General features: G+C 41.8%; 2 protein-coding genes, 1 long non-coding RNA gene and 1 other non-coding gene across 6 annotated transcripts in view; all 4 read left to right on the forward strand.

Moving 5' to 3' along the window:
• Positions 1–2,686, forward strand: part of LOC110340507 — a 4,669-nt gene extending 1,983 nt beyond the window's left edge. The window contains exon 3 of the long non-coding RNA XR_002382299.2: positions 1,972–2,686. This is a non-coding gene — a long non-coding RNA (uncharacterized LOC110340507). The remainder of the gene's footprint in view (positions 1–1,971) is intronic.
• Positions 2,687–58,913: 56,227 nt separating this feature from the next.
• Positions 58,914–349,724, forward strand: Cfap54 (cilia and flagella associated protein 54). Its single transcript, XM_040755053.1, has 68 exons — positions 58,914–59,304; positions 69,166–69,271; positions 71,963–72,103; positions 73,443–73,614; positions 77,999–78,057; positions 91,302–91,445; positions 93,683–93,796; positions 93,918–94,019; positions 97,059–97,257; positions 101,392–101,573; positions 101,662–101,827; positions 102,763–102,848; positions 105,583–105,717; positions 106,711–106,861; positions 109,216–109,292; positions 116,093–116,221; positions 116,564–116,690; positions 118,863–118,943; positions 119,037–119,158; positions 129,661–129,837; positions 134,825–134,917; positions 135,137–135,322; positions 141,319–141,455; positions 144,254–144,401; positions 146,017–146,172; positions 148,820–148,942; positions 157,414–157,539; positions 159,649–159,766; positions 162,415–162,504; positions 163,743–163,869; positions 168,160–168,274; positions 170,022–170,122; positions 179,265–179,495; positions 181,540–181,682; positions 183,239–183,426; positions 184,855–185,082; positions 193,238–193,461; positions 193,568–193,703; positions 195,424–195,535; positions 203,361–203,513; positions 205,696–205,890; positions 207,685–207,772; positions 208,053–208,262; positions 211,004–211,070; positions 213,970–214,152; positions 218,410–218,496; positions 226,109–226,231; positions 231,968–232,021; positions 236,566–236,764; positions 239,122–239,201; positions 242,256–242,425; positions 255,272–255,374; positions 256,530–256,677; positions 257,404–257,561; positions 257,718–257,894; positions 257,991–258,117; positions 264,496–264,651; positions 266,631–266,736; positions 267,649–267,742; positions 272,555–272,653; positions 275,438–275,579; positions 292,257–292,430; positions 294,296–294,519; positions 306,974–307,141; positions 313,562–313,668; positions 317,780–317,924; positions 326,935–327,009; positions 349,058–349,724. The coding sequence occupies exons 1-68, from the start codon at positions 58,976–58,978 to the stop codon at positions 349,175–349,177; spliced, it is 9,513 nt and encodes a 3,170-aa protein (XP_040610987.1). The 5' UTR covers positions 58,914–58,975; the 3' UTR covers positions 349,178–349,724.
• A 40,396-nt stretch (positions 349,725–390,120) lies between these two features.
• On the forward strand, positions 390,121–434,935 carry Nedd1 (NEDD1 gamma-tubulin ring complex targeting factor). 3 transcript variants are annotated; one of them, XM_040755055.1, is made up of 15 exons: positions 390,121–390,210; positions 392,630–392,773; positions 396,910–397,004; positions 400,222–400,338; positions 400,970–401,110; positions 411,827–412,056; positions 413,528–413,729; positions 414,099–414,294; positions 417,254–417,382; positions 419,543–419,590; positions 420,671–420,873; positions 421,869–422,022; positions 422,817–422,973; positions 432,888–432,954; positions 433,341–434,935. In XM_040755055.1, the coding sequence occupies exons 2-15, from the start codon at positions 392,638–392,640 to the stop codon at positions 433,443–433,445; spliced, it is 1,980 nt and encodes a 659-aa protein (XP_040610989.1). In that variant the 5' UTR covers positions 390,121–390,210; positions 392,630–392,637; the 3' UTR covers positions 433,446–434,935. The 3 variants fall into 3 exon arrangements, with proteins under 3 accessions (XP_040610989.1, XP_040610990.1, XP_040610988.1); XM_040755056.1 differs by lacking the exon at positions 390,121–390,210 and adding an exon at positions 390,238–390,430; XM_040755054.1 differs by lacking the exon at positions 390,121–390,210 and adding an exon at positions 390,451–390,582.
• On the forward strand, positions 423,604–423,746 carry LOC121143386. Its single transcript, XR_005880589.1, has one exon. It is a non-coding gene; the product is annotated as a small nucleolar RNA SNORA79 (small nucleolar RNA).
• Positions 434,936–576,716: the final 141,781 nt, after the last annotated feature.

Raw genomic sequence — 576,716 nt, forward strand, 5'->3', positions numbered from 1 at the left:
GACAAGGGATTCCCAGAGCAAAATGGCTAGCTTCACAAATGAGAGAACTCTGGGTTCAGAGACAGAAAGAGAGAGAGAGAGGGAGACACACACACACACACACACACACACACACACACACACACACAGAGAGAGAGAGAGAGAGAGAGAGAGAGGGAGAGAGAGAGAGAATACCAGTATATTAGGTAGAAAGCAATCAGATGTCAACCTATGACTGTCATGCACACACTCACATGCGTGTTTGCACACATGAGAACGAACATATGTCTGCCCCACCCATAATCACAGCCAAAACTACTTTACAATGACGTAACATCCTACATGATCAGGGATTAGCATATAGCATAGCATACAGCACAGTGGAGACGTTAGAGTGCCAGGGCTCCATCCTAGCTCTGATACCCATTCCCATGCTCCTAGACATTGCGGTCAGTAGTGTTTAGCACGACTTGGGCTGTTTTTCATCTCTAAAACTCAGAATTGCTGTGAAGGTTAAGTAAGATATCTCATTTAAAGCCCTTGGCACAGGGCCTCGACACCCTGATATTAGCCATCACGAAGAGAAAAGTTGAGATCTGATAAAAAGAAAAGCATGGGTCTTGCTACCATATGGATGAATGTGTGACTGAAACAGCTCATCGTGAAGTCTTGAACTGACTTTGAGCTCTCTGACACTTGGGCGGCAGGGTAAAACACAAACCATCATGTGAGCCTTGAGTTCAGATGAGAAGCAGAAAGGCCTCCTGAGTACCAAATCCTGAAAGGAACCTGTGGAGCAGACATCAGATAATGCGCTAACTAGAGCTCTCCATAACATGTTAACAGTACATCCGGGACTAAGTGTGACTGACGGAGTGAACTTTGGTAGAAGTTTGAGCTGTACAATTTGGGTGTAGTTCACTCAAAATCATATAGTGGACTAAGAAATATGGCCTCAACATACAGTCTTATAAAATTAAAAGTTGTCAAGGAAGTGTGTTTGCAGGGTACTGTCATGTGCACTGTAAAAGAAAAACTTAGGCTTGGTTTCTATCCTCAAGGCCATGCTGATCAGTATGACATAAAACCGAACGGAGAGTAGCAGGTATCTTAGTAAGGCCAGTTGTATCAACCCCCCAGGGAAGATATAAAACAATCTGGAATGACAGCAGAAGGAAGGGTCTGTTCTTACATACATCACATTCACACAGCCTCAGGACAGTTACACAGACTGCTTCCTGTGCTCAGAAAGCATAAGTCCTTCCCTCTCTACTGGTCTCCTTCTGTTTCACATTCTCATGGAGTTCTTTCCTGATGTGTTTCATGGAGCAGACAGTTATCTATTTATTGTTCTCTATCTCAGCAACTTGCTTGTTTCCTTTATCTATTATGGTCCCATTATTTTATATCTTTGCTGAGGACTTGCTCTGTCTGTCTTTCCATGTAAAACATAAGCTCCATGGAGATAGGAATATATATATATATATATATATATATATATATATATATTATATCCTGCCTGACACTCAGTAGGCTTTCAGTAGGTATCTGTGGGTTGAACCAATGAGCAACTACAAGATAACATTTGGTGTATAGGATCAAGCCAGGGGCCATAAGAGGTGAGGATCCCTAAGAACTTGATAATATAAAGAGAGGAGCAGCTGGGTGTTGCAGACAGACAGGCAAGAGGAACTGACAGGTTTTGAGGTCTCTCCAGTCTGAGCTCGCCTTTCCACTTGACATCAAATTGGTATCACTGGTATGTGTTTATAATTGTGTAAATAATGCACAGCAATCGTTCCCATTTTCTTTCATGGAATGTTGTGTCTTTTAATCATTTGTTGAAATGTAGAAATGAAATAAGGTAAATCTTTTTCTTTCTTTTCTCTGATTCTTTTTTTGAGACAGGGTTTCTCTGTAGAACTTGCTTTGTAGACGAGGCTAGTATTAAAATCATATTTTAAAAGATTTATTTTGATTTTATGTGTGCAGATGTTTTGACTGTATGGATGTTCCGCCATGTGTATGCTCAGTCCCCCTGGAGGCCAGAAAAGGACATCAGATCCCTGGAATTGGAGTTGTAGATGGTTGTGAGCCGCCATGTGGGAATGGAACCCAGTCTGCTCTCTGCAAGAGAATCCACCACTCTTAACCACTGACCCGTCTCTCCATCCTGGTAACCCACTTTTAGTGGAAAGTAGTGATGGAACCAGCCCCACACCCCCCCATACCCCACATTGTTTTAGCAGCTATGACAGGCTGAAGAAAAGACATGTAGACCTTTGACTCAGCACATGTCTGACCTTGTTGGGCCTGCCCTAGTCACTAGGAGGTCAGATGCCCTTCTTGTGGCAAGGAACCCATAAGAAGTTAGCTGGTGGGGCTGTGCTTTGTGGCTCTGGAAGTGCTTTTTTGTACAAGCGGCACAACAGTGGCAGCAGAGCATAGCAACAGCCCTGGGAGAGCCTATGGGCCATAACAACCAGTTGACCAATCAGGACAGGTCATTCAAGCCTGGTAGCTCACCAATCCTGAGACTGTTGCAGACCCCTAGACATGCCCCTTATGCAGCCCCATAAGTAGCCCCCCTTGTGGTTTCTTGGGGTCCTTCTCCAGTCATCCACTCTGATGAACGGATGAAGCCCGAGTTACTGCAGTTAGCTCGTCAAACAACAACAATAAAAGACTCTTTGCTTTTGCATCGAAATGGGCCTCTTGGTGATTTTTGGGTTCAGAATCTGGTACAATATTAGGAGACATATGAGAGCCGAGCAAGCAAGTGATGCAAAGTCCTGTTGTAACAGTTAGGTTTTGAGCATATACAACTTTTAGAGTATATGTCAGGATGGTGAATATATATGCCCACTACACTTAATTAATCAGGAATGAGTTTGGACTAAAATGGATTGATACACTCATTCCCAAAAGAGTTGCAAGTATTTCTGTACATATAGATACTTTTTTCCTGGCTATTCATGTTTTTCCACCCCAAGACACAAACTTCCATGTCCAAGGTTGACTAAACTCTGCCTCACTGGGTTTTGTGAGGCAAGGACTGGATCTTCAGCAACTATCCTAACAGCCGCTGTGCTCCAATGGCTTTATCAAGTTTATGAAATGAGAAAATAAATAGTCACAGCATGTTAAGCTCCTAAATTTAAAATGTCATTTCACTATTCTTTAGATGAAACTGAGTGGGATAATGGAGATGAAAGCATTGGTAGGAATGTTTTGAAGTCAAATAGAGCTAATCTAGAGAAAGGTCCTGGGAAGGAGAGGGTTTGCTAGTTGGAAGCAGGGAAAAGATAGTGGCTGGCAGAGCAGAGGCATTCACACAATACTTGAGGATTCAGGACATCGCGGTCCTGATCAATTTCAGTTTAAAACATGATGAACCATGTGTGCAAGCCAAACAGAGAGCCAGGGAGAATGAAATGAATCTGTAAATGCAGGGACAGGAGGAAGAGGTTCATCATGGGAGCTGCACATGGCCTGAATCAGCCATGACTCACTTTTACCGAAAGCAAGTTGTAAGTCAGAAAGCATGCATGGGTCCCTCTATGCGAATAATGGTGTCATCTGGAATGTAGGCGGATCCCTCTCACTCCTGTCACCAGCAGTCTCGGGACACTAAACACAGGGCTCTTTTCAATCATGTCTGAACCTGAACTTCCACCAGCATCTGACTCTATTGAGCTCTATCTTTAACTGTGGAAAGATATGCAAAACCCAAAGCTTGTCACCTCTGCTGCCTTTAAGTATTCAGTTCAGTGGCATTAAGACCATTCACATTGCTATGTCACCGTCACCACTGACTAGTGCACCACAACTTAAACCTTACACCCATTAGGCACTGATTCCCCACTTAGCCTCTGGTCACCCAGTCACAACTCTACTGTCTTCATGAGTTTGGCAATTCTATGTACTTTGTGTAAACAAATCATACATCATTTATTCTTGTATGACTGACTTATGTAGCTTAGCATGAGTTCCTCAAGATCCATCCATTTTGTAATATGTTAGGATTTTCTACCCTTCTAAAGTTTGAATAATCTGCCATTGTTCTTTTTTATAATTTATTTATTTACATTTTATTTGCATTGGTGTTTTGCCTACATGTATGTCCATGTGAGGGTGTCAGATCTTGGAGTTACAGACAGTTGTGAGCTGCCATGTGGGTACCGGGAACTGAACCAGGCTGATCTGGAAGAGTAGTCAGTGCTCTTAACCGCCGAGCCATCTTTCCAGCACCATGCCATTGTTTCTTATGCCACTTTTTTTCTTTTTCTGTTTTGGTTTTTTGAGTCAGGGTTTCTTTGTGTAGCCTTGGCTGTCCTGGAACCCTCTCTGTAGACCAGGCTGACCTCAAACTCAGAGCTCTGTCTGCCTCTGCCTTCTGAGTGCTGGAATTAAAGGTGCGTATTACCACCACCTGACTTTTATGTCACATTTTGATTATGATCTCTGTGTTTTGAAATATTCTCTTCCCTTAGCCTCCACAGCATCATATTTTCCCTGTTTTTCTTTCTACTTTCTTGACATCTACTTCTTTGTTTTCAGCCTATACATCTTGGTCATTCGTTGTTAGAGTTCTCCAATACTATCTCCAGGCCCACCTCTTTTTTCCACAGACAATAGCACCAGGGACCATTAGCTCCCTTCCAATCTGCTTGTCAGTGTTCCCATGTGTGCATTTTCCAGTGAGGCAGAGCATATGGAATGGTGGGAGGTGAGCATCCCATCACCAGTTAGATCAATAGAATCAGTGCTGGCGAACGAAGGGATGACAGATGTCTCAGTCAAATTGCTTTCACAGCTGGATCAGGAGCTGAGTATCATTTGAAAAGCATGAGGCCAAAATAATGCTTAAGAAGCTAATTCCTCCTATGACTTCACAGAAAGGAATGACACAAGAGTCAGCTATCAGGAGACAGGTTGCCATCGGGCAACTGGTATCAGGCTGTCTTTAATAGCAGAGATGAATTTGAGGGGAAACTACATTCATGTGGAAAGATGAACACAATTGATACCTTAGTCCTATAGATGCAGCATATAATCAGTCTTCTGTTTTACCCTTTAAAGTTAAACAAAAGAGACTCTTCCTTATCAACTCCTCTTTTATTCCATCTCATCCTAGACTTGGAATCTGCACAAAATTTAGAGAGAAATTAAAACAGACAACTGGGTCTGTTCTTCCTTTTCCTCTTCAATGCTGATAATTTTTGATTAACAACTTCACTCTCGGCTTCCTCCACCCCTTAGAAACAGTCTTGTTATACCCCTTCATAATTATCAGTCACAGACTTCGAAAGATTAAAGCATGCAAGAAAGGAACATGTGTTTTCTTTGGGACTGAGCCTAGAAAATGCAAATCATCTGTGTGACTAGTCAAACTGTCTAAGAAAGCCAAGTAACAAACTCAGAATATTGAAAATAGTTGGGTTACAACATCAGTTGATGTAGCCTCAGCTGATAAGACATAATCCTTGTCCTGTGAACGCAGCAAATGTAGAGCAACAAATGTAGCTAGGAATGTAAGTTAACCCTTAATGTAGCTAGGATCCTCATCTTTAAGTTAACCCTTAATGGCAACAGTGTCTATGTTTGCTTAGGGATACTACTAGAGACTATTTAGCTCTTTCATTGCCCAAGATGATTTGTTAATTAGGCAATCAGGTAGGCACAAACTAGACCAATCAAATGATTGCCCTGAGAAATTTGGTTCTTGAGCAGAAAAACCAGAAGCCAAAAGATTGATCTCTCCCCAAGGTCACCCCACCCACACACACTCCTTTTTTGTTACCCAAATCCCTGTGGCCACCATGCTCTTTAATTTTTCTTTGGTAGCTGAGTTGGGCTTTCCAATCCATGAGCCACTAACATACTGAATGGAAAATTTCCATTCTGCCTACTTAAGCTAGTTCCATTTATTGCCAATTAGCGTTTTCCTCTTGAATACTTACAAGTGCCAAGCACCATTGTCAAGCTTTTGTGTGGATGATTACATCATTCAATCATTTAAACAACCTGTCAATTATTATTAACATTTGACAAATGAAGATGAGTCTTAGAAAATGTAAGCAATTTGTGGAAGGGTACACAGTGTGGCAGACCTGCAACTGAGATTCAGATTTAGGTGATATGACTCCTGGCCTTTAGATCACTAAGTGATGGGAAGGAGTTCTTGAGAGAAAGATAGATGGGAGAAATTGAGAAGATGGGGAGTTGTTCTACTGAGTAAAGCAGCAGAAATTTGGGAGTCATTTTCTCACATTTAGAAAAAGTAAATGTTGAGTACCTAAAATTCAATGAAGGCTATAGGTAGTAGAGTGTTGTGGAATATTATAGGAAGATGTGTTACATTTGTTTATGCCATGGGACATTTGTTTAATGATGCAAACATGTGTTGCATTCTTTTATGCTGCATTTGTTTAACTGTGTGAAGCTGTGTTACTTTGCCTGTCTAAAATACCTGATTGGTCTAATAAAGAGCTGAACAACCAATAGCAAGGCAGGAGAGAGAAATAGGTGGGGGCTGGCATGCAGAGAGAATAAATGGAAGGAGACAAAGAGGAGATGGAGGAGCAAAAGGAGGAGGAGGAGAGGAGGATATCAGGGGCCAGCAACTCAGTTACACAGCAAGGAAATGTATATAGAATAGAGAAAGATAAAAGTCCACAGGCAATTGGCATCATTATACAAATGTTCCACAACATAAACAAATGTAACACTTATCTATCTATCTATCTATCTATCTATCTATCTATCTATCTATCTATCTATCTTTCTATTTATCTATCTGGTTTTTCGAAGCAGGGTTTCTCTGTGGCTTTGGAGGATGTCCTGGAACTCGCTCTTGTAGAGTAGGCTTGTCTTGAACTCCCAGAGATCCGCCTGCCTCTGCCTCCCGAGTGCTGGGATTACCCCACCACTGCCCAGCTTGCAAGACATCTTTAAATGATATTCCATAACACAAACATGTCTGTGACTAAAAATTATGACATATATCTTATGAGAACCTCATAAAACAAAGTTACAACAGAGAGCTGACCTTCAGAGACTATAATCTAGTTAAAGATGTCTCCTGTAAAAGGCCTTGACACAAGGCCAGTGAAGGTAAACTTTCTTGTTTTTTGTTTGTTTGTTTGATTTTTTTAGGCAGAGTTTCTCTGTGGCTTTAGAGGCTGTCCTGGAACTCCCTCTGTAGACCAGGCTGGTCTCAAATTCACAGAGATCCGCCTGCCTCTGCCTCTCTAGTGCTGGGATTAAAGGTGTGCAGCACCAATGCCTGGTTGAAGGTAAACTTTCAAAATGTGGAATGTGGTGTCTTAAACAAGAATGGTTCCCATAGGATTGAATATGTTTGAATGCCTGGTCCTCAGTTGGTGGGACTGTTTGGGAAGGCCTTGGAGGAAGTGTGTCTCTAGGAGTGAGGGCTTTGAGGTTTCAAAAGCTGACCCCATTCCCAGTTTGTCCTCTTTCTCTGCCTGATACTCCCTACTAAGAATTCGAGCTCTCAGCTACTGCTCTAGTACCACATCTAAGGGCCTGCTGCCATGCTTCCCACCATGAGGGCATGAACTCACCCTTTGAAATTGTACGCCTTGGGGCTGGAGAGATGGCTCAGCAGGCAAGAGCACTGATTGCTCTTCCAGAGGACCCAGGTTCCATTCCCAGCACCCACATGGCAGCTCACAACTGTCTGTAACTCCAGTTCCAGGGAACCCAACGCCCTTACACAGACATACACACAGGCAGAACACCAATGCACATAAAAGAAAGAAGTCATAAGCCTTAATAAAGTCTTTCTTCAAAATTGGCCTTGGTCATGATGTATCTTCCTAGCAAATGGAAAAGAGAGAGAGAGCCACCAAAGGTTTTCAAGTACACGAGAGGCACAAACTAGTGGTTAATCAACTGCCATGTCCAGGTGGATCAGAAGGTAGACAGACAAAGACGGGAGGACTGTCAGGGAACAGGTAAGAGCTTGCTCATAGAACAGAAAGGATCAGGGAGCAAGTGTGCTATATGAAGAAAGAAGAGTAGGAAGGGTTTGGAGATGGCCGGTTCTACACTGGCTCGTCACACTCTTGGTGCTAGCCCTGCTTCACACAGCCAGAAGCACATTAGGGAAGGCCTCCACCACTCAGTTAACATGCTCCCAGACCTGGACATTTCCACACCTCTCCTACTTATTGCTCCATGTCACTCTTGGTATACACGCTGCCACCGTTCCTTGGGTTACTGACTTAGATTCTACTGTGTAGAAAATGTGTTTTGTCTGCTATGAGAAACAGAGATCTGAGGTGGGAATGTAGCTCAGCACTTAAGGACTTGGCTAACATCTGAGAGGCCCTAGGTTCAATCTCAGTACTACAGAAAAACAGGAGAGGGGGAGGAGCAATAAACAGGGAATGGCCTGTGACCATAAGAGTATTTCTTCTTTACTTAATCAGAAGACTGCCTCAAGTCTGAATTAATAACTCAATGCTGTTACCTACAAGGCAAATTCCACCATGATTCCTCAATGAGTAAGAAGCTTTTTGATTGTCAGCTTGATGTCACTACTATAGGAAATACCCTTTATTCAAAGGTATGTGAGGTGAAATCAAAGGGAGGGACATCAAAGACTTTTCCTTTTCCTTGGAAAATAAAAGCCTTTTCAATGAATCAATCCTCAGACAACTTCTCTCAACTTCTACTGATCAACACTGGGCCCACGTACCCGCTCCTGTCCCAGTCATTAGCAAAGGGAAATGGATTTACCATGATTCGTTGAGACCTAATACCACTCATCCTGTGTGCTGGTCCCATGTTTCTAAACAGAGTTGGGGTTTGGTTCGCAGGCAAGAAGGGGAAAGGTTGTGGAGCAAACTTCTTAATAGTGTTTGGCATGGAGTCTGCATGCAGCAATTCATTCTGCCCCAAACGCTCACTTCTTAACCAATTCTTGACATGCAGCTTTACTGCTTGTATCACCTACCCTCCTTCCTACTCTACCAGGAAGGTCCAGGCTTGATTTATCCTGAGTTCTGAAGCAAGCACGATGTAGGCAGTCATTACACAAGAGCAATCGGACTGGGGGTATAAGAGCACCAGAGGGCTTGCTTAGCATGCAGGAAACCTTGACTACTTCCATCTACAACACCACAAACAGACAACTGACTAGCTACAGCCTGGGTCTGCAAGACAAGACTGAGCTACACTGCAGAATGTTGTTGAGGTCATTTGAACCTCCTTTGCTAGTTTTGCCTTATATGTGATGATTTGGGAGTGAGTGCTTGTCTTTAATCCCTGGAGTCTGTCAAGTGTTGGGTTTTAAGGGGGTGGATAATATAAACACCGAGGATTAGGCGAGAACCGTTTGAGGAGGAGCTCAGAGAAGACTAGAGAATGCTAACATCTCTGCGAATGACAGAGCCTTTGTAAGCTGCTCTCATTATTACTGCTTTTCTGCGGTTCATTTCACATTAAAATTTCCTCCAGCATTTGGCATGCAGAAACCTTGGCAATGTCTTTTTGAAAAATAATTATCATTTTTTTTCCCGTTAAAGCCAAGCAGAGATTTAAAGATGGCTACACTCTGGAGTATTCATTAGGGAAATCTCTTGGGCGTTTGCAAAGCGAAGGTCATTAGAGCTCCATAATACAACTGATTTCACTCACTGGCCCCTCTTTTCAGTTACACTCTGATTGTTCTTTATTCAGATACTTCTAATTATCATAAACATAAAAGCTATGCATCTCCTTATTTTAAAAAAGTTTTTATTGCACAGTCCCTCTCGTATGCAGAACCTAGATTTAAATACATCCCAGGCGGGGAAGCCGAAGGCTTTCTTCTTGAGGGAGAGGGAAGGAACCAGCAAGTCAGGGGAGGAGGGAAAGAGAGAGTGATGGAAGGGTGCATATAACAAGTCATTAAAAAATGCATTATTTTGCGGGCTTGAGAAAACAATCTGCTTTGCTCCAACCTGAGGCTGAGCTGTTTTGTCCTCACAAATGTATCCATTAACCCTCATGCCCTACCATTGGTTTCCCTATTATAGGCCATTTGTAGATCATCCCAACTTGTGTTTATTCTGGGGCTTTTTACATGTGTCAGATAAAATTTATAAGAACATTTGAGCTTAATTGGGAAATGCAAGGAAGCAAAAGTCTTTCATTAAAGGGTGACTTCATCCTCCTTCTGTCTGTCTTTCACACACGGTTTTCTAGCTGCCCTGGATTAGTCATCCTTTACAATAAAAATACCTCAGACCTCCATCTTTTGGCTAATTATAATCTTTTGCACACAGCTCTCTCTGGATTGCTCTCTGTTCAGTTCCATTTCATTCTTCAAATTCTTTTCTCCAGAACTCACCTCAGCAGACCTCCATTTCTGTCCATGTGAATATTTTTATTCTTATCTTAAGCACATTGGCATGAATTACAGACAGGTGTGAGCTGCATGTGGGTGCTGGGAATCGAACCGGGATCCTCTGAAAGAGCAGCCAGTGCTTTTAACCGGTGAGCTATCTCTTCAGTCCCTACCCCTGTGGATATATTTAAATCCCTCCTAGTCTCTGTGTTCTTTGTAGTAACTTGAAAACTGTCAGATGTTAAGGATTGCTGAGCTGTCCCTAACCGGTCACGGCACTACTAATCAGGCTTCAATGTTTGGACTCTAAGAAGCAGGACACAGCCATCATGTCAATGCCATCCTTGAGAGTGCAGCAACACGTCAATTGCAGTGGCACGAACATCAGCCCTCAACACGGGTGTGTCGTGTGCTTGGGGCATCACAACTGGAGCAACACAGCTCCATGCATGCCCCATTTACTTCCTTTCCCCAGACTGTCTGTTGTTTCTTGCCAGACTGGGCACTTGATGAGCAGGGGCCTTGACTTCACAACTTGGAAGGGCATGCACGTCAGTGTCTCAAGCAGTGATGGTGAGAGCGGTGCCAAAGTACTCACTTCAGTTCTCTCTGAGACTGGCGCTCAAGAATTTAAAAATAGAGGCTCCAACGATTGTTCCCTGGGTGAAGATTTCCTCAAGAACAAATGGTTCACAGAAAAACAAAACAAAACAACAGCAAATGACTCTTGAGAAGTTATATTTGATGCCTCTCATAACAGGACAAGTGTGGCCTACATTTTTGATGGGATACTGTGCTCCATCAACCAAAGGAAAACTTTTGCTAACACACTGGCAGATACATGTTTTTCTTTTTGGTTTTCCTAGACAGGATTTCTCTGTGTAGAACTGGCCATGCTGGCTATTGCTCTGTAGATCACACTGGCCTGGAATTCACAGAGCTCTTTCTGCCTCTACCTCCCAAGTAATGGGATTAAAGGTGTGTGCTACCACCACCCGGTACAAACATATTCTTACGAAGACTTACACACTCTTTGATTCACAAACATTGTCATAGTTCTTGCCAACTTGACATAAACCTATACATACCTGCGAAGAGGGTATCTCAACTAAAGATTTACCTTCATCACATGACCTTTGGACATGTCTATGGGGTCATTTACTTTTTTTATATATTTCGAACATTTATTAAGCTATGCGTTTCCTGCCCACTTCCCTTCTCTCTTCCCCTTCCACCTTCACTCCTGCCCCCACCATGCTCCCATTTACTCAGGAGTTCTTGCCTTTCGCCCCTTCCTAGATGGACTTCTTGGTTACCTAGGTTCTCAGGGGTTGTGGCCTGTGGGATGGTTGTCCTTTGCTTTATGTGCGGTCATTTTCTTTAAAGCCGACTGATGTGGAAGGTCCAGCCCACTGTGGGTAGCAGCAATGCCAGGCAGGTGGGCCTAGACTGTGCAGCTGAGCAAGCCAGTAAGCAGCGCTCCTTCACGGCCTCTGCATCAAATCCTGCCTTCAGATTCCTTCCTTTAGTTCCTGTGCTGACGTCCCTTCATGATGGACCATGTAAGCTAATATAAGCCCTTTCTCTCCATCCTTTTTAGTCACAGTGTTTTGTCATAGTAATAGAGACCCCATCTAACACACATGGGAAGGAGGTTTTAATATTTTGTCCTATTTTATAGTTTTGTGCTATTATTATTATTATTATTATTATTATTATTATTGGTGGTGGTGGTGACTATATCTAGGCCCTCATGTTTGCTCAGGCAAATGCTCAAACATTCAACCCTTTTCTCACTTTATTTTGAGACATGCTCTCACTTAGCTGCCTAGACTGGTTTTAAACTCACTCTGTAGCCCAGGCAGGCTTTGAACTTCTTGTGATTGTCCTGCTTCAGTCTTGCAAGTAGCTGAGATAAATCAGACATCAGAAGAATACTCCTTCCCTAACACTAAGCATAGGGTTTAGCACTTATTAACTATTCAGATTTCCAAGTCATCATTTGAGGGGACCATTGCAGGGAACCAGGAGAGAAGAGAAACAGGGAGGAAGAAAGGGGAGTGATTATCAGGTGACATTTTGCTTTACTGGCCTCAGCCTCATGGCAGAGCTGACTGTTCAGAAAGCAAGCTTCTGGAAATAGCCCAGGGTTAGCTGAAGGATAGGTATCTGCTGGATTCTCCAAGTCCTCACTGGGTAAATTCTACTGCTCTGTGTGTTTGAGAAAGGGAGGGGGAAAGAGAGGGAGAGGGAGAGGGAGAGGGAGGAGAGGGAGAGGGAGAGGGTGAGGGTGAGGGAGAGGGAGAGGGAGAGGGTGAGGGTGAGGGAGAGGGAGAGGGAGAGGGAGAGGGAGAGGGAGAGGGAGAGGGAGAGACTTATAGCTACTCCAGGAAGCTTTTGGCCAAGAGAGAGCCTCCAAAGTCCCATTTATCTAATATGTAAGGACTGGAGTAGCTGGGGCTATAGCTCCGTAGGAAGGTAAGGTACTTGCCTGGCATGCATGAAGCTCTGGTTTCTATTCCCAGCACAGCATGCAAGCAAGGTGGTGAAGCCCTGTAAGCCCAGTATTTGTGAGGCAGAGGCAGAAGGATCAGAAGTCCCAAGTCATTCTGTGCTACATAGTGTGTTCTAACCCAGCTTGGGCTACATGATACCATGCAACAAAAATGTATGAACTGAGCCAGGCAGCGATGGCACACATCTTTAATGTCAGCACTCAGGAGGCAGAGGCAGGTGGATCTCTGAGTTTGGGCCCAGCCTGGTCTATGGAACAAGTTCTAGGACAGCCAGGACTGCTACACAGAGAAACCCTGTCTTGAAAAAAAAAACAAACAAACGACAACAAAAAGAAAAGTGTGAATTGAAGATGATGTTCAGAAACTATTAAGAATATGCAAAAAAGGATGTTCCTTAAGTTAGTAACAAAAGCATGAAAATTTAAATAAGAATGTAGAGATTAGGGAGTAACAACAGCCTAAAACATACCCCCCCACCGTTGGTAAATGATTGGTTTTCAAGGGGCAGAGAGATAATGCACATCACAAGGCTCTTGAACTGGATTTGACCCATGAACACAACTTTAAAAGGAGACTAGAATTGGTAAATCCATTTAGAATGATAGCCTGGCCTTGATCCAAGCTCTTAAACCCTGGGACACAAAATGTAGACTCTTAAAAATAATAATGACACCGGGGTGGTTCTGGGCAAGTCTCAAAGGAGGCAAGGACTGCATTATGCCAGGCTTTCAAATCTTTGGTAAAACACCTAAATTTTCTTCTTTAATAAAATGGAAGTCATTAAAATATTAGAGTAGAGTTTCTTACTGTTCTGTTAGGAATATTTGCAAAACAGAATCTAATAGTATGTCTCCAACACACTCCTAATCCCTCGCTAAAGCAGAAGACATTTCCCCCCATGGAAATGCCTGTGATGAGTTGACCGAAATCTGAAGGAGCTAATTTCCCTAGAAACAGATTTGATGTATTTCTGGAGTTTATAGCTCATCAGGGGGCTGTTTATGAAAAAATATCTTAACTTTGGGCTCTTGATCTCTTATGCAACAAATGCATTTTAAAGGACAGAGTAGCTAAGGGATGCTTAAGAGGCAGCCTCCAAAGTCTGACCCTAGATTTGGTCAGAAGAAAACCGTAAATCACTGGCCCCTGAATGGAAGGTGGGGGCATTTATCAGCTGCATCTTAGAATCAAGCTGCAGCAACATAACATCACATCCTCTTCTCTCTGCTATCAGTCGGATGCAACAGGAAGCTGACGAAGGTGCTAGGCAGTTTCCTTTCTGTTGGGACCTGCCTGGCTTCCTCTGCAGCTTGCGCCCAGCTGATTGTAAAGGAAAGCCTACAAATGCCCGTCAGCTTCCTCCAGCTGGAGCGAGACCAACATAAGGAAGGAAAAACAAATTTCTTAGATGAGTCAGTTTCCCTTTGCAGCTGAAGTTGATGCAGGGTTTCTTTCTGGTCACCTTGCTCTTGACAGTGTTTCTCCCTCACAGCTCAGCTTTAAATAAAGAGAGGTGTAAGGACTTTCCCAACAGTGCACAACACATATTATATAAGTCTATGGACATCTTCTGTTGACTCATGGGAAGCCTACCCATATAGAGCAGCCTACTTAGAGTGCTTAAACCTTGGATTGCTACAGGGAAAGGCTATTCATACAGAACAATTTAATTGATAAGGTTTAATTTTGGGGGGTGGTGGTGCTAGGAATGGTCCTATGTGAGGCAAGGACTGTGCCACGAGCTACATCCTCCAGGGGATGCATGTCTTAGTCAAACGCTCTGCCACTGAGTCCTGCATTTTTCTAATTCAGGGTCTCAATACGTAGACCAGGCCAGCTCCAAACACACGATCCTTCTGCCATAGCTATAGCTAATACAATGCTGGGATTTGATGAGTTTATGTTTCCCTTGATTTCAATAAAACTCATTATTGGGGAGGCATATTGATAACTCTAATATGTACGCCCAACAGCAAGTTGTTTAGCTCCTGTCTCAGTATGACTAGCAAGGAACTGTTTCCATGGAGAACATTTATTCAGAGTTAAGAGGGGAATCAAATTAGTTTAGGAGAGAGGGTTGGACTACTTCGAACAGGAGGAAATTCTATCTAGTGTTCGAGCAGGTTGCCGGCACAGTTGCAGGGTTTGAGACAAATACTGTGACTGCTGGGAAGGAAAACTCTGTGTGCCTTGCATTGTAGAAGCCATCACAAGGCAAATCATGAGTTATCAAAGGTATCTTCTCATGTTGGCTGTGATCGCAGACTTCGGAAACCCCAGCACTCAAGAGGCAGAGACAGGAAGACAGAGTTGAGGTCAGTTTGGGCTGTATAATAAGTCTTATCTCAAAAACACAAACCTGGGGCTCGGGAAGGGCTTGGTGACTGAGAGTGATCCTTGCTCCTGCAGAGGGCCTGAGTTCAGTTCCCTGTGCCCATGTCTGGTAGCCCACAACCATCTGTAAGTCCAGCTTCCACGAGAACATGCTCTCACATATGGGCACCCACATACAAATAATTTCAAGTAAGTAAATAAATAAAAGCCCAAACCACAACAAGTCAAAATTCCCTCCTGAACTTAACAATGTGGAACCATGATATTGCTGTGGAATTCACACTGGGTTAGAGTAAATTAATTTGTCAGATGGACCATTTCCTCTCTGCACGTTATTTCCTGTTGTGCTAGCCTCTTGCCTTGAATTTCTTTATGAAAATTTCCTCATTTTCAGTGGTTCATAGTCGTTCTTAACACAAGACCCCCTTACACTTCTGCTTTGTGCAGTTGTATAGCAGTGCGCAGCCCCCTTTAGCTCAGTCAGGATTGCGACCAGCAAAGGGGAGAACGGGAAGAGCTCTGACGTAAGGGGAACTTTAGTACACAAACAGCAGACGGTTGGGCTCTGAAAGAAACAGGGTTAGAGGCCAGGCCGTGGTAGCACACACCTTTCATCTCAGCACTCGGGAGGCAGAGGCAGGCGGATCCCTGTGAGTTCAAGACCAGACTGGTCTATAAGAACTAGTTCCAGGACAGCCTCCAAAGTCACAGAGAAATCCTGCTTCTTAACCTGGTCCCCATCAAAAAAGAAAAAGAAACAGGGTTAGTATTTCTGTCATTTCTAAGCAGTTGGTGCAGCCCCCGTATGTAAAAGCAACAGATTTGCAGGCGTTCTGGCGTTCTCCTGGTTTTTTCCTAGAGACTAATTATCTGTTATTTAGCAGACTTGCTAATATACTGTAGAGTTCTCCAAGCAACTTGATGGATCAACTGGCAGATGCATTATTATATGAACAAACAAACAGAAAGGACTATCACACAAATGAGAGGCTTACTAATCTTTGCCAGAGGCTCTGTAGACCTTTTCTAAACACTCACAAGAGAAATGTACTTTGGTTTGCAGAGAGCCCACTATTTCATTAATGTATATGGTGCTGGGGCTTGACCCCAGAGCCCTGAGCCTGCTAGACAGCTGTCCTAACATTGAGCTGTACCCCAAATCAATATATCAGGTCTCTATGGAGGTGAATATACCACCTCATTAAAGAAAACCCTAATTTACATCTTACAGACTCAGTAAGACGGTTTACATTATTATCATTCATAGATATCATTATGTGTTTTACTAATAGAGTCTGGGCAATTTTTGTCTCCATAAAATTTGAGACAAAAATTGAGCGAGTGATTAATGTAATAAGGGCAAGATTTTTATTCAATCTTATATATTCAGCTAACTGAACTGATTTTTTAAATTTAGACTTCAGTAGACCACAAATACTGTGGAGACAGCCTAGCTCTGCTGGGTTCCAGCCCCTGCCCTGTGATACTTCCTCAGGTGTTGACACCGAGGTGCTCATCATAAACCTCCTGCATGTGGGAAACTCTGCATCCATACCCGCCTCCTAAGGAACTCACACTCGCTCAACGGATGCTTTAAAGTAGCAAACATGCCAGGAACGGCTGAAGAGCACGCTAGAAACATGAAGAAAAAAGTGTGTGTGTGTGTGTGTGTGTGTGTGTGTGTGTGTGTGTGAACACATGAATGGATTCATATTGTAGCCCAATGACTCACTTGTAAGAGCAGGGCAAATTTTTTAACCTTTGTGTTTTCTTGTCTGTAAAATGAGACTAATGGTAATACCCGGGCTTGGGGAAATTCAGTGAGTTGATGTAAATGTACTAGTTAACTTTTCTCATAGCTGTGACTGAGTACATGGCAAAGAGCAACTTTAGGAAGCAAAGGCTTATTTGGAATCACAGCTGGAGGGTATATAGTCCATCGTGACAGGGCAGGCAGGGTGGCAGGTGTGGCTGGCCTTACAGTGTCCGAAGTTAGAAACCAGAAAGGGAACAGGAAATGGGGGTAGGGAAGTATGAAACCTCAGGCCCATCCAGTGATATAGACCCTCCCCAGCAAAACTCCTAAAACTCCCGCAATCTTCCCAAACAGTAGCCTGGACCCAGTATTCAAGCACACACGTTAATAATGGCGGACATTTCCACTTAAGCCATGACGATGAGTAAGTGCCTGGCATATACCAATATGATACTGATCACTCTTGTCGCTGTTCTTGTTATACTTGACTCGTGTGAGAGGGAGGATTTGACTCATCTGGAGTGGCATTATAGGGATCAGTGCTGAGACTATGGCTCATTTTATTTTATTTTGACTCAAAGATGAGACCTATACGGGAAAAATGGTGGACACTGTCATTATGAAACAGGGGGCCCAAAAAATCAGAATTTCTCAGGAATCTCATGCTGGGGGGTGGGGGGATGCTTAATCCTCCGTACAGAGTAGGAATGTGCCTCTTGGGAAGAGAGTCCCCCGGGCTGTGAGGGTCATCCCAGATACTGACATATCTGACCGAAACCAGAGTTGTAGTTTGTCAGTGGCTTGAACAGACTTCCTCCCGAACAGAGGCAGAATGCTCCTGGTACCAGCTCAGCATTTTCTCCTCTTCCATCTTTCTCCTGCCTCTCACTCAAAGCCAGATAAAGATAGTGTGTGTGTGTGTGTGTGTGTGTGTGAGTGTGTGTGTGAGTGAGTGTGTTGGTTAAAATTATGAAGTGAATCGAAAATGTCTCTGTCTTCTGTTATTTTCTCTCCACATTTTACTTTTGATGAACATGAATTTGTTGTACATATTAATAGGGTTCGTCCATTATTGTCATACATTTGTGTAGCATTACTCATTAGATCTAACCACACCTTATTCAAACTGCAGTTAAGTACCATTCTCCATTCACCTTGAATTTTTTGCTGTTACTTCCACATATGAGAGAGAACACATGGTATTCATCTTTCATTTAACACAATGTTTTCCAGGAATATCTATTTTGCTACAAATAACAAAAGTTTTATTTTTATGGCCAAATAATCAATTGTCTGCACTCACTGCATTCCCTTCATCCATTTATTCATTGATGGACTTCTAGGCTGATGAAATAGCCTAGCTGTTGTGTATAATGCCACAATAAACACAATATACAAGGGTCTCTTTAGTATGGTTGTTTCATTTCCTTCGGATACACATCCAGAAGTGGGACAGCTAGATCATATGGTAAAGCTCTTTTTTATGTTTAAATCTCCATACTGATTTTCATTGCAACAATCTGAATTTAAGTTATTAACATTGTTAAAAGGGTCATACATAAAGTTAGTTACATACTTAGATCAATCTCCATTAAAATGCTAATGATATTCTTTAGCCACTACAACAAAAAGGATACATCAAACCCTAAAATTTATATAGAAATACAAAAGGCCTCCAGTAGTTTTGAAAAAATTGAATCGAAAGGATGGGAGATATGACACAATGGGTAAGGTACTCGATGTGCAACTCTTAGGACCTGAATTTGGATGGGAGGGACTCACATAAAAAGTGTGTCAGTGTGTGTGTCTATAATGCCAGCATTGGGAAGGGGAGACTGGGGAATCCCTAGGTGTTGCCAGTTAAGCCAATCTAGCCGAATTGGGAAGCTCCAGGTTCAGTGAGAGATCCTGTTTAAAAAAAAAAGGTGGAGAGCAGTTGAGAAAGATGCTCTTTAGTAGTCTTCTGGCCTCCACACACACACACACACACACACACACACACACACACACACACACACACTCCCCCAACACATCTACAGATACCTGAAGATCAAATTTAGAGGCATTACAATACTCAATTTAAAGATATTACAGAGTTATTGTAACTAAAACAGCATGGAACTGACGTAAGGAGAAAACAAAACAAACATCAAATGATGGGGGATGTCCTTCTGTATATATGTTCCTTTTATTGGTTAATGAATAAAGCACTGTCTGGCCAATGAGGCAGGAAGATAGGCAGGACAAGGAAGAGGAGAATTCTGGGAAAGGTAGGCAGAGAGAGCCCACCAAGGAGACGATATGTAGTTGCCAAAGGAGTTACAGGTCCACATAGAGGTTAGATAAGACCCCATTGAAATACTTAGATTAATAGAAATGGGTTAATAATTAAGACAGACCTAGCCAAAAAGAAACCCTAGGTTTTGGCCAACAGTTTTATAACTAATATAAGTCTCTGTGCGTTCATTTGGGACTAAAGTGGCAGTGGGACCTGGTGGGGCAAGAAGAAAACTCTACAACAAACAAACAAATAAAAAACAGACACATGCATCAATAGAGCTGAGTGAAAATCTAGAAATAAAACTACATACCTATCTGAGTCTCAAAAAAGGCACCAAAGACAAACACCGGAGAAGGTGAAACCTCTTAAACATCCAACACTGGGACAACTAGATTGCACAATCAGGAAATCAAAACTTTGCATCCTATGCAAAACACAACTAAAAATGGGTCGAAGACTAGTATAAGAACTAAAATTATGGAACAAGCAGAAGAAAACATAGGAAAGCTGGCATAGTGGCTCTGGCCTTCAGTATTGATACGGGGAAAGCAGAAGCAGAAGAGTCAAGAGTTCAATCCTAGCCTTATCTAATCTAGTCCATTTGAGGTCATGAAACCCCCATCCCTAAAAACAAACAAAATACCAAAACAAAAAGAAGAATATGAGGAAATGCCTTCAAGACATTGGAACAGGTAATGAATGAGGATTTGGATATGATCTCCCTAACACTGAGTAGTGACACCTTGAGTTAACAGGCTAGTGATGCCATTTCAGTCAAAGGGGTAAGCTTCCTCTTTGGTAGGGGTAATTCTATTGGAAGTGGTAATAAAGGGAATTGGGATAGATGATGACATTCAAGGTTTTCTCAATTTTAACACTCCATTTCAGATGGAGATTACAAAATTCACAGTGTACCCAGCAGATTTTTGGCACCCCCTCACACTTTTTAGGGCTTTCTGTTCCAGGCTTTCTTCTGAGAATCCTTGATTCTCAAGAGTTTGACATTGCCCATTGACCTATATATGACTAGTATCGCATTATTATAATAGATTGCTACTAAACTGTAGTTTGTTACAGTTCTCTGCAGATTAATGTTTATCTTTCTGATAAAAATTCACTAATGCTACAGGGTAATGTCTTAACCTTAAAAGGAGCATAAGGCTTACTATTCTTGTTAGCTTTAGTTGTCAACTTGACACAGCCTAGAGTCATCTGAGAAAGGAGTCTCAATTGAGGGATTGTCCACTCCTGACTGACTTGTTGGCATGTCTGTGGGACATTGTTAATTGATGTAGGAGGGTCCAGTCCACTGTGGGAAGCATCATTCCCTGTAGTAATGGCTTGCATAAGAAAGCTATTTAATCCTGAGCCAGTGAGCAATGTTTCTCTATGGTTTCTGGTTCAGTTCCTGCCATGATTTCCCTTAATCATAAAGTGTAATCTGTAAAATGAAATAATACATTTCCCCCCTTAAATTGCTTGTTGTTAGAGTATTGTATCATAGCAACAGGGAGGAGACTAGAACAGTTAACAACGTTACAGCATGTGGAGAAGATTGTTGGGGATGGTCTTTAATTGCACAATGTAGTCAACCACTTAGTTTGTCAACTCATAATACAAGACTGACCACCAGAGTAAAACTGTTAGTGGTGGCAAATGATGTAGGGTAATGCTTAAGAGTATAGATTTTTAGATTTAGACAACTCTTAAGAATGCAGGCTGAAACCCTTTCTACTTATGTGAACACTGCCTAAACCTCAGTTTTAAAATTTATGATACATGATTGTTGTGAAAGTGCCTTAAATAGAGCCAGGCATTGGTGGCGCACGCCTTTAATCCCAGCACTTGGGAGGCAGAGGCAGGCGGATTTATGTGATTTCAAGGCCAGCCTGGTCTACAGAGTGAGTTCCAGGACAGCCTCCAAAACAGTACAGAGAAACCCTGTCTCGAAAAACCAAAAAAAAAAAAAAAAGAAAGTGCCTTAAATAATTGAATATATACAACATACCTGACACATGATAAGAGCACAATGATTGGGGGTTATTATTCTCATCATTGTTAAGAATTTAAAAGTTGTTCACAGGGTGATTTCCTCCTTTTATAAGCTCAAATTCCCTCTGTATTTGTAAACAAAAACAATGTGTACATCATTTATTGTTGCAGATGGTTCTTCCTGCCAGCCTGGTCCCACAGCTGTGTCAGCCCCAAATAAACACACAGACACTATATTTATTATGAAACTGTTGGCCAATGACTCGGGCTTCTTATTGGCTAGCTCTGTCTCAATTATTAGCCCATAACTACTAATCTATGTATCTCCACGTGGTCTAATCTTACTGGAGAACGCCAAGCTGTATCCTCTCTTCCCAGGATCACAGGGCAATGCCTCTCTGCCTACATCTCCCAGAATTCTCTTTGTCTGGTAGCCCCACCTATCATTCCTGCCAGGCCACTAGACACACAGTGCTTTATTCATTAACCAATAAGAGAAACATACACAGAATGACATCTCCCATCAATTTATATTAATTACATGTATTATTCTTAAATTTAACTCAAGCCCAAAGATACTCAGGGAAGTTTTGGTGAATAGGTGAATTGAGGTGAGCTGTGGTGAAGTCATAGCAGCCACTTACGCTTCTCCTTGCTGAAGTTTGCCAGTCTTCCTAGCTCAGATTTTAAAGTCATAAATATCTTCTAGTCTTTACTCTCTTTCTCCCTCCCTCCCTCTCCTCCATCCTTCCCCCCTTCTTTCTTGCTTGCTCTGGAGACGCAACACAGGCCTTGTAGATCCCAAGCAAGTGCTCTACTATACCACAGAGCTGCATCTCCATCTCTTGGTTTTACAAGGCAGGCGCTTGCTATGCAACCCAGGCTGACTTCAAACTCCCCACCTTCCCACAGGAGCCTCATAAGAGCTGGCCAAAACTAGTGTAGCAGGTTCATTTATGACTTGCTGCTCAAGGGTGACTCGAATACTGAAGAGCGGGGTGTTATTTCTGTGAAGTAGTTTTGAAGGAAAGCATTGGAGAAATGGACAGATAATCTCTGAGAGCTCTTGACAGATAAGCTGGGGGCTCTTAACTAGTCTGGCTTTGCCTCCCTGGATGATAAGATAATGAGTAACACACCAGGTGGGTCAATGTCAAGTTGGCCAAGTCCTTGCTCAAAGGAGGCCATTATCATGAAGTTGGTATGATTTGGAACCACAGATCATCTACATTTTGGAAGTTATGTCTATATCCACAAATAATATATACTAGAGTAAATTCTGTGGGGTTCAGCATTCCAGAGGTGAGATGTTTCCAGGTGGTACTGAGGCAGATAAGAAGATAAGAATAGCTACCATGGGAGGATAAGAAAGCTCTCTGAAGGGGTTAGGGAGATGGTTCTGCTGTTGAAGTGCTTGCAGGCAAGCAGGACAACCTAGGTTCAAGCCCCAGCACCCATGTAAAAAGACAAGTGTGGTGCATTCTCAACTGGGAAGGCAGAGGCAGGAGGATTCCTGGGGCATTCTGGACAGTCAGCCTGGTCTAATCAGGAAGCCCCCCAGGTCCCAGTGAGAGACCCTGCCTCAACTATGAAGGTAGATGGTTCCTGAGTCATTTTGACCGCCCCCCTCTCTAGCACACACACACACACACACACACACACACACACACACACACACACACACACGACAGAAAACAGAAAGATCCAGGAAAGAATCTGATATCCCACACTGGGAACCACATGTCATTCATTCAATAAATATTTTCCATCACCTCCTGGATATCCAGCATTGTTGTTGATGCAGGGGTTGCACATCAAGTAGTTAAGCCCCATCGCTGAAATGAGTAAATAACACAGAGGCTGTTGAGACAGTGAGTAAGGGCTCTCCCTGATGAGCATGACAACCTAAGTTTGATCCTGGGACCCACATGATGGAAGGAGAAAAATAGACTTTTCCAGGTGTCCTAGTTAGGGTTTCTATTGCTGTGAAGAGACACCATGTGGCAACTCTTAAAAAGGGAAACATTTAATTGTGGTGGTGGCATACAGGGCAGAGGTTCAGTCCATTGTCATTATGGCCAGAAGCATGGAGGCAGACATGGTGCTTGAGGGTGGCTAAGAGTCTTATATCTAGACCCACAGGTATCAGGAAGAGACTGATGCTGGACCTGGCTTGACCTTCTGAAACCCCAAAGCCTGCCTCAGTCATACTTCCTTCAACATGGCCACACCCACTCAAATAAGGCCACACCTCCTAATAGTGCCACTCCCTGTGGGCCTATAGGGGCCATTTTCATTCAAACTACCACACCAGGTCATCTTCTGAACTCTGCTCACAGGTCCAGGAACATGCCTTCACACATACACACATAACAGTGCATCTGCAGGAGGAACCGGCGGTGACCCGGGCACCTGGGAGACCTGTTAGTAATAATTCAAAAGAGGAGATGGTGAATTTATGAACAGGAGTCATTATTCTTACTAATTTTTATCTTGGCTTATGGGAAAGAGGTGTTTTTTTTTAGAGCTTAACAGTTCTAACAAGATCTTGAGAATTGATATATTTTCCCCACAACAAATGATAAAAATTTATTAGCCCCTCTGCCCCTAGTCTTTCTTTGTACATGTCTCCTTCTGTTCCCAGACAAGAACGTGTTTTTGTTTGCTTAGAATGTGAAATATCGTCTCCTGACAAGTTATGAGACACCTCTCCTTTCTCCCCTTTTCTTGACTTCGTGCCCCATTTTTTTTTTAACCGTGTGGATGTTGTAATTTCTAGAACACCTCCAGAAAGCTGGTTGCTATCAGGAAATGGAACAAAACCAAAACCCAAAAGAAAAATCAAAGCTTTCACCTTTGGAAACTCTTTGGTCTTAATGTAGGAAATACCTTTCTCTTGCCCAGCAGAGGGGTGATGTGGTCACCTTAAGCCCTGGCCTGCAAGCCTGTTGATCTTGGCAGGGCACCAGTCCAGAAGAAAATGCTCATTTGAACAGATAAGAGTCAGTATAATCTTGGGGGTGAAAAGTCGCATGGCTTACAGAGTCAACATATATATCACACAGAAAGAAAAACCTTTTAAAAAATGACAGAGAGCTGAGAGACAGTAATTGCCTTAAATTTCTTTGAAAATTGAAGTACTAATTTCTCCCTCCCCCCCAAACTGTGGGTCCAGAGTCTTTAGATTAAAAAAAAGAAGAAAGAAAACTGATCATTTTTGTACATGAAATGGCATGGTTTTGATCATTTTGTCTTTCTGTCCCTAAGGCAAGGAAGGAAAGAGGCAGAGGGACAGAATGAACAGAATGGTGGTTTTGTTAGGACACTGGGTGGCAATTGTGGCCTCATCCCTAATTACACTAATTAGCTGTGAGAAGTGGGAATTAGCTGTGAGACGTGGGTAAGAAACCGTCTCCCTGTAATTTCTTTTCTTATTTGCAAAATGATGGGATTGGCCTCTGTTGTTTCTGCCTCTTTCTGATTTAAAATACTGTGATTTGGGGTTATACACTGTAAAGGGACTCTCCATTGAGAACGTCCAGGGGCCATGAACAAATCTCCATGGCTGCTTTCTCCTTTCATGCCAGATCAACAGAGAATTTTCTAGACTGATGTGGCAGCAAGAAGGGCTGCGTTTGTGCACGTAGAAAAGGATCGGCTGGCAGGTAGTGAGTGACATAGCAGTCATTTACAACAGGCCAGAAGGCTGTTTACAAAGCTCCAAGTTCAGGGGGGTTCTCTGAGCTCCTGGGATAACTCTCTTCCTCAAGTCCCACAGAAATGATAGACCTAAGAAGTAGCGACTACCCCCGCCCCGCCGCGAGGCGCGCGGGAGGGGGGCGCCTCTGGAGAGCGAGGAAGAGGAGTTGATTGACATAAGTGCCTTAGCTGGTGATAATAAAGCCAATTGCTGTTTCCACTGAGTTGCCTATTCTTTCAGGCTCCTCACGCTTTGGGGTAAACTCTCTGCCCCTCCCCCTCAATCTCAGTCTTCACAGCGAGAAAACGGAAAGACTAAAAATGACATCACAGTGCAGCTGGGAAAATGGAAAGAAACCAAGAGCCTGGAACAGTGCCTAACACATTGTCTTAGTTTCTATTGCCGTGAGAAGACACCATGACTACCGCAACTCTTTTTTTTTAAAAAGATTTTATTTATTTATTATGTATGTAGTGTTCTGCACTATGCTTGCACGCCAGAAGAGGACACCAGATCTCATTATAGATGGTTGTGAGCCACCATGTGGTTGCTGGGAATTTAACTCAGGACCTCTGGAAGAGCAGTCAATGCTCTTAACCTCTGAGCCGTCTCTCCAGCCCAACCACCACCACCGCCGCAACTCTTGTGAAGAAAACACCCAACTGAGGGGGCTCACTTACAGTTTCAGAGGTGCAGCCCATTAGGATCATGGAGGGGAGCATGGCAGCGTGCAGACAGACGTGCTGCTGGAGCTCAAAGGGTTACATCTTGACTCAGAGGCAACAGGAAGTCGACTGACTGCCACACTGAGTGAAGCTTGAGGAAAAGACCTCAAAGCCCGCCCTCACAGTGACATAGTTTCAACAGAAGGTGTGGCCCATATTAAAGGTGTGCCCCGTAGCCTCAAGGTTTGGATCAAAGGTATGTGTCATCCAGCCTCCCCCAATAGGACCACACTTCCTCCAAGACCACAGTTCCTCCAACAAGGCCACACCTCCTAATGAGTTTATTGGGGCTGAATACATTCAAATTACCACACACAGAATGAACTTTTCACATCTTACCTGTGATTATTGTCTTTTGGGGTGATATTAGAGGGATAAGTATAAAATTAATATTGAGTATTAAAATAGATTGGGTTGGAAATGGATGTTAACACACAATAGGAATTAAAACAAAACACTTTACTCCTATGCAGATGAAAGCTGGAAGCTTTGATGAGCCCTGATAAAGAAACCTGAACTGTTAGGCAATAGAGACAGAGGCAGGCAGGCAGCCAGGAGGACAATGGATCACCCTGCCAGAGAAAACCGACTCAGTCTTTCTTCTCCAGGCTCCTGGCACAGAGCATGTGCCCCAGGTCAAGACTGTGAATTCTGCTTTCTAAATTAACTGAGATATTTGCTGCCAGATATTGCCAAAGTGAGTGCTGAGACCATAGAGAGAAATGACACAATATTCCAGTCTTTGCCTTGGGTTGTAAGCCACATGAAAATGTAATTTATTGTCTAAATCGGGACGCAGTCAAGTGAAACAAAGCATCATTCATAATTATGCCAGGCCAAGAGGAGTAAAGTATAGCCATCAAAGGTAAACTGGAATACAGTTGTCCCTGGTTACAAGGTTGGAAAACACCAAAAGAAGCCTGATGGCCACACAGTCTCCCTTCCTATTTAGGAATTGCACCAGTTGCCAAGAAAACAATGGACTTCATGCAGCCACCAAATACTCCAACTGACATTAACTGACATTATAAACATGATAAGATAACCAAGAAGCCCCAAACATTTGAGGAAAGCCAATAGCACGGAAGCCTGACGCCACACAGCAGGGACAAGAGAGTCTGTGTAAAGCAACAAAACCAATGCAAGAAACGGGAAGACCCATACAGGCTTATTCGTCCCATAAAACAAAAAGAGGTTGCTATTCCTAAAAGCAGTAACTTAGATCTGAGGAAATTTAGGAATGAATTGGCTCTTGCTTAAAGTTACCAGGCCAAAGAAATCAAAATAATGGATATCCAGTTAAATGTTAACTATCTAATTTTCTATGTATATGCACATCAAAGAAAAGAAAATTGCTGCATAGAATGCATTTCCATTGTAAGTATTTTAAAATTATTTTTGTATGCTTGCATGTTTATGTGCACTACATGTATGCAGGAGCCCAGAAGAGGGCATTATACTCCCCTGAAACTAGAGTTGGGAGTTGCCTCTGTGGGTCCTGTGAACCAAACCTGGGTCCTTTGCTCTTAACCACTGAGATATCTCTCTTCTTGTTTTGTTTTTTAATCTGAAATAAGTTACATACCTCTTCCTTTAATTATACCTCTTTTGTCTTTCCTTAATAATCTTTTGTTAGAATTTGCCTGTTAAATTTCTTGTAGTGGGGTTGGAGAAATGTCTCAGACATTAAGAGCACTAGCTGCTCTTCCAGAGATCCTGAGTTTAATTCCCAGCAACCACATGGTGGCTCACAACCATTTATAATGAGATCTGGTGCACTCTTCTGGTGTGCAGATGTATATGCTGGCCTAATACTGTGTACATAATAAATAAACAAATCTTTAAAATTTTTTCTTGTAGTAATAGCCTATGTTCCACTTATCTCATCAAGGCTAACCAACTTGTTTTATTCTTTTGTTCATTGGACATTTGTTTATGAGAAAATGTATTCAATGTCAGATCATGAACCAGTACACTGAACATAGCTGGTTGCCTGTTGAAAACTTTACTCTTTGAATCTGGGCTGTTAAATAACACAGGCTCACGTTTCATGGCATAAGATGCTGAAAGACCTCGGCATCAAAGCGCCGGGCACTGAACCGAACCCTCTGCCCAAGAACTGGGGCCAGACCACTGGCTGCAAATGCAAGAGGTGATTTATTGAGTACACAGGCGCCTGCGGATGCTACTGCAACTCGGGTGCAGAGCATACCGGGCTTGTAGGGAGTACAATATTTATAGAGTTTAATCGTTACATAAGTAACAGGCATTTCATTGGCTCATCTTGGGGGCAGGGGTAGTTCCCACGGACTAAGTTTCCTGGTATTACTTTATGAAAGACCCCGGCACGCTTCAGCAATTATTATCCGGGTCCCATGACTACTATGTTGATTATAGACACAACTGGGGGCAAGGGTAGTTGCCAAGGATTAGGTGTCCTAGTATTGTCATATGAAAGTTCCCAGCACGCTTCAGCAATTATTATCTGGGTCCCCTGATTGCTATAGTGATCATACACAATTGGGGGCCAGGGTAGTTGCCAAGGACTAGGTTTTCCAGTATTGTCGTATGAAAGTTCCCAGCACGCTTCAGCAATTATTATCCAGGTCCCATGACTGCCATCACAGACATCCTGTTTTGAGGGTGAGACACCTGGTCTGGGTTTCTTTCATTAGGCAACGGCCTGGCCTTGCTTTTCTTTTCCTAGGGGGTCCTGGGTAGGGGTCTTTCAATGCCTTTTTAGTCTTCAGGATTATGCTGTGATCAATAACTTTAGAAAAAGTTATCCATTGATAATTGTGATTGCAGAGGGGGTAAGAGCACTGACTGTTCTTCCCAAGGGCCTGGGTTCAATTCTCCGCACCTACATAGTGGTCCACAACTGTCTTAACTCTAGTTCCAGGGATCTGTCATCCTTCTCTGACCTCCACAGGCAACCAAGCATCCATGTGGTGTGTAGACATATGTGCACACAAACTACCCATATGCATCAAATAAATAAACAAGTTTTACAAAGTTGACAGTCAACAAGAAGGCATTGTCATCCATTTTATTCCTTACTTCCACACTGCCCATGAAGATTCTATTGTTACCATGCTGGGAGTCTTTAAGGATATCCGTGTGAGAGAACAGAAGTGATCACAGGGTGAAAACACCCACTGCAAAAGTACTCACTGGAAGGGCTATGATGATTGTCCATTTTCATTTGGAATTTCATAGCTAAGTGTGGTAGCACAGGGCTGTATTCCCAGCACTTGAGGAGTGAAGAGAGAGTAAGGTCAAGTCAAGGTCGTCAGCCAGCCTCAGATACATAGTGAGCATAAGGCTTGGGCTACATTAGATGTTGTCTCAGGAATTTTTCTTTTCCTGTCAGTAAGGGAACAGTCTTGACACATAAAGAGGTGACTGTTTCACAGATTTTGATATTTGTTTTATATATAACAAATTCAACAATTGTCTTATGTAATAGGTCTATCAGGCAAGATCGGGAGCACTGAAAGACTGGCATCAATATAATTGTGGGATGATATAATTTTTGCTTCAACTAAATTATCTTATTCATCTGAATTCTTCCTTTTTATTTTTAGATTTAAATTAGAAACAAGGTTGCTTCACATGTCAATCCCACCTCCATCTCCCTCCCCTCCTCCCATGCCCCCATCAATTCCCTTAGCCCCCCACAATCCCCACTTTGTTCCCCAGGGAGGATGAGCCCCTCCATGGGGGTATCCAGAGTCTGTCAGGGCAGGGCCTAGGCCCTCCCCCAAGAGTCCAGGCTAAGAAAGCATCCCTCATTGTGGGATGGGCACCAAAAGTCCATTTGTATGCCAGGGATAAATACTGATCTACTACCCAAGGCCCCATAGATCGTCTAGGCCTCCTCATTGACACCCACATTCAGGGGGTCTGGATCAATCCCATGTTTTCCACACAACCATCAGTCTGGGGTTCAAGATCTTCGCTTTGTTTAGGTCAGCTGTCTCTGTGGGTTAAACAAGTCCAGTCTTGACCCTTGCTCATCAGTTCTCCCTTTCTGTCCCTGAGTTCCAGGAGTTCAGCTCAGTGTTTAGCTGTGGGTGTATGCCTCTGCTTCCATCTGTCATTGGTTAAAGGTTCTGTTTTTCAGACTCTCTGGCAGTGGGATTGTAGGCTAGCACTCCCCTGATCCATGTTTAGAATCCATAAATGAGTGAGTAATACCATGTTTGTCTTTTTGTGACTGGGTTACCTCACTCAGGATGGTTTCTTCTAGTGTCGTCCATTTGCCTGCAAATTTCAGGATTTCATTTTTTTTTCTGCAGAATAGTACTCCATTGTGTAAATGTACCACATTTTCTCTATCCACTCTTCAGGTTGCTTCCAGGTTCTGGCTATTACAAATAATGCTGCTGTGAACATAGTGGAGCAGATGTCCTTGTTGTATGAATGTGCATCTTTTGGGTATATGCCTAAGAGTGCAATTGCTGGGTCTTGTGGTAGACTGATTCCCATTTTCCTGGGGAATCTCCATACTGATTTCCAAAGTGGGTGTATGAGTTGGCATTCCCACCAGCAGTGAAGGAGTGTTCCCCTTTCTCCACATCCTCTTCAGCATAAACTGTCATTGGAGTTTTGATTTTAGTCATTCTGACAGGAGTGAGATGGTATCTCGGAGTTGTATTGATTTGCATTTCCCAGATGGCAAAGGATGTTGAGCACTTTCTTAAGTTTCTCTCAGCCATTTTAGATCCCTCTATTGAGAATTCTCTATTTAGTTCTGTAGCTGACTTTTTAATGGGATCCTTTGGTGTTTTGGAGACTTGCTTCTTGAATTCTTTGTAAATTTTGGAGATCAGCCCTCTGTTAGATGTTGGGGTTAGTGGATATCTTTTCCAATTCTGCCGGTTGCCTTTTTGTCTAGTTGACTGTGTCCTTTGCCTTACAGAAGTTTCTCAGTTTCAGGAGGTCCCATTTATTAATTGTCGATCTTAGTGTCTGTGCTACTGGAGTTATATTCAGGAAGCAGTCTCCTGTACCAATTTGTTCAAGGGTACCTCCCACGTTCTTTTCTAACAGATTCAGTGTGGCTGGATTTATGTTGAGGTCTTTGATCCATTTCGATTTAAGTTTTGTGCATGGCAATAGACATGATCTATCCGCATTCTTATACATGATAACAACCAGTTAAGCCAGCACCATTTGTTGAAGATACTTTCTTTTTTCCATTGTATAATTTTAGCTTCTTTGTTTAAGATCAGGTGTTCATACATGTATAGGTTAATATTTATTTTTGTGGTCTGTCTATTTTTGTGCCAAAACCAATCTGTTTTCGGGACTATAGGTCTATAATAGAGCTTGAAGTCAGGGATGGTGATGCCTCTGGACGTTGCTTTGTTGAATAGGGTTGTTTTGGCTATCCTGGGTTTTTTGTTTTTCTATATAAAGTTGATTTTATATGGAGATCTTATATGGGATTTTAATGGGTATTGCATCGAATCTGTAGATTGCTATTGACAAAATTGCCATTTTAACTACTACGATCCTACCTAGCCAAGAGCATGGGAGATCTTTCCATTTTCTGGTGTCTTCTTTAATTTCGTTCTTTAAAGTTTCAAAGTTCTTGCGATACAGGTCTTTCACTTGTTTGGTTAGTGTTACCCCAAAGTATTTTTTGTTGTTTGTGACAATTGTAAAGGGTGATGATTCTCTGATTTCTTTCTCAGCCCTTTTATTGTCTGTATATAGTAGGGCTACTGATTTTCTTGAGTTGATCTTGTATCCTGCCACTTTGCTGAAGGTACTTATCAGCTATAGGAGTTCCCTTGTAGAGTTTTTTGGGTCACTTATGTAAACTATCATATCATCTGAAAATAGTGAAAGTTTGACCTCTTCCTTTCCAATTTGTATCCCCTTGATCTCCTTTTGTTGTCTTATTGCTCTAGCTAGAATTTCAAGTACAATATTTAAGAGGAATGGAGAGAGTGGATAGCCTTGTCTTATTCCTGATTTTAGAGGAATCACATTGAGTTTCTGTCCATTTAGTTTGATATTGGCTGTTGATTTGCTGTAGATAGCTTTTATTATGTTTAAGTATGTTCCTGTTATCCCAGATCTCTCCAAGACCTTTATCATGATGGGGTGTTGGATTTTGTCAAAGGCTTTTTCAGCATCTAGTGAGATGATCATGTGATTTTTGTTTCTCAGCTTGTTTATTTGGTGGATTACATTGATGGATTTTCCTATGTTGAACAATCCCTGCATCCCTGGATGAAACCTACTTGATCATGGTGGATGATTGTTTTGACGTGTTCTTGGATCCGATTTGCCAGTATTTTGTTGAGTATTTTTGCATCAATGTTTATGAGGGATATTGGTCTGATTCTCTTTCTTAGTTGTGTCTTTGTGAGGCTTGGGTATCAAGGTTATTGAAATCTTGTAAAAAGAGTTTGGCAAAGACCCTTCTGCTTCTAGTGCGTGAAATACTTTAAGAAGAATTGGTATAAGCTGTTCTTTAATTTCTGGTAGAATTCTGCACTGAGGCCATCTGGCCCTGGGCTTTTTTTGGTGGAGAGACTTTTGAGGACTACTTCTATTTCCTTAGGGGTTATAGGTCTATTTAAATTGTTTACCTGTTCTTCATTTAATTTTGGCAAGTGATATCTATCCAGAAAAGTGTCCATTTCTTTTAAATTTTTGAACTTTGTGGAGTACAAGTTTTCAAAGTATGACCTAATGATTCTCTGGATTTCCTCAGTGTCCACTGTAATATCCCTCTTTTTGTTTCTGATTTTGTTAATTAGCATGTTCACACTCTGTGGTTTGTAAATTTGGATAAAGGCTTGTTTGTCTTGTTGATTTTCTCAAAGAACCAACTCTTTGTTACATTGATTCTTTGTACTGTTTTCCTTGTTTCTACTTTATTGATTTCAGCCCTCAATTTGATTATTTCCTGGCGTCTACTCCTCCTGGGGGAGTTTGCTTGTTTTTGTTCTAGAGCTTTCAGCAGTGTTGTTAATTCTCTAGTGTGACTATTCTCCAGTTTCTTCATGTGGGCACTTAGTGCTATGAATGTTCCTCTTAGCACTTCTTTCAAAGTATCCCCTAAGTTTGGGTATGTTGTGTCTTCATTCTCATTGGATTCTAGGAAGTCTTTAATTTCTTTTTTTTTTTAATTTCTTCTTTGACCCAGGAATGGTGCAATTGCACATTATTCAATTTCCAAGAGTTTGTAGGGTTTCTGCAATTTGTATTGTTGTTGAATTCTAATTTTAATGCATGGTGGTCTGATAACATATATGGAGTTATTCCAATTTTTTTGTACCTGTTGAGGTTTGATATGTTGCCAAGTATGTGTTCGATTCTTGAGAAGGTTCCATGTGACAGTGAGAAGAAGGTATATTCTCTTTTATTTGGATGGAATGTTCTATAGATGTCTGTTAATGAAAATTCAGTCATAACTTCTATTAGTTCTTTTGCTTCTCTGTTAAGTTTCTGGTAGTCCTATCTAGTGGTGAGAGTGGGGTGTTGAAGTCTCCCACTATTAGTGTGTGGTGCTTTATATGTGATTTGAGTTTTAGTAATGTTTCTTTTATGAACGTGGATGCCTTTGTATTTGGGGCATAGATGTTCAGAATTGAAATTTCATCTTGGTGGATTTCTCCTGCAATGAATATGTAATGACCTCCTTCATCTCTTTTGATTGATTTTATTTTAAAGTCTAATTTGTTAGATATTAGGATTGCTACCTCCACTTGTTTCTTGGGTCCATTTAATTGGAAAATCTTTTCCCAACCCTTAACTCTGAGGTAATGTCTGTCTTTGAGGCTGAGGTGTGTTTCTTGTATGTAGCAGAAGGATGGGTTCTGTCTTCGAATCCAGTCTATTAGCCTGTGTCTTTTTATGGATGAGTTAAGACCATTAATATTGAGGGATATTAATGACCATTGATTTCTCATTCTTCTTTGTTTTGGAATGGTTGATGGTGGTGGAATTATATATGGATTTCCACCTCTTTTTTCTTTTGGCTGTTGGTAAGGTGGGATTATCTATTGCCTATGTTTTTCTGGTTGTAGTTAAGTTGCTTGGGATGGAGTTTTCCTTGCAGAACTTTCTGTAGGGCTGAGTTAGTGGATATGTGTTGTTTAAATCTGGTTTTGTCATGGAATATCTTGTTTTCTCCATCTATAGTGATTGAAACCTTTGCTGGGTTTAGCACCCTGGGCTGGCATTCGTGGTCTCTTAGTGTTGTTAGAATAGCTATCCAGGACCTTCTGGCTTTCAGAGTTTCCATGGAGAAGTCAGGTGTGATTCTGATAGGTTTGCCTTTGTATGTTACTTGGCCTTTTTCCTTTGCTGCTGTTAATATTCTTTCTTTATTCTGTATGTTTGGGGTTTTTACTATTATGTGGTAAGGGGACTTCCGTTTTTTGTTTTTTGTTTTTTTCGAGACAGGGTTTCTCTGTATTGTTTTGGAGGCTGTCCTGTATTTCACTTTGTAGACCAGGCTGGCCTCAAACTCACAGAGATCTGCCTGCCTCTGCCTCTGGAGTGCTGGGATTAAAGGTGTGCACCACAGCCTGGTGATGGGACTTCCTGTTGTGGCTCACTCTATTTGGTGTTCTGTAGGCTTCTTGTACTTTCATTGTCATGTCTTTCTTTAGGTTGGGAAAGTTTTCTTCTATGATTTTGTTGAATATGTTTTCTGCCCTTTTGAGGTGGTTTTCTTCACCTTCTTCTCTACCTATTATTCTTAGGTTTGGTCTTTTCACGGTGTCCCATATTTCCTGGATATTTTGTGTTAGGTATTTGTTGGACTTAAGATTTTCTTTGTTTGATGATTCTGTTTCCCCTAGTGTATCTTCAACACCTGAGATTCTCTTTTCCATGTCTTGTATTCTGTTAGTTATGCTTGTATCTGTAGTACCTGGCTGTTTGCCCAGCTTTTCTATTTCCAGCATTCCTTCAAACTGTGTTTTTTTATTGTCTCTATCTCAGCTTTCAATCCTTGCACTGTTTCTTGCAATTTTTGCTTTGTCTTTTCCTCCATTTGTTGCTTTTTTTTTGGTTTATTTTTTCTTCCATTACTTGCATTTTTGTTTTGTTTTTTCTTCCATTTCTTTAAGGGATTTTCCCATATCCTCTTTGAGGGCCTCTATCATTTTCATGAAGTTGTTTTTAAGGTCATTCTCTTCTGCTTCATTTGTATTGGAATGTTTGAGTCTTGCTGGTGTAGCGTCTCTAGAATCTGGCGGTGTCACATTTGTTTTTCTGTTACTGTTGTCTCCTTCCCATCCCATCTTCAAGTGGGTGCAGAAAGATCCTTTTCCTGGCCTGGTGGTTAGGGGACCAGAGTTCCCTTTCGGTGGGTGCAAGCAAGTCCAATACTCTGGTAGTTCTTCTCTTCCTGGTCCTAGTCCTGGTCCTGTGGGCAGATAAGGAAACCAGTAAGCTGGTGTGCTTAGACTCCCACTGGGAGGGGAGGCTCAGTGCCAGTCCCCAGGCACTGGAAAGAGGGCCCAGAAACAGGCCCTGAATTTCCTGGTCTCATAGATGGAGGAGAAGATCAATAAGCTGGGGTGCATAGGCTCCCGCCAGGAGGGGAGGCTCAGTGACAGTACCCAGGCACTGGAAAGAGGGCCCAGAAACTGGCCCGAATTGTTTGGTCCTGTGGGTGGAGAAGATCAGAAAACTGGGGTGCTTTGGCTCCCACCGAGAGGGGAGGCTCAGTCTTAATTCTTCTTAGTTACAAATTATTTTATCACTTATTGGTACTAGTAAAGGACACAGTACATTTCATGCTTAGCTGTTTATAAACATCAGCTCACATTTTACTAGCACCATGGGATTTTTGTTTGTTTGGTTGGTTTTCTTTTTTTGAGACAGGATTTCTCAATGTAGCCCTAGCTGTCCTTGAACTCTGAGCTTCCCTTGCTTATGCTTCCTGAGTACTTGGTTTAAAGTTGTACACCACCATGGCCCAGCACACCATGTGGTATGTTGAGTGGATAATTGCATATAGTGAATTCAGAATGATCTCTTCCCTCTTCAATGAAAGATCACTGCTCTGAAAACTCATTGTGCAATTTGCACTTGGGTTTGACATTTTAGGTTCAACATATTCACATAGAAGGCAGATAATAGCAATCGCCACAAGAAGGGAAAAGATTACATTTAATATTCTCATGGTAGTGTCAGTGTGTCTGTCATCTCAAGGTCACCTCATGAGGGCTGAACTGCTGAATGGACTGGTACACTTATGAGGTAGTGATAAACTGAACTGGAGACAAAATTCATAGGTCTAGTCTCCCCAGATAATCAAATCTTAGTTTTGGTTCGTTTTCTGAGACAGGGTGTAACTATACGATATCTAGATAGACCCATGTAACGGGTCTTCCTCTGTCCCACCAGCTAGCTCTCAAGTAATGACACAGAGCCCTGTCATTAATACGAAAGCTCCGCCTTAGCTTAGGCTTGTTCTGAACCAGCTCTTCTAACCCATCTCTATTAATCCATGTGCTGCCATGTGACTTATGGCTTTTACCTCTCCTTCTGCATGCCTTGTTTCCTCTGCATCTGGCTGGTGACTCTTTTCCTCACAGCTGTCTATGTCTGGAAGTTCTGCCTATACCTCTTCCCTGGCTATTGGCTGTTTAGCTTTTTATTAAACCAATCACAGTGCTCTATCTCTACACAGTGTAATCAAATATCTCACAACAGAACCTTATCTCATTATGTAGCCCACGCTTGCTTTGAACTTGCAGTCTTCCTGTCTCAGCTTCCCCAGGACTGGATGTCTTGGACTACTATGCCTAGCCAAATCTGATTTTATAAGAGGTTTTAGAAGCTTGGTATTTAAACATCAGTGAGCTTCTCCCAGTTACTCTCAACAAATCCAACAGCAAGGATTAGTGATGGTGTGTGTGTGACAAAGAATCTACAGAACCCTAAAGTTAGAAAGAATAAAGATCCATTGAATGATATCATCTCAAAAACATCTTTAAAATATTAAAACAAGCCAGGCGCTGGGGGCACACATCTTTAATCCTGAGACTCGGGAGGCAGAGGTAGGCAGATCTCTGAGTTCTAGGCCAGCCTGGTCTACTGAATCAGTTCCATGATAGTCAAGGCTATGCAGAGAAACCCTGTCTCAAGACATGCCCTGCCTCCCCTCCCCCATTAAAATATATGCAACAAAACACTTAGAAAACAGGGTCTTGGAGGAAAAACCCCTATGATTATGGTAGAAAACTCCAGACTGTTACACTGAAAGTGAGTAAGTAAGCCTGTGAGAGATCTCAACAGGGCAGAGTAACCCACAGACTTGACTGTGCAGGACACTTAGCTAGGTTTGAAAGAGAAACTTAAGCCAACAAGATAAACATCAACTGATGTAGCCTGTGTTTTCCTTTGACTTTCATATCTTTTAAATGAAGCAATCCAAAATTTAAAGCAATGCAACAAAACTTTGTTCTGGGAGAAAAAAGAAAATCCATGAGGTGTCTATACTTCTTGTATTTTGGGGATAAAGGCTGAATTATTGCTAATTTTTTGTGGCTAATTTAAATGAATCAACTTTGGTCTTACTAGTCAGGGAGAAGTGATTTAGGTAGGCAGTATTCAGCCTGTGCTAGGGCACCCACTTACAGGTTTGGAGAAAACTTTCAAAAATGAAAGAAGGCTTGGGACCATAGCTCAGGGTGGATAAGACAAAACCCAATAAAAAACCGGGCACTTAGGTAAATGCCTTTAAACCAGCACTCAGGAGGTAGAGGGAGGAGGACCAGGAGGATCAAGTCATCCTCTGCTATATAGGGAGTTCTGTGCCAGCCAGAGAGACCCTCTCTCGGATGAATAGATAGATGATAGATAGATAGATAGATAGATAGATAGATACATACATACATACATACATAGGTATGTAGATAGATATGTAGATAGGCAAGTGACAGTTAAAGTTAAAAGAGAATATTATGCACAACTTTTCAAATAAGCTTTGGAAAAATAAAACTGATACTTCTCTAGAGAAGGGAGTAAAAATGAGTGAAAAACTTCAAGAAGTAGTAAACTTGAATAATTTTAAGTGACTGATTAAAATATTTCTGTACCAAGGGACACTCATACTGGGTGATATTTCTGTGAGCTTTCCAAACTTTAAGGAAGGAGTGACATATTTAACATCATAAGATAAAAAGTTGGAATCTTTAACTCTGTTTTACACAGGAGAATATTCTGGTAAGAATTCTTGGCAAACATTGCACCTATTTTAAGTATAAAAAGTTGCCTTCTGATTAAACTGTTTTCCTCAGTTGGTGGTAATTGTGCCCTCCCTCCCTCTGTCTCTCCTTCCCTCCCTCTCCTTCCCTTCCTCCCTCCCTTCCTCCCTCCCTCTCTCCCTTCTCCCTTTCTTTCCCCACATCTTTGTGTCCCAGTTTACTTGCTACTGCTGTGATAAACGCTATGATCAAAAGTAACTTGGGAAGAAAAAGGGTTTATTTGGCTTTCGCATTCTGATCACGGTTGATCATTGAGAGAAGTCAGGGCAGGAACTCGAGCAGGAACAGAGGCAGGACCACGGAGGAATCATGCTAAGTCGTGTTCACCATGGCTAGTGCAGTTTGCTTTCTTATACAGTCCTTGACCACCTTCCTGAAGTGGCACCAAGAAGCACCTACTGTGGGCTGGGCCCTCTTATATCAGCCGGCAATTAAGAAAATGTCCCACGGGCCAATCTCATGGAGGTGATTTCTCAACTGAGACTGAAGTTTCATCTTCCCAGAGAACCTAGCACACGTCAAGTTAACAAACATTAACCAGCACATCATCAGTTGGGGGTGTGTGCATGCATGCATGTGTGTGTTAAATTAATCATATATTCTTTGCAATAGCATATACTCCAAAAGCAAACTTTAAATTTGATGGCATACTGAGGTGGCCCAATGATAGAACTCAAAACTTAAGCATCTTATTATTGAGTAATATCATTTTATTGTCAAGCAAATACTTAGTAAAAACGTGCTAATTTAAAATGAATGAATGATTAATTTCTTTCTACAAAACTTTTGAGGTCTGTGGGTTGCTGTGTATAACCAGTCCCATTCAAGAATTATTTGCTGGTCTTAGTGGTGAAGAGTGTTCCCTGCTTCTGCTGAGAATCAGAATTTGGTTCCCAACACCCACATCAGGTGGCTCACAACCTCCTGTAATTGCAGGTCCAGGAGATCTGATGCTCGCCTCTGGCTTCCAGAGGCACCCACCTTCATAGTGTGCACCCATGCACACATAGACATATAGACCCCCCCACACACACACCTTTTTTTTCTTTTTCTTTCTTTCTTTTTTTTTTTTTTTTGAGACAAGAGTTTCTGTCTGTGTAACAGAACTCTCTTTGTAGACCAGGCTGGACTTGAGCTCACAAAGACCCACCTGCTTCTGCCTCCTGAGTGCTGGGATTAAAGGTGTGTGCCACTATCACCCAGCTATAAAAGCATTTTTTAGAAGTATTTGCTAAATTTATGCACATATACTCATCAAAACCTACCTGTTTCTACATGTTTCTTGTCGTCATTTCTTCCTTCTTCTTTCTTAAAAAATCATAGTCTTAAACTTTTACCTAAAATTTTATTTATGTTATGAGGTTAGAGAACCTTTGTAACCTCCCACATCAGTAGACATCAGCGCCTGTAAGGAAGTAACATCTAGTGGCATATTCTGCCTTTCCTTCCTACTGAAGCAAAGCTAGTAATGTGAAAATAATCTGTAAGTCATCTTTGGGTTCCAAGTTGTGAGATAATACCATGAATCTTAGAGTGTATAAGCTTCCTCTTGCTTTGAGAAGTCACTTTTAATCCAAAGTGGAAATCTAAAGGATGCCGATTCTTTGTTTTTAGAGAAAATTGTATTTGAAAGGTGAGGACTTTGCTTCCAATCAGAAACACGTCTTTTATATTTGAGAGAAATCTGGGGCCTCGGGAACATACTGTGACAATCCAGGGAGTGCACTTAGCAACGAAGCAAGCGTGGGCTGTGAGTATGTGGAACCTAGTGACATTAAGAAATCAATTTGCAGAGAGGTGCTTTCAGAGCTCAACTTTTAAAAAGGTGTTATGAAGAGGTGTTGAAGCCACAAAGCAATTAGAAAATGACATGCATTTCATTGCTTGCATAATATTCTGTAGTCCAAGTTTCCTTACTTGCTTTCTGCCCCATTTTCTTATATTTCAGGAGAAAAACATCATGGCTATAGACCTATGTACAAGTGAAAGAACCCTCCACCTACAGCAGTCCTGTCTGATGCCCTTTGGACAGCTTTTCCCCCCTTTTCCTTTCAGGACTGTAAGAGGTGGACATGCTGAGATACTCAGAGATCTGGGAAGTCAAGACACTCAGCTTTCTGTATTCTTAACGTCTAAAGCAACAACAACAAACCAAGCTGTAACATTAGATGATAATATAATACCTAAATGGACAGGAAGAGTCTAGAAAATTTTCAAAGTGGAATAGGATGTAAGAAAAGTATCATCTCTTTGTCCCTCTTTTTTGACAGGATCTCATTATGTAGCCCAGGCTGATCTTAAACTTGCGATGGTCTTTGCAACTCCCTAGTTCTGGGATGACAGACATATTCATTCATGTGTGCCATGGAACTCAGCATGGTGACAATATTTTGAAGCAGGAGAGAAAATAAGATTTAGCATGTCCAAAAAAAATGTGTTGGCTTACAGCACTGGAAAACACACCTGGTTAATTATTGTTCTTCCCCTGCAAGGGAGAATGAACTTCCTTCCTTCCTTCCTTCCTTCCTTCCTTCCTTCCTTCCTTCCTTCCTTCCTTCCTCCCTCCCTCCCTCCCTTCCCTCCTTCCCTCCTTCCCTCCTTCCCTCCTTCCCTCCTTTCTTTTGGAGACAGGGTTTCTCTGTGTTGTTCTGGCTATCCTGGAACTTACTTTGTAGGTCAGGCTGGCCACAAACTCAGAGAAATCCTCTGCCTCCCATCATTCCTTGCTTTAAGGGAGAATTTTGTATGAGTCTATCCAGAAGCAAAGGCAGGGAGGCAGATGCATCCATAGAAGAGATTAAAATAGGGCCCTCATATTGATGCAGCTAGCCTTCTCTGTAGTTTTGCCTTGGTTCCTCTGAGCCATCCAGTGCTGTCTCTCCAAACCAGCTTTCTGTGCTTAGCATTTCTTTGCAGACCTCCTTTCATGTTCAACTCCACTGCTAAACAGGACTTCAGTTTCAGATTCATCAAAAGAATCTGATTGGTGCTGAACGATAAAGGACTCAATTGATCCAATCATTATGTGACTATTAGAGAAGTCACATACTCTAAACAAGACTGTGTGGTGGGTGGTGAACAGTTGTTAGAAGAGGCTTACAGGTCTTGGTTACCCGTCTCTAGGTTTCCTCAAGTGATCTCCCGTAGTCCTCATCAGGACTGTGAAAACCACCAGTGTTCTTCTCAGGTGCCCAGGCTTGAAAACTTGGATTCACTTGTGAACTATTATTTCCTGTTAGCTTCCACACTTGTCCACTTTTTTATTCATTCATGTCATTCAACAGTTGTAGAATGATGGTTAAGTGCCAGGAATGGTTTGAAGCACTAAGGATGTAATAATACACACACTCTCTGACCTGAGAGTTACTATCGGTTGTTTTAGAATTTATTTTATTTTGTTTATTATCATTATTACTACATGTGTGTGTGTGTGTGTGTGTTTAATAGAATTGCTTACAGGAACATGGATGAGAAGTTACTTACAACAGGCCTATGTGCAACGTACCAGTGTCTGCACCTGCACCACTGGGAAAAAAAATCTTTCAATTACCCTAGCAACCATTAACTGCATATAAATTCTCAGTGAAGGATGGGGCCTTGAGAGTCCTTCCCCACTTCATGATGGAATGTTAATAGCCCAGTCTTGTGCAGGTCTTGCTCTGGTGATCACAGATGCTGTGAGGTCATCACTGCAATGACCGTGGTGTATCTATTCTGTAACACCCCAGTCCTTCCTGTGACTCTGACATTCTTTCCACCTCCTCTTTCACCACGTTCTCCTAACCTTGGAAGGAAGGATATAGATATTCATTTAGGGCTGATTATTCAACAGCCACTTACTCTCAGTGTTTTAAACAGTCATGAGTCTCTATAGTAGTCATCCCCCAGTGGAAGACGCTGACAAAAGCTGACAGCACCACTAACATAAGTCATAAACATTTAGATTACAGGCTGATGGGCAACCTGTTTAGGCACTGGGTGTGATAGCACATGCTTTTAGTTCCAGCACTTGGAAAGCAGAGAGAAGTAGATTACTGTGAATTTGAGTTCAGCATTGTCTACATAGTGAGTTCCTAGAATGGTCTACATAGTAAGACCGTGCCACAAAACAAGCAAAAACTGCTTCTCTTTTAAAAGCCTGTGACTTCTCTAGCTGTGTTTTTCTTTTTATTCCATTTATAGTACTAGGAGTTAATTCCCTCGTGAGGAACAGTCTCACATCCAATCTAAAAGCGGTGGTTTCCTCCATAATTGCCATGCCACTACTGCACCAGTGGGCACTGTTTGCCTGGCAGGTTGGTAGTGTAGCATGCAGAGTTTGCTCATGAGTAAAACTGCTGCTGACTTCTCTACCCCATCATAGTGCTATAATTTTGCTTTGGTTGTCAGTCATAATTTTGAAAACTTAAGGAAAAGAATACATAATGCATTTATTAACTTTTTATTTTTGTCACTTTTTTCTTTATATTTTAAGATTTTTCTGATTTTTAAATTAGCTTTTAGATTTATTATTTTATGCATATAAGTGTTTTGCCTGTACTCATGATGCTCATAAAGATGAGAAAGGGGTGTCAGATGTCCTGGAATTGGAGTCATAGACGGTTGTGAGCCACCATGTAGGTGGCTGAACCTGGGTCCTCTGGAAGAGCAACACGTGCTCTTAACCACTGAGTCGTCTTCCCAGACCATATTTTTACAGACATGCCAAAGGCTAATAATCGATGGAGGAAATTGCTCAGTGTAGGGTTTCTTTTTCAGGTATGTGAGACTGATTATTATTATGAGACTCTTGATGGCCTTTAAGTCTCCTGCTTCAGCAGCCTCCTCTGACAGAGGGGAGGGGTGTCACCTCATTAGTGCCAAGAGGGAGTGAAGTCCAAGTTCCCCACTTAGCCCCAGCTGTCATTTAGTGAAGAGGGCAGGTCCTTTTTACTGCTCATCATGAATGTGGCCAAGTCTGTTGACGCTACCAGGACTTTGGAAGCAGGAATAACTTGCCACAGCTCCCACGTGCTAACACTGCAGGACAACGGTGACGAGAGTTTCCATCTTCCACCAGGCCTCCAATGACACCACAGCAGCCAGGAGGAAGAGACTCTCTCCTTACCTGTAGGTGGGGACAGATGGCATGATTGCTCCCTAAGTCGTAGGTGGAGGCCAGCTTTGAAAGTGGGACTCCTGGGCTCCCTCTGCCTTTTCACACCCTGGTAAGAGAGAAAAGTTCAGGTTTTCATTTGGTCTTTGCCGGTGGGGTTGAACATGAGAGTTGCGGTTGCTTCTCTGGTGTTGGGTACAGTAAAATGGCTTCCCTTTGTGTATTCATAACCTTGCTAATCTGTGCCTTACTGGTTCTTTTTTAAAATTTTTAGACAGAGAAGTTTTTTTTTCCTGTTTGTTCTCATTAATGTGTCTTGTCTTTGGAATTTCATCTAAAATACATGAGACTGAGCTTTGGGTTCCGCCTGTCATTTACACATTTTTTCTTTAATCATCTTTTTGTTTAGAGAATTTTTTAAACCCCACTTCTCTGTTTTTTAAACACTGAAATTTCTTCCCCATTCTCCTTGGTGACAATAGGAGACCCAGAGGGCTGGACGAAGGACCTGGAGACAAGCAGGTGTGTGCCTGGCACCTTCCCTTTTCTTCAACTCTTATAAAAGAAAGCATTTAATTGGAGCTGGCTTACAGTTTCAGAGGTTCAGTCCTTTATTGTCATGGTGAGAAGCATGGGGCATGCAGGTAGATACGGTGCTGGAGCAGGAGCTGAGAGTCCTGTATCCTGATCCACAGGCAGCAGGAGGACAGACATTGGGTCTGGCTTGAGCTTCTGAAACCTCAAAGCCCACCCTCAGTGACACACTTCCTCCAACAAAGCCACACCTCCCAATAGTACCACTCCCTTTGGGGGCCATTTTCTCTCCAACCACCACACAGAGGAAGTTCTGAAGCATTGAAAGGTTGCACTGACCATGATATTTACTTTGAAACTATTTTTCCTTTTTTCTTTTCATCTTCCTTCCCCCTCCCTCCATCCCTCCTTTTCTCCCTCTCCATGCTTTTTCATTCTTTCATTTTTTTCTTCCTTTCTGTAGGGTTTCACAGTGTAGTCCAGGCTGTATTAGAACCCACGATGCTCTTCTTGTCTCAGCTTCCCAAGGGCTGAGATGACAGGTGTGCAAAACACACACAGGTCATTTCTTGTTTTCCTGTTTACTTTCTAACTTCGTGCTTGCTTTGTGTCAAACACCACTCTAGGCAGTCCGATTGTTTTAATTCATTAAATTCTTGCATCTTGTGCTGGCCAGTCTTATGTCAACTTGACACAATCCACAATCTAGAGTTGTCTGAAAGGAGGGAACCTCAATTGAGAAAAGACTCCATAAGATCTGGCTGTAAGGCCTTTTCTTTTCTTTTCTTCCTCCTCCTCCTTCTCCTCTTCCTCCTCCTCCTCTTCTTCTTGTTTTTTTTTTCCAAGATAGAGTTTCTCTGTGTAGCCCTTGCTGTCCTGGAACTGGCCTCAAACTCGTGGAGATCCACCTGCCTCTACCTCCTGAGTGCTGGGGTTAAAGGTGTACCCCACCACGGAATGAACTGAGGCCAGATTGTGGGATATTTCTATGACAGACCTGACCATGTGTTTTGCGGAGCATTGTGGAAGGACTTTGGAACTCTGGGCTAGAAAAGCCATTGAGTGTTTAAAGCTTAATAATGTGGGAACTTGGAAGACTAAACAGAGAGCAGTGCCGGTGATGGCCTGCCTCGTGAAGTTTGGAGGAAGGTCTAAAGACTCAATTGGTCTTTTGCTATTTTGCCATTTGCTATTTTGAATTAAGACTCTGTAGTTCTGGTCATTTGAGCCTGACAAATGCTGGTTGTCTGGAGCTGAAAAATTCGAGGTTATTACAAAGAGACCAGCATTGTTGAGGCGAGATCTTCTGGGAAGTGTTTCCTCATAGTCAGCACACAGAAGCTGTGTTCCAGAGGTGATCAAGGTTGTACCTTGTGCTGGCAGCCAAACTTGGTAGTGTAGTCACCCAGGTGGTACTGGTTTTGAAAGGAATCACAGAGAGCAGTGGAGGCTTGGCACTGATGGCAGGGCTGGAGGCCCCAGGAGAGGCTGTTGGTAAAGTGCTGCCCCATTGGAACAAGACACCCCAGCATTTTGGAATTGCCAGTACTATGGGACAGTTGCCAAGAACAGCAGCTGCTGTGGAGTAGAGGCAGCCAGAGCTTAGAAGACAATCTGTGTGGACTACAGAGAGTGGCACTGGAGAATTGACGCAAGCCCTTTGGAGGAGTCTCAAGATCATGACCAGATCCCAGACACTGGACACTGAGGCATTTACGCAGTTGGAATTTGGTTTTACTTTGTTGAGATTGCGACTGTGCCTTGGTTATTCTCTCTGGAAATAAAGTATTTAACTTTTTTTTTTTAATTTTATAGGAACCCTTAGTTGAGAGACTCTGGATTTTAAAAGAGTAAGTTTTAAAGTGTTTGGATTTATAAGACTTGTGGAACTTTTTAAGTTTGAAAATGTTTTATATTGTGATGTTGACATTAATGTGTGATCTTGAGGGTGAACGAGAAAAGACTGTGGGTCAACAGTGATGTGTTTGTGTGTCAAGCTCACAAGGGATCAATTGTGCTGGCTAGTTTTATGTGAACTTGACACAAGCTATAGTCATCTGAAAGGAGGGATCCTCAATTTAAAAAAAACACGCCTCCATGAGACCCAGCTGTAGGGCATTTTCTTAATTAGTGATTGATGTGGGAGGGTCCAGACTGTTGTGGGTGGAGCCAACCCTGGGCTAGTGGTCCTGGGTTCTATAAGAAAGGAGGTTGAACAAGCCACGTAAGCAAGCCAGTGAGCAGAATTCCTCCATGGCCTCTGCATCAGCTCCTGCCTCCAGGGTCCTGCCCTGCTCGAGTTCATACCCTCACTTCCGTCAGTGATGGAGGAGGATGTGGAAGTGCACGCCAAGTGAATCCCTTTCTGCGCAAGTGGCTTTTGGTCAAGGTGTTTCATCACAGCAATATAAAACTAACTAAGATACATCTGTACGGTTCCTATCACCTGCAGTTTACAGATGCAAAGAATAGATTCACAGAGAGGCTAACTGAAAATTTTAAGGTTCCATGCCGTCCAGGTACTGACTTGGTCACCCAGTTTTGAGTTCAGGAGCCCGCAATCCTTTGCGATGCTCCTATAGTCCTTGCAACCACCCTGGTGTGCTGTGGGGAATAAATCTGGTGACGTCCTATGACAATCACAATCAAGGACCCAATAGGCAGCAAGTGTTAATTCAAACAAACAGGGCAGGCATGTCTGCTTACTTATGAGTTTAATAATTCCATCTTAGTGTTTCTTCCTTCTATATCACTTCTTTTCTTCCTACCAAAACTCCGCTCAACAGTACCCTTTTGGCAATACTTAAAAATAAGCACATGCATGGTTTGAGGAGGGGGATAAAACAATTTTTTGACACCTAAAAGGAGACAAGGCTTGTCAAAGAACACCACATTCATAAAGAAAAATGAACAGATAAAATTACCTGCATCTCCCTTCATTAAAACTTTTCAAAATTCAATGGAAGATGAAGCTTACATAATAGAAAATTTGCTGAAGCCCTGCACAATGAAACTGAAAATCGATCTTATATATTTAAAAGCAAATAGCAAACGTGTAGCATGTTGTGAATATTATACTGGCAACATGTCCTGATGGACAGGAAGCCTATTATGTTGCTTGCTTGCAGGAATTTTTAATTGTTTCAGCGATGACTCACAGTAAGATCTTAGATGCCTTTGTCTTTTCGAGAGAATAAGAACAATGGTGAATAGGGAGCAGAGGAGAGACATTTGACTGTGGGTAAATTGGAAGCAGTGAAACATGGGGATATAACAGTGGAGGATGTGAAAACTCTCCTAAAATTAAGTATGTCCGTATCTTTAGGTCCTCGGTAAAAACTCAGGGAGACAAAGACCCAGGTATAAACCAGGGGTCTGAATTACCAGGGATGAGTCTCTTTATAGAACTGAGTCATGAGAGGCCTGGCCTAAGACTGGTACTATAAAAGCCAGAGGGGAAAGCAGCCTAGAATAGTGCTGAGCTGTAGAAATATCATGCGGTCTAGTGGCTGCTTTAAAAAGTTAAAAGTAAGCAGATGGAATTAATTTTGATAATGTGTTTTATTTTAACGTATGCCAAATATTATCATTTAAAAAAGGTATCACTGCAAAAATGTTTGTTAAACATGATTTTTAGTAAAACCTTTAAAGTTTGTCATGTATTTTATACATACAGTCCATCTCAGTGTAAAGCGGCTACAAGTGGTCTTCCCTGAGCCCACTGTGCAGATGAGTGCTATTGAGTGCTATTTGAGTGCTCAGCAGTCACTGTGGCTGGTGGCAGCCTTAGGGAACATTACAGACGTAGATACTGTACAGGGTATGAGAAACAGGAGAGAAGGACTCAGTGAAACTCAAGTTTCTTGTTTAGTGACTATATAATAGTGACACCCAGTTGACAGGATCAAGGGGCAAGTTGAGGGGACTTTAACTACTTCATTATGTCAATCAAATCCATCAAGGTAACAAATGAGTATACAATGTAAATAAAACCCACATGACTGCCTAGAAGATGCAGCTTCAAAACTCTCCTCTGAGCCCATCCTTTCTACCTGTTGCCACACCAACCTGGAGTTATGAGAATTCTGGTTGTCCCACTAATAGCATCAATTTTTTTTTCTATGACGGGGGAAAAACAAAATGTGTTGGGCAAAGATGAGTGTTGTATTTGTGTTGTGTTAAATTCGAACACCTTTATTAGATTCAAAATGTACTTAGTCCCCCCTCCCTTAGGGAGGTAGGCTTCCTGACCCCCTTGAGTGCAACTATGACCGTGTGAGAGTCACCACAGAGAAGGAACTGTGAGTGGAAGTGGTAGATTCATTCCACTTCCAAGATAAGGCATTAAGATCTAATGAACAGGCCCAGTGTGGTGGCCGTTAATCCCAGCACTCCAAAGGCCAAGGCCAGTGGGCCTCTGTGAGTTCAAGGCCGGCCAGGTCTACAAAGTGAGTTCCAGGTCAACCAGGGCTAAACAATGAAAGCCTGTCTCAAAACAAACAAAACAAAACTTTATTAATGTGTTCTTTATCAGCTTCCCTCTTCTGTTGTGAGCCTCAAAATGTCACACGTGTGACTTGTTCCTTCAGCTTGGGGCCAGCAGTGAAGATCATGTGTAGAGCAGAGACTTAGGGCACAGACGTGAACAGGGAATCATGTCCTCCTAAGCCACAAGAGACAGGGTTATCTGCTACCCTGCCTTGATACAGCTAAAGGAGACTCAGTGTTTTTATCCAAGAATTGAACGGTGCTGCAGAAATATCTTGAAATATGTACTATAATGATAGACCTACGGAGATGGCAACTTCTGTATCTTGTGATGAATTATTTGGTTGAACTGTGACCTTCAGTGGAAAAAATTGTACTGGAAAACTTTGAGCCTTGGGGGAGGAGTTGAAGAACAAAGAGCATATACTGGTCACTGTTGGTTGGCCTTACTAAGGGAATGCAGGAGAAGGATGGGCTGGTTAAACCTGTGGGGCTTGATAGAGTTCTTATTATTAATTATGAAGGTTCGGCCGATAGCTTAGGCTTGTTTCTATCTAGCTCTTGTAACTAAAATTAACCCATTTCTATTAATTTACTTTCTGTCTCATGGCTTTATGACCTTTTTCTTTCCAATGTCCTCCGTGCCTAGAAATCCTGCCTAGCTACAGGCCTTTCAGCTTTTTATTTAACCAATCAGGGTGACACATCTTCACAGTATACGAAAAGATTATTCCACAAGAGTCTAATACAATGCAGTTGTTACATAAATACAGTACTGAGGAAATAATGACAAAAAAATGTATACATCTCCTCTAGATGACATCCGTTCCTGCTGTCCCCCACATTACCTGCTGCATATTTCCCCTCTCACTAACGCCTCCTTCATCTTCATAACTCGTGTCTGTTGCATTCCCAACATGCTCCCTTAAAGCCTGCTTTTCTATATCTCATGAGTCTTTCTAGTTTCCTTGCTTTTCCCTTGCACTTTCTCCCACTTAAACACTCATATTTAACTTTCAGAAGTTAAGATCCACCTACAAGAGAGGACATGCTATATATGTCTTTGTGAGTCTGGGACGGGATGGCTCATTTGATAGTTTCTTTTCTTACATAATTCCATCCATTTCCCTTTACGGCTGAATAAAATTCCATTATGTGTGCATACCTCATTTTCATTGCCCATTCGTCTGTTGATACCCATCTCACTGATTCTCATTCCTGGCTATTGTGAAGAGAGCAAAGGAAACAGAGTGAACAGAAAACCTACTGGATGGGAAATAAAAATCTGTGCTAAAATTTGATTAATATCAACAATACATAAAGAACTGCCAAAATTGCACCCTACACCCAAGACCAAATATCAATAAATGGGCAAGCAACCTGAATACACAATTACCAAAAGAAGTATAAATGACCAATAAATATTTTTAAAAAGTGTCCAACATCCCTAGCCATCTGAGAAATACTAATTAAAACTACTAGTCAGTCAGAATGACAGTCATTTACAAAAGAAATGGTAACATATTATCACAATGCAGGACGAGGAAACCTTATTTATTCACTGTTGGTGGGAGTCTCAGGGTTTCTGTTGCTGTGAAGAGACACCATGACCATGGCAACTCTTATAAAGGAAAACATTTAACTGAGATGGCAGCTTACAATTTTAGGGGTTCAGTTCATTATCATCCTTGTGGAACACGGTGGCATGCAGACAGACATGGTGCTGGGGAGGTAGGTGAGAGTTCTACATCTTTCAGGCAACAGGCAGTAGAGTGAGTATCACACTGAGTGAAGTCTGAGCAAAAGAGGCCTCAAAGCTCTCCCCCACAATGACACACTTCCTCCAATGAGGCCACACCTACTAAAAAAGCCACACCTCCTAATAATGTCATTTCCTATGGGCTTATATGGGCCAATTACATTCAGACTACCACAGTGGGAGTGTTAACTGGTGCAACCACTATGGAGATCTGTGTGAAGGCTTCTTAAAACACTAAAAATAGATCTACCATAGGAACTAGCTATAGCACTCTGGGGGAATAAACCCAAAGAGCTTGCATTCTACTATAGAGATACCTATACACATGTGGTTGTTACACTGGCTGATCAGGAAAACAAATGAAGAACTTGGTTCTTTGAACGCAATATCATATGACAGACTGGATTTGGAGACCCTTCCCTTGTCTGCCAGCATTCTTCCACCCCATACCCTGCTTAAGCTTTTTCTCTGGATACGTTGGAGTCCAGGATTGCAACGTGTCTTCATGCTTTTCCTGTCCCTCCCTACTCTTTCCTAAACCGGGAGTTTTAGTCTCTAAGTTCGAGGATGAGACCTGGTGAGGGGAAGGATGTCAAGGAGTGCTAGGACATAAGAAATGTCCTATTCTGAAGGTCCATGTAGACCCAAGTCTTGGTGCTCAGTTTAGAAGTGCACGAATGACTCCAAATACTCTGTGTCCTTTGAGAGTCAGTAAACAGCAAAGAGCAGCTAGGCTTCTAAGCGTACCAAAACAAGTTAGTGCACATTTTGTCTCCTTGGGAATGTCTTTGTTTTAGGTTGGTGGTATTGATGTCCTGTACCTGCATCTGTATGCTCTAGGTGTAAGTGTATTGTGTCTCCCCCTCATACACACAATGAAAACAATATGACTAAACCTGCACTATGCAAAAAAGAATGCAGAACCAAGGTTCATTGTAGTCTCAACTTCCTGGAAGGAGCAAACTGCTAACAGACTGACTTTACAATGCCTTCTAACTTAACTGCTAGGGGGTGTTTTAGATTTACTTTATTTCGTGCGTGTGAGTGTTTGCCCACAGAAATGAATGTGTGTCGTGTGCATGCCTGTTTCTGGGCAAGGTCAGAGGAGAGTGCCATGTCATCCATGGGGCACTGAAGTCACTGTTGGCTATGAGCTGCTGTGTAGGGGCTGGGAACCAAAGCCCAGTCCTCTGCAGAAGCCACTGAGCCATCTCTCCAATCCCCTTCACTTTTGATTTTTAAATAAACTTTCATTTGAACAACAAACACAAGACAGTTGTTAAATGAATGAAAAGGATAGTGACGACTTTATCGTTGTCTTTAACCTCTCACCTCCCATGTGTGGCTATTTTTAATAATTTACTGAGTGATCTTAGAGCTCAATACTTTTATTTTCATTCTCGTTCTTTGTCTCCCTTCTTGCTCACGACATATGTAAAATATACAAACATGCACACATAAGCACAGATATTATAGTTTTACTTTGTGGGGCTTTTAAAAATAACTTTTTTTTGTTATGATGTGTATGTCTATGCACTGTGCTTGTACACCATGTCTGTGGAAGCCAAAAAGAAAAAAAGTGTCTGATTCCTAAAACTGAACTATGTTCTCCCCCCCCTTTTGTTTTGTTTTGTTTTTGTTTATTTGTTTTGTTTTTTTGAGACAGGGCTTCTCTGTGAAACAGTCCTGGCTGTCCTGGAACTCACTCTGTAGAGCATGCAGGTCTCTAACCCAGGGATCCACCCACCTCTTCCTCCCAAGTGCTGGAATCAAGGCCTGTACCTCCTCCACCTGACTCTGAACTGTGTTAACAGGACTCCAGTCCCAAGGCATTCCTTATAAACACATATTAGCACATTTTCACAGCACCCTTTTTCTTTTTTTAAAGAAAGCCCTAAAAATCTTTTCATGTCAAAACACAAAGAAACACCATACTCCTTTAGGCTACTGGCTCATATTTAATCCTGTGAGAAACTGTAGATGGAAAAACACATTGTTGACATAGCCAGAAGGTTTCTTTCTTTTTCTTTTATCTTGAATCTTTTTTGTTTCCATTTTATTATTTCATTTTACATTCCAACTTCAGCTCTTTCTCCAATCCCTCCTCCCACCCCTCACCTCCCTCCTAGCCCACCCTCAGTCCACTCCTCCTTGTGGATAAGTGTTCCTATGAGGAGCCAACATAGTCTAGCCAGAAGGTTTCTAACACTTTACTATTACTAACATTTAATGCTAGCAATAAACACACTGTATGTTCCCTCATGTACTTACATATGTGTGTTTTTACACATGTGTGCCTCTCATGAACCAAAGCCGATCTCAAAAAAAAAAATCCTGTCTTGCTTCCAATTCCCTCAGTCCAGTTTCAGTAGAACCGCGCCAGAGATAAAGCCTCCCGGGAGGCTTTTCTTCAGATTCATCTTTTTAGGAACCCTTAAGTTAACACAGTAGGAATGTGCAATTAATCAAAGGAGTCTAGATGGGATTTTAGATTTGGATTGCTCATCTACCTGAGAGTCACAGGGACCTGATCATCCTAGGGGCAGATGGCAATTTAAAGCAGTTTCAGTAGACAATGTGTCTATTACAGCTTGAGGCAAATGCAGGTTTGAGTTTCCTGAAAGCAGTACCTAGGATCTAATTATACAGCAGGTATTCCAAGAGTGGGGACTAGAGACACAGCCTGAGAATTCTGAATTCCTAAATTCCTCTGAGCCTCCCAGGCTGAGCAAGTAGCCCCTCACCGCTTGCTGGACAGCAAGAGTTTCTGCTCATCTTGGGGTAATATACAATGACCTCATCTGAAGCAGGTGCCTCTCGAGATCAGACTTGTTTTCCTGAAAATATACCCCAACACACTTGATTGCCTCCTGGCTGCAAAGCAAGGTCGGGTTTCAGCAGAACCTGAGCAGGGAATGACAAGTTTTGAGCAGAAATAGACCACACTCCACAGGAATGGCAGAGCCCTGCATTTAATAGGCTTCGGCTGAAACCAGATAGAGTGGGTGCTGGGGTGGATCTTGAATACACTAGTAGTCTCCTGTTCTCCATGGTTTACTTTGGGTAAAGGAGAAAATATACAGACAAACCTTAACTCTAAACTCTGGAGTTAGAACTACCAGATGCGTGAGAGAGACAGTGTAAATGCCTGACACCTTCTAGCTCAGTGCTGAATAAGAAGCAACTCCATGCTCAGAACTGCAGGGATTTGTGCAAGAAGATGCACAGGTACAACCGCCCACAGCCAGTGAGGATTTTAGGTTTGGGACATTTATGAACTCGATGTTGTGGGAAATGTTGCTGATCTCTCCACTGTATATCCAACTATCCACTGCTATCCAATATTAAACAAACCTGTTCATCTTATCCAGGAAGCATTGTAACGTGAATTCTTCCCACCAGTCCGGTCCCACAGCTGCATCAGCCCCAAATGAACACACAGATGCTATATTAATTATAAAGCTGTTGGCCGTTGGCTATGGTTTCTTATTGGATAGCTCTGACTTAATTATTAACCCATAACTACTAATCCATGTACTTCCATGTGGTCTTGGCTTACCAGACCTGCAACTCCTTTGCCTACTACATAATGACGGCTCAACGTCTCCACAGAGAAGAGAGAGATTTCCTGTTTGTCCTGCTTATATTCTGATTCTGCCCAGCCACATCACTTCCTGTCTATCTTTACAGACCTCCAACCTCTATGGTTAGCTAGCAACAGTTTCTGTCTAGCTATGTTACTTCCTGGGATCACATGATGACTCCTCTCCACCTACACTTCCCAGAATCCTCCTTGTCATCTAGTCCTACCTATCATCCTGCCTGGCCAATCAAAGCATCTTTATTTGGGCTCTCCTCTCTTTTTAAAAATGTATTTAATTTATTTTATGTGCGTTGGTGTTTTGCCTGTCTGTGTGAGGGTGTCAGGTCCCCTAGAACTGGAGGTACAGACTGTTGTGAGTCACCATGTGGGTGCTGAGAATCGAACCCAGGTCCTCTGGAAGAGCAGTCAGTGCTCTTTACCACTGAGCCATCTCTCCAGCCCCTGTTTGGACTTTCCGTCAATGTGGATTGCAGTTGCTATTTATCGAGGCATTGCACACATCACTTCTCGCTGGGTGGTTTAGTTTTTCTCTTTTATTTGGGTACCAAAGGTTTAAATTGCTGCACTCAACTTAAGCAATGTTTCTCTTTTACTTCTGTAGGTCTTAGGATAAGCTCCCTTTTAAGGTGATGAGTACAGTGTTATGATTTTCACTGCTTTAGTAATTACATATAGTATAATGTAATTCCTACATAAATTATGTCTTATTCTCTGAATCTCCTTTTGCTTTGAAGGTTAGGTTTTTGTTTTCTCCTGATTTCTGCCTCGGTGTCTACTCATATTTGCAGTCTGGCATCTTCTCTCTCTGTTGAATATCTATAGTTATTCAGGTGTAGCTTAAGATATAATTCTCACCCCAGTCTCTCTTATCTTCTGTTTTCCCATAAAAATATCTTTTCTAAACTATATAAAATACAAACTGGGTCTTGTACTTCTCTGCTTAGGAACATTCCATGATTCCCAACTAAATAATTATAATTAGCAAATATTTACATAGCACAGTTTTATGGGATTTCCATGTTGAAAGTCATTTATCTGGGGGGCGGGGTCAGCAACAACAAAAACAGACTCTGAGGTCTTAGAGATGAACTAAACGAGGCTTAGCGAGGCTAACTACAGCGGGAGAAATAAACATTCAAATCACACTGTCTGGTCCCACAATTTGAGATCTCTGTGTGTGAGAGCTCACACACATGCACATAGAGGCCAGAGGTTGACAATGAGTCCCTTCCTCCATTGTTCTCCACCTTACTTCTGAGACAGGCTCTCTCTCTGACTGGCTAAACTGGCAAGTGAGCGAGCTCTTGGACCGCCCCCCTCCCTGAGCGCTAGCATGCAGACTCACATGTGACCATATCCAGTGTTGATTTGCGCGTGTTGGGGTCTGGATTCATGTGCTCATGCTTCCTGCACTTTGCTGACTGAACAGCTCCCAAGGCCACTGGGCATTTAATCTCCACATTTTACATGTATGCTTTGACTTATGGTACACTCTTGGTAAGGCCACTGGAACTTGAAGATGTCAAAAGATCAAAAGGAGGTTAACATTGCTAGCCTACCAAATACCATAGCTTAGCTTAACGAACATTGGGTGTGCTCAGACCACTTACATTCGTGTATAGGTGTATAGCTGGACCAACGCATCCCTGGCAAAGTCCATTTTACAATGTGATGGATATCGCATGTCATTTAGTGACTATTGTATTTGAAGTAACACCATAATGGTCGTGTGGGTATTCTTCTACACCAATTTAAAGCTGAAAAGAGAATCCTAAGTCAAACTGTCATGCGTTGGGGAAGTCTGCATGTTTTTCTGTCCAAAGGGCTCCACTAAATACAAAACCAAGTGGCTATTTCTCAGCATGCCTTCCAGCTGCTCGCAGTGTTTGGTCAAGCTCCCCTTTCAGTTCATGTTGAAGGGCTGTGGCTTGGTGCTAGGCTCCTAGAGGAAGCAGGCAGGTGAATGTTGGAGGGTCTTTAAGCTAAAGAGAGGCAGTTCTAGACCACGGTCAAGCCATCGTTTCCATGGCAGTCCTTGGTTCTCTCTCCAACCCCCAGCTTCATCTCCGGGCTTCTCTACCATCCTTTGACAGTATCTCAGCTTTTTAATTTTTATTTTATTTATTTATTATTATTTTTAATTGTGGATAGCCGACCCCACACACCTGCTTATTGTAGGGAGAGTGCATGCTCATGTGTAGATTGGACAGCCACACAAAGGAATGGGTTATTTAACTGATTGAATGCATGAAGAAATGAGAAACAAAAACTTCAGTTTACATATTAGTTAGTGATGTGGGAAAGGAAGGTTTTTGTGGTTTCTTTCTTAAAGAACCATGCATTCTATTTAAGACAACATAAGTGATTAACAGCTAAATATCTAACAGAAGAAAACCCACTAACCTTATGTATTATTTGTCTAGCCATAGCTTAAGATATAAAAGAATTCTGAATGAGCAGAAGGCATCTCTGCAGCCAGCAAAGGCATTAATTACAAGAAAGAGCAATTTACATTACTTATGAGGAAGCTGTTTACATTACCTGGCCCTGCCAGGAGTTACCTCACTCTGGTCTTTCATTACAGGGAGAGGAAGGAAAAGTGACACGAGAAAGGAGAAGGTATTACAAAGCCTGCGTCTCTTTACGGGAAGATAGCATCTCTAAAAATGTGTGTGTGTGTGTGAAAGGGAAGAAAATGGAAACTTCCATCTTGCCACAGTGATGATTCATAATCTAATGCCCCTTTAGATATTCAGACAGGCTTCCAAACCCCACTGCAAGTGAAACGCTGTCAACAGAAGCGTGCGCAGATGACTAAGATGGGATGTTTCATAATTCGAGCACTTGAGTTTAGTCACACTTCTTTTCCACCGGTGACTTTGAGATCTGTACACTATGAGAAAGGTCATCCGTAAGAGGCAGCCAAAGCCACGAAGGCGCGGGCCCACTTTGTTTCCTGTTCTTTGCTCTTCTCTGACCACTTTAATTTAATCGGATCCTACCTCCTGACATTTCTATTCGTCACTACAATAGATTGCTCTCAGTAGCAATTTGCCCAGGCTTTTGATCTGAAGGGGACAGGGCTGCTATGAGAAAATGAGGGGGAAAAGAGAACTGGGAGAATTTATCAGCCCACACATTTTTAAATGTGTCTATTAATATATATATATATAAATATATATATATGTAAAACTCAATGGACAAATCCCCCCACCCCCACCTGCATTCTTTAAAAATGTTAAAGTGTTTATTGCCTATCTAGAGTGAGATCAAATATTGTGAATTGACGACAGCAGCACCTGCTTCTTGGCTGGAGAATTGGACTCTGACAGTGAGGTAGGTGTTCCTATGGTTCACTGGTTGCCTGGAAGGTTCTTTATTCATGATGACCTGCTCTGATGAGCAGCTTCACTGTGGCCTTCCTTCCAAGAATATTATGGTATAGTGCACAGGACACAGGAACCTGGCCTGACAAGTTATCACAGGTCCATAGGGTTGGAAAGGAATGAGGTTGGACCTGGACAAAATAAGGCTGTGGCCTAAATGAACTTCTTGGCATTTGGTGGCTGCTAAGGCCACCATCTATATTTTTGAGTGTGAAAGAACGGGCAATAGTTTTCAATATTAAAGACCTAGTTTTTGGAGCCACCATAAATCTCTGGTTCTTTAATAATTTTTGGTATTGCATAATTTATAAGGAAAGATAGGTCCTCTAGCTGAAATTCAAACCCCAAATGAATACATTTGACTCAGTGTGGCCGTTGAAATTCAAGAAAAGAACATTTCTTGATAATCCATTTCCCCCCAGGCCTATAGTTTGTCCATTAGAGGAAAAAATCTCCCACATTCCTGCTTAAAAATACAGAAGCATTTCGAGAGTGAACAGTTCAAACCATTAGCATGGATTAATATCAAAGAGCTAAAGTTGATTTAGAACAGAGTGGCATGTGGGGTAAGGCTGAAGTACAAATAAATAGAAAAGGTAATCACGATTGTTAGAGGCACAAGTATGAATCCCATAGTCACCAACTCCAGCTGCTGAGGGAAGAGAATGTAGACGAAGCAGGTACTTGTGTTAACCAGCTTCTCAGAGAATTTCCTAATTTAAACCTTGTTAATAAGTTTCTTTTGGGAGTGTCTTAGTTAGGGTTTCTATTGCTATGAAGAGACACCGTGACCATGGCAGCTCTTATAAAAGAAAACAGTTGATTTGGGGTGGCAGCTTACAATCTCAGAGGTTCAGTCCTTTGTCATCATGATGGGAAGCATGGCAGCGAGCAGCCAGACGTGGTGCTGGAGTAGCAGCTGAGTGTCCTACATCGTGGAGGCAACAGGAAGTCAACCGAGACACTGGATGGCATCCTGAGCATAGGAATCCCCAAAGCCCACTCCCACGGTGACACATTTCCTCTAAGAAGAAGGCCACACTCACTCCAGCAAAGCCACACCTCCTAATAGTGCCATTCTCTAAGTGATCATGGGGGTCAATTACATTCAAACTACCACAGAGGGCATCGTCAATACAGCTTATTCTTATTCCTTCTGATTGCACAATTAGGCCTTGTCTCCTGACCCTGTGCTTTTTTTTTTTTTTTTTTTTTTTTTTTGGTTTTTACGAGACAGGGTTTCTCTGCATTGCTTTGGAGGCTGTCTGTCCAGCCCGGCCTCGAACTCACAGAGATCCGCCTGCCCCTGCCTCCGGAGTGCTGGGATTAAAGGCGTGCACCACCACTGCCTGGTGACCCTGTGCTTTGTTCTCCGATTATGGTCAAAGTTATGGTCTCCTAAGTTATGAAAGAGTGGCGATATGTTAGTAACTGAGGTATGAGGTCATGATGATTAAATGAGAAGAGTAATGTTTCAGCTGGGCAGCGGTGGTGGCACACACCTTTAATCCCAGCACTTCGGAGGCAGGGGCAGGAGGATCTCTGTGAGTTCAAGACCAGCCTGGTCTACAAGGTCAGTAGAGAAACCTTCACAAAGAAACCCTTTCTTGAAGGAAAAGAAAAGTTTCAAAATGCTTGATGTAATGCCAGGCACTTCTTAATTATTGCAACCATGGATATTGTTATTAAATGGCCAAAATGGAAAAAAATATAGTATGATATTTTGGTGGTAATTTTTTTATTGCCTCTCCGTTTAAAACCCCCTCTCTAGCTGCCTTGTTTGTGAATATCTGTAATCCAGTACTCACGAGACAGGAAGGAGGAAGGTGAATATGAGGACAGGTGGGCTAGGTAAGGAGGTCCTTCCTTCTAATATTAAAAAACAAAGTTCCACAACAAACAAAACCTCCAAACAAAGCAAAAGAAAGTTATTTATGCATTATACATCAGTGCCAGGTGGTTAGAAAACAAATGGACCTTAAAAAAACCTTAAATTCATGTATCCATTCATTTGATTGTTGTGTGTGCGTGTGTCTATTTATGTGCGACCACAAATAGCCATTCAGAGCATCCTGCCTTTCTAGGCTGTTGGTGCTTTCCTCGCCCTCTAGGGGCCGCTGTGCTTCCGGAAAGCATGCAGGTGGCTTGGTTGCCAGGAGGCCGTTGCCTGGCAACCGCGTGTACACCACCAGCCCCTAGCGTACTGCCTTTGATAGACATGGCGACCTCCAGCCCCTCCATCTCTTCCTCGGAGTCCCGGGACTCTGAGGCATCGGCGTCGCCGGTGCAGCTGCCTCCAACGCCTCCGCCGACCTCCACTGCGATGCTCAAGTCGCCTATGGAGTCCAAGACGAGCTCGTCCAAAACGTCTCACAGGTCCTGCTCGGAGGAGTCGCTGCCCGCTGCCGCCTTCTACGGGCCTCTGGACGCTAAAAACCCGCTCCTGGCCTCCTGCGACAAGGAGATCCGGGAGCTGTTGGGCTTTATGAAGAAGAAGAAGGCTCTAGCCATTTCGGAGGAACAGAAGCACGAATTCCATCGGAGATGGTAAGCTGAGGCAGGGCGCCGGGGAGGGCGCCACCAGGACAGGGGCGTGGTTCTGGAGCTGAGAAGTGGACATTCGTTTCTGTTACAGTCCTCAGCTCTCCCACGATTCAGGTCAAAATAAAAAATCTGCACAGAAGCGCTTCCTAACTCCGGATTTGGTCTCAGTGTCTTCTCGTGGCCTCTCTTGGCTCACTCTTGAGTCGCAAAACAGGACAAAAGTAGACTAGAGACCAGCTCCGAGGTTGCTCAAGTCCTTGAAGTTGGTCTATCACACTGTGAACGCATGCATCTTATTCTTTTTATATCCCCCTAGGATTACAGAAACTTCTTTTTCCTCTTGATTTTTTGGCTCATTCTGAGCGTCTGGTTGCTTTTTGTTTGTTTCTGTCTCCAGAACTGAAAACGAAGCTTTTGTTAATGTAACTACCTTTTCTGGTCTAACACATTCCCAAATGAGTAGTTATGGATATAGGCAAGCGGCAAAGAATACCAGACTGGTGAATAATTTTAACTTACATGTTTTTTATCATGAATTTGGCATGAAGACACAGACTTAACTTGCATTTATTATTCGTTCAAACATCCTAACAATTTGTTAAGCACCTAGTATACATCTTTGAAAGGTACTTTTCTCAAAGCTTGGAAAGCATCAAGTTAACAATAGACCCCTTCCCCCAATCATATATTTCTGTGGGCATAGCCCCGTACTAAAACAACATTCTTCTGTAGTCAAAAGCTGTAAAAATCTTAAATGGAAAGTTCCAGAAGCAAACCGTTGACATTGTTTATACCCTTCTGAGCAGTCCGGTGAAGTCTTTCTCTGCCATGTTGTCCCAGCCCGGATTGAAGCACCTCCTTTCTCCAGCACACCCAAACTGTGGCCCTTATTGGCCCCCTTGTTATCAGCTTGACAGTCATGGTAACTCAGGATTTGTGTTAAAGTGACCCTTATTTTGTTTAATAACCATCGTGAAGTACAAATGTAATGATGCTGGAGATGCTGGTATGACAAGGAGAATTTGTAAATTTCTTTTTTAAATGAAAAAAAATGTTTCACTAAGGAAAAGAGAAAAATTCAGGTTCTGGTGGCCAAGATTCACAGCACAGTTAGAAGTCTTGAGAAACACCATATTCATATAACTTTTATACAGTTTGTTATACTTGTTCCAACATAGCAATAGCTTCTTCCCTCTTTCCCTAGACAGGCTTTCTCTGTGTAGCCTTGGTTGTGCTGGAACTCACTCTGTAGACGAGGCTGGCCTCACAGAGATCCACCTGCCTCTGCCTCCTGAGTGCTGGGATTAAAGGTGTGTACCACCACCACCCAGGTAACTCAACTCTTATTGTGCCTAAAATTCATAAGGAAAACTTGTCATGGTGTGGGGTAATGGCTAATATCTTGGTTGTCAACTCGGCCCTCCTGGGAAGAAGACACCTCATTGAGGATCTGCCTCTGTCACATTGGCCTTGTGGCCTGTCTATGGGGCATTTTATTGATTATGGCAGGGCCCAGGTTACCCCAGGCAGTGCTATGTTTGGGCAGGTGTCCCTGGATTGTATGAGAAAAGCAACTAAGCACCAGGGGAAACAAGTCAGCAAGTAGTGTTCCTCCATGGCCTCTGCTTCAGCTCCTGAATGCAGGTTTTGCTTTGAGATCCTGCCCTGGTTTCCCTCAGTCATGGACCATAACCCACAGGATGCAATAAACTCTTTGCTCCCCAATTACTTTTGGTCATGGTGGTCATCACAGCAACAGAAAGCAACCTAGAGCATAATGGATGTGTGTGTGTGTGTGCGTGTGTGTGTGTGTGTGTGTGTGTGTGTGTGCGCGTGCACGCGCAGAAGAAAGTATAGCATATATAATGTTCAGTGTTAATTGTCTCTTCACACAACTATTAGGGCTCTTACACTGCATCCGCCGACAGTGGAGACATTTCACCAGCAGAGAAGAGTGATGCAGGGGACAGGGTGAGGGGTGTCTGATGGGTATTGCAATTGGATATGGGATGACAGGGAGCTGGATAGAGAAAACCAGGAAAGGGGGCCCAGTTTTTCCTTTTTTCAGAAAGTCAAGGAGGAAGCCTGATGTGGTGGCACATGCCTTTAATCCCAGTGGAGGCAGAGGCGGGTGGATCTCTGAGTGCGAGTTCCAGGACAGCCAAGGCTACTCAGAGAAACCCTGTCTCAGTGTCCTCCATCCTCCCGGGATGCCAAGAAGGTGTGAGGATAATGTCTAAAGGTTTCTTTGTGGAGTGGGCTACACAGGGACAATGGCAGGTGTGAAGAGGGGGACAGCATTGTGACAGTGAGAAGAGCAGGCTTAGGGAGGAGGAATAAGATGCAGACTTTAGTTTTGGATGTAGTGGGATCGTAACTCAGCATCCAGGCAGGGCCGGAGAGCAGAATGGGTTATCAACCCATTCATGATGTTTACGCTGTGACGCTGGACAGACTAGCCAAGGGAGTGAGTGCAGGTCAAGAGGAGAGCAAAGGGGGGAACAGAGGGATGCTCCAACCCCGACAAGGAGAGGCACATAGCAACCCGCGGAGACTAAGAAGCCAGGGAGAGAGGAGGACCAGGAAGTAGCTGGTGCTCCTGGAAGCAGGGAGAGAAAGTGATTTGAGGGATAGGAAGAATCAACTGACATACCCTGTTGGTGGGTAGGAGGAGAACCAAGAGTGGACCAAGGAGTGAGGACAAATAAGACGAAATAAAATCAAATCAAAGCGTTGTGTTGCATACCCATCCTTCCAGCATTGAGCTGGAGGTTCCTGCATTCAAGGCTAGCTGAGTGAGGCCCTGTCTAGGGAAAGACCAAGGAGAACACGGAGCACACCCAGCCTTGATCCAAATGCATTGTGTTTGACTTGTTGCCATTTGTTTCCATTTGTACAACATTCTTGAATCTCCACTGCCATCACTGAGTCCAAACCAGAGGTTCACTTTTCTTTGGCCTCCAATCTGTCTCAAATACCCTTCATGTAGCAGAGGGGGTGTTCTTTGCAAAGTTATCATCTGCTCTTAGCTGAAGTCTGGTGATTACCATTGCTTCTAGAATGCAACTAAGAGGCCTCCATTGTTCTCCAGCATCGGGTGGTCCGGTCCTGCCTTCCCCTTGTCCGTTTCCTTGGGACTTGCTCGAGAAACACTTTACTACTTTCTTGCCCCAGTGGTTAATTTGTGGTGTCCTCTGTCTGGGAGGTTTTTCTTCCAGATTTCTGGTAATCTCGCTTGCTCTTTTCTTTCAGATTTCTACCAGTTATCACTGTTCAAGGCAGGCTTTTTCTGCCTAATTCAGGCTCATCTACCAGTTGATGTTTTATTTAACTTTTTGTGTTCTTGTCTATGTCTGTCTCCTTTATTAAGACATAAGCTTCCTGGGGGAACTTGGGATAACTTTTTTTTTCTTTCCTCATTGTTCCATCTCTAAATGCTAGCCAACAAATATTTGATATTTCAGGAATCCAAGGGCCGTATTACCTTGTATTCCCTCAACTTTGAAAACAGATTTATTTATTTTTATAGTATGAGTAAGGGTGTTTTCTGCCTGCATGTGTGCCAAAGTAGGTGGCAACTCCGGCAGCGTCCCAAGGGGAACTCAGTGGCCTTGATGTGACACGAGGGGTCAGGGAGGTGATGTGGTAAGATGAAAAGAATCTGCAGGAGTCAAACCAGGCAGACAGAAACAGAGGACAGTGACCAGAGGAAGACCCTTGGAGGGAAAGAGCCAATCACTCTGAAGGAACAGAGAAAAGCCCTTTGCGGCCCCAGCATGGGAAGTGCAGGTGCAATGGCAGATTAGAGGGAGCAGTGGGGCTTTGGAAGGCTGTAGAGGTCCTTTCCGGTAAGGGATTGTATGGCATAATTGCTATTTGAAAATACTGTGTGGTTGATTACGTCCAAATGGAACAAGACTTATGGTAACGGGGAGCCGGTGAGGAGCCCAGGAGGCAGGAGTTGCTTTTATAACACATTTGACAGATGGCTGCTCTTAAAAATCAAAGCTTTTGTTTTTCTTCTCCTAACTGTAGGAATTTCCACAAGCATAAACATTTATAGTCCTGAAAATATAATTTTGATTATATGAACAATGCTGTTATATAAAGTGTGGTGTATTTTAAAAATATGCTTTTGTTACTAACACTATGTAGTTTGCTTATACTGTGAGAATCTTTTTAGGACATCCAGAATATCTCCTAGCCATCATAGCCAACCGGCAGTATAGTGTTAGCCTGCTATTCTTAAAGCTGCCTATGGTGTCTTCAATTCCAACCCTTGGGATGCTGACTTAGGAGGACTGCTTGAGTATGAGCTCAGCCCGGACTACAACAATATGCTTCAGGCCACCCTGGGCTGCAGAGGATATATTTTGCTGTAGTGTTATGTAAGCCATTTCTAATGAGCAGCATTCCTGAACCTCAGATTCTCTAAAAAGAAAAGAAAAACCCTCTTGTTATGTAACCCTGATTGACTTAATTACAGCTGGTATTCTGCTTCTATGAGTAACGAACCCAGTGATCATCACATTGGTAAGGCTCAAATGAATTAACTGTTTTATGTGCAGAAATGAAGGGTTTTGGCCTGACGTGGTAGATTTCTTGAACTCATTCCATCTAAATGCTGTGGAATTTCACAGGCAGCAAATGAAGTATGAAATGAACAAAGACAATGTCTTTCTCTAAACCCCATGGTTTCTATTCACCACTTTATTTATTTGTCTTCTGTGGGCATATGTATGTATTTTTCTATCCCAAACATTATTATTTGATCCATAAAGAAAGGGATGTTTAACCCCCTTTACTCAACTGGGGACTCAGTCAGTATCACTTAATTATCTTAATGAATCAATCAGTTGATCAGTATCTGTAGACGTTGTCTCATGAATATGCATATAAGTAGTAGTAGTAACAAATCTTCGCTTCTTTTTTGTTTTTGTTTTTTTGAGACAGGGTTTTTCTGTGTAGCCATGGCTGTCCTGGAACCTTCTTTGTAGAACAGGCTGGCCTTGAACTCAGGTAGACCCACCTACCTCTGCCTCCCCAGTGCTGGGATTAAAGGCGTGCACCACTCCCACCTGGTCCATCTCTGCTGCCTTAACAAGATGCCATGGTCTGAGTGGTAAGACATCTATTTTCACATAGTTCTGAAGGCTTCGGGTTCCAAGTCGGGACCTCATCAGGGCTGTTTGCCTGGTTAGGTGCTCTGCCCTCTCAGGGTCCTTTCTCTGAAGAAGCCTGGGAGAAAGAGCACGGATGAGCACACATTCTGGGAGTCTCTTCTGGTAAGGACATTCATTCTATTGGACCAAGTTCTACTGCATGGCCTCATTTACCCTTAATTGCTTCCTCAGACACCCAATTTCCAGTACAGCTGCCCTGGGGTTAGGGCTTCAACAGTGTGTTTGGGTTGGAAGGATGCATTCTGTTTGCAACACTGTCTTTATCTAGAAATTTAGAAGGCAGGATTGGACAATTTTAAGGGGGAATTTGGATTTCTTTTTTATCCCAAAGGCACTCCTAACATTTGAGAGGAAGAGAAGAAATCAGTGTTAACTCAATGAATGAATAAAATTATCAATGATTTAGTGCTCTGTTCATTTTTATTAAAAATCACTTTTATAATGCTCATGGTTTTTGTTGTTGTTGTTTATGTGGTGGAAGGAAGCATAACCCTAAATGGTTTTGAGCTCTTCATGGAAAAGAATAAAATAAAAGCAAGAATTTCCTCAGGGTACCTACCCTGTACCCTTGCACTGTCCCTCCATTTCCTTTTCCCTCCCTCCCTCCCTCTTTCCCTATTGGATTCCTTTATACTCCTCTTGGTTACGGTGACAGCTAGTGTGATTGCCAACTTGACAGGATCTAGACTTGCCTACGACACAAGCCTCCGGGCACACCTGTGAGGTTACCCTGTTGTGGGGCATCATCTTGATCAGTGTAACTGGGGTGGCTCCATCCCCCCAGTTAGCATCTCAGACTGTGTAGAATGGAGAAATCGAGGTAAGCATGAATTCTTGATTGGGGAAATAACACGACCAGCTGCTTCCGGCTTTTGCCTTGACTTCCCCCGCAATGATGGACCCATACCTTGCCTTGTGAGTCAGAAGAAACTCTTTCTCCCTTAAGTTGTTTTTTATCACAGCAACAGGAGAGGAAGCCAAAACACTCTACCTGTACAATTTACTGCTCTTAAAGCAAGAAGTGAGTATTATCATTGAAGTCCTTGTCTGTGGGAATATTGTTTCCCACCTTAGGGTTGTTGCAGACATGAAATAAAGCAAAGGAAAAAACATTTCTGGACAAAAGATTCAGAATAGCCAATACAATATTGAAGAACAAAATTGTGGTGGTCCATGCCTGTAATTCTGGCATGCTGAAGGATGTGACAGGATGATATTGAGTTTGAGAGTGGCCACGGCTCCATACTGAGCCCCTGTCTCACTACAAACAAAATCCAAAGAAATGAAGCTGGCAGAGTGATTCCACAGAATCTTAGGATTTATAGATAGCTGTAGTGATCTGGATACTAGCAATCTAGCATGAGATTGCTTCTATAATGAGGAAGTCAATGGAGAAGACCACACAACCCAGAAATATAGTCTGTAGTTTGACAAAGGAACAGAATCAAGGCAGAATGGAGCTTGAGATCTGTGGTGATATCCAGTTTGTACTCAAATAAAGCTTGCCTGAAGATCAGAGGGCAGAGCTAGCCACTAGTTAACCACAGACAGGAAGTGATATGGCTGGGTGGAGACAGGAAGTGATAAGGTAGAAGGAGACAGGATCTCAGGCTCTTTTTGGCTGGGAAGTTGAGGAGGTAAGGTGTGGCTGTGGCTTGCTTCTTTGTCTCTCTGACCTTTCAGCTTTCACCCCCTAATAATAATAATAATAATAGTAATAATAATAAATGACTCTGGCATTTATTATTAAGGTCTTAATAATTATTAAGAGTCATTTATTATTAAGACCTATTAGAATTTGTGCTACAGAAATACTTAACAACTACATGCAGATTTTACATCCTTAGTGGAAATCAATTCCAAGGATCACCTGACTTAAATGTAATATTCAAAACAGTATGATTCCTAAGAGAAAATCTGGGTGACCTTGGGTTTGAAATTTTTGTTTTCTACATAACTCTAATATGTAATCCATGAAAGAAATAATCATCAAGCTTAATTTCATCAAAATTAAAGATGTCTGCTCTGTGAAACACTGTGAAGAATAGGCTGTAAACTACACACAGAAATTGTATCTGATAAATGACTGTTGTGCATGGTATGCAATGGACTCTTAAGGATCAACGGTATGAAAAAAACTCCAACTTGTTTTTACATCTCACCAAAGAGGTACACACAGATGGAAAACAAACTCAAGAGGATGCTCCACATGCAACAACATCCGGGAACTGCAAATTCAAACAACTGTGAGATCACCTACACACCGAGTACAAGGCTAGAATACAAGACTCCTTAAGACTCTGAATGCTGATGAAGGAGCAACAGAAGCTCTGTGCTGGAGGGGTTGCGGGATGGAAGAAAGACAAGGGATGGTTTCTCACAAAGCTGAGTACACCCTTAAAATGGGACCTACTAATTGTAGCTCTTGGCACTTACCCAAAGGAAGATTATGACCACACAGAACCTTGCATATGAATACTCAGAACATCTCTCTCTCTATGTTTGTGTGTACATGTGCACACACACGCATGTGTGCAATGCAAAGGCCAGAATTCAAGCTTGGATGTCCTTCATCAAGAGCTGTTCTTTGTTCTTGAGACAGGGCCTCTCACTGGAATCTGGGGCTTACAAATTAGGATAGGTGACTGACCCATGAATCCCAGGTGCCCTCCTGCCTCTGCTCCCCCAGTGCAAAGATGTAAGCATTACCACAGGACCTGGCTGTTTACATGGGTTCTAAGACTCCCAACTCACGTCCTCAAGCTTGTACAGTAAGCATTGTATTAACTGAGCTGTTTCCCCAGCCCCAGTTATGTATAGTAGCTTCTTCTATAACTGTTAAAACTTGTAAGCAGCCAAGACATTCTTTACAAGGTTAGTACAAAAATAAATGACAACATTATCAGCTCATGTAGTATTAATTGGTATAAAAACAAGCTGATGAACCATGAAAAGTCACAGAGGAACCTAGATACATATTTCTACATGAAAGAAGGCAGGCTGGAAAGGTTATCTACCTTATGGTATTCTCTGAGGAAAGTCATGAAGACTGTAAGAGAACCAGTGATAACAAAGACTATGGAAGAAGGAAGAAACATGCAGGTGGGCATAGAGGAATTTCAAGACGGTGAAACTTGTGTTTTGTAACAGTGCTATATGTATCGTCACACGTCTGTCAAAAGCCCTTCAAGAACACACCGCCAAGATGAATCCTCACAGAAACTATGGACTTCATCAGCACTTGATGTGCCAGTGTCAGCTCAGCAGTTGTGACATGATACTGTGACAGAGGAGTAGCTGTAACAAAGCTATGTCAAAATTAATGTGTGAGGTTAAGGGAACTTCCTGCTCTTGCAGAGTGCTTGAGTTCAGTCCCGAGCTGCACAACCACCCTTAGCTCCAGTTTCAGGGGATCCGATGCCCTATTCTGGCCTTCTTCGGTACTGCATGCATATGGACCACATCCTTACATGAAAGACAAAAGCACTCATACATATTTTTAAATAAAGGTTAAGTCATTTTGTAGAGGAACACTGGACATCACCTAAGGAACAGAGCATGCAAATGAAATGCAAATGAGAGAGAGAGAGGTACTAGAGTAGATCATATACTACATGGCTTTTCCCTCAGCTCACTTCTTTCTTGGGAGTGCTTTTTCCTTAATTATTAATCCTTCATTAATAAGAAAATAACAATTTTCCTTAATTACCCATTCCATGACTAACTTAAAAGGCATGGCTTTTTCTCCATCTTCTGATAGCTGCTGGGATTTTTGTTTCATTTTGTTGTTTTTTTTACACCCAGCCTGTATTATGTTCCTTTCTTCAACTCTAATAAAATTGTCCGTGGACTTCCTTCTGAGTCCATTTCTAAGATCTTTCTTGAGACAAAGAACCCCAGAAGGAAACCTCAGTTTCCACAGTTTTAGTATCAATATTACTGTAAAGCACAGCCAGAGCTTGTAAAGCACATCCAGAGCCTTCCAGCTAACTTCTGATTGGTTCCTTGCCACATGAGGGTGTCTGACCTCTTAGTGACTAGGAGGTTGGGCAAGGTCAGGAAGCTCAGCACATTTTGCTGAGTCAGAGGCCTGTATCTTGCTGGGTCTTTTCTGCAGCCTGTCATGGCTGCCAAAACAGGGGGGCTAGGTGAGAGTCTGGTCCCTTCAGGCCAGGCGTGTCTGCTTTTAAAGGTCACTTAGTGAATGCCTATGGGGGTTTACATAGCCACGCATATGCATGGATTACATGGCCACGTTGCATAAAGCCCTGAGATAACTAGGCATTTTGCCTGAACCCTGATGGCACATGCTCAGCCAACACCAGAAATGTTAACACCTGGGGTGACTGAGCATTTTTGCTGGAATGTTGACGTCCGCATGGGTGGCCCTGGGACCCCGGAAATGACAATGAAAACAGTGGTGGATACGGATAGAGGGCTTGGCTTGTTCATGCTCTACAAGTCTTTAATGATGCATATGAAGGGTTCCAGTCAACAGTGGGCACATGTCAGCTATAACAACATTAGCCATTATAGCCGTAATACAAGGCATTAATACTTAGATGCTAACAGTAAGGCACATTAGAAAGACTCAGCACAAGGCAGGTTTTGAGGGATTGTTTGCTAGTTACTTGAGGTTGCCTGCTGACTCTGAAGATGTGTTACTTTATGATTCTCACAGTGCTACCACTCTGTTTAATATCTGGACCAAATACGCCCCCCGGCTGCCATCCGACTATTACAACGAGAAGCTTCTGAAGGTTGGAGACAGCCTCTGTCAAATGCAAGTAAGTGGTTCGAAGGCAGAGCCAGCGAGACACAAACTCCTTTGGCTCTTCAGTATTTGTACTCATACTTTTCCTAGTCTTCATTTTTGAAAATGATATGCGAATGGATAAAATTGTAATGAGGTACAGTAACAATCATAACAACTATGAAGTTTTCATTTGGTATTTGAAATTGTCCAGGGTGGTTTCTTTAGGAACCGGAGGCAGGCTGGAAATGGGGAGTGGCGGGCAGCTCAGCTCCATTAACAGAGGGTGTGGTAGGCTCACGGCAGGAAGTGCTGAGTCATCTTGTTCCTACCTCATACAAAGGAGCCCAGACACCACTTCCTGTTGTTTTTCACTCAGCTGGTGGCCTCACCCTGGCAGGCCTCATGGCTACTGGCTTGACTGTTCAGCGTTCTGTTTCAGTGACTTTTAGGCTCTTTTGAGCTGTACTGTGAGCCCAGCGACTGTGGCGTATATGCCGTTTTCTGCTCAGTATTATATTAGAAACTGAGCATGGGCAGTATTGTTAGTTCTGTATCAGGGTCTATGAATTTTGAACGTCATGGACCTTAACTTGAGGTGATAAGAACATGGCATGGCCTGGCTTTCAGTTCATGACCTTGTAAGTTGAACCTCCAGCTCTGGCTTACGTCCAAATATAGCAAGTTCTATTCAGTGTTGGACAAGGAGTTATTTTATACATTGGGATTTTTTAAGCCAGGTGTGGGCAGTGTTAGGGCCTTCTTACTATTCAGTTTCTCAGCTTGATTTTCTTTCTGTCTTTCTATTTCTTGGACTTTGACCTATGTTCTGGGAGACAAATTTACCAAGTAGAGGAGAAGGTATAGAAAGACTTCCATTCTGAAACACCATCAACACAAAAATGCAATTCTTATTTCAAAAAGGATCAGAGAGAATTTATCCTGAAGCCAACTATGAGTGACCATGGCCCCAGAACACAGGTTCAGATCACCACAAATTACTTGTCCAATGTGGCTAACAGCTTCATGAAGTTTGTGTAGTCACTTACGACTTTCTAGTCAGAAATAGAAATCCTAACACTTTTCAAATATATTGGTAGAAACATCAGACAGACCCATCATAGAAAAATGGGAAATGTCTGCTGCAAGTCTCAGATACTATCTGATGACATAGTTAGCTTTCTGGTTGGTGGCAGTTCTAACCGTCTGCTAAATTAACATTTTCTAGGAAATTTTACCTGGTAGTCAAGTCATGAGGACCAAACAGAGACAGGCAAGGAATGCTTTAAAGAGGCTAGAAGGTAGCCCAAGATAAATTGTAATTAGACTCTGGACCTACAATGTTCCAACCTCTCCACAATTGCCCCATTTCTAATCAGCTATCAGCCTTCCAGAAGGTTCAGTCTAAAGTGGCTTTCTTTTCATCCACAGAACTAAGATCTGGCTTCCTTTTCCTAAATTAGAGATAGCCTTAGCTCCACACGCATACACCATGGCTCTCACACCCTTGTGAGTTCCAGTCTGGGAAGTGGACATTCCCCATCTTGGTAGCTCTAGGCCTGAGAGGTTGGCATTACCTGGGACAGATGGGTAGTCTAGGAGCAACAGCTGCGTGTGGAAGGTGGAGGTGGAGGGGGGGAGGAAGCATGTTAGACATGGAGGTAGGGAGTTGGTGATGTAGCTAAGGATACCCAGGGCTTCTGATAGATAAGCCTGAGCAGGGCGTTTACAGTTGGATGAAAGGGGTACGGAAAAGATTTATCCACTTTTCACTGATGGGAAGTTGATCACTGTCAGTGTTTATAATGTTGAAAAAGAATGAGTTGTTACTGTCGTCAAGTTCTAGGCTACATCTGTATTTTAGTTATAGTCTAGGTAATCCTGTGGAATGCCTACATCTGTATTTTAGTTATAGTCTAGGTAATCCTGTGGAATGCTGTTGTTTTGAACCCACTTGGGTATACTACACATATCAATTAGAATAGGAGAGGTTCAGAATTAACCAGTGAGGAAGTAACAAGGAAGCTGATGGAAATAGCAAAATAATGTTTGATAAGAATATAGCAATGTTTGATGGTGGGTACCCCTCAAGGGCTAGGCAGGGGCTGAGTCAGAGCCAGGCCAGAGGCTTTTCCTGGAGACAGGACTGTGGAGGAGGAGGCTGCAGAAGATGCAAAGCTCTCAACGTTACAGTACTACACATGTTCCCTGCTGACACTATCCAGGCCAACCATCCCATGTGGGTGATGGGAACAAAACTTCTGACCCTGACTGTAGCAAAGGCTCCAGTCCTCACTCTTGAATTGAGCATGTGGGCCGCCATGACCAGACAATGTTGGATTTGAGAACTTAGATTCTGAGTCTATGAGATGCTGAGGGTGTTGCCGAATTTAGAACAAATGTTCATATTCTCATCCCCGTGGTCACAATGCTCCCATATCCCAGTGGGCTTGTTCTGAGAATTCAACACAGTGACACGCATACATTGCACAGAGGTATGCTTGGAAAATGATGCTGACCACCTGGTCATTGTAAGACTTGGTGTGCAAAGAAATGGGTACTGGGTATAAAATAGTAACATTAATTTTTCGATAAAGTTACATCGAATCACTGGGAATCTCTGGAAGTTGTAGTGACCAACATTGATATGATTAATGATGCTGTGACTGTCTCTCACTCTTAAGACTATATTTTGAACCTGTAATGAAGCCCTCTTTGATTTTAGGAATACAAACTGGCTCTTCTGCAGTGCTATGGGAGGTATCTCCAGCAGTTCTCTGACTTTGATGAGGAAAGAGAAGATGTGAATCAGTTCAAAGCTGTCTTTTTCCCAAAAGGCTTTGGAGATGAAACTGCCGAACTTACGGTAAGATGGGAGAGATCACTAAGAGCGCGGCAGCTTGTGGCTTGTTTCATGGTCAGTGTAGCCCTCGACTGACAGTGTCTAGACGCCATTCATGCCTAGTATAGCATCTGGCTCTACACTGTAAGTCGTCTGGTACAAGTTTTGAGGGCTCTGGAGATTTTGTCAATATAAACATTAGTTCATCTTGCAGGCAGCACTTTTGCCATAATGACTAATACTTGTAGGCACATTCATTTACAAAGAGTTTTGCAAAATAACATGTGCTAGATAGATGTTACTATTTCTCTATCTTACAGACGAGAAAAACATGAGAAAAACAAGACTTATTACATAGGTGTTGTAAAAAACACTCCTTGAGTACAAACATAGATTTTTTTGATAAGAAACTTTCAGCTATATTTTTATTATGCCAGTGCTACTATATTAATTGCTAGCATTCATTTACTAGTCAAGTCCTGTGGAGCTTCAAAACTGTGCTTGGGGATCTGGGAGATAGAGGAATCCCTGATAAGAGGATAGGTCTGTGGGATACTGTTACACCCTCCTTGAGAGTCTCAGTGACTGGCATTGTTGCCTCCCTTCCAAATACCCAAAGTGTCTTCATGGGGACAAAAACACAAGTCAACAACAAATAAGAAAATCATGCCAAAGTGAAGTCTGTGTCAGGTAACCTCCTAATTCACTGTATGAATTATCAGATCACGGGCTCCTCACTGCCTAACAGGTGGCACTGTTTTGCCTTTTTACTGATAAAAGAAACAAGATTACTAGAACTTAAGAGACCAGCCCAGGGGCTGGAGAGCCAACTCTGCAGCTAACAGTGCTGCTGCTTTGGTAGAGTTCGGCCCCAGCATTGCCATTTCCAGCAGCCTGCAACTGCAGGGTATTTGATGGTCTCTTCTGGACTCAGCGACCATGACAGACAGTTGAAGCATCCCCAATGTTGTCGGTGCCTGGAACACTTGCATCTGCCAAGGGCCGAGGCCGTTTCTTCCCTTGAAACAGTGGTAGTCAATCAACATTTCCTGAAAGCATTATATAAATTGAAATAATCACATTTGAGTTAATAAATAGGTGAAGATGCTCTTGGGTGAGATTATAAGTAGTGTTGAATGGTAATGAGACAATGGGTAATGGGATTTTGGTACTCTTTTGTTTGGGATTTCCTTTTGACTATGGAAAGCTAATCTTAATTAAATGAATGTTCTAGTGAAGACTGTCTTATGTTTCTTTGCATGCTAATCCAATTAAGCATTTTAGGCTGTTTTTCCCACTGCTGAGAAACGCCTTTTCTGAATATATAAGCCTCATCTATCCATATATTTCCCGTGTCTTTCAGTTCCATGCTTTGAGTGGCAAAAATGTTTGCAGATACAAGCTGGTGTGTGACAACGATGCCAACCTGCAGAATAAAGAATCTGTGAGCCAGTGTCTGCACATCTTGTCCTCCCTAAGGCTCATCATGCAGGTGGCCCTGCCCCAGGAGCCCCTTTGCTGGATTATCTTCAATGGTGTGAACCAGAGTGTCGTATTTCCCACTGTCTCCCTGATAGCTACTTACATGCCAAGTTTGATGGCAATTTGATCATTTTGTGATTTAAACTCACACATTTTTAGAGTAATCATTATTTTTAAAAAATGGATTACCTTTTCGTTTTTTTTCACAAGTAGAAACTTTGAGTTTTTCACCAAAGGAAGGGTCAGTAGCTATGGGGTTGTTGGTTTCAGGTCTCTGAAAAGTAGGGATCATAGCTGGTAAGTGGGGAAGACGTGTGGAGGAGGATCAAGTGGTTGCTATGGTAAATGGATTCTAAAAATCATTTGCTTTCATAGTTCTCTCCTTGAAGATCCTGGCTTTCTACATAGCAACATCCCCACCCAGCTTGTTTTTAATGAGGACCTCCCCCCCCTCTCTCTCTCTCACACACACACACACGCACACACACACACGCACACACTATAATATATCTATATATAAAGCACAAGAAACTAATACTAGCTATTAAATTGTAACATTTGTTCCTCTAAACTCTAAAGTTATTCTGAGGTGTTTACTGTGTTGGCTTTTAGATAATATGTTTTTTTTTTTTAATTTTCTTGATGGTACCAAGGATGGATAATATGGTCTAAACAAAAAAAAAAAATAGTAGCGACAATCTGTTTGATGTACACAAGACTAGGAAAGAATAATTCCAATGAAAATATGCCGTGTTTTTCCTCATCTCATGGCAACTGAAGGTTTATCTCCTAGCCTCTTGTGTCTTTACCCACCCCAAATCACGTGCTTCCATTCGACTGCAATTGTATTGCACATTTGCTGCTAGAAATGGGGTGTGACTTTGATAGGACTTGGGGATCAGCATCAGTGGCTGGTCGTCTCAGTGTCCTTGCCTCCCCGAGTGCTGAGGTGTGCTGGCAGAGACGGGCAGAGCAGTGCCAGCCTTCTGTACTCAGGAGACAGTGAACGGCATGTCAAGGCTGGAGTTCCTGGAGTGGTAGACATGGAATTCATTGTTTTATGGCCCTTAAGATCAGACACAGATGTGATGTCATCACATAAACATATGATTCTGTTTGGCGGCTTAGGCAGGAAGATGGAGAGTTCAAGAGCAACTCAGCCTATGTGACACTCCATGTCTCAAAAACACAAACAAACAAACAAACAGCCAGATTTCCTCCTCCTCCTCCTCCTCCTCCTCCTCCTCCTCCTCCTCCTCCTCCTCCTCCAGTCCCCTCCTGTTTGAAAAAGATATTAGAGTTCTTTGTACCCCCCTTTTTTGGTGTGAGCCTTATGCTTATAAATATGACAGCTCTAGACATTCTCTTTTCTGGATTTCTCAGTCAAATCTACATCGCAAAATCAATCATGTTCCTGTATGTAGCTCTAATTCATTAACTCTTTCTGCAACTCCTCATGTATGTCCCTAAGGAGGGGCACCTAGTCTGCCCCATATTTCTATTTGCGCAAACAATTCTGCAAAGGATATCTTTGCACATCTTGCTTTATAGATTGGAGAGACAGTTTTCTGGGCTCTATGTCCAGGAGTGGAGTTGCTAGGTAGTAGGATACATGTACACTATACTTGGTTTCACTAATTAGTGGCTCTGATTTAATGTCATCTTACCGAGTGCCTCATGGGCCCAGCATGGTCCTAGGTGCCTGGGAAGCAGGAGATGGATACTTATGCTGATTCCTTCCACAGGGCGCAAGTGCATGAAACAAATATGTCAGGTGCTGCTGTGGAGAACACATAGGTGAGAAGGCAGACAAGGAAGGAAACAGAAGTCAGGCTAAGGGAGGGCTGGAAATGTACACAAAATGTTTAGGGAAGTTGGACAAGGCAAGGAAGGAACTGGGGTGTGAACCACCTAGACTATTGTCGGGGGGGGGGGCGGGGGAAGCTGGTCCAAATCTGGGATTAGAAAGTACCCAGGTCCTGGAGTTTTGACAGTTTGTATTTTAAGTAATCAGAACTATGCATTTAATAATTTGTCAAAGTACATTTGACCTTTTCAGACAGACATCTTACCATTGGTTAATTAAAACATTAGTTAGTCTTGATTCTTTCCCTAAGATGTCAAATCTTCTCAAGTAACTGAACTCAACTAATCTAGACTTTCAGGACTCTTTGACAGTGACCATCTAGGATGAAAAGCAGTCCCAGGATCAGGCTCAACAATTCAGAGTAGGGATTTGGCTCAAACAAGGAGGAGGAGGAGGGGGAGTAGGAGGAGCAGACTTCCAAAATGTCCGAGTTCAGAAACATTCATCCTGTCCCATCTATTCTTGCCTATGGCTTCTACTTGTGGGAATTAGGGAGCCAGGCCAAAATCCTGAACGGTCAAAGAAGAATTCCAATGTGGTTAGGATAGACTAGGCCTGGCATGGTTTGAAACAGAAGGGCCTTTGTCATTCCCAAGGGCAGCCCCCTGCTGTTGACGTGTCTTTCCAGGCTCCTGGCTTGAACCTGGGTCACATGCTCGGTGGGCAGGAATATGCTTCCTGTGCACTGCCCTGCTTGGTGACCTTTTCTTTTCTACAAGCAATCAGTCCTACAGTTGCGTTTTTCCTGTGTGTGTATGTGTAGTGTGTATGTGTTTATATGTGTATACGGTATACATGTGAGTGTGTGTGTACATGTGTGTAGTGTATGTGTGTGTAGTATGTTTGTGTGTGTATGTATAGTGTACATGTGTGTGTATGCTGTCTATGTGTGTATATGCATAGTGTATATATGGGTGCATGTATGTTTGGTGTATATATGAGTGGACATGTATGTCTAGTGTAGTATGTATGTGTGCCTAGTGATATGCATGTATACATATGTGTGTCAATACCAGAGATTAGTGTCAGGGTGGCTTCCTCTATTGTGTTTTGAGACAGGGCTTTGTCACTTAACCTAGGGCTCACTATTTTAGCTAGTGAGTCCCTGGACCTCACCTTTATCCACCCTCCCTGAACTGGGCTTACACATGTATGCCATCACACTCAGGTAACTCATGCTAGCAAAAGCAGCATTTTACCCAGTAAGCTGTCTCTCTGGCCCTAAGAGATGTAGTCTCAACACAACCAAGCTGAGGTGCTTAGGACAGTTTTTTCATCCCTCTGGGAGAGCATGGAGTGTCAAGGTGAATCTGGATCCCCAGGAACATAGACCACATAAGCTGGCAGGAAGGCCAGGGTTCAAATCCCAGCATCCACTCCCTCTGCTCCAACCTTCTCATCTCTAACCAGGCTGTCCACCGGGTTGCTGGGGTGCCACATGAGTGGTCAGGGTGACCCACTTGTTCAGTGCTGGGCACAAGTTTGTGCTCACTGACAGATGGGTGACCTCTAGGTGAACGCTTAGGACAGTTTGGAGTGGGTTCTAGCTGTGTGACCTCCACCCTGGTGGATCTTAACTGAAGGCGGTAAGTAGACATCTTGGGCACTTAGCCTGCTAAGTCCTTGACCGCTAAGAACCAAATTGATTGTATTTTCTCTGAAATGTTCAGTGCTGTAAAGTTTCCAGATGATGTTCAGGGTTTTTGTCTCTGACCTGTGTAATTGATGTTTGATGTGCTCTTGGGCGTTTTAAAAATCAAGGAATGTTTTCTGGAGCTTTTGGAGTTGATTTTGCTGGCCGTGGATTTTAGATCAGCTACTCTGTAGAAAACAGTTGGACTCATGTCATTTCAAGCTAGACCTTTTAGTAGCATGTGAGCTTTGGAGCATGCGTATGGCAGGATAGTGTCCTTTATCTACAGACAGTATGGTGTATAGTATAGTGATCCTCCCCCCCCCCGCCACCGGACTGCTTTCTCTTGTAATTAATTGTCTGCCACACAAATCACACTCAAGTGGTAGTTTTTGTTAGACTGATTATAGGGCCCATCTTAATCACAGGATGAATATTAACTGTGATTCATCCTGTGAGGCAGGAAAGGGGTAGAATGTAGCTCCTCACCTGTGTCAAGTTTTCAGTCACCCCAAGCTTTCTTGTGTTCTACAATGATTAAATACATACCCTGATACTATTCACAGAGAAATCTTTCATTTTTCAACCATAAGAAAGTAACAGGAAAAAGAGAACATTTTAGTGTTAATAAAACCACAAGGTATGTAAATTATTTGCTAAGCTATTATTCTCTGCAGTATATTTTAAAATGCCAGTTGCCATGAAATGAAGCTGAAAGATTGTGGTGTTAACATATTTAAAATATGTTCATAATAGTTAATTCAATGATCTTGGACTTAAGAGACAAGAAAAACTACAATGATTGTCACTTTCTACCATTATCAAACCTCACGAGAGTGCTTGCTTTGGGAATAACAGACCTCAGCCATAGAAATTATAATCCATAGTCTCCATCTTTTGACTGTAAAAGATGCTAACCATGTTTCTCTCCACTTAGGTACCATCTACATTTACACCATTTGCCGAAAACTGATGCTCATAGGGCTTGCTGCCCAGGTATGAAATGAGATGTAGCACTTCTCTCTCTCTTACGGTTTTCTCTACCACACACTGAATGCTGAGTCGAGCAAAGAGTATTTGGGAAATTATTCAAAGTTTAGTGACTATATGTGATAGAATATATTGGTCTTGATTTTAATAGTAGTCCAATAAAGTGAGGGCCATAAAGAATCAATGTGAAGAGTGGGAATTATTAACATTGACAGGCATATTCTAGAATCTCCATGTGCCAGAACCACATTTATCACACTTTATACTTATCCATCTGGTTACTAGGAAAGGGGACTATCCTTCCTGACTGGCCCAGGACGTTCCCGTTTATGCTGTTTGTCCCATAGTAATCATGAAGGCTGGCCTTTGTCACTCCGGAAAGTGTCTTGGTTTGTGGGATAAACTGTTTATAATATGGAGTTCTGGGACTCTTTACTTATGACTCACATGCTATTTGATTGAACAAACACCCAAACTCTCTAACTTCTTCAGCTGAAGGCAAGGGGACTCTTATATTATTATTATTATTATTATTATTATTATTATTATTATCATTGTATGCACATACGGAATGTGTTTATGTGTGTGTGCAAATACATGTATACATGCAGGCCATTGGACTGTTTGGGTATCCCTCTTAGGAATGCTGTTTACCCCCTTTGAGACAGTGGCCTAGAGTTCACCGTTAGAATAGACTAGCTGGCCAGCCTGCCTCAGGGATTCCGCTGTCTGCATCTCACTGGTGTTAAGATAACACACATGTACTGTCATATCTGGCATTTCCCCAAGGGTTCTAGGGACTCAAACTCATGTACTCACACTCACGAGGCAAGCTCTTCACGGACAACCATCTACTAAGCTAGGGGACTTGATCTTCTAACGTCCTCACTTACAAGGAGACTCCCTGATCAGCTTTAGCACAAAGAAGCTGACCACATGTCTATTGATTTCCCCACAATGTTGGTAGCACTGTTGTTGGCAGAAGACGTATTTGTTTTCTGTATTCATTTCCCAGGCATTGAAATGTTGGCCAGGAAGGGCAGCTATACTCCCTCTGAGACCCTGATGGGGTTGCTGTTGGAGTGTGAAACATTGCTTGCTTCCTTCTGAAAGCTTACTCAGGGTTCAATGCTCTGGAAAGACAGTTTTTGCCATGTCTTTCATCAAAACCAGACATGTATCTTAGAGCTCACAACACTTAAAACATACAAACTTAAGGCACAATATTCGCATGCTCAATGGGTAACATTAACTGTATGTTCACCTTCTGTTTTGTTCCTCAAATAAAAAAACTATTATTAATAATAACTGGAAGAAATTGGGGGCCAGCATTTTGAGTATGGAGTAAATGGAAGCAAGAGTATCCCACATTTAACAACAAGTGGTTCTGCAGACTCTACCATCGATGCTGCTTTCAGTTCCAGAGGAGATCCTAAAAACGAATTTGCATCTTTGTGTTGCACTTGCTGTGTTAACAAACACTGCTTCACAGAGCCATCGTGGCTTAGTCTGCTATGGTGTCTGCTAGCCAGAACTCTGAAGGGCATAGCTGTGTGTGTCAACATTTGGTTGCTAGTGCTTGCACTCGCTAGCATTAAGAGAATTTTAAATGAACGTGATAGCTATTTTGAAATAATTTATTTATAGTCTTTGCCAAACATCTCTTCTCCCCCCTCATGCCACTTGAGTTTGTCTCTGAGAAAGTATGTCATGAAAGAGGACAGTTGAATTGTCCCAAACCCGTGGGAGGCAGGCAGGAATTTGGGGGGTCCCAAACCCGTGGGAGGCAGGCAGGAATTTGGGGGTCCCCGACCCATGGGAAGTAGGCAGGAATTTGGGGTTACACAGCTGGCACTGAAGACCAGTTGAATTTTTCCCATTTGTTCAGTATGGCAAGCTTGACGGAAATTAGTAATTTTTTACCCAGAAATTCCCAAACATTCACATCATAAATTGATTGCTGATCTGAGGCTACACACCGATAACACCATTTAATGGAAATAAGCCCTGTAGATCCCACCACATACAAAGCCTACAGGCTTTAGGGAATTTTGATCCCATAGATCTTGTCTGTGTTTTTAAAATTAACATTTGTTTGGGTGCAAGTGCACATGTGCACACAGATGTGTGTGGTATGTGGTGTCTGTGCATGTGTGTATGTGCGTGCGTGCGTGCGTGCGTGCGTGTGTGTGTGTGTGTGTGTGTGTGTGTGTGTAGACCAGAAGCTGATGTCAGGTGCAATTCTCAGTTGTTGACAGCAGCTCTCACAGAATCATCACAGTTTGACTAACCTGCCTGGCCAGTGAACTCCAGTCTGTCTCTCACTTCCTCCAGTGCTGGAGTTAAAGACACATGAATGGTTTTCACATGGATGCTGGGGACTAAACTCAGGTCATTATGCTTGCATGGCATTTTACCAAAAGAACAAGTCCCCAAGTTCAAGTCTGTAATTGCATAAGACAGAAGTAGACCTGGGCTTCTCTAGCTATTCTTGGTTGACATAAGCTCCCAGTTCTGTAGAACCCAGGCATTATGGCTGCCCTTGACTGTTGCTGCCTCCTTGCTATATTCTGGGTGCTGTGGAAGGGCTTTGCATGCATAGCAATACGCTCCATAGTCTTTTGAGGTAGACATCATCAGTACCACCACCACTAGGTGATGGCATCACCGCAATTATTGCCATTATCACTGTCTGGACAAGAGCTCACCACCACGTACCATGTAAACTGCTAAGTACTTTTCATGAATCTTTTCACTTAATCCTCATGCCAACATTTTAAGGAGGGCACTGTTTTCACTCAACTTGCAGATGGGAATACAGAAGCTGAGAAAACTGAGTTTGCTCACAATTACAGGTATAGTTTGAGGTGTTCTGAGGGCGTTGTCTCCCAGTACCACGGCACAACACCATAAGAAGAATGCCTATTCACTCACTGAATCAGACTCTGTCTGTCCTGCCTATCTTATTCTGGTTTACCTGCTCCCCTGCAGGAGCTGTGTGGGAGGGCAGATACTGTTTTTCCCTGTAAAGAAATACAAAAGACCAAGACTGACTTTTCCTCAGATGGAAACCACTTCATACACTCACCAGTTTATGCTTAAGTAGCACAGGGAATCATCTTTGTGAAACTGCTATTTCTAGCAATCAAGTGACAGAGTTGTTTTGGTTCACAGAATAAATCTAGCATCTTCTGAGGCATTTAAAGCTTTAGTCTGGGACTCAACAAATGTTAAAGAATATGCTATCCCAAGTATAAACTTATGTCTTTTATAGGTATTTCAGCAAAGTATTTGGCTAGCACAGTTATCAAGTTGCTCACTGTTATTACATAAACTTGAAGTCAACCTAGAGATGGTGCCTGACATAAACGGATGATACACAAGGTTACACTGCCATCCTGTGGCCGAACTAATTCATCGTGTGTCTTTTTCCTGCTGACACTTGCATGATGCTTTTGTGGGGCCATAGTTTAGGCTTTTTGAAGTTTTGTTTTTCTGTGAAGAAAATTGTACTTCTGTAGTCCATGTATTTTATTAAGAGAAGTAATTAATTCTAGCCTTTAGGGCTAGGGAAAAATTGCTATAAACCGAGTTCTCTCTCTCTCTCTCTCTCTCTCTCTCTCTCTCTCTCTCTCTCTCTCTCTCTCTCGTGTGTGTGTGTGTGTGTGTGTGTGTGTGTGAAGTGGCTTTTCATCTCCAAACTTGAAAGCAGGTTTTCCAGTGGGGTTGGCACTCTTCTCTCCTTTGTCAAGGCTTTTCTGTGCGCTGGGAAGAATGCTGTGTTTAGCAGTTCAAAGACTTGAATTCCAGCCCCAGTTCAGTTCCTTAGAAGCGGTTTACACTCTAGTCAGATTAAATTAGATTTAACTTAGGGCCCCTCCTGGCAATATACTCTCTTGAGTTTTTCTTTAATTCCAACTCTTAAAGCCAAACCCAAGTACAATGTGAATAACTGTGAGGGGAAACTCTTTTTATTTTGAAACGTGACATTCCTCATTGCACAAGTCCTGAGGGATTTTGCAAAGGCATGCTGATTTGGAGACAGTATTTGCGCATAGTTTCTATCCATATTCTCTGAACCACAATCATCAAAAATAGGGTTGGTGGGGAGCGAGCAGTGGGTGTGAGAAAACAGGAGAGTTAGGAAGCTCTGGCGATGCTGGCAAAGTCAATAAACAACTGTGGCGGTGACAAAAAGCATCACCAAGGAAACATGGGACCGACTTGACAATGGCAAATCGTCAGAACTGGATCTTCTCACTGTGGTCACCCGCACACCCCAGAGCAAAGCCTCTGAACACCACCCAGCAGGATGAGGGAGATGGAGTTTAGTGAGGTCTACAGAGACTTGGGATAGACGGAAACATAGGCTGCCTGGGTATTCTCAGGTCCATGGAGGGCTGTGTTTGGAAATGAGTTTTGAATTGTTTTATACTTTTTCTAGAAGATCTAACCAGGACTAAGTGCTGGGAGCATATAAAGATAGATTTTAGTTTAGGTTATGAAATGGTTGTTGTTATTTTTTTATGTTGAAAATTGCCCTAGCTGGATGTTGGTGGCTCACGCCTGTAATCCCATCACTTGGGAGACAGAGGCAGGTGGACCTCTGTGAGTTCGAGGCCCCAGCCTGGTCTACAGAGCAGGTTCCAGGACAGCCTTCAAACAATACAGAGAAACCCTGTCTAGAAAAAAAAAAACAAAAGAAAAGAAAAAAATTGCCCTATGCTGCCATGGTGTGTTTCTTGTTACTGGGGCAGGAACTCACTTGGTAGGGGGAGGATGTGGGGTGTCTAGTGTTGTTATCGGTGATGTTGATGGGCAGAAGCTAGAGGGGCTTCTAGCCCTCCGGTTTCTATGATTGCCTGGGGGATTTCCATAGGCAGTCAGTGAGCTGCCACTTTAGTGAAGGTCTGTTTACTAGTCAACAAGTGCTTATTGTGTGTCTACTACTTGCCAGGTAAAGTGGGGTCACGGTGATGAGGAAGACCCAGGAGCTCCCTAACCTAGTGACAGGAGCTTGGCTTCTTGCCCATGAAGGGCTAGCAAATGCTTGCACATTGCTGTTAAATTTTCGTCTGCATTCAATAGTTCTTTCTCCTTTGGAGTTGAAGCAATGCAGACCTGGAAAGTTCTGCTCTTTGCTCTTCTGAAGATGGCAGTGGTGTTTGGCTGTCACCACTGTCATTCTCATTTTTTTATATTTAAATTTTTTATTATTATTTATTTTTAAGTTTAAATTTAGATTAGAAACAAGGTTGCTTCAGAAGTCAGTTCCAGGTCCCTCTCCCTTTCCCTCCCCTCCTCCCGTGCCCTCCCCCCCAGCCCCCCCATTATCCCCTCATTTCCCCAGGGAGGGTGAGGCCCTCCATAGTCTGTCATTTCATCCAGGGCAGGGCCTAGACCCTCCCCCCAAGAGTTCAGGGTGAGAGTGCATCTCTCATTGTTGGATGGGAGTCCAAAGTCCGTGTGTATACTCGGGATGAGTACTGATCTACTGCCCAAGGCTCAATAGATTACCTAGGCCTCCTCACTGTCACCCACATTCAGGGGGTCTTGATCAGTCCCATGCTGGATTCCCAGGCTGATGCCTGGGATTCAAAAGTTAACTTTTGTCAGGTCAGCTGTTTCTGGGGATTAAACCAGCCAGTCTTAATCCCTTTGGTCATCAGTCCTCCCTCTCTGTTACTGGCTATCTTGAGTTCAGCTCAGTGCTTAGTCATGGGAGTGTGCCTCTTCTTCGATCAGCCACTAAATGAAGTTTCTGTTTCCCAGACTCTCTGGCCATAGGATTGTAGGCTGGCACTCCCCAGATCTATGTCTAAAATCCATATATGAGAGAGTACATGCCATGTTTCTCTTTTTGTGACTGGGTTACCTCACTCAGGATGGTTTCTTCTAGTGTCATCCATTTGCCTGCGAATCTCATGATTCCATTATTTTTTTCTGCTGAATAGTACTCCATTGTGTAGATGTACCACATTTTCTCTATCCACTCTTCGGGTGAGGGACATCTAGGTTGCTTCCAAGTTCTGGCTATTACAAATAAAGCTGCTATGAACATAGTGGAACAGACATCTTTGTTGTATGAATGGGCATCTTTTGGATATATGCCTAAGAGTGGAGTTGCTGGGTCTTGTGGTAGGTTTATTCCCATTTTTCTGAGGAATCTCCATACTGATTTCCAAAGTGGCTTAACCAGTTGGCACTCCCACCAGCAATGGAGGAGTGTCCCCCTTTCACCACATCCTCTCCAGCATAAATTGTCATTGGTGTTTTTGATTTTAGCCATTCTGACAGGGGTGAGATGGTATCTCAGAGTTGTTTTGATTTGCATTTCCCGGATGGCTAAGGATGTTGAGCACTTTCTCAAGTGCCTCTTGGCCATTTTAGACTCCTCTATTGAAAACTCTCTATTTAGTTCTGCAGCCCACTTTTTAATAGGGTCCTTTGGTGTTTTGGAGACTTGCTTCTTGAGTTCTTTGTAAATTTTGGAGATCAACCCTCTGTCAGATGTGGGATTAGTGAATATTTTTTCCCGTTCTGTGGGCTGCCTTTTTGTCTTTCTGACTGTGTCCTTTGCCTTACAGACGCTTCTCAGTTTCAGGAGGTCCCATTTATTAATTGTTGATCTCACTGTCTGTGCTACTGGTGTTATGTTCAGGAAGCTGTCTCCTGTACCAATTCGTTCAAGGGTACCACCCACTTTCTCTTCTAAGAGGTTCAGTGTGGCTGGATTTATGTTGAGGTCTTTGATCCATTTGGACTTAAGTTTTGTGCATGGCGATAAACATGGATCGATCCGCATTCTTCTACATGCCAGTCTCCAATTATGCCAGCACCATTTGTTGAAGATCCGTTCTTTATTCCATTGTATATTTTTAGCTTCTTTGTCAAAGATCAGATGTTTGTACATGTGTGGGTTAATACCCGGGTTTTCAATTCGATTCCATTGGTCTACCTGTCTATTTTTGTGCCAATACCAAGCTGTTTTCAGGACTATAGCTCTGTAATAGAGCTTGAGGTCAGAGATGGTGATGCCTCCGGACATTGCCTTGTTGAACAGGGTTGTTTTGGCTATCCTGGGTCTTTTGTTTTTCCATACAAAATTGATTATTGTTCTTTCAAGGTCTGTGAAGAATTGTGCTGGGATTTTAATGGGGATTGCATTGAATCTGTAGATTGCTTTTGGCAGGATTGCCATTTTTACTACATTGATCCTTCCTATCCAAGGGCATGGGAGATCTTTCCATTTTCTGAGGGCTTCTTTAATTTCTTTCTTTAAATATTCAAAGTTCTTGTGATACAGGTCTTTCACTTGTTTGGTTAGCGCTACCCCAAGGTATTTTATGTTGTTTGTGGCAATTGAAAAGGGTGATGTTTCTCTGATTTCTTTCTCAGCCCTTTTACCATTTGTATATAATAGGGCTACTGATTTTCTTGAGTTGATCTTGTAGCCTGCCACTTTGCTGAAAGTGTTAATCAGCTGTAAGAGTTCCCTGGTAGAGTTCTTTGGGTCATTGATGTAAACTATCATATCATCTGCAAACAGTGAAAATTTGACCTCTTCCTTCCCAATTTGTATCCCCTTGATCCCCCTTTGTTGTCGTATGGCAATGGCTAGAACTTCAAGTACCATGTTGAAAAGGTATGGAGAGAGTGGACAGCCTTGTCTTGTTCCTGATTTTAGAGGAATTGCGTTGTTTCTGTCCATTTAGTTTGATGTTGGCTGTTGGTTTACTGTATATAGCTTTTATTATGTTTAAGTACGTCCCTGTTATCCCAGATCTCTCCAATACCTTCATCATGAAGAGGTATTGGATTTTGTCAAAGGCTTTTTCAGCATCTAGTGAGATGATCATGTGATTTTTGTTTTTCAGCTTGTTTATATGGTGGATTACATTGATGGATTTTCGTATGTTGAACCATCCCTGCATCCCTGGGATGAAGCCTACTTGATCATGGTGAATGATTGTTTTGATGTGTTCTTGGATCCAATTTGCCAGTAATTTATTGAGTATTTTTGCATCAATGTTCATGAGGGATAGTGGTCTGAAGTTCTCTTTCTTAGTTGTGTCTTTGTGTGGCTTGGGGAATCAAGGTTATTGAAGCCTCATAGAAAGAGTTTGGCAAAGACCCTTCTGCTTCTATTGTGTGGAATACTTTGAGAATAATTGGTATAAGCTGTTCTTTGAATTTCTGGTAGAATTCTGCACTGAGGCCATCTGGACCTGGACTTTTTTGGTTGGGAGACTTTTGATGACTGCTTCTATTTCCATAGGGGTTATAGGTCTATTTAAATTGCTTATCTGTTCTTGATTTAGTTTTGGCAAGTGATAGCTATCCAGGAAGTCATCCATTTACTTTAAATTTTCAAATTTTGTGGAGTACAGGTTTTCAAAGTATGACCTGATGATTCTCTGGATTTCCTCAGAGTCCGTTGTTATGTCCCCCTTTTCATTTCTGATTTTGTTAATTTGCATGTTCACTCTCTGCTGTTTGGTAAATTTGGACAAACGTTTGTCTATCTTGTTGATTTTCTCAAAGAACCAACTCTTAGTTGCATTGATTCTTTGTATTGTTTTCCTAGTTTCTACTTTATTGATTTCAGCCCTCAATTTGATTATTTCCTGGCATCTACTCCTCCTGGGGGAGTTTGCTTCTTTGTGTTCTAGAGTTTTCAGCTGTGCTGTTAATTCTCTAGTATAACTATTCTTCAGTTTCTTCATGTGGGCACTTAGTGCTATGAACTTCACCCGTAGCACTGCTTTCAAAGTGTCCCATAGGTTTGGGTATGTTGTGTCTTCATTCTCATTGAATTCTAGGAAGTCTTTAATTTATTTTTTTTATTTCTTCTTTGACCCAGGAATGTTGCAGTTGTGCATTATTCAATTTCCATGAGTTTGTAGGTTTTCTGCAATTTGTGTTGTTGTTGAATTCTAATTTTAAAGCATGATGGTCTGATAAGATGTATGGAGTTATTCCAATTTTTTAGTAGCTGCTGAGGTTTGATACGTTGCCAAGTATGTGCTCGATTTTTGAGACGGTTCCATGTGGTGGTGAGAAGAAGGTATATTCTTTTTTATGTGGATGAAATCTTCCATAGATGTCTGTTAATCCCAGTTGGGTCATTACTTCTATTAGACCCTTTGCTTCTTTGTTGAGTTTCTGTCTGGTATTCCTGTCCAGTGGTGAGAGTGGGGTGTTGAAATCTCCCACTATAAATGTGTGGGGCTTTATATGTGTTTTAAGTTTTAGTAATGTTTCTTTTACGGATGTGGATGCCTTAATATTTGGGTCATAGATGTTCAGGATAGACACTTCATCTTGGTGGATTTCACCTGTGATGAGTATGTAATGACCTCCTTCATCTCTTTTGATTGATTTAATTTTAAAGTCTAGTTTGTTAGATATTAGCATTGCTACCCCTGCTTGTTTCTTGAGTCCATTTGATTGGAAGATTTTTTTCCCCAACCTTTAACTCTCAGGTAATATCTGTCTTTGAGGGTGAGGTGTGTTTCTTGTATGCAGCAGAAAGAAGGGTTCTGTCTTCGAATACATTCTGCTAGCCTGTGTCTTTTTATGGGTGAGTTAAGGCCATTAATGTTGAGGGATATTAATGACCACTGATTTCTCATTCTTCCTTGATTTGCAATGGTTGTTTTTGGTGGAATTATGTGTGGAATTTCACCCCTTGGTTCTTTTGCCTGTTGGTAGAGAGGGATTCTCTAATGCCTATGTTTTTCTGGTTGTAGTTAACTTCCTTGGGTTGGAGTTTTCCTTCCAAAACTTTCTGTAGGGCTGGGTTAGTGGATACGTATTGCTTGAATCTAGTTTTGTTATGGAATATCTTGTTTTCTCCATCTATAGTGATAGAGAGCTTTGCCGGTTATAGTAGTCTGGGCTGGCATCCATGGTCTCTTAGTGTTGGTAGAATATCTATCCAGGACCTTCTGGCTTTCAGAGTTTCCTTGGAGAAGTCAGGTGTGATTCTGATAGGTCTGCCTTTATATGTTACTTGGCCTTTTTCCTTAGCTGCTCTTAATATTCTTTCTTTATTCTGTATATTTGGGGTCTTGATTATTATGTGGTGAAGGGACTTTTTTTTGTGGTCCACTCTATTTGGTGTTCTGTAAGCTTCTTGTACCTTCATTGGCATGTCTTTCTTAAGGTTGGGAAAGTTTTCTTCTATGATTTTGTTGAATATGTTTTCTGCCCCTTTGAGGTGGTTTTCTTCTCCTTCTTCTATACCTATTATTCTTAGGTTTGGTCTTTTCATGGTGTCCAATATTTCCTGGATATTTTGTGTTAAGGATTTGTGGGACTTAAGGTTTTCTTTGGTTGATGAATCCATTTCTCCTAGTGTATCTTCAACACTTGAGATTCTCTCTTCCATCTCTTCTATTCTGTTGGTAATGCTTGTATCGGTAGTACCTGACTGTTTGCCCAGCTTTTCTATTTCCTGTCTTTCTTCAGATTGTGTTTTTTTTTATTGTCTCTATTTCAGTTTTCAACTCTTGCAGTGTTTGCATTGTTTCTTGCAATTTTTGGTTTATCTCTTCATCCATTTGTTCCCTTTTATGAATTTTTTGGTTTGTTCTTTCTTCCATTTCTTGCATTTTTTGGTTTGCTTTTTCTTCCGTTTCTTGCATTTTTTGCTTTGTTTCTTCTTCCATTTCCTGCCTTTTTTGGTTTGTTTCTTCTTCCATTTCTTTCATTTTTTGCTTTGTTTTTTCTTCCATTTTTTGCATTTTTTGCTTTGTTTCTTCTTCCATTTCCTGCCTTTTTTGGTATGTTTCTTCTTCCATTTCCTGCCTTTTTGATTTGTTTTTTCTTCCAATTCTTGCATTTTTGGTTTGTTTTTTCTTCCAATTCTTGCATTTTTGGTTTGTTTTTTCTTCCATTTCTTGCATTTTTTGGTTTGTTTTTTCTTCCAATTCTTGCATTTTTGGTTTGTTTTTTCTTCCATTTCTTGCATTTTTTGGTTTGTTTTTTCTTCCAATTCTTGCATTTTTTGGTTTGTTTTTTCTTCCATTTCTTGCATTTTTTGGTTTGTTTTTTCTTCCATTTCTTTGAGGGATTTTCCTATATCCCTTTTTAGGGCCTCTATCATTTTCATGAAAGTGGTTTTAAGGTCGTTCTTTTCTGCTTCATTCGCATTGGAATGTTGGAGTCTTGCTGGTGTGGAGTCTCTAGAATCTGGAGGTGTCATATTTGTTTTTCTGTTGCCGAGTGTGTTTTTGTATTGTCTCTTTCCCATCTCTTCTTCTAGTGGGTGCAGAAAGAGCCCCTTACTGGTCTGGGAACCAGAGTTCCCTTTTGGTGGGTGCTAGCAAGTCCAATAATATGGTGGTTCTTCTATTCCTTGTCCTCATTCTGGTCCTGTGGGTGGAGAAGAAGAACAGGAATCTGGGTTGCTTAGCCTCCCACCTGGTCCCCTGGACTCTTTGCTGGATCCTGTTGTACCTGATCCCGCCGGAACAGCTGCTCCCCTGGTCTCCCTGGCTCTTCTGGTTTCCTGGTCTCGTTGGTGGGAGAGAAGCCCTGGAGTCTCGGGTGTTTGGCTCCCACTGGGATTGGAAGCTCTGTGCAGTTTCCAGGCGATCCCCAGGCACTGGAACACAGGCCCAGAAGCAGGGCCTGTTGTACCTGATGCTGCCTCTGGAACAGCTGCTTCTCTGGACTCCCTGGATCAGCTGTCATTCTCATTTTTGCTATCAAACACCACACAAATCTGGTGGACATGCTCCATGTCCTGAAAGCCACAGGGCCTTTTGGGAAATTTTCCCTTTCCAGGTGGGTCATTGATCCACTGAAGAAATTATTCCTTAGTTACTTAGGCTTACATTCGTACTGGGAGAGAAATTTTGTTCTGTTGTCCAAAGTTGTCATTCCTGAGAATCCAGGATACTTGTCAGTTTTCCTGTGTTCGGTTCTGAGGGCACCATTTCTAGAGCGTGTGCTGGATAGTTTTATATCAACTAGACACAGGCTAAGAGTCATCAGAGACAAGGGAACTTCAGCTGAGAAAATGCTTCCATAAGATGGGCTGTAGGTAAACCTCTAAGGCATTTTCTTAATTAGTGATTGATACGGGAGAGCCCAGGCCATTTTCAGTTGGGCTAATTCTGGGTTAGTGGTCCTGGGTTCCATAAGAAAGCAGGCTGAGCCAGCTGTGGAGAGCATGCCAGTAAGAGGCATCCTCTGTAGCTTCTGCATCAGCTCCTGCCTTCTGGGTTCCGCCCTACTTGAGTTCCTGTCCTGACTCCCTTCAATGATGAACTACAGTGTGGAAGGGTAAGCCTTTCTTCCCCAGTTTCTTTTGGTCATGGTGTCCTATCACAGTAATAGAAACCCTACCTAGGACAATACTGGCAGCGAACACTATGCCTAGAGCAGCATACACACTGATGCTTTCTCCAGAGCCACCAGGCTGGGATTTGTGAAAAGTACCCATAGTGCAGATGAGAAGACTGAGGTCTAGAGAGAGACTGAATTGGGAGTGTGGCCTCAGTTTCTCTTATTTCAGTCTGTTTCTAATGTGCCTTGAAGTCTGCACTGGTACGCCCTTCCCATGTTGCCTGTCCTCCTGACCCAAATAACACACCGATCAGCCAGCGCTTTGAATAGCTTCCTAGACTACAGGTCACACTCAAAGAATGTTGGTGAAAATGAGCCCAGCTCATTGGCCTCTTAAGGAACTATTCTAGAACAATAAAGATACTCTAGAAGAGTGACTTGGAGATTTGGGGCTTTCTCAACTAAAAAACACAGATTCAGGGGATGGGGAGATGAAAGTACTTGCTTTATAAACATGAATACCTGCGTTTTGTTTCCAGAACCCATGTTTGAAAAGAAGCTAGGCACAGCTGCACACCTGTAATCCCTGTGTTGGGGCGGTGGAGACAGGCAGGTCCTAGGTGCTAGCTGGCCAGCCTGTCCAGCTGAGTCAGGGAGGCCTAGGTTCAGTGAGAGACTCGGTCTCAAAAAATAAGATGGAGAGTCATAGAGGAAGACACACAGTGTTGACTTTGGCCTCCATGTGCAAACACCACATGTGCACACACACCACTATAATATGAACATGCCCACACACGTAGAGTTTTCTTTGACTCACTGTTTATGGTAACTTTGATGGGAGTAGCCAGCAGACTGCAGTTACAGTTTAGGCTTTGGCGATTCTAAATAATATCATTACGGCTAGGGTAAGCAATGGGAATCAATTTCATTGTGCTCTCTGCTTCTCTTTCCAGGCCGTAGAATACCTGCTGTGGGCCAGCATGTGCATGGAATCCTCTGTCCCGCTCCTGTCCATCAGGTACCTGACCTGGAGAGCCACTCTGTACACTGCTGTCTGCCAGTGCCACTACGACTGCCAGACTAGCATCCACGGGGAGGTATGTGGCTTTCAGATGGCTTCAGCATTTGAGATACAATGTATCAGATCCTCTCTCCTTTAGATGCCCCCCCCCCCAAGGCAACACACCAGCCAGAGAACTGAAAACCGGCAAAGCTACGAAACTCCCGGTCTAATCTGAAGGCACTTTCCTGGTTATTCTGTTTTGTGACTTTCTCGAACTACTCTGTGCACTTTCTTCTTGGCTGTTGCTCTGTCACCTCGAACCTTCTTTGTTCCTCTTATTCCTTATTCTTTTGTGACCATGATGATGATGATGATGATGTGTGTGTGTGTGTGTGTGTATGTGTGTATATTTGTGTATATGGATGTATGTGTGCGCATGTGTATGTTTATATGCATGTTATGTGCATGTGTATATGTGTGTGTATGTATGCATATGCGTGTATGTGTGTGCAGGCACCACTGTGCACATGTGGAGGTCAGAGGACAACTTTGAGTGTTGGGCCTAGCGTTTTGCTGTGTTTCAGACAGGGTCTCTTGCCTGCTGTTGCCTACTCTAGGCTAGTTGGCCCATGAGCCTGTCTCCACCTCCCATAGTGTCATAGCAACGCTGCCATTACAGATGTGAGCTACTGTGTCTGGCTTGACTTGTTTCTGGGGATCCAAACTCAGATCCTCATGCTTGTGTGCCAAGCCCTCCCACCCCTCTCCCCAGCCCTCTTACTTTCCAGCATCTTCCTTTTCTCGGTTTGTTCTCGGACAGAAACCCCTTCTCTGCTCACTTTGAGGCTCCATTGCATCTGTTATACACTTACCTCGACTCTCTGCTGCCTCCAGCCTTGTTAGTTCTATTTGTTCCCCTCTTTTTTTTTTGGTACATCTTTTAGACTGAGCATTTGACATGTAACAAGCTGGTGGGGACTCCCATTGACTGGCATAGACTCTTAGTATAAACTTAAAAGCATGTCTTCCCTGCTGTACATGGTACTCACCTGTCAGGGAATGGAGCCTCTGTGAAAATTACAAAACTGCACCTGTTTCTTCGGGCCAATGCATCTTTGTCCCAGGATGCTTGCGCAGTCTCGTGAGAGGTATGCTGCTTGGAGTTCAGTGTTCCTTTAGCCCCTGGGCTCGGAGCCCGGTACAAGACACAGCTTTTACAGCTGTGCTCATATCTACTCCTAGTCCGTTCACAACCTGATAGACATAATTTGGCCATTAATGGTTTCTTACATTTGTTTTTTCAAACTGCCTGGATCAATTCTGAAGAGTTTGGTGTTAGCAGTCCCTGGCTAGAGGAGCAGCTGCATTCAAACCGTGCTAGAATAATTTTAAAAGCTCAGGATAGTTCTAGAAACTGCTCACCACATATGCTCGTTTAACTTGAGTGCTCTGAGGGAGGCACAGTTTGTAACACTGTGACTGTTGTGATTGGGGCCAGAACCCTGGAGATTCTAATGTTTTCATTCTTATTGGGATTCTTGCTTACTGGAAAATTTATGCATTCCTTAACTTCAACTGGCCTGGAACTTTTGTTATTAGAAGCTATGAGTAAAATATTTTGAAAAAAATGGCAAAACCAATGACATGAAATTTTGGAAATCTGATGTGCAATCTGTTGCATTCTGGAGCCCCATGTGATGAAACATTTTGCTACTTAACTCTGCTCAAGGGCTTTTCTGAACACTTATTACTGTCTCTAGAGAATCATCAGTGTCCACCAGCTAGCCTGCCTTCTTCCTGCCTCTCCTGCCTGTTCTGCAGTAGTTCCTCTACAATGGGTATTGGAGATCTAAAAATGAATAAGGCCTTTTAGAGACACCACACTGTAGCAGTCAGGATGTGAGCAGTTGAAGAGGTTACATCTCACCTTCTACTAGGAAGGATGAAATTTGAGAAGACCATCTGAGGATGGTGTACATGTGTGCGTGTGTGTATGCGTTCAAGTGTGAGCATGTTTGTAGGCATTGCTAGCGGAGTAGTACTCCATACAAAGGTTCTGTTTAATTCACATTTTTGCTTTCTTCTAAAAATTCTATAATTCATAAAGTTAATGTGTCGGGATGTTTATTAACTTTAGATTTATAGAGCTTAATGGTGCTCATCACAAATGATAGATTGGAGTGCTACTGTGGTATAAGGAGTCAACAGCAGCCAGCAGTTTAATTCAGATTAAATCAAATGCCTCAGACATCAAAACATACCATTTTTATACATTTTTAATCACCGTTCTCCAACTTATTGGGAATTAAATTTGTTTTAATTGCAACATAGGCATTTGCTCGACGTGCATTAGCTAAAATTGATGAGTTAAGGCAACTGGAATTAATGAGTTCCTCCAAGTCTCAGGAAGAATCCCGGAGATATTACAGAGAGGCCACAATAAAGGTATGAAAATTTCATGAAACGGAAGAAGTGTACTGCACAGCACTGTTGACTGAGCGCTCAATCTTTGTGGCCGAGGCATGCGTCCTGTTGCTATTTCATATGATTCTTCTCTTGGAGACAGATGGCCGTGATGATCTTCAAAAGAGGAGTGTTTGAGTCAAGAAGAAAAAACAAAGCTGTGTTTAGACCGAAGATAAGAATTAACGTAAAGGAAGCTCAGAGCGTGAGTCCCCAAGGCCTTCTCTGGAAGGTTTTGCAGTATGCGTGTGCTATTCCTTTGTATCTTTCAAAACTAGTTGTTAATGATTAAACCTGCCCTAGATTTTAGAGGAATGTCTAAATGGAATGTCTTTCCAACTGAGATACAGTCTCACAGCATCCATCTCTCTTTTTTTTTGTGCTCACATTATCCCAGTTTTGCAGCGTTGATGGATGAGAGGCAGAAGGTGAGCTCGGGAAAGGTTTGCATGAAAGTCTCTTGCAAATGGACAGTCCTGAGTGGGTCTGCACAGGCCCTAGCCTTGGACCACTTGGCATTGGCTTTGAGGTTTTCTCATTAGCTTTAGGTTTACCATTGGGACTGCCATGAACTAGACTATATGATTGCACCCCCCCATCTCTGAGATTTAGAAATAATTTCCCATTGGAGTTAGAAACCAGCAGAGTCACCAGGGGGCCTGCTAAGTGGCTGTTCAGGATTAGCCCTGGGAACAATTCTTATGATTTAGACGTTGCTGGCTTCTCAGCTGGAGGGGATGGCAGAGAGCTTAGGAGAGCCATGATGCCCAGCATGGAGGTGGCATATTTCTGAGTATCCTAGCTAGTCCCAAGGCCCCTCCCAACCCCAGCATTAAATACTGTCTTGGGGGAGTGAAAGAGGTGCTCAACCCTTTCCTTCCATCCTCCCGTCCTATCCTCCAGTCCTCCCTTCTTTCTTTTCTCTTCCCTGTTGCCTTTTTGAGCTCAGTGTCCCCTGGGCTCAATTCTCCCTCCCTGAAGCTTTCCCTGATTGTTGGAGAGGGCATCAGCTAGCTCTTCTCTGTGAGGGGCTATGCAGGGACCGGAAATGAAGGCAAGTGGGGGAAGAGGATGAGCAGTTCTGACGGAAGAGCCACAGAATCTCTGAACCTGGAAGGGAGAGCTTGGAAACGCCTGCTGAGGTGCGTTCTCACCTATACCTGAAGCTGTCAGCAGCTCAGGGTCACACGTCTCACGGCACTGGACTTGGGTTTACCTTCCAGTGCTGTCTCACAGTGCCAAGGCCAACTGCTCTCCCCTTAGCGCTTACGCTATTGAGGGACGGCCCCTTTGCCCTTTTAAATTAATAATATTTACAACTATTATCTTAGGCACAGGGCCAGTCCACTGTTACTGGGCATGACTATTTTGACTATTGGTCCCGGAAGCGTATCTACCCAGCTTTAGAATCATGTCCCACACTGCTCAGCGCTCTCCAGCTGCTGAGGCTGCTAGCTTGCCACACTGCAGGCAGTTTCCCATTGAGCTCTCGGAGGACCAACAGTGGGGATCATTGATTTTCCTTTTTTTATAAACCTTTTCTTGTCCCTTGTGGAAACCACATTTAGATATCTGAATCTGTAGGGCTGCCATACTGAGCACCCAGTCAGAAAGTATAGACATTCTTTTAGCAAAATTAAATATATCTTCAGAAAATGTTTATATTTCCAGATAAGATCATATTAAAACTCAGTTATTTGGGGCTACTTTTTAAATATATTTTTTTATTTTTAAATTTAAATTTAAATTAGAAACAAGGTTGCTTCACAAGTCAGTTCCAGGTACCTTTCCATTTCCCTCCCCTCCTCCCATGCCCTCCCACCAAACCCCCCAATATACCCTCATTTCCCCAGGGAGGGTGACGCCCTTCATGGGGGTGTCCATAGTCTGTCATTTCATCCAGGGCAGGGCCTAGACCCTTCCCCAGGAGTTCAGGGTGAGAGTGCATCTCTCATTGTTGGATGGGTGCCCAAAGTCCATTTGTATACTTGGGATAAATACTGATCTACTGCCCAAGGCTCAATAGATTGTCTAGGCCTCCTCACTGACACCCACATTCAGGGGGTCTTGATCAGTCCCATGCTGGATTCCCAGGCATCAGTCTGCGATTCAAGAACTAACCCTTGTCAGGTCAGCTGTTTCTGGGGGTTAAACCAGCCCAGTCTTAGCCCCTTTGGGGCTACTTTTTAAGAAAATCTTTTTTTTTCTTTTTTTTAAAGACAGGGTCTTACTTTATAGCCTAGGGTTGTCTAGAATTCACTGTATAGCCCAGGCTGACTATTCTTTTCACCAATTAGAGGAAGACATCATCTCATTTATGATACTTCTAATTATTGAAAACACTTATTATAGTATTTATATATATTTTATTTATTTGTTTATTTTTAAATATATTTTTAAAGCACTGTTTTAACCTCTAGCACAAATCTTTGGAGAAGCCCTCACCTCTGTTGGTGGAGAGAGGGCAAGGCATGGACTTCAACTTTTTTTGAGGGTTTTAAGGTATGGTGGGTCTGCGGAATCAAAGACATAAAAGCTATGGGTAGGGAAGCTAGTACCGGGAAAACATGACTTGAGGCAGCTTTATCCCATTTCTGTCTGTCTGTCTGTCTGTCTGTCTGTCTTTCTTTCTTTCTTTCTTTCTTTCTTTCTTTCTTTCTTTCTCTCTTTCTTTCTTTCTAACTTTGCCCCTACAACAAGAAGAATTAGAATTAAGCAAGGGGATCGTGGAATGTGGCTGGCATTTTCCAGCCAGACATCAGTTCTGGAAATGCCTTATTGGCAACCTGTGCGAAGGAGGGTGGCCGGGAGTCTCGAGACTTATACAGTCACTTTGCTCTTGGTATCTAGCCAATCAAGCAGTCCATAGCATTAACCATTATACCCCTAGTTATTGACACCAACAGTGTTTCAGACTTGAGTTTAGGACATTCTGCAGTGAGAATTTCCTGCAGCGTTTATCAACCCTCTCTGACCTAAGCCCACAGATTTTCTGGACATTTGGCATCCCCAAGTGATTGTCAGGCCAACAAAGTTCAAGTTTCAGCTCCCTGTGGCTGTCAGCAAGTTGCTACCAAGCATGTGGAGACAATGCTACCTTGAAAAATGACCACAGCAAATAGTTTTTCTATACTGCCTTGGAAACACCGGCACATAAGAAACAGCAGAATCGTTGGTGTCGCGACTTATTTAAACAGAGTCTGTAGTGAAGCAGGTAGCAGCTTTGGTTTTCTTTCATGTCTAGATGGTGTGGCCACGGACGGTCACAGAGCGGCTGCTGGATGAGCTATTTGATAGCACCTCGTCCCGGTTCTTGGCTGTCTTGGAAGCTCTTTCTGACTCAAGCAGGCGAATCCTGCAAACTGGACCTCTGGCTACTGATGAAGTGGAGCTTCGTGATGTAGTCTCAGAACTGTTTATGGCCGGAAAAGAACTTTTGATAAGTAAATAAAGTGTTAATGTTTTATAGCAGACACTGATAACAAATACCTTTAGCATGATGGCCCATACATGAAAAATTAGTATCAAATTTACACATTGATCTCGAATCCAGTGACCATGCTATAAAGAATTCATTTGTAGCTTTTTTTTTATTTTCTAACATATATAATCATGTTTGAGTAATGACAATTACATTTCTTTCTCTTTAGGCTTTAATTTCTTAATGCCCCCTTCATTTCCTGATTTATTACACTGACTGGAAACACCAGAATCACATGCTGATGTCTGAGTTGTCACAATTTGACCATAGATGGGAAACTGTCAGCATTTTACCGTTAGTTCAGACATTTACTAAAGGGCTTTATAGATGTGGGGGTTTTGTTTTTGGGTTTTTTATATTGTTATTCAGGTGAAGTAAGTTTCTTTATTTCTATTTTTTTCCATTCATGGGGATTGTTCATACCCATTCATAGTGTGAGTGTGTGTGTCTTATAATGCTTTATCTAGGCTTTTTTTTTACCCTACAGGTCTCTCCATCAATAACTCTTTTTTTTTTCTTTTTGAGTCAGTGTCACTGATTTTGTTAGCCTGACTGGCCAGCAGGCCCCAGGGATCCTCCTGTCTCTGCTTCCTTAGCCTGGATTACAGCATGTCGCCGTGCCTGGCATTTTATCCTGGTAAACTAAAGTCGTTCTCATGTGCGCATGGCAAGGACTCTGCTGACTCAGCCGTCTTTCCGGCCCCTCTTTCCTCTCTCTTCATGTATCTATTGTGACAGAAATTGTTAATTTATTTTTACTTTATGTTCTGAGTCTTTTGCCTGCATTTATGTCTGTGCACCACTTGTATGCTTGGTGCTGGTGGAGGCCAGAAGACGGTGTCCGTCCCCCTGGAACTAGAATCCCTGATGGCTGTAACCCATTGTATGGGGACTGGGAGTCAAGCCTGATTCCTCCAGAAGAGCAGCCTGTACTGCTAACTTCTGAGCCGTCTCTCCAGACCCCAGAGAGTCTTCAATTTAATGAAGTCCAGTTTGCCAATGCATCATTTATGTGAATCCTTTTGTGTCATGTTTAAGAAATCTCTGCCAATGCGTCATTTATGTGAATCCTTTTGTGTCATGTTTAAGAAATCCCTGCCTTCTCCTTGCTCTACATATGCTGCCATGTTTTCTTCCACAGGCTCTGCTGTTTCATTTCTTGATTAAGGTCCACATTCACACTTTTTCTGTTGCTATGGAGTGCACATCACCATTTGTTTATTCATGGGGCAGTCTAGTTGACACAGCACCGTTTTTGAAGACAGCCTCCTTTCCCATGGACTGAGATATCCTCATCATAAACTCTTAGTGTACGTGCATCCTGTTTCCTCACTCAGCAGCATCCTGCTATGAGGCGTCCAGTTGTTGCGCAGCAAATGTCCATGCTTTCTTATTGCTGGACGCCGTTTGTATCACAGTTTGTTTAACTGTTTACTTGTGGAGAGACATTTGGGTTGTCTCCAGTTTGGGGCTATTAGGAATAAAACTGCTATGAATTTTTGAACTTTCATTTGAAAATTATGTACCACTTCTATGGTCTAATTGCTCATTGCTATGATAAGTGTAATTGGTTTTGGAAGAGATTGCTGTCACTCTCTCCAGATTTACTATGCCATTTATCTCCATGTCTTGGACACGGTTTCTATGGGGGAGTTTAATATTAGTTAAGCCTCATCATTTTGGAGATTTTATATTTTTATTTTTCTTATGTTATTGTTATGTTTCATCACACCGAGTCCAGTGATGCAGGAGACATTTTGAGCGCATGTTTTTTTTTTAAACTATCACATTACTTTTCATTTCTTCTCTGTATCTTTCTTTCTTCAAAACAAATGTCAACATTTTTATATTCATCACCAACCTTCCCTTTTATTCCCCTCACTCTTTCTGTTCCTTTTTATTACTTCTGAGAGGTTTCCTCAATGTGAATTTCCAGGTCACTCATTGTGCTTTATTTTTTCTGTTATGGCATTTTGTCCACCAACAGTTCTCGTTTCAGCACTGGTAGACTTCAGATGCAATCTTCAAGTGATCCTCTCTCTAGGGGCCCAGTTCTCACCCTCGTGCTCCCGAGGGCCCCCTCTTCTGAGAGAACACTTGTGCTTAAGTTCTCATTCTCTCTGTTCTATATCTCTGCTTCCTGTGGCCAAGGATGCTTGGGTTGTGGGTTTTCTTTGAAAACACTTGCATGTTTAATTTTCTTTCCCCATGAACAGACCTTCTGTGGGCTTGCAGCAGTCAGCTGATTCTTTTTTCAAGAAGGGGTTCTCTGTGTTGCTGTGAGTGTCCTGGAACTCACTCTGATAACCAGGCTGGCCTCAGACTCATAGAAGATCATCCGCCTCTGCCTCCTGAGTGCTGGGATTAAAGGCATGAGCCACCACCACCTAGCAGTAGCCAACTGATTTGGCTTTAATGTGTACCTAGGAGGAGATGTGAGAAGCCAGATGTTAGCTTGTGTAACTTCAGATTGTGTATCCACCTGAAAGCAGTGAGCCTCTGATCCTACGCTTTAATGAAAACAAGGTCTCATGTCTTCATTTAAAAAGTTCTCAGAGAAATTGGGAGGGGTGGGGCAGACCACGATCAGAATATTTTCTATGAAAAAAAATCTATTTTCAGTTTGAAAAAGTTCTCAAGTGATATCTTAGTTAGGGTTTCTATTGCTGTGAAGAGACACTATGACCATAGCAACTCTTATAAAGGAAAATATTTAATTGAGGCTGGCTTATAGTTTCAGAGGTTTAGTTCTTTATTGTCATAGAGGGAAATCATTGCAGCCCGCAGGCAGACATGGTGCAGGAGAAGTAGGTGAGAGTTCTTCTTCTTGATCTGCAGGCAACAGAAGGAAACTGCGTACCACACTGGGTGTAGCCTGAGCGTATGAGACCTCAAAGTCCACACCACAGTGACATAGTTCCTCAACAAAGCCACATCTATTCCAACAAGGCCATCGCACCTCCTCAAAGTGCCACTCTATGCGCCAAGCATTCAAACACATGAGTCTATAGAGGCCATTCCTATTCAAATGATCACAAGTGAGAATTTCTTTGATCTCATTCACTCAATTCTAAAACTCACCTTGTCTGCACATGCTCTGAACACAGCTTTCGGTGAGACAGAAGGGACATGTTTCCACTTCTTCAGGTCTTCATGAAGTCGAATTCTTCCGCGCAGTCCCTTTATCCTGGGTCCCCTTTCATCTTCTTCCCTGGGTGTCTGTGAGACCGTCATATATGCCAAGAGGATTGCCTATGTTCTTTCCTTCTGCTTATACACCAGGCGGCCTCTCTCCCTGCCATGTTCCTGAAAAGCTCATAGTTGGTCTCCTTTTCCTCAGTGAAGGCTCACCCCTGTTGACTGTCTTTTTGTCACTGGACACTCTCCTTGGCAGTCTTTTCTCTCTCTGCCCTGCCTTATTTGATGACGTTTCTTAGCATAATCATAGCTGTTCCTGCCAACTGCTGTGAATGTAGCTGTTACTGACCCTAAGAGCCACGCCCCCTTCTTTAGGTCTTGTTCCTAATGTCAAGCTGCCTACCAGGCTAATTCACTGTTGCAAATTCTTTATAGTCTACACTCCGCCTCCCCCATCTTAAAAAATATTCATTTATTTTTGTTTTACGCGTATGAGTGTTTTGCCTGAATGTAGTATGTGCACCATGTATGTACCTGGTGCCCTGAGTCCTAATGTTTACAGAAGCCAGATGAAGTCATTGGGTTCCCTGGTACTTGAATTACAGACAATTGAGAGCTGCAACATGGGTGCTGGCAACCAACCTGGGTCCTCTGTGAGAACAACAAGTGCTCTTAACCCCTGGCTGTCTCTCCAGGGTGCCATGTCCCTCCTCCTGAGCGTCTTTAGGAAATGTCTCCCCTCGGACCTACCTCGGATGCCCTATGTTTGTCTCCACAGCACTGTGCATTTTCCCACTTAGGTTTCTTATTTGGCCCAGTACCCTGCAAGCTCAGAATCCGTGGGGCTGGGGACTGTGCCTGTTTTAAATCATTGTTTCCTAGAGCCCGATAGTGTCTGATGACTAATCCCTGTCGCTTTGCATGAATGACATCCATACATTCCTCTCTCCTCTTCTAGTTTCAAATGCTGGTACAAATGGAAAATTTGATTTCCCAAAAACGCTTCTCCTGGAGCTTATGATAGAAAGGAAAAATATCATTTCTGTGCGTGCTGCTGTGAGATTCACAAAATTGGCTTTTACTTATGAAGAATGGGGATTGTTTGTATCGCTGGCTGGACAGCTCATTCAGTTTCTCCAGGTAACACATGCAGTGCTCTTCATTGGTTTTTTTGTTCTGTTAAGTTGGTGTTAACTTGCTAATGACCTTGTGGGGCATCCGTTTTCAGAAGCAAGATAGTCCCGAATTACAGAGAGCAGAGAAGGATCTGATTCTTCTGCTTGCAGTGGAACCATTGATCAACATAAAGAAAAGCAAAGGCTTGATTTTCCCTCTGGATAGCGATAAGGAGGGGCAGTCCGCTCAAGTTTATCTAAAACATATTGCCTGTCATGGTGAGTCTTTATCGGCATTTTTGAAGAAAAATGCTTTATGTGAGAAAATATGGTCTTTTTTGGGTGAGGTGAGTCAAAACATGCTCAAGGCTTAAGGTTGTGCCCTGCGATTGAGGGTCTGCCAGCGGTGACTGTGGCTGGGAACTGCAGAGTCTGGGAGGGTGGGAGGGCAGAAATAGCTGGGTGTCAGGGTTCCTGGATCTTCTGAGTTCATGCCTGTGATTCTCCACGGCTTTTGACTCAAGAAGGAAGAGCTATGGAGGTGTTACAGAGAGTGGGAGGTGAGCAGGGCTGCTGGGCAAAGGGGATGGGAAGGGCTAAGTGAAGAGAAAGTTCGGTTGTATCCCTTCTCTCCAGCATGCTTTATTTTCCATTCTTGGACTTCAATTAAGCATCATTGTATGCATAACTTAACATCTAGTCTGCTTTTAGATCAGAGACAATTATTTTATCCCTTGTTTCCATGTTTTCCGTGTCCTTAGGGGTGTCACATAGCCACTCACTTGCAGTAAATCATTTGTGCCTGTAGTGATAGACTCTCTTCTTCTATCAGCACCTGACTGAATACCTTTGTACATTTCCCAAACCACCACATTGTAGATTATTGTACTACTGTAAGACCCTTCAGTTTCTCTTTGGACATAGTTGACATACATATTGTGGATTCATAATGAAAACATGAGTCTATTTTAATTGAATCGCAGCTACTGAGGTTAATTGTGACACAAAGACACTTTAGGTAGCTTACTGGCATGATAAACGGTTCAGATACCACTTACTCCATGTGTGTAGACTGTGTTTCTACTCCATGTCTGTAGACTGTGTTTCTACTCCATGTCTGTAGACTGTGTTTCTACTCCATGTCTGTAGACTGTGTTTCGTATTTGATGCTTAGTCATTGGCCTCCTCTCATTGTCCTCTGCCTTTGCCTGCAGAGTCCTGTGTGAGGAGTTGCGGTTACTCAGAAGATATCTTTCATTTGGCAGCGATACTTCATTTCTGTGTTTGCATCCCTAACAAGGTGAGGTAACTCTTGTAAATAAGTCGTAACGGTATGGAAGGAAATGCTTTTTAATAGTCTGGCCTAGCATAAGGCTGGGTTTAAAGCATGTCAGGATCTGTTCCTAAAGTTATTAATTATTTGCTCATTAAGAATACATCATTGGAGCTGGGCGTTGGTGGCGCACGCCTTTAATCCCAGCACTCGGGAGGCAGAGGCAGGCGGATCTCTGGGAGTTCGAGGCCAGGCTGGACCGACAGCCTCCAAAACAGAGAAACCCTGTCTCGTAAAACCAAAAAAAAAAAAAATTAAAAAAAAGAATACATCATTGAGTTGGCTGCTGACCTGGAACTATCAGTTTCTTTTTATTGTCATCATTTTGGGTGTTAATCTACTCCTTTAGGGAAAAGTCCTAGGCTAGCTGTATTTCATCCGATGACGAGGAAACCAGGAAGTGGTTCTGAGGAAGAGTGAATATGTTTAGTGCAGTATGGCCATGGTACTTTTCAGTCCATGGTGACAATGCCTGCTTGCTGTCACTTTTCACATAGTGGACAGAATTTAGAAAAGGCCCATGTGCAGGTGCTTGGGTAAAACCAGTGTCTTAGGCTGACCCCCAGCTCCCGGTTTTTGGATTTAGAAAGAGGGACTCACTGCGTACCTCAGGCTCCTGAGAATCTGTGATCTTGATGCTCCATTCTTCCAGGTGCTAACATTCCAGGAGTGAGACATGATGTAGCAATGCTCTCTCTCTCTCTCTCTCCCTCCCTCCCTCCCTCCCTCCCTCCCTCCCTCCCTCCCTCTCTCTCTCTCCCTCCTCTCTCTCTCTCTCTCTCTCTCTCTCTCTCTCTCTCTCTCTCTCTCTCTCTCTCTCTCTCTCTCCTCTCCCTTTCATTCTTCTTCCCTCTCCCACCCCGGGGCACGGAGGGATTGGCCGCAAGGTCTGACTTGACAAGTGCTCCACCACCAAGCTGCAGCATCCCTGGTCTTCAAGCACTTTTTAAAAAAAAAATTTAAATCCCAGGGTGCCCAGTTTTGAACAGTGGCACCCTTATCTGTTTTCATTCCTTTTGCATATAATATTGGAATTCTCATGACATTCCATTTAAAATGTGGGTGTATGATTATGAGCAGAAACTGTAATTATAAAGTTTTGCATTACTGTTTTCCTAGGAAGATGAAACGCAATAGGCCATTAAAACATGCCCTGTTCTTACAGTATTTCTATTCCTTTTGAAACAGAGTATCTCAGGTAGATTTTTTTTCTCTCTCTCAGTGCCCATGATAGGACATAGGACTGCTTGTAACAAGGGGAGTACTCTATCCCAGAGCTGCCTCCCAGGCTACTTTTGACTTTCGATTCTGAGACAGACTGTCATTAAGTTGCTCAGGCTGGCCTTGGAGCTGAGGTCCTAGACCCAGCCAGGTATTTAATTTTGAAAGACAGGCAGAAAACATAATTATTATAATGGGCGAGCTCGACAGAAGAAAGAAAGAAAAGAAAAAAGAAAGAGAAAGAAAGAAAAAGAAAAACCAAGGCTCAAAAGGGCAAAACCCTTTTGCTTGTGCATTTAAAAAGAAAACATGGCATATCTTAGTTCAGCTCAGCTTAGGCTCAAGTCCAAACACATTTACCAGTGTTGGTGTCTGTACTGTTCCCAAGTGCTGCGGCGAGCTGTGACACACACACACACCAAGGTAAGTCTCAGAGCTTCAGAGAGCCCCACATTTGCTTAGTTTGTCATCAACTTCCTTCACCTCCCAGCTCAGAAAGAAGGCGTCCCCCTTTCTTCTGAGAAGAGCCAGCTAATTAGAAAGGAGGCATGCCCGTTCTGGGTCATGTGCTGATGCCCACATGGGGGTCTGCTCACTTCAGCTTAGCTTCTCTCCATCCTCTGCATGCTGTCCCTGTGCTGTTTCCCCACCCTCCCCTGCATTCTCTCCCCACCCTCTCCCCACCCTCCTCTGCATTCTTTCACCGTTCTGCTCCCCATCTTCCTCTGCATGGTTGCCTGCTCCCCAACTCCCTTTCCCCATCCTGGCTATTACCTCTTCCCTACTCCCTGTCCCCACCCTCCCCTGCATTCTCTCCCCACCCTCTCCCCACCCTCCCCTGCATTCTCTCCCTCCTCCCCCCCTCCCCTGCATTCCCTCCCCACTCCCTGTCTCTCTTCACTTCCCCTGCATCCTCTCACCACTCACCCCTCCACCCTCCTCTGTATTCTTTCCCCACTCCTTCTCTCTCTCCACCCTCCCCTGCATTTTCTCTCTACTCCCTCTCCACCCTCCCCTGCATTCTTTCTTGGCTTGTCAGCAGGCTTTTCCTGCTCCTGTTGCTACTTTACCCTTCACTTCTCCAGTCTGTGTTATTTTAATACAAGAAGTTAGAAAGAGAAAAGAAAACTTTGTCATGTTAGAGAGGATCTTTTGGTTTACAGGCTTGGATGAAAATGTTTCAGATTTTTTTTTCGGTGAACCTAACTGGTTCACAGAGTGAGACTCAGGGAGTCTGATGCTTAGGTGTGAATCCTTCTGTGACTTCCTGGTCATTTGTCTGCAGAGGCTGGGGGGGGGGGCACAAGGGTTCTCTGTGTCTGTTATGGCCATGACAGTGAAGGCACTTACCTTAGTGCACTGATTTGGCAAGGGGTGACAATTTGGGTCCTGTGAATCCCTTGCAGGAGTGTCACCTGACACGCTGAATGCTGTGGATGAACATCTCATCCTCTCACGCACTCATCACGTTTGTTTTCAGGGTGTTCAGCCTGACAAGGATATCGTTGTGGACATAATAACATTCTTATGGCAGAAATGCAAGCTAGGAATTCAAAGGATGAGCATGTCCAGAAACGACTTTGCAAAATATTCTCACAAGATCAGCACTAACAAAGTACGTACGCCCTTTGCTTTCCTTTCACATGAGTTTTTAAGTTTGTTTTTTTAAATTCAAGTCGAGTGCACATTTCCCCTCTGGGTCCTTCCTATGGTCTACCTGTAACTCCCATCCTTTGGAGATGTGTGCGGTAGGAAGCCGGTCTTTGTAGTGCTTACTGAGCCTTTCTAGGAATGTCTGCTGCTGTGCCCTGACCCAGTTTGGTTTCAAAGAGTGGAAAACTGTTTTCTTTCTAAAGGAAGGAACAAATGCAATATATCTACTCCATATGAGCTTGGATAACGTTCATCAAGAAGAGTAAGAATAGAGTACCAATAAGTCAGGAGGACCAGGGTGCTTTTCTTTCTTCGATAATATACATTAGAGTGCTCCTCAATAATATGTATTACTTAACAGAGCTGTCCCCTCCCATTGGAAGGAGAAAGTGGAGGATTTGAGCATTATAAAACTGGGAACTTAGATGAAATATTTAGTGATAAATGTTTTATTTTTAGTGTGCCTGAGCTTCCTACAATTAATTGTACTGATCTAACATTTTGGTCATGTTCCCTATTAAGTAATGATGTGGGTAGTAGCTAAATACTGTTTCATCATAGGGCTCAGAGAATGCTGGCTGGTTCGTATGCTATGCTTTTGGGATACAGTCAAGAGAGTCAATTTCTGAGCACCTAGGGTGGGGCCAGAAACACCTGCCCACTTGACTGACTTTGTACTTTGACAGTACAGTGACTATTGACGATACAGAAAAATAACATCATAAAGTTTCCGTGGCAGCTACGGGCAAGCACATTTTAAGCAGGTGCATTTACAGATTTTTGCAAACACATTTATTGTTAAATATTTCATTAAAGCCACTTTATGTTGTTTGTAATTAAACATGAATGAAGAAATTAATAAGGAAGCCTATGTAACACTTGGTTGTAGTAAGGAGAGGATCAAAGGTATACAATATACTTTTAATTTATTTTAATTGACATTTTCTTTTTGTAGTGGGTTTATCTCCTGTGGCAGATAAGTGAAGTGATTCACTGCTATCAATTGGAAGATTTGGACATTGTGATGGTGGCAGAGGTCACATTACGATTAAGTGAAATATTAGAGTCTTTGGGAAACCCGAAAAGAAAATTCAGAAAATCTGCAGGTAAATGTTAGATGAAATGCATGATGGGATTGTAAGTGTGTGCATAGACAAATTGGCGATGTGAGCATAAATTAGAATACAGGACAGCTGCCATTAGCAGGAGGTAGGCGTGCCGTTATTGGGCTTCGTTGATGATTTGTTGTGAGAGAGATGATAGTGCAGGTTTATCCAGGCCCACAGAAGGCAAGGTTAGATGCGCTTTGGTTTCATGGTGAACAGGGCCTTTCCCTCATCTGCACACCCCACTCCATTCCTCTTTTGCAATTCCCATTTCTCTTCCTTCCTTTCTCACTCCGCTTTCATGATTTTCCTCATTCGTTTCTCAGCAAACGCTTCATGAATGAAGAAAACACGTCTGTGTGCTGCTGCCTTCTGGGCCCTCACCACACTGCCTGACACAAAGAAATACTCTCCAATAAGTGCTCATGGGAGAAGCGATGGTGTCCCATCGTTATCATCTCATTCCTAATTTGCTGTCACTGCTGCTCCTCAGGGCTGGAAAATGGAGCCCGAATTCCCTCTTCAGAATTTTCATAGTATCCAGTAGGATAAGTAGCCTTTGTTTTTGTTTTCAGTGAGATGAGGTCTCAGTTAGCCTGGGCTGGCCTTGAACTGGCTGTGCAGCGGTCAACTTGAACTACTGATCCTTTTGCCCCCAGTGTTGGGGTTGCAAACCTGTGTCACCATTCCTGGATCACTTTCCCACCTCTCCACACTCCGTGGTTTCCTTTTCTAAGCTCTTTGTTTTATATTTGCTATTTTATTATTTCCTTAGCTTATGATTCTAAAAAATATTTTCTGTCTTTTCTACAGCCAAGAGATATTTTCTAGATTATCTGTTACTGGAAGTGGAAAGTCAAAATGATCCCATCTTTAAAAGTCTGTTTCTTATTCACTTTTATTGTTTCATGCACAAGTTAATTTGGAAGATAATTGTTTTATGCTGTTTGCACATAATCAGGCTAAATACAACCCAAGATGTTTATTCTTTGTTAAGATGTTGCCATCAATATTGGAATATTGCCTACTTGTGAATTAATATGTTGGTTAGTTGGAATTATTAAATATATTTTTAAAATAGGAAATGTAGTGTTGCCTTCAAATATTTATAATTTGAAAACAGTTTGGACTGATTTCTCTGGTATTTGTCTAAGTCCATAAGGTTCTGCTGCCCTTTCTTTTTTCTTTTTTTCTTTTTTTTTTGGTTTTTATGAGACAGGGTTTCTCTGTATTGTTTTGGAGGCTGTCGGTCCAGCCTAGCCTCGAACTCACAGAGATCCGCCTGCCTCTCCCTCCCGAGTGCTGGGATTAAAGGCATGTGCCACCACCGCCCGGCTCTGCTGCCCTTTTAAAGGGACTGAGTAGAACACAGGGTGATGAGCCATGACTACCGTCCGGCCAACACCTTGTTGAGAAACAAAATTCTTGAGTTCTTTTTAAAGATTATGTTATATCAAGCTCAGATTAGAAATGAGGGGACACTTATCTTTGCAACAGATAGAGACAACTACAGAGAGCCACAACCAATCAATATGCAGAGTTGTAGACCCAATCCCAGTGGATACCTCTATAAAACACTCCAGTGCCTAAGACTCAAGGAACATTGCAAAGATGAGGTGGGAAGAAAGAGGGTCAGAGACTTTGCTGTGAGATTGTGTCCCCTATTAACATCAGAAGCTGCTGTGCACATAGGAGCTGGACAACAACACCAATGACATACCAAGCTGCATGAGAGAAAGCCCATGTGTCATTAGCTATACACAAGAATAACAGGCAACTGAGGAAAGATGGGAGCAGGAGAGATGGCTCTCCCCAGGGAAGAGCACACAAATTGGTTGTCTGATGGCAAACAATTATCCCTGAAAATATACATATAGGTAACATATGGACTCAGCATGGTATATTTGGGAATATATATGTATATATGAATGCATATATGCATTCTATATAATTGATGAAAAAAGAGGCCATTAGTTTGAAGGAGATCACAGATGGGCACATGGAAGAGTTGGAGGGAGGAAAAGGAAGGAGAAATGTTGTTATTAAAACTGAATGAAAAATGATAATAAAAATATTCTGTGGGCTGCAAAAAAAGATTATGTTATATAAGTAAAGCTTATGTAAGTATGCAAAAGAAACATTTTGATATCTTGTCAAATTCTGATGACGAGTCATTTCTAAGATCACTAAAAAAAGATACTGATTTGGTAGGTAGTTTAATGGTCAGGATTCACTCTGGTATTTCCATTTTGTCTTCCCTCTCGTCCTTCTGTATTTCCCTTTGCTCTTTTCTTCGGTTTTGCTCTCTCTTCTTCCTCATCTTTCTCTTTTCCCTCACTTCCTTGCCTTTTCAGATTCGTCTTCAAGAAAAGGGACCGAGGAGTTCCCTGGGACTCCAAAAGGGATTCCCGAAGTCCTTCCAATATTAAAGGTACTGCAATATATTATGGAAAACATGGTTAAAATGTGAATTTTTATTTTCAATATCAAACTTATAAATGTAGAGTGGTTCATTGTAGAAGTATCTCCAAGGGTTGAAGCTTTAAGAATTTCTGTTGCTGTGTGTACTGGTCACTATAGAGATGTCCTCCCATTTGGTCACTACAGAGATGTCCTCCCATTTGGTCACTATAGAGATGTCCTCCCATTTGGTCACTACAGAGATGTCCTCCCATTTGGTCACTACAGAGATGTCCTCCTATTTGGTCACTACGGAGATGTCCTCCTATTTGGTCACTACAGAGATGTCCTCCCATTTGGTCACTATAGAGATGTCCTCCCATTTGGTCACTACAGAGATGTCCTCCCATTTGGTCACTACAGAGATGTCCTCCCATTTGGTCACTATGGAGATGTCCTCCCATTTGGTCACTATAGAGATGTCCTCCTATTTGGTCACTACAGAGATGTCCTCCTATTTGGTCACTATAGAGATGTCCTCCCATTTGGTCACTATGGAGATGTCCTCCCATTTGGTCTTTCCTTTGGAACAGGTACTACCAGTTCTAAATGAAAGTTGAACACAGAAACCTAGCAGTCTTTATGTGTGCGCCTGTGTGTGGGTTTGTACACATGAATACAATTTCCGCAGAATTTAACATTCCGGTGGATGTTAAATCTCCGGAGCTAGAGTTACACAGTTGTGAGTCACTGGAGAAGGGAGGTGTTGGAATTAAACTCAGGTCCTTTGAGAGCAGTGTGTGCCCTTAGCCACTGGGAGTCTTTCTGTTATACTACCACATTTGTTTGACTGTGTCCTGAGTCAGGGATTTAAAGTATGGGGGTGCTAGCTCAGGCTGAATGAGAATTGAAATGCACCAAGGAAGCTGATGGCACTCAGGAGTGCTGAGTCGGCTTCGTCTTGAAGGAGAAGGGTAGGAAGCTACCCGGCTGTTTCTCACTGTTTGCTTTTCTTACAATGTTTGGGTTACTTCTATACAAGGAATTACTGTCTAGATCTGAATGGAGCCACCCCACGTAACAGCCAGTATCCATTTGTTTGGAGGCAGCTTCCAGAGCAATGTGTGTAGGCTGTCCTCTGTGATTCTGGTCCCGTGCTTCACCAACAGAAGTCATGGCAAACATCCTTGGGTGATCTTAGTTAAACACCACAGCTTCCTTTGCTGTGGGATTCCCCAGAGCCTCTTTGCCTATAAGCTGTGTAATTTTCTAAGGAGATGTAGGATACCATGTTTCATCATTTGAGAATAAACCACTTTTTACTCATTGTGGAGCATTTACTCAGGCTCCCTGTATTTTATGGAAGACTTTAAAAATGTTTCCCTAGAGAGGAAGTCAGTGAATATTTTGATTTGTCTGATAAACTGTAGACTAAGTTATGAAAATTTTATTGACATTGGGGGTGTTTAATAATACACAAAACGAAAGGATACACCTTTGCTGTCTTGACATCCTGTGTTATTTTCCTATGCCCTCATGCCCTCTTTCAGTTTATCATACATATTTTGAGACAGGTTTTCTCTGCATAACAGCTCTAGCTGTCTTGGAACTCATTCTATAAACCAGGCTGACCTCAACTTACAGGGATCTGCCTGCCTCTGTCTCTTGAGTGCTGAGATTAAAGGCATGCACCACCACTGCCCAGTTCATATTTTTTAACATGTAGCATTCTGTTGCTTTTTGTGATACTATTTTGGCAGCACCTGCCCTGTTTTCTGCTATTAGTCCTCCTCACTGAACCAGCGCCCATAAACCCAAAGAGGTAGGAATGTTTGGTTGGAACCCCTGTTCGATGCTACACAAGATGAGAAACCCCAGCCACCCTCTTCTGCCAACCCTGCCCACACTCAGAAAACTCTGAACAAAGGAATTGTGCCAGTATCCTAGTTCTGCATTTCTGGCAGCCAATGTAACCTGCTGTTCTGACATGGCCAGACCACTCAAGTACCTATGCAGGGACTTAGCTTTTGACTGTACTTGGGCATAGTCCCAACTCCTGGCTGACACATCATCACCCCTCCATAAAGTTTATAAAACCTCCCTATCTTAGCCTGGGCATTCAGTTTCCCTGGCCCCCTTCTTTGGGACCCATGGACCCAGCAGCAAATAAACCTACATTTATCTGCTTTTAATCTGGCCTGATCTGGCTTGACACATTGGCAGAAACATATTAGCTGAGGCCAGAGATCAACATTATATGTTGTTCCATCGGTGAAACCTGCTTAAAAATGTTTAGTGTGTGTGTGTGTGTGTGTGTGTGTGTGTGTGTGTGTGTGTGTGTGTGTGTGTAGGCATGCACCATGGAGCATATGTGGAGGTCAGGGGAAATCTTGTGGGAGTTGGTTCTCTCCTTCCACAATGCGGGTCCTGGGGATTGCACTCAGGTTGTCAGCTTGGCTGCAAGTTCATTACTGAGCCATCTCACCAGCCCTACAAGTACTCAATTTAAAACTTTGATTTCATCTTTCTGCCACACTCAGTGTAATCAGTAAATCCTAGGAACCTTGATACCAAACAGCTATTGTAAAAGGGGTGGTTATGAATTTACCTTCTCAAATGAACATTCATTTTCTAATTACAAGGTCCAGGGGTACACATTTGAATTCTTTATCTTTAATTGCATCTTATGGAGAGAGCTAGATTTAAGAAATCTCACACTGGGAACAGAAACTGGTTTGCTCAAGGGGCAGATAAGACATAATAGTCCAACAGTGGTTTGTCTAGGGCTCCCTTGCAGTGCTTACACAATATGCTGTTCTCGTTTTCCACTCCAGACACAATCAATCATAATTTCAACTCAGGTAGGTTCTTGAGGACACTAGAGTTTGAGAATCACGGGTTCAGTGGGCTAGTTCTCATTCTCCAGGAAGTGATGGGGGGAGGCCCAGGAACCCGGATGGAAATTATAAAGGGCTTGACTTTTTGCCTTGAACTTTTCTACCAACTAAAGCCACTAAATAAAATGAGTTTCTTAGTTGTCAATTTCTTACAACAAAGAATCCAAAGGCTATCGATGAGCTATTGCTATTGCTATTGGGGTCAGAAAAATGTGTCCCTTGCCCCAAGTAGCTTACTGCAATGTCCTGAGAAATTGCCAATGTCCTGTGGAATTGTCTGTGATAATGAAGGTGTGAATGACAGGTGTCAACACTGTGTAGTTCACAGCCTGCTCAGCAGTAGTGATATTTGGTGGCTGGAGTACAGGCAATTCACTGGTATGTCCCTGAGCCTAGCATTTGTTTTAGACAGACTTACCATTGAGTCTTCATTAGGAGGTTGACTGTATGAACCTGAATGAATTATGTGATCTGTTCAAGTGTCTTTGTCTGTGAAATTATAATTGTGCCTGTTCTGCTGGGTTGTTACCCTGTATAATTGACATATTGATGACACTTTGGAACAAGATACCTTGTGTATGTTAGTTGTTTATGTTTCAGTGGCGTTCTGATCTAAGCTTACATCCACATGGAAGGGAATTACTGTAGGAGAGTCTGAGATTCATGTTTTCACTTAGCAATTTTTAGGTGAGAAAAATTATTTTTCTTGCATACATAAAAAGTGCTGCATGAAAAATATAAGGCGTACCCATTGTGATGACATGATTTAAAACAATTTCAAACTTTTGCAGAATATATAGCATCCATTCAACAAATGGATTGGTTATAAAACAATGGCAGCTAGTGAGTATCTGCCTTCCAGAGCCCTGGCAGCTAAAATATTATGAAGTGTAATTATCCCTGTATGGCAAGCAAGTTTTAATTTAGTGTTGGTTATGGTGTTGAAGGCAAGATATACATAATGGTGATGGGGAAGATAATAACAGAATGTGACTGTGTATTTGGTCTTTGAAAATTTTTGGTGTCATAAAGGTATTCCCAGGGTTGGGTCAGTAGCTCAGACACACAGACACACAGACACACACAGACACACACACACAGACAGAGACATACAGAGGCACATACAGAGACACAGGCACAGACACACACAGACACACACACACATAGACCCAGGCACACAGACACATAGACACACAGACATAGACACACACACAGACACACACACAGACATAGACACACACACAGACACAGACACACACAGACATAGACACACACACAGACATAGACACACACACAGATACAGGCACACATATAGACACAGGCACAGACACGCAGACACATAGACAGACACACACATAGACACAGACACAGACACACACAGACATAGACGCACACAGACATAGACACACACAGACATAGACACACATACAGACATAGACACACATACAGACATAGACACACATAGACATAGACGCACACAGACATAGACACACAGAGACAACAGACATACACACACAGACACAAACACAGATATACACACACAGATACATACACATAGACACACAGACACAGACATAGACACAGACACACACACACACACACACACATGCACACACATCCTTAGTGACCTCTGTTCCTTGCTAAACAACAACCTATTTGACTTAAACATTTCCCTTTTGGAAGATACATTGACATTTTGGACAGAATTGAATAGGTATCTTCTAGAACATTGCAAAATTCACAAGAAAGTAAGGAAAATTCTAGAGGCCAAAACAGAAACAGGAAGTGGAAACCAGCATGGCGAGCTTGCAGGTGGGTGCTGCAGCGGGTTGCTGGCATAGTTACAAGCAAGCATAGATTTTTAAAAAAATAGCTATCTAAGGGAAGGAGATAAAACTTCGGCTCATGAAAGATGGAGTTGGCATTCAGCCTCTCCATAAAGTTAGAACTTACAAAAGACTGTATCTTAGAAAAAATATAAAAGTATATTAGAAAAAAACACCAGTTTTATAGGGAGATATCTCAGGCTCAGTCCTGAGAGGGAGTGAGTTGGAGAAAGTCTCTCACCCCAATGATTTGCAGCTGTGGCTGTATCCTCAAGCCGATTTGTTATTTGAACCTGTAACTTGAGGGGTTGGAAGCCTCCCTGAGCCTGTGACTTTTGGTGGAGAGAGGTATGTTGAATGACTGTATGTGATCAAATTGTTTATATTCCAGGAAGTAAGGCTGATTCACCATTAGCATCCATAATGCAGTGTAGTGCATTCTCACATTAAAGAGAAGGAAAAACATATGGCCATATCAGTCTACAATGATGAAAATGAAGCATTTGACAAAACCAATGGCCAACCTTTCAAAACATAACTTTTAACAGCTGGAAATAGAAGGACTCTTACTGAATAAAGCATATTATCCAAAGACTGTCAATTAATGTTATAGCTATGGTACTAGATTAAAAACGGTCCCTTTATTCTGATAGAACTACATTCGGGTAGCCACCACTTTTCTATTCAACATGTTTTAGAATTCTTAGGCAGATGAAAACTGAACCAGGAAAAAGAAAGAAACAGTAAAGACCATACAGGAAGTGGTAATTTGGTTTCAATCACAGACTCAACTCATTGCAGGGCGTTTGGTTATGGCAGTCTACATGTCCACCAGCACATTCATGAATAATGGCAACATGCTCTTCAGAATGGCTCCTGTCATTCTACAGATGCAAGTCAGCTGGGTATCCTTGTATTTCCTGTCTGTAGGACAGTCACCCTTGGATGACAGGGGACTCCTGGAACTGTGTTTGCAGCATGTCACTTCTGTGGTCCTAGGTGGCTACTCTTCTAATGAGGAGCATTTGACTGACTTTGTAATGAGAGGCAGAAGGAAGATGGGAACTTGCCAGCCATATTGAGCAAGATCTTGAGATCCACCCAGACCACTGTAGTGGATGCTGGAGGTTATTGTCAGCTACCTCCTGGGTTCCCCGAGTCACAGAGACTCCCAGGAAGCTCTTGAGAATGGCAGGGAGCTACCTTCTCACCAACAGTTGAATCACAGGAACTCCTTTCTGATTGGGGTACTTAGAGGGCTCCTGTGGCATAGCCACACTCTGCCTGAGCCACTAAGGTACCAACACCAGTCTGAGGCTGTGGTCAAGAGAAAAGAGTATCCAGAAGGATTTTATGATGGAGAAATGAAAAAGCATTTAAAAATTAAAAGGTGATATTATATATTGGTCAAGGCACATGGATGATGAGAGTGGTAAAAAAAAATCAGGTAACACAAATGAATGATAAAAGAAAGATTCAGGGAAAGTGGCTCCTGGTTGGGGCAGTGAGGCAGAGTGACTCTGTGGATGGTACCCAGGGGGCTTTGGTTTTATTCACATGTGTAAAGATGCAGAGAGGAGCATTTGGACATGGCAGCTTGTCCTTTGTTTTGTACTAGTCTCCCCATGAGAATAATGATGCTACAAAGATGTGTAGACTTTGAAAATCATTCCGTGTTGTTTTTCTATGAACACAAAGTCTAAATTTCCAGCTCTGAGGTTCTGAGATTTACAAGAGTAGTAAGTTTTCAAATTAAGTGCATGAAAGAATAGCTAAACTTAAAAAAAACAACCAAAACAAACAAACAAACAAGAATAGCTAAACTAATGTGAACTCCATATTTAACATTTATCTGTGTGTTTGGTACAACTAGAATTTTAAAGACAATGGCTAGAACTGAAAAGTTCATTTGTGAAAGTTTGTTTTTGGAAAATGGTGAAATATAGTATTTTCATCTGCATTGACAGTACTCAGTTTAGTTGAAGCTAAACATATTTAGTAAGATACAGAGCATGGCTGATGTTGGACAGATCAAGTTTCTGCTCTTTGGTTGTGAGTAATTATTAAAAAGTTTCCGCTTTTCCTTTTTGCTTATAAAATGACTCTAGCGAGCTCCCGTGGAACAGGTGTTTTATGCATATGAACTCCTGGATAAATCAATCGCTGGGATGAACTGGAATTGCATGCTAACTACTTTGTCAGATGGCTCCTCTGTAATTGACCATTGCTATGTCAAGGTAAGAGTGGGCAATCTCGCATCAGGTCGATGGTTCCCTTAGGTAGGAGAAGAGCCGGCTTTTCAAGGAGGTATGTAACATGTGGTTTCCTCTCATAGGCCAGAAGTAGCTCTTCCCAGAAGAAATCAAGGCAAGCAGGTGTCTTTGAGTTTGTCAGTGAGAAGGACACTCTAAGAGAACACGTGTCATCATGTGACCCAGCTGCTCAGGGCCAGAAATAAGAAAAATTAAATGGCTATGAATAAGACAGGACTTGAAAGATAATAAGGCATAGCTATTTTTTAGACTGTTTCGATAACCTTTTTCCTTTTTAATTTCTTCTTCAACTCTACCGGACTGAAGTACTCTCATGACATGGATGGGGCTACTTTCAAGCCGATTGCAGCGAATAGCTTCATGATGGATCTGCATCTTGAATTAATTCATGCTCAGCACCGTATAGCCGTTGTACTTCTTGACCAATTGCAAGGTAGTGGCCACCCAGAAGGAACCATGCAGTATACATTTTAAGTGTAATTCAAGGGCAGAATTGATTAAATCTCGTAGTTGTGTATTTGTTGCCCATTTTCCAAATAAGTCTTATTATTCTATTTTGTCTCCGTGGATTAATATTAACAGACACTTTTGTTATCAGTTTGCACTTTGCATAGCACGTTAGTAGATTTCTAAGAAAGTTATGATTGTATTTGTTTGCTTACAGTAAAATATTAGTGTTTTGTTAATTTAATAGAGCAAGCATTAATAGACCTTCCAAGATCCTTTGTTTTTAACCTCTTTATGTTTTCCTCCTTTTACATTTTATTTAAAACATAAGGCTTTAACGCTGTTCCCTATGTGATCCTGTAGATGCAGAGGGCAGCAGATAATAATGGAAACATCTCTGTTTCATCATAAGTAAACTGAGAACCAGCTGGAGCATAAACATGCTTCCTGAGAATAATTAGCCAAAACCGTTATTTGAAGCTGAAAACATGTGGTTCAGAAATGCAATTTAAAGCTCAATAGAATGACTGTGTCTGGTTTCCTTCAAAAATACTCATTATTTCCCATATCGTCCTTCGTGGAAGAATAAGGCTTTGTTTGTTCTCGGGGTTACTATTTAATGGTTTACTCCCTAACTGTTGTTCATTAGGTCTTTGAAGGCTGAATGAGTTTTGGTGAGGGACCACACACAGTTAATGATGGAGGCCTGGCCTCCATCTTCGTGGAGCTAGTTAGGGGTCCACGCCGTATCCCTGAGTCTCTGTGAACCCTCTGCTGTTGCTTTATTGATCTTCTGTCCTAGCACAGGCTATGAGTCCATTCCTTCTGTCTGTCTTCACTCAAGTATGTTGCCTCCAAATTCCTGCTCCAGAGGTGTTCTCTGTGCCTTTCTTATTAAAGAAATTCACAGTGGCTGCCCACTGGTCGCCACAGCTTTAAATGTTACTCATCTACATCTGCACTAAGAGTTTCTCATACATCTTATCCTTCAGTCGTATCTGGTTCTATCTTTTCATCAGTCACTATCACTTGGCACTCATTAGCACAAATAATAAGATTCAACAGAGGGGTGTGCTGACAGGTTTCCTTAGGAAACCCTGTGGCTTAGTCACTGTTCTGTAGCTGTGAAGAGACACCAAGACCAAGGAAACATAAAAGAAAGATTTAACTGGAGGCTTGTTTTACAGTTTCAGAGGGTGAGGCCATGACCGTCATGGCAGGGAACACAGTCTCAGACAGCAGGGTTAGCCTAGGAGCAGTAGCCAAGGGGTACATCTGCATCTGGAGGCAAAGAAAGAGAGAAAGATGGTCTGGCATGGGATTTTGAAACCTCAAAGTCCACCACTAGTGACACACCTTCTCCTGCAAGGCCACACCTACAAATTCTTCCCAAGACAGGTCCATCAACTGGGAGCCAAATATTCAAATCTATGTGTCTATGAGGGGCATTTTCATTCAAACTGCCACACCCTGCATACCTTGCAGGGCAGAAACAAAATGGTGCCAGGTCTCTTGTGGACCAGACCTAGGAGTCATCACCTTGGGCCGCACAGCTCCATCCATGTGTCCCATATCCATTTTATTGGACCACCATATCAGCAATCCCAACTGTACACAAACTGTTCACCTGCAATCCTTTCAGTTTTAAGTAAAAATTGTTAGGCTTTCACTGTCCTGTGGCACTCACATTTTCCAGGACTGTGGTGACACAGTTTTTCTAGAAAAGACCAGGGACAGTTTGGCATCCGGATTTGCCATTTTATGTAGCAAGAAGGTAAAGTAGACAAGAGTTCACCCACAAGGTGTTTTTAGTTAAGATGAAACAGAAAATTAAATTAAATTAAATTCTTATAATTTGGAAGTTCTATGTCCTGAAGCATACCACTGAAAAGGTGGTACAAGCCTATAGTTCCAGCATGTGGGAAGCTAGAGCAAGTGGGTTATATGTCTGAGTCCTTCCTGGGTTACATACCAAGTTCAAGACCTGTCTGAGCCAAATAGGGAGATCCTGTTACAACCAAAAATAAGCCAAGGTTTGGGCTTATAATAATAAGTGTAATGGTAGATCCTGTGCCTGGCATGCCTAAGGTCATGGGTTTGTTTCCCAGCATGGGAAAAAAGATTTCCTGCTTGGTTTATAATCCGTGGTCTTTTTCAGCTTTGCAGATTCCAACTGTTAGCACAAATACCAAAGGTTGGGAAAAATTAAAAGAATCCAGAAGCACCGAGTGTTTCACAGGTAGGCGATTTGTGTTGGATCACTTGTAGTTCAAGAAATTTAAATGATGGCTTTCATCGTGGCCTTTGAATAACTATTTGCTTACCTTGACAGAGTTAAGTGTAATGAATAAAATAAAGAAGAACAAGCTGTCCAGAGCCAGCTACCTGATGCAGAAGGCCCTTCTACTGTTCGAGAAAGATGCAGCCTGTGTAAAGTCGCAGAGCTTGTTGATGGCAAGATTCCATTTTCCCATTGCTTCTTCTAATCCTGACATCCAGCTTGTGTTTAAAATGAGCGACTTGTTTAGCTTTTAAAAACATATTTTGAGCTGGGCAGTGGTGGCACACACCTTTGATCCTAGCACTCAGGAGGCAAAGGCAGGTGTATCTCTGTGAGTTTGAGGCCAGCCTGGTCTACAGAGCGAGTTCCAGGACAGCCAGGGTTACACAGACAGCCCTGACTCAAAAAACAAACAAACAAATGAAAAAACAACAATCAACCAATCAAACAACCAAACAATGAACATGTTTTATTCTTTGGCATCTGATTATGAACTTTCTGGACCACCTCACATAAAATAGCCTGAGCAGGGGGACTAAAGCTATACCTAGAGTCCTGAACTGTTTTGAAATGAATGTTTTTGTCTCTAGAGACAGTTGACTTGGAAAGCTAAATAAAATGAGGAGTCAAAATAAGGGAAATTAAAACTGGAGTCCCACTGGCCAGCCTCGTACATTCTTTGTGTCAGAATTAAATGCATAACGTCCACTGGCTGAGATAGTTTCATCCAGAGAGGGGCTGCTAACACATGGAACATTCTGGATGATGTCTTTAAAAAATGTCGTGTTGGGGATGGGACGCAAAGTCTCACGTATGCTAAGCGCTCATCCTACCACTGAGCCACCCCTAGATCTGATCTTGTTGCTATCTTTAATGTGGTCTCATGCTGGAAATTGCCTTATCTTCTCACTGATTCATGATAGGAAGATTCATGAGGGGAAGGGAGGGAAGCACAGACCAGGTTTAGGCTATAAGGAGGTACTTCGTCCTTTGGTGCAGAAAGGAAGGAGAAGTAGGTAGGATGTAAGGAGCTTGCTGGTGTAGAGGCAGGGGTTAAGTTTATGCTGTCTTGCCTCAAGAATTTCATAATCAGGAAGCAAGGACTTCTGCTAGCTGCAGAGAGGGGGATATTTGGGTGAGAAGGGAGGTGAAAGGAATTGAGAATAGGGATGAATGATGGCAGGAGCTAAGCCCAAGGGAAAGGTCTGGTCAGACACTGAAATTCTTCCCGTGGTTGGAGATTGGATTTTTAGAAGCTCCTTCTTCATACCAGTCTGATAGAGCCTGGTGTGATACGTTTAGTAGCAGTGACGGCAGAATATTTGTCACAATGAAGATTTGTGTAGGATCATTAATTTTTAAAAATAATGACTCCAGACCACAGAATTCCTAGCTGCCTCTCTTAGCAATCAGGTCAGCAGGCCCTGGTCATGAAAGTTAAACACACACAAATTGGTGTGTGGGGCTCCTTGATGTATAGGCTTTGATGGACTAAATCATAAATTAAGTGCTGTGAAGTTTTTTGCCTCCCTCTGGAAACATGGAAATTCCATCTCTCCTTTGCCCAGGGAACATCTCTGAAGGCATCCTCTTTTTCTTCTAGCTTCCCTGATCATGTTGCACACAATAGCTATTTTGTTGTTCTTTTTTTTTTTTTTGAGACAGGGTTTCTCTGTGTAGCCTTGGCTTTCTTGGAACTCACTCTGTAGACCAGGCTGGCTTCCAGCTCACAGAGCTCTGCCGGCCTCTGCCTCCCAAATGCTGGGATGAAAGGCAGCCAGCACCTCCTGGCTGACAGCTATTTTTCCCACTCTTCCAAGTGTTCTTTTCCAAGTATTTTAAGGGAAGGCCACCTCTGACTTTAAGGACCCAACATGTCTCTGATATGACATACTGTCTCTTCTTAATGCTCTCCTACCTCAGGGCCTAATCATGGCTTTCCGTTTACCTCATGGTCACGGGGCTCTCTCACCCAACACAGCTTGTAATGATTGTGTCAGCCACTTCCCAAACCTGCCGCTGTCCGTCTCTGTTATTGCAGGTGTGAACTCCATGTTTACAGTATGAAAATACAAGCAAGTTCAGACTGAATAGGGAGGAAATAGGACATCAAGGCGAAGACTTTATTGTTGTAGAAAAATCACAAAGCTGGACCAGAAATTCAGAGTCTGAGAAAAACTGGAAGCATGCATTTGTAGTTAGCAAGCAGGCTTTCCAAAACTTGGACATACACTAAAGTTGACTACCGAAGGAACACTGAGTAGTCAATGATGAGAGTACTGGGAGGAGAAAGAACACTCCAGGCAGAGAGCGATGTGTGCAGAGTCTCAAGGGTCCAGAAGTCGTGGAGCACTTGTAGTCCTCATTCACTGTGAGGGGTTTGGACGTGGCGGGGCAGTAGGAGGGTGGGGGAAAGATGGCAATGCGTGAGACCAGATAGAAAGTAGAGCGGCATCCAAAGAGCTCTTACATGGCAGGCTAAGGGCTTTGGATGGATCGGTGCTATCGTTGTTCAAGGTGGAGGAGTCTATCCTGGCAGTATCACAGAAGAACTTCGGATCTCCAGCATTTGAGTTGGGAATGGAGATGGATGGCAGTGTGGGTGGCCTCAACCGACAGGGTCAAGGAGTCTGATCCTGGTTGGAAGATGTCTGGGTGTATTCAGATCTGTTTTCTGGGTTGACACTTCATGGCTGTCTGCTTAGAAGATGTCAGCACTCCAGTCCCATTTCTATGGAGAGAAAAACACAATTTCTTTGAAAAATGTTGCTCTCAGGGCTAGGCCCACTTGCCTGTGGAGCCTGATGATATTGAGACCTTTGGTGTTTTCTTCCTACTTCCATTATATGCCATTTCCTTGTTATAACTTCTGCTAGGGTTGAGGAGGAAGAGGGTGGAGAAAGGGAGTCTTAGGTTTCCAGGTCCTTTTATTCCTTAGGACTGCTTGAACTCGAGAAAAAAAAACATGAGTATAATGTCCTCCTAAGAAGCCCCATGAAACGCGTTTAGAGGTGCTGTTCCTTACAAGGGGTCTCCACTAAGGGATTTTACTGTCTGACAGCATGTTGAATATTTATGCTGAGGCCCTGAATCTTCGGGAGCTGCCTCTGCTCCTTGGTGGCAGTTTTCATCTAAGTGTTATGGTGTCACGATCGCTCCTCGGGGCACTCTCTTAAGCTGTGATGTTACTACTCAAATAATTGTCAAACTTTCTTTCCTTAAAAAAGACAAATAAACTGCTTTCCCTTGGCAATCATTCTCTCCAGAAGAATATCACAAAATGTTTTACATTATTCGGGTCCTGTAACAAAATTGTCCCCAAATCAGTAATTGATGTGTCACCTGATATCATAAGAAGGTATGAAAAGCTTGGGTCTCCTAGGAACTCTTAAATAATTCATACTCTGTTTTGGTTTTTCAGAAGTTTTCTGCCCTTGTGGATCTGTATAATTATATCAAATGTCTGTGATTCCAAACCAATTAAAAGTGAACCAATTTGTTGCCACAGACAAGGGATAGACTTGTATGAACGGCTTCTTTTCTTGTTCAGAGGAATGCATCTATCTCATTCTCCCGCCTTGGCTATTTGACTCTCTTGCTCTGCTTTGGTTTTGCACACTGTCGTTCTTTTGTTGTAAGGGATGACACCTAGTACCTGTACTGGATGTTGTAAGGGATGACACCTAGTACCTGTACTGGATGTTGTAAGGGATGACACCTAGTACCTGTACTGGATGTTGTAAGGGATGACACCTAGTACCTGTACTGGATGTTGTAAGGGATGACACCTAGTACCTGTACTGGATGTTGTAAGGGATGACACCTAGTACCTGTACTGGATGTTGTAAGGGATGACACCTAGTACCTGTACTGGATGTTGTAAGGGATGACACCTAGTACCTGTACTGGATGTTGTAAGGGATGACACCTAGTACCTGTACTGGATGCGTTTCTCCTTTTGAGTCGAGCAGCCACCCTGTGGCTTATGTTAGACACTTAGTTCACTGGGGAGTCTACCTGATAACCTTTTGGCATCTTAGCAGACAACATCTTTCACTGGAAAGAGACTTGAGATGTTCCTAAGGGATTTTAGGGCAGTGTTCTATGATGCTGCTTCCTGCATGTCCCTTTCCAAATATCACTGAAGGAGGAATTACTTCCTCCCCATTAGATACAATCAGGTAGAGTGGGGATGTGAAAGATTTTTTTTTTTGGTTTTTACGAGACAGGGTTTCTCTGTATTGTTTTGGAGATTGTCAGTCCAGCCCGGCCTCGAACTCACAGAGATCCACCTGCCTCTGCCTCCCGAGTGCTGGGATTAAAGGCGTGCGCCACCACCACCGGGCACAAAAGATGTTTTTACTGTTGATTGCTCCCTCCTTGGAAGCTGAACCTTCAGTAGCAACATGAAAAGACTGTACCCACCGCAGTAGCAACCCCTTACTGAGGAAAAGGAGTCTCTCTGCGGCCCCTATAAGGGATGGAGCTTCCAGCCCCTCTGTGTGCTGGTGAGAAGACAGTGACCCTGTTCTGGGGATCCTCTGTCCCTCTGATCCACACTGTAGCTTCTGTTTCAAAGAAGCTCAACTGCTGCATCTACTCTTCTCCTAACGCTATCTGCTGGAGCCAACATTAACCTGCAGCTGACATAAAAATTCAACAGTGACAAATCTTGGTGCTAGCACTCCAGCTCTAAGCGAAGGAGCCTTGTGGCTTAGCAGATTCATTTTTATTATTGGTACAGAATGTAATTGTATAACCCCATTTTGGAAGCAGAGCTACGAGGGAAACCAGAGACACTGAAACTTCTAGCAAGTCCCGGCTTTAATATTTCCAGAATTTATGTCTATAATTCTATCCTATGAACTGAACTGGTAGTAATTGAGTTTATTTCTTTTTCTTATTTATGGAATTTCAGTCAACTCAATCCTATTTGTTTTCCTTGAGGAAAGTGTGAATTTTTTTCAAGAGACTCTCTCAGTCCTTTATGTCTGTTCTCTACTGAAGTCTTTCTTGTGGAAGAGCAGAGGCCTTTCTGATTCTGATCCTCTCTAATGAGTGAAGGGAGCAGGCTAGAGAGTGCTGAAAGTGAAGGACGGAGTAATAATGACAATAATTACAATAATAATGGCTAACACTTATGGACTGTTTACTCCGTGGGAAAAGCTAAGAATTTTATATGCGCCATTTCATCAAGTCTTTCTAAGAGCCTCCCTTTAATAGACGAATATTTTACTGTTTTGTTTTGGTTTTGGTTTGTTGTTTGTTTTTGGATTTTTGGAGCCACGGTTTCACTATGTAATATGTATAGCCTGGAACTCGAAATCTGCCTGCCTCTGCCTCCCAAGAACTGGGATCAAAGGTGTACACTACCACATTTAATAGATGAGTATTTTAAGACTAAAGGGGATATCACTAACACAGGACAGAACCAGAACTCGACCCAAACCCTATACTCTTAACACCATGCTACTGTATTGAGATGCAAAGATAAGCTGAAAAAAAAACTTGGGAAGGCAAACCACAGTACCTTTGAGATAGATAAAAAGAAAATTCTCTACTATGCAACCATGTCCAAATCTACTGTCAGTGTTTGAAACCCAGGGTTCAAGCCATGACTTCATTGCCACACCTAGCCTATTGTGCACCATGAGGAAGGAGAGAGACAACACTTATGGGTTCCAGAGATTTTTTAAAAATCACCACATAAGTGGGCCACTGGTTGATCAGGGCTCCTGGACAAGGATTTGGGAGCCTTGTTTCTCCCAATATCACTGAGACGGGGTAGAAGTGGGATTTATAAGCACAAAAATCACCAACATTCGTTGCCAAGTTACAGTTACAATTTTCACCAATCGGGATTTAGAGATTAGGGTCTTCCTTGAGTGTTCCATCATTGTCAACTGGCATACAATGCAAGCCTTTCAGTCCAACCAATCAGATTCATTTGTTCCTTCTGTTGTTAGGAATAGCCATGTTTCTAGAGAACTAAAGACACATAACGACTATTTCTATAGTTTAGGAGGAGGTTGATCAGTCATTGGAAAGTTCTCAGGTCCTCCAGGACTTGGGAACCTGAACATTATTTCACCCTGCAGATAAAATGGAGTCTGGAACTAAAATGGCCATACTTAGGTCAAGGTGCCTCTGCCTGCTCCCTTCACTCATTAGAGAGGATCAGAACCAGAAAGGCCTCTGCTCTTCCACAAGAAAGACTTCAGTAGAGAACAGACATAAAGGACTGAGAGAGTCTCAGGAAAAAAATTCACACTTCCCTCAAGAAAAACAAATAGGACCGAGTTGACTGAAATTCCATAAATAAGAAAAAGAAATAAACTCAATTACTACCAGTTCAGTTCATAGGATAGAATTATAGACATAAATTCTGGACCCTCAGCTGTACTGATCATCATGAGACGACATCACTTTCCATGCCTTCTCTGAGAGTCATCTTTGAAGCCATGTCTTTTGTTCTCAGCAGTGTTCCTGGCCAGGGTTCTTGGGAGATGACTTGATCTGCTTCTCATCGTCTTCTGAGTGTGCGTCCTCACACTGGGACCTGCAGCGCACCTCCGGGAGGGCTCCCAGACAGTAGGGAGTGTGGTGCTCCGTCCTCACAGCCTTGTGACAGCTGTTTGCGCAATCCTAATCGTGCCCTCAGGATTGCGTTACATCTTTCCATTAGTGTCCTGATGCACTGTGGGTGTCAGGCCTGTGTCAAATGTATTTAATGTCAGCCTGTCTTCATACGTACTGGCACACTTCTGAAGAGAGGCAGGTCTCATTTGCTCTAAAGGAAACTAGAGGCAGAGACATTTGCACTCACATAAAGATACTTGGGGACTGAGTTTCTGCAGCCCACTGATGCACAGATATGGCCATGAGGAGCCGCTTCCCCTGAACACTGCTGCGGAAGTCCCTTGGCATCGAGAGTCCTGGCTAACCTTTTCCCTTGGGCAGTAAAGGGTCATTTCTTCCTTTAGGTTTGGTGAGTCCTAATTTCCAAAGGCTGTCAGAAGAGCATGTGAGGTTGATTCTTTTCACCATCTGACATGTCTGGGAAAGCAAGTTTGTGGGCTAAGACTGGAAATGGCTGTCCAGATTTTGCAGTTGTGAGACCTAAGCATTCCAGAGGATCATTGTAGATAACACTTGTGTCTTTATTGGCACCCTTTCAAAACTGAGTGCAGCTGCTTTAGGGAATTTTTCCTTCTTTATTTTTGTCCCCCAGATATTCCCTCCTGTATGGCTGAAGGTCTTAAATCACCCCCAGACTCTTTCTCATGAACGAACCTTACTAGCAACTCCAAGATTTGTCTTATAGAGTTAGGACTTTATTTTTTTTAAACAAACGCTAGAGTTTGCCTTGAGTTCTGCCGTGGAATTCATTTGACTGAAATCTAGGACTTTACTGTGGACTTTTCTTTCACTACTTCTTTATACAAACTTTGAAATTTCTGCTAGCATTTTAAACTGGGCCACAGGACCTGAGTCAGGTATCTCCTCTTAGAGTTGGTCAAGATGCAGTCAAAACATTTTTATCATGTAGTTTAAAATGTATCTTAGTGAAGACTCTTCTCTGCCATCATGGTTTAGTTCAACTTTCATGTAGAACACAGTGATTGAGTCTGGAGAGGTAAATAAAGCACTGGTCCTGCCATCAAGGCGTTCATAACAAGGTGTAGACATTTGAGTGCACAGGTAACATGCGATCCAGTTCCCACTGAAGTAAAGTTATTGCAGACGAATAGGGAGGTCCCTGAGAACATGGGCTGTTATGGAAATGTCAGCAGAGGTCATGCTTGAGCAGGTCTCAAAGCAGCAGGGATGGGATGCTGCCTGGGGAGCGGGGTTGCATGGAAGTAGTGGTTTTAGAGGTTTAGGCTAAATCGAGAGGTACATAGGAAAGTAAAAGAGAAAGCAGATGGGGAGATACAGCTAGAAGATATGCTCATGACCATTACAAAAACCCCTGTGGGGAAGCCTGCCCTTCAGTAGATACTAGAGGTTGTTTTCAAAGTCAAGACCTGAAGTTGAGGTGCCCAGAGACTGACCAAAAAGCGACTCACTGTTTTCTAAGAGAGCAGGTTGTTGGTCAGATGCAGCGGTTGGTTGGTTTGGGAAAGGAGCTGACATAAAATTGCCCTTCGGAATGAGCTTTCATAGGTGCTTCAGCCTCGTGATTCCTGGCATGTGATCACACTTTGAGGCTGGAGAGAGCCAGAGAGACATCCTAGCAGAGGAAGCATGAGGGGGCCTTCTGTCAGGAAGACAGTCTTCCTGTAGAAAACGCTGAGGTGCCTTATCAGGAGAGAGCTTGAGGCCGTAGAGTGGGAGAGACAGCTGCCAGGATGCATTGGTGTCCTGAAAGAAAAGCCTTCAGATTCCCTGAACATGGGGTGTTTTTAGACTTTGGTAGACTTTCATGGAGTGGATCAGAAGTACCACACCAGAAAATTGTCTCAGCCTCATCAAGGGGCCGAGGAGTCTGGTGCTGGGAAACGTAGGGAGAGATGTACACACCTGTGAACACACCCAAACGGTCGTGGTCAGTGCTATGGGTAAGAGAATAAGCATATTGCAGCTCTGAGGAGAAGACACTCGAGGTGCAGCACATCATGACCCCCTATCAAGTGTCTGTGTCCCAGAGGGCATGGCCCGACTGCTGTGGGGAGATGAAGGGTCTCCAGAGAGTCTGGGTTGTGCCATTTCTCACCTGAAGCACTGGTCGACAATTCCTGATGCACTTAGCAGTGCCCATAGCATTTGTTAGTGTTATATACAGTCAAGCCCCACCTCTGGATTTTTATTTTGTGTTAGTGATGGATCATCCTGGCTACTATGTAAGGCACCCATTCTGAGTGGAAGAAAAGCAAGGCCCTTTCTGAATTGGCCTTGCTTATGGCTAAGCCTTGGGACTGCAAGTGCAGAATCACTTCCCAAGCATTGGAAAAGTAGAATTTTAAAGCCTGGGTCATTGCAGATGCATTTTAGTTACTGCTAGTGCTTTTAGAGCTGGGTGCCAGCCACTCAAATAGAACATAAAAATGACAAGTCATTTTCACTTCATGCAGACCAGCCTTTATTATTTGAGGGAAACTATGTCTGGGGCTCGAGTCTTACAATCTATACTTACATGGGGTACTAGTTTGAACATCCAGCCTTGAACAGCATGTTGAGGTAGACTCAAACACCATGCCCGGTCTCTACTTCATTTAGCTTGAAGTCCAGGCCTCCAAATTGGAAACCTCAAGCGCTACATGTCTCCTGTAGGAGAGGCATGAAGGGCGTCTTGTAACAGAATGGGAGCACTTGGGATTTGGCAGACAGACGTTTGCCTTCTTAACTGTAGGAGCTTTTCTTTCTCTTTCATTTGCCACCAGGGTAGGGCTTCTAGAATACAATGGAATGATAGCCTCCCATCTCTTTTGGGGCTAAATTGGAAATTCCTTTAGTGTTTTGTTAGGAACACCAAGAGTGCCATTCTATTAACTAAACTTAATATTTTAGTGATGTTAATGATTTTTCCTGGTTTATTGAGTTTTTGAGAATTAGTAGTATACATTTAAGATGCTTAAATATTTTTAAAAATAGTTATGACTTTTTATTTTATGTGTATGGGTATCTGCCTGAATATAAATATGTGCACTATGTGTATGCCTGGTACATTCAGAGGGTATCGGATCCCTGGAACTGATAGACGGTGTGAGCAACTATGTGGGTGTTGGGAACAAGCCTGGATCCTCTGGAAGGAAGATGAACCACCAAACACTTTCTCTCTACTCTGTTAAATACCTTATAAAAGTGAGCTGCCATGTGGGTGCTGGGAGTTGAACCTGGGTCCTCTAGAAGAGCACTGACTGCTCTTCCAAAGGTCTTGAGTTCAATTCTCAGCAACCACATGATGGCTCATAACCATCTGTAATGAGATCTGGTGCCCTCTTCTGGCCAGTGGGTATACATGTAGACAGAACATAGTATACATAATAAATAAATAAACCAAAAAAGGTAAATATTTTTGGTTTACCTGTGATTATCGATATTAAAATATTACTATCATTATTTTAACTAGTGTTATTTGTATTGTTAGGACGTTTCCACATCCCTGCTGATGCAGTTCATCTGGTTTTTAAAATACTGTTTAGATCTGAAAGTTAGGCATCGTCTCTGTGTATAACTGTTTGAAATAGCGATTGCTTCGTCTTCAGAAGGACAGACTTAGCACTTTTGTCTCTTTTAACTTGTTTTAGTGATATAAACTCTTAATGACATTCCTTTCACAAATCACATGTATCAATAGTTGTGTTTCTTGAGAGTCACGTTGCATGTTGTGTTAAGGGTAGGTTGTGGTTTATCCGTGGAATTGCAGGTGTCTGTGGTATGAACTTTCAAAGCATAATAGAGTATGATGGTAATCAGCCAGAGGGTTGCTAAGCCAAAAATGCCTCCTATTAATATATGACCATTACACTTAGACATATGCATCTGATCCTGTTGAGGCTCATCTAGTTGTCTTTTATTGTCTAGCAAAAACCATGCTGACATATATATGTATGCCTCTGAGGTTCAAGAAATGGCATATAGAAAGATCGCGTTTACCACAGGGGAATTCTACAAATATAAAGGCGGCTCAAGCTCCTGAAATGTATTTTTCTATTTTCACACTTCGTTACAGGAAGCGTATGCCTTAATTGAGAAGCTCGAAGCAGAACAAAATGCCTTATATTCCTATCAGAAATACTTGGAGAGTTCAAAAACAAAGAAGAGCAGGATCCCTCCCCCACCCATCCTGCTGGCCAGAACCCACTGCTCCGTGACTCTGAAACCTGCTCCGTTCATTTCAGATGTTAAGGTACGGTGCCTGTCCCGAGTGCTGCTCCATGCAATGCAGTGTAAGTGCTTTTTATGACCATAATGACTCCAGGCATCACTGTTTGCAGCACCTGAATAGTCTTGTTTATAAGCACTGAACATCAGATGACTGTGTTTGTGTCTCATCTACCCTTAATTTAGTCATGATATTTCCCTTTATGAATTGCCCCGGAAAGCTATCTCAAACACACAGTAAGAAGCAGTAGGAAAATCGTTCCCTGTCTGTGCCTCTGTCGCAGTGACACTTGTATGCTGACATTGTGCTCAGGGCAGAGGCTGAGCTGAGCTCAGGGCTCCAGTAGACTCAGAGGGCACTTGGAAGGGGGTAGTTCCTCTGAGAGCCAACACTGGAGACGGAGATCCGGACCTGGGAAGGTGATGGGTCTAGAGCATGAGTTCTCAACCTATGGGTCACAACCCCTTTGGGGTTGCATATTGGATTTTTACATTATGATTCATTACAGTAGCAAAATTACAGTTATGAAGCAGCCACGAAAATCATTTTATGGTTGGGGGTCACCACAATATGAGGGACTGTATTAAAGGGTCAAAGAATAGCAAGTTGAGAGTCACTGGTCTAGAGATTCTGTGTAAATCACCCTCAAGTCACTGTGGAAACAAGTGGCATTCCAAATGTCTCTTCAGGCATAAGCCTTTATGCCTTTGCCAGGATGAACCTCTTCTCCCCGTCCCTGAGTTCCAGAACTCGGCCTAAATGGGAATAACACTTGGGATTTCATTTCCAAGCAAGAAATTGGCTCCAGCTAGTTTATATTTTAAATATTGCCCTTTCCTCTTTAGGTGCTCTTTGATGTTGTACTACAATACAATCCTATCTTTGATTATCTTTAGGGCATTTTGCACACAGAGACTTTGAAGTCAAGCGTATTTAAGTTTAAAACTCCAGCTCCACTCCTTACTGGCAGTACAGCTTTAGAAAGGTCAAAACAGTGTGAGGATTTCTTTTCATTTGCGAAGCGTGTTTACCAGGAAAAGAACCTGATCTAGGGATGGAGATGCATGTCCTTAGCAGAGGGCTTGTCCAGCATGCACAAAGTCCTGGTTCTGTCCCTAGAGCCACACTAGCTAGGTGACACATGCCTTTAATCTCAGAACTTGGGAGGTGGGGGCAGAAAGATCAGTTCCTGGTGCACACTGGCCTCAAGGCGAGTTCAAGGCCATCGTGAGACCATGCTTAATTGAACTAGCTGGGTGGTGGTGGCACACACCTTTAATCCCAGGGCTGGGGAAGCAGAGGCAGGTGGATCTCTGTGAGTTTAAGGCCAGCCTTGTCTACAGAGTAGTTCCAGGACAGCCAGGGCTACACAGAGAAACCCTGTCTGGACCAAACAAGCAACAAACAAACAAAGAAACACAAGAGAGAGAGAGAATAAATGGAACTAATATATATAACATTCTCAACATACTAGCTGATGGCTTTCTACTTTTGTTAAACACACGTAATAGAATTTATCAGAACAATTTCTGGAGATATAGGCTGTGATCTCATTGCTTTTTGATGTTTGTCATTTTTCTATACAATGAACTTCGCTCGAATGTCTGTTAGCTGTCGAGTTCTGTGGGGTGAAGGCACCAAGAGAATCGCGGATGGCGTGCAGCTCGTCTTGAGTGATTTAGATGAGTGGGGTGGCCTTTCTTGAGCAGGCGTTGTCACCTTCATGCTGTTTTGTTCTCTGAAATTGTGGGAGTAGAAACAGCATCGCTTTAGAGCTAGGAGTTCAACCTTGAAGATTTTGGAAGCATGTGATAAGAGGAAGTGCTTCCCTGGTTTTAGGAAATTAGTACACAATGCAGGTTATGGAATTTACTGCTTGTTTTCAAATATTTTGGTTAAAACCAAACTTTAGTTTTTCAGCATTGCTATTTAGTGAATGTTATTTTATATTGCTTGAGCATGAGAAGACATTAGCACCTCATATTTGATCTGAAGCTCTAGTGCTTTTTAATGTCACATATACAATGACATTTACGTAAATTACTCTTTAGGAGAGAGCTGGTTCAGGAAGGTTCACCCTTTGCTTCCTCTTTGTCACCACTAGGTGGCGCTGTGGGCTTATGTAAGTTGACTGGCTCCCTGGTTTGGCAATCTTTTGTTTTAGTGAAAACTCTTCTTCATGCTTGCTTTCATTAAAATCTGTTTCTATAGCTGCAAATGCTAATGTTACTTACATTGTCTATAAAATCTTATTTCCAAAGTTAGCGATTTGTTCACACCGTCCCTATTCTTATGTAGATTCTAATTACACATTGCTCCTTTGTGTTACACAAACTAGGAGCAAAATAAAAACATAAAATCTGCTTGTAAAAATGCTTTAGAGAGAATTTGTCCTCTAGACTCTGGTTTGTGTGGTATAATTTAGAGCAATAGCAACCTGCCATGCAACATAGCCTTTCTGCCCCTCCCCCCACAGAGAGTCAACTCTTTTTTGTGTGCCTAATCAAGAGACTTTAAGTCCATTATTTTGGTGTTTGTGTTTTGTTTTGCTTTGGGGATTCATTTGAGCTCCATCCTTGTCTTCCAGCCTCCAGTTTCTCAGCATCCTCTCTTATCCCTCTCCTTCTTTCTCTGCTCATTGACTGGCACTCTTAATTAGTCATATATGTCATAGTCACTCGAGAAGTTATCTCTGGAAGCACAAAGGGGCAGACACTCGCACCAGAAAGCCTCACTCGTTGAAGCTACGGAGCCTTGGGTGGCTTGGCTATTGATAATTTTAGAAAGCAATCGATTCTGTAAAACTCTTCTTTTGCAAAGTGACCTAGAGTGAGGTCGGGGTTGAGACTGGGTGCGTGTAACGCTGCATGTGTCCTGGGGTCTCACTCCTCTCGGTTCTCTGCCATGTTGTTTTTGTCATGGGTACCTGTCACGTGAAAATCTTTTAAATGGTGACCTCTGTTCCCATCTGGTCCTATTCTGAGTCCCTCAAGATGAAATTGTCTTTGGCATCAACTTTTGTGTCTGCATCTTGGTTCCCATGACAGTAGCAATTCCATCTCCAAGGGAGGTGGTGAACATTCACCACACGATTTCTGACAAAGGAGCTAAGGACACACACTGGAGAGAGCACAGCCTCTTCAGCAAATCGCGTCAGCAGAACACGGAGAAGCCTTGTCTCTTGCTGTAAGAAATCAATCCAAACCAGGTCAAAGGCCTTACTACGAGATCGGAAACTGAACGTACTGGAGAGAGAGACCCGAGTGGCAGGCCCAGGATGAATCTGAGGAGGACTTTGTGAAAAGGACTGGGGTAGCTCAGGGGGAACAAAAGAGCAAGATTTGACAAATGGGATCTCATGAAATAAAAACAAAAGAACCTCTGTACAGCCAAGGAAGCAATCCAGTGGAGAGGCACTTATGGGATGGGAGAAAAGTCTTTGTTAGTCACGTCACTGATGGAGCTGGATGTTTAGATTGCACTGGGGCTAGGGACCTGCTCTGCGCTGGAGAGCACCCACTTCCTCTTGTAGAGGACCCAGGCATGGTTCCCGGCGCCTGCACCGCGTGACTCACAAGGGGCTAGTACCTCTAGAAATGAGCAGAGAGTTCTCAAAAGATGAAGTGAGTGAGGCCAACAGTCGTATGAAAACGTTCACTCTTCTTAGCCACTAGGGAAAGAAAGCCCCCTAAGCAGCATGGAGAGATGCCATCTCACCCCAGGCACAATGACAATCATTAAGAAAACAAATAAGAGCGAACGCCGGTGAGGATGCCTCACGCACTGTTGGCGGAAATAGAATTAGTGCGTATTCCCTCCCCATGGTGCAAATTCGTGTGGAGACTCCTCAGAAAACAACATAGCTACCACGTGACCAAGTTCTACCCTCTCCTGGGTTTGTGCCCTGAACACACCACAGAGGTGCTTATGCACCTGTGTATGCAGCCATATTCATAACAACTACACTCCGGAACCTGCCTCCATGTCCATCAACAGACAAATAGCTGAAGTAGAATCTACTCACAATGGAGTTCCATCCAGCCGTAAAAAGAATGAATCATATTGTTCTTCAGGAAAAAGGGTGGAGATCACTATATGAGGCAAAATCAATTGGACTCAAATAGACAAACGATGTGTGTTTCTCTCATTTTCAAGTTCCAGCTTTATGTAGATGTATTAAATTATGCATGTTTATAGGACATGGAAGCAGAGGGGAGACTGGGGGAGTGGATGAGAATAGCGGAAGGGGAAAGGGAAAGAGTGAACATGCCAAAGTTCTTGTTGTACTTGCATGGAAATGTCTTTATGAACCCATCACTATGCATAATGAGTGTATGTCAATAAAAACCAAAGTATATGCCAGCTTACTGATGCTACTTAGTACAGAGACCTGCTCAATTAGTAGTAATTAGAGAAGGCAATAATGAGGGCCTGGGAGGAATGGATCAGTGGGTGAAAGTGCTGCCAAGCACGCTAAGGATCTGAGTTCGAATTCCCACAACCGATATAAAAGCCAGACACAGTGTGAGGGTTTGTAATCGCATTCCTATGTGGAGCAGAGAGGATGAGACAGGAGAATCTCCAAAGGCTTGTGGGCCACCTGGCCTATTCTTTTTAATGTGGGGAAACAACAACGATTCTATCTCAAATGAGGAAGAAGGCAAGGACTGACAGACCGTGTTTCATATCTAACTTTCATGCTCGTACTGTGCGTGCTCGAGCACCTGCATGCATTTACGTGCATGCGTTCGAGTGAGATTATGAATAATATTTTAGTCTTGATTGTCCCAGGTAAGCAAGCCGCACTTTTGTTGTTACTTTTTAAAGGTGACATATGCACATATAAGTTTAGGTTTCAGAGTTTAACAGACAAGTAGCTACTGTTCTCATCGGATGATTATTGATTTTGCTACATCCAGACAGAGGAGATCAAATGCTGTTAGACTGCAGCTGACGATGTCCCTCTCTCTCTCTCTCTCTCTCTCTCTCTCTCTCTCTCTCTCCCCGCCAGGTGTCCTGGTACTGCATATTGGGTTGCAAAGCAGAAGGAAGCTATGGAAAAGTAAGACTCAACAACAACCGTCTCCCGAACTCAGGAGAAGCGGTATGTCACACTCTCTGCCAGGAGACTTTATTGAAGCCTCATTAATGACAACCCAGTGTGTGCTCCTCCTATGAAGTCATTACAGCACTGGATTGACACTAATTCCAACTTGAGTCACAACTAAGATCCAACAGTGAAGGAGAAAGGCTTACCCAATTATGATTTAATAGTCACATTGCCTTAATTTTCCAGTAAAAGCTGAAATGTTTCCGTCCACAGATACCAAATGATGGCAAAAGCATCTTTGAAATTAAAGGCTTAGAAACCAATGAAAAATATATATTTGCAATCGCTGCTTATTCTTGCAACGGGAAACTCATCGGTGATACTGTTGGCGAGACAACTAAACCAATCCTCATTTACCCGCCTCTTTCTGCTGTCACTGCTCGGATGTACTTGACACAGGTAGAGAAGATGGCTGCTGTTTGCCATCTCTTTTTCTTTCTGTTAAGTATTTGCTAACTGATACCCGATGGAAGAAAAATCACACTAGGCATTTCACAGTGCCTGTGATACGTGTTTTCCACAATTGCAGCTTTCTTCATAAAACACAAGTCGTTGCTTCCCCTATTAGTAAATTTGCCTTCTCACAGAATGTTTTCCCTGGGGAGTACAAATGTAATTTTGAATGTTTTGGAAAATACTGCAATGCAGGTAAATAAATGTTATCTGTTACTACCCAGAGTAGCAGATCTTACCCTGGAATGCTGTTGTCAATGCCTGGTGACACTGTTGGTTGTCACAACCTAGGAATGCTGCTGGTATCTCCTGAGTAGAGGCTAGGAATGCTGATAAGCAATATACAGTGTGACAGGACATCCTTCTGCAACAAGAAGGTACCCAACACATGCTAGGGATGTAACTCAGTAGTAATAGAATACTACTAGGCCAGCATGCACAAGGCTGTGGGTTCAATCACAAACACAGTAAAAAAAAATTCAATACAAAATGTCAGTAGCACCAGGATAAGAAGACCACATCCAGAGACAACTCTTTATTTTTGTGTATCTGTCTATTTACCCATTGGCCATCTTATCTATCTATCTATATATCTATCTATCTATCTATCTATCTATCTATCTATCTATCTATCATCTATCTATTTATCTATCTATCATCTATCCATCTATCTATCTATCATCTATCCATCTATCTATCTATCCATCTATCTATCTATCATCTATCCATCTATCTATCTATCTATCGATCATCTATCTATACCTGTAATCTATCTACACCTGCGATTGTATGTATATAACACACACATATATTAATTTCTATATATTATGTTAAACTATACATATTATTTTACATTATTTTTTTCTCTTGCTTTTTTCTTTTTGTTTTTTTTCTCTTTCAAGACATGGTTTCTCTGCATAGTTCTGGCTGTCCTGGACCTCACTCTGTAGATCAGGCTGGTCTCAAACTCAGAGATCCTCTGCCTCCTGAGTCCTGGGGTTAAAGGTGTGTGCCATCATGCCCAGCTGATATCTTCATTTACTAGGTAATTTTTGTTTTTCTATTCCATTAGAAAATTTCCTATGAAGTATGCTTTAATGATTACACTTTATTGAATTGGGTTTTAAATTAAAATATAATTATATAATCCCCTTTCATTTTCTTCCTTCTAACCCTCCCATGCTCCCCCACCCTGTAGAATTCATGGCTTCTTTTCTTTAGCGCTGTATTTAGCCTTGTGGACATGTTGTAGTTTCCTTAGTAATTTCTTACTGCTGAAGGACTCTTCAGTATCTTGTTAGTGTAAAAAAAAGCTAAAATATACATTACCATATATGAATCTTTAACTGTACCCATGACTACTTTTTCAGGATAAATTCATAGAAAGGAATTTAGCAGGTCAGTGGAATCAGGTAGACCCAAGTTTGGAGTCAAGCTCCTTGTAGTAGCCATGTGGTATTGAGAAAGTGAGTTTCGTGTGTGAAGAGAGGGCAGCAACAGGACATCTAAAGGTGGATGGAGTTATGTGAGTCACATGTTTAACGATAACATTTTTCTCACAGTACACACTGGATAAATATTGTTATCGGTAGTTATAAATACTAATAGCTGCTGTCTTGACAGAAGATGTGTCACCCGTGAATAGGACACCAGAGGGATTCATTGACCTAGGTCTGAAGGGTCTAATTTTAAGCCTATTTATTGTTGGCTGTAGAGTGGATGGCTTTCTAAATTTTATCATATTTCTATTGTGATGTGCTATTTTTCTTTTAATAGTTGATTAGTATTATAAGCTTCTAATACTCACTGGCGTTTTATGTGATCCTATTTTTCAAATAAAATGAAATCGAGAGAATTGCTAAAATTTGTCTAGCATTGGTGTAGCATGTCACACTGGCTCATGGTTTTCTGGTGTTTTGATTTCATTAGAACTTAATATATTCTGTAATTTGCAGCCATGGAGTTATTGTGAGGCGCTGAATATTTCATCAGGACCTAACTTTTCTCCCGGGAGGGGTTTGACTCTTAGGTTCCATTTGACAGAACTTTCATTGCGAGTTAATAAAATGAAGTTCAGGCCATACTTCGGGGATAACGAGAAGTGCCGTGGAGCAATGACCTGTGTCTCTTTATTGAACTGTATTTGCAGTGCTCCAGGTCACTCAAGATGGGTGATGGCCAGGCTCCCATAATACCAAGTGGCTAAAGCAAAACCTCCTTAATTCCCAAATTTGAAGAATATGCTTTTATATATTCTAGGTTAATATGAACCTCTTCTTTTTAAAGGTGCAATCTGGTTTTCATAACCGTGGTTAGATTTTAGTTTCAGGACAATCCTGTTCATTAAAATGCATTATCGTAAATATTATGTAGTAAAAGATAAGCTATTTTCCCAAATGCTTCTGGTTATCATGGTGGGGGGGTTAGGTGGTGCTTTTATTTTACATTAGTCTATAAACATTAATAAAATTAGGCAAATCTTCAACAGGTCTTCCATTAATGTAGAACACTAGTAATTTGGTCTGATTTTTAAAAAAGGAATCTCTTATAGTTATATTATTTTGCGAACATTCCCTCACTTTTTTTTACATTCCCTCATTTTTGGCCTCATTTCTGTTTACTGTTTTTAAAGTAGGTAGTAGTTAAATTACATATTCTCAGCCTTCCTAATGCCGTGACCCTTTGACACAGTTTCTCAGGTTGTGGTGACCCCTAACCATAAAATTATTTCATTGCTACTTCATTACTGTAACTGTGCTCCTGTTGTGATCTGTAATGTATACATGCGGCCCCCCCAGGGGTCATGACCCACAGGTTGAGAACCACCGTCCGGAAGTGTCTCGGGTAGCAGATGGTAAGTCTGACTGTTGTGTCAGCTCAGGTCTTCTTCCACCCCTGTCCACGTTGGTGGACAGTGTTGGGCGTCGCTCTGTGCCCACTCTGAAAGCAGCACCGCTGTGCTGTGGACCCCCTCTGCTCCCTGTCTCCTCTAAGTCCCTCCCCTTGCCCCTCTACTACACATCCTTGCTTCTCTACCAGTTTTCTCTTGTCTGTACCTGAGCTGGTGCGTCGGCAGGTCTTCCCGGCGAGACGCAGCACGGTCTGAGGATGGCACACAATTGGTTGTCACAGTCGTGAGGGAAGTGTTGCTCTTACATGTTCCCATTGCACAGGCGACTTCATAAGAACCCACCAATGTGTAAAGGATGCCCTTTTGCCCATGAGTTTAAATTTGGAAGAAAGAATTATGGGTGATTTAGTTAGCACTTGGCAAAACCTAGAATCACCTGAAAAGTGTCTCCAGTTGAGCACTTGTCCTCATCAGGCTGGTCTGGGGATGTGTTTGTGGGTTCCTTTTGATTGCCTTGATGGATATAGGATGGACTGGCCCACTGTGATTTGTGCTGTTTCCTGGGCAGATGATCCTCGGCCATATAAAAGATAGTGAAGAGGGTGCCAGCCAGTGGTGTAGCATTCCTCCATGGCTTTTGCTGTGAGTTCTGTCTAAGGGCCTACTCTGACTTCCCTCAAGAGGGACTGTGTGACCTGAAGAAATAAACTAAAATAAATCCTTCCCCCACATCAGTTGCACTTTGTCAGAGTGTTTATCACAGCAACAAGGAAGGAAGCAGAGGAACGGGCGAGAAGCTGAGCCTTTCCTCGTAAGCAGTTTCAGCTCCTCTCCGTTCACTTCCTACCACCTCTCTCCTTGCTCATCTACTTATGGATGAACTAATGTCTACTTTGCACCAGGCTCCATGCGCAACACCATCTCTCCTTCCTAGGAAATGTCTTTTTCACTCATCTAGACTGTCGACTTAATGCTGAGCCTCTGTAGATAATCTTACTTATGGATCCAGCTAAGGTCCTTATTGCACACTAGGGAGCCAGCCTGATGTGGGTAAGGCAGGCGTGGGCTGCCGAAGGCTGTGGGGTCAAGGCCAGGCTACACAGCATGAATCAAGACTATTCATTCACTAACTACCCATTGTAAGCAGGGCCAAAGCTGCCACTGTCCATGTCTTACATGCCTGGCCACTCCCGCTGCTCTCCTTGGTCCACGTGCTCCAGCTGTAAGAGCTGACCTGCTGTTTATCAGACAGAGTGTGCATTAGCGTTTATATCGCTGGCTTACAGTTCAGAGGTTTAGTCCATTATCATCACGGCAGGAGGCATGGTGGCAGGCAGGCAGGCAGACATGGTGTTGGAGAGGTAGTTGAGCTCTACATCCAGACTGCCAGGCATCAGGAAGAGAGTGACACTGGGCCTGGCTTGAGGGTCTGAAACCTCTAAGCACACCCCAGTGACACACTTCCTTCAACAAGGCCACACCTACTTCTCCTGACTGTGGGCTCTATGCAGACTTCCAATTTCTCCATGCCCGGACCTCCTCACCTGCACAAAGGGTACGAATGGGCTGTGCAGAGCAGTCATTGGCATCGGCCCGAGTCATTTTTGTTGTTGTTGTTGGTTTTTAAGACAAGCTTTCTCTGTATAACAGTCCTGGATGTCCTGGAACTTGCTTTGTAAACCAGGCTGGCCTTGATCTCACTGAGATCCGCCTGCCTCTGCCTCCCAAGTGGTGGGATTAAAGATGTGCATCATCACTGCCCAGCGGGCCCGAGTCTTTACTGTAGCACTTTGCTTCTAGAAAGTTCCATCTGGTTTCAAGGCCTGACAGAACCCATGCCCTATATTAACTTTTCCTCACGTTGCTTGTTTTTCTTCTAGTTGGCATTCATCACTACAGCCTTTCATCAATGCTCTCTAACCATTTCCCATGATTTGTTCTTTTCATGTTCTATCTAAATTGGACCAGCTGGAACTGTGTCCTTGCCTTTGGGTTCAACTCAAGTCTCCCACTTCCTCAAATGTGTATTCTGTGTGCTAAGACCCCCCCCCCCCACACACACTCTCTCTCTCCCTCACTCAACAGTTGTGGTCTTCTTTGCAGCTTTGCTGTGCTGCTGTACAGTATATGTCTTCAGCTTGGTTCCAGTCGCACGGGTGGTGAGGGCATTCCTAAGCTGACAGTAGCCTGTACCTCCAGCATTGAGCACAGGGCTGGAACTTTTGGGAAACCTTACTGCTTGGTGAGTTAGGAGGAATCATTTGACAGACTAGAGAGGTTCTGGTCCTGTAAGCTTTCCCCGAGAGTGGATAATGTTCTAGTAACATGTCCTTTCTGTGTTCAGTTCATTGAATTTATTTATGCCCTATCATTTGAAGCAGCGTGAAAGTCATTTGGTGAAGGTTCATGTGATGTATGCATTTAAATAGAAGAATTTTTAGAAACTCCCTTAAATATATTCTATCAAAAGAATGTCAGTTGGTGATAATTTTTTTTCTACTTAACTTCTAAGCTCCAATAGTGAAATTATTTTTCCCAACACTGGATCTGTTAAACTTAAAAGATACAGACTCTTAGAAAGCATTTCTGTTTTATTCTTTACCCTTTTCAGCTGTCGACTCTTTGTTGCACAAAAGCTCAGAAAGTGTCAGTCAGAACCAGGAAAGAATGAGATAGATTTCATATATCAGGTTGGGGAAATCTGATTGTTTCTTTTGGAGCAGATCCTTCATTATAACAGCATCTATAATAAATGGGACATACTGCTGAGATGGATGGAAATGAAATTAATTTGGCTCAGATGTGATCTTTGTTTTGCTTATGAGGGTTTGAAACATCCTTACAGAGTCTCAAATTTCCATGCAATTTAGAAATAAAAGAGATTTCAAAATGCGTCTACCTCCCCTGCCAGTGGCCATCCATGGCCCCCACATCCCCTCACCATGGCACTGTGGAGCAGAACAGCAAATGTGAAATTAATGTGTGGTGTGGCGGGACGTGTCTGGATTCCATTTGAAATCTACATGTTCCAAATGAAAATGTCCCTTGAGACAATGTGGTTTTCTTTCTTTCTTTCTTTTTTTTGTCACAGGTTGCCTATCAGACTGGAAACTATGAGTTGGCCAAGAAGGTCTTCTCGCCAGTTTGGGGTTATTTTGTTGCTTCTCCCATTCAGGATGCTCAGTCAGTGGTCTCTCTAAGCAACATTATGACAATCACACAGAGAAGGTAATTAGAAATGTTACTTCAAAGCCCCAAAGTTGTGTATTTTCATTTTCATATCAAGATAGCCCATGTAAAAGTATATCTAACCAGAACTACAAAGAGCATATATTCCAAGGTCACCAGAACTACAAAGAGTATATATTCCAAAGCTCTTCAGTCCTTGTTAGATCTGTCCTCACCAGAGTCAGGAAAAGCAGTGAGGCAGATGTGTGAAGGTTTTGGAATAAAAACGTCAAGTGGTAGCCGCCAGAGCAGGAAACATGAACACTCACTGGAGACTTTTGAAACCGGGTAGGGAGAGGATGGGTTAAGGTGATGTGTGGACTGTGATGGCGAAGGTGTTTTCTTTTGTTTCAAATAGGCTCCTAGGATTAAACTCTGGCTAGTTGCCAACATGCCAGTAGGAAAATGGCAGACTGTCTTTTGACTTCTCTGCTGTCTTTCCTTAAAGGATCAGGACTTCAGGGCAATCCCAAGAGAGAGCACGTCAGGCTCTTAGTTCAGGTTGTGTCTACAGACTGAAAAAAAAATCCCTCACCAGCTTATTAAAGCCTCAGTGGTGTAACCTTTCCCCCTCATAGATAATGAACTTAGAAACACGAATGATAGACAGAGTGAGGTGTTGGCAATGCTTATTTACATGAAAAACTCAATTTCATTTCAGTTAAACAAGTGTAGACTTAACGTTTGCCAGGTGAAGGGTTGAGAGTGCTACGGGAGAAGGGAAGAGGTGAGTCAGGCTTTGTGTGAACTGAAGTATAGAAGGGGGGTGAATGGTGACTGCACCTCCCAGTGTTAAAGGACTGCAGAGACTGTGGTATTTGCTAAGGAAATGGGGTGTGGAGGAAGATAATAGTGGGGTGGGCATGGGTTGCCTTTGCTTTTCCAGCAGGATGCTTTGTTTTTGTAGGTCAGGAGATGATACTAGATGCTTTGTTTAGTGTTGACATTAAGGAGATAGTCAAGGAAATTGCCCATAGAGGTCACCATCAAAATCTTGAAAAGGAGCCGTGTCTTCCAGGGAGTGATGGTTGAACTTCAGCAGAAAAGAGACAATCCTGGGATTGCGCATTGGCACTGCTTATGTTAACCAGGCAGATGGAAGAGGTGGAACCAAGGAAGGCTACTGAAAGGGCAACTGTCCAGGAGATGAGGAAACAGGGAGACACATTGCCCAGAGAAGTGGAGTCCCTTGGGGGATGTCATAAGCAAATGCAATGTCGGGCTCAGTCCACTCCTGTAGAGAGGCTGAGCAGGATAGAAATCAGGAGACACGGAGAATTGGCAATTTGGAGGCCACCAGTGAATTTAAGAGAGCAACGTAGATGACATCATAAACCAGAAATGATTTTGTGACAGGCTAAGAAATAATGAAAATGGAGACTCCAAGCAAGTGAGGGCCACTGATGGGCAGAGGCTTGAGAGGAAGGTCAGGGTTCCAGGAAGGATTGTGAAGTTGAGAGGGATGGGAGCCAGTGGGGGGAGGGCAGAGACAGAGAGACAGAGAAACAGAGAGAGGGACAGAGGAGAGCGACAAAGAGAGAGAGAGATTGAAGATGCAGGTGACAGTGACACTGTCCTGGTAGAGTCAAGGGGATTTGGAGCACAGAGCCGGTAGAATGCTCCCTGGGGACATGAGCTCAGAGGGGCTCCCAGGAAGAGCTGAGGTGATGTCATAGCTGATGCCCAACCACGTTGAAGCCCAATCCTGATGGCTAAGAGGCTGCTTGAGCCATGCTTGTATCCCAGGGCCTTGGAGAGTGTCATATGGCAGGCTTTAAGCAAATGCTATTTTGAAAAGGTGAATGAAAAAAGAAAGAAGTGAATAAGTAAATCGGTGTTGTGACAACATGGAAATATTGGACTGTGATGTCCCTATTGGTTGTGGCAGAGACTAAGGTTCTAAGAACCTAAATATTGAAGAGACTTACTGGATTCTGAGGTGAGTAGGGATTGTAATGGAACCAGAAATTGATAGACGGGACAAAGGCATGTATCATGGTATCGAGGCTCATTGTGAGGCCAAAAAAAAAAAAAAAACCAAAAAAAAAACAACAACAAAAAAAAAACCAAACAAACCAAACCAAAACCAAAAACAACAACAACGACAACAAAAAACCTCAGTGTGTATTGCAGGGTGGGGCAGGAGAACTAAAGCCCTCCTGGTAAGGGAGTCCAGAGCTCAATGTGGTGGGAATCATCTCAGGTGTGAATTAATGATGTCGGGCTCTTTCCTGCTCTGTAGGGTCAGGAGATTCAGAGCAGATGGACCTGAAGCTTGAGTCTGAGGGTTTGTCACCAGCTAAGCCCTAGAGTATGGGTATGGAAGCAAAAGCTGGCCAACAGATGTCAAGTTCAGCTGATCTTTGGCACAGTGGGCTGCAATTTAGAGAAGGCAATCAAAAGACAACTGGAGCCATTAAGACACACTCTCTGTAGCTGAATTTGCTTTGAATGCTCCTGCCGTCACAGAGTTCATCACCCGGACACTGAGCCTGTTCCTCAACCTGGCTTACTGTAATTCCATCATCATGGTAGAACTTTATATTTGTAAGAATTAGGAAAATTTGCCGCTGATTATTTTTACAGACTGGTGACCTAAGACTTCAGCTGCTTCACTTTCTGAGTCGTGAACTTGCTTTTGGTTTTCATTTAAGCAGACACCTAAGAACAGCTGCTCAGTGTGCTGCTCTTGCTCTCAGGGTCACTGCGTAGACGCTGAGAGTCAGAAAGCCCAAAAAGGCTGAATAGATACACGAGGTCAGTCATTGTACAGTTAACACCATTTCCTTCTTCTGCAGGTTGCAGCCCAGTATTTTGGCAGATACGTCGTCGATCCTCTTATACCTTTTCCTCAGAAATATCTTTGTGATGAGCGACATTAAAATTAAAGAAGAAAATCTCTTCTGTGATAATATTAAAGGCAATGAAAATTTTCCTGCCCAGCAAGTGAGTACACTCCAGGAAATGAAACCATGAAGGTTCCACTGTTTTTGCTTCTCTGTGCTTCCAAGGACAGAGTCCTTTGGGATCTTGTGTTCTGCTAGTGGGTGGTCCAAGAGAAGGTAGCCTGAATATGTTGTATTATTTTATATTCCATGCAGGTCTCAAAGCTGCCACTTCATGTTTCTTTCTTCTCAATTTGTCCTCTCTCCTCTGTGTACAAGGCCAAGATATATTTCAGAAATTCAAATCTGTGCCAAGTGGACAGTGAAACACTCCTAGTCCCTCCCACCACCTCCAAGAACACAATGGCTTCATTTTTATATGGTTTCTCTGCTTTTGAAAAAGGCACGGGGATTAGCATATTATTATTTACAAAATGGGATCTCAATCAATCTACCATTCAGCCACCTGCCTTCTTAAAAATGCCTTCTTTTCTTAGAGATGCTTTTATGCTGGTGTATGTTAACTTGCTGTGTTCTTTTGAACTATAAAATTGCATGCTTACACAGAGGCAGGGTTTAATGGCCCTCCTAGTGATGGACTCTCGGGGCATTCACACCAGGCTCTGTGTAGTCTGCAGCTCCCTAGTTCCGTGACTTTGATAGTGATCTTATATTAGTCCCTCAACCCAGCTTGTGCATCTCTCTTTGTTCTGACCTTCCTTGCTAGACAAGGAAGCGCCAGACATCAGCTTCCGTTCCTTGTTATGATTTTTTGATTTGCTCAGTGATGGATTGCCTGGCAGCTCCTTACACGAGGCCCACGCCAGGAGCAGGAGCCTTTGCTCCAGGCCAGTTCACTGTCCGTGGAGCTCAGGCTCTCAAAGCCTGCACTGCATAGCATCCCCCTTCCTCTCTTACCACACCGCGTCTGAAAAAGAACTCGTGTAAGGAGGGCCGCTGTGAATGTCAGCACCCAAAACCACCTCTTCACTCTAAGCTGCTTGTGTAGAAGTTTCTGGTTGGTCTTCATACACTTTCCATTGTGAATAATGTGAATATAAATTTAAATAATGTGGATGTAAAAACCCATCTTTTCCCCAGACAGAAAGAGAGAGGAGAAGGGCTTGTACCCTTTCACAAGGCACATCTAATATCACACCTCCTAAATGTGCCTTCTTCATCATTTCTGTTTTGTTAGTGAAAATATAAATAGGAGTATTAGTCTGGCTTGCTGAAAATGTTCCATTTTCTCACAGAATAAGGAGTGAAATTAGAATCTGTTTATCAAGTGAGTACAGTATTATTGGTATATTACATGTTAATTATTATTCATCACAATTTGTGGTTTTAAAAACTAGGTTTTTTTCTGAAATTAAAATATAGCTAAGGGTTTTTTGTCTCACTAATAAAATAAATGGACACAATTTCTGTCATTAGTGGCTCTTGCATTGTCTTAAAAAACACTGTGAAGTTTAATTTCAGGATTATGTGCATATGTAGCATGAAGGGAGAGGCAGGGTCCTTTCCAAGTTTAGATTTTCTTCATGTTATCATTCATGCTGTTGAGACAGAAGGACCACATTCCTTGCCCTCTCTGCGTCTTAAAGACGTGGGGGGGGGGGAGGTGTGCACCTGCTAATTCAGCCTGGGTAACGCCGCTTCTTGTGTCTGTACAGATCGCTAGACTGATGGAATGTGAGAATGTGCTGGTGGCCCTGGAGCTCAGCAACTTCCTCAACGATTCCAATTACGCCCTTCAAGCAGTGACCCAGTGCTACGGGCTCCTCGCTCCCATCATCTATCACAATATCGTCTTGGTACCTGTCATACAGGTAAGGGTGTCCCCCAGCCTCCACAGAAGCTATGTGTGGAATGACAGTCCAGCGATTATTATGGGAAAGAAGAGCAGTATATCCTCCACAAAGTACAAATGGGTCAAGAAGAAGGATGGTGAAAATGTCCCAATGACTTATAAGTCGGAAAGAAACCCAATGTGTTCCTTTGAAAGCACAAAGTCCCATTAATGACTTTAGTCAAATACTGGCAACGGTCATGTTTCAGTTTTAAGAGTTTTTCAGTTTTCATGGTCTTGTCATTGTAGATACAGCAGCATATTTTCATCACATATCCCTAAGTCATCCCAAGGATGCGCATAGTGAGTCATCTGAGAAAGCCTGCTCCGTGGCAGAGCTGATATTCTCATCCTAAGGGAGTAGAATAGACATTTAGGATAAATGATGGTAAAATACCTAGTTATTCATCTGAAAGAAAAATAAACTCTGACCTCTCTAGGTAAAACTATCCACACCTGTTAAAGAATTACAGATAAAATAGAGCAAAACTTTAGCGGCAAGAATGAAAAACAACCATTTTGTAGTCCGGAGTTTTGGGGAAAATCTCCCCATTAAGAGGACTTCTAAAACCCAACAGTGGTGGCACACAACCTTAATCCCATCTTTCAGGAGGCAGAGGCAGGTGGATCTGTGAGTTTGTGGCCAACCCAGTCTACAGAGAGAGGTCTAGGACAGCCAGGGCTACACAGAGAAACCCTGTCTCAGAGAGAGAAAAAAGAACATCTAGAAATGACAAACTACAAGAGATAAAAGAACCATGACAAAGATCACAAGAAACTTGTTCAATTGGAAAAAAAATAAACTCAAAGTTAATGAGGAATAAATTAGATGTATCAGGAAGCCTTGCCAGTTGGCTATCACATAATAGGCAGATGGACACAGGGTCTGAATAGTTAGTTCATAGGAAACCAAGCCCACTGCATGCTAAGATGCTTGGGTGCCAAGGATGTCTGGAAACACACATTGGACTGACAATGTAGAATCCGTAGCTCCTATTGCTGGTGGGAGCATGTGATAGCAATGGCATTCTGAGTCACCAACAGGGTAATGTGAATTGTTTTAAACTTTTAGGTTTTTAAAAAGCAACTTAATTAAATTAAATCTAACTTAAAGCAAAATCAAAACTAAATATATCTGACATAATAATTCTTCCACTGGTAATTTATTTCATAGAACAAAAACTTAATAAAATTGGAAATACATTTATCTGACAGAGCAACCACCCTTGTAAGTGTCACAGAGAATAAAATCATTACTTGGCCAAGTGCTAGGGTTCCCACTACCCCTTGAGGCCCAGGTCCATGTGTTTTCCCTCTTGGGTATCACATAATGGTCATTGACTTAGAGTATGTACTGTGGCCCCGAGGTTGGTGCCTCATCCTCCTCAGAGCCCACAAAGCTGCTGTTCTGTGGGCACTTAGCAAGTAGAAGGGTGTTGACTGCAGTGTTTGGAGGAGACAAGATGAATGAAGGAAACAGCCATGGTGCCAGAACTGAAACATTAGCCATGAACTGTTCCACGTGACAGCAATAAGTTATCATTGGTCCATGCCAGATGACAATAGGTAGCCATTAGCAACATAAACTAGGACTGTCCCTGTGGATTTGGAAGCACTGTTTGGGAGGCATAGTTGAAGGAAAAAGAGAAAAGTTCAAATATATGTAAGTGCCATTTTGTGAGATAACAACAAAATTCTCTCTGGGTACATTTTTTTCTGGGTACATTTTTTTTCTGGGTACATTTTTTTCTGGGTACATTTTTTTCTGGGTACATTTTTTTGCACACACATGTTCACACCCATGTTTAAGCTTTGAGAAATGGCCAGGGTTAAGCTTGATTTGGGGCTGTGGTGTGCAATGGGGACAGAGGGTAAATTAACACAAAAGGGAAGAATTAACATTAAACATACTCGCCAGTGTATCAGCATAATAAAACATTGTTAGAATGTGGCTTGGAGCAACACAGGAGAGCAAGTATACATATCTTAGTTTGTTCTTTGGGATCATCGGCGTGAACGCTTTGCTACAGTCTCAGATCTGCTTCTCTGATGACAGTATGGCTCCGGCCTGTGCAGCAGGACCAAGAGCCCCATCTCATAGTCTGGTTCTTGATCAAGTTCAGGAACTCACAATGTGAGGCCAGGAAGGGAAGTAAATGCCAGTATTAACTGATTTTCATTGGTGCGAACCCTCAGTTTTAATCTGAAAGGGACTCTATAGTTTCAAGTGTTTCTACCCTTCCTACTGTATACTGAGTTACAGCAGCCTGATCCTCTCTATACTTTGCCAAGGTTCCTTAAGCACAGAAGTGACCTTTGGTGTTTTGGATCCATACAGCATTTGGCCTCTTTTCTGGTGCTTGTGAAAATAAGCATTGTGTTATAGTTATTTGTATATTTATTTTGTACTCTTTACTCATTTTCAAGTATATGTAAATAGGTGACTCATCTGAAAATGGAATATGTCCACTTTATGTATATTCTTTTACATCTGGTGAATATGTTATCAGTAACGATTGGTTACAGTGGCACTTGATAGCCTGAGCCTGACATGATTTACGTACTACATCTTATACTAAACAAATGGTATTTTGACACAACAATCATTGTGCTTCTTTTCCTTTTAGATTTTGATAAAATGTGTTGTGGTTTTGCAAGCAGTGCCAAGTATTGTTCACTCAAAGAAACAAGTTGCAAGCTTTGAAAGTGTACAGCACATGATAGCTTGCTGTATCTTCTACATAACAAAGGTATTTATCTCATTGCTTTCCAGTGTCATAAAACTTAGGATTGATCCCGAACAAGAAAGTCAAACTTCATTTAATCATGGTAATTGGAGTGCATAAGACTAGCACTCTCAGGGCCAGAGACAGGGCTCTGAAATGATGAGTTCATGCTGTTCTTGTAGAGGACCAGAGTTTGTTTCCTAGCACCCTTGCCAGGCAGCTCACTATTGTCCCTAATTTCTGCTTCCCAAGATCCAATACCCTCTGCACCTGCACTAACTTGTAATTTAAAATAATCTTTTAAAAAATTAGCACCCCAAAGCCATTTTTCTTAGATAAATAGCAAACAAATCCTGCACATTGTAGAATGATAACTATTGTTGAGTTTTTTGACAAAATTATGATGCCCTTCAAACTCAACCTTGTTGCTGCTGAAATAGCATTTGGATATCATGTGGCATTATTACAGTCACACAGAACACATGTTCCAAACTCTGAGCAGACTACATACTTTTAATATGCTGTGCGCAGACTGTCAGGCTGTGGTCAAGATGGACAGAGCCCACAGGAGGCAGGCCAGGCTTTGGACTAGGATAGTGGAGTTTAGCTCTATAGAGACAAACACTACAATAGCTGGGGGTGGTGACCATACCTTTAATCCCAGCACTTGGAAGCCACACTTGGGTGGATCTCTGTGAGTTTTACACAGTAAGTTCCAAGGCAACCAGTGATATATAGTGAGATCTTGTCTCAAGAAAACCAAAACCCAACCCCCCACCCCAAAACCAAAACCAAAACTCAGAGTCAAGCAGCAATATCACAATTAAAGGGTTAATCAGTGAATGAGGGATATGATACTTTCATGAAATTAGAATGTAAAAGAGGGAAGGCAGCCACGAAGGAAAGGACAGGCTAGGTATACTCTTGGGGTATGAGATAGGTGTGACAGCATCTGAAGCCAGTGTACATGCAAATCTGGACTGTGGGTTGTGAGTGGTGAGTCTGGAGATAGGAGCTGAGGATGGACACGGGCAAAATGTAGGGGAAGACACACTACCTTCTCAGGTTTTAGTCTGCTCCTTCATTCAACAGCTGCTCACTGATTGCTCATCTGTCAGGTTCTGTTTTTGGAATTTGGCATATGCCCGAAGAAATAGAACTTCATGGCTAATACCAGCTCTCAGCTTGGGTAATGAACGAACACACGGATGTGGAAGACTGGGAAGGCTTTATTTGAGATTTGGATATTCTTTAAGCAAGAGGTGCAAATCCAAGTGACCACTGAGACCTCACAGGGACATAATGTGTGACTTGGTTGGATCTGAGGCCAGGTTGTTGGGTCCTGAGACATTCATTAAAGAGTTAAGTAACTAAGATAACAGCCCGGTTCTGTCTCATGAGCTTATCTTTAGTGGGGGAAGACAGAGCAGGCCCTGGACAGCAGGCAGAACACGTGAACAAATGTACTTAGAGGACCATGGCCAGTTTCATTGTACATCCGAATAGGCATGAAGGAAAAGTAGAAATTAGATTCATTTTTTAAAAGTGGAAAGTAGAAAGGGAGTTTGATTAAGCTGAATACGTAAATATTTGTGTAGTTCACCCTTCACTATGTTGGAAAAGACCAGATATGAGTTGGGACCAAGGAGGCAAATAAAACTTTAAAGGGAGCAATCAGATGATACAAAGGCAACCAACCAACTAAATAAAAGCTGCAAGACACCAAGCTTCTGTGACAAACAGATTTGATAAAGATCCCGGGAACAGTAGACTGTGAGTTAAATCTGAAAATACTCTAATGTAGAAGTGCTCAGAGGTGGCGAGCTCAGTCAGAAGGTGAATCCAGAAGCCATAACATGAAAAGACCAGGAGTCTGGGTTTGAGAAAGAGATAGATGGAGTGGGAGTGGTAATAGGCTTCCTGAGTCCCAAGTAGGATTAAGGTAGGAACATTCATGTCCAAAGATGCTGGTGACATGTTTGAAGTCAATGGCTAAGGACTCCCAACTTAGCCACAATGGAAGTTAAAACACTGAAATGTTGTTTGAAGGATAAGGCTTGAGGTCACAGAACTAATAACCAATAAAGATACCAGTCATTTATTCAGGCAAAAATAAACACTTTCAAAGTACGAGTGTTCGCAGAGCATTGTGCCCATGCCCTTATCTGAGAGAAACACTTGAGGAACCATTTCATAAAATGACAATTGATTCCAAGCAGAATTCCCAAGATAGGGGGAGACAGAAAGAGAGGAATAATAGGAACAATGAATCTCTCAATATATGTATCATTAAAAGTAAATAGATGATAAGGGTGTGATTAGACTTTGTAAATAGTAGGAGTTCTTTAAAGACAAGGGACGTCCTTGAAAGAGAAACTTATTAGAAATTTACAACTAAAACTTCCATTGTATCCGAGGAGGGGGTGAGAACGTTAACAGGTAGGTTCTCGGACTATGTTTGTGAAAAATTGCTATTGTTACACAAAGTGTGTGTAGCTCAAGGCTACTGTTTTCTCTGACAGGACACACATACTTAAAGATGACTTGGGAATGTGCTACTCTGAGCAGAACTTTATAGTCCAGTGGGACATCTGAGTAGAGGAGGGAAAAGAATGGGTGGGATCAGAGTGGGGGGGCAAGAACAGGAAACATGGGCAGCGAGGGAAAGGGCAGGAAGTGGTAAGAGGCAAGGAAGAGTGTTCGTTATAAAGATGGGAGTAATAAAGTAAGTGTTAGCCACTTTACAAAGTGTGGATGATCGTGGAAGGCAGGCTCCCAGGAGGGCTAGAAATGCAGGTACTAATACAGGTATTATTTCAAGAAAGACATCTAAAATGAAGCAGACAATGGTAATGGGCAAATACCAGCAAAAATAAAGGAGGAAGCTAATGATTTCCACAGCAGAAGAAGCAGAGTTCAAAAGCACAAACATTAACTGGAAATAGGAGAGGCCTTATGCACTGTCCTTTGGCTCTTTTGGGTTGACCTTCTCTGCTGTTGGAAGACTCCAGATCTGTTACACACCAGTCTTAGGCCAGGCTCACTGTCAAGCATGAAAGCCCACGTCTTCCTCTACTTAATATAAATCTTGAATTTTTTATATAGAACAGCAAATTGAAGAAAAAAGATCACGTGAAAAATGCCACAAAGACATTTGATAACACTTAGCAACCTTTCCTAATAAAATTGCTAGTGAGTTTGGAATGAAAGGGAGCTGCTGCATAACGATAAGGACATTTACCCAAATTGTAAAGCAAATATCATACTAAATGGCAAATTTCGGAAGCCATTTCTTTAAAAAGCAGGCCCAGGAAGGAGGTGCTGACTTTTACCAGTCATATTTCCAGAGGTTCCCTCTTGTGCTATAGACATGGGCTTGAAATATTTCCATAATAGTAGAAAGGGAAATTGCAGCTGATTTGTAATTGTAGGGGTCTCAAACATCTTGTAAGGAATAATTAGAATTATAGGACGATAATATAAAGTGGGTGTATATTAAGCAGATATGGATGCTAGTTTTATTTTATGTCAGAAATCAATAGAAATGGAGAGGGAAGACTGTACTATTTAAAACTCAGCAAAGTGTCAGAGAACCTGCATAAAGAAACTGGAATCTTGCCAAGGATACACATTAAAATCGGAACATATGGCAGTCCACATACAAGTTCCAATACACCGAGATATACTGTAGCAGAAATAGAAATCCTTCCTAAAAATGACACTTAAATTTAATGCAGTTTTAATCACAATTCCCATGGGGTTTCTCTAGAATCATTTCAAGGTTCCCAATAGGAATTAAAACTCACTACAAAGCTGCTGTAGTAAAAATGGTGTTAACACATTGTTGGCTAGTCGATCAGTGGAATAGATTAGAGGTTCAGCCCATGTTTCTGGAAGAAATGAGTGTTATAAAGATAGCAATTTGATTGACCACGGAGACTTTGATCTGTCATTATAGTTTTCAGTGTGGGGTCTCAGGTATAAGTGACTGTGAATCTGAAGTAAAGCCAGAGCCCTACCTCACACCATAATAATGTCCAGCTGGATCCAATGACGTCTGTCAGGGTCACCTTTCTCAGCAACTGAGGGACACATACTAGAAAATATAGCTAGTTGCAGTTGGAATATTTCTCTGACAAATTATAAGCAAATTTAAAGGCCAGTATCAGGATGAGAAAATGCCCGGCAGGCACAGGACTGTTACCATTGATCACCCCAGAGAAGAGTCAATGAGAAAATACATAGTTACTTTAAAGGTGGAACATTGAGCAGGTAGTAGTTGAAAGGTCTTCTTCTGAGATCCAATGGGAGACTTTCAGGGGTTTCAAACCCAGGGAAACACAAAAGGGGTCTGTGTCTCAGAGAAGGAAATGATTCCGGTTGCATGACGGTTAGTGATTTGAAGGAGGTAAGACCTGTGGCAGAGGGTTGAGTTAGGAGGCAGGAAGTGCGTGATAACTACAGAAGTGGAGAAAGTGAGAGGTGGGGGGATAGACAGGCTCAAGAATTATTTCTGAGCTAAATTGAGAAGCTGGCAATCCATCATGAGTGAGGGATAAAGGACACAAAGGCAGGGCCTGTGTCAATATCTAGCTGTGTTTTCTGGACATCTGGACAAGTGCAATAATTTTAATTGACCCCAGAGGAGGGGTATTTTCGTGTAGTGAAGGAGAAAATGATGTGTTTTGGGAAGATTCAATTCTGAGTTTGCAGAATATCCAAAGACGCGGCCCTCAAACCGTCCTGTAGACCACGGGTTCAGGGGAGGAGAATTACGTGTAACTACAGTGGTGAAGACAGGCTGCTGAGAGAGATGGGAAAGGAGTTACTGGAGAGCCCCAAAGGTGCAGCAGAGCCCCAAAGGTGCAGCAGAGCCCCCGAAGGTGCAGGAGAGTCCCAAAGGTGCACTTAATCCAGGGAGCAGCCCCTGCTTCTGAACTCTAGTTGGGGGAGGGGAAGTCTGATGAAACCACCTGCCTGTCATTTCTGCAGTATTGGTCCTGATGCAGTCACTTGCTGTAACTCCTGGCAACACCTGCTCTTTTCTTGCGCTGCCAAACTCATTAGTGCTATGCTGGGCCTAGAGTGCCCTTGCTGCCTTTCTTTTATTATTATTACTAACTATTATTTTACTACTTTTTATTTTTAAATTCTATTTTATGTGTCTGGGTGCTTTGCCTGCATGTATATACACAATGTGTGTACCTGGTGCCCTTGGAAATCAGAAGAGGGTGTTGAATTCCCTAGAGCTGGAGTTACAGATGGCTGTCAGCCACCATTTGGGTGATGGGAACTGAACCCAGACCTGTGGAAGAAGTGCTTTCCACCATTGAACAGTTTCTTTAGAGACTGTTCCTCTGCATCCATGGAAGAAGGCTATTTCTGGGGAGGTGTGTCCTTTCCAGATCAGAGGAGGGGCAGCTTGCACTCTAATTCAGAGCACTGAACTCAGCCAAGCACCCTGTTTAAATGATGGTTCCACCCCAACAAAGACACTATATTCCAAGCTATCTTGATGACTTCCCAATAGCAAGCTTTTCTGTTGAGAACAGGCACAGTAAATCCTGCTTCTCTGTGTAGCCAAAACATTGAGATTCAAGGTAGGAGGAGTTGGCAGGGGCGAGGATGAAGATGTAGACGGGGTGGGGTGGGGGCGCAAGACCCCTGCAGGTACCCTGCTGGCAATGAGTAGAAATACCAGTGAGTTCCAGAGACAGCAGCTATGGAAGAACACTGGTTCCAGGTAGTCAGAACCAGTGGAGGCTGATGTCCTTGAATCCCCATGCTGTCACCCCAGCCCTTGGTACACAGTGGCCCTGGGTTTGCTCCGAGTACTTCCTGGCTTGCCAGTCATGTCCCCACCCTGGTTCCCTCACTTGAGGAATCGGGACTAAGCTCTGCCACAGCAGAAGTGTCCTTGAATGTATTCTGACCAGGAAAAAGAACTGATACCTGAACTGGGTTTTTCCACAGCTGGAATGGTGGGCATTGCCATTCTAGAAGTTTCTTTTAGCTCAATCTGTAGTTCCTGAATCACGGGCTGTCTCTGATTCCCAGGTGTCAGGTATTCATTTGATACAAACTGTTCTAGATTTTCTCTAGAACATGTGGAACTCAATCAAGCAAGCGTTTTTATTTCTGAAAAGAAATCCCTTCAGAGAGCTCATCTTTTTATTTAAGCTACAGTATTTCCCCCCCTCCAAGTCACTGCAGTTCGGGGATTTGTCATTTCATATAATTTGCTATTTTTTCCATTGTGTTACAGTTGTCAATGCTACACATTTGTCATACTCTTCATCTCTGCCCATTATTTGGTGTGTTGAATAGAACCAGCCCTTTGTTTTTCTCTTTATTAGAAAAATCAATTCTCTTCATTTATTGTTTTCTCATAATATATTTAGACAAGAGGGAGAAGGTTGCACGGCTCCATCTAAGCCAAGTGAATGCACACTGGCAAGCAACCAGAGTAGAGCGCAGAGCCCTCGTCTGCTTTCAGATGGCAGCGTGTGCCCCACTCACACACGTGTTTATACATTCTAAATAAAACACAACTGCCTTAGTCTCTGTCTTCCCCCCTTTCCCTCTCCAGCCCCTCCCAGGCCCCCTCCTTCCAGCTCCTTCCATGTCCTTCCAACTCTCAAGTTGACGCCTCTTTTTCTTTAAATATCATTGTTATACATATGTGTATATATGTGCATAAATGCAACCTGCTGAGCTGGTTTTTGTTGTTTGTGTGTATATGGTTTCAGGGCTGACCACTTTGTATTGGACAACCAAGAAGGGGCTCACCCCCAGGCGAGGCTAGCTCTCCCTCAGCGATCATTCATTGGTTGTCTGTAGTTCTTTGTCTAGGGGTGGGAGCCTGTGAGATGCCCTTCCATGTTAGCGTGTCTATCGAGATAACCATTGTTCCGTCCTTGTTTATTCAGCCGTTTCTAGGAGAGACCGTTTCACAGCAGACTTCCTAGCGTTCTGGCTCTTATACTCTTTCTGCCTCCTCATCCTCGATGTTCCCTGAGCCGTAGACGTAGGAGCCATGGCATAGATGTTTCCATGGGGGTCGGATTCCTCACAATCTGTTGATCTTTGCACTGTGTCCAGCTACACTTATCCAGTAAAGGTGGCTTGTGACCAAGGCTCTCATAAACATTTTGTCATGAGAGTGGACTGCTACGTCACACACTCAACACCCTGCAGAGCCTCACCCTGTCACCATTTTTTTTTCTACATTATGCTCCTCACAATGCATTATTTTTTTGGAATATACTGTCCTGGCTCCACAGAAACCTTTCTATTCCTTGAAATGGGTTTCTCCTAGTAGTTCTAGATAACCATTCACTGTTTCTAAGTCCCTTCCTTTTAGCCCTTTCCCACATATGAAGTGGCAGTGATTACATGTCTGAAAAAAAAACATGTTAACAGAATGTGTCTACATATAGCACATTCACACAAATGTATTTATATTTTTAGTTATCCCCCTGGGGCTAACCATGAATGTGTTCCCTTCACTTAAGTCACTGCTGTGGGAAATATGCAAATCAGATAACTGGCCAGGGAAGGCGATGCTAGAACCAGGATTTTAATGATGAGTGGACAGAGCTGTACAAGTAAGGGATGGCAGGCACATTAGAAACCTCCTTAGCCATGGAGAGACATGAGGTTCCAGTTCTGAACCATTGGGTATCCAGATTATGACTGGCTTGACAAAGACGTGACGGTGGGAGATCACTCTTGAAAACTGGACAAGGGCCAACTGGAAAGGGCGGAGTCACCGCTGGCACTGGGCAGGGGGAAGGAGGAGGACAGGATTGCCTTTCACTTTGAGTCAGTGTATGCTGCTTCTCAGGTTTTCTGAGAATCTGCCCAACCCTCTACAATGTCTTGAGAATCACTAAGTGCTCCCCTCCACACTCAAGACCATGTGGCCAGGAATTGTGCCATTTTCCATAGAAAGCAACCTGAAATAAGGTGGACATGGTAGTAGATGCCATATGGTAATCTATAATCCCAGCATTTTGTGGTTCTAGACCATCCTTAGATACATAGTGAGTTTGATGCCAGCCCCCACTAGATGAGACCCTGTCTCAAAATCCAAGCAAGCAAAGCAAAACAAAACACAAACAAGCAACAAAATAAAAGGTGCTATGTATATGACCTTAAGGAACAATTGTTCTAATATGAATTTTAAAAGTAGAAGTAGTTTCTTAATAGTAGAGTACTGTATCACAAAGCAGAAAGCTATACGATCCAGAGGAATAGGAAATGCATTATTGATAAGAAGCTCTTATTAGTCCCCTATTTAAAGAATAGTAGAGTCATATAACTTTAATTCTAGAGAAATATGATCCAGAGGTTAGTTTCTAGTTTCCTCAACAATTGTGAGGTGGTGTTAGACCCACGAGACTTAGGGGAATTTGAATTTATGAAAGATTATGCATTGCTTTTGGAAACAGAGAGGCATCCAACAGAGATAATTAATACTTACTTTTAATTAGATTCTACGTTCCTGGAAGGAATATGACCTGGCAATAACTATCATAAATTATGGGAAAAAGACGTTGGACATCACATCAGCATGCAAATCTCTATTTGGTAATGACCAAGATGACACTGGAGAGGAGGTAATTCGTTTTATTGTTTTGTTCCTTTCTTCCCTTTATTCACTTAGCTGTTTCATAGTGTCATCAAACACATTAGAGATTGATCAATTTGTCATCTTTACATTATGGAAAGTAATTTCATTAAGAACTTTAATTTAAAAAAATATTTTTAAGATATAGCCAAGAACTAGCACATTTAATAGTCCACATTTTTGGTTCTGACTGCAAGGATAGACCTGTCTACATTCAGTAGATACTTTGTTCTTGTTAGTCCTTAAGTTCACCAGAAAAACCAGTTCTACCATTTTGGCCAAATTAAAGCAAACTTTCATTAAAATGTTAAATACTGACTGAGATGCAATTTGGTCATGACCTCCACTTGGAAACTTTCCCAGCTGAATGGCCCCAGACACGTGTTGACAGGGGCTTATGAGGACAAAACCCATAGGCCACTGTACTTTCCCATGAGGCTTGGTTATTATTTTCTAGGAACTACACTTCCCAGAGTCCTAGGATGTAACCTAGTCCTTGGGCAGGTGGGGTTTACATGTTAACTTGGTGTCTAACAGTTCTGAGTGCATCACTGAAGGTATTGAATACATAGTTGAGCTTTCTAATCTCATGTTCATAGTTGATTTCTCAACATCGGTGATACCTAGACTCCCATCTGTATGAGGCTGCTAATTTTGAGACTAATCTTCAATATGTGCTTCATAAGCAGGGGTCTTAGAGGGACTTAGGCTTTCATGCTTTTTTTTTGTTGAAATGATGTGGGCTAAATGTGTTTGTAGGTCAGGTTCTGAGATGTTTCTTGACTTACTGGGTTTCTGAGGCATGCCAGGAAGGAAGGACCTTTGGCCCCTTACCACTCACATTGGGATTGGGTTAGATTGGCTATTTGTCTTTTCTGAGATAGAAAGCAAGACAATTTGTTGGCTGGTAAGGTTTCCAAATCATCCTGGCTAAAGGATTTTTAAGCTGTAACATTTTGGGGGGGGATGGGGTGGGGAGGGTAGCATGTGGGGCTTGCTTTGCCTAGAGGACTTTTGGATTATACTGGAGGTGATCTAAATTTGTTGTTTTCAAACACTAGCCCCTTGTGTCATCCAGGCCTTGACTCAAGGCTCTGTGCCCTCACAGTGTTGCAGGTGGGTCTCACACCTCTCTCCTTGGAGCCTCTGGTCCAGCAGGGGTTGTTACACTTCCCACTGACTAAGGTTGTAGGATCTGCTAATTTGTTAGAGACAGAAGTCACTGGAGCCACTAGAGACCTCATTTAAGAATAAAGGGACTTAGAAGGTTTTAGTTATGATAAAAGGAGACAGTGCAGGTCAGTTCTCAGTCTCAGACAGAGAAAACATGGTGGGAGCCTGGGCACACACAGGCCAGTCCTTAATCTGCTACTTACTGATCCTGTTAGGTTCTAGTGAAAGGCAGAGTGGTAGAAGCAGTTAGCTGGTTTGTGAAGGACCTCCTGGGGAAATAAGAACATAAAGGAATAAAAGGATCCCCTGCCTGGGGGCTGGCTGGGAACTTTCTTTTGAGGATTCTTGGAAATGACTCTATGCTAGGAAGCATTCGGGCCTGGAGGTATAGCACCATAGGCAGAGTGCTGGCCTGGCATGCTGGAAGTCCTGAGTTTGATCCCTAGCATGTGACAAACTGGCTGTGGGGGAGCATGCACATAATCCCAGCACTGGAGAGGTGGAGGAAGAGTAGGAGTTCAAAGTCATCCTTGGCTACTTAGTGGTTGGAGGTCAGCCTGGGTTACAGAAGACGCCTTTGCAGGTTATGAGACTGACACATTGCCTACTGTGGTAGGAAGGCTCTCTCTCTCTCTCTCTCTCTCTCTCTCTCTCACACACACACACTCTCTGTCTCATACACACACACACACACACACACACACACACACACGCACACAGCTGCTGCCACCACCACTAATAAAAGAAGAATACATGTTCTGGCAGTATCAGTTACTACAAATCTCTAATTATTCTTGGCTAACTGCAGATCTTAGTTTTACCTACTAAATAGGAAAGAGAGGAGAAGAACATAATGCGTGTTTTCCAAAAATGACAATTTCCCTAACATGTTACAATACATTTTGACATTTTCCAATGTTTCTAGGGTACTTGTTCTAAGAAAACTTCAAGAACTAAGAAGCCACAGCAGGTGCTGCTCCCTGAGAAGATAAACGAACAGCTGGCCTTGTTGGAGTCACATCTACTCAAATTGACAAAGCAATGTAATTTTTTCCCTCTTGCGTCTGTTTAGCATTGTTTCTTAAAATGAGAAACTATTTTGCTGGAAGAATTAAGATGGGATTAGTATTTGGTAAACCCTTTAAGGATTATACAGAATGTTTACATATGCCATTAATCCTAACAACACTTTGTTAACAAGAGATTGCTTACTGCTTTTACAGGTGTACTTCATAATGATAAGGAATTTATTTAGGCTTTCATGGCTAGCTTGGGCTTCCAGCTTTAGAGCAGATTTTCACAACCTTGGCACTATTCTTATTTTGGCTGAGATAATTCTTTTAGGTGTCTCGGTTTGGGTTATTATCAATGTGATGAAACACTGTGGCCCAAAAGCAAGTTGTGGAGGGGGCTTCATTTGGTTTCCCCTTCCATATTGGCGTTCATCATCAAAGGAAGTCAGGACAGGAACTCAAAAAGGGCAGGAACCCAGAGGCAGGAACTGATGCAGAGGCCATGGAAAGGTGATATAATGGCTTAACCTGTCTTCTTATAGAACCTAGGAGCTCTAGCCCAGGGATGGCACCACCTACACTGGGCTAGACCTTCCCCCATCAATCACTGATTAAGGAAATGCCTTCCAGCTAGATCTTATGAAGGCATTTTTCTCAACTGAGAGGCCCTTCTTCTAGATGAGACTAGCTTGTGTCAAGTTGACACGAGAGCATCCAGCACAGTAGGGGTGTCTCTGTCCCAGGCACTGAAGGATGCGGAAAAGCATCCCTGGGCACTGCTCGCAGGAGCAGAACACACGATCCATTAGATGGAGGCAACTGACTGGGAAGCAAACATATTGGTGGCCGTGTGTGAGAGGGTTGTAGGTGGCCTCAAATAGGGAGTTGCTGCCCTAAAGGCAATGATGCAAGGGAGAAATCCCAGGATTGTGTGATGGGGCTCTGAGGAAGTGATCTGAACCTTGGCCTATAGGAGTACTGAGGAGTTTGGGATACAAGCTTAATTTTAGGTCATCATCCTATAGTAACTCCGTGATGGACTGATAAGTCAATGCAATGCTTAATATTTTGGAGTTTGCAGTTTGCACAGCTACCTGGGAATTTGCTTTGCTTTTTTGATATTTGTTAGAGTTTTTTTTAAAGCTCACTAAATAAGGATTGCAGAAGAAAAAGAGTCTACCCATGGTTCTCCCAAGTGGTAGCCCCGAGGTTTTGGCACCCGATTGGGAGAATGCTATGTCCCGCCTCATCCCTTGACAATGTGCCTCGGCTATGCGGTTGGCTTTCTCTCATTTTCAGCATATTTCTTGCCTGTTTTAGGTGGAAGTTTTGAACTGAGCCTGATACTTTGTTCTCTTAATTAGTAAACCTAGTTTAGGAAAAACTGTAATTATCCCATCACATATAAAGTATAATTTCTTAAAATTTAAAGTGGTCTAGAAATATGAATTGTTTTTCTCATATCAACAAAATTTTTATTAAGAAATAAAATGTATTACTAGCTACACAGTAAATTCAGTAACAATTAAAATGATTTTGTGAAGTGTCTACTATGTGTGAGACACTATTTTAAATACATTATATTAAAACACACACACACACACACACACACACACACACACACACCCATGTAAGGAAATTGCTCTTATCTCCATTTTAAAGGGGAGAAAACTGAGGCAGAGATTCTAAGTTCTCCCCGCCACCAAATTTCACAGTCCAAACATGTCAAGGTTAGAACTTACAGCAGAGCTGGGCAGGGTGGTGCACACCTATAGTCATAGCACTCAGGAGGCTGAGGCAGGAGGACCACAGATTTCAGGCCATCCTGGGCAACACAAAGAGCCCTTGTCTTGACACCAAGAAAATGGAACCTGACACAGACAGTCTGGCTCTGGTGGCTGTGTTGCACGTTGTGGTTCTTAGAGTGACTTCCTGGAGGATGGTGAGGGGACTCCAGGAGGCCAGAGCAGGGCAGACATGGCTCTGCAGGCCGTGCCCTTCTCCCCCACTCTTGCTGCCTTCCTGAAAATGGTTGGATTCCATTCCTAAACCTAGCACAGAGGTCCATTCCATTCTTTGGAGACTTTTCTTATGCCAGACTCTTTCCTGAGACTGACTACCAAGGTCCAGCTATCAAAGTTTTAAGTCCCCTTTGGCTGCCCTAATTAACATGTCCAATTAAAATTAAAAACTTCACCCTAAAGGGCTTCCCATTTTACCTCTGTAAACCGCCATTTCCCTATGGGCCGCATCTGTCTCCTCTGTCTCCAGAGGCAGTCCTTTGTCCTCTGGGACAAATATCCCTTGTTCCCTTCCCTTTGTCTTCTGTCCCCTGTCATTGTCCCTTATCCTTGCCCTTGTTCCCTCCGGGGCAAATAAATCTACTTTGTGCTGAGGACTTGGACTTGGGGTGTTCTGTGCCAATATAAGTCCCTTCAGATGGGGTTAATATGACTGCTAGATCTGATGGTGGGGCCCTTAAATTTTAAGGGAAAGGAAAGTAAATACTTAATCTTTGTTCTTCCACTCCAAAATATGATATATTTGATATTTTAAGGCTCATGCTTTAGTATTTTGTTGAGTGTCTCCCCTATTTTTAAAAACTCTCTCCAAAAGATTTATGTCTTGGTTGTTGAGATCCAAATAGAAATTAGAATTTACTCATGTTTCTTCCTTAGTCACCTTAACTGAACTCTCTGGAGCAGAGGACCCGATCTTTCTCTACCCGGTGGTTTTAAACTGGTCGGTGAAAGGTGCCATGAAGGAAGGTGAGTGGTGGCAAATGGCGGTGTCGCAGGTCGCTTCTTTTGTATGCTCGGTGTCCTCACCCACCAGGAACAATGCACACTCTTGACTGCTAACAGGGGACTTGAAGTCTGGGAAGGAAGAGCCTTCCCAAGTGGCTTGAAGCGAACTGTGTCATTATGAAGCTGACAAAAAGAAGGACACTGGAAAGTGCAGTCATCATTTTACAATTCAGCTCTGAGGAGATGTGGCATTTTGTTTGGCTCTGAGTGACAGGTGGTACAAATCATGTAAGATGTGACCAGCACTTCCTCCTGATAGCTGTACGACACAAGCAGCTTCCGTCAAATCGTTCTTAATATTGAGGTTTTTATAGAACGAACCAAATATTCAGTGTAAAATACCAGCGACCGTTGAAAGAAAGCAGTAGCTCATCCAACATGCACTCCTTTACTATTTGTAAGTGAGGAATCTAGCCGATGAGGGGCTCATCCCTGGAGAAGAGAAATCCTCCCCTCTCAGCAGTCATCGACTGCCAGTGGTTCTTCATCTAGGGATGGGTCCCATAAGGTTTCCCTCATCCTTCTTGGATGTGATTGGTGTTGTCATTGTTCAGACTGATAATGTTGAGATTTCATGGGTGTGGCTTCTCTGTCATACTGGAAGACACAATCTCCCAGCAGGTTTCCTGATCCTCTGGCTCTTACACTGATTCTACCCTCTGTGCCACAGTGTTCCCTGAGCCTTTGACATAGGGGTTTTGATGTAGATGTATCTGTTGGGTTGGATACCCTATGGTCAGTTGTTCTTTGCGTTTTGACCACTTGTGACTTTTCATAATGTTCTCCATCTGCTGCTAAAGGAGGCTTCTTTGATAAGTGGTGAGAGCTACATTCATCTGGGGGGTATAATTGGATTTTCAATACCAAATAGTCAGTCCTAAAATCATACAGACTCATTATATCATACTTATATAAAATTATTGGCATGTGTGTGTGTACATGTATGTGTCTGTCTGTCTGTGAACAATAATAATTTTAAAAAGGAGGCCATTGTTTTGATAGGGAATAGAGGGGGGAAGGGAGAATTTGGAGAGGGAGGGGAGGAATAGTGTAATACTTTAATTAAAAATAAAATAAATATGTGGAAAATCCCAGATTAATCATTGTGCCTGTTGTGACTAAAGATGGCTAGCAATCAATCCTTCTGGTACCCATTTCCAGAGGACACTAACTCTCTAGGGAACTTCTTGTTTCTGTAGTCATGAAATTTAAGCAAAGACCAAGATTCCTGGAATTCTTTACACAAGTTATGCTCAAATGTATGAACGATGAGAAGTTTCAACTCGTGGTGGAGATGGCAGCTCCCATTTATGACTTCTTGAAAAGGTACTTGCAATACTAGTTCTGCAAATGTCAACAACTTTTACATAGGTAGATGGGAAAAAGTGTGGAGTAAACACAGCTGGGCTGAAAGACAGAGAAGGTTTGTGTCTGTGTAGGTAGCTATTGACTAACTGTAAAAATACTGATGCAACTGAGCTAAGACCCCAGGCTAGAGCATGTTGCCATCCCCAGCAGCAAACAGAGCAGTCTGTTTCCATTGGTTGGTAGGAGTAATAGCATCTCCCTAGGTCATCAGCTGTTCCTCATGGGAGGTTTCCAGTCCAGCTTTGCACATGCTTGGCACGTGCATCACGTGCTCCTGATTATGTCAAAATGCTCAGAGTCATTCCTTGGGGGTTTCCTTATGAAGTGCTCAGGAGTAATAAGTCCTGAACTGCCCCTCTGTTTCCTAAGATGGAATGATTGTCTTTACTCCAAAAGAAAATGATAACATCCCATGCCAATTATCAGCAATGGCAGATACATCCAACCTGTCTTCAGTTCACTGACAAGTGTGCTCGTCTGTCATCATAGAATGTAAACCTACCTGTCCCGTTTGAATGAACAATAAGTAACATGAGGTTTATTTTAAAACTGGCACCAAAAGAGATGAGAATCCACACAGAAACATTCTTTCTGAAATAGGTACCTCATTTATGAAAGTCAAAGCGTGGAATATACGGGTATAATATTTTCAAAAGATGAAGGAGTATAATAAGCCATGGTAATCAGAGAACTGGTCAGAATTATAAAGTTCTACTCAATTAAAAACCAGTCAAACCTTGTGAAAATCAGAAATTGTTTGCAGTGTTTGGGCAAGGACCATGAAAGTCAGTGATTAATATTAACATCAATAATATGTAATAATAATAATAGTCCTCTAAAAGGTAAACAGGAGAAGTGAGTCATGAGTATTATCATAGCAGCATCACATATACCTGAGCCTGGAGACTGAGCGGCACAGTGGAGTTAGACAGTGGTAGTTGTGTGAGCTCTGAGGTCAAGGACATGTTTTTGGATGTCTTCACCAAGTCAGGGTGGATAGGGACAAACCTAAAGAGGAAAGATACAGACGTACGTAACTAATAAGATAAATTTTTGTTTCCAGCCTGTAGAGAAGAAAGATGCCTTAAAGCTTCTAGGAGGTTAGTGATAACAAGTAATCCAATGTATCAGAGACAACTAGAGCAGCAGCGAGGACCAGTCCTTAATTTTACCATCTTCTGTTACAGAGAAGGAAAAATGAGACAAAAGGAGTTTTCACTAAAGTCAAGAAATAAAAAATATGAATAGAAGAAAGACATGAGAAAACAAAGATAAAAATAAAAATGAGTCAATTATAAGTTGGCTTTTGATTGGGTGATGATGGCACAAGCCTTTAATCCTAGTACTTGGGAGGCAGAGGCAAGCAGATCTCAGTGAGTTCGAGGCCAGCCAGGTCTACAAAGTTTCAGGACAGCCAGAACTATTACACAGAGGGAAAAAAGTTGGTTTTAAGTCAGTTTAGTTGCCACAAAGAATCATTCTTTAGGAATATGAATAAAATAAAAAATTCCACAAGCATAATAATAGAAGGACAAAGATAGGTCATAAGAAAAGAAAATGTGCTTAAAAATCTGGTTGAAAGTGGTGGTTATCTGGAAAAGATTGTAGCAACTATTGTAGCTTGCGCAGAGCAATTCTTTCATACTTTAAAGAAACGAATGAATATTTTTTTCCTTTGGCATGCAGCCGTTCACCACATAGTGATAAAGCTGTCCGGTAAACTCAGTGCAGAGAGTAAGCAAGTAGAAAATAGTACGAATCAGATGTACTGAGCAATATATAAAGGCAGAGAGCCAAGACAAATGCCAGCATGTAAGTCCAGTCCAAAGGATTTTATTCTCAGTGCAGATGGAGTAAGAGATGTGAGAATATAGTTATCACTGGTGGTCAAAGGAGCCACTGGGTGTTTTCTAAAATTGATTTGGTAAGTTCAATGGTTCTTCCTGTAAAATGGAATCAGATGGTTTTCCATTAAGTCCCAAACAAGGAAACCTATTTTACCTTCTGCCAATTAGCATTGCTCTGAAAGTTCTTGCCATTATAGAAAGAAATTAAGAGTTCTTATGATTACCCCAGCATGGAGAATTAAAAATGTTTGCTAATGGGGACACTGGAAAATAATTGTTTTTTTAAAACTTAAAGATAATTGGGAAAAAAACGTTGAATTTCAAGGATAGTTAGATGCAAAATCAATAGCTTTCCTGCATGAGCTTGAAAGTATAATGAAAAATACCATTTTTATGGAGTACATGATTAAAATTCCCAGAGATTGTGTGGGAGTATTGACTAACATGAAGAAGACCAAACATAATTTTATATAAGACACATATATATTTTACATATCTTATATGTAAAATGAAAAGTTGGTACATCACTTTCTAGTCAGACATAATTTTGTAAAGGTTTCTATTATCTTAAAATTACTTTGTTGGTTTATTATAATTTCAATACAAATTCCTTCAGATAAATTGTAGGATGGACTAGATTAATGAATGGCATTTCAAAAAGAACATGAAAGAGGAGGTTTAGAATATTAAATCAAGAATAATAGAGCTGGTGTGTGTGTGTGTGTGTGTGTGTGTGTGTGTGTGTAATACTAGACAGAGAACCATTGGGACTTACTTTTTGGAGACAGATCTTAACAAAAGTAAACAAAAGAATGTAGAAGTAAAAAAATAAATGTTAATGTTGAGTTCATAGAAATTTGAGATTATGATTTACCAAAACACACCATAAACAATATAGAAAGCTGTCAGACCTACACTGAGCTGTGAGGAGCTGCAGGAGTGGAGGAGCTCCACGTGTTGCTGGATGATGGCTGTGCATGCACGGAACAAATGGCAGTGAGTGCTCGCCTTGGGCCTCCTCTCCTTCCATCTCTTTCTGCAATAACAGGGCTACCTCCACACTGATTATTTGGTGTCAGGAGAGGAGAACACAGCAAAGAGACTTGTCTGACTGAAAGTGCTGTTTCAGGTTGTAGCTTGGAAGTGAAGGAGTCCCCAGGTTCCCAGCAGTCAGTGATCCAAACACCATAGCTTAGCCAGATGAAATACCTGCTTAAATAGCCAGGGTAGCCTCAGAATTGCCGAAGCTGTGTGGGAGTCCCATCCAATCAGAGAGGCCATGATCATCTTTGTAAAAACTTAAGTGACGTATTTGGGGGGATGCACAGTGGGTAAGAACACTTGCTGGATGAGCATGAGAGTGTGAATCCCATCTCCAGCAACCATGTAAATACCATGTGTGACCAAGTACATACACAACTCTAGTATCATGCATGGTGGAGACACAATTGCTGGGACTTTCTGACTACATCTGAGCCAAAATAGCCATTCCCAGGTTCAGAGAGAAATCCTGTCACAGCGGAGTAAGAGGGAGTATGAAAGATCAGACCAGAATATCTCATGTTACCCTCTGGTCACCACATACCTGCATAACACATGTATACACACAACGCGTGCACACACACACACACACACACAGCAAAATATTGTAGTACCCAAAACCATAGTACGATGCCAACCACTACTATGAAAAAAATAAATTTTAATCATGCAGTGTTTTCCAACCCAGGAACTAGTTGCTAGGTTCACCCGGTCATTGTATTAGCCCTATAGCTTTGCATTTTGCTCAAGGTTTTGGTTCCCATTCATTATGTTAGAACAGGATTTTGTTCTCTCCAGCAAGAAATAGGAATTCCAGAAGATGAATGTATTCATTTCATCAGGAAAAATTAGCTGACAATTGTCAATAGCAAGATACCGAGAGAAGTGTGTCTAGGGAACAAGTCTGCGTGCAGGAAGCCGTGATGGGGAGATAAGGGGAGAAGGCATAGTGGATGACAGTGGTGGCTGGAACTCCCCGCAGGATGGAACTGAAAGAAGCAAGGCAGTTGTCTAGGGCCACTGAGATGCGGATTTTGTCTTGATAGAGGAGGGAAGTAAGTATAGATAATTTTCAGTCAAATGCTGTCCAGCCTTCACCACACTTTTGTCTCCTTCCTCTTTTCCTGTGGACACGTGCCCTTTTCACAAGTTTGCAGTGTGAATGACATTGTACTATTAAGAAGTCAGCTGCCCTTCATATCTGGGGATCCTCCCCCTAAGTGATGTATGGGGCAGGTAGTCTGATAGCCTACATTGTGCATACTTTCAGTGACTGTTCATTAGAGGTTTCTGACTCTGAGGTCGTTACCAAAGATTTTCCACATATTTGACTGACTTTTTCTTTTTATGTGTGAATTAGGAGAAACGAGTCCCTCATTGGAACAAAAAAGTTAAAATGCAAGGACAATGTCCTTTCTAAGAAGACACCCAAATCTCTCAAGAAGTATAAAGCTGTAGTTATTGAGATTGGAAGAGTAAGTTTTTTTAAATTTAAATTAGAAACAAGCTTGTTTTACATGTCAATCCCAGTTCCCTCTCCCTCCCCTCCTCCCCTGCCCCCCCAACCCCCAATTCCCATCCCCTTTCTGCTCCCCAGGGAGGGTGAGGCCTTCCATGGAGGATCTTTAAAGTCTGTCAAATCATTTGGTGCAGGGCCTAGACCTTGCCCGTGTGTCTAGGCTGAGAGAGTATCCCTCTATGTGGAGTGGGCTCCCAATGTCCATTCGTATACTAGGGATAAATACTGATCCACTACCAGAGGCCCAATAGATTGCCCATACCTCCAAACTACTAGCATCCACGTTCAGGGGGTCTGGAACAGTCCTATGCTGATTTCCCAGCTATCAGTCTGGGGTCCATGAGCTCCCCCCCTTGTTCAGGTCAGCAATTTCTGTGGGTTTCTCCATCCTGGTCTTGACCCCTTTGCTCATCACTCCTCCCTCTCTGCAACTGGATTCCGGGAGTTCAGCTCAGTGTTTAGCTGTGGGTGTCTGCCTCTGCTTCTGTCAGCTACTGGATGAAGGCTCTAGGATGGCATATAAGGTAGTCGTCAATCTCATTATTGGAGAAAGGCATTTAAGGTGGCCTCTCTCTCCACTATTGCTTAGATTGTTAGTTGGGATCATCCTTGTAGATTTTTGGACATTTTCCTAGTGCTAGATTTCTCTTTAAACCTATAATGGCTCCCTCTATTATGGTATCTCTTTTCTTGCTCTCCTCTAGTCTTCCCCTGACTCATCTTCCTGCTCCCTGATGTCCTATATCCTCCTCTCCCATCCTCTTCTCCCTTTTTCTTTCTCTTCACTCCCTCTCCTCCCAACCCATGCTCCAATTAGCTCAGGAGGTCTTGTCCCTTTTCCCTTCTCCGGGGGACCACATATGTCTCTCCAAGGACCTCCTTGTTTCCTAGTTTCTCTGGTGGTGTGAATTGTAGGCTGGTAATCCTTTGCTCTAGTCTAAAATTCATATGTGAGTGACTACAAACCATGTTTGTCTTTTTGTGACTGGGTTACCTCACACAGGATGGTTTCTTCTAGTCCTATCCATTTGCCTGTAAATTTCAAGATTCCATTGTCTTTTTCTTTAAAATAAATGTACCATGTTTTCTTTATCCAATGGAAGAGTAATTTTTTTAAAAGAAATGTGTTTTAATAATTAATAAAATTAATGAAGATCAATAAATATACTATTAATATATTGATGAAATTGATGGATATTTTATGTGTCCAGAGATGGTTGATTATAATTTGTCAGAAGATGAAACAGAAAGAAATATCAATATGCATAATTTTATAATAAATTATAAATTCTTAAATAATCATGTAGATGTTCTCATAATCAGAGTTTTTGTCTAAAGGGCCCATTTTTTACTTTTTATAGCTACTTTATTTTTATGTGTATGGGCATTTCCCCTGCATACACATCTGTGTACCATGTGTGCACCTACAGTGGCCAGATGAGGGCCCAAGATCCCCTGGACTGGACTTACAGATGGTTGTGAGCTGACATGTGGGTGCTAGGAATCGAACCCAGGTCCTCTGGAACATCAGTATGTGATCTGAAGTGTTGAACAATCTCTCCAACATCTTGATAGTAATTTTAACTAAAGGATGTAGAAAAACCAGTGTGTTTCAAGACTGGAAGGTAAGCATTACATTATGAGGAGCTAATATCCTTATGTTCCAATTTTAACTTATAACATTTGTTCTCTTTTCCATGAAGACTGCAGACTGGCTGCCAAGAAAAAGAAGGAAGAAAAAGGAAACTCTAAAAGAATTTTTTTCCAAGAATCCATCCATTTTTGAACTATCGGAGCAGGAAAGGTATCAGTGAATAGTCAACAATAGCTTACTTGAGGGTTACTCCCTGCTGGGCCCTGATTTAGGTACTAGGAATATACTGGAAAACCTGATCCGATGAAATAATCAAACTCAGCGGGTTACACACACAGAGGAGACAAGAAAGTGTGTATGTGTGGGGTAAGGGGGTTGTTGAAGAAAAGGACTCCAGTGGGGGAGACCAGGAGCTGCGAGAGGTGATGGAGGACAGAATGACTGAATTGCACTATGTAAATGTATGAAAGTGTCTAACAACACATCCCTGGTTTCAGAGAGCTTAAATGATAGTGGTGCAGTAACCAACACAAATTAGAGAATGCTGTGAATAGAATATGCTACAGGGTATTAGCTGTGGAGCCACTGGTGGCAGCCAGCCTTTGAGACCAAGTTATGGATGGCTTTTCATTTTCAGAGGACAGAAGTTTTAAAAAAAATATTTATTTCTATTTCATGTATATGGGCATTTTGTCCTGGTATACGTATGTGCACCGTGCGTGTGCAGTGCCGATGACAGTGGGAAGAGGGTACACTAAAACCGGAGTTAAGGATGGCTGTGAGTGCCTTGGGGGAGCATCTGGGAACTGAACCCAGGTCCTCTGGAAGAGCAGCCAGTGCTCTCAGTGATGAGCCACCTCTCCCTGTAATGGATAGTCAATTTTAGATGACACCATTTATTGGGTCATCTGTTCTCTAACAGTAGATTCTGTTGTCACCATCACCTTCCTTATTTAGTGGCTATTAATGGATTTAGTTTTGGGACCTCTTCTCTATCCCATGAGTCTATTTACCTGTTGTCTGAGTTCATAACCTGCTATTGATTTAAAGGAAAACTTACTGTCTGATGGAAGTGTCCCTCCAGCATGCTGTTTTTCTTCACTCAGGTCTTGAGTAATGTATGAAATAGTTCACACTAGCTTGCTGTGTAACGGGGAGAATTCTATCATTCTATTGTGAATTTGAAAAGGGAACTGAGTCCCCCCCCCCGAAAGTATTATTTTGTTTCTTTGCAGCACCACATCTTTGTTGTAGAATACAGACTGCATCTTAAGATCTTGTAACATTTTTTGATACATTGTGTGGTTTCTCCCTACATTGTGTGGCTTCTCCCTCAATGTATTACTTATCTTTTGTTAACTATATAAAGCAATATTTTTGTGTGGACTTCAAAATCACATTTATGAATTCTTCTGTTCTTTGAATAGATATATACTAGAATCTTGGTATGTAGATTGTCTGCATGACTTTATAACTTACTTAAGCCTGACTGTGTGGATGGTCAGAGCATGTACAGGGGATGAAGGTGTACTTTACTCTTTTTCAATGTTCAAGCCTCTCATTTCTTTTTTTTTTTTGATGCGTTTGCATTACTTTAATTTTAAATACCTTGCTTCACATGTCAATCCCAGTTCCCTCCCCCTCCCCTCCTCCTGCTTCCCCCCACCATCCCCCCCAGCCTTCCACCCTATCCCCACTTCCTTCCACATAGGGGATATCTAGAGTCTGTCATTTCACACAGGGAAGGGTCCAGGCACTCCCCTAAGAGTCCAGGCTGAGAGAGCATCCCTCTTTGTGTTATGGACACATGAAGTCTGTTTGCATGCCAGGGATAAACATTGATCCTGCCCAGGGCCCCATAGGTTGCTCAGGCCTCCTCACTGACTCTCACACTCAGGGGGTCTGGATCAGTCCCATGCTGGCCTCCCAGCTGTCAGTCTGGGGTCCAAGCACTCCCCCTTGTTCAGATCAGCTATCTCTGCTGGTTTTGCCAGCCCATTCTTTGCCAATTTGCTCATCGCTCCTCTCTCTCTGTCACTGGTTTCCATGGGTTCAGTGTTTAACTGTGGGTGTTTGCCTCTGCTTCCATCAGTCACTGGATGAAGGCTCCAGGATGGTTATAGACATCAAGTTCTTTATCAGGAATGGACATTTAAGGTGGTCTCTCCACTATTGCTTAGCTTGCCAGTTGGTGTCATCCCTTTAGATCACTAGAGGTCTCACTGGTGCCAGATCTGTCTTCTAACCTATGACTCCCTCTTCTCCCTATTCAACCCCCACTCAACCTTCCTGTTCCCCCATGACCTACTCTCTCTTCTTCTTCTCCCCCTCTCTTCTTCCCAGCTTCCACCTGCTGCCCACCCCTCACCATGTTCCCCATCTGTTTAGAAGATCTTGCCTAATTGCTCTTCTCTGGGATACAATGCATATCTCTCTTAGGTTCTTTCCTGTTTCCCAGACTCTCTGTCAGTGGAAGTGCAGACTGGCACTATCCTGATCCATGTCTAAAATCAGATTTCTTTTTTTTTCTTCCTTTACCCAGGGATGGTGCAATTGTGCATTGTTTAGTTTCCATGAGTTTGTAGGGTTTCTGCGATTTGTGTTATTGTTGAATTCTAATTTTAATACATGGTGGTCTGATAAGATACAGGTGGTTATTCCAATTTTTTTTGTATTTGTGGAGGTTTGCTATGTTTCCTATTATGTGGTCAATTTTAGAGAAGGTTCCATGTGGCACTGAGAAGAAGGTATATCCCTTTGTGTTTGGGTGGAATGTTCTATAGATATCTGTTAAACCCAGTTGGGTCATAATTCTATTACTTTTTTTGTTTCTTTGTTAAGTTTCTGTCTGGAGGTCAGAGTGGAGTGTTGAAGTCTCCTACTAGTGTGTGAGATTTTATGTGCGATTTGAGCTTTAGTAATGTTTAGTAATGTTTCCTTCACTAATGTGGGTGCCTTTATATTTGGGGCGTAGATATTCAAAATTGAGACTTCATCTTGATGGACTTTGATGAATATGAAATGTCCTTCTTCATCTCTTTTGATTGATTTTAATTTAAAGTCTAGTTTGTTAGATATTAGGATTGCTACACCTGCTTGTTTCTTGGGTCCGTTTGATTGGAAAATCTTTTCCCAACCCTTTACTCTGAGGTAACGTCTGTCTTTGACGTTGAGATGTGTTTCTTGTATGCAGCAGAAGGATGGGTTCTGTCTTCGTATCCATTCTGCTAGTCTGTGTCTTTTTATAGGCATGTTGAGACCATTGACATTGAAGGATATTGACCATTGATTGATGATTCTTGTTTGTGCTTGATTTATTGGTAGTGGAGTTATTGTGTGTAGGTTCTCCTCCCTTTTTCTTTTGGTGTTTGGTAAAGTGGGATTATCTATTGCCGGTGTCTTTGTGAGTGTACTTATCTTCATTGTGTTTAGGTTTTCTTTTCAGCACTTTCTGTAGAGCTGGATTCATGGATATGTATTGTTTAAATCTCACTTTGCCTTGGAATATTTTGCTTTCTCTATCTGTCGTAATTGAAAGCTTTGCTAGATATAGTAGTCTGGGCTGGCATCCTTGTTCCCTTAGCGTTTGTAGGACATCTGTCCAGGATCTTCTGGCTTTCAAAGTTTCTATTGAGAAGTCACAGGTGTAATTCGGATAGGTCTGCCCTTATATGTAACTTGGCCTTTTTCTTTAGCTGCTCTTAATATTTTCTCTTTATTCTGTAGGTTTGATGTTTTGATTATTATATGGCGAGGTGACTTCTTTTTCTGGTCCAGCCTATTTGGTGTTCTGTAAGATTCTTATATTTTCATAGGCATATCCTTCTTTAGGTTAGGGAAGTTTTCTTCTATGATTTTGTTGAATATGTTTTCTGTACCTTTGAGCTGTATTTCTTCACCTTCTTCTATACCTATTATTCTCAGGTTTGGCTTCTTCACGGTGTCCCATATTTCCTGGATATTTTGTGTTAGGGATTTGTTGGTTTTGAGATTTTCTTTGGTTGACAACCAAAGAAAATGAGTCTTCAACACCTGAGATTCTCTCTTCTATCTCTTGTATTCTATTGATGATACTTGCATCTATAGTTCCTGATCGTTTACCAAGCTTTTCTATTTCCAGCATCCCCTCATTCTGTGTTTTCTTTATTGTTTCTATTTCAGCTTTCAATCCTTCAACTGTTTGAGGTGTTTCCTTCATTTGTTTGGTTGTTTTTTTTTCTTGGTACTCTTTAGATTCTTTGAGAGATTTGTTTATTTCTTGAATTTTTTGGTTCACCTTTTCCTCCCTTTCATGGGTTTTTTTGTTTGTTTTTTCTTCTATTTCTTTAAGGGATTTCCTTGTTTCCTGGTCCCTATCATCTTCATAAAATAATTTTTAAGGTCTGTCTCTCCTGATTTGCCTATGTAGTGCTTTTCAGGTCTTGCTGGCGTTGGGTTTCTAGATTCTGGTGGAGTCATGTTGGTCTTTCTATTGCTGAGTTTTATTCTGACTTCTTCCCATCTCTTATTCCAGTGGATGCAGGTGGGGTCTTTCTGTCTCCACTGGTCTCCTTCTTTCCTGAAGCTGAAGCTGGGGACTCTGAAGCTGAAGCTGGGGTCACCGGAGGTTGGGGTCTGGGAGGACTGATGTCTTTACTGTGTGGGCGGGTCCTCTGAAGCTGGGATCACCGGAGGTTGGGGCCTGGGAAGGCTGCTGCCTTTCCTAAAACTGGGGTCGCCAGAGGTTGGGGCCTGGAAGGGCTGATGCCTTTCCTGTGTGGGCGGGTCCTCTGGGTGCCAGGAGCAGGCCCCAGGAAGATTGAGGGGATGGGTGATGGGTGGGGGATGGGAAGTGGCCCCAGGGAGACCCTAGCTCACCTGAAGCTAGGGTCTCTGGAGGTTGGGGACTGGAAGGGCTGATGCCTTTCCTGTGTGGATGGGTCTTCTGAAGCTGGGGTCTGCCTCTCATTTCTTTTTCTCGTAACTTACAGGCTAAGACCTATAATTCCAAAAATCCTGTGATGTGGACATACTTGCAATGTGTCTCTTAAAATACTTTTGTTTTTAGATAATTGAAGATTTATGTATACTTATGAGAGATAGTTTCCAAGGGACTCTGCAATTTTCCACAACATCACAAACCAAGATGTTGACAGTAATGCAGTCCAACGACTTTATTCAGAGTATGGCATGTTTATGTGAATTTATACATGTGTCTCTCTGTATATGTGTTTAGTTCATTGCAAACTTTAGGATATATGTGGCCATCCCACCATGGTGATAGCTCCTGTTGTTAGGGTACAATTAAACACTGGAATCCTGTCTGGTGGTAGAGCATTCTCTACTTTGTGCCACTGTGTGTGAAGAGTGTGGTCACCTGTCTGCACTACAGGATGAGGCCTGTCCTCCTGCTCACTTCCTGGACTCTTTTCTGTTTTCTGGGGGGAAGGAGTGAAGGATGGAAGCATGGGCTCTTCTTCACCTCTTGAGAATTAGCCTCCCTGCACAAGGACAAGACTGATTTTGTTTTGGCAACAATTTCAATTTTCAGAATAATCATTTAAAAGATCAATAGTTTTGGTAGAAAATCTAACCTATTACAACAATTTTTTTAATTTTAATTTTTAAATTTAAATTAGAAACAAGTTTGCTTCACATGTCAATCCCAGGTCCCTCTCCATTTCCCTCCCCTCCTCCCATGCCCTCCCACCAACCCCCACTCACAATACACCCTCCTTTCCCCAGGCAGGGTGAGGCCCTCCATGGGGGTGTCCATAGTCTGTCATTTCATCCAGGGCAGGGTCTAGACCCTCCCACAAGAGTCCAGGGTGAGAGTGCATCTCACATTGTTGGATGGGCACCCAAAGTTCATTTGTATGCCAGGGATAAATCTACTACCCAAGGCCCCATAGATTGCCTAGGCCTCTTCACTGACACCCACATTTAGGGGGTCTTGATCAGTCCCGTGCTGGATTCCCAGCCATCAATCTGGGATTCAGTACCTAACCCTTATCAGGTCAGCTGTTTCTGGGGGTTAAACCAGCCCAGTCTTAACCCCTTTGCTCATCAGTCCTCCCTCTCTGTCACTGGGTTCCTTGAGTTCAGCTCAGTGTTTGTCTATGGGTGTCTGCCTCTGCTTCCGTCAGTCATTGGATGAAGGTTCTGTTTCCCAGACTCTCTGGCTGTGGGATTGTAGGCTGGCACTCCCCAGATCTATGTCTAAAATCCATATATGAGAGAGTACATACCATGTTTGTCTTTTTGTGACTGGGTTACCTCAATCAGGATGGTTTCTTCTAGTGCCATCCATTTCCTTGCAAATTTCAGGATTCCATTTTTTTTTCTGCTGAATAGTACTCCATTGTGTAAATGTACCATATTTTCTCTATCCACTCTTCGGTTGAGGGGCATCTAGGTTGCTTCCAAGTTCTGGCTATTACGAATAATGCTGCTATGAACATAGTGGAACAGATGTCCTTGTTGTATGAATGTGCATCTTTTGGATATATGCCTAAGAGTAGAATTTCTGGGTCTTGTGGTAGGCTGATTCCCATTTTTTCTGAGGAATCTCCATACTGATTTCCAAAGTGGCTGTATGAGTTGGCACTCCCACCAGCAGTGGAGGAGTGTTCCCCTTTCTCCACATACTCTCCAGCATAAACTGTTGTTGGTGTTTTTTTTTTTTTATTTTTATCCATTCTGACAGGAGTAAGATGGTATCTCAGAGTTGTTTTGATTTGCATTTCCTGTATGGCTAGGGATGTTGAGCACTTTCTCAAGTGTCTTTCAGCCATTTTAGATTCCTCTACTGAGAATTCTCTATGTAGTTCTGTAGCCCACTTTTTAATTGGATCCTTTGGTATTTTGGAGACTTGCTTCTTTAGTTCTTTGTGAATTTTGGAGATCAGCCCTCTGTCAGGTGTGGGGTTAGTGAATATCTTTTCCCATTCTGTGGGTTGTCCTTTTGTCTTGTTGACTGTGTCCTTTGCCTTGCAGAAGCTTCTCAGTTTCAGGAGGTCCCATGTATTAATTGTTGACCTCACTGTCTCCTGTACCAAGTTGTTCAAGGGTACTTCCCACTTTCTCTTAAGAGGTTCAGCCTATTACAACAATTTTTGTCAACCAAATTTAACACATTCAGAACTGAACAATAATGTCAGGAGTGTGCATCAGAGAGAAGTATAGGTAGAGGTCATGTAACTAGAAAGGGGGCCAGGAGAGGAGATGTGGGGGGCTTATAGGAGGGGGTGGGGAGGGCAATTGGGCACACACAATATAAAAGTAGAAAGGGGAAATACTGGGGGTGGAAGGGTTCAATGCGGGTGTGGGATGGAGACTGGGGAGAGGGGCAGGTGTGAGATGGCAGCCAAAACCAAGTATGCATAAAAATGTGTAAGGAAACCCATTGTTCTAATTTAAAAGTAATTTAAAAAATGTGTTTGTTCTTCCTTTAGTCTGCAGATGTCTGCTAACCCTAATATCTGCCGTACTCCCTCTGTCTTCTTCCCCTTCCCCTATTATTTGTGCATGGTGATTCAGATTCAAAACATATCCTAGAGAGCACAGGCTTTTCATTCTCAACATTGCACCATGAAACAGGGTAGCCTGGAGACCTTGATGAACAGAGACCATTGGGTCTGGCTGACTCCTAGGCATTAAAGCTGGTGCAGATAGACAACAATAATTTCTAACAAATTCACAGGTGATAGTAACCCTGTTGGTCCTGATGAGAGGGGCTGTTATGGGGCAGGATTTTTTAACTCGCCTGTTTATACCTGATGTATCTATCTATCTATCTATCTATCTATCTATCTATCTATCTATCATCCAGCATGTGTGCATGTGTATGTGTGCATATGTGTGTATGTACTTGTTAACTTTTTACAGTGTAAGTCACAAAGAATTGTGCTGACCAATGTGACAATGTCATTTCATGTTGTACAAAATAAATAGACAATTTTGAAGAAACAAAATGATTCCCATGAACAACTAGATATAAATATAGTTAAACTATTTTGATTACATTTTTTTGGTGTGTGTACATGAGGTATTCTGATTTGATCATTAAGAGGTCAGAGGTTGACATTGAGGGTTTTCTTCAATTGTTCTTTATTTCAGTTTTTGGGTCAAGGTCACTCACTGAGTGTGGAGCTTGCTGATTAGCCAGACTGGCTGGCCAGCAAACACCAGAGGTCTTCCACCTCCCGTGATGGAATTATAGGTGTGCACCATCACATCTAATATGTGGGTTCTGTGAATCCAAACTCATATCTTCATGATTGCAGAGCAAACAGTTTACTAGGTGATCTATAGGAATGACCATTTGAAAGATTAAGTGTCTGTTATCTCTTAAAAATTTGAGCTACTGGGTTAGAGAGATGGCTTAGCAGTTAGGAGCACTGGCTGCTCTTCCATAAGATCAGGGTTCAAGTCCCAGCACCCAAATGGCAGCTCACAAATGTATGTAACTCTAGTTCAAGGTGACCTGACATCCATAGCAAAACACCAATGCACATAAAAATAAAAACAAATAAATTTTTAAAAATTGAACTATCATAGTGCTTTGAAGGCTGAGGCAGGAAAAGGGAGAGGTGAGGCTAGCCCGGGCTACATAATGAGATCCACTCTCTGAAAGCAAAATCAGACTCAAATGGGAACTATTAAATAAAAGTTGAATGTTTTCCACTCGTGGTGTATTGAATGTGTTCATTTTTGAAGTTATTTCATCTATATTTGATTGAAATTCTATTTCCTGTAGAGTCTATCTAATGTTAGGCAAAATTTTGTTTCATTGTTTTTTTTCCTAAAGGACCAATATAGACAAATGAAGTTGTTGTTTAATATTGAAAAAGCTGATTAATATGAACATTGCATAGCTTGTGTAATCCCAGTGACCTTTTGATTACAGAAAAGCAAAGCTCTGTTTGAACTGAAACATAGGAGATTCTTGAAGGCAATTAAGTCGTGTCTTTGTCCTCCATGCCTTACTTGCAGCTCTCTTCCACCACACTATTTTACATTTTGAGAACTGAGGAAATGATAAATGACCCAGAAATTTGCATAAGAATAGTCAGGTGACTTCATGATATATTCTGTGCAAATTGAACTCATTCTTCTTTTTCTTCTTCTTCCTCTTCCTCCTCCTCCTTCTCCTCCTATTCTTTTATTGTTTTTGAGACAGGGTTTCTCTGTATAACAGCTCTGGCTGTCCCAGAACTCACTCTGTATACCAGGCTGGTCTTGAACTCGGAGATCCACCTGTCTCTGCATCCTGAGTGCTAGGATTAAAGGTGTGCACTACCACTGCCAAGCTGGAATAATTTTTCTTTATCTAATGTTTATTTAACCTCAAAACATCTTTTCCCCTTGGCAGAAATAAGAGAGCTGATGTGAGGAAAATGGCTTACCGAAGCCTGGCAGATAACTTGAATCCCATAATATTAAACTATGTCAAAAGAAAGAGGTTTCATCAAATACTTCTTGAAGAGCTCCCTTGGAGAGCTCAGATGAACTTGTATCTGGCGAGTGCACACTTCCACTTGTTTTTACTAAAGCTGTCTGAGCGCACAAAGATGAGGTTCAGCTCTTCCCATTCTAATGTCAGGTATGGAATGATACTGGTAAGTCATATCTATCCATCTCGTGGACATGGACTGCACACTGGAATGTTTGAGACCTCATTGTAGCAACATTTCCAGAATGTCTGCATTACACTGGCCATTACTGTGTTTTCCATTTTGCTATATTGGTTTCTTTCCCAAATAAATGCTCAATAATGTCTCATGTGGTGCTAATTTGCAAGCCTTTTGAGTAAGTTTGTCAGTATAGCTTGTAGTGAAAGGGTAACTCCATAATTACTGTTGATATTAGCAGACATCATGTCACCATCACTTTCATTCAAAGGTATATTTGATGCCTGTAAAAACAGAGGTTAGGTTTTCTGATGTGGTATGCCATGAATTCCATAGGCAATTTGAGATTTTATTCTGTACCTTTGGTTAAGTACTGATAGATAAAAATAGACCACAATATTAAGGGATGTTAGGTATCTGTTGCAATGGTGGTATAAAGTCTCCCATCAAAAAGATATTTTCCAAAGAACTCTTAACATACATGGCAGTGAGCTAGATGCCATAAGTATGCAAAGATGGACAAGATATACATATTGGAGCCTGGTAGGTATCATGATCACCCAGTTATAACTCTGTTTATTGGTAGATGGTCAAGCACTTACAAATTATTTGCTACAACTTTGTGGCTGTGTTCTTATATGAATGGGTTCATGGAGATGGTACTCCTGGGTGTTGATGGTTGGTAAGATTTAGAAATGTCAAGCCAGAGAAGCAGGCATTCTTGGTAGGTGGAATCATATAAATCAAGTGTCCAGGTAGGAAAGAGGATGAGAATCCCAAATAGTCTGATGAAAATCTAGGGCATATGAAAGTCAGTCAGCACCAAGCCGTGAAGGGTCTTCAGTTTGAGTTACATCTGAGCTTTTTGTTTGATATGGCAGGAGATTATTAAGGATTTTTGATAAGGAGTGTCCTTGGCAGGAACATACAAAATGGGTTGGCTGGAGGAAAGACTGAAGAAAGGAATGTGAAACGAGAGGGTATTTATTCAGTAATCCACTGAGGCAAAGAAATGCAGGTTCAAATCCAAAATGAATTTAGCCCCCACTGCTATTTTTCCAGAAGTTTGGTTAGAACCCTTAGAAGACTAACCTTTGCAAAACAAATCCTCACAGATCTGCATTCAAGTGGCTAGCCAGCTGGGCACAATGGTTACAAGTGTAGTGCTGAGGCTGGGATGGGAACATGGCAATAGCCTAGACCACAGAGAGTCCAGGGCCAAAGAGGCAATAGTTCGCTTAGCAGTGTGGCCTATGGAAGCTAAGACACAGGCTTCCTTGGTCTCCTCTGGGCACCAAGGAAGTCTTCTTCAAGTTTTATTGTCATGTGTCACCAACTCTGCCTGAGATAGCACAATAAAGCAACCAGTGGTCTAAGATAGGTCAGGGGTAATTTGCTGTGGACTTTGATTTTATTACAATTATTAGTGTGTGCTTGGACTTTTTATTTGTAAGATCGCTTAGTGCTCAGACTTTATTTTTAAAAAGAAACATGGTTATGGACATATTCTAAACAAGAGGGAACTTCACCCAATTGTACTTAAATCATGTGATTTTATTTATTTCACTAGTAGGGATTAAAGCCAAGACCCTTGCTAGGCAACTGGTCTACCACAGAACTGGCTCTCCAGGCCAACATAAATTATTTCTGTAGAACTCAGAACAATTAGAGAGCTTCGTTCCCATCTTCTAGGATCCTTTTAGGGAAAGATACAGTAATCTCCTAATAGTAGAGTTGCATTGTATAATCTGAAAAGTTCAAGGTAAGGTGCTAGGGGCAGATTACCTGCCAAGAGAATTTATGGTCTAAAATCACAACTACAAATGTTTTAAAAATAAAAATTGGCTGTACTTAAGACAGTTCAGTTTTGTTTAGGTGTTTGTTGTTGTTTCATCTGATGTATATATATATATATATGATTTATAAATTATGTATTATTTATATGTTATATTGTATATATTTATGTATCACATATATATATATATATAATTAATTAATTTTTGACCCCCTTTTCAGTTTCCGGTCATGTGACCCTAATTTCTTCTCATTATACCATTCTGGAACATTGTTGCCAACAGCAAAACTGACTATTGACAACTACCAAGCAACGCTGGATATTCTTATGGCCTCTAAAAAAAAGAAGCCCAACCAACCCACAGGTAAAAGGAATGTGCTCATTGACAAGTGGATTAATTGCCTCTAAATTTTTGTTCACTAACACAAGCATAGACTATCACCTACACACAATTACACATGTGTGCTTGTTGATAGACAAATATGCATGCCATTTTCAAAAGCCCAGCAATTTAGTTGTGTTAGTGAACTTTGGTAATCACTTTTCTGAACTTTAACTGTTAAGTATTTAATGTTCCACCATAAATCATTTTGAGTGCTCTGCAAATATAATTCTCCTTTGCTAAGTATTGGCAGCCTCTGGCTGTTCAAGCTAGGGGAAGACTTACTAGCAGGTGTGATATCTTAGTGGAAGTCACTTTTCAAATAGACTTCATCAATGTACTGATATAGGCATAAATTCAGCCAAGATAGCTGATTTTGAACTTGAGGCAGTCCACTGTTACCCTACAGTATCCAATTTGTACCTTCTGTGAAAATCTACTTCAAGTGAATGAAATAATATCCTGTTTGCAGGACACGAAGATCTGTTACATGGTGTGGTTTCCACAGTCTCTGTATGGGGGAAACATAACAGGCACAGAGGCCTTCCTACCTGGGTGCTGCACTGACTTTTGTCTGTCAAATTTGGTTGAGTTTTAATCCTTGCCTGTAAAGATGATAGAACCTGGAATACTATTTTTAACCAACAGGTTTTTCCATCTTGACTACAACCCATATGACAAATAAAAATGTATGGAGTGGTAGGTGATTGTAACCCTCATGTAGGTACTGAGACTTAAGACCAGGTTCTCTGGTAGACCAGTTAGTGCTCTTGACCCTCTCTCAAATTGCTTAGTACTGGCATTTAAGCACCTTGGACTTTCTTGCTCATCAGGGTTCTCAGAAGCTAGCTAAAATTTCTTGATAGTGTTAGTTCCTAGTGAGGTATTTGACATGCTTTTGGTTCTTCTAGGTGTAGGTTGGTGCTCATATATACACATCACTGAAGAGAAATTCCATAGACAAAAAGAAGTCTGATTTTTTTTGTAAGTTGATTGACATATGTAGATTGTCTCTAGCTTCAACCCATTATCATATTGAAGACAGGACATCGAAACTCTTTAGGGAACATATGGGAGAGGAGATGTGTGGCAGGCAAAACACTTCTGGACTGATGCCACCTTAGCAGAGGAATGAGTGGCCAGGGTGCTACTCACTCAAGAGTGCGCAGGTCCTGGGAATGACTGTTTGGGGAGATTAAAGGACATTGAATTCTGTCATCGACACCCCAACACCTGTTCATTCCTTTTGCCACATTGCTCTTTTTTCCCTCACCTTAGCCTGAAGTGCTCTTCTCTATATCTCCCCATGGGGCTAGTCATACCTGCTGTCCTCTAGCTTGTAAGTGCTCCTTTTCTCTGTGTCTCTGATTGTCCCGTTCCTTCTCCAAGTTTATGTGATGTGGACATGTGTTACCATTACACAATATATGCCATCTTTGTTGGAATGTAAATGCATGTTTTTGATAGTTTTTGTGCTTAATATCTTTTATTTTTGAGTAATGTTCTTGACAATGTTGTGATTTATTTTTGGAATGCAGATACTGAAGATTTTAATTCGTTTTGGAATTCCAAAAGTGAAGATAGTGTTTCCAAGATAAAAACACAGATAATTTATGAATCGGAGTCTCAAATAGGCGTTGGTATTAATGCCAGAGAGAAGGATCGAGTATTAAACTGGGGACTGGATCATTTTATAAAAATCTTCTCATGTTGCAGGAAAGCAATGGTAACACAATCCTTTCCTTTTGCCCATGCAGTAGACCAGACATGAGCCTCATCCATAAACTCGGGTGTGTAAGATATGCACCCTTATTGCATAGAGACTTCATCTTGCTAGGTTTTATGTCAGCCAACTCTGAGGTTTGCCTGCTGTGATACTAAAGATGCATTGTCTGATTGTGTAGGTAGAAGACATATTCTTATTTAGCTGTCATCCTTGTGCCCAGAGCCTCCTTGGTGGCCTTTGTTGCCATGAAGATCCTGTGATGATGTGGGTGCCTTGACAGCCTTCCTGCACAAGTGGAAATGATTCTTTTGTGATAATATTGTGTGCGGCTCCATTGTTGCTATGCCTACTGGGGTACCATAACCTTCTTTCTTTCCTCTAGCACAAGGGATGATTTATGATGCAGGCCATGAAAGCTCTACCCTTATGTTAACCTCCTAAGTCTACCAGCAACTTATGTCCATTTATGTCAATGACGCCCCCCCCCCGCACTTGTAGGGTAGGTTAATCACTTGTCCGTTCATGAAAGTTCAAGTAAACCCTGCCCATCCCCTTGATCATGAAAATTCAGTTTTATGCTCCTTTCTATTAGCTTCAGGGTGCTGGAGGAGCTAAGCCCTCCTTACTGTGTGGAGCTCAGCTCTCCATGCTCCCATTCCTCCTCCCACTCCTATTGAAAAGGCACTGAATCTGCTTCCTCCCCAGCTCTCCATGCTTTATGTTCCTCTCCTTCCCCAAACTGTCTCATGACCTGCATGCTCCCTTCCCCCTCAGAAAGGGTACTTTCCTGGACCCAAGCTAACATATCCTCTCATTTCTTGCCAGTTCTAACTTACTTCTGCTTTGTTCTGCTCAAGAAGGCCAGAGGCATTAGATTTCATGCAGCTGGAGCCGCAGGTGGCTGTGAGCCACTTGATGTGGTGCTAGGAACCTACTCAGGTCTTCTGGAAAAACATTATGTGCTATTAACTGCTGAGTCATTTCTCCAGCTCTTGTTTTATTTAAAATAAAATACATTTCCCCCTGAAATCCCCTGTTTGTATACCTTACTATTGTTGGTCTTCTCTTGTAAACTTAAGCAGCAGGAAGGTAGACCAGTTGCCCTTACTCACTGCTATATCCCCAACACCTATAAAAATGGCATTTGGTGATTCTGGCTATACATATGCAAATCTTATTTTTTCACTCAGTGGGTTGAGGCTTCATTTTCTCATTCTAGAGTGCTAGAGTATGTATGCTTCTCATGATGGGCTCAAACCAGCTAATGTATGTAAATATGTCACAGTGCTGAGAATAGAAGTGGCACATAACAAATGGTTTTAGTTATTTTTTAAATCATTGATATATATGTTTGCAGAAAAAAGTTAAGTTTTTCAGATGTCCATAACTTTTGGAGCTTTGTAGTACTGAATGTGATGCTTATCTTAGGTTCTTGCTTACCGTGGTGGCTATTGGACTTTACTGCAAAACTGCTGCAGGGCATTCTGGAACTTTGCCCATGAGCTGCAGATACTATTGAAGCAGACTATGGAGACTTACAAGGCTTTTCCTATTAGCCAGGACGGCTTTCTCTGTGCCTGTGTATTACCATTCTACTTGGGCACGGAACTACTTATTGACATGTTAATAAAGCTGCAGAGCACCAATTCTATCAAGGTAAGGGCATTTGGGTAATTATTTTTATTGTACCCAATTAAAAAATACCTTTTATCATGAAGCTTGGAATAAGTAGAAATTGATATTTTTCTTGTGTTCCCATTTGGCTTTTCTGTTTTTCATTTGCTTCTCATTATAATTTTGTTCACAGCACATAACTTGCATTAATGTTAATTAAAAATATCTTAGCCTGAAAATCCAGTTTGTTTGAAGGAAAGAGAAGGAAACCCTTACTGAGTTTCATCTCTTGTATGATTGACCTTAGTGCATTTAACCCATATGGAAGCCGAGCTGCCGGTTACCTCTATCTCTGGTCTGTGTAGCCCTATGCTTTTGCTCCAGGCACTAAGACTTATAGCTGTTGAAAATCTATCACACTGTGTCTTAGGTTATGGAAATAAGATAGAAACAATACAACACATATTGAAATAATACAAAAACATTGAAAATTAGCAAAATCACAAACACATTGAGATATAACACTATAACATTTCTGAAGGAAAGTATCTAGTAACAATATCATGAAAGACAAAGTATGTAAATAAAGTTAAACTATTTATGCTGACTGTTATAATATTAATTTTAAGTGAGATATGGTCATTTAAGGATGTATGCCATAATCCATGGAGTGGATGATAGCAATAAAAAGCGATAACGAAAATGCTAATAAAGTAAGACTAAATAATAATTAACTTAAAAGAAGGAGAGAAAGAGTAGAGGGACAAAACATGCAAAGCACATATTGGAAAGCAAATATCAAGTATTGTGGTCGTTTGAAGGAACATGGACCCAATGAGTTCATTGGGAGTGGTACTATTTGAATGAATTAGGAGGTATGGGATTGTTGGAAAAAGCCCATTCCAAGCCTAGAGTTTTGCTTTTCCTGCTGCCTGAAGATCTGGGTATAGAAGTCTCAGCTCCTTCTCCAGCCCCACCTCTGCCATGCTGATAAAGAGCTAGACCTCTCCAACTGTAAGCAAGCCTCAGGCAAGTGCTTCTTTTGTGTGAGTCACACAGTTGTTTCTTCACAGCAATAGAGCGTTGACTAAGGCAGCTGTTAAAATTAACTCACTTTTATCTATAACTGTATTAAAGGTAAGTTGTCTAAACAGAGTAATTAAAGGGCACGGATTGTTTGCCTGGATGGAAAAAGACACACCTGTTCTTCATAAGAGAAACATTATGAACATTAAGAAGCATAACACACAGAGACTGAGGCAGCATCTACAAGGCCTGGGCAGATTTGCACCAGATGGGGTCCTAGAGCTGAAAGGTAAAGGGACTTGCCCTCATCCTTAATCCAGATGCAATCTCCAAATCATATAATAGTTGCCGACAAAAATTTAGTTTCCTCCAAGGAAGTCTCAAAGGGGAAGCAAACTACTCTTAAGGGTAGGCAAGCTTCATGCCTAGCACTAGATAACCAACAAGAAACAGACTCAGTGATATCTTTGGAGGCTCCTTATTTCACAATATCATGTCAGGACTTTTCATTTTTTAAATTTTACTTTATTTTTAAAAATTTTACTATATTGTATGTATTACACATAATAATACATACATATTTTATTCTCTCTCTTTTAGCACCACAGGTCCTTTGAGCATGTATCATGACTTTTAGTTTAGTGTTTTTATGGGATTCCTGAGTGTTCAAATCAGTGGATCTCTGTTTCTTGTGCCTTCTTTTGGACTTTTTCCTTTCTGTTTGTTTTGTCCAACTCCATTGTGTTAGTTTTCATTTTAATGCATTATGTTTTGTTTTCTTATTATCCTTTAGAAACCTTTTTTTAAAAAATGAGAGACATAAAAAGGGTGGGTCTGGATGGGAGGGGGTTGGGGAGGAACTTCGAGGAGTTGAGGGAGGGGAAACAATAATCAGGATATATTATGTGAGAAAAAAATCTATTTTCAATAAAAGGGAAAAATATCCAATGAAGATTCAGGTGCTCATAACACTAATAATGACTGAAACAAAAAAAGAAAAAGAAAAAACATGGGAACAGCTATATATATATATGGGGGAACAGATATATTATCCAAAATTCCAAACATGAAAGGGTGGACTAAATCACATTGGAAACATTATGGCATTGAAATGGGAAAGGAATCAAAAGTAGAAATATGTAATTTTACAATATTTCAAGGCTTAGTAAAACTGTAGTCAATAGGCTTACATCAAACTCGAAAGGTTCTTAGTAGCAAATAAAACAATCATCAGAATTAAGAGATAGCTTATGGCTAGAAAGATGACTCAGTGGGCAAAGTGCTTGTCAAGAAAGTGTGAAGACTGGAGTTAGGATCCCCAGGGCCCATGGAAAAGCCAAGTAGGCGTGGTGGTCTCTCTGTACTCCTACTGCATAAGAAGTGGAAAATGGGCTCCCTGGACAAAGCCATGTGTCTGGACTAGCTGAAATGACAAGCTCTGACTTAGTGTATAATGTAAAGAGAGACTGAGGAGAGTACTCAGTTTCAACCTGTGCATATACATGCACAAACATGCACGACTAGCACACACACACACACACACACACACTTATGCACGTGAACATACACATATATGTGTACACCACTTCTTTTTAAAAAAGAACTTTAGCGAAAATATTTGCAAGCTATACATGTGATGAAAGATCAATATTAAAGAGTGTTTGGAACTCAGCTAAATCACAAAAGAATAAATCTCAATATGCTGATTGAGAACGAGCAGCGTATCTATATAGACATTTTTCAAAATAGGACATCGACAGATGGTGAGATCGGACTCACACAAAGGTGGAAGGAGAGAATTGACTCCACAAAACTGTGCTCTGACCCACGTGTGTATGCCATGGCAAGCACACAAGCCTGATTCCCACACAGCATGTCCACATACACACATTCAGCAATAGATACATATATAAATAAATGGAAAGCGACATGCAAATATCCCGAAGGTAATTTGAAAATGCTCACCATCATTGTTCAGCAGGGAGATGCAAGTCAGAATTACCCTAAGTTGCCGCCTCTCCCAGTTGGGGGTGATGGTGACTTAAAATTGACAAAAGATAACAATTGGTGATGATGTTGTGGAGAAGAGGGAGTGGGAACTCATTGTTGATGCAACTGGGCAACTGGAAGTTGGTGAAGCCATTGGGGAAATGGTACAGAGGGTCCTCAAAAGCTAACTCCAGTGCGGTCTTGAAGTTCTCCCAGAGAGCTTATATATAGAAAACAGTTAAGGGATCCTGCACACCCATATTTATTGCTGTTCTGCTCACAACAGCTGAGAGGCAAAAGCCAAAAGTGGCAAAATTGGAGGAAGCGGAAGCCACCAATTGCCTGCTAACTGGAGTAGAATGTCTACATTGCAAACTCAAATATACAGGAGATGAAGTTAAAGGGCACCCAAAGGAAGTGGTAACAGCTAGCACTAGAATGTGGCATTAAACTCTGCATTTCACTAAAGGGACCAGGGCCATGCGGGGTTATCCTGCCTCTAATGGCTGTGAGGGAAACTTGAATGCAAACATTCAGGTAGGAAATGAAGAAAGGCGTTAGATTTGCAGCATGAAGATTTGTCAGTTCTTCGTGAATGAATTAAGTGGAGGAAGAGCAGCTTGAAGTACACCAGTCAGAAACAAACCCAAACTAATCAGATCAAGCATTCAGACCTCACTGTTGACACAAACGTAGTTGGCAGAGGAACATTTCACAGAAAGTCTTAGGAATGCAATCAACAGAGTCAATCCCTCAGGAGTGCTCCAGGAAGCAACATGGTTTCTTCAACAACAAAATGAAATTTTAAAAAGGGAGATGAAATCATCGATTAGAAAGGACTTGTGCCACACCCAAATTGCAGGGTTTGGGCCTTGTGCAGATCTTTCAGGAAATGGAAACATTTTCAGTATGGTTATCGACGAGTGATTTTAAGGGATTTGCTCGTGTGTGTGTGTGTGTGTGTGTGTGTGTGTGTGTGTGTGGTTGTATTTCTGTATGTAGTATGTATATGTGTATATGTATTTGCAGGTGTGTGAGTGCCACAGCACAACCTCCCTCACATGCTAATCCTTGTTTCTGCCTTCTTTGAGCCAAGGCCCCTTGTTGTTTCACTGTTGGGCTGCGTAAGCCAGGCTAGCTGGCCCTCAAGCCTCCATGCCGACCTCCCATCGTGCCCTGGAGCACAGACGCTGCTGTGTGTGTGTCCCTGGTGTTTCTATGGGTCCCATCCTGCCTGGGGATTCAGACTCATGTCGGCACTCTTGGGTGGCGGGCACTTTTGGCCACTGCATCATCGCCTCAGCCCTTCATTTTGTCTGTTTTTAAGGTTGGGTTATAATATTATGGTTGTGCTTTTATAAAATGAGTTCTTCACTCTTTAGAGATCATGTTGAAATATTTATAGATTGATTGGTGTAATTTCTGGGATATAATTAAAAATAATGAGCTAACTGAGTGTACTTTAAAATTTGAAAGCTATTGAAGCTTGTAGAAGGTACACGGGTCTTATTATTACTTTCCCTACTGTTTTTGGTGCAAAAGCTTAATAAAGCTTCTTAACGAATTGCACATGGCACATACTAATCTTGAAAACTTTAGGCTGTGACCACACCCAAACCTCTACCTCATAAAAGCTATTTCAGTCCTGAGGTGTCGACTCTGCTTGCTTCTTACTTAGTATTGTCTGGAAACATATCATGCTCCCCCTGCCCTTGCCCACCAGGTTGGAGTCAATGGAGAGACCCTAGAAATGAACCCAGTTCCTGCCATAGCATGTGAGCATGGCAAGCCAGAAAGTGCTGAGTGGGACAGGTCAACGAGAGCAGGGCGTGTGCTGAGGCCTCCGCTTGTTGATCAAAGAGACAGGAACTGGAGCTCGTCCCTTACACACATGTGACACCACAGACTCAGTGGATTGGGACCTGGGCTCATAACTCACTACATGGCTTCCTTGAGCATGTCCCATGCGCTGACACAATGTGAGGTGTAAACCTCACATGGACAGTACGTGCTATGGCACCTCTTCATTCTTTGAACCTCTGTAGCCAGATGGCAGCCATGATTTTCTAGCTTGAAGGAGTGGACCTTGCTCAGCCTTCATCTTTGTTAATACTTTTCCTCTGTGGCACATGGTTACCCCTAATGAGTCACCAGGGCAGAATGGGTGACCCCGTTTGGCTGTTTTGAGCTACAGCCTGGCCCTTAGATGGCCCATATACATTTTGCTTTGTATATTTTCAGAGGAATACACAATGCATCAGGTTTCATGGGAAGCGAGCACAACTGTAGTTAAAATAGTAACTTTTCGGTACAAAAATCTGTACAAAAGTCAGGCCTCTAGAGAAAAATCTCCTGTGCTGGCTACTTTTATGTCAACTTGACACAGGCTATAATCGTCTGGCAGGAGGGAACCTCAATTGAGAAAATGCCTCCGTAAGACCAGGCAAACAGGCAGGGCATTTTCTTAGTGACTGATGTGGGACGACTAAGTCCACTGTGGGTGGTGCCACCCGTGGGCTGATGGTGCTGGGTTCTATAAGAAAGCAGGTTGAACAGGTCATGAGAGGCAACCCAGGAAGCAGCTCTCTTCCATGACCTCTGCATCAGCTCCTGCCTCCAGGTTCCTGCCTGTTCCAGACTTTTTCTTTTTGGCCACCAACCAGCTCCCAAATCATGACCCAGAGACTTATTATTAGTTTTTGAATGCTCACTAAGGCATGTTTCTGGCTAGCTCTTTTAACTTAAATTATCATGTTATCTTCATCTGTCTTTTGTCTCAGGACTTATTACCTTTTTTATGTTTGCATATCTTCCTTTCACTGCTTCTCCATGTCTATCTGTCTAGTGGCTGCCCTCTTGCCTGGGGTATGTCCCTCCTTCTCTCTTCCTTCTCTCATTTTTTCTTTTCTTCAGCATAGATTTCTCCTCTTTTTTATTCTCTCTGACCTCCAGTCCCACCTATCCTCTATCTATCTAGCTATTGGCTGTTCAGCTCTTTATTAGACCAATTGGGTGCATTAGGCAGGCAAGGTGAAACCAATACAGCTTATCTTCACATAATTAAACAAATACAGAATGAATAAAAGTAACACACCTTTACAGAGTTAAAGCAATATTCTGCAGCATGAGCAGATGTAACACATCTTTACCTAGTAAAAATAATATTGCAGAACACCTGCCCTGTGTAAGTTCCTGCCCTCCCTGCCTTGATGATGAACAGTGATATGGATGTTTGGTCATAGCAACAGTAATCCCAACTAAGACAGAAACTGGTTCCAGAAGTGGGCTGTTGCTGTGACAAACCTGACCATGTTGCTTTTGGGAAGATTGTAGAAAGACTTTGGAACTCTTGTATAGAAAAGTCATTGAGTGTTCAAAGCTTGGTGAGTTTTGTTCTGTGGAAGTTTAGAAGATAAGAACATTGAGAGAAAAGCAAACAATGGAGGCCTGGTTTATGAAGTTCCAGAGGTAAGTGATCAAGAGACCAGCATCCTGGAGGTGAAATCTGAGAAGTATTTCCTCAGAGTCACCACACAGAAGCTGTGTTCTAGGGGCCAAGGTTGTACTTCATGCTGGAAGCTGAACTTGGTCATGGATGAGCATCTCCCAGGTGGTACTGAGTTTGAAGGCATGAAGAGCAGCTGAGACTTGGAACCGTGAGAGACAAGCAGAGGCCATTGGAGATGATGCAAACTCATTAAAAGTTGAAGGCCCAGTACTAAAGGGGTCAGGCAGAGAAGTTGAGGCTTGGCATCTTGAAGGGAGCCCAGGAGAGGTTATTGGTGAGAGTGCAGTATTTTGGAGATCCCAGTGGTACCTGAGGAAGAGCACCAAGGATAAAAGCAGTAGTTGAGTGGAGCCATCCTGAGTCTAGGAGATGAGCTTCCTGTGCTATGAATGGCTGTCCAAGCCCCTTGGAGGAGCCCAGAAGATTATGAGTAGATCCCAAGCATTGGACACTGAGTTATTTTCATAGTTGGAGCTTGTTTTTGGTTTGTTTAGCTTGTGACTGTGCCCTGGTTCTTCCCTCTTGAAGTAAGAAAGTATTTAATTTATTTTTGTTTTTATAGGCATGCACAATTATAGAGTTTATATTTTATAAAAGAGACTGAAATTTTAAAATGCTTATATTTGTAAGACTGGTGGTGGAACTTTTTGAATTTGAGTGTTTATATTATGATGTTGAAATTAATACATGATATTGGGGATGAATAAGAAAGGAAAGGCTGTGCCTTATCAGTGATGTATTTGTGTGTCAAGTTGACAAGGAGTCAGTTATGCTGGCTAGTTTTATGTCACCTTGACACACACTGTTATCATCTGAGAAAAGGAACCTCAATTGAGAAAATACTTTCATAAGACTAGGCTGTAGGGAAGCCTACAGGGCGTTTTCTCAATTATTGACCAGTCCATTGTGGGTGGGGCCATCTTGGCTGATGGTCCTGGGTTCTAAAAGAAAGCAGACTGAACAAGCCACGCCGAGCAAGCTAATAAGCAGAAGTATCCTTGGACTCTGTATCAGCTCCTGCCTCCAGGTTCCTGTCCTGTCTGAGTTCCTGTCCTGACCTCCTTCAGTGATGAACAGTGATGTGGAAACATAAGCCACATTAACCCTTTCCTCCCCAAGTTGCTTTTGGTTATGGTGCTTCATCCCAACAATAATAACCCCAACTAAGACACCTCCATAAAATTGACCTTTATATTAAGGAATTGGGTGTACTATTCTATATGCTAGTTAATGTGCCCAAATACCAGAGAAGATTATTATTATAAAAATGTTTTTCCTAAAAGCTGCATCTTACCGGTTTAATGTCATTACTTAAATCAACAGTGAATACATGCCAAGCTGTCTAATAAATATTAGCTGTCATTAAATAAGTTAAAATGTGAAATAGTTAAAATCAAGCAAAATTAAAAACTCAGTTGTACCATCACATTTCAGATAATCAGAGCCACACGTCTGGTGGCTGTGTTAAATGACCGTGCATACAAATCTAGCACATTTTTATCATCACTGAAGATTTTGCTGCACAGCACCATCTCCCATCACAGAGCTGTGACTCACATAGCATTAATTTTCCTTTGGGTTCGCCTCCTTCTCACGTTGCATTATCACACTTATTTACCAGAATATGCAGTACGACCTTAAGTTGGGCATCTTATCTCCATGTGCTTCCTGCAGCAAATCGAAGAGAAAGGCGACTTCAGCGTCCCCAGCTGCTATGGGAACATCAAATACGATAACGGGGGTTCCAGCCTGACTTTCGAGCATCCTTTGGATGACGTCAACGTGGTCGATTTGAAATGGATCTGTGACTTTGTGTTGAAGTCTCTGGAGGTTCTATACCAAGTGGAGAAGTGGGAGACGCTGGTGTCTCTCGCCATTCAGTTTAACATCATTTCACAGTATGTCCAGCCCCAAAGGCAACTACAAGTAACAGATTTGGGGGGAGGGGAGAAATGGTATTTTAGCGCAAGTTAATTTTTCAATATACTCTTTACCATGACCCAGTGAGCGCTATACAGAGCAAGTGACCCCGCTGTTGGTGTATGCACAGCGCCAGTTGCTTCTGAGGATACAGAAGTTCAATGGCCCCGATGTTGCTCAACAGGCTTGTGAAAGATATGAGGCTGACAATGGACAGAAGGTAATCTGTACCGTTTCTCAAGCGGCTGTGGCTTCCGGTTACCACACATATAAAAGGGAAGGATTTAGAAGCCAGATAAGCAGTATTTTCACTTGGGTGTTCTCTGTCCAGATCCTCGGATGTTACTGACAGTTTGCTCTTGCTCAGCACTTTCTAGATATAAGAATTAAGAAGTTAAGGTCTTCTCCACAAGAAACGAGTGTCCAGGTCAGGGCTGACACATTCCTTAGAAGCACTGGGGACAATACCTCAACCCCAAAGTAGTTTTCAGGGGCCTGTTTAATGTTTGCTTTCATTCTTGGCTAGCACCTCGTACTTCCCAATAAGTGTTTTGTTGTTTCTTTCGAACAAGATCTCCTATAGCTCAAGAATGACCCATAGCTTACAATGTAGTAGAGGATGAGCTTGAACTCCTGAGTCCTGGGATTGCAGGCATGTGCCACCACACTCAGCTCTCCTCCAAGTTTTTAAACTGTATTTTCATTTGGATATTTTTGAGATAGGGTCTCAAAACTCATTGTGCAGACTAGGTTGGCCTTCAACTTAACAGCAGTCCTCCAGTGTCTGCCTCTTGAGTGTTGAGAGTACAGGCGGCCCAGACCATACCCATCGGTAGCTGCAGGTTTGAGCTACATTATCCTTAGGACTTCTCACCTCGGGATCACTGCAATTGTTATCCTTTTGCTTGGAGTATGCTTCCCTCCACATGCCCACACTGACCTCCCCCTCACCTTTTGTACTCTGGGCTGAGCCTCTTCCTTTCTCTCATATTTAACACTGCATGTCCATTTGCACCGTCCCTCCATAGCAGCTAAAACTCTTCAACGTGCTGCACTATGTATTTTAGTATTGTGTTTTCTTAGAAGCCCCTGAGGTACATTCCTTCAGAATGGACATTTTTTGTTTATTTTGTTCACTGCTGCTACGTCATCCTTTTAGTATGCAGCAGTGCATAACACTCTGGCATTCAATAAAGATTTATTTAAAGAAGCTGGGGAAAGGATGGACCATCCTGGTGTATTTTATTAAACTGCAGGAAGGAGTTGGCATCTTATCAGACTGTTTCCATCTCATTATGGAAAGTCCTCAAGGGATGGTGAAGAAGCATTTTCACCACACTGGGCTGAGAGGCAGCTGCATCTTGATTGATTGGTTTGGGTTAGACCAAGGGATATGAGTAGAGATGGAGACGGAACAGGGTCTTGGACTCTTTAAGGGAATTTCCTTTCATCTAAACACTTTTCTGTTTTCACATATTTTACAATTTGAGGACTCAAACATCTGTTCAAGAAATTGTCAAAATAATATAGAAGCAATTAGTTTTGAAAAACTTCATCAGGGAAGTTAAAAATCACATTAATTATGAGTAGGCTGGAACCGAATCTGCCTTTGGAAAAGAAGACTGTATTTGGAATGTGCTTCATCTCACATAATGGAATATATATTTAGATCAGCGAAGTCTTAGAATATCAGAAAATCATATTCTAATTGCTGCATGTAATTTCCCCAATGTTCTCCCAGCTGTGCAGTGTACAAGAGAAATATGAAAAAATTCTATAGCCGAGTTTCCCCAGAGTCCTCCTGACTGAGTGTTGTTCCACCAGCTTTTACTCGTAGTACTGTTTCACATCTGCTTTGACAGAGATGGAGACAAACATTTCAAGTGATCCACACTTTAAACTACATATGCCTAAGTGCAGCCTGCTCTCATCTTTTTAAGATAACCTGCCGGAACTTCATTGGGAAGCAACTCACGATTGATCCTTCCTCACCCAAGACGCTGGCAGAAATAGAAGGAAGCAGTGATCTGCTGAAGTCACTTATCCTCTCAGGTTAGATCCAGTTTCAACTGGAATCTCAGTTTCCTAATTTAAGGTTTGTCGTTGAGTTCTACATGTCAACGCTCCCATGATGTGAGCAAACTCAATTTTTTCAGGTTTACTTGAAAATAAACCACTTGATACTTACATTTTATATTGCTGTAAATGTCCTACAAAGACGATAGACACTTTTTCAGTTTTAAAATCTTTTTATTAATTGAAGGGAAATGTAAGGAAATGAAAAGGAGAATTGATGAGAGAAATCTACTTTGCGCATTTTTCTCTTTTTCCCTTCTTGGAACTCATTTTTTTTATTTTAACTTTCTTTTTGCATTTCTCTTTTTCTCTTCTTGGAACTCATTGTTTTTTAAATTTTAACTTTTTTGTTTGTTTGTTTTACTGATCTGATCCTGACAGTAGCTTCTATTTCTTTGTTCAGTGTACAGGCTCCTACTAACTGTGACATGGTAAGTTGTTGGCAATAGAACCAGAGAACAGGCGAGGGCTCTCTCCTACCTTGATTTACATAGCTGCAAAGACTTCCAGAATGTTTCTGCCAGTACAGCTGTTAGAAATAAGGCAACAGGATGAGGTGAAACTAGAGGGGCTGCAGAGATCGCTCATCAGTGTAGTGAGCTTGCTGTGGTTCCAGAGGCCAAGGGATTGGTTCCCAGCACCCACATTGTGTCACTCATAACCGCCTGTGACTCTAGCTGCGGGCAGTCCTACTCCAACACAATACTGTGTGGGTGTCTGTACATATGTGGCATAGACTCACGTAGACATATACACGTGCATGCAGATAAAAATAAAATAAATCTAAGCCCAAACAGATCTAATTGTATTATCATGATTAAACAGACAGTTCTTTAAAGAAAAAGACGAGACTGGAGGTAGAGACTGTACTGTGCTGTGCTTCTCCTGAGACCATGTTTCTCAGACAGGACAGGAGTGTAATAATTGGGACGTTACAATTCTTTCACTTATTATTTATCTCCTATATTCCTGTAGATATGTGTAGATATGTTGTTAGTCCCTCAGCCATCATGTCATTCTGCAAAAACTTACTGAGTGTCTGCTAAATTATAAATGCTGTCATAAGGTTCGGAGAATACAAAGGCAAATGAGATCACTGATTTGTCAGAGAGGAGTTTATGGTCTGTTGAAGGAGACAAATAAAGTGGGCATTGTAACTGATTAATACTATCACTGTTGCTATGAACTGCAATGGTGTACAGCTAGTGATCATCTTTGAGGGACTGTAGGAGGCAAAAAGTCAGTAAGGTTGGCAGGAAGTAGGCAGTAAAATACTTCAGTGAGTAAGATGAAGGGGCTCAGGTTTATTTGGAGAGCAGAGGGGAGCCAGGCAAAACAATGCAAGGAGGAAAGGGTCAAATGATCCTGTTCACTCTCTTCAAAGTCTTCTACTGCAATGTGGGAAATAGGTTCAAAAGAACCCATGTGGAAACCAGAGACTTGCTGCTCCTGGCTTGTATATAAATGGAGGCCTGCAGCTGAGCAGTTACAGTAGAGAGGGAACAGACAGGAAAGAAGGGGAAAGGAAGGTCACAGGACTTCATTCTGTTCTGACTATGCATGGTGCGGGCCAGATGAGGATGGAAGGAACTCTCATTGTCATGGGGTTTGCATCAAGTGGATAATGATGTCTTCACCCACACAGGAAACCAACCAAAGGAGGCTGAGGTCAGAGTAAATGGGTGCTGTTGTATTCCTGACTTTGCCTGGATAGCCAAAGAGAGGCATGGGGTAGATTTGAAGAAGTGAGACTAACTCCTTTTTTAGGTTGTTTTTGCATGGATGGGTAGCTTGCCTGCTCATTAAGCTCCATCTGGGAGATAACCTTAGCTGTGTGCCTTTTATAGAAAGTCTTATTATATCCTGTCCAGGACCTCTGTCTTGAGTCTCGATCTGATTGGATACTTAAGTTCCTCAGGTGTGCTAGAATTCCCACCCTTTGGTGGGTATGTTTCATGAGTGCCTCTGGGCACTGGGGTGGATGTGGTCAGCTGTGCAGAAAGCAGACTCATCTTCCTCTCTAGGTTCCTTCCTTGGTAGATCCAACACTTGGCTGTGATTAGCATTTCCTTCTACGTGAGTACCATGAGATGCATAGTATCCCACCTTGTACCAGACGCTTCTTCCTTATTGACTTCAAACTATTGAAATACTATTACTGACTTTGAAATGCTTCCTGGAATTATCCATGGAAAATTTCTGAGTGCATTCATCTTGGATTGTTGTATCTTCTGGAGACAGAGACAGCTACAGACCACTGCCAGAACCCTAATTAGGTTACAAGGAAAAAGGTGTGCTAAAACTCTTAAAAAGGAAAAAGGAAAAGGAAAAAAAAAACGGTTTAGGAAAACACAAAGAGGTGTCAGCTATCCATAGAGGTTCTGCCGGGTGTTGGTGGTGCAGGCTTTTAATCCCAGCACTTGGAAGGCAAAGGCAGAGGCTGACAGATCTCTGTGAGTTCGAGGACAGTCTGATCTATAGAGTGACCAGGCTCCAAAGCTACAGAGAAATTCTGTATCAAAAAAAAAAAAAAAGTAGAGGTTTCCATAAAGACACATGAGCATTACGGTGGTTTATTGTAATCCCATTTTCAAGGTTTAGCTTTGTTTGTCAGTTGTATGAGAGTCGGTTGCATGTTCTGTTCACTTGTATTTCCAGTGCCTGACGTGATGCCCAGTACACATGTGCTCCACGTTCAGCAGCATGACTCTTCATGACAGGGATTCACCATGGGAAGGGAAGTGGCTGGGCAGTTTCATTATTGTGCCAACAGGAAAACAAAGATGCCCAGTGTCACTGGGTAATGTAGGCCTGTGGGACCACCATCACGTGGGAAAGTGTTGTGATGTGGTACAGGCCTGTTTAAAAAACAAACAAACGTGTAAGCAGCAGTGGTGATGCAAGTCTCCATATGACAAATGTTTACCCTACAACAAATATTTCCCAGACACATGACACACAAGCTAAAACAGTAACTCTCGGAGGTGAACGTTATCAACAAATTTTAATGGATATTTTAAAAACTAAGCCTAGAGAAAGTAGCTACCTCTCACATTATTTTGTTTATTTTAAAAATTAAAATGTTGCATCATTTCCTATCCCTCTAACTCCTCTATCTCCCTCTTTTAAGCATATCTCATCTTTCTCTTTATTATTGTTATAATGCACATACAAATGTAAATGAATAAATACATGAATACAACCCACTGAGCCCTTTAGTTTCGCTTCTATGTATTATATGTCCTTAGGGCTGGGGGTGGGGATTAGTCCTGGGGAAGACACAGTCCCTCCTCAACTGTTGCTCATTTTCTGTAGTTCTTCATCTAGGGATGAGGCCCATCCATGTTGGATGTTAATTAGTGTTGGAATTGTTCAGGCTTTGTTGATATTTCATGGGTGTGTCTCTCACTAATATGTGGAAGTTTTTTTAGTCTTCTTCCTTTCTCTTGGCTTGTTATGGGCCAAATGTTTCTGGCCTTTCAAAATTCATGTGCTGAAATTCTAGTTCCAATGTTATATTAGAAGGGGGACCTTTCAGAGGTGAGTAGGTCATGAGGCTAGAGTTCTCATGAGTGGAATCGTTCTTTGATGGTAGCACAGGAGAGCACTCTAGGCCTCTTTTTCTGATGTGGAAGGGATGCCCTTTGAAGGTAGCTATCAGCAGTCAGAAGTGAGGGCCCTCACTAAGCCCGAGCAGGTTGGCACATTGGTTTAGACCTCCAGCCTTCACATCTGCGAAAGGTGAATTTCTTTCTTTTGTAAGTTGTTCTTCTTTGTTATAGCAGCCAGACTCTACTGAGGCATCTGTTTATCTTCTTTCTCTGCCTCATTCTCCAAGCAGAAGATAAAACTAGGAGCGAATGAATTCTTGCAAGGAAAAAAAATCACACTAGCAATCTACAAACGTGAGGGTGTTGTAAATACGGGTAGGGGTGTGAGAGGTAGGGTATGAGGAACACAGAGTGTGCTTTGCAGAGAATGCAGAAGTGAATGCCAAGACAAGGTCATTGAGATTAGCCACTGAGCTTTGAAGACTGCACTCATTGTTACATAACAGGTAACAGGTACTAGGAATGTATGTAATACTGGACCAAACAGACAAAGACTTTGTCTTCTATGAACGTCGTCCTAGTGGAGACATCTAAATAAGCAAGTGAGATACAGTGTGTCAGAAGACCACGGGGATATGGGATAGTCTGGAAGGAGAAGTGCTTCCATTTTAAGTAGGGTGATAAATGAAGACCTCACCAAGACATTAACAGCTAAGCAATAACCTCAAGGAATTTAGAAGCAAGGCACAGGATATTTGAAAGTAGAATGTTCTAGACCAAAGTGAGCCAATGGGTTAAGCCTGTGGACTGGAAGCAAGCCTGGTGTAGAAGGGAGTGAAGGGTAGCCTAGGAAGCAGGCAGAGAAGTTGAGGGAGCCAGTTCCTGTACGTTCAGAGAGGTTGTTTTAGAGTTTTGGTGTTTTCTGTAGGTAACAAAGGGAGCAGGAGGAGGATTTGGGCCTAGGAGTGACACAAGAGAATTTGCAATTTAAAAGGAATCTTCTAGAAACAGTTGTGTAGTGAGGTATTTGTTTACACTGTATGTTATGTGTCATTTTGATTGGTTTATAGAAAACTGAATGGCCACTAGCTAGGCAGGAGACAATAGGCAGGATGTCTGTGGAGAAAGAGAGAATTCTGGGAATAAGAGAGGCAGGAGACACACGATGGAGACATGGAGCAAGTCAGACAAATGGTACAGAGGAGAGGACACTGAGCTATATAGCAAAATGTAGATTAATAAAATTATAATTTATAATTAAGTTATAAAAGCTAGATGGCAAAAGGCCTAAGATAAAGACTAAGCTTTCATAATTAGTATTAAGTCTCTGTGTCATTATTGAGGAGCTGGCGCTCCCACAAAGGGAAGACTACTACATTTGAGAAAGATTGCTGCAGAGTTGGGGCATCTAGTGGGCATGGCTAGAGTAGAAAGGGGGAAGCCAATTTGTAGTGCAGGTGCTTTAATTCTGAAGGAGGCAGCAGGGCCCAGATGTAGTGGAAGTGGAGTGGAATCTTTGAGAGATGGTGGACTTTAGGTGTTTTCTGAAGGGCCACCATTCTCTATGACTTGCTATGTGTTTGATTTGGAAGAAGAGTTAAAGACAATTCTACATTTTGGTTGAACATCTATAAAGATGATGTCATTCTCTACTGAGATTGGAAAGGCTGGAAGGGGTATACGAGAGAGAGAGAGAGAGAGAGAGAGAGAGAGAGAGAGAGAGAGAGAGAGAGAGAGAGAATGTGTTTGTAAGTGTGTGAGTGTGTGTGTGTGTGTGTGTGTGTGTTAGGAAGTCAGCTGGGATCACATGTTAGGATTGAGTTGTTGCACTCACAGCAATGTAGACCTTTATAGCTGAGTGAAAGTTTTTTTGGGAGGTGATTGGAAACAGAGATAAAAATCGGGAGTGATCAGAACACAAGATCCGGGATGATCCTTATGGGGGTGAGTGTAAATTAAGAAGGGAAGAATGGGATCTAAGGACTGATGACTGAGGTCCCGAGGTCAGGAGGTTTGGGTTGGGAGAGGGACTTTTGTTCCAGAGATGAGATCTATCTATCTATCTATCTATCTATCTATCTATCTATCTATCTATCTATCTATCTATCCTATCTATCATTTGTCTATCTATCTATCTTATCTATATGTGTGTCTGTGAGGGTGTCAGACCCCTAGAACTGGAGTTACAGGCAGTTGTGAGTTACCATGTGGGACCTGGGAATTAAACCTGGATTCTCTGGAAGAGCAGCCAGTGCTCTTAACTGCTGAGAGATGAAACTAAAACTAGTGGGCTAGTTTTTTAAACAAAGGGAATGTCATGTCAAAATTATGTTGAATCTGTTGCATGTCGTTTCATGTTCTATTTTCCTTCCCTTCTACTAATTTTGTGATTTGCTTTCCCCCTTAAGCCATCAGGTGGACCACTGTGTTCCTTATTTAAAATCTTCCCTGATATAATGTACTTCTCCCTCTGGAACCATAAGCCCAAACAAATTCTTCCCTAAGTTGAAAAAAATGGAGTGGGAAACAATGAGTGCAGACAACTTTTGGGGGAAATTTTGGTATAAAGTGGAACAGAGAAATAGGATGCTAGCCTGAGGGGAAATGAGCCAAGAGAGAGATCTTCTTCCTTTTTAAAGATGGGAGAAATAATATCAAAATACGCTGTTGGGAATGATTCTCTGGAGGAGGAAATGGATGCTTTGAAGGAGCGGGGAGTTGAGAATTGCTAGAGTGAAGGTCTCCATGGGCAGCTGGGCACTGATGTGGGGCTGGGTGAATATTTTCCAAATCTCCCTGGCTTGCTTTGACTGTTTCTTTTCCACTGAGTGGGCAGTAAGCAACCTGCCCTGAGAGAATGGAGGCAGAGGCGGCGCCCTTGATGACTCCTTTGCCATAGAGGTCACTGACTGTTCCTGTTGCCTCCAGCAGCCCCCTGGTAGCCACTGCACAAAGCTCCATCAGGTGAACAGTCTCGCAGCCACTGCCTCTCTCTGTGGCACTCCTGCATGAACAGAGCTGGTACCTCACCTTTCTAAGATCCTGGCGCATATGTACCAGTCCTTCTGGAAGCGTATTCCTGGTTCTCCACTGGAGAAAATAAAGGCGACACCTTTAGTGAAGGCTTCAGGACTGGAGCGGACCCTTTTGTTCAACAGGATAGTCAAGTCTGCTTACTGTGTCTCAAACTCCTTACCATTGCTGCTGTCTGTCTATCCTAATGCTGGCATAAGACACGCGTGTGTTCTCAGGACCATTCCCCTGGATCCCAGATTGTGATGCTGATTTGGCAGCCCCCCACCCCCATGTCTTCTTTTCCTCATCTGTAAAATAAGGGTAATAATGGTCTATATCTCTCATGGCCGTTTTTAGGAGTCAATCACTTACAGTAAATTACTAGACTTATCGGGGCTGGAGAGATATCAGTGACCATTTTCTGCCCCTCTTTATTTCTGTCTTCTTTATTTCCCTCATTTTATCATTTTCTATGCAAATGTGCCTTTAATTCTCTCATGTTAGAAAGCCTTATTTCATCAGCTAGATGGGGCGCTTCTTAAGGATGAGGTCACACCCTTTGACCTCTTAGGGTTGTTCTATTAACTAGGAAGTGGCTACATCATCAAGATGTTATATTTTTACTGGGACCTCCTACTTGTTCAGCTTATTAAAGAAGAAAATCCCTTAGCTATTTAGTGTGGAATCCTGCAAGTCCATTCACTTTCAGCCCACCTGCAGCTGTCCAATTCCTGGACCACCCTCACTGCCCAGAGACCAAGTGGCAACTCTCCCACCGGCTTCTCTTCCTGGCACGTGTCAGAGCTCCAGCCCCATGCATGGTCTTACCTGCTCCCCCCCACACCCCCTGCCCGCCTTTCCCTCCCCTTCTGAGACCAGCTGCCCGGCTCCAAGACTTTTTTGTTTCTTCCCTTTGTTTCCCAGTGCACCTGGACTTTGAAGAGGTTGTTGAAAAGGAGTAGATTACTTCATTTTTTAAATGAAAAGTAGGTTTCATAAGGAAAATTGGCACTATCTAAAGCTATTTGCATTTCTTAGTAAAAAAATTAAAACTTTTCTCTCTCTCAAAAAAAAAAGAACTTTGAAATATCCTATAAAACAAAATTCATGACACGTCAAACACCTGCTACTGACTGGGGCCTTTGAATTCAGCAGCTTCGGGTCCAGGCCAAGAAGGTCTCTATACTAGAACAGTTTGCGTTGTCCTGTATCCCTAATGGTCTCCTCTGTTTCAGAGCACAAAAGGGCCCAACAGCTTGTCTGTGTGCCCGTGGATGTGGCCGACACTTTGAGATGCTTTCGAGAGACCCTGGAAAAGTCCAGGTATCACAACAGATCAGTGCGACACAGCAGGAAGCTGCTTTTGCTATTTCTCGCACAGACACAAGGTAAAGGTTATTCTCTGCCCGTTGATCTGTGCTTCGGTGGGTTACCATCCGGCAGAGCGTTCTGGCCTCACAACCCCTTCCCGGCAACATGCTTTTCCCCGGCAGCCTTTTCCTATCTTGTCTAGCAGATTTCATCATCTGTCTCATACACTTTATTCCAGCCAAGGCATCTGTCCTGCCTCAAACTCTCTGCTGGACCAGCCAGCTTCCGGGAATACAGTAGCCATAAAGGAAAATGGCATCTATGGAGGTGTTGGTTCTGTGCCTTGGAGGCCTTGGAGCTTTCTTTGCAGGTGTAGAGCTATGATGACTGTCCATTGGGAGGTGATTGACTCATACCAAGTTAAGCAGAACCTCTTGCCAGACGCCACTCTTCAGTCTCAAAGAAAGAGCTGGATTTAAAAAACGGCATTGGTAAAATTTCTGTTGCAGAGACTGGGGAGAGGGAGAAAGAAAGATGGATGTTTGTGGCGTGAAGGTAGAAGGGACGCTTTGGAGGGGAGAAAGTGGACCAGCAAAGGAGCAGAGGGCAGTTAGGAGGGGTGAGTAAAGACAAAAGGGAGGGCAGTTAGTTAGGAGGGATGAGTAAAGACAAAAGGGAGGGCAGTTAGTTAGGAGGGGTGAATAGAGACAAAAGGGAGGGCAGTTAGTTAGGAGGGGTGAGTAAAGACAAAAGGGAGGGCAGTTAGTTAGCAGGGGTGAGTAAGACAAAGTGTGGATGCTAGGGAGGTAGTTCAGCTGGTAAAGACGAGGACCTGGGTTTCATCTCTGGAACCCAGGTAAAACAAAGCACGCTGATCACAGCGGAGCTGAGTAAGTGGTTCTCTGGTGCTCACTGGCCGGCTAGCCTGCCTTAATTGGTGAGTCCTGGGAGCATGCATAATTTACTCTCTGTATCATATTTGCCTCCTTCAATTTCTAGCTATATTATTGGTACCTAAGGACATGAGTTACAAAATCAAGGCTAACTCCTCAGAAAGGTTCTCCCGGCTAACCCTGAGGCTCGCCCGGTACTGAAACATCCTCATAGTTCATCCCCAGTCCTCAGGGTGTGGACTTCAGCCTCCATCAAGCTTCTCCCTCGGCTCCATTGCTTCCCTGGCCAGATTTTCCCTGTGTTCTCCGATCTTCTAACAAGACAGATTTTTCTCCATTCCGTTCTTCTTGTTTCAGGTCAGAGCTACACATACATGTTGCTTCTCTCCATGAGATTTCTGTCCCAGAGGTCAACTAAAATCTTAATTATGGAAAACTGTTTTTAAGAAGGCAGACTCAAACCCTCTCACTTCCCCCAGCTTGCAAAAGAAGCAGAATATTAGTTCAGCTTTAGCCTGTCTGTCTGTCCTGTGCTGCCTTAGCCTGTCTTTCTGTAGTGCCTTAGCATGGCTAGCTACCCCTTTGTACTGCCTCAGTCTGTCTGTCTGTCCTTAAGTAGTGCCTTAGCTTGTCTGTCTGTCCTTCTGTGCTGCCTTAGCCTGTCTGTCTGTCTTTAAATAGTGCCTTAGCCTGCCTGGCTACCCCTCTGCTGCCTTAGCCTGTCTGTCTGTCCTTCCGTGGTGTCTTAGCCTGCCTGGCTACCCCTCTGTTGCCTTAGCCTGTCTGTCTGTCCTTCTGTGGTGTCTTAGCCTGCCTGGCTGCCCTTAGCCTGTCTGTCTGTCCTTCCGTGGTGTCTTAGCCTGTCTGTCTGTCCTTCCGTGGTGTCTTAGCTTGCCTGGCTGCCCCTCTGCTGCCTTAGCCTGCCTGTCTGTCCTTCCGCGGTGTCTTAGCCTGTCTGTCTGTCCTTCCGTGGTGTCTTCGCCTGCCTGGCTGCCCCTCTGCTGCCTTAGCCTGCCTGTCTGTCCTTCCGTGGTGTCTTAGCCTGTCTGTCTGTCCTTCCGTGGTGTCTTAGCCTGCCTGGCTGTCCTTCCGTGGTGTCTTAGCCTGCCTGTCTGTCCTTCCGTGGTGTCTTAGCATGCCTGGCTGCCCCTCTGTTGTGTTTTTCCTGAAACATGAAGATGCGGAGCTCATCCACTTGAACAGCTGCAGCCTTCAGCATCCACCCTGGACCCCATGGTTAAGAAAACGGCATCCCTCTGTACACAAAGCTGTCCTTCCTTCCTGCCTGGCATTCCTCTACCTGTCCATTTTCTCCTCTTTTTCCACTTACCATTTTCCTTTTTTTTTTTTTTCACCATACCTTTAGGTGAAAAAGGAGGGGCAAACAACACACAGTTTTCCTCAGGGAAGGTGGAGTTTTGCCTGGGAACAGAAGAGATGCACATGTCAACACCCCCCGACCTTTCTCAGGAAAACTTCAGAGTTTTTAGTTCCGTGGAGAAAAGCAAACTTCCCTATTCACAGCTGGGGCTGGTAATTTCTTCCTTTTACCAAACTATAGGTAAGGCCAACGCATTACGAATTGTCAGTATGACCTTCAGTTTTAGCATGACGTTACCTCTGGTCCTGAGATGTTACCTTTAAAAGCAGGATGAAAGTTGCAGAGATGCGAGGTCCAGCCAGTAAAAGAGCTTGTTGCACAAGAGTGGAGACCCGAGTTCAATCCTCACGTAAAAGTGGAAGGAGAGAACCAACCCCACAAAGTTGTCCTCTGACCTGGACCTGTAACCTATGGGATGTGCACACCCCTTCCACATACAAACACTAATAATAAGTGAATTTTTAAAAATTAAGCAGGATGAAGGAACTTGAGTGCAGTCTTTCAGGCTGTGATAGAACATTTTAGAGGTGGGAGATGCTTCCAGCTGCTCTCACCTGGCTGTGACCACTGTAAGATTGTAGGTCATCCCTCTGCCCTGTTCTTCTCTTGCTGGAACTGCAAGCTCCTTATGAGGATGGTGACACTGGCAAGCACTTTTGCTCTGCCCTGGATAACCTCACCCTCACATCTTTCTCTTACATGTCATTTTTCTAAAAATCCAACAATATGTCTTTAGCCTATATTGTATGCCCAGGGACAGTCCCCTTTGCTACAGACATTGTATCATTCTCCCTTTATTTCCTAAAATAAAATCTGTAACTTATATGTTCTTTGTAATCCGTGATTTCTGAAAATTCAGTATGGAGCTGTAAAGATAAAATAAGGAGGAATACGAAATGACTCTAATTAGATTCTATGGTTTAATATATAAATGAGAAAGTACAATCAGGCCAGCTGCTACCATCTCGATTGAGGAATCACCATGGCGATGGGTATAAACATGACACAGGTGTGTTGCACTGGTGAATTAAGTTCTATCAGCACTGTAAGTTTTGTTCTGAACAAAACCAAACGCTGCAATGGTTATATTTATGGAAAATTAGGGCAATTAGAAATCAGACAAAAATGCCTTTAAAAGACCCTACAAAACAAAGTTAGATATTGGCCTTCATGAGCCAATATCTTGATCGCTGTGGGACAGGTTTCTGCAGGGCATCCTGCATCCTTGGTTGCTACCTGCAATGTTCCAGGTGATACTACTTTATGACAATTCACAAAACCCTGCCTGATGTCTCAGAGATGCCGTCCAAGAGAGAGTGCTCTGCTCATTAGAAACTCCTGCCATGTCTGTTGGTTTCTTTTGGTTATACAACCCTAATTGTAGGTGCATTCATTAGAAAACTGAAAATGAATGATAAAAAAAAATACTCTCCCCAATCCCCAGATCGGTGAAAGAAAAAAAATCTGATCTGCTAGGATCTTATCAGATCTGCTGAAAACCAACCCTCGGGACTGTCCTGTCTGTTACAGTGTAATCACCACCTCTCCGAGTAGCATTCCAGGACCTCTAGAATGTAGGCACTACTTCCCTCCTGCGTGTCCCAGTACATCCTCTTTAGAATGTCTAACTCCAGGCACCCACTCCAATCTCATCTCTGTAGCTTTTCCCCACCCCCTCAAGTCTTGTTAACCAAGTCTGCCAGCCAGCATGCTTCACTTTGCTTTCTCTATGGAGCCTCTGTGTTTCTGGGACCGTAGACCCAATCTCCCGTTCCTCAGTGTTCAAACAGAACCTCGTTTGCTCTCTCTCTGGGTATATATAGTGTGTGACATTTGCAAACACTATTAACTTGGGTTTTTCTTACTGCTGTCTCCACAGTTAAGAAATAATGCTATGGAAAATATTCTTGCAAATATAGAGGAAATATTTTCCTTAGAACTGACATTTGTTCTTTTACTTGATTAAAAATACAGACGTTCTCCAAGCCAGCAATCAAAGGAGCCTTAAAGTTCAGTCACTGCATTCACTTGGAAGTCTCTTCATCTTTGCAGAAAAGAGAAGGTACTGCTGTAGAAGTTAGCAAAGACACAAACTTTTGTTTGTTCAATTTTTTTTTAATTAGGAAAAAATGATTTCTTCCATAAATGTTAGTTCTACAGTAATATTGCATTTCTTCACTTGGTTTATTACATGATAGAGACTATTGGGAACACACCCTATGGTTTTACCCCCTAATATTTGCAGTGGCTGAATGCTGGTCTGCTTGCTTTTCCTCTTGGGGGGGCTGTTTTCATTACTGACCTCAGAGGACATCCCACTCAGTGCTCTGTTTCTCTCTTAGGGCTGCTTTTAAATGTTGGTGTCAAGCTCTTGATGGCATATTCAGAAAGCCAGATGCGTTGCACACATGGAAAGAATTTGGCACCCCCCTCTCCAGTGGCACCAACAATTCTTCACCTCCTGTTTTCAAAGACTACAGTGAAGAATTTCTATCAAAGCTTGGCATTTGGGGGTGTTTGCAAGGGGCAGTGATTGCAGCAAAGATAGCACAGTGAGTACGAGCATGGGGTGAGCCGTGCACTAACACCGCCTTGGCTTCCTCTACGGTTATGCCCATCTAATAGGGCAATGCAATTTCATGCTGTGATATTTTTACTTATGACTGTCCTTTCCTTCTGTGACATTTCTGCCCCCAGGAAATGAGTCCCACCTGAATACAGACCTTTTCTTTATTTATTGATGCATCCCAAGTGCCTGGCATGGTGTTGGCTCTCAGCAGTACTTACATAGTGAACAACGTGTGTAGGAATTGTTGATGTGGGGCAGGAGTATAGCAGGCTGGCTACTCAGCCAAGTTTGAGAGCATCCCTGGAACCCCATGTCCTTAGTGTTATTTGTCCTCTAAGATTCAGTGTCCTTGTGTATAGACTGTGGTGGACACACACACACACACACATACACTACTGGCTAGCTTGATTTGCCATAACAGTAGCCTCAAGCTACAGACATTTGTCATATTATAGTGTTAGAGGCTGGACACCTGGGGTTGACATGTTGGCTGATGCCTTCTTGAGACCTCCTTTGCGGCTTGTAAAGGTGGCCACTTTTCTCTGCGTTCACATGTTTTTTTCTCTTCTCCTTAGAAGGACACAAATGATGTTGGACCAGGGCCCATCCCTGACCCATGCCATCATCTTCATTAGAATGCCTCTTTAAAGACTCCATCTCCCAGTGTACTCCTGTTCTGAGGTTACCAGGAGTTAGACCACAGCGCACCTCCCAGTCTATTACACAGCAGCGTCCCTTCCCTACTGGTGCCGTAACGAGTTACTACAGTATTTTAAAACAAAAACAAATTTCTGTTGCTCTGTGGTGCCAAGGATTAACGCAGGGCTTCTCACATGCTAGGCAAGCACTGACCACTGGGCTACAGCCCCAACCTATGTACACATTTATTATCTTACAGTTAGGAAGTCCCAAAGTCCCAAAGTCAAGGTGTTGTGGGCTATGCCTCCTCTGAAAACACTAGGGTAGGTCTGTTCCCTGGGCCTTTCCTGCTGCAGGATCCTCTTTTGCTCTGTGCCTTAAGTTTTAACAAGAGTGTCTACAGATAGCTTGCTCTCTGTCCAGCATTTCTCTGTGTTCCTCCTCACTCTAGCTCAGCTCTCTCTGGCCTTCACTTCCACCCTCACATTTCCCTGTGCTGCCCAGGCCTTCTGGTCCTTCTGCTCAAGTGCCACTGGGGCTACACTGAGGCTGTCAAGACAACTGTGGGTGTTTGCCCCATCTCAGGCTCTCTAATCGAATTGTATCTGCATAGTGTCTTGCCATAAAAGGTAGGATTTTCCCAGGTTCTTGAATTCGGGTACAAGGGTCTTTAGACTGATTCAGCCTTCCACCCATAAATGTTTATCACAATGCTTTGTATATGGTTAACGTCTTACATAATGGCTGGAGGAAATTCCAAAAGGTCAGAGTAGGAGTCATTTCCTTAGTTCACCTGTGAGGTATGATGAAGAAAATGCCACACCGTATTTTGAGTTATATGGCATATTAAATGACGAAACTTTTAGCTTTCACAAAATTGGTACTTTGGTAAGTAGAGGAAGTAATACATTTCCCTAAAAGTATTCCACATGAAAGAACATCCGTCAATTTTGACTTTGTATCCTTGGGAAGGAACTCATCCTTGGACTAAATAAAGCCAAAGAGATACACACACACATTCAAATACACATACACGTGAGCACACACATATACATGCACAGCAGACTTAGGACTTGGTAGAGCTTGGAGTGAGGCTGAGAAAGGAGAGAGAGGAAGATTGACACCTGGGAAGGGACAGTCATATTGCTGAGGGCACCTCATCTCGGAGCCTCTGAAATTATTACCTGGTGATTTCAAGTAAGAAAGTCATTTCCTGTTCCTGCCTGCAAGCTTGCTCCCCGAGGGGACTGAGCCCACAGTGACTTTAGCTGGTCTCGTATTCTCAGAGCAGAGGACACTCTTTGAGTGCAGGGTCCCACACAGATGACCTCAGATGGACTGTGTTGTCACCACAGTCTAGCCAGCTGCCTGCTTTTACTCAGTAAGATCTAAGAGAAGGCAATTTGGTTTACTGCTGCAAAGGCGGGTTGCAAGTGTCAAATAAAGAAACACAAACCCCTCCAAGGGACGTAAGAGGAAGCAATCATACAGAGGTATGATGTTCATTTTGCCTGGAAAGGCTTAATGTGGTGAATGGCAACATACCATTCAGCCCCAGGCTTTGGGGGCAATAATTCAACCATGCTCGTGTGAATCCTTCTCATTCCTCTTTTCTTTTCTTTTTTTTTTTTTGCCAAAAAATTGGCACTTTAAGGGATTTACTTGATGGAATTAATAATATAAGCACTCAAAACTTTACTTACAATATTTGAATTAGCATTGGAGGAAAAATGTTGAAATTGATATTTTTATGTATGATACATCTATACAATAAAACACTATAGTTTTTTAAAGTAGCTTATATAATACATAATGAATATATAGTATCTGTGGTATAATTTTAATCTTAATATGAATATGCTTTTCTTTCTTTGTGTGTGAATATAAAAGAAAAAGTCTAGAAGAAAATCAACAGAAATATTACCAGTGGTAGGATATAGGTTAAATTTTCATCTTCTTTGTTTTCCTTAAGTTTTCTGTATATATTTGTCCCCCAATGTTTCCTGGATTCTAGACACATATCTGAATACATTCATATCAAAACTTTGGAATGTTATCTACTAATTGGTTTTTCTTATAATTTAGGTTTATTAAGACTGCAAATGTTAAGAAAAGAATCAACTGTTGCATCTTGTCTGCGTTGCTTTTTCAGGTAATGGTTTATGTATGCTTACTGGAGTGATAGAGTCATTTATGGTTTTTTTATTTAAATTAGAAACAAGCTTCTTTTACATGCCAATCCCAGTTCCCTCTCTCCTCCCCTCCTCCTCCACCCCCCACCGAGCCAAGAGTAACCAGTGAACAGTTGCAGGTTACCCAGAGCATAAAAATCGCAGGTAGAAAAGCAGCAGGAGCTCACTGAACCCCACAAGCTCATTTTCCTGCGCTGGCTGCTTATGGCTGGCCCCTTCCTTCCCTGCTAAGGCGGAACAGTCACTTTGCTGTCCCATTCCTCCTCTATTGGGTACAGTTTTACCCATAGGGAAACTGTGTGTCCTGTGTTTAGTGGGCTCTCATAGTTGTCAGTATAGAACCGGTCTGTATGACTCCACATGGTTGCCAGGCAGGGCTCACCTCAACTATTAAGTAAGGTTGTGCATGGCTGCATGGGAGAGCGTCATAAAGGGAAGGTAGGAGATAACCTGACACGAGGCCTCGGGAGTGTTTGTGTGCCTCAGGATTTCTCACTAAAGAAGAAAGACGCTTTTACCTGAAACATGAGACATCAGAGTCCGGCTGTAAGCAGGGCTTTCTGCCAGAGGTCCTGTTTGTGGTCATGGATGGTAGATGTCCTTGCTGTGAGTGTCACAGTCAGCGGATGGCTTCCAGAATCTGGATAGATAAGCAAAAGGCTCCTTCAAATTTAAGGGCAGGCTCTACGGTCTTCTTACATGCCAACGTGTGTGCTTTGAAAGGGAAGCAAGGGGCGTGAAGAGCAGAGAGACTGACTGACTCTGTCCTCCTCCCCCATGCTGCTGCTTGTTTAACTCTTTTTTTTTAAATATTTTTTATTTATTGTGTATATAGCCTTCTGCCTACAGGCCAACAGAGGGTACCAGATCTCATTGCGGATGGTTGTGAGCCACCATGTGGTTGCTGGGAATTGAATTCAGGTCCTCTGGAAGAACAGTCAGTGCTCTTAACCACTGAGCCATCTCTCCACCCCTTGTTTAACTCTTTGCTCATGCTCTTTGTGTTCTAGGAAGTGTACGGTTGCAAATGGCTAACTTTTTGTTTAGTGTGCTATACTACTACATTGGTAATGCTACACCTAAAATAAACATTAGCCTGTGAGCTTTATTTTAGAAGCTGGTTAATTAGTTCAAAATTTTTATCATTTTCCTCCATCCTTCTCTTAGCACCATTCTCTCCCAAAGTACACCCCCTGCACCTCTTGAATTAATGGCCTCTTTTTATTTCATTGTTAGTGTTACACATATATGCCTAAATATGTGACTTCAGCCTACAAAATCCCTTTAGTGTTATTTTTGTGTATGTGGTTTTAGGACCAACCACTTGGTTTCAGATAACAAATTGGACTCATCCTTGAGGAAGACTGTTTCTCCCACACTCAGAGTTTCTTAGTTGCCCGTAGTTCTCTGTCAACAGGTGGGACCCTGTGAGATTTCCCCCTTCCGTGTTAGCCTGTCTGTTGGTGTTCTTCCTCTGGTCCTGCTAGGCAGACTGTTCAGGTAACATGGATAATAACTTCCCTGTGGTTTCTAGGGATACAATCTCATAGCAGAGTTCTTGGTCTGGTGGCTCTTACAATCTTGCTGCCCCTCCCTTCCTCAATAGTCCTGAGTCTTAGGTGTGGGGCTGTGTTGGAGATGTATCCATTGGTACCCCTGATCAGAGTTCTCTGAGAAATGTCTACACTTCTGTGGGTATGAGGGTTAGTGTAACACAGTTGGAATCATGCTGATTTAGAAAAGTGGCAGTAGTGGATTCTCCTCTACGATCATGACCTCACTAGCTCTGGATATTTGACGAGGTTTTCAGCACAAGGCGTAATTTTGATTTTCCTCTTGCTGAGCAGGCCTCAAGTACAATTAGGGAGCTGTTGGTTACTGCCAAGATATAAACGTCACATTCCACCCTAGAATATATTGTGCCATGCTGGTCAATGTCATTTGTAAGTGTCATTGCTAGGTAGGAATACCGGTTGCTCAACTCCCTTGGAAGCTTTCATGGCACCTTCCGGGACTGCCAGCTAGTCCGCAGGGAGCAGGGGGGAAGCCTGTCAGTTTTAAAAGTGGTTTTCCAAAGCAAATTAAGAGACATTAAAATTTCTAACAGCTGTATTCATCTTTGAAAATTGGATGCCTTATAATGTTAATAAGTGATCCAATTGAAAATCTTCCTTGATTATATGCATTAAAATAATTTCATAATGTTTTACCTTCAACAATGGTTACACATTAAGATGATCAAAGAAATGCTTTCAAATATAAAGTTTGGTTTTATAAATATATCTTGTTTTCCCTAGCATGTTGCTTATTGCTGGTCATATGAGTTACATAAGGGACTCTGGTTTAAAATCTCCTCTGCTTGGTTAGACTTCAAGTCACCGACCTCCCATATCTATAACTTGTATAGTCAAATATCATAGTGCTTGAGTTAAATAGACATGACTTGGAATCTTTTTATTCTGTCATTAACTTTGTAAATTCATATAAGTTCATTGCTTAAGCCTTAATGGTACCATTTGTGAAATAATAATCCTTTGTTTTAAGAGTAGGTTAGGTGAGAATTTGTGCAGAATTTACCAGAAGCACCCTACTCAGGACTCACCAAATGATAATATAATATTTTCTTTGAAAAAATAAGTGTACAATTATAATGGAATTCATAAAGCCCACCTGCCATGATATAGCATTTGAGGCCTATAAGGATGGTAATATTAACAATCACCATTTATTGTGAAGTGCAGTACACAGAGCACACACACAAGGCCCCCCAGGAAGTGTTCATGTACCTGTTTTGGCTTGTTTGCTTTGTTGGCACAGGTGAAATCGTGGCTCTTTATTTCACCATTTTTCATTTTTCAGAGTCTGCTTCGTACTACTCTCCCACATCCCAAAGCTGAACGCAGCTATGCCCAGTACGAAATCACTCAGCTCCTCCCTGGCATCGAACTCTTCACAGATCAATTCAGGGCTGACATCTGCATTGTTATTGCAAGTCTATACTACGTTATCCGCGAACTGCACTATGCTAAGAACAACCTTATAGTGAGTGATTTGTAAAATCAACAGCTCTTTTTTGTGTTATTAGTATCATTAATTACTTACAGGCAATATGTTTTTGTTATGAAATTTTCACAATATAATATTCATCTTCCCCATTAGTTCTTTATCTCCTACTCTCTGGGATCCTCACTTTCCAGCTAGTCCTCCTTCTATTTTCATGTTTTTGTGTTTTGATGACCCAATGAGTTTTATTAGGGTTGCTTCCAGAGCAGTGGTGAGAGGTGACATGGGAACCTCATACATGACTGAAGAAAATGTCCTTGCCTTACCCCTAACCATCATTTAATTCTTAAGGCCTTGTGAGGCTCTCCTGTCCTAGCTGCCCCTAGCTGCCTACAAACCCTCTGGGAGAAGTGGAGCCTCATGAGTCCCTTCCCTTGCCATGACAAGATGCTGCTGGCTTCAGTTGTGTGCAGCAGGTAGTTCACAGCTGCTGTGTGTGGGGTGCCGTGACCACCTCATGCCCAGAAGATGACATTCCATAGCACTGTCCCCTGTCCTATAAGTCTTACATTCTTTCTGCCCTCTCCTCTGTGATGTTCTCTGAACTTTGTAAGAGACAGATGTCCCATTTGTGCCTAAGCATTCAGCTGTCATTTTTTCTCAAGACTCTGACCAGTTGTAAGTCTCTGCAGTTACCTCTGCCCTATACAAAAAGAAGAATAGCTTCTCTAACCAAAGCTGACAGCAGCACTAATGTATGAGGATAAATGTAATTATTGAGAAAGAAATTAGATGGGTACACCCTGTCTATTTGGCAAACCCAACAGTAGCTTCCCCACTAAGGGCTGTTATTCTACTGCCACAGGTTCCTTACCAGGTTTTAAGTACCAGATGTGAATTCCTTCCCCTGTAATGGGTCTCCATGTGGAGTAGAAAGTGGCTGGTCACCCCTATGGCAGAGTTGCCACTATTGCACCACCAAGCACATCTTTTATGGATGGTCAGTGGTGTATCGTGCAGTCAGTCTATAGCTGAATAAGACTGCTGATGACGGTTCTCTCCCAGCCTCTGGTACCATAAGGGCTAGCCAGCAGGCTTCCATTTCATGCCCAGTTTCATTTCTCTACGGCTATGACCACAGGATATGTTATCTTAATCAACAGGGCCTCACCATCTAGTTCTGGTGAGCAACCAACTGCAGTAAAAACTGCCTGTATTGCTTTGGGGTCCACAGGGAGCCCTCTGTAGACTCCTGGGACATAGCCTCCCCCTGCATTGTGATTTTTATTTAGTAACCTATGGCTTATGGAATTTTATCTGCCCACATAGGCTTTCTTCATTTAAAATATGTTTATTACTACTTTTTAGATTATTTTACCAAGTATCATGTTTTCTTATGGATTTTTCATACAATCTTAGTTTTATTTGACCCTCCTCCTCACCTCCCCAATCTCTCTCTTCTCCTTACCCACTTTTTTCCCCTGAATCTTTCCTCTTGGACTTTATATCACAAGTGCCCTCTCTCCTATCCCACCCTTACTTTTACAGCCTCTTAATTCACTTGATGTATTTCCTAACTTACTGTCTGCTTTCCAAGTTTTGCTAATGTGCATTTGGTTAGTTCTTCTACAACTTGTAAATCATACACACTTCAGATTCTTACTTATACTTACTTGTAAAACTGTATTAATCCATAGTCTCTCTTTTACACTTTTATTTGCATTACACGTTTCTTCGATTTCTGCTTTTGTGTTCTCTTCCTTCACCCTTCCTTCCCTCAAGACATTTATTTGGTAAATTGACTAGAATGCATCCTTGAAGTCAAGCAGGAATAGAGGGCATTTCCGACTCAGAGTTAAGGCAAGGTTCTTGTCAATCTCCAAACCTCCAAACCTCAGAATGAGTTATCTTCTATCACATCCTATTTCTCCTCTGTCAAAGATGCATCTAAGAACAGCAAACCCTAACTGTGAGAGGGAAGGCAGTCATTTCTCACTGTCTCCAGATCCCCAAAGTCTGAATATAGCTCATCTTTCCTCTTTGGAGAAAAGACATCAAAGTGTATATCACAAGCCTGAAGTTGAATGCACTTAAAAGAAATTAACATGCCGTAGACACTGCCCATTTTTATTTTCCTGGCCCCATCTCTTCTTGTTTGCGTGTTTATCTGTCTATTTTTAAAATATCTATTCCTCCCTCTCATGTCTGCTTTTGGTAGCAATTCTTTCTCTTTTTCTGCTTCATGTACCTTCTTCAACAATGTTCAGTCTACTCTCTTTCATATACATTTTTTTTCTATTCTCATGGTATACTTGTTCTTCTGAATTCAGCTCTCTTCTTATATTAAAACTATTTATTGTCATGGATATAAGCTGTGAAATTATAAAACCACGTTGTAAAATGAAGAGGATGATAAGAGCTTTCAACACTGAGCAGATTTTGCAAGCAATTGTTTACTAAAAAAGAAAAAGAGGAAACCTAATCAGATGATGCTCTGCTTCCCGTAGCACAGCTCACTTCTGAATCGGGACATGCTTCCCTCCCATGGGGAAGCCCTCGTTGCCTCCACATATTCATATATAATACATATCACCGTGCTCAAAAAGAAATGAGACTTTTCCCTCTAAAGCTTCAGAAATTGAGGTTTTTCCCCCTGAATAATTGAGCAACTGTAGCAATAAAATAGTGTGTTTTTATTTCTCATTACAGAAAGGAAAGTAAACCTCAAAGGTAATTGCTCTTGGTGTTTTGTGCTGCATTAATTGTAGAAAAGGTTTTGTTTTACATTTGCAGTGTATAATTGTAGAAAGTGCATCATGTTCAAAGTCATTTAAAACCAATTCCAGTCTTTTACAAAAGTGATTGCTGCTTCTAGCTTCTAACTGACCCACCATTAGATGCCCCCAACCAGACAGAAGCAGTAAGCAATTTCTATTTTGTGTTACATTAAATTCGAGAAGAAGCTCCTTAGCAAATGAGATGTCTGAAAATACAAAATTTGCTCTGAGACAATAATTTGACTCATCTGGGTCTGCTGGCTGAGGTCTACAATTCCAGCTATTCAGGAGGCTAAGACTGGAGGGTCACAAGTTCAAGGCCTACCTCCACTATTTGGCAAGTTAAATACTATCCAGCTTAGGAAGACACATATCAAAATAAGCAATCAAAGTCAGAGACATCAAGAGATATAGTGCAGTGGTAGAGTTCTTGCCTAACATGACCAAAGGTCCCAGGTTCAATCCTCAGTCTAGAGAGGTAAAATAATAATGGATCTTACCCTTTGGCATGCAAGGTGCAGTTGCAGGAGTATGCTTCTGGTTTGAGTTGAGATCATGATGTAGCTGTTCCAATATTCAGGTAAAACTATCCCCTGCTTTGATGGGTAGGTACCATCAACAGAAATGCTAGTAGTCTATGGCCATTCACATACCCACAAGGTTTCAAGAATAACTGGGCTGACTTTAACTGTAGGATAATAAAAATACAACGAGAAGAGAGAGCTTGGGTTTAGCCAATAGAATCTCTGTTCTGTAAAGGCTAGGAGTAGTCAGAATGTTGTTCCCATTCAGCAGTGCCCCATCTAGTATGTGAGGTACATTGTCCTTTTGCCATGGAAAGATCCCGTTTGAAGATGAATAGGTAACAGCTAGCTGACAGGCACGAATGTAAATCCTTTGACTTAAGTTCTGCAGTTTTTGGTAGCATGTTTGCTAGTACTTTTCACATAGTCCTCACACACTTCATGTTGTTACTAACTTTTAAAGAAGATAATTAGCTGTACTTGAACTTCTGTGTACTTAGAAATGGTGGAGTCACCATGTAAACAAACCTTGAGGCGTATCTGTGAGCGACTTTCTAGCTGAGGATAATTGACATAGAGATTCTCGCCTTCAATATGGGTAGCCCCGTTCCATGGACCAGGATCCTGAGCTAAATAAAAAGAAGAATGCAGGCCGAGCATCAGCGCTTATCTCTCTGCCTCTTGAGTGAGGCTGCAATGTGGACCCACTGCCTCTGGCTCCTGGTGCCATGCCTTCCCCCCAAGGTGGCTGAACCCCTGAGCCAATAAACTTGCCCTCCCTTCACTCGATTGCCGGTGTTTTATCACAGTGATAAGAAAGGTAACTAATACAACTAAGCAGATAATTTTATTTATGCAAAGTGGTTTATTCTGCTAATGTGGAAATGCAATACTTTGTGTAACACTATAGTTGATGTTTGGCAAAATTTGATTATATGTCTATTAAGTTGATAAGTTATGTCTTAAAACAAAGAATGGTTTTTTTCTTCTACTAGGTTTTGCCTCTCCTTGCATTGTACCAATATTTTGTGTCTGTAATTTGCCAAGACATAGTCAGAAATCTAGAAGCAAGAATCCTGAAGGTATGTTACAGGCTTTTAACACTTTTGACATTCGCTATCTTCCGTTTTACATTAATTTTATTCTAATTCTTATAAATACGCTGTTGATAATGTGGTATCATGCTGATATAAAAACAATGCAGTTTGGGCCTGGGAAGATGACTTCAAAGCCCACACAGCTCTTCCAGATAACCTAAGCTCAAACCCCACACTTACCTTGGGCAGCTCACAGCCACCTGTAGGTCTGGCCTCAGAGAGTCAATAATGTATTCTTTTGGCCTCCATTGGAACAATATACACATACATAGACACATGTCTATAAATTAAAACATAAATAAGGATGACGAATTGACTAAGTGGTTAAGAGCACTTTCTGATCTTTTAGGGGACCCAGGTTCAGTTCTGAGCACCCACACAACAGCTTACACGTGTCTGTAACTCCAGTTCTAGGGGATCCAGCAACCTCTTCTGGCTTCTGTGTTCTCCTGGATGTATGTGCTATACACAGACAGATTCATGTAGGCATGCATATACACATATACAGAGACAAAAATAAATAATTTTTAAAAATTGAAGAAATCTTTGAAAAATAATGCTCTTGTTACAGATTGACAGCCAAATGTCCCCCAGGTCCTTGTGCTTGAAGATGGCCCACAGCTGGTGGTATTGTTTTGGAAGGTTGTAGACTTTAGGAGATGAGGTCAAGTCAGAGGCAGTAGGTCCCTGGATATGGGCCTTACAGTATGCCCTGGATCCCATCTAATATGTCTGCTCCTTGATTAGTACCTGCACCCAGCACCTGCTCACAGCCCTGCCACATGGAACCTTCTGTCCCTGTGTGTCCTCTCTGACATGATGGACTATATCCCCTCAAACCATGTGCTAGAATCAACCCTTCCCCACTTACGTTGTTTCCTGTCAGTTATTTGGTCATATCATAATGAATTTAATAAACATAGCATCCACCAGTGTAATAAAGTGTAAAGGATGGTCAGTTAGGAAGCTTTAGACAGTGGTTCTCAACCTTCCTAATGCTGTAGCCCTTAAATACAGTTCCTCATGTTGTGGTGAACCCAACTAAAAAATTATTTTTGCTGCTATGGATTAACTATAATGTGTTACTGTTATGAACTGTAACATAAATATCTGTGTTTTCTAATGGTCTTTGGCGACCCCTGTGAAATCATCATTTAACCCTCAAGCGGGTTGGGATTCATAGGTTGAGAACCTATGTTGTACTTGGGCCACAGTAAAACAAGGAACAGCTACACTTGGGGACAAGACTTAACTAGCACCAGGCAGCCTGGAAGTCTCTACTTAGAGACTGGCTTCCTGGTATTGAGCAGTGTTTTGGTTTCTGAAACTATTCCTGAGGGCATGCTGTGTACATAATGGTACATGATGTTTCTTTGGTCTGGTAATTGATTGAACAAGGGCAGACAGTCACATCTGTAACCCAGGCCTGCAGGGGTCTGGCCTGTATCAGTCCTAAGACACAGGGGCCATCTATTCCAGACTGATGTCTTTGGGACTGTGTTGGGAACCAGCCAAACAGCCCCTGGGTCCGACTCTGAGTCAGGGGAGTGCGGATCAGGAAGTCCTAGCTACCCAACTGCATTAAGGACAAAACAGAGCCATCATGTCATTTCAGGAGGGCTCTCAGTCAATACTGGAGACCAAGGTTTATTCAAGCAGCCTCTTAAATAGCTTTTCAAAAGTGGGGGTATTGGCAGAAGACATCTATTATCATGTATATATGGCTGACTAGGAAACACTTCGTTTAGTCCTAGAACACATGTACACATGCCCTCAGATACTCCATAACAGCATGTCTTACCAGTCTTCAGGCATGTCCCACTAGCCCTCATGATCGGTGTGTGACCTAGGTAGGTCTATTGTTACACAAACTAGAAGCCATTCTCCACTGTGGCCAGGTTATCCGGAGGTAACCAGCCGACATCTAAAAGACAATAAGAGATTCGAGCTTCTGGAATTGAGCTGAGGCCTATATCTGAAATATCATATTCAGCCCGACACAGGCCTCAGTTGTTTTTTCTGCTTTAGAGATTCATGTGTTGTCGGCCTTTCCTCCACATAGCATTGGAACCCTAAGGATGTTGGGTATATCCAACTTCTTCCCCAGTCACCTCTGCTGGGTGTTTGCCCCTTGAGTTACATTTTTCTGTACTTAAATCATTTCAGTTATTTCAGTGTCCTGCAGTTTTGTTCCCTGTTCTATATCTCCTGAATGCTAATGTGGAATTCAACCCTATCATTATCCTGGCAAACACACATACTTAACATGTAAGCACAGACCGTACTCACCCAGGCCCTTGTTTCTATAGCTTCCTTCAATGAACACTCTGAAAGCAGAGAAATTTAAGTGAAGAAAAACAGTTAAAATAGAATATTTGCCATTCTTGAGCTTAAATTACTTCTTGACCATCGTTTTGCATGTTTCTTCTCACGCCATAACATAATCAGCCTCATTTGATAAATGTTTCACAAACGGATCATCTGAAAGGCTGATTTAGGGGCTGGAGAGATTTCTCGATGGTTAAGAGCACTGGTTGCTCTTCCAGAGGACCAGGGTTTGATTCCCAGTACCCATGTGTTGGCTCACAACTGTCAGTAACTCCAGTCCCAAGAGATTTGGTGTCCTCCTCTTCTGACTGCCTCAAGCACCAGGCCTGCATGTGGTACACACACACACTTGTAAAATAATAAAATGAATCTGTAAAACATCAGATTTATACCTTTGCAATTTTCATCCATGATGGAAACACTCCCATTGCAGTTTTTTATCAAGGCATCAGTAGACAGGCAGATAGGATAAGCGATGCATACCACATCTTGTGGGTGGAAGAGATTATGTTTTAAAACAGTACTCCAGGGACACAACTCCAGCTCACCCCACACAGCACCCTGGGATACTACACCAGCTCACCCCAACATAGCACCCTGGGACACGACTCTAGCTCACCCCACACAGCACCCTGGGATACTACACCAGCTCACCCCACACAGCACCCTGGGACAGGACTCCAGCTCACCCCCACACAGCACCCTGGGAGAGGACTCCAGCTCACCTCACACAGCACCCTGGGATACTACACCAGCTCACCCCACACAGCATCCTAGGATGCTACACCAGCTCACCCCAACACAGCACCCTGGGATACTACACCAGCTCACCTCACACAGCACCCTGGGACAGGACTCCAGCTCACCCCCACACAGCACCCTGGGACAGGACTCCAGCTCACCTCACACAGCACCCTGGGACAGGGCTCTTTCATACCATTTTCCCCCCTCCTTTGAAAACTCTGTTTTTCTCCCCCAAATCCTTCCTGTTTTTCAGTGAGAAGAAATTGGCCTTCTCTGTATCTCCATCTAGACATTTTGGGCCTTGGAGAATAGTTCCCAGCTTTCTATATCTAAATGAATCTTTAAGGACTTCATAAATATTCATGGAGACCCTGCAAAGGTCTGGCTTTCCATCTGAATTACCGACTCATGGATGATCTTGCTTTTGAACTTTAATAGCACATTTTAAAAAACCTAACCCCCCCTCATCAAGATTGCAATATTCTTGAGGCTGGGATCTGTATCTTACTCATCTTCTAATTCCCTGTATTATCTTGGGTAATAAGTTCACATATTTGATATTCATTAGTTGATTTTTAGATTGAACTTTAATTTTTTAGACATTTGTCAAGTGCCTACTGTCTATGTGTGTGCTCACTGCCACACATTCCAGAGTGAGAGCTTGGGAACCCACGTAGTAGAGAAAATGGTTTCTCACAAAGTTGTCATGCCTTTTACACATGTACAGAGGTAGCTCCTCAATAAATAAATGATATTTTAAAAAGATTTACTGAAAACACTTATTCAAAAGCACCCTGTTAGTAATGTGAGTCCAAGACATGCAACCCACAAGGACATGAAAGCTAGGGACAGAGATGGGATGCACTATAAGTTGGTAACAAATGAACTTGTCACTTCTTCACTTGCAAGTGAGTGTGGTGAAAATTGTTCCCAAAAGTTTGAATAAAAAACAAATGGCTTTGAGGTAAGAGGATTTCTCTAAATGGGTAGAATTTAGATTTGAAAATAAGACAGTTAAATGAGTGGGAAAGAAAACATTCTTGGAAAGCTATAGAGATGAGAAAAGTTCTAGTTATTTAAGAGACAGAAGTGGTTTTGTTCTATTGGAATAGAAGGTCTGAGCAGGGAGACTGTAGAAGATAACAAGAGAAATACTAGAGAGCTATGTTGGGTAGCTGTTCCCTCCAGGTTGTATATGAGCATTGCTGTCTTGAATCAGAGCAGAAGACCCTCAAGAACCAAGAACAGGCCTATTAACAGTCTCTCACTGGAGGAATGCAAAGGGTCTTGAAACTCAGCCTCACGAGACCACTGCCCTCCTGGAGTAATACTATAGATAAACAATTAGCTGGGCTGGGACTCTTCCGTAAAATAGCTTTTTGTGACTTGTCTACCCTACAGGTGGATTCTTCAGTTGTGTAACTGCCCATGGGTTGTCGAGGGTAATTTCTGGTGATACAGTTGCCTTTGAGTTTCCCATGATTCTGTAAATAACCCCCAATAAACCCATAGTTCACCAAGTTAAACCAAGACAGAGTTCTCTCTTAGTCTTTAGTCATGGTTTTGTCATAAAGTAGTTTCGACTCCAGTAAAGAACTGTGTACCTGTTTGGAGCTTTGACTAAGAAGGATTAGGGTCTCGACAAATGCAAGCAAAAAAGATATATCCCACAGAGGAAGAAGTGACAGTCTGTGTGAATGGAATTTGTGTGACCTTCCTGAAGTAACTATTAAGTGAGAGAGAAACACCAAAGTTGGGAAACACCAAGTAACGACACTCCCTGACTAACCAGGCTGTGTGATAGGTCTAGCGGTAGAGTTTCTAGAGTTCAGTAGAGTCTTCCAGGGATCATAGTAAGACGCCTTCATGACCAGCTGTGCTGCTTCACTGTAGACCTGCTAACCCCATCAAGGATTGATCTCAACATTTCAAACATTCCGAGGAAGGGTAATGCTGCTTCAGAAGGTGTATGAAGGTTTGGTTGATGACTAGTTCTCATTGTCCTCTGGCTAGTGTCCACAGTGCCGGTTGCTGTTGCTTCAGTTGCTTAGACTGATGTGGCGAGATGAAGTCAGAGGCAGCCTTAGCTGCTGTTTTGCTACAGTGCTCTGACCACACAGAAGCCTTTAGGAATATTTCCTTATAGGGGTCAATGAAAGTAGTGGCTATCTGGGGTCCAGAAGAGTCCATCTAGCTCCATAAATACTTGCTTTGATATTTGATAGCAGTGGGGGTGGCATGGCAGGGACAGAGACCACCATCTCTTGAGCAAAAACTGCAATGTGCAGCTCAACAGGCAAGTGACTTTCTCTTTCCTGTTAAAAACAGCCTTCTGGCTTTTTATCCTTTATTTTCATGTTATTTTTTACAACTGATTTCCCCTTACTTGCATTTTTTATTTCCACTCTTGAAGTTCCTAAAGCATGTATGGAAAGGAGAACAGAGACCAAGGTATTGGCATGCTGAAGATAAATTAATTTGTCCTTTTCTATGTGGGGTTTGTGGATGTGTGCGTGTGTGTGTGTGTGTGTGTTGTGTACAAGTTGTATATGCATCTAATTTTGTGCTTTATTCTCTGTATTTGTTCATACGTACATTGGGTGTTGTGCCCAAATTCTGAACCCCAAAATCACCAAGAGACCCATTTCGATGCAAAAGCAGAGTCTTTTATTGTAGTTATTTAAGGCGCTAACTCCATTAGCTCACCCTTTATCCATTCACTGAGATGGATGACTAGAGAAAAGACCTTGAGAAGCCACGAGGCAGGGACCTTATAGGACAGTGTAAGGGGAATGTCTAGGGGTATGTAACAGTCTCAGGATTGGTGCACTTCCAGGTTTGGATGACCTGCCCTGTGTTGATTGGTCAACTGGTTGTTATAGCCTATAGGCCCTCCCAGGGTGGTTGCTATGCTCTGTACCACTGTTGTGCACTTGTCTGTAAAGCATAACCTCACCAGCTGACTTCTAATTGGCTCCTTGCCATGAGGAGGGCATTTGACCTCCTAGTGACCAGAACAGGAGCAGCAAGGTCATGTGGGCACACGCTAGCCTGTCATGACTGCTAAAATGGGGCACACACAAACACACACACACACACACACACACACACACACACACACACACACACACACATACACTCACACTTGTCCCTTCTGGGACCTTGCATATTGTAGCTAGAACTTTCCATCTGAGATACACTCTCAGTTCTTGTGGCTTTCTTGTTTGTTTGTTTGTTTGTTTTTTAAGGCAGAGTCTCTCTCTAATGAGGGCTGGCTTGAAACTCTCTGTCCTTCAAGCGCCAGGATTTCAAGTGTTCGTCGTCAAACCCATCACTCTAGTAACTTCTTTTTCATGTAGCAAAAAGAGATGCTTACTATGGTCTACAGGGTCTCTGTATTTGGCGACCACCCCCGCCTTCACCCCCTCTCCCCCGTCTCCAGCCACACAGGACCCATGACCTTGTACTCAGGGTCCTCTCAGCACGTTTTCTCTCTCCTTTACATGCCTTCCAACTCTTCTCTTGAAGGGTCCTTCCTCACTGAAATTTTCTGAGACCCCGCTATTGAAAGCAGATTTTGTCAACACCTCTAAGCCTCTAAGCACCTCTCTCTCTCTCTCTCTCTCTCTCTCTCTCTCTCTCTCTCTCTCTCTCTCTCTCTCCCTCTCCCTCTCCCTCTCCCTCTCCCTCTCTCTCTCTCTCTCTCTCTCTCTCTCTCTCTCTCTCTCTCTCTCTCTCTCTCCCTCTCTCTTTGAGACAGGGTTTCTCTGTGAAGCTTTGGAGCCTGTCCTGGAACTTGTTCTGTAGACCAGGCTGGCCTCCCTAGTGCTGGGATTAAAGGTGTGAGCCACCATTGCTGGGCTTCTAAGTCTTCTCTGTGTATCGCTTACATTTGGTTAACTTCGAATCTCAGGGGACTCTAACCTTCAAGTGGGCATGCTCTCCAAGAGATGTTCAGTAAACATATTGAATGCCAGCTTCCCTTCCTTGAATTTCCTTATTTAGTCCAACTGAATTGTACTCTCAACAAACCTGGTTAAAGTTGTTAATCATATGCCTTTAAAGTTGACGCTGTTAATTATAGATAAGAAAATTAATAGTTGTCTACATGTTGACATACTGTGCTTTTGTCTGACTTTCCTCAGAGAGTTCAAGAACATTGGAATAATTTTACTTTGTTTTTACCCTGAGTCCTATGGGAACCATGGGAACAAAGAGATAAGTTCGCTTCTAAAACTTCACCGTGGCTGTTAAATTTTTGTGTCTGCCTGTGATGAAGTAAGCAACAGAGCCTGTTGTGAATGGTCCCCACTGCTGTTAGCTGTGTGGTCCACTGCACCTAGAAACAGGCATTTTCACAAGCACAGGTGCTAGTACCCACTCACTAACCCCGAACATTGATTCTTTACACACCACCACTATTAAGCAGGCATTTCTGATTGCAGAACCTGATGCCTTTCCTCTCAAATTTGCATTTTGTAAGCAAAAGAAACTAATGTAAAATCTTCTTTCCTTTCTTTTATAGGCCGAGATCCTTATAGACTTAGGCTTCTTTCCTGAAGCCTTTTATGAGCTATCCCAGATTTTTCATGGAAAAAACCTGCCGTGCGCCATCCCTGCTGGCTATAAAGTCACAGCGAAAGTTAAGGTAACCTCCTGTCCCGATTCAAAGCTATCCATTTGAAATCTCTTGGGGCTGCATTCCTAAAGCCTGGGGAACATTCCCACAGAAGAGTGTTCACAAGTCTCCAGTGCATCAGACCTTGCTGTTGAATCTGGTTACAGCAGAATCAAGTTTCCCTTATCTGGAGGGGAGAGATGCTGGGAGGGAAGGGCTATGGCGCGCGAGAAGACAGTTGCGGTCAATTCTGGCTCGCGTGTACCATATGCTGCGGTTTATTATAGGTATCACGATGCTTTCTTTGGGCACGTCTACCAAAGTAGCCCAGATTTGTAGGTCTAGTCTTACCGTGTTCCCTCAATGTTTTTCAACAAGGTGATCTTCCATATGTATTGTTTGGATGTTTTTAATTTATACACCTTCTCCCCTTCTCCTTCTCCTCCTTGTCCTGTCTTCCTCTCGGATCTTGGGAAGTGACCCAGGACTTTGTGAATGCCAGCCGGGCACTGCGTGTGTGCTGTCTCTCTCTCCTTTCAGCATTGTTGTGACTTCTCTGAGAGAACATTCTCCATTTTGCATAATCTGTTTTGATCTTAGAAGATAGTTTTACCTGAGTTGCTTAATTTGTATTTGTAAACTGGCTAATTGAAGCCTCCTTGAAAATGAGTACTGAGTTTATAGCGAGAACATAAATTAAATCAGAGTGAGTTATTATTTCCTTCTGCTTTGGTTTTCCTGGTGATCGGGGACTCACTGGGTGACCTTGCTCTGGGCAGATGCTGATTAGAATTTTGATTTCATTATAAGTAGCAATTTCCTCACTTGAGCATATATATTTAAAACAGAAAACTAGCAATAAAGCAAGTGTGTTTTCTAAAGACAGAGGGACAGCATGGAGCTGGATGGATATGGGGAGGATCTAGGGGGAGATGGGGGAGGGGAATCATGTTCAGAAATTATTTATAATCAGTTCATACATTTAAAAAGGAAGAAGCCTACTGAGGATCTGGGAAGATGGTTCCATGGGAAAGAACATTTGTTCTGCAACCATGAGATCCAGAGTTCAAATCCCCACACCAGTGTAAAACTCTGGGCATGGCTGCATGTGCCTGGATCCCTAGCCTTGGACCAAAAGAGCTTGTTAGCCAGCCAGCTGAGCAGAAATCCTCTAGTCTGGTAAGAGGCCCTGTCTCAAAGAAATACATATTAGAGGAAGACACCTGAAATCCTGCTCTGGCCTCTACATGGATATATACAGATACATGGTCCTGCACACATGTGCGTGCACCCCACACACATATGTAAACAGCAAGTCATTCCCCAAGGAGAATGACACTGACAGACACATGTAGGAAGAAGTTGAACTCAACTTTAGAGAACCTACAATGAACTCAAGTTTTGAAAATCACTCATATAAGTTGGCATCATATTTATGTGTTGTTTATTACTTCAATGTAGTCTTTAAAGTGCATCTTCTCATATTCCATAAAATTGGTACAGTACTGTTATTTATTATAACTAAGGTCGGGGACACAGTACTATAGTAGAAGAGAGAGAGAGTGTGTGTGTGTGTGTGTGTGTGTGTGCCTGCGTGTGTATACCTGGAATGGATCTGTAACCCTGGAAACACAGGGTGAGTGTGGGCCTGAGGAGGTAGCTCAGTTGATGTCACAGGATACACGAAGCCCTGGATTCAACCTCCCGCACTGAATTAAAAAAAAAAAAACGACAAAAACTTAGTGTGGTTCTATATGCCTGTAATCCCAGTACATTTAAGGTCATCTTTGGCAGGTTTGAGATCAGCCTGGGCTTCATGAAAGTGTGAAGTTATGTATAGAGCATCTTAATAGGAATTTTCACTAAGCAATTTGAATATATAAATATATATATGTATATCTACTTGCAAAATATATGTATGCATTATATATAGTATGTGGTATATGTGGTGTACGTGTGGATATACACCTGCCTAGCTGTCTATGTGTGGATAAACACCTCTCCTAGTCAGGCTTACTATTGCTGTGATGAAACATTATGACCAAAATCTACTTGTAGAAGAAAGGGTTTATTTGGCTCACTCTACCACATCATAGTCAATCATTGAAGGAAGCAGGGACAGGAACTCAAACAGGCAGAAACTTGGAGGCAAGATTTGATGCAGAGGCCATGGAGGGGTGCTGCTTACTGGCTTGCTCAACTGGCTTTCTTACAGAACCCAGAACCACCAGTGCAGGATTGGCACCACCCGCTGTGAGCTGGGCCCTCCCATATCAACCAGAAACTAAGAAAATGCCATGCAGGTTTACGCGCAGCCCGACCTTTAGAAGCACTTTCTCAATGGAGGGTCCCTTCTCTCTGATAACCCTTGCTTGTGTCAGGTTGACATAAAACAACCCGGCACTTACTTCAGGAGAGAAGTAAGTTGGCTATTCATTTACTCCCTGTGGTGTAAATGGATTTATCCTCTTGTCTGGATTAAGTTATGCTTTCTCGCTTTCCTCCCAGTCAACAATATTTTCATATTATAAACAGCCTGCCCTTTGTTATGAAAATTATAGTTCAGTAGGTTCAGTCTGTTTCTTGAGTGCTTATTGAACGCAGGCACTGTTCTAGGCATGGAGAAGGAGTGGTGAAGACCGGCCTGGAGCTACTGCTTTCCTGGAGCTTGGTTTCTGTTGGGGCGAGGGGCGGATCATAAACCCTGAACACACAGCTCTGTGACAGGGGCCATGTGCTCTGAGCCCAGTCCAGCAGAGATGAGGGGGAGAAGCTTGACTTGGATGGTGGCCTGCTGTGTTGTTATTCAGGTGTTTTTGGACGGTTGTTCTCATTAGCAACTGGTGAAGGACAGGAGCCAAGCAGGGATCTGGGGGAATGACCTTCCAGGCACAAATCACTGTGTGACAAAGACCATGGGGAAGATGCTTGTGAGCTATTATTGGGAAAGACCAGGTAGGCCCAGTGAGGCTGTAGGAAAAGGAGGGGAGGAGGGGAGGACTCCGGGGCCAGGTAATCTGAAGTGGCAGAGTGATTATTGGGGTAATAGCAATGGAGGGGAGTGAGCAGTGGTCTATTCTATATAGATTGTGAAGGAACAGCTGGCAGCATCAGATTGGGGTTCAGAGATGGAATGTAAGAGCAGAGGTCAAGGATGACTGGAGAGTGTCTGAACAGTTGGCAGGTGGTTTTCATATACTATGAAGGAGGAGTTGAACAAGCTGCATATGACATCCATAGACAACTAGGTGGTGTAGCATCTATAGTGTAGAGGAGTAATGTCTGGAACACAGGGGACCAGTTGGGGTTGCATATATGAATCTGGGAGTAGTAACACCCAGATTTAAAATAATAGTCTGTGCTGGCTAGTTTTATGTCTACGTGATATACACTGGAGTGGCTGGAAAAGAGGAAGACCTAATTGGGAAAATACATCTGTAAGAGTGGGCTACCGCCAAGCCTGTAGAGCATTTTCTTGGAGATTCATGTGGGAAGGCCCAGACCATTTGGATTGGTGGCCCCAGGTTCTATATGAAAGCAGGCTGAGCAAACCATGAGACAAGCCAGTAAGCAGCATCCTCCATGGCTTCTGCATCAGTTCCTGCCTAGAGATTCCTGCCCTGTTTGAGTTCTGATGATCAGTGATGGAAAATTAGCCAAATAAACCCTTCCTTCCCCAAGTACCTTTAGTTTACAGCAATAGTAACTAAAACCCTAGGTAAGGCATAGGATTAGTTTATCTTACTTTGAAATAATCTGGGAGCCAAGGCAGACAACAAAAAACAGAAGCCAAAAGAAGTGAATTTAGGGTCATCCAAATGTACAGTCCAGGAAGAAAAGATGGAGAGAAAAACCATGTTCATGGGTTGAGAAACAAGAGTTTTCAATGGCCATTTCCTTCAAGAAAACAAACAGTAACAAGTTCAGAAGCCATTTTTACATGGATGTCACATACTTCATTTTTATCTAGTAACTTTCATAAGATAAATGTGTAGGTGAATCATCTCCCGGTGGATTCTGACTTCAAATTTTATATTCTCAGAGTTAATTTGCAGCTTTCCACCTTCAATTGGGATTTTAAAAGTGTAATTAAAAGAGAAAATGCTTTCAGGGTTTATAATTAAAATAGGTACCAATGTTATTAGGCTGCAGGCCCCTTACTTAAAGAAGGTTTTAATGAATTTAGTTTCACTTGCAAAGGAAGTAGCTGAAAAACTTATAGATTACCAAGCTTCATGGTGATTCAAAAAGTTCTAAATTTTGCCATATATTTGCATCAAGATTCCCCTGTTGTCACTAAATGTAAAGTCCTATTAAGAATTCCCTTCATTTATGTCAAGGTGAAGTCCCTTGTTTGAGTCATTAGTTTTTCAGGGTCTCATAGATGATAAGAATACCTTCAGAAGGGGAACTCTGCCGTAGCACTGCTGGTTTGCAATGACTGTTAAGGTATTTGATGTGAGCATCTAGAGAGAAGGATTTGGGGGTGAGCAGCGTGTTTGGGAGGGGGTTCTAGAATGCATGCTGAGTGAGAAGGAACAATCCACAGCAACAGGAAGAAAACGGTCCAAAACCGTTAGTGAAAACGTCACTCCTTTGGGTTCCTCAGAGTGGGTGGAACATTAAAGCCCTGAGTTGCTGGGGGGTCCCCTGAATGTTGTTAGGACCATAGAATGTAGCCTCAGACAAAGATAAACCACCTGTATGTAAGTTACTTACTTGTCTGTCCCTGGAAGCGGTTGCATACTTCCTGAAGGCTGGGGAGGTAGGAGAACCGAATCAGTGTTGGCACCTCTGAAGGTACATCTTTTCAAGATGATTGTCAGGGTGGAAAGAGATGTATTCTGTTTTGTGGTACTACATTTTCCTGTGGGAACAAATGTTTCCCTTTAGTCAGAATAAGTAGAACCAACTATGAATCTGTGATTGACATACTAAAAGGAAAAGAACCATTGTCACCTCAGAATGGCACAGTTTTGTAAGTGAGACTATTGCTTGATGCTGTGGGACCTGCAGTCACTGGTGTGGGTGGGCGTGGTGGGGAGTGCAGTCACGTGGTGTGGGTGGGCGTGGTGGAACGCGCAGTCACGTGGTGTGGGTGGGCGTGGTGGGACGTGCAGTCACGTGGCATGGGTGGGCGTGGTGGGGAGTGCAGTCACGTGGTGTGGGTGGGCGTGGTGGGAAGTTCAGTCACGTGGTGTGAATAGGCAGGGCCTCTGAACCAGCCCCTTTCCATTTCCTCAAGATATTCTTGTCTTCTGACCCAGAACTCATACTTAGATTTAATACAAAGGCAATAATCAAAACATAGACAAAATACTCACCGATATTCCTTCACTTCAGGCTGGTTGCTGATGTGACCATGGGGAATGGCCACACTAGGCAATAACTCAAAATAGCAAATAAATTTAGCTCTTATACTGCATTCATTGGTCCCTTCTAGACTGACGTTTGCAAATGATTCACTTTTGTAGGAATAAAACTAGGTAATTGTTAGTGAAAATGGAATGTAAGTGAGTATTTAATTTTAAAATAATCAGCAAGGAAAGGACAGGAAAGACATCAGAATACTAACATTTACTGCCTAAAAGAAGGTGACTTACATAAAATTTTTAGTTTTTTTAATACTAATATTTCTGACTAGATCGTGTATTACTTTGACAAGAAAATGGTCCTTAAATGGTTTTAGGATACATTAATAGTTCCACTTAAAAGAATGCTCAAATAAACATGGCTTTTACTGTTAATATTTTGTATTTTTGACAGATAACTCAATCATTTGACTCTGGAAAACCTCTTACCAGTAAAGACAACATACAGGTAATAACAATATTTAATGTGGAAATTTCCTGAGTTCAGTTTTGAAATGCTGCTCTGTATGTGCTCATTCTTCTCTCTCCTCCCCCCACTTTCTATTTGTTGACGAGGTCTCATGTAGCCCAGGCTGCCCTTGAACTCACTGTGTAGCCAAGGATATCCTTGAACTCCCAATTTCCTCTTTTGTTTTAAAATGTCTGATATTAGGGTTTTGGTCACAAAATTCTGAGGTTACAGTTATAAATGTATTAAACTAACTTGATGGCTAGGCCAGTAACTAGCTTCTAAACTAGATGTGTCCAGTTGGCTTGTACAGTCATGTCATTATTTCTGGCTTTCCTATTCAAATGTCTTGGTTACCTAAAAGGTAACAAATGAATCCATTGTAACTAAAGAACTTCTTACTATTAGGAGCAGCCCACATGTTGTGTTCAATATGGCTGCTACTTGTATCCTTTCTTCTCAGTTCCAGGACTACCCACCAACTGCAGGGTTTGCCTTTATGTAACATTTTCATATGCAGCTCCTCTGATTTCCTCAATAGGTTTTCTTTTTTTGCAAAATGAGGATAAGATTGCCTATTAACACCTGTCAACAATCAAATGATTGGTATTTAAGCATTTGATTTCCTAGTGACATTTAAGTGTTAAAAAAAACAACTTTAAAAAACCTAATGATGTCATTAGCACCTTAAAGTGCTTACCTAGAAGGCCTTTCAGGACAGCCATTGTCACAAGGGTTAGGGGAGGTGCTAGTGACAGAGAAGACATGAGCCCAGTAATGCAGGAACAGTTATTGTGGACAGATAGAAGGAGGATTGATTGATTGATTGAGGGGAGCAAACAACATTCTGTCTTTAATTAAGCTGTGGTGATTAATGTTCCCAATTAACAAGACTGGATTTAGAATCCCCATGGCAACAGGCTTCTGGGTGTGTCTAAAGAGGCTGTTTCCAGAAAGGCTTAAAAGAGGGAAGATCCTCTCTGGCTCTTGGGCTGAATGAAAGAGCAGTCTTTATTTACACGCCTAGCTTCAGTGGTTATCACTCTTCTGCAGTATGGATGTAGTGTGACTAGCCATCCTCTGGTGCCATTCCCTCCTCCATAGTGATGGACCGTTTTCTCAAACTGTTGGCCAAACAAATTCTTATTTTCCTAGTTTGCTTTTGTCAGGTGTCTTGTCACAGCCATGAGAAAAGTAGCTAATATAAAACCTTGGTCCCAAAAGTGGGGTCATTGCTGATAAAGACAGACCATGGGGTGGTTAGGCCACTGGAAGCTGTGTGCAGGACCAGTGTAGGAGAGTTTGAAGTTTCAGGCTAGAAAAGTCCTAGAATGTCATGTATAGAACTTAGTGGTTCATCTAGTAGAAGCTTGGAAAACCAGAAGGCCAAGAAATTGTGGACAATGGAAGTCTGGCTCGTGACATTCCAGAGGGGACCATGAACTCTATCAGGAATTAGACTAGTAGCCATTCATGTTACATTCTGGCAAAGAATCTGGTTGTGTTCTGCCCATGCCTTAACAACTTGATCCAATTGGGTTCAAAAGCAATGGAAGACTTTATTTGACAGAGGGAATTTCAAGACAGGGTGGCTTTGTGTCATGGCATGGGTACTGCTGACTGCTTTTACTTAGATTTGCAGAGTGACAGGGTAGCAAATGGAACAGAAAGATGGGGAGAATATAAAGTTTGTCACAGAAAGGAGTGTGAGCATTTAACGTTGCTCACAACTTTGTGGTAGAAAAAGCAGTGCCATTGTTAAAGAGATTAGCACACTAAAGGAATACCTAGTGCCATACAATGGGAAGTCAGAAAAGCCCTGAGGGCAAGACCCCACCAATAAAGGTGAAAAGGAAAGCTGCTAGGGAGAGAGCTTAACTCACAATGCTACCCCAGGAGGCTGTCAGCTTCACATCATCCATCTAGGAGAGGATTTCCTCAGGGTCAGCCTCCAGTGGACACAGTCAGCTGTAACTGGGGCTGGGGAAGCAGGCAACACACTGCTAGTCCATATGGTACCAGCTTTGCAAAAAAACCAAAACAAAAAACAAAAACAAAAACAAAAACAAAAAAAAAAAAGGGAAAGCAAGCTGAACATCAGCATTTAGCTCTGTGCTTCCTGACTGGATGCAATGTGACCAGACACCTCGTGTTCCTGCTGCAGTGGTTTCCCTGTCAAGGGGTAGAATAAACCCTTCCTTTGTGAAGTTGCCTTTTCAGGGATTTTGTCATAGCATCGAAAGTAGCTAATATATAAGGTGTTTATTTTCAGTAACTCAAAAATGATTTTGACTGCTTTATTTTTGTTTTTCTTAATTTTGATACAGCAAAATTAAGTATTACATTGTTAAATGTAATCTTACTACTTTTCTCTTATTGTGCACTTTATTTTACTTTATTTTGATTATGTTTCATATCATTCAATGTTTTTTCTTAAAATTTTATTTTAATTCATAAGCAAGCTGCCTAAAATGAAAAGACTGCTTTAGGAAGACAAAATTTCATTTTCATGATTAGGTGTTCCAAAACCTCAGGGAGTTTAGGAATATTCCTTTCTTTCTAGTCACAAATGCCAGGCCCATCATAAAAAACGTTTCTTATGGAGCAGTGTTCAGTCTGGAAAGAATGTCTGTCTGATCATTTCTTTTTACTCAAAAAGAGACTGACAGCATAATGGAATAATCCGATTTCTATTAGCTAATTAATTAAAACAGTACTGTTGGCCTGCTTAAGACTCTTCAGGTTACACTTGGTCTTTTCTGCATAGAGGGAGAGAAAGGAGTGTTAAATAGCATTACTAATTAATCTTCCTTTGATCCTCGAGTGTTTGTGTGTAATTGTCAAGGCTCATTAAATCAGTTTGCTGAGGAGGGAAAAGAAGAGAAAGGTCCTTTCTCATCTCACTCCCAGTCAGTCTGTAGTTTCTTCTCAGGATAGGGAGACTGATGATTTCCCTGGTGCCATGGTTGGTCCTCACCTCTGGCCAGTAGCTGCTCTTCCATACCCATTGGTTTCCACCCACAGAATAGGTTAAGGAAGGAGGAGCAGCGAGCAGACAACCTAACCTGTCCACACCTATAGTTGTTTAGCTGTTTCAAATTTTCCCAAATGATGTTTTTTTTAACTTGTTTATGTAAGGGGAGTAGTTTCTTTCTTTTTCTAGGATAGCTCCAGCATCTTCTTTATTCTATATCAGTTCAGAAATGATTAAGAGTCTGTTACTTCCAAGGCACTGTTCCATGGCCATTGACCACAGCCAGGGAGCATCACAAGCTAACACCGAGTTTTATGGAGCTTATACTTTAATGGGCAGGGTTAGTAATAATAAATGTTATAAACACAAAGAAGTGGCTCACATTGTATATTGGGAAAGACCCAGCAATTTCAAGAAAGAATAATCTAGAAATGGGGCTAGTGCAGAGGTCTTATAGTAAGCTTGCTTGGATTGATGAGAGTTATTCTGACTAGTGTGGCTAGAGTTGTATGGATGGTGGGGAGTGGCGGAACATAAGGTCAGAGAGGGTACACAGAGAAATCTTGTAGGGACATTGTAACATAGGCTCCTATCTGAGAAATCTTGTAGGGACATTGTAACATAAGCTTCTATCTAAGCAAAACTGGGAGCCATTGAAGATATTTGAGCAAAAGTGCGATCTGACCCACTTAGGTGTTTCTTTAGTTTTATGCCTTACATTTTGTTATTTATCTGGGTAGGTGGGACACATGCCACAGCTTGCCCATGGAGGTCAGAAGACAACTTCCAGTAGTTTGGTTTTGTTTACTATGTAGGTTCTGGGGTCCTCAGGATTGGTGGCCACCACCTTCACTCACAGAACCACTTCACTTGCCTCCAGTTTTAAAGAGATCTCTTTAGTCTGTTGAGCCCACTGTGCCAGGGACCATTTTGGTGTCTATCAGTCAAATATCAGCCAATCAACAATACAGACACATTTTCAGACCTCAGCAGATGGAAAGAGGGGAGGGATAGTTAAAATTTAGAGGAGAAGAGAGTGTGAAATGACTGGGTGGACCATGAATGGACAGGCAATCTGTAGGATGACTGCTGCCGAAGGTCCTCAGTGTAGGACCACTTGCCCTGTCATGTGATTTTCATCTGCCCTCTTCCACTGCGTGACATCAAAGGAACTTTAGAGTCCTGGTTGCAAAGGAAGTGGGTATTTGATGGAGAGGGTTTGGGAAAGGTCACCACTGACCATGTATGCTCAGCTGGGTAAGGACACTGTTTCCCTATTCTTGTCTAGTCTGTACTCATGGTAACTTGGAGCAGCCTGTATGTGTGACTGTTGAGCTTCTGTAGTCTCTCTGAACTGTTGGGAAGTCTGTTTCATCCCTCTGACCCCAGGCTTGGTCTCTCATTATGTGGCAGGGCAGGATGGGATACTGAGGCACTGGAATGGTTCTGCTGCTTATGGAACTCTCGTGTCTAATCCTTCATCTGGCACCCAATCAGGAAGATGAAACAGGAGCCATACTAACATGTGAGATGTTTAACTAACCTGTCCCTGTCCCCTTCTCATTTGTAGGCACTTGAAGATTTAATCAACAAAGGCTTGCCTTTCATTCTGGTTACTCTTGGCCAGCAACATCTCTTAAATAAATTTAATTTTGTCAAGGCCCACTTCTTCATAAGTTTGGCTGCAACGATAAACTGTATCCCAGATAACAAACTGTACCACTCAGTTGTCATTGACAAGAACAAGCTCAACACCCCAAACCTTAAAGGTAAGCTTTTGTTTTTATTTATTATGTATACGGTGTTCTGCCTTCATGTATGTATGCCTGCAGACCAGAAGAGGGCATCAGATGGCGTTACAGATGGTTGTGAACCACAATGTGGTTGCTGGGAATTGAATTTAGGACCTTTGGAAGAATAGGCAGTGCTCTTAACCATTGTACCATCTCATCAGCCCAATCCAGTCCTTAGTACACATGATTTTATACAGTCGCTGGTTGGCGCAGTATAGAGAAGAATGGGGAAGAGTGCACACACAGCATCTTCCACAGCGCAATCATCCATACTGCTGCTTCTGACTTTTCATATGGATTTGAATCATCCATCATCCAGGGTCACTTGCTGTTAGCCCCCCAAATCTCTTTTATAGTCATATTTATGGTGGGTCTGATAGCAAACATTTTCTCAGTCTCTCTTTAACTTAAGAGATTTCTTGGCTTTCATTTTTGAAATACCACTTTTGGCTTTGGGAGTCTTGGTTGACAAATTAGTCACTTTGAAGGTATCATAACATGTTCTGTGTTCCATTGTTTCTAATGAGAAGCTGGGAATTAATCTTGATAAATCATTATTTTCTTTTTACCATTTCACAATTTTCTTATTGTTGATTTCCAACATACTTTCTCTCATGTTACTAGCATGTGTCTTTATATTTCTCTTACTGGGAGTTTGTTGAGCAATCTGGATGTTGATTGTTTCTTAATAAAGTTCAGGAATATTTTTGTTTGTGTATACATGGGTGCATATGTCTATGTGTACATATGCAGAGGCCCGAAAAAAACATTTGATATCTTCCTCTATCATTTTCCACTTAATTTGCTGAGTCAGGATGTCTTATTACACGAGGAACTTGCTGATTCAATTAGTCTGGCTGGTTACAGAGCTCCCAGGATCTACCTGTCTCTGCGTCCACACTGGGGTTGCAAACATTCACAGTCATGCCCAACTTCTACGTAGGACTGAATATTTGAACTCAGGTCCTATTGCTTTCACTAAAAGTTCTCTTAGTCACTGAATCATCTTCCTAGCCCAACCTGGAGGAATTTTAAACTATTCTTTTTAAAAAATTTAAGTGTGTGTGTGTGTGTGTGTGTGTGTGTGTGTGTGTGTGTGTGTGTGTGTGTGTACCAGTAAAGAGCATCATGGCTTCTTCTACTGATCCTTGACTTGTTTTCTTGAGAAGGGTCTTTCAGTGTTGTGGCACTAATGAGCTCCTAGGTCTATCTGTCTGCTTCTCTAATGCTGGGGCCTCAGGCATGTACATCCACACCAGGATTTTTTATGGCTCCCCTGGAGGTCAGAGGGCAGCTTTGTGCAGCTGATTCTCTCCTTCCACATTTCCATAGATTCCCAGGATTTGGGCTCATATTGCAGAGGAGTTTCTACCCTCTAAACTATCTGGTCAATCCCAGCTATTACTTCTTCCACCTTTCCTTCTCTGCCCTCCCTCTGTCAATCCTACCATGAATGTGTAGTAAGCTTAATGATAACTCCAATTTCCTTGGCACTGTGTATTTTTATTCATGCTTTTTTTCTCTGATTTATCAGGCTTTTTTATCTGCTTCAGAATAAGGGCAGACTTTAGGTTTTCAATCAGGAATCTGGGAGATACTTGACTACATAGGTTAAAAGGACTTGCTGTTCCAGATGCTCCTACTCTCTGCCATTACAGCAAGGGCTTCTACATGTCAATAGAACCAATGTTTCTGTGGTGGTTTGAAAAGGAATGGCCCCCATAGACTCATGTGTTTGAATGTTTTGCCCATAGAGAGTGGCATTATGAAGAGGTGTGGTCTTATAAGTGTGTCATTGTGGAGGCAGACTTTCGGGTCTTATATGAGCAAGCCACACCCAGTGAAGCAGTCTCTTTTGACTGTCTGTGAATTCAGCTGCCATGTTTCCAGTCATGATGATAATGGACTAAACCTCTGAACTGTAAGCCAGTTCCAATTAAATGTTTTTCTTTATGCAATTTGTCATGATCATGGTGTCTCTTCACAGCAATAAAACCCTAACTAGACAGTTTCCAAGAATGTTGTCGTTTATTTATTTGAAGTGCTAGAAATTTTTGAAAGATCAGGAGAAGAACCACAATTTTATATCAGAAATGAATAACGCAAGTAGCATCATTCAGCATGCAAAGGACCTGGTCAGAGTTGTCTAATTGTTGCAAAGACAAGCACCAGCATTCTAAGGTGTATTTAGAGAGTGTTGATAAACAAATGTGTTTCTAATGTTCATTGTTGATTTTGTTTAATTGTATTTATTTATGTATCCTATGAATGATAGATTTTTAACAACCTAACCATTGATCCTTGATATTTCTTTAAAAATTTCATGTCTTTAGATTTGTACACAAAGGATAATGAAAACTCACACTGTCAAATTTCAAGATTCAGAGACGAGTACACTCTTAGCATGATAAAGGTAAGCCAAATGTTTCATTTTTTTTCTTCAAATCATGGTAATCGTTTATCAAAAAAGCTCACTACACAACAGGTATTCTGCATGGTGGTGTAATTCTCATACTTCTATGATATAGGTATTAATCATGTTTTTCACTACATTGTATTTCATGAAACAACAAAAACAACAAGCAAAAAACCTAAGGTTTCTGGGCATTGGTGGTGAATGTCTTTAATCCCAGCACTTGGGAGGCAGAGGCAGGTGGATCTCTGTGAGTTAGAGGCCAGCCTGGTCTATAGAGTGAGTTTCAGGACAGCTAGGACTACACAGAAACACCCTGTTTTGAAAAACAAAAACAACGATAGCAACAACACACATATACAAAAACAAAACAACAACAAAAAAACAAAACTCCTAAGCTTTAGACAATATATGAAATTTGTTATTCAAATAATAAAATATAGATCTGGGAATCAGATCTATTTACTTTATTTATTTATTTAAAGGGTTCATGGTTTTAACCATTATACTAAATTACCTATGATAGTCCTTGCTTGGTACACACAAATTTTTAGACATCTTTTTCTTCTATTTCTTTTTAATTTTGAGACTATAATACAATTACATCATTCTCCCTTCCCTCTGTTCCTTTCAAACCCTCTCATGGACAGCCCCACCTTTCTGCCTTTCAAATTAATGACTTAATTTGTGTGTAGATATATACATTCCTAAATTCATAAATACAACCTGATTCTCTCTTTGAGTTTAAGACCAGCCTGGTTTACAATAGCTAGATCCAGGACAGCCTCCAAAGCCACAGAGAAACCCTGTCTCGAAAAACCAAAAAAAACCAAAACCAAACCAAACCAAAAAAACCAACCTGATCAGTCTGTATAATGTTTCTTGTATGTTATGGCTTCAGAGCTAATCTTTGACACTGGATAACTAATTGATGAGCTCTTCCCTGGGAAGACTATGTCTCTCACTCTCAGCATTCCTTATATGCTTGTAGTTCATGTGTAGACATGAAACCTGGTGAGCTTTCCCCTTCTACAAGCATGTCTAATGATGCTGTCTTCTTCAGGTCTTATTTAGGCTGCCATGCTGATGAGATTTCATGCATGTAGCTTTTCTGATATTTCTGAAAGATAAAATCTCACAGTACCTTTACTGGTCCTCTGGCTCTTAAAATATTTTGCCCCCCTCATCATGTCCCCCTGGGTTTTGAGTGCAGGAGTAGTATTTGTGTTTCATTTGGGACTGGGCTCAAAATGTAGAGTTGTCTGCATTTTGTTGTCTCAAAATGTTGGGTTGTGATTTTCTGTAATGGTCTCTGTCTATCACAAAGAGAAGTTTCCTTGATAAGGAATGAGAGCTATACTTACCTGGGCCATATGGACAGCTATTTAAAATGTAGCTAAGGATTGTTGTGCTGGTATAGTGAAGAGGCAGTTCTAGCAGGCCCATCTCCAAGATCCATGAGTTCACTAGCCCTGGATAGTTTGCTAGGTTTCTGGCACCACACATGAGTTCTGTCTTGCTGAGCTTGTCTTAAACTCAATTAAAGAGCTGTTGGTTACAACATAGGTATGTGTGCCACTACTGCATGCTTAAGGTAATCCTGCCATGCTGGTTGCTGTTACGGTTCGTAGACATCATACTTGGGTAGGTCTTTTGGTTGTGTCCTCTCTTTCAAAGCTTGCATAGTACCTTCTTACAGTACCGTGACAGCTAGTCCTCAGGGAGAAGGCTTTTAGATCCAGTCCGGTTTCAGAAGTGCATGGTGAGAACTGCTGTTTGAAAGACTTTTTCTGCCATATTAATTCGGCTTACTTTTTTTTTTTTTTTGGTTTTTACGAGACAGTGTTTCTCTGTATTGTTTTGGAGGCTATCGGTCCAGCCCGGCCTCACACTCATAGAGATCTGCCTGCCTCTGCCTCCCGAGTGCTCGGATTAAAGGCGTGCACCACCACCGCCCGGCTAATTCTGCTTACTATTGATTGACTGTCATAAAATCTCATTACCTCCATATTACCAACTAGGTAACCAGAATTAAACTTGGAATACAGTCTGTCTTCGTTATGTATTCTGTCTGCTAATTAACCCATTTACTAACATTTACTTGTAACTTCAAAGAGTATACACTTTTATGATCATTTGTGGACAAATGTGTGTCAAAAATTTGATCATAAATGTGTGTGTGTGTGTGTGTATACACAGTATGCCTTCAGGCCCACCATGGTGAAAGAGATTCTGCGCTGACACGTGGTTTCCTCCCTCTGTCAGACTGCCAGGTAGCCCTTCTACACTTCTCTGGTGTGTTAGTACAGGTTGAGTGACCCTTACCGTAATCTTCAGATTCCGGGGGATTTTGTAATATTTGTAATATTTGCATAGACTTCACTGCTTGAGCATCCCTAATCCAAACTTCTAAATGTGTTAGCATCTAAAGCTTTTGGAGTGCCATGTCAATGCTTAAAATATCTCAGCTTCATATTCTTTTTCATTAGTAGTCCCCAAACATGTGCTATATTTCCTCCCACTGTGTTTCTGTTGTCAATGAGTCTTGCTATTTAAATGCCCCTCATGCAGCATATTAAAATGCTGTCTAGTGTTTGTGATGGGCCTTGCAGAGAAAATAGATTCACCATGTAGATTTCATTCAGTCATGAACTACAGTTCTTTTGTCTGTGAACTCAGGGTTAATGCAGCAGTATGTGAGGCATAAAGTGTAAATAAAGGGTAAAGGCGCATGAAAACAAGGTGGAACACTAATCACCTAGTGAGCATGTTACGGGCGGTCCCCAGGCACACTTGTCACCATTGTCCCCACGAGGCGATGTTTAGTGTTCACTAGTGGATGCCAATGGCAGCTTTACAGATCTGTGAGCAGAGGGCTCCTACCGCTCTACTGTCCAGCCGTCCCGGCTGCCACATTCTCCTTTCTGTGCCTGGCGTCAGTTGTCCTTCTGTATCTCCCGGCTCCTGTTAACTTCTCTGAACTGAAGAATTGCGTTTGTCAAGGGTGAAACTTTGTCTCTGAATTTGTGTGACTGTGCGATGTGCTTTCTTTAGTCACTTTTACTGATTGAAGCTGAGGAGAGGCTCAACACCCTGGTGTCTGAGGTGGAGCATCAGTGCCACAAGCCCCTCTGCCAGTGCTCTGCTCAGGAGCTGGAGATCCTGGTGGAGAGCAGGCTGCAGCTGGCAGCCATCGCCCTCCAGAGACAGCGGGCAGCGTACGGGTGAGTCTCCTGGCAGAAGAGGAGCACGGCCTCAGGCCCTCATCCTCTCACCCCCACCCCTCATCCCTCACCCCCCACCCCTCATCCCTCACCCTTCATCCCTCACCCCTCATCCCCTCATCCCTCACTCCTCACCCCTCATCCCCTCACCCCTCACCCCTCACCCCTCACCCCTCACCCCTCACCCCTCATCCCTCATCCCCTCACCCCTCATCCCTCATCCTCTCATCCCTCACCCCTCATCCTCTCACCCCTCATCCCCTCATCCCTCACCCCTCACCCCTCATCCCCTCACCTCTCACCCCTCATCCCCTCATCCCCTCACCCCTCACCCCTCATCCCCTCATCCCTCACCCCTCACCCCTCATCCCTCTTCCCTCATCCCTCACCCCTCACCCCTCATCCCTCATCCCTCACCCCTCACCCCTCACCCCTCACCCCTCAAGCCTCATCCCTCACCCCTCACCCCTCATCCCTCATCTCTCTTCCCTCATCCCTCACCCCTCACCCCTCATCCCTCATCCCTCACCCCTCATCCCCTCATCCTTCACCCCCTCACCCTTCACTCCCTCACCCCTCATCCCCTCATCCCTCACCCCTCATCCCCTCACCCCCCACCCCTCATCCCTCATCTTCTCACCCCTCATCCCTCACCCCTCACCCCTTAGTCACCTTCCTCCCCTCATCTCTGTCATCCCTCACTCTCTCACCCTTTAACTCCTCACATTCTTTACCCCTCAATACTTCTCCCCTTCACTCCTTCATCTCTTCACCGCTCACTACTGTTACCCACTCACTCTGAAAGCCCCAGTGCCCTGCCATTTAGTGGCAGTGGGAAGTTGTTCATTTTCATTTGTTGAATATTCACATTTTATAAGTTTTGGAAAGTCCTGGATCAATAGGGGCATATTTATTTTTTATTATTCACAGGGTCTTAAAATTAATTTTTACATACAACACATCAGTTTTTCCATAAAGAAATTCCTTTATTAAGCACACTAGGTAGGATATTTAATATCATATATAAAATGAACTAATTAACATGCTTGACTTTTGATTATTTTTTAACAAAAATTCAATTTTTATAGTTTTTTAAACACATAAAATCTTGGAGTATTATTTTTCTTAAACACCAAATAAAAATATAAAAAGGTGACTTTGAGAGATGGCTCAGCAGTTAGGAATACTCTTTCAGAACACTCAGATGGGGTGACTTACAGCTAGCAACCTGTAACCCAACTCTAGGGATCCCTATTCTGGCCTCTTCAGGCATCTTCAACCAGTGCTATACAATACACACACACACACACACACACACACACACACACACACACACACACAAACTCACTCATATATACACACTCATAATAAATAAAAAAGACAAAGAAGAAAGAAGATCTGGTTTTTAAAAATAGCATCATCTGAACTGTTGAGGACTGCAGTGTCTGAGAGTCTGTGTCAGACTGCAGTGTCTGAGAGTCTGTGTTAGACTGAGTGTCTGAGAGTCTGTGTAGAGACTGAGTGTCTGAGAGTCTGTGTTAGACTGCAGTGTCTGAGAGTCTGTGTTAGACTGAGTGTCTGAGAGTCTGTGTAGAGACTGAGTGTCTGAGAGTCTGTGTTAGACTGCAGTGTCTGAGAGTCTGTGTTAGACTGCAGTATCTGAGAGTCTGTGTTAGACTGAGTGTCTGAGAGTCTGTGTTAGACTGCAGTATCTGAGAGTCTGTGTTAGACTGAGTGTCTGAGAGTCTGTGTTAGACTGCAGTGTCTGAGAGTCTGTGTAGAGACTGAGTGTCTGAGAGTCTGTGTTGAGACTGCAGTGTCTGAGAGTCTGTGTAGAGACTGAGTGTCTGAGAGTCTGTGTAGAGACTGCAGTGTCTGAGAGTCTGTGTAGAGACTGTCTGAGAGTCTGTGTTAGACTTCAGTGTCTGAGAGTCTGTGTAGAGACTGAGTGTCTGAGAGTCTGTGTTGAGACTGAGTGTCTGAGAGTCTGTGTAGAGACTGAGTGTCTGAGAGTCTGTGTTAGACTGCAGTGTCTGAGAGTCTGTGTTAGACTGCAGTATCTGAGAGTCTGTGTTAGACTGAGTGTCTGAGAGTCTGTGTTAGACTGCAGTGTCTGAGAGTCTGTGTAGAGACTGAGTGTCTGAGAGTCTGTGTAGAGACTGAGTGTCTGAGAGTCTGTGTTGAGACTGCAGTGTCTGAGAGTCTGTGTAGAGACTGTCTGAGAGTCTGTGTAGAGACTGCAGTGTCTGAGAGTCTGTGTAGAGACTGAGAGTCTGTGTTAGACTGCAGTGTCTGAGAGTCTGTGTAGAGACTGAGTGTCTGAGAGTCTGTGTTGAGACTGCAGTGTCTGAGAGTCTGTGTAGAGACTGAGTGTCTGAGAGTCTATGTTAGACTGTAGTGTCTGAGAGTCTGTGTTAGACTGCAGTATCTGGGAGTCTGTGTTAGACTGAGTGTCTGAGAGTCTGTGTTAGACTGAGTGTCTGAGAGTCTGTGTTGAGACTGCAGTGTCTGAGAGTCTGTGTAGAGACTGAGTGTCTGAGAGTCTGTGTAGAGACTGCAGTGTCTGAGAGTCTGTGTAGAGACTGAGTGTCTGAGAGTCTGTGTTGAGACTGAGTGTCTGAGAGTCTGTGTAGAGACTGAGTGTCTGAGAGTCTGTGTTAGACTGCAGTATCTGAGGGTCTGTGTTAGACTGAGTGTCTGAGAGTCTGTGTTAGACTGCAGTATCTGAGAGTCTGTGTAGAGACTGAGTGTCTGAGAGTCTGTGTTGAGACTGCAGTGTCTGAGAGTCTGTGTAGAGACTGAGTGTCTGAGAGTCTGTGTTAGACTGAGTGTATGAGAGTCTGTGTTAGACTGCAGTGTCTGTGTTAGACTGAGTGTCTGAGAGTCTGTGTTAGACTGCAGTGTCTGTGTTAGACTGAGTGTATGAGAGTCTGTTTTAGACTGCAGTGTCTGTGTTAGACTGAGTGTCTGAGAGTCTGTGTTAGACTGCAGTGTCTGTGTTAGACTGAGTGTCTGAGAGTCTGTGTTGAGACTGAGTGTCTGAGATCCTGTGTAGAGACTGAGTGTCTGAGATCCTGTGTTGAGACTGACTGTCTGAGAGTCTGTGTTAGACTGCAGTGTCTGTGTTAGACTGCAGTGTCTGAGAGTCTGTGTAGAGACTGAGTGTCTGAGAGTCTGTGTAGAGACTGAGTGTCTGAGAGTCTGTGTAGAGACTGGAGTGTCTGAGAGTCTGTGTCGACACTGGACTGTCCAAGCAGCTGGTTATTTAAATGCACAGCTATGTCAGAGCTTTCATTCTTCTTGGTCATTAGCCTTCTCACTACCACGCACTGGTGTAGAGACTGACGGTGCAAAGTGTTCTTTATCCACGTGCTCACAGCCCTGTGTAAAATAGCACACGCCCATCAACCCTTTTCTGCCACCGAAGTGGCAGTGGGTTCCCATACCACTGGTGATAAACACATCAGCATCATGAAATCCTCAAGACATTCACTAGTGGTTTGTTTACTGATACATACATACACTTGGACCATTCTCTGAAAATGGTTTTGAGCAGGGACACTATGCTAGGCACCTGGGATGGGTGAGTATGTCTAATCTATACAAAATGAGTAGCAGTGCTGATGAAAACCCTGTGGTCAAGAAGTGTGTATTCTAACAGAGGATAAGCAGACTGCTAATACACCTCAACCATAAACCAGTCCGCTGCATACATCTGAGACCATAAGCTCCAGGAGACTGTCAGGCGTAGAGAGAGATGGTTGGGTTGAGGGAAGAGGAGTGGTTTGAAGATTATGTACTTATGGCTTGATACATTTGAGTGGTAGACCACTTGTGTATGAGGCCCCGAGCTCTGGATTTAATTTCCACCATTCAAAGAGATAAATAAAAAAATAAATGCTTTGTGTTGTAACAGAGAGCACAGGTCAATTTTTATGTTCACTGCTGGCAGCCTTTGGGTCCCTCCTCTCCCCTTCTTCTACCCAGCACGTGTGTAAGAATGATCAGTTGCTTGATTGGTTGCTGGTAGGATATTTGGGCTCATGACCTGTGCAGAGGAACCCCTACCCAAATGCCACCTTCCAGTAAGCACCATGAAACAAACCAGCTCTTCTCCTTGTTCTTTCAAAACATAGCCAAGCTTTCCAGGAGCCTCCCATGTTCTCTGCGGAAGGCCTAATGATGTGCTCAGCAGATTCACACTTTGGCTTGTGCATGCTGTATATAGATTTTATCCTAAAGACAGAATAAGGAGTACTTTATTAGTTTCTAAGTAGTCCTGAAAAATCCATTGGCTCTCTGTGGAACAGTGGTTCTCAAGGCATGAAGATGACTGGCAGGCAGTGTCTGAGACCTTTGGAGGTGGGGGGGTCTGACGGTTGAAGTATTCTCTGTTAGAACTAAGATGTGATTACCTGATTCACTGCATTATGCATCAATCCTGCCAAAGCAACAGAAAAACCTCCGACGCCCTCCATGTGAATCAAGGAAGTGGAACAAACTATGACGTTATTATAGTCTTTATTATTGCTCGTGTGTAATTAAAAACAAAAACAAGCCTTTAATCCCAGCACTCAGGAGGCAGAGGCAGGCACATCTCTGTGAGTTCGAGGCCAGGCTGGTCCAACAGCCTCCAAAACAATACAGAGAAACCCTGTCTCGTAAAACAAAAAAAACAAAACAAAAACAAAAGCAAAAGACAGCTGGCGCCTGGAAAGATGATTCAGAGGTTAAGAGCACTTTCTGCCAAGCCCGATGACCCAAATTCAATCCATGGGACCCACATGGTAGAAGGATAGAACACACACACACACACACACACACACACACACACACACACGGGGGGGGGGGGAGAGCGATATTAAACCCAGCTGCGCTTACTAATGCCCTTGATGAAGGAGTAGACACTATGACATTTGGAATCTCTACTCCGGTATCTTCAGTGGGCTGTTTGTCTGGGTGATTCTGCTGATGGCTGTCTTTCAAAGGAACACATGGGTGATGGAACTGAGAGTTGAACAGGATGCTCTTTTCATGGAAGACCATCTTTATTTGAAAAAACAACTGACAGACTGTGGCTGTTTAACTTGGGATATTTGGCAGACATTTTCTTGAAAATGATCATGCTGCTTCTAGGAACAGATCTGCTAGTGTCTGTTCCCCTGATAAAATTTGAACTTTCATAGGAACATCTGAATTTTGGAGAATATTTATTTGTCACATGAACATGAGAGTTTGGTTATACGAGTGATAGTATTCATGGGAATATTACTTAATTATGCAATTAAGTATTTTCAATAATTGGTGTATCTACATAACTCATTTTCCAGATGACAAGTGCTCAGTATTTCAAAATCTTTGTGAACCCTGCAGATCAGTAGGTTTGAATGTAGGAAACCTTCGTCAGTGTGTGATATGGGAGTCTATATGGCTACAAACTTTTAAGAAACTACCAAATAAAAATATTCATAGCTATCTAAAGAGGCCAGTTGGGGCTGGGGCGATGGCTCAGTGGGTAGCATGCTTTCTGTACAAGCAGGAGGACCTGAACAGAGATCTCTGACACCTAGGTAAAAGGCCTGGTGGAACGCACCCGTATCCTAGTGAGAGAGTGGAGGGAGCCAGAGACAGGAGGGTCCCCAGAGCTCACTGCTTAGCCAGCCTAGTCAGTCAGCGAGGCCCATGTTCAGTGAAAGAACTTGTCTCAATAAAGTTAAAAGGTAACAGAGGAAGACACAAGACATTGACCTTTGGCTTCCACATGCATGCGTGTTCATGTGTACACATATCTGCGTGCACACATGTATATTCACAAACATGTACTCACACACACACACTATCATTTACCTATCTATCTATCTATCTATCTATCTATCTATCTATCTATCTATCTCCAAATAAAAAATTCTCCTTATGTGAGGCTTAATTTTCTTTACTTGAATCAAAATAAAATGGAACAATAGACTGATGTACCAGCCAGGACAGAAAAAGGTTTTCCTTTGCTAGGATAGACAATAAATAAAGCCATGGCATCCTCTGTATCCATGTTTTGGAAAATTTTTTTGGGTAAAATGTATTATTTGTGTTAATATGTAATGATGTTTTTTATTTAAAATGAAGTCAATATTAAATAACCCAGTTTTTGATATAATAACTATTGATGGCACTCTTTAGAGGGCCTCCATAATTTTACATATGCAGCTGGTTTTTAGGAGTGGGTAGCAGTGTTGAGATCGAATTTGAGCTATGGTAGCTTATAGTGATATGACATATATGGACATCCTTATGCTGTAGTTTATTGGTAGCTTTTGAAAATTTGTTAGTTGTAGGCTTAGACTATTAGTAATAATCACAAGTTATTTCCCTGCCAAAGTTTGAAGGGTGAAGAAACTTAACATATGGTTTCCAGTAGTGCTCTTTTCCTCAAACTATATCTCTGAGAGCAACTGCAAACCTAGAACATGCACAGACATGCACATACACACACTCACACACCTTCTGGTCAGCACCTTCATTCTGTATCTGTCCCTATATATTCTATTCTCTTTTGGTATGGAGGATGGGAGTGACGAGTGCTTTTTTTTTTTTTTAATGAGAATGAGAAATTGCAAGCTACCCAGGAAAGGGCTGTCATAATAGAGCTTTAATTTGAAGACTAGGCAGATGTATGGTAGACATATGCCAACTCTGTGCCAGTGTATCAGAACACTCCTGTTTTAAATACATGAATGTGGCCCCTGGGGAAAAAACCTGAAAAACCTTTGGTGCCATTGCCTCTGTGGAGTGGACTTTGTTTTGAGAAGGGTACTGTCAAGATGAACGAGTTTTTCTTCCATGAACTTGACAACCCCGCCCCCAAGTTTCTGCTGGGGCACTGCTGAGAGCCTTTTCCAAATGATGGTCAGCCTGACATTTCCTGGTACTTCTAATAAAATTATGTGTCAAGGAAATTGAAAGGCGCTTCCCCGGGGGTGACAGGTAGAGCAAGCCGCATGGATTTTATGAGAATAAACTGACCATTTTTGTCATGAATGTTAATAAGAAATAAATGCAATCAAAGCTTTCTGCGCTGTGTTTCTCCTTTTCGACTCTTTCAGAGCGTCATCCTTTTTATGTTGTTTAAGCAAATGTTTGTTCCTGTTTTCCCTTGTCTTTAATTTATGGTCTAAATGGGAAAACACCCAAGCCTTTTGAGTTTTATGACAAAATGAACCCTCCTGGGATTTCAGACTTTAACACAGGTCACATTTCTGGAGTCTCCAGCTAGTGCAATGGAGGAACCAGAAATTCCCCATTGTGCAGTTGCTTTTGCTTAAATGTTTCTCCCTGGAGGTGGTGTCTTGGAAATGTACCCCTCTGAGGTGCATGCTAACAATGTCTCTCTGTGGTGGCTTGACTGATAAATGTCCCTTGTAGGCGCATGTGTTTGAACACTGGTCTTTAGTTGGTCGTGTTCCTTGGGGAGGTTATGGTAGAATATTGTTGGAGAAAGTGGGTCAGTGGAGGTGGACTTTGACGTCTTATATCCTTGCCCACTTCCTGTTACTCTCTGTGGATGAGAATGTGATCAGTCAGCTTTCTGTTCCTGCCAAGCTTGCCCTGCCCATTGTTATGCCTCCCTTTAATGATGGACTGTCTCCCTCTGCCATTGCATATCAAGATAAAACCTGTCTGTCCTGAAGTCGCTTTTGTCAAGGTATTTATTTTATCACAGCAATAGGAAAGTCACCAATATGCTGTGGCCCGTCTTTGTGGGGCTTCAGCTGGATCCAGCCAACTTTCCTGGTTCGTACCTGAGAGGGGGAGTGTGGATTGAGAAAGGGTAGGTAAAGACACTAAGAAAGAGACAGAGACACAGGGTAGAATCAAGAGGACAAACCAGTGAATGCTGGAAACCCCAAGTTTATTCTTCAACATCCTTGAATACCCCAACAAAAGGGGAACATGGCAAAAGATTTCTTTATCATGCACAATGAACAAACATTCTTCTTTAATTCTCCAAACATTTGGTAACCACACCTTTCTCATTATCTGACCTTGTGGGTCAAGAGTAACCACAACTCAGACCAAGTCTGTTGTTGTTATTTAGATAAGACATCCACAAACAGCATCAAACATCCTACAGTAGCCACACCTTAGACCTTTAGATCTTAAGATTTTAACCTTGGAAGACTAAGGACACTTTTGAACTCTCTGACCTTAAGTCAATGTGAAGCAGAGCCATCTCTGTGGGCCTCTGATACCAGTACGAGCTCCTTTGAGAGATAATTAGCAGTAAATAATGCAGGCATTATTGGCTTTATAAGAAAGAAGCCTGAGCAGGTGCATGCTTCGACTACGTTACAATGCAGCAGGAAGCCCTCACCAGTTAATGACACCTCACCTCTAGAATAGTGGTTCTTAACCTTCCTAATGCTGCAACCCTTTAACACAGTTTCTTAATGTCGTGGTGACCCCCAACCATAAAATTATTTCATTGCCACGTCATAACTGTCATTTTGCTATTGTTACAAATCATAATGTAAATATCTGATATGAAACCCCAAAGGGGTTGAGACCCACAGGTTGAGAACCCATTGTTCTACTGCTCTAGAACAATGAACTAAGTATATTTCTATTCTCAGTTGCAGACATTTTGTTATAGCAGCAGAAAACAAAACAACTAAGCAGCACCAAGTGGGTTATGGTATGCTGGTATGTCCTGTGTTTTATACAGTTTCTTCGTTAGCAACATCCCAAACCTCATAACTCATTTCTCTTTAAATCAGGACCCACGATTTAGAATCAGAGGAACCCATGGAAGGAGCACCCCTTTCTTCCTCCAGGGCGAGGCTACAGTGGTGAAACGCTATCCTGCAGCGGCAGGGTGCCCTAGAAGTGTGTAACAGCCTTGAGGGTGGGAGATGGAGAGAGGGGCTCTGGCGCAGCTGCAGGTGAACTGAGGCCCAGTTAGGTTCGTTACTCCTCTTGCTTGTTTCCTTTTATTTTAAACAAAAAGCAGCAACGTTAACCACAAACAATGCCGGAGAAAGCAAACTGCAATATTGAAGATGTTTTAATGGCCCAGCAAACTCTTGGGAGTTTAATAGTCAATGATAGCTGAAAAAAAAATTGAAGAGCTGCTTAACGAGTTAGTAAAAATAAATAAATAAATACAAATAAATTGGGTCTCTCCTATTTCTCTTGCCAAATCAATAAACTAGCGATGCCAATAGCTAGCATGCGTTTGCTGAACACACCCCACTGTAGGAGAATGTCAGGTCCTGGGAGGTGGGGGTTTTTGGCTTGTATTGTTTGCTGCTGTATCCATGGCTCCTAGATTTCTTCCTGGCACAAAACAGATACCCAGCATGTATATTTGAACAAATGAATCCTAATTTAATCATCAAAATCATTCATTTCGATGTGGCTAGAACTGTTATTCTCATTTTATAAAGAGATTGATAATTGCATTTCCCAAGATCATACAGCTAAAACATGACACAGGTGGGCTTTGAACTCTTTCCTCCTGTGTGCAAATTTCTGAAAATTAGGCTATACAAGATGAATTTAAAAGCTTTCATTAGCAACAGAAGAAAACATAATTAAATCGTTGGAGCTCCAAAAACTTATCAAATTAGAATTGAGTTCAAAGAAAAATGTCAACTGATTTAATCCGTAAAATATTTTAATCTTTGTGTGTGCAAGAAATGCTTGCACCCAGAGCTGGGGAGGTAGCTGTTGCTCAGTGACAGAGCAACGGCCTGGAGCATAGAAGGTCTGGGTGTGACCCCCGGCACCAGAAAATGTGGCAGCGTGTAGCCACAAACTATACTTGCAATAAATAGGTCATGCCACTTTTACTTACAGCCACTGGAAAACATGGACTAAAAGATACTACTGACAAAAGGTGCAATTCCACATACACTTTTTTTTTTTTTCAGAAAGAGGAAACTGTAGCTAGTCCACAAACACCTGGAAAATCTTCATCCCCTTGTAAAAGTGAAGTAACGCCTGTGGTTGAGCGGTCCATTTAAAGGATCCATCAGATGGTTCCTAGTAGATGTTCGTTCCTTTTGTGTGAATGTTTTTATCTGTGTGGTACGTCCGAACCTGTGCAGTACCCACAGAGACCAATAGAGGGCATCAGATCCCCTGGAACTGGAGTTAGCCATTGTGAGCCCTGGGTACTGCAAGCAGGTCCTTGGCAAGAGCTCTTCATCTCTAGTCTCTTTCGATTTCTCACTGCAAGAATTCATAAAAACACAAAAGGCACAACAGCCTTAGCAAAGTATGAAAGACTAAGCTTAGTAATTAGATTCGGGGAGATTTATTTTCAAAAGAGGAAGAAGAAAGAACTGAGTCTCCAGTTTGAGTTCCTTTTACTTTTTAAAATGTTTGTTTTTATTGTTTGAGTTATGTATACACATGTGTGTCCATGTGGGGCTGTTTGCACATGGTGTCTGGGGGAATCTGAACTCTGGTCCTCTACAAAATGCTCTTAGTAACTGAGCCATCTCTCCAGTCACTTGAGTTTTCTAATCAAAATCTCACATATTTTTAATAGAAATTTATTTTTGAGATTTATGTTTTATAAAGCCTACATATTTAAGTGGCAAAAAAAAAAGAACTGAGTCTCCTACCCTGAAAGTAGCTTATCATAAGGGGCTCATGGGACCAAAGTTCTGGGCAGGTGCCCCAGCGATGTGTCTAAAGAAATACGTACCAGATGAAAGAAAACCCTTATAAGCCCAGGGACAGGGGTGCAGTCGTTCTGCTGAAACGGTTAATGGTGGGCACAGCAGTGGGCTTGCCCTCAGCCCTATCTGTGATGTGTATAACTGAATGCGAGTGTTGGAACCAAGTCTAGAAAATTCTGGTGGAATAAAAAGGCCGAGGTCAATCGTGAGCGAGGGATGGCATTAGAGGCAGCAGCCAAGCAGGTGTGGAGGAGAAAGCGCGACTCAAGCATCAGGTTCTTCACCTTCCGGTTTGTCTCATTTCTCCCCTTGACAAATAGAGAAACTGTGTTTTCAGAAACGGGTTAGTAGGGAGGTACGTTTCTGAAATCATTAAAAGTAACTGCTGTTAAAATCTAAACCAGGATGTATAATGTTCTAATTAGCGTGGAGGAGCAAAGAAAAATTATACTGAAGAAAAGACACAAAACAAGAGACAAAGGGATAAGGAGTAAACGGTTATAAAAGAATAGAAGAAAATTACGTATTGTGGGGCTGGCTGGATGACCCAGCCAGTAAAGAAAGACACTTGGCTGTGCAAATTTGAGTTTAATTCCAGAACCCACATGGAGACAGAAGAGCTCTGATTCCACAAAGATGACCTCTAACTCACATGCATGCCATCACACGTGTGCCCCCACATAATAATAGCAGTAGTAATCTGTTACGATTGTGTGTATATGCTAGTGTTGCTTATCAGCAAGTGTCAGAATTCCAACTTGAAGCAACTTAAGCAAAAGAGGCAATGTTTTGATTGGCTTAGCAGAGCCGGAAAGACAGAGTGGGAGGCTGGGCTGGGGGTTCAGCGGGACGACAAGGCTGGATGCCTCAGGAATGCCCATCCAGCCCATCTCTTTCTACATGCTGGGTTTATTTCATCCAATTTGCTTCTTCTTGTGCCTACTGCTGGGCCCAGGTATCTTGGCTGATGAGCCAGGATCATGAACAACATGGAAGCCCTCACAGAGAACAGAGAAGGGAAGTCTCCATGTCCCATGAGGATGGAAATGGTTGACTGTTCTCTTAGGAGAACTGAAATGTTACTCAAATAAACAAGTACAAGACTATAAGGTGACCCACACAGCAAAAAAAGGCCAGCATTTTTACAAGTCAGATGACCAAAGGTAAAGGAAAACACTCGAGGTGTGTCATATTAATATGTTGGCTAGAAAGCGAGAGAAAAGGCTTGGAATCTGATGTTGATGACAAGTGCAGTCAGCCCTGGCACCGACAGTAACATTCACAAATAAGACTGTGGCATGACCACTGATATCAAACTGGTTAGAACAAGGAGAGATGGAGCGTGAAACAAGAAGGGAGGGAGGAAGGGTGTGAGAGAGCTGAAGTTCTGGAACCTGTTGTCTGGATCCCCACCCCGACCCCTCTTGAGAGTTCCATGTATCCGTTTTCTGTCTCATAAACTGCATCAGTAATAGCATTTGAACTCATAGTATATGCGTGGGGATGGGGCATAGTGAATGACTGAATTCACCCTAGTGTGGCATCTGACATCAGAGTCCAGGGAGGTCTCTGGTCTAAGCCGTTTCAGTCGCATCTTGAGGAGTTTGCTGTAGGTGTTGTGGGTGAGAGCAAGAGTAGGCCATGAACTCTTACCCATCTTGGTCCTCCATCCTGGAGGTAGCAATGGCTGGTCAATGGGGTGGAGGAGTGAGGAGGTCTTAGAGGGCTCTTGTGGGTCACACTGACAGAACTTGATAAATTGAATAGTGTCCATTGAAGAGTGAGAGCAATGGTGATGACTGAAGACTTGGAGTGGAATAAATTTAACCACAGGGGGCAGAAGTGGGGCGGTTGCCTTCAATCTGTTTTAGATCATGGAAACATCCATTTATTCTTTGATCCACTTATTTTTTATTGAAAAGGACTTTATAGTTTTTATTGTGCCTCAGTGACTGTACTAGAATGTGGGTTTAAAACTCTATGCTGTGTTTAAATGGTGTTATGAGTAAAGGAGGGGACTATAGTGGTATTGGAACATATGAAGGAGACACCTAGTAACATCTTGAGGGTGGTTGGGGGTGTCAAAGTTTTCATAGGAAGCAGAGGCTTACAAAACCATATGCAAATGCTGTCACTAGTAACAGTTAAAACCTTCCCTCGGTTTCAGGGCTGCTATAGTGTATTCCACACTCAAGCTTCTCCAGGATTCGAAAATTTTTAAAAAGAGAACGCCGGATGACTCAGACAGTCCCACCTCTCCGGGAACTTCTGTACGTATGCATGTAACATCCTTGCGGTACGCATTGCACCACACATTTACCGTGGGAAGCCGATGGGCTTCTGGGTGAAGCAAGGTGGTAAAGGTGGAGTGACAGTGAGGTCGGTCGGGGCCCGTGTTGAAGTCCTTCTGTGCTCCTTATTGAGGAAGGACCTTCACATTCTTCTCAAACGTTTTGTGAGCTCATTTGGGAGCTGTTGAGGGTAGACACAATCATCACCAAGAGCCCATTCAGATGTGTAATAGTCTTGATATGGCCCCACTAGCAGAGTGGTTTCCCAAGACCCACTCTTCTTCCACTCTTGTTTTTATTACCTGGACATGGCAGGAAGGATGCTCACACTCTTTCCCATCTGGAGTTTCCCGCATTTAGCCTTCTCCATATACAGGGTCTAACGTCTGCTTGACAGCTGGTCATGAGCTGTGTTACTGGACTGAGTGAGACGGACTAACAACATAAAATCACTTAGGAGTCTGCATAAAAATATTCATCACACAGAATCTTGCTTGTGATTTTATGCATTTCTGATGAAATCTCTCATACCCAGTGAACTAATAGTCCAAAATAGATTCCCAGAGCTGTATTTACCATTTTCCATCCCTTAAAGAAAGGCTTTTGATGACATAGAAAATGCTGATAATATAAAGAAATCCAATGCAAAACTGTTTTATTAATTAAAACTTTTAGTTTATGTTATGAGTGTTTTGTTTGCATATATAAGTGCACTGGGTGTGTGTGCAGTGTCAGTACAGGGCAGGTGACATCATAGGATTCTGCTGAAGCTGAAGTTATCAGTGACAGTGAACTGCCATGTAGATTCTGGGAACCAACCAGGTCTTCTGCTAGAGTAGAAGTATTCCTAACCTCTGAGCGATCTCTAGTTCTACGCAAAACTGTTTTTGAGTAGTGGTGTAAAGAGAAAAAACAGGTCAGAGTGTTAATAGAGGGTTGTGGAATTGAGGGTGATTTTACTTGTTTCTTTTGCATATATCTTAGGTTTCCTAGAATGTTGAAGAATAACTTCTTAATTTAAAATGTGATGCTGTGAAATGCTACTGGGTGCTTCTCTCAGCTCATGTTTAGTCTAAGGTAGAATGCTGGCATTATCCAATGGGAAGCTAACCTCATCATTTTAACATTGTTTAGACCACAGAGAGTAAAGATGACAGTGAGTTTTTAGACCCCATTTCCCTGAATGCCAGGGAATATTTCAACATTCACCTTTGGCTGAGGTGCCGCTTGATGCTTGTGACTGCGTTCGTTGCACAGATTCGTGGTATTGGAATCATGAAAGGTACTTTCTTAACTGATGTTTTCAGTATGGTTAATTTGACATGAGGGGACAGGCTTTTATCGGGGGTATGTCTTTGATAATGTTCACAACCTTCTAGCTTGCTCTCTTCCCAGAATTTAAGATACAGGTACTTAAGCAAAAATAGTGACCATTCACAGTCCTCTGTACCAGAGCAAGTGGCACATATATTACTGATTTAATTAAAAAATACAAGGAGATTGCAAAAATACTTTTGCTCAGGTCTCGGGAAGTTGTCTAAGCATAGAGCTGACAAGCTATCAACATGAGTTCCAATGGGAATCCGGCCCTTCCTTGCCAAGTCTTCCTCCACCCATTCTCCTATGGCTCTGAATTTCCTTTTCCTCTCGGAAGATGGAGGCAACTTACCTTCATCTTATTGAACTTATTGCCAGACTGAAGGGGATAGCAGTTATAGTCTTAGATAACAGCTTGGCATATATAAACAGCAGCTCCCACAGTAACTGATAAATGTCCAGTTGTATACCTGCCTGTTTTCATGTCTCTATCTATCTCCCAAATTGAATCATTTCATGTAACAACATGACTTCTATAGCATTGGATTAAACTAAAATGCTTTGACCCAAATTATAACACTTCCCTGCTCCGTATTTCATGTGATCCATTCCTTTTCCATTTTAATGTCCTCTTGCTCTTTGATCATCGGGTACATTCTACACAAATCCTTCTTGCTTTCTCGTGCACCAGAGAATGACATGACAGACTGCCTGAGCCTCATCAATGAAGTGCGCATGGAGGTCAAGGGTGCAGATGACACGGAGATCCTGGCCGAGGTCCTGATGCAAGCTGTGATCCTGGGTCTTCAGGAAAAGCACTTAAAGGCAGACATCATAAGAAACCTCCAGGTAAAGGAGACAGTGCAGTGCCCATACATGTGTTTAGGGAAAAATCCCAGTTGGATCAAAATGATGGATTCTTGACCCTAGTGGATGTGCATCTGGCGCCATGGCCATAGCTCAACAATGAACTGGAAAACACAAACAATTGTTTTCTCTCAACAGGAAATAATCCATTTGCTGGAGGGAAATGAGTTCCTTTCTCCTCGATCTTGGTTAACCCTGGTGAGAAGCCTCGCCCTAATGGATGACTTAACGAAAGCTGAGAAATTCAAGCAAGCATCTTCAAAAGAGGACAAATTAATTTTCTTGAATCAAGCCCACAACATCCTTATTACACAGGTAGCAATGCCTTACACGGGTACAAACTTGGGAATGGACTTTCCTGCCGTTTTTCTTCTCCCAGCAGTGACACCAACTCCATGGTTTCTCTCCTAGATGCTAACTTTTGGAGAGACAATCGAATTCCCTCTATCAGATGCTGACTATGCGAATCCTCTACATCCTTTGAAAAACATCTACCTTCCTCATGTCATGTTACTAGCAAAAATAAAACTGAGAATTGGTAAGAAAATTTAAACTCCCAGCTTCCTTGAGTGCCATAGATGTTTTTAATTGCTTTTTAAGTAGGCTGTCATGACTTTAAGGGTCAGTCTTACGAACGCCCAGACTCTGTGTGCCTAAATAGGTTTTGGTTACTTACCATGTGCTAGACTCTTTGGTATAAGGACGAACTTCATGTAAAAATCAAGTTCTGGTTACAATAGTTATAATATGTGAAACTATTTGCTTTGGACTATTGCGTTTTTTCCAGCTGTTCAATCTTTGCAACAAGATTATTTTCACAGTATACTTTATTGAAAAATATCATAGAAACACAAAGTATGAGTGTATTCCTAATAATACACCACTTATTTGCTCTCTAAATTACAAGTAGTTATTTTAAATTTATGTCAAACTGAGAAAGATTTTTGAGAGGTGTATAGAGCAGTGTATTATGTCTTCTGGTTATCAATGATGCTGTTAAGTACGCGTATCCCTAAAAACAATGCTCATGAAAAAACATTATCTTAATGTGTTGATGATAATGGCATACTTTTTCCCGAAGCTCTAATAACTTGTATCATTTTAAGCAACAAATCTGTGTCCTGTAAATGTGGGGATTATCAGAGTCTTTGTATTTTTATTAATCAAGGTTGTTTCCATGTCTTCCCATGATGCATGCTAAGCAGGGGCTCTTCTGTTAGAACACTTTGGATGTCAAGAGCTGTGGTTGTTTTTGAAAGTGTAAAGAATGGTGTACAGGTCTTACTGCTCTCTGCAGGCTCCGCCCATTGGGAAACCTCTCCAACCAGCCTGGCTACTAATTCAGTTGTCCTGTTGTGACTCCTGTCCTGGGAGAGAATCTTGTCCTTTCCCCAGTCCCAGCCTCTTGGCCTTCCTCTGGCTCACAGGTGGTGGTCTGCCTCCCAAGTCCCTGGCTTCAGAGCCTGCTGCTTTCCCTTCTAGACCATCTACAATCTGATTGTAGGAATCACTTTCTCCTTTTGAGCGTCAGTATGTTAATATGTTTAAATACTAATCATAAGAACCCAAACAGACAGACACATAAAAGAAAACAATCACCTATCCTTAAGCACCTTATCTCTTCTGATTCTGGACACCTGGGCTCTTATGGGATAGACTGATTCCACTCCCTCTGTTCTTCCTTAGATTCCCAGTAACTCTAGATTTAGATGAGAGAAATTTCTGTTGATTGACCAAGGCCCAATTACAACTCCAAAGTGCTCTTTTCCAATCTTGCCTGTATGGACCACCCAGTACCTGGTAATGTCTATATCACCCATACCTATTTGGCACTTAGTTCCCTCAACTTATAGATCTCCAGGCCCTTTGTCCTCCTAGCTTTCCTTCTCTTTCTCTGGTTTCTTGATCACCATGAAGTCTTCTATTTCCATAGGTCATCCCTTATATTAATGTTCTCTACTTATTGTGGCATAAAAGGCTTCCTGTGATATGGTCCAGGCTAGATAACGGTGATTTTTTCTTTAAACTATTTTTTTCTTGTTTGTCTTAGAGACATTATATTTGTAACTCATAACATCTGATAATAGACCTCTTACCACTGAGAAAATACTGGTACCACCAGGCAGTGTTGGCACACGCCTTTAATCTCAGCACTCAGGAGTCGGAGACAGGTAGATCTCTGAGTTTGAGGCAATCCTGATCTACAGAGCAAGTTCCAGGACGTTCCATAGGGTAGTTACACAGAGAAACTTTGTCTTGGAAAAAAAAAGGAAGGGAGGAAGAAAGAAAGAAAATACTGGTACCTTACCAGTCTTTTCATTTGTCTCTTGTTTCCCAGCACTCTGTTGTGTTGTGTGGTTGTTAATTGAATCTCCCAATCCCCACTCCTTCTTACCCCACCCCCAGCCCATGCTTTCCCCAGCTAAAACCAGCCCAGTTGATGCTCTCTGGAGCATGGGTTTTCACAAATACATTTTCTTCACCATGACAGGTGACTGATATACTATATCAGTCCAGCATAAGCATTTTGGGGTGTGATCTTTTTTCTGGAGTTTTGTAGATGCTATTCCATTATTCCTACTCTCAGTGTTTCAAATAAGAACTATTGTGTTAGTCTTTTATTTTCTTTTGACAAGAAACCTGTCCTTCCTTCCCCAAATCTTGTTAGATTTATTTTGTCTCTGTAGTTCAAGAAATTCACCAACATGTTTGGGTCCATGCTTCCTCTTTCTCTTCCAAGGAATTCATTGAGCCCTTGGTATCTGCAGACAAGTTTCTTTCTCTCTGGGGAAGGTTTCTTCTTGCTTAATTATTGTCCACTCACTTCCTCTGTTCTTCTTTGGGGCTGAATACCTATGTGAACATCTCGAGGGTCATTTAGTTTCTTTGTAGTGCTCTGATTTCAGAACCAAGGCCATTGTAACCTATTTGCCCTAAGTTACCCTAAACTAGATAGTTTGCAGATAGTAGAAATTTATTGCTCTCAAGTCTTCTGAAGAGTCGAAGACCAAAGTCAAGATTTAATGTCCGGTGAGTGCACATCTGCATCACAGCTGGGGCCTCAACTGGTCCTTATGTGATGGGAGGGGTAAACTGACTCCTCCAGGCTCGTATGTAGCTCACTTAGCCCGTTCATGAGGGCTTAGCTTTCATAATCACTAAGCAAGGTCTTGATCTTTCCATGTAGACACCATCATTGTTGGGAAGGGTTTTCAATATATGAACACAAACACCCAGGGAATAGTCATGCCATTCCCCTCACAGAAGATTAAATGAGAAAAATGCCTGGCTCAGTGCCGGGGCCATAGTAAGCACTATAGGTAGGGGTAATACTTGACTTTGTCTGGAAAATCTGTCATCTTTCTCTTATAATTCTATCATTTTCATAATTTAGGATGTAAGCATAATCTAACTGATCTTCTTGATAATATTTTTGCCATTGACCTCTCAAAATTAGTGATAACTTGTGTTTCTCTGTAGACTCATATGTGTATGTGTGTATATGTATGTATGTATGTATGTAATTGTGTCGCTCTATCCTCAAACTATTTTATCTCACTCATGCATTCTCTTCTAGAAGCCACATTTGATATTCCTCTTTATGGCTGCTGGCTCTTCTTTCTTGGGCTATTCTTTTTTCTTTTTGGTTTTTTGAGAAAGGGTTTCTCTGTATTGTTTTGGAGGCTGTCCTGGCACTTGCTGTGTAGACCAGGCTGGCCTCGAACTCACAGAGATCCGCCTGCCTCTGCCTCCTGAGTGCTGGGATTAAAGGCGTGTGCCACCACCACCTGGCTTTTTCCCAGGCTATTCTTCTTTGTCTGCTTATTGTTCTTCAGGTCTAGTGGTGCCACTGTGCCAGTGGTGGTCAGAGGGGCACGTTCTGCCTGTGTGGCTTGGCTCTGTAGCAACTTTGAAGAGTCTCAATTTCCCCTTGAGTCTCCAAGGGAAATAACAAAAGTCAGCCAGCATTTTTGAGCTCCATAGTAGAGAATTCATGCCTTCGTCATATCCCTCTTGGGAAATCTAGGGGGCAGCCAGCCACAGCTACCCTTCTCTGGAACTCCTTTTAGACTCTCTTTAGGGTACCATCTCTGACCTTTGACATACTCCTTCCTGCCTGTTTCTCATGGTCTTATTTGCCCAAAGAGCAGAAAGTTGTTGGCAGCTCTTTCTGCTTTAATCTATCACCTTCTAGGACCCTCCTGCCTCCTCTACCAGAAGCTTCTCAGCCAAGAGAATCAGTACTAGGACTGGACTGGCAAAGGGAGGCCAGCAAACATATACTCAAGGTACCATCTTTTCTGAATTTCCCCCTTATCTCTGTTGTGGTGATGCTTCATTTATGATACAAAAAACAAAGCTTGCCTGAAGATCAGAGAAGCAAAGTGGTCAGCTACTAGAGAGTTCTCACCTCTACCAGTGCCCAGATTGAAGGGGATCCACCGAATCTCAGACTGCACTGGTCTTCACCAAACCTCAGAATGTACTGAGCGCTGTCTCCTGCCTTATATTCCTCTCTAATACTGTAATTAAAGGTGTGTGATCCCAAGTGCTGGGGTCACCTTTGTATGAGCTTTGTTTCTCTTAGACTGGATCAATTCTTTGTAGCCCTGGCAACCTTGAATTAACAGAGATCAATCCATCTGCCTCTGTCTCCTGAGTGCTGGGATTAAAGGTTTGTGCTACCACTACCTGGCCTTTATGGCTAGCTGGTGTGGTGAACTTTGCACTCAAGAGAAACAGCTCACACGAAGGTGACTTCATGCCTTTAATCCCAACACTGGAGAGGAATATAAGGTGGGAGAAGACAGGAGCTGATTGCATTCTGAGGTTTGGTGAAGAGCAGTGCAGTCTGAGGTTCGGTGGATCGCCCCTTTGGTCTGAGCATTGGAAGAGGTGAGAACTCTAGTGGCTGGCTGCTCTGCTTCTCTGATCTTCAGCTTTAACCCCGATATTGGTCTCTGGGTTTTTTATTACTCATGCTACACTCACCATCGTCCCTGGCACGCAAATGTCACTACATACATCACTCTACCTTGCAAGTGTCCTCGCTGACCTCATTAGCACAGCTAGCTGGCCCTTCAGATGTCTTGCAGCTCAGTCAGTGACCACAGTCAATCCATTTCTCCCCTATACTTTCATCCCACAGTTTGCTGTATTATTAGGACATTTGAATTCTGCATGCACTCAAAGCACAGATTGTGTAAAATCAAATCTACTCTCGGCTTTTCTGACTTACTCATCTTGAAGGTCTGTCACCACTCACTGACAGTACTGTTGCTTCTTGGTAGACATATTTGAAGCTGAACAGCTTGCTTTCTGCTATATTATATTAAATACAGCCTTTAAAAACAAAACCACAAGCAGCCTTTCTGTCAAAACAATGTCAGTTTCACAACAGTTTTTTTTTGAGTTGGTGTTTACTGGGGGAAGGAACATTTCAATATTATGAAGCTCTTGTAGCCTGCTTTCTCAGCAGCCTCTCCTGTGGTATAGATTGCATCACAGGAATTTGGTTACTTACTCCTTTTAGCCTTTGTGATAACCTCTGTTAGTAAACAGCATGTTTTAAGGTTATGTTTATGGAAAGATGTGTGCCCACTGACCCGATAGACAACCATGCTGTCTGGGTAGCTTCTTGGGGCCTTTCCAAGATCTGGAGAGACCAGATCTCTACTCTAGTCCTACAGTGCCCTAAGGTTTCTTTCCCTGTGACCAGCCTCATGCTGTTTTAACTGCTTGTCTTGCTGTTTATATTCTTGGTTAATTATTAGGATTAGGTTACTAGGATACTGTGTTGTGGTTTAGGGTGTGGGCCATGGGGCCAGGCTGCTTTAGGTTCAAATCATGGCCATGTGACCTGGGCAAGTTACTTATAGCTTTGAGGCATTGCTTTGTCTTCTGTCATATGAGCATAATAATGCTACTTGCTCAGAGTTGTGAGTCACACGTACAATCGGTGTGGAGCTCATGAGACGGTGCCTGACATGTGGGAAATATCTAACAAGTCTTACCTCTTAGTGCTCTTCCTTTCTCATTTATATTAGTACTTCAACATGTAGGAAATACTTTTTGATAAATGTCAGTCTTTGATGACATATAGAACAGTGTTTCTGCCATTCAACAATCCTTCCATGCAGTTATTAAAGATGAGGACTCCTAAGGAGTGTGGCATGTAACCCTTAAGAGCTTTCTTATTCAGTTATGATGACAGAAGGTTACATAATGACTAATAAGTGGATTCAATAGGAAGAAAATTATTGCCTATTAGTATATGTAAATTTATTAATAGTGAACAATATACAACTTCCAGATGTGTCTCTGCTAATAGCCTCTTCTTAAAAAACCTGGGGCTATCTCTGACTTCTGGCTTCTGGAACCCTATTCCTCACACTGGGTTGCCTTGCCCAGGCTTACTTAATAAAGAGGGAGGTTCTTAGTCTTACTGCAACTTAATATACCATGTTTTGTTGATACCATGGAGGCCTGCCCTTTTCTGAATAGAAATGAAGGAGGAGAGGATGGGGGCATGCAGAGGGGAGGTGGCAGGGGAAGGAATGGGAGGAGAGGAGGGAGAGGAAACTGTGGTCTGGATGTAAAATAAATAAATAAATATTAAAAATCTTTTTTGAAACAAAGAAAGACCATGGAGGTTGTTCTATAAGCACCGTGAAAAGTTGAGAACTGGAGACACTTGGAGGCCATTGTTGATTTAAAAAATAAGGCAACTGATTGGAGATTTACCAAAGCTCAAACTATTGTTGTAGTTTCCTGACATGGATATGTGGCTGTCTAAAACATTCTTGGCTGCAAGAACTGTGAAGAGTCACAGCATTGCAGTGAGAAGTCCTTGTCTTCTTAGCTTGTTCCAAACACTGAAGACTTCATTGTTTTGCCTCCACTGTTCTGCTTTTAGGACACACATTGTCCAAGCAGGTATATTCCCAAAGCAAGAAGAAGGACATCATTAAGTGGCTGCCTGCCCTTCACATCTTTGAGATGGCCTTGAAGCTCTGCAAGGTGTCAGCAGCGGAGGAGTATGAGGTGGAAGCAGAAATTCTGTTTCAGAAAGGTGAGTTGTACTTGGCATCAGAACTGTGATGAAGCATGCGGATCCCTGGAGTTATTAATGATCAATTTCTTGACTGTAAGTCCCAGACTTTACAATGAGCTTGCCAACTACAAGGCACACCGCTCCTCTCTGTAAGTCTCTGTTTCTGATGAAAGCCTCCCATTAAGGTATACCTAGAAAAAAGTTACTACTAATTGATTCCTCATGTAAGGTTTAATGTCAACATCACAAATCGTATGGCTGGAGAGATGGCTCAGCAGTTAGAAGCATGTAATGCTTTTGCAGGGGACATGAGTCTAGTGCCCAGTACCCATGTTAGGGGTTATCACCTGTAACTCCAGCCCCATGGGATCTAACAAACTCTTCCTGCCTTTGTGGGTGCCTTCACTCAGGCTGGCATATACCCACACAGACACACATATACACATAATTTAAAAATAAAAAATTAGGGTCAGAGAGATGACTCAGTAGTTCAGATCACTGACTTGCAATGGAGACCCAAGTTCATTTCCCAGCATGCATGTGGCTGCAACTTCAATTTCAGGGAATCTAATGCCCTCTTTTTGCCTTCTCAAGTACCAGGCATACTCATGATACATAGGTATACATTCAGTAAAACCATCTGTACACATAAAAGAAAATATCAAAAACATAAAAAATAAATGTTTTAAAACACTTGCTAAATAATAATGAAACAAACTGTAATTATTAATTAAAAATTATTTATTAAATGATAATGAGATAGTGTTTTACATTATTTTATTGCCTAGTTAGATATTTTGATTAATTTCTATAAGTAGGAGACAGCATTACATTAAAATTTAATAACTGTAGAATACCTGTCTTTAGAATTTATGGACAATGCATTCATATGATTCCACTGTGGCCATTTTTCTGCAGGAAAGTCAAAGTGTAACGATTGCTATCATTTACTGAACTAGACATGTCACATGACAGTTAACATCTCTCACACCAGCAGCTATTAAATGAGCATGAATGAGCATGCCTAGATGGGAGGTCTGCCACCCCCCACCCCCTCCCCCTTTCACTCCTGCGACACAAAAACTGTGGATCTTACTCATGGTGACTGTAAGAGTTGCTTTCCTGGTATTTCTCCTGTAGGACAGCTCTCTCAGTTCTTGGGCTTGAAGAATGGTATCCACCATGGTTGCCATGGTTGCTGGGAGTCAAGTGCTGGGTGGGCATTGGCATCATCTTAAGCATTTGCTTTTTTTTTCCTAAGGATTCAGCTTTCATTAAGTTTATTGTGTTTTATTTTTTGATTTTCTGAGACATGGTTTCTATATGTAGCTCTGGTTGTCCTGGAACTCATTCTGTAGACCAGGCTGGCCTCGAAATCAGGGATTACTTGCCTCTGCCTCCATGAATGCTGAGATTAAAGGTATACGCCACTATTGCCTGGCTTTTGTTAAGTTTATCTTTAAGACTTAAAAACTAGGCTGAAGAGATAGCTCAGTCATTCAAGCCTAGGCTCACAACCAGTGTGTGTGTGTGTGTGTGTGTGTGTGTGTGTGTGTGTGTGTGTCTGTGTGTCACATTTTGAAAAACCTATTTAGCCGCAAAGAGCACTCATGCTTATTCTGTGTTTGTACGTATGGATACTGCTGCAATGAATATAAAGATAGAGCTGAGCCCCTTGGTTTTGGTATTTGTGAAATAGACAAGAGCAAGAGATATTAGAGGACAGGAATCACAAAGTAAAATAATAGAGAAAGTAAAGTATAAAGGCCAGTGGTATTGGGAAGCTAAAGGTGTCTTTATTGAAAGCATTCCAGACATTTCTGGGGAAGGAAGCTTTAATTGTTTTATCCCAGCATATCCTTCACCAAGAAATGTCAGAAAGACAAGAGGAGGACAACAGTCCATCTTCCAGAGTTAGCAGAGTGAAGCATTTGCTCTTCTGTTATAAATTATAAAAAATGGAAAACCATCTTTGTGTGTGTCTTTTCTTCTTGCAGGCAGAATAGAGCGTCAAATGCTGAAAGAAGACAAATCTCCAATTTCAGAAGTAGAGAGTTTTTTCGATGCTATTCAAATAAGCCTGAGAAATGATCAGAACTCAGGGTAATGGCAAACCATTCATTCTTGTAGAACTACTCCTGTGTGGTCTGAGTTCTGGTTGATAGTACACAGAAGATTCAAGGAAAGGAAGAAAGAGAAACCTTGTCATGGCAGAGGCTCATACACTGGGGTTGTTCAGACAGCAGCATGTTTACTGACCTGCTTCCCAAGCTTATTGCTTTTGGCTCGGACCTAAGGCCTCCTTTACAGGAAAAGGTGGGATGCTTCCCATTTATCATAGTGGCATTCTAGGCTACAAAGTGGCTCTCACCTAGACCTAGGTCTCCTGTCAATATCAAGACTGTGGGGGACTTCCTGTGGACAACTGGCTTACAACTAGAAGAACCTACCATGGATATTAATGAGTTGAGAAGGATTTATTTACACAGTTTCTGTAGCCATCTATACCATTAGTCTACTTATTCTGCACAGAAATGACTTCAATATTGATGGGAAGCCACTGTTAGACACCAGCACTGATCCAAGAGATGTTAACTGATACCTTTGGTAGAACATATATAAATGTGACTATTACTGCTGTCTGTGGAGTTCTCTAGTTCTATTTTAATTAGCATAGGAGAGTAGACAGAGGCCTGGTTTTCAAGCATGGCTTCTTTTGCAATGAATTTTTAGTGACTACTTCACTGGAATATCCCAGAAAGGTCTTTGTTAAGCTTTGTAGCAGTCATAGCCCGGGTTGTTGCTAGTGCAAGACTAAGTAGAATGTTGTGCTTTCTCAAGAGCTTCTCATTTCCAATGAAGCTCCTACTAGCTGCGGCCTAAAGATGCATAGGTTAGGGAAGAACACTTGTTTGCCTATTATTACTGTTTACTCTCCCAGACATTGTTGGCGAAAAGTACAAAGAGATTGTACAAGAGAAAGGTGAAGCTAAATTTAATGTCTTATCATTTTAGATTGATACGAGATTCCTACCTAGAAATTGCCCTTATGTATTTCTATCTGAAGAAGCCAAAGAGAAAAGTTTCAGGAACACCGTCATCACTCAAGGTAACAGCTGCTTTTAGAGGAATTAGAAGCCTTTGATTGTTTTCAGTAATTCTGTGGGACTGAAATAATGAGGCATTTTCCTATGTGACTTGAAGACATTAACTCATTGCTTTGTAGTCACACTTGTAAGTCAGGTGCCTCTTTGGAGATTTTAGGTAGAACTCTGGAAATTGATTTCGTTTCAGTGTCTCTCCTTGTTAAAATGATGTACACAGAATCCTAGTTATGTAAATATTCAAAGGCAATGAATGGTTAGGAATGTAGAGGAGAATATAGGAATGGACACATTGTATTTTTGAAACTAATAATGCCCTGTCAGTATCATTCATATCTCACAGATGTACTTTGACAGAGGTGATGAGTCTGTGCTGAGAGGATCACAGTCCCTCTTGCCATCCAGCTGGTGGAGGGAGGCAGGACTGTATGGCAGCAGACATGGAAAATCAGAAGGGAACAAGGGAGAAGGGGGAAGAGAAGGGCCCTTGATAGTGAACTTAGGGTGAGGAAATGATTTGGGTTGTTGAGATGGTAAATGAAGGTGGTTGTATGATGTGATGTCAACTGGTAAGTGAAGGAGGTACCTTGCCCAATGTCATGATGGTAAATGAAGGAGGCACGTTGGTGTGATGTCACAGTGGGAGGTGTTGGACACGGTGAGAACTGTGCAGAGCCAAGAAGGCTGCACCACCCACCTCAGTGCCTGAAAACTAAGGTGCAGAAACATCCCCCCAAAGCTTGCCGAAGGGAGTGGGTTTGAAGTTTGGGGTTTCCAACGGACTCCCAGGTTTTGCTCATGTGCAGGGGTGCACTGCCATACCCAGCATCTGGCCTGAGGAAGACCCTAATGGAAGAAGTATGCCAGGTTGGTTTCCATGACATGACTATTGTTGGATTGTGATAAATGTTCATATTTTATCCTTACCAAATAATGACCATTGATTCTGTGAGGAGATCTTTTCAGAAAACATTGGGATCAAATCTCTTCATGTTTTAAAATTTTTTATTGATTCTTTGTGGATTTCACATGCATCTCAATTCTACTCATCTCTGAATCCATTCGCTGCCCTTGCAACCTCCCTCTCCCAAGATATTTTTCAAATTTTTGTTTGTTTGTTTGTTCGTTTTCAGATAAGATCTCTCTGTATAGCCCTGGATGTCCGAACCTCTCCATGTAGAACTCACAGAGATCCACCAGCCTCTGCCTCCCAAATGCTGGGATTACAGGCATCCAATACTACAACAGTTTCAAATCTCTATTTTTTACATGCCATAAACATAACATAAAACTTTAGGAAAATATATTTGATCAATCAGATTATTTGTATGCTAGCTGCCTTAGGTGGGTATGACCATTTAAAAAATCAAAATGACTACAAGCTGGGAAAGGTTGCTCTAGTGGTAAGATAAAAATGCTTATTACTGGTTAGAGGAAAACAAGTGTGTGATTTCCATAGAGAAGAGTGCTGCAAAGAAGTGGAAAGGCATGGGTAACATCACTTTCTGGACATGTCTGAGAGACGCACTTGTAATTATGAGTGTGAGATAGGATTTCAAGGGAAAAAGGACTATAATTCCATACAATCTGTATATCTTGACATAGCAAATATTTTAACAAGTTATAAAATTACTAGAGGCACAGAAAAAAAGCACAAAATAAATAAAAACATTCATCCAGACATATTTGGGCTGTGGAAATGTAACATTTGAAATTTGTCTTAATAGAAACAACACAAAAGCTCTTAAAACAACCCGTAGGAGCGGGGCCACTGAGCTGGGTCGTTTGGTAAAAGCACTTGCCACCAAGCCTGATTCCTGTGATGCTCCTGGTCGAAGGAGAGAGCCGACTAGAGCAAGTTGTCCTGTGACCTCCACATGTGCACCCTGGCATACATGTGCCCCCAAAATCAGTAAATAAAATGTAGAACAACAACAAAAACAGTAGTATTGCTTCACTTCTGCCAGTGGAAGCAGCACAGCCTTAAGCTTGGATCTCATCCTGATGCACCAGAGTGACTTTGGAAGCCTTGCTTCCTCACCTCTGTTACTGTGGCTAGGAGCATAAACAAAGTATTTAGCATGATGTATTAGGCACCATTAACTTTACATAGCTTCGACTCAGCATCTATGTTCTTCATTAAGTATTTTATATGTAGTGGATTACCCAATAATTAGTTAAATCGAACTAACCATTTATGTGCATGTATTTATTCATTCTTTATCCAAATATTTTTGAAGGGCTTTATGTGGTACCAGGCATGTTCTTTTACTTTTCCTATAGAGCCCAGAGTCTAGCAAGGGAAAGACACAATTGAATGGTACCTTGTTGAGTATTGCAAACACAATATGGCAAGGTGGAGACGCCAGACAAACTAATTTCCTTTCGTGGGAATACTGTAGAAGTCCTCACAGATGAGAAAGTTTAGAAGAAGGCAGTTAAATGAGGGAAAACAGTTCAAAGAGAAAATCAGTTGTGACAGCTTTTTTCATCTGTACATATTCTAGACATAGATCTCTTACTGGATGTACGATTGGCAAATATTCCCTTCCAGCTAGTAGCTTGTGGTGTTTAGAGACAAAGAAGTTTTAATTTTTATAAAGTTCAGGATGAGTTCTTTCTGTTTTAGAAGCTGTGTTTTGAGTGGCATGCTAAGATCTTTAAAAATCCATTGATCTTTGAGTCCCCTTTATGGGTGTTTCACTCTCTGTTGCTATAGATTTTCGTAAGGTCTCAGGTTTCAGAGCGCATATCCTCCAACACCATGATTCATCTTCAAAATTCTTTTCATACTTGGAGACCTTCACATCTTCACACATGTTTTCCAGTTTGCTTCCCAATTTACAAAAGGAAAAGTGAATTGGATATTTGAAGAATTCTGCTGAAGCTGCAGTACAGTCTGGTGATAGTTTATCTTAACAATATTAAGGCTTCAGGGACATATATTATAGAATTTACTTGTAGAAATGTCATTGATTTGCACATATTGTTGAATTTTATATCTCATGCCCTCACTGACCATGCTTGTTGATTTTAATAGTGTGTGTGTGTGTGTGTGTGTGTGTGTGTGTGTTTCTCCTAGGATTTTCTGTATACAGGATCACATCTCTTACAAGTAAATATGTTTTTATGTCTTCATTTCCAATCATTTCTAAGTTTTCCCTTTGTTTTTTTCTCTGGTCACATGGACTGTGCAATGTTGATACTACCCTATCTAAAATAGAAAACCCATCATGTTCTTTCTCTGGCAATTTTTTTTTCTTTTTTTTAATTATTATTATTTTTTTTTATTTTCCATTTTAAATTTAGATAAGAAACAAGGTTGCTTCACAAGTCAGTTCGAGGTCCCTCTCCCTTTCCCTCCCCTCCTCCCGTGCCCTCCCCCCATCCCCCCCCCGTTATCCCCTCATTCCCCCAGGGTGAGGCCCTCCATGGGGGTGTCCATAGTCTGTCATTTCATATAGGGCAGGGCCTAGACCCTTCCCCAAGAGTTCAGGGTGAGAGTGCACCTCACATTGTTCTATGGGAGTCCAGAGTCCGTGTGTATACTTGGGATGGGTACTGATCTGCTGCCAAGGCTCAATAGATTACCTAGGCCTCCTCACTGACACCCAGATTCAGGGGGTCTTGATCAGTCTCTGGCAATTTTTTAAAGTCTATTTTAGCCCAGGTCCAGCCTCCTCAGTAATCAAAAGCTTCAATTAAAAGTGGCTACGTTTCCCGGAGTCTGTGTTACTAATTGCTTTCACCTTACTCTGGATTCTTCAATTCATGGCTGTCACTCTTCCTTCCAGACTTGCGGAAGTGTTCTAGACAGAAGTAAATAATTGACATGCTTCGAGTCACTACATGTCTAATTCTACAGTTTTCTTGAAGAATAAAAAAAAATAGCTAAAATGCATATCAAAAGATTAAAACATAGGGGTCTAATTACTTAATTTTTCTTTGATTTTTTTCTCTTGTAGCCCTGGCTGTCCTGAAACTCACTCTGTAGACCAGGGTAGGCTTGAATTTAGAGATCCATATGCCTCTGTCTCCACAGGGATTAAAGGCCTGTGCCACCATACTTGGTCTAATTAGTTAAATTTTTAAAAACTGACTTAAAATTAATTTACTTCAGTTATCATTAAAAGTATAAGTTACTGTATTTGCTGTATTTGTTTTTTGTAGCCTTAAACTTCTTAAGTTTAAAAACTGAATGTATATGAATATATATGTGACAGTAAAAACTGTCCTTTGTGGTTTCTGTTCTACTATTCTATGGAGTTATGAAATCCCATTAGCATTTTTCATAATAGTAACATAATATCAAAACCCACTGAGTCACTCAGGAGGTTGAGGCCAGAGAATCTTGAGTTTGGAACCTGCAGAGTTTTGAGACCCATGTCAAAACAACAGAGAAACAGAACAAATGCGAATATCCTCACTCCTGGTGTCTTTGCCCACAATGCATTCATGGTAAATAACCTCTATTAAATTGATTTTGACATCAATAAAAAGATATTTTATTAAATTATTACATAAATCACATAAACTCATTATAGAAAATTAGGAAAAATTCTTTTGAAGACTTGGTATAATTTGTGTTTATATATAGAGTAGTGTATGCTCATTTTTAAAAAGTAGAATCATACTTATATACAAATTTTTAACCTGTTTTTCCTTTTGATTTATTTTAAACATTTTTATGGCAGTAATATATTATACTTCTTGATGGCTGCATATTATTCCACCAACATGGCATCTGGAAAAGATTAGGTTTGTCAAGAAATATTGAAATATATTTATCCTAAAATGTTTTCTTTGTACTATTTTAGCCTCTTTCCAAAAGGCACAGTTCTATTAAAGAACCAGTAGCAACTCGATTCGAGATGTTCAGCTCACTGGCCTGGATTGCAATACGAGCTGCTGCACAGGTCAGTGTGTGCATGTTGACTCTCTCTGTTGTCATCTCTGTGTCCTCCACTGTTGACTCTCCCTGCTGTCTTCCCTGTGTCCTCCACTGTTGACTCTCCCTGCTGTCATCTCTGTGTCCTCCACTGTTGACTCTCGCTGCTGTCATCTCTGTATCCTCCACTGTTGACTCTCCCTGCTGTCATCTCTGTGTCATCCACTGTTGACTCTCCCTGCTGTCATCTCTGTGTCCTCCACTGTTGACTCTCCCTGCTGTCATCTCTGTGTCATCCACTGTTGACTCTCCCTGCTGTCATCTCTGTGTCCTCCACTGTTGACTCTCCCTGCTGTCTTCTCTGTGTCCTCTACTGTTGACTCTCCCTGCTGTCATCTCTGTGTCCTCCACTGTTGACTCTCCATGCTGTCTTCTCTGTGTCCTCCACTGTTGACTCTCCCTGCTGTCATCTCTGTGTCCTCCACTGTTGACTCTCTGCTGTCATCTGTGTCCTCCACTGTTGACTCTCCCTGCTGTCATCTCTGTGTCCTCCACTGTTGACTCTCTCTGCTGTCATCTCTGTGTCCTCCACTGTCGACTCTCTGCTGTCATCTGTGTCTTCCACTGTTGACTCTCTCTGCTGTCATCTCTGTGTCCTCCACTGTTGACTCTCCATGCTGTCATCTCTGTGTCCTCCACTGTTGACTCTCCCTGCTGTCTTCCCTGTGTTCTCCACTGTTGACTCTGCTGTCTTCCCTGTGTCCTCCACTGTTGACTCTCCCTGCTGTCATCTCTGTGTCCTCCACTGTTGACTCTCCCTGCTGTCATCTCTGTGTCCTCCACTGTTGACTCTCCATGCTGTCATCTCTGTGTCCTCCACTGTTGACTCTCCCTGCTGTCTTCCCTGTGTTCTCCACTGTTGACTCTGCTGTCTTCCCTGTGTCCTCCACTGTTGACTCTCCCTGCTGTCATCTCTGTGTCCTCCACTGTTGACTCTCCCTGCTGTCATCTCTGTGTCCTCCACTGTTGACTCTCCCTGCTGTCTTCCCTGTGTCCTCCACTGTTGACTCTCCCTGCTGTCATCTCTGTGTCCTCCACTGTCGACTCTCTGCTGTCATCTGTGTCCTCCACTGTTGACTCTCTCTGCTGTCATCTGTGTCCTCCACTGTTGACTCTCCCTGCTGTCTTCCCTGTGTCCTCCACTGTTGACTCTGCTGTCTTCCCTGTGTCCTCCACTGTTGACTCTCCCTGCTGTCATCTCTGTGTCCTCCACTGTTGACTCTCCATGCTGTCATCTCTGTGTCCTCCACTGTTGACTCTCCCTGCTGTCTTCCCTGTGTTCTCCACTGTTGACTCTGCTGTCTTCCCTGTGTCCTCCACTGTTGACTCTCCCTGCTGTCATCTCTGTGTCCTCCACTGTTGACTCTCCCTGCTGTCATCTCTGTGTCCTCCACTGTTGACTCTCCCTGCTGTCTTCCCTGTGTCCTCCACTGTTGACTCTCCCTGCTGTCATCTCTGTGTCCTCCACTGTTGACTCTCCCTGCTGTCATCTCTGTGTCCTCCACTGTTGACTCTCCCTGCTGTCTTCTCTGTGTCCTCCACTGTTGACTCTCCCTGCTGTCATCTCTGTGTCCTCCACTATTGACTCTCCCTGCTGTCATCTCTGTGTCCTCCATTGTTGACTCTCTGCTGTCTTCTCTGTGTCCTCCACTGTTGACTCTCCCTGCTGTCTTCTCTGTGTCCTCCACTGTTGACTCTGTTGTCTTCTCTGTGTCCTCCACTGTTGACTCTGTTGTCTTCTCTGTGTCCTCCACTGTTGATTCCCTGCTGTCTTCCCTGTGTCCTCCACTGTTGACTCTCCCTGCTGTCTTCTCTGTGTCCTCCACTGTTGACTCCCTGCTGTCTTCCCTGTATCCTCCACTGTTGACTCTCCCTGCTGTCATCTCTGTGTCCTCCACTGTTGACTCTCTGCTGTCTTGCGTCTTCCACTGTTGACTTGTGTCTTCCATCTATCAGCTGTCATAGCAGTACGATGGATCTGCTTGAGAGAAAGGAAAAGTTACACTTTGGGAGGGATTTCTGCCTGCCATGTCTGTTTAGAAACTTTACAAATGGCCTCTACACCTGTGTAGCATTTATAATCTCTAGTAAGAAGACACAACTGTTTCCATTTTCCCTTAATGAAATGTTGGATATACATGTGCACCTGTCCAGCATTTGGGCGAATGCATATCCCAGCTGGGTGATGTAACTTATTTAAAGTGACTTATGCTTTAATTGAATTGTCAAATCTAACCAGTTGGCTCGATTGTGCTTCATATTGCACACATCAGGGATCACATGCTTTTATCCTGTGGTGATTTTTTCCAATGTATATTAAATATTATTTTATGAATTCACATCTTCATGCTTGTTGTTTCTGTCTGTATTGTGCTGCTTCAACAGAACAGCACACTCTGGGTAAGTCATGTTAAATGTGAATCTACTCCTGAACTGGTAGGTTCAAGATCAAGGGCTGGCACCTGGTCATGGCCTTCTTGCTCTGTAATTGCCTGGTAGAAGGTGGAAGAGCAGGAGCAGAAATCAAATGGGGAGGCAGAGTCTCCTGTAAGAAGGAGCTCATCCTGTGACTACTCTCTCAATCCACACTTCAGGGCTATGCTCTCTTGACCTAATCATCTCTTTCAATGTCCCCCCCTCCTCCTGGTGACACAGTGGGGCTCAAACTCCAAGAACATGAACTTAGAGGGGCACAATCAAGCCACAGCCTGTACTAACACAGAATTTATAAATTCTGATGTGTTTATTCTAGGTCAGTGAAGCTGTGCTGGCGGTCAACCTCCTGGTTGGAAAGAAGAATGCTAGAACTGACAACGTTAGTTTCACGGCATTGCCAAACATTCCAGAGTTTGCCACTGTGGACCTTTTCTCTTCATATACAGATTATTTACTTGGTATGTTTGAATGTCTACAGAATTTTCCAGAATCTTCTCTTTGTACATGCAACCAACTCTTGAAGACTTTATTGTTGTGATTTGTTGGCCTTTTGCTTAAAAGAGATGATGGCTTCGGGAGTCTCCAGGATCCTGGGACTAGTTGCCAAAATAGGGTGTGACAGTTCTCAACCTGAGTGTACATGTTTCTTGACTGAATGCTGCATGTCAGGGCTCTGTGAATGATACAACTTTATATTGTTTGTCTTAACATATATGCATGTCAGATGGTAACTTTTTGTTTGAGAGAGTTTCTGTGATCCTCCAGCCTAAAACATTTCCCCACTCAGACTCTCCCAGGGCTCTTTAGTCTATTAGTATTTTACATTTGTGTGTCTGTTTGAGTGTGTGTATTTAAGTTGTCATCCATTCATTAGGTTACCACTGGCTTCCTGATAGCAGGATCTGCACTGTTTTATTTCATCTGCAATAGAGCACACCACCACTTAGGCATGCCAGGCATTTCAGTCTATCAAATGAACTAAAGAAAGCCAGGTGAATAGAGTTTAAATGGACGTTACTACTGTTTTTTATGACTTTCATTTATGTATGGTGGACTCAACAGTAATGTATTTAACTTTCATTTTTGCATTTGTTCATTCACTTGTCAAAAATAGTTTTTGAATGTTTCTCATATACTAAGCACTGAAACAGGTGCCAACGAGTAATGGGGTGCTGAATGTTTCAGTAAGACTGATGTCTCTGTGTTGCTGTTGGTGGTGGTTTATTTGTTTGTTGGTATGAGTGCGCCATTGAGACAAAGAAGATGAAAATCTTCCCTTTAATTCAACCAGGTGGCACTGGTTGCCTCATGGCCTCAGGAATCAGCTTTCTCAGCGGAAGGGTCACCATTCAGTGATGCTCTCGCGCCTCCCATCTCACACCATTGTCCGTCCAAGCTCCTTGTAGATGATTCAGTGACCAAGACTGTTTCCAGCATAACAATGTTTTGTTGGAGGTTAAATGTTGATTAGATAGCTTTCTCATGAGACTTTATTCTCAGACCTTTATTGTTCTCAGGCCTGGTAGAATTTTGCTATCTCGGGCTTCTGGGTCATTATCCACACCTCCATCTGGGTTCTCCCTTCTCGTTGGCATCATACAGATGAGTTCACTAGAGGCAGTGCCTCTGACCCTGCACAGAGCAGCCTAGCAACCCGAAACTTGTCTCATTTCTCATGCTTCCAGCATGGTTACCTATTCTTCTATCGGATCGTCATTAATTCTGGATGATGTGTCTACTTTATTCTGTTCCTTTCCTTGTGGTCTTCACTTTAAGGATGATACATAAGGCTCATCTAAGATGGACCAAACATCCCTCAGTGACTTGCAACTAAGAACATCTTGATTCTTCTCCTGTGCTCTGTCTCGGGCTACAGATGGGGCTCAGACATGCCCCATGAGCACCCGCTATGCGCTCTAGCTATGCCCCCAGCATGCTCCATTCACAGCAGTTACTGGGGCAAGAGCTAGAGGTCAGCTCTCACAGGCTTACTGAAGGCCTGTCTTACCAACCCACCATACTGCTCATAGCAGTGTTCAGTGTGAGTAAGGTAGGGACATGCACTCTGCCTGTAGAAGGGGTGAGACGTCATTGGATAATAATCTACATTATCACTCACCAAGTGTCTAGAAGCTCCTGAGAAGAACCGTGTACAGAAAGACAGGACGAGTTGTCGCCAGGACCAGCTAACGATGTCAGCCATGGGTATACAATGGAGGATGGTTTTTCTCTAAACCAATTGGTATCAGTCAGTCCAGTTGAGTCATTTTCATCTTAGCTTGATTGTTGCTGTTGTTCTCTGTGGGCATCTTTCCTAGTATACATTCTAGTTTCTGCTTTAGACCATTAACACTTCTTTACTATATTAACTATGAAATTGCTCGGTTGTAAAGTATAATCTGCTTTTCATTTTACCTTGCATAAAGAATATTAATCTTGCCCTCCAGTCTTTTCCTGGCAGGCTGATAATTAATGCATGTTGATGACTTCGCTCATTTCTATATTTGGGTTGGAAGGAAGTTCTGAATTCCCACCTGATTTCCACAAATACACAGATGGCCGTGAAGTTCATATTAAAATGGCTTGCTAAAGGGGAAAACCTCTCAACAACAACAAATAAAACTTGTTTGATTTCCTGTTCATTAGCATAAATTAGCATACAGAAGAAAACTTCAGTCGTCTAGCTTTAAACTATTAGTATTCATCTACACATGAGGCGATGAACAATATTCATCGTTCCGTGTGCAGAAAGCAGTGCCAGATATTTCTTTGCCTGTCTCCCTTCCTTTCCACTCCTTTGCTGTGCTATTGATGGAATCCAGAGTCTTAAGCTGGCTGAGTATCTCTGTCAGCACTGAGTCCTGACACCACAAATCCTGCACCAGATGCTTACATCTATCAGAGAGGAGCCATGGAACAGACCCAGCAGGGAAGCAGGCCTTCCCTTCCATGAGCCTCTCTAACCATGGACTGTTAATACAGGCTCACACACCGAAATATACAAACCTATCTTTTAGAAAACCATACTAATGGAGTAGGATTAACACACCAGAAGCCAAATGGATAAGAAAGTTGGGAACAATCAGAATGGTAAAAGAGTTCTCTGGGAACATTCTTTTCTCCTGGGAACAGTGAATTATAGGACAGAAGCAAATCAGTACCAGCTGGAAGGGGAATCAGATGTTCTTGACAAAGCAATTCTAAGATCTGAACTGTAATGGCTGAACAGCCACCTGTGGAAGTTGGACTCCAGAGTTCCTTGCCAGGACCTGAGAGCAATGATAGTCATTCATAGGACATTGAAAAATCCCAGCAGAATGCTTGGTCCCATTTGTTGAATATTCTGCACATTGTTTTGTAGACCCTAAAAGAATGGTACTGGCAATGTGCAACCATCTTTAGATTCAGCATGAGAACATTTATTAGATGTTAACATGGCAGTTATACTGAAATATACACAATCTTCTAGTCTTGATTTTCTTGTGGCGTTAATATTAATTCAACAAGGATAAAAATATTAAATTCTGTAAGACGCTTTAAATTAAAAGTACCATTTCGGATTAGTGGTCCCAGATGCAGTCTCTCACAGCTAAATACTGTCAAGACTGCAGAGGCTTATGGAGCAGAGCCGAGAACACTTTGGCGCGTAGTGTGTGCTTCACCCTCTGAAACACAGCTGGTCTTCCTGCCTGTAGGAATGGGACCAGAGATGAACTCAACACCAACTAAACACAGGGACTCTGTTTCTCTACAACTATCTCATTCCCTTATTCCTCCATGGCACAATTAGTAGCAGGAAAGTGGAGCGACACATTTTGTACTCAAATCCCAGACAGTTACATCATTTACCTCTGGGACAGACAGAGATTCGCCTGCTCTAGAATAGTGGAGGTGTGTGTGTGCGTGTGTGCGTGCGTGCGTGCGTGCGTGCGTGCATGCGTGCATGTGTGTGTGTGTGTGTGTGTGTCTGTCTGTCTGTCTACTGTATCTCTAGAAGCAATTACTGAGAACCCAATTGCAGTGAAGCAGTGCTGTCCTGGTGTAATGTCTACAAGAGCCCAGAGTTCCACTGAAGAGATACCTCATTGATCCCTTAAATTTGGGAAGGGACCCAGAGATTTTAGTGGTTAAAGAGATTGCTTTACAAGTGTGAGGTTTAGTGAGTGGGTCCCCAATACCCACGAAACACTGGGTGCCTATGGTGACCCACTTGTAATCCCAGCACTTTGGAAGTAGATATGGTATCTTCAGGAAGATAGATAGCCAAATCAGCAAGCTCTGAGTTCAACAAGAAACTCTTGTCTCAGTAAATAAAATGGCCAGCTACTAAAGAAGATATACAACATCCACCTTTGTCTTTGTATATAGATGTGCACCTGTGAACATCCACACATGCATGCTCACCATATATACATACACACTCAGGAAAAAAAAAGCCCAGAAGAGACAGTGCCATGGGTAGTAGTCAACTGTCAACACTATAAATATTATACTAAATAGAGTCACAGTGGAAAACAAGAAGGGAGATGATGCATGGGAGATAGCAATGGGATGTCATCTTCTTGAAGTTGGGTGGGAAGTGGTGCCTGTCAGAGACTCAAAGAAAACATGTACCCTTAGTGGGGGCCCTCACAGCCAGGGGCTGACAACAGCAGAGAGCCCAAAGGCTGGACTACCAGCTGATAACAACAGGTCATATATCCTCTAGGAAAAATCCAGGGAGAGCATCAGTAATGCAGATCTTTACAAATGAGACAAGATGCTGAAGTAATGAAACAGCTATCTTCCTCTACTAGTTCAGTCCCTCATGTATCCAGCTCTGGGCAGTGTCGTTAGACACAAGAATTAAACAATCCATATGACTTAATGCAGAGCTGGTGTTTAGTTTAGGGTCAGTCTATCAAAAGGATTTGACTGATTTGAAAGCTCCTTCTGCCCATTCTAACTCAATCATAGAGCAATTCTACAAAGAAGTGAACAGAACTTGTTTTAATACCTGGCTGAGATTGACAGAAGAAAAACACAGCCTTGCTCTCAAGGTAAAATGGGGTATTTTTTTGCAGGGTTAGCCAGAGCCCCTCACTGGAGCAGGGTTAGAATCATGCCTTAGTGGTGGGGCTAGGACTTTGTCACCTGCTCACAGATGTGAGTGGAAGAGCCCCACAGGAAGGGAAAACAGAACCTAACCAACGGCATAGATTTGGGGTTCATAATAGGTTAGCCCTTGAGCTGGGGTCTGGAAATATCCTGCCCACTGGTCAGAGCAGAAGCAGGACTGAGAAGGGCCCACCTGGGAGGATCCAAACTCAATCTGGTTGTAAAGTTGGAACTCACTCCAAGTAAATGACTCAGGGAACTTCACACCCGCCCTCTCAGAAGCAGAGGAAGACAGGGAGCTCTGACTGGGGCCCATGGTAACAGTTGTAAAGGGATGCTCCCCAGTGCACGGCATGAGGGACTCCCACCTCCCTTTCTTAGTCCTCCTGGGGGTGGTTTCAGCATAACTCCATCTCAACAGTTTCTAACATCCGTAGATCAGAAAGAGAAAAATTTGTTGCCTTTTTGTCAAAAAAAAAAGCCTTTGTGCCAGGCATTGGTGGCACACACCTTTAATCCCAGCACTCGGGAGGCAGAGGCAGGAGGATCTCTGTGAGTTCGAGACCAGCCTGGTCTACAAGAGCTAGTTCCAGGACAGCCTCCAAAGCCACAGAGAAACCCTGTCTCGAAAAACCAAAAAAAAAAAAAAAGCCTTTGTACAAAGAAGAAAAGTTTATCTGGCTTTAATTTCCCTTTGTGACATTAAATATCACAACTTTAGTCATACATCTACATAAAGCAAGAATAGTCACAATCTAAATTTAAATTCATTAGAAAAAAAGTTGTGCTGAATTTTATAAAACCGTTTTACAGTATGCATACAAAAGATTAGGAAACAAAAATAGTAAACAAAAGTGTTATGATTTAGGGAGAGAGACTTTACTGTTAGTCAAATTAATATTTTAGGAAAACTAATTATTAAAATATTTCTCTTAAGTGATAAATATCAACAGAAAAGTAACCATTGACAGTGAAAATTTGTTACAGATTTATTTTTATTCTAATACAAGAAAATATATTTGAAAAGCTCTATAAAATTTATAACTGTCTGGAAAAATATAATTTACTCAAAAATTTATAAGGTAAAAATATTAGATCTGTTACTATGGAGGTAATAAAGCTATGTTTGAGATTAAAACTGGAAGTTTTAAGTTTATTAATTTAAGAAGATCATGAATAAATCTACCACAAGCTAGCAGAAATAACTTACTACAAATTTATTTAATATCTGGTTTTCTAAAATTAGTTGAACTCTCTAACCTTCTGATAACAGTCTACACTAATGTAATGTTTTCACTGAAGTAAGGAAAATCCAACCTCACATAGACTGAAGTTAGGAAATGCTGAGTATTCAAAGGGCCTCTTCAGTAATTATATTCTTCTTTGCATCCAAAGCAGGACTGAGGGGAGGGTAGTTAATTCTGGGGTGTTCTCTAAAACTGCATCACTGATCTTGTCCTCTACTATAATGCATTAAAGTAAATCAGTCTACTTTGCCATCCATGCGGACTTCTACCTCATGTGTGATTACAACACCGTGTATTATGTCATGGATCTCGATTCTTGGTCTCCCATGAGTCTCCTAGTCCTTGCTAGCTCTGTTGAAAGAATTGAGAGGATGTGTGGGACACAGAGAGGAAAGTAGGTAGAGTTTACTACAAGATAAAGTGGATACTCTACGGCAGTGATTCTCAACCTACCTAGTGCTGCGGCCCTTTAATACAGTTCTTCATGTTGTGGTGACCCCCACTATAAAACTATTTCATTGCTTCCTCGTTACTGTAATCTTGCTACTGTTACGAATCGTTATGTAAGTATCTGTGTTTTCTGATGCTCTTAGGTGACCCCCGTGAAAAGGTTGTTCAGCTCCAAAGGGGTTGCACCCCCTGCTTGAGAACCATTGCTGTAAGGGGCGAGTAGGCGGTGGCTGAGGGACCTCTGTGGAGGAACAGTCTCAAGCAATGAGAGTGGACACTGAGTCAGCCTACAGTATTAGGCAGGGTTTAGCTATTTCTAAAAGTTTTGGAGTAGATAGCTTACATGAGGGGCTTTTCTGCCCAGGTGATTGACAGGCCCATTTGGATTAACTTAAGTCTTTGCTACATGATAGGGGGTGTTTCCTTGAAGGGTTTTCTTACCAAGGTTTAACTGGAGGGTGATGAATTCAGTGGTCAATTCCCAGGATTTTGATGACCATAGAAGATAAAACCATGGGTGAAGAGCCCTTTCAAATAGCAGTTAACTGTTTGCCCAGAAGGTCCTTCCTGCAGATTTTAATTAGTACCTGCAGTTTTAGGCAGGGCTCCTCTGTTTCTAAAGCTTTTGGAGCAGATAGCTTTCATGAGGGCCTTTGTCATCTGGGAACAGATCTAAATTTAGAAAAGGGTGCCATAAAGAACACCAGAGTGCTTAGGTCAGAGCTGCTGAGGACCTCTGCGGACCTCAAGGATTGCTGCTTGGAATTGCCCTTCTAGGTAAGATGAGTCTCCCAATCGTACTTTTTAACAGGTAAACTTAGGGCCTGATTGGCATGTTCCATCTTTCAGGGAACTAAGGTCTCCAAGAGGAATGAGGACGGTGTGTAATTCCTAGAGACCTTGTTATTGAACATGTGATCTGGAAAATAAAGATGCACCATTACTGTGGGGATTTTATAGGGGATTGGTGTTAGTTTGGGCCCCAGGTTTTGTTAATAGGCCTCTGCCCAGTAAAGGGTGAGGACAGTAAGACACCAGTAAGAAAGTATTGGCAAAGTTTACGTTACTTCACAGGCAGCAGGAGGCTGGAGTGAAAACACTGGTTCTCATAGATGCCCATAAGTTGCAAGAATCTTTCTAAGCAAGGGACTCTGTTACTTGATTGCTGGGCCAGCCATCTGAACAGGACCCCTCCCGCCAGGAAAGCTAGCTTAAGGACTTTAAGAAACACTATAAAGCATACCTAAAAATGTCGTTAACTTGGTGGCCTCTCTGATTACTATCCACTGTCTTCCAGGAATGCTCTCCACCGCAGTGGTCGGTGGCTTTTGCCTGTCCTCCCCCTTGAGAGTGCTCTGCTTTACTTTGTAAAATCCTCCATCTGTCTTCTATACTGTACTCTCTGTGCGCCTCTAAGTTCTTTCTACAGACAGAGGGTGTTGAGAGCAGCTCAGGATTCTTGTGACAGCATAAGCATTGGGAAAACATTGGTTCCTGCAGTGATGAGGACATCTAAACACTGGCCAGTCTCAAACCATGTAAACATAAAACACCACCACCATTCCTCTCAGAAAAAAATCTAAGTCTTAGAAAATCCTTAGTGGTATGTATAAACTTTGCAAAATTCAGGATTTCTACTTTAAACATGGAATATTTATCACTGGCACTTCCCCTGTCATATATTCCCTTGATGTCCAGAGGATGGACATCTTTCATTTTTCAGATGTTTGATTCCTACCTGTGCCTGAAATCACTTTACAGCTTGTCAGTTGTTCTTTCAAGTTAAATGGTGTTCTATGGGGCTGGGGGACACTCAGCTGCCACTCTGGAACAGTCCTTGTGCCCGCACACACAGTAGAGGGGCCTCACGGGCTCTTCATGTTTTATTACACAGAATATGAAGTAAAAGAGTGGATAGTTAATAGCTTTAATGACTTGTACTGCTTCATCAAGCAGGGAAGACTAAAAGAAGCTGGCGTTTTAATTAATTTATTTGTTTCACATGAAGAATGCAAGGACAGCGAGGCAATTCGTTGTCCCCCTCCCTAGCTTCCCATTAAGGTGCAGCTCACTGCTTCCGGTGCCATCCCTGCAAATGGCAGCATACTCCAGCAGCAGCAGCTAGGTTGAAAACAGAGTTCATCGCTCAGAGCACTTTGATTTTTTGCCAACGTTGGCATAAAGAGAGTGCTTGTCAGAAGGTTTTGTGCTCATATCATTAAGCAAACCCAAACTTAGCCTCAGATGAACATTGGTAAATGGGAGCCATGTGTCATGGCAATGTGTGTGTAATTCTACTGTAGAGGCAGGAAGGGATTCTCTGTTTCTCAGCGCCGTCTTTAATCCATTGTATTTGACCATTGTACAGTGTCATGGTTTGGTTGACGGAGACTTCTCCCAGGGACAATTACTGAAATAGGACTTGCAGATCTGTATACCTCAGGGTGAGTTGGGCAGGCACTGGTGCAAAGCTGTGTGTGCGTCTAGGTTTGGGGTGCACGTCTGTGTCCAGTGAAATACAACTCGCTCTACATCAGTAGTTCTTAACCTGTGGGCCAAGAACTCTTTGCAGATGGCAAACCTCCTTCTCAAAAAACCAAAAAAACAAAAAAAAAACAAAAAAACACCAAAACTTCAATTCATAACAGTAGCAAAATTACAGTTCTGAAGTAGCATAATGCTGTGGTTGGGGATCACCAAAGATGAGGGACTGGTTAAAGGGTCACAGCATTAGGAAGGTTGAGGACCACTGCTCTATATGATATGCTACCGGCTTTCCATTTTCAACCTGGAAAAGCTCTGTCAAAGTTTTGGATTAACGTATCACCTTTACATTTTTAATTTGCATTTTAAATACTATGGATAGAAAGACTACTTGACTGGCCCCACAGCCCCGACCTTCATCATCAATTTCTTGCTGGGTTTTACAGCTCACTGTCACCCTCGGCCTCCTTGTCTGTGCTCTCTATTCGATGGCATCTGCTTTGGGAATGACTCTCCACATTTTGTGGTTTGAGATGTCCTCTCTCCCTTGATTTATTGCAAATGGAACTGTTTTTCTGGTACTTGTTTTCTTCCTTTGTCGGTGGCTTCTAAAAGAGGAGGTCATGCCGATGTCACATAGACATGTCCAATGTTAAAGTCATCAAAAACTTTTCTGGACAAATTTTTTTTTACTGTGTAAGAAGATAAATATAAAATAGAGCACAAATTGTGAGAATACAGGTTGTTTGTCACAGAATAAATGCCATGTAACTATCACTAATCAAGGTGGGGGACAATGTTAGCACCCCGGAAATTCACCTGCTGACCCCTCCTGGCCACTGTTAACCCTGGTGCCCTCTAATCTCTAACACAAGTTTGACCAGCTTTCAGGCTTTGTGTAAATGGACTAATACCATTACTGTAGCCGGCTGATTTTGTTCAGCATGGTCTGTGAGATCCAGCCATCATGGCTGTAATAGCACTGTTTATTATCCATAGGTAAACACTGAAGGCTGTTGTAGAAGAGCCTGCGCTGAACGCTTTGTGTGATCTTGCGGATACAGATGGTCATGTTTTTATATATATACCAAGGAATGGGATTGCTGCTTCAGAGGGCATATGTGCATCTTTACAGGCTCTCCACGGCATTTTAGTTTAAAATGTATCTTGCTGAACATTCTGTATTCTGTATTGTGTATTGGCACACTCTTTGCAGGGGTCCTCTTATTCATGAACCATCTGTATTTTTTCCTTGGGAGCTTTCTCTCTATGAGAGCTGCAGATGTCCTTTATATATTTGGATATGGATGATTTGCTGATTATATATCTTGCAATTATCTTTTCCCATTCTGTTTGTCTTTTTATTTTAGTTAATTTTGGATTTACTTTCTATTACTGTGCAGTTTGTAAATCCCCTTTTTAAGACAGGGTCTTGGGGGTCGGTAATGGCACATGCCTTTAATCTCAGCACTTGAGAGGCAGAGCAGGCAGATCTCCGTGAGTACGAAGCCAGCCTGGTCTACAAAGCTACACAGAGAAACTCTGTCTCAAAAAACCAAAAAATAAAATAAAATAAAGACAGAGTCTTGTTGTATAGCTCAGATCTATCTTGAAGTCCCCCTTCCTCTATGCTGGGAGCATGGGCATGTATCTTAATACCTAGGTATTTCCTGTTGTGGTTTGTATATTTGATGTTCAATTATACAAATATTTTCTTACATACAAACAAATCATAAAGATGTCTTCCAGTGTCCCTCTCTTTCTTTTATCTCTTACATTTAGACCTACATTTCACTATGCAACCACCTATAATGCTTCTCCATAAAGTTGATTGGAAGTTTGGCAGTCTCGAGAACACTGTCAGGAAATATGAATTAATGCAAGGCAGCAGTTGGGATAATTATGAAGTTAGAAGACATTAACAATATGGTGAAATGAAACTGTTATCTCTCAGTGAGGAAAAAATATTCAGAGATTAAAGATTCAAGGTCTGATGAAGTGATGTACCTGAAGTGTACAATGAATCAATGGCATGATTGTGTGACTGGTGTGAGTTCAAGCAATCCCTTTGATCTTCATGCTAAAAGGTTTATTCTTTCTGGCTTAGTGGGATTCTGACATTAAGTCTTCATGAAAGAAATTTGGTCGTATTGAACTAAGCAGTCCTAATCCTAATCCTAATGTAAATATTCTTTTTTTTTTTTGAGATGAGGTATTATATATCCAGGGGTGACTTTGTGTTCCTGATATTCCTGCCTCCACCTCCCAAGTACAGGAATCATAGGGGCATCACCACGTCCCAAGTATTCTTTATTGATTTTCATCTCAGAGATAAAATTATGAATACAGAAGAAAGTGTAAAAGTTGTGAAGTTTGAAAAAAGACATCTTGGAAAGGGGCAAAGAGTCAGATGCTGTTCGCCTGTAAAGTCAAATAGCCAGAGGCAGCTAGAGGGCTTGTGGGACATGTGGGTGCATGGAGGGAGAATGGGATGTGGAGATACACCAGAACAGCTATGAAGGGGAGGGGAAGAGTGGCCTCTGAGCTCATGTTACAGACAGCTGAATCAATACATTCTCCAAAACTGACAATTAAGGAAAAATTCGAGAAAAAAATTTCAGAGCTGTAACTAACGACTAGAAGAGGTAAAGTACAAATGGTTAAAAATAGTGCCTCTGCAGAGAGACTTTTGTTTTTGATCATGTACATGCATGGCCAGCGAAAATAAGCAGCATGTTGAAAGATACATGGTGTCAGATTGGATTACTTCCAGAAATGCAAATGTATTTCAAAATTAGAAAATCTATTAAAGCCAATCACTACATTAGTAGATGAAAAGAGAAGAATAATCATCATCTCAAATGGGCACAAAAAATTTAATAAAGTTAAACAGTCATCCATGACTCTAACACTGAATTAACGTGCATTTCCTTCATTTAAAAAGGTTCTAAGGGGCTGCAGTGATGGCTTAGCAGTTAAGCATGTGCACTGCTCTTTCAGGGGACCTGAGTTGAATTCCCAGTGCTCAGGTTGGGCAGCTCAGAGCCACCGGTAACTCCAGCTCCCGGGCATCTGATATACTATTCTGGCATCCACAGACATTAGCACCCAAGTACACATACCCTCTCCCCACACACAATTGAATATAAAATAGAATCATAGAATTCTGAGTGGGGAAAAATCCTCATAGCACTTGTTCTCTGTGTTTGAATGCTAAGCTCTTCCCTCTAGAGGCAGGAGTGAAATCCATGCTTATCATGACTTCAGAGTTGCCCTGGACTCTCTCCCTTGCATAACACTATGAGGGAAAGAAGTAATAACGAGCTGTTGTCAGCCCTGGACAATCCCACATACGGGACCCCAAGCTATGGACAAGAAGGTGCATCTAGCAGTGACGCTGCATGCAAGATGTTATTTCTTACCTAAAAATCTGCTCTGTGTCCTTATGTCCTTAGCAATCAGGGAAATGCAAACTAAAACTGCTCTGAGATTTTGTTTAACCCCAGCTAGAATGGCTAAGGCCAAGAAAATAACTGATGGCAAACGCTGGCCAGGGTGTTGGGGGGGAGGATAACACTAATTCACTGTAGGATTGCAAACTGGTGCAGCTGCTGGAGAGCAGTGTGGAGACTACTTTAAAGGCTAAACGTAGATCTTCCAAATGAGCCAGGTGTACCACCAGACATCTTACGGCAGAGGACACATTCCTTCCCATTCTATTCACAATAGCTGGGAAATGGAATCGGCCTAGGTAGCTGTCATAATGGTTGGCTAGTGAAAATGTATATGCACACAATGGAATTTTAATTGACTGTAAAGAAAAGTAATGTTGTGAGTAAATGGACGGAACTGGAAAATATTATATGAGTGAGGTAACCCAGACACAGACAAAGCATATAATTTAGCTGCAGAAGTCAACAAAGCAGAGAGGAACCATCGGGCAGGGGAATAAAGGGGCTACGGCGAGGGGACAGGAGAACACAGGTGCCATAAATGGGGAAAGAAGGAAATGGGAGGGGCTAATTGGAGTTGGGGAAGGAGGGTTGTTAATAAATAACACTAAGGCCATAGGGAAGCATAAGTTTATTTAGGAAAATAAGTTAAACTTATTTAAAAGTATATTGTGTCTGTGTGTATATATGTATATATAAATATATATTAAATCTAGTTCACATGTTTGTGACACACACATGTACATATATACGTAGCTTAAAGGAAGTTATGCCATAAAGGAGCCATATCTGTCTATCTGTGTAGAACCTAGTGCCAGGCAAGAGATGTCTTTCTTTGAGTTGTTAGTCGGGGTGGGGTCCAAGATACCACACCCTAAAAAATAGGCTATTGCTGTTGCCTTTGGTTGCCTCCCCGAACCTGAAGATAAGGTCCTATTGCTGAAGACACCACACCCTAGGCTACTGACTTGGCGAATCAAGCTGCTGCTGACCTGGAAGGCTCCTCCCTGAGGACTAGCTCCTATAGTGTTGGAAGGTGCTCTGCTAGTTACCAGGGGAGAAAAGTTATCAACCATCCCACCTGCTGTAAATCCGGTGAACCACCACAACAACTGGCCTGGCATAATGTAATAGTGGCACTTACATCTTGGTAGCAACCAACAGTTATCTCACTGGGATTAAGACTTTAAGTCCAGGCAAGAGTCTGTGGCTGGAGAAATCATATACCTCAGAAGAGATTCTAAATTTAATATAGTTTCATTCAATATCCTTTCCAACTGTGTAGTAAGTGTAAACCATACCCATCATCAGCAACTCTAACTTTTGCAGCAGACAGAGGCTACTGCTTCTGCAACTGGCCAAAAGGTGGGACAATAAGTGACTGCGGGTGCCTAGCCCCAGTTGGTATATCCCCAACAGATCCCCTACACTTAAGGCTCAGGCAACATTGTGGAAGAGGGAAAGAGTAGGTTTGGTGCCTGCTTCAAGACAGTATCTCTTAGACATAAGGAAGCCAAATCCGTTAAATCTCAACAATTTGGCTGCCTGAACAAAACCTGTAAAATGACCACACCAGTTGACGTGCCAATGTGGATGGAGGAAAATTTCATAAAGCCCATCCCTATATGAAGAGTTACAGGCAATTGATGCCTACTGGGTGGAGGTGCAGGGAGTGGCGATTAGTTTTCTCTAGGGACAAGCACCCTGATAGGTTATCAAATCCTAAAGCATCAGCCTCAAACACTTGTCAATAATTTGTGTGTGTATAAAAATTATAAAATCATGAATTTGATGGGCAAAGTGTGGAGACATGGAGGAGTTGGAGGGTAGAAATGTCCATACAGTGAATTTCTATATGAAAATTAAAAATTTTTTTGAAAGGCTTTATTTCTATAGATTTCAGAGATAATGCTTCATTTTTTGTTTTTGTTTTTTGTTTTTTTTTCATGACAGGGTTTCTCTGTGTAACAGCCCTGGCTGTCCTGTAACTTCCCCTGTAGACCAGGTTGGCCTTGAACTCACAGAGATCTGATTGCATCTGCCTCCTAAATGCTGGCATCAAAGACATGCACCACCACTGCCTGGCAAGATAATACTTCTTAAAAGGTTAGGTTACTAGTGGTTAACAAGTTATTAATAAAGAGCTCATCGAAAGCTATCGAAACAGAGACCTCATCATCTTTATGGCTGATGGGACATACTCCTGTGAGTCTTTTAAAGATGGCATGTAAACTTAGTGATGCTCTAGTAATAATTTTAACAAGTTCTATTTTTGCTGTAGTTGACAAACATTGTAGAATTTACACAAAAGAGCAAATGGCAAGATTCTTTTAAAAATACCAGAAAATGAACTACTAAATCTATTTCCCAGTAATTTATACACTGAAATATCAAATAATATATATTCAAATATTCGTGGCAGTCTTGTTTAAAACAGCAAAATAAAAACAAAGGAGAAGACAGGGACTGGGGGATGGTTCCATACTTAAAAGCACCAACATGGCGGCTCACAACCACCTGTAACTCCGGTTACAGTGAATTCAACTCTCCTGGCCTCCATGCATACCAGGTATGGTGCACACACTACATACAAAATAACACTCATACACACAAAATAAAAATGAATAAATATTTAAAAACTAAAAATATTATCAGGAAGAACTCACATGTCTATCAACAATAGAGTAGATAAATTGTACTATATTTATTTAATGAATACTATAAAACAATGAAAAGAATCAATGAACTATACCTATGAACAGCTTGAATAAATTTTAAAAATGTGTCTAATGCAAAAAAAATATAAACACATGTAATTTTTCTCTAAACAAGAGTTTCCAAAGTATTAAAAAAATATGGTGACAGTTGTGTGGTTCCTAGTACGCAAGTTTGGTTAATGGTTATTTGTGGCTGATGGCTTCAGACTGAGAAAAGAAAATATATTTAAGGGTTTTGTTTTTAAACAAGGTACTCTAAAAGTATAAGAGAAGTGTTTTGTTTTCTAAGGTGGATGGTGTTGGGTAGCTAGACAGACAATCAGAGAAACCTCATTCCCCGATAACAGTTATTTCATGGGAGTTCATTTTGTTAGTCAAGAAAACAAGCCTAGAGCATTACAGATTCACAGAAGAACCCACTCATCTCCATCCCCAGAGACAATCGCTGTTCCCTGACCAACTACCATATGTAATTGTGTTTGTACATTAGTGACACAACGAATTGCAGTACGTGTCCTTGGTACCAAACTACTTTTCTCATGTCAAGTCTGCATCTTAGCTCATTATTAATTTACAACCTCCCCATTTGTGCCCAGGCTTTTTCAAGGTCTCACACTAGTGAACAGCACTGCACTTTCTTCTTTCCGGGTGGATCTGGTTCATTCTGTTTCCTCTCACAATGTCACATGAGTAAACTGTCTTCTGTTTCACGGTTTCGTTTTCCTAGTGCAGAACTACAGGGCACCCCTTTGAGCAGGACTTGATGCACGTGCGAGTGTCTTCATTGTCTATTCCTATCCTTCCATATTGCTTTTGTTGCACTTACAAGAAAGAGCATGCACACTCCATTTTCTTCAAGTCACCACGAACACTCACTGTAGTCAGATACCTGGTGTCACTTCCCAAGGTATAGAAACGGGTATTTCATCTTGAATTCGTATTTCTCTCATTTTTAGTTGTGCTAAAATGTTTCCTCATTTAAGCGTGCCAGTTGCTTGTTGAAATTCTTTGCACACTTCTCCTATGAGCTGCTTGTTGAAATTAGACTGTTTTGGTTTTTTAAAAATTGGTTTGTACAAAAGTTTTAGCTGTGTTACATAAAAGGAAGCAGTGCTGTGTCTATAGCTCAGAGGCAGAGCGCTTGCTTAGCGGGCACAATACCTGAGGTTCAAGTCGCAGAACCATAAATAAATAAATAAATAAATAAATAAATAAATAAATAAAGCAATTTGGGGGTCAGACAGATCTCCTTGCAGTCAGGAGTGCTTGGTACTCTTGCAAAGGACCTGGGTTCAGTTTTCATCACCCACATGGAGGCTCACAGCCATCCACAACTCCAGTTCCAGAGAATTTGACGCCTTCTCTTGGCCTTTGTGTATACCAGGCATGTGCATGATACACATACATACATGCAGGCAAGGCATTCATACATATAGAATGCAAATATTTATTCTTTATTTTTAAGTAAATAGCAGCAAAAATGTGCTAAGTATCTTCTCTTAGACTTTTTCTTTTAATATTATGTTTGGTACTTTTGTGATACACAATTATTTTAAGACATTGAACATATGCTCGTGTTACAGTCATAAATTGTGTTCTCCACCCCCGCCCCAGACCCTGTGCATAGATTTCCTCCAAGGAAAGAATAGCATTGTATTATTGCTGTTGTTGTTGTTGTTTTCTTTCAGAAAACTACCAAGTTACTTTCCAGACTGGTAGTCCATTTTTGCACCAAAATGATGATATTTATGACAGCGTAGATGCTAAAAGGAAGGCTCACACCAAAGTGGAGATTACGTGGATCCTTCTCATTCGCTACTATATACATCTCCAGAGAATTAACAACATGAGCAAGCTGCTGGGTGAGCATCTGACATTGTAAGAGGAAACATAAAGATGTGTTGAAAGAAAAGGGGGTATTACATTCCTTTTCCTACTTAGGTCACGTTTTTAACTTAGAGTATAAAGTTATTTTGATATTTTTCTGATGTCAAAAGATATCATCTTCCTACATGATCAAAAGATTAACTTTTCGTTTCATGGGTTTGAACCTGGAATGTAGGGAGCTTCAACTAGAATAATATTTCAGAGTTACTGGTGTCTGTGGAAATTCCACACATCTTATTTCATATATTTGAAAACAGCGTGACAGAGAGGCCTCTTGTGGCTTCCCAAGATTGTTGAAGCGGTCCATAGAGTGAAACAGCTAAAAACCAGGGACTACAGAATGACAGCTTACAAATGAATAAGATAGAATTTGACTTTAGGGTGTGTTCCAGTATTAGCATGGAAAAGAGAGGGAATGTATGATTTGGATAGGATATTTAGTTATAATTTTAAAAATCACCAGTTGTATTAGTTTGGGTTGCTGTTGTGTGATAATATACCAAGACCAAAAGAAATCTAAGGAGGAAAGGGTTACAACTCTCAGGTCACACTCCATTTGCTTAGGGAAGTCGGGGCAGGAACTCAAGGAAGAAACGGATGGTCGTAGAGGATGCTGCTTACAGGCTTGCTCCCTGTGGTTTTGCTCAGTACTACTAAGCTCAGGAGTGATCCCACCCACCAAGAGCAGGGCTCTCCCATATATGCCATCTGTTAGGAATATACCACACAGGCTTGCCCACAGGCCAGTCTAGTGAGGTTCCCTCTTCCCAAATCCCTCCAGCTTGTATCAAGTTGACATAAAACTAGCCAGCACACCCTGTAAAGAATATCTAGGAAAACCAGTGAAGCCCTCTCACATCAGCTGTTTCCATGGTTACTTTGACAGTATTAGCATCTTAGTATGTTTTTGCAGTACCCGTGGTGACCTAGTTTGCTCATGAAGGCAGTCAAGGAAGACTGGTTCATGCCAGGGTCCAGTGACTGAGAGGCAAGCAGGGCATCCAAACTCAGTCACAGATGGCTGAGCACAGTGGTCAGGTGTTAGCAAGGGGATAAGCAATCAACTTGGAAGGTTTCAGGCCTGAGAAGCATATTGTGCTGTGTTCTGAAGCAACAGAAACTTATCCAGTGGGGAAGGATGTGGCCTTGAACAGACATCCCTGAAGATGCCCTGTCACCACTGTGACTATCTTGCCTCTGAATGCAATAGTTGGAACTTTCCACAGAAGGATTCCTTTCTCTGCTTTGGGCTTTCTTAGGCTTTTGTTCATCCTGTAAACATGGCCTGCAAATGCCAAGGCTCCTACATCCAGCAGTGACCTTAACCAATAAGGTAGGGACATAGAGGAGCATTCCACCTTCTGACCTGATGGAGGCTGCCCTTCATGTTTCTGTCGTTCCCAGAAGATCTTAGCAGGACTGATCCCTTGTTGCCCACAGACCTGTCCATTCATTTATTCACCTTTCTAACTCTCCCATTCTCTTGGCCCCAATTCTTTGGACCATTCACAAAGGTCTTTGAGATTATTTTCAGAAGAATATCGCACATCTAAATCTCCATGGTGGGACCTGTTTTGTGGGAACCCAAAATAAGACCGGTAGACAGGACAGATGGTGCAATTGTTAGCATTTACAACAAGCAGCAATATCCTTGTGTATCTCTGAGATTTCCCTTGAAATCTGTGGCAATCAGCGGTCATTAGCATATAAATCCTACAGAGCAAGCTGGTGGGGAGACACTAGCTGGTTGGTGTACCATAGCGGGCAATGAACAAATACCAAGATTGAGACCACTCTATCCCTCACGAGAGCCTCAGTAATGATCTTTCTGTTCCCTAAGCATCTGCAACTCCGGTCTCAGGGATTTCTCTGCCCGACGACATGCTCCTCACATCCCTGCACAACTCTGAACTGATTTTGCGCCAGAAAGAAATGCATCTTTTCCTGAAACGGTTCTTGCAGCTCTACTCTTCTTCGTGCATTGATGAGTTTCCAAAGGAACTTATGCAAGCCATGGAAAACCCCATGACACTAGATAAATTCCTGTTTGAAACATCAGGCAAGGTAAGCTGCTAAGACATTTATCTCTGTGAGTTGTGTTGGAGTCAAAAACAATCACATCTGTCTCCAAGTGGTACAGGGTTCTTAGAAGGCTCATTTCTATAGAACCACATAGGGAGGATCACCAAGTCAATTGCAGTTTCAGGTGGATTCCCACTTCAAGTTTTCTTTCTTGTCATTCCCATGGACCTTTGAAAAGCTCCGGAATCTTCTACATTCCTGAAAATCTTTCAGGCAGCCATTTTGCTAAGATCTGATGAAAATTCTAGTATCATAACTTTGCCATAACCTAGTATGAGTCTTTCTAAACCCACACCCAAGTTCTTTTTATTTCTTTTAAATGTGTAAAATATTCATTGTACTTTTCACAAGAATTAATGTAAATAAATTAAAGAAGTGAAAACTTTAGATGAATTAAGAATTGGAGACCTTTTTATTTTTGAAAGGTCTATTGAAATCCGTGGATTTTTACAAAGTATGTAATATGAAAACTTTAGAACTTCCCATTGAGAAGGCATAAAAAGATGGTTGTAAACAAAATTCTGAGAGTTACTTTAAAAACCATCATGATCTTGAGTAATAGGAATGTTTAACCAAGATACTGAAATAAGTTTGATTATACTGAACAAGTCATTTCAAAACTGGGGATATGGGCTTGAAATTTGGTAATTGATAAACATTTGTTGAATTCTTAAAATATGCAAAAGCAATGCTGACCCAGTAGAGACAGACAATGTAGAAAAGCAGAGCCATGAGTGCAGTCTTGGATTTGACCAAGAGGAAGTTAGATCATGTTAGAGATGTTTTTCTAAGGGACAGTGCAAGGAAAGTGAGGAAATTAAAACAGATTATCAAAGGTTTGACTTCGAAATTGCTGATGGAAACTCAGGGAGAATATTTGATGGTTTAAATACAATCAAGACACTTAGCGTTGTGACCTCAATAGCACAATAAAGAGTGCCTAGAATGACAGGTGGGAGGCTGAGGAGGTGGATCATTGGCTGTGCAAGCATGAGGACCTGACTTCACATCCTGAGCACCCATGTCAAAAGCTGGATGGTGTGGCTCTTCACTGAGGCAAGCAGAGTAAGACGGGTAGATACCAAATGCTTGCTGGCCAGTCAGTGTAGCCAAAATGAGATGGACCACGACACAGGAACACACTAAAGTTGACCTCTCTCTTCCAGAAGCTGAGCAGTTATTCTTTCTGTCTCTCTCTGTCTCTGTCTCTGTCTCCGTCTCTGTCTCTCTCTCTGTCTCTCTCTCTCTCTGTTCCCCCCCACTCTCTCTCTCACACACACACATCTTCTGTACAACAGTAGACAGACAGGTTGCAGGATGGCAGCTATTCTTCACAGAAGAGATAAATACCTAGAATATACAGAGAGTAGCAAAAACTAAGCACAAAAACCAAAACTGCCAATCAATAAATGGGGCAACAGACTGAAAAGGTAGATTTCAAAAGAAGAAATACAAGTGGCCAATAAATGTGTCTTTGAAAAGCATTAAACATCCTTAGCCATCAGAGAGAATGAACTAAAATTACTTTGGGAGTCTGTCTCACCTAATGAGAATGGCTACCTTTAGGAAAACAAATGACCACAAATGCTAGTTGGGGTGTGGGAAAGATCAACCTCTTGTATACTATTGGTGGGAGTGTAAAATAGTGTAACCACTGTGGAAATTACTGTGAAGGCTCCTAAAAATAGAGCTACCATGTGACCCATCTATGCAATTCTTAGGTATGTATCCAAAGGACTTTACATCCTATTACAGCAACATCTGCACAGCCATGTCCATTGCTTCTCTTTTCATGGAAGTAGAACAGCTTGATGCCTATCAGCTGATGAATTGAAAAGGCATATACACAGTAGAGTTTTACTTACCTGTAAGGAAAATTCAATTATGAATTTTCAGGAAAATAGGTGGTACTGGAAAAATAGTTTATCAAGTGAGCCAATCAAGGCTCAGAAAGACAAATGCTATAGTTTCTCTCTTACATGTGGATCCTAGCCTCTAATGGTAAATATCTTTGTCTCAACCTGTTACTTTATAGGCAATTTTTTAATTAAAAAATAAAATCATGCCTAACAAGAAAAGGTAATATAAAAATAAAAGAACTCATATATGTTAGCCTTACTGTTGGTACTGTGTAGTGTTGACTGGCAAAGGAGAGAGGAAAAAGAATTAAGTAAGAGAAGCAGTAATGGGCCATTTGACCTCAAGAGTGGCAAGAAAGATATGCTTGTAAAGACACTACCTAAGAAAAAATGACACACTGAAACAGGGTCATGACCATTTGGAGAAGGAAGACAAAGGCCCAAGGGGAGTCTGTGATCCTTAGAGCCAGTGGGAAAGTTCAGCAGATGTCAGCGGGGGATGCAGGAAGAGCATCTTGTGGAGAAAGTCAACATGTTGTGCTTTGTAGATGGAAGGTCTGAGATTCAAGCAGAAAACTCAAGGGGACATGGAATCTGTGAGCTTCTGGTTCATGTTTATGAAATGACTAAATCATTTCACTTGCACAGATTCTTCCAAAATTAGAAAACGATGGTCACTTATTCTGAATTGACTCCATCTTTGAACCTCACCATTCAGCTCTTTGGTGTTTACTATGACAGGCTTCCATGTACTAGCCATGCCCATCTTCTCTTGCCAGCTCTGCTGAGGAAGTGATCTGAAGCCATAGCTTGTTCTAGAACATGAACCTTCACACATCTGATTCTAGCAGAATGGAGCACTTCCGTGCTGGGAAATAACATTAGAAACTTACAAGAACACTCCAGAACATTCCTGCCTTTTTACTCCAAAGGTTTAGTTGGTTGGTTTTGTTTGTTTTTCTTTTTTAATAACCTGTAACCTTAGAAGTAATAGGCCATGTGTGTGGTGGTGCATTCCTGTAACCCCGACATTTAGGAAGCTGAGTCCTGTGGATTGTAAGCTGTAGGCTAGCCTGGGCTACATGGTAAGACACTGTTAAATTATAACATAAATTATATATTAACATAGAATATTTAAATAATAAAGCAAGGTAAGACTCATTAAGGAACTTTTAAGAACTCTGCTAACGAGCCAAGTGTGTTGGCTCATATCCATAATTCAAGCACTCAGGAGACTGAGCCATCAGATCATGAGTTTCCCTGTCAACCTGGGCTACCTGCTGAAACCTCCGAGGTAGCACAGTGTAACCATCTCTGCACTCAGATAAAGAATGGTCAAGGAGTTATCCCTGATGCAATATGCGGCAATCATGTGGGAAGATGTTTCAAAGGACCTCCCCATCTTTCCAGGAACTGAAGGACTCTGACATTCCTAGTACTTCCCACCCCATTCTGGACTGAATCTAGCACATTGAGAATTACAAGAGTAAGGGGAAATTCCCCACTTTTACAAATCACAACTTTCACACTGTAGTGCGTGGCTGCTTATGTCCTGGTGAGGGGCTGTACTTGTGGTCCTTGCCCTTCACACAGTGTTGGACACATCAGGCTTCTTCAAATTTGTCAATCAAAAGAGGTGTGAGAGGGAGGGGCACACCAGCCAGATCTCCCAAGAGCACACAGGTGTTTGGAAGAAAACACTAGATACGGGCTTCCCATCCCACACTAGCTTCTGACTCACTTCTTAGGGACTGAGACTTGTATGGACTGCTGCACATGCCCTAGACACCTGGGATTTCTTTTCAATTCTTGTTTATTTGCTTGTTTTGATTGGTGTCTCATTTTAGATCAGTCCTACCTAGAACTTACTCTGTACCTCAGGCTGGTCTCAAACTCACAAGAGCCTTCCTTCCTCAGTTTGCTCCATGGTAGGATTGTAGGCTTTTGCCATCTTGCCTAGTTATACCTTGGCTCTGGAAGGAGAGGACAGCGGACTGGACCCGAAGGCTGAGAACAGTGCCTTGGTTGCTCCACTCTTGAGCACACTGAATACAACCTTGGAACCAATGTGCCTGACTGAAGTGTGTTTTCAAAGCAGTGGTGGCCCAATGGTTCTAGTATGAATGGCCACTCTCATATCTCAGCTCTGAGACTGGAGTTCTACAGGAGAACTCTGGATACGATTTACATCCCTCTGATATTTCCTCATGGCAGTGCTGTTTTGGAACATTTTGTCTTTACCTGTATACTCCTGTTTTTATATAATTAGTGTAACACTATCCCAGGATAATCAGCTCTGAGATCTCTGTCTTGCCTGACAGGTTCAAGGTACGTAATCATGTGTTCGTTTCAGTGGGGTAGGTGACTAACTAGCATGAAGCCTTTGGGAATATTTTTTATATAATCTCCAAGCTTGACTGATTCTTATAATAACATTTTTGAGCCTTTAATCACTCGGGAGGCTACTTCAATCAAACTGTTTCCTTACTTTGATACTTCAGCCATCAAGAAGTAGGTCCCTTTCCATAATAATCATTGCTGTGTGTTGTGTTGCTGTGCTGTGTTGAATCTATTGAAGCTTGTAACAGAAAACAAAGGCACCAAACAAATCACATTAGAGATCCCAAATAGAAGATGATTAAAATCGCGCACAGTACGGAGTTATGCATGCTTATGGACCGAGTGCATATGCAGCCCGTGCAAATCCAAATATATGATTAGCTGGAATGATATAGTTTTGATAGGATGGTAGGTCTGTTATCCCATTCCTTTTAAAGAATTAAGAAAACATAAAAAAGCACTTTGTGCATAACTCACCATTGTATGTGTGTGTATATATGTATGTATGTATACATGCATATATATATATATATACATACATCTATAACTAATGTCACCAGCAACTAGATGCTATAATGTTTTAAAAATATGGAAATATTGATTAAGTGTATATGTTCAGGTATGTGTATTTGTGGGTGTGCACATATATTCTCTTGTATGTGGAGACCAAAGGACAACCACATGTCATTCTCTAGGAGCTACCCACCTTGGCTTTAGAGACAGGATCTCTCACTTACCTGGCACTTACTTGCAGGCCAGTGTGCTCCAGGATCCAACTATCTCCATCTCCCAGCACTGATCCTACAAGCATATTCCACCGTGCCCCACATTTTCACAAGGACTCTGGCGCTCATTACTCAAGTCCTGGTGACTGAGCCATCATCCAATTTGACATTGATGTCTACTATGCTTATTAAACATTGTTCTAATTATCACGTTTGTTGAACTAAAATAAAACTGATTTTATTTTCCCATACTGACCTAGTTATGAATATGAATCCTTTGTAAAAATAATTTTCAGAACCCAGGAAAGGTCCTCACATGAGAAATTCAATTTTGAAACAGTTCTGTACTTGGTATCTTTTATGCCCTGTGGGGTGTGGTACCACTCTTTATTACCCAGAGATGTTTTTAATAGTTTCTAGATCATTTTGCAAAGTTCCCTATTTAGTATTACCTTTCTTTTTTCTTGTAATGTTTATATTTAAATTAGAAACATGAATGCTTCACATGCCATCCCAGCTCCCTCTCCCACCCCTCCTCCCTTGTCCCTCCGCCAGCCCTTCCAGCCCCCTACCCAATCCCCACATCATTCCCCAGGGAGGGTGAGACCCTCCTTGGGGGGATCTCTACAGTCTGTCATTTCATCCATGGCAGGACCTAGGCCCTTCCCCATGTGTCCAGGTTGAGAGAGCATCCCTGTATTTGGAATGGGCTCCCAAAGGTCATTCATAAACCATAGTAAACACTGATCTACTACCCAAGGCCCCAGTGATTTCTGTGGCCTCCTCACTGAGACTATATTCATGGAGTCTGGATCAGTCCCCTGTTGGCCTCTCAGCCATCAGTCTGGGGTTCAAGAGCTCCCCCTTGTCTGGTCAGCTGTCTTTGTGGGTTTCACCAGCCTGGTCTTGATGCCTTTGCTCATCACTCCTCCATTTCTGTCACTGGGTTCCAGGAGTTCAGTTCAGTGTTTAGCTGTGGGTAGCTGTCTCTGCTTCCATCAGTCACTGCATGAAGGTTCTAGGATGGCATATAAGGTAGTCATCAACCTTACCATCAAGGAGGGGCATTTAATTTAGTCTCTCCACTATTGCTTAATTTTCCAGTTGGTGTTATCCTTGTAGATCTCTGGATATCTCAAAAGTGTCAGCTCTCTCCTCAAGCCTATAATGAATCAATCTATTATGGTATCTCTTATCCTACTCTCCTCTATTCTTACCTCGACTCAACCTTCCTGCTCCCCCATGCCTTCTCCTCCCCTCCTCTTATCCTCCTCTCATTTTCCTGGCTCCCTATCCCCTCCCCAATCTGTTCCCAATCGGCTCAGGAGATCTTGCCTCATTCCACTTCTCTGGGGTATCATACATCTCTCTTGGGAACCTCCTTGTTTCCCAGACTCACTGGCACTGGGATTGTAGGCTGAGACTCCCCTATTCCATATCTAAAATCTATATATGAGTGGGTACATACCATGTTTGTCTTTTTGTGTCTGGGTTACCTCACTCAGGATGGTTTCTTCTAGTGCCATCCATTTGCCTGCAAATTTCAAGATCCTATTGTTTTTTCTCTGCTGAGTAGTACTCCATTGTGTAAATGTACCACATTTTCTCTATCCACTCTTCAGTTGTGGAACATCTAGGTTGCTTCCAGGATCTGGCTATTACAAATAATGCTGCTATGAACATACTGGAACAGACATCCTTGTTGTATTAATGGGCATATTTTGGATAAATGCCTAAGAGTGGAATTGCTGGGTCTTATGGGAGACTGAGTCCCATTATCCTGAGGAATCTCCATACTGATTTCCACAGTAGCTGTAAGAGTTGGTACTCCCACCAGCAGTGGAGGAGTGTTCCCCTTTCTCCACATCCTCTCCACTGTCATTGGTGTTTTTGATTTTAGCCATTCTGACAGGAGTAAGATGGTATCTCAGAGTTGCTTTGATTTGCATTTCCCTATTGGCTAATGATGTTGAACACTTTCTCAAGTGTCTCTCTGCCGTTTTATACTCCTCTATAGAGAATTCTCTATTTAGTTCACCCCTCCACTTTTTAATTGGATCCTTTGGTGTTTTGGAGACTTGCTTCTTGAGTTCTTTGTAAATTTTGGAGATCAGCCCTCTGTCAGATGTGGGGTTGTGAATATCTTTCCCAATCCGTGGCTTGCCTTTTTGTCTTGCTAACTGTGTCCTTTGCCTTACAGAAGCTTCTCAGTTTCAGGAGGGCCCATTTATTAATTGTCGATCTCAGTGTTTGTGCTACTGGTGTCATGTTCAGGAAAAAAATCTCCTGTACCATTTCGTTCAAGGGTGCCTCCCACTTTCTCTTCTAACAGGTTCAGTGTGGCTAGATTTATGTTGAGGTCTTTGATCCCTTTGGACTTAAGTTTTGTGCATGGCGATAAACGTGGATCTATCAGCAGTCTTCTATATGTCAGCCTCGAGTTATGCCAGCACCATTTGTTGAAGATGCTATTTTCCATTGTATAATTTTAGCTTCTTTGTCGAATACCAGGTGTTCATAGGTTTGTGGATTAATCTCAGGGCTTTCAATGATTCCATTGGTCTACCTGTCTATTTTTGTGCCAATACCAAGCTGTTTTCAGGACTATAGCTCTATAATATAGCTTGAAGTCAGGGATGGTGATGCCTCCTGACGTTTCTTTCTTGATCAGGGTTGTCTTGGCTATTCTGGTGTTTTTGTTTTTCCATATAAAGTTGAGAATTGTTCTTTCAAGGTCTGTGAAGAATTGTGCTGGGATTTTGATGGGGATTGCATTGAGTCTGTAGATTGCTTTGGCAAGATTGCCATTTTTACTACATTTTACTACCTATCCAAGAGCATGGTGGATCTTTCAATTTCCTCGTGTCTTCTTTAATTTCTTTCTTTAAAGACTCAAAGTTCTTTTGATACAGGTCTTTCACTTGTTTGGTTAGCATTACCCCCAGGTATTTTATGTTGTTTGTGGCAATTGTAAAGGGTGATGTTTCTCTGATTTCTTTCTCAGCCCTTTAATCGTCTGTATATAGTAGGGCTACTGATTTTCTTGAGTTGATCTTGTATCCTGCCACTTTGCTGAAGGTGTTTATCAGTTGTAGGAGTTCCCTGGTAGAGTTTTTTGGGTCACTTATGTAAACTATCATATCATCTGCAAATAGTGAAAATTTTACTTCTTCCTTTCCAATTTGTATCCCCTTGATCTCCTTTTGTTGTCTTATTGCTCTAGCTAGAACTTCCAGTACAATATTGAAGAGGTATGGGGAGAGGACAGTCTTGCCTTGTTCCTGATCTTAGAGGAATTGCCTTGAGTTTCTCTCCATTCAGTTTGATGTTGGCTGTTGGTTTGCTATATATAGCTTTTGTGATGTTTAGGTATGTTCCTATTACCCCAGATCTCTCCAAGACCTTTATCATGAAGGGGTTTTAGATTTTATCAAAGGCTTTTTCAGCATCTAGTGAGATGATCATGTGATTTTTGTTTCTCAGTTTGTTTATATGGTGGATTACATTGATGGATTTTTGTATGTTGAGCCATCCCTGGAATGAAGCCTACTTGATCACAATGGATGAGTTTTCTAATATGTTCCTGGATCCGATTTGCCAGTATTTTATTGAGTATTTTTGTATCAATGTTCATGCAGGATATTGGTCTGAAGTTCTCTTTCTTAGTTGTGCCTTTGTGTGGCTTGGGTATCAATGTTATTGAAGCCTCATAAAAAGAGTTTGGCAAAGACCCTTCTGCTTGTATTTCATGGAATATTTTGAGGAGAATTGTTATAACTGTTCTTTGAATTTCTGGTAAAATTCTGCACTGAAGCCATCTGGGCCCGGGCTTTTATTGGTTGCGAGACTTTTGATGACTACTTCTATTTCCTTAGGTGTTATACGACTATTTAGATTGCTTATCTGTTCCTGATTTAATTTTGGTAAATGATATTTATCCAGAAAATTGTCCATTTCCTTTAAATTTTCAAATTTTGTGGAGTACAACTTTTTCAAAATATGACCTGATGATTCTCTGTATTTCTTCACTGTCCATTGTTATGTCTCCCTTTTCATTTCTGATTTTTTTAATTTGCATGTTCATACTCTGCCGTTTGGTAAGTTTGTATAAAGGTTTGTCTATCTTGTTGATTTACTCAAAGAAAAACTCTTTGTTACATTGATTCTTTGTATGATTTTCCTAGTTTCTACTTTGTTGATTTCAGCCCTCAATATAATTATTTCTTGGTGTCTGCTCCTCTGGGGTGAGTTTGCTTCCTTTTGTTCTCAAGCTTTCAGTTGTTCTGTTAATTCTCTAGTTTGACTATCCTCCAGTTTCTTCATGTGAGCACTTAGTGCTATGAACTTTCCTCTTATCACTGCTTTCAAAGTGTCCCATAAGTTTGGGTATGTTGTGTCTTCATTCTCATTGAATTCTAGGAAGTCTTTAATTTCTTTTTTATTTCTTCTTTGACCCAGGAGTGGTGCAATTGTGTATTATTCAATTTCCATGAGTTTGCATGGTTTCTGCGATTTGTGTTATTGTTGAGTTCCAACTTTAAGGCATGATGGTCTGATAAGATGGCTGGAGTTATTCCAATTTTTTTTGTACCTGTTGAGGTTTGCTATGTTGCCAAGTATGTGGTTGATTTTTGAGAAGGTTCCATGTGGAGCTGAGAAGGTATATTCTTTTTTGTTTGGATGGACTGTTCTATAGATGTCCGTTAAACCCAACCTAATAACATCTATTAGGGCCTTTGTATCCTTGTTAATTTTCTGTCTTGTGGTCCTGTCTAGTGGTGAGAGTGGGGTGTTGAAGTCAACGGTCTCAATTTGCCTATCAAAAGACACAGACTAGCAGAATGGATACGAAGACAGAACCCATCCTTCTGCTGCATACAAGAAACACATCTCAACATCAAAGACAGAAGTTACCTCAGAGTAAAGGGTTGGGAAAAGATTTTCCAATCAAATGGACCCAAGAAACAAGCGGGTGTAGCAACCCTAATATCTAACAAACTAGACTTCAAATTAAAATCAATCAAAAGAGATGGAGAAGGACATTTCATATTCATCAAAGGAAAAGTACATCAAGATGAAGTCTCAATTTTGAACATATATGCCCCAAATACAAAGGCACCTACAGTCATGAAAGAAACATTACTTCACCTTCTTCTATACCTATTATTCTTAGGTTTGGTCTTTTCACGGTGTCCCATATTTCCTGCATATTTTGTGTTAGGGATTTGTTGGACTTAGAGTTTTCTTTGGTCGATGAATCTACTTCTCCTAGTGTATCTTCAACACTTGAGATTCTCTCTTCCATCTCTTTTATTCTGTTGGTTACGCTTGCATCTATAGTTCCTGACTGTTTTCCCAGTTTTTCTATTTCCAGCATTCCTTCAGACTGTGTTTTTTTATTGTTTCTATTTCAGATTTAAGCCCTTTCATTGTTTGAATTGTTTCTTGAAATTTTTACTTTGTCTTTTGCTCAATTTCTTGAATTTTTTGGATTGTTTTTACTTCCATCTCTTTAAGCGATTTTCTCATATCCTCTTTGAGGGCCTCTATCATTTCCATGAAGTTGTTTTTTATGTCATTCTCTTGTGGTTCATTTGTGTTGGGGTGTTCCAGTCTTGTTGGTGTAGGGTCTCTGGACTCTGGCGGTGTCATATTGGTTTTTCTATTGCTCCTTGTGTTTTTATATTGTCTCCTTCCCATTGGTTCTTGCAGTGGGTTCCAGAGGGTGCCTCTTCCTCTCCTGGTGGGTGTGGGACCGGGGTTCCCTTCTGGTGGGTGTAGGCAAGTTTACTGTTATGAATCCCTTCCTGGTCTGGTGGGTGGAGAAATGGACTAGGATGCTGCGGTGCTTTGGATCCCACTGGGATAGATGGGAGCCCCAGTGGTATACCCCAGGCACAGGAGTGTGGTCTGGAGACAGGCCCTGATAGTATTAGTCACGGGGGTGGAGCAGGAGACTAGGATGCTGGGGTGAGTTTGCTCTTGCCTCTGGGAAAGTCCCCAAGCACCTGCAGCAGGTCTAGTCCTAGTTCTGTGGGTGGAGCAGGAAACTACGGTACCTTGGCTCCTGCAGCCCCTGCCAGGATGGAAGCCTCAGTGGCAGAGCCCAGGTCCAGGCAGGCAGTCCGGAAATGGGACCTGGTTTACCTGGTCCTGTGGGTGGAGCAGGAGACTATGGTGCCTTGGTTCCCAACACTGGAATGGAAGCCACAATGGTAGACTCCAAGCACAGGCACCCGGCCTGGTCCCGTGGTTAGAGCCGGAGATCAAGCTGCTGGGGTTCCTTGCCTCCAGCCTCTGGGATGGAAGCTACAGTGGCAGTCCCCAAGCACCGGCAGGCGGCCTGGAAATGGGCCCTGGTTTACCTGGAACCGTGGGTGGAACAGGAGACTATGGTGCGTTGGTTCCCGCCGCTGGGATGGACGACACAGCAGTAGACCCCAAGCACCCTAGTTCCGTGGGTGGAGCAGGAAACCTAGTATTACCTTTCAATCAAAACATCTTTCTCCTTTTACCAGTGAACACCTTGAGGTCAAGGGTCTTTCCCATTTCTGTTTTCATTTTGAAGACTTGTCCTCACAGTCCAAGCTTGAATAAGCTCAGGCATGATGGAAGGGTCAGAGGTACCTCTAACTCTTGCTTCTGACACTGATGTGTTGTCTTTGGCCATCAAATCCCGGGAATGCCTTAGATGTCAGGAGACTGCCAAGAAAGCCACTTCCCAGTTACTGCGCCGTGATCTTGGAAGCTAAAAGAAGTTAATGTTGAAAACAGTGTACTTTCCATGAATGCTTCTTTCCAGACTTGAGGTTCTGCTGTCGGTGTTGCTCTATCCCTGGCTAGCCTGCTCTTTACCTGATAAACAAAAGCCCCCTTCTGTTCCCTGAGTCACCTCAGCACCTCTTTAAAACAATGGATGATGTTCTCATGTCTGTTCTTTGCATTTGTGTTGCTGGCCCATTGACCGAATTTCCTAGAGAAGCTAGACCCAGGTCCCAGGGAGGACTTGAACTTACAAATCAGCCACATTCATTTAAAGAAGGAATGAGGGAGTTGGACTTTAACATTTCAGGGAAGAATAAGTGTCTTCCTTTGCAGAGGGCGCCACCACTAACTATCGTAAGTTGTGAACACATGCTGTGTTCAAGTAGCGTGTACTAACCAGTTTTGCTCCCGGAGTTCGAAGCTCACACTCTGGATATTTCCTCATCATTATCTAAAGCAGAAACAATGTAATGGGCATTTCTTGGCAACAAATTTCATCCCCCCCCCCCCACTGGAAGTTATACTAGGGTAAAAGACATTTGTTGAATTCAGGAGGTTTGAAAGCATTGTTTATTATATGAGAATTTATTCTATGGTAATCTATGGGCAGTTTTAAAGTCTCCCTCCATAAAGCAAGCTGAGACAATTCCCAGAATTTTTAAAATGCAGTCAGTTAATTTACTTTAAATATTGAATGAGCTCATTATCAGCAACTTAACATGGTTTCTCGTCATTACTGCTCCCTAGGTTCATCGGGAAAGTTCTCTGCAGTCTGATATCTCTGGGAAGCTCCTTGGCAGTCCATCTTACACAGAATCCACCTCAGAAATGGCAGTGCAAGCACAAAACAAAGAACTGTGCTTTCAGTGGTATATTCCTCCCCTGGACAAACCTCCAAAGGATGTGGAACCTATGGTACACACACCCACCAACAGACTTAGATAAGCCATTCAGAGATAGATAAGGCTTGCAACACTCTAGCTGAAGCAGTAGTGGGGATCACTCCCCTAATGACTGCAGTGGTTCAGATTCTAGGGGAGTCTTGAAAGTGGGTCAGGCTTTGACAAGTGGAACAGTTGGTCAATATAACAGAGAAACCCTCCACTGTAGAATTCCTGAGACCATTGCTTCCTCTAAGAAGAGCCCCAGGCATTTTCCCATCGAATGCTAGCCTTAGGGGTTTTCCTTGTTTGGCACTTTCTTTTGCTTTTTGTCTCCTATGTTGGTCTCCCTTTTCACTCTCCAGCACACAAGCTTTGTCCCCTCCAGCCTCTGGTAGCTTCTGCACCTCCTTGGCTCACATGACCTCTGTGAAATCAGAAACCTCTCAGGTTTCTAATCCACCATCCCTCTCCTATAATTGGTCTGCTAACTCTGGGTCAATTCTACAGCATTCCCTATTCAGACAAAAAGAGAGATTTACCATATCACTTCTCAGCTCTTTAGAGCTATGTCATACCTTTTAAAGCAACCTTTTAAAGCACCTGTTATCTACAGGTGACTGGTTCCTGGATTTTCCTAAGATACCAAAATCCATGGATGCTCAAGTCTCTTTACTAAAATGACATGTTTGCATATGACTCACATACATACTTATGTGTACTTTCAATCACTTCTGTATTAGATACAACATCTAATACAAAGCAAATTGTGCATAGTGTGCTGTGCTATGTAGGAAATAATGACAAGACAGAATCTTTGCATGTTCAGCAGACAGAACAAAAATACTTTCCATCTGTAGTTGGTTGAATTTGTGAATGGAGGAACCCATGGCTATGGAGGGCTGTCCACACCACCTGTTCCCCTCTTTCCTAGACAAATCTTTGCCAGACAGTCCACCTAACTTTCAAAATAGTTTATCTACCATGTCTTTCAGGGAAATTCAGTATAGTAGTTTTCAAATTGTAGTTCTCTAAATATTAATAGGTGAGAGAGTCAATACAAGTAGCGCTGAGTGTGTGTGTATGTATATGTCTGTGTATGTGTGTGTACACACTTGTGCCTGTGTGTGTGTGTGTGTGTGTGTGTGTGTGTGTGTGTGTGTGTGTGTGTGTGTGTAGGAACCAAGGATGCTGGGTCAGTAAAGTGGAAATCCCAGTATTGGGTGGTTTGGGTAGGAAGCTTTGTTTTACTTTTTTTTTAATTTAGAGAGATAAATTTCTCTAGGTAATGAACTTCGGAGCTAAGTTCACAACTTAGAAAATCTTAATGTCAAAAATACCAGAAATAGAAATCAGACTATCCTATCTGAAAAAAATCTATAGTAGAACATAACAGAACCACACAAAAGTAACCTATTAGATCTTTGTTACAAATAAAGTAACTCTCAAACAATTTGCGTATCTTGTAGAGATAGGAACTAAAGGCCCACCAGAGGTATAAATCTAGATTGAAGAATTGCTGTTTTCAGCCAGATGGACAACCACAGGCTAGCAATAAAAACATATATCCTGAACAAGAGGTTTCAAGACTTAGATCTCTCTCAAGTTTGTACTAGAGAGCCTTGATCTTTATTTATCCTCCTCTTCCTCACCCTTTTAGCAACCAAGGTTCTACTTTGTGGTTCCAGGCGAGGTCCGAATTGCATTTATAAGGTGGTCAGCTTCAAAGTATAATTCAGCAGGAATGATGAGTGACAGAGGTGTGTTGGTTAGTTTATTGTCAACTTGATACGAGCTAGAGTCTTGAGGAATTGCCTCCATCAGATTGTACTGTGAGCAAGTCTGTGTGGACTTTGTTTTTATTAAGATTAATGTGGGTAGACCCTATTCACTGTGGCTGGTGCCACCCTTAGCCAGATGGCTCTAGGTGTATAAGCAAGTAAGTTGAGCATGCTGCAGGGAGCAAGTCAGTAAGCAGTATTGCTCCATGGCCTTTGTTTCAGTCCCTGTCTCCAAGTTCCTGCTTGAGTTCTTGCCCTGGCTTCCCACAGTGAAGAGTATAATGTTGAAGTAAACGCCAAATAAGCCCTTGCTCCTCCAAATTTTCTTTTGGTTATGGTATTTATCATAGCAATAGAAAGCAAAGTAGGACAAGGAGATTGATGGCTAACCTTTCTATAGTCAAAAAGATCTAGTTTGGTCTCCTACATTGCCTCAAAGTCTATTGTGTTATATGTGGCTGCACAGTCTAAGGCCTGGTATCTTCAGGCCACAGAGGATGCAAACAGAAAACCATGACTACATTCAAGACGTCTGATGGTGGAGCAAAACACTGAATGCCAGGTAGAAAGACTCCATCTGACTAGTGAAAACAACTTTGGACAGAAATGAACCCTCAAGATGTTTAATTAGTATATTGGGGACAAGAGATGTGAAGCCATGCTCCTTCTTGAAGTCTTTATACCTTCAACAGGAGCTAGACTCCTCCTGGGCTGTGTTTTCAAGACCAGCTCAGTCTACCAGGACAAGGTAAAATCTATGCTTTTTATAGTTAGTGCCTGGAGTGTTACAGACTCATATGATTGTTTAGGACTTTCCTCTTAGTTGTATCTGGATTTGGAGTCTTGATTGAATAGTTAACTAGAACCTGGTCCTCCTGCAGATGTAGGTGTGTACTATAAGCCAATTCCAAGGAATGGGACAATTGTATCTACAGTTTACTACTAAGGAGGCAGAGACATTGATGTTTCAATAACTTGCTCAAGATCACAAAGATACTAAGTAGGAGAGGCATGGACAAACACATTGCTCCATGCTCATTGTGACTACAAGTGTGCTTAGGACTTGATGATGTGATGTTCTGGTCTCACACTGTCACTTTTCCACTGACCAAGCTCAGGTAGGAGAAGCTTTGAACCTCTATGCAAGCTGCAGACAGCTGTTTGCATGAAGAGGAAGAAAGCCTTTGGAATGAGCCAGAAGTGTGCATCTAATACAAACTTTTTCATTCACACACTTTTGGGAATGTGTTAGTTTGAATTCCTATTGCTGTGAAGAGATACCATGACCATGGCAACTGTTATAAAGAGAAATATTTAATTGGAGTGCTTTGTTTGCAGTTCAGAGGTTTAGTCCATTATTGTCACGGTAGGAAGCAAGGCAGCATGCAGGCAGATGTGGAGCTGAGAGAGGAGAAGGAGCTACATCTTGATCCTGCAGGCAACAGGAAGTAGTCTGTCTCACCTGGTGTAGCTTAAGCATAGGAGACCTCAAAGTGTGAGTGCCCTCCCTCACCCCACAGTGACACACTTCCTCCAATAAGGCACTCTACCTACGCCAACAAGGCCACACCTCCCATTAGTGCCACTCTCTTTGGGAACCATTTTCTTTCAAACCACCACAGGGAACTTCATTGACCCCTAACAGACATGATGGAAAGTCAAGAGACATGATGATATTAACTGGATAAGTACTGAAAAAATTTGCTCAAAAATGCAAGTTAATGTTTTCTGTCCTCACAATCTTAAATTACACTCCTGGAGTCAAGGACAACACTTACAAAGCAAGGGGAAACAGCATAAGACAACATGTGGCCTTGACTAAATCTCTCAGGGAGATTTCATCATCTTTTAAAAAATATTTTGCCACATCTCACATAAAATACATAATTTAGCACCTGGGAAGCATTCATTTGCTGTCTCTGGCAAGCTTACATTGCTATTGAGAAATGATTCCATTCTCCTCTGCTCTCTCCTCTCTTTGTGCCCTCATCCCTTTCTATTTTTAGAATGGTTGTTACAAGATTTTATTATCACACTGTACTTCAGTGGGTTACAGAAACTGCTGTCAACTTGCACTTAGACTCTCTTGCTTACATTTTAATTTAAATGCTTTATTAATATACATTCCTGACACATACACATGTATATGTAAGTATATATATTTATACTGGTCTGTTCTCTCTATACCTCTCCCTCCTACTACTCTCCCTTTCCAATACCCCAGGTACTTATTTAATTTCTGTCTCTATGTTTGCTTATTCTAAACACACGCACACACACACACACACACACACGTGCTTACGCACGCACGCACTCACGTGCTTACAAAGTATCTTCTTACCTAACTGATTATACACTCTTTAACCAACATCTGTGAACTCTCTCCCAGACCTCCAGATGAACACCACTTACTGGCACTTCTATGAGATCCCTGTTTTATTCCACGTTAGTGAGTCCATGCAGTGTTTGTGTTTCTGTGCCTGCCTTATTTTACTTCACATTCTGTCTTCTAGCTTTCCTCACATCCCAAATTTCAGGATTTCATTTTCAAGTCTTTACAGTGTTCTATCCTGAATGTGTCTTACCTATGCATTCATGTGTTGATGGACATAGGTTGATCCCACATCTTAGTTGTTGATAATGGTGCTATGCTACACACCAGAGTACAGCTATCACTTTGATTGACTGATTTTCTTCCCTTTGGATGTATACCCAATGGGATGTTAGGTCTTTTATGTGACTCTGAAAGCGCTGGGATCTTTCTCCTGTCCCACATGTGATGAACCTCTATGGCACATCTGGGTATCATCTCTCATCCATTTTGCTTGATACTGACAACTCTCCTTCCAACCTGGTACATCCATTTTCAGTCCATAGATATTTCATCTTTATCAGAGTCTTCCCTCTGGCTATCTCTGTATATTCTCAAATTTCTGTTATTCAGAGTCTATGTGTTCAAAGTCTACTTTTTTTAAATCATTTTTCCCTGTTATCTATGATTTGAATTTGGGATTTTCTTTTGGGCGTGGGCAGATTCATCTTTGTACTTCAAAGGTCTCACTGCTGGTTTATCTGTGACAGTGTAGCTTTGTCCTCTCTGTGTTCACTTAAGCAGCCCTGTGTTCCTCCTTCACAGACACGCCATGCCATCTCTTCATCTTTTTTCACAGACTTGTCACCTCTCCCTCTGAAGGTTTGTTGTGGCCACTGATAGTTTCTGCTGTTCTGTCTTATGTCTGATCCTTTCTTCTGTTAGTTTTGGCTTTTGCCATTCACTTCCTTTCTGGTGGACCTCTGGCTTTCTGATTATGTGTGGAGAAGCACTGAAGACCCTGGTGCCAGGCTTACCGACGTGTAGGCTTCATTACAGGATAACTGGAGGGAGAGCCAGCAGTTCATCGGTGAGTGCTGAAATGCCAGCCTCTGTGAGTCTTCCCTCTTCAGCTGGCCAGTGATTCCAAAGAGGATATGCAAATATACTCCTGTGGTCGAGTGCATGGCTATCTGACATTCATAATACATTAATTCCAACTTTTCCCCAGAACCTAGTTTCTGCAGCTAAAGCCATGGCTACAGAAGATCTGACTTAACATTGGCATAGCAGAGTGGGGAGGCTTCACCCAGGAGCAGTGTCACGGGAAATGTTAAATCGCTCCATTTGAGCAAGGAGGGGACCTGGTGAGAGCTATTCTCACACTTCTATTTGCAATCCCCTTGTCAGGTGCTTGGAGCTTCCCCACTCTAGGTCAAGCTTAATGCTGGCAATCCCTTTGAAGACGCTGGGGTACAACCTTCCCTCTCTTCTGATTCTTCCAAATGCTCTCTGTTCTTCAAAGTGCTGTCAAATCCCATCTCTTTCACTCCCTTTCCTTTTTGTCTTTGCGGAATTATAGCTTAAAGATATCCTTTTAGTCTCCACTTTGACTTGCATGGAAGCAGAGATTTGTCCATGGGCCTGACTGGTCAGTGTTGATGGTCAGCTCCGAGCTTCTAATCTCTACAGTGAAGGGAGGGTCTGTGCGTCTCATATTCTGTGAATCCAAAGCTGTTAAAGAGGTTACAGTGCTTGGAGTTGATGCTAAGAATTATCCAAATCCAAGCAACGGGGAAATTACTGGGACATGAGCCACCAAGAGAACCCCTTCTTTTAACTAGGCCTATGAAGCTGTGTGGAGTTGAAGTAAAGGGAGAATAGAGGAGGAAAACAATGTAAGTGGGTGTATGGGAGTGGGTGACCCAATTGTCTGGGAAGGTGCGTCTATTGAGAAGTAACGGGAAACAGAGTGTATTCCCACCAGGTACCTGTGTTTATTGCAGAGGACCTGTAAATGCTGAAACTTAAATATAACTGCAGGGTAAAACATTACTCAAAATAGCACTGATTTTCATGTTGTGTTGTTTTTTGAACTTGCTATGTAGTCTAGACTGACTTGAACTCTCAATACATGTGCCTCTGCTTCCCACATTCTGGGATTCCAAGAATGTGTTGCCATAGCCAAATTAGCTTTATACATCTGATATTTCTCTTCAAAGAGAATTGACAGGGGAAAAAATTCAATTATTCCTTTTCTACAGAAAAGCTCTTTAAAATATGACAGTCTTTTCTATAAGGAATAATGGGATTTTCAGGTATAGTTTGGGCATCTGTTTTTATATGTATTATTTTTCTTTAGGTTTTATTATTGTATGCATACAACTTGAAGCCTGTGAAGATCTCTGATATTAAAGTGCCTACTGGTAACAACTTGTGTGTCGGCACCTCCTGGATTCCACTGAACAGGTAAGTAGACACCATTCTCAGGAATCCAGCCAGGGAAGACAATGGAAAAGACATCAGTCTGAACAGTAAAGAAAGAAAGGAATTCCCAGAAGACAGAGTGGGAAAGCTTGGGGTCTGGAGGAGGCTCATCCTCAGCTGGGCAGTGCTTTGCTGCCATACAGATGAGTCCAGCTGCAGGGGCCCAGGACCTAGCACCAGAACATTTGCATTGCACTTTTTGTAAGGTCTGAGGTTTAAGGGCTTGAGATGGACACCAAGACAAATTATCCTTTGAAGTAAGGAATTCTTTGGGGAGTTATTAGCTCCAAGGAAAGATGGATGGGGGCTCGAGGAGTATTGAGGCCCCCATGGGGTCCCTTCTTAGAGGTTTCAGAGACACAGGAGAGGTTCTGTCATGGCTGATGAGTAAAATATTCCATAGTTCACACTTGCCTTTTCTACATCTAGTGAAATGACACCTTGTCAGAAGGGAAAGGGCAAACGTTTGCCCATTCAGTTAATGTAAGTCCATCATACAGATGTGGCACATGTAGCTTCTGACTGCTCAGACTGCTTCATAAACCTACTTTGGTGAATAGAGGTTCACAGACGCAGAAGCAAACTCTCTGGGTACCTGCCATTTTGCTGTTCAAAATAAAAACGTTGAAGAATCTAGGAACGTAAGTCAACATAATAAAGGTTATCTTCTACAAACTTACAGCCAATACTATACTAAATGGGGGAAAAACACTCAATGCTTTCCCAGTAAAATCAACAAGGATGAGTGTTGGTCTCTGAACTACAGCGATAAGACAAGAGAAGGAAACACAAGGGATGCAAATACGAAAATAAGTTAAATTATCTTGTCTGTAAACAATATGATCTTGTGCAGAGGAGACCCTAGAGACTTCAGGAGAACCTTGGAACTGATAAGCACTTTTAGCAAAAGATCAATGCTAGAAGTTGACACAACACCAGATTTCAAGTCATACTGTAGAGCCATGAGAGCTACAGTGTGGTGCTGACACAGACATGGGAACAATGGGATAAGAAAGGACCTAGAATTAAACCAAGGCAGCTATCGTCACCTGAGTTTTGGCAGAGATGAGACAAGGCAGTCTTCAACAAGTAGTACTGGGAAAATTTGGTACTTGCATGAAGAAGAGTGAAAGTAGGTTCACATCTCTCATCCCATCTAAAGGATTCAAACCTGATGAACTCCAAAGCTATCAGAGGAAACCAGCGGAAGCTCTTCTGTGTGTGGGCAGCAGCAAGGGCTTTCTGAAAAAGACTCTAGTCATTCAGCGAATAGCATCAAAAACTGGAGAGTGACATTGTATAAAATTAAGCGTTTGCATAGCAATGGAGACAGTTGCCAGAATGAAAAGACAGCCTATAGACAAGGAAACTCTTTCACATCTACATGCTAGACAGAGAATTAGGATCTAGGAAAAGCTAAAAAAAAAAACCCTAAATATTCCCCGAGCAATCCAATTAATTTAGGCTTAAAAATGGCAGGGGTGGGGTGGAGTGGGTAGGGTTGTTTCTCTATGAGGTTGCAAATTAAATTCAAACCCCACCATCTCCTTTGTCTCCTTTCCCTCTGTACCCAACCATGTTTTATATTGTTCCCCAAATTAAATCCTCCAGCCAGCCTTATTCCTCTCTTTCCACCAAGCAGGGAAGTGTCTTTAACTTTTTGTTGTTAGATGTTTTAACTCAGCTAGTTCAGCTTCGACTTCATTGCCCACGGCCCTGCACCTTCAGCCTCCATTTCTCCTGTCGTAAGAGAGGGTTGATAGCCTCACCATGCCTAGCTCTCTGGCGGTTGTCAGCCTCAAGTCTGATGACTGATGAACAGGAATTGGGAGGCTGACAGCACAAGTGTGCTGTGGAATAATTCTTTCTGTACACTATGGATATGCATTACTCTCATTGGTTAATAAAGAAGCTGGTCAGCCTATAGCAAGGCAGGATAGTTAGGCGGGACAACAAAGTGAGGATACTGGGATAAAGAAGGGGGACAGTTAGGGAGATTCCTGAGCAAGTAAGATGAGTAAAAAATGTGGTAACAAGCCATGAGCCACACGGAAAAGCATGAATCAAAATACAGGTTAAGTGTAAGAGTTAGCTAGTTACAAGCCTGAGCTAGTCACAATCAGCCTCAAGTAGGCTATTTGGGACCAGGAGGTCAGGACAGAAAAATGTCCATTTATACAGGCATGTGCTGGCACTGGCTTCCTGCCCACCAGGCATCTGGTGAAAGTTGTGTGAATGGAGACTCACTGTGTCTGCCTGTTTCCCCAGAGTCCTGTTCTTGCTCTGTGATTTTCAGATCTCAAGACGGCTTGGCCTTCTCATGAAAGAGAATAAAACAAGAGCTATCTCAAGAGCTGGCAGACCTCCAATTATTTAGTCAATATTCTTCCCACACCCTTTTGCCTCTTTTCCCTTTAAATCAAAGTGGTGGGACACCTAAGCACAGCTCATATACCAACATACACAGCAACAAAATCAGGACATTTGCATTTACCCTGTAAAACCTGAAACACTCCAGGTGTCTAATTTTTCTTTTCCAGAACCACAAGATCAACATAAAGATAAAACCTACCGAGTAGAAAGGCACCAATGAGAGGTTTCTTTTAAAATTCTAATTAAATTTAATTTAATTTACAATTAAAATTCTTTTAAAATTGCCACATGTACAGTCAACATTAAACCACTCAGACAGAGACAAGCCCTTGTTATTGATATTGAGCTCATCTCAGGGGATGGGCTCTCTAATGACCCAGGACAATTGGTCTCACTCGGGCTGGGTTGTGTTCTGTTAAATGTCACCACTTGTTCCCCCATTGAAGACAAAGTGAGAGTTTCTGCCGTAGAGAAAACAGACAGAGAGACCTCTCCTATCCTTGTTCACCTCCTCATCTCCTGGGGAAAGACACGTTTTAATTGTTTTCTTTACAGCCACAGAAAAACATCCGGTGTTCTCAGAAATCTGCAAATAAAAGTCCCTGTTAGTTCTAAGAGGCCATTACACCTTTGTGACCAGAATCAGGTTCTCTGTTCACTCTCCCTGCGTGTCCTCATCTTTCATCTTAATCTGTTTCTCGGTGGGGCCTTTCCTCCAATCGCTGGCAGACTAGGAGAGTGCCCAGGCATTAGGGAGAACAGGACCTTGGGCAGCTCTCGTAGCCGAGACAGGATGGTGGATATGTGCCTGTAGGCTCAAGGCAGGACATCCACAAGCTGGACTGGACATTGGCCTTGGGGACAGAGAGGTGAAGAGTAAGTAAGAGTGAAGCCAGGGCTGGCTGAAGAAAGAAGAGGGACATGCTTTTGGGCAGGCACTGTCTGGGGAACTGAGCCAAAGGTAGCCATCAGGATTTCTTTTTCAGGTGAAAACCTAGAGAGGTGTCAAGTGCTTGTGGTTGAGCAACAGTATAGGAATGTGCAAAGCCCAGCACACTTTGTTGGGTACTGGGTCACTCTTATAAGAGTGATTTATTCTGAATATTTACTTAAAGAAGGCATCGTGGTCCCTTCTGCCTCCTCTTTGGCTCTTGTTTTTATTTCTCTGCCCCTAACAACCCCTCCCCAACACAAGTACATAGACACACACACACACACACACACACACACATACACACACACGCACGCACGCACACACACACGCTCAGATACACACACCTCTGGAGTGTGCAATCATTGATTGGCCTTTCAAGTTCTTACTGATTTTTCAGTTTTTACCTTGAGTCATCTGGACATCCATAACATGCCCTTAAAATCAACATAAGAGTGAATTTTCTGTTGATTGAATGGAGTTTCCTTTCTCATATAAATATATTTTCATTTTCAGAATAATCCGGATGGGTATTTTCCTATCATTGTGCCCTCACCCTGTTGTAATGTATATCAACCCCAGTGCATAAGTAGACATAAACATTGTGACTGTGTTTCTTTCCTCATGTTTGTTGAATGAAGGAATGATTGAATAGATGATATTTGGGGCATTCAGACACTTAACTTTTAAATAAATAAAGACTGAATTCCTAAATCTTATTGATTCTAAAACCAATGCCCCTCTTGACTTTTCAAATAAAATGCATTTAAATGTGTTTGCTATTTTTAGAGTCATCTCAATTCATGAGAAACTGTCTAATCTTGCACAAATTGCTGAGCTATCATTACCATCGGTTCCTGAAGTTGCTGCTTCAGATGAAAATTTATATGAATCAGTGGAATCTGAAGATAAATCAGTTGATACAGACATGGAAGTAAGTACATTGCTAAATGATGGCAAAATGAAGTTTCAATTGTAGGGCAGATCTCATTACACCTCATTTAAGTTACTGTTTACTTTGTTAGAGCAGGACTATGTCACTAATCTTGAACTTCATGATTCTCTGACCTTCAATTTTCTTATGCTACCAGATATGGCCTAACTCTTTTATGTGCATATGCATGTGCATGCATGTGGAAGCCACAGGTTACTCTCAAGTGTCATTCTTCAAAATGCTGGCCACCTTGTTTTTCATGGCAAGGTATTTTACTGAACTTGGAACTCACCTATTAGACTAGACTGGATGGCCAATGAGCCCCAGGGATAGTCCTGTTTCTACCTCCCAAGCACTGGAATTACCAGAATGTTCCACCATGCTTGACTCTTATATTTTTATTTTTACCAGGGCTCACACTCAGGTTTTAAGGCAAATACTTTACCAACCATGCTATCTTCTCAACTCTGGCCCAACATACCTCCTGTGAGGAAAGAAAGGGGACAGACCACACATCTGTCTTTCACATTTTCATCATGCCATATACACTAACATTTTGTTGGTTAAATAGGTCTCATGCTATCAGTGTCAGTAACCTCATGACCAGCTAGGAAGTAGGAAATCCAGAATATTACCAAATGCAGTCAGGAATCATTTTTTGTTTTCTTGTGTTAAGTTTAGACCCTATTGATTTTCTATTTGGATATTTTATGGTTTGGCAAATTTATCACCTTCTCCTTCAAAATTCCTGCCCTTTCCTTCCCTTCTGAATACTGTCATATTACTACATGTATTGGAAATCATACCTAGTGTTTATATTTTTATGGCCCTGTAAAAAGTGTTAAAGGCTGGGGAAAGACCTTTGGTTACAATCTATTCTTTATGTTTGGTTTCTCATGACTAATTTTTTTTGTATCCTTCACTGTTTCCCACTTGTTACATCTGGATTTTCAGGTGTTCATCCATAGATTTTAACTCAAGAACTCAAACTGATCACATACTATCCCAGTCTTATTTTCTTCCTCATCCTCCTGCTGTCATTTCAATCATGCTGTTCTCAGAGCCAGCTGGTATGACTGGTTCTGGCCCTCCCCTGCTGCTCTGTGGGTTGAGGCTATGCCAATCTGAGATCTTTTCTTCAATTAGAACTTTTGTTTTCTTAAGTAATTTGGCCAGATGAATATGTAATCAGTTACCAATAATAAAACATTGTTGACTCTTTTTTAGTTTTGTTTTACATTTTTAAGTATATTTTATTTATTTTTGTATTTTCTTAATTGTATTCTTTTCAATTTAAATTAGAAATAAACTTTTTTTACATGCCAATCCCAGTTTGCTCTCCCTCTCCTCCTCCCCTGCCCTTCACAACCCCTTATTCCATCCCCTTTCTACTCCCCAAGGAGGGTAAGGACTTCCATAGGGGATCTTCAAAGTCTGTCACATCATTTGGAGCAGGGCCTAGACCCTGCCCTGTGTGTCTAGGCTGAGAGAGTATCCCTCTATGTGGAATGAGCTCCCAACGTCCATTCATGTACTAGGGATAAATAGTGATCCACTACCATAAGCCCCATAGATTGCCCAGACATCCAAACTACTAACATCCACATTCAGGGGATCTGAAACTGTCCTATGTTGGTTTCCCAGCTACCAGTATGGGATCCATGAGCCCCCCTTGTTCAGGTCAGCTGTTTCTGTGGGTTTCTCCATCCTGGTCTTGACCCCTTTGATCATCGCTCCTCCCTCTCTGCAACTGGGTTCCAGAGTTCAGCTCAGTGCTTGGCTGAGGATCTCTGCCTCTGCTTCTGTCAGCTACTGGATGAAGGCTCTAGGATGACAGATAAGTAGTCGTCAACCTCATTATCAGAGAAGGGCATTTAAGATAGCCTCTCCTCTATTGCTTAGATTGTTAGTTGCTGTCATCCTTGTCATCTCTGGACATTTCCCTAGTGCTAGATTTCTCTTTAAACCTATAATGGCTCCCTCTATTATGGTATCTCTTTTCTTGTTCTTCTCTATTCTTCCCCTGATTCAATCTCCCTGCTCCCTCATGTCCTCCTCTCCCCTTCTCTTCTCCTTCTCTTAACACCCTCTCTCCTCCTCCTCCCCATGCTCCCAATTTGCTCAGGAGATCTTGTCCTTTTCCCCTTCTCCGGGGAACCATATATGTCTCTCTTAGGATCCTCCTTGTTTCCTAAACATGGTATGTACTCACTCATATATTTTAGACATAGAGCAAAAGATTACCAGCTTACAATCCATACCATTGTTGATTCTTAAAGAATAATATTTGCATGACTCTTAGTTTTCTTACTTAACACATCTATACACTTTTAATAGGTGAATGTGTAAAAACTAGCAACATTTCTGATTTTCAAAGGATATTTCTTGGTGTTTTAAGTCTCAATTTACTAGCAAAATGACTAAAAGTGTTTTCTATTATTATGCAAGTTAGCAGCCCCTATGTAAGAGACTCTATCAGGCCAGATAACCTTTGTAAAAGTCCACTCTCCAGCATTTAAGTCCTCTGCACTCTCTGCCAGGATTTACAATGAGCAGATGTCTTAGAATTCTAGCTGTGCATCCTTTTCAATGGCCTCCGATGTTAGCATGCTCACTATGTGTACTGATAAACTGAGTGTGGCATTAAATCTTGCAATAGGTCAGAGAGCTCCCAGGATCTCAGACTCAGGAGATTCGATGGAGAGATACCGATTATGCATTTCTTTCATGAAGAGCATATTGCCCTCTCATGTCTGCTTTCAAGTACTCGGCTCTCTTGACTCATGCTCATCTTTGTAGTGCACTTACAATCAGTTCTTTAGTCACAAACTTATAGAGTGCTATCTATGAGACACCGTCTAGAATATTCTCTGCTTAAATTATTCCTTGTACTTTTCTCCACAGTTAATATATGGAAAATAATTTTCTTACAAGTATGCCTGTCTTTTAGCTTTGATTGTCTGAGGCAGGAAAACGTCTATAATGAGAGTAAGGACTCTAGACTGTACTGCCACTCTGGTCAGATGCTTAATCTTTTTTCCAGGACTAATTTTCTTTTCATCTCTAAAATAAATAATTCTTTCACACAAAGACAGGCTGTTTGGATAGAACCAGAGTTTCCAGGGTGACCATGGTCAGCGTAGGTGTAAAATTCATCCTAAGAAGACAAATTTCTGAGTCAGGAGGTTGACTGTGAACATAAACAAATCAAGAATAAATAGGGATGTGGGGGTGGAAGAGGAACCCAGAGGACCTGCCTTTCCTTAGTGAAGGCCTGTAACTTGCTCTCATGTTCTGAGTTGCTGCATTGGGATCAACCAGATAGGAACCAGTCCTCATCAATCTTGATATACTCCTCTGTATTTTTTAATTTATTTCCCTCACTTAGTATTTCCTTAGCATTAAAGTGTGTTTTAGGCATGTTCCAGTTCATGTTGGTTCTGTATGTGAAAGAACATCACCAAATAGAAGGAATTGAATTGAATTGGCAGGTGAATTAGTTCATAGCAATGATAGGAAATGGAAGTAACATATTTACTGTAAAAAAAGCTAGATTCTCATCCATATCAAATCTCTTTGAGTAAATTTGTCATGGCAATTCCCACTTCGAGCTATTTAGAAGCTAACTAGGACACTTGAAGAGATCAATTCTGGTCTAGAATTGAACAGGAAGTCATGGCTTTTATAATGTGATATTTCTATTACATATTGTATATTGTTGGTAGTTTATTGAATGTAAGGATATGAACCAAGTGCCTTTGGTTGCTATATGGGATGTGGGTTTTGATCATTCTGACTCCCTGTGTTTTTTCTGAGGTTCTTCCTATTTTCTTTCATTGTTTCCTTTTCCAAAGTCCCTCAGATACAGAATAAACCAGGGACCTTGGAGCACAGATGTTAATTTAAGATAGATTATGGAGGCTACACAGCAGGTGTTCAGGCCACTTCTTAAAGGAGCAATGGTTCTGAATGGCTGACTTCTATTGCTCCACCACTTACAGCATGCAGAATGGTAATATTGCAGCATAGGAAAGGACTCAGTTGTAGCTCAGTTACCCGAGTGTTTGCCTATCATGAGTGAAGCCTTGAGTTCATTCTCCAGCACATCATAAAACTGGTTGCAGCACTCGGGAGGCAGAGGCAGGCGGATCTCTGTGAGTTCGAGACCAGCCTGGACTACCAAGCGAGTTCCAGGACAGCCTCCAAAGCCACAGAGAAACCCTGTCTCAAAAAACCAAAAAAAAAAAAAACTGGTTGCAATGGCCCATGACTATAAGCTTGTACTTGGGAAGCAAAGGTAAGAGGATCACGAGTTCAAGGTCTTCCTCCTCACCTACATAGTTAGTTAAGGATAACCTGAGCTCCATGAGCTTCTGTCTCAACAAAACAAATCAACAAACAAAGGAACAAAAAATAGGAAAGATGTCTGCAAACCATGCTGATTTTAAGATGTAAACACCTTATTTGGAGTGAGAATATGCTGATATAAGAAATCCACTATATGTTTGCCAAATGAACAATGTTACTTCAGCAAATATTCATGTGAGCTGTATACATGGGTTAAATTTAGCATAATATTGAAAATATAGAAGTACTGTGGCGACAGAAGCCTGACTAAAAAAATACACGTTGGTTTTAGCATTCTCTAGAAAGTTATTGGCCAACACTTAGGGAACTCTAAGCTATATGGGGCAGAGCATTGCGCAAGGGTGTAGATGAATCTAGAGAGCAGCATGGAGCTAAGAGTTCTCACTCTGACCTTGCCACACAGAGCGGAGAAGGCCATCTCCCTGCCCCCCCTCCCTGGACTGAGAGCTCCTGAGGTGAAATGTCTTGTTCATCTCTGATTCCTGCTCCTCTGCATGGCCTGTAGTGGGCAGCCCACAGAGGGCGACTAGTAAGTGTTGAATGGACTTAGCTATGTAGGAAAGGGCCTTGGGGAAGTCAGCCTGAGTTTGGGGAAATTGGACAGGGTGCATGCCACTTGAAAGGGCATCTCACCCTACTACGTGATAATCATGGTGGTGAGAGTAGAGGGAGCAGGAATTTGAAGGCGGGAAGCATTTCTCTCAGTATGGGTCAAAGATGAGGATTCCAACTAAGTGTGACAATTGGTTTTAGTATGTTGGAGTTGCTCAGTGGCCCACCAAGTCTGGTAGAATTCAAAGGGTTTTCTTTGGAGGGAAAAGGGCAAAGCCTCGCTAGGGGTCACTTCACCTCTCTCTGACCCTTATCACAGGGAAGCAGCATGTTTCTAGGGATGCTGAGCTTAGCCCTTTCCTGAGTCTGTGGTGGCAAGCTCATGTGAGGTGCCCAGAGGTCTGGCCTCAACATCGACCAATTCCACACTGTGTATATGTGGTTTGCTTCACAGCCAAAGCAACACAGCATCGCTGAGCAAAATTCCTGTTTGATAGATGTTGACACAGGCAGTAGAAGGCATCTATCAGGGAACACGGCTCCCTTCATCTGTCACCGGGATGACGAATGGTACAGACCAAGCCATTTTGCTTGATGGCTCTTGATGAGATCCTGGCAGTAACCTATCATGACTGTTACTGAACCCCCTTCTAAAAACAAGTCAAGAAGTCAGTGAGAAGTACGAGTAATAAAGTAGTGCAGGTGTAGCTGTGCGCTCCCCTCTGTATGGAAATGTGGGCCAGAACCCAGAGGGCGTAGTGATCAATGCTGGGCCTCCTGCCCGCCCTCCCTTCATCTTTTCTAGCCTTATGAAGCCTGCCTAAAGCTCAGATGGTGTGAACAGCCTTCTATCTGATTGTTTTTCCCCTGGCTGCTTCCCAAGCCAGCTTACCTTTCAACAGCGGTCAGAATTACACTACTGGTGCAATCTGCACCATTATTCTCCTCCTAGCTAATTTCCTGCAGTTTAAACTCACATCCCTTACTTTTGTGTGAGCTGTTTGTAATAAGCAGCCTCTTTGTCAGCTCTCATACTCCCACACCCGCTGCAGAAAAGTCCACATCAAGTCCTCGTGTCCCTTGAGTGCCCACCGCTAGTGGCTCAAGTACCCCACCCCACCCCCACCTCTGCATCTGTTCCAAACCCGTTCAAATTCTTCTCCTTTTTAGTTGTTTGTCTTTATTTTGTAACCTCATCCTTTCCTGATTTCATTGTATCTTAATGTAGTCGCATACAATTATATGTTAATATAATTTCCACATAACATGTGTAATGTCCTCTCATTGTCCCTCTCCCATGTTTCTTTCTTTTTTATTTAAATAAAAAACAATCTGATTTTATATATCAATCTCAGTTTCCTCTCCCTTCCGTCCTCCGATGCGCCCACCAATCCCCCATCCATTCCCCACGGAGGGTGATTTCTCCCACGGGGGATCATCAAAGTCTGTCATATCTTTTGGGGCAGGATCTAGGCCCTCCCCTGTGTATCTAGGCTGAAAGAAAGGGAATTGACTCCCAAAGTCTGTGCACTAGGGATAAATACTGGTCTCACTGTCCAAGACCCCATAGACTTCCCTGGCCTCCCAACTGACACCCATGTTCGTTCAGGGGGCCTGGTTCTGTCTCATGCAGGTTCCGTATAAGTTCCCACTTGCTCAGGTCAGCTGTTTCTGTGGGTTTTCCCAGCATGGTCTTGACACCTTTGCTCATCACTCCTCCCTCTCTACAACTGGATTCCAGGAGTTTGGCTCAGTGCTTAGCTTGAATCTCTGCTTCTGCTTCCACCAGCTACTGGGTGAAGGCTGTAGGATGGCATATGAGGAAGTCATCAATCTCATTATAGGGGAAGGGCATTTAAGGCAGCCTCTCCTCTATTGCTCAGGTTCTTAGCCTTCCCCCATTTTCCTATCATCTCTTTTCTCCTCCCACTGACACAGCCTTCTTCTCAATAAAGCCCCTCCCACTTCCATGCTGTTTTCCTTTGTGACTTGCTGTATTTAATTAGTGTTGTCTACATGAACATGGGAGGGGATAATTGGTGAAAGTGCTGAGAACAAGTGACTATGAGGACTCTGGGTTGAGTGGGACATCTGTATCACCCTTTCCAAGACTCCATGAATGTCACAGAAGCAGGATGGGAGGGAGCAGAAGGAGGAAAGGACTGGAGGATGAGGGGGAGGGCCATGAAAAGCAGTCTCCTTGATGTGACATGGCTGTTAAACCCATGAACTCTAAACAGCAGTGGCTACCTGCACAAGACCTTTACAAGACAGGCCCAGTAACATTCTGTCATGGAGGGGGGAGGGACTTATGATTCCCCTCCCCTCCCTGAAGAGATATAGGCAGTTAATAGTTCCCACAGAGGGGGGAACCATATTCCTCAGTGGTGCAGACACTGGTAAACTGCCCTTCTCCTCAGTCAGGGCACAGGTCACACCAACTCTCTTCTAGTAAGTCCTCATTACTCATTTCACTAAGAATTGCTCTCCCAATCCTAGGATCCTACCCTAAGTCATAACTACATGTGTTCTGATCAGATAGTATTTGCCAATTTATTTTATTGTGCATCCTTTTTTTCCACTAAAACATATTCTGTGAGACTAGGGTCTGTTCCCTCACCTCTCTACCCCACAGCACCCAGACAAATGTCTTGAATACATTTGTTAAGTTTAAGAATTAGCTGTAATATTTTAGCTCTAATTGGATCATTTCTGTGCATATGCATTTATTAAAACTATTAAAACGTGGTTTAGAATTCCGAGGTCTATTATCAGTTGATTTTTGTTTGAAGATTTTAACCAGCATTGCTCAGCTATGATTAAAAATTAATGTATTTTAATCATTTTACTATTTTTTGATGGCCAGTGCATATGTTTAGTAATGTTGCCTTCTTCAGAGCTAGGCATTGGCAACATTTTGAGGTGGGCAGAGCTTAGCTCTGAATATCCTTTAAAAGATTGTTGTTTATGTGTGTAAGTGTTTTGCCTGCACATGTCTGCACAATACATGCATGCCCAGCTACCTAGGGCCTGTGAAAATCAGAAGGGGGAACCAGCGCTCCTGGGATTCGGAGCCACCATGTGTGTACTGGAACTGAGCCCAGGTCCTCTGGAGGAGCAAGTGCTTAACCACTGGGCCCGTTCCCCTGCCCATAGTTCCATCCCGTGGTTCTAACCCCTTTAGTGGTAAAGAAAGGAAAAGGACACTTGTTCAATAAAACGGGCTTGGAAGGAAAAGGCAGAAACATTTTAGAGTGCATAGTTAGCCTGTGTGCAGCTGATGACCAGACACAGCACAGCGAGCCTGGGGGAAGCAGAACTGGAGAGTGGAAAGCCAAAGCTGCATTCAGACCCGATGGGGGACACAAACACTCTCTCACTCCTGCCTCTTCTTCAGCTCGCATCACTAACCCAGGGCCTGCCTTCTCCAACTCCACATCTTACCTTGCAGCTCACATGGTCAATACTGGCTCTAGTAGTGTTTTCTTTTCTCCATGAAGTTTCGATGGTAGGGAGTCTGGTTGTGTCAACCCTACCCATGGAGGGGTCATCTGAGGCCAGATGTCAACACACAAAGACGACTGTGTCGCTACAGTCAGGCCATACTAAGCCATCAGCAGATAATGTCCATACACTGTGGCCTCTTCCCTGTGACTTCTCTCACGACTCTTTCCATTTTGTTCCCAGCTGCCACCTAGTCTTTTCTTCTTAAACTCCCCACCTCCAGCCCCTGAGATCTGAATCTCGTTATCCTGAGGATTTCTCCTCAGTGGAAAAGTAATTTCTCCAAACCTTCCTTTGGTGTGAACTATTGTACTTGTCATTTCTCCGCAGTCTATGCATTTTAACAGTGAATGTCCAGAGGAAACGGACACTATAGCAACAGACACTCATGATTAAGCACAGGTCTTATTTTATCCACCTTGTATGCTCTCAAGTAAACTAGATAATTTGAGCAAATGACTTCCTATTCTCTCTTTCACAGCTTGGAAATAAGGGTTGAGTGACATCAAATAAGACAAAAATAATAATCATTGTGGCCTACTTTCCCAGTAACACCAGAATCGTCCTGTTATATTTTTCTTTCTAGAACATGATCCTCGAATGCTGTTCTGAAATAATGGCTCTGTTTTCCAAGGATGAAGAGCTCATACCACTGACTGAGGTATGTGCCTCTCCTCTGAGATTGTCTGAGATCATTCACTGATATCCTCTTTGCTGTGTTAACAGAGACATAGCATGTATCCAACTGCAGGTTCAGAGGACCCTGCTTCTTTAATTCACATGAGAAAGTATTTATAATAACACATTACTTTGGTTAAAAGTATTCTTCCCTAGAAAACTTCAGCTGGTGCAAAAAATTATAAAGAGAATTTCAAATAAATCACTTCATAGCCACCATGCCATGAAAATCCCTTTAACATTTGGAGAATATCTAGAATTTTCTCCATGTATACACAAATTTAGAATTTTTACATCAGTTGGATCAACTTTACATGCATCATGAAACTTGCTGTTTCATTGGTCAATGTGGTGGATAAGAAGAAAATGACCCCCATAGGTCAATGGAAATTGGCGCTATTAGAAGGTGTGCCCTTATTGGAGGAGATGTGGCTTTGCTGGAGAAAATGGTCCCTGGTCTGGGCTTTGAGGACTCAGATATTCAAGCCACACCCAGTGTGGCTATCACTTCCTGCTGCCTCTGGATCTGGATATAGAACTTGCAATTCCTTCTCCAGTACCATGTCTGCCTGCCTGCCACCATACTTCCCACCATGATGATAATGGACTAAACTGCTGAACAGTAAGCCAGCCTCAATTAACTGTTTCCTTTATAAGAGTTGCCGTGGTCATGGTGTCTCCTCACAGCAATAGAAACCCTAACTAAGACAACCAATAATGCCATAGAGAAGTTTTTGTATGTGAAAAGTCTACTGTGTCATATTTAGTGCCTTAGAATAGTCCCATACATTTGCTCACCAAGCACCATTTATATAACCAAACACTTATCACTTATGATGGATCTTAGGGTATGTGTATATTCATATGTGCATATATAAATAAACATACTATAAAGTCTATAGTTAGCCATTTGATGTACTGGACAACTGATAAGTTCAAATGTGTGTGTCTATTACTTTCACCCACTTTGAAAACTGCTTCACTACTCCAAGCAGCAATTCTACTTATGAATAATTAATCCCTATTCCTCGTCATCATCTCCCCAGCTCCTGATGACCTTATTTCTGCTTTCAGTGTCCCAATTTGCCTATCCAGTTGCCTAACTGGAACTGTGTCATACTTGCCTCTTTGTGTGTGGCTTACTTAATTTAGCACAATGTTCTAAAGTTATTCACAGTGTAGTACATGCCAGTATTTCATTTCTTTTGATTTTATTTGCATTGTTTTGTATTACATTGGGTGTGTGTGTTTGAGTCCTGGCTTCAATGGGTGGGAGGTATATTTAGGAGTAGAATGACTTAATTGCATGGTAATTCTATGCTAACCTACTTAAGGAGCTCCCAAACTGTTTGTTTGTTTCCCCCAACATATATGCAACTTTAGATATGTGCAGACAATACTCAGGGTTCTAATTTCCCTACAATCTCATCAGCACATGTCACTTTTCCTCTTTTTTTTCTCACTAGTCATCTTGATGAGTGTGAAGCACTTTCTGGTTATTTGATAAGTATTTCTATAATGATGACTGATGTTGAGCATTTCCTCATGTATCTGTAAGCCATCTGTATATCTTCTCCAGGGAAATTGCTCTCCAATCCATTGCCCATTTTTGAACTGGTATGTTTGCTTTAATAGATGATGGCAAATGGCCCTCTGGAAATGACACCAGTTTTCTCTCCTGTCAATCACTGATGACATAACCAGTTTGCCAATACTCCCATCTACAGTGGTAGGCACTCCTTCACCTCACCCTGCTCCAGATGGTTGTCTTACAAGTGAAAAATAGTATGTCATTGCTTATCAACAATGCCAAGGATATTTCATATGTTCTGTGGAAACTTCTGGTTTTTACTTGTGAAATAGTGGTTACTTCATCATCAGATATTTAAAGTCAGCTGTCTGTCTGTTTGGAGTGTGAGCTGTGCTAGCAATATGACTCTCCTCCCATAGAGCTAGCTGCCTTTTAGTGGAGGAGGGAGTAGACAGTATTTATCACCATCATCGCCACCACTAGCAGCAGCAGCGGGATAATTTTGAAGTTTGTTAATTGCTAAAAACGAAACACACGGAGCAATGTATTAGAATAGTGAGTATCAAATTTTAGCCTATTAATAAATCTATACTGATATTTTTAAATAACGATTTATGGAGATTCATGCCTATTTGTTTACTTGTGGTCTGTATGTACTTCCCTACTGTACCACCAGAGCTTGGTATTAAAAACTGTGTGTCCTCCCAAGCCCATTTCCCCCCTTTTCTGTACCATTCCAGAAGACATTTTCTGGTTTTTCTAATAGGATCATAAGGCTTATTAGGCCACGGTATACTCAGGTTGGTCAGGGAAAGCGTCTGAAGAGGTAACATTTGAAGAGCCAAGGGTACACCATACTGTGCATTCCTAGATCCTTAGCTTTAGGGATGGCAATTGAAGCAGCTGTTCCCAAGGCAAAAATACAAACAAGCTATGTGTGTATTTTCCCAGTGCTTTGTGAGATTAAATTTAATTACCTTTATATTTGAACTCCTAAACATAGGGTTTTTTCCAGCTGTGCACAGCCACCAGCATCTGCACTAAGTACACCCATGCAGGAAAAGTGGCCTCTGCACGCTCTGGCTGCCTTCCTCCCTCCACGTGTCTTCATCCAGACACTCAGCCAATGAAGTGACGCTGTCTATACTGAGGTTGGGTCTTTCCCCCTAACCCGCTGTCCCACATGCCATTCATCTTCACAGATACACCCAGAAGTGTGTTTGACTAATCTCCTAGGCGTCTCTCCACCCAATGAAGCTGATGATAAAAATTAACTACCGCAAGTGTTAACAATGGATCACACACACACAAATAGTTTTCCTGAGATACATAATGAATATTATCCGTGGGTTCTGGATTCTGGCAGATTAGGGTTGCAGTCCTAGTCTTCAGTGTTAATAATGGTGTGGTCTACTGCTATATATGTAATAGCACTAACTTCTCACAGTCATTTTGAGAGTTAAGACAGTAATGTGCTAAGCATGTATAAAGGTGTCTGATAGAAGCCATGCGTCATCCCGGGGGTATTTAAGCAACCTGTCATCGTCGCCATCCTCATCACGTGTGAGCGCTTCAACTCCTGGCTAACAAATTCCAACCAGGGTCTTAGTATCTAAATCTATGTTTATAGTCTCAAAGCTAGAAGAAGTAATATGTTCCTTACCTGTTAATATAAATCACGATTGAATCTGTAGGAATTAGGCAGTGTGCAAGATGGCACCATGGGATCCTAGTGGCATAGGATCTACTCATCTGAGAGATGGTGTCTTCTACACTTGATCTCTGGTGAGAGGGAAACTTACCTAACTGTGCTAGGATGGGTCATGGGAATTTGTGAGCTTATCCCAGTAAGTAAATTCCTGGACAAGAAAAGTTGTAGGTGTTAATAGAATTTTATTTTGAGACAGTGTCTCACTGTGTGATGTTGACTGGTGGCCTTGAACTAACAGGGAACCACCTGCTTCTGTCTCCTTGATGCTGGAATTAAAGTTCTACACTACCGTGCCTGGCCCTTTAAGCCATTTTTGCCACTGATATGAGATCTTTTTATGCAAAATTTTTACTTTTTACTGAACATGCCTATCGTAATTTACCCTGGCTTATTTCATCTCTTCCTAATTAAAATAAATATTGCTGTGCAAAGGTTGTAACAAAGAGACTTAGAAGATCAAGGAAATAAGGAAGTCCATGCTGACCTTCTTAGTGACAATCACAGAGTAATGACAGCTAGGTATGATTTCATGTCATACAACAATACAAAGTATTTCTTTAATTGCCCACATAGGTTTGAGTTATTAGTTTCCAAGCTGTCAGATAGGATTCAAATACGATGCTAAAATTATTCCCTCTGTCTTGTTATGACTAACCAATCATGGGGGGATACAAACTCCCTGTCCATCATTAATTATTATCTGTCAGCTGTATGTGGGACAATGGTGTAGATACCTTCTACAGTTGAAAGGCACTGTAGATGAAAGTGCCTCCGGTCTGCTAAATTAATGTTTTCCTGACACAAAAAATTGGCCTAAATCACATACATATGTGCATGAGTGTATGTGAATTAAGCAGATCAGTATGTGAGTACATAGCACAATTGTGCAGGCTATAACCATATGGGGTCAGTTGGAAGAGATGAGACTGACTACATGCAGAGGTTGAAAAATAGATTTTATTTTGTACTGTCCATATAAAAAACTTTTCTTTCCATCCAGAATTTCCAGCTAGACCTAGCATAAGCAATTGACTAGTAATAGTCATTGAATGCTAATAAGCCATTAGTAATCATAATAATACTGGCTCATATTTGTTGAGAAAATAGCATGTGCAAACATTATACATTGCTAATGTTTTGAATACATTAGTGTGGTGGTATTAATAAGGATGGCCCCTATATGTTCAAATATTTGAATGCTTGGTCTACTTGACAGGGATTAAGAAGTATGGCCTTATTGGAGGAAGTGTGTCACTGTGGGGTAGACTTTGGGATTTCAAATGCTCATGCCAGGCCCAGTGTCTCTCCCTCTCTTCCTGCTGCCTATGGGTCTTGTAGAACTCTCAGATCCTTCTTCAGAACCATGTCTTTCTGTCTGCTGCACCATGTTTCTTGCCACACTGGTAAAGGGCTAACCCTCCAAAGCTGTAAGCCAGGCCCAGTTAAATGTTTCCTTTGTAAGAGTTGCTTTAGTCATGGTGTCCCTTCACCGCAACCAAACAATGACTAAGGCAACTAGCTCATTTACTATTTTTTTTTGTTTTTTTGAGACAGGATTTATTTCTGTAGTCCTGGCTGTCCTGGAACTCACTTTGTAGATCAGGCTGGCCTTGAACTGAGGGATTCATCTACCTCTGCCTCCTGAGTGCTGGGTTTAAAAGCATGCACTACTACCACCCACCAAATTAGAAGAATTTTAGAGTTGATTGGAATTTTACTTATTTTTAAAGAGTAATTTTTACTTGTGTGTGTATGTGTGTGTGTGTGTGTGTGTGTGTGTGTGTGTGCACGCGCATGCATGGTGTTGTCTCTTGGAGGCTAGAAAAGGACATCAGATCCCATGAAGTTCTAGTTACAGGTAGTTGTGAGCCGCTGGACCAAACTTCAATATTCTGCAAGAGCAGCAAGTATCCTTGCTCTCTCCAAGCCCTCCTATTTTACTGATGAGGAAATTCAGTCACAGGAAACCTAAGCAGCAGGCTCAAGCTATTGATAGGAGTCAAGTACATACATAGACGCTTTTATCCAAAGACAGCAATGTACCTGTATCCATGGAATGTTGTTCTTGAACAATGGAAAATATGTGGAGTTGAGGAACACGGTGAGAACTTAAAAGATGCTGGTACACACTAACAAGGGTTGAAAAGAAAGGCGAAGTGCTGGAGTGAGGTACAGAGACCAAGGAGGGTGTTGAGGAAGCAGGAGTAGAGGCTCTCCATCTCTAAGGGCAGAGGATGACCTAGGACAGAGAAGCAGGGAGCAGAAAGCTCCAGGACTCCTCAGTGGTGAAGATGGGGAAGGTTACCATGGAGTCTGATAGGAGGGAGTGGGTGATTTTAATTTCCCAGCGAAGTGGCACAAGTTCTCGCTGCTGGAGGGAGTCAGGTGGGCTGGGGGCACCATCTTGTGAAAGAGAGGAGAGGACTGGATATTCGTCTTCAGTGAGTGGAATGGCTGAGGAAGTTGGCTCAGCACAAATGAAAGGGCTGAGGACCACACCCGGTTTTAGGATTCCCAGTGTCTTAAGGCCCTGGGTATCTTGGCTTGATGTGCTATTTATAGGGGAGCTGGTATTCAATGGTGGGGAGCTGCTGAAACCATCCCATGGCTAGGAAATGCTTCCCCTGGACCCCAAGTTTGACATGTCTATTTCTTAAGCTTTTAATTTTTTTTAAAAAGCAAAAACAAAAAGCACTTGCTTTCTTAAAAATATTTCTATCTGACCTACATATCCTTAATGACCATAAAATTTGTCTGATTTACACAATGTGACTGTGTGCTTGATGGATGGATTTTTTTTACATGGGTGAATTCCCTGTGCATATATACAATTGTTTCTTACTGTTAAAAAATAATTGCTTAGGGACTCAGTGGCAGAAAGCTTGCCTAGCATGGCTGAGGTCCCAGATTCAATCCACAGTACAACCAAAAATTATTTGTGATAGGTTTCTGATAGAATATTTGCATCAAGCATGTGCGGAGGACTAATGGGTACCATTCCACTATGCCAGCATCCTTTGGTTTATCAAGTCATTCGCTCTTCTTTCTAATATACCTATTCCATCATAAGATTATGAGAATCTTATCATCATTCATAGCCTCTTGTGAGCCTTCTCATGGAAGCTGAAATGATTGCTGTACCATGCTGGTATCTTACCGGATTATTGTGTAAAATGGGTAAATAACACGTCCAAACCTATGCTAGATTAATCGTGACTATGGCCTTTCTTTCAAAAATTGTTTATATTTGCTTATTCACATATGTGTGTGTGAGAGAAAGAGAGAGAGAAAGAGAGAGAGAGAGAGGTAGAGAGGGAGGGAGGGAGGGAGGGAGGAAGGGAGGAAGGGAGGGAGGGAGGGAAGGAAGGATGGAGGGAGAGAAACAAAGACAGAGCATGTGCTCATGACACAGGTCATGTATGGGTGACAGGACAACTTCTGACAGGCAGTTCTGTCTTTCAGCCATGTGGGTTCTGGGCAGTCCAACTCAGGTCCTGACGCTTGGTGGCAAGCGCCTTTACCCACTGAGCCAGCTTGGAGGCCTGGCTGATGTTCTTTCTGCACTTCCTGCTGCGGCCTTTGGCTTGCATCTCTTGGCATGCCATAGTTTGTGATCAGACTATCTCTGAATGACATGCATCTCTATTTGTCTCCTATTAGAATGCTGACTAGCTCTAAGACAGTGAGATTGCTTCCCACTGTGTTTTTATTCCAGGAACCTTGTCCAGCGTCCGGTCCCAGTGGGTGGTGTTAGTAGATAGCAAAGGAATGGATGGATTGAAATGCATCTCCCAAGGATAGCCCTGGGATTGTGGCTCTGCCTCTTTGATGAGCGTGGGCACTGGGCTCATCAGCGTCAGGCATTTGTTAAGTGGGCATGTGTGGAGTGTTTCCTCTAGGGTAGCCATAGGACAAGGCACTAGAATGCAGAGAACAAAGCCTGGTTCCCTGCCTTGAAGAGCACCTACAGTTCACTTGGAGGGGCAACCAGCCTCAGCACCATTACCCTCATCCCTCAGACAGGCTCTCTCCACAGCTCTGGAGGAAATGAACTTCTTTCGACATCTTTTTGTCTGGGGGCTCACTGGTTCCTTCCATGAAATTTAGTGGTCCAGTGTTAAAAGTTTTTATCAATCTGAAAAATGATCACACAATCATAAAACAGGTTTAGCAAAACACAAACGTGGCCAAGGGTCCTTCACAGAACATTTTCCTGATTGGAAAGAGCAGGCTAAACATGAGTGTCAGCTTGCAATAGGATCAGTGCTGAGGTCATGATTTGGAGTTTTTGCTATGAAGATGGAAATGTGAGCCAAACCTTCAAGTTCCCGAATGCAAAGTATTGTAACCCAGGCACACCCGTCCCCTCCCTCAGGGACCCAGCAGAATGTTCATCCCTGCATGCATGGGAGGCAGTATCCTGGCTCTGTGGCAGGTGCAAGGTCCCTTTAAGGGACAAGCTCCTCCTACTCCTGCTCTCTCTCTCTCTCTCTCTCTCTCTCTCTCTCTCTCTCTCTCTCTCTCTCTCTCTCTCTCTGCCATTTCTCTGGGGAGGCAGACAGATCTGTCTCTCTTTGTGTCTCCTCTCTTTTTATTCTTTTCTCTCTCTCCTTTCTCTCTTGCTTCTCTCACTCCCTTTCCCAATAAAACTTTCTTCCTACGTAAGGTCTGCCTGATGGTGTATTTGTCCCTCACCCACCATGGGACCCTTCCAAGGTCTCCCTTGAGCTGTATTCATAACACAAAGAGAAATGAAGTCTTAGGGGTAAAGGTCAGCTCCATGAGAAACATTTCGTGGAGCTGAGTGTAAGGCATTGGGCTAGGCCCACGAGGGCAAAAGAGATAACACAGTCTCCTTGCCAGGGCAAGACTCACTGCCTAGAAAGGATGGGTGCAGGTGGGCCTTACAAAAGGAAACTATGGTGGCTGAGGTTTTTAATGAATAACAGTGAAATGTAGCGAGATGCTGTGTCAAAGGACTACCCACATTTGGGAGGTTGACACAGGAGGATCGCCATGAATCTGAAGCCAAATTGGGTTATATAGAAAGTTCTTGGCCAGTCTGGGCTATCCGGTGAATTCTAAGCCAGCCTAGACTACAGAATGAGTCTGTAGACCTGTCCAAAACCACAGAGGCAACAACTGTCACACTCCAAACAAACCGACTGTAAAGGTTTCTATTAGCTATTACGGTTATCCTGAAGCCAGCCCGGCCCAGATTTTCCATGGGCCATAGCACCAGGCTTCTCTGTGGTTGATTGGGCCTAGTGGCCTTGGATGTAAGACTAGGCCTCCAAAGATGGCCAAGCAAAAGCTCCATTGCTATTTAAGCTCTACTTCTGATCAGTCCACCATAGCTCCACTCCAGTGATTTCCCAATGAACCCACGTTCAAGTCTGGGCACAGCCTTCACCCCTTGGCCAGAAGGAAGACCCAGCCAATTTGTCCGAAGAGCTTGTGGGGTTTGGATGTGTAGCTCACAAGGCACCCAGTTTCCTCTGCACAGAGGCTGCTCCTTGCTGTCTGCCAGTGGCTCTTTAACAGAGTCTCAGAAGTGTAGCAATGACAGTATAAACTATGCATACTGCTGCTAGCACAAAGCCTGCACTGTTCATAGCAGGTAATTACTGAGGATTATCAATTAATTCTGCTAGCACATGGAGGGGGGGAAGGCTAACAATTGTAATTTTCCTTCTCGCTCTCTTTTTTTTCTTTCCTTTTCCTTAATTTCTGTCGGCGCAGCCACGCACGGTCTGAATAGATTTTGTGGGCATCTAGAATCGCATCTTCCTTCCTTGAGATATTATCATTCTGTCTTCAAGTGAAGAGTACCCTTTGTGTGTAAGATCATGAGGCGTCCACTTAATATTCTCATATTCTTTTGAAGACAATGCCAGATGACATCAACTCCACACTGCTTTTAAAAACACCACACTGACTTTGATTCCATCGTCTCACTGTTCATGTCTGACTATCAAATTTGGATACAGGAAAAAGAAAGCCCTTAAAAAAAGGCCAGGTTATTAATGTGCTCTTCAAATGCTAAGAAAAGGCTATGCTGTTTGTAGCATTTCAAAAATGCTCATCTCTCCGAGATTTGCCAGCAATAGTGTCAAGGTGAAATACACTCTTTTATTTATTTATTTTTTAATGGAACTGAGAGACACTAGCTTCCTGTGCTCAGGATATCAGACCCATTTTGCGGACATGGAGTTGGAGGGTGTGATGGGACTTGGGTGTGATTTGAACCATGGTATCACCATGACCTGGATAGTATGTGTTTACTATCAAAGTAACAGAAGTGTGTACCATTCTCCATAAACTAAGCCTGGCTTCATTACTGAACCTGCAGATCAGTCTCAAGGGGACAGTTAGTAGCTTTGTATAACTTCAAGGGAAGTTAGAGACAGGGGAGTCATTAGCCAATCTCATTTCTCTCTACTTTGGAAAATACTGAGTGAAATGATGAATTTCATTTCCTTCATTTAGTTTGCTAAATGATTCTGCCTGGACCTTGGAGCTGGGGAGATGGCTCAGCAGTTGGCAGCATGCTGCCTGCTCTTTCAGAGGACTGGAGTTCGGTTCCTAGAACCGATGTCAAACTTCTCGTAGCTCCCTCTACCTTCAGCTCCAAGGGATCTGATGCCCTCTTCTGGTCCCTGCAGGAACCTGTGTGTGTGTGAGTGTGTGTGTGCGCGCGTGTGCGCGCACGCGTGTGTGTGTACATGCACGTGTGTGTGCGCGTGCGTGTGCACACATGTGCACACACCCAAACACCCACACCACTAATACACACCACACATACCATACACCCCCACATCCACACCACACACACCCACACACCACACACACCCACACACCACACCACTCAAACACCACACACACAAAATTTAATGAAAAAGTATTTTTTAAAACTAGACCTTGAACCAGATATAGTGACACACAATTATAATCCTTGCATTTGAGAGGTACAGGAGGATTGCTGAGTTTGAAGCTAGTCTGTGCTGCCCAGTGAGTTTGAGGCCAGCCTCAGCTATGTGGAAAGGCCTTTTCTTTGTTACAGATCCAATGGTGTATGTAAATAGCTTTTCACTAGAGGTAAATGCTTGCCCTGGGGTCCCCAACCCATACAGTTGAATAAATTGGCAAAACTTTAAAATTCTTTTCACAAATATTTTATAAATTTAGTTAAATATTCAGAGAAACGGCAAGTGTCAACTTACACATTTTCCTTTGGCCGACAGCCAGTCCAGGTTTTGGGAGTTTCTCTGCTTACGTCATGGGCAGCTGGTACCCACACGGGCTCCTCTCACCTGCTCGGGGTGACTCGACACATCGGGAACAGCCCTTGACCCATGCTGTGCTTCTGCCCCCCCCCCCCGTAGACAAATCCTGAAAGAGCTGGGGTGGACTGGGTCTGGTGAAGGTCTCAAAAGCAGTGCATCCCAGTAAAAAAGGAGCAAGTTACGCCGGAATGGTTGTGATCATGGAATAGCTACTCCGTTTGTCTGGTGTTCATTCCCTCGTGTGAGTATTGGTGGCAATTAGTTACTGCCACTTGAGGTCACATTAGGCCCAATATTTAACACAACTCCTCGTCAGCCCTGTGCCTGAGGGAGGCGGCATTCAATACTGTCTTCATCTTTACTTTTTCCCAGCCTTAAGTTGATGAACTGACTTATCCAACTATTAGCCTCTCCCTTCACCAGAGGCTTTCAGACCATCTGAAAGTTTGGTGATTTTCAAACGGTAAATGAAAGAGTGAATGGTCCATTAATAGGGGTGTTCTTAATTATTTTAGTTATCATTAGTTATTTTCAACCATTCTTTGAAAGTTAACAGTAGATTCACATGGAGTCATACGGTTTTGAGAGATCATGCAGGGGTTGGAGAGATAGCTTAATGATTAAGAGCACTGGCTGCTCTTCCAGAGGGCCCAGGGTTTAATTTCCAGCACCGGCATGGGCGTGGTGCCTTTCCCAGAATTCTCCTCATCTCCTAGACCTGCCTATCTTCTGCCTCTATTGGCCAAACAGTGTTTTATTCATCAACCAATAAGAGAAACACATATACGGAAGGACATCCCCATCACACTGATCTTCTTTACACTTCCATAATGTTTTCATGTTCAGGGCATTCCGTGAAAGGGGTGATGCACTGTGTAACCTCTTGGGACTGACCTCCTTTCCACGGGCCATAATTCCATAGATAGCCATAAATCTATCCTTACGTTAAACAAAATACTCGGAGAATCCCCACATTAGTGTTTGGCTACACCTTTGGTGCTCAGTGTCTGATGCAGAGTGGATACTCAGTGATCAGTGTTGGAGAGGTGTCTTCCCACACCACCCTCCCTCCTCTGTCTCACCTCTCCTTCCTGCTCTCCTTCCTCACCCCTCCTTCTCCACGTCCCCCTGGTAGAATCCACAAAATCATTGTCAGGATTCAAGACACTGACATGAACAATGGTGTAAAGTGTCTCTGTGAATTGCAGACTCTTGGGCTTTTTCTATGAGAACTCGCCGGTCGCTGCTGGTGGCTGTGTAAGAAAGGTGTGCCTGTCCATGGTGTGCACCGATGAGAACACAGGCAGTGCGAGCAGCTGTGCACATAAGGTCTGCTCTTCATTTCACCGTCGCACATAAGGTCTGCTCTTCCATTTGCCATCGCACTGGGAGGTGCGAAGTAACAAAACCCAGCTTGCTTTGACTTTGGCAGCACAGTCCCCAGCATAAAGGGTGAACTTTGGTTCTTTTTCAAAGCCTTTGCTTTTCAGAGAGAGAGAGAGAGAGAGAGAGAGAGAGAGAGAGAGAGAGAGAGAGAGAGAGAGAGAGAGAGAGAGAGAGAGAGAGAGAGAGCGCGCCTCTCATTTCCAGTTTCTACTTGCTAGAAGTTAAGCTCAGGGAGCTCTGAGGGAGGAAAAACTGTGGAGTTTTTATTTCGGTGTCCCTGGTCAAAAGCATGCAGGCAGATGCCATGGAAGCCCTTGGGGGAGGGAGGTACCCAGCTCCATGGTACTGAACAACTAACTTGACTGCTGAGAGTCAAACCTCTGACCTTTAAGTGAAGTTAAACTCGCTCTGTGATGAGGGAAGGCAAGCTTGCCAGAGCAGACATTTCAGTCCAGTGGGGGCAGACTGTGCCGTGGTAATGACATGTGCATGTGTACATTTGTGTACAGGCACATGTGTGGCATGGCTCACCACCTTCTACCTCATTAGTCACTAGGTATGCCAGGCTAGCTGCTCCGTGAGCTTCCAGGGCTTCTCCTGCTTCTGCCTTCCACATGGCCGTAGGATTAGTACCAGCATCACAGGGTTGTGCTACTGCATCTAGCTTTACATGGGTCCTGGGGATGTGAACCCAGGACCTCACACTTGTATGACAAGTACTTTACATTGAGTCATCTCCACATGCCAAAGGATTTGCCTCTCATCTAGTGAAGATTGGGTGCACAGATTTGTGTCTATGGTGTCTGCAATGTTCTTCAAGGACAACACTGCCAGAGAAGAGAAACCTTCAGAATTTCACAAGACATTTTTTTTGAAGGTTGACCGAATATCCTAATGTGCTGGCAGTCAGATAGCACAGACTCATTTGGAGTGATTGATCATAGACTCTGATTTTCCTCTGAAATGTATCTCAGTCCAAGTAATAAATTCCAAAAGCCTTCCTGGGTGGCTGTCATAATTTCTCTCATATCTTATGGCCTCAGCCCAGTTTGCAAGGGTGTACCAGGGAGTGCTGGAACAACGCACTGATGTCTTTTAGTAAACACTAATAACTTTTGTCACAGTAGGATGTTGTAGAAATATCATGAATTTTTAAAGTAAAAACACTGCAATAAGATAATACCAATTTCCATGCAGTAGCAATGATAAATACTGTATCCAAATCATCTCACTGGACCACACGTGTGACAGGCTGAACAATGGTCTTCCAGAGGAATCCCCAGAACTCCTTGCCTTGTATGACAAAGAAGCTTTGTGAATGTGATTGAGTTTAGGATAAAATGAGGAGGAGATTATACAGCCGACCCCACAAGACTGTCATCAGGGCATTGCTCCAGAGGGCTCTGACAACGGGGGAGACATGGAGGCAGAGTGAAGGCGGAATGGGCAGAAAGAGCAAGGAGCCTGGTTTTAAGATGGGAAAAGAAACCACAAGTCAAGGAGTGTAAATGACTTCTCCCCTTGGACCCTCCAGAAGAAACTAATCCAGACGTGATCATAAGTTGGCATAGTGCAGATAATTTTGGACTTCAGCAAATTGTTATGAGTCACTGAGTTTGCATGAGTGTGTGGCTTCAGTGACAGGGCAAATACACCAGCCCATTCTAAGCTAAGCACGGGACTTCTTCAGATTTTGTTTGTACTTAACATAGGTGCTATTATTGTTGCTATTTCTAACAGGGAAGTTGAGGAGCAAAGACTTCAAGTGGCTTACCCGAGGGCCCTCAGCTAGCAGGTCACCAGGTCAGGCTTGGTGAGCAGGCTGATGGCTGCTCAGGATATGTCCCTTAGCGCTGTGATCGAAACTGCTCCTTCCCTAGCACCCAATCTTACAGTGAACTGCCCCTGGCTGTGCAGTGCCACCCATCCCCACCCAATTTCATTGTCCTGCTCCCCCGTGGAAGATTCTAGGGGAATTTCCCCGTTAAGCGGTTGTGGTAGACTTTTTCCTCTGGGAATAGCGTGATCACCTCACTACCATCTTGGAACAGTGATAACCTTGACCCAGTACCAACCAAATAAAGGCAAACAATATGGTGATAGATAAATTCATAATAAAGGTGATGGAGCTGCTGATTCCACATACTACAAAGAGGGCTAGAGGTCACTAGACCCTCACCTGGAAATCCAGCCAACCAACATTCCTTCCTCCCCATGCCACTTCCGGCTGAAGAGGATCTTGGGTGATGCAGGGGTGCATAGGAAGTGGAAGGTTCGCATGATACTACCCTCCACCACGGAATGAGGCTTTGTAACGGTGCAGGTGTGTAAGGGTCAGCCACATTCCTCTAAGTAACCTCGTAACCATGCTTCTAAAATAAGCCATGTCAACTCCTTACTGGTTCACAAAACTGCACGTGGGTCATTTGTAGTGAGGGACGTTTGTTCTCGTCTCCCCAGGAAAAGCTGACAGATTTAGGATTCAGATGAAATTGCATATTTTTCCCTACTTAAGCTTTCAGGAAGATATCACTTAAGGGAATCTATTAGTTCCAATCTTCTTTCTACTCTCTAATTGTTAATTCTCCTAATATTCTAGAGGGGGGACTATTCCTAGGGTAATCAAATAGAATGATTAATAAAAGAGATGCATTAGACTTGTTTTTTTTTTATCACAACCCTAAAGAGAAGCGTCCGGAAATTTAGCACAAGTATTAAAGTTATTTAAATCTCCCTTCAGCTTATAATGGTTGCATGCCTGAATGTATTTTGCCATATTGCCATTGCCACAGTGTGTGTGTGTGTGTGTGTGTGTGTGTGTGTGTGTGTGTGTGTGTGGTGCATGCATGTACCTACCTGTTCTGGCACAAGTGTATACAAATGAATATGGATGCCAGGAGTCATTTCTGGCATCTTCCTTGATGTCTCACTGCCATATTGCCATTGCCACAGTGTGTGTGTGTGTGTGTGTGTGTGTGTGTGTGTCTGTGTGTGTGTGTCTGTGTGTGTCTGTGTGTGTGTGTGTCTGTGTGTGTCTGTGTGTGTGTGTGTGTGTGTGTGTCTGTGTGTGTCTGTGTGTGTGTGTGTGTGTCTGTGTGTGTGTGTCTGTGTGTGTCTGTGTGTGTGTGTGTGTGTGTGTGTGTCCTTTTTGTTTTTATATGTTTTCTTGGCATCTAAACTCAGTTCTTCAACCTTGGCCAGCAAGTAGTTTACTGACTGGGCCATGTCACTAGCTCCTAACATTCATAACGTCTTCTTTTGAAGAAGCCATTGTCCAATTATTGGTCAATATGGTAGACTTGACACCCCTACCAAGTTCAAGGTAACGCTGAAGGGCCATTCCATGTTAAAAGACCCCCCATGATCTTTGAGGTTGGGCTGTGACTGCGTTTTTGCCCACCTTCCCCTTGTGCCCAACCCCACTCCCCTCATTTTCTCTGTGTATTAATCTCCTGGTCATTTCCTAAAACTGGTGAACTTCCGGAAGCTACATTCCTTCTTCTTCCTAAGGCCATTCGTCAGCTTCTAGCACTATAAGAAATATCTGAGGTAATTGTTTTATAACAAGAAAAAGACTTTTAAAAGTCCAGTTCATGATCTACTGGCCCTATTGTCTTTTGTCCTATGGTGAGGTGGAACAATCTGGAATAACAGAAAAGGGGACCTTATTAAATTCTATGTTTAAGAAACTTTCCTTTAATGCTGCCCCTGCCAGCACTCCAAAAACGACCATCTCTTGAACTTACATACAATCCATCATGTGTGTCCTGTGTACTGTCCTGTGTGCTGTCCTATGTAGACTATAGGCTGTCCTGAATCCTGTCCTGTGTTCTGTCCTGTGTATCCTGTGTTCTGTCCTGTGTGCTGTCGTGTGTGCTGTCCTGTGTGTCCTGTGTGCTGTCGTGTGTGCTGTCGTGTGTGCTGTCGTGTGTGCTGTCGTGTGTGCTGTCCTGTGTGCTGTCCTGTGTGCTGTCCTGTGTGTCCTGTGTGCTGTCCTGTGTGCTGTCCTGTGTGCTGTCCTGTGTGTCCTGTGTGCTGTCCTGTGTGTCCTGTATGTCCTGTGTGCTGTCCTGTGTGTCCTGTGTGCTGTCCTATATGTCCTGTGTGCTGTCCTGTGTGCCCTGTGTGCTGTCATGTGTGTCCTGTGTGCTGTCCTATGTGTCCTGTGTGCTGTCCTGTATGTCCTGTGTGCTGTCCTGTGTGTCCTGTGTGCTGTCCTGTATGTCCTGTGTGCTGTCCTGTGTGTCCTGTGTGCTGTCCTGTATGTCCTGTGTGCTGTCCTGTGTGTCCTGTGTGCTGTCCTGTGTACTGTCCTGTATGTCCTGTGTGCTGTCCTGTGTGTCCTGTGTGCAGTTCTGTGTACTGTCGTGTGTATCCTGTGTGTCCTGTGTACTGTCCTGTGTGCAGTTCTGTGTGCTGTCGTGTGTGCTGTCCTGTGTGTCCTGTGTGCTGTCCTAAGGTCCTGTGTGCAACATGTCCTGTGTGTCCTGTGTGCTGTCCTGTGTGTCCTAGTGTCTGTACTTGCCAGTCCTGTACTGTCCTGTATGTCTGTCCCGTATGCTGTCCTGTGTACTGTCCTGTGTGTCCTGTGTACTGTCCTGTATGTCCTGTGTGCTGTCCTGTGTGTCCTGTGTGCTGTCCTGTGTGTCCTGTGTGCTGTCCTGTGTGTCCTGTGTGTTTCCTGTGTGCAGTTCTGTGTACTGTCGTGTGTATCCTGTGTGTCCTGTGTACTGTCCTGTGTGCAGTTCTGTGTGCTGTCGTGTGTGCTGTCCTGTGTGTCCTGTGGGCTGTCCTGTGTATCCTGTGTGCCGTCCTGTGTGTCCTGTGTGTCCTGTGTGCTGTCCTGTGTGCTGTCCTGTGTGCTATCCTATGTGTCCTGTGTGCTGTCCTGTGTGCTGTCCTGTGTGCTGTCCTGTGTGTCCTGTGTGATGTCCTGTGTGCTGTCCTGTGTGCTGTCATGTGTGCTGTCCTGTGTGCTGTCCTGTGTGCTGTCCTGTATGTCCTGTGTGCTGCCCTGTATGCGTGTGCTGTCATGTGTGCTGTCCTGTATACTGTCATGTGTGCTGTCCTGTATGTCCTGTATACTGTCATGTGTGCTGTACTGTGTGCTGTCATGTGTGCTGTGCTGTCCTCTGTCCTGTGTGTCCTTTGTAGTGTCCCACTAGATTATTGGATGTTTGACTCATGCTTCCTGTTGTACTTAAAGCTTTTGATGTTTTAAAGGAGATTTTCTCTATTTGGGACCTTTTATTATTTCTTTATATGTTGAAATGCATATCTTTCTGACAAAAGAGAACAACTTCAAAGATTCTTTAGATCTTGGAGTCTTAAGCAGTCAGAAGAAGTCTTGGGAAATACAGCCTCAGCTTTGAGTTTCCTTCAGGGTCTCTTTTGGTCTTGAAGGATTGTTTTCTTAAACAATTCTCTATAAAAAGGGATGGCTTGGTGGGTACGAGCCCTTGTCATGCAAGCCTGATGACGTGAATTCAGTCCCAGGAACTCACATGTTGGAAGGAGAGCATCAACTTGCAAAAGCTGTCTCCTTATCTCCATATGCATGAGGTGTTGTGTGTACATTTACATGTGTGTTGTATGTACATGCACATGCATGTGTGCATGTACACACACATACATACACAAATTGAAAACTTTTAAAAGCACGTACTTGTAATTAGAAGACACTGTCAATTCTCTGACTTCCATCAACTAGACTGTCTTGTCTGAGTCCAGAGCAGTGTATGCAAAATGGGTGTCACAGAGGGAAAGGGTTGTGACACATAAAAATATTTACTAATATTCTAGTTTTTTTTATTTTTCTACTGCTGTGATAAACCCCATTAAAAAAGCAATTTAGGAGAGTAAAGGGCTTATTATAGTCTGTTCCTGAGGGAAGTCAGAGCAGGCGCTCAAGTCTGGACCCTAGAGGTAGGACCTGAAGCAGAGCCCAGGAGGAACGCTGCGTAGTGGCTTTCTCCTTATGGTGTACTCAGATGGTTTTCTTACACAACCCACAGGGAGCTGGGCCTTCCGACAACAACTACACCAAGGTGATTCCGCCCTAGGCTTGCTTATGGGCAATCTGATCAAGGCAGTCCCTCAGTTGAAATTCCCTCTTCCCAGATAATTGTAGCATGTTTCAAGTTGACAAAAACAAACAAACAAAAAACTGGCACAGCCTTACTTTACCTAATACTTAGGTTGGACTGCCATATTGATTTTTTGTTTTGGTCTTGGTTTTTGAACCAGAGTTTGTTGAAATCCACTGTGAACCTTATATATCTGAGGATTACCCAAGTACTGAGCTTGTTGTACAGTTTCCTCCAGCACCAAACACTTCTATAATTTTCCAACTGAGTATGCAACAGTTAATTTAAGCCAGGGCTAGTAGGAAATCAACAAGTTAAGGGCCCCATCCCATAAGGCTTTCACCTCTGCCAGCCGCAAATGGGGTGTCCACCCCACTTCTTTCGAGCCAGTTACAGACTTACAAGTTGCTTCCAGACTCAATAATTAATAAAAAAGATAGCACTCATGTAAGCACCCTTTGTACGGTTATTAGTATGTTGTAAAGGACACAGTTGCCCAGGAACGAAGATGGAGAGATATACACATAGGACAAGGTCTCAGAGAAAGGATGGCGAGTGTCTGCGCCCTCTCTAAAGGCCTCATCTTCATACTGCCTTGTGCTTCCACCTGAAGAAGCCTCCAGAAGGGTTGTATGGGAGTTTCATTGTATAAGCCCGCGGAGTCATTAGCTGTTCACGGGATGGTGGTGGGTCACAGTGGCGGTGGTGATGAGGACTGCTGAAGAAGAATCCGTCCTTCCGTTCTTGGACAATGTGCCATCTGCATCAACTACTTGCACGTGTTTTCTCCACACCCTGATTTGAATATCCAGTTTTCTTGTTCTATCCAAATTTCCTTTTGCAATAACATTATTTCATTAAAATTTAATATTAAAAGATTTCTACCATCTCAGCAGTATGACTGTTTGATCCCCTATTATATTAAAAATACTTTTCTGTCATATTTAAAGTTTGATTAACACAAAAATTAGAGTGATAAAAAGATAATGTCATTCTCAGAAAAATAGATGAGAGAAATTACACAAAGGCTCTATCTTCTTCCAAAGAATTGTGTGCTGTCTCTGTCAGGATGGGAGGAACCGTAGGTACCCTTGTTGCTGGCATGAGGATGTACTTAAATTAAGAACAAGAAAACCAAACATAGTGAGTTATTTCTCATCCAGATTTTGATTAGATGGGTCATCTGTCATTCACAATATTGATTCTTAAGTAAGGCAGCATCCCATCTGTCTTCTAAGATACATGTTTTGCCCAGTTTAGAAAAAAATTCTAATCAATCAGTAACTTCAAGAGATGTGATATATTAACAGAAAGGAAATGTGATAGAGAAACTTACATGTGAGATATGAATTTTCTTTCTTACTTTGGGACTATTAAAATTTTCCCTGTGGATCTTGTGCTGAATTTTAAGGTTCTTGAAAGAAAACCATTTTATCACTTATATCCGTAAAATTCAAAATTAAAATACCAGAAGAAGCTTGCCAAACTGATGAGGAGAATTTTTCCCTCCTGCTTTCTTCATTGTTGAACATTTAGAATCAAAGAAAAGGTGACTGACATCGTACCTGAGGGAACCAAGAAGATGACTGACACTGTACCTAAGAATAGAAGATTATGTTACAGAGTAGCTACTTAAAAATCAGATTGAGAAAAATCATAGCTATTTTAAATATCATATGCCCCACTTTTATGTTAAATAAACTAACATGGCCACTTCATTTTTTAAAAATATTCCTGTGCTGGGCAGTGGTGGTGCACGCCTTTAATCCCAGCACTCGGGAGCCAGAGGCAGGCGGGTCTCTGTGAGTTCGAGGCTGGGCTGAACCGATAGCCTCCAAAACAATACAGAGAAACCCTGTCTCATAACCCCCCCAAAAAAATATATTCCTGTAGTTAACCTGTAAAGGAGTTGATAGTGAAGGAGAGATACTACAAAAGACAGTACAATTCTTGATGCTAATTAGTATTTCTATATATTCGACTTTGAAATTCATCCATAAGGATTATTAACTTGAGTCTGAGGACTGGGGATAAATATCTTAGTCAATAAAGGAAAGCATAAAGATCCAAGTTCAAGTCCCAGAACCTACGTTTGCAAATGCTGGGTGTGGTGGCACAGATGTGTAATGCTACCACTGGGGAGGCAGAGACAGGGAGATACCTGGGCCTGCCGACAGGCAGCCCAGCCTAATTCATGAGCCCCAGCCAGTAAGAGAACCCATCTCAAAGAACAAGGTGATGGTACACAGAAGTGACACTAGAGACTGACCTCTTGAAGTCTCCCGACATTCTCTCACAAGCCCTTGCACTTGAATTAACACACATGTGCAAACTAGTTGGACAAGCATATACTGGAAGTGTAATCGTCCTATTTAAAAAGAAAGACATTGTCTTAGTGTTCTATTGTTATGAAGAGACACTATGATCATGGCAACTCTTAGCATTTTTTTAAAAAAGAAAACACTTAGTTGGGGCTTCCTTATAGTTCAGAGGTTTAGTCCATTGTCATCATTGTGGGAAATATGACAGCCTGCAGGATGACATGGTGCTGGAGAGGTTGTTGAGAGTTCTACATCTGGATCTGCAGGCAGCAGGAAGAGAGAGACACTGGTCATGGCTTGAGCTTTTAAAATCCCAAAGCTCATCCCAGTGACACACTTCCTCAAATAAGATCACACCTACCTCAACAAGGCCACACCTCCTAATCCCTCTCAAGGAGTGCCATTCCCTAATGACCAAGCATTCAAATATATGAGATTATGGGAGTTATTCTTATTCAAATCATCATATCCATATAGAAAAATTTTCCCAAGATAGAATACTGATTACATAATGATTAATTTAGAAAGGTGTGTGTGTGTGTGTGTCTGTGTGTGTGTACTTGATACAAGCTAGAGTCATGCGAGAAGAGGGAACCTCAAGTGAGGAAATGTCCCCATCAGATTTGCCTGCAGGCAACTCTATGGAACATTTCCTTGGCTGATGGTTAACATGGAAGGGCCCAGTCATCATAGGCAATGCCATCCTTGGGTGGCAACTCTATGGAGCATTTTCTTGGCCGCTATTTAATATGGAAGGGCCCAGATCATCATGGGCAATGTCATCCTTGGGCAGTAATCCTTGGTTGTATAAGAAAGCAAACTGAGTAAGCCAGTAAGCAGCATCCTTCATCTCTCTGCTTTAGTTTCCAGCCCCAGATGCCTGCCCTGACTTGGTGTCCTTGATAGAGATGTGCAAGCTAAAGAGAAACCCCTTCTACACCAAGTTGTTTTTGTTCATTGTATTTACCACAATAATAGAATGCAAACTAAGACTATACATACATACATACATACATACATACAACTTCTTATTGTTTGAAGTTCTAGAAATACAGAACTTATAATTTTTCTAGAATACCTTATAATTTTTAATGAAGTAAAGAAAAAACAAAAATCATCTTCCACCTGTAGGTTCACTTTCTTGGGAATAAATGGATGAATGATTCATTTAATAAGTAGTCAAGAAATTATAAAACATGTCCTCTCATTTCTTACCACTATTCAAACCCTCAACACTGAATTCACTGTGGCCATGGTATTTATATTCACTGCCCAAAATATTTAATATAGATAGGTGTGGCAGGAGAGATGGCTCAGTGGTTAAGAACACTAGGTGGTCTTCCAGAGGTCCAGAGTTCAATTCCCAGTAACCACAGGATGACTCACAACCATCTGTAATGAGATATGATGTCCTCTTCTGGCACACAGGGACCCATGCAGACAGAACACTATATACATAATAGATGAATCCTTTTTTTTTAAAGAATCGCATCAATGCTTTTAGAAGTATGTGATTTTTTTTTTAGTGGATCTACAGATTGTAGAATATAAAATGGTGTATGTGACATATCACCACCATGGAGAGCTAAGGCTTATCATAAACATGAGTGTTTACCACCTTTTATATAACAATATTGTATGAAGCTTGTTTGCTTCAGTTAATGGTTTGAAACAGCACATCTCACTTATACTTTTGTGTTTTTTCCTCAGGTTCCCTTTGATGTCTCCCTCCCTGCTATATTCAGTCTTGAGAGACTTTTTGATCTTGCAAATGGTTGTATCGTGTCAGTAGGAAGCCTTTTCAACTGGGTGGTGTCAATTATCCCCTGAACATCCTCTACAGGGTAACTCTAAGGGGGCTTTAATTGTTACTGATTTTTGTTTGTTTATTTGAAATAAATTTCTAAAGTTTTTAATTTCATAAATACCAATATTTTCTGTTACGCTGAACTAGAGAAGTTTGCTTATTCGACTTGGGAAGAAAGCTTTGACCTTGCATGTTATATGCTTCAGAGGGGCCTCTCAACATGGAACTTCATTGCATCGGCTTTGGAATTCTGTGGACCTGGGTCTGGGTAGCAACTTCGCCACCTGCTTGCTTTGTACCATTAAAGAGTTACCTTCAATTTTTAAGCTTTTACATCTTCACTTATCTCCTAAAATGGATGTTATGTATTAAAGAAAATACAGTCGCTTAGATGTTTAACTCAGGCCTGATGAAGTGGGGGGACCATGAAATGTCATTTGCCTGGTGAACTGGAAGAGCATCAGACATTTTGACTGTTCATCTAGCATCTAACAATGCCACATACTAACCCTTCCCAAGATCTAACACATGGATGCTCATGAAAATAAAACAATCACTAAATAAGCAAAATTAATGTGCAAGTTTATGTTTGTACTCAAGTTTTAAATTGTACACATGCATAAGGTTCCAACATTTGGGGACAACTGAACTCAAATTTCCCTATGACGTCAAATAGTGGGAATGAAGCTATTAGCAAAGAAGTTAAAGCTAAGAAAAATTGGGCATTTGGAACTTTACCATACTTTTGCTAGCAGCAGGAATACTGGAAGAGAGCAGAGTTATGAGAGTGCCTATGGTGTATTTCTGAAGGACCTGACTACTACCTGAGTGTGTCAAGTTTTGATGCAAAAGGATGTTCACTCTAAGGTGAACTAAAATGAAGACTTGTGGCTGAATCGGGAAATAACAGAAAACTGTTAGGGGTGGGTCAGAAGAAGAGAGACAAGTTCCTGCCTAGAAGGGAATAGGAGAGTAAGAGAAAAGAGCAGATGAGTGACAGCTTGGCTGCCAAGAAAGATACACATTTAAGATTTTATAGACAAGAAGACCAGCAGGAAACCATGCCACAATAAAAGGAGAAAGACCAGTGAGCTTAGGGGGAAACGCCCTACTGGATGGCCTCACATGAAATTTGGCTCAAGCAGAGAAGCCATTCAGATGGTGAAGGCTATTCCATGTCCTTTGGTGGAGGGTGGAGATTTATGAATGTCTCTACTGTGTTAAAGAATAGGTTTGCATTTCTCTCTCTTAACACAGGAAGTTTAACATTGCATAAATATTGGCATCTAAGGGCCAAGAAAATCCAGCACATTAGCTACACATTTAAAATATAACATGGCAAGCAAGTAGGATCATTAACTTTAACCTCTTGTTAATTTCCCACAATGCAATATGGTCATTTTTCATCTTTCACTATTAAGATTTTACCAGGTGGACAATTAATTTTCTTATAAATAATAATGAATATACTTTTTAAAGAGCAATGTCTGGTGTTCCATAGAGTTCTATAATATTTGCTGAGTAAATGGCAGGTGGAGAGATGCCTGTGATCCAGGCAAAGTATCAAGGGAGTCCAAGATGCCACCAAGATCCCCATCACTACTCCCACTACCACGGTTGCCTACCCTTTCTGAACCATTGCCATGCCTAGCACTGTGTTAGCTGCTACTGCATCTGAATTATGTCCCTTTGTCTTCACAAAAACTATGACTGCAGTGCACATTGTCTTACTGGCCCCATGTTACAGAAAAATAAACAGAAGTCTAAAAGCAATTATGTCACTTTCTCAGTGATCAGGGCCATTGACAGTTGCAGCCTAGGATTTAAATCCTGCCTGGAGTCTGATCTCTAGTACAAATTGGATAGTTTCTACCAATTCTTGCCCCTAATCCATGGCTCAGGGAAATTTATAAGTCAAGGGAAAATGAGATATAGCTGGGTCTCAAGCTGAGACTAGATCACCTAGCATCTGCTTTAGGAGTAGATATCTTTTTAAGTGATCTGTAGACCTGAATGGATGGATGTTCTAAGACACATGAATGTGATCAGAGAGAATGTTATCCATGCCTGTATGCTGACTTCCTAACATGAAGACGGGTCTTGTCCAACCATTGCAGCTAATGCAGCATTTCAGTTCACTTGAAAAGCTGCTCCTCCCCTCTCTGTTGTTTACAGGTGCTATTATAATTGAGTGTTGTTTTGCCTGAGAAAAACACTGTCTACACTGCACCAGACCCTGTAGTCACAGCTTTCCCATCTTAAGCTATCATTCTAGAAATTCCCCGTGTCTTCTAAAATAAGGATAACACTCCCTAGTTAAAGCTGGAACAATCTGCACTAGGCACTGAGGAATCGATGAAGTGGGCTGACCCACAAGCAAACAAAGTCAAATTACAATCTTTGTAACTGCTTTTACCTTTTAAAAGCCATCTACAGTACCTGTAAATACGTGCCAGCAGACACCTGTGATGTTTTCCACTTCTTTTAATTATAACAGAGACAGCAGGAAGCAAAGGGAAAAAGACAGACAAGTTAAGATAGGGAAGCAAGCTCTGGAAGGGGAGCCATGGCCTTCAGCTAAGGTATATGTAATAGAAGACAAGCGTTCCCCCACCTGGATTTTCCCTCCAGGCAACGAACTGTGGTATCATTTGTCCGCCTGTTGTCCATTTGGGTGCTTGAGTGCCGTTGTGTGGTTCGTTGCATGTGGGGCACAGACACAAGACAGTGATGCTGACATGAATGCCTGAGCGACAGAATCCGAAACATTTCTGACTGAATCACCGAGATGAATGTCAACCAACAGTTACCCCAAAAGTAGGCTGAAGTGTTGTGACATATCTATAGGTGAGGGGTGGCAAATTATACAGCATTTAAAGACATGTATAATGACATAGTATCTATGGAATAGTTACATAATATACTAAGTTTTAAAAGCAAGTTAATGGTTGGCAGCAAATTCCAGCTGTGGTCATCTCTTGGATGAAGAAGAAAAAGGAGCTCCAGGGAGAATTCTCAAGAGGTTTCAGTTGCAGTTTTAATTTTCTTTCTTAAGTCAAATGTTTGTTAAGTCTCTTGGGTTTTTGAAAGCATATGCCTCATAAATTAAAAACAAACACCTCTTTCTGTCCTCATCTTCTTGGTTGGCAAGCTTTGTGCAGTTTCTGACTTGCATAGTTGTCAACAACTGAAAGAGAGCTGTGATTCTGATCTTCCACACGGCTGCCATTCAGGGGTTCACAGATCTGGTCTCATTAATTTTGGATTTTAACGACAACTAAAAATCATTTGAAAACTCATGTTAAACTGTGTCCATATGCTCACTTTTAGACAATCTATGAAAATATTAATTTTTAATATAAAGTAGTAGAGCCTTAATAAATGTTTAATTCAATGGAAGCAGAGTCCCTACAAAATTCCTACCAGTTATACGTCCCCTTGTCATACTGTAACTTATTTGATTTCCCCAAATTAGATCTCTGTGGAACCTCTTCCATGACTGCCTGTTGTATAAAATCAGTTCACATGTAAAGCCCATCTACCATTCTTACTTTTAATGTTATATATATATATATATATATATATATGTATATATATATAAAGAAGTTTCTCTTTAACAAAGACTCATTTTCTGTTTTTACCTTCTAGTTGCAATTTTGACACTGAAATTTCCATGACAACCCATGTTTTTTAATAAGCGCATGCATGGTAAAGAGGGAGGCTTTAGTGAGAAAGCCAGGTTAAGAGGCACAGGAGTTTTATTACAAGTACATTTTCAATCGCAGCTTCAGAGACAAGACAATTAATTGCAAGAGCGAATGAACTGCACTTGCTACCCCCTATGCTTCAGATCACCTTTGTCTATTTTGTGTTCAACAGCTCAGAATGAACGGATCTGGAAGCAGAGGCTGCTCCAATACACACAGCCCTAGCCTCCTTTTGAATCATCTACACTGTAGAAACTCAAGAGATTTCTAAATACTCCAGGATTTCTAGTTTCCTTACTTCCCTAATTCAATTCTGTCCCTCAAGAGTCGCAAGAGTTTCTTGGACTGATTTCTCATCATTATAAAATGTAATTCAAAGCTAATATAATTTGTAAAGTGTTGAAAGGTACAAAGGAATAAAATGTTACCCAGAAGTCCACCACTGTATAATAACCGAGGTTGGTATTTAAACATATTTCATCAAATCTGTCTAATTATTTCACCAATAGCCAAAGAGAAACAATGTTCAAACACTGAGCAGAATCAAGATTCAAAGTAACTCTCTTATTCCCTAAGTGTAACCTAGATGGGCCTTTCTGGAGCTTATTGGCTGGGAAGATGATCAAGTTGGGAGTGTTTACTGCTGGTGGTTTGGATGAGGTGCCATAGAACAATGAAGATGTAATTAGGTCCAAAGGAATTGTTCAGGGTCATTCTCCCTAGTAATAAAGTGGTAATGATGCACAGAAAGAAAAGAAATCAGATCTTAATTTTGTCCTTTAGAGGCAGATCATTTAATGTCCCTTCCACAGATGCGTTAGTGTCTCCCTACAATCTTAACTCATTCAAACATGTATTTGTTCATTTGAAATTTGTCATTTTATTTGATAGTTTAAATTCACTATGTGAATTTTGCTACCTAGACAAATATCTTTTCTCACTCTTTTGTAGCATGAATTCTAATTGGTCTTAGTATGAAAACTCAGAGTCAGCTGTCAGAGGGTGAAAGCATCTCAGACTGCATCCTCAGACTGCATCTCAGACTGCATCTCAGACTGCATCCCTAGACTGCACCCCCAGACTGCATCACAGACTGCATCCTCTGACTGACTGCATCCTCAGACTGCATCCTTAGACTGAGCTTCCTCAGACTGCTTCAGACTGACTGTACCCTTCTCCACAAATCCTCAGACTTCACTGAGCTCCTATCTCCTCCTCGTTATATTCCTCTCTCTTCCCAGCCATATCACTCCTGTCTCCTTCCTTAAAGGTGTGTGACTCCCAAGTGCTGTGATTACCTTTGTGTGAGCTCTGTTTCTCTTTTAGACAGATTCAATTTTGTGTAACCCAGGGTGGCCTTGAACTCACAAAGATCCCTCCTCCTCTGTCTCCCAAGAGCTGGAATTAAAGGTGTGTGACACTACTGCCTGGCCTCTATGGCTAACGGGTATGGCTAGCTTTGCACTCTGGTCTTCAGGTAAGCTTTATTTGTTATGTCATAAATAAAATTTCACTATACTTGTTAATTACAAATATTTCAAATACACACTGTGTTCCAGGGACCATGCACTCAATGAATGGCACCTACACTGTCCCTGTCTTCAGTAACACATTTGATCCAGAAATCCCATTTCTGCAGATATAATCAAAGGAAATAGAAGTTTATAAAGAGGTTTCTGCACTCCTATGTTTATTCAGTGTTTCAAGATAAAAAACAAGTATCTATCACCTGATGAAAATAAAAACCCCAAATCACAACTCAAGTTAAAAAACAGGAGGGACCTTGTTACCTATGACATCATGGATGAAGCTGGAAGACATTACATTAGATGAAATAAGCCAGTCATAGGAAGAGAAATACCACAGGGTCTCATTTACATGTAGACGTTCACATTGTTGAACTCACTGTAAAAGTAGTAGTATGGCATGTACTGGGAGCAGGGGAAGGGTGTCAGGAGACACGCTGGTCAAAGTATATACAATTTCGTTTAGATAGGACGAATAAGTTCAAGGGTATCTATTGTACAAAATAGTGTCTGCAGTTAGCCACAACATATGCAGTATTGAAAATGATTAGGTAGATTTTAAGTGTTCTCACCACAAAATATGTGACTAGACATATTTATAAACTTGATTTGGCCATTTCAAAGCAGTATTTTATGCATAATACAAGAATAGGGAGATATGTCTATACACGAGGCAGATTTTATATATGTATATAGGAGAGAGAGAGACTTTTGAATGTGCTAGTTAAATTTTTTTCAAAATTCACATCTAATGGCCCCAACTTCTTGGTGCAGGCATCTCTCATACCTCATGTGTGGTTTCTACTACATCTTCTCTAACCTCCATGAAACAGAAACATGCTCTTGTCATACACATTCCACTTTGTATGTGCTGGTTATCACATCTAGTCCCTCTTTATGCTCAGGGAGCAAGATAGGCAGGCCCCAGGGTAGTAAGTAAATTCATACAGAGGTCCTTCACCAGTGTTAGATATGTATTCCTTTGACTGCTGCAATTGTGTGGTTTTATTTTGGCAATTTTGGCATATTGCATTATTTTCTACTTTAATTACATCTTCAAGATGTTTGCTCACTTTTTAAAAGGATTTATTGTATTTTATTTTATTTATGTGTGTGTGAACATGTGTGTTCAGGTGGCCATGTGTTGTTTGACAACTTTTCCTGGAGAAACATAACACACACATCTGTTCACCCCAGATGGGGAACCCATAACAGATCAAAGTGCGGTGTACCAATGTGTTTTATTGGGGTTACTTACAGGAGCAAAAATGACTCATGGACAGGTGCATCACCAAAGCCAACGCAAGTATGGGTGGCAGCTCACAGAAGCTGGGGAAACCTGGAGCACACTGCACAGCCTGCAGGTAGCTCAGTGCACTGGAGAATGTCCTTTCCAAGGAACTCCCGTCTAGATGGCTTCCAGGCAGTTCGCTGGCTACAGCTTCTTCAGACAGGTCTGGTCTCAGGGTCATCTTTACAGCTTAGCTCTGCTTACTCTGGCAGAAAGTGGCCTGGTGTGTCTGGTCAGTTTCATGGACTTCCTGAAGCTATCTTGAGTCGTTTACCTTTCTGCTTAAGGATGTTGCTGCAGGATGGAATGTATCAATCTTAGAGTAAACTGGTACACAACATGGAGTTGAGAAAGGGGTGCTGGTTACCTGGGTGCTGGAGTTGCAGGGGCTCCTGAGTCTGCTGATGATACAGATGCTGGGATCCAAACTCTGGTCCTCTGATAGAACTGCAAACTCTCTTAACTGGGGGCCATTCCTCCAGACTCTCTCTCTCTCTCCACTTTGCTTCTTTGTACCTTCACCTTTTTCTCGATTTCAAAGATCCCTCAACATCAGGGATATTAACCCTTTGAAAAGTATTTGGTTGAGTTTTTCCTCAAGGTTTCAACCTTTGTTTACAGGTCTATACTTATATTTCTCTTCCTTCCTTCCTTCTTTCCCTTCTTCCTTCCTTCCTTCTTTCCTTCCTTCCTTCCTTTCTTCATTCCTTCCTTCTTTTTTTTGAGACAGGGTTTCTCTGTGTAACAGGCAGTCTTGGAACTCATTTTGTAGACCAGGCTAGCCTCGAACTCACAGAGATCCACTTGCCTCTGCCTCTCCAGTGCAGGGATTAAAGGTGTGTGCCACCCCTGCCCGGGTAGTTCCATGTTTCTTATTTTTGATATTATAGCAGTGGAATCATTGTCATTTGTTAATTCATATTCAGACTTATTGAAAAAGGGACATAAAGGACCTTAGAAGTGTGGATTCAATACAAGGATAAGATTAATTTAGATCAGAAAAGAAAATCAGACATAAAATCTAATATGGGTAGGGAAGTAATGTGAGCTGGGTGAGCTGGGAACTCAGTGCTTTATTGACTGACTGACTGATGATGTCATTTGCTTGGCCTTCACTAAAGGTTGGCACAGGCCAGTCCATAAGTGATCCTGTGGCTTGTGTTAACAGGCAAATACATCACATGCAAGATAAATGGCATTGTGCGGGAGAAGCGGACACTACCCTTAGAGCACACAGGAGAATTCCAAATCCCATCACTGGTCCCCAAAAGGATGTCGGGTGAGACCTCACAAGATCATATGTTAAATAAATACATCTTTAACCATGGTCTGCAGCCAAATGGGACACTTTTCTGAGGTCAATTCAAAGGGTTCAGATTCATTGTTCGAAAGGATTTGTGCATTTTAATTTTGTAAAGTAATGTCATCTTCTGGTTAAAGAGTTTGCAACAGGAGACATGCAGCAAGGGAGAGCTGTTGAGAGAAGAGATAGGTTCTCATTGATCCTAACAGAAGCTTCATTTCCTATGAGGGAAAACACTTCAATGTGACCTTTGACTGAGAGCAATTTCACTGGTTAAAATATTTTTCAAATGTTTTGGGGTTGGCCAGGAGAAGCACATGAGATGGCTATTTTGCAAGACTTCAAAGGCCGGTGTTTTGAGCTACTCAGTATAAGTGAGATTTGTCTTGGCCCTGCATTCTGGATGAGCACTGCAGCAATTTAGGTATCTAAAACCCCAAGTTCTGCTTGAAGGTCCTCATGTCAAAATCCAAGGCAGAGAAAGATGGTTCTGGAGATTCAGAATAGAAATGGAAGTGCTCCTTTAGCCCACTGCTCACTTAGGGTTTCTAATCGGGGGAAAGTAACCTTTCTGACATGCAGATATTTTTCAGCTGATCTGGTGTTAATAGGATAACAAATACACATGTTTAAGAGAACCACTGATGGGTCCTTCCGTTCAGTCTTCAGTTGATGTTTATATTCACTCTGAGCTGTTGGCTGCAACAAGCTGGAGAGAGGGCACAGTAGTTAGGAGCACTGGCTGCCAAAGAAACAGGGTTCGATTCCCAGCACCCGTGTCAAGTGACACATAACTTGAACTCCAGTTCCAGAGGATCTCATACCTTCTGCCCTCTTCTGGTGTCTGTAGGCACCCACGTTCATACTAACATTCACATACACAAAACCACAATACATTTTTCAAGTGCTTTTAAAAGAAATAAGCAGCCTAGACCTGATCAGCAGCATGGTATGGTGGGTAAGAGACCGGCTCTGACACCAGATGGTTGGGGTTAAGAGTTGCAGATTCCCTGTTTGCCACATGGATGTGCTGTGTGTGTGTGTGTGTGTGTGTGTGTGTGTGTGTGTGTGTGTGTACAAATGTATAGGTGTTATGATATATGGCTCCAGGGGAGCCCTGGAGGATCCCATGGAGGGTGAGAGGCAAATATGACATGCAGGCAGGGAACTTTTACTGGGATAAGAGAAGGGGGAGAGAGCCGGGCAGTGGTGGCTCATGCCTTTAATCCCAGCACTCAGGAGGCAGAAGCAGGCTGATCGCTGTGAGTTAGAGGCTGGGCTGAACCAACAGCCTCGAAAACATACAGAGAAACCCTGTCTCGTAACGCCCCCCCCAAAAAAAAGAGAGAGAAGGGGGAGAGAGAGAAGGGAGAGTGGGCATGGGCGGAGCTTGTCTCTCAAAGGAACCTTTTGCAGCTGCATACAGTCAGGGTACTACTTTACATGCATGTAGAGGTGACCCAAGGGGTGGGGCCAAGGTGTGTCTGCATGCTGACAATAGGCATGCATGTGGCAACAGATTCCTTCCTCAGTTGCTTTCCATCTTATTTTTGAAACAGTTTCTCATGGAACCTTGGCCAGGGAGTTTTAAGGCTCTGGCTTCCTCGGCTTGCCTAGCACTTGGGTTACAGCCACGCCCCACCACCTAGCTTTTTATTTGTGTGTTGGGGATCTGAAGTTGGATCGCATAGCAAGCACTTGATCAGCTGAGTCAGCTTCCTGACTGTTGGGCAAGTTTTTGTTTGTTTGTTAACTTCTCTGTACTCCAGCTCTGCACCTGCCAAGCGTAGGATAAAGCTCCACGAACAGCCATGCCTGGCACACCGGATGCTCACCAGCAGTTATCTCTTACTCTCTCTGCATTCTTCTCCACACTTCATGTGTACCTTTCAGGGATGCCTACTTCTGCCAAGAAAGAGCAAAGGGTTCTGCTTTGTTTTGCTTTTTTTTAAGCAATGTTATGAGCTCAGTTCTGCTAATAGCAGAGTGGATTTTATAGAACTCCCATCTGCCAGTAACACCTCTGAACTCTGAACCATTAAACAGTGCAAGCAATTATAAAATCGAAATTAAAATAATTGTTTGAAGCCACCAAGGGGCATGGCTGAAAATAGGCAGAGCCTAGAGGAAGCATGATCCTTGGAATCTGGGAACAAACTAAGTGAGAGCCACTTTTAGCAGCGCTCTCTCTAAGGGCCCCCCTCCTTGACTCATGATGTAGTTGGTGCTGCGTAATGATGGGGGTGAATTCAGAGCAATGCATCATTAAAGAATTTCATGGTGACCTCAGCATTACAGGGTGTATTTACACAAGCCTGGATGTTGCATCCTCCCTTGCACATAGGACATATAATTGGATGTGCTCTCATATAACCAGCAGTGCAGTGGCCATGTCTACACCGTTTTCTCATTAAACACAGAAGTAACATAGAGTGTTATCCGAGTTAGAATGGCTCTTGTATCACTAAGCAATAGGAACTTTCTGACTCCATCATAACATTATGGGGTTGTTGTGGTGTATGTGAAATATGACTGAACAAAGCATCATTACATGGAATATGGCTGTACAAAGGGGAGAGAATCAGGAAAAGGAGAGAAGTGACTGGACTGAAGGCGTGTCTGAGCAGAAGGAGGTCCCCTCGCCCCAGCCACAAAGGAGACAGCCTGGAATCACCCAAGCAGTGCACAAATTGTCCTCAAATTGTTGGTTGTCTACCACAATGCACAGTACCTGCTGAGACTACAGAGAGCCCAGTGACAGGTGATGGCTGCAGGAATCAGGCAGAGATTTCAGCAGATGCTGAAAAGAAGCTTCTAGAAAATCAAAGTTTTCAATTCAAGTCCAGGCAAGTGAAAGGATCTACTGAATTTCTTGTGCTTTTCATTGAAAGCCAGGAGCTAGGCCTGCAAATGAGAATTTCAGACAATGCAAAAAGAAGCCAGTAACATCACACCTCCCCCAGGGGGACATGATTTGACAGTTGTTTAACTGTGTGCTCAGAACAAACCCAAACACTGTTCACAGGAAAGCAGTATGTCTCCTGCAGCTCAATACTGCTATTGTGCAATATGAAATTAAAAAAAAAAACAACAGTATATGTAGAAGCATAGGGAAGTTACGACTCACAGCCCAGTGGGGAGGGCAGTCCTCCAACAACCCTGGAAAGCAGAATTAGAATGTGAAGACACAATGATGCATGTTGGGAAAGATTGACATCAAGGGTGAAAACTCTGAGTTTTACCAGGAGACATTTGAAAATGAAAAAGAACCCGATAATGTAAATCCTAGGACTGACAATTTCACCAGGAAAGTTAAAAATCACTGAATGAACTTTAAAAAGTAAACTAGGCACTATGGGAAGAGGGAAGGGAGAGTGCCCTTGAAACAGACCAAAACGAATTATCTACTTGAAGAGACAGACAAAAAATCATTCTTAAAACTTGTAAGCAATGGCAGCCTATGTAACCACATTGAGTGTTCTCTGGTTTGTGTGTGTGTATATATATATATGTGTGTGTGTGTGTGTGTGTGTGTGTGTGTGTGTGTGTGCAGGTTCGTGTGTGTGTGTGTGTGTGTGTGTGTGTGTGTGTGTGTGTGTGTGTATAGCCCAATTGTCAACTTGAAGTGTCACTCTGTAGGAGTCATCTACACAGGGTCTCTCTCACTGGCTCCTGAGGATTGCTGTTTAAGACAGACTGGCTGGTTAGCGACCCCATGGACCTGCCTATCTTAGCATTTTCTATGGCAGGATGATGAGCATGTACCAGTACATCATGTACCACCACATCTCATCATGGACCAGCACACCTCATGCATGTGTCTGCACATCTCATCATGGACCAGCATATGTCATGGACCAGCATATGTCATGTACCATTACATCTCATCATGTACCACAACACCCCATGTACCACCACATCCCATGTACCACCTCATCTCACTGTTTCACATGAGTCTTGAGGGTCCTCACACTTGGGTGGTGAGTACTTTACTGGCTGAGCTTTCTTTGTAGCTCACAGATGTTCTAGAGTACATGAAATTGAAGAAGGAACAGAAGACAAAATCATTTTAAAAGATGATAACACCTCAGAAAGGCAAATACTGTGTGTTTTCTTTCATTTGGAATCTGGGTTTAAGAAGATGGAAAGAAGGTATTATTTGGACAGAGGAAGGGGCCACTGGAACAGCAAAGGGAACAAGAAAGTAATAGTTGTGAACCATCAAGCTGCACTATATACATATAAAAATACTATAATGACACTCACTTCCTAAAATAGGCAGCAATAGCAACAATTATAAACAATAATGGTAAAAAAAACTTTTCTAAGTTGTGTTTAAAACATTAAACACACTCAGATTCAGGAATTCTAAATGAACTTCACAGAAGTACAAATAGAAAACTCAAACACATGCAAGTCACAGTTGAGCTTCTAAAAACCAAGGAAAAATAGCTAAACCCCAAAGAGAGGACACATTACAAAATGCCAAGGAAAAGAGTGGTAAGAATGAAGACTGGCTTCTCATCAGAAACATCTGAGGCTTAATAATGATGGAGAATATCTTTAAAGGGCAGGTAAAAACACTTGCTGCTCAAGCCTGGGGACCTAAGTTCAATCCCTTGGACCTATGTAAAGGTGAAAGAGAGGACAGCTTCACAAAGTTGTCATCTACTGTCACCTATACACCATGGCATGTGTGCACCCACACCACCTCAAACTAATAATATATTTTTTAATTTTGCAAGAAATCAGCAAGTCAGATGAGTAGTCTAGATGACTCACACCAGAATTATATTCAAGCATGTCAGTAATTATATTAGCTATGAATAGTGAGAATCAGAGTTGTAATAAGTGTGGTGACTTATTCCAGAACTTGGGGGTCTGAAGCAAGAGTATTGCTTGAGTTCAAGGATAGGCCAGGGTATATACTGCAGTCTAGGCTAGCCTGAGATATAGCCTTTCTTAAAACAAAACAAAATTAAAAAGTAGATATTGCTGAAAGCAGACAGGTTGAAAACAATAGGGTGGAGAGATGGAAGCCATTCAGACACGGAGCCTAAGAAAGCTGCTGTGGATATATTAATAATCAGATTTCATTTATTTTCACTTATTTTTATTTGTGTCTATGTGTGTGTAAGTTTGAGCACACGTGTGTGTGTATGTATGTGTGTACATGTGTGTGTGAATACCTCTACATGTGCACAGAGGACAGAAGGCACAGATAATTCTCCTCTGTCACCCTCTGCCTGTTCCTCTGAACCAGGGTCTCTCCCTGAATCTTGGGCTTATGTTTTCTCAGCTATGTTGGAAGACAAAATCCTAAAGATCCTCAGAGCTGGGATGATACATGTATATGGGATATCTGGTTTGTTGCAATGGCTTTGGGATCCAAAACCTGGTCTTCATGATTGCACAGCAACCACTCTTAAATGCTGAGCCATTTCACAAGCCTCTCAAGTTTGATTTCTACATATTTGTTGAGTTATTCACTCTAAGGAGAATTTTTCATTGGTTAAAAAAGTGTTTTGATATGTGCACTGGACCATATGGACGCTGAGCCACAGATAAGGACTAATTTTGATGCCTCAGAGAGGCAGGTAAAACTACTTGAGGGGGGTGACAAATCTCAGTTGGCACAGAAATTAATCTTTCAATATTCAACTTATAGTATAAAAGCCAGGACTATCACAAAATGAATGGGGTCCAGAAAAACCAGGATTGTTATCCTCCAATAGAAATTCTTTGTCTTAGAAATGGAGGAGTAAGAGTGATGAGGGAAGAGGAAAAGGAGTAGACAGCTGTGAGATGATAGGGCTACAGGGGGAGAATGACATGTCCCATGATCCCTTGTATCTTAGGTCATGCTACTTAATAAAAAAATATTCAGGAAGCTAACAATGATGCAAAGGGGTGAAAATCATATTCATTATGCATATGATATTTTAGGGTTAAGGGTAATAGGAATGTTACTTTGGTGACTTTGTAGAGATCATGGGACAGGTTCTGAATTTTCAATAGCTATGGAACAGGAAATCTGAGTCCCAGTGTAGTACATATCTGTGCTGGTTAGATTTTGTCAACTCAACACAAATTAGAGTCCTCGATGAAGAAGGAATCTCAACTGAGGAATTGTCACCTCAGACTGGCTTGTTTCTTGGCACAGTGCATTTTCTTGATTAACGATTGGTGTAGTGGGCCTAACCCTCTGGGTGGGAGCCACTCTGGCAATGTGTTGTTTGAGAAAGAAAGTCATGGAGAGTAAGCCAGCAAACAGCATTCCTCTCCATGATTCCTGCTTCAAGCTCCTGCCTTGGCTTCCGTGGATGATGGACTACAAATTGTAAGCTGAATAAACCCATCCCGCCCCCCCCCAGTTTGTTCTGATCAGTCTTGTATCACACTAACAGAGTAGCAAGCCAAAATCATGCCATGGTTTCTTTTCTGGTTGCTTCAGTCAAGTACCTTGGGAGAAAGTGCTTATCCTATTTCAGTCATTAAGAGCTCAGAGCAATCCTTTTCACAATTGCTCCCAAAGCATATCTCCTCAGTGATTCTAGATCTGTCAAGTTGACAATTAACAGCACCACAACTTTTTAAGAGTGGAAAGACTGAAATTATATATTCATTAAGAGTCTTTGAAGCATGATTGAAAATAGACCTCTACCTGAGTCATACAATAAAGGGTGTGTTGCATTCATGTAACTGGGAAGTCCAAAGGTAAGGGGACTTCAGGCTTCATTCAGTGCATGGGATCCACCATCACTTGTAAGCTCTGACTCACTCCTGAGAAAGTGGCTCGGCTGTCATCTTCCTTATGAGCTTTCATCTTCACACTGTTTTCCGTCATGAAAACAATGATGGGCATAGAGGCTGCAAGACTCCCAGTGTCACAGAACACCATACATCAGCTCACTTCTACAAAAGACTAGATAGAAAATATTTCAGTTTTATGTCCCCAATGTACCTAGTCAACTCTGGCCATTTGAAGCCAATGGGGCTTAGAGAATGTTTCAACACAAAGTGTAGTTGTGATCCAATAGAATGTTATCAATTCGATTATCTTTGGAAATTTCCTCACAACAAATTAAAAACACAAAATTTTACTTCATTTAAAAGTGGAGCAAAGATAGATGGTGGCCTACGTTTAACTTTCAGGTCTGACTGAAAAGATTATCTGATTAGTTTAAAGCAAAAGCCATGGTTTCCTTCCTGGCATATCAATTCTTCTCTCCATAGTCTCACCCAAGATGATTGTATTTTATGCCACAATACTCCACTCTTCATCTTTAATCCAGACATCTTCCATACCCCCATGTCTTCCTGCCTACGTAGAAGACAAAAATATTTAAATGGAACATGCTCAACATCTGTCAGGAACCCTGTTTCTCAACTTCCCTAATGCTGTGACCCTTTAATATGATTCCTCAACCATAAAATTATTTTTGTTGCTACTTCATAGCTTTAATTTTGCTATTGTTATGAATTGTAATATCTGAGAAGCAGGTTATCATTTATGCAACTGCCAACATGGTCATTTGATCCCAGAGAGGTCACTGGGATCCACTAGTTGAGAACTACTAGTCTAAGCTCCAATATCAGAGCTTGCATAAAGCATCATTGAACTGATACCAAGACCAAAGGGCTGCTCTTCTTATACATTCTTACACTCCTGATGTGTGTAATAAACCAAGCAAAGCAGTGTGATCCCCCACCCTTTTTTAAAAATCCTCCTATGGAATGAATAAAACAGAAATCAATCAAAAGTCTGACTTCAGAACAAGAAACTTTTCAGAGACTCTGTCGGGCCTGAAAGATATGGAGAGAAGACACAGTTGTGGGTCAATTTCTTACAGCAGAGGCTCTTCCAGTTCAGACTTGGATCTGGCCCCACAGGAACTCTTATGATACATCCAAATTCTCTGGATACAGCTATCAGCTTTTGCTGCTACTCAGCTGGGTCCCCGTAGCTTTGCAGGTGTGTTAGCAAGGAGGTTACTAACAACTACATTAGAACTGCTTCCTTCCCTGGTGCCGACATCTGTTCATCTCTTTAGCTTAGTCTTAGTTTGCATACCATATTTATTCCCTCACTGCAATGGGTTGGCTTCCCAATTTTCTTATGTGTTTATAAAAAATAAGTCTGCACCAGTGGTTAGATCTTCATTTTTTATTTTTGGCAGTCACTTATTTTGAGCACTACTCTACCCTAGACATGGTGCTGGACCCTGAAGAGTCAAAGATCTGGAAGTATGCTGTAGCCCAGCGTGTAAGATGTTCATAATGCATGAGGGACAACCGATACATACATTTACAATTTACAATCTAACCTTGTAGACAATAGGATGAAACCTGAACAGAAGGCTTAAGGAAGAGAGGGAAATTTCACAAAGAAGTTGATGAAGTGACTCCATTAGGAATAGAAAACAGCAGGAAGAGGGAAAGAAAGTGCAAACAAGAATCCCTGGTCCAAAGTCTCCCGAGTTGAGTCACAAGATGATTACTTCCGGAAAGAAATATTGGGAAGATGGATTGGGTAGATGAAATGCCTAATGAGTCCATAAATGAGGAGAATTGCTTCTTACCGTGTATGAGAAGATAATTTTTATCAGATAATGAAATTGTTTTCAGTCTTCGGAATGAAAATGAATCCCTTGCTAATGCAGATCACACTAATAAAGGGAGCGGGGGAGAATGTCGAAATTACACTTGGCTGGTCGTAGGCAGAAACCAACCTAAATAGTCTAGGAAAAAAATGAAAGATAATGAAGTAATCAAAATAATTGCTTAATAGGGAATGTGAAAGATCTGCAGTGTTAAATTATAAATGTACATTTTTGAGAAAAATGAGGTGACCTTAAGGAACAGATTAGAAACCCAAACTCATGCCGGGCAGAAGAGATGTCTTTCATTAGCAGAGCTAAAGATTAATTAAATCTGGGCAAGCTCTTTGAAGTCCACAAGTGCGAGTCACATTAGAACACAATGCGGCTGGTGTGTTGGTATCATAATTAATGGATAAAATAGGGCTCTTTATTGAATGCATTCTGGCATAGTTGATAGGACAGATGTGAAATGAAGAGGATAAAAACGTGTTTCTTAAAATCCAAACTGACTGTAGGACTTTAGTAGCATCTGCTGACAAAAGTGAGTGTGTGTGTGTGTGTGTGTGTGTGTGTGTGTCGGTATGTGTGTCTCTGTGTCTGTGAGTTTCTATATGTGCCTATCTGTGTGTATCTGTGAGTGTGTGTGTGTGTTTCTGTCTCTGTGTGTATCTCTGTGTGTGTGCACACCTGTGTGTGTCTCTGGGTCTGTGAGTTTCTGTATGTACCTATCTGTGTATGTGTATGTCTGTGAGTGTCTGTGTATGTGTGTGTGTGTGTGTGTGTGTGTGTGTGTGTGTGTGAGTGTGCGAGTGTGGGTGCTGCAGGGTGGTTTATCTTAACAGGCAAATACTTATTCCTTCCCTCTCTGAGGTTGCCTAGAGACCCATCTTCAGCATAATGAGGGCAATGTGCCCCTTTACCAACCTCTCTAAGGTGCTAGGTGGGGGAAGAGGGATGGGATGGTTTATCGATTATTTTCCCTTATCTCTGAATCTTTTGTTTCAGATGAATGATTTTCAAGATTGGTATCAGAGAAAGGAGAGAAAGGTTGAAATTACAAAGCCTCTGACATTTCTTAGTGCTGCTCGAGGGTGAAGTTTTAGAGAAAATGGCCCTGTGCAGACAGCATGTAGTGCATAGGTAAACGGAAGCCCTGAGCAAGCAGGAGGTGGTGTGGCAGCCAAATGGGTTTTACAGGACCGGGGAAAGGTGAATTAATTTCCCAAGAAGACCATAGAAAGGGAAAAAATGGGAGAAGGAGGAGCTTAGAGAAGAAAAGGGCAAAAAGCAAGGAAGAAGTATAAAACCCCTTTCTCCAGAACACAGGTCTTCTGTGTGGCATAGGCATACAGGGGGAAATCAAGGAAAAGGGACTGTTTAGCATCCTGATGAGTCAGGGCAGAGCCTGAGTGAGGGCAGAGATGCAGAAATGGAAGTGGTGCTGGAGCCCTGCACTGAGTCTACAGCACATGCTAGCTAAGACACTGGCCTGTGATAGTGCATGAGAGATGCAAGTGGCAGGAACCTTTGTTTTATGAAAGGGATCACATCAAGTTCACTGTTTAGTAATGGTATAACTCATAGAATACTGCATCCTGAAATTTTTTTTAAATTGAGCTTGGCAGTTACTTTGTGGCATGAATGTTTCAAATTTGAGCTTAGTTCATGCTGCATAAACTTTAGATCACTTAGAAATGCTGCTCTCAATTCAAATTTGAAAGGGATCTGAATCCTGTTGACCACATGTCTCATCTTGTCTTTACATAAAACACAGCTTCAAGAAAATCCTGTAGAAAATAGGTGTTGTTTCATGTATAATTTTCAAATGTGTTTACTCAATGCAGTAAAATGTTATCTTTGGACAACTTGGATGGAAAGTTTCAAAGCGATTTCGTTGATGTGTTTCATTTTTCTCATTATTCCCCTGTCTCTCAAGTCCTACAAAATACATTCATTGTGTATAACAGTCTTACTACAGAGCCCTTTGGACAAACTCCCTTGGCAATCCCTCCCACACCATAGATATATTCTTTCCAGGACACTCACTGTTTTCTGGTCATTTTGAATATATGAATAAATCCTACCTCGGAAGTTGAGGTTCATTCCCAGTTATTACAAGAGCCAGCCCAGGCTACATGACATTTTCCACCTTTCATCAGATTCAAAACTCCTTTTCCCTAAACACCAAAGAAGCCCTGTGGCTTTCAGTGAGGAGGAAGCCAAGCTTACTTTCTCAATTCTTCTCCTCATTTCATCTTGCTACTTCTAGATGTTTCTGACATCTCTTGTTTGTGGACCCTGGCAGAAGGCTGATGAGGTAAGGGCAAATGTCATACGTGATTTCTGTTCTGTAATTTGCCTGTGCCCTTAGCTCCCATATGTGGATTCCTCAGGCACCCTTATACCTGGCTGACACCACACTCTCAGGCACCAACCAGTGGGAAACAAAAGTCAGAGAGCTGGGGCCGAATAGACACTGCTTGATTTGCTGAAGCATCCTTTGGCTAGTCACCCTGGGAAGTCTGAGGTTCCTACTTGTGCTCGAAAAAGGAAACGTGTCTCTCCAGGGGTCGTTGTGAAGCAATGGTGGTCAGTTCTATAGCACATTTAATGTTTCTTCTTGTTTCATTCCATTTTCCCCCCACAGGTTCTTGCTTTCACTTGCCTGCCCTCTCCAGAAATAATCGGCATTGATCTCTTTCTTTATGCTCTGTTGTCTAGGCAACCTAGCTTAAGACAACTTTTAAACTGAAATCGTGTACTGAAGTAAGAAATAGCCTGACGAAGATGGAAGTTAATAATCTAAACTCCAGGAATTACATATTTGGAGGTCTCAAGGCAAATTGAAGTGTGCTCTTATTTCTTATCTTACTCTGTAGTTTTATTAGAGATTGCCTCAACTGTGTGGCATATATATATATATATATATACATATATATATATATATAATAGTCATTTATCTAGCTGAGGAGGATGGGATGTTCAGGATCAAGGTGCTAGGAAATTTCGCACCTGCCAAAGGCCTACACCCTGTTTCATGGATGGTAACTTTTACTTCTGTCCTTACACACCTGGAAGGTACTGCCTTCCCCTTCAGGGTTTCTGCTAGATGCTTTTCTAAGGACACTGATTCTGGTTACATGGACTCTGTCCTCATCAACCAATCAGTTCTCAAAGCCCCACTCTCTAATCCCATCATTCGTGGGGGCAGGATTTCAACATGTGTAATTTGGAAGGGCCTGGGCATCCTGTCCTTTGGTTGCATTGGATTTTCAAGAAACGTGTGGGTTAGAGAACAGCTCTGCTCAGTTGGGATGATGGTACATGGATTGTATTTTTTTAAAAAGGCAGATGGAGAAGTCCATCTGCTCACAAGTTATGGAATGGGCTATGGTGTGGAGGCTGGGATGGTACAGAAGGATTCTGAATGGGATGCTGAAGGAGATTTGTATTGAGATCACTCACTATACTACAGAGGCTGAGCTGAAAGTGGACCAGGAAGATGGAGTCACCTTGCATTGTGATCTTCCTGTGGGTTTGTATTATAAAATACAAGTAGTCTCTCATACATACATTAGCGATGTCCTTTTTAATAAAGTACGGCCATCACACTGTTTTCTACCAACTCACATTCACTATTCCTTTCTGAAGTTACTATAGACAAATCTCAAGCAGCAGAGTTAGAGGCTTATACTAGATTATTAGGTAAGAAGAGCAGAAAAGGTGATCTGGACTAAGCGTTTACCCTGGACCCTAGCAGACCAGACTAAAAGTCAAGATGAGTTGGCGATGCTCAAGTTCTGTGCTGCCAAACTCATCCAACACTGGTTCTTTGACCTGTCAAGGAATGGAGACAGCGAGGTAGGAAGAACTATTTTCTCCACATACGCTGGCTTTAGTCGGCAGAGTTAGTGGCGTCCCTATGTTTTTATATGGATGGAAAAGAAATGGTGGAATTTGAACAAGTCAGTCACTTTTCTCCTCTTTGTCTCTGGCTATGCCTTGTAAGGGAAGTAACTTTGAAATGACCCCTTAACTTTTTTCTTTGGTTCTGTTATTCCTCCTGGCTGCTTTCTATCTTTAAAACCCAGCTTCCCTCCTTCCCTCTGATATCTTATTTTATTTTATTCAAAATGTTGGAATTGGATTTTTTGTTGTTTTTTGACAGGTGCTGATAAATAATTAAATAGAATTTGTTAGAAATATATCTAACTGTATGGGGTATTTAGAACAACTGATCTAAAAATTGGAAATAAACACAAATGAATTATTGGACATCCTTCCAGTTTTCAGTTTGGTGCTGGGTGGTGTCATCTCAGGGCTTCTTAAGCTATTTCTACCCAAGAAATTTGTTCAAGACCCTACATATGTATATGTAGTTGGCGTGTAAATTCAACGTTTGCTGATAAAATCATATAAAGACTTACTTTAAAATAGTTATTTGCTATACCTCTATACATTTGTACCATTTATTGAAAATGAAAACATTTGCATACTGATGAGATGAATGTCCTTGTTTATTTTTACATAGAATATTAAATTTTAGCTGAATGATAGTGTGTAGAGCATTTTCAATGTTTTTCGGAGTTGGTTGAAGTGTTGATTTTATGATCATGAATACTGAGAATGTTTCTTGCCATATAGGTGTAATACAGGATAGCAGAAACACACTTAGGCCCATTTCTGACATTGCTAGAAATTCTGTCCTAATCCCAAACCAAAATTTAACGTTTTTTTTTCTCCATGAAGCTCCTCAAGTCAGCTCTCAAACAACCATTTTAAAAACCATCCATTCTAACACAATACAATTCAAATTGCTAATTTGATACTTATATGCTGGGGGGTGGGAGAAGAACATATTAAGCCTTTGTTTTCTGTAGGTAAGCCACTGTTTCTGTAAGAGCAGAAGTCTTTGCATGTACAATGAAAACACAGCAACTTAGAGCACACAGTAGTGCCAAGCGTGAGTGGCGATGCTTCAGGCAGCACTGGTTGACACCGTGTGGTGTGACGGCATGCCCAGTGCAAAATCCATGCTGTGCGTTCAGGGCCAAGGTTGCAGGGAGGGTGTGTAGCGCCACATCAGCAAGCACCAGGAATGCCTTGGGCCCTGCGTATTTGACTTTGAGTTGACGTTTGTTTGTTGAACATCTGGAACCTTGTGCCATTGCCTAATATGTATGTGGCGCCCACATTCTGTGACTTGACTCCCAATGGGGTTGTGACCCACATTTTCAGAAGCTCAGGCCTAACTTGAGGGTGTTTGAGTCAGAGTTCTCCAGAAAAAGAGAACACATAGAATACATGGGGGTAGTGGATGAGGACAAGCTGGCTCACCCAGTCGTGAAGCTTACACTCGGCCGAGGCAGCAGTAGTGCAGCCGTAGACACTAGCAGTCTAGAGACAGAGTTCCCTCTTCTTCTGAGGACCCTAGTCTTCTGTCCCCACCCCCTGTTTACATGTATATGTAGGTGTGCATGCACATGTGTGTACACATAAGTGGACCCTGTGGTTTATGTCACGAGTCTTCTCCAACTATTTCCCACCTTATTCACTGAGGCGAGCCTCTCAGTTTAACCCTGTGTGGCTAGAGTGACAGCCATTGTGCTCCTTGGGTCCTTTGGAGTGATGGAATTACAGGCAGTCTGTCATGCCAACCTGGTCCTCATGCTTGCAGCAAGTGCTAAAACCACCATGCCATCGCCCCACTTCTTAAGTCTTCTCTTGAGGCTGTCGGCTGATTGCAAAACGTTAACCTACATCATACAGGGTAATCAGCTAGCATTATTTAGAAGCTCCAGATAGAAATGTAATCTGAGGAGCAAAACGGGGTCAGAGAGAAGAACTTAAAGCCAGTAAGGATGTAGAAATCATAAAGGAACCCACCACCTGAACATAGTGCAGTATATCCAAACGGGATCGGTAACTCTCAACCTGGGCCTCATGCTGAATGCAATGGCTTCAACTTCACATATAATATTTGACTTTCTAACCTGTACCTTGTAGGGTATGACAAGGAAATAAAGTATTCCATATCAAATCAACCCAGTTAAGGGGCTGGAGAGTTAGGAGGGCTTGTTGTTCTTTTAGAGGACCTAAGTCTAGTTTCATGTTTGACAGCTCACATTTGCCTGTAACTCCAGCTCTCAGAGAGCAAATGCCTTTTTCTGGAATCTCTGGGTACCCAGACATATGCTACACACACACACACACACACACACACACACACACACACACACACACACACATAAATCTTCCAAAAATCCTAGTCAAAAATATCCTACATGTCCCTATATAATATCTAGAAACCTGCAATATGAGGATCTTAAGAAGCTCCTACCCACTCCCCTCTTGAATATCTACATTCACAAATAAGAAAAAGCACTGATTCGTTTGCTGCTGCTTATTTTGTCTGGCTCTGAATTCTCTGTGTGATAGTGACAGAAGCTGGAAGCATCGTGACAGTGCTCAGCCTCTCTCATTGTCCTCACCCCCTCTACAGTCTACGCCCACCTGGAATGGTGCCAGGGTCTAGCCAAGTGGAAATACAAATATAATTACCATGTTATGCCCTCTGATTCACTGGAGACTTTTGTTGGGCATCATGTTTACTGTTGATGAGGAAGTTTTATTCTTTTTAGAAGTTAGAATGTAAAACCTATTAGCAATTCGAATGGTTTGGTTCCATTACAAATAAATAAATTTTATACCCAAAGGTGTTAAGTGTTGAGACATGGCCCACATTTTGTCATTTATTGCCTTGTTGGAGATAACCAGTTTCGTATCTAATTTACAATCTTACTAACTTGCTGTTTTTGTTGTTGTTGTGTGTGTGTATGTGTTCATGGCTGTGTGTCACAGTGTATGTGTGGAGATCAGAGGGCAACTTACAGGTATTGATTCTCTTTTCACAGTGTGTGGGCACTGGGGATTGAACTCAGATCATCAGGCTTGGCAGCATTTCTTTATCTATTTACCAGCTTATACTGATCTCACTGTAAGATGTGAAATGCTATTTGGAACCCTTTCTTGCTTACAACTTCCCTCTACTGAGTTGAATAGCAACCCTTGACTCACATTCATTTCAGATTTTAAAAGTATGATGTTTTTAAGTTTTGAAAATTATGCTTTGATAGTGAATTAATGCACACTATGCAATCCAGACTCTCCGATATGTAATATTTACTTTTATCATATAATAAATGGAAATTAAGAGATGCTACCATCTCACTCTCTTCATTGTTCCTGATTGACATGGTTATTAGGTTCAAGACACAATAGCTCTCCAAACATCGTATCCACTCACTCAAATCTTCTTCGAGGACTCCTATTAGTTAAGCCTTGGATTCGTCCTTGTATCCATTCTGCTTCTTAATGCTTCTCATGTTATCTGTCCCTCTCCCTAAGAATGTCTGGACAATGCCTTCAGTTTGGTCATATTCTTTTAAACTCTATCAAACCTCTTTAAACTATCCATTGAGTCTTTAATTTAAAAATCTATAGCTTTTTTATTTGTAGAAATTCTTTGGTTTTTTATTGAGTCTGCCTGTTCTTGTCTTGTTTTATGATTGTGATCATTTCATTTAAATCATTCTGTTAATTATTATAAACACAGTTGCTATTCTTTCTCTGTGACATTTTCTCTAGCACATGGTGCTTTTGGTGTACTGGTCCTGATGTTTGTTATATCTGATCATTTTATCTTCTGATGGATTCTACTTCTCCTCTGTCCCAAGTATCATTTGTATCTGAGTTCAGAGGGACAAATGTGGGCTGACACAAGACAGTTTACTGACTCCTATAAACCTTCTTTTATGGAGAGGTGATAGCCAGAAGGTAGTCTTTTCAAGTATTGTGTCTAGAGCAGGGAGTCTTCTTGCCTAGCTTTCAGGATGGCTCCACAAAAATACTTCAACTTTTCCTTCTTTTGGTAAAAGGTACGATTTGTCATTTGTTATTCAGCAAGTTCTGAATTGATACCTCCACAGAGTACCCTCCCCTATCAGGAAGTAAGAGAAGAGAACCAGTTCCACAGACTAAACCAGCTGTTGATTAGCTGTGTGACTCTGATAACAGCTTTTGGAACTTCAGTGTGTCCAGCAAAACCGATTTTAAATTCCTGACTCATAGACGCTATGAAAGATAAGTGTTTATCATTGTGTTAGACCATTAAGCCATTACATTTTGGAGTCATTTGTCACACAGAAATATGTAACTAATATTTTACCACATAATGATCATGGTATAATATCTATTATTACATAAGTACTTTATGAAAACTAATAGGATATGAAAATCATGGTAACATTGTAAAATGGAATCATGTTTGAAATATTTTCCTTACTCTCTTCTATTCATTCTTCAAGAGCCTAATTGGGAAATTTGGTTTTGTTTTCTTTTTGTTTGTTTGCTTTTTTGTTTTGGATTTTGGAGCGGAAGTGTTTTGAGACAGGGTTTCTCAGTGACTTTGTAGGCTGTCCTGGAACTAGCTTTTGTAGACCAGGCTGGTCTTGAACTCATAGAGATCTGCCTGCCATCCTGCTAACAAGAGTTTGAATTAAAGAAGTATAACTTAACTGTATAGAAGGAAACAGATTAAAAAAGAAAAACCAACTGCTTTCATTTGTGCATATGGGCATACCTACCTGTATGAATGAAAGTGTATGTTTATTTAAGTTGGGAAGGGATGGTTCCATTTGAATTGTTTTGAAGTACAATACCCATATTGTACAAATTCTGAGCAAACACCCTACTGAAGTTACTAAAATTAAATCTACCTACTAAACAGCATTCACATAAAGAAACAGCATTTTTGTTAGCACCCAGGAAGCCCTTAGTGGCCTGTAATTGGGCAGGGTCGGGGAGTAACTCTGTCAAGAAACTTGTTTTGTCTATTTCAACAACCATCTACTGTCGGTCTTCCAGCATTGGGAGTTACCTTTGGACCATTACAGCCAGCCTTAAACAACACTTTGTCTGAGTCACCTCCCCTCCTCTCCAGATAAAACTCTTGATGAAAGCCCAGTTGAACCAGGCAAAAACATAGAGCTGTCAATAATAACACCTCAGAAAGCATTCCCCGCCTCCTTCACAAAAGATGTGTCTAGACTCATAGAAATTAGATGGAGCAAAGCAATCCCTTCAGTCATCAGGTGAAGGATAATGTCTTTAGAGTTCCTGGGATTTCTTAAGTTAAAAATTAATTGTTTTCATTCAAAAACAAACCATGCACATAAAACATGCCTAATGCGCTCTTTATTACAGGAAGCATGCATGAAACCAGTACTATAACTTTCTAATGTTGAATCAAAGCTTTGGGATGTTATTTGAAATAAGCAGCATAAAACATCTTTATTTTCTATTTAGGAATACAAATTAGGACTGCTTTCTGACCCAGAGGCAAACATCTCCAGCTCAGGCAGACACAGCATTCTCCATTAGGGTGTAGGAATGCAGAGCTACTGAAAGCAACCTCTTTGAGAGTTAGTATTAATCAGTAGCTACAAGAAATGCAAAGAAGTCACTCTTCAGGTGGAATCTTTAATCTTTTGAAGAGCTTCATCTCTGTTCAAACCAAACAAACAAGAGTAAGACTGAGAAGTTTGCAGTAGGCAAAATCTCGGTCGGGACCTCTCAGGTCACGTATTTGATGCCTTCTTCCGTGGGGTTTGAGAGGCTGAAAGAAGTGCCTGTCATCAAAGTTTTTGCTCCATAAATTACAGTGAAGTCTTTTATTTCATAACTTTGTCCAAGAAATTTGAAATCTAAGTTCCCTCAAGGAAAACTAGAAACTTCTTTAGGAAAAAAAGAGAATACCCTCAACAATTTTTGATTATTTGTTGTTTTCAGCATCCATGACAACTGCTACAAATTCTTGGAGCACGAGAACTGTCTAATAAATATTTAACAATTTAATAGATGGGTGTTTGGAATTTTAGACTAATGGTGGTGAGGGGCCACCATAGTGTGTTGGAAATAGGATGGATGTGACTGTGTTTGTTTTGTAGGATGGTCTGTCTGGCAGTAGCATGGAGCACGTGGTAGAAAAAGACAGGCCTACAGTAGGCCAGATTATTCATACATTGTCATGAAGGGAGATGTGTTAAGGCAAACATCGCACCTGGGCTGGAGGAAACAGCAAATCAAAGCAAACCTGTATGGTCTAGTGATGGCTAGAACGTGGAAGGAAATGGGACAGGAGAGGATGGTCCTTTGGATGTCTGATGGGCCAGCTGGCTGAGGTGCAGAATGCAGAAAGAGACAGTAGGAAGAACACACTTGGTGTCAGGAATGGTGATCACTGTAATCTTTGTGGGCTTGAGCTGCTGTGCAATATCTAGTTTAGAAACAGTAAAGCCACAGGTTCAGAGGTTTCCTCACAAGAGGACAGTTAGCATGGACATGGGGAGGGCTGAAGACAGAAGCACTATGTAGAAATAGAGGAAACTTTAATACAATGAGCAGAACTGTCCCTCTCCACCCCAGTGAGTCTTGTTATTTATCCTAGACTAGCTAAACACCAAGCTCACTAATGTCAGGGCTCTAGCACTCTGGCTATCAGAAGAAGTCATAAAATCAAGCTTTGGTTTGTTTGATAGGATGAACTGTAGGAGCAACAGAAGCTGAGCTCTTCAGATACTGAATAGCTAGCTCATCCTTATCACCTAAGCACATGGCTTAGGTGGTATATTAAGCTACAAATGAGATTAGCTTTCTTTTTCTTTATGGCAATGTAGCCATTATTTTAGCATGAGATAGAATTATGTAGAACTTTGACTAACAAACCCACAGGATGTTTTCAGGGTATCAGCTTTGGGAGGCTTGTATTTATCCTAGCAGAGATGTTATTGCCTATGACATATATTGTTTTTTTTTTCTTCTGAGTTTGCCCTCAGGCTTGAGAGGCTAAAATCCACACATTTTCAAGGTTCTATTTGAGTTTTGAAAACAATACAAGCTTTTATTTCATAAAAAGGATGAATGATTTCCACACTAAGAGTGATTTGTTCATTATTGAATTTTAAAATTTGAGCAACAAGTATTGAAATGACAACATTAGACACAATGGGTTAAATGTCTGTTTGAATTACATTTCAGTTGATTCTTTTATTTTTTCATGTGCAGTTGCAGGAATATTTAAAACCATGCAGGCTATTTATGTCACATTAATAATGACAGCATAGGCAATATTCTTCTTGCATATATATGAAAATTTTTTGTGTGCAAAGGACATATGGATAAAAGGTTGAGCATGTACTAATAGAAAATAAAAAATGTTCACAGAGCAGAATATTATATGGACAGGAGGAATAAGGCCAGATGTATTAAAATAACTCATTGTTTCCCTTTTTCAATTTTCATGTGTATGTATGTAGATTGCGTGTTTGTGAGCACACCCTCAGAAGGTAGAGACTCACTCTCTAGAACAAAACTAGCCATATCGGTGATCTCTGAGTTTAATGGGGAAATCATGGCTCAAAGAGTGAGGTTGAAAAACAGCGGAAGATAATTTCTGACATCACACATGCACACTGAGGCCCAAAGGTGATGTCTAGAGATGCTGTCTCCAGCTTCTGAGGCTACACTTACAGGCAGGCCACCATGCCCACCTGGCTTTTACACAGATGCTGAGGATCTGAAATTTGGTCCACACACAACAAGTACTTTAACCACTGAGCCATCTCTCCAGTCAGAAAATAATTACCTATGGACTATGGAGAAAACTGAAGCTCAAAATGCGTGTAAACTAATGTAAACAGACTTTGTAGTACATAAAATTGAATGTCTATAATATTAGTGAAGTATACTCAAGAAATGATGCTGAGTTACTTTCTTAAAGCAAAGCAATTGTGTCCCATTGTGAGGGATAAGCAAAGATTTCTTTTAATTCAACCTTTTGATATGAATTAAAAGTTTTATAAGATACATTCATTATCTACTCAGGAAAAAATATTGATAGCTTTTCCTCAAAATGAAAAATTTCAAAGTCAGTCATGGCAACCCGATAATACACACTTCTTTGTTTAAATGAGGGTAGGGTCTAGATACATGTAAACTCTGATAACCTAGACCCAATTGGCTTCTAGAGAATGCTCATGATTTTTCTGTCCCATTTTAGCCAACATCACAGATTACATAAAGGTGTCTTTCCATGTCTCAGGGCTGTGATAACAGGCATTATCATGCTATGAGTCTAAAGGTGTCAAATGTAAATAGGACAAATACATACTGATCCTATAGCACGTCCTAGAAGTTAGTTGTTTTCCCTGAATAAATCCCAGAAACTTTATTTTTATAACTCCTTTATTTAAATGGAAGGGAGCTTGTCTAATGTAAAGCTTCAAAGTCAATGCAATATCTTAGAATGTCTGTAAATTTTATTACAGTATTGAAGACAAAAGCAACTTCTTCTAGTTCTTATATTCTTTGCACTAAAATCTTCACTCTCCTGTCAGCCTCTTGACTCTTCAGCAGTTGAAACACACTGTTTTATTTCGGTATCAGGAAGTCTGTTTGACTCCCTAACCTCTTCGTCTGCTTCAATCACCTCTTCTCACTTTCATGAAGTTTGTTGATTGATTACTTCTTATGGGTTGTCTGGCTTTCCAGCCCTTTGTCTAAATTTAAAACATCGGAGCTATCCTTCAGAAAACATACCAGTGTCAATCAGTTGTGTGTGCTCATAAAATAGCTTTTGTTTTTTGGAACAAAAGTTTCTTGATTCTGACTCATTTTCATTCCCATTGCCTCTGTCTGAGTCCAGATCTTCTTTGTCTTGCTTGCAATATGTTGATTAGCTCTTAACTAATTCACGTGTTTCTGAACTCCTCACTGGTAGTTCATTTTTTACTTTATTGCTGGATTCTACGAACAGATTTTAAAAATCAGATTCATGCATAAGTGAAAGCATCTATCCACCCATCAATCATTTGTTAACCATCTCTTTTGTCTTGGGCATCATGCTAAGAAATGGGGACACAAACTCTCATTTTTCATAGTCAAGCACGTTTCTAAATTTTCAAGTTTAAAGCAGAAGGTCAGGAAAGAGACTTGTGCTAATAGCCCATGGTCATGGACACAGGAGGCTGCGGTAGTACCCAGGATTCCTTGCTGCAAGATCTGTAAAGAGTCATGGAACCATGCTGTAATAGGAACAAATGGAGAAGGCAGTGGTTGCACAGTACATTGGTATATCTGACCCCTAAGGCTGGCCAGTGGCCACAGATGTGGTAAAGCTAGCATGTGACAGTGGAGGTAGTGCTAAGGGTCTATGCAGAAGAGTTTAGCACAGATTCTAAGAGGAACAGGCATGTGATCAGTTTTACATTTTTGTGAATATTATTACTATGATTTCTGGAGGATAGTGCAAGGGTAAAAGTCCGGAGAGGATTATTTCAACCATCTAGCTAAGAGTGGAGGGATAATCCAAGTCAATATAGTCTTGGTAGCAACTGGGAGAAGCAGACAGTTGACAAAGAGTCTGATTGGGTCTGATGATCGAGTTCTTCTTTTGGAAGTTTATGGGAGAGGAAATTTAGATATCAATATGCAGATACCTGATTTGAGCCCTCAGGATGTTTTGAGGAGCAATGGAAGGGAGGCTGTCTTGGTAGAGAGGGTGTGGTAGAACGTGAGTATGTGAGATAGCTCTCACCTGAGGCATTTGGGTTGAAGCATTTATTCATTCAACAAATAGGTACCCTGTGTATGTTTTATGATAGGCAGTACCATAATTACTTGAAATAGGGTGAAAGTCAACCAGGACAAAGTATCTGTTCCCATTGCCCTTTCAAACGAGTAAATGAGTGTGAAAGATCAATCTGGTATATTCGTCAATATATATATATATATATATATGTATATATATATATATTGAAGACAAAGTAAGTAGGTCAAGTGTGGGGAATGTTTATGTAAGGTGGTCGAGGCAAAAGCATCTATGAACAAATCTCAGCATACATCTGGATAAAGTCCCAGAGGGAGCTAGAGGAGAGTTCAGGGAACAGCATGCAAGGATGAACCATGAGGAGCAACCAGCTCCCTAAAATGGGTAGGATAAGCTGTAGGGAAGAGGAGAAAAGAGCTTATATAATAGGTCCTCTAATAGTACCTGAAAACCCTTTCAGTAGCCTTCATTAATTATTTTCCACAGTTTTGTTACCTGTTATCAACTATGATCTGAAAATATTCAATGGAACCTTCCAGAAATGATTAATAATACATTTAAAGTTGCATACCATTCTGAGTATGATCGAACCTTGCTTTGCTCTGCCCCGTGTCACCTGGTGGTAAATCAAGAGTATACTCATTTTATATGCTACCCCATGTGGTAGACACATTGGTTACTAGATGAACTTTTGCCACGTCTCAGTGCTTGTACTTAAACAACCTTTATTGATTAAAAATGTTCCAGGAGCACAAGGGAGGTGATATGACAGTTCACATATGCTGAAGAGAAACCATAAACAAAGTACTTCCTTTTAAGAGATGTCATGAGTACAGTACAATATGGTATTTGTGGAGAAAGTAAGAACATGTACTACTCTTATTACTGTTGTAATTGTTCTATTTTATTATTACTAACATAGAGCTCTTATGGGTCCTAATTATAAACTTTAATTACAGGCATGCATGTGTGGGAGAAAATGGAATGTACAATGCTTGACACTAACCACCATCATACATTTGCAGGGGTCTCGTATTGTACCCTCTGCGGATAATGGGAACTCTGGTGTTTCTTGAGTGCTCGCCACCTTGCTTTTTCTTGAAGCCCTGGTGAACTCCAGAGGCAATGCTAATTTCTTCTGCTGTCTGACATGTTTCCTGTTGAATGCCATGGACGTTTATGTCACTTACATGCTAGCTGTGTATGATTTGAACTTTTCCAAGTTAATAATGCTATTCATCTTGGCAAGTGCCTTTCCCTTTCTGTCTCTGGGGAGTCAAAGGGCTGAATGCTTTCTAGCTTCACCCCTGGAAGAATGCAGACACTTGGCTAGCCATCCAGGTCATTTCAGTACCCACCATGTTTGCTAGGAACTTGAGCGTGTCCACGAGTTTGTGTTGATGAAACAATGACAGTGTCACACAGCAAAAATCCAGTTAACTTTTGGGAAGTAGATGGTGATAAATAGGCATGAAAAACTGATTGTTGAAACACAAAATTACACATCATAAAGCTCTGTAGTTACATGCACTTTCCTTTAATGTCCCTTAGTATTCAGTCCCAGATCTATGTATCATTTCCTGTTTTTTCAATTTTAGGTTTTGCTCACAGACTTTCTAACATAGATAACTAGAAATCAATTTTCTGAGCATTCTCTTCTATCCCACACACACACACACACACACACACACACACATACACACACTTCCTATCCCAGTATCAAGCCAATATCAATGCATTATAATTTTGGTTGAATTAGCATTTTGCATGTACATTTTTAGTACTACATAGATATTATTCATAGTAGAATATGTAGTATGCTATATTTTTCTGCAGTGATCCCCCTCTCCACCGCACTTTCTTGCACAATCTTTACAGTCAGTACCCTTTAGTTTTGGGTAAGCTGTTTGGTTTTCTAGTTTGCTATGACTCTGTCAAGCATTAAAGTCAGGAGGCCTGATTTTTTCATGAGACCTGGGGATCAAGCCTGTTCCTCATGCTTGCACAGCAAGCACTGCATTGGCTGAAGTATCTTCACAGCCTCTGTGTGCACTTTCATATACTTGGGACCAATTGATGTTTTTTTTTCTCCCTTCTTTCTTAGCTTTCTGAGTGCCTTTAATTACACAGGGATATTGCCCATTTCAAATTCTTTTTGCTAGACATAGTTATGTAGTTATATAGGCATCTTTTAGTTATTAAATATGATTAATTATGTTGATTTATCCTTCTCTTTTTCTTTTAATTGAAAATAGATTCTTCTCTCATACACTATATCCCAACCCCATTTGCTCAATGCTCCATTCCTCCCAGCTCCTCCCCACCTCCCCTCTTCCCCAAATCTACTCTCCCTCTGTTTATTATTCAGAAAAGAGCAGGTCTCCAAGAGACAACAGTCAAATTTGACAAAACAAGATACAGCAAGACAAGGCACCCAAGGGGACATCTACAGTCTGGGCAGTTTAAGTTTTCCTCCTATTTTAATTGTAATACAAATGTCATGCTCAGCCAGTCAATGGTGGTGCATGCCTTTAATCCCAGTACTTGGGAAGCAGAGGCAGGCAGATCTCTGTAAGTTTGAGTCCAGCCTAGTATACAAAAGCTAGTTCCAGGACAGCCTACAAAGTCACTGAGAAACCCTGTCTCGAAACCCCCCCTCCCAAAATATCCAAAACAAAAAAAGAAAACAAACAAAAAGAAAACAAAACCAAATTTCACAATTAGGCTCTTGAAGAAAGAATAGAAGAGAGTAGGGAAATATTTCAAACATGATTCCATTTTACAATGTTACCATTATTTTTATATCCTATTAGTTTTCATAAAGTACCTATGTAATAATAGACATTATACCATGATCATTATGTGGCAAAATATTAGTTACATATTTCTGTGTGACAAATGACTCCAAAATGTAATGGATTAATGGTCTAACACAATGATAAACACTTATCTTTCATAGCGTCTATGAGTCAGGAATTTAAAATCGGTTTTGCTGGACACACTGAAGTTCCAAAAGCTGTTATCAGAGTCACACAGCTAATCAACAGCTGGTTTAGTCTGTGGAACTGGTTCTCTTCTCTTACTTCCTGATAGGGGAGGGTACTCTGTGGAGGTATCAATTTGGAACTTGCTGAATAACAAATGACAAATCGTACCTTTTACTAAAAGAAGGAAAAGTTGAAGTATTTTTTGTGGAGCCATCCTGAAAGCTAGGCAAGAAGACTCCCTGCTCTAGCCACAATACTTGAAAAGACTACCTTCTGGCTATCACCTCTCCATAAAAGAAGGTTTATAGGAGTCAGTAAACTGTCTTGTGTCAGCCCACATTTGTCCCTATGAACTCAGATACAAATGATATTTGGGGCAGAGGAGAAGTAGAATCCATCAGAAGATAAAATGATCAGATATAACAAACATCAGGACCAGTACACCAAAAGCACCATGTACTAGAGAAAATGTCACAGAGAAAGAATAGCAACTGTGTTTATAATAATTAACAGCATAATTTAAATGAAATAATCACAATCATAAAACAAGACAAGAAAAGGCAGACTCAATAAAAAACAAAGAAATTCTACAAATAAAAAACCATAGATTTTTAAATTAAAGACTCAATGGATAGGTTAAAGAGGTTTGATAGAGTTTAAAAGAGTATGACCAAACTGAAGGCGTTGTGCAGACATTCTTAGAGAGAGGGGCAGATAACATGAGAAGCTTTAAGAAGCAGAATGGGGCTGGGAGGTGGTGGCCCACGCCTTTAATCCCAGCACTCGGGAGGCAGAGGCAGGCGGATCTTTGTGAGTTCGAGGCCAGACTGGACCCACAGCCTCCAAAACAATACAGAGAAACCCTGTTTCGTAAAACCAAAAAAAAAAAAAAAAAAAAAAAAAGAAGCAGAATGGATACAAGGATGAATCCAAAGCTTTTCTAACAGGAGTCCTCGAAGAAGATTTGAGTGAGTGGATGTGATGTTTGGAGAGCTATTGTGCATGTCTTGAACCTAATAGCCATGTCAATCAGGATTGAGATGATGTCTGAGCCACTAAGCAGACTCTCATCCATCAACAAACCGAGTGACCCCGTTCCACATCAAGACAGAGCACTGAGCCAGAGCCCTGGTGTTCAGTTGCCCACTACACTATGCTATGCAAGCAAATCAAGAGGAAAAGGAAGACGAGAAACCGGAACCTGAACATGGAGGTACCCACATCACACTCATCTGGTCATGGTATATCATACCATGGCCCCTAGGATTCTTTTGCTTATTTGTTAGATGATTACTTTGCTTATGCTGATTGGTTAGAAATATAGTTGATGTGAGATATGTGATGTGCAAATAAATATAATATTCAAGTGAAACTCTGTTGTGTATTTCCTCCCCTCAGTAATCTGAGGGTGTGCTCGGTCAATTGCCCACTTTGGTTTGAGGATTCAGTAGAGGTAAGAACTTTCTCTAGTGGCCGGCTTCTTTCCTTCTCTGATCTTTCAGCATATACCCCGATATCTGAGTCCAGGTTTTTATTATAGGACCTATTAGAATTTGTACTACACACTTACCAGTGAATAAATACTGTATTTATCTTTCTGGGTCTCGGTTACCTCACTCAGGATGATCTTTTTCTAGTTGCTTCCATTTGCCTGCAAATTTCATGATGTCATTTTAAAGCAACTGACTAGTACTCCATTGTATAAATGTACATTTTCTTTATCCATTTTTCAGTTGAGGAATCTCTAAGTTGTTTCCAATTTCTGGCTATTATGAATAAAGCCACAATGAATATGCCTGAGCAAGTGTCCTTGTAGGAGGATTGAGCATCCTTTGAGTATCTGCTGGAGAGTGGTACAGCTGAGTCTTGATGTAGATCAATTCCCAGTTTTCTGAGGAATTGCCACATTGACTTCAATAGTGTCTATACAAGTTTGCATTCCCACCAGCAGTGAAGGAGTATTTCCCTTGCTCCACATCTTCACCAGCGTGAGCTGTCACTTGTGTTATTGATCTCAGCCATCCGAAAAACATAAGATGGAATCTCAAAGTGGGTTTTATTTGCATTTCCCTGATAACTAACATATTGAACATTTCTTAAAGTGTTTCTCAGTCATTTGAGATTTGTCTATTGAGAATTCTCTGTTTAGACCCATACCTCTTTTTTAAATTGGATTGTTTGTTTTTTAAACATTTGTCGGGAACAATCATTGTTATTTAGAACCTCTTGTAAATATTGCCAGACTTTTTAAAGAATAGTCCATCCCCTCCCCAGCTTCCTAGTGAATAGAACTTGGGAAATAGTCGATGGCAAAAAAGAAAACGTTCCACAATTAGATCACTTAACCCCTTCTTCTGCGACCCTTTCACCTTGTCAACACCTGCTATCTGCTCACCTTTAGTGGCCTGGTTACTAGGCAACGACCCCTCTCCTTTGATTACTCTGCCCTATGTAGCTTCCCCCCCCCCCAACCTATATAATGCACCTAAGGAAAATAAAATCTTGTAGCTTGACCGGAAAGTCTGTCTTGCTGTCCATTCTTTGTGCCTCTTGTCCTGTCATTCCAGGTTCCCGTGGCCTCAACCTTTGTTGTGCCCTGCTGGCCAGGGCAAATATCTAGTTTCTTTAGCTCTTTATATATTTTGGATATTAGTCCTGTATCAAATGTGGAGTTAGTAAAATGTTTTCTCATTCTGTAGGCTACCTTGCTAGCCTATTGATGGTGTTCTTTGCCTTACAGTAACTTTTCAGTTTCATGAGGTCCCACTTATTTTTTGCTGATTTTAGTGCCTGCACTGTGTTCTGTTCAGAAAGCTGTCACCTGTGCCAATGCATTTAAGGCTATTCCACCCATTATTTTCTATAAGGTTGAGTGTGTCTAGTTTTATGTTGAGGTCTTTGATACACTTGGGCTTCAGTTTTGTGCAGGGGGATGAATATGGATCTATTTGCATTCTTCTAAATGAATGCATCTAGTTTGATCAATACCATTTGTGGGAAATGCTGTCTTTTTCCAGTATGTATTTCTGTCTTCTTTATTAGAAATTAGGTGTCTATAGGTGTTTAAATTTATGTCTGGGTCTTCAGTAAGATTTCATTGGTCAACATGTCTATTTTTATGTCAACACCCGTGTTTTTTTTATTATTCTATACCTCTGTAGTACAACTTGAAATCAGAGATGGATGTATATCCAGCAGTTCTTTTACTATTTGGATTGTTTTAGTTATCCTGGGTTTTTTGTTTATCTATTTGAAGTTGAGACTTGTTCTTTCAAAAACCTGTAAAGAATTGTGTTGGAATTTTGAAGAGGATTGTGTTGAATATGCATAATGCTTTTGATAGGATGGCCATTTTACTATGCTAATATTACTGATCCATGAGCGTGAGAGATCTTTCCATTTATGATATCTTCTTCAATTTCTTTCTTCAGAGACTTGAAGTTTTTATCATACAAGTCTTGGTTAGAGTTATCCCAAGATATTTTATATTTTTGAGGCTATTGTGAAGGGCGTTCTTTCCCTAACTTCTTTTTTAGTCTGTTTGCCATCTGTCCAGGGGAAGACTACTGTTTTTGTTTGTTTTTAGTTGATCTTATATGCAGCCACCATGCTGGAAATGTTTATCAGCTGTAGGAATTCCCTAGGTCCCTGGTGGAATTTTCAGGGTTGCTTATGCATACCCTCATATCATCTTCAAATAACAATCCTCTGTCTTCTTCCTTTCCAATTTGTATCCCATTGATCTCCTTCAATTGTCTTATTGCTCTATCTACAACTTCAAGCACTATAATGAGTAGTTATGGAGTGAGTGGATAACCTTATTTTTTTCTGATGTTAGTGGAATTGCTTTGAATTGCTCTCTATGTAGTTTGATATCGGCTATTGGCTTGCTGTAAATTGCAGTTAGTATGTTTAGGTATGTCTCTTGTATCCCTAATCTCTCCAGGACTTTTATCATGAAGGTGTGTTGGATTTTGTCAAAACTTTTAGGCATCTAATGAGATGATCATGTGTTTTTTCCTTTCAGTTTATTATATGGTGGATTACATTTACTGATTTTCATATGTTGAACCATCCTCAAATCTCTAGGAAATTTGTCTGTAATTCTCTTTCTTTGTTGAGTCTTTGTGTGGTTTGTGTATCAGGACAACTGTGGCCTTATAAAATAAATTGGGCAATGTTTCTTCTGTTTCTATTTCTATTTCTTTTTTGTGAAATAATTTGAGAAGTATTGGAGTTAACTCTTTTTTGAATGTTGGATAGAATTCTATCCTAAAACTATCTGGCCCTGGGCTTTTTGGGGGGTGGGGCAGTTAGGAACCCTTTAATGACTGCTTCTATTTCACTTGAAGTTATAGGTCTATTTAAATTGTTTACCTACTGGGAAAATTATCTACTTCTTTTAGACTTTCCAATTTGATGAGGTATAGTATGTTCTTATGATACTTTGGATTTCCTCAGTGTCTGTTATGCCCCCCTTTGGTTTCTGATTTTATTAATTTCATATTCTTTCTACATCTTTTAGATATTTTGGATAAGGATTTGTCTATCATGTTGATTTTCTCAAAGAACCAACTCCTTGTCTCATTGATTCTTTGCATTGTTATCTTTGTGTCTATTTTATTGATTTCACCCCTCGGTTTGATTTTTTCTTCCTGGGTGTGCTAACTTCTTTTTGTTCTGGAGTTTTCAGATGTGCTATGTTGCTATTGTAAGATCCCTCCAATTTTTTTTATGTAGGCACTTAGTACTATGAACTTTCCTATTAGCTTTGCTTTCTTTTGTCCCATAAGTTTTGTTGTGTTGTGTATTCATTTCCATTGAATTCTAGAAAGTTCTTAATTTCTGTCTTGACCCATTTTTCATTCATTAGAGAATTTTTTTTTGGTTTCCATGAGTGTGTAATAAGCTTTCTTACATGGCTATAATCCATGGTGGTCTGATAAGATGCAGTGGGTTATTTCAGTTTCCTTGTTTCTGTCAAGACTTGCTCTGTGTCTGAGTATGTGGTCAATTTTGGAGAACATCCGTGAGGTGCAGACAAGAAGGTACATTCTTTGGAGTTTGAGTGATATATATATGATATCTGTTAGGTTCATTTGGTTTATAATGTCAGTTAGCTCCAGCACTTCTTTGTTTAGTTTTTGTCTGGATGACTTGTCCATTGGTGAGAGTAGGGTATTGAAATCTCTAACAATCACCATGTGAAGGTCAATATGTGATTTAAGCTGTAGTAGTGTCTTTCCCAAAAGTGGGTAAGAGGCTACAGTTGTTTCTTCTAATGTCTTTTTCAATGGTTAGAATCAGAGTATCATTGTCTTTTACAAATGAACTTAGGGTATTCTCTTCCCTCAACTTCTTTACGATGATTTTGTTTATTGGTATTTTCTTCCTTATGTATTTGATAGACTTTGACAGTAACTCAGGCTAACCTTGAGAGTTGCATACTTGAGCTTGCTATCCTCCTGCCTCAGTCTCTAGCATGCTGATATTGCAGATGTGCATCACCAAACATACACCCATTTATATGTTGTATTTTATTTTTTACCTAGGTAAGTGTTTTTTAATTTTTGATTAATTTCTACTTTAATTCAGGATTGTCTAGAAATTAAAGTTGTTTAACTCTAAGATGTTTGGAACTTTTCTAGATTATCATATTCTATTTATGTTTATCATTATTATGACCAGAGAACCTGGTCTGCAATACATACTCCTTAATAAATCTATTAAAATTGGTTTGTTTCTTTAGCCTTTTATTTCAACAAATATGTAGTTGAGGAGAATGGCAATCTTGCAACAATTGGGGGAGGAGGGTAAAACCCTCTGCGAATGCAGATAGTTGATGGCATCCCAATCTTCTATGTCCCTGCTGATTCCTCCCTGCTAAATAGGAGAGAATTCCACTGAAATTTTCAACAGTAGTTATGGGGATATGATTCTGTGATGGCTATTCGTGCTTGTCAACTTGACTACATCAGGAGTGAATTTAAAAACCAAGCCTCAGGGCACACCTATTAGGCACTTTTAGTTAACTGGATCCTTTGAAGTAGGAAGACCCACCTTAAATCCAGATCACTTAAATTCAGATCATTAGATCTCAGAGGACACACCCTAAGTCTGGGTCACACCTTCTCCTGGCAGCCCACAGGAACAGCAAGAAAGAAAAAAGCTTTCCTTCTTTTCCTGTTCACTATCAGTCTCACTGGCAAGTTAATTCCTTCACTGATCTTACTCATTACTTCTTTGGAATTCTGATAAACACTCGAAACCAGCTGAGACATCCAGCCTTGTGGACAAAACAGCTGCTGGATTCCTGGACATTTTGTCGTAGACTACCTGGACCATGGCCTGTAAGCCACTCTGATAAGGCTTATATATTTTTATGCTATCAGTTCTGTTCCTCTAGAGAATAGCATTTACTCTTGTTTTCTTTTCAGATAATGTCTTACTGTGTAGCCCAGGCTGGTCTTGTACTCATGGCATTTCTTCTGCCTCAGTCTCTTGGGTCTTGGGAATACAACTGTGAGCCACTGTGCTCAGCTTATTTACTTTGTTATGAAATGTCTCACTTTTTTCTTCTTTTGGTTTTTTGAGACAGAGTTTCTTTGTGTAGTCCTGACAGTCCTGGAACTAGCTTTGTAGACCAAACTGGCCTCAAACTCACAGAGGTCCACCTGCCTCTGCCTCCGGAGTGCTGAGATTAAAGGCGTGTGCCACCACCGCCCAGCTGAAATATTTTACTTTTTTTTTTTTTTTTTTTTTGGTTTTACGAGACAGGGTTTGTCTGTATTGTTTTGGAGGCTGTCGGTTCAGCCCGACCTCTAACTCACAGAGATCCGCCTGCCTCTGCCTCCCGTGTGCTGGGATTAAAGGCGTGTGCCACCACTGCCCGGCTTTATTTTACTTTTAAAAGTATTAATACAGAAATAGTTTTGGTGTTAACATTTTCCCCCACCATATAATACAGTCTTAAATTTTCTTCCTGATATCAGTTGTTAGGAATTTGCCTCCTGTTTGAAGCAACCTTCTCTTCATTTGCCCTCATTCTTCCTTGCTCTGCTTTCTCAGATCTCAACGTGTTAGGCCAAATCTCCAGCAAAAAACCATAATAAAACCAAAACCTGCAGAGTACCCGAGGCAGATACGACCTACTGCCTTGGTTTTATGGTTGCTCCCTACCAGTCTCCAGAAGTTGTGTAGGACTTCATTTTCTCTTCTAGTGGGCGTGGGGATTGGGACATCATAGGTTTCCGGATATATGGCATGGGTTTAGATAACCAAGACATTATGCACCCAATTCTGAAACACATCCCGTGTGCACCTCGGACAAGCCAACGAACTTTCCATAACACACCCTTTCAGTAATCAAAGTGAAAATTGTCACTAGAGCAGTCTCTTAGCAAGAACCTTGGAAAACTCAGTTTACTGACTCCTTTCCACCCCAAAATCAATTCCTTCAAAAGAACAACCACCGAGTTGGTGCTCTTGGAACGGATCCAGCAGCACTCGAGGCTTGGGATTTGAAGATGGTTAGTTAGCTCAGAGGCTTAGGCCACCTGAGTTTGTTCTCTACCTCCAGGGTTAGCAAAAAGACTTGTTAACACTGGCTCCCTACACCCGGACTGTGAGCTCCATCAGGCCAAGAGACCTGAGCGTTCACAGATCTACTGCTGCTCTGGGCTAAAACCGTTAGTGCACACCCAAGGCCCAACACAGTGCCGGGCACCCAGCAGCCAGCTAACACCTAAGCGACAAAGGCGCAGAGCTACAGGGTAGGGTGACTTCCTCTGCACCGCCCCAGTCTGGGCTCCCACCCAGCACCCGCGTGCAAGACGCTCAGACCCCGGCCTCTCCCGTGACGTCACGCGGGGCGGGACTTCCGGCCGCCCAAGTTTTAACAGTCCAGGCGGGAGCCGGAAGCGCAGCGAGGAGCGACTGGAGCCGGGGCCCCCCTGAGGTCCCACGCCTGAGAGGTGAGGTTCCGCCGGACGCCGGGGCCTGAGAGCACCCCGGGCCGCGGCGGGGATCCGGGGGACCAGTCGCCTCGGCCCTGCGCTGGGCGGCTGTGGGCGGGCGCGCTCCTCCGGCGGAGAGTGGCCCGGGACGGAGCAGGGTCGCGGGCCCCAGAGTTGCGGGCGGAGCTGTCCCGGGCGGCCTGCTCTCCCTCGGGTCCGCAGCCGCCCTCGGCCTGGGGTGAGTTCCGAGGACGGCGGCCCCGAAGAACTCTTCTGCAGCCGAGGGTGCGGTTGGTCGCTGTTGCTCGTCTCCCGCGGGATCCCCCCTCCGGGCGACCGATGTCAGATCCCACAAGTCAAGCGAGGGGAAACGGGAGCCGACCTGAGCAGGTCGCTTAACTCAGCCTTTAAGTTTGGGACCCTCGACCCACCTGTTGCACCACTCTGCCCGGGGGGCACCTGGTGTGGGGTTAGGGTAGCAGCATGTCGCGGTTGTGTTTACTGCACCTAGTTCTGCTGTCCCACACTTGGTTCTCCCTTGAGCAGCGGAACCGCGGCCATAGGGAACATGCCTCAGTCACCGAACAGAAACATTGTCTCCCATTCAACTGGTGGCTACAGGTTTTCAGCAGCACCCGGTAGGGGCACTTCTACCTTTGAACCACCCGGACACTACTGTATCTCGAAAACACAGCAACCACGGGAGCTTGCGGCTAAAAGTTTTATCCATTCCCTAAACATGATTTTTGTTTTCTTAAAAGTTTTTTCTGTTCTCCCGGGAATGAGCAGTTTCTACATTAAGTGCGGCGTCTTGTTAGTGATATGGGGGACCTGTCTGTGACCACCTTTGGTCTGTGACATTGGTGGATAAATTCAGCCCCTCCCCACATGTCACCACTTGGAATCAGTTCAATAGTATCCTTTAAAAGAGTAAACACTTTTTATTAGACTTCAAGTATCAATGAAACTGTTGACATATAAAAAGAGTTTTATTCTCTGTGGCTGCCATAGATTTTTTGAAAAATCCCCGATTTAAAAATATAGTATATATGCTTGTGCCCTGGTTTGTTTGTTTTTGAGACAGAGTTTCTCTGTGTAACTTTGTAGACCAGGCTGGCCTCACACTCACAGAGATCCGCCTGCCTCTGCCTCCCCAGCGCTGGGATCAAAGGCTTGGACCACCACTGCCCAGCATGCCCTTGTTTTAAAACTTCATTGATTTTATTTACCAAAGGGAAAAAAAGCTGATTGCAACCCACTTCATTCAAATTCATTGCTGTATATTAGTCTTTTGATACAGGCAGTAGAATTAATTGTTTTGTTGATGGTTTATTATTGGGTAACAATTCAGTAGTCTTTTGTTTGTTGTGTTTAAGGCATGGTTTCTGTATAGCCCTGACTGTACTGGAACTTGCTCTGTAGCCACGGCTGGCCTCCAGTTCACAGAGATTCACCTGCCCCTGCCTCAAGAGTTCTGGGATCAAAAGCTTGAGCCTCCATGCCCAACCTATAGTTCAGACTCTTGTACCACCTATACTGAGGGTTCAAGTATGTCTTTCCTTTCTTCTGTCCTGTGTATTTCTAAGTACACTGTCTCCTACACCACCTGCTACTCTTCAGAGTATCTGGATCAGCCTTTTCAAGTTGTCCTTGGTCCACTCTGGCTTTGGCTTGTGGTATCACTTTGTTGGAATTGTGGGTTGGAATATCACACTGAATAAAAAGTGAGAGTTTGTGGACCAAGAGTTGTTGTTAGGACACAGTGACAACTTCTTTAACCATGTTGCTAATTTTAGAGTTTGAAAAACTTGGGATAATGGGATTGAGGCTTATAGGAATTAGATTGTGCTACCTTTTTTTTTGTGGAATACTTGTGGATCAGGACTGTCTCAAGTCTCCTGTATGAAGAGGCACATATTGTTATGGAAACAAATAAGACAACAGAAGTTTCATGAAAAAACATCTAATTGGGTGGTGGGACATAGGGTAACTGGTAAAGGGCAGCTTTCACCACAGTAGACAGGGAAGCTGTCTTTTAGAGGCAGAGATATTTTAACTGACACCTGAATGATAAGGGCGTGGCTTAGGGGAATCTGGGAGGACCTTTCCAGGTAGAGGGGCAGGAAGCGAAGACACAGTAAGATGCGGATGACCTTGGCTTGATACACAGACAAGAAGACCACCAGTGTTGAGATCTAGTGGCCCCAGACAAGAGAGGTATGGGCATACCTGTCCTGAAGATGGCCCGAGGAGTTTGGGATTATTGGGGTTGCTGGGGTAGACTCTTGGGAGGATGAGCTAAGAGTGTGTGATTTGACTGGTTTTTAGATCACTCTAGTGTGTGTGATGTTTGTAATAAAAGTGGACAGAAATGGGCATTTCAGCTTTTAAAAATTGCTTTTCCATAATTGTGTATGTTGTTCTAAACTTTTTATAGGCTCAGTCATGCAGGAAAACCTCAGATTTGCTTCATCAGGAGATGATATTAAAATATGGGATGCTTCATCTATGACATTGGTGGATAAATTCAACCCCCACACATCACCACATGGAATCAGTTCATTATGTTGGAGCAGCAATAGTATCCTTTTAAAAAAGTAACAACTTTTCATTAGTCTTCAGTAATCACTAAAACTGTGTTGGCCCATAAAAAGAAATATTTTGTGTTGCTACCATAGATTAAAAACAAAAGTTAAAAATATTACATATGCATGTGCTCTTATTTTCTTTGTTGATTTAATTTTTTTAATTGTTTACAACTTACTTCATACTTGCTGCTTATTAGTCTTCAGATACAGGTAATAGACTTCTGTTGTGTGCAGTTTCTTATTGAGTACACAGAATAAGGAGGGTACTAGAGCATGGGGAGATTAGAGGATGATTTTCTCTATCTTCATTTGGGTATTTGTGACTCTGATCTGGAATTCGGTGAGAGCTTCAGGGCAGATGCAAGATGGAGAGAAGATTTAAATAACAACAAAACACAACACAAAACAAAAAAACCACAACTGTCCAGCATTCGAATCTTCCTGATGATATGCTTGGATTTGTCTTTTCTGCCTGTGATGAACAGTGTTGTTTCCTAACAGACAAAATGGGTTGATTGGTGTGCTCTCTGCATTGGTGAGCTTCTGAGCTTTCCTGATTGGTGTGCTCCTTGCATTAGTGAGCTTCTGAGCTTTCCTGATTGGTGTGCTCTCTGCATTGGTGAGTTTCTAAGCTTTCCTGATTGGTGTGCTCTCTGCATTGGTGAGCTTCTAAGCTTTCCTGATTGGTGTGCTCTCTGCATTGGTGAGCTTCTGAGCTTTCCTGATTGGTGTACTCTCTGCATTGGTGAGCTTCTGAGCTTTCCTGATTGGTGCGCTCTCTGCATTGGTGAGCTTCTGAGCTTTCCTGATTGGTGTGCTCTGTGCATTGGTGAGCTTCTGAGCTTTCCTGATTGGTGCACTCTCTGCATTGGTGAGCTTCTGAGCTTTCCTGATTGGTGTGCTCTCTGCATTGGTGAGCTTCTGAGCTTTCCTGATTGGTGTGCTCTCTGCATTGGTGAGCTTCTGAATGGGTATGGAGGGAGCCTATAAGCTAGGGTTTATCATCCTCATGTCATTGACATTTGGTCTGACAGTTCTTTGTTGTGGGGACTTTCCTGGGTCATCATGGGAGTCTAGGACACGGTCCTGGCTTCTACTACCCAACCTCTAAATGCTTTTAAGTCCCAGTTGTGATGGCCCAAAATGCCTCGAGCTGCTGGGCTCACAGCTGAGGTCCTCTACTGTGGTTGAAGCGCTCTTAGTATTCTTGATGTGAAAATACTCCGTTGTCATTGGTATGTTAGAAATTTATCTTCTGTGAAACACATACTGTTTTGAAACAACCATTAAGTGTTAAGAATTGTCTGGTTTTTACCAGTATCAAAGTATTAATATTCTTCAGGATGAAAGGAAAACTGACAAAGCTTTTAAATATGACTGATTTATGAGCAAATGTATTAGGATTTTTTAATCTCAAATGCCTATTCTTGCACATACAAATGACAACTTTTCTTATTGAATTAAATTTCACTCTTGATCATCCCTTGATTTTTGCGTTGGAGCAGTGAAACCAATTACTTTGATGCTCTATTAATCAAACTTGTGTGAAGGACTCTCCAGCCTATCTTGTGGAAACTATTTTAAGGGGAGTGACAAGCATATGAAGTTGCTCCTCTCTATTTTTAGTTTTTAATTGTGTTTATAATTCCATTGTTTTTCTGGGATTGTTTAAGAAAAGAAACAATCTTAATAGGTTGTGGGGTTTTTTGTTTTTTCTGCGTAGCTGCATTTCAGGCAGTTCAGGAGCTGACATTAATGACTGAGTGGCAGTGAGGGAGTGCTGTGTGACTTTCAGAAGCATAGAGCTTCATGTTAGTTGTACTCCTAATGAGGCAGTGGCTCTTTCATGCCCTTTGTTACTGACGAGCATAGTTCTAGACTCGGCAACTTAGGGTTCCACCAGGTAAGATCCTGGAACAGGGTTAGTATGATGTGCCAGGGCAGTTCATTTTCTTTGTTCTTTTAGTTTCTTTAGTTGATGTTCTGCACTTCTGTCGTGGCTTCTTAGAAACAGTCCCCTCTTTCTCTGGTCCTTTCCCTGTATCCTAAGAGGTGAAATGTGGTAAGCAAAGAAGTCAGTGGCTTCTTACTGTGGTACTATGTTGGTAAAAATTGTTGTATTTCTCCCAGAATTGATGTGTGCAGATTGCTCTGTAATTGGTAGGGGAACTTCCACTGAACACTTAACCAGAAACTGCTCATTTTAGACATGTGCAAATGTTTGGAATGCAAAAGCAAGCCTGTAGTTGAGTTTGAAGGGAAGGGCATGGGTGGCTAGCTCTGTGGATTTTGGCACGGTGCTGATTCATTTGCTAATCCACAAACCAGGGAAACTTGAACTCTGTGTTGAGCAGTTCATGTTGATGGCAGCTTACCTGTTGCCTGAAGACTTCATTCTTAGGGTAAAAGGTGGCACTCCATCCTTGACTCCAGTGGAGACTTCATTCTTAGGCTAGAAGGTGACACTCCATCCTTGACTCCAGTGGAGACTTCATTCTTAGGCTAGAAGGTGTCACTCCCATCCTTGACTCCAGTGGAGACTTTATTCTTAGGCTAGAAGGTGACACTCCCATCCTTGAGTCCAGTGGAGACTTTATTCTTAGGCTAGAAGGTGACACTCCCATCCTTGAGTCCAGTAGAGACTTCATTCTTGGGGTAGAAGGTGACACTCTATCCTTGAGTCCTGTAGAGACTTCATTCTTGGGGTAGAAGGTGATACCCCATCCTTGACTACAGTGGAGACTTCATTCTTAGGCTAGAAGGTGACACTCCCATCCTTGAGTCCAGTAGAGACTTCATTCTTGGGGTAGAAGGTGACACTTTATCCTTGAGTCCAATGGAGTTCAGAATAGATGAACTTTGCTGGGCGTGTAGCAAATCTCAGTTGCTAGAGACTTGCCTAGCCTGAATGAAGCCCTGGGTTTGATTGTAAGCATCACATTAAGTCTGGCATGGTGGTGCATGCCTGTAATCTTAGCATTTGGGAGGTGGAGGCAGGAGGATCACAATCTCAAGGTCATTCTAGGCTACAAAATGAGTTTTGAAGCCAGCCTAAGATATTTGAGTCTCAAAACAACAAAAAATTTGTTTCAGTCCACGATCTATTCACAAAATATCTGAATAGTATGCACACTGTCCATAATAATATAGTAAGGATTATCTAGATGTTTCCATTGCTTCCATGCATAGACTTTGCTTCCAGAAAGTGGAAAGTTTTAAATTCCTGTATTATGGAGACAGCAAGATAACTCGGGGTGGGGACACTTCTTGCTGAACCTGATGAGCTGAATTTATTGAGCCCAGTTGGTGAAAGGAGAGAATGACTTCCTTGAGTGTCTTCTGACCTCCATACCCAGAATGTGATATGTATATGTGTGTGTGTGTGTTGCATACATAGCAGAAGATACTGTACTATGACTTTCAAAATCAGACTATTATTCTTGATTAAGTCATTTAATCATTTTGGTTTAAAATACATTGTCTTGTGTTTACTTATTACTCATGTATAATTTATAGAGTAAGGTAATTCAAATTTTAAGATTAACGTAAAGTTTAAATTTGCATAACATAAGCAGTTTCTATTTAACCACACTCATTTGTGTTTACTGTACTCTGTAATACTCATTCTTAATATATTCACAGTTGAAGCATCTATGACATTGATTCTAGTCCCGAGAAAACAGCAGTCTTCATTTTTCTGTTAGAAGATGTGGGAGTGTGGTGTGGGTACTGGCTGTCTAACTAAAGTTGGTACTGAGCACTGGGTTACGAAATAAGTCCCCTGAACAGATTTTGTACATGACAAAGCTGGTTATTTGCGTGTGCTACTTTTATCATGTTCTCACTTCTGAAAGGATAAAATTAGACCTTCTGGCCCACCCTGGGAAGGGAGTAAGGTTTCATAAGGGCTAAGTAACTTTCAAATGATAGCATAGCCAGAAGGGATGGTTTTCCCTGCTGTCCTGAAAAAGAGAATTTGTAATTAGTAACAGGAACCATTTTGCAAGCTGTGGATCAGCTGTATTTGTGTCTATGTCTTGGTGTTGGCTTACATGACTGTGCTCTGTGATCATAGTTGGATGCTGTGGGTGCCCACGGACTGTTTGAGACTTCCTAACTCTTCATTTAGATAACTTCCTTGTGACAGCATCTTCCAGTGGTGACAAGATAGTGGTGTCAAGTTGCAAATGTAAACCCGTTCCGCTTTTGGAGCTTGCTGAAGGGGTAAGTTGTTTGCTTTTTAAGCCATTTAAAATCTCATTGTTGCTTAAGTGACATTGACTTATTTGTCCTGGTTCTTTCTGTTTAAAAACATTTCTCTCCCGAACTCTGAATACTTCAATAACAGGTGGGGTATATATACTATTGAAAGGCTATTAGCTGAGATTATATTGAGTCCTAGGAGAGCAGTTGAGGTGCCATTCTTCAGTTTCCTCTCTTGCTGCTACCTGCCCTGCTGACTGGGTGCAGGATCGTAAACAGAAGGCTAGTCCTGAAGGCATCCTTCCACTTTAGACGCTGACCACTTTTAGGACTTGGATCTGCTGAACCTTCCTTAAGTACCTTGAACAGATGAGCTTTTCAGTGAATCCTGGCCCCATAGCACGCAGTGAATACCCTTTTGTTTCTTTAATTCATTCAGGCTAACACTGGTTTCTTCATTTCCGTTGACACATTCACAAAAAGCTGCTCTTCAAAGAGAATAACACCCAAACAAAAGGTGTGGCTTGTTCTCTTCTAGCTGCTGCTGTTTTTCTTTTTAGCTTAACTCTGACTTGCAGCCCAGGTGAGGAACCTTGGCTAGAGAGTGTCTAAAGGTAGAATGGGAGTTGGAGGCTGGTGGGTCAGTGGGCAGACTGCACTCTTCAGATAGGAATTATAGCAATTTTGGGGTCTCTGGACCCTTTCAGAAGTGGCCAGCAAGCTGCTGTTGAATTTAATGTCGAAGCCAAATCAGTCCCTGCAACGTTCATAACTGGGTGCTCTTCCTTCATGAATTGTGGGTTAAAACCAGGGCTAAGCACTTCTGTCCTTCCCCTCCTTTGGTTCTGTTTGTTTATTAATTTGTTTATTTAAGGCAGAGTCTCTCTGTGCTGTCCTTGAAGTCATAGAGATCCACCTGCCTTTGCTACCTTAGTGTTTGGGATACTACGATGCTCTTTTCCCACTTTAAAAAAAAAGAATAGATTTTGTACTTTTATACTTCAAATTCTGTTTTATGTTTTAATACTTTAACAGATGATGTATACAAATGTGAATCATTCTGAGGACTTGGTGAATATTCCATTTATTTGTGTAGTTTTAGCCCTCCCCATTTTAAGATACTACATTATGAAGCAGGTAGACAAATGAGTTCATTAGAGTTCTAATTTTGAATGTATGGTAGTTATAAAAGCTTTTCACTAACAGTGCTTTTGTATCCTTTATTAGGAATTTCTTGTAATATATCTGGTCATTATTTTGGTGTGGTCTCGGCCCTGTTAACTCACATGCTACTCAAGTTCTTAGGCCTTTTCTACTTATTATCAATTATTTTAGAATGAAATTTAACTTCTTCATTTTGTTTTTAATTTTATGTATTTTCTCTTTGAAGTGAACAGATTGGTATTAACAGTATTATAATGGCTTTGGTGGGTTACAAGATAACTTTGAAATTTATGATTTAAAAATTCTATCTGTTGATTTTTTTTGTCTTATGGGTACAGGATTCCTGTGATACTAAAATTTCTATCATTTAAGTTCATTAGATACATTAATAATACATTAATGTGAGAAGGTATTCCTTCTATCAACCAGTTAAGCCCGTTTTATGTATAGGTTTTGTCTTGATACTGTAACAATAATTATACTGTTACTATTGACATCCCAATATATCAGTTTTTGGTGGATACCACTTTTATTTGCTTTTTTTTCAAGTTATTTTAATGGTTATTAAAAACTCTGATTTGCAATGCAAGTAGATTCTAAAGTTAATCTTATTGATCCCTTCAGACCTGTTCATTCCTAGGATGGTACCTGCATGAACTTTACTACTAGAGTTAGAACACTGATGTGGTGTGTGTGTTGCTCTTTTTTATGTGTGTTAGTTGATGCTGTTGGTCAGCATCCATTGGGGGTGTGGAAAGAAACCATCTGTAAGAGTCTTTGGAGTACAGACTGTTCTAGGGATGCCTGACTCAGAACATTTGATGTAGAACTCATCTCTGAAATGTGAGGTGATTTGCCTAAGCCTGCACACCTTGCTGTTTGGAAGTCTTTCCTTTGGACTTTATTTTTCATTTTTTGTTTTTGTTTCTGTATTTGATGACCCAGACAAATATGACTCTGGCAGGCAGGTTGGGGTTTCTTCTTGGATGTGCTTGTGAGCAACTGAAAATCTTTATACCCAGCTCTGCTTACTTTAGAAATTTTTCTTTTAAGTTTTTGTTCACTGTTTTATGGGGCATGGGCTTTCAGGAAGCAGGAATGGAAACAGGAGGCTGCTGCCATGGTTGGGTTAGTGCTAGTAATAGTTTTGGGAGAAGAGAGGTATGTGGAATTTATTGTAGGATTGGAATTTATAGACCTTTTTGATGGGTTGGGACCAGGGTGACAAGGAATTGAGGGCTTTTCAGCACCTTCACCCTGATAGTTTATGCCTGGGCTGAGCTGAGGAAAGATGGAAGGCCAGGTTATTTTGTTTGTTTATACACGCATTTGTATTTGGTGGCAGATTTTCCAGAACCTCTCTGTCACTCAGAAAATGCTGAGCCTACTCCACTAGCCCCTGAGGTCTGAGTTTGCTGAGATACTTAAGACTCCATGGGGTGAGAGTTTCTGGGAGACTTGGGGCATGTGTCTTGACCTGTTTAAAAACCTTTGCTCATCTGTAAAATGGGAATCTAAGCTAGAGTTTGTTTATTTATTTGGATTTCCAAGGCAGGGTTTCTCTGTGTAGCCCTTGCTGTTCTGGAACTCACTATGTAGACCAGGCTGGCCTTGAACTCAGAGATCTGCCTGCTTGTGTCTCCAGAGTACTGGGATTAAAGGCATGCACTACCACCGCCTGGCTTAGAAAACATTTCAAGGTCTTATGTTTATCATTTTGTAAGTGAAGATTAATTTTAAAATGTTGTATAGAGATCCTAGAGCAGGTCTAAGCAAGAGAAGATAGTGTGTGCACGCTTGACAGGAGGCCAAGGCTCACTGCTGTTCTTAGACTTGCTCTCACACTGCCCTTCCGTAAAGAATGCCGCCAGTCTGTGGTTTTTCTTGACATCTTAAGATGAATAAGCTGTTGGATCCTTATGAAAGATGATGAGAGGCAAAATTCTTAGTTTCAAGTTACCAGCATCTTTTTGCTTGTAATTCAGCAGTTTCATTGTTCAGCTTATTGTGTTGTGTGAGACTATCATCTCTGGGCCCTGTTAAGCTAATTTCGTTTGTTTGTTTGTTTAACTAGCAAAAGCAGACATGTGTGGATTTAAATTCCACATCAATGTATTTGGCAAGTGGAGGCCTTAATAACACTGTTAATATTTGGGATTTAAAATCAAAACGAGTTCATCGGTCTCTTAAGGTAAGCGAATATATTTTAAATATTCCTTTCCCCATAACTTACATCTTCTTTTGTTTATTTGCTTGTTTGTCATTGGAGATAAGACCTTGCTATATAGCTCAGGTTAGCCTAGAACCCTATGTAGTACAAGCAAGTCTAGTGCTGGGATTACAAGCTGGGCAGCCACTCCCCACTCCTGTCCTTTCTTTAAGGTTGGATTTAATTTTATGTCTCTCAGTCAGTTCATTTGACAGTGACACCTGTTTTTGATTCCTTGATGCCACTGTTGATTTAGCATTTGTTCTGTCATGTTGGTGCTAACTTCAGTGTCTTCTAGTTGAACAATAACACTCAAGAGCAAGCATTTAACTTGAAATAAATGTTATCTAGCAGTGGAAGTCAGTTCTCTAAGGTGAACATTAAGCAAATTGCCCTTCTAGAATGTTTGTTTCAGAGTCTGTGCACATGTGATATGGCTCTGAAAAACTGTCTTCTGTGGAGACTCCATATTGGTCCTGTGGTTTCCTAATCAGCTCAGTAGTGTTGCTTTGGAAGGAAAATGTTAGCACAGCTATTGATTGACAGGATGCTCTTTTCTGTTCATCAGAATATGGGGGTTAATGGCTGCTGTTCTTGTATTTGTTTCTTTCAGGATCATAAAGGTGAAGTAACTTGTGTGGCATACAATTGGAATGATTGCTACGTTGCTTCTGGGTCTCTCAGTGGTGAGATTATTTTACACAGTGTAACCACTAATACATCCAGTACACCTTTTGGCCATGGGAGTAATCAGGTACAGTATGTTTTTTTCTTTTTCAAAGTTGATAAGTTATACTTTGAATTACATTACATAAGAAAATAAGTTTAAATTCTTTGACATTTAAATTTTTTATTTGGCTTGTTTGAAAATGTATAGCTAATTTTTAATGATAGTTAAAAATAGTTTGTAAAAAATAAAGTAAGCGAATACATTCTAGAGTGCTTATATGTATTTACTTATATAGTTAAATATTTGATTTTTCTGTACTATAACTGTATTTTTAACAAAATGCAACTATTTGCTAATAATACAATCCTAAAACTAGGATTTTAGTCTTTCCATGGCATTTCTGTTATAGAAATATTGTATAATTCAAACTATTGACCATAAAGATATACACACATTCATACTGTTCTGTGAACATGGCATTATTGCATTTAGATAGATTCTAGTGAATTTTGAAAAAGAAGTGTTTTTAATCACGTGGTAGTTAAAAGAATCAAAGCTTACTCATACATTTCTGGTTGGTACAGAAATCCTTAGGGAAACTTTTAAAAAATTTGTCAATTAGGTATTTTCCTTGATCAAAAAAATAGTTTAGTTTTTTTCTTAAAAGAATGAGAAATGTCTAACATCTTTGACAGTTTCTAGAGCTGTTACCAATAAGATAGATCGTTTAGATGGATGTGTTGTGTTTAGCCTCCTCCTTCTGCATTATCCTTCCTTGCCAGTTAAGGCCCTCCACTCCATTTTTTCCCCTTTCCCTCTTCAAAGCTCAGGGGTCTTACTATCTCCACCCCCCACCTTGTAGAGCTTCTCCTCAGCCCTTACCCTGGCCACAACTAGTGGCAGACAAAACACTAGATGTCTTCAGGTGTGTAGTGATTGAATGTTTATTCATATCTCCTCACATGAGAAGAAAAACCCTTAGAAATCTTAGGTGATAGATTGCTGCAGTGTTAATTTTTTAAAAATTTTAGTTGATTAATTTTTATTAGAAAACTGAATTAAGTTTATCATCTAGTTTAGGAAAATAGGAATACATAAAGCTCATCTGCAGTGTCAGTCCAGACCAGTTAGAACCTGTGCTCTCCCTGGTCATGCTGCGTCCTCCTCAGGCAGCCTGTGCCTCTTCAGGACCTTTGGTGGGTTTTGCGTTTACTTGACAGCACTAGGCTGAGAGATCAGTGAGCACCTGTTGGGAGTGTTTAATAAATCATATGAAGACATTAAAACCTTGTTTGAACATCTTTAGTTTGTGTGCTTCTTTCAAACCCTGCTAATTTACTACTTGTGATTTGTCCTCTGGAATCTTATTTTGTGTATAAGACTATTTTTCTGACACCTCCAGAGGCAGAGCTCCAGGTTGTCAGTGGCTGCTCTTTCTTCAGAAAGGAGACCCCTTGTAGGTTTTCCAGTACTTAAGTGGGCAACCTTAAACAGGCATGTGTATAGGAAGCAGTAACTAGACTCAGTACTCAGTAGGGTTTGTGTGTGTGTGCGGAGGGGGCAGTAAGAAGGTAAAGAAAAAAACTAGAGTGCATTTTCTCTCTGCCAGGTACAAAGGGTGTGTGTGTGTGTGTGTGTGTGTGTGTGTGTGTGTGTGTGTGTGTGTGTAGGCAAGGAAATAGAACTTGACTTCTTTATATGTAAAGATCAGTTCTAGATCTCTTAGAAAAGTCATTGTAATGATTCTGCACCCTCAAGTCTTACTTAACACTGAAATATTTGAAGGCATTTTTGCATTGGTTCTTTCCCTACAATTTAAATGCAGTAAATCTATTATTACTAGAAGCATAGAATTGCTACTTTAGCATTCATTAAAACATTCTAAGATTTATTAGAATTCACTTGAGATTTCAAATATATTAAATATTCATTTAAAAATTCAAACAGTTTATAAGCTCGCAAGTGTGTCATAAGTTGATATTTTTAAATTCAAATATACTGTTGTTCAGCTCAGTTTTGTGTTAGTTGATCTTATTGTATCTAGGGTTTAGATTATTGAGAAAAAGTCATAGACAGGACACAGGACATATCCATGACTAAACTGAAAACTTTATTTTTATTTCTATAAACAATCAAGAATTTGAGGGTGTAATAATCACCAAATTGGCTTAGAGAGAGTGACAAATCCTTGGCATTTCACTGAATCTACATCAGACTGAAATTCATCAGAAATGAAATTGCCTGAATATATTTAGAGTCTTGCTTTGAGATGTCTGAGCTGAATTGAAGCTATTAGTTTTATGTGGAGCACTGTCTTTCTCCAAGGGAAAAGAACTGCATTGCTTCTGCAGAGCTGCTGGCTGGCGGCTTCTGAAGCTGTAATTGCATGTCAGTGCTGGGCACATTCTGCAGCTTGGGCTCTGTGAGAGTTTGACCTGTGTTGCCTTTTCCCAAGCTGTTAAAAATGTGATCTGTATTATTGGTGCCTTAGATTAAAACAGGAATTTAAGTAAAGCAAGTGAGATTTAAAAATATGGTAGTATATGTTTGCTAAACCCACTAGTTTTCCTTAAGTGAAATATTTTGTTTTATATATACATTTTGCAAGTATTAATAAACCTCCTTGAATACAGAGATGTGATAACTGCAAGTAATTATTAGTTACCTTTTAAAATTATTTTGTAAAGAATAAGTTTAGGGCTGGAATATAGTTCAGTTGTAGAAACCCCAAGATGTCCTGTGTTATTTCTAGCACTACAGAAAACTTTTAATTATAATTTACTTTGTGTTTTACATGGGTTTATACTAAAAAAAAAAGTTTGACTACAGAGCTTTATTTCTAGACTAGTGATGCTTAAGTTTATAGGAACATTAATATAATTTATATTAGGAAAGGCTGACATCATTGCATGTCCTTAATAATCTGTGTGTTTCTTTAGCATCTGTTATGTTCTTGCCTAACCCCTGTGTTATGCTCTTCAATAGTCTTATTACGTGAGCATAAAATAAATTGCTACTTTGTACCTATTTTCAAAGATTTTTTCTTATGTTTTTCTTTTTCTAACATTAATGGAAATTATTTGAAAAGTATTCTTATGTGTTTCCATATATAATTTTGTCTTACTTACATAATCATTTTCTTTGTCTAAACTTGCTTTCTGCCTTTCTCTTGTCACTGTGCTGTGTCCCTGGTATGGTCACAGTAACCCTCCTAAGTAATTTTGAGTGATTGTATGCATTTTATTACTTACTGTCACTGTTTACCTAAAGATTCTTCTACTTTAGATAATTTCCAAAGTTTTATGATCGCAGGCACTGTATTTTTATATTGTTCTGCAAATGTCTTCCAATTTTGACTTTTTCCAGTAAAATTTAGGAGCAGGTTCACTGACGAGTTAATATCTTAGTCGTAGACAGTGAGTGGGCTCCAGAGCAGGCATTAATCCTGAGGTGTCTGTGTCTGTGACTTGCATTATGATGGTACTGATAGGCAGCAGATGTTCTGGGTTCTGTGAATCTAAATAAAGATAAGTGAGTAGGAGGTCTAATGAGTGATATTTCTCCTGTTCCTGTTCCTATCTTAATCAGTTAGGTGCATCTTTTCTTTAGAATGTAGGGTGCCTGGCAAAGGGAAAGAAAACAAGAAGTGAGTTTGCAAAGGACAAATTAACCCAGCAGACAGCTTCACTGTCTGTTCTCTGTAGGTTAGTAATTGAATCTGCCAGAAAGAACTGACAGTAGATTAACAAGAGGGAAGGTATGCAGTCTCATTACATGCAAGTACATGGTGATGTTGCAAGGGTGAAAGGTGAATGAATACCCAAGCTGTGGGAGTCCCCAGTCCCCAGCAACACCGCAGTGGATAGCCGTAAGTCACCATGCTGCAGCCTGCTTATTCATGTAAATGATCAGGAGCCTTTAACTGCTTCCATATTGCCCCCCACACGCACACATGCGCACACAAAAGCAAAAGCAGTCGTTGGGTCAACGGTCCTTATTTAAACGTACACCCTACTGTTAGTAATAGAAGTGTGCATGTGTTTTGAGTTTCTAGGCTCTGTCCTGTCCAAGGCTGATGAACCTGTAGCTGAGCCACAGCCCACAATCTGAAGAGGTCGTCCAGAAAGCAAGTTAACAGTGTTGCTGGGGTTCAGCTGTTTAGATTTGCAGGGAGCACGAGAAGTTTTTTTTCCCGAGACAGGGTTTCTCTGTGTAGCTTTGGAGCCTATCCTGGCACTCGCTCTGTAGACCAGGCTGGCCTTGAACTCACAGAGATCGGCCTGCCTCTGCCTCCCAAGTGTTGAGATTAAAGGTATGTGCCACCAACGCTTGGCCACAAGAAAATGTTTAAACAATGAACAATTAAGTGTTATGTAAAAATGACAAAATAGAAAATATATTTTAAAAAGGAAGCTTTGAACCTTATGTCTCCAGCAAATGCTAGGTCTAGCAAATTGATAGTCTTTGATTTAAAAAAAATCAAAGATAAAATAGTAGCATATAAAAATAATGTTTTATTGTCTCTGGGAAAAATGTCTGCAAAGGACTAACACTTAAAGCCTTCCTTTCTTTTGTAGTTTGTGATGTCAGTTCTGCTTAAAGTAACGGAATTGATAATGAGCAGGGAAGCATAATTTGTATTATGAAATTCCCGATTTGATTAAAAACTCCTTAAGTAATTGTGTGCGTGTGTTTATCTAGTAACTCGATGAGATTTAGCAGCTTATATATGCTTCAAAACGGAGAAGGAAGAGTGGGAGCTGATAGTTGTTCTTGGGATGGTAAATGAGTTTGTGGGGAATGAGTGGGCCCAAGGAACAGACAGTGGGAACTGGGACAGAGTTCCACTGGGGTCTAGGGAAGATGTGACAAGTTAGGGTGAAGTGGGGACTGCAGTGCTCTCGGAACAGGTCCCTGTGACAGCTCAGAAGAATGGATGGGAAGTCTGTCCAGAGTAGACCTTTAGTGTCACGCAGTGATGAGTGTCTCTGGTTGATGGCTTTGGGATGAATGAGGGAGGGATTCAAGGGTCTGAAATGGTTTATTCCTTCTGGAGGAGCACCCTTGGTGAGATAGGGGAAACACAGAAGCTGAAACCCCACTCCACCCGCAGAACTTCTGAGAGAAGAATGCACAGGTGGCGTCCAGAAAGAAGCCTTGAGTCTGTTTCTGATCCCACAGAAAACGAATCAACAAAACTAATGGAGGTGAAGAAAATATTTACAGTCTATATGGACATTACTTTTAAGAACAGTTTAAGAGCTTTACTTTAAGAACAGTTGCAAATAAGCACTTATAAATTCTTAATATCTCAATAGAAAATAGGCAAAGTAGATTAATAGATAATTCATAAGAAGAAAAACATAAATGTTTATTTAGTATTCTCAACTTTGTTGAGAGTAAAATCAAATTGAAAACATTTTACTGATATGACTGCCACAGTAGAATGTAATCCCAAGTTTCTGCTCCATCCCAAGGAACACACAGATGTCTGTACAAAAAGGTACTTACAGTGTGCCACCAAAGATGAGAAGCAGTTTTTCTGTAGTTGCTGAGGTTACAGATGCATTTACTCTTTGTTAGGTAAATTCTTTTTGCAAGTACCCATAGTAAATATGAGAGTTCCTCGCTTAGTTATCTCTGTCAATGACATTTACTGGGATGCGGTTGTGGTCATTGATAGGTATACTGTCTTTAGCTACATTATCATAGTGAGATAATGTGTTTACTTTCAGTTTATTTAGGACTAGGTTTGCCAAACCTATTTACATGAGTAGTATGTTTTATATTTAAAAACAATCTCTTAACAAAACAAATTCATTCTTACATAGTGATAATGTGTTGTAAGAAAAAAAAAACGCCAGGCCTGGTGACTCATGCTTTTAATCCCAGCACTCAGGAGGCAGAGACAGGTGGATCTCTGTGAGTTTGAGGCCATTCTAGTCTACAGAGTGAGTTCCAGAACAGCCAGGACACAGAAGCCCTATCTCAAAAAAAAAAAAATATATATTGGTAAAGTCCTTGTTACCCCCTTGCAATAAATTTCTTAGTAGGTTCCCCTCCTTCCTGGAAATAATATAGTCTGTAACAGGACAATTGCATAAAAATTAGGTGCTGCTGATACCAAAGAACAATATTTATTTTACATAGTATAGTTAATTAGTACTTTGTTTATCTTAGATCACAGCTAATGTCTTGATATTCTAAAGAGGTAAGGGTTTAATAGATGTGAAACGATCAGAAATGATACTCTATCAATATTACCAGGATTAAAGGGTGGATGTTTAAATAAACACATGTTTATAGGTCTTTAAAATGATTGTGAAACATTGATCATCAAATTAAAGATCCAGAGATAAATCTACATACCTGATTCTTTATAAAGAAGCCAGAAATACACACTGGAAAAAGACATCATCTTTAACAGATGACACTGGTCAAACTAGGTAGCTGTATGTAGAAGAATACAAGTAGATCCAAACTTATCACTCTGCATAAAATTCAGCTCCAAATGATTCAAAGATTCAACATAAGGTCAAAATCTGATAGAAGAGAATGTGGAGAATAGTCTTGAACTTATTGGCACAGTAAAGACTTTCTGAACAGAACGCCATTAACACAGGCACGAAGATCAATAATTAACAAATAGAACCACATGAAACTGAAAAACTGCATGGCAAAGGACACCGCCATTCAGACAAAGCAGCAGCCTTCAGAATGGTAGGAAAAAATTTACCAACTATATCCAGTAGAGGGCTAATGTCCAAAATATAACTAAGATTACTAGATATCAAGAAAACAAATAGCCCAATTTGTAAAAAGGAGGTATAGATCTAAACAGAGAGTTCTCAAAAACACGAAACTCAAATTCTGAGAAACAGAAATGTTTCACATCCTTAGTTATCAGGGAAATGCAAGTCATCTGAAACCAGTCAGAATGGCTAAGAACAATAAAACAAATGACAGCCCATGCTGGTGAGGATGTGGATTGAGGAGAACATTCTTTCCTGGTGGCAGTGCAAGGTCTTACAATTACTGTGGAAATGAGTATGGTGGTTCTTTAGGAAGATGGGATTCAATTTTCCTCAAGATCCAGCTATTCTAGTCTTGGACATATACTGAAATAATGCTTCATCCTACTACAAAAACAGTTGCTCAACCCTGTTAATTGCTGATTCATAATAGCCAGAAATTGAAAGCAACGTATGAATAAGTATTCTAATGGATAAAAAATTTGGGGTACATTTAAAAACAAATGAAATCTTGAGATTGGCACTTAAATGGGTAGAACTAGAAAAAAATCATCCTGAGTAAGGTAACCCAGACCTAAAAGACAAATATGGTATGTATTCACATATATGTAGATGTTAGTTGTTAAGTCAAAGATAAGCAAGCTACAATCTGTAGAATCACAGAAGTCGGCTATGGAGTAAGGGACTAGGGAGTGATACTGCTGTCTAGAACCATGTGTGAAAGGAGGTGGAAAGAGTGTAGGAGTCAGAGGAGAGGGAGGAAACAGCCTCCCAGACACAGTAGAGCCAGTGCATGTATGAACTCAAGAGACTGAGGCAGCATGCACAGTGCCTACCGGGCTCTGAACTGGGTGAGAGGCAGCATGCACAGTGCCTACAGGGCTCTGAACTGGGTGGGGTCCCAGAGCTCAAAGGAGAAGTGGCTACATGTCCCCATCCATAGCCCAGAAGCCATCTCCAATTGATAACAACTTGTGAGTGAAAAATGAGTTTTCTCCAAGAGAGTCTCACTGGTAAAACAAATTACTCCTAAGTGTGGGCTGCATGCCCAGTACTAGGTGGCCAACAGAAACGAACTCAATGACATCTTTTGAGGTTCCTGTCAAGTTGTGGTTTACTTTATTTTTTATTTTTATTTTTATTCATTGTATTTGTTTATTTTTTACCCTAAAGGTTTTGCATCTGTATTACGGTGTCTGGTTTTATGGTCTTACGGGATTCCAAAATGTGCAATGGAGTGTTTGTCAGTCTGTTTCTTGTACCTTTCCTTGGGCTCTCTTCTCCTATTTGTTTGCATTGTACTATTCTGATATGTTTTTATTGTATTTTAAAATATTAACCCTTAGATGGTTGTTTTCTTTTTTTGTTTTTTATTTTTTTGTTTTGTGTAGCTTTGCAGCCTAGATGTTTGTTTTCTAAGGAGAGACAGAATAGGGGTGGATCCAGATGGGAGGGGAGCTGGGGAGGAACTGGGAGGTGTAGAGGAAACGGAAAACATAATCAAAATATAGTGTATGAGAAGTCTTAATTCAATGAAAGGACATGTATGAGGGATGATTAATTGATGGGGAATAGCACAGTTAACAAGCATAGCAGTGACAGTGATTCATGTGCCTAGATCTGTGCAGAAGGGTCATTTAATTACACACTAGTGTTTACCTTGTAAATGACAACACAGAGGTTTAGAGAATTTAAATGTTTATATCAAGGATCTTGGCCAAGCCTCTACATTAGGCCAGGTTTATCAGAGAGAAATATTTATGGTTATCTTTAAACTTTTCCCCCTTACTATGTTGCCAATAGGTCATCTAAACTTGAAGTAGTATATAGAATTTAGGTTATAACTTAATCAAGTCATATCAATATCTGTAAAATTTCATTAAATAAAGTAGCAGGCTATGCACTTGATGCAGATTCTGGGTAATAGTATTTTTGGGATGGTTTAGGCAGATTGCTGCCTTGGCTGACATTAGGATGAACCCTATGTTCTTTGACAAAATACTACTTCTATGACTTTATGGTAGGTTTTTAAATTTTCTATTTGTGCCTTTCATTCAAATCTTGATTATATCCTCATGAATTCTTGAAAGTGCTACAGAAAACTTTTAAGAAGTTATTGTTTGTTTATTTATACTTTGGTTGTTTGCCAAATGAATTTACAAACATTCCAGGAAGTCCAGCACTCAGGCTGAGGCAGAAATGAGGCAGAGCAGGAAGAAAATTAAGGAGCCCTGAGGGGAAAGACATGGTCTAGAATCTGCCTGGGAGTCTGAAACTAACACGGCTGATGACAATAGCTTGCCTTTCTAAGGACATGTCAGACTAGGGCTGCAGTGCTTGTGGCTTGGAGGTTACCCGTTTCCGCCCTCTTCTCTCATCCCTAGATCTTAGTAACTACCTCATAAAGTCAACCTCAGAATGCTTACTTAGGGCCAGAGGTCTGTGGCCTTGAACTTAGCTGCATTAACACAGCTCCTACCCATGGATCCAAACACTGCATCACTAAACTGCCTGTAACAATTTTATTTATGCAAGAAAATTGTTTACACATGAGGTAAATAAGCAATCCTGTTTGTATGTTCACTGAACTCATAAAATCTACATTTTAAACTGCTTAATCTTTTAAGACTATACAGTATCTCTTTTGAATAATTTAATTTAGAAAGCTGTCGTTACCTATGGCTATGACATTTGGTCATTTTCTCTTAGTCTTTATTATTTTTTTCTAATTAAAAATAACAGTTGTTTTTGAGACATGGTCTGGCCTCCAACTCACTATATCACTGAGGTGAGCTTGACCTTTAATTCTGTGGGAACAACTGCTGGCGTGCTGGGATTTCTCAGGGTCAAATGCATGACTTAGGGTCTAGCCTAAGACATACTGGGCAGTCACTCCAAGCTAGCTACATCGTTGAATCCTTCATAATCAATGGAAAGGAAGATTCCAGGTTCAGGCAGACCTGGACTTCAGAAGGAAGCCTTACCCTCAAACAAAAATATGGTAACTAAAACTGGCAATCAAAACAAACTACACAGTTCATTTTTTTCTCAGATACAGGCCAAAAGAAAGCTTTTGTCTTCATCTGGATGTGTTTTTTTTTTTTCTTCAACAAAAGTGGAAACTATATGACTCATTATCTTTTTGTACATTTTAACTATATGAAAGTGAGGCACCACATTTAACGAACTAGCAGTAATTTATCTTACTGTCCGTGTTCGGTAACACATTTCTTTAGTCAGACTTTGTTGTTTCTTTATTTTTGTTGTTGGAGGAAAAAAGATCTTAGAATTAAGTAGGTTATGAGGTTTTTAAAGCAAAATTAATTGTAAGTTAGCACAGTTAATTAAGGTACCAGTAGAAACCTGAAAGCAGTATTTTAGGAAAAGTAGGCATAATTCATTAATTTAACCAAGACCTGTTTACTCAGCCTGGATCTTCTAGACCAGATGGACTGGAAAGGAAGCATGTGTGGTGGTGGGATTAGTGTTTAGAGAAAGGGCAGCAGTGCCCTCAGAGTGCAGTTCCAGGGGGGAGGTTCAGCCTGCCCCAGTCTACAGGTTGCCGTCCCTCCTTTGTACTTAGGCCTTACTGTGCCGCCTCTGTCCTGGGTTCTCAGTTCCACAGGCCCCACCCAGACCAGCATATCCCAGAGTCCAAGGGGTATAAAGGGAACAAGTGCACACTACTTTGGTTCTCTCCCAGTGTTCTTTCGACTGTGCCTATGCCCTGTATGTATGGTGATTGCTGTCACCCTGGTTAATCAATGTAGTCAATGTGGATGTGTTATATTAACAGTTTTCCTCTGAAATGGAGGAGATTGGAAAAGCTGTGTTCTCCACAATAATAAAATCATGACAGATACTCAACTAATAGAGCATGGATTTGTTGCAGGATCATCTTATACCACATTAAATAACATGGTGGGGTTTGTGGCTATAACATGTCTGTCTTTAAATCAAAGAATACCTAACCTCGTGTAGACGGGATTGGTGGAACTCAGTGATGTTTCTGGATGTTGGCAGTCATTAGTGTGTCTTTCTATCACAGCCTGTCCGGCACGTGAAGTACTCCTTGTTTAGGAAGTCTCTCCTTGGCAGCGTCTCGGATAATGGAGTAGTGACCCTCTGGGATGTGAACAGTCAGAGTTCATACCACAGCTTTGACAGTACGCACAAGGCCCCAGCTTCAGGCATCTGTTTCTCTCCTGTCAATGAATTGCTGTTTGTAACCATAGGCCTGGATAAAAGAATCATCCTCTATGACACTTCAAGTAAGAAGTAAGTGTGATAGTATCATCAGTATTTGTTCTGAGCGCGGGTCTCACTAGCCAAGGCAGGCCTCAAACCTGCCCTTAGCTAAAGATGACCTGGAACTTGAGATTATGCTCTCGCCTTGCTGAGTGCTCAAATTATAGGGATGTGTCAACACACCCAGTTTATGTGGAACCTAGCATCAACTTAGGGTTTTATGTATGCTAGGCAAGCATTCTATCGAGTGAACTACACCCCCTAGCCCTAATGTATCCAGTGCTTTAACTTAATGACAGCTACTTCATTAGCAAACATGTTTGTGACTTACACAGGCATCTGATTTCTGATCTAGTATTTGTACATTTGATGTATCTAATATGGTGGATATGGATGGCATGAATGTTAGGATACTTTTAGACCATGAATGTTGAGAGAGAGAGAGAGAGAGAGAGAGAGAGAGAGAGAGAGAGAGAGAGAGAGAGAGAGAGAGAGAGAGAGAGAGAACATTGTCATTATATATCTGTATTTCATCAGTCTTCAGATTCTTTTGTAAAAATATGCCTAAACACTTACTTTTTAAAGCAGTTTTGTTTTAAAATTTATTCTCTGTATCAGAGTTTCTAAGTTAATTATATTTTGACCTTTTGTTTCTCTGTTATGGGTGCCACTCTGAGCACTGTAATATAGTTCAACACTGTCCTTGGTCTCTCCCCACTAAGCACTGTACATTTGCTGAGTTATGATAGTGTTTAGACATTACCAGATATCCCTAAGAAGTGTTGGCCCTGCTTAGGTAGATGACCTTTGAACTATTCAAGCCCTTCATTTGTGATAACTGTGCTTAAGTTAGAACTTTACTTTAAAAAAAAAGAAAGAAAAGGCTGCCAGAGTTGTACTCAAAGATAAGCAGTATTTAAAGATCTTGTAGATGCTGAAGTTGCTATTAGGAGATTCCAGAATGGGGCCTTGCTCCAGTGAGCCAGTGGCTTGTTTCACTCTCTGGCGATCTCTGAGCTCAGAAAGCCTTTCTCCTCCTCTTTGTCTGGTACCAGATAGACCAGTCAGCCTGCAATGGCCACATGAGTGTGCTGCTCAAGAGGAGCATCTGCTCCCGTGAAAGGTCACACCCCCCAGGGACAAGCAGGACACTAAGTGGATGTGTGGTGCCTGCTCAGCCCTGAGGCTGGTGGCTCTCTGTGGAATGACACTGGGGACTTGCCACACTCCCTGCCATAGAGTTCTGACTCCAGGAAGTAGATGGTCTACCTGGCAAATGCAGGCTGTGCCTTTGTGATATGAGTAGAAAAGTAGGTTGGAATGTTCGGTTCTTTACTGGTTATATGTGTCTGAGACACACTCCAAACTGCTTTAAGCAATTACTTGGGATATGCATTGTTTGCAGATTTCTGGCCAAGTGTTTTTGATAAATAGTTGTGCCATATAAGCTGATACTCTTGTATATGCTAATGCATTTGCAAATCTCTTTCCTTTTCAAAAGACTAGTGAAAACTTTGGTGGCTGACACTCCTCTGACTGCAGTAGATTTTATGCCTGATGGAGCCACTTTGGCTATTGGATCTTCCCGTGGGAAAATATATCAATATGACTTAAGGATGCTGAAGTCACCCGTGAAAACCATCAGTGCCCACAAGACATCTGTGCAGTGTATAGCATTTCAGTACTCCACGTCTCTGACCAAGGTGAGATATTGTCAACATTTCCAGTTTTACTAAAAATCCCTAGTTCAGAAAATGAAAATTATATCTTGTCCTTGAACACAGCATTGTATTGCATTATAGATATTTTATATAGTGATATTGTACACCGTTTTAGTATAAAGCCGCCTGAGACTTGATTTTAAGCTTACTTAATATTTAATTCTTATGTATACCTTCATCAGAAATATTCTAAAATGCATTTTTGTTTAGAGCAAAATTCAGATATTCCAGCAAGCTTCAGATTTATAAGAAGAAAAATTAAGTTTTTAATTTAGCAGGCTATTTATAAAATATTCATGTGTAGTGTGGCACATTAGTAACCCAACCCTTTAAATGTTCTGTTCCCTTCAGGCAAGTTTAAGTAAAGGCTGCTCAAATAAGGCCACATCAGTGAGCAAACGCAGTGTCGCTGCGAGTGGTGGCAGTGGGGCTGCTCAGAATTCCGGAACCGTCAGAGAAGCAACCGCCCCTTCCATTGCCACAGTTCTCCCACAGCCCGTGACGACAGCTCTGGGCAGAGGAGCTGCTGCCGCGCAGGACAAAGCAGGTAACTTTGCTAATGTCAGAGTGTTCTGCGGGCTTTTTCTTTCCCCAGGTTAGTAATTACGAGAACCTGGGGGACTCAGTTGAGTATTTAGACAAAACTGACTTGTAGATACCGTTAAAGAAATGAAGCCTACTAACTTTACCTTGTTCAAGAGCTCTTGGGAGCACTTACTCTCTTTAGCTGATTTCCTGTTGTGAGATTATGCTAGGTAAGGAGTGCTGACTCAGAAGTCATCCCCTTTAACACTCCTTCAGATTGACATGAGCATAATGGAAACACCAGAGCTGTCTGTTTGGTTTAAGGTTTGATATCACAAAATGAGAAGAAAGTCAGGTGATAGGACAGATATTTGGAAGTACCTAGCACACATTAAACTAGTAGCTTGTTAATTGGGAGTTTACAGTGTATAGATGGTCTCTTCTGATAACCCTGTTGACTCCTTCCTGTTAGAGAAAGGATGTTATACGAGAGACTTTATTGCACCAAGAGTAGAAACGAGGACCACAGCCTGCCTTCTCAAAAAGCACCTTACCCTCAGTAGTAATGCATATACCCTGCTTTTTACCTTGCAAGACAGGTCCTTGCTTCTCAGTATGAGTTTACTACTTCTAAATAGCAGCAAAACCAATGCTTTGACAAAATCAAATGTGTTAATTTTGGTAGTGTGGGGATAACTGTTTTCATTATCAGTTTCCTGTGAGGGTCTATGTCGCTCTCACAGAGTAGTCACAACATACAGAAAAGTAACTAGGTTTATGTTAAGAACTTGGAGACAAACACTGTGGCTGTTGCATTAGAAGAAATTATTTTTGAAATATAGCTGAATATTGTTTCCTAAAATGCTGACTTAACTATATTATGAAAATTTGCCATGGTTTTCATAAATGATTCTGCGATTCTTATTCACAACTTTAAAAGATTAAAGTGGTAGTTTATAAACCGTGAACTAGAATGTTGGTTGTTAACAAGTAGTTGTTCTTTAAGGATGACCACACTTACTAGCAAATGAAGGCTTGTATCTGCTAACTTACCCATTAGTGACAACCTTAACAGAGTCTCAAATTGTCTGGCAAAGCAAGTCTTTGCTTTGTCCTGGCAAACAGATTTCTGTTTACTTTGAAGTAGCTGTCCACTTAGAGAGAAGTTTTACGCATAGTGGTAAGCTCCCTAGCTTGCCCTTTCGAGAGTCAGCACTTTGTCCTAGTTGTGTTTTCTTACTCTGTATCACATACACAGACACAGCTGTGTTTAGCCTACTTGTCTGTGTGTGTGTGTGTGTGTGTGTGTGTGTGTGTGTGTGTGTGTGTGTGCCTATACACACGGAAGCCTGATGACAGCTTTGGGTGCCACATTCCTTAGGTACTGTCCACTTTATGTTTGGAGTCAGAGTTTCTCTGTGGCTTGGACCTTGCCAAGCTGGCTGGTCAGCAAGCTTCCCCATTGCTGGGACTGCAGGCGCCCTGCTATTATTCTTGTGGGGTCTGGCGATCATCTTCAGTATCTGCTGATGCAGGGCAAGCACTGTTGTGACTGAGCCGCCCTGGTCTCTCTAGTCTCATTGGTTCCCTTATACACTAAGATAATGTTCAACGTTTAGGATGGTTATGGCAACCAGAGAAGATGTATCCCAAGCGCTTGGCACATGAGACACTCAATAAACAATATATTGGTGGTGAATCTGTACCTGGCACATGAGACACATAACCATGATGATGACTTACTTTGAAGTTTATCTACATTAGTCTAAACTTTTAAAAATTCTCCAACTTAGTTATTGAAAAGAGCCTCTGTAGACTTGTTGCTGGTCCTCAGTTTAAGTAGGAAATAGCAGTTTTTAAGAAGTGAAAATTAAGGCTTCAGTACTGTTTTTCTATGATACTAACTAACCCTCTGTTCTGTTTCAAAGGCTAGGATGTTCATTCATATATGTTAAAAACCTGGAAGAAAAGCAGGCAAGCTCCTCCCTGCCCACGATCTTCCCTTTCATCCTCTCACTATGTAGCCCAAGCTAATCTGGACTCCATAGCCTCCCAGTGTTGGTTTATAGCTCAGCCTCACTGTGCCTGGCTGAAACCACTGCTCTAAACACCTGTCGGTGTTGGGAGCTACAGCTGCTCTGATTTTCTAGCAGTTGCTTTTTCTCTTTTAAGTTGATTGCTTTTGCTGGACTTGGTCAGCTTTGAAAATTCAGTAGTCTGTTTTTTGCTTTTATTTCAGGCTTTTCAGTTTCCATTTGAGAACAAAGTGTCAAGTCCAGCAAGCTCCTTTTAAAAATATATAGCATTGTGCTGCCAGTCCAGGAGCTGGAGCTCACCTAGTTGCTGATGTCTCTGAAACTCACACTCCTATCACAAGCGAGATGGTTCTTAGTCTGTGGTTTCCCCCACAGAGCCTTAGCTCTAAAGCTATCAAGTCCTTTACTGTTGCCACTGCACTGTTCTCTATGAGTCTGGTACTCGCTCTCTTCTCCTTATTGCTAGTAATAAAGTGAATCAGTAAGTCCATTAGTTTGAGAATGCTGAGAGTAAGTTAAGCTCCCACCCTTAGCAACAGAAGACTTTAGGTGGGGATAAGGGGTTTGCTTTTTGCAAGTTGGAGAACAAATGTTAGCTGACTTCCATTGTACCTCAGGTGTCATGCTGTATGCCTAGTAGATTTGTCTGAGTCATTTGTAGACAGCCATAAGCATAAGAGGTATATATTGTATTTAGGGTACTTTAAGAGGGCAGCAAAAACATATTGGTGATTTTAGAAACTTTCTACTGAAATAATTCCTATGAAGAAATGAGCTGTTTGTTTGGAAAAGACCTTCACTGATATAACTCTGCTGCCTTTCTTGATGCCCAGTTATAAAATTGCCACAATGTGGGTAATGTTCATTTTTGCATGCTAGCTTCTGATGGTAGCAGCTATTTAGATGCATGTTACAACACTCATCTTTGTATCCAATTCTCTCAAGGCTTGCATCGAAGCATAAATATAGATATTTTATCTAAGGAAACAGATGGTGGAAAAAGTCAAGATTTCTCCAACTTTGATGATACTGGGAAAAGTAGCTTAGGTGACATGTTCTCACCGGTCAGAGATGGTAAGTGTTCAGGTTAGTGGGTGTGGCCTGTTGCTGCTCTTAGGTGTGGGTCTAAGTCTTACAGTGGTTTGTGCATTTTCTCAGTTCCTGAGTGAAAACTTTCCTGTACCCTATATGTGAGAAGTTAGCATGCTAATGCAAATGCTGGCCATTGGGCATGGCTCCTAAGATAGCATTTTAATTTCCACAAAGATTGATCCAACCCCTGTCCTGGGGATCCCATCAAGGTCTTCTGTATGTTGGGCAAGCACTCTGTGTCTGAGCTTAGGTACCAACAGAATTTCTTAAAGGAGTTTCTACCATTATAAGCAATCTTTGACTTGTGTCTGCTTCAAATAAACCTCCCTAAAATCTTAGATGCATGGTATGTAAAAATAAAGATTATTAGCATTTACTTGATAATTTATTCAATGTTTTTCTGGCTAGATAATAGATTGCCTCTTCTTTTGCACTTATATATGATAATTTCATGTGTATATTACATCATCTCTACCACCACCCTGTAGATGTCACCATTAAAAATAACCTTTGCCACCTTGATGCATACACACAATGTATATCATTGTCCAGCTGTGCTTTTTCAGTTCTACTAAGGCTCACATTCCTTAATGGGATGGGTTCACTGCTAATAGCAATATCATCAGTGATCCAGGCAAATATCTAGAGGGCAATTTGACAGTTAAATTATTCATACTTTCTGGCCTGTTAATTCCATTTCTACCAATTTACCTCAAAAAATATTCAGAGACATCTGTAATTTGTGCTTACTGTTTTATTTATAATATTGAGAAACCAGAGAAATATCTTAGTGTACATAGTAGAGGATTTAAACACACACACACACACATACACACACACTCACACACACAGAGGGGGGTTTGTGGAGGGGAGAAGAGAGCAACTTTTCTATTTAAGACTAAAGGAGGAGACATTTTTGTAATGTCTAAGTGAAAATTCATGAGCAGCCTAGCTATTCTTTTAGTTGTTGTACTGTTTTTCAAATGTAAAATTTGAGGTATGTATCTCCATTTTTTGAGGCTTCATTTTTGTGGTAAGGAAAACATGGCCAAATAAAATGCTTGCTTTTGTTGAATTGGTCAATCTCAAGAGTGCAGTTCTCTAAGAAAAAGGCTTAATCTCTGTGCCTCAGTTTCTTTATGTGTTAAAACAATTTTTAAATTAAGAAGAATCCAAAAACTTTAAAAAATCTGAGTGAGCATTTGTGTGTGGGGTATGTGTTGTGGGGCAGTGAGAGAAAGAGAAGAGTGTGTTAATATGATGTGTAGCTACTAGGTGAGAGAAAAGAGTGTGTTAGTATGTGATGTGTAGTTATATATGCAAATAGCAAGATTTTTGGTCAAGGAGTCATTTGCTTATTGGTTATTTGTATTTCTGGTGAATTTGTTAGTGGCTTTTGCCCATTCTTCTGTTAATGTGTGAACACTGAGTTCACAGTTTTTGTTATATATTGGTAAATTAATAATTATACTATTGTAAGAGTTTGTGATTGAAGTTAATATCAGTAAAACCAGGTGTTTTTATGACATTATAATGCTTGTAAAAATTTTTTTTTTTTTTTTTTTGGTTTTACGAGACAGGGTTTCTCTGTATTGTTTTGGAGGCTGTCGGTCCAGCCCGGCCTCGAGCTCACAGAGATCCGCCTGCCTCTGCCTCCCGAGTGCTGGGATTAAAGGCGTGCGCCACCACCGCCAGGCTTGTAAAATATCCTTACTTCAATTAATTATCCAAATGATTTTTGAGATAATCAAACCTTTATCTCTAGTGTAAATATGCAAAAATTTAGTTTAGCTGTTATAGAAACATGCTCCAAATCAAAAAGGAACCAAACAGAACAAGCAAAACTGTGTTGTTGAGCATTGGTACATGTTTTCAGACTTGTTCATGCACTGTTGTCTCTCTATGTGAGCGTAGGATGAGCCTTCATATTTGCTATTCTTCAGGAAGCTAAAAGAATCAGAGGGAACCTTGTGTTAGTCTCCTGATGATGTTTGACTTCAGTCCTACTCAAGAGTGTCAGTTTCCAGACTTCTTCTTCCTCTTCCTCTTCTTCGTTTTGCAATTTTGAAAAATTTTAAAGTTTATTATTAAAAATAATAAATAATGCAAATAAAATAATTTGATGTTTTTATTTTATTGTAGATGGTGTAGTCAGCAAAGGAGGTGATGAATCTGTAGGCAAAGGAGATGGTAAGAAATCTCCAGGAAGTATTTTCGTGAAAGTCAAAAGCATGACTGTCACAGCTGCAGGGTAACAACTTACCCCACTCCTTTAGCTTTAATAGCAAACACTTGGCAACTCACTGTTTCTGGAGTTCAGCATCATTTGGCCAGATCTTTGGCTTCAGATCTTTCCTTTCTTGATGCATCAGGTGAGGGATCAGCCAGAGCTGCATTCAACCCTGCTTCCAAGCTCATTGTGTGCCTTTTGACTGGAGAGGCTACTTCTTGCCCTTTAGGTATCCTCTCAATTAAGCTGACAACAAAGCAGCTGCTTCCCTTAGAGTGGACAGTGAGAGAGCAGGCCTCAAGAGAGAAGCCACACTGTGACCTGATCTTGAAAGTGACATCATACCACTTTTTCCATGTTCCTTTTCTTAGTCTAACTCATACACACCCAAACTGAGAGACATGCACACTGCATGAAGGTCAAAGGTATGAATCATCAGAGGTCAACTTCCAGGCTGCCGCAGACACATACAATTTAAAACACTTAGTTGTCAAGCACTAACCCTGTCTACAACATTGATGGTACTTTGTAGTTTTCAAAACAAAAGAAAAGGCATTCTTGCCATGTAGTCCAGGCTGGCCTCCGGAGTGCAGCAGTGTGCCTGGGCACATGTATTTCTCAAGACTCTCCATACTTGCACATAGGAAATAGAGTTTCAAGTTGTGAGAGGATGTTCTCCCAAATGCAATCAGTTCTGCGAAATGCTAAGAAATAAGCCAGTCCTCTGAATCCAAATTCTGTCATCTACCATCATTTTTTTTACATATTAGTTTTATTTAGAAACATCATTTTGCATATCAATCCCCCATTCCCTCTCTCCCATTGTCCCATGGCCCCTACCACCCCGGCCCAACAAACCCTCCACCTGCTCCCCAAGGACGGTGAGGCCTTCCATGGGGGATCATCAAAGTCTGTCACATCATTTGGGGGAGGGCCTAGGTCCTCCTCTGTGTATCTGCTACCACCATTTTAAATAAGTTCGTATACTAAGAGTTTCAGGTTGGGAAATCGTGCAAATGGCATTTCTTTTCCTTTTTCAGGCCTTGACTTTCTACCACAACTGAGCTCAGTGTTCCCCTCGAGAAAAAATCCAATCACTTCTGGCACTCTGGTATTGCACTCCAGTCCTCTTAATGTCTTTATGGGCTCTCCAGGGAAAGAAGAAAATGAAAGTCATGATCTGACAGCTGAGACGAAGAAAACATACCTGGGGAAGCAGGAGCCTAAGGACTCCTTGAAGCAGGTATCCACTGAAACTTAATACCTGAATTCAGGGTTTGTCACTCAAAAAGGGTGACCCACGTTTTAAATCTTGATACCAGTTGTTAATAACTGACGAAGCCTGTCAAAACCTCATCTGTGTGCTGAAGATAACCACACATCTGCAAGAAAATACCTCATACCTATTCTTTTTTGAGGAGAAATGGTTTTTATTGAAGGCAAGGAAAAGAGCTTCTGGTTCAAAAGAGAAAATCAAGATACAATAATATATATTGTAATCCTGTATCTATGTACATTCCTCATTTTTATTGAGGAAAAGAAAACTCCAACTAATTCTTCTAAGAAGTAAAGCTAAAACACTGGGTGATGTCTTTATCCATATTTTCAGTTCACTGTGTCTGCTTTGAGTAGTGCTGAAATGAAAAATCCTAATTTCTTAAGTAGACATCAAAGAAAAGATATAGTAGAGAAGGGGAAAATTCTTTTAAAATACGTTTCCACTATAGCCTAAAGCAAGCTATAGTGTTATAGCAAATCTAAGGTGGCTAAGAAGCCCTAGTGTTAGCACCTTAGGGACAAAGGTTGTTGGAAGGTCAAGACTAGGTGTGCAAATGTCTGTTTTCTAATTTATATTTAAGACAAGAACTTACAAGATAATCAAATCAGAAGTACAAGAATGTCCTTATTTTCAGATTTTCTGTCTAGTTAATGTGGGAGTGTCTAGTGATGGCCTCCCTTCCTCTTCCCAGTGGTTTGCACTTGAGTGTAATCTACAAGTGCTTAGTATATTAGCTTTTTGTAAATATTCACATCTTTATTCATTATTAATTAGTAATTTTATTAATTATTAACTTGCTTTGCTTCTAATTTTAGGTCCTTCTCAATCGCTCTCTGTTCCTCATTTCCCTGGCCCCTACCTATTGGGGGGAAAAAGTGAGAACTAGATAAAAACGTTGTGGGTAATAGAGGCAAGTAAGAAATGACATATTAAAGTCACTGTTTCCTTTAAATACAAAGCTTACAAAGTTGATCTCTGGTGCTGAACCTGGAATTCTGAATACCATTCCATCATCTAACCAAACAAGAAATCTTGAAAATTTTGAAAAGCCAGAAAAAGAAATCGAAGCCCAGTTGATACATGAACCCTCAGTCAATGGATCCTCAACTCCAAGTAAGCACATTGAATGTCCTTGTGTTTCAAAATGTGAAGGTGGAAATTCCATGGGTATTTCCCTAGTAAGGGATAAAGAGGGCCCATAGTAAAGTATAAGGAATGTGGGTTTGTAGACAGGTTACCAGCATAAGTTCTCCTTTTTTATTAGAAGGCATGAGTGGTTAAATTCAGCAACACTGATTTGATCAGTCTAATATACAAAGGGTTTGATTTAATTCGGTGTCCAGAGAATGAAGTAGGTCTGTTTGAAAAGGTATGGTTAAATACCTGAAATCTGTAAAAAAAAAAAAAAAAAATTGCATGAAAGTTTTATGCTTAGAATTTATGCCATAGACTCCTAAGACCTGCTTGTATTTAAGCGAGCTGAGTTGATCTATAAGATCTTTCCAGAGAGGCAAGTCCATTGCACTTGTTAAACTCCGGGCCTTTGCCTGTGGCAGTGCTGGGCTCCCGTGTTCCTCCTGCTTGTTTCTGATTGTCCTGGCTTATCTGGTTTGTGGTGCACCTTGTCACATGCAACTTTTATAAGAGGAATAATTCAGGGGTTTTTCCACACTAATCCCTCTGTCACGTGTTATTACATTAGACACTTGGCAGTTTCTAGATACAGATAAATGACTATTAGAAATAATGACATAGAAAGTTTCTAAAATTTGCTTTCCAGACAGTGGGTTTTTCTAAATGCTGTTCTTTTGCAGTTTTCCAAGTCTTCCTTTTCCAAAATCTTATTTAGAAATGTTTGATGTCTCTTAGTCCAACTTAACTATTAATATTTTCTCCATTTGTTGTAGTTCCAAAGATAGCATCCTCTGTCACTGCTGGAGTAGCCAGTTCACTCTCAGAAAAAATAGTCGACACCCTTGGGAACAGCCGGCCAAGTGCACCCCTGACCTCTGTTCAAATCCGCTTCATTCAGAACATGATACAAGAAACTTTGGATGACTTCAGGTAGCACTGAGCAGTTGTTCTCCCTCGGGTCACTGAATTCGTTTTTACTTGCATGAACCAGAACCCGAATTCACATTGCTATGTGTGTCTAGGTTCTGATGACCACCAAGTCATAGAAAACAAAGTTTTATCTGTCTGTACTGCACTTTGGAAAGGGAACTTTGTCAGGAGCAAACAAAAAGATAACCTGATGGAAAAGTCCACAGTGCAGGATGCCCTTGTGGATATGGTCTTAATCATCAGAATGTAGACACATTTGTATACTCAGAGGTGGTTATAGATCACCTGTAAGTGCACTGTGGGAAATGATGTGTGAAACATAAACTTTTATATTTGTTTTATATTTTCTGTGGGCACTGGGATGGGGGAGCATTTGTCATTGCACCCATGTGGAAGTCAGGTCAACTTGCAGGGTCAGTCATCTTTTCCTTCTCCGTGGATTCTGGGCATTAAACTCCAAATCTGTAGGCTTGACAGCAAAGGCTTGTAGCCACTGAGTCATCTCCCCACGCCTGACCCATAGATACCTTTTCTCATAGAGTACATCAGAATGTTACAAATAAATAGAAATCTTTCTGTAACTTCACTTTGTTCTTCCCATCATTTGAGTTTTCATTGTGAAGTTATGTTTGATGACTGTTCCTCCTGTTGCCTTTAGGTATGGCACTAGGATTTCAGGTCATCATAAATTAAAATTGATTTTTTTCACTCAAAGAATATTAAGATATTGGGAGTATCTGTATATTCTTTGAAATTTGCGGGATCAAACAAAATTTTTTAAAAGTTATGTGTTCTACAGTGTTGCTACCTCATTTCTCATTTGTATTGTTATTTCAGAGTTTGGAAGTTTATTTTCAGTTACTGGGATGTGTGTGTGGGGGGGTTCCTTTCTGACCTGTAATTACTTGGATTATAATGAGAAAAGAATCAGATATATAGTTTTTATTGGTGCACTTTTTTTGTTTAGGTCTCCATTCAATTTTTATTATTTTAAGATGTTTTGATGGATACTTAAAAGTATATATTTCTTATTACAGCATTGTAACTCATTTACACCTCCCCACACACACACCTGTAGGAGGCAGAGGGAAGACAATCATGAGTTCAAGGCTAGCCTGGACTACACATTTTTTTTAGGGGGTAGAACTCAGTGGTAGACTATTTGACTGAACATTTCTTTGTAATGTTTAAAATATTTTTAAAATACACTTTTAAATATTAGAAATTCTCATTTTGAAGAATTGTCTTTTTGATAATTATGTTAGATATTAAGAATGTAAAAATGGGAATCTTCCCACAGTGGCCATATGCATCCTGATGAGTCTGTGTTTAAATATAAGTTAATTCATTCAAGATTGCCAAATAGGGCGCAGTTGACCGTATGACAGCTGGGTTAAAGTAGGCGTATGAAGGAAGCTTTCTCGGCTTGTGGCTGTGCGGCACAGCCTTTGCTTTGTGATTGGTCCCCATCTCTGGGCATGCTTTCCTTTGCTCTCGTAACTTCACATTCTCACTCTGTTCTCTTTTCCCTTTCATTAGGTTTTGCTCAGTAAGATCATACTCAGTATTTATGTACCAGACTTTTACCGTGCTTTTTAATTGTACTGATATTTTTTAGTAGGACTTGTTTTTTGTTGGTACTGTACTTAGACAGTTGCATAGAGTATAAGTGGTCTGCCTTAGTCCTTTTTCTCTTATTTTCAGTGCAGGGTTTTAAAAGATATAAGGGTTTTTGAGCACTGCATAAATATTTATGGCCTAAGAGCAAAACTGTCTAGATAACAGCTGAGTCTAGTGCAAATAAAATGATGTTGGAAACACAGAAAGGGAGCAATTTTCTTGGGCAAATTTAGAAAGGTATTGCTGAAGAGATTTTTGTTTTACACTGAAGTGTGGGTGGGAGCAGCATGGGAAGAGACATGGTTATAAATTCTAAGGCTGTCTCCGCAGAGAAGGAGCTGTGGTCAGAAAGGAGCAGGAGGTAGTGTTTGGGAAAGGTTTGCAGCACGGGGGTGATGTGGTAGAACTTCCTGCGCTCGAGGCTCAGTTTTGGTTCTACAGAGATGGCTCAGGCCTTCCCTTCAGCCTGACGAGGATCTAAGTCCAGAGCGCCTGTTCTCTGCTTCACCATCGCTGCCACCTCACTGCATTGCCAGGGTTCTTTTACAGTCTGTCCTGGCTTTCTGTGCATGGGGGCCCAAGCGACTCAGGGTCTCTCGGTGAGTTGCTCTGTCTCTGCTTCCAGTAGGTTATATACAGTTACCCCTCTCATTGTGGGCACAGAAGGGCAGTGGAGGGCACTCAGTCTTTCCCATTCTTTAGCTCATGGTAGCTCCTCTCTGTGAAGCTTCAGAGGCTTGGTTCCCCACCATGAGATGTCGCATGCTCTATGCCTTAGGGACTCCCTTTCAACCCTTTGTCTTTTCTCCTTATTTTTAATAGATGCACTCAATGCAGGTCCAGGGGAGGAAGTTGGTCAGTGCAGACTTGACAGCAGAGGCCCTTGGGATTCTAAACTCAGTGGCCAGTCTCCAGTTGACCTTTAAAGATCTATAGACATTATAACTAGTTGTCTTCACTTTCTCACAGGAAACTTCTCCTGCACAGGCTCAGTCTAGAGTTGTGGGCCTCTTTTCCTGGGAAGAACGTGTCTTTTCTTTGATTCTAGTTTAAATTTCTTTGTATTTGCAACTCTGGATAGTTCTAACAGTGACAGTTTCATAAGTGTCCGACCTTGTTCTTGGTATTAGTGCTGATCTTTCAAGATTTTCATTTGTCAGGCAGGTTCTTTGACTCTGTAGTTGCTGGGTTTGGGTTTTGAGGAAGTGTACCCTAGTTTCCCTTTACTCTCATGTAAGTCTTTGCCCTTGTGGGACAGCACCTGGAGTCTGGAGTCCTCACTCCAGCTTCTGATCTTGGTCGTCTTTCACCAGTACCCCAAGAATGTCCAAGTGCTCTCTGCTCCTCAGCTGCTACTATATCTTTGCTTTCCTGTCATCCAGTCCAGTACACGTACTAGCAAGGAGCTCGCAGGTGTCTCCTGGGGACATATACATGAGGCTTGCCTTTCTATAGGTCTGCTCTCTTTAGGATCTCAAGCCTCTCACCTTGACTTTCTTGGTAGTCACATACTCTCAACAGGGAAGGCTATCTCAAGCTCCAGGCCCCTGATTTGCCGTACTGAAATAAATACACCTGCAGGATGGAAAAGCAGAGATAAGTATGGACCTGATCTAGGATTTTCCTTTTGTGCAGGACGGTAAGTTTTGAAACCCTGGCTATGACAGTGGTTGTCTGATACCTTTTTTCTTTTGTTTCTCTTTTGTTGTATTCCTGGGAACCGTACCAAGGTAATAGGCAAGCACTCTGCTAGTTACGCCACCAACCTTTCTAATACCTTCTTTCTATTCTAAATATATAATTCTAAATTCTTCTTAGCTTTTAAATTTTCTATTATTGTACTGGAGACTAGACTCAACCCCACGTGCTCTAACCCTGAATATATCACTAACACTTTCTGGTTTCTAATACAGCTTTTATCATACTGAAAGCTAAAGAGAAGAAAAATTAAATATTTTATACTTGCAACAAGAAAATCAAGTTGCATGAGGAATGCATCTAACCAAAGATGATGGTCTTTATAGGAAGAAATTGTCTTTTTATTTACGGTTTTTTTAAAACACTTTTTATTATATGTTTAAATTAGAAACAAGCTTGCTTCCCATGTCAGTCCCAGCTCTCTCTCCCTCCCCTCCATGCCCACTCCCCCCCAGCCTCCCACCCAATCCCCATACCATTCCTCAGGGGATCTCCAGAGTCTACCATTTCATCCAGGGCAGGGCCTAGGCCTTCCCCCATGTGTCCAGGCTGAGAGAGCATCCCTCAATGTGGGATGGGCACCCAAAGACCATTTGTGTTCCAGGGATAAATACTGATCTACTTACCCAAGGCCCCATAGATTACCTAGGTCTCCTCACTGACATCCACATCCAGGGGGTCTGGATCAGTCCCATGCTGGCCTCTCAGCTATCAGTCTGGGGTCTAAGAGCTCCCCTTGTTCAGGTCAGCTGTTTCTCTGGGTTTCACCAGCCTCGTCTTGACCCCTTTGCTCATCACTCTTCCCTCTCTGTCACTGGGCTCCAGGAGTTCTGTTCAGTGTTTAGCTGTGGGTGTCTGCCTCTTCTTCCGTCTGTCACTGGATGGAGGTTCTAGGGTGGTATAGAAACTATCTTCTTAAAATAATATTTATAAATTCTGGGGAATTTCATACAGTGTATTTTCCTTCCATATCTATCCTATCTACCCACACAACTTTGAATTTTCTTCTTTTTTAAAAAATAATTCTATTTATTTATTTACTTTTACCTCCCTGCCACCTTCCTTGTCCACCCGCCCCCCCCATCTACTCCTCCTCCATTTCTATTCAGAAAAAGAGCAGGCCTTTCATGGATGTCAACAAAACATGGCATATTAAGTTGCAGTAATACTAAGAACCTTCACGTATACTAAGGCTGGACCAGACAATCCAGTATGAAGTGTAGGATCTGAGAAGCCAGTAAAAGAGTCAAAGACAGGCCCTGCTCTCACTGTTAGGAGTCTTTCAAGAAGATCAAGCTATACAACTGTCACATATATGCAGAGGGCCTAGGTCAATACCATACAGGCTCCCTGTAGGAGTTTTAGCTGGCCATCCTTGTAGATTCCTGGGGCATTTCCTTGTGCCAGGTTTTTATCATACCCTGAAATGCCCGCCTCCCCTTTCCAGTAGTCTCTTTCAGTACACCCCCCTTCGTCCCCATCCCAACCTGATTGCTCGTGTTCCCATTCCCCACCCATCCTCAGTCCATTCAAATCTCTTATTTCCCCTTCCCAGGGAGATCTGAACATTCACCCATGAACTCTCCTTGTTACCTAGTCTCTCTGGGTCTATGGATTGCAGCATAGTTATCCTTTATTTTACAGCTACTACCCACTTAAAAGTGAGTACATACCATATTTGTCTTTCTTCATCAGGGTTACCTCATTTAGGATGATTTTTTTCCTAGTTCTATCCATTTGCCTTCAGATTTCCTGGTGTTCTTGTTTTTAGCAGCTGAGTAATAGTCCATCGTGCAAATGTACTGTATTTTTTATCCATTCCTGGATTGAGGGACATCTAAGTTGTTTCCAGATTCTGGCAATTACAAATAATGCTACTGTGAACATGGTTTACCAAGTGTCCTTGTGGTATGTTTGAACATCCTTTGGGATATGCCAAGGAGTGGCATAGCTAGGTCTTATGGTAGGTTGATTTCCAGTTTTCTGAGTAACTGCCACACTGACTTGCAAAGGGGCTGTACAGGTTTGCACTCCCACCAGCAAAGCAGGAGTATTCTCCTTGCTCCACATCCTCTCCAGCATGAGCTGTCACTTGTGTTTTTTATCTTGGCCATACTGACAGGTGTAAGATGCAATCTAAGAGTCATTTAGATTTTCATTTCCCTGATGGCTAAAGATTTTGAATATGTTATGTGTTTCTTGGCCAGTTGAGGTCCTTTTGTTGCCTTTAATCCCAACACTCGAGAGGCAGAGGCATGAAGAGCTCTGTGAGTTTGAGGCCAGCCTGATCTATGGAGTGAATTTTCTTCTTTACTGTACAGGCCACAACTATTCTTGAGAGTGTTGTCCAACTACTTTTGGGAGTGCGCTCTGCTCTGGAATGTGATCAATGTCCCAAGGTCATGTATTGATCCATGTCTATCGCCATGCACAAAACTTAAGTACAAATGGATCAAAGACCTCAACATAAATCCAGCCACACGGAACCTCTTAGAAGAGAAAGTGGGTGGTACCCTTGAACAAATTGGTAAAGGAGACAGCTTCATGAACATAACACCAGTAGCACAGACAGTGAGATCAACAATTAATAAATGGGACCTCCTGAAACTGAGAAGCTTCTGTAAGGCAAAGGACACAGTCAGCAAGACAAAAAGGCAGCACACAGAATGGGAAAAGATATTCACTAACCCCACATCTGACAGAGGGCTGATCTCCAAAATCGACAAAGAACTCAAGAAGCAAGTCTCCAAAACACCAAAGGACCCAATTAAAAAGTGGGCTACAGAACTAAATAGAGAAGTTTCAATAGAGGAGTCTAAATATCTGACTCTGCTTCCATCAGCCACTGGATGAAGGCTCTGGGATGGCATACAAGGTAGTCCTCAAGCTTGTTATTGGGGAAGGGCATTTAAGGTATTCTCTCCACTGTTGCTTAGTTTGAAAGTTGGTGTCATCATTGTAGATCTCTGAAAATCACACTATTGCCAGATCTCTCCTCAAACCTATAGTGACTCCCTCTATTATGGTATCTGTCATCCTGCTCTCCTCTGTTCTTCCCCTGACTTGACCTTCCTGCTCCTCCATGCTCTCCTCTCCCCTCCTCTTCTCCCCCTCTCTTTTTCCCAGCTCCCTTTCCCTTCTCCCCCTGCCCTCAATCTGTTCAGAAGATCCTGTCCCATCTCTGGGGTACCATGCATATCTCTCTTAGGGTCCTCCCTTGTTTCCCAGACTCTCTGGTGAGATTATAGGCTGGCCCTCCCCTGATCCATGTATGTCTGAAATCCATAAATGAGTGAGTACATATCATGTTTTTCTTTTTGTGACTGGGTTACCTCACTCAGGATAGTTTCTTCTAGTGCCATCCATTTGTCTGCAAATTTCAAGATTCCATTTTTTTTTCTGTTGAGTAGTATTCCATTGTGTAAATGCACCCACATTTTCTCTATCCACTCTTCAGTTGAGGGCCATCTATGATGCTTCCAGGTCCTGGCTATTACAAATAATGCTGCTATGATCATAGTGGAAGAGATGTTCTTGTTGTATGAATATGCATCCTTTGGGTATATGCCTAAGAGTGGAATGTGGTAGATTGATTCCCATTTTTCCTGAGGAATCTCCATATTGATTTCCAAAGTGGCTGAACCAGTTGGCACTCCAACCAGTGTTCCCCTTTCTCCACATCCTCTTCAGCATAAACTGCTATTGGTGTTTTTGATTTTAGCCATTCTGACAGGTGTTAAGATGGTATCTCAGAGTTGTTTTGATTTGCATTTCCCTGATGCCTAAGGATGTTGAGCACTTTCTTAAGTGTCTCTCAGCCATTTTAGACTCCTCTATTGAGAATTCTCTATTTAGTTTTGTATTCCACTTTTTAATTGGATCCTTTGGTGTTTTGGAGACTTGCTTCTTGAGTTCTTTGTAAATTTGGAGATCAACCCTCTGTCAGATGTGGGGTTGGTGAGTATCTTTTCCCATTCTGTGGGCAGCCTTTTTGTCTTGTTGACTCTGTCCTTTGCCTTACAGAAGCTTCTCCGTTTCAGGAGGTCCCCTTTATTAATTGTCAATCTCAGTGTCTGTGCTACTGGTCTTATGTTCAGGAAGCAATCTCCTGTACCAATTCATTCAAGGGTGCCTCCCACTTTCTCTTCTAAGAGGTTCAGTGTGGCTGGATTTATGTTGAGGTCTTTGATCCATTTGGACTTGAGTTTTATACATGGCGATAGACATGGATCTATCCGCATTCTTCTACATGCCAGCATCCAGTTATGCCAGCATCATTTGTTGAAGATGCTTTCTTTTTTCCATTGTATATCTTTAGCTTCTCTGTTGAAAATCAGATGTTCATACGTGTATGGGTTAATATCGGGTATTCAATTTGATTCCATTGGTCTACCTGTCTATTTTTGTGCAAATAGTAAGCTGTTTTCAGGACTATAGCTCTATAATAGAACTTGAAGTCAGGGATTGAAAGTTAATCTTAACTTTCATTGGGAAACACAAAATACGCAGGATAGCCAAAACATTTCTGAGCACTAAAATAACTTCTGGGAGCATTGCAATCCCTGACTAACAGTAATAATAAAAGTAACAGCGTACTGACATAGAAACAGGCATGCTGTTCAGTAGTGTAGAACTGAGGACACAAACTTTTCATATACCTGTAACCATGTGAGTTTTTGACAGAGTAGCCGAAAAAGACAGGAGAACAGACAGCATCTTCATGCTGGGCAGCTTGGGTTGCTGCATGTAGAAGAATGAAAGTAGATCATTCTTTTGTCTTGCACAGAGCTCTACTCCACGTGGATCAGGACCTTGACATCAGGACCTTGTTCTTCTGACTCTGGTAGACAATAGGGCATGGTAGGGACAGGCTTGAACTCATTGCCACAGGAGGGGACTTTCTGAGCAGATCCCAGTAGCACAGGCGTTAAGACCAACAGCTGACAAATGGGACAGCAAAAGACATCATTTGAGTGAAGAATCAGAAAGTCTCTATCAGCGATATATTTGACAGACGGTTAGTATCTAGAATATACAAAGAACTCAAAAAAAAAAAAGAAACACCCCAATTAAAAAGTGGAATATGGAGCTAAACACAGAGCTTCCAAATGATGAAATACAAATGGCTTTATGTTACCTCATGAATAGGACTCTTAATCCCATGGCCAGCAAAGGAAAAATTTTGTAAATCTACAGGTGAGGTGATGCATGCCTATGATCCCAGCATCTGGGAGCAAGCAGATCAGAAAATCCAAGCTAGCCTGGCCTAACAAGTGAGATGCTTTCAAGAAAACTACAATGAATAGTAAGCTATTCATGAAGAGCAGGATCAGTGTATGAACTCAGAGAGGTACTCAATCACTTAGCTAATCAAAACTGGGAGATTTAATGTGACACCATGTCACTTTCATGGCAAAATACTGTGGAAAGTGTACTAACACCTGGCTTTGGTGAGGTGACAGAGCAAGAGCAGAGCTCTGTTGTATTGGTGGTAAACAAATCCATCCATCTACCATTCAGAAAAAGCCATTCATGTGAGTGCATAGAAGTAACAAGTCTATACCCAATGTGTCACCTGTGGACACTGGAATGTATTAGTTGAGGAGCGTATGTGTGAGAGAGAGTGTGTGTGTGTGTGTCTGTGTGTCTGTGTGTGTGTGTCTGCATACAGTCACTTATAACAATGTGGGAGTAATGAAAATTCAATACCTCATGTGCTATCTATGGACATTGGAACTTGTATGTTGAAGGTACATACAAGATTGCCTGTAGTAAATGGGAATAATGAAATTTGAATGCAGTTCAGGTGTTAGTTGCCAGGAGCATGGGCACAGGGCACAACAAGTGGATTGCTATATAAGAGTATGGCACTTGCACACATGGGATCTCTAAACTGTGTCATAAACCACTGTAGGCCTCCTAGGGTTTGGTTTAGTTTTTTTTTCGTAGCATTTTAAAGCAGTCAATAGTGCAAACATTAAGTTACATTATATGTTATGCAGATACACTTGAAAAGAAAAGCATTTCTTTGCTCAGTAACATTCAGACTTAAGATTGTCTGCAAGAGTTAAGCAGTGCCATCAGATGGGAACACATGGGAGCTTCCATGATTTGATAGTGTGTGCTGTAATGTATTGTCATTTTATTTATAGTTGCTAATTTATTGATTCCTTTATAGGCATGAAGTAGTTAGAGCCAAACAAATGGCTCGCTTCTATTGGCAGTCCTCTTTTCAGTAGCTAAGACACTGACAGTGGCTTTCTGGCCTGCTTACTAGTCTGTCTCTCCACTGTGGCCCTTTCTTTAGAAGGGGTGTAGCACATTGAGACATAGAGGAGGCCAGCCCGGCTGGCAACCGGTTCCACCCTCTGAGGGACTTTAGATGAATTACAACTGCTCTGTCTCCATTTCTTCATTGAAGATGAATGAGTTCCTCAGTTTTCAAGAATCACTGTACTGCCAGGCACACAGTACATATCACTGTGCACTGGCATACCTGTGATTAATACTTAGTCATGTAAATACTGAAAATGCTTTGTGAATGGTCTAGTGTTGTTACACTGTACAGTTTTAACAGGGCTTTATATTTTTCCTAGGGAAGCTTGCCATAGGGACATTGTGAATTTGCAAGTGGAGATGATTAAACAGTTTCATATGCAACTGGTATGTATAGCAAGCAGTGCTAAAGAATGGGGAGTGTGTGGACCTGGGGGGAAATCCATGAAAAACCAATACATTTGTACCTGTTACGGCTAATTGCCACCTTAACCGTGAAGTAGATCTTACTGCTCACCTACTTTAGAACTTTGGATAGTTGAGGCTTCTCACAGATTTGTTCTTTGAAGAGTAAGCAAAAAGATTCCCAAACGTGTGACTGTAAATCTTCCAGATATTTAATTTCTCTGGTAATCTCTGTGGTTAAGTCCAAGAAATACCATTTAGCTAGTTAATTGAGCATAAAAGGAATGACAGCTGAGTGTGTGTCAGACACAGCCTGCTGAGTAGTGTGAAGAGCCACTAATTTAAAAACCATTTCCCTGCTTTTCCAGAATGAAATGCACTCTTTGCTGGAACGGTACTCCATCAATGAAGGCTTGGTGGCTGAAATCGAAAGGCTTCGAGAAGAAAACAAAAGACTACGGGCCCACTTCTGAGGACTCACAACACCTTAATTTTTTATGATTTGGGAAGTTTCTGGCAACTGAGAATGACGCAGAATCAGTATTGTTTTCATGACCTTGACAGTGGATTTTGCAGTAGGCACTATTCCATCTCTGTCAGACATACTTATATTTTTATATTAAAAGTGCACAGAATACCATCTTCCTACTAGGGAAGCCAACAGGATCTTTATGTTCTGATTGCCTTAGCTATACACTAAGTGCCCTTTTCCTAAGAGAAGAAAATTTGCATATAAGGGTATTTTTTATGTTTTGTAAATGACTAAAAACATATTTTTGATGGACAATTTGTATCCCAACTTTTTTTAGGTAGTCAACATTTAAAACATTTGGGTACCTTCTCTTTTATGAAGAAAAAAATTTTAAAGTGGCAATTGGATTTTTTCACTCTAATGATAAGTAATTATTTGGTTAGCATGATGACATCAGGTATGACTTTATTTATTTATTGCTTGTGTGTGTGATACATTTTGAAGCTTTAGTTGTACAGATACATAGTGCCTTTGGCATTTCTGTCGCTGTATTCTGTTTCTGAGGGATTTCTTCTCTGGCTACCTAACTTTACATATGAAAAACTAATACAGGTTTGGAAAATTCAAGAAGTATACATATGCGGATTGTCTAATGAATTCATGGTATGCAAAATCATACAATAAGGCTTTAATCACCATGGCTCAACTTATAACCAATGAAAATTCATTGTAAGATGCTAAGTATCACAATATTATTGCCATTTTTTCCTTGCAAGTGAAAAGCATAGATTTTTTTCTGTCTTTTGTACCATTAACTTTCTCTAATTATAGTATGCTACAAATAGTAGTTTTCTATTGCTTGTCTTACCGTAGCATTATTTATACAGGTTCATCATGAAAAGAATTTACACATTGGAGCAGGTGGTCATGCTCATCTGCCTCTGGTGATCCACAGTTTGATAGGATTTGATTAGGAGAGCTACTCATCCATTTACATTCTTGTTGCCTCTTGCCCAAAGATTTCAACTGTGTACTTTGTATATAGGTCTGTTGCCCAGTTTTGTTTTCTGGGATCAGACAACTTACTAAAGTGAGCTTAGTTTGCTAACTTTATGGGTTTCTAAAATTATAACAGGTATAAGGATGTATTTAATAAATATAAACCTATGAATAATTATTTCCAAAAACAAAACAAGAATGTGACTTTTCCCAGGTGATGCTGTAGTCTTTTCTTGGCAGATATGGAAGCATTATGACTTGTAACAAGTTTCCTTATATGTCACTCAAACAAGGTTAGAATGCAGAAGTACTTTGTCTACATGCTATATTTTAATCTATTAATATTTTCCTACTCCCCTTTTCTATAGGTGTATATATTGTTATTAAAAGGGATCTGATAAAACAATTTAGTAACTGTATGTGTATAGATGAAGCACTTGTCATGGATTAAATGCTGAGTACAGTAAATAAATTTTTTGTATTCAAAACAGACAATCTGAACTTGAACTTTTTTTCATCTGACTGAAATGGAATAATAGGGATTACCTTACCTTCCCATTGGAAATTTGAAAACAAAAGACAAAGATGTGCAAAATAGTTATTATGTGTTAGCATTAGGCCGCACAGAACAGTCATCCCTGCGAGATACTCAGACAGATGACAGCAAATTTCTTAAAGCCAGCAAGGAAAATTGAAAAAAGAAGTTGAAGAAAAAGGACTCAGAAGGAAAAGGATGTCATGGCAGAATGTCTCCAAAGTTCTGAAGGTAGGTCTGCAATTCAGATTTATACTCATGAAAATGTTTTTCAAAACTCAAAACGAAATGAAACTTTTTCTTCAGACCTAGAAAGGCTGAAAGAGTTCCACCACAAAGAGAGGAGCTCCGGGAAATGTTCACAAAGGAAAAGGATACCATAAAATTGTAGCTACACAAAGCAACAAAGACCAAAAGTGATAAATACTAAAGACATTTCCCAGTTTTTATAGGTAAATGTAAAATGTTACTAGATTCCTAACCAAGGTGAAGGTGACTCAGGACTAGGATAAAGTTGAGCGGATGCAGTGAAGTGTCCTTCCCTGAGGTGTTAATACTAACTGAAGCAGGATGATACTACCTGGGAGGAGACTGCCATAGGAAGAATTTCAGTTGTAACAGAACAAAATTTACAAGTAACTAATAAACTAGTGGGAAATTATAAGATACAATCATAAAACAGCAACAACCACAAAACCCAAAGTGTCTAGGAATGGTTAAATGGGTAGTCACATACAGATGAGAACCAGAGTTTGAATACCTAGGATCCACAGCAAATCTGTAATAGTGTTGTGTCTACTGTGAAGTGTGATGCAGAAACAGAACCCCTAGAACCTGTGGGCCAGCCGGGTGGACTGACACAGCCAGCAGCAAACAAAAGACCTGGCCTCAAGCACTCTGGGAGGCGAAGACTGACATTTCTGATTGTCTTCTGACAGCTTGTGGACTTTGGCACTAACGTGCTGCACTAATAAACACTCATGCATACACACACACACACACACACACACACACACACACACACACACACACACACACACATCCAAAAGAAGGTAGTTGAAAAGATAAACAAATTATAGGAAAACTAAAAAACAGTGAGATGGTAGATTTAAACACGTATCTAGAATCAAATTGGCTAAGTTGTCAAAGCTACTTTGTTGTCAGATTGAAACCTTTAGACAATCTAACTGTACTGAACATATGAAATCTAGTTTAAACATGAATATATAAACTTTATGAAAAAATGAGTAGTTTATTGAGTTGAATGAAAATGAGATTCGGGAGAGAAAATGCAGTGTTTAAGAGAGTATACTGCTCTTCCAAAGGACCCAAATTTGGTTCTCTATACACACCTTGGGTGGCTCACAACTTCCTGTAATTCCAGCTCCAGAGAGTTTGACAACCTCCTTTGGCTTCTGCAATCATTCTCCTTCCCTCTCCCCCGCCCCTATCTCCCTCATCTCTTCCTCTTGAATAATTAAAGAAAAATCCTTAAGAATTATGGAAACCACACTAGTATTTGTAGAGGAATGCGTAGCATCAAAAGCTTATTTTAGGAAAGATTTCTATATTCATTGACCTCAGCTTCCACCTGCAGGTAGAAAAATGTGAGCTCCAAAGTAGGAAAAGAAAGCAAAACAATGCAATGGAAACAAAATTAATTGGGAGAAAATAGTGAAGAGCTAGTTCTTAGCAATAAAACTGATAAGCCACCAGCCACACTACTGAGAAAATTAAACATAAGTGATCAATATCAGGACTAAAAGAAATCATCTATTCTACAAGTATTTCTGACAAAAAATGCCAAGTATGAAAACTGATTAGTTTTTTCAGATATTTAACGAAAATACCAAGTTCTGAGCAAGTGCTTGCAGCATTGTAAAATCAGAGTATAATACCCAACTCACAGAGGCCAGCATCCTCATGTAAATGCAGACAATCTCACATCACATTTTAGTAGTTAAAAAGTAATGCAGCCAGAGGAGATTCTCAATAATGTAAATTTGGGATAATGAGGAAATTTAACAGTCTATCACAAAGCTAACATTCTGGTAGTTGGAGAAACTGTGTTTGACAAAGCCAGTATTCACTCGTGATTTAAAACTCAGATGTAAGTGAATGTACAAAAACCTCATTTCTATATAAGTAACAATGAGAAAATTGCATGCCACTTAGAAGAGCATAAAATTGTGAGCTAGTTAGGAAATAGATTTGATAAAAGACTTGTATGCTGCATTCTCCAGTGAGAAGGTAAACTTTAGTAGTGTGGCATGAACATCAGGTTGAAAACCCTCAGTACTGTGAACTGTCAGTTTTCACGTTGACATGTATTCAGCAGAATGACAGTAAGAATCTTAACAGTGTTTTAGATAGCATTTGTGAAACTATCTTCAAAATTGTGAAGTGCAAAATATTTGAGTAACCAAACAACCTTGGAAAAATAGCACATTAGTGTATGTATTTCATAATTTCTTGTAAAAAGGTACAACTAGACAAGATAACAGATAAGTGTAAATATAGCTACATCAATATGGTACAATAAAGTCCAGAAATAGATTCTCATACTAGTACACACATACATATGTTAGGGAGAGCCCACCAGAGATAACAGAGTTGATAGCCAACTGTTGAGTCTTTGTTGCAGTTGGCTGGGACTACACTATGGTATTTTGGGACCCAAGTATAGCACTCGGTGTTTGGAGTGAGTGATTTTTAAATGCAAAAACCACATCCTGAGTCTTACTTGGCAGCTTCAGAGGGAGTTTTTGCACAAGGAAGCAGTTTAACAGAAGCTAAGATTGAGCAGTTAGCTGAATGGAGGTTGGCACAAGCAGGCAGCTTAACAGAAGCTAGGATAAACTAGCCAGAGTATCTTGACCTCAGATTCTTAGAATAGAGTTGGGTAATTTTCTTCGGGGATTCCCATCAAAGGAATCAAATTCTTGTTAAAACTAAAATGGCCTCAGTAACTATACAAGACGGAAGAACCTCTGCATTCTCTTGCCCTAACGTATATATCCCTCAACTGATTTTTTTGGGCATAAAAATATAAATCAATAGAGAAAGGTTGTACTTTGTTTTGTTGGATAACTTGGGTATCTACTTGGAACAAAAATCGTGAGGCATACTTTGTTCTATATAAAAGTTTACTAAAATAGATTGAATTATATATTTTTAATTAAAAGAAAATTTTAGAAGAAGACAAACAAAAGTCTTGAGCTTATCAGTTTTTTGTATGTCAAAACTTTTGAAAGAAGAATTGTAAACTTGGACTTGAGCAATAATTGATACACTCTTCAAAAGATACTCTGAAAGAGATTCAAAACACTAGGAATAATGGGAAAATACCATTTAGTATCTTGCATTCAACATAGGTTTATAAGTGGGCAAATGATTTAGATAGGCACTTTGACAATGATGGTGGGAAGGCTGTATGTGTGCCCATGGGAAGAGCTATGTAATCTCAGGCTCCAAAGAGATGCAGACCAAACCAGGAGATGCTGCAGCACTTCTATTTAAATACTGAGACCTAGAAATCCTATCTGTCTTGATCTTGGGCTGGTGAGGAAGTGAAACACTCGTGATCTTTACATTGGAAGAATACAAAGTGATACAATTATCCTAGGGAATATCTTGACAGATTCTCGCATCATCCACAAGTCACCTACCTTAGCCATTCTACTCCAGACACTTAAATAAAACTTGCACAGGAATGATCACTACAGCTCCATTGTAATATCCGAAATCTGGAAGCTCATTCAAATGCTTGTCAACAAACAAAGGAGTAAACAAACCATGGTACATGTAATGGTGCTCTACTCAGCTATGTGAAGGGAAGAACTCAACATGTAGTGATGTGGGTTAACTACAAAATATCAATAGATGCCAGTGCTATATAGTGACATGCAGCTCTGGAAAATGCAAACGTACCTTGGTAGCAATCAATGTCTGTAAATATTAAGGAACAGGGTAAGAGAAAATTATCAAAGGGTCACAGGAAGACTTCTGTCATTGATGACTGCATTGTTTAGGTTTTGATGATGGGAAAATTCATGCCAGTTTTTTCCAAATTATATGCTTTTGTTATGAGCAATTTATTTTAATGTCACCTGCTTCAACTTATTTTCAAGACAAGGTCTACATAGCTCAGATTGACCTCAAATTCTGTATGTAGCTGAGGTTGACCTTGAACTTTTGATTGTACTGTTTTTATACTCCCATGTGCTACCAACAAAGGGGATCACTTCTAACATATGGTGCAAGTATGTTGAAATTACTTTATTCCTATCCCTTACACCTTTATTATGGTTCAAAATATGAAATAGATATAAAGTGAAAGAATAATTTGTTGTCAGCTTAGCAGGCAGATCTTAGTTTGCTTTCCTGTTACTATTAATACTCTAACAAAAGTCACTTAAGGGAGAACGGGCTTACTTGGCTCATAATTCCAGGTCACAGTCTGTCATTGCAAGGAAGCAAGGTGGCCAGAACTGGGAGTAACTAGTCACATCCACAGTCAAGAGCAGAAAGAGAATGCATATATGCATACCTACTACTGCTCAACTTTTTACTCAATCTGAGGCCCAGCTCAAGAGATGGTGTTACCCACATCCAGGATGGCTTTTTGCCCCTCAGTTGACCTAATTAAGAACATCATGCATAGACATGCCCACAGGCCAAACTCATGTATGATGACAGTTCCTCTTCAAGACTCTTATCCCAGGAGATTACAGATCCTGTCATGTTGGCAAGACTTCCACAGAACTAACCCCACAGCACCTGTGAGGAGAGCCCTGCTGGACCTGTAAGCATCGTATTCATATCATGTCTACAGATAATAGTTATTAGGAACTATAGGAATTTGCAGTGTGAGGGTAAACAAGTTGATTGAGAATTTCCAACTTTTTGGGTTTTTTTTTTTTTTTTTTTTTTGGTTTTACGAGACAGGGTTTCTCTGTATTGTTTTGGAGGCTGTTGGTCCAGCCCGGCCTCGAACTCACAGGGATCCGCCTGCCTCTGCCTCCCAAGTGCTGGGATTAAAGGCGTGCGCCACCACCGCCTGGCTCCAACTTTTTGGTTTTATAGCTAATAAAGTCAGCAAAATAATGTTTCCCCAGGATGAAATTTAGTTTTTCTGGTTTCTGAAAAACTGAGTAGCATTTTGGTGGTAGCTTCTAAGTGTTTACCAATTGAACTTGGCTGTTTGACAGTTTGTAGTTCATCTACTTTACCAACCTTAATGTTTTCCTTTTGCTTCATCTACATCTATAAATGATTATTTGTTGATGAACTGAATGTTTTGAGCACAGAAGTCAGGAATTTCTGTATGAGGTTGATTTATTTTCCTAGGGGATTCCAATGGTTGTCATTTATACCTACAATTTCTTTGATAAATGATAAATCATTACTTAGAAAAATGAAACTGTCAAATAGAGTTTTGCATTTCCTTCTTTTGTTTGTTTTTCCGAGTCTGTTTATATTTGAGACGGGCTGACCTTAAACATGGGACTCTCTTACTTCAGCCTCCTGAAATCAGAGTGCAATCTTCCTGGCTAGGATGCAGCATTTGCTCAAAAGGTAAAGTCTTAAGTGTGGTCTACACAACTTATCAGGGGAGTACACTCAAGGAATCAGAATAATGGTTTTATTCAAGCTTATTCTCCCTCCATCGCTCCCACCCTCCATCCCTCCTTCCTCCCTCCCTCCTTCTTCCCTCCTCCCTCCCTCCTTCCCCTTTATGTGCATGTGGAGGCCAGGAGGCCAGGGGATGACTTTGGATGTCTCCCTTTATCACTTGCCACCATATTATTTTTCAGACAGACTCTCAATGAATTTGGAGCTCTCTGATTGGCTAGAGAGGCTGGCTATTGACCCCAGGCTGTGTCTGCCTCCCAGTGTTGATGTGATAAGTATACACAGCTATACTCAGCTTTTTTTGTGGGTGCTGGGAATACAGACTCGGGTCCTTATGCTTATTGAATGCCTGGCATTATAGATAATAATATTTGTTGAAGGATGATAAATGGCTATGTATTTCATGGAAATAATACTTACTAGTCCAGTTACTCAGTAAACTGTGATTTTTAACCACTTTTGCCATTCAAAGAATATTTAAATGGAAATGCTCGACTTGAGTTTGAACCATGATTTCGCACTATGAGAAAATGGCAGCTATAAAGAATAATTATAATATTTTAACCAACTATTGAAATGGGTTACTCATGTAGTACTTTTTTTTACCATTTTCTAGCAGAAATATGCTGGGGAAACTATTTGAAATTGTCTAGACTTAAGACTTTGAGTCTGAAAGTACAACATTTCTCCTTGCAATTTATAGGATCCATTTTAGAAATTACAAAGCCTTTTGGTGAAGGGATCTTTTGTTGTCTTTGTTTCAAAGGCTGGATTCTTTCTGAAGTGGGAATGGGTGCTTCCCTGTTATTTAAGTTTACCCAACTCACTTTTATGTTTTATGATGCCCAAGCCACTAAGCATTTGTCATCTAGAGTGCAGCAGGTCTGGTGTTTGTATCAGAGAACCCTGAATATAAATGAGTAGTCCTAGTCCACTCCTGTCTTATCTTACTGGCTTCCTAGGTACATGAGACACAGAACACTTTGAGGAATTAGGTAAAACAGAAACATCAGTGTTGTTTACTTCCCTATGTCCTCTGAAGGAAGCTTTCATGTACATTACTACAACAATTCAAAATCAGTCCCACTATTCCTTTATATTTATTCTGCCTTATGAAATGAATTGCCAGATACTTTCACATTTGATTTTATATTGAAAGTATTAGTTAATGCATTATGAGACATAATTTTTAACCATGAAATCAGTCTTAGCATATTTCTATATTGGAAGCCATAAGTGGTTTTTGTATGTAAATGTGTTGATACATTATGTTGTTCTTATTATCTCTCTCTCTCTTTTTTAACAAAAGTCTTTACTTGTGTATTAAGACCTGTTGTAGACTTGAAACCCATGTCTTAGGAGTTTAGAGAAGTACAAATACAAGACCGAAACAGCCAAAATAATTCATCTTTTCCTAAAGATGCTACCGCAATAGTCATTAAAGGTAATTTAATATTTATGTGCTTGAAGTTGGAGTCCCATGTTAATTTGTGTGTGTGTGTGTGTTATACATACATGATTTGTGAGTTTGTACTTGTGATGCAAGTGCATGTGTGCACATGTGGAGGCCAGATGTTGACATTGGGAATCTTCTTCAATTGCTCTACTATCATTTTATTTTATTTTGAGATGAACTTTCTCACTGAACCCAGAGCTCACTATTTTGGCTAGACCGGTTGTTCCCACGCTCCAGGGATTCACCTGTCTCCACCCTCCAGCACTGGGGTCACAGACACCTGCCACTGTGGCTGGCTGTTATGAGTGGGGTGAGTTTTCACATCACCCTATACTTTGTTCCCTCTTTTTTAATGTTGCCAGGATAATTTGTTAGCCAAAATGCTATTGTCTGGTATCATTATTGACTTTATGTCTTCATTCTCAGGTGGCAACCAGCAGCGCCTTAAAGTCTCTTATTTTATTGGTCTCTTAACATGTCCCCTTTGTTACCTTTTTAAAAATTAGGAATTATTGCATGGCATAAACCCAATTACTGGCTTATGCTCCAAACAGCAGCCTAAATCTTGTTCTTCATCTTCTCCTGTCTATATTAACCCTTCAAAGCCCACGAGGGATAAGTCTACAGTCAACACTTACAGCAGGCACACAATCATGAGTATGCCCATGTGTGTCACAGTAGGGGCTTGGGAGCCTTGTCTGTGCTGAGGATGGGACTTGAGGCCTCTACATACTGGACAAGCACTGGATCCACGAGCTATTCCTTAGGCCTGGGAAAGTTTTGTCTTTGTTTAGTTGTATTGTTTTAAAATAAAGCTGTACTAGTAAATCTTAGAGCAGTGATTCTCACCCTGTGGGCCGCAACGCTTTGAGGGTCACATGTCAGCTATCCTTCCTATCAAATATTTACATTTTGATTTGTAATAGCAGCAAAATTACATTTGTAAAGTAGCAACAAAATAGCTTGTTGGTTACCACAACATGAGGAACTGTATTCAAGGGTCACAGCACGAGGAAGGTTGAGAACCATTATCTTAGAGGATTTAAGAAAACAAATGTTGAATGATTTCAACGAGATAGATGGGTAGAAAGCAATGAACCCTTCCTGCACATTGCCAAAGAATTAACAGCACACAGATCAAATACTTTCTGAGAAATCCACTAACTGCTTCTTATACCCCAGGAGAAAGTGGACCAACCTCATTAGAACCCAATAGGGGAAATACGATGGCATTCCCCAGATCCCCTCCCTCCAGCACAGTGCTGTGTGACTGAGGAAACATCCTAACTCCTATTTTCTCCCCCTTTGGGAACAGAGGGTTATAACATACAATGTGCACATCTAATGTTCTGATGTTAGTGGCAACTCTGTGGCCAACTAGTTTCTGGTGTTCCCATATCCAAGTGACACAGTTACTTTTCCTAAGTTCCAGTAATAACATGGTAAATAGCAAGACAAAACTATTCATAAATATGATATTTCCCAGTATAGGTCAATACATAGACATACAGACAGAAAAGCCTGTAATGTTGGAAGGTAAATCATTTTTGAATTTGGCATTGGATCTCTAAGAGCATAAGAAGTAATTATATTGTCCCAGTTAAGCAAGATCAATAAGCTCAGGAGACTGCAAGTTGCATCTGTTGTCAACAGTGATATATTATACACTTGCAGCTTGTTAATAGGGTAGGTCTCATACTAAATGTTCCTAGCACAGTAAAACTGAATTAAAAAGTTACAAATCTATGACATTGGGTTAGGGATATAGGTCAGAGTATTTACCTGGCTTGTGTGTGGGGTTGACCCCCCAACACACCCCTGCAAATAATCTGTGGAATTGAATTTGTAATATCGAAAGGGAGATGCCTCTGTGGGTAAAAGTGTTTACCACACAAACTGAGGTTCTCATTTCTGGTCCCTAGACCCTGTACAAAAGCTAGGCATGTAGCTAAAACATCTGTAACCCCAGGGTTTCTAGAGTGGAGATAGGGACAGGAGAATTCCCTGTTTGTAGGTCAGGCTCAACAACTGAGTGTGTCCTCTGACCCCCACACAGATGAACATGTGGAATTTGTGTTAATAGAAATACAAAAGTGATAAAGGGGTATTTTTATAAATGAAGCTATGTATTAAAATTTATTATTATTGTAATTAATTAAGATTCTTCCTATAATTGCTCTTGTAATAACTGCAGAAAAGCTCAATAAAACGCGGTGAGAGAAGCTTAGGGAAAAAGGAAAATAGCTATAGGGAATGGAGAAAGGGTTAGCAAGGGACAACAGAAAGTCCTTGCCTTATTAATATGCTAACATACCAATTAAATGACATAAGTTGCCTTAAGAGAGAATGTGTGCATGTGTGTACAAGAGACTCCACTTAGACTTGAAGCTGCACAGTCTGAAAATGAGGGAATGACATGGTACTCTATAAAGAGAATATTGAGCACACACACACTTGAGTAAGCTATCAAGAGACAAAAATAAAATAGTAAATGAATTACTCAGATATTACTAAAGTATTATGTGTGTGTACATATGTATGCATGTACCTGAGTGTACACACACACACACACACACACACACACACACACACACACACACACCACACACTTGGTGTCAACTCTAGAATGGACTATTAAGTTAATGGACCTAAAGTTACCAAGTCCTAGGGTTTTCTTTTTTTTTTTTAAATAAGTGTTTTTTTTTATTTAGGTTAGAAATAATCTTGTTTCACATGTCAATCCCAGCTCCCTCTCCCTCCCCTCCTCCCCCGCCCTCCCCACCAGGTCCCCCCAGTCTCCCACCCAATCTCCACTCTGATCCCCAGGGAGGGTGAAGCCCTCCATGGTGGATCTCCAGTGACCGTTATTTCATCCAGGGCAGGGACTAGGCCCTCCCCGAAGAGTCCTAGCTGAGAGAGCCTGCCATATTGTGGCATGGGCACTCAAAATCTATTTGCACACCAGGGATAAATACTACCCAGGGCTCCATAGATTACCTAGGCTTCCTCACTGACACCCACACTCAGGGGGTCTGGGTCAGTCCCATGCTTTCCACACAGCCATCAATCTGGGGTCCAAGAGCTCCCCCTTGTTCAGGTCAACTGTTTCTATGGGTTAAACCAGCCCAGTCTTAACTCCTTTGCCCATCAGTTCTCTTTCTGACACTGGATTCCAGGAGTTTAGCTCAGTGTTTGTCTGTGGGTATCTGCTTCTGCTCTCATCAGTCCCTTGATGAAGGTTCTATTTCCTAGACTCCCTGGCAGTGGGATTGTATGCTGGCACTCCTCTGATTCATGTCTAAAATCCATAAATGAGTGAGTACATATCATGTTTCTCTTTTTGTGCCTGGGTTACCTCACTCAGGATGGCTTCTTCTAGTGCCATCCATTTGCCTGCAAATTTCAAGATTCCATTGTTTTTTTCCACTGAATAGTACTCCATTGTGTAAATGTACCACATTTTCTCTATCCACTCTTCAGTTGAGGGCCTCTAGGTTGCTTCCGAGTTCTGGCTATTACAAATAATGCTGCTATGAACATAGTGGAACAGACATCCTTGTTGTATGAATGGGCATCTTTTGAGTATATGCCTAAGAATGGAATTGCTGGGTCTTGTGGTAGGCTAATTCCTATTTTCCTGAGGAATCTCCATACTGATTTCCAAAGTGGCTGTTCAAGTTGGCACTCCCACCAGCAGTGTATTAGTGTTCCCCTTTCACCATGTCCTCTGCAGCATAAGCAGTAGTTGGAGTTTTTTATTTTAGCCATTCTGACAGGAGTGAGATGGTGTCTCAGAGTTGTTTTGATTTGCATTTCCTGGATGGCTAAGGGATGTTGAGCCCTTTCTCAAGTGTCTCTCAGCCATTTTAGATTCCTCTACTGAGAATTCTCTATTTAGTTCTGTACCCCACTTTTTGATTGGATCCTTTGGTTTTTTTTGGAGACTTGCTTCTTGAGTTCTTTGTAAATTTTGGAGGTCAGCCCTCTGTCAGATGTGGGGTTAGTGAATATCTTTCCCAATCTGTGGATTGCCTTTTTGTCTTGCTGACTGTGTTCTTTGCCTTACAAAAGCTTCTCCATTTCAGGACGTCCCATTTATTAATTGTTGATCTCAGTGTTTGTGTTACTGGAGTTATGTTCAGGAAGCGGTCTCCTGTATCAATTCGTTCAAGGGTGCCTCCCCACTTTCTCTTCTAAAAGTTTCAGTGTGGCTGGATTTATGTTGAGATCTTTGATCCATTTGGACTCAAGTTTTGCGCATGGTTTTAGACATGGATCGATCCGCATTCTTCTACATGCCAGCATCCAGTTATGGCAGCACCATTTGTTGAAGATGCTTTCTTTTTTCCATTGTATATTTGTAGCTTCTTTGTAAAAATTAGATGTTCATACATGTATGGGTTAATATCAGGGTGTTTAATTCGATTCCATTGTTCTACCTGTCTATTTTTGTGCCAAGACCAAGCTGTTTTCAGGACTACAGATCTATAATAGAGCTTGAAGTCAGGGATGATAATGCCTCCAGATGTTGCTTTATTGAATAAGGTTGTTTTGGCTATTCTGGGTCCTTTGTTTTACCATACAAAGTTGATTATTGTTCTTTCAAGGTCTGTGAAGAATTATGCTGGATTTTAACGGGGATTGCATGAAATGATAAGATTGCCATTTTTACTCTGTTGATCCTACCTATCCAAGAGCATGAGAGATATTTCCATCTTCTGGTGACTTCTTTAGTTTCTTTCTTTAAAGTCTCAAAGTTCTTGCGATACAAGTCTGTCACTTGTTTGGTTAGCATTACCCCAAGGTATTTTATGTTGTTTTTGGCTATTGTAAAAGGGCAATGTTTCTCTGATTTCTTTCTCTGCCCCTTTATCGTCTGTATATAGTAGGGCTAATGAATTTCTTGAGTTTATCTTGTATTCTACCACTTTGCTGAAAGTATTTATCAGCTGCAGGAGTTACCTGGTAGAGTTTTTTGGGTCACCTATGTAAACTATCATATCATCTGCAAATAGTGAAAGTTTGACCTCTTCCTTTCCAATTTGTATCTATCCCCTTGATCTCCTTTTGTTGTTGTATTGCTCTAGCTAGAATTTCAAGTACAATATTGAAGAGGTATGGAGAGAGTGGACAGCCTTTGTTCCTGATCTTAGAGGAATCACGTTGAGTTTCTGTCCATTTAGTTTGATGTTGGCTGTTGGTTTGCTGTATATAGCTTTTATTATGTTATGGTAAGACCTTTATCATGAAGGGGTGTTGGATTTTGTCAAAGGCTTCTTCAGCATCCAGTGAAGATGATCATGTGATTTTTGCTTCTTAGTTTGTTTATATGGTGGATTGCATTGATGGATTTTCATATGTTGAACCATCCCTGCATCCCTGGGATGAAACCTGTGTGATCGTGGTGAATGATTATTTTGATGTGTTCTTGGATCTGATTTGCCACTATTTTATTGAGTATTTTTGCATCAATGTTCATGAGGGATATTGGCCTGAAATTCTCTTTCTTAGTTGTGTCTTTGTGTGGCTTGGGTATCAAGGTTATTGAAGCTTTGTAGAAAGAGTTTGGCAAAGACCCTTCTGCTTCTATTGCATGGAATACTTTGAGAAGAATTGGTATAAGCTGTTCTTTGAATTTCTGGTAGAATTCTGCACTGAGGCCTTCTGGCCCTGGGCTTTTTTTGGTTGGGAGACTTTTGATGACTGCTTCTATTTCCTTAGGGGTTATAGATCTATCTAAATTTCTTATCTGTTCTTGATTGAATTTTGGCAAGTGATATCTATCCAGAAAATTGTCCATTTCCTTTAGATTTTCAAATTGTGTGGAATACAGGTTTTCTAAGTATGACCTAATGATTGTCTGGATTTCCTCAGTGTCTGTTGTTATGCCTCCCTTTTCATTTCTGATTTTGTTAATTTGCATGTTCACATTCTGCATTTGGTAAGTTTGTATAAAGGTTTATGAATCGTGTTGATTTTCTCAAAGAACCAACTCTTCTTTACATTGATTTTTTGTATTGTTTTCCTAGTTTCTGCTTTATTGATTTCAGCCCTCAGTATGATTATTTCCTGGTGTCTACTCATCCTGGGTGAATTTGCTTCTTTGTGTTCAAGAACTTTCAGCTGTGCTGTTAATCCTCTAGTGTTACTATTCTCCAGTTTCTTCACATGGGCACTTAGTGCTATGAACTTCCCTCATAGCATAAGTTTGGGTATGTTGTGTCCTCATTCTCATTGAATTCTATGAAGTCTTTAATTTCTTTTTTTTATTACTTTGTTGACCCAGGAATGTTGCAATTGTGCATTATTCAACTTCCATGAGTTTTTAGGGTTTCTGCAAGTTGAGTTGTTGTTGAATTCTAATTTTTAACACATGGTGGTCTGATAAAGTGCATGAAGTTATTCCAATTTTTTGTACCTGTTAAGGTTTGATATGTTGTCAATTTTTGAGAAAGTTCCATGTGGCACTGAAAAGAAGGTATATTCTTTTTTATTTGGGTGAAATGTTCTATAGATATATGTTAATCCCAATTGAGTCATAACTTCTATTAGTTACTTTGCTTCTTTGTTAAGTTTCTGTCTGGTAGTCCTGTCTAGAGGTGAGAGTGGGGTGTTGAAGTCTCCCACTATAAGTGTGTGGGGCTTTATATGTGATTTGAGTTTTAGTAATGTTTCTTTTATGAATGTGGGTGCCTTTGTATTTGGGGCATAGATGTTCAAAATTGAAACTTCATCTTGGTGGATTTCTCCTGTGATGAGTATGAAGTGCCCTCCATCTCTTTTGATTGATTTTATTTTAAAATCTAATTTGTTAGATATTAGTTTTGCTACCCCTGCTTGTTTCTTGGGTCCATTTGATTGGAAAATCTTTTCCCAACGCTTAACTCTGAAGTAATGTCTGTCTTTGAGGCTGAGGTTTGTTTCTTGTATGCAGCAGAAGGATGGGTTTCTGTCTTCGAATCCATTCTGTTAGCCTGTGTCTCTTTATGGGCGAGTTAAGACCATTAATATTGATGGATATTAATGACCATTGATTGCTTATTCTTGTTTGTTTTGGAATAGTTGGTGGTGGTGGAATTATATGTGGATTTCCACCTCTTTTCTTTTTACTGTTGATAAGGTGGGATTATCTATTGCCTATGTTTTTCTGGTTGTAGTTAACTTCCTTGGGTTGGGGTTTTCCTTCCAGAACTTTCTGTAGGGCCGGGTTAGTGGATATGTATTGTTTAAATCTGGTTTTGTCATGGAATATCTTGTTTTCTCCATCTATAGTGATTGAAAGCTTTGCTGGGTATAGCAGTCTGGGCTTGCATCCTTGGTCTCTTAGTGTTGGTAGGATATCTATCCAGGACCTTCTGGCTTTCAGTGTTTCTATGGAGAAGTCAGGTGTGATTCAGATAGGTTTGCCTTTGTATGTTACTTGGCCTTTTTCCTTTGCTACTCTTAATACTCACAAGATACCAAACAAGTAACCCAGATGAGCCAAGTAGTTTTCCCGCTGCCGAACCGGAAGCCGAAATCCGGGAAAAGAGACCAAGACTTCCTTTGTGCTGTCTTTTATGCCTTCCCCCGTAACACCCCCTAGCCATGCCCAAAAGTGGGCCTGGCTAGTGATGTAGTTCACTGCCTATGTACGTATACGTCTTTAGTCATGCTTAAAGTGGGTGTGGTTAGCGGTGTGGTAAACCGCTCTTTTATTACCTCATCTGTATGTGCCTCTAGTAAGTCACATGGTTAATGGCGGCATACAGGCTTCCTCCTACACCTATTATTCTTAGGTTTGGTCTTTTCATGGTATCCCATATTTCCTGGATATTTTTAGTTAGGGATTTGTTGGATTTTCTTTGGTCGATGAATCTATTTCCCCTAGTGTATCTTGAACACCTGAAATTATGTCTTCCATATCTTGTATTCTGTCGATTATGCTTGTATCTGTAGTACCTGACCGTTTGTCCAGCTTTTCTATTTCCAGCATTCCTTCAGATTATGTGCTTTTTTTATTGTCTCTATTCCATCTTTCAACCCTTGCACTGCTTGAATTGTTTCTTGTAATTTTTGTATTGTCTTTTCCTCCCTTTCTTGCATTTGTTGAAGTTTTTGGTTTGTCTTTTCTTCCATGTCTTACAATTTTTAACTTTTTTGGATTGTTTCTTCCTCCATTTCTTGTATTTTTTGGTTTGTTTTTTTCCATGTCTTTAAGGGATTTTCTCGTATCTTCTTTGAGGGCCTGTATCATTTTCATGAAGTTGCTTTTAAGGTCTTTCTCATCTGCATCTTCCGCAATGGACTGTTCAGGTCTTGCGGGTGTAGATTCTCTAGTTTCTGGCGGTGTTATATTGGTTTTTCTGTTGGTGGGTGCGTTTTTGTATTGTCTCCTTTCCATCATTTCTTCCTGTGGGTGCAGAAGGAGTCTCTTTCTCCCCTGGTGGGTATGTGACCACGGTTCCTTTACAGTGGGTGGGAACAGGTCCAATACCCTGGTGGCTTTCCTCTTGTGTGGATGGAGGCCATACTAGTATTGGGACCTTAGCAAACTCTGGGTAGGCTGGACCCTCTCCTCGCCTGTCACGTGGGTGGAGAATGGGACTTGGAAGCTGGCAGTTTCTGGGTGGGCTGAATCCCGTTGGGCTGGGATCCGGATCCACTGTGCACAGTCCTCAGGTCTCTGGTGTTTCTCAGGTTTTTCTAAGATTTAAGGAAACCCTTATAAGCTTTTGAAAGGTGACCCAAATTTAACTTTGACCAAATGATGCTGTGCGGCTGAGTGACTTTGAGTTTATCCAAAGGGACCTCTTGTGACACAAATGTTGAGTCCTCACAGCAGACTTAATGTCCCATTGGTTTTGCCTGCATCTGCCCTTTCTGAATCTTCTTCCTCTTAAGCAGGAGCAGTGCCCCCAACTTAGCAGACAGTGTACGTGCTATGCTTGAAGGCTGGCAGCCAGCTTTTAGTAATGAGCAGTCTGGCTGGATTCAAAGGTTTATAAACCAAATGTCTGGAAACACAGTTAAATAACCTGCACTCCAATTTAGCATGATACTTCATAAAATGCTGTAGCATGCTGGCCTCAGGTAGGTGGATACTCGAGGGTCTCAGATGTACACCCCATACCACCTAAGCATGTTGTTGCTTTGAAGGTACTTCTGGAATATTTCATCTGTGATAATGGAGATCTCATCTGAATTCTGGGGTCCAAGGCCTGACTGTTGACATACAGTTGTGCTGTTTGTGAACACCCATTCTAATGCTACAAACGTTTGGCTAATTCACTTCTATTTCTGGGTATTAATTTTAGTAAATATCTACAATAACACAAAAAAGCAGGTAGTCTAGATGGGAAATAATAAAGTAGAGATGGGAAATAGTAAAGTAGTGTATTTCAATTAAAATGTACTAGGAACAGCACTTAACATACCAAGAACCCATAGGCCAGTTAAAACAATTAACAGACATAACACACAGTAAGTGTTGATTCCAAGATTTACATTTTCAAATATTGGGTGACAGAAAGAATGGAAAACAGAAGAAAAGAAGATAGAAAAACTACCATAAACCTAATAGTAATAGTAGCCTGGGATTATTCCTGTGATATAATACCCCGATGACAGCAACTTAAGTGAGAAAGGGTTTACTGGGCTCACAGTTCCAGGTTATAGGCCATTGTTTCAAGGAAGTCAAGGCAGGGACTTGAAGCAGCTAAAGCACATTGCAGTCAGGAGCAGAGAGATGTAGGCATGCATGCTTAGTGTTCAGCTAGCTCTCTCTACCCTTATGTACTCCAGAGTCCAAACCAGGAAATGGTGTTGCCCACTTCCAAGCTGGATCTTCCCACATCAGTGAAGATCATCAAGACGATCTCCACAGACATTTCTATCGCCAACCTGGTCCAGAGTCACTGAAACCCTTCCCTGAGTGATTCTAAGTCATGTCCAGTTGACGATTAAAACTAACCATCAGAACTAGCAGACTGGATTGGCCAAAAGCCCTTCCGGAATTATAGAAGCCATCTGTCAATGCTGTCCTGTTCAAAGAAAAAGACTTAAGAATTCTAATGTTTCATGTTCCTCATAAGAGATATTTGAAACATGTAAAGCAAATGTTGTAGACCACAAAAGAAAAGGCCAATGCTTATAATTTTGAAGAAGAACTGAAAACACTTCTCTCAATAATTGGGAAAGGAAAGGCATGGTGTCTTCAGTTTTCTGCAGTTTTTTAAGTTTTGCTTTCATTCAATCAGGAGTGGGTGCTGAGCCGTGGTAATTGCTTTTGCTGAATCCACTGAGATTGGTCCCCGCCCCCTTAAATCTATGAATATAGAGATTCGTATTGATTTTTAAATGTTAAATCATCCCAGCACACTGAGGAAATCTCATTATCCTGGATTTACTTTGCTAGTATTTAGGATTACTTCATCTAAGTTTATTAGAAAGGTTAGTTATTAATTTTCCTTTCTTTAGAATCTTCTTTTGGTGTGTGAGTAATGAAGGTTATGCAACTACATGAAACAAAGTTGAAATATGCTCAACAGAATTAGATGCTGCTGGGGATGTCTTTCTCCAGGGTGGCTGACTTTGCCTTGGTCTCCACACAGCGACCATAGGAACTACATCACTTTAAGTATAACAGGAGATGCTGTGTGTTGTGGGCTATAGCTTTGCTGAGGGTCCTGCCCCTGGTTCCAAATGTTTCTGCACAGACCTCCAAGGAGGTCAGCTCAGAGTACAACACAGTCCTAGGATATCTACCTGGGAAGCTACACACTGGTGTTTGTTAAGCAACACTGGCTATAGACAACCAACTTTCTGAAGCTTTCTTCCCAGGTTTTAGCTTGAATATCCCAGATCTGTCCCAGGGTTTGTCTCTGTCCCTGAGGAGAGCTAAAATCTCTGCTGGTTTCTTTTGTTTCCTGTGCATGGCCAAGTTAGAACATTCCATAGGGAAAGTAGTATGGCGATCAGTAGATCTTCATGTGTCTCCATTCTGGAAGCAATCCTCTCCTTGGTTCTGGATCAGACCACTGCTCCTGAGAATTCCATGCTTTATTCTACGTTAACATTCAGCAAAGCACAAACGGGCTACAACCCACCAAAGCTTCTCATGCTGTCTGTCCTCACCTTTCTGGAAATACATATTTCTTCTTTCATTTCATATCTCTTCTGTGATGGGAAACGAGTCACATTAAGGATTCCGGGAAAAGGTAGTTGGATATTTATTAAGCTAGAGAGAGGTAACTTACATGAAAAGCTGAGAATTGGGTCAGTGCTCTGTGGTCTCCGAACCTCGGCCAGGATCCAATAGAGAGCTTTCCCTTTCTTTTTCCCCTTATATTCCTCGCCTTTCCCACGTCCCTCTGCCCACGCCCCAAATGGGCATGGCCAGTACCTCAGGTACATGAGATCTCCTTTTAGTCTAAATAAAAGATTTACACTTGATACAAAATGCAAACATATATACATCTCCCCTACACTCTCCTCAACCTTCTCTGTGTATAAATATGTACTCATATTTATAAATGTATAAAAGTATACATGATCATGAAATGTACAGCAATTATTTTTTATTACATGTGTGATTGTGTTTATGTGTGTGCCTGTGCGTGTGTGCATGCCTGTGTGTGAATGTGTGCTTGTGTGTGCCCTTGTAAATTCTCAGATTTACTCAGCCACCATAGTTTTTTAGACAGGGTCTCTCACTGGAACCTGAAAACAATTAGGTTGATGTTTGTCCTGCAAGCCTCAGGGACCAACTTGTCCCTGTTACCCCAGTGTCGAAAGAAGCATACACAAATATAACTGGTATATATACTCAGGTCCCAATACTTATATGACCAGCACTTTGTCAACTGAACTATTTTCACAAACCTAGAAATTCAGTTTTTGAATGCTATTCACTCTTCCAAGAGAAGAAACTATGGTTTGAGTTTTGTCTATATCTAAACTCATGTTGGAGTTCAATCCCATGGTGAGGTATTAGGGCATGGAGATTTAATATAATTATGTTGCTTTGAAATGAATCTTTGGGAGCTACTAGGATTGCATAAAGCCACCAAGGGGGAACACCCTGCATTGAACACTGGGGACTCTATGAGAAGAGTGAAATAAATCATAAGGTGTGTGGACATGTGTTTCCCGTCTCTTTCCATGTGCTGCCTCATGCTGACCTCAGACTCCATCAACAAGAATATGGGCCCTTGAATCCCTGGAATGGTAAGCTAAATAAATGTAATTTCTTTGTAATTTAGGAAGCATGGTATTGTGTTTCTAGCAAAAGGAAAATAGACTTAAGACAAAACTGGTACCAGAATGAGGTCATTACTCTATCTAAAAATGTGGGGTGGCTTTGGGAATGAGTTATAGGTATAGGTTGGAAGAATTTGAAAGAGCAGGTTAGGAAAAGCCTAGAGCCCTGGAAGCAGAGGATTATGGGTAATTCTGGTGATGGCTCAGAGGACAAAGAGCCTGGGAAACTGGTCTCAAAAAGAAATGGAAACAACTGTATTAAAAATTGTACCACCATTGGAGCATAGTGATAAGAGAATTGTAATCTGTCCAAGCCCTGGGACTTGAGGAAGCTGAAATTTGAAGGATGGCCTCATTTGTCAGACTGGGAACCCAAACAAGAAAGTACCGAGGTTTGATTGTTTGAACTGCTGTAGAGTAGGACTTGGAAGCAGCACACATATGATCTAAAGGTGAGATGTGCAATGATAAAGCAGACTGGAATCGTTTTAAACCTTCATGGTATGACCAGAGTGTGGGGAGGTAGCATCTTCCTGCCACAGAGATGAGTATAGATTTAAAAAGAGCCAGAGCTTTCCAATGAGTTAATGGGAAAGAGGTCTAGGGGCATCTCAGAAGCAGGCAGTTATCTCTGTGCACTTCTGTTTCTCTCATCACAGGCCACAGGCTCAAAGGTTTGTGGGGCAGGTCCACAATATTTTTGTTCAGGGCTCCCTGCAGTTCCTTGCTTTCTGGCGACACATGCCACTATTGAGCAATGCTTTAAACAGGCCCAGCTGTAGCTCATGTTGTTTCTCTAAAGAGGGAACATGCTAGACCTTTGCTACCATGAGGTACTGGTTCTACAGACTATGGACTATGTGGTACCTGACACTTTTCCCTTCCATCCCTACTGCGTGTTGGCCAATTGCCATTTGAAGACACTTTCTCCTACTGAAGAGCTGGAGGATCTTCCTTTACTCACTTTGTTAGTGTTGGTTGCTGTAGAGAAAAAATGACAATTCCAGTTCAAAAACAAGGTTTAAAGAGCCCTTATAAATTACTTTCAGGAAACCAAAGCTAGAGAACCGGGAGTTTGAGGCCATTCTGGGCTACACATAGTAAGACCCTCATTCAAAAATCCAAAAAAAAGGAAGAAATTATTTTTGTAAGTTTCAATTGCTTTTGAACTTTTGACATGCTCTCAAAACACAAGCACACCTAGTACACATTTGTACACATTGCATGCTACATACATCCCATAAATAAAGAAACATGAACTAATAAATATGGGACAGAGATGTTGGTTGTTTTGTCAAACTGATGCAAGCTAGACTTACCCGGGATGAGGCAAGCTCAGCTACAGAAAGCCTACATCAGATTGACCAGTAGGCAAGTCTGTGGGGGCATTTTCTTGATTAATGGTTGATATAAGATGGCCAAGACCTCTATGGGCAGTGCCACCGGTGGGTAGGTGGTCCTGAGGTTTTTTTTTAAAAGGAATCTGGATGAGTCACGAGGAACAATCCTGTAAGGAGAGTTCTGCCATGGTCTGTGCTTCACGCTTGCCTCTGGTTGGGTACATGCCCTGCTTGAGTTCCTGTCTGTCTTGGCTTCCCTCGGTGATGGACGGTAGTATGGTTAGTAAGCCAAATAAACTCTTTCCTCCCCAAGTTTTTTTGTCATGGTGTTTATCACAGCCATAGAAAGCAAAGTAGAACTGAGACCTTAGCCAAGCTGCAGAATCAAGCCCAGTTCGGTGTGTAGTGTGACTGGAAATAAGTACCGCTGTGTGCCACTGGGGTCCTTTGGGCTGAGTATCATATTGTGCATTTCTTGCTCCACCTCTACCCCAGGTGCTGTTCTTTAGACTGTCCTCACATCTTATTTAGGATTCAAATGGTCTTCCTAACTAGGCTGTCTATTTCCCTACTTGGCCACTCCATATGTAGCTATTAGAGTTGTCTTCACCAAAATAAATTTCCGATTGTCCAAAAGAAGGGGCTATCATTCTTAGTACAACATCCTTGTCCTTCTTGCAGACATTTTTCCTGTCACATACCCTGTACCCAGTGTTTCAATCTCAAGATCTGGAGAAGGGGTGGGTAGGTGGATCATGCCTTTCTATGGCTCCCTGTGATTGCCTGTCAAACAATATGAAATCCTAGGACTCTGCTTACATTTCACGTTTTTTGATATTTTTCCTTGACCCAAAGGCAACTGTATTCTCTTTCAGCCATCCAAAAATTTATTTCCTAACAATATGGCAATTCTCGTAAAATTTTGATGATTTGTCTCCAGGATGGATCCTCACTGGACAGAGTCAGTCTTTAAATTATCTCAGTCCAGTGTCCTGTGTGATGTGAGCCTCTCCGTGGAGATTCAAGAGCACCTGTTTATATAACAGTCATTGAACAATGTTGGGAACATATAGGTATTATTATGTATTAATTCCTGTGTGGTTTACATGATCCTTACAATAAACCTGAAATCTGATTAATCATAAACCTTCATTCTTCATGTGTCAACTGTCAGCTTATCATAGTAGTAAGATAGATTCACACAGCAAAATGACAATGTGGTTGAAGATAGTTGTTGGCATATCCTTGATACAGATATTGCAGGTCCTATTCAAATGAAGCCTGGTAACGAACTCACTTAAAATTAAAATGTCAAAAATCAATTATGCCTCATTCTGTATTCAGACAAAGTGAAATTTTCAAAATTTGTTTGAAGTACATCATATGTCAAAAGACACCTACTCTCTTCTTTGAAAAGCAGTGAAGTGAGAAAACATTTATTTCTCATCTTAAAAAGATGAAGATCACACTAAATTTTTTATCTGTCAGATGAAACCAAAGAATTTCCGGATATCTAAATATTACTACAGGTATTGAGCTCTCTTTCAATAACATAGTTATTGACACTGACAAAACAGTCAAGTTGTCTAAGTGTTGCAGGATTGAAGGACTAGAAGAAGGGCCACACACGCGAGTTGCTACAGAGAGGCAGGTGAGGTTAGTGGGGCAAGTCAAGACAGCGTTTCCACTTCTCCCTGTTAGCTGACATGTGTTTGCCTGGACTCTAAAGAATGAGGAGGAGAGCTGTGGCCACCTGCTTGGTTAGATGACATTAAGATTCTTCATGTAAAGCTACCATCTGTACCTTTGCTAGGTAAATGTGGCTGGCATTCCTTTTTATCCATCGGTCCTGGCGTTTTTAAGGAAGGAGAATCCTACTTCCTCCGACTGGGGGAGGGGATGAGTAGGTGAGTCCATGGACTGTCCCGATCTGGAGAATTGCTTTGTTGGGATTTCTCCTAGGATTCATGGAAGACATTTTAAGACATTGCTCCCCTGACTTAGTAATGTCCACAGAAGAGTCCATCTGAGCCTGTACTTCAGTGGGGACATGCCATCTGGAAGACTCACTTCTGACTCTTTGTCTTCATTTTCAATTATGAATTAATTTGATGAACAGCAAATCATCCCTATTGTGATAAGCACTAGAAGAACATAAAGCCCACTGAATACAAAATAGAGATACGTTGACTCAGAAGCACAGGTGTCATCTCAAAGGGGAAAAAGAGATAGTTTGTGCTGTAGTCAAATATGAGTAACTGTTGTGCAGGTCCAGCTTTAGACTGCACTAAAAGCCATATTCTGTATTATAACAGTTTTGCAAAGCTTTTGTAATTACAGAAAAAAGATGTTCATAAGTCAAGGCACTCTTATAACACGTATGAGGTACCATCCAAAAGGTAAGTGGCAGCCACACAGAGAAGTCTCTGCATCAAGTCTCCCTAATGACATTCTTAGCCTCGGGGATGGTGCAAACTACCATATGGTAATACATCCTTAAAGGTTTCACATGATAGACAAGCATGTTCAGTCAGACAAGCTTCCTGGCTTACTCTCCCTGGTTTCCTCAGCTACCTTTCTTACATAAACCAGACCTACCTGCTCAGAGATGCCATAACCCACAGTGGACTGGGTTCTCTACATCAATTGGCAATCAAGGAAATGTGTCACAAACATAGCAACAGACTGACCTAATAGTGAAAATTCCTTAATTAGTGTCCTTCTTCAGAGATGTGTCAAGTTGATAGTCAAGATTAACCATCATGCCTTGGTTTTCACTATTAAAGGTATGTAGAATCATGGAGTCTCCAACATTCAGTAAGGTCTCCTTTACTATCCCGTAGATGTTTCTATTTAGTTTTGAGTACTGGCTCACTCTTTTATTTTGGAGGCAGTTTCCACTATGGTCAATGACTATATATAGTTTTTCATATACTGTTTTCATGCTTTCCCTTAGCATTTTGTTTCAGGTTCCATTGTCCTTTTTTTAGGTTTATTTATATGTATTTTGTGTGCATGGGAGTTGTGCCTGCATGTATGTATGTACACCATCTGCATGCCTGGTGCTCCTGGAGGTCAGAGAATGTATCAGATCCCCTGGAACTGGAGTCACAAATAGTTGTGAGCTCCCATTCTATCGCTGAGAACTGAACCCAGGTCCTCTGTAAGAGCAGCAAGTCCTTTTCACTGCTGATCTGTTCCTTTCCCTTTGTATTGTAATTTTCAAGCATAGCATCAGTCTCTTATCATCCTTGTTAGCCTTTGATTCCTAACAGAATTTCCTTCAGTTTTATATACCCATCAGGTGTAGTCAGAGGGAATATAGACCACAGCCACATGAGCAGGAATGGGAATGGGGCTTGAAAGGATAAGGTGGACTGGGGATATTGGATAGAGATTTGGTTGACAGGATGGACAAGGGCAGAAGGAGCATCTTGCTTTTGAAGCTATAAAGTTACGGTTTCACCGGATGTGTTTATCATGCTACATGTAATTGGGTTTATAATCAAGATAAACAGTCTAACTTGAAGCATAATACTTTCATTACAAATAATTGTAGTGGTTCTGGGTTTCACATCACAGCCCATATCAGTTACAGCAACAACTTAGTTAGTACTGGGTTACCAACTCCATGTAATAAATTCTAAGAACATACCGACTCAAACAGCTGAGGCAAGGAACACACTACCGCTAAAACAGGCTGTCAACTTTTTCATGAGTGATGGTGTGTTGTGAAGTAAACATGCTCTTTCATTTGTTTCTTTATGGATGTGTTTTGATCCTCCAAGCTGGTCTGTTTCTGCAACTGTTTATGTCTTTCATCTGAGAAAAATGGTTCATTAAAAGCCAAAGCAAACAAATAAAAAACCTACCAAGAATAAGAATCTGAACAAAGGGGGAGAAGTTGCCCACCATACTCTGAAGTAGAGGCCACCAACTTGAAGCATGCTAGACCCACTTCTCATTAATGGAGAGTTGGTGAGAAATAATTTACATTTTGTTCATACTAGTGTATGCTGTCACTTAAATATCTAAACACCTATGTATTTAAACTATTTCAGCAAAATCATCAAAACTCAAACCAGGAGCAATAAGCAAAACCAAACCAAAGCCGATAGGACTGGTAAGATGGATTTCTGGGTAAATTGCTTTCCACCAAGTGTCAAGACTGGATTCGGATTCCTAGGACTCATGCAAAAGTTGGGCAGGCATAGTAGCCCACTTGTAATTCCACAACTTTGGCGGTAGCAATAGGATCCCCTGGGCAAGCTAGCTAGCAGCTAGAATAGCTGAATTGGCAGAATCTAGGTTCAGTGAGAGTTACTGCCTCAGTTAGTAAAGTGGAGAACAATGGTAGATGCCAGACCTCATCCTTTGGTCTCCATCTGCGCACACACACACACACACACACACACACACACACACACACACACACACACACACACACACATTTATGTCCATGCATGTGCAATCATGTACACACAGTCACACATAACATGTACATAGCACCAAAGAAAGGAACCAGTAACCACAGTAATAAAAAGCCATTTCCTGACTTGTAGTCTAGTCGTTTCCTATTTTTACATGTTCATCACCAGAAACAGCGGTTTCAGCCAACTCACACTTATTCCTTTTCAGTTTTTCTAGCTCAGGAGCTTGGGGTGGCTCCATGAGGTCCCTGCTCAGGGTGTTGTCCAGGGTTGCATGCTCATCTGTGTGTTGGGCTAGGGTCAGTTGGATACATGTCACTGAGGCAAGACCTGAAGGTTGAGTTATTCTGACCTACCTGGGCTAGGGAGGTCAGAATCAGTTTCTGCAAAAGCCTTGTGTCTCCATTACCCCTGCACAGTACTGAGAGAATGGGTTTAGAGCGGGGAATGGGGACGAAGGGAGAGATGGATGACTTGATTTATCTTCTTTAAAAGGAGGTTCCTGAAGTATGTCAGAATAGCACAAGAACGGACCAAAGCAGATGATTGTGCTTAGTAAGCCATCGTAGCGGTAGACACAGCCAAGTGAGTAGGAAGGAAAGGTAACCCACAGGACAGAGGAAGATATCTGTAAATAACATACCTGATAAGTGGCTCATATCCAGACTATATGAAGAACCCTTACAACTCATCCAAACGAGTCAAACAGCCCAGTTAAAATGGCAAATACCGAGAAGAACATCTTACCATAGCAGATATACAAGTGTCTAATGTGCACACACAAGGATATTCATGCCATTGGTCATTAGGCAAGAGCAAATCAAAGCCAGGATAAAATAGCACTTCACACACACTAGGAAGCCACTGTGTGAGTCACTTTTCATAACTGACAAAGTTCATGATGAGACAGACAGCTTTAAGGGAGTAAAGATTTGTTTTGGCCCCCTTGATGGCAAAAAAGGCATAGTGTAGGAAATCTGTTCCCTGTGTGACAGCCAGCAAGCAGGGAGAGGGGCCTGCAGGGACAAGACATTTCCCTGAGAGATACACCCACTTACCTGCTTCCTCCGTCTTGTCTTACCTTCTAATAGCCCAATTAGCTATAGATCCATCAATGGACTAATCCATGGATGAAGTCAGTAAGCTCATAAACTTAGTACCCTCATAACAGCACCTTCTCACTACCACCAGTTGGGGAGCAAGCCTTCAACACATGAGCCTTTGCGGGGACAGACACTTCATAAGCAACTCATAACAGCTACAATTTAAGGTGCAGAATATTTTTTTTAAAAATGTTGACAAGGATATGAAGACGCACGCATGGTCCCTCACACATTGCCCGTGGGAACGTAAGCTGGTGCAGATACTTTAGAGAATAATTTGGCAGTGTGTCAGTATGTGAAGCAGACATACCATTCGTTAGAGTCCAGCAATTCACCTCCTAGCATATACCCAGAAGAACTAAAAGCAGGGTTCAAGAAACATGGTACTTGGTAATAGTAGCACTATTCTCAATGTCTTTCAACAGACAAAGGCAAGAGTAAAAGAGCAGCTCCAGGTAAAGGAATCTTCCCCAGTCACACAAAGGGAAGAAGTTCCAACATGCACTCTGCTAAGTGAGAGGCATACAAATGAGTACATACCGTGAACATCCATTTACATGAAGTATCCAGAATTAGGTCTCAGATACAGACTGACAGTTACCAGGGAATGGGGTGGGGGTGGGGAAATGGGGAACAATTGCCTGTTTATAGTGGGTATGGACTTCTTTTTGAGTTCCGGGATTAGATAATGGTAATGGTTGGATAACACTTGCATATGCTTAATTCTGTTGAATTTTACTTTAAAGTGGTCATGTTTATCTTCCCTATGTTACATTGTCTTTACAAAAATAATGGAATGTTATTGGTATAGCTTCTGATGTTACTAGGAGACACAATCTCACAGCAAACTCCCTAATCCTCTGTTTTTTTTTACAATCTTTTTGCCCCTTCCTTTGTAATGTTCCCTGAGCCTCAGATGTGGGAGTATTTGGGCTCCACAATTCTGCATTTTGTTTAATTGTGGTTTTCTGTAGTGGTCTCTGTTGCAAAGAGAATTTAGGAATACACACACACACACACACACACACACACACACACACACACACACACACACATGCATCCAATAACAATTAATGAAAAAAAAGAGGCCATGAATTTGAATGAGACCAGTCAGGCAGGGTATTTGGGAAGTTTTGGTGGGAAGAAACAGAAGGAATAATCTAAAAAAAGAAGGCAATGAGATTTATTGTCTTCTGGGTGCAAATGAAGACTGCAATGTGATGTCTTGTGGGCATTGTATAAAGAAGGAAGAGGAACTACAACTAATGTCTAAAGAATTGTGGCATTTTAAAGAGAGATAGAAGTTCGGTGCTCTGGATGTTGAGAAAGCACAGTGGGAGAGGAGGAGTCTAAACAGGAAGATGTCATGTGACCCCACGAAGTTAGGGCTACCGTGAAGTGCTGGAGCTTTTGGACGAATGTGTTGAAAGTTTTCCTCAGGAAAATTAATTTGGCAATTATGTGAAAGATGTTTCCAGAGGAAACAGGAAAGAGAGTCAGCTGTTCTTGTGGGGGACGGACTGACTGAGCAATGTGAACATGAAGAATTGGGCAGTGTGCTGGGTCTCACAGTCAGGGCTTTGGACACTGAGATAAATAAATAGGGAGATGCTGTTTCTCACTCCAGAATGTGGGCCATTTTGAGCTAGATTTTTTTTTTAGGTTTTACTATTTCTTAGCTACAGTAGGAAGTTAATATGTGTTTTTCATATATATGAAAGAGATGTTTATCATATATATTACATCCATATACATGCAATTTTCAAGTTTCTAGAGATTTCTTCCAGTTTATGAAATTACTGCAGCCTCTGTCTGTTGTGTTTTGACTAATTTACATACAGCTCTATTTACACCTTTAGACATTGTTATGATTTTGAAATAAGGTCTCACTACGGAGCCATTACTGGCCAGAAACTCACCATGTAGAACAGACTGACTTCAAACTCCTAGAGACCCACTTGCCTCTGCCTTTTGAGTGCTGTGATCAAGTATATGCACTACTATGCCCAGATGGATGTTCTTTTTTTTAATGAAGAAAAAAATCACATAACCTTAGATCTCAAAGGCATGTCAGAGATATTAATTGGATTAAACTTATTTTCCTCTGAAACTGCTGGGAAACCTTTAGAGAATCTTTCTGTATTAAAGACTCATCTATCCAGCCCAACTCCTTTAGTTTTTCTCCTTCAGCTGGTAGACAGTGGGCCAGGGCAGTCTGATGGTATAAATGTAAGAAATCAGTAAAGTACATGTAAGTGTATATATCATGGATTATCTACTGTTTCAGTGAGAGATAGAAAGAAGAAAATACATGTCATGTCCCTAAGATTTGCTACTTTGGACAAGGCTGGAGAAACCCAAAGAAATAGCTGACCTGAACAAGGGGGAGCTCATGGATCCCAGACTAATAGCTGGAAAATCAGCATAGGATTGTTCTAGACCCCCTGATATTGGGTGTCAGTTAGGAGGCCTGGGAAATCTATGGGGCTCTGGTAGTGGATCAGTATTTTTCCTTCATATATGAATGTATATGAATGGACTTTGGGAGCCCATTCCACATAGAGGGATCCTCTCTCAGCCTAGACACACCAGGGGAAGACCTAGACACACACCTAGGCCCTGCTCCAAATGATATGACTAACTTTGAAGATCCTCCATGGGAGGCCTCACCCTCCCTGGGGTGCAGAAAGAGGGTGGGACAGGGGGTCTGTAGGTGGCAGGGGAGGAAGGGAGGGACAGGAAACTGGGATTGACATATAAAACAAGATTGTTTCTAATTTAAAATTTAAAAAAAGATTTTCTACCTTGGGATAATATTCAATTTGCTTTCCTGTAGTTTTTCTGATATTATGTGATAAGAGTTTTCTTGGGTATGGACATGTATGTTTGTATGTAGTATGTATGTATGTATGAATGTATGTATGTGTATGTATATGATGTAGAGTCAGGCACTGGGTTCGTTTCTTCTACATCGTTTCTGGAAGCGTTTTCTTGATGTCCTCTTTGGTGTTCTCCATTCCTTTTGCTTTTGTCCCAGACTTGCAGGTCTTCCCACTGCATGGTTATCAAACAATACTAGATTCCATGTATTTCTGTTGTCTGATACATGAACATAATGTTACCATCAATGGAACTTTAGTACGGCAGATGGCTCTCTTTTCATGCAGTACACCGGCGTCATTAGCTAACTCAGCCTCCATTCAGTTGAGAGATTGTGATTTTATTTGCCAACTCCATTTATTCAGCTTACAATGTGGATCTAAAGTTTGATCTAGGACATCTGGATGTGTCTTTGGAATTTATATTTTCTAATTTAATAAGATATGTTATATATTACAAAGCATATCACTTCATGAAAGACTCTGTAGCACCCTGTGATCACAAATATTGATACTTCTGCAACAAAACAGTAACATGGGCCCCTTACATGGGATAAGTCAGCACTTTGGTTAGCCTCATGTACATCTCAGTCATATCTGTTTTGTTACCAAATGAATTACAGTTCTGAGAGGTCTGTGGATTTTGCCACCTCAGGGAGGGAGTCTTCACTTAGTCACAAGATGAACAACTTGCAGTGTCTTCTTTAAAAACACACAAATGATTTCATGTTCTGTCTTCCTGGCCTTTTCACTTTGTTGTAAGCCAGGATGGAGGATGGAGGAGGCAGGAGGAGGGTGACTTCAGAATTTACAAGCTAAGCAGGAGGGTTTAGTCTCGTGTATTTGCACTTCGGTGATGACATTTACCTGGCTTTCTCCTAATCTTTCACGTGCCTTTTGTCTCTAACCCACCTTTGACTGTTAGCCTCTGTGTGCTCCAGACAACTTCTTGGGATGGTAGAGATAGTGATAGCTGTTTATCCCACTCTTAAGTCTTCCACCCTCCTCCTGATCAGACCTTCCCAGCAGAAAATCTTGTGCTGTTTCATTGGTTCTGATGGAGTTACATGCCCATTTTGAAACCAAAGGTCATTGGATAAAGACAAGCAGATTGGCATTGGTTCTGGGGTATCTAATTGATCCTAGGGTCCAAGGGGTCACACAGATGAACTGAGCAGATGTGACTGTCCAAGAGAACAAAATAGGATGAATCTGGGTCCTGGTGCCAGCAGAAATGGGAGACACCGAGTGACAAATACTACCTTACAGACTGACCCCAGATTCTCTTTGTAATTAAGTTCTTGTGGGGGGCAGTAGAATTCAAGATCTCTTCAGCCCTTCTAGCTTTCCTGTTGGATGTCTAGCATGTTTATGCTGTCTTGTAGATAAAAACTATAGAAGAACCTGCATAGGTTCTAAACCAGTGGTTCTTAACCTTCCTAATGCTGTGACCCTTTAATACAGTTCCTCAAGTTGTGGTGACCCCAACCATAAAATTATTCCTTTGCTAATTCATTACTGTAATTTTGTTACTGTTATCAATCATAATGTAAATATTTGATATTTGACCAAGGGGGTCACGACCCACTGGTTGAGAATCCCTGCAAACTGTTCTAGTACTCTCACAGGGGTCGCAGAGAGTCCAGAGTACCCTTAGATGCAGTGTGAAAAGGTATGGAAGTCTTCTGGGAATGTCTTCAGAGAGGCAATAGTGAAAGTCTGTGACTAGATCCGAGTCCAGCGTTGAAAGCAGCTGTGTACTGTGGTATACCTTTAATCCCAGCACTTGGGAGGCAGAGGCAGGCAGATCTCAGTGAGTTTGAGGTCGGCCTGGTCAACAAATCGAGTTCCAGGACAGCCAGGATTGTTACACAGAGAAACCCTGTCTCAGAGAGAAAGGGGGGAGAGGAGGGAGGGAGGGAGGGAGGGAGGGAGGGAGGGAGGGAGATAGACAGAGACAGAGACAGAGACAGAGACAGAGACAGAGAGAGGGGCTTCAGATGTGAACCTGCTTCGGTTTAAATCTTGCTTCCCCATTTCATGTGGACGAATTACTTCTCTCCTCCATGCCTATCTCGCGTGTGAAATGGATGTGTCGGTATCTTCTGGCACCCATGTTTGGAAAGGGTCACATGAATTCATACACACAATGGACCTGGGCAGGGCCCTGGCACATAATAAGTGGTGCTGGAATCCTCAGTGACTGTCTGGGAATACTACCTCAAATTCATCTCAGGAAGTAAGAATTTTTGTAACATGGGTATTGGCATTTGGCTTCTAATGCTCTGTGAATACTATTATGGGTGATGCCATTTATCTTAATGCCTGGCTAAAGATAGGAAAATTAAGCCATCCATAAGTTGTTTTCAAGAAGCATTTGTTTTGATGCAAGAGATTCTAGTGAGTTTCATAAACTTATAAGTGGGATTTCTTCCTGAACTGAGGGAAAATGAATCCAATTTCAAATCCCAAATGAGACTCCTGTTTTTGTTTCTGTCCTTTCCCTACAACAAAAAACCTGATGTTTCCCCAAAGCATAGGAAACACATTTTTAAAAACCAGATATATTACTCTGTTTACCACTCACCCCCGTCCATAGTCATGAAACTCACAAATTCTTTCAATATCCCAAACATGATATAAATGTCACACCATTCTATAAATTGACTTTATGAAGCATTTCTGAGCTGAGCCTTCTGACATTCACACCAATGTTTCCATAGTAACTAATGTGTTCAGAAGGAGGAAGAGCAGGAGGGGATGACAAACAAAGGAGATGATCCAAATTGGAGAGACTCATGAGGAAGGGTGCAGAGACTGTTCTGCAAACTTTGAACCGCTGCTTCCTTCAGGAGACGGGCCAACTCCCAGGAGGCTTCCCTACTGAGAGCATGCCTGAAGGGTCCCTATTGAAAATGGGTGCTTCCTAAAAGCCTGGCCAGTCAGACTAAACTTCACTTGTACAGTGACTCATTGATGCCAACCGGGACTCTTCCTCTACCTTTTCCCCTCCTCTTCCTCCTCCCCTTCTTCTTCCTCAACCCTCCTCCTTCTCCTCCTCTCATGTTAATCTTAATTGCATCTTATTTCTTTTTTGTTTTGAGATGCCTTGGTTACCATTGGTAACAGTGGAATAATTTGTACCTGTCACTGAACTGTCAAAAAAATTAATTTAGAGACCAGTTAGAAAGTGGGGCAGGGGAATATAGGTGTTAGCAATAATCACAGCTGTTTGCAAACAGGGTGGTTAAAAAATGTGGCAATACCACTGAAATATAGGTTCTTTCTTAAGTGTTATTAAATGGTACCCAACCATTGGCAGTTAGAAGCTCCTTTTAATCCTCAGTAATTCTCTCATAATATCTACAACCCAGCACCCTTTTCTTATGCAACAAAATCAACAAAGCTACTTCTATGAAAATGGTTTTAGCCCCCAGCTTGTTAGTAGGGTTAGTAGATTGTCAGTGGGGGGGGGGTGCTCACAGGTGTGTAACTCAGATGAGCATCCCTATAGAATAAAAATGGATCCCTGAAATGTTTGTATCCTAATCCCTCGCACTAGGAACTGTTATCTCTCTGGCAAAAGGACCTTTGCAGGTCCGATTAAGTTAGAGATCTTGAGTGGAGAAAAGTGCCCTAGAATGTCCAGATGGGGCCCAGTGCAATCACAAAGGTCATTTTTAAAGAGAGAGGCGGGAATGAGCTGTGATAATGGATAGAGATGAGTGATGTGGGCCCATGAGCCAAGTGACACAGGTGGTCTTTTCATGCCTGAAAAGGCAAGGAAAAGATCCTCTGTCAGGTTTGCAGAAGTGGCATGGCCCTATTGGTACCTTGATGTTGTCCCAGGGAACCTGATGTAAGCGTCTGCTCTCACAACTGTAAGATAGCAGGTCTGTGTTGCTTTCAGCCTTGAGCTATTCGGCAGTCTGCGACAGCAACAGATCTCGCTAATCTCTGTCCCACTGGCCCTCTAAGATAGTCTGACTTGATGTTTCCTCCCTTTGGCCAGCAGAAGTGAATGGAGCCATCTGCCTGCTGGCTATGCATCTCTGGCCTGCTTCATATCAGTACATTCATGTCTTTCTTTCCAGGCACCTGAGACTGAGCACCAGGAACACTAGACATGACAGGATTGCTGCGGGTAGGCCATTCAACTGCCCTGGCTGCACCACTTGATGAAACCACAAGCTCCTAGGCTCTCATTGAAAGTTTATGGATGGGACTCTTGAGTATACTGTCCTCTCTGTGGGTGATGGCATTGTCTTGCTAATTTGACAATAGGTAAGTGGTTAAGGCCAGAGGTTGCACTTCGCTTCATGGGCATCTGCAAACCCCATGCTTCTTTACATCGTGCTGGGTACCTAGTAGATGGCATGAGAAGCAGCTTATCTAAGCTGCTTGTAGGTTTCCCCTCTTACCATTTGGATAGTGCATTAATTATGATGTGTGCATGTGTGTGTGGGGGGGCATGTGTGCGTGCATGTGTGTGTGTGTGTGTGTTTGTGTGTGTTTGTGTTTGCACACACATAGTCATGTAAAGGCTAGAATTGTCATCAATAGTCTCCCTCCATTAGGCTCCACCTTACTTTTGGAAATACAGTCTCTCACTGAACCTGCAGCTTGCCAGTTCTAGTAGATTGGTCTGCCAGTAAGTTCTTGTAATTCTGTCTCTACCTCCCTAGCACTCGGATTACAGGTGTGCACCACTGCACCCAGCTTTTTAACAGGGGTGCTGGGGATCAAATTTAGCTCTCCATGCTTGGATGGTGGCACTCTACCCATGATGTCATCTCCTTAGCCTGCTGGTATATATTAATTACTAGTATATAAGGATCCTGGGGGAAATCTTTTTATTTTCCTTTCACAGAGGATGAAAAATGGACATTCAGAAGCTAGATCTCGATGAGCATTGCAAGGCAAGGGGGCAGAGCTGGGTTCTGGCCACAGGTATGTCCTCCTGACCCCTGCATTTTAATTGCTGTCTTACTGCCACATCAGAGGCACCATGGGGTGGTGACGATGACCTTTTGTACCTCAGGCAGTGGGTAAATGGCTTTAATTCTCTGAATTCCCATGATGGCTTTGATTCCCATTTGCACAGAGGTTAAGGGAGCAATGGGAATGTTGTAGAGGTAAAGTCTAAATAGTCGATGGAGGGAGAGGGCCTTTGGTCATGGATACATGTGCCCTTTAGACATTAGTTTGTAGGATAGAAATCTGATCTCCGAGGTGAATATATTGTGAGAGCTTTCAGTGTTCTCTTTATTTTCTGTAAAGGTAAATTCGATAGAACTCTAAGGTGATTTGCAATATTTCCCCTTCCTTTGTATATTTTGTTGCTATGGGCTGAACATATTAATCCCCCCAAGCTGAGATGATCAATCTCTAGTCTTCAGTGTGATCATGCTAAAGGGCGGAGTCTTTGGTAGATGAATAGTTTTTATGAGGATGAAGCCCTCATAAATATATCCACCCTGCTCTTCTAAGATTAGACACCAGAGGGATGGTATTTCCTGCTGCCTTGACACCAATGAGGGTGTCACTCTGCCAACCTAGAAGAGGTCATCACCAGGAACTGAGTTACTTGTCACTTTACTCTTAGACTTTTCAGCCTCTGGAACTGGGAGAAATATTTGTATTGGAATCACCCAGCGTATAGTATTAGTAGTAGCAACTCTTGCTGCAACCCATTTACAGTTGAAATTGGTGAGTTGTTACTCCCATGATCTTGCTCCTAGTTAGTGGCTTGAACTGATCAACCAGGCAATCACCTAATCAGAAGAGCTTTAGAAGAGTTTGGAAGTATTAGAGGACTGATAGGAACGACCTTATAGTCAAGTATAGTAAACCAGAGAGTGGCCTCCAGTAGCTGAGAGCGATCCTTGGTCAACAGATGGCAAAGCAGCAGGGCTTTAGTCAGGTAACCACAGAGGGGGCTTGGAAGAGCATCTCTTGCTAGTAAAACCTCCAGAGAAGGATAACTCTAGTGCCTCTCAAGAGGGGTCCAGGACCCTGCACGCTTGAGATAATAAATATGAGTAGATTAAACTACTGAACTGGTGATAATTTGTTCTGTGGCAATGGAAGACCAGTGTATCTTTCCAAGGTACATACAACAACAACAAAAACAAGACAAAACAAAACAAAAAACACCAACTGGACTTGGTTGGAACAGGAAGTAATAGGATATAGACTCTGTCCTTACACTAATGAGTTGAACCCTGCAAGCATTTACACAGTAAGTTATGAGGAATATTTCCATTTGCCCAGGATCCGCCATTTGCAAATCAGCCATGTAAATGACCACCTCTGATGAACTCTTGGATAGAGAACTCTGAAGACAAAGGTTTTGGAGTGGCTACGAAAATATTGAAGGCCCTAAATATACCCTAAATTCGGTGAAGGTGGCCAACTTCCAGGATGTTAACAGGAGCTAGTTAGTCATGGAAGGAGAGAGGGTGACCCCTGAGCATACTCATACCTTTTGGCTAAGAGAAGCACCCCTTTTATTGTGAGTGGTGGGTCCCTCAAACACAACATCCTTTCCTAAAGAATGGTTGCTTCACAGTTATTAGGAGTTCCTGTGACAGTTACCACAGGCTGGTATGTCACTCCCAGGGTTATTTGCCTCACTGGGGTAAAGGGTTTCCCCTCCCTTCACTTCACTGTTCTCTACGGAGTTTCCATTACATCCTTTGTCCATCAAACTCTTCTTGAGCCATAGATCCAGATAAGATTTTTGCCTGGCTCTGAAACTCTGCAATCTCTTGTCTGCAAGATGTAGATGCTAACTCTTCATTTTAAACAGCATATTTCCCAAAGGCATCGTATATGCCAGAAGGTGGCCTAGGAAACCTACAAAGAAATGACTTAGATCATCCTTTTAGCTAAGTCTCCTGGAACAGACATCCCAAGTGGGCAGCAGAGGGGGGAGTCTTGAAAGAGTTCATCTAGTGCCTCCACAGAGCTTGGAACATGTAGGCTTATTTGTGGAAGGAAGGAATGATGAGTGAGTGAATGAGTGATGAGCATATGATCATGACTGGTTCCTCTGTCTTTGATATTAGTTTCCATAAATGAGGAGCCCACTACCATCCTCTGACTGCATCCTAGATCCTGTCACCCATTAGATCACACTGCTGTGTCCTTTGTTCTGTCCTGCTTGGAGAACTGGTGATCCTGAAGTTGTTGGGTACAAGATCCAGGCAGTGTATGATTGTGGGCAGTGAGGTTTCCTGCCAGTACCCTTTGTTGGTGTAGACTTGTGGGTGCCACAGCCTGGAAGGACTCATGAGTGAGCTTATGGTGAAGGCAGAAGCACCACTCCAGGGAGAAGGAGTATCAGGACAAAGCTTGTGCCCCTGTTCTGGCCGCTCATGTTCCTTAAATGTTTGATTTCATATTTGGGGAAGCTGAACATGCATGTCCTCTCAGTAGGAATTGGCTATCACCTATAAGGTTCAGGGTTTCAAAGGAGTTGTCCTTGAAATTTCTTGCCCCTGGGCCTTTTTTTTTAGGAGCCCAGGGATGGAGACACTTTAAGAGAAAGGGGAAAAAGAGCTAGTGACCTTGAGCTAAGAATTCATACTTCCTGCCACCTCCCCAAGCTGGAGCTAGAGGCTGTGGGGAGCAGCTAATGCTTCTCTCCTTCTAGAAACTGGACCCAGGGTTTGCTTCCTGGGAGTGGGAGGAGGACGAAGAGGAGGAGAAGAAGGAGGAAGAGGAAGAGAAGGAGGAGGAGGAGGAAGAGGAATAGGAGGTGGAGGAGAAGGAGGAGGAGGAGAGGGAAGAGTAGCTGCCTTCGATCTGACTTTAGGAACTCAGATGCAGGTGTAGCCCAGATGAGCTGGAAGCCAGAAGAGTGGCCTCCTTCCTTCACAACCCACTCTGTTCCAGTCCTACCCGCTGGCACAGCCGTAGGAGTCCCATCCCACTGGTATTGGGCTTGTTCCCCTTCTCTCCAACCGATGATAATTACACTCCCTCTCAGCACACTGGCATTACTCAATCCTCTTTCTTTCTCTGCTTCATTCCAAGGAGACACAAACAGCATTCACTCCCATCCCAACAAGCACAATTAAGATGTCATCACTCTCTTGAAGCTTGTTCTGTTTTAGCATCAAGTAAGGACAACTCGGGATTGTTTCTGCCGGTCCTCCTCCCATAATTATATCCTTCGTTTTCCTTTCTTCTTTCTTATTGAAATTCCAAATACATAAAGCTAAGGTTATTAATTTCTATCTCACAAAACTCCAACAAAGACACACTTATTCTCTCATCTTTCCCCACCAGCATAACAAATTCTCTTGGTGGGGGGAATGTAGGCTCGTTTACCTTAAATCAAGTAAACAAAGACAAACTGACGATAAAAAGGCAGCGATTCTTCTGAGCAGACAGGGTAGAGGCATTTGCTGGCCTGGCTGGTCTAGTTCTCTCCAGAAATGCCAGGAAATGGGATGGGAAGAGAATCAGGAAGTGGGTTTGGAAGCCGGGCTTCCCTGGGCAGCAGCTCCCTGCAGTGCACCAGGGTGGGCTGGGAGGTGTTGGATGTGGGGACACTGCTCTTTCTTTTTATACTATCCAGCCAAGTCCCTGATCACTGTGTTTCAGATCTGAGCATTAGCTTTTTGTCTCTCCCACCAGAGTGTTTGGCGCCCATTTGAACACCTCTAAATTGAAATTCTAGATTAGTATTCAGTGAAAGTTGGTTTGACACAAAGAAAGGGATGTGAATGAAACCTTAGCTTTCTGTGCATTTCCAATACATGTTCCATTCTTTGGGATAATCATTGTTACTGGTGGAGGAAAGATTTAATCAATTCCCAAATGTCACCTCCAGAGGGCACAGCTGTCTCAAAAAAATTTTTTTAAGTTCGTTCACTTTTTCTTAAGCTTGAATAAAGGCTCTGCAGTTTCTGATTATAATTTGTGAGATCTGAAATTGAAGCATAGCACACACAATACACTTTAAAATTTGTGTAGATATTGTGATAACCAATTGTTTTTACATGTAGTTAATATGCATACTATATTTTTAAGAACAAACAAAAAAGAAAACCCCATGAAAGCAGTATTTTTAATTTACCCCCAGCTTAAAGCCCTCTCCAATAATTTTAATGGATGACTGTAAATGTCGCCCAGCGACAAGTTTCAATTATTAAAATGTATTTATAAGGTGATTTGCTTGATTTTGTATTTCTCAGAGTGCAGTTAAGGTAGGTTTCCTAACAAGCAAAATACAGCATCTCTCCCATGTCCTGGTGTGGATTTGAAGCTCTGTGTGCTCTCGTAGGATGCAGGATTGTGTTCGGAATGGATGCTTTGGAAGCTTTGCATTCCTGAAGCAGCACAAAATATCTTGGGGGGTGGATTTATTTTGCAACATCAAAATTTATGGTGACTGGTTACTTAAAAATCCTTCTCTATATGAAGAGATGACATGAATGTGCTCAGAAAAGAATGACATTATTTTCTTTTAGAACATACATGGAGCAACTCATCTCTCCCTCCCTTGTCTCCTCTACCTCTGCCATGTTTAGTGTGAAACTTAATAATCTAAGGACAGACAGGTGATTCACATAGCAATCTTTCCCGTGTTTTCTTTAAACTTTCACTGGTTGCTCACTGGGAGTGGGGGGAGCTATTTTTCTTTTCTTGTTTACTTTTTCTTTTCTTTTTTTCCAGTTAAGGTTACACACAAAGGATGTGTCAAAAAGATGTAAAGGAGACTGGAGTATTTAAAACTTAACATCTAGCTACATATGTAAGTCTTTTGAGGTTTTAGAAGGTTGTTTCTTTGTTGGCATGGAAAATGTTTTGAGATTGGTAATGGGACAGATGTTGGTCAACTTTCATGCTTGTGTTCTGCAAAATGGCAAAGAGAGCAGTTACCAAGCAGAGTTCTCTGTAGGGGTCCTGTTCTGACTGTAACTCAAGAGTGAGGACTCCAGGAACTAGCCCTGATGTCAAGTTAAGCTGCAGATGAGCCCTTTGGTGATAACATGTAGGGAGCAGAAGTACAAGTAGCAAGTCCCTAATTTATCCCTCTTCTTTCCAGTCTCAGTAAATTAAATATTAGCTTACTGACTTATGCCTTGGCTTTGTGTACTGGTCCTGTCTGCCCATAGAGACAGTGGAAGAAGATGCCACCGTGAGTGGCAAAGGAGGATGTCTGAAACGCTGCCTCTTGGGACCATCACAGTTTCTCACGTTAAACAGAAATGCTTTCCACAAACAGCACTGGAGGTTGTTTACCCTTGCAGCTGTTGGCCAGTCAGAGAGACCACAAGGACTCTACAGCACTTGCCCATAGGTGACTGTGTGGGCACAATTTCGCACTAGATGGTTTGCGAGGAATTGCTCACAAGCGTTTTGGATTTCTGGCATGGGTGTTCTTCTGAATTAGGGTTTAAAGCTGAGGGCACTGTAGAAGAACTAGGACAGAGTCACACTAAATACCTGAAATGGAAAGGATCAGGAACCAAGTGCTACTGTAGAGCAGAAATGACTGCACTAAACTCTGCTCTCTCTGCTTCATCTCTCAAGCAGAACTTTGAGCATTCATTACCAAATGTTGAGAACTGCAAGGGATCTGATGCCACAGAGTGGCACAGACAGCCTTGAGAAGCAGTCACCTACCGCAAGGATCTACTTGAGCAGAGGCCATCAGGGGTATGTCTGCGCGATGCCTCCAGACCACGGAAGGAGGTATTACTAGGTCACCTCTGAAGTTGCCTGCCAATGGAAATGCCACATACATCTGTTTGGGGCTCTGATGGCACTGATTTCTTAGAATCAAAGACGATTTCACTGCATCCTGCAGTGTTGTAAGGAAATCTGAGATGAAGACCGTCAAGCTGGGAGTGTGTCCTCATTAGATTAAGGGTACTCTATCTAATTTAGGGTCCCGTTTCTTGGTCAGTGCAGTCTATTAGCCTAGGGACAAGTGTTAATTATACAGGTAGCTCAGATTTCTGTCCCTGGCTGTTTACTGTGTTTATAATTCTAATCCAATTAGGAATGCATTACAAAAAAGCTAATGTTATTTGTAAGAGTTTACAAGTAAGTTTCTGAGTGGGATAGAACTTCGGTATAGTGAGACACAACCTGATTTTGAAGTCTGGGTATTCTTCTCTCAGTCTTGCTTAAAGTCTTGCAGAACTTCCTGGAGAACTGTGGTATAAATTCTTCCAGCAGCCAGCACAGTCTCCAACGAGGACACACTGAGTACAAAGGCTGGTAGGCTAAACAGTTTTGCTCCTTGCTCTCATAGCATCTCTTGGTTGCCTCCATGTCCACATAGACTAAATACCCTGTTGGGCACTATCTAGCTCCGTGTTGCAGATGGAGTACAACACATTTGTGATACTCAACACAGAGCCATACTGGAGTTATCACAATGGTATCTCATCTCTTACTTACCAATGATGCTGTTAGTTCAATATAGTTATGGGTTGATTTTATGCCAGTGGATTCTGAAAACTGGCCCCATACACTGTGTGTAGTGTAAGTAGCCTCCTGGTGACACTGGAGGACACTTGCTGTGCACATGAAGGTCATACATGGCAGGCAGAAAAAAAATGAGGTCATACCTTCCCAAGTTACGTTGTGCCTCTTCAATGTCCCCTTGATAACATTTGCTGTGGTATGGGTAAGTTCCTATAGTTTATGTTCTCTAAGAGTGGTTTGGGATTCAGGCTCACATTCTGGTGTTTAATTCCTGAGTCACCTTTGAGTCTTGATGTTTGATGTTCCAGAGTCCCAGAAAGAATGAGATTTACTCATTGATTCTCTAAGAAAAACCCAGTTATTTCTGGTTTGTAGTTTATGCCAATGGCTTTGTCTCTTGTCCTTTTAGTAGCTATTTTCTCTAAGTGAGTTGGTCCCATTGGGAGGAGGCCCATCAGGCGCTGTAATCACACAAATGACAAGCTGCACACATGGCAAAGTGATTCTTAGAGCAAAAATTGGTGCCAGTCATCAAGTTGGAAGGCTGTTTTGCACGGTCCAGAGCCCTCTAAGGTCATGTTTGTAGTCAACTTTCAAAGCCATCCTCGGCTCACTAGCAAGAGAAAACAGGGGCAGAAGAATAAAATGCTTTGGACACATCCTATTGGGTTAGAGTCTCCACCCTCCACCCTTGACCCCATGCCCTGTGGCTTTTGACCTCTCCAGTTCCTCAGTAATGTCACTTAGGAGAACTTAAAACAAGCAACTGCAAAAGCAAAAGAATAGCAAGGGAGAAAGGCAGGGACCATTACAGGGAGCCCAGCTCTGCAGACACTTCACCACCAGCTTCCCAGACAAAGAACTTCCGGTGTACAGGCTGCTCTTACCTTTGCACCCTTCCAATCTCTGGTTCCCGTCCCTCCCTCCCCGGTAGCTTTCAACACCTTCCAGTGGATGGCTGTTTTATCTTCCCCTTCTTATTAATAAACACGATGACAAAGCTGCTGCTAATTTTTGGTTGGAACTAGAGACCTCATAGCAATTCCTGTAAGACTGTGCTGTTGCTGTTTAAGTATTTCTCTTCCTCCACCCTTTGAATATGGCTTTTCTCTTAGCCAAAGGGTTTTGCCTGTTTTCTTATTTTTTTTTTAAGGAATAACTGAAAGTTGTTCCATAAATACAGCTTTTATTCTAAATTATGTTTCTTAGTGAAAAACAACCACTCTGAAATGAAAGCCAGCTAAAAGCCTGCCAGAACAGAGCCACAAAGGGAAGCTGATACCCTAGAGGGAGAAGGGAGAGGCGCTAATGTCCCAAGTAATCAGTTCGGACCATTTCAGTGCTAAATGACAGGATCAAGAAGAAAAATTTTGAAATTGATTTTTAAGACTGTCTGAAAAGGGAGGCTGAAATGAATATTAAGTGATTTCTTTGGAGCTGTCAGAAATAATCATGGGAGAAGAGACAGGCCCAGTCTCGCTACTGATGGTAGGATCAGGGTATTTAGAGGCGGGCAGATTGAAGATGAATTTCTGCACTCCAATTTTTAAAGAAATATTAATGAGAAGGAGGAAAAAGAATCTTGGAGCGAGGAAGGTTCTAGGAGGAGGCAGGAGCTGGAGAGAGGAGGGGAAGACGTGGACTTGCAAGTGTACATGTTTGGGAAGTGCTTTGGTGAGTGTGGGTTGTGCTGTGCACTGTGGGCATTGAGGAAGGTGCCTCATGGAGATGTGGGCGGAAGGGTGGAGCTGTCAGCACATTACTCTACCTGTCCCAGCCCTTTCAAATGACCTATACATTTGTCAACTGGAATGGAGCTCCAGCCTGGCTCTTGAACAAGCCCATATGGCATGTGGATGGAATTCATGCCTTTGGTCTCATTAGCACCATATTCGAATCAACAGAGTTAGCCAGTTAATTAATACAGAGTTGTGCTAAATGTTCTCTGGGATTTGGAATCAGTTTCCCTTAAATTAACCATGTCAAGACCTATCTAAGAGTCAGATAGGCAAGTATGGAGTTGGTGGAATTAAAAAAACTAAAAGTATGGAGGATAGCCCCCACTTGACCAGACTGGTGCTTGTTCAGCCTGCAGGCTCCAATCTGAAGAGCTCTGAGGACTGACGCTTTCCTGTGCTGCCTTTTCTGTATTCTCCCTTCAAACACTTCCAGTGTCCCTTCCCCATTGTTTCTTGAGCATGCGAACCAAACCTGCATTGGTTTTCCTCTTACCCTTGTCAAGGTGAACAGTAAAAGCTACTCTCCCTGCCTTTGACCAACAGGAACTTAGTTTTGTTTGTTTGTTTGTTGTGTTTGTTTTTAACTTGCCTACTTCACTTTGTCTCAGAGTATCACCTTCCCTGGGCAAGGGCATGGTGATTTTATCATTTAATAGGAGCCAGTGCTTCCCAGTGGGGAGTGGTTTAGCCTCCTCAGACGAGCCTTTGGTAGTGTCTTGACTTGAGGGGGGATGCCTCTGGCCTCTAGTTGCTCTGTTGCACAGGGCAGCCCTCCAAACCATTATGTGGCACTGGATGATCCAAACCAACTCCATTTTCTGGGGCTGGGATTTCTGTGGTGGGGTCTAAGCAGCACTTGTTGCCCTCAGCAGCAATGACTCTTTTGAGCCGGTTGTTCCTGCTAACTTCACCTACCTAAGCTTTTCTTGGTTCCTACTGAAGGGATGCTGGCCTGCCCAGGACTGGCAAACATGGCCCTGGTATGTCTTGCCCTTCTCTCTCATTCCCTCTGCCTTGCTAAAAACTGTTGGATTACATTCTGAAAGCTAGTCACCACGGCCTATTCCCTTGTCTGGCCACTTCCTCCTCCTGAGGCTGACCACCAAGGTCCAGCTATCAAAGTATCAAAGTCCAGCAATCAAAAGCCCTCTTTAGCTCACCTAATTAACATGCCCAATGAAAAGTAAACATCTCCTCCTAACACAGGGTTTTCCCCTTTACCCTTATAAACTGTCGTTTTCCTGTGGACCACATCTGTCACCTCTCTACCCAGAAGTTGTCCTGTGTCCCTCTGGACAAATACCTCTTCACCCCACCTTTGCCTTGTTCCCTTCCCCTTCTGCCTGTCCTCTCTCTGACTCCTGCCTTTGTCTCGTACTCCCTGCCCTTTGTCTCTCTGGGCTAAGCAAATCTCTTTGGGTTGAGAACTTGGTCTTGGGGGTTCTGAGTCAACACCTATCTCTTAGACCTGCCATTTCTGTGTCAGAGTCTCCAGCCTTTTATTTGCCTTCCGCTCAGCCCTTTTGACAAAGCCTTTCACAGTTAGATCAGCCAGAGTCCTTTCCTGTTGCTTGCCAATGACTCCAGACTGATGCAGCATAGATGATGGTTGTTGTCCAGTGTTGGTCAGGCAGTACCTTCTGCATGATGGTGCCTTCTGCATGATTTCCATGCTTATTAACTATTAAGTAGTCAGGTGGTGCTGGAGGGTCAATTAAGGGAGGCAGAAACCATAGAAAAGTCTTATATTAAGTGTCTTGTGGCAAGTGTGGTGGACCTTTGCCAGGTTCCTCGGCCAAAGTCCATCAATAGGCCCATGGACTGCCTAAATTCTCTTTCTAAAGCAGAGAAACTAGGTTTCCTATAATGACAGGGGTTCCACATAGAATTTTAAAAGCAAAACAAAATGACAACAACAGATAATACCCTCCCATCCTTGCAACCCTGACTGTCTCCTGACTACCGTTAAGTCTCCTGCACAATAAGCCAACAGCTGTAGATAAATAATTGCTTGTCCATGAATAAAACGCTTCTCGTATCAGGCATCAGTGTGTGGCAATGAGAGCAGAGGTGGGTGCCTCCCTCATAGGCCCCACAAGTTTTCTTTGTAAGGATTGTGAATCTCACCGCTGCTTCTCAGCTTGGAGCTCTTCTCTTGTAGTAAGCAGGAGAAACTTTGCTCAAATTAAAGTGATCCAGTCAGCTGAGCCGTGTGATTACTGAGGCTGGAACGGAGACTCTGTGGGTGGTTGCTGGGGTGTGTTTAGCTGTTGGAGACCTTGGGGGCTGCCTCATAAGAAGACCTGTTTTGTTGGAAGCGTCTTCCCGAAGTGCATGGGTTAGAATATGTTAAGCTCTCCTTCAGTGAACAAAGTCATAAAAATGTGTGAGCACACAGACAGGGGATTCATGTCTGCAGTCTCATGGGGCTTCCTGTGTTTCCAAGACAGGCCTGCTTGTCTTCTCTTTCTTTTTCTTTCTCTTTCTTTTTTTCTTTCGTTCTTTCTTTCAATCATTCTTTTTTCCCTCCTTCCCTCCCTCCCTCTCTCTCTACCTCCCTTCCTTCCTTCCTCTGTTTAAGACGCCAGCAAAATGCCATGGTATTTTATTTTTGTCTCTGTGTTTCTAAGACTCACTGGAGGAGGATATTCGCTCTCTGTGCACTGATGACTTGGGGAGAAAGAGCAATAACGAATAAGATACTGATTTTAATCACCTCTGTGAAATAGTCACGATGGGTTTCTTTAGGGGAGTGCTGGGCATTCAGGATCACCTGGAATTGCAGGCAGCTGTGTTGCCTAAAATAGCAGGGAAGTTTTTGGAGAGGTGTGTGTGTGTGTGTGTGTGTGTGTGTAATTGCTGCCTGTTGTCTTTTATAATTTAGGAACTGATTTGTGTGTGTGTCTGTGTGTGTGTGAGTGTGTGTGTGACAGCTTCCTGTTGTCTTTTATAATTTAGAAACTGATTTCCTTCTTCACCCTCCACTTTTCCTTCCATTCTTTCTTTCTCTCTTTCCGTTTTCAGTGTCAGGATCTGAACTTAGGGCCTTGGACACACTGGGTAAGTGCTCTGGTCAATCTCCCTTGCTCTTAGGAAATATTTCCTATAGAGTATATTAGGGATACTTAATTAAAATACACATGGAAAGCATTTTGAAACAAATGTAAAATTTATCTTAATAAAAGTAATAATTAAGGCCATCATGAAATGAAGGCAAAGTAACAGAAATTAGCAGGTAATGCTTAGGAGGCGCCTTTGAGAGTGCATAGGGCTCTAGCTTTCTTCAGCTCCCAGTTACCAAAACATTCTTTCTAGGGGCTGGATCAATGACTGAACAGTTAAGAGCAATGGTGGCTCCTCCTGAGGACCAGGGTTCAATGCCTAGCTCCTGCATAGTGGCTCCTAACCATGTCTAATTCCAGTCCCAGAGGATCTGATGCCCTCTTCTGGCCTCCATGTCTACCAACTTGGAATGGAAAACAACTTCAACAACTTCTTCCTATTTGTGCAGGAATGGGTTTGTGGGATACACACACACACACACACACACACACACACACACACACACACACACACACACACACACACTTGGAATTTCTAAACAAAGCAAAACAGTATTGCTTCCTTTTGAGACTGTCTTACGAAAAGAATGGAGCAGTTGTGAAGCCACCCTGCGCTCCTGTCCCTGGGTCTGGGTGGTAAATGGTTAATTTCAGGGCTTCCAGCTTTAGACAGAGCTACTTGACACTCAGAACTGTCTGACTTGGTTCCTTTTCACAGAACCCCACCCCGCACACTAGTTTGACCTCTCAGTTGGAATATTACATTTAAAGGGCAAACAGAACCCGAGTGAATGGGAGATTGCAGCACCTTTCAAATGTCACTTTAAAAAAAAACCCTCTGAAGTGAAGGCTCGAGTCCTCTGGGATGAAACAGAAATGAACTGACTGTCACCCTCCTCCCTCCTCCCTCCCTGTAGCTCTCAGCCCTCTCCAGCTCAGTCTCTCTGCCCCCTCCCCCCACGCTGGCCTCCTCCCCTCCCTCGGCAGCCCTCCTCCTACACACCTGAGCAGTATGAAATTCAAGTTCGAGTGTATGCCCTGGAGGCTGAACTATGCAAGAAGTGTCATCTGTGGAGGTGTTTCCTTTCTGAATGTCATTGTTTAACTTCAGGGTCCTGTTATTCTTGTGTGAATGAAATGTCAGAAATGAATTTCACCATGTAATTTCCCAGGCCCTAGCAGGCCTTTGGCGTCTGTCATCGAATCATGGTTTTTACCTTTGGTCTCCTGCCGTGTTTAGGGTTCTGACCTATCCCTTTGAGCCCTGATGATTTTACCTCTCAGTTCACCTGAGGTGGAGGGCTCTGTTGCCAGGCATGGCTTCTTTAGCTTCAGAAGAACGGGGTGACTTCTTTCAAAGGTTTGGCTTATTATTATTTTTAAGACACGAGGTGTCACAGATCCCGTCACGTGAACAGTGTTGGCTTGTGATTTGATCCTGTGTGTATCTATTTTTGTTCTCTGTGTTTGCTGATGAAACAGGGCCTCATTACACGAAAGCCTCAGCCTTGCTTTCTGAATTGAAGGGCCCCGTCCTGCTTGTGGAAATAGGTAGTTTAGGGGAGGAGAGTTGGCATAAGAAGAGGAGAAAAATTGTGATAGTCTTTATACAGAATCAAGTTTAATTGGAAAGAAGGAAAACTAAAGTTTTTCCTTCCCGCAGTGAAGATTTTGAAAAATCCCACTGCTCTGAAGGCAGAAGGTGGATTTTATAAAGAACAAGCAGATTGTCTTTGAACTGAATTTTAAAGCTTGGCTGTCAGAGTTGACAAGCTCTGGAATTCAATTTCCAAACTAAAACTTAGAGAACCGGGAAGACAGTGTGTCTCCTCAATTCCTAGCCGAAGAAAAGAGATGGTAGGGCCCTAGTACTGGCTTGGGCAGCTCAGGGGTGGGGCCTGGGGGGGGCAGGGGCCAGATGCTCTTTCAGGAAGGTTGCTACTACCCTCTCAGCCCCATGAAGCAGTTTTGAGATGGGATGGACAGATTCTATGAAGGGCTCCAGCAGCTTGAGCTGGCTGACATGTGAGGACCATGACAGGTAGCCCAGCTCTTCCTGAGAACACAGATGGTGTGCCTCACCAGCGATTCTTGCCTAAGATGGAAGTTCTTCATGGTTGGCAGGAAAAAGATTAAGATGCATAAACATTAGCACACAGGTTGTTTCACAAGTGCAATGCTGACCTGTACAAAATCCCAGACTTAGCCAACTCCAGTGGTGTGCTTCTGTGTGTGTGTGTGTGTGTGTGTGTGTGTGTGTGTGTGTGTGTGTGTGTGTGAGTGATATGCATTCCTCTGTGGGTGTGTGCACATATGTCTGACTGTCTGTGAAAGCTGGGAACTGATGTCAAATGTCTTCCTCAGTGGCTGCCCATTTCCTTGTTGAGACAGGGCCTTTCTCTGAACTTGGAGCTCATGGATTCTGCTAGATCAAATGGGTAGCAACCTCCAGGCATTCTCCTGTATCTGCTTTCCCAATGCTGGATCATAAGTGAGCCCTGCCACACCCATCTTATGGACTGCATGTTAAGGATCTGAAATCAGGTCCTCACACTTGGATGGCAAACCCGGACTGAGCTGTCTCTCCAGTCCCCACACCATCTTCTTGGGGTAAAACTCAGCGAGTTATGTCTTCTAAGTTCTCCAGACCTTCCTTATGTATGTAGACAATGACTGGCTATTCTAAAGAAGATGATGCAGTGCAACTCACTTCTATATTAATCAACACAGCAGTGAATGTTTACAGTTTGCTGCGGACTGACTAAGAACCGTCGAAACCTAGAAGTCCAATGGATCCCAGCGTATTGCCACTGTGCAGAGAGGGGATGTGACATTTGGAGTTTGCTTAGGGTTTAGATCCAGCTTTGTCTGACGCCTAGCCTTGTCCTCTTGTTACACTGCCAAAATCCTCTGCTGAAGTCATGACAACGATGAGCTCACTGGTAGAATTCCTTCCCACAGATTTGCTCAAAAGTAAGTAAATAGTGTGACCTTTTGCATAGTCTTTGGGGTTTGTGGTTCTATTAAGTCTTAAATTTTCATGCTTTTTTTCTGTTTATATCCATTTGGACTTTGAAAATTCAGGTTTATTAGCAGCTGTATTTCATTTTTATTCCTCCAACTGTTATATAAAAAGGTAGTAAATTGAAACCTCATTACCTGGACCTCTCAGTTAGCCAGATTTTCCCTCCCTACCCTGTGTTCTACTTTTAGTAGGAGAAAAATCACAGCTAACAAAACAAGATAGTATCTGAAATGATTTTAAAGGTTAACTATGGCCTATGGCCTTACACCTTTTAATTACATGCTAAAATGTGAGTATGTCCATTTATGATTTTTAAAAAATATCTAACTTCAAAATTCACTAAACTTTTTCAGTATATGTTAGTCATTGTAAATTCATTACTTGAAAGGGATCTTTGTGTCTCAGTACCTCAACACAGTCAAAACCTGTTTCTTTCATCCATTACAGCCAGTAGGGGGCAGTGGGAGTTCCCTCTCTGATCTTCACACCCCTTCATGCACTTAGACTCTCAGTCCCAAGGGCTCTGGTGTAGGCAATCTCACTGTTCTCCATTGAATGTAAGGACCCAAAGGAAAGCAGAGTTGAAAGTAAAAAAAGGACAAGACCCAGTCACGGGGCCCCCATCTAGCTGCAAGGGAGGCTGGGAAATGTAGTTCAGCTCTACCCAGGAAGCAAATGGTGTAGTCCTGACTCAGCCACGACACTATTGCTATAGTTCTTCATGTGGTTTTAGTATTAAGAAACATCCAGGTATCATGGAGATTTGTGATGCTGAAGACCTAGCCAATTCAAAAGTTTCTCTGAAACTTCATTTAGACCCACACAGAACAAAACATGTAGATGACAGATTGGAGCAGTGGCAGGCTAGGAATATTCATGTAGAAGGCTGTCTATGTGGCATACACATGCCCAGTCCATTGCAGTGTCACTGCTTGGGGATCACCAATATAGACAATCCATGTGATCAAGTAGAGATGTCGGTTTACCGACTCGTATTTATAGCAAAAAGAGCCAGAAAAAGGAGGAGGAGGAAGAAGAGGAGGGGAGGAAGAGGAAGAAGAATTTTAGTTACTTAGTGAAGGAATCCAAACCTCTGTTTATTGAATCCATTCTAATTAATCAAGACTTTGATATAATCTATGTTCTATTGTTTTGGGAACCTATAGTTTCCCAGCTGAATTGCTCCCTCTTCCAGTGAACAGTAGGAAAGCCTTCCTGATACTGGGAACAACACTGCTTGTATTGTTTTAATAATTATTTTAAAAATCTCTTAAGCTTCAGTTCAGCCTTTTGCCTCTGCTGTCAAGCACAATTACAGATCGTTGGTCGCATAAAGAATGGGTGCTGCAGCTGTAACAGTAAAACCTGTTTTCTGGGTTTTAAAAAATAAAATTGTTTGTTTCTTATATTTGGTCCTTAGCTTTATGGCATTACCATTTTGTTTGTTTTCACGCCACATGCCCTACGTGCAGTAAGCTCCATGTAGACCTCTAATAGTGTGTGGCTTTGTGGGGGATAAAGGTCACGCCTGGTAACCAGTAAAAGTTGCAGTGTTAAAATTGGTCTCATCTGTTTTCAGGACCATCCTGGTTGCCACCCCAAGCGAGAGTAGGTGTACAGAGGTGATATTTCAGGTCTACTCGTTTGTGTTGCCATCACATTGAATTTATGAAAGGCAGCCGAGATTTATCATCCGTCGCCGTTAGTCCAAAACCATAATTTTCTAGTCTCTTGGCTGCCTGTGAACATTTCTGATAAAATGTGCAGCTCTCTGAACCTTCATATCACAGATTTGTTTAAGATCTTAAATTATATATTGCCGTGATCCAAGAGGAGGATGAGAAGTCTCTGGTGGTTGCAGTTCTGACTGAAGTAAGGGCAGCATTGCAAATCATGCCACATAGAGCTTTAATCACACCACCTTCAAAATTCTTCTGTGCCCTCGGTCTCTACCTAACAATGTTACCTCCCTTAGTCATCTGTGCAGTCAAGCACCCCGAGAAGGTGACCTCTACTTTGAAACTGCTGGTTATCTTTCATCTAATCTGGGCTCCCCTCTCTCCAATACTATACCCTATACACTTAGACCATCCCTTATCACCATCCCGTGGGAAATCTTGAGTTTTCTGTGCTGCGTATTCCCAAACTCCATCTCTTCCCAGAGGACTTCCAGTTCATCCTTTAAGTTTCAGTGTCAAATGTCACCAACTTGGAACCCTTCTCTCTTGCTGTATACTTCCTGGTTTGGAGTGTGTATGCTTGACTTCTGATTTCAGCATAAGCTTCTAAAGCTCAGAGATCCTACATCATTCATATCTCGTTTCCTGTGGTTCATTGGTTATAGAGCTTCAACCACAACAACATTTCAGTCAATGACCATTTGATGTGTGTGACACTGTTCCTGGGGAGATGCAACAGCAGCATCTATTTGCTCCAGATAGAGAGTCAAAGACAGATTCAAGTAAGGATACCACTGTGATGGCTACTCTCGGTTCTTCCTTGACTACATCTGGAATTATTAACTAACACCCAAGCATCCAGGGTCGAATGTGTTGCGTTTTTTTTTTCTTAATTGAATCATTTGAAGTGGGAAAACTAACCTTTGATCTAGATCCTTTGATACACCATCAATACATATCTTTGAGGTGGGAAGATCTACTTTAATCTGGCAGCCTATAAAAAGGACATAGAAAAAGGAAGCTTGCTTTCTCTACCTGCTTGCTGTCACTGGCAGGTTCATTTCCTTACTGGCGTTAAAGCCCACATCTTCAGGAAGCTGGCATATCCTGGAGACCAGCTGACACATCCAGCCTCACGGACTAAACAAACTGGGTTTTTGGGCGGCCATTGTCGGACTAGCTAGACTACAGTCTGTAAGCCAGTCTGATAAATACCCTTTACACACGCACTCTCTCTCTCTCTGTCTCAAGTTCTGTTCCTCTAGAGAACTCTGACTAATACAGAAGCTGGTATCAGGGAGTAAATATTGCTGTGACAGGCCGACATCCTGCTTGTTGGCAGAATGTGGACTTTGGATGAGGAAAGAAGTTGAACATTTCAAGTGGGGCTTAATGAACCATACTAGTAGGCATATGGAGGACAGTGGTACTGAGAGTGATGTAGATTATAATTGGCCCGATTTAGGAGATTTCAGAAAGGAAGAATATTAGTAAGCAGGCTGGAGACCTTTCCTGTGATATTTGGTGAAGAATATGGTTGCTTTCTGCACGTATCCAAAAAAATCTACCTAAGGCTAAATTGAAGCACTCTTGGATTAATGGTGGTGACAGAGGATTTCAAGACAGACCAGGATTAACTGTGACAAAGAAGAAATACAAAATGTATAGTTTGAGGAGAAAAGTAACACCAGGAAGTACCATGGATCCGAGTTCAGTGTTCAAGGAGATAAAAATGCCTGATGTTACATGGAATAAAGGGAGTGGTGACCTTGGGGCAAGATTTTACCTAGTTAAGCTTCTAGCTTGTGAAAAGGAATTATGGAAAAGCTTAAGTGGTGAAGGAAACCATTAAAAACAGGAAGCTGATGCAAATGTAATTGAAAAAAGGGGTCAAATTCTAGCCCCATCAAGCAGCAGAACCTAGCAGCTTCAACCACATGGTTCTGGCCTTAGAGTCAAGGATACAAGAAAAGAATCATTGAATGTCCCTCTGTGGCTAATGAAAACTACTGACATGTGACAGGGATATCCCTACATGGAGGCCCAGAGAGTCCATTTTGTGAAGCCGTGAAGGTGAAACTTTGTGTTACAAACTCCAAGATGTTGGAGATGCCAGAGTTATGGAATATGGAATATATGTCAAGGAGAGCTGCAGAATAGGTGTGGAGCCAGCCCAAGAAAAAGAACTGTGCTACAGTCAACAAGGATGGAAAGAGTGGAAGATCTGAAGAGCCCTTTGACATAGGACATGGAGATGAAGAATTTAGTGCTTACTCTGCTAAATTTTGAATTTGCTTTTGTCCAGTATTTCTTCACTATGCTCCCTTCCCTCCCTTTTGGAATAGAAATGTGTAGTCTGTGGCATTGTATGTTAGAAATCTGTGCTCTTTTTTATTTTTATTTTACAGGGGTTTACAGTTAAGAGAATGCCTTGGAACTTTGAACTTTAGACTTTTAAACAGTGCTGAGACTGTGTTGGACCCTTCCCCCATAGACTATGGGGACTTTTGAAGTTGGACTAGATGCATTTTGTATTATGCTATGGTTACAAGCCTCTGAGGGGTAAAGGAATTGAAGCAGTGGTTTGAATAAGAATGCACCCATAGGATCATGTATTTGAATGCTTAGTCACCAGGGAGTGGTCCTATCTGAGAAGGATTGGGGGTGGGGCTTGAGGAAGTATGTCACTGGGGCTTTGAGGTTTCAAAACCCATTCCAGGCCCAGTCTCAGTCACTGTCTCTGCCTAGAGATCAGGATGCAATGCTCCAGCACCTGCCTGTCAGCCATTCTCCCTGAAGTAGTGACGATGGACTACACTTCTGAAACCATAAGCAAGCCTCCAACTAAATGCTTTCTCTTATAAGTTTCCCTGACTGTGGTATCTCTTCATAGCAATAGAACTGTGACTAAGACAACTACCAAACTCCAGCTAGGTGAACCAATGAGTGTTACTTATAGGGGTATGGCTGAGGGTTTATGTGGGGAGTGGATGAAATCCTGGGTGAATGTGTATTGGTGATCAGAGCACAGCCATGTCAAGGATGCCAGTGCTTAGGGGAATGGCAAGGCCTTCCTTCTGGTCTAAGATATTGACAGCAGGAGACTGCTCCCCTGTAGAGATCCCCTGTGAAGATGAGTTCACCTACCCTTCTTTATCCAGTTGTATATAGTATTCATCCAGCCGCGTCTAATACATGAGCTGAGTTTCTGGGCTGCTGATAGACCTGGGTGGGAGCTCACCATTCATCTGAATTCACAATGAATACATGTGTCTGTCATTTCTTCATTCCCTATCATCCTAGTCAGTCCCAAAGTTGTGCAGGTCTCTGTAGGGTTACTTGCAAGCTCAGAAATGATACAAATAGAGTTGTGTCATCGAACCACACCCCCATGTGGGTAAAAGCTGAACCCCTGGAGCTCACTATGTAACTTACGGGCAGCTCAACAGGTTGGAAATGATCTTCTATGTAGCTCTGTTTTCTAACAGCTTGGTTGGTCTCTGTCACCTCAGAAACCTGGGGGATGAGGAGCACTTGTGAATATGGATGGTTTTAGGGACATCCTGAGGTTCCTGAGTTATTTAGTTTCCGAGTCTTAATGAGCCTCCTCTAGGACCTCTTGGGTTTTAAGAAGCTTCCATCTTCAGACAATATTGCTACACAGCACCTCCATAATAAATAGTGTTCAGGCCAAGTGTGGTGACATACACATGTAATCACAGCAGAAGGAACAGGACTTTAAGGTCATCCTTAGTTCATAGTGGGTTTCAGGCCAGTCTGGACTACATGAGGCTCTAACAAACCAAAAGACAAAACTAGCATTCGATTTCTGAACATCATGATCGACAGAGAAAGATCCAACCTTATCCCGTTTAAGGTGTAGTTTTCCAAAAGGGAGCAGCGGCACAGTTACTTAGGGAGAAAGCAATCTGGTTACATTTGCATAGGTCATTGTGTCACAGGACTTTGAAAGAACCTTTAATGTGCTAATTGCATGGTAAAGAGAAAGTCTCAGAAAACATGTACTAAGCATCATATTGCATAATCCTTTTGACCAAAGAGCTACTTTAATGACAGCACTTCAGCAAGTGCAGATGTTGACCAAGAAGGGACAGCCTCCTGAATTTAGAGTCATGTTCTGTTTTTGTAGAATGTCTTTGTTACCTTCATAGTTAAAGCCATCCAGCCGTTTCTCAGAATCCTGAGGACTGCTCAGGAGAAGAAAAACAATGTTTTCTAGTTTTCCACTCCTAGACATAACTGTTTTGGGTGTTTTGTGTATATGTGTTTGTAAACTGCCAAAATTCATCAAATATACTGTTGGCTTTAGCTGAGAGATGTGTGTGATTCAGGAAAATGCTGGCTGATTTCCATGAAGCTTGTAATACTAAAGACACGGGACTGAGTATCTCCCTTGTCAGACATCCTGGGAGAAATATGCAAAGGCCTTTGAGGAGCAATTTTCCTGAAGGTCATCCCCACTCAGGCCATATGTCAGCCTCCAAACAGGCACACACTTTTTAACGATTTACTGGACGATTAGCCCTTCCCTCTTACTGATTTATCTATTCCGCACTTCCTTCTGTGGATACACAGATTAAAAAAATAAAAGCCAAGTCATTGCACGCTCAGATGTCTCTCTTCTTCATGAGGTCTGCTACCTCCAGCAGTCAGCAGGGCTATAATTGCCTGTGGGGTGGATGAGATGGGATCAAATTTCTGAGCAGGAGGCATTACATAAATCTCTTACGTTGAAGCAAAACCTATGATTTTTTATGAACTTTGGGATGCCTAATTAAGCAGTTAGTAACAAACAGGAGCTTCCAAATGTCAAGGGCATGATGATTAAGTAAACTAGAGCTGGCCTTTCCTGGGAAGCTTGGTGGCATGTGTGGCACTTCTCCATGGCCCCCAGCATGATGCTCCAGCAGAGAACATGGGCTTTGGATGGATTTTTTTTTTCAGTTGACTGGAAGAATTCTTGTCATCTCAAACATAGCCTCTAAATGCATAGGGCAGGAGTAAGTTGAACCTGATAAATATATGACCGAGGATTAATTTCTTTTAAACAGCTATTAAAAAAGAAGTGGTACTGTGTTCTTTTAGTTGTCATTTTTTTTTTTGCCATTGCCTTGTTGTATTGAGTTTTACCACCAATGTTTTTGAATTACAAAGTTGTTACTTCTTTTTAAAGAGAAACTAATTTAAGTATGGCGGGTGATCGGGGGTAGTGGGCTACAAGATAAATCAAGCATGTGAATATCTAGTTGAGCATAAGGAACATGAACAAATGTGTGAAATATGAAATATTGTGATGTCATTGAGGGTGAGGGATCTTATTTTTTTAAGCTATATCTTCTCCACTCTTTATGCCAGGTAATATTGTACACACTAACTGTTCAACAAATTTCTAGAACCCATTATATGTTAGGGAGAATAGTATACACATTCATAAACCTAGACACATACATGCATATAAATGCATAAACACATTTATATCAACACATTTGGTTTACACATTCTCTGTTGATAGAATTTGTAGTATAAGTCAGCTTGACTATGTAGAGAAGCCTAAATAGCCATGATTTAAACAAGATAGTGTTTTTTTTCTTTTGCCATGAAGTCAGAGGCAGCACAAGGCTGTGGTAGCTATACCATGATACTGGCAGATAATTAGTTTCTTTATAGCTGGCTGACATGTCATATTGAAATCTTCATAGCCCAGGGTAGTTGCTAGAGTTCTTAACTGAGGGTATGCAGAGAAAAGGTATGGCCTTTTGCATGATGTTGTACATATAAATTCTTTTGCATCAATCAACATGTAGATCTGTGGCCATAGTTAGCTGCAAGGGAGTCTGGGGCAAGAGTTCCCTGATTTTAGCTTGGCATTAGTATTTCTAGCTAAAGGGTCAAATATTTTTTAGAATAAGAGAGAAGTCTGAGGTTATAATTCAAGGGCTAAGTGCTTACCTAAGCTCCAAGTTCAATTGCTAACACTGAAAAAGAAGAGTGGGGTAGGACATGTAGAGAATGAGCTAGTGGTCTCTGTCATAGATGTGGTGTAACAACATTGGCTATTCTTGAACATGGGTTTCTATGTTGGTTCCTGCAGATAGGTGGCACATGTTAAGTCAGTTAGATGGATGGGAAGTCCTTGATGAGAGTCCTGGAAGGGGATGTGGTCCCAGAGGCTGAGTTATTTGGAAAGACCCCTGCAGCTGAGGTGGTTCTGAACTTGGTCCTGATGTGTGGTCACCATGGATGGGAGGATGAATTGGTGATACCACTTAGCCAAGTGTGAAGTTGTACCAGTTCCTTCAGTCAGCCATTCAACAGCTATTGATTGAACATTTGCTGTTCTCCAGGTACTAGCCATACAGGGAAAGTCCCTCTGCACTTCACCTCACCCCACTGGACCTCACAGACAAACCTTGATGAACAGAATAGCATGACTTGGGGATGTATCTCATGAGTGGAGGTGGGTCTGGACAGAAGGCTGATGGGTGACTGAAAAACACCTTGGACACCTCTGGAAATTGAACCTGATCTTTCAGATGGTGAAGATCCACCAAAAGCTTTGGTCAAAGGGCTTAACTCTCCCAAATGGGGCACAAGAAAAACAAATGTGATGTGCACAGGTTAGCTGGGGGGAGCCAAGAAGACTTGAACGGAGATGCTGACTCAGGTACTGATAGTGAGCAGTGACTTAGGACGTGCCTGCAGAGGAGAAGTCCACGTTTCAAATCCTAGCTCCAGCTCTTACTGATGTGTTGGGCATATTCTTTGTCTTCAGATGCTTGGGTTGTCATCACAAATGTCATATCTGGGTAGCTTAGTAACAGCCTCAAATGTAAGGGGCCGAGAAATCCAGATGCCTGTAGTCTTGCATTTTATCTTCCTCCCCTGCTACAAGTTAGAAAGAGAATGAGTCCTGCTATCTTTTTGCCTTTCTTGCAAAAATTTATTTTGAGATATGTACCCTAGTCTGACCTTGAACTTGGGATCCTTCTGCTTCAGTCTCCCAAGTGCTGAGATGACAGGCATGTGCCACCACACATGACTTTCTCTTTTTTTTTTCCTTTTCTAAGTATACAGGATAAGGACCTGTCCTGATAATCTCATTTAATTGTTGTCACTGCTTCACAGGCCCAGCTCCATTTATCATCACGATGTGGAGGGGTTGGGCTTCAAACTGTGAATTTGGAGGCTATCAGTACTCAGTCCATTGCAGTCTACATGGTTAACTATGATTTTCCTATCTGAGAAAGAGGAGGAACACCATTGATCTCGAAAGGCCATCAGGGTGGGGGTGCGGGTGAAGGGAGGGGAGGTTCACAAATCTTGGTGTCAGATACATGGGAAGTATGTAAAAACTGGAAGCTAGAAGGCACTGATGAGCTAGGCATTTCAGTGGAAAAATTTCAGACTCGGGTAACAGAGACAGAAGACCAAGGAGAGAGAGGGCACAGGGGTGATGCTGAGGACCTGAGCCAGGGTGACAGGGAGAATGACATCAACTGGTGGAGACAGGAGCTCCTGGGCAGCAGCCAGCGCTTGGTAAATCTGATTGTAGGTGTGATGCAGGGCGAGATGGCTGCATATACGAGTGGAAATTTCCAGCATACAGTTGGGGTTTATTTCCAAAAGACGATGTATGGCTGCTAACGACAGCTCCTGGGGGATACCAAGTTGGTAGAGGCTGAAATTTAAGAGGAAAGAAACAGAATGCAAATGAACCTGTACATATCCAATAAAACTGGAAACTGTAGACTAGGCAGGTAGGAATTTAGCTTTATAAAGTTCTTTGGTTGAACAAATGAATGGATCAAAGGGGCCATAGTATGGGGGGTGGAGTTCCCTGGGCAATTTTGGCAGTTTTCTACTGGGCTTTGGCATATTGAAGGAGATAGTTGAGGGTCCAAAGCCCAGTACAATCACACACAAAACATTTACATCTTGAGTGCCCAGGTTGAAGGCTTTATGAGAAGAGATAGGTAGCTTTCTCTGGAGCAGGCAAAATAGCTGGGAAATTTCCGAGCTAAGTTATTGTCTGGAAACACTGTAGAGTCCTGAGCAGTCTGAAAAGCCCTTATCACTTCAGGATCCAATTAAAAGGGAATTATTTTCCCATTCCACAGCTAAAGAAATGGATCAACAAAGAGGCCGAGTGACTGTTGTAAAACCTGGCTGATGTAACCCTCCAGACAGGGGAACTGGGCTTAGCGACCTCCCCTCCACCTCCTGGGATGCCCAGTTATTTTCTCCTTAGAGGGATCTGTTAGTTCTCAGAGCAGTGAGTCCATTGAAATCAACCTTTGATGGACTCATGCCAGCAAATAAAGAACAGCCCACATTTATCCAGTTGCAGGCAACTGAAAAGAGCAAGTCCTTAGAATCTGTCATGCTTCCTTGTAGCTTTCTATGTCTGCCTTCTGGTCTCTAGCCACACAATCCTGTGCTTCTCTAGTAAGAGCCAAATAATTATTTTCTTCACTTTAATGCCCATCCACTCACTCTACTCTGAGGCATAAATCTCACTAATAGGATGTCTCTGTGTCTTTTAATAAGCAAATGTGTAGCCCTTTTCTTAGTTTACTCCTTCCTGGGGATTTCTGCTACTTACCACCAGCTCGTCAAGATCTCCATCCTGTTGGCATCCTTGGTACTTCCTCCGTGGTTATCATGACACCTCTCAAACTATCCCGTCTTGGTTTTCTTCAGTCATTCTTTCAATCCTAAGAAGCCATCTTTTCATTTTGCACTTTTTTGCCTGGTTGCTCCAATTCATTCTCATTGTATCAATTACCGTCAATACACCAATGACTCTTCTTTTCGTGTATGTATTGGATAGTGTGTGTATATAAAATGTAGGCACATTATGTGTGGGTGTGCACATATCACAGTGCATGGGTGGAGCCCAGAAGACAACTACCTGGGTTCCCTAGTGATAATAGTTTTCTTGCCCAAGGTTCATGAGTAGTCTTAGAGATGACATTTTTTTCATGAGTAGTCTTAGAGATGACATTTTTCCCACTCTCTTTCTCACCCAACACATGGATTCATTTTATAATATATGACATCCAGGGTATGTCTATAGATTATGTATTCACTGGCATTGAGAACTCATTCTAGAGAAATCATCCATGCTGGTGTGGACCTGAGGAGGCCCAATCCACACTGAGATATTATAGAATTTAATGGGTGCTGGGTGAAATGGGTATAGCCAATGATGAATTTCCCATGTAGATGACCCACTACTCATGCATACAAGCATAAACCACATAAATAAATAGATACATATATCAAGGGAAGGTATTGTTATGAAGAAGAATTGTTACTCATGAGAGGGGATGAATGAGCAAATGCCATGGGGTAAAGAATCAGTGTACACATGTGTGAAATGGTCTAAGAAGAGACAGAAGAAGCCTACAACTGAAAAGCAATTTAGTGGGCTGGAAAGACAGCTCAGTAGCTAAGAACACTCCTGCTCTTGCAGAGGACCCAGGTTTGGTTCCCAGTACCTACATGGAAGCTACAAACCCCTGTAAAACCAGTTCCAGGGGATCTGGTGCCCTCTTCTGACCAGATGTACATACAATGAACTTACATATATGCTCACAAAACACCTCATGTATGTAAAATAAAAATAAATCCTTAAAATAAACAAAAGCAAGTAAAATACGTTGACAATTATAAAATACTGGATACTCTTAAATTCAATTTAAACAATATAAAACAAAATGGAACCATCAATGCTAATTATGACAGCGTCCAGATCAAGCTAAAAGCACACATTCCACCATCATGGCCCCCTTCCCTATGCTAAGTATCTCCCATCACTTATACCCCTGGGTTCCTAATAAATCCAGGGATCAAACTCTGGGACCTAGAGAGTGTTAATCAGTCAAAATTTATACAAGAATTGAAATAGTTTTCATTCCTTAGGGGTTTTTGATTGCCTATTTCTTTTGTTTCTGGAACTGGTGTGGTAAGAAATGATGCACCAATTAACTTTAGCCAATCAACTTGTATCTTATCCTTCCTCATGTATATACTTATTATTTTTATTGGTTAGACATCATTGTTTTAATAGCAACCGTTATTCTTGTGTTGACTTTATAACCACCTATGTTACTTCTCAGGCACCTTTTTTTTTCTCCCATTACTCCAGCATTGTGTGGAGGATCAGAAATACTTTTTTTTTTTTGAGAGTTTGTTCCACTTGGGTATTGTCCACTTACAGATGGAACAACTCCGGTACAATGTGAGGTGGTTAATTCATTATAATTGAATTTGGAATTCTTTAGGTGATACAACTCTATGAGGGAACTCAATGAAGTTTCCCTAAGGAGAGAAGACCACTGTGGTGGTTTGAATGTGATGCCCATCGTAAGTTTCTGGCATTTCAATACCTGGTCCCCAGTTGGTGGTCGTTTAGGGAGGATTAGAAGGTGTGACCTTGTCAGAGGAAGTGCGTTACTGGAGGCAGGCTTTGGGGGGTTTAAGAGACTTGCACCATTTCCAGTGTGCTCTCTGCCTCCTGCTTGTGTTTTGAGATCAGAGCTCTCAGCTGTTCCTACCACCCTGTCTTTGTCCCACCATTTGGAACTGTGAGCTGTATTAAACACTTCCTTTCATAAGTTTGGTCATGATGCTTTTATCACAGCAAAAGAATAGTAACTAAAACACCCACCTTGAATGTGGGTGGCACCATCCTGTGCACTGAGGTCTCCAGAAAGAGGAAGATCTCCGAGCACCTGTGTTCGTCTCTGCCTGCTTCCTGACCACAGACAGGTACAGTGTGACCCACTGCCTCATGTCCCCACTCTATGCCTTCCCTACAACACAGCGTGTGCCGTCAAAGAATGAGCCAAAGGAAACGCTTCACTTCCTTTCTTGAGTGTCTTCCTGTTAGGTGTTTACTTGCACTGACAAGAAAAGTAACAAACAGAAAATGTACACTTATAAGGCAGAAAATCAGTATCTTTATATATTTCCAAGCTTTGATACCAAAATCTTCCCCGACGCCTACTACATGGTGTTTCCTCAACTTCTTCTCAGCTTTGTTACACAGATCTTTATGCTAATGTTTGAAAGTGTAACAAAAAAACAACATTTCAGAATTGATGGCGTCTCTGAATCTCAAAAACAGTGAGCCAGATGGTCGGAACAGCGGGAAGCACATCTCCGGCAGGAGTGGAGGTAACTGTGAAGAAACGGAGAAAAGATGGGAGGTGCAGGGAAATGATAACGAAGGAATCAAAAGAGGCTGTAAGCATCCAATGACTTTTACAGGACATTTCTGCTGCGTTTAACGATACTTCGTTGACTGATTATAGGTACAGCAACCGACAGTTCTAGCACGCTCTAGGTATCCTGAAAAACGCGTATCATGGGTCCTTGAGTGGAGGAGATTAAAGTATCAGCAAATAGATAAATTCCCATGGAGACATTAGAGAAAAATGTGATCAGTGTCTCTATTCACTTACACATCTAAGTTGGAAGCTCACCTGTAGACCTTGGGCCTGGGGTGATTGCAGCATGAGTCTAATGCCTGTGCATCACCTGGGCAGAATTCTCAGGTGTCTCTTCATCTTTTTGTTGTGTAGTCACCCAGGAATGTATCTTAGTCATTCTTTTCCTTGGCTCCTTGCACAGTGTTATTTCTCTTGGTGCTCCTATCTTCATACGTGGCTCATTTTTTCACCTTGATAGACCAGTAATTCTAAAACACCATGCTTTCCAAATGGTTTCTTCGCTTAGGGAATCTTGGGTACTCCCTGCTGCCCATGGTATCAAGTCAAAATCTTTCTTCTTAGCATTTCAGGTCTTCCTATTTTCTGCATCCACATCTATCATCACTCTTGCAATAGATCTTACATTTCAAGAAGTGCACCCTTCTGGATTTCTATCTACGAGTCTAGTAAATTTAGCATCTGAATATGTGGACTGCTGCCCAGGTTGTCGTGAAAGGTCTCAGTGTGTGTGCATGTGCTTGTATGTGCACATGTGTATGGGCAGGTGTATGCATATGCATGTATGAACGCGTGTGGAGACCAGAAATCAACTTCATGAATCTTCCTCCATCACTCTCCACCTTAGTTTTTGCAATGGTTTCTCTCACTGTACCTGGAGCTTGCTGATTTAGTTAGACTTGCAGCCAGCAAGCCTCAGGGATCCTTTTGTCCCCAATGCTGGGGCTATAGGCATATGCCACTGCACTTGGAATTAAAAAATTTTTTATGTATTTATTTTTATTTTATGTGCATTGGTGTTTGTCAGAAGGTATGTCTGTGTGAGGGTGGTGGATTCCCTGGAACAGGAGTTAAAGACAGTTGTGAGTCACCACATGGGTGCTGGGAATTGAACCCTGCCTGGTCCTCTGCAAGAGCAGCCTTAACCACTGGGCAATCTCTCCAGCATCCGGCTTTTTAAGTCCATGCTAGGGATTGGGCTGTGCTCCTCATGTTTGGGCAGCAAGAACTGTACCAACTGAGTTCTCTCTCCAGCCCTTTGAATCTCCCTTCCTGTAGTTTACTCAACCAGTTCCATACTTCCACAAACATGCACTTAGTCAGTTCATCAGCACATGTTTGTGGATTGTCTTCTTTTATTGCGTGTGCTGTGCGACAGTCTCTAAGGAAGTCTAGCAAGCATTATGTAATTTAATTGAACTTCAGGAGGCATGTGTAGCAAGTTGTTAGTCACCATCCAGGGTCTGATTATTTCCCATTTTGTCCTGTGCGTCATAGAATCTCAACACTAGGGAGGTAGATGGGTTTGGTCTTGGTGTATTTGAAAAAGATGGCATTGTTCAATTGTCTGGACATCCCTCATGCATTTGAGAAACATCCTGGCTATTATTTGAGACTTGAACAGACTGACATTCTTTCCCCTTCCCTGTCAAACGTATCATGCTAGGTCATCTGAAACTTCTACATTACTTCTTTCTTTGGTAATGATATCAGAGCCCCCTTTTAAAAATAGACAGACATTTAAACATGGAGACCACAGCAAATGATGAACAGCTATTCTGGCTCAGTGAGTGAACCTGTCTGTCATTCAGGGCCTGGATAGAATGAGGGCAGATGAGTTCTGAATACAAAGAGAAAAATTAGAGCATGTGGGCACTGGATCGGGGGCTAAGAGGGCCCATGGCTGCCGTGAGGAAGAATGAGGGCTTAGCAGAGGATGCGCAAATGACAAAGGAAACTGTTGAATGCTCTACGTTCTTCAGATAATGGCATCCCTGCCTGTTCAAGGGGCAGCAGGCACTGGCAGGTGGCTTCCTCTGTCAGTTGGCTGGAGTTGTGGTCACCACATGGGTCTGTTTAGCCAGAGGACCCATTTTGTAGGGTCAGCTGCTTGTCATTTGCTTTAGGCTAAGAATATCTCATTTGTGTGGAGTCACCCTCTGGGCTTGGGCTCTAGATATGAGGTTCATTAAGTGCCACAGTAAAGGGGTTCTGGAGTGGTTGACTGATGGGTCACAAGGCCTTTCTGGGCCCCAGAGCTGTTTACAGAGATGAGGGAGGGGTAGAACATTGCATGCACAATAGCATTCCTACAGAGGTCCCTTCATCAGACATGCACCTTCCACCACATTTTGTGACTGAAACAGTAATTAAGTCAACTATGCAATAATTAACAAAAATGAGGCAACCTTGATTTCCAATCTCTTAAAACCTTCGTTGGAGAGAAGAGCATAAAAGAAAGCCTTGGAACCTCCCAGCGGCAAGTGTTTACCTGGGCCATGAGAACATGTATGATTATCTGCCTTGATTACTCAGGTTATGGGGCATGAGATCAGGGAATAAAACTGAACATATTCTGTTCTATACAACCCTACAGTCAATTATTGCAGAAACTGACCTTGTTAAGACTTGGAGCTGGGTAAAATCTCTGAACGATTTTACAAAAACCTTGGTAATATAGTCACACACTATGGGAAATTTGCTCATGCTTCTAGCACTGGAGGCAGATAGAGCATAATTATGTGCCTGAATCTTGGGCACCGATGTGAACGTGGGTCTTACCTGTAGAACTACAGGTTTTCTGTAGAAGTATGCCACATGGGCAGGCCAAGGGGTGGAAGTCATGTTGTCGAGCCAAGTGCTGTCTAGAGGTCAGAGGACATGGTGGTTCTAGAACTCTACATCAAAAGTGGTTAGCCTACTATGGCACTATGGCAGAATGGTCTTCTTTTCCACATGTCTGGGTTTTCATTGCTGATACTTTATAGTGCTGGGGATGGAAATGGACACTGGACAAGCTGGGGAAGCATCAGGCCAGTGAGCTACACCTTCCGTTTTGTGCATGTTGTTTTATCTTGCTTGGCATGAGATTCATGATGATGGAGGTGTCTTTATTTTAATCACTACTTCATTTGCATAAGTCATTGTCAACCTGCCAACATACATTCTGAGAGGAATTGCCTCCATCAGATTATCTTTGAGGATGCTTGTGGGGTATTTCCTTGATTGCAAATTGATACAGGAGGATCCTGTACACTGTGGGTGGTGTCGTCCTTAGGCAGGTGGACGGAGGTATCACTAAGAAAGGTAGCTGAATGGGAGGGAGGGAGGAGGGGAGGAAGCCAGTAAGCAGCCTTTCTTTGTGGTTCTGCTTCGGTTGCTTCTATTAGGTTCCTGGCTTGAGCTCCTGCCTTGGCTTTCCTCTATGATGGACCATAACCTGTGGGTTGTTATGAACCCTTTCCTCCACAAGTTGCTTTTGGTCATAGTGTCTATTACAATAACAAAAGCAGAGTAGTGTCACCTCACTGTCTAGTGAGAGCAAAATGAGAACTAGGACAGTTTGTTTGTTTGGAAATTCTCTAGGAGAAAAATTGGGGGGAAATGATCCATCTTCAGACAGAATTGAAGACATCAGGTACAGAGTACAGTATAGGAAAGGGTAGGCTTTGAAGCCATGAAGTCCTTCTGTAATTGCCAGGAAGTGAGGCATTTCTAAATCTCTTATTTTTGTGATATGGTTTCTTCTGCAATGTCCATCAAGTTTCATTTTGTTTATAATTACACTCACTAGAAATTCTTTGAAGATTCACACATGTGGTTTCTACAAGTACACAAGTAGGAAACTGTGGGGTAGTCACTTTGTTCTTGCAAACATGCAGATTTGAAAGTAGGTTTAAAAGTGGTGATTCAAGCCCAAATTCAGTTTAGTAACTCACACACACCGTCATATGGGTTCCTTTCGCTATAAAATGAGAAAGGAGAAGAAAGAAAAGACAGAAAGAGAAAGAAAGTCCTAGGAAAGGGCTGTCCAATGGACTGTTCTTTGGCAATGCAAATTGTTACTCTTTTCAGTATTCAGTATTGTAGCCAGTAGCTATGTATATATCCATGGAGTTTGTCTATTTTATTAAGGAATTGAGTTTTAAATGCTATTTAATTTAAATTAAGCTTAAATGGCCACATGCTGCCACTAGCTACCACATTAGGCTCTATAGCTATGGGATCAGAAGCTTGCTGTTGAGTCTTGATTTCATTATCTCCTCCCTTGTGACCGTAGGTGGGCTGCCTTCCCTTACTGTGCTTTAGTATAACAGGCTTTCACAAAACCCAAAGTTCTTAGTCTGGGTTTTAAAGAAATCTGTGATCCACAGTTTTCAGTTTTATCACATATTATTCTCCTCTATGTTCTCTAGTTCTAGAATATTTGGCTGCTCTCTGAAAATAGTTCACATTTTCCACCTACATTAATAAAAGCTCTCAACTGGAAGTTAAAGAAAATCCAACTAAAATTATTTAAGAGAAACTGAACTTTTGTCTCTGGTATCCTGCATAGCTGTATCTAGTTTTTCTTGTCCAAAGGTCCTTGCCCACCTCTACATCAACCAAAGTGTTGATTAAGCAAGCCTGATTCCTATGCCTGTCCTTGTGTTTGTTCTTACAAAATTACATGGTCAAGGAAGAGCGGTATTATTTCTACAAAGGACAGTTAGAATTAAACATTGACAAAATTAGTAAGCAGCAGATATGCCTGCATTGTATCCCTTCCTCTAATCGTTGGTCACTCTCAGTCTACTGATTGTTTAAAATAGCAGCAGGAATGGAAAGCTACCCATGTGATCTGAGTTCTTCTTACAGGAAACACCTCTGGTTGCAAAGCAGAGAGATTATACCACATAAGGTCCCTTTCCCCATCCCTGATTCTTTTTTTTTTTTTGGTTTTTAAGAGACAGGGTTTCTCTGTATTGTTTTGGAGGCTGTCGGTCCAGCCTGGCCTCGAACTCATAGAGATCCGCTTGCCTCTGCCTCCCGAGTGCTTGGATTAAAGGCATGCGCCATGGCCGCCCGGCTGCATCCCTAATTCTTAAGAGGAGCCATGTGGTCCTTTCATAGTAGAATAGGAGCCGACATTTATCCCATAAACACCTCTCATGCATTATCTTCTCACTTGCTGATCAGATGCTGATTTCCAGAGCAATCTTAGAAGTCACACATAGATGATGGTGAACCCTCTATTGCCTTAGATTCTTGCATGTTCATGACTGTGGAGGGCTGAATTCACCCTAACATTTCCTGTTCCTCTTCCCTCATCTGACTGGGTTTTCACAAAGATAAGATTTATGCTTTTGTTGTATTATTCCCCCAAGGTATTACATGTGTTTATCACAATACCTATGTTTGCCTTAATTCCGGGTTCATGTTAAACTCTAAAACCTTTATTATATCACTCTTCTTTCCACTGGGAAGGTGTATAATATTCTGTTTTCCGTTCCCATCTTCATCTGATTAGTGGATGTTTTTTGCATTAAAGGATTAGAAGACAGTCTCTAACCTCTACACTTTTGTCTGTTTTCTTCAAACCCCGGAGATCTTCTTATGGTTTTATTAGCATCCAAGTCAAATGAGAACAGAATGCATATCTCTAATCTGTCTATCATCCTTTATCTTTTTTATTACTTATCTACATATCCATCTATCTGTGTTCTATCATCTATCTATCTATCTATCTATCTATCTATCTACTATCATCCATCCATCTATTTACCTACCCGTCTTTCTGACAGTAGTAAACTAAGGCAGAGAAAAGAGAATTATTTTGAAGCTACGATGACATGTAACTTAAGTCAGTATTAACTCAAAGAAGATTCTAGTAAATCAGTGATACATGTTGTAAACCCCAGAACAACTATAGGTAGAAATAAGTAAAATTAGGGCAGAGGAATTGTAATTACATAATAAAAATATTTGATACTGAACAAATAAGTGAAGAAATAGGTATAAAAATCAGTGAGGGATGCTGAAAACAAGTCAATTTAATTATAATAATGGCTATATCAAAATTTTAAGATATGAAATCAAAAGGTAACTGTAACCATCATGTTATGGTTAACAAACACATCTACCCACAGTAACAATTCCATTAAATATGAAAAAAGTAAAAAAAAAGAAACATGATTTGTTAATAGCATACTAAGATTCAACTCTATGATGTCTTTAAGAAACATTAGAATCTAAGACATAAGAAGAGAACTGGAGGTGCTGTGTGTGTGTATATGTGTGTGTGGTGTGTGTGTGTGTGGTATGTATACATACATATATAAAAATTACATAATTATAATGTGCAGTCAAAAATAAGAACACCTCCCTTTACCCATATGGGAATGAGCATCAGTGAAGGTGTCTGAGATAATCCCTGAGACATGATATTAATTATGTGAGAGTGGGATAAACTGAAGATCATTGTGCCAAAAGTGAATGGCAAATGCTTGGGAGGGAAGGATTATTTGGCTCATGGATTTGGTGGTTTCAGGCAAGTTTGACTAGATCCTGCCTGCTTCTGAGTCTTTTTTAGGCCTTTTACATAAAATTCTCTTCTATAGGCATATCAGGCACAGACAATTCATATGGGGCAGGAGAGAATAAAGCCACACAGGGTGCTAATGAGGGCAGTGGGCCGGTTGCCTTAGTCCAGAGGACATGTCATATTGTGTGTGTACGTTGTTCATTGCTGCTCTGTTACAAAGATACTGGTGGCATAATCTGACTTGTCATCCTTTACATCCAGTGTGTCACTCAGGGCTACTTTCCTTCATAGAGAATTTAGTGTATGTCCCAGAGAAAGTCTAGTGAATTTCATGAGGTCTACTTACACATGTAAGACTTTAGTACCTTGGGATTTTATACTTCTATAGTTTGGGTCCTTGCAATTCAGCTTCCACAGAGCTTTCTTTGCAGTGGTCTTTAAAATGTCGAGGATGAGCTGGGGACAGGGCTCCATAGATAAAGTGCAAGCATAAGGACTTGAGTTCAGAGCCCCAGAACTCAATAAAGGCCAGGTGTGCTGGTTCACATCTATAGTCCCAACTCTAGTGTCACAGAGAGCCCACCAGAGACGGTTTACAGCTAATTGAAAGTCTTTATTCTAGCCGACTAGGACTATACTCAGGAGTTCAGGTCCTAAGTGTAGCCCAAGTGTCCAGAGCATGGGAGTTTTCAAGGTAGAAGCCATGTCCTGAAATCTTTCTCTGCAGCTGCAGCGATTCTTAGGAAGCAAGGAGCTTAACACAAGCTAAGTTAGCTGGGGCGTCTTGACCTGGGATTCTCAGAATAGAGTTAGGTAATTTTCCATGGGATTCTCCATCAAGGAGATCAAATTCTAGTAAAACCTGAAATAGCCTCAGCAAGAAAACAAGACGGAGGAACCTCTGCATGGTATTGTCCTGTCACGCTAGGCAAACACAGGCAGATCACAGGGGCTTGTTGGCCAGTTAGTCTAGCTTAAAAAGCAAGCTCCAGGTTCAGTGAGGGACACTGTGTCAAACACTATGGTGAAGAATGTTAAAGGAAGACACTTGACAATGACCTCTGGCTTCCACATGTGCATTAATGGGCACATGTTCCTATATGTGCATATATATATATATATATACATGCTACATACAGTACACATACACAGAAGAATAAAAGATGAAAACAAAGTAGAAGATATGGTCCCATATCCAAGATAAGTATTTCTGGGATAGGGTTCAAATTTCTGCATTTTAACAAACTCCCCAAGTGATGCCATTTCGGGAGTCAGCTGTACTCCTCTCTGAGAAATACATAGCTTCAGAGCTTTCATCTTTGGCCTTTTGCTGTGTGTGATATGACGCCCATTTTGCACTTGGAGAAAACTTTCATCGTAACTCTGTTCTGAAATTCAATGACCTAAAATTGTCACAAGGAAAGACATACAAAAACTAATTTAAATGTCAGCAGATCAACACAATCTTCAGTGTGCTTAAATATTGGAAATGTTATCAAACAGAAATAAATGTTAGGCAACAAAATACAAATCAGTTACTTGAGGAGCTGCCAAAACTATTTTCAGAGGTAAGAGTTGGATGACGCTATTCAATGCCAAATTCAATTTCCTCAGCTTGTGGGGAAATCTATAGCTCACCAGCCTCCAGGATATTGTAGAAAGAACAGGGGCTTGGAAATCATACCTAAAATCAAATTCCAAAATTTCACAAGAGTGTTCTCTCCTGTAAAGATGCTACTTGGCAGTTCTGAGTTTTGTGTGTCTCGTGTACAATAGAGAGGGAGAGGAGAGGAGAAGAGAGGAGAGGAGAGGAGAGGTGAGGAGAGGAGAGGAGAAGAGAGGTGAGGAGAGGAGAGGAGAGGAGAGGAGAGGAGAGGAGAGGAGAGGAGAGGAGAGGAGAGGAGAGGAGAGGAGAGGAGAGGATGCACCAGGTACAAGAATGCACTTACCAAACTTTGGGGACTTTTGTACACATTTACCGGTACCTATAGATGAAGCTGAGTTTGAAGATGGTAGCAGACAGGATATTGTGAGAATAGAAAGAGGTTGGTTTGTTTGTTGGTTTTTATGGGATGGTAAAGTGTTATGGCAATATAAAGATGCAGTTTAGGATGTGACACTGTTAAATCTCAGTGGAGCAATGCTCCTTTCTCAGTAGTCAGGGAGGAAGCTGGTACCTAAGTCTTGCCGGCCTGGTTGGGTGGAGAGGGATGAGGAACCTTTCTGTCTGTAGGAGCAGTTCTTCATTTCTGTGGTTTGATCCAAACACTGCCCTTTTGATCCTTAACCTGGCCAAATCCCTCTTGTCTTGGAAACCACTGCTCCTCCACAACCACCAGAAAATTCTGTTAAGACTTTGTTAACATGTTGAAGTACATAGGTGAGCTGACAGAAAGAAGGTAATGAGTCACGAGGCTGACATACGAAATGTGGGCATGGTAGACATTCTAGTGAATGTTCTCTCCACAATAATCCTTGGCGTGTCCTATTTCTGATTCACGAAGCATAAAGAAATTCAGTAAACCTAAAAGGTAATTAGTAAGGTGTCTCCTCACTCAGAATGATGGTGAGATTGCATTTAGTTTTGGGAGTTAAACATGTTGATCACAATGTATACAGGAGAAGGTTCTGTGGCTTTGCAAAAATTCATAATTGAAGGCAAAACTCTGTTTTTGGTGCTGAATGAAGCAAACAAACTGCCATGGCCAAGCTTCTGAGCAGCTGCAGTGGCATCAGTAGGAGCCATGAATGAAAACAAGGTATGTTAACTCATGTGACTCCCACACTATACTTTGTATGTTGTTTGGAAATTGATGTTAAAGTTAGAATGGTTTTCCATCTCAGGTTCAGATGCCTTTTTTTTTCAGTAAAGCAAAAGAGCAATGCATCTATATCTAAATTTATAACTGTATCTAAATCTATATGTATGTGACCATATCAGTATCTGTGTATAGCCCATTACAAGGAGGAAAACGGGCTATTGAAGTGTGAACTCATAAAGGTATAAAAACCAGTTTATCAAGGAGTGCAATGAAAAGGACAAACTCACAAATACAAAGTAAGGCTGAAGCCACTGATGATCCCATGCTGCCTGTTGACTGCTTGGGTCTCCCAGCAAACCAACTACGAGCCAGAGCAAGAGACTCAGTATGCTCTGTCCTCCAGCTTTTCAGTCCTCACAAAACACCCCGAGCCATGCCCTAAGGCTGGTACCCCAAAGTTATTGGCACAAAGAATTCCCACAACAGGCTAGGCAATGTTCTGCTAATTAATAAGTTTAGTGATTCAGTTCAAATATGTCATCAAAAGTTGTTTCCCATAGGAAAGATTGCAAAAGGAAACAGGGTTATGGATACTCTTTTCTCCATTTATTATCTGACTATGAGAATGGAGACAATGTTATAAAAAATTCAGAATAAAATCTTTGTCCAAAAAAACACATAACCAAAATGGAAGCTACTCTAAGATAAAGAATCCATGCTTTGGGGAAAATTCAGGCTAAAACATCTAGCTATGTTATTTTATATTGTTACTGGATACTTACTGAATAATTATATTGGTGTATTTTTGTGAGGGGTGGGAACATATATGCATATATCTGTATTTTCTGGTTCCTTGTAAGGAATATCTTTCAAGTGGGATTATGGTGGAAATGATACTGTTGAGGAAATTATCATTTTGATATAAACTATCTTAAAATTGTAAGAAGACTTTGCACCTAGATTTGGTACTTGAGACGCCTGGGGCAGGAAAGAGTGGTTGACAAGAATGTCTTTCTCATTTCAGAGAAACAGTCTTGGAACAAAATGAAAAGTGAGCACACCAGGAAGCCTGTAACTCCCCTTTCTTAAAATGACTTAGCCGACTTACCAACTCCCAGAATGCCTTTTTACATCAAGTCGGTGTGCCCTCCTTCTTAGAAACATCAAGGTAGACTCAAGGATGAGGGGTGGGACCAGAACTACAGCAGAAAAAAAGAGAACCCTGTGTATTTCATGGCTGTAGCTTGAAAGATAAATACTTGTTGGAAATGTAGAGTCCAGATACTTATTTTAGGTGTAAGTATTATATCAAACTTACCAGCTGTATTTAAATAAGAGAAATGTGAATTTCCCTTCAGGACATTTTGATGGACACAGACTGGAGATCATCCAGTTTCCTTCTTGAGAAGAGAAGCTGTTAGAAGGAATCATTTTCACAGTTTTGACCCTTGGAAGCGTGTGATTGCCAACTTAGCTGCTCTATAGGGTGTTCTGTTGCAGCCAAAGGTTCAATAGATGAACTCGGAGATGTTGTGGGTGACCCTGCTCAGACACCCCTTGCGGGAAGGGGTGAGAAGGTGCAGCATCAATAACTCAGACTGGGAGTCAGTGAGTAGCAGAGCATGCTGCAGACTCGTTTATTAAGGAAGTTAGGCCCGCCTTTATACCCCCTCCCAAGGTCCCATTGACTCAGGCACTGACTCTGCTGCGTTGTCCTTTCCTCATTGGTGTCCCTGGGTCAGGTGTCTCTCCAGAGCCATTTCTGGGTGTTGAGGCAGGCTTGGCGGCTTGGCCCAGGGAGGCCCTGTCGCTTATGTGGGCTAGCCTGGGCCTGGAGCAGAGTGACTGAGGCTTGGGTGGGCTGACTGGAGTTTCTCCTACAATTGTTACACAAAGCTGCTGGAGATTTTTTATAAAATTGCCAGTTTGAGCTTTAAAATGCCACCTGGTTGGAAGAAGTTCCCACTGCTCCATTCTCTGAGGAAGACAACTGTCTGAAGCCGTGTGTGTGTGAAGCCGAGGCTGTGGGAAATGTGCTCTTGCTGCCAAACACTGAGGGAGGTGGGTAGATATTGTTCTTTCTATTGATTAAGCCAAACATCGTTGACTTTTCTAGAAAAACAACACTTGTAAATTTTTGTGCTGAGAAGAATATCATGGGTAGAAAACCTCAAATGAAGACCAAGACTTGATACCCCAGGACCATAATGTCACTCCCATTTCCACGGAGAAGTTCCTTCCTAAAGTGGGAAAATCACTTAACCAAAAGGTTTAGAAATACCATGCCCTTTTGTAGGATACGAAGAAAAGTGACATAAACAGATCTTCTTGTTTAGAGTGTGTAACTAAAAGAGGAACTGAGTCTCCTTTTGTCCAAAGATCTAGGATAGAATCAAACATGACAAAATTATAATAATAGTAATAATAATAAAATAAAAGCCAAACAATAAAAGACAATGAAATGATTCCTGATGCTATTCTGCTATACTCATAGATTGTAACCTAATGCAATCACCATCAGAGAGGCTTCATTCAGCAATGATGGGAGCAGATGCAGAGACTCACAGCCAAAGATTAGGTGGGGCTGGGCGGGCACCATGGAAAAGGAGGAGGAAGAGAAGATGTGAGCCAGAGGGGTCAGAGACACCACAAGGAAACCCACAGAATTAACGGGGCTCACAGGTGCTCGTAGGGGCTGAACCTACAATCAGGGAGTCTGCATGGGACTGCACTAGGTTCCTCTGTATACATGTTATGTTTGTTTAGCCTGGTGTTCTTGGGGAGCTCCCAGCAGTGGGAGTTGGGGTGTTTCTGACTCTTTCGTTTGCTCTTGGGACCCCTTTCCTCGTACTGAATCGCCTCATTCAGCCTCGATATGAGGTGATATGTCGTCTTACTATGTTTTGCTATGCTGAGTTTGGTTGATATCTCCGGGAGGCCTGCTCTTTTCTGAAGGGAAATGGAGGAGTGGTCTGTGGTGGAGCAGGGGCTACTGGGAGAAATGAAGGGAGAGGAAACTATGGTTGGGATATGTCGTATGAGAGAAGAATAACACGAAAAACAGTTTTCTATAAAAAGTCCTTTTATAGAGCACAAAGAAAGGTGACATAAACAGATCTTTTTAAACTTTGTAAGCAAAGGAGAATTGGGTCCCTCTTCAGCCAACCCTTCCTCTATCCATTCTTCCTTCCATCCCTCCATTCCTCATTCTAAATCCCCATAGACACATTTAATTGTAACTGTAAAAAAAAAAAAAAGAACATCTGAGGTCATCCTAAGTATCAGAGAACTTAGAATGTAGCAGAAACAAGAGTTTCTTAGCTGTGATTAGAGTTCTTAGTGCTGGGTAACATTTAAATTTAGAAAATAAAGGCAAACAGAAGAGGCATTTTCTATACTTAGAGATTGAGGATCTCCAAGCATTTTAAATTTGTTTTGATCATATTTATTAAGGATCAGAAGGCTTTTGAGAGCTACTTAAAAAAAAACTTTCTGAAATAACCACCAAAGACCTTTTCATTTTGAAAGAATAAACAGGATTATGGGCACAGGTAACTTTCTCCTTGAGGAGTTATAAACGCAAGCCATTAGTAAAGTTCACTTGCACGTTGGAATTCATTTCTTATAAGGTCTGTTGGATAATTATTCTTTCTAAACACGACAACAAAAGCTGAACAGATGTTCGGGTAGATAACAACTTTGATGGATAAGATATAATGAATCTGTTCTTTTCATTGTTTTTAATAAAAAAGAAATATCTGATGGTAAGATCTCTTCAAGGTTCTTAATAGGAATGTGCTCCCAAGATTGAAATGTGTGCGTGAACGGGGGGAGAACTTGGTGTGATACTAGAATAATGAAAAATGTATCACTTAACAAGGTTTGCATTATTCAGAGTTAGGCTTATGCAAGTGTGTGCTCTAATCCCCAGCCAATACTGTTGCTTGGTAACCAGTTACCTGCACACCTGCTCTGGAGCTGTAAGAGACAGCCCATGTATGGTTATTGGCTGTATTTAGTACCAAAGAAAGAGATAAAAATTCAACAAATATTAATATTTTATATAATGATACGTCATTTACCTTATTATTGCATTCACTGTTTGGCCAAAGATTTGTCCTTTAATCATAAGAGCTATTGCTTTCTGTCACGCTCCCCGGTAAGTACAAGAAAGGACTTAAGTTCCTTTCATGGCACCTGCAATCAACTCTGTTTGGTGCAGGCAACAGATGCTACCATTAGGGGAGATTTTGCACTTAGGTAAGAGGGAAGGCTGAATGGAGAATTTCCGTTTATAAAAGATTCCAGCCGTGGAGGCAGAGTCATTCCGGAATCGGCTTGACCTTAAGGGTCTGTCTACACAAAGGCTTGATTAACATGGCCCCAGAAATATCAGTCACTGTGATTAGGCTGTGGTGTAGCAGGATTGGCCCTGATTATTTCCCTCTCAAGTTACAGTAAAGAACAGTTCCACCATTGATTGTGTAGCTGTAGCCCAGTGGGAGAGACCTGAGAGGCAAGCGTTGGGACCAACACATGAAGGGCATGTATTTTTTCCCCATTAGAAGGCTGATTGCACGTGAGGCATCCGAGACTGAGGGCTGCTGGGAAGGATGGCCCAAGGGCTTCCAACTCATTTCCTATAGCTCTAGGTAAGACTGAGGTCTAATTTTTAAAGGGTTAGAAGGTACCTTTAGAGGTCATTTACCTCATTGGGTTTTAGCCCTGCCTACACTTTAGAGTTGCTTGGGTGATTTTTGAAACCCACGGACACTGAGCCCTACCTATATGGGATTCTAGTGTTTGCTGGGGTAGAATTCAGGCTCAAAGGGTTGAGGGACAAAACAAGCTAGGGATGTCAATCTGACTCATGGCCCTTGGCTTGAGGGAAAAGACATATTCATTTCTTGTTAGGTTCTATCTTTTCTCCACTTTTTAGTTGTGATCATTCAGGATATTAGATCAAGGCTGCCATACATTGGGAAACAGGAGCAGTTATTGAATCAATAGGCTTCCTCGCTTCTAGAGAGAAAGTAAAACCTATAGATAACAAAATTGAGAAGAGCTCAAGTCCCTTCCTATATTTTTTCTTGCTCTAGTGAATTAATAGCACAAAGAAGTAAAATCAACAATTCATCTTCCTCAACTAAGTATTTGGATGCTTCTTAGGTTGTGAAGTCCTTGATTCTAGGTGGACTTGGATTTTACAGAGTCCATTTAAAATCTAGACAGAATTGGGATATAGAGCCCCAGTGTCCATGAACTTCTAAGGAAATCGAAGCATTAAAGGGACAGTCTATATTTTAGTTAGAAAGTCACTCCCAGCTTTTGAGTATTGTCCCATTCTGGCATAATTAGGTTCCCAGACTTGACAGAGGCTGGAGTACAAATTCTGTGGTATCTGGGAGGAAGCTCCAAAGAGAAAGAACTTAGCTTCCCCTAGCATCTGAAACACATAAGCCATGCCTTCGAATGCATTTGCTTAGTAAAACTTCGTGAAAACTTCACCTATGCTCCCATCTCCTCCCTTTGACACACTGTTGTCCTTGGCTTTTATTATTTTCTTTTCTGATCTTTTTGTTGTGTTAAAAATATATGCTTTTCCTCACTTCTACTTATTACCTACTTACAAGACACTAACGATTTAAACCTGGATCCTCATGGAGTGTGATTGTGTATAAGTTCCATTGCTTGGCAGTTTAAAGTTTGGACCATCTCACCTCCTGTACCATGTCTCCATTGCCTGTCCCTTTCTTTTGGTCTGTCTTGGACCTTTGGTAGGGGTCTGTGCATGTTTTAGGACAGTCCCACCATAAGCAAGGATCATCTAAGGAAAATCATACATAGCCAGGCTTGACCAGGGCTAGCAGCTTTAAGCCAACTGCATAAAAGTCAGAACTGGTCCTATGGGCAATCTACACTACATACCAAGCAACCCAAACCAGGGCCACCACCTCAGACCTGTGACTTATGCATGGTTAGTTACCACTGCCCTCTTCCTCAATGTTTGGTCATGCACAAGTTAGGGCCACTGAGGTAATTTTCTAGAGTAGTTAGTCAGGCTCCTTGCTCATGGAAACACAGAGCAGAGAAAATACTTCTTAAGGGTGATTTGTCCCAAGGCAGGGGAGAGGACTGTCTTTTCCTTTCCTCAGACAGCTATCAGAGAAAATGCTATCTTTTAAAGGTAATGGGCAGAGCAGGCCAGAGAGATGCCAGGAGTTTCATATTAATTGATGCCTTTATGTTTAAGGAGTAGAAGAGACATTGTCTTCCTAATGATGGACTCTTTTAAGCCTCCATTCCTTGCATGCAGCCGATATGCTTACATTAGCATATGAAAGTCTTTCTTACTTCATCCCCTACATCCTAGGCGTGTTTCCACTGCTTCTGTTCGCCATTCCCCCTCCCCAAGAAATGTGCTGTCTTCTGTGACTGGGATGCTGTCTTAGTCCCCATCTCTCCCCCACCTTCCTCACCTGACACACACAGACAGGCGCAATCAAGAAGCCTACTTCCCTAGATTACTAAGCCATCACTTACGGCTTAGGTCTGATGGTGTCATTGCCATGTGTTGTAGTGGCTTCTCATTGCTAACAGTGGCTTCTCGTTGCCTAAAGGTTACTTATCAATTCCTGCAAGATCAGACTACAAGAGCCTTTGCCATTTAAGTTGTAGGTAAGCATTTGGGCTGCAGAGAAAGAATTCAGGCTCCAAGGCCCCTCCCTGCCTCTCTGTCAGTCCCTGACACCTGACTTAACCCCTTGAAGTCTTACTTTTTTCATCTGTCAAATGGAGATAATAGTGCTCGCTCCAAAGGATATCTAAAGGATCGAAATAAAACAATTCCAGTGAACTTTGCGTGGCCATACCTGGCACCTCAGCAGTATTCATCTTGTTCTCTCTTTCTTTTTTCCCCATCCCTCTATTCAGTTAGCTGCCTTTGTGTCCTGCTGGTCGCCAGCTCTGCAGGGTCTGCTGTCAGCTCCTTGTCCTCCTCTGACCCCGACACTATTTTCTTTTCAATTCTCTGTGTCCCTGCTCCACGATATTCCTCTTGGAATGGGTATGCTCATCCACACTGCCTGACAAAGTCTCACTCATCCTTCAACACTCAGCTCAAGTGTTTTCTTCTTGGTGTCAGGCTCGGTGTCCCATTCTCTTGAGTCGCTGCTTACCAGTGTTCCTGGCATTTATAAAGAAACCTTCCCATACTCTCAAGTTTGTGTGTTTGCTGAGGCTGGGGACTGGGACTTTCTGTTTTTATTTCCTTGTGCCCAACACAGTCATAGCTGCATGGCAGCTACCCAGAAACGTCTACTGAATAAATGACCATGCGTCAAGGAGGCTCTTTCCATGGGGAAATTTTAGGTTTTCCAGCTGTGCATATGTGATGTTTATAGGGAAACTGTTCAGCCCATTATCTGAGACAATTTACTGAAAACTTTATATGAAAAAAATTTACAATACAGGTAATTGCTATTTCCACTTCAGACTATTTATTGAGGTCTACATTCAAACGTAGTGGAGTTTTTTTTTAACTTGTGCTAATGTAGTGGAGGTGTAGGAGGAAGGGAGGGTAATTCACAACTAACTTTTAAGGCAGTTTCTTTGTCAAAAGAACTTTTCTAAAACTAATGATATTGTTGACTCAATCTCTTTCAGAGAAGCTGTAGCACCTCCTTAAGCAAGTTAGTCTCAAGGCAAACAGCTAGATGAGACTTATTCAGGGTTTTCTTACTTTTTTTTTTCTTTTTGGAAAAAAAAAGCACAACTTTTGAAAGGTCAATTGGTTTATTTTCAGGTGTTTAGCAACAGTTTACAAAGCTATCTTTTGGAGCTGTCTTTGTCCTAATTTCCATGGCTTTAGGAACTGTGCATTTTATATTTCCTCAGGAAGCAATTAATACATTTAGGGAACTCTTCTGGGTTTCATAAACACTTCCAATTAAAATGTATTGATTTGGCAGTGGTTTCTCCTTGGTAGTCATTTGCAAAAGACCAGCAAGCAATTGGGGTGGCTTTGTCTAACCTAAATGGGAACAAAATGGGACATCTGAAATGCTCTCTTTTTTCCTTAGAAGTTAATTAGTTCTACAGGCATTAGTAGCCCGTAAGCACCCAGAGGGCAGGGATAATACCTTATTCATTATTATGACTCACCCAGGGTCTAGGTGAGACCTTACGCATATAAAGGGACAGAGATTGGTGTTCGCAGCAGGAAATGTGTGTAATTGGGGGAGCTTTGCAACTGGCCACCTTGGAGGATCAACAGAAGGCTTAGTGTGGGAACTACAATATGTGAAACCTCTCAGGGTCCCCAAGACTAAGTGGGAGTTGGAAGCAGAGAATGGGGGCCCTTCCTAGGGTATCTGGAAGGGAGAGGGGATATCACCAGGAGGCTTCTGGTTATGGTACAGTCCCTTGAATAATTATGGGGTTGAGCAGATTTCTGAAGAAACTGGAAAAAGTGTCCAAAGTCTTGGGCTAGACTAGGAGTTCCAAAGAAGAGCTATGAAACTTTCTTTCTCTGCTGTGTGCATGCGTGCATGTGTTCATGTGTGTGTGTGTGTGTGTGTGTCTGTGTGTCTGTACATGTGTGTGTGTACATGTGTGTGTGCGCACTCACACTGCATATATATTTGTCTGTGTGTATGTGCATGGGTATAGGTCTCCTCAAACTTGAGCCACAACAGGAACAAAGGATTAAGTTCTTCCAGAGGCTGACTATAAATAAGTATCGGTAGATGTTTTGAAACTGACTGGTTTCCCACTTTTCCTCAAAGATCACGCAGAACAAAAAGTGGGCAGGGCAATCTCACATCTTCTTTTCTCATCCCACACTGAGAGTCTCCCATTAAGGAATCTTCTAGCTGAGCATTATTTCAGAGCCTAAGCAGCTAAGAACAGTGTATGAAATGGCTTGTGCAGTTAGAGGCAGAGATGAGACTAGACACGAGAGTTCTTGGTCTAAGGACCACTCAACAATACAATCAACTCCTGGAAGTCCACTACATATCATGTCTTCATGGAGCCTGAATGCTGCATGGAAGACATAAACAAGCAATAGGACAAGGGGGTAAATGATGCCATGTGTCATATACACATTATAGCTGTTTACTACAATAAATGCAGAAAAGATTATGATGGACAGTAAAACAAGTCTTTTAAGGTCGGATGATCAGGGACAGTGCCAGTGAGGGAGGATACTGAGCAAAGATGATGCCTGGGTGGGTAATGAAGGTATGCAGCAAGGAACATTTTGGGATGTGGAACAGGATGCAGAAAGACCCTGAGATGGGAGTGTTCTAGAGGAACAACCAGAAAGAAGTCTGTGCATCCCAGGAACGAGTGAAGCTTAGGCACAGCATTGAAGAACATGGTGGGGGGTGCATCATATAGAGCCTTGGAGTCTATCATAGGACTTTCTCATGCGGTAAAAGCTGTTGGAGGATTCTGAATGCTATTATCTGTTTTATATTGTGATAGGATTATCCTGACTGTTGGGTTGAAAACAAGACAGATAAAGACAAAGTAGAAATACTGTGAGCAGCCAGCTGGGTGGGCGAGGCTGTCACTGTCCCAATCTAGGAATAAGAGCCAGTGGGTACCAGTGATGGTGGGAAGATGATAGTAAAAGAATGATGGGTACATGTTGACCTTGGACCAGCTCACTTCGGTCAGCCAACAGTTTGGAAGGGATTGGGCACAGAGCTATAAAAGAGACAATTCTTGCCGCAAAAGCTCACTCTTGTAAAGAGAAGCCTTTTTCTTTGAGAGAAGCCTTCTCGCCAGCCTGGTTCTAGAGCCGCATCAGTCCCAAATAAACACACAGGAGGCTATATTAATTAGGAAGCTGTTGGCCTTGCTTGTTTCTTACTGGCTAGCTCTGACTTAAGTAATTACCCCATAATTGTTAATCTAAGTATATCTCTTACCGGAGAATAGTTCCAGGCTTCCTACCCCATGGCGTTACATCTCGACTCTCCGTGTTTCTCCTTCCCAGAGTCCTCCTGGACTCCTAGTCCCACCTATCTAGATTCCTATAGGCCAGCAGTGCTTTATTGACATATACACAGGACTTCCTCCACACACTCTCACAGCAATAACAACTCTAATAACGATAACAACAAACAGTGAGACTGTTTACATTGTGTTGTGACAAGTGCAAGAATAAAAGAATGTTCACTGCACAGATGAACAACTGGACAAGGAGTGACAAGCCCAAAGGAAAGATGGCTTTCATGGAGTTCTCCTTGCAGGTGGCGGGGACTGCAGTAGAGGCATTGAGATTTCCACTTTTCCCCCTTCTAGGAATCCCAACTTCTCACCCTGTCCCCAAGTGCAACCTAGCAGGCCTGATACCATTAAGTCCATCTCTGGGAAGAGTTCCAGGCAGAGGGAACAGTCATATATATAGAGACTCCACTGTAAACCCCTTCTGTGTTCCAAGGAGTGTGAGTAGGCAGGGGGGTGGGAGGTGGGACTGTGTTGATTCCTTGAGAATGAAGGAGAGCTAGAGACCTTAGAGTTTTGTGGGGTAGGTGTTTTGGAATGGAGTTCATCTGGAGTTATTCCCCATGGGTCAGGAGAACAATTTTAACTGTTCAGTGTCAACTCAAAATGAACGAGGCTGCTGATTCCTAAATTTGAAGAAAGAGATGGGGGTTGGGAACTTCTCTGTGATGAAGAAGAGGTCCTTGGTGCCTTTGTGAAGGTGTCAGCAAGCCCAGGAGTCTTGGAAGCAAAAGCCCAGCCTTCAGGAACTGTGGTCTTATACCATGAGATGACAGAGACACTGTGGAGTGCAATGGGAGGAGAAAGGACTCAGAGGTGGGGCTGGGGGGTAACCCCAGCCTCTCAGCTCACGTGGACCAAGTTCCTCAACTTCTGTGTTTTGGTTTCCTTACTCTCATATAGGGCTGGTAGGTCTGTTGTGAGTGGTGTTTAATTTTCTGTCTTCCTAAGTGCTCTATAGGAAAAATAGAGAAATTATTAAGAGAAAAGCAGTCAAGGAAGCACATGGAGTGCAGACATGTAGACAGCATGATCAGCGCCAGCTTGGAAGGAGTTTAGACACCAAAGAGAGGGACAGTGGGAACTAGAGGAAAGATGCTGGGTGGATGAACAATTATCCTCTCCCACCTCTCCAGTGTGTGAGAACTAATAAGACAGACCCCGGGAATGCATCAGCAAGCAGAGCATGTTTGAGGAGTCATCTGTTCTACAGAGAGAGAAGACGCAGTGCCTACTGCTTTTGCCTTCCTTAGAAATCAGTCTTAAAAGGGACCTGCACTGCTGTCTGAAAACGTCTCATGAGCTGGTGTGACTAAGATGCTAAGTGACACATCCCCATGTGTAATCCTTGCTTTCGTCAAAGCTTGACCCTGGCATTTTGTATGGAATGTTTTATTCAGCATATTAAGCAGCTCTCTGGTGGCTTTGTGCGATCACATGGTTGGTATACTCTGTGTCATCGACTCTCTTTGAAATGCTCATTTAAATTTCCCATTGATATACACATTCTATCCCACAGCACAATGCAAAAATTTAAAATCATTAGTCAAGTACTTACCAGTGGCAGGATTCATTTTTTGTAATTCAGTAGTGCACGGGCTTCATGGGAAAATGGAAAGGGACTTTTATTCTGAAGAAGTGTTTGGCAAACTAATAGAAGTCGTATTTGACATGGGCAGAAGCATGGTTTTCTTTGCATCAGTGACTCTTAGCTGCTTCATGTTGAAGCTCCTGAAACAATGCAGTTCTTAGGGAGACAATGCTCAGATGCCTCATTGCACCCAGTGGTTTCTTTATTAACTGTAACACCTGCTGTTTCCCAGCCTACTGGTTGTCTCCAGACACAGAAAGGAAGGGTCCCTCAATACTCATTTAAACCCTCAAATAATAAAATAACAATCAAACTTGTATGGCAGACTGAGTCATCTGGATAGCTCATGTAGACATGGTTCTCTTTTATTGGACTGAAATGCATGTCATCTCAATTATTTCCTTAGCAGATATTAGTAAAATGGACTTTATGTGCCTGGTGTGCTTGGCACTGGGGTGATGGTGGTACCTCAAATGGTACCTTGTTGGTGGGAAGTCCTGTGCATTTGTCAATAAAGCACTGCTGGCCTATAGGGAATCAAGATAGGTGGGACTAGGAGTCCAGGAGGACTCTGGGAAGGAGGAACACAGAGAGTCAAGATGTAACGCCATGGGGTAGGAAGCCCGGAAACTTCTCCGGTAAGAGACATACTTAGATTAACAATTATGGGGTAATTACTTAAGTCAGAGCTAGCCAGTAAGAAACAATCAAGGACAACAGCTTCCTAATTAATATAGCCTCCTGTGTGTTTATTTGGGACTGATGCGGCTCTAGAACCAGGCTGGTGGGAGGGCTTCACTCAAGGAAAAACTTCCCTTTACAGTACCTTGTTACTGTATCCTCTGTGGGGGATGGATGTTTTGTTATATGGCAGAAGAGGCAATTGCAAAGGTATTTTTCTGGTTCTCTCTAGCCTTCTATAAGGTCACAATCCCATACATGAGGGAAGGCTCTTCCCAAAAGATTTGCTCATTCCTGGACACTTCACTTTATTAGTATCTCATTGGAATTTAACATATTAAACTAGGTGTGATGGCAAGGGTCCATATGCATGATGTAGCTGTCAGCACGTTACACAAAGGAGGAAACACTACTAGGAGCCAACTCTGTTCATAGATGGCATCTGAGTCTGGGCTGTGTGTTGGTGTGATGGAAAAATATATCCTGATGGATATTATTCCATAAATAAGAAGAAAGATAGAAAAGCTATCCAGGGTTTGTTTCAGAAAAGCAGCCCATTGCCAGACTCAGAACTCATGAACTTGCTGGCTCTCTTGCCATGGAAGACCCCACCTGACCCATTTGAAGAGTGATTTGAGAAAAGAGATGCCTTGGCCAGAAATCAAAGGGACAATATAAGGAACAGAAACACTCAGTTTCAGAACACAGTTCTGACCTGCTTGTATTCAGGACAAGAAAGGCAAATGAAGACAGTAAAGCTGTTTCCAACTCCACTCAGGCTTCCCGAATGGGACTAAAGTTGCCGTACACCGAAGTCAACTCCGGAAGCATGCCTTCCAGCCACAGATGGTGTTGCATGCAAGACTGCCTACTGTCACTTTGCTGCAAATATTCAAAAGCTTAGAAAAAAACTGTCTTGGAGAGCCTCTAGCAAAGGTGGTCACTAGGTTGTCTGGGACTTAAACCTGGGAATTCAGCTGAGAGATCTGCTGTAAATGATTCTGCAATGAAAATAACTGTGAAATTCAGAAGGGTTGTCTCCCCAATAGGCAGCATGCAAAAATTCAGAACACCCTTAAGGACCATCACAAGGATGCTTGCTCTGAGGAGATGAGATGGTCAGGAAGTATAGGTAATGTCATCAGAATGTGCACAGAGGATCAGGGAGCTGAAAAAGCAAATGACATTTTAGATAGTTAAGAATACATTGAACGGAAAGAGTTTTCAGCTTTGGGGAAGTCAGCATTGTCTTTGAGGGAGGATGCAGTTTGTTTAGTGCAATGTGCTTATCCAGACTTTGCCAACAAAGTGCCTTGACTATTCAACTCATGGGGCTATAGGCCTTAGTCCATGCTTACCTGCCGTGCCCTGGCTGACACTGTGCCAAGCCCCATGCATTGGCTGACAAGGTACCAAACGCCCATGCAGCTATTCTTTGCCTGCTCTTTTTTCTAACGATGCTGCTGAGTCTTTGGTACATCATTGGCACCACTGTAAACTGGCTCTGGACTCTGACACTGAGAAAATAGATACTTTAGGCTTTGGGGATTTGCTTTCTTCCTGGGCTTGGTCAATCTGGAATCAAACTCTGGGCTCCTTATGAAGTGGCTGTGTGTGAAAAACTCCCATCTTTTGAAAGGGTCAAGGAAGCCTAGGCCATGCAGGCTAAGGAAAGAATGTATGCAGAGGAATATGCAAGGCAAGTTTTTTCTTTTCTTTCTCCTTTATTTCTTTATCCATTTATATCTGGTTTGTAAATCTACTAGATTGTGAGGGGTGAGGCTAGAGAGACTGGAGAGAAGCCACACCAGACAGGCTAGACCTTACTTGGTCTGCTGCTGAGGTTAGTGTTTGTGTCTAAGGATGTGTGCAACCATCAGGAGCTTTGGGCAAGAGAGTTTAGTGACCTTATTTATTGTGTCTTTGAAGGTCACTGATGGAGAGTGGAGGCTGCATGTTGGGGACAAGGAAACAGCAGGCTTGGACAGCATTAGGCATGCACAACAGATGAGAGATGGCAGGGCCTTACCCTATGGTCACAAATTGCCTGTTACCCAATGAGCTTTGTCGGAGGATAAGGGAGGCATCTTTGCATCCACAGACTTTTGGGGCTTGGAGAACTGGGTAGGTGGTGACACTCTTCATAACGAGGGAGATTTGCAAAACAAAATAATACAAAAGGAGAGCAACGCAAAGTAGAATTTTATGTTATTTTTTATTAAGCTTCGTAAGTTTTAGCACTGTAGTAAAAGGCATGAAAGCTTTTTGATCCCTAGGTTCTGAGCTGTGTGTTAAATGCTATGCTTGGATTACCTGAGTCAACATCTGGAACAATGCAAATGCAGTATGCTAATTATGACTGCTAGCATGATTTTTCATGGAGGGGGCAGTTTGGGTTTAGGAAGGGCGTGTATCTAGTAAACCATCTAAACAAACAACAGAAGATGGAACTGGATGGATATAGGGTGACTATCTGTATTTCCCAGCTTGGAAGGACTTTTGCACGTAAGACTCAGAATGCTCATGGTGTAAGAGGCTTTAGAATAGAGCATGGCAGGCAGGAAACACAGTGGCTGGTGACTGTCTCTGACAATGTGTTCTCTAGCCATGCTATTAACTGAGAAGCCAGGAATAAAATGTATCTCACTTCCCAGTCTTAGAAAATGGAACCCAAGACAGATAGTTAATTTATTTGTGCTGGATAGGGAAGCAGAATGACTTTTCTGACTTTCAAGCTCATTTTCTTTTTGCTTCACTTGGCTGTCTTTCATTTTCTTGGGAGTAGAATGATCAATAATTATCTTTCTGAAGTCCTGAGAAGTTATTAGTCTCCAGTGAAGCTCAAGACTATGCAGTCTCCCAGTGTAATCTTTGCATGGGGCTCTTTTGGAATTTATATCTTAAGGGATCCAGGCTCTTCTGGCTACTGTCAGAGAGGGACTGCCTGGGCGGTTCTCACCTTCCCTCCGTGTTAGCATCTACTGCCCTGAAGAAACTCCAACACGTGTGCTCAGCAGACCACAACACGTTCTCATCAGGACTGTTTGTAATAATAAATCTGTGGGATGCGGGGACCTCCAAAACCTTAACAGGAGGCCAGAGAGAAGAGGGTTCAGTGCATGTACCCCCGCTGGAATTTCAGTGCTTCAAGGACAGGCATGGAGTCTGTTTGCTCATTGTGTCCCTAGCTCCGGGAACAATATCTAGGATTTATAACCCTGCCCCGTGGACACTTGGTAGCAGTGAATAATGATTAGATTCCAGTCACTTGTGTGATCATCCAGTGGATGTCAGAAACACGAGTGGACAGGTGAGGCAAAACAGCGGTAGTGTGATCTCAGCTTTCAAAGTGGAACCAATCACCCCCAAGAAGCCAACTATTTAGGTATATCTGTACAAGGTAAAACTAAATATGAACCCAAAAGAAGGATAAAAAAACAAGCTGTGTTGTTGTGGCAATGGAAAGGTGGGTCTCAAGGATGCCTTTGGAAGGAAAGACCTCATAGAGATTTCTCTTAAAAATGTATTTAAGTTCATGTGTGTATGGGTGTTCAGAGAACTATGCTTCACAACTTATATTTATATTACACATATCATTGGCGGGCTGGGGAACTCCAGCTTCTACATGGCCTTAGGATCCAGTTAGCTCCTGCTAAGACCAGGGTACCAACCTCCATTGGCATCTACCACTTTGGAGCTGCAGGGGAACGTATCCCCAGATGTAATTCATCCCCAGCATTCCCTTTCTGCCCTATAAACCCCCACCCCTGCTGCATGGCACACAGTGTCCACTCCCACTCTGCCCTTAACTGTTCTGATTAAGGGACAAATTGCTTCTTAGGGGTTCAATTCTTTCTTTTATTTCCGTATCAGTTCAATCAATCCTGATCAAACATCTGATGCCAAAATATTGGAGGGGCTTTGGGGTTCCATACCCCAGCCCTCTCCTCTTGGTGACATTTCCTCTCTTCTTAAATATCTCCCTTCCCTTTTTAGACAGCCAACCCATGAAGAGAAGGGCCACTTGTCTGATTTACCAAAGGGCCTAACTGCTGGATTTTTGTGGACGTTGTCTACATAAGTGGTGAAAGCCCCACTCTGGGTTTTATTAGTGTTCCCCATAAACTTAGTTTGGGTCCTTGATGCATGCAAGAGGGCACAGTGAAGAAATGGTTGACATGACACCTCCATGCTATGGTTAAAGATTTTATTGTAAATATGAGAGAGAGAGAGAGACAGAGAGAGAGAGACAGAGAGAGAGACAGAGAGACAGAGAGAGACAGAGACAGAGAGACAGAGACAGACAGAGAGAGAGAGAGAGAGAGAGAGAGAGAGAGAGAGAGAGAGAGAGAGAGAAGCCAGAGACAACAGGAAGACTTCCTTGCAGAGAGAGAAAGAAGGAGACTGAAGAGGAACAGCAGACTGGACATGGCCAGGGCTATCTGTGAGAAAGGGTAGAATAGCAAGGGATAGAGAGAGAACAGAGAGCAGCTGAGAACAGCTGGGGCAGGAGCATATAGAGAAAACATAGTGAGAAGAGAGGATTATGAGAAGGATGGGTAGGTGGGGGTACAGAAGGGCCAGGAGACTGATGGGCAGGCTTTGAAATCTCTGACAAGTTCTTGTGATACTGAGGAAGCCTGGAGGTCAGCATGGACTTTGATATGCAACCATAGGTATATGCCGGTAAAGAGCCCTAGGTCCATTTACCAGGAGTAAGGGAAATGGCTCCTTCTGGGAATGCATGCCGTCCTCCATTCAGATGTGGCCCCATTGTCAATTAGACAATAGCCATGCTTGGCTTGAGTTTGGTACTTTCAATTTCCAAATTCTCACCCACTTGGACAACTTCATGAAATGAAGGACAAATGATCTTCAATCTCATCTCCCTGATCCTCACATGATTCCTTCATTTCCTCTGTCTTACCAGGCTTTACCTGCTCAAACTTCTAAAGCTATTTCCCTTTTTTTTTCCCCTTCTTTTTGGTTTTTTTGGAGACAGGGTTTCTCTGTGGCTTTTGGAGCCTGTCCTGGAATTTGCTGTTGTAGACCAGGCTGGTCTTGAACTCACAGAGATCTGCCTGCCATTGCCTCTGGGATTAAAGGCATGGGCCACCAAACTCTTTCTCAGATGCAAATCTGACTGATGAGGTTCCCTCCCAATCGCAGACACTGCGTGTTAAATTACATTAGCAAATTGTCCTGAGCTGTTTAAGGTCATGAAGGAGGTGTGGAGGAACTGGGAGGGGAAGAGGGAGGGAACACAATAGTCAGGATATACTATGTGAGAAAAGAAACTATTTTCAATAAAAGGAAAGAGAGAACGGAGGGAGAGAAGGAAGGAAGAAGGTAGCTCTGGAAGGCGGGATTTGGCCCTCCTACTTCATGCTTAATCGACCATGTTTGTTTCAAAATGTCCTTCCCAGACATGTACCTTGAGCACTAGGATACTGACAAAGGGAGCTAAGCCTTGGGATTCACAGAGGTCTTGGCAATCCAATTCCTAGGGATTTTCCTGTTATTCCACTTTCAAGCAGGCTTCTGCTGCTAACACAAAGGCAATGAAAACCCAGGAAATTACAGTTTTAGACCCCATTCTCTCCTCCAGATTAGTGCCCCACACTCTTACTCTATGTCTAAATACCCCCAAAACCTAAAATTGAAAACAAAATTCCTAAACTCAGAATCCCTAGACACTAGCCTTGACCTTGACCTTGGCATTCTGAACTAAAATTACAAAGCATCAGGCCCTGTATAGATTCCACCATAACGCCCATCTCCAGTCTTCAATCTGCTGTTTGGAAATCCCACTGGGAAGGGACTTTGGCATCCCCTCCATGCTGACAGACCACATGTCTGTGTTTATGTTTCCTGGGTACAACACCTTCTGTCCCCCTTGTTTATTTTTCCCCATTCCCACAAAAACAACAGCTTCTAAGAACTAAAATATCTAAATGAAACTGCCATCTATTTTAATTTTTTCCTCCATGCACACAACTTAGGGTTGTTGTTTTTTTTTTAACTTAATTTTTTTTGACTTAGTTGTTTTTGTTTCTCCCTCCAAGAGGAGGGAGAACAGGTGTTTTGTTTTCTGTAGCTCCCGCATGCTTTGGAGATCACCACCATTCAAGTTTGAAGAGACACTAAAGGAGCCCAGGGAGTCATTCTCTGGGCAATGGAAAATTTCCAAAACTGTGCTCTGACACTGGCTTTGAAGCATTTCTCCCTTCCTGTCTGCCCCCATTCCTCCAGACCACATAAGCATGCTTGATTGCCCTGCCCTGTGGTGAGCTTGAAGGATGAGGCTGGAACACCTGCTCCTGAAATACTGTGTAAGGTTCATGGCTCTTAACAAAGAAGCAGGATTCGGAGAAAGGCCAGGGAAGGGCGGATGAAAGAACTGAGGGGCCACGCCGCTAAAACATGAGGTCAAACTAAGAAGATTAAGACTTTCAGCCCACGGAGAGGAAGGCTGCATGGGGAGATGATCAAAGGCTGCAGAGTCACCAAGGGCATCAAGATGCTCGTGTTCCCCAAATTCCAGCGTGCAAGACCAAGCAGGGAGACAAAAATTAAGAAACACAGAAAAAAAGAATTGGTTTACACGGTGAGTCATAAACTTTTGGCCCAAGTCACTTCCAAGATCTGGTTTGCATTGAAAGTAATAAAAGTTCAAAGAAAGTATAATGTATTTATGAGTGGCAGAGGCACAGGGGTTTGGTGAATTGGACTGTCCTGGGTACCTTGCCAGCATGTTGTGTTTGGGTAGGTGCCATGTCAGAGGTAGCCTTTAAGCCATGTTTGCTCTGCTGGTGATTAAATACAGCAAAATTTAAGTCCTTGCAGGCAGCAGTGCGGGGAGACTCCTTATTCAGCCACGTACCCTAAAACTTGTGAGTGATGGACACAATTCCTCACTCTGTAGAGGTCATCTTGCTTTAAAGTGGTGGTTCTCAGCCTGTGGATCATCACCTCTTTGGGGTCAGTCAACCCTTTTTCAGGGGTCACCTAAGACCATTGGAAAACACGGATGTTTGCCTTATGATTCATAATAGTAGCAAAATTACAGGTATGAAGTAGCAAGGAAGCCAGGCCTGGTGGTACATGCCTTTAATCCCAGCACTTAGGAGGCAGAGGCAAGCAGATGACTGTGAGTTCGAGGTCAGCCTGGTTCACAAAGCGAGTTCCAGGGCAGCCAGGCTTCTTATTCAGAGAAACCCTGGAAAAACAAACAAACAAACAAACAAACAAACAGCAGCAACAAAAAGGTGTGGAAGTAGCCACTAGGAAGGCTGAGAACTGCAGCTTTAAGGAATTCTCCAACCCTTCTAAGAAGCCCCAGTCTGTCAGTTGCTGTAGCTGTTTAACACAGTGAGGCTTAGGACAGTATGGAGAAAGTGTAATGTCCGGTATGTTATGTCACCTCAGAACAGATGAGTAGGGTGAGAGAAGGAAAAGACAGAAGAGACTTCCAGACAGTGAGAAAACATCCTGTGAACATGCTAGATGTAGGAATTCCTTTCTGGGGCAGACGTGGTCTTTCTGTCCTCTTCAGGACAAAGGGCTGACGGTAAAAATAGACAGTGGAACCTTTTCTCTGGGTCACAAAGTTAGCTTCAGAAAGAAACAGAGAGAAAATAAGAAGACTATAAATAAAATCAGCAGCTGAGAGCTGACTCAGCATTTAGGAGCAGCAACAGCTCTTGCAGAGGACCTGGGTTCCATTCCCGGCACTCATACTTGGTGGCTAACAACATCTGTAACTCTAGTTCCAGAGAATGCAACACTTTGTTAGGCTCTGAATCTACTCAGTGCCTAGCTATATATGCAGGTAGAACACCCATACTCATAAAAGAGAATGTTACGATCAGGGGTTGTTAGAGTAGTCCTCAAATTCTTTCTTGAGAGCCAATGAGATATACCTAGCAATAATTATTCTTTACCAATAGTACTCCAACCAGCAAATCAAACTTGCGCAGTATAAATAACTGAGTCATATGAGCAATTTAGCTCTTCCTCTGTTAATTGCTGTGTCAAAACTTAGTGACTAAAAGCAGTAGTGAATGAATTGTACTAATGAATTCAACAAGTCAGTACCTTGGACCATCACTCTCCCTAGGACATGGACTACAGTCTCCAGATGACTGGAATCCTATGGAGGGTTCTACAGTTGGCACTAGGACTTGGATGGCTTGAAGGCTGGGCTGCCCTGGTAATGCTAGCCAGAAAATCTACACTTGGCCTTTCTACTCACCAGCCCATTTTCAAGGAAGGAGTATTAGATTCCAGACTTTTGATTGGGGTAGTTAGGGCACAATGCAGAAAAATTATGAGAGGGAGATATTGTCATGGTCATTTTCGAAAGTGCAGTATAGTCACTATGAAGACACAGATGTACATGTGTGTGTAAAAGATTACTCCCTTCACCCCCCAGTTTTGTTTGTCTGTTTTTGTATTCAAGTGCTACAGAATGTAAGGATGTGTTTGCAGGATGGAAGAGGGGAAAAGATTAAGAACAATAGTGGTAAAAGAACAAATAACCCAAATACAGTACCTTTTCACAAAGGGTGTTCAAATAAACAAGTCAAGCCGGCTCTGGTGGGCTCTTCCATATGTTGAGTGAAAGGAAGCACTGCTGGGAAAATACTCATAGCATATGTTTAAAATGATGTACTAGAGGAATCAAAGGAGTGCTCTCAAGACTATTCTCTGAAGGAAGGCACAGGCATAGCAGAAAGGCAGGGAACAGCATCAGTTATCACTAAGAAAGCCTTTAGGACTTCCTGAAGTGCGCTTCAAGAGAAGAGAGCGGGAGCAGCAAAGGAATCAACTGGGATCTCAACCAGAAAGCAGAAATGTGAGATCTCGACTAGTCAGGGCTGGAGAAAGGAGGGCCTTTGGTACAAATTGTACGAAAGTGACAACAAAAGTGTGAGGTCTTCAAAAGAAAGGGAGCCTGAGTTAGAAGCATCTAACAGCACTTAGTTCCCTGGGGAAGATAAACAGAGCTAAGTGCTTCTAGACACATCCCGGCCAAAGCAGAAAATGACTTCTGTATCTTTAGAGATAAATAAAGCCATCAGTGCAAATCCTGAATACCTCAAAGTTTGCATACAAAATTATGGTTTTAGATTGTGTCTATATATTATTAAACACCACACTCAGTGATAGAGGGTTCTCTTTGGTTGTCTGTTTTTTCAAGTCAAGGTTTCTCTGTGTAGTCCTGGCTGTCCTGGGACTAGCTCTGTAGACCAGGCTGTCTTTGAACTCATAGAGATCCACCTGCCTCTGCCTTCCAAGTTGTGGGATGAAAGGCATGCGCCATCACACCTGGCTGAGGAATCTCTTCATATGAACATTAAATAATAATAGAGTTTTGAGGGGAAAAAGTTTTGAGCAGAATATTCATTCAATTTTTTATCAATGTATGAACATAATAGAAAAACATTTTCACAAGTGCTAGGAGAGATCATCGCCCTTGTAAGATTTCTGGAAAAGTATTAAATATACATATGCTGATGATTTTCTTATTGAATTCAGAGCCTGCATTACAGGAGGGCAATGCAGGTGTCCTCCGTTTCTATGAGGAAAAATGATAGATGTTTGAAGATTAGTGAACAGGTTGGAGGAAAACCACTATACTCTCTGCAGAATTCACAGGTGACAAAGCAGTTAGCTACCTTAGAGTGCTCAGAATAGCCTCCTGGCTCCACTCAGAGGTAGCAGATACTGAGGAAGTACAAAATGCCAATGTCAAGTGTGTGTGTGTATGTGTGTGTGTGTGTGTGTGTGTGTGTGTGTGTGTACTTATTTTAATTTTTAACTGGTACAGGAAAATGCAATAATTGCTAATATTAATGAGATAGCAGTTAATTTTCAATACATTATGTAATGTTTAAACCAGGATAAATGTATTTATTTCATCAGCTAGTTTCTTTGTGATGAGAACTTTGAAATTTTTCTTAGCCTGTTTGAAATGCACTGTCTTGTTCTTACGTCTAGTCATCATACTACTGGAGTACCCCAGAGCTGAAGGCTTTATCTGAAGTCCTGTTTTATAAGGGTACATAGTTCATTTTCTCATTTAGAAAAATCCAGCAGCTGTGGGGTTTGCTCTAGCAAGAACAACAGCAACAGGGAAACAGAAGTCTGTTAGCATGGGCATTATTGTCTTGGAGTAAAGCCCTTTATATTCTGCTATTTGGGTGGTTCATAACAAAGCCAATGGTTGACTCCCTACCCTGACACCCTAAAGAGAAGGCTGTCTGCCAGTTGATGGATTTTTATTCTGCTCAGCTTTATATGTGATGGAGAAATTCACAGCATGGAAATTGTGTAAAAGTTAATCACACACACACACACACACACACACACACACACACACACCAAAAACAAAACCAAAAATTAAATCCAAAGCAAAAACAAAAAACCAAAAAGACAAAAAGACAAACAAAACAACAGTAAACAACTGATCTCTGAAGAAACAGAATTTAGGTACGGAAGATAATTTATAAGCAATCCCTGTAAGGTTATCAGTTCTGAGAAGGTATTGGGAACTCTTACACCATAAAAAGAGAACAAGATGGTATGAAACTGAAAAGTACCAAGAACAAAGGAAACTTCAGAGGTAAGACAGGTGATGTCTGAAATAAAACATTCAACCGAGTAATTGGAAGAAAGAATTGAAGAAATCCCCTGTAAGGGATGATAAAAACCAGAGAAAAGAGAGAGATCAATTGTGATAAAGATTTAACAGCTAGCAGTTAGATTCAGCAGAAGTGAGGTCACTGGAAGTCTTTCTAGGAACAGTTTCATGATGCCATAGAGTGAGTATAGCAGAAGCAGTCAAAAGGTATGTTCCTCCGTAGCTGCTCTAGATGATTGACTCAATGGTTTAAAGTAAGCCCCAAAGAAATCCTGGGACTCACAGAAGGTATGGTCCCAAGTCGTTCACAGTGCAAAGCTCAATGACTTCAATGCTGTGACGTATTGTTGAAAAACTACCTAATACACAGGAATTGCCATTTCTAGTTCCATGTGCAAACTGGAGATCTCAGATTAGGACATAAAGAGGACAAATATATTGAGATGATTATTTTTTCAGGAGTCTTGGGAAGCCACCATTGTGGATCTCAATGTAAGTTGGTATCTTTTGTAAGGAAGGACATCTTGAGGTGTGATTAGCTTATCATTCCCACACTATAGAGTCGTACATAGTTTCCTATATAAGCAGTTAGAAAGTCCGTGAGAAGGGGCTATAAGCATTGAGTTTCTGCACCTACGTAAACACAGACACATATTGGAAGAAACAAATGGAGACCAGATAGGAGGAAACTGATTTTTCGTCCATGCTTTCAAATTACTCTTTAAAGTTCTTGTTGACTCTAAACAGCACATGGGATCAGCATAGCAGGGACTTGCTGTGTTGACATTATTATTAGATTTTGGACTGGGGTCAGAGGAAGATCACCCTCCAGGTAAGAGCTGTAGAGAAGCATTGCTTAACTACAAGCGAAGGGTTTCTCGCTCTGTCACACTCCAGCTTTGTGCCATTGACAGGGGCAAGGAAATACAATGGGGGAGAGCTGAAAAAGTCACTTTTAATACAGCAAGTGAGTTTGAGACTTTTGTCCTGCAAATTAAGTTAAAATGAATGACTTCTGAACAGCACACTGGGTGACAGGAAGTTTATAAATGCTATGTCTCCTGAGGTGTTCCAGTAATAGTACATTGAGACAGAATGAGTGTTTCCTGTGACAGTCCCCAAAGAAAGACCAGCAGTCTCCAGGGAGACTGGTTAATAAGTCAGTTACCTGTGAGTTGAAAATGAAATAGAAAAGGTTGGAGAATTAAAAAAGAAAAAAGACTTTGAAGGAGAAAATGTTAATTTAGCCAGTTCAGTGCTTCTCCGAAGAGAGTGATATTCAACCCAGATACCCCACTGTTTGTGGGTTTCTTCCGATTTCAGTTTGTACACCAGTCTCTGTGAGCACGGGGTTTTGTGTTCTGTTCATGCAGAGAAGAGGGACAGAAGAAGGTGAGCACGAAAATTAGACATTGTGCAGGGAAAGTTCTGGAAACAGTGTCAGGAAGACTTCAAAGTAATGTCTGATTGAAAAGCCAGTGTGCTGGGAACTGAGCTCCCCATAAGTACCTCTGTTCTCACAGACCTCAGTGGGGAGGGAGGTGACACATAGCGTTCACCTGTGTGTCACAATCACAGGATGGAGGGTAACACAAACACAGTGACATACCTTGTGTCACAATCACAGGATGGAGGGTAACACACAGTGAAACTCCTGTGTGTCACAATCACAGGATGGAGGTAGCATAATGACATACCTGTGTGTCACAATCACAGGATGGAGGGTAACACACAGTGACACGCCTGTGTTTCACAATCACAGGATGGAGGTAGCATAATGACATACCTGTGTGTCACAATCACAGGATGGAGGGTAACACACAGTGACACGCCTGTGTGTCACAATCACAGGATGGAGGGTAACACACAGTGACACACCTGTGTGTCACAATCACAGGATGGAGGTAGCATAATGACATACCTATGTGTTACAATCACAGAATGGAGGGTAACACACAGTGACACGCCTGTGTTTCACAATCACAGGATGGAGGTAGCATAATGACATACCTGTGTGTCACAATCACAGGATGGAGGGTAACACACAGTGACACGCCTGTGTGTCACAATCACAGGATGGAGGTAGCATAATGACATACCTATGTGTTACAATCACAGAATGGAGGGTAACACACAGTGACACGCCTGTGTGTCACAATCACAGGATGGAGGTAGCATAATGACATACCTGTGTGTCACAATCACAGGATGGAGGGTAACACACAGTGACACGCCTGTGTGTCACAATCACAGGATGGAGGTAGCATAATGACATACCTGTGTGTCACAATCACAGGATGGAGGGTTACACAGGATGTGTTACAATCTAACAGTCTGCTCAGAAAGAGCATTTTAATTTTCTTTCTCAAAGGCATCCTTAGAGGAGACAGGATTAATTGGCTTTTGAAAAGCCTTGACACTGAGATCATTAGGCAAAAGTACTACAATGTTCAAGAAGAGCGTACATTTAGATTTGTGCAAGAGGAAAGACAACCTCCAAAAAGAATGGCACTACTTCTGTATTTTATTTATTTACCTCTTACTCTTGTTATGGGTAAGGTTCTAAACTAGGGGGAGAGAGAGAGAGAGAGAGAGAGAGAGAGAGAGAGAGAGAGAGAGAGAGAGAGAGAGAGAGAGAGAGAGAGAGAGAGAGGGAAGGAGAGAAGGAGAAAGAGAGGGAGAGATAGAGAGAGGAGAGAAGGGAGGAGAGAGAGTTTCCAATTTCAAAGGCCTCTAACCCAGCAAGTTTCATGGTTTGTTTTTGTGCATGTAATTCTACATATGTTCACATACAGTTTCTCCTATTTTGTTGGCATATCTGGAAGTTAACAGTGTTGTTGTTAAATAAATGAGTATATTAATTTTAATGTGAAATGGTTTTTGAAAAAGCAGTACTGTTTCCTTGGGAAAGCTTCATGAAATATTTACTTTTCTATCACCACACTGTAAATCTACTTAACAGTTATAATCATTTTAGGCTTGAGTTTGTTTGCTCTCTGGTTATTATTCCCATGGAGAGGGCAGAGAGAAGCACATGGTATCACTTTGTCACCTCTCCCCTCCATACCTTCTCTCATCCTGATTCTATCATAGTTCAGGCTAACTTCTCTCATCCTGATTCTATCATAGTTCAGGCTCACACCGTTCCCTTGTTCAGACTCTTGCTGAAGTCTCTTTCTAAATGAATTCATTACCTCGTGTTTGTCCATCTGCTACTCCTCCAATAAAAATAAAATGATGTGTCTAAAAGACAGCCCTTTATGCCTCCCATGATTTCCTTTGCTTGGATGCTTATATCTAAGCCCCAGTACAAAGTTTAAATATTGATCCACTCCTACTTCTCCATGGCCAGCTTTGTCTCTTAGGGGGCATTTGAAAATGTCTACAGAGTCTTTTTTTTAAATTATCACAATGGTATGTGTACGAATTTGTAGAGGTGGGTGATGTTACTTATCAATGTTGACATTGAGTGAACATTGGACATACTTGTTTACTGGATACTAGGACAGATACCCAGATGTGCAGAATCAGATTAGCTGATAGTTAGTCAACCAATACTGATTATGGGCCATGCCACTGGTAGTCCAAGTTGAAAATGAAGTCTTTGGGTCCTTTCATTTCCATGTTCCTCTCTTAATTATTTTCTTTTGACTTCTACTCTGTTTGTTGTTGAACTGAAGTGTAGACGACCAGGACCCTGTTACAGCAACACTAGCTATAGGTCTAGATTTAAACACATCCCATTATTGGATAACTTCAGATTTCTTCCTTTTAAAGAGGCATGAAAGAGGCCTTTATTCTTCAAAACATTGATTTCCATGAACCACCTTTTCCTAACATTGTCTCTCTCTACCCCATGGTGCCTCTCTGCCCATCACCTCTTCTTTAACAGCTCTGTAAACCCCCAAAGCTTAGGTCCAGAGTAGGGGAGCTCTGACAGACACAGCTGTCTTAATTCAACCCACCCCACTCAAGTCTCGAATATGAAATCCTCTCCATGCTGTGCCATAACCTCCTCCCTATGTCCGTCTCCTCTGATCACAATACAGGCTAGTTTATCTTGTGTGTACCCTTTAGTCCCAAATTTTCTAACTTTAACCCCTCATTTCATCACCCGGAAGAAAATTGCATATCCAGTTTCCTATAGCCTATATCACACATCATGGGGGAAGTGTGCTTCTATGGATAGGTGGAGTTTGGGCTAGGACTTCTTGCCCAGCTGACTGGGATTCTCACTTGGCCATCTGTAGCCTCCAGTTTTGAAATGATTCTTCATTCTCTGACTCCTTGATTTCCTTATGGATTCTGACCTCCTTATTTCATTAGTATTGTTTTCCTTCTACAAGTCTTGTTTCCTCTAATTTCTCTTATTTGTCTCTGACTTTACCACACTAGTCTCTTCTGTATCCTTTCTTGGCAGGACTTGGCATCTAGCTCAGGGGCTCATGCACACCAGGCCAGTATTTTACCACTCAGCTGTGTCTTCAGCCCAGGTAATGTTCTTCTCATGTGGAGACATTTCTTCAGCCCTTTACCTGGGGACTCTGACCTGATGTGCTTCTGTAATGGCAGGTGTCCATCCTCTATGGTTTTATGTGTATATTTGGCTAGACAAAAGAGAAAGGGAAGAAGAAAGAGATAAAGTATCTTTATTGGTCCTTAGCAAAAATAGTCTGGCATTCCAGGGACAGTGATTCTCTTCTAGGAAAGTCTGGTCTGAGATTTGAAGAATTTCTTTGTTTTGTTTGAGACCTCACTGATCTCTTTTGATCCAAAGGCAAAGCTGGAATAATTTCACTGAGGAATTATAAGAGAAAACCAAGAGCAAGAAGGTTGATATGGGTTCTATTTGGCATTGGATATGGCATAGGGAGGAATTTGGGTGTTTCAGGTTCAATGACATTGGATCAGATTAGGGTAGGAGTCAGTTTTCATCAAGAGAGACTTCAATTGAACAAGAAATGTTGTACTCTTTCCTTTGTAACAGGCAGACAGAAAATGAAGAACGGATATCCAAGAGCTCAGAGAAAGTAGAGGTCCTAAGTCATAAGATGTCACAAACTGAGAGACAGTTTACACATGTGTAGGTGAACAGCACATTCCAGAGGATATTGAAAGAAAGCAGAGAATCTCCAGGAGTAAGATTGATGTTGGGAGGTGGGGTGATACAGTTAGTAAAGCAACTGGGTCTCAGTTTGGATGCCCAGCACCCATTGGAGAAGTTGAGTGTAGTGATGTGCAGCCGGCCAGCTCCACGTTCAGCAAGACACATTTTCAAAGGGAAGAAAAAAGAGAAAGAAAGAGAGAGAGAGACAGAAAGAAAGAAAGAAAGAAAGAAAGAAAGAAAGAAAGAAAAGAAGCAAAGAAAGTATGAAGACATAGGAAGACATACTAACTTCTGGCCTCTGTGTACACATACATGTACACACAAGAACACAGGCACATATATTCATCACACACTCCAAAAATGATTAGTGATGAACATGCAGGAAGTTAGCTCTGAAGGGCACTGATGAGATATGCAGCCACTCCATTGATGACCTGGATGGTGGAGATGCAAAGAAACAACCCACCCAGCTCCCTTGTCTACTCCCTACCAATAATTACCTCACAAGAAAGAAAAAGCTATTTTTTTATGGACACTACTCTTCTCTGTGCGTGTGTGCGCATGCGTACGTGTGTGCCTCTGTGTGTGTGTGTGTAACATTCAGTTGTCCACATTGTACTTCTCTTCATGAAGTCTCAAGTTCATCTTGCCTGGCTTAGGACATGCGCACAGTGAATCGTATTTCAGCTAGTGGTTTGGAAGTGGAACATACCTTAGTGAACACCCCCAGGACTTCCTGCACATCCTCTACCATGTGTTCTTTGTTGGGAAGATCAGCCTCCTCAATCCAAACCCAATTAACCAGGACATCTCAGCAGTCCCACTTCTTATCCCACTCATTGTGATTTTGAATATTTTGTGAAATGTTGTCAGAAAATGATCAAACAACAAGAAAACAGATGGTGGTGACACATAGCACATGAAAGATCCTGAAGACCATTTGTGATCAATGAGAAAATATTCTGGGCTAAAGTGTAGAGACGGTTCAATCTCCTCTACATGGTTTAAATCAGTAACTATGGAAACTCCTGTTTGAAGTTTATTATAATAAGCCAGAAAGGATGACCTCAGTCATCAAAGACAGACAGCTGTGATCTGGATGGTGATTGCACTCAGGCTGTTAAAGGGACTAATAATGAACGGACCTTTGAAGGATTTCTAACGAGGATAGAAGGGAAGTGTTCAAGAGCATTCTGCATACCTGTTTTATTTTCCAAAATTAATGAAAAATTTCCAGTACATTTACAAAAGTAGTCGGCCTCACCCTTCGTTCCAGGGACAGCATTCCTTTGGTTTCTTTGATGATTGTCGTCTACAGCCATTATTTCACTTAAGTGTTTACAGAGGTGACTTCCTGGTTCTGACTGTCCTTCTACAATTGCTGGGTGAGAATTCTTCCAGAGAGGAGATATTTCTCTTAACAAATGTTTGATTACCCCGAAACAGAGGAAGCATCCCCACAGATAAGGAAGGGTGGGACAGACGCCTACTTCATCCCTTTATCCATCTGTCTGAAGAGCTATGAGGCTGAGAAGAGGACTCAGTTGGTAAAATGCTTTCTGTGCAAGCATAGGGACCTGAGTTTGAGTTCTAGAACCAACCCCAGGGGAGAAAAGTGTGTGATGCTGAATGCTTGTAACCCCAGAGCTGAGAAGGTAGGGTAGGCCAATCTCTGGGGCTATTGCCCAGCCTAGTCTAATAGGTGAGGTCCAGGTTAGTAAGAGGTTCTGCTTTAAAGTAGATGGTGCCTAAGGAATATCACTTAAGGTGATACATACACTGCACACACACACACACACACACACACACACACACTTCATCTCCCATGATGGAATCCTTGCAACTTTATTTGTGATCACCTAACAAGTGTGATGTAACAGGCTGTTTTAGAAGTATTTGCTAAGGTAAGATTTTTGTCCTTCTATTTTGAAATTATTTTTTTCTTTACTGAATGTAACCCTCCCATATGTTCTGTCACCAATGAAAACTAGTAAAAACCCTCAAATAAAAATGACAATAGAGGCACTTGGTTGAGGAAAGAGTTATGTTTTTCATGTCCATTTTTTAAATATTTTATGATTTGTGCTTAATATAAGGACCTCCCAGACCTGACATTGCAAGGGTAGGTTGGAAGATAAATTCTGGATGTTGAGAGGTGATGTACAGCCTCCTCTTGCCTAGGAACAGGCCTGTAGCAAGGCTGTGCTCATCTTGTGATATATAGACTGGGTGTGGCTGTGGCACAGCATTTGTCTGCATTGGTCCTCATGAATCCTGGCAAGGACAATTTGAGTCTTCTCAGGATGCTGTATCTGATACATGAAGTAGCAATAGCATGAATCTCTAAAATCATTGTAAAAGGATAGTCTTTTATTCTGGAGGTAGGGGGATGAGGAGGCATGGGATGTTTTGAAAGAGGAAACAATTGCAATAATGTATTTTCTAATCTTTTTTCCTGTACTTTGTATCTACTGTGAGTTTCACGAACACAGAACAGTAAGAGCCGAAAGCTTGGAGTAGAGCAGACATGGGAGGAGGAGGTTCTTAGATAAAATACTTGATGAAATTCTTACAAGCTGTTTGGATAAAAAAAACTCCAGAGAAGAGGGAAAAGTAACAATACCAAAATGACCTTATAAATCTTAATTTCTAAATACAGTACAAGTTACTGAAATTGACTTTTAGACAATTTTTTAAGCAAATTATATCACAAGTATTTCATGGTACCTGTTTCTACTAAAAAGTTCTCATTCATGTGAAATTTGAGTTTGGCTAGATGAATGGTCCATGCTTTTTTGTTACACCCAGAAACTCACTTGGATGGTTTAGGGATGGCTGGGGTGCTGTGTGCCCTTCTTTGCCTCAGGAAGGCCCATGAAGACTTGGCAAATGGCCACAGTACTTCCTATAGATCACACCGGTGGACATCTGTGCAAAGCCTGCTGGTCCCTATAATAATGATTTCTAGTGACTCTCTCATACATACAGGTGAGTTTCAATAAACATAGATGCCCGTAGGAGCCAAAAGTTCTTTCTCTGTTGGTGTTTCTCACAGGCCACCTTAGTTATATGAAGCTGTTGCCCACAAGCATCAATGCCATAGGAGCTGGGGCAGAGGCATTCAGATTTAACCAGACAGCATGGATACTAACTGAAATTTTGTTTGCTTTGTTCAGATATTCAGAAGAGAGGTCAATGTAAAACTCATGTTTTCAATGATGTGGTTGGAGAACTAGACAAATTAAGAAGCTGTCAGTAGCTCAGTATCACTTTGTTGTAAACATGACTGCTCAAGCAGATCATGCAAAGCTGATGTCCTGTACTCAGAATTTGGACTCAGAATTTCTCTATGCTTTGCCAATGCAGACTGCTAAGAATCTTTAGAGATGCATCCTGAATCCCTGGAAGCCCTTTCAGAGGTTGTCAATCTTGTGCAATTAGGAAGATGACCACCGGTCACAGCTATGTGATGCTGAACAATTTTCAGGAAGGAGATGTTGCTGTCTCACAAGACTGTGGTCGTGCACAGTCGAGCACACAGCCTTTGTGGTTTACTGGTTTCACTACCTTTCCTAAGACCCTTTGGCCACTGATAATTTTACAAAACATACGCACACTTCCAGCTTTAGATGATTGGTCCAGGGACGATTACCTGATAATACCTGAGCCAACCATACCACAGCTCTGCCCTTAGTCTGTCCTGAGATGCCTCCAGTATTCTCCCTCCCAAATCAGCAAACTCCCTCCTCCCCCAAAGCTCTAAAGTGCATTTTAGTGTAGAGTGTCCCACAAAGCTTTGCAGCATTGTTTTTGGTCTCTTATTGTTTTTTCTAAGAAAATCAATTCCATCATAACACACTTATCACAACTAATTCATATTGTATTATATCATAATAATTTTATTCACCTATTCTATAATGGAAAAGCAGGGACTACCCTTTCATTCATTTTAATGGCCATTGCAATGTCTGCTTTGGAAACCAATGACGCTGTTTATTAAGTGGAGGAATACAGATATTGTTCTCTTGGTTATTTGCTATTAATGGAGCATTGTGGGGTTTAGAGTTGTTATGCACCTCAGGAAAGCTATTCCTAATAGTTTTATTACTTAAAGGTGTGCACATATACATATGGATGATATTTGTCACTCAGAAGGAAAGCTGCTTGTAATCTGGACTAAAAATGGCAGGCAAGATGTGATGGGGGAAGTCCTGTGTATATGTCAATAAAGCACTGTTGGCCAATAGGGAACCAAGATAGGTGGGACTAGGAATCCAGGAGGATTCTGGGTAGCAGAAACACAGGAGAAACACATAGAGTCAAGATGTAACGCCATGGGTTACATACTTAGATTAACAATTATGGGGTAATTACTTAAGTCAGATGCATTTCCTGGTGAGTATATTCAGTTCTGATACTTGGGAATCTAAGGTAGGAGGACCACAAGTTCTAGGTTATCCTGGGCTGTGTATCAAAAACCTGTCCCAAAAAAGCCAAAACAAAAACCAAAGCAACAAAACAGAAAAAAAAAATGAAGATAGGAAACAAGTTTGTAAGATGATGCTTGTGAGCTAGCTAGATTTAGCCGTTCCAGAACATTCACGTATTTTATTACATCAAATTGTATATCATAAGTAGATTTAATTTGTACTTGTCAATTACAAGATGAAAAAACAATCACAAATTGTAAAGGGGAAGAAGGCAGAAGTGACTGGCTTGTAGAGAAGTGACAATTGCCTTCAGAGGTTTGTCCTCTGAGAAGATCAACCTCCACTGACATCAGATGACTGAGGTGAGGAAGTGGAACAGTGCTCTCCATGGTGCAGCCTCCAGAGTGGAGTAGCCTCCTGGAGTGATGCCCATGGGACTGCGAGTGAAATCACCCTGAGGAAGGATGTTTGCAGATTAACCAGAGTGGCTGGAGGGGACCACTGTGTAGGGCACCAGGATTATGTGTACAATGTCCTCATCTGTTCCAATACTAACCATCTCCAGGATCTGTGCACGGTGAGCCTGGGAAAGAGCTTGTCTTTACATATAGGCTTCTTCAGGGGAGCCCTTCTGAGATGGTGTCAGCTGGTGAGAGACACAGACAAGGATGCCAGTGAAGAGCTGAGTGACTGAAAGCTAAATCCATGACCTTCTTTTCTCCTTTCTCCTCCAGCCGCATCAGATTCAAGGTGAGGATAACTGGAAAACCTAGACTTGCTAGTTAGACTTATTAGTCAGAAAGCCTGTATTAGTTAGAATTTCTTTTGCTATGAGAAAACACCACAACCATAATTTGTATCGGGTTGACACAATAGACAGCCCACTTACTCAATTCATACATGGTACCTAATAGATTAGTAATACATTAAATATATGATAATATCTGGTATAGTGTCTGCTATTATAGCATAGAGGGAATAGCATTACACTAAATAACAGGAAATATGGCATATTTGTATATATTCTTAGGTCTATCAGCTTTATGATGACATGCCTACAACCATTTGTTTAATCATCTCCAATTATCTAACAACTCTTTAATTTTTTACTGCCATTAAGACTGTATTCCTCTTGGAGAATTATATATTAATATCTTTGATTATTTTCTTTGGCTAAGTTCCTGGAAGTAGAATTCAATTCAAGAGTATAAATAGTTTAATGGATAACAACACTCTTTGTCAAGTTGCTTTCCAGAGTGAGTATTCAAATTTACATTTGAACTCATAGTATAAGATAAGTTCTTGCTTAAGGATGGTGTTGTTAGTTTTGTATGTTATTGGGAATATGGAAATCTAAACAGAGACAAAAATGAATGTGTTTTAAGATTTATATGCTTTTTAGTCTGTCAAATTAACTTTTTTGTACTCTTATGTTAACCATATTTTTGCTATAGGTATTATTTAGAAAGGAAAGTTGATTTTCTTTTTAGAGACTAAGATATACTTAAGATTGAAAATGTAAACAAGCTCAAAGGAGAAAATAAAGATTATTCACAAGTCTACTCTCTGGATATAACCTCCATAGCAGCTTAGGTGTAGGAGTGTTTAATCTTTTTTGTGCTAGTTCAATTCAGCAGGTTTTAAGCTTGGTTGCATATCATAATCACCCGTGTTACCTAAAACAGTACAGATGAGCAGAGTTCGTCTCTGGAGATGCACACTCACTAGGTCTTTCTGAAGCTTTCTTTCTTGCCTTACATGTGGCTCCATTCCATATGCCTTAGGGTTTTATTTCCCTGTCCTCTCTGCTCATTGTATCTACATCCAAAGCTTTAATGGCCCATTTGAGTTGTATAACCTTGTATGCCAGCATGAGTTCACACATATTCTTCAGTTCTACATGAATTTGCTTCTGTATTCCCAGACACAGTAAATCCAAACCTCATCTCATTATTTTTGGCAGAAGTTAATCATTACTCCCATGCTCCCAGAGCATAGTGATTCCATCTCTTTCTTACTCATCACAGCCTACATAGCCAAGCAGACTCCAAGATGGCTGCCAGTAAACCCTACCTCTGCTATCCATGTCCTTCCATAGTTTCTTCCATTTCAATATTGCCTAATAGAGCAATTCGTTTGGAACCAATAGATGGCTTGGACTTATCACTTTTATAACGTAAGATTGTGACTGCCGGCCTACCAGCAAATTTGTCTTCAGCTGGGTTTGTTGCAATGCTGCAGTGTTGGAGATGCCCATATAGTGGGGAACTGCATTCTCTCAAAAGCCATGTGAACTATAAAGCAGGCCTTCCTCCAGCTGGGCCTTCAAGTTAGAACCTGGCCAGCTCTTCGGAGTCTTGTGTAAGCCCATGAGTCAGTGCACCCAGCTACACCTTGCCAAGGTTCCTGTTCTGTAGGAATTGATGTCAATGTGCTTAGGTAAAGTTGGTGGTATTGGTTATACAGCAATAAATAGCTTACATAATTAATTCCCAAGTCCTGTAAATTCATTTCCTTGGTACCTCTTAAATCTGCTATGTTTTCTTTTCAACCATCAAACATGTAAGTCAGGCATGGCCACCAACACTAACTTCTAACATAGTACTCTCCTGATTCTCTCCCAGGCATAAAACCCTTTTCCTTTCCTGTTTTTATTTCTCAGAATCATCTTGCAAAAAGAAATTAGGCTGTATTCTGTTGCTTACAATGATCTATTTTTTTATGTTGGTTTTGAGAAAAAGGCCAGAGTTTTCAACGCTACTCATGGGGTTCTCTGTGACTTGCCTCCTCCCTACTTTTCTCTGTTTCAGAACCTAATGCATCACGATCCCTTGGTTTAATCTCAGTTTCTCTCTCTCTCTCTCTCCCACCCACTACTTGGGTACTTTAAAGCTTACATTTAACAATGACTTGTTTTCACATGGATATAGAACTTTCTTAGTCAATCTTTCCCAAATGCCTATATCTGAGCTCTTCAAGCCCAGTGCATCTTCTGCTGTCTACAAGCACATCCTCTGTCATTGTAATCATCATGTCATGGTCTACTTATTTGAGTCACCCACCATAGATTATAAATTACGAAACATGAAAATATCACCATTTTAAATTGCTACTTGGTTGGTATTCGGTAGATACTTGTTGGTGAATAAGCACGTCAGTGGAGTGTTCTATTTTCCTTGTTGTTAGGTAAAACTTTGATGTATAGACTAATTGGATCAGTATAGGATTGATGCTTCTATCTACTGTTTTATCTCCTGCGAGACAAACCACCAGAACCCTACCTTATGCCAGAGCTCTGTTCTCAATGGTGGCAAGTAAGTTCTGTTAGTGATCATTTTGGGTTCATTAGAGTGTGCTAAATAGGTGGTAGGTGGTCCCCATTTGTCCTAAATCCAACCTAATTTTCTGATTTAGGAATATCCAGAAAGAACAGCTAGGGCTTCCTTCAGGCTTACCCTTGTCTGCTGATCCTTCTTAGGGGAGGTGTCTGAGGTGAACACATTCTATACCTTTGCTCTATCTGGGTTCATCTTTGGTGACTAGAAGGCTGCTGAACAGTTTGCCCATGTGAATACTGTCCCTTCTTCTTGCCAGGTTGCCTGACCCAGGAATCCCCACATGGACTGGAGAGGCAGGAAGGAAGAGATTAAACTTAATTATTTCACTTGCTTAATGCTCTTAGTCGTGACTGGTTTCACATATGTGGAAATCCCTTCTTGCGTATAACTTATCCTCACTCGAGGCTATGCATATTCTGATGAATTTTTGGATTCATTATGATTCTGAAAATGATTCTCTGCTTCATGGTGCTAGGAAAATGGAAGCTAGGCCTTCAAGCATGCCAGGCAAGCACCCTACCAGTGAGCATATCCTTATTGTGCTTTCAGAAACAAATGATCAACTATGGAGGATGAAATACTTAGTCAGAAACCATTCCCTCTCAAGCCCTGTAGCCTTTGAGCTGTTGTCTTAAGAACAGGAAGAAGTCTGAGGCCAGACCCACTCTGTTTCCTTGTCAATCACATTGTTCAACCCAGAGTGTTGTTTTCTTTATAATTCAATTCATTACCCTAACATGTCATCTTAGTGCTTAGTTTTGTCTAGAACATAGTAAGTCTGTCTGGTTTACATGTGTAAGACATTGGGGGGAATCTGGCTTAGGAAAGTGCTTTTCAATCTTGCTGCTTCTGTTTCACTTGTGTGGTTGTATATTTTTGATTGTGAGCCTAGTCTTTAACGGCTGAGACATCTCTTCAGCCCAGAGTACAGCTGTATTTTTTAGGCACATTTGCAATTATGAGATCTCCATGTCAATTGTGATTTTAAAAAATCTGAGAGCTGTTTTCTGTGCAGAGAAATGTCTATGCTGTTATTCAAGGTTTTAATTTCATATTCATTTTATTAAAAGTACATTTAAAAAAAATCCAGCTTTTTCCAAACTTGTAAGTTCACCTTATACATTTTCTTATTTGATTTATGAATCTAGTAAATGTTAACAATTGTTTTCAAGGGAGCCTTTGAGTAATGTTTGATCCATTTAAGTTGAACACATTTAGTTCTCAGGCAGTTCCCTTTAGAAGTCCGTTGATAAAAACCCCTCTAAGTATTTAAACTCCATGTATAAATTTAACATATTCAATTTTCTTTTTAAGTTTTTCAGGTGCCCAAAGTCCTAGCCAAACTTTAACAATGCCAGTAAATCTAATAAATAACAAATCACGTGTTCTCTGAAGCAGTCCAATACTTTTCAGCTTGATTAGATTCTTTGTATCTTTCTATTTACAAGTGATGGTCTAAAAATCCATTACTCAATTATACTTCTAATGGGAATCTGAAGGCTAATCTGTCATATTCACTGATAGCCCTTGTGGTCTTAAATCTTAAATACCTCCCTAAGGTAGGCATATAAATAGTGCCCCTTTCTAAACTTAACACAAATATATTAGTTCCTCAGGAAAATTTATTTTATTATTTCCATATTGAGTGTAAGCATATCTGGAAAAAATCACATAATCTCAGTAGATATTTTAATGTTTGTGACATATGTATGTAAGGGCATGTATGTGGTGTGTATGTGTGTGTGTGTGTGTGTGTGTGTGTGTGTGTGCGTGCGTACTATGAGCATGTGCCCACACATATATGTGCATGTTCACACACGGATTTATGAATGTGTTAGCCAGAGGATTATGCCAGATGTCTTTCTCTATTGCTCTCATCTTCTGAGACAGGATTTCTCACTGAACCTGAAGTTCATGGGTTTGGCTAAGATAGCCAGAGAGCTCCAGGAATCTGACTGTTTCTGTTTCCCCAGTGCTGGGATTACAGGCACCTGGATTTTTTATGAATGCTGGAAATGAAACAGGTTCTCATGCTTGTACAACAACGTTTACTGACTGAGCCATTTCTGTGGCACCTACATGTTGGATTTCGTCATCAAAAATAAACCAAGGCTGCTGTTACTATAAACCAAGTTGAAGTTACCACTTGGGGAGAAGGAGTTACCATGGGAGAGACTGGCAGGTTCACTAGCTTGTCAAGAACACACATTAGCTGCAGACTTCTGACCAGAATGCATAGAACTGAGAGAGACTTCTCACTGCCTGGAAAGTCACCCAAAGTTGCTCTGTAATGTTGTGGCATCCCTCTTCAGCCTATTGGCCCAGAATATCTGGCAGACTTTTTGATGAAGCAGGAACCTTGAAGGACCATCCTGTCCCTTGGAAAGTTCAGCAATCTCTTTTCTTTGTAACCTGCTCGTCTAGTTTGGACAGCATGCTGTGAAGTAGTCCAGGCAAGAGCAGTTTCTTGTCCAAATGGGTATCCCTGCCATGTTGAAGGCAAACCCCATAATGAGTTTCTTGGATGCCCAGCATCCTCTCTGGTATAATTGGTGTTGTCAAGAGCAAATATATCTCATTGTCATGAAAAGCCCTAAGTTAACACATATTCTGTAGGTCTTTGAAAGGTTTGAAGAATATATATCCATCTGAAACATATCTCTCTATGTCTAGAAAACCTAACTAACATGACTATAAATTTTGACTATTAAGATGATTATAATCTGTATTTTGAATTATATACTACTTTTTAAAATGAGCGGTATAAACACACTACCTAAATGAGAGTAGAAAATATACATATAATAAAACTGACCTTAACTTTGTATCAATAAATCAAAATTCATACCAATGTAAAGTATTTATTTATATCAGTAAGAACAATACATATTTACAACATACAGAAGAACATCCCACATCACTGGACAGTATTCCACTGAGGCTGGGTTTGTGTGTTTTCCTGAGTTTAAAGGGATTTTAACAGAAAATTAAGAAATGCCAAATCAAGGCTTTCCAGCCAGGCTTTATTTAATGTCAGTGTTTATCCGAGATTCTTAAAGATCTCAGTGATAAAGATTTTCTGTCTCAAACGACTTATTTCAAGGAATTATAGTGGAGTTATATTTAGGCCATCTTCCTTTTTTTTGACCTAAAGGATAATCTTTGAAATATATTTTTAGATAACCAGAACTGAATATTATTTTCTTTTAACATCATGAATATTATTCATTAACAGAAATCCTGGCAATGCCTATGATTTAATGATAGATATTACTTCTTACCTGCTTTTATGACATAGACTACAATAAAGAACATGCTTTCTTTTCTAAGTGTGACAAGTGACAATAAAAGAGTTGGCTGTAATGAGAGGGAGATGAATCTTAAAAAGCCGGTCAGAGGAAGCTGTGGCTCTCTGTGGTGGGAGAAGAGGCGGAGCCCCTCTGCCTGGCATCTGAAGTCACCCTCAATTTGAATTCTGGTTTTGCAGTTGAATGGCTTACTCCTCCCCATGAACCCCATACTGAAAGCAAAGGAGTATACTGGGTTGAACTTCTGCTGTTTCTCATTTGAGATCTTTGTTTCCAGAGTCTCTTTCCAGAATCTTTCTGCTCATCTTCAGAAGCCTAGCTTTGTTCTCTAGCACATAGCCACAATCTCCACCCCGTCTGAAGACGCTGATGTTAGAGCCTGCCTTGGATTGTAACTCATTCTCCAGTCCCAGGCTGGATTTGAATCTCTATCAGGGCCCAACAACTACAACGAATAGCTTTTTGGTTGAAAGTAGACTTGTAACAAGAAAAGAAATATAAGTTGGTGCATAGAGGACACGGACCACATGGAGAAAACAGAGAAAGGCAGCAGGTCAACAGATACAGTGGAGTGAGAAGACAGACATCACTCCCTTCGGAGAGCTATTTTTTTTCCCTTGCTGGAATATTTGTTGACATGCTAGCATTTTCAACGCTGGGGAAAGATCTGTTCAGTTTTGCATACAAATTTCAAAGCTGAGTCTGAAGTAAATATTTATCTCCCCACGCACTGCCCACAGACTGTATTGTGTCAGAGAATGAGTCCAGGACGATTGCAAGAAGTGTTGCAGAAACCCCAGGCTGTCTATCAATTTCCCAGCTACTCCTTCGAGTGTCTTTGACATTCACATTCTATCATTTTTGCCTAACCAGTGTTATTTGAAAGATTAAACCTGATTCCTTTCATAATACCCAAATGATTATATTTGAGACCAACATTTATTTTCATTTTGTGTGCACTTTTTTTCTAAATCAAATTTATTATTTTCACAGAGGCTATCCTTTTTTGTGTGCTTGTTGTTCTAATTGTTTCATGGTGGGGATTATAATGCAGAAGAAACCAACAGTAAGAGTCAACTGTTACTGGAGAAGGAATGAGTTCCTCATCACATGGCTCTTAAGCAATCCCTACTAAGCCATGGAAGCTTAGCTCAATGCTTTATCATCTCCAAAACCCACTGCAGCCAACTGAGGCTGAGAGTTTAATATTGCTGCCCACTCAGTAGCACCTCCTCCAGTCAAAGAAAGGAAGGGTAAATGTGATTTCTGGGCTAGTTTCCATTTTTGCTTACTTCAAGGTTCTAGTTGAAAGAATCCCTAAATCTATTCTGTTGGACTTTGCTATGCTGTGATTTGGCCAAGGTAGTTTATCTCTGTGGGAATGGCTTCTCTGGCTTCCATCTGAGTCCATAATGTGACGATGTATAGCAAGGTAGAGGAGTCTGAATTCCCTTCCTGTGTTCCTACCATTGAGGATGGAATCTCCAGTGCAAGCCACTGGGGATGATAATGTACTGTTTCCAGTATTATAAGATGTTCGGAATAACAGACTTAAGTGACCTTTGAATTGCTGGTGGTGATGAAATTATCATGCTGGATTAGAAGGGGAGAAGACAATAGTGGAGGTTAAGGTGAAAAGAGGAAAAGTCCAAGGAGAAGCATCTACATAGACAAATATCCAGAGCCAAGAGACAGCAGGAGTGGAGAGAGATAAAGGCAGCCAGGAAGGATGAGCCCAGGGCCTTCCTTGTCTGCCAAGCTAAGAATGTGGGCTGCAGGCAGCAGACAGTAAGGACAGCTGACTCCAGGGTGTGGGAATAGCGATGGTGCATGCCTGAGGATTCAAGCTGGCACAGCCCATACCAGGGCAACTGGCATCTTGGGAAGAGCACCCATGGGAACTGAGAAGCTCCCAGGTGGAGAGTGTTCCTGAGAGCCGGTGCCACTCCATTAGCCATTCCTAAGCACATGGCAGGAGGCAGCCTTGGTGTTTAGTACTTAGGTGCTGTGTTTCTATTCCACAGAGTCCAAGGTGTAGCAGCATCTTGCCTGCGAACCTGAAACTGTGGCCACAGCCCTGTGTGCATGGCTTCAGGTGCAAACAGAAGCAGAAAGAGAAAAGCATGAGGTATGTTCTTTCTGTGTTCTCTCTCACGCCTGCTCACTCTGTCTTGGGTCAGAAGGGAGAGACAGGCTGAGGGCCGTTCTTTATTGTTCTGTGCAAGTTGTTCCCCAATAAAACACCCATTTATCATTTATCTTGGGTCTAGTGAAATCATTACACCCACACCTTCACTGAGGCACTTGGTGGAGAGTCGAGAAAGTTGGAGGCTCAGCAGATGAATGGCATCTTTGGCAGCTGACTGTTGGCCAGCCCTCTAGCTGGGACTGGTAGGCATATTACCTGGATGGAACACGTTTCCTCACAGCATGGCAGGCAAGTCTCAGATTTTCAAAGGGCAGGGAAGAGAGGCTGCCATTTTGCTGCTTTCCCAATGATCTACGGTTGAAGACTTAGAATTTCTGTAGGCTCTACCTCTTTGTTAGCGGAGTAAGAAGAATTTGGGAAGAGAAGTGTCATCCCTTCATGCAGGCACATTCCTTCAGGCAAAGAGAAGGTGTTCCTATTTCCAAACAACTGTAATTCTGTACATCAGTTGAATTCAACTCTACTCCTTCCCTTAACTGAGAAGAGAGCTTTTGTGAGGTTCCTAACCTGTACAACCACATATAAAGACCCTGGGCTTAGAAGAATCACAAGTATTCACTGGGTCTCTGTCTCAAAAGAAAAAGGAAAGGATGTTTCTTCAATGTCATTTCTAGCTCTCCCTTATGCACAATCCCCCAGTTGACACCATTAAATTAAAAGTTATTTTTACGGCTTGGGTTTTACAAGCCCTGACCTTTTTTTTGTTGGTCGACTTAAAACTGTGTTTTTAGTATCAACAAGTGACTGTTCCTGTGCTCATCCCTTTCTCTCATTTCTTTCTGGAGTTTATGCCCAGAAGTGTAGGGATGAAGAATAAGGGAAACACTGCCTTATAAAGGCCCAATATTGATGATTAGTTTTCTTCTACATTATATCTTTTTGGTAGGGGCAAGTATGTCCAAAGTGCTAATCATCTTTTCTTCCTAAAACTTCACATTTCAAATGTTTAGCATTTAGAGATTTCTTCAAAATTCTTTTAATCACATATAATGACATGCTTAAATTTTGCTCTTCATTTTTCTGAAACATTCAGTATAAGAAGAAAACGGACTAGGGAATGAGTAAGAAACAGTTGCTGAGATAAAATCCACAGGACTGTGTATAAGAGAAGAGCTGGGAACAGCACTGGCCCCGCTGAAGATTCTCCATTGGTGATGCAGTGGAAAACTGTACTCTGTCCTGGCAGTAGCTATTGCCTGTGAACTATGGGCAGTTTGGGCAGGATACAGATAGATAAGGAAGTGAGGCGGAGAGGGATGGAGCCACATTTGGAACTTTGGATTGCGAGAACACCTTGAATTTCCAATCGTGGACAAGTACAAGTACCTTGATTGCTGAAGCATTCTAAATAAATTCATCCTTTGTTCCTGCACATTGATTGAATTTAAGCTCTATTCACATGTATTTTCTCTACATGGGCACTTTATCTGATGTTCATCTGCACACCGGAAGATGGCTTCACACAGTTGTGAGCTGGGACTTGAACTCAGGACCTTTGGAAGAGCAATGGGTTCTCTTAACCACTAAGTCATCTCTCCAGCCCCTTAATTACAGTTCAAAGCTGATGGAAAAATGGTACAGGTAACATTTAATGTTCTTAAATGCTGACTTTTGGAAAACCACAAGTGAAATCAGAAAGACCCAGTATTTTAAATGGCCACACTGGGATTCAAACAAAGGGCTCTCCTTTCTGCACACTGTGGCCAAATTCAGTTTTCTCTGGGCGTTCATTCCACTCAGCAGCCCTGAGGGGTGCTGTCTGCTTGTTCTGTCAGCCCCCTAGGAGTATAAGAAGGAAGAATGCCAGGTCAGGGCCTGGCATCTCCAGGCAGTGACAGTCAAGGTTGAAAAGCTCTCCATAGCCTCTCTCAGGTGGCCTAAAGGTTGCTAAGGGGACAGGGAAGTTTTTGATTAAATATGTGAATTTTAATGCATGTACTTCTGACCCCTCAATCCATGTTCACAGCAGTCACTGCTGGGTTATTGGTCACTAGATGAGTCCTAATGGGTCCATTTTTATCCTTCCATGCCTTTTTCAAAAACCCACTTAAAGAAATGTGGAAAGGACTGGTTTTGAAAGGCCCTTTCTACCGTTCAATTGGATGCGCCATTATTGACTTGAGTTGAAAGCATTTTTCAAGGAGGATGATATTCTATAACATTGTAGCTCATTCGCTTAGGTGCCATTAGTTTATGTGTGGTGATGAAAGGGAAACCTCTTCCACTCATCTGTGAGCCATCAGACCCATCAACTGCAAGAGTCCTTTGACCCCGGAAATATTAAAAGCAAAAAGCATAGCTTAGAAATAGTAAAATAAGACATACATATCTGAAATTTTATGCTATATTCTAATAATTTTAAATCTAAAACTTCTAGTGAAGTCTATTCATCTTTCTTCCTTTACTCCCTAAATGGGTAAGCACTCTCTTCCATATAACGAATTGCATATATAGCATATAGCAAACATGAAATAATAGATACATGCATAATACAAATGCCCATATTTGTCTTGATGATCATGTATCTTGCTTTTTCTGTTGCTGAGATAAAGTACCTGGCATAAGTAGCTAAAAGGAGGAAGGGTTTATTGGACTCACAGTTTGCAGTACAGTCCGTCACGGCAGGGGAGCCCTAGAAATAGGCATCTGGGGCAGCTGCTCACACTGTGTTCCCAGTCAGGAAACAGAGATGGACTCCTCAGCTCACTTGCTCTTCTCTAGTCCGTTCAGGACTCCAGGCTAGGAAATGTTCCCACCAATAGGTTAGGGCTGGGCTTCCTATTTGAGTGACCCTAATCAAGGAAGTTCTTCACAGGAGTTGCCAGAAGCTGACCCAGTTCAGATGAATCCTCACAGGCATGCCAAGGGGCATTTCCCAGCTGATCCCAGATGCTGCTAAATGAACCAACAATGTAAACTCTCACATCGTATAATCATGTACAAACCCTACATACTCCTGTAACTGAAAATTTTAAGAAGTTTCACAATTGTTTGTAAATTTATCTTTCAGAAACATGAATGCCACATCCTCTTCATAGTATGTTCTAATAAGTGTGAAACCACTGAAAATGCTTTGTGGAAACCCCTTTTGTTCCTACCAGGGGATTTCCAACTCATACCTTGTATGGTCGTGTACTTCCTCGAGGGCCAGCTTGGTGAGCATCCTCTTTGTGTCTGTTTTGCAGTTGTTACTGGATCTCTAACTCATCCCTTGTATGGTCGTGTACTTCCTGGAGGGCCAGCTTGGTGAGCATCCTCTTTGTGTCTGTTTTGTGGTTGTTGCTCTTGACCTTTGAAGCAATAGAAGTATCTTTAACTATATTTTTATTTATTTCAGTTTGTATTTCTTATTTCTTTGTCTATCTTTTATTTTTGGAAGTGCATGTGTCTCTCAGTGGGGACGTGCACATGAGCACAGCAACTTGCAAAATCCAGAGGTATCAGATCTCCCTGGAGCTGGAGTTACAGGTAGTCATGAGCTGCCCTGCATGGGAGCTGGGAACCGAATCCAGGTCCTCCCTGTTTGGTCCAAAAATGAGCTTCCACAGTGACAGTGCTGCTGATAATGCTCTAACTTACAGCCCAGGCTCAGCTCAGCCTGGGCTGTGACCAGATAATCAGAAGGCTTGCTGGTGGATACACAAAAGCTGATACTCAGAATTCCCCAGAAACCTTATGAAGGGGTCTTTTGTTTGTCAGGAAAAGCCATTACTTCCCTTATCTGCCCTAGTGTCACCTACCTCTGGCAGTGGGGCATGTTGCTCCCTATGAACTCAAACAAACCTGGAACAGATGGAAGTCCCAGTGCTAGCTCCCAAGCTGTTCAGGATCACACCCTCTCCTGCTACTCCAACTCCCCGGCTGTTTCTGCTCCTGCTCCCAGGCTTCCTCCCACCACAACACACTTCCTTAAAACTGACAAGGCTCTCTCTGCCTTTTTCTGTTCTCTGTGCCCTGCCTCACACTGAGATGGACTTGGTTGTTTAAATTTCCCAAGTAAACCTTTTGTTCTGTCCAAGGGGTAGTCTGATTCAGTGGTTTCACCATACCCTTGCTTACGAACCACACGTATAGTTTGTGGTCTTCAGCACTGATCCATTGTTCCAGACCCTTAGCTTATATTTTCCATTAGATTCCTCAGAGGGGTAGGTTTGGGAGTCAAGGATATTCGTGAGGTGTATTATTTTTAACTAAAAATGCTTTGAAAATTCACATTTTCTTTAAAACACATTTTTACCCATGACCTCCACATTTTCCCTTTTGAAGAAATGTGATGTGGACATTTGAAGACCAGTATGCATTATTATTATTATTATTATTTTAAACTTTGGCAACCTAACAGGCACAGACGCTATCTCCTCTAATATTTTTTTTTAGCGTCAGTAGTATGATTGGACACCTTTGAACATTTTTCTGGTCATGGACAGAGGTTCCTCTCTGAGTTTTCTCCTCTCTTTTCCCATGGGAAGAACTGCATCATGCATCTCCTGGTACTGATTTTCACGTTTGTTTGTTCATTGGCCATGTTTAGTGTAGCCGTTTCCTTCAAGGTGTGGATATAGGGATTTTTGTTGTTGTTTGTTTGTTTTGTTTTTATTTTGAGATAGAGTTTCACAGGTTCCATGCTGGCCTCACATCCTGACCTCTCTGACTGCATATCCCAAGTGCTGGGGTTACAGGTATGCAGCACTGTGTGTGCCCAGGGTCATGCAATGCTGGAGATAACACAAGGCTTTGTGCTTGCTTCCCAAGCACTCTCCTAGAGGAGCTAGAGCTAGTTTGCTAACCATTTCTATCCTATCTTTGAAACTCTTTGGCTTTCTAGCCAGATAATGAAAGTCTCTCTTATCCTCAGTAATATATACAGTCTTCTAGATTTTCTCAAAATATTTTTGTTTACTCGATTTTTATATTCACACTTTTAGTGCACATTCAACTTGTTTCATGAGATGCAAAATGAGTATTATTATTGTTATTTTAAAATTGTTAGCAAATGAACTAAAATGCTACCTCTGTTGTACAAGATGTCCTTATGTGTGAACATCTTATTCTTGACTTTATGTCATGTACTGGTGGTCTAACTTGATAAATTTATGCTAAATTTGACATCTGGCAAAGCAAATCTCTTTTTGAATCTTTTGCTTCATTGTTGTTTATGCAGTTATTCTCCAACATAAAATATTGTCATTATGGAAAGAAAATTAAATATCATATTGGAACTCAAATTTAAGTTGCATTTAAATGTCCTAAGTATAGAAATGGATGTTGATACAGCAGACAACAAGCATTAAGTGTTCCTGTCTGATGGCATGGGCTAATTACCAATGAACACTGTTCTAGTGCTTTCTTTCTCTACTATCTTGTGGTTTAATGGACTAATAAACTAGATTCACCTAGAGACATTTCCTTTGGTGTCTGAGGCACTGGATTTATATGTTCCTTCTGACGTTTTAAGCTGTGCTGATGTCCCACTCATCTCCTTATTGTGGGGATGCTGGTCTTTGGTACCTGGAAGTTAGGAATGGCTTGACATTGAGAGATGCATCAACCAGTCCTGTGAATCACATTATTATCCATCAGAAACCCTTTGACTGGAAGGCATTGAGCTTGCAAAACTTAATAGAGAACCTATCAAGTGGTGAGCTTTCTTTTCAACTCCAAATGCTCCGTCTTCTTGTTTCCGTTCGTTTTAACCTTTCAAACCTCTGTCCTAAGAGCCTTCGCTCCCTTGTGTTCCTTTAAGTTTAGATTTGTGCTTTTTATGACTTTCTAGGTAGTTTATTCCTCTTTTGATTTCTGCTTTTACCCAACAATTTAATTTCCTAGGGTTATGCTTTGCTGGGGGAAGTTACTTGTTATTTATTTCTAACTATATCAGCATTTAATTGAAGAATCCAGTGTGTATTGCCCTTCCCTTGTTTTTTCTTCTTCCCATTCTACACCACTACCACTGAGTACATTTCTAGCCCTTAGCATCTTCTTTAAAATATTCATTTTTACATGTGATTAGTTTTATAAATGATTCATGAATTGTATATCTCTCTGCAGGGACACACCACGAACACATGGATATATACACACACAGGAACACATGTGCCTGCACGCACGCACACGCACGCGCGCGCACACACACACACACACACACACACATACACACACACACACACAAAGTTTCAATGTAGATTGTATTGGTTTGATAAGTCAGAAGTGACAAAACATCACAGATTTGTATTTAAACAACATGAATTTAATTTCTCTCAGTCTGGAGACCAGAAGTTAACGTCTGTGGTGTTCTCAGATTGGGCCTCTCCCATGGACTCACCATTGACTGCTTTCTCTGTGTCTCTGTGGCCTTTCCTCCTTGCTTGGATGCTATTCAAGTCTCTTTTTTATGACCAAATTTCTCCTCCTTGGAAGGGAACCAGCCAGATAGAGTTAGGCCCACTGTAATGACAGTATTCACTTTTACTCCTTCAAAGGCACTGTCTTCAAAGACTGTCATATTTTGAAGTACTAGGCTTCAACATTAATTTTTAAGGAGGTACCAGTCAGCCCATAACATAGGCAATGAAGGAAAGCTTACAAATTGCACAGTGCAACTTTTCTATGGTGGGTTTTGAACTAGAGCTGCATAATATTCAGGAGTATATACCGAGGCTTCAAACTAAAACAATATTTCATCAATGTCTCAAATTTTAAGTAGTTTTTTGAGCTCACTATATAGTCCTAGCTGACCCGGAACTATTTTGTAGACCAGGCTGACTTTGGATTTACAGAGATCACCTGTCCCTGCCTCCCCAGTGCTAAGACTAAAATCATGCACCATGGCACCTGCCAATGCAAAGAATTACATGTTATGTTTAGCTTCTATTTTGTATGCTGCATGATATGTGGCATTTGTATGGTATCTTAGTAGATATGTGCTTTTTATTAAGACCTAATAATGCTCTCTTTCCCAGCTGGGGACTTTGACATTAAACTTCACCTCATCAAATATTAATGGACTTTTCCTTTCTGCTTTGGCCACACATTTGCTTTCAATATTTTTTTAATAGCGTGCCTATGCAATTGCACAAATTTAAACCACACAAATCAAGTCTTTTCCTACAGATCATTCCAGCAGCATCATTTTCAGGAGAATTTAGTTGATTTCTGGTTAGTATAACAATTTGAATTTCCCTCTCTCTATTTCTGATTCATTTGGGTTTCCTGCTTTCCCCTATCCTAATTTTAACTGATCTGGTTGTTGCATCCTCCTCTTGTTTAACTGTTCTCTTCTAGCCTATTCGTGGCTCTTTTCTTTTCTTGCTCTTAGATTACATATCTTCCTCTAATACTGCTTCTTTGGATGAATTCTAACCCAAAGGAGTGTGTGTTTCCTTTCCTCAGTAAGGTGGTCCTCGGAGTGTTTGTCGTCCTCCTTTTTGCTCTCTCCTCCATCTCTTCTCCTCTTCCCCCTCCTTCTCCTCCTCCTCCTCCTCCACCTCCCTCTCCTCTTTCCCCTCCTCCTCCTCCTCCTCCTCTTCCTCCTCCTCCTCCTCCTCCTCCAGTCTTGCAGTCCTTGCTGCTCAGCGGTTGCTTTTGTAAATGTTATTTCATCATCCTCAAGGACCAAAGGGTGCCAAGGAGAAGGGTGATGCTTTGTTTGTTGTTTCTTTTGTGATTCTCCCTGCGAGTGCTTCAGATTAGCCGTTCACCTTATAGTCCATGACTTTGATTACGATAGCCTCACGGTCTTCATCTTTCCATTTGTGGTGCCTGTACGTGTGTGCATGTGCGTGTGTGCGTGTGTGTGTGACATAAGCATTCATGTGTTCATGTACACATGCCCATGGAGGTCAGAGAACATTCAGTATGTCTCTCAGTTTCTCTTTCTCCACCCTGTTCTCTGGAAACATGATTTTTCACTAATGTGGAACTGTAATTCCAGTTGGGCAGCTCCAGTCTGCCCTTGCTACATTAATGGAGTTATAGGTGAGTATGCAGCTGTGTTCAACTTTTCATGTGGGGCATTGGGAATTGAAGCTCAAGTTTCCATGCTGGCAAAGCAAGTGCTCTTACCTGCTCAGACATACCTCCGACCCTGTCTGTATCTTCTCATATGATTTTGTGGTTGAAGTTTATTCATACAGTGTGCAGAAGGAAGTCTCAGTTGAGAGAAGGCTGTTTTTTTTTCTTTTTTAAAGCTTTGTACCTTTGCTATCTTGTTCTCTCTTTTTATGGGGAGATAATTAAGTCATAGCTTTGTCCTAAAATCTTTTTGTACCTTCTTAACCTAATCACGTGCCACTTAATGATCAGCAGGGTTCAGAGAAATGCATCATTCAGTGATGTATTCATATGAACATCACAGTGTGTACTTTATACATACCCTAGGTGGTATTATAGACCTTATAGCTTTATGCTATAAGGTGCCTATGTAATTGGTGTAGACGAGTGTTCCTGAGGCCATGAAGAATGAACAACATTAGAACAAACATCAGGTGCAAAGGAAAACAGTGCAGTCAAAAGACATGCTAACCAAGGGATGATGAGGCTGTAGCATGATGTGATGGTTAACTATATGATAGGATCCAGAATCACCTAGTGGAAGAACCTATGCCTGCGAGGAACAATCTAGGTTGAAGCAGAAGGACTTTCCTACTGTGGGTGGCATCATTCCCTGAGCTGGAAATGTGGACTGAATTGAAAAGAGAGAGCAAGCAAGTACTAGCATCATCTCCCTTTGCTTCCTGACTGTAGCTGCATCGTGACCAGTCTGCTGCACAGCTTTTCTGCCGTGATGGGCTGTGCCCTTGAGCTTTGGGTCAAAAAGTCTTTCCTTCCTTAGGTTGCCTTTGTCAAGCATTTCTGTCAGAGTAGTGAGGAAAGTTAATATTCATGCCAAACTGTCCTAAAGTAAACATTTTTCACTAGGTAGGAGTACACCTTAAAATCATACTGAATGAATAAATTAGTAACCCAGGTGTTCATTATCACAAGCAAATACTATGTGTTTATTGAATTGTATGTACTGTGCTCTCAGATAACTGCCAGCACAGTGAGTTGTATGCCAGTATCACAACAAGAAGGAACATTGTCTTCTGTGTGGTTGGTTGTTGATGTGAATGTTGTAGCACAGTCTGGCATTATGTGGTTGTGTATTTCTATGACTTTGGTTGTGAATCTGGGGCATTTCTTACATCATCACTTATTTTGATCTTAACAGTAAACATTCACTCTTTGAGATCTTAAATTGTGGCTAGTTGCAACTGAGAATATAGTCAATATATTATTATAATTAATATTACTATAAATAATAAGTAGCAAATATTAGGTTATAAATGCAGTACAAAATGAAAACACAACATATATATTTTACACATTTTTAAATTGGTTACACATTGCATCAATATTTTTTATAGACTGAGCTAAAGTATATTATTGAAATTAATTTCACCTAGAAAACTCATCTACTGTATTTTTGTTTGAGAAATCATGGTCTTTGCTTTGAGTTTCTTCAATGAAGTACATGAAGTACTTTTGTTTCTTCCGGTGTATTATTCATTGTAATGAATATATATATGTACATTAGTATATATATATGTATATATACATATGTGTATATATATGCATATGTATTTTTAGCATTAACCTTAATTTGTTTTCCCAAACATTTCTTCTATTTTCCCAGACATGTGTCTTAGTTTGTCCTGCTTGCTTTTACTCTCCCGGACTTTGTAATTTAAATTATTTACATATTGATGGATTGATTGACTCATTAATCCCTTCACTTACTTTCAGGGACTCTTCTTGGCCTCAGGAGTAATTATTAGAGATCTGAATTGGGCTAAGTCAGAGAGTGTTAGCAGGCAACAGTTCATTGTATTGTGAATGTGGTTAGAGTCACAGGCACACTGCACACTGCCAGCCTCCCAGGGTATTGTCATTCCCAGGATGGAGCCTCCTGTCCCACCTTCTGCAGGTTGGACACAGGGAAGATGGGGTCTGGATGCTTTGTTACTGTTTATCCATTCACCTGTTTCTTCTCCCCTGAGGAGCCCAGACCTGCTCATGGGTCTTAGATCCCAGTGCCTTGTGTGGCCCAGGCTCTCAGCACTTCTAATCCTTTCACTAAAATTCTCTCTGAAGTTGGTCTCTGGAATCTGGCTCATCTTACCTCCCATGGAGAAAACTTGAGCCCTGTCTTGTGTTTGGGGACTTACTCAGAGGGAAAGTCTCATTTTACCCTACAGTCACTGGACCCAACAGAAACAGATGGTCTGGATTTGGGGGCCTGGCCACACAAATGTCAACCAGGTGGCCATGCTTTCAGAACCCCTAGAGGCCCGCTTTTGAATGGCTGCCTGATAAATCAGCAAATCTTAACAAAACCCGGAGCTTCCTAGCCTTTTAAGTCAAGAAAAGCAGTCAGACCGGGGTAGACCGCTTCTTCAGCTTCCTGCACATTGGCCATCAGAGCTTAAAGGCTAAACGGTGGGATTTCCACGCCCCCCCTTTTCTTTCCCATGCATGAGATGGAGGGGCGTTTATTGTGAAAGTTAAACAGAGTGACAGCTTGCTTCGGCTGATGTGTAAGAGTTCTTGACTGGACTGCTTTCCTTTCTTCCATAATAAGTAGTTAATAGAAATTCACTGACCTGCAGTGCAGACTTAATTTATCGCGTATATCAAGTTGATTTAACAGGAATGGAATGTAGTGGAACAATAGCTTCCCTCTTTCCCCACCTCTCTGTGATCCCCCCCCCGACATTCTGCTTGGAAAGAAAATCAGACTTAACACCATGTAGAACCTTTGTGAGTTGGAATAATTGGGCAATGTTTGAAAAAGGTATTTAATCAGCAGCCGTCATCTGTTTATTTGAAAGAACTGTTGGATTCGGGCGAGGTGGTATTTCTCTGTAAATTTTTCGTTTCCAGGAAAGGCTGGAGTGGCTTGGTACACTGTGTATTTTTGCACTGTCTAAAGAAAAGACCGCAAATCCTGAACTGTTCTGTCTTTCATAGCATGTCCTCCGTTTAGAAAATCCTTAATTAATTTTGTGTGAAAGCAGACGGTCAGAGGATTTAAGCAAGCAGAAAAACACATTGAATTCCCCACTGCTTGCAAAGCCGCCGGAGAAAGTGAAAATGGGAAACTGATTAAAAGAAGCCAAGGCAAAGTCCACCCTTATAATGAGATGTAAATAACAACAGCAACAAATCTGATCACTTAAGAAAGTTTGCAAGGGGCCTTTCCTTTGGAAACGGTTTTACCCTCAACTTTGTTCTCTTGAGACATCAGCCATTTAAAAGCACGATATTGGAACTAGCCCAGCATTGCTTTTAATTAGCACAGAAATGCTAATTAGACTTTTCTGTGCGATGCTCAATGCTGGCTGTCAGAGCCCTGCATTTTTCACTCCAGTTGCAGTTGAAGGTACCCAGGGTCACACAACCCACTTGCAAAGGATGAAGGCCAGCACATCCAGGCTGACGGTTATTTTTAAGCTGTGGAGAGCTGTTAGGGACACATGAGACTAACAGCGCCAAAGTGAAAAAAGTGGGCTTTTTCTTTGCTCTAGACACGAGCATGATTTCACAAATTATTCAGTATGTGTGGCCCATGCAAATCAGGTTCCTTAGCACGGAGTCATTGCAAATGCACATGAAGCTCAATTTGGGAAGCACGGAGTCATTGCAAATGCACGTGAAGCTCAGTTTGGGAAGGACGGAGTCATTGCAAATGCACGTGAAGCTCAATTTGGGAAGCACGGACTCTGTTTTCATGCAGCAGTCCCCTTCGAAAGCAAATAGCTGCTCTCTTCCCACTGTACAAGCTTAGCCACTCCTTCATATTTTGGGTTTTCTGGAGGGAATGCGTACCTGCGTTCTTGCTATGCAATGTTTTGGAGACAGCAGTCTTATGAATGGTATAGATTCAGTGCTTCCTTCTGTTGTCGAGCATTCGCTAATTAAATTTACTTGGTTTTAGCTACGTAATCTCCCTCAATATGCAAGTGCATAGCCCTGCTTCTCACCCTCACCCTAAAAGCAACACACATCTAACTGCATGGCAGAAACCTGAGATTTTTGACCAATGTTTACATCCTGAGTGGAATGAAAGTGCAAATAGCGTTTGAGGCTAACACTCATTAAATAATCCTGGGAGGCTGTGTAACAAAAAGGGATTCATTTTATATTAAATTACTAGTTAAAAGTGCTGCAGGATGCGGATTTAGCTCAGTGGGGAACACACTTGCTTGCCTTACAAGCAGGAGGGCCTGGATTTGGGCCCCAGAACTCATGTTACAAAGAAGATCAAGGCTGGCATGATGGAGGACCCAGGAGGCAAAGGCACAAAGAGCTGTGTGAGTTCAAGATCAGCCTGGTCTCCATAGTGAGGTGCAGATCAGCAGTGATGCATAAGACCCTGTCTCAAAGCACCAACCAAACCAAACCAACCTAAAATAAACAAAAAACCCAGAATGTAGTACCTACACACTTGTGACCCCAGTGCTTGGCAGGCAGATCCCTGGGGCTCCTTCACCAGTCAGCCTCGGGCAGATGAGAGCCTGCTTAAAACAGTCGTTCTCAGCCTTCCTAATGCTGCAACCTGTTAATACAGTTCCTCACAGACAGCACTAGACCAGTGGGTCTCAACCTTGATGATGCTGTGACCATTTAATACAGTTCCTTATACTGTAGTGACCCCAACCATAAAATTATTGCATTGCTACTTCATAACTATAATTTGCCACGATTATGAACCATAAAGTAAATATTCAATATTCAACCCCAAAGGGGTCCCAACCTACAGGTTGAGAACCAGTGGGTTAAAACCAAGCAATCAATTAAAAAGGGGGATAGAACTTGGATAGTGACACCCAAGGTTGTTCTCTGACTTCCATGCACACAATTACAGACTTACACACACACACACACACACACACACACACAGAGAGAGAGAGAGAGAGAGAGACAGACAGACAGAGAGAGAGAGAGAGAGAGAGAGAGAGAGAGAGAGAGAGAGAGAATGTTAATCGATATATTAGTAACAGGTTACAGAGTTATCAAAAAACCTGGAAGAAATCTTTTAACAAAATTTCATACTTTGGGAATATAAATTTTCCCTTACTACACTAAATCTTCTGTGATTTTAATTCATTTGAACAAATTGCTAAATTAGTTCTGAAGTCTAAATTGTAAAATATTTTAAGAGAAACTGCATCTGATTGCTTTTTGGTCCATTTGGCATATTGTAAAATGACAGTAACAACTGCACAGTGGAGATCACTGTAGTATTTATTAGTTGCCTATGTTGTCTTGGCACTGTGCAAGGTGCTCTGCATCAGAACCATCGCAAGGGAGAGCCATTATTAGCTCCACTGTATAATCGAGTACAATATGGCTTGAAGCATTATGGCTCTTGCCCCAGGCTTCACAGCTACCAAGTACTGAGGGCTGGCCATCTCTAGAGCTATCTGGCAACAGCCCCCGTTTTTTGTTATCCATTCTATGCAATGCTTGCAGTTTCAGTGATACAGAAAAAATAATCTCAAGGAATTTTGCTCCTTGTGAAAGGTTTGGTATGATCTCATCTCTTCCCCTCAGTGTGTGACTTCATACATCTTCCCAATTATCCTCTATAGGACCTGCTATTACTACTACTTTACAGTTGAGAGGGGAAAAGGGACAGGAAGGTTGGGCAGCTTGTCCCAGGGCTTGAGGTAAAGCCAGACAGCAAACCCTGGATTCAAACTCTGCCTACCTCCAAAAACTTTTTGAACCTTGGGCTTTGTCAGTTTTCCTGGGTATAAAATAAAGATGATGGAACTCTCTTAATAAGTCATGAGAGATAGGTGAGATCATGAATGTGAAACTACTAAAAATGTTTTTTTAAAGTGAAATAAAATAGAACATACTGATATTTATCAACATGAAATTCTAAACTTATAGGACAGAGAGTAGGTTATGGGTGGAGTGTTAATGGAATATTTGTTTAACTATGAACAATGTGTTGCATTTTACTTTGCCCGCCTAAGGCACTTGATTGACCTAATAAAAAAGCTTAATAGCCAAAGCCAGGGAGGAGATATAGGCAGGACTTTCTGGCATGGAGATTAAGTAGGAGGAATTTAGGCTAGGGGGAAGAAAGAAAGAGAGACACCACGGAAATGCCACTGACCAGCCAGCAAGACATGGACATATCAGGAAAGTAGGGCATACAGAATGAAAGAAAGGTAAAAAGCCCCGAGGAAAAACATAAATGACTAAAAACAGGTTAAACTAAGTTAAAAGCAATAGTGAAGCAAGCCTAAGCTAAGGTCGAGCATTCATATTTGACAATAACTCTTTGTGTCTTTATTTGGGAGCTAGTTGGCTGCCCAAAGAAAATTCCAGCTACAGTGGAGTACTTGCCTAAGTGATAGGAGGCCATGGGTCTGACCTCTACTACTGAAAAACAATTTCAGAATTAGTATTTAGTGAGTGAAATTATTTCTATACAAACTGTCTTGTAAAAATAGTTAGTTCATCTATTTATATTTTGAGTGTGTATGTGTAGTATGGTATGTTTGTGGAGGCAGGGTTTTTTTTGTCTCTACATGTAGGTTCCAGAGGTTAAACCCAGGTCTTCTGACTGAACTACAAGAGCCTTTACAGAAGAGCTACCTCACAAACTCTTTCAACAGTAATTAGAAACATGCTAATGGGGCTGAAGTGATGGCTTGTCAGGTAAAGTGTTTACTTTTCAAGCACAAGGACTTGAATTCTGTCTCTAGAATCCATGGTTTTTTTAAAGATAGTGATGTTTGTATGTCATCCCAGCACTCGGGAGATAGAGACAGGTAGATCACTGCAGCTTACTGGCCAACTAGTCTCATCTACTTGGCAAGCTCCAGACCAGTGACAGGCTCTTTAAAAAACTGATGGATGTCACCTGAGGAATGACACCTACAATGACTTCAGACCTCCACATACAGATGTCACAGGTGCTTACATGTACATATGTATCCACATATAAATGTTCATGCTTCCATACACAAAGACACTTATTATGAAGAAAAATTAAAAGAAATCAAATTTAGACAAAAGAGAGAGGCAATACAACAAATCATGTCAAGCCTTTAATTTTTTTGTTTTTTTAATTTATTTTTCATTGAAATTAGAAACAAGCTTGCTTCACATGTCAGTCCCAGCTCCCTCTCCCTCCCCTCCTCCCCAGCACTCCACCAATCCCTCCAGCCCCCCACCCAATTTCCACTCTGCTCCCCAGGGAGGGTGAGGCCCTCCATAGGGGATATCCAAAGTCTGTCATATCAGTCGGAGCAGGGCCTAGAAGATACCAGAAAATGGAAAGATCTCCCATGCTCTTGGATAGGTAGGATCAACATAGTAAAAATGTCCATCTTGTCAAAAGCAGTCTACAGATCCAACGCAATCCCCATCAAAATACTGGTATAATTCTTCGCTGACCTTGAAATCATCTTTATATGGAAAAACAAAAGACCCAGGATAGCCAAAACAACCCTGTACAATAAAGGAACTTCCAGAGGTATCACCATCCCTGACTTCAAGTTCTATTATAGAGATATAGTCCTGAAAACAGCTTGGTATTGGCACAAAAATAGACAGGTAGACCAATGGAATCGAATTGTAAACCCTGATATTAACCCACACACCTACAGACACTTGATTTTTGACAAAGAAGCTACAATTATACAATGGAAAAAAAGAAAGCATCTTAAACAAATGGTGCTGGCATAACTGGATGCTGGCATGTAGAAGACTGCAGATAGATCCATGTCTATCTCCATGCACAAAACTTAAGTCCAAATGAATCAAAGACCTCAACATCAATCCAGCCACACCGAACCTCTTAGAAGAGAAAGTGGGAGCTATCCTTGAACGAATTGGTACAGGAGACTGCTTCATGAACATAACAGTAGGAGCCTTTTAATTCTGGATCAAGTTCAAATCAAGTAACACAGATATATTTATAAGTGACAAAACCAAGCATTTTATTAGGAGACAGATTTTTCCATGTCTTTGCATTTTAAAGACATATGTATATGTCTTTAAAATATCTCTCTATATAAATTATATATATGTATATATTTCCATTAGAGCTTCTAGAGTGAACACAATAATCAGTAACTCTTCAGAGTCAGAAATCTGATTGATCTCCATCTTGTCATTTTTGGTTTTCTGCTTCTTGTCATAGAGAGCTATTAAGGAGGTGTTAATTAGTTCAGAGAATAAAATGTATAATGTCTGGATATAGACAATTTAAGACTAGACAATCAGCTCTAAAACTGTCAAAAATTGACTGCATAGATAGATTTGCTGTGGTGACACTGTCAACAGGCCTCTCAGCATGGATGTGTGTGAGGTGATATGCAGAGTGCATAACTGAGTGACTGGATGTAGGCTCTGCTTCTTCTGGTGCAATTTTAAATTAGTCACAGCATAGTAGTACAGAGATTAGACCAGAATAAAGAAAAGAGAGTAGAGAATAAAATCCCCATCCTGCAAATTACATCATTCTTACTTTCTGGTATACATTTCCTTCTCCCCTCTTATTCTCAGCTCTTTCTCTTTAAGTCACGGTGTAGATGTGATGTATATATTTTGTGGAATGATGTGGAGTCTATATGCATTCACATTTAGATTCAGAGGTTCAGAAAAAATACACTCCCCACAGTTGGTGGCAGTTACAACTGGCATCCATAGCACAATATCTTAGTGGCATTAGCACATTATCTTAATTACTATTCTATATTTTGAATATATCAATTTTTGGACTTGGGTTGTTTTACAAAGGGGAAATCATGCATTCTCTAGGACCTTGTACTCTAGTCTTTCTTTTCTTCCACCTTCTATCAATAGCAATGTTTCATGTCATTCATATTTTCTATGACTTTTAATATAAATATTCTGTAATTGTTATTTATTTAACTATTCCATGGTATTAAAAATGTAGATTTCGTTCTCATTCTCTGTCACTTAAAACTAAATAAAAGAGAGAGTGGTAAGCTCTGTTAGCCTGTGTCAAGGAAGGCTTTTCTTTTTTCTTTTTTATTTATTTTATTTTATTTTTATTTAAGTTTTTGCACATGTTACTCTCAGTTCCCTCCCCTCCTCCCCCAGCCCCCCAATCCTCCTAACTCCCCATCCCACTCCATCCCCCTCTGCTCCCCAGGGAGGGTAAGGGCTTCCATGAGGAATTTTCAGAGTCTGTCATATTATCCCAGGCAGGGCCTAGGCTTTTCTAAATAGAAGACACATGAGGTAGATTGTTAAGGTACACAAAGGTTGACCAGATGGATACAGAAGACAGCATCCTGAGCAGAAGGAAAGTGCATGGCAAGTCTGGAGATCTGAACATTGGTTAGTGTACCAAGTTAGTACAGCAGGAGACAAGTCAATTTTAGCTCTAGCATTTGTTATATGTGTGATGTTAGGTAATTTTCTTAGTCGATCCAAGGTTGGGTTTTCTTATCTGTAAAATGAAAATTGTAAGAAGAGCACTAAAGTTTCCTTAAATAGAAGATGATGCCTGAAAGAACCCAAGAAATGATATTTTCTTTATTATTGTATTATTATTGTCACCCACCTTAAGACAAGTAAGGAAAAGTCTTGAGAGACAAATCCTACACAGTCTTAAGGATTTTTCTAAGCAGCTTGTTTGTTATACTGCACATAATCGCACTTGACAGGTTTTTAAGCAAGGTAATGCCATAATCAGATTTGAATTGTTCTGTGGATACAGGACTCTAAGTAGAGGCATTGTAATTCCAGGAGAGAGAAAGTTGAGCCTTAGATTGGGTCAGAATGGTAGAATCTAAGCAAAGGAAACCAATGAGAGACATGTCAAAGATACAGAATCATGGAAATGAAACAATTCTTTGGACCAAAGAATCGAGAGGACAGAGAGACCAGAATAATATGGAAGCAATTTGATATTTCCTCCTACCTGCTGGCTGTGTCAGTTAACTTCCTGTTACTATCATACATACCTACTTAAAAATTTATCACAGATAAATCAACTTAAAAGAAGGAAAGTTTTATTTTGGCTTACCCAGTATTCTTGCCAAGGCCATGCCTTCAGTGATAGCCTTTTCCCTTTTGGCCTTACCTCCAGATTCTCAATCCCACCACAGATTGGACTCTACCTGGGCTTCTGGCTAACATTGAACATCCAAACTATAACACTGGTCCTCCCTAAACTTACTTTTTTGAATTAGCATTTCAGTTTTCTTTGGATGTTCAATTGTCGTAGATAGGGTTTCTACAGCTGCAGTGACATACCGTAACCAAAAAGCAAATTGAGGAGGAAAGAGTGTTTTTTTTACTTACACTTCAGCATTGCTGTTCATCAAGGCAGTCAGGACAGGAACAGGGTAGGATCCTGGAAGCAGGAGCTGATGGAGAGGCCATGGATGGGAGCTGATTACTGGTTTGCCTCCCATGGCTTGCTCAACTTACCTTATAGAACCCAGGACCAGCATCCCAGGGATGGTACCAATGAGGAACGGACTGAGCCCTCCCTCATTGATCACTAAATGAAAAAAATGCGTTACAGCTTGATCTCATGGAGGCATTTCCTCACCTGAGGCTCTTTTCTCTCTGATGACTCTAGCTTGTGTCAGGTTGACACACAATTCCCCTGATCCCATTCACCTGAGATGTGTGCACATGACCCAGGAGTGTTCCGTATCTTTGGTCACAGTGAATGGACCAGTAGCAGACACTGGACTAAGTTGGTCTGCCTAGATCAGCAATCTTGTTGAGATTCCTGGGAAGAGAGTCTTTTTCATTGGTGTTAAGACTAGCAGAATATAAGTGTGGGACACTCTAGAAAAGAGACAATGATAGAGAAATCCTGAGAAGAGAGAAGTAAACCAGGAGAATTATTGTATTCAGTTTGCTGAACCAGGTTCAGTGAGAGTTAGTCACCTAGTAGATTTTGCAATTAGATGATCCTGTAAATACTTTTCTGCCAAACCCAGATTCATTTGACTACAAACCCAGATTCATTCGACCTTCTTTTATTTGCAATGTCAGTAAGTTCCAGAAAATGTAGGTGATTTCCAAAGTTTTGTCAAGGGTGGCTGTGTAGGTTGCCAAGGATGTGGCACACAGAGGAAGGACAGGTTTGGGAGAGAGCCACGGCTTTGGTTTGAGGTGAGTATAGATCTTAGCTTCCATAAACGAGTCTGGAACCTCAAAGACAATTTGGGGCCAGAGAAATCAGACCTCGTGGTTTGCAAAGAGCTTTTCATGCTCAACTTCCCTTTTTGTTGGGGATGCTGCTCCCATTGCAAGCACTGAGGCTATTTTCATAGCTGTAGGAGAATGGCAAGCAAACAGTATGTGTAATATTTTGTTATGAACGTGCTCTTTGCCCATTGATCTTTATACATATAACACATTTAATGAAACAGAATCGCTATCAGGTAATTAAGATATTAAAATTATTTTCTCAAAGGGAAAAATCCTGTATTTTTAATACCAGCTATTTTCGGAGAAAGGAGGGAGAAAGATAATAATGCTTACAAATGTTTTAATAAAGTAATAAAAAGTATAGTTAAGCCTGATGGCTTTAAGGGTAGATCTAGAATAAATCTATGAATTGACAGAAAATGACAGTTACAAATATGGTAAACAAATTATACCTGTTCTCCCCTGGGCTGCTTGGTACTTCACAACCATTGGTCCCTGTGTGTGGGGTATCTGAATTGGCATCTGAATCAGCTGGGGAGCTTTTTTTTTTTAACGAGACAGGGTTTCTCTGTATTGTTTTGGAGGGTGTCAGACCAGCCTGGCCTCGAACTCACAGAGATCTGCCTGCCTCTGCAGTTGGGGAGCTTTTTAAAGACATGGAACTTTGTATGCCAGTCCCAGAGATTCTGATCATGCAACTCTTCAAACCTTGGAACCTAGTGTTTCTTCCCATGCACCCAATGGGCAGCCATATTTAGGTCTGACTTAGCGACAGTGAGAAATATAGGTATTGTATGACTTGTGTGTTCTGTGCTATTGAGGTGATAGTTTGAACTTGTTGAGTCTCTGTTGCCTTATTGCTAAATGGATGAGATGAAGATGGTGATCTTTGAGGCACTGTCTTTAAAGGAAACTTCATGTAATTCATACAGGCAGTTTGTTTTCCCGTTGTTCATATGGGAGTCTGCTTCACAAAGGAGATTAAAAAAAACAAAAACAAGCCAGTATTGCAGCTGCCTTCTGACCATCGACAAGATGATGGTTTTAGGAGTGTCTCAGTTCAGAGACATGTAGCAGTAATGAGAGTGCTCTGTGCTGCATATAATTTAATCCTTAAGCATGCACCAGCCACTTATTTTCTGTATGCATGAGAGGATAAAAGAATGTTCTTTAACTTTCTCTGTTTTGCTATTCTCTTGTCTGCTACTCTCACTGCAGAAAGCATAGCACGGCTTCCCCCCTTCCATCTTTCCCTTTGAAAAATCAAACTTATGCAAAGTGACAGGTTCAGCACATATCCTTAAATCAAAGAATGACCATTGTAGGACCTGATCATACAAGCTACTTCCCTAACTACCACTTATTTGTGCTAAAATTGGCTACATTCTTGATGATAATTCTGCAAGACAGCAGTAGGATATGACTTGCCTTCCCACTGTTTGATATACATCTCCGCTGATACCAATTGAGTTCAGCTGCAGTGAGCTTAAATGCTAATGTTGAGAACATAAGGCAGCCTGCTGTTTCTTTTATACCAGAAAGTTTTAACTTTTACAGTCCTCTGAATTTCGTACACCCACCGCTACCGTAGGTTAGAGTAAATTAGAACCACTCTATTGCTGTCTAAGGAGGAAAATGTGCAAACTTGATTAATATAACTCTGCACAAAAGGAAGAACTTAATCATAAGGATGGACGTGCTATTCTTGTCCTTTAATAATGCACTAGAACAGACATGGGAAAAGGCCACTGGCTAGCGGTTGTCAGGCACCTAGTGTTTGTTAAGCACTGGCTCAGCCCAGTGTTGTATAAAGTACTGCAGATCCTGGGAGGCAAGCACAGTCAAAGTGAAAAAAAACCAATAAAGTATCCATTGCATGTTCACTCTGGGCTTGGTGTTGGAGTAAGTACCTTATAGTTGATTGTCTCATAGCATTCTCAAAAGACCCTATAAATTAAGTCCTTGGTATTGTATCATTTCTACCAATGGAGAAACTGAAATCCAGAGTTATTTTCTAGAAATATTGCCCAAGGGCTTGGGAGATGGCTCAGTGAGGAAAGTGAGTTTTGGGGTTTGCATCCCCAGGGTCCACTAAAAAGTCAGGTACAGGGTATGCATCTATAACCAAGGGGCTAGGGTACAAGGGAGACAGGTAATCCCAGGAACTTTTGGGAGCTAGTCTAGTCAAAACAGAGAGGCCCAGGTTCAGGAGGTAATCCTGTTACAGAAGAATAAAGTGGATAATGAGAGAAGAAGAAACTTGCCTTCATATGTGCATACATGGGCAAGTGTATCCTCCTTCATGTACACACACACACACACACACACACACACACACACACACACACACACACACTGAATAAACCATAATTCAAACACAGGCACCATACTCTTGAGGTTCTGATGATCTCTGACTTTGCAGAAGTTGGCAATTTTAGTAGGGGAGATAAAGAATGTATAGCCCTTCTGGGAAAAACCAGCATAGCATAAATGATATGCTTCCTTATCATGTTCAATGCTAACAGAGGCCAAAGTACAGTTTTGAAGAGAAATCCTGCCCAAAGTCGAAGAAAAAGACAAGAATGGGAAGGAAGGGTCAGCTATTTGACTACTGGTTTATTTATTTTTTTAATTTTGTGTGTTTGTGTAGTATGAGTATGTATGTATATATGTATGTATGCATGCATGCTGTGTGTCTGCCCATGTGTGCACATGTAGAGGCCATAATAGGACCCGAGGTATCCTGCTCTATCACTCTGCCTTATTCCTTTGAGAGAGCATCACTCACAGAACCTGGAGCTGGACTGGCACCATAGTGACCTTCCTGTCACTCTCCCCTACAGCTTCCGTGGCTACAGGTGCTTGCATAGCTTTTTATGTGGCTTCTAAGGATTCAAACGGGATTCCTCAGGGTTCACAGCAAATGCTCATATCCACTAAGCCATCTCCCAAGTGTCTGATTCCCTTGTTTATGATTTTTTCATTTTGTTCCCAATACCTCTGTCATAGTCACTGGTGCTGGGTCTATGGATGCATTTCTGTTCAGTTTATTTAACAGTTCCAGTAGTTAGCTTTTAAGACCTTATTTTCTTTAACATGGATGTTTACTTCTCAGTCTGCTCAGACCTTGTTCTCCTCATCTTAGTCAAACTCTTTCCATTTTTCCTCTTAATTCCTTTGATTTTTTTAAACCAACTCTAATGGAAGAGATGACTTGAGAATGTCAATGATACCAAGAAGAAGTGAATGTTGACATGAAGAGAGAGAGAGAGAGAGAGAGAGAGTGTGTGTGTGTGTGTGTGTGTGTGTGTGTGTGTGTGTGTGTGTAGAGACAGAGAGAGGGGGGGCTAATGATACATTGGCAAGAGAGTGGTAATAACCAGGAGAATCAGACTGAGAGAGACAGAGACAAGCTGCCATCAGAGAAGCATCTGCTTTCTGCTGACCCCTCTATCCTAGCAGGACACAGAGGCTTGCACAGATGTGGGTCACTTTGTGGAAAAGTTGCAGACACCCCTTCTCATATCATGGTTTCTGTTTTGTACTGAGGGAGGAGAGTTCTGAACCATGATCAAGCCTTCTTGGGGACCTTTACTTGAGATCCCTAAAAGCTATCCTGCTCAGTAATGATTACTCAAGAGTTTTGTCTGTTCTTGACATCCTTCCTTTCAGTGGTAGCCCAGCCTACTCACCATGGATGAGTCTACGGAGAATTTTGGTCAATGTCATTTATTTGTGGATGGGTTCCCATTGATCCCACAACTAATATAAGATTATCTGTTTATTATTCATTGCTCCCCTCTCCTCTCTTTATGACCGCTTTGCTTTTCACCTTGCTGTTTGTTGCCAGGCACGATGAGCTGGAGTGGAGCTGCTTGGTATAATGGTTTCAAATTATAACAACAGCACACTTTTGATGCCCCTACATAATTAATGCTGAAATCCACAGCCAGTGGCGATAGCAGGAACTAGAAACCAATCCTAGGTATAATGCAATATACTTAATAATTGGTTCATGTTTTTTCCTCTGCCTAATAATGGAATTTATTTTTACCTGTTATGACAAAGAGTGGTTGGGGAAAAATTTTTATGTAAGAATCTCCTCCTTGACCCATCAGAGTGGAAAAGTTATTTTATCTGTTCAAGGGGTGACTGCAGTACAAGCCCAGGCAATAGCATGGCCTTTTCTATTTCCAGTCAGGAAAACATGGTAACTATGGCATCGCTCGACTCCGCGGAGGCCCAGTGGCAGCATCCTCAGTCATCTCACGTTGGCTTATTTCGTGACTACCAAATAACTTTGAAAATCAGATTTGCACTGTTAATAATTAAGTAATTAGAGAGCTATGTGCTTTGACAAGAATGTTTTATCTTTTGATCCCTACAGGGAAAAGTAAAAACAACACAGTGAAGTAAATACATGGAGCTCACCATCTCGGTGATTTTTGGGTGCTGCAAATGTCTTGCTGTTGCAGTTTTAGGAACAGATGGATTAGGTCTCTCTAAAGATGAATACTATATTTCCTGGTGCTTTCAATTGTATGTTTTATCACATCTCTTTTCTATCTTACCCCACAGATAAATATGTGTGACATTGCCTTAGTGTGTCCTTTGGGAATTTCTCATATTCAACCAGAGGTTCACAGAGAGCTTTTGTGAACCTTTTGTGACATCCTTTTGAATGTCAATAGAGTCAGAGCAATGACAAACAGGGTAAGAATGGAGAATTAGGAAAGGAAGATGTTGGAGTGTAAAACAAATTCTACTTGATTCCTGGGTAATGACCCTGTCCTTTGGCTAGTTGCTTTACTCTTCTGAACCGTGGTTTTTCAACTCATGCGAAAGGGTAATATTAAGCACATATAAATATAAAAGTATCATAATAAACAGAGTATGGTGGTGCACACCTGTAATCCCACTGCTTGGGATGCTAAGGTAGGAAAATCACCCATAAGTCTGAGACCAGTCTGGTTACCTAGTGAGTTCCAGACCAGCCTGAGCTCGAGTCCTTGTCTTGATATGAAACAAAAGGAAGAAACCAACACCCATTTCATTCACAAGAAGTGCTCAAAGAGGGTCTGGCAATATGTCCCAATATGCATTCGTTTATTTCTCCTTTGTCAAAGCAACATTTCTCTCTCTGTTTTTTAAATTTAAATTAGAAATGACGTTGCTTCACATGTCAATTCCAGGTCCCTCTCCCTTTCCCTCCCCTCCTCCCACAGCTTCTCACCAACCCCTCCAATATCCCATTTCCTCAGGGAGGATGAGGCTCTCTATGGGGTGTCTATAGTCTGTCATTTCATCCAGGGCAAGGCCTAGACCTCCTGCAAGAGTCCAGAGTGAGAGTGCATCTTACATTGTTGGATGGGAGCCCAAAGGATCATTTGTATACCCAGGATAAATACTGATCTACTACCCAAGGCCCAATAGATTACCTAGGCCTCCTCACTGACACCCACATTCAGGGGGTCTTGATCAGTCCCATGCTGGATTCCCAGCCATCGGTCTGGGATTCAAGAGCTAACCCTTGTTAGGTCAGCTGTTTCTGGGGGTTAAACCAGCCCAGTCTTAACCCCTTAAAGCAACATTTCTTAACTGCCCCTAGGCATTCAAAACTTCCTCAAGGACTTGTCCTAGTGACCTACTTCTGTGATTACCCTTCCATATCGACATCAACTTCACACAACCAGATCATTATCATTAGAACATAATTGCAGGTGTTCAGCACTGCTCCAGAGACCTCAGCAATTTTCCACTCTGTCATGTCAAATCTCTTAGCTCAAGGGGTGCATGTGTATTTTAGTCTTTTCCTTCCCAGACTCCGTCTGCCTTCATAGTGCTCCCTCTGCCCATTCTAAGCCACGCTGTTTCATTGTGTAGTGTGTTGGGGAAGTCCTGTGTATATGTCAATAAAGTACTGTCTGGCCAATAGGAATCTAGATAGGTGGGGCTAGGAGTCCAGGAGGACTCTGGGAAGGAGAAACACGAGAGAGTTCGAGATGTAACGCCATGGGTAGGAGCCCGGAACTATTCTCCGGTAAGAGACACACTTAGATTAACAATTATGGGGTAATTACTTAAGTCAGAGCTAGCCAGTAAGAAACAAGCAAGGCCAACAGCTTCATAATAAATATAGCCTCCTGTGTGTTTGTTTGGGACTGATGCAGCACTAGAACCAGGCTGGCGAGAAGGCTTCTCTCAAAAGAAAAAGCTTCTCTTAACAGTTGTGTATTCCTCTCCTTGACCCTCCCTCGTCCTCTCTGACTTCCAGTCTTGGCTGAAGGAAGTCCTAGGCTTAGTGAGAGATGGTGATAGTGCTGCCTTCAATTGAAGGTGCTCCGCCCCTCCCCTCCTCCACCTCCTTTTCTCTCCTCCTCTAAAACTTCCCACAGTGATTTTCCTCTCTTCTGCCATGTTCAGAATGTTCTGCTCAAAGCTCTCAGCCTCTATATGCCCTATCTATCCTTTAGATTTCAGTTCAACTTAGATCCCTGCCTGTTGGGTCTACATTGGTTCCCTTGGCGTATACCATTTTCAGGATCCTTCTCTTAGTCTGTGACTCTCTAATCATGAACCTGATGGCTGTGTTGATGCTTGCCATCTCTTCTCAAAACTGTAATCTCTAGGGCTTGAAGGAAGGGTGCCTCTTCTTCATTTCCTTTATTGTGTTTGCGGAATTTTTCCAAACAGAAATATTCTGCTTATAGTGAAAGACCCCGAATTTATAGAAATAAAATATAAGCTGAAACAGGGAGGGCACCCCACTAGAGAACTCGGGAAGTGAACAAAAGACCCCATCCCAGGAACTGGCCAAACTGCAGAATGGAATGTATGGTTTAGCAACCTTAATTGCAGAAGGGCTGTAAACCCACAAAAGGCCAATTCTGGGCTGCTGACCACCTGTGAAGAACTGACCAGGGCGTCAGAGATGGGCAAACAAGATGGAAACAAGGAGATGATAACCACAATTTACTTAGGGAGAGATGATTAACTCATATCAAGGTTTGAGGAATTTACAATGTGTAGGTCAGGAAGACATCTACTTCCCCTGGTCAGTAGTCACGTATCCCCCCCCCATCACAAGATAGGGACCCCTCCCAAAGCCTTGTGGTTTTTTTCTTTAAAAGCTGATTGTAACTGAACCTCAGGGCCAATCGGTCTAAAAGCTGACCTAGAGGCCCATCTGCAGATGCCTAATTAAAGCCTCTTGCGTGTTGCATCAATTGGCGCGTGGACTCTTGATTCTTGGGGTGATGAATCCAGCTTGGGGACCCCTCCTCAATTCGGGGTACCCCAACAATAGCATATAGTCTTTCAATATTTACAGTAGTGCACATCAGGTTAGCGTTGCTGAGAACAAGGGTTGTGTCAAATGAGTCCTAACTAACTCCACCATGTTGCAGTGATCTGCACAGTAATGTTCCTCTCAAGTTTGTAAATTATAATCTGTAGAAACATAATGCAGTGGTTCTCAGTCTGTGGGTTGTGATCCCTCTGAGGGTCAATGACCCTTTCACGGGGGTCCCATGTCAGGTATCCTGCACCTCAGATATCTGCATTACAATTCATAACAGTAGCACAATTACAGTAAAGAAGTAACAATGAAGCCGGGCGTTGGTGGCACACGCCTTTAATCCCAGCACTCGGGAGGCAGAGGCAGGCGGATCTCTGTGAGTTCGAGGCCAGCCTGGTCTACAGAGCGAGTTCCAGGACAGCCTCCAAAGCCAAACCAAAAAAACCAAAAAAAAAAAAAAAGAAGTAACAATGAAAATAATTTTATGGTTGGGAGTCACCACAACATGAAGTACTGCATTAAAGGGTCACAATGTTAGGAGTGTTGAGAACCACTAGGTTAGAAGGTAACAGTATTAAGAGCTTTTGGGCAGGGATGAAGTCATGAGAATCCATTCTCATGAATAGGATTAATATCTATATGGAAGACTGGCACCTCTAAAGCAGAGAGCAAGTCTTCACAAGACACCAGATCTTGGGCTTTCTGGCTTCCAGAATTGTGAGCATTAGATTTCTGTTACAGTTAAATTGCCTAGAGTAGGGCATTTTGTTATAGTCTCACAAACAGAGGCAGACATCCAGTTCACTGCTTGTTCATCGCTAAACATCCATTCAGGAAAAGCACAGAGAAAACAGAACAAGAGAGCCCAGTCCTAAGCAAATTTGCGGCAGGATTTCCAGCACCGGCATAGTTATCTGCAGAGGGAGAAGAAGACAGTCTATTTTGGTTTTAGTAAGAGCCTTCCCAATTTTAGTAAACCAGACACTTGCTAAAGACATCCAGACCCTGATTTTTTCAGTCCCTATTTGTAAGAGACAAGATGGGGTTTTCAACAAAAAACAAAAAGCTTCATAAAGCAAGTGTTAAAAGGCAAGTCTTTTCAATAACAAGAGCAAAAAGCTGCCCTTACGTCTCTGTATCTTCGATGCAGTGGCCTTTCTCTGGAAATATAATTTTCTCTCTTCGCCATCTTTCTTTTAAATTGCCCAATCAATCAGGAAGTGCTATTTGTACCCCACCTGTGGCAAGACATTTTAAAGAGACGAGACATTTGATTGCTATGTTTAGATTTATGGGGATTGAGATGACCCTGGAGATTAAATGAAGATGCAACTGTGATACAGAGGCTGAAACAGGGAGAGAATTGATTTTTAAGTTGAAGACATATTGGTGGTAAGAGGTTTAAGCGAGGAAATAGGGCAGAAGGCTAGGGTCCTGGGACTGGAAGTTGGGGGTGGAGGATGCCCTGCGGGGAAGCCACACTGCTTAATTGTCACTGGTGTAATCCCCCTTGACCTTCAGGAAGCTCTGAGAAGAAGCCATCAGAAGACTTGAGTTTTAAAATCACATTTAGTGAACACCTAATCAGAGCTACAGACGGGCTTTAGATTTGATCCTCCTGATGAAACTGAATTAGGACTGGGTGGAAGACAGATCATAAGGAGTGACTATGAGATGAAATTCCTCAGAGTTATTTTTCAAGATACAAGAGGCAGCAAAAATATATTGCTGGCTAAAACAAAAGAAATTTAATCAGGGAAGATAAAGAATATAATTTTTCTTTCTTCAAAGGAAGAGAAAAATGTCTTGGAAACTTATATAAAAGGAATGAGACATTTGCTAAAGATCTGTTTTTGCATATATGAAGTTGGTATATTTCAGCTTTCTTCTAGGTCAATGGTTCTCACCTTCTGGGTCAAGAGCCCTTTGAAGGGGTAGAAGGATCCTTTCACAGGGACTGCCCAAGACCATTAGAAAACATAGCTATTTACACTGTAATTCATAACTATAGCAAAATTACAATTAGGATGTAGCAATGAAAATGATTTTATGTTTGGGGGTCACCACAGCATGAGGAACTGGCTGTATTAAAAGTCGAAGCATCAGGGAGGTTCAGAAACGCTGTGCTAGGTCATAGGTCCCTTTTTTGGTCTTTGGGAGTCATTCCTTTTTGTCTTTTCCCCAGTGTTTTGCTTTTTGTCAGGATCTCAAGCCGCTCACGTTAACTTTGAAATTCCTGTGTAGCCAGTGATGACTGTGCCTTTCTGACCATCCTACCTCTTAAGTGCTGGGGTTACATGTGTGTGTTACTATACCGACTGGGCTTATATATGATGCTGGGGATCAAACGTGGGACTTTGTACATGTTAAATAATCTATCAAGTGAGTCACGTCCCCGGGCCAACTTCACGATCACTTCACGACTGACCTTGATGTTCCCATGGCATTCAGTGACTACACTCTGGGAACCCTCTTCTTATGGAATAGTCCACATCTGTTGTGCCATGAAGATTATGGGCTGCTTTTGAGTACCTTAAGGACTTTTGAGAAAACATGTATATAAAACTGTAGATGTCACTTATACCATGGACATGAAGTCTAGCAGGACTTCATGAGACAGAGCAATGCTATACCTGATTAGAATCATAGTTATTCATAGTACATTGCATGAAACAGAATGGATTTGATAGGGAATTGAGCCTGTGGAGGAGTAGACTAAGGAAACCATGGAGTGCACATTACTCTTGTGTGTGTTGGGATGGACTGGAAATTGGTTATTAAGAAGAAAGTACAGATGGAAAGATAATCTATGAGACTCAGGTAACTGTGACAAATCAAATTATGCATATTGAGAATATGATTATGTAATTGCTAAATCATTTAGTTATATGCACAGTAATGCATGGATGGAAATGCTAAGTCCTTTAATTATATTTCTTTGTTTCGCATTTCTATTTGCACACACACACACACACACACACACACACACAAAACCAAACCCACACATACATACATATGCACACACAAATACACTAATGCACATATACACACAATGCATACATAGACTCATACATGCATGCACATACAGAAACACACATACATACACTTTGTGTCAAGTGCTTTGCTAAACGTCAAACTCCATTGTAATACTTAATTAATATGATAGATTTTTTGAAGGTGTGGGAAACATCAAATTTTCTTTGTTTACATATCTTCCTACTGGATAAAGGAGCTAAAGAGACAAATACATGGCCTTGTGTGGGGGAGAATAGAAATTATTAGATACAAAGATTTCACTAATGAATGCAGATAGGAACAAAATTGTAGTAAC

Source organism: Mesocricetus auratus, unplaced genomic scaffold (assembly GCF_017639785.1).
Source record: "Mesocricetus auratus isolate SY011 unplaced genomic scaffold, BCM_Maur_2.0 Super-Scaffold_100011, whole genome shotgun sequence".
Taxonomy (NCBI): domain Eukaryota; kingdom Metazoa; phylum Chordata; class Mammalia; order Rodentia; family Cricetidae; genus Mesocricetus; species Mesocricetus auratus.

Excerpts from the sequence above, each read along its gene's own strand:
- Cfap54 (XM_040755053.1), top strand. The coding sequence starts at position 58,976 with ATGGCGACCTCCAGCCCCTCCATCTCTTCCTCGGAGTCCCGGGACTCT. Across the intron at positions 72,104-73,442 it reads ATGAAACTGCCGAACTTACG|TTCCATGCTTTGAGTGGCAA; the intron begins GTAAGATGGGAG and ends CGTGTCTTTCAG. Across the intron at positions 183,427-184,854 it reads CATGTTGCAGGAAAGCAATG|GTTCTTGCTTACCGTGGTGG; the intron begins GTAACACAATCC and ends TGCTTATCTTAG.
- Nedd1 (XM_040755055.1), top strand. The coding sequence starts at position 392,638 with ATGCAGGAAAACCTCAGATTTGCTTCATCAGGAGATGATATTAAAATA. Across the intron at positions 401,111-411,826 it reads TTGGCCATGGGAGTAATCAG|CCTGTCCGGCACGTGAAGTA; the intron begins GTACAGTATGTT and ends TTTCTATCACAG. Across the intron at positions 422,974-432,887 it reads GAAACTTTGGATGACTTCAG|GGAAGCTTGCCATAGGGACA; the intron begins GTAGCACTGAGC and ends TATTTTTCCTAG.